Source organism: Molossus molossus, unplaced genomic scaffold (genome assembly GCF_014108415.1).
Source record: "Molossus molossus isolate mMolMol1 unplaced genomic scaffold, mMolMol1.p scaffold_m16_p_11, whole genome shotgun sequence".
Classification (NCBI taxonomy): Eukaryota; Metazoa; Chordata; class Mammalia; order Chiroptera; family Molossidae; genus Molossus; species Molossus molossus.
Genome location: NW_023425346.1, coordinates 63194178 through 63770893, shown reverse-complemented (window position 1 = coordinate 63770893; position 576716 = coordinate 63194178). Strand labels below are relative to the sequence as shown.

The window sequence follows — 576716 nt, the reverse complement described above, 5'->3', positions numbered from 1 at the left end:
AAAAGTGTTCTAAGGAAGCCCTTCCCCCGACAGTATTTGGGTCCTACCGTGGGCAGAGGAATGGGAACATTTCCTCTGACCCCAGGTTTACAAAAGGACACAGGAAAGGGGAGCAATGTTTCAACATTGTTTACATGGGGCAGAGTGTTTTGTTTTTTTAACTCTCTAAGAGAATTTCGTATCCATGCCTGGGATCTCTAAAGTTCAGAGAAGCCTGTTGGAAACTAGTTGCTGTCAAACCCGCTGTGGACGAGCAGCCCAGGCTGGCATTTCAATGGTTAAACAGTTTGCCTGTGAGAATATTATTAAGCCTTGCAGAGAGGCATTGAGACCTCATCATAAAGAAGCTAGTATATCTGAACACATCTATATCTATTCAGATATTGGGTCCCCCTATACACAGGGGACACAGCAACTGAGGCTCTGAGAGAAGCCTGCCCTGCCGACAAGGCAGGAGAAAGCGGCAAAGAATCATTATTTTTTTTTATTCTTTTATGTCAATTTTTATTTTTTATTATTTATAAATCTTAAATTTTTATTATTTTTATAATTTTCTTTTCATAAAGCCCTTCTCAGGTGGAGACCCAAGTACATTAGAGATATTATTTTATTCATGCTATAGTAACTATAGCTCAGATTTATTTATTTATTTTTTCTATTTATATGTGAGTATATTATCACACCATGAAAGAAAAAAAAACTTTTTTAGTTAAACTAAAAAGAGCCTGATCTTTAGGCCTCTGGGGCTCAATTATGTTCTTTCTTTAAATAATTTAAGCATGACTTTACAAAATATATTATAAGCCTCTTTAAAGTGAGGACTGTTTGCATAACCCACAGCATTAGTAGAGACCCCCGTATAAGAGGCATCTGTGCATCTGCTAAGTGAACAAATAATCACTCTTAGTAGTGTGTATGCTCTTGCATTTGGAGTGTGTTGTCCTCTTATCTATATTTCAGTGAGGAAACAGATTGTGTTAAGCCATCTGCACTGATTTGATTTCCTTTTATAAGAAGAGAACATAAATCTTTGAGGAATTCCAGGTCTTATTGGAATGACTCAAAACTAATTCCAGGTCAAGAAAAAGTTTCTTAAAATTCGAATCCTGGAAAGTTGTTAAACATATTTGACCAAAAGATTATATAGTATTATATATATAATTAAATAGTATTCAATTATTTATTTAAAGTGACAATGACAAATGTTAAACATAAATATAGGTCAGTGAAACTTCAGTTCTTATTATTTAAAAAAATGGCTCTTTAAGGAATCAAGTACTTGATTAACATAACATAAAACCATTTCAATAACATATATATAACTTTTGCTTTCCAGGCAAATATTGGGAAAAAAATGTTTTTCCCTTTTAACAGGCTGAAAAAGAACCAAATAAATTCTATATTAATTTATTTTATTTATAATTTTTTTCTAAGATTTTTTTTAACAAATCTTTTAACTTTTATAAACCTTTTTATCTAGTCAGAAATAACCAGTTTTAGAACAATTTTAAATATATATATATTTCTATATCTTATATTTTCCTTTATTAAAACTATATAATTTCTTTTTAACCTAATCTGAACTTTTAACTTTTAGACACGTTGAATATTTTTTTTTTTTGACAAGTATAAGTAATTAACATTCCTCTGATTAGCAAATATATTTATATTTTCAATAGACATTTTTTTAATCAATAGATCATTAACAGATCTAAATTTATCTTATAGCTTTTCTGTAATAAGAACCCAAAGTAGGCAAACTCAGTTTAATTGACATTTTTGTATACCTCAAGGGGGTCCTGAAGGATGGGATAGAATTTCCTCGGGGGCTGGGAGGAGTTAACTGTCCTTCAGGACAGGCAGAGGCATTGTTAACAAAACTTTTTTCCTTTCATTTGAACCTCCGGACACTGACATTTCTATTCCAAATATTAATGTATACCTTTGATCAGGGTGGGGAACCCCGTACATAACGGACCTCACAGCAAACAAAAGATTCAAGTCAAAAGACCCTTCGGATGGCTAATTAACTCGGAATGTTGGCCACTCCAACTCACAGAAGGTCCGGAGGACCCCAGGATCGGCTGGTGTTCTGTAGCCTTGGGATCTCCTGGAAAAGTCAGAAAAGTTAGCAAGAATGCATTCAAGGGGGTTACGGGGCATTGACGGTCCTTGTCTCATCCTGCCGAAAGCAAAACAGTTAGAGCAGCAGAGAACACGGAACACAAATAGACAGACAACCGCGGTCAAAACACAAAATACTAATTTCAGAACAGACGCACCCGAAAGTGCCAGATGCACCCGAAAGTGCCAGATGGAAACCCACCGGGTCTCCTGCACCCGAAAGTGCCAGATGGAAACCCACCGGGTCTCCTGCACCCGAAAGTGCCAGATGCACCCGAAAGTGCCAGATGGAAACCCACCGGGTCTCCTGCACCCGAAAGTGCCAGACGCACCCGAAAGTGCCAGATGGAAACCCACCGGGTCTCCTGCACCCGAAAGTGCCAGATGGAAACCCACCGGGTCTCCTGCACCCGAAAGTGCCAGATGGAAACCCATCGGGTCTCCTGCACCCGAAAGTGCCAGATGCACCCGAAAGTGCCAGATGGAAACCCACCGGGTCTCCTGCACCCGAAAGTGCCAGATGCACCCGAAAGTGCCAGATGGAAACCCACCGGGTCTCCTGCACCCGAAAGTGCCAGATGGAAACCCACTGGGTCTCCTGCACCCGAAAGTGCCAGATGCACCCGAAAGTGCCAGATGGAAACCCACCGGGTCTCCTGCACCCGAAAGTGCCAGATGGAAACCCACCGGGTCTCCTGCACCCGAAAGTGCCAGACGCACCCGAAAGTGCCAGATGGAAACCCACCGGGTCTCCTGCACCCGAAAGTGCCAGATGGAAACCCACCGGGTCTCCTGCACCCGAAAGTGCCAGATGGAAACCCATCGGGTCTCCTGCACCCGAAAGTGCCAGATGCACCCGAAAGTGCCAGATGGAAACCCACCGGGTCTCCTGCACCCGAAAGTGCCAGATGCACCCGAAAGTGCCAGATGGAAACCCACCGGGTCTCCTGCACCCGAAAGTGCCAGATGGAAACCCACCGGGTCTCCTGCACCCGAAAGTGCCAGATGCACCCGAAAGTGCCAGATGGAAACCCACCGGGTCTCCTGCACCCGAAAGTGCCAGATGCACCCGAAAGTGCCAGATGGAAACCCACCGGGTCTCCTGCACCCAAAAGTGCCAGATGGAAACCCACCGGGTCTCCTGCACCCGAAAGTGCCAGACGCACCCGAAAGTGCCAGATGGAAACCCACCGGGTCTCCTGCACCCGAAAGTGCCAGATGGAAACCCACCGGGTCTCCTGCACCCGAAAGTGCCAGATGCACCTGAAAGTGCCAGATGGAAACCCACCGGGTCTCCTGCACCTGAAAGTGCCAGACGCACCCGAAAGTGCCAGATTAAAACAGATTGGTACCAATTTCAGAACAGATGGAAACCCACCGGGTTTCCCAGGTCAGGAGTCGGCGTCCCGACCCTGAGGGGGAAGTGCGGTTCAGCGGCGTCCCGCCCGCAACAATCCCAGAACGCTCGGAGCTACCGAACAGAAAACAGATGGAAGGGGAAATCCCTTACCCAGATCCTCGAGGCTGAAGTCTTAGTCCGAATTAGCCGAATCGAAAGCCAGAACAAATGTAGGTGCGGAGGGCGAGGAGGCAGCCCTCCACGTAGTCTGAGGAGGTCGACCCCACAGAAAAGGGGGACCTCGCGGCTGATCTCACTGGGGCCTCCAAATGTTGTAACCCAGGAGATTGACCACACTCAGACTCCATTTTTCAGTTTTTGGGGATGTTTTATTACCTGCGCAGGGACTGCAGCCAACCTACACAGAGGAGAACTGCAGCCCCGAGCTCAGGGGGAGGGTTGCTTATATAGGGCAGGGGTCATTCAAGAGTTTAGCAGAGCAAGCAAGCTGCTTGTACAGAAGCGGAGGCAGTCAGCGATAAGCAGGAGGGAACGGAGGGGGGAGGGAGCTGGGGCGAAAGGGAACTGGGTGAACTGGGTCAGCATGTATCTGTCCTGCTATTCATTTCATTATCCAAGTTTTAAAAAGTAACAAATTCGAGACAGATATCAGCAGTCAGTCAGGTACAATACACACATGTTGAACAGTTACAGTTTTATGGGGTAAAGGGAGCTTCAGTTTCTCCCTATTAGTTTCTTTACAGAGCATGCAGGACACTCTGGCCTTGGGGCCGTTTCTGTCCTCCCTTTTCTTGAAGGATGTTGCTTTTCAAATTCCCAATGAAGATCAAACTCTAGTTAATTTTTATGGGGCTAAAGCCCTCTATAACATTCCCCATTGTTCATCTTGCTGTCTCTGAGGTTGTTAATTAGGACAGCTTAAAGACAAGTTAGATTCTAAGGACAGTGAGCTACAACACTAGGGATCATGTTCTAGTCACATTTGTACCCTTAATGGTACCTGTGACACTTTGAACTGTACATCCTCATCCATACATTTGAAATATCAACAAACTGTCTTACTTGTCAAGGTAATTTGCCTTCACTTAGAAAGTTTTACTTGACTTTGCTCCAAATTTCAGCCAAACAGAAATAAAACAAAAGAGAGAGAGAGAGAGAGAGAGACCCATATACTAAAATCAATTCCTTTTATTTTGACTTAAATACACTCATTCCAGAAATATTCTATTACTACTAGCAAGTCATTATTAACAAGACATTCAGGGAATATTCTTATAGGATAATTTAAAGCTTAAGGACTAATTTAAACCTTTTGGAACCAAATATTCTTGGAGTATTTTGATAATGAAATAATCTTGGAAAAGTTCAATTAAATGCTGTAATTATATATTTTGGACCCTCTACATTTAAAAACTTTAATAAGAAAAATTGAAATTATAGAAAAAGTAATTCAAACCACTTAGCCAGCCAAGTTTTCATACACACACAAAAAGAGTAATCTTTTTTATGTTAGCAGTTACTTTATGAGTGACAGAGATATTGAACACATTTCAATTATGTCATAAAATGTTTTCATAATACTTCCCAGGCAATCTTCCCTCCAGGGATGCCACCAGCTGAGAGATACAACACAGAGATGTAGGGTAGTGAAAAGAGTAGTGAGCCTGTCCGCACTGCAACACCAACCCTGTCATTAAGCAACTGGGAAAGTGGCCTCCAATTCTATCCGGCATGATTTTAGAATTGAATATTTAGTCTTTCCAAACAAATGACTATTAATTATAATCAGATTCTTTTTTATAAAGTGTGATTTACTTAGATCAAAATAGGCAAGACAATATAATGCTCTTAGTTACTTAGGTAACCCGAATTTATATCAGGAATAATTAACACTTTGACACACTCTAAATGTCTATGCATTAAAAATAAATCATATTAATTCTCAATCAATGAGGAACATAATTAAGCCTAATTTGATCAGTGAGAAGGGTGTATCATGATTTATTTTCTGTATTTTGAAGAAAATCTGAGACATGTTTAATCTATTTCTTTGAGGTCATTGTGACAATTAAATTGATTTTTTTCTAAAATGAACAAGGAAGTTAAATGCAGTAGCTTTTACCTATGACCAGTATTTTGATAAAAACATTGTTACTTCCCACTCAGATTATCTTATGATGGATCTGTCTTCTGGGTGTCATTTAACTTGCCATGTGTAAATTATCATATTTGAGATAATAATCCTGGAATTCCTTAAAGTTTTTTAAAGAGAAGTTACAAGTTTATTAAATAATCAATTATAGATATTAGTAAGAAGTGGACCAAACTGAAAGACCTAAATATAAAAGTGCTTTAGAATAATGTGCAAAGGTTCTTTTTTTTTTTCCTCATCCAAGGACACTTTTCCATTTTCTTTTTGTTCAGACAAAGTGTGTGTGTGTGTGGGGGGGGGGGAGAGAGAGAGAGAGAGAGAAACATCAATGTGAAAGGGACACATGGAGTGGCTGCCACCTGCACGACCAACGAGGGCTGGGGACAAACTGCAACCGAGGTACGTGTCCTTAGCGGAAACCAAACCCGGGTCTCTCTGGACCGCAGGCTGACACTCTAACCGCTGAGCCAAACCAGCCAAGACCAAAGGTTCTTTTATAAATTAATTTCTTAATAAACAATTATGGAATTTTGAGGTCTTTAGAATGTCTGTATAATACAATGAAAGACACAAGGAGTGAGTCACAGTTCTCTCATCACTAAAGTGAGGAGTGGTACTACTTGATGACTACCATATTTTGAGCTTCACCCTTTAAGCTCTTCAAAAATTAAAATGGAAAAATATAGAAAAAGGATAGTCCTCCTTTTTCTGTTTGTTGGGTAAGGTTGATAGCTATTATATGATTATTTTATACTTTAATCTAAAAAAGATATATTTTGCATGTTCTTAACTGAAACCATAAATTTCTCTGTCCATATAACATTTCACTCACATACTGATAGCAAGATGGCCTAGCTAACATTTCAGAGTGAAAATCAAATTCCATTGAAATTTTTTAGGTATTTATTTACCTTGTTACTTTTCCTAATGCTTTCATAAACACTAGCCAAAAGAAACTAAATGTATTTTAAATTAGTAGGAACAGACTTTATGCAGTCAGTGTTAGTCACAGTTTCTCACCTAGTATTTGATTTGCATGTAGGTTTACAGGGCCAGTTCTCGCAGCACAGTTTCTGTCACTGACCTTAGATATGTAGTGTGATTCGTGGGAATTACATCATCCATCTTCCACGTCAGTCTACTTCATTGTCATTCTTACTGTGACTTTTCTCATTTCAAGTCCAGTGCTTGAATGTGGCAGTTAAAAACACGTCTTGTTATCTTAAGTAGAAAGAAATTTACTAGAAAGTATGGAAAGTGAATAGGTCACACCATAAATGGGAAGCCCGAAGAAGTGGTTAGAAGAATGGGAAGAATCCCAGGGAATTGCCGTAAGATTATGGAGCAGGAAACTTGAAAACACTCACACTCACACAGCCAAGGTAGCCTGACCACTTGCCTCTATTACCACAGTCATGATCTGCGATACTCCCAACATTGGATGAACCAGCAGCAAGGAAGGTGAAACTGGCCTGTTCAGCTCTGTAATAGTGGGAAATGTGATCCCTGAGAGGAAGACAGGAAGGCACTAGGAAGAGAATTAAAAGTTGGATTTCCAGAAAACAAGTATACCAAGAACAAAATCCAGTATGCCTAGTTTCTATTCTCAGCTCTGGTATAAATTCTTTAACAATTTAAGTCAAACATTTAACCACCTTGAATTTTTAGAATAAAGGTGTTTATCATCATCTGAATGGCCTAGTTACATGTTTTTTGCTCAAGACAAATTACATAAGAAAGCACTTTATAATATACTTCTAGCAATATGTGAATTTAAGCAACATTATTTAATGATTTAAAACCACTTGCCAATAAAAAACATACATTAATATATACTTACAACTTATTGGATCCTTAAGAGCTGATTTTCTCTATATAAAACACTTATTACCTGAAAAAGAAAATTTGAGTAGAGCCCTGCTTCCTTAATTGATACTATCATGTGCTGTCTTGGTAACAGACAGTAGCACAGAGTAAATTGCCACAAAGTTAGTTACAGGACAGATAGATTTTGGTGAGTGAGAGAAAGCATTAGGCTATGCCCACAGAGATTATCCTATCTGTGGCTTCAGAGAAAAAGACTGAGAAAACAAAATGAGAATAGTCTTTATGTGAATAAAGGGCTAGTAAATTTTGTGATGTAGTTGCCCTTAAAATCAGGGCATCCACTTTCTCTAATCTGACAATTTTATTCCTACAATGTTATTTGTACTACTCTCTACCAAGAAATTTAATCAACTTTTTAAAGCTCAAAGTGGATTTCTGGAGATGATTTTAAGTCTATACTTTCTAGAGCATCTGGAATCTTATTGACCATTTTGGTTAATTGAAATAGTTTTCTCATGGCAATTCCGGTATCTTTTAGCACTTTAAAGATACCTCTAGGAATTTAGACAAGATCTGGGAACTCCCTTATGTATCTCTTCAGGTAGTAAGGTACTAGACAACAGGGCTTCTCTTTTTGCTAGTCCACATGTTTATAGTTCAAATCATCTGAAAGAATATAGAGAAAGAGGATTCTAGGCTTTATATGTGCCTCTTTGCTTTGAAGGTTTTATCCACGTTCTGGCATCTGAAGAAGCAATCCTTAAAAGGACTTAGTGGCTCCTTCTTAAGGAGTGTGATTATTATTTAGATGTAGCACCCTTTCATTATCTCGGGAATTAGGGACAGTCAAACCCACCCCCCAAATTGTTCAGAAACTACTTTTCCCCTAATTTGTTCCTGAATCACTTCTCATTAGTCAATGGAAGCACGTAAACTAATTAGTTTTCATGACAGTGACACGGTAAAGGGTCGCCACATTCATCATAAGTACATGGGGACACATACCAAGCTCAGTCCAAGTAAAAGAAACTTTGAAATTCACTCATCTAAGGAATTCCAGGGATTCACATTTAAGAAGGTCACTTTCTCTGAACTCATCCATTAACCCAATGATAAAGTTTCCAAATCAACTTTAAAGGTTTGTGAACAGGGTAAAATTTTAATTATCTAATTAAAAGGAAAGGAAACTAATTAAGAGATAGCAAAACCTAGCCATTATATTAATTTGGAAGAATTTTTAAATTTACATAAAATTATACTTAATAAGTATTGAACCTATATGCCTCTAAACCAAAACAATATCTGTGGGGTTTAAATGTAATTTATTATAAATCTTTATTACCCTTTTTAAATTTTATCTTATTATCTACCTTTTATTAAAGATTACCTTTTAAAACCATAATACAATATTTGTTACTTGCCAGCAAATACTTTTTATATTGTGACACTGTTTTAAGAGATAACGAGCATTGAAAGTATATATGGATAACATGTTCCATGGAAATGAATAGAATCAATTTAAATTTAACACATTCATGTTTGAAGACTATTTCTAAAGCTAAATGATATGACACTTCAAGTCACTAATTTTGTTCTAAAACAGATTTTTGTCTGAGACTGTCCATTTTTAAGAACCAACTTGGTATCTATTAGGGTCTTTTGAAATGTAATACTTAATTTTGAATTGGTCATTAAAGATTTCTGTTCTTTATGAATGACCTTAGAATACTACCTGAATACACAGGCAGACAATTGATATGAAGGAAAACTTATGATTCATACAAAAAAAATTTCAGATTAATCCTATTCAACATCGTTATGCTATATTGTTGATAATTTTATGTGGGGGGAAAAGGGGAAATCACTTTCAGTAAAATAGCATTAAACATGAATGCTTCTTAAATACCTTGAACTTAGATAATTGAGAGCAACTATAAAAACATTCCAAATGTTTTCAAAGTTTAGTTTTCAAGAAGCTGTGTCAAAGTTCAGGAAAGAGTACATAATTCAACCCAGTGATTACTGAATTCCTGAATCAAGAGACTGTAGGGTTCCATTAGTTCACTGGACTGGATTCCACAGGGTCCTATTATTTCTTCAACTACAACCCCCTACTTCCAAATTTGTATGTCTCCTCACACTAACAACATTACTGAGTATATTATAGCTTTAAAAATCTCGTATGACATCTTCAGTGAATCTAAGTAAGGGCTTATACCAAAATGCATTTCCAACTTGGAGGCAAATCTCCATTTCTAAAATGATTTATTTCCTCATAAAGGATAAGCTGAACTTCCATGTGGCATTTTAGTGAGATCTGTCAAAATACTCCTATACTGTAATGAAAAACTCACTCTTACATTTAGTTCATACTTTTATACTATTCCACAAATAATCAAATACAATTTTTTATTTTTTTAAATTAATTATTTTTGTTACAGATGTTTCTCCTTTTCAAATACAATTTAAAAAAAAAATTGTTGTTTCTCAGTCAATTTAAGATAGACCCAATCCATATTTCCACTGTAGAAATGTTTGAGTGGGGGATATAGAATACTATTGCTAAATAAATTTATCATGGCTAACAAAACATGAAATATATTTTACTTAATTAAAAACTGTGGCTCATAAATATTAGAATATTCAGAATTTTGGAGAGAAATGTATGTTATTTCCAGGATGGAATGACTATATTAATGTCAGATACAATAATTTTAAACATAGAGAGCATTACAAAACATAAAGAGGAGTATTTCATTATAAGAATAAAATTAATACCTAAAAGATATTTTTAAAAAATACATGTGTACCTAAAAATAGAGTTCAAAATACACACAGAAACAGCATTATTAAGGATATAAAGACAACTTTACCATCATAGTTGATTTTAGATAACCCTCTCAGCAATTGATAAGTCATTTACACCAAAAATGAATAAAAGAAGAGATAATATGAATAACGCCACTAATCACCTTAACTTTACAGATATTTATAGAGCACTAAGTGCAACAGCAGAAGAATTTTTATTCTTTCCCTATGAACATAGTATGTTCACCACTGTTGACACAAATTGGCCATAAAACAAGTTTAAAAAACTTCAGTTGACTGAAATCATACACAATACATTCTAAGACTACAATCAAATTAAAGTAGAAAAAAATAATAAATATTGGTTGAGTCCCCCACTATTTGCAAGTTAAACTACATTTCTAAACCAAATGTTAAAGAAATCTAAAGGAAAATTTAAAATATTTCTAACAGATGATAATGAAATACAATATAGCAAAATTGGTCAGATGCTGCTAAAGAAGTACTTACAGGGAAATGTAGAAAAGTACAAATGAAAAAATCTGAAAAATGCAAAGATATAAAATCAATGACTGCCAAAAGAAGCTGAAATAAGAAAGAAGGACAGAATAATGAAGATCAGATATCAGTGAAATATGCAACAGATAAAATATAGTAATGATAACAAAGCAAGTATTTGGTTCTTTGAAGCAATCAACAAAATTAATAAAACATCTATTAGATGTAAAGAAAGAAAATGAGAAAAACTCAAGACTATCAAAATAAGTGGAGAGATATACCTTGTTCATGTATTAAAAGAATAATTATTTTTAAAATGAAAATTTTCTGTAAATTGGTCTGTAGATTTACTATAATCCCAAAGTCCCGGTATACTCTTTTACTTTTTTTTTATCCTCACCCGAGGACATTTTTGCATTTATCTTCAGATAGAGCAGGAGGGAGAGAGAGAGAGAGGGAGACAGAAAGAGAAACATCAATGTGAGAGAGACACATCCAGTGGCTGCCACCCACACGACCCAACTGGGGCTGGGGACAAACCACAACTGAGGTATGTGCCCTTAGCAGGAGCCGAACCTGGGACTCTCCGGTCCACGGGCTGAAGCTCTAACCGCTGAGCAAAACCAGCCAGGGCCCCAGTATACTCTTTTTAAATAAAATTTTAGAGCTGATTCGAAAACTACATGTAAATATTAAAAAACCTAGGATATCTAAATCAACCTTAATAAGATAGAACAAAGTTAGGAGACTTAACACTACTTGACTCTGAGACAATATAAAACTACAGTAGTCTAAACAATGTTTGGATGATAAATTATTGTCTTAGGTAAAATACCAAGAAAAACTCAGCATCTTAGGAGCTAACTGGGAGATGTGTAGGGTTTCTGAAATAAATTAGGGGGAAGCCTTTTCTAAGGGTGTACTCGTTCCCTTCCTTTGTGTTTCTTCTGTCTCAAACATGCATGTGTCCAAACAGCTTCATGATCAAAATCACAAAAAGCTAGTCACACTGGAAGGGGAGGAGATCAAAAACCTCTCAAGAAAGTGACATGAGGAAGAGCAGTGAAGGTCTCTGGGTGAGACCCCAAGGAACAGAGGCGAGGTGTTCGGCAGAGGGAACAGCAGTGACAATGCTGCACACACTAGAAGGTGTGCCAGATGTCACGGGAGTGGGGTGTAAACTCACCATGGCAGCCCCATCTTTCTTCGTCTAGGAGAAACAGAAATTATTTTAACATCCTTCAATTGGAGTACAATTTCTTTTTAAGGAGGTATTTTGGTTATTGTATTATGAAAAAAAATCATTTGTCTGCACAATAATCATTTGCCGTCTACGCAAATAATTTTTTAACCACAAAATTTTAATCAAAGGCTCACTCCTGAGGTCGAATTGTACTACATAGAGTAGAACTATCCCTAAAGTGACATTTTAAAGAACATGTCATATAAATAATTACTGCATACAGATTAACCTAACCAACACTTACAAATAATATTTTTATGTATCCACCATATTTCTTTACCTAAGAAGATGTTATAACCATTTGGAGAAAATATAAATTATCTTTGAAAAATATATTTGAGTAAATCACCTCCATAACTATATTTTAATATATTACTATGAATCTGTGAGGCTACCAAGCATTCCATTTATTTATCATTATTTGAAATAAAAATGTTATATATTATGTAATTTATGTTATATATTATGTGTATTATATATTATATGTAATGCTAACATATTATAACAATATTATACATTACATATGCATTTTATAGCAGGTATAGTTCAAAAGTATCTTTGTTTTCAAAGTGACTAAAATATATTTTATAAATAATATTCTGACTATTACATGTGTCTTCCCTGAAGTATCTTCCATATATGTCAGCTAAGAGCTCACAGTCTGCAAAGTATATTCTTCTGCCTTGTTCCCCTATGAAGCTTAATTTTAGAAATTATTTTTGCCCTTTTTTCTTCAAACTTGCCCCTCATACATTTTAACTAACATTAACTTAATCAGAGCATTCTGTCAGAAATATGAGTATTAGTCATCCACCACTCAGATACATTAATATTCAGATCAAGAAATCGATTTGCAAAATGGTCAAAAAAATTATCAATGCATATTATGATTTGTGTTCATGATTCTGCTCTTCGATCAAGTTTATGGTATGACTTTTTTGTTTTCCATAAAATGTATGTTTGCATTCTTTTCGGAAAGTCAAATATATGTATACTGGACTGGAGATTTTGTTTGCATATGTGCATTTTTTCAGAGCAGTGTTCGCACTCATATCACTTTGAAGTGTTGTGCTTACATCATCTCATTTAGTTCTTACCACAATATTGATTAGCAATGTCTTCTCGATACTTGCAAGTAAGAAAACTGAGGTTTAGAAAGACTAAACAACTCCTCACCCCAAGTCACATATCAAGGGAATGGCAAAACTGGAATTTAAAGGAATACTTATTTTGTATCAGTATGTTCTTTGTAGCATTTTTTTTGGAGGCATAGGAGGGATGACTAAAAACAACTTAAATGACTGAAAGGGACTGGTTAAGTAAATTGCTATATGACATTAACAGAATGGACTATACAAATATTAAAGTGAAAGACTGACACACACAAAATGATAGGAAAATAATATGGTAAGTTGATAACATCGATTTTTTCTGGAAGAGTTTTGGGCCAACCAGGAAATGACAAGAAAAGAGGAATTTATATGTGCGCATATATGTGTATTTTTATACACATATTATTCTTAGAATATAGGTATATGTTTTATTTTATTATAATACAGATATTATTTTATAGTGCATTTTATTTTAATGTTTTAGTATAGAAAAGAGAAAACTACATATCCAAAATTTCTCTTTCCATTGAAACATGATGCATCTAAATGTCGTTCTTGCTCTTAGTGAGCTATAAACAGTTCATACAAGGAAAGATAAATGGTTCCGCTAATGTAGCCTGACAACTGGCTCTGAGTATGACAGCACTCAGGCTGGGCAGTGGACTTTCCTGACAACACATTAGCAAATGGAAATTGGTTCTTTTTGCAGTATGGGTGACTCATTTCTTCAACTTAGTCATAGTGTCAGTTGTGATTGAACTACCCTAAAAAAAAAGGAACATATGTTTTCTTCTCACTTGATGTTAGTGACTCCAAATAATTAAAAGTTGTGAAATTAAAAATTTATCATTATGATTTCTATGATGTTTTTGTCTATTTCTTGTTGGTTGATGTAGTTATGATAAATAGGCCCTTATTTCCAATGAGAGAGATTTGAACTGCACAGGCTGTTTGTCTCACTTTAGTCTCTACACAGAATTAAATTACTGAAAGCAGACGGCATTGCATCCTGTTTCCAGTTCCAAATAAATGCTTAATGTTGTGACATAGTAATTGTGTCAGCGATTCAACTTGCTTTGAAGTTACTCTGGTATTTGATTCAGGGAAGGTCAGTTCAGACACAGGCTGGAGGACTCTTGCTAGGCATAGAAGAGACAAACTAACTAAAATGATATCAGAAAAGGAATTTCAGTCTAATGTGAACAAAAAAATTAGCTCTTAGATAATTGCCTAGTATTGCTGGTGATTTTCAAAAATGGCCTTGTTCTAATTATCAAAAGGCAAAGGAACACATAGAGGTATAATTTAGATCTGGGGCATTCGTATTCAGAATAACATCTTACAAATTGCATTGTGCTAGTTGTGATCAGACCAGGAATCCAGCTTCCCACCAGCTTCCTAACCATGTTTATTCAGTTATAAGCCAACTCGCTTAAAGTTCTTAGGAAAAGAAGCAGGCACAGTGCCCCAGAAATGCTCTTTTCACTTACCTGCTGCCCTACCTGAGGAGACTCTGGATTCCATAGAATCATAAAAAGCCCTTTTCTCACTAAACCTTTGAGTGTAGGAGCTCTGAGAATATTTTCTTTTTCATTCCCCTATCCCGAGGTAAAGGTGTATATCACCCACTGCAACCGCTAGAGTGGAAACAGAAAATACAACACAGAAGAGACTTTTTACGTTTTATTATTATGTCTCTGACCACTTTAATAAGGAATCTCATTTCATTTTAAGAGTAACATGAACATTTTGTTTTTATAGTAATTGCTACAGGATGTGTTGTTTAACCAGATAGATGGTTCCTTGAACAATTCTGTCCAAGGTGAAATTTTACAGTCATTTTCTGTAGAAAAACAGTCTCTTTTCAATTTAATGTTAATTCCATTCATTTTAATGTTCGATCTAATTTAATTAAAGTGTCTTCTACAGCTCAGAGAAAGCGGACTGAGAGTGGGTGTGCAGGGGGGTATAGACGAGGAGACCTGGGGTCTGCTGCCTCGTTTCCTGGTTCTGTATCTTTGTTTCCTGGTTCAGGAGGAGAAAAGAGGGGCAAGGGAAAGTAGGTTTGCTTTCCATCATGGCCTGTGGCAGGTCACAGACCCTTTTTGGTTACCACTGCTGCTGTTCTAGCTTATTGTCTGTAGGCTCAGTGTAGGCAGACAGACGCTCACAGGAACAGGCAAAGTCAAAGAACTACTATCCTTGACTAGCCATTGTTAACTCTGTGATGCCCATTTACCTGGTGACTCCCGACTTTGAGCCCAAGACTTATTCCGTGGATATCTAGGCTTTGTCCCCAAAACTATGAAACCTCTGGCTATCCTATGTCCCTGAATATCACCTATTATCATAGATCCAAGATCTGGATACCATAAACACAGAAGAAGGACTAGAACATAATGAACAAAACCTATTGCTTAATTTTAATTTAACCTTCCTCTGAGAATCAGTTTAACTAATCAGTGACATATATTTATTCATTTACTCAAAACTTTAGCTGATTGTTTCTTTCTTTTGTCAGTTTCAGAAATATAATGATAATGCTTAAGGATGATTCTCTTATGTCTATTTTAAATAACACATATAACAAAAATTTCAGAATAATTTCATTTCTAGGCCAAAATTCCGCCATATAGCATGGATATGAATGCTGAGTATATAAAGTTTTATTATGAAAACTAATTGGTTTCAGTGTGTGAGTGTGAAAACTCAACCTTCATTTTTTCACAAGATTATTTATATCAGAAGTATCTTTCCCTCTGAATGAATACTATACAAAAACAATATTTTCTACATTAGGTGTCTGAGGCTAGCAGACAATAATTTGCCTACCAAGTGTTTTATGAATGTTCTTTAATAATCTGCCTATTGATTTCAAAGATATTGTTCTTAAATAAAGTTTACTTAATATTATCAATTGTAAATATACTGTCTATTCCCATTATTTGCAGATTCTGTATTTATGAATTTGCCATCTTGCTAAAATGTATTTATAATACCTAAATCAATAATTGCAGTGTTTTTCACAGTAATTCAGATACATGTAGGTGCAGAGAAGCTGCATGCTTCTTCACAGTTGAGGTCAAGCAATATATTAAAAAAGGCATCTTCAAGCAGAAACACACATAAAACAAGGTAACGAACTGACTGCTTGACAAAAAACATTGGGACCAGCAGCACACAGGAGCCTAATTCCGTTGCCCTAGGAACAATGGTTCGGTATTCACTAATTCCATGTTTGCAGCAACTTTGTAAAGTGTAACTACTGTAAATATAAAAATCAACTGTATAACTAAATGAACCAAATCCTGCTGATTAAAGGGTACACCTCTTAATATTGATATCATTAATGTCAATAAGGTATCTACAACTTGATTTTAATTCCTTCTGTGAAAGGGTTAAGGAATGCTCTGAGCATTGTGGAGAATTTTATTGGTATACACTAGTATGCTCTTTAGGAAATGCAAATCAGATCATGTTTTGTTTTATTTGAAGATGTGCCTTGAAAGATGAAGTGCAGATTCCTTGGCATGACATCAACAGCCCAGCCACAGCCCAGTCCCTTCCCAACGGCCAAGCACTTCTTTCGTCCATTCTCCCTTTTACAGCTTCCACATACGCTGACTTTCCTTTCTTTGAAGCTCACCAAGTAATGTCAGATTTCCCAGCCTCTGCACAAGTTGTCTCCACGGCCCATCAATGTCCTAAATGTTGCTAGTCTATCTGTTGAACTGCTAAATTTCATCAAAATTTCAACTCCATTGTTACTTCCTCTGGGACAACTTCCCAGACTTGCCAAAGCAGCAGTCATCACTTCCTCTCCTGTGTTCTCATAGCATTTTCTAGCTTCCTTTTTCATGCCTATCTTCCTCACTGCATTGGGAGCTGCTGCACTGTGGTGGAGTTCTGTGTTAGACATTTGTAACTCTACGTGATGCATTTAGAAGACAAGTGTGAAATCCAAACCTACTTTCAAATGTAATCTTCACAAAATAACTTCAGCAAAAATCTATGCATTTATATTAAGATTACAGAGCTTTAACATTCAACATAATGGAGTGAACTCTGGAGGGGACATCAGTCAGGTATTGGACACTCAGGATTTCCGAGAGCTCTATGGGGAATTTTTCTCCCATCATGGTCCCTGGAGCTTGACAAAAGGGGCACCACCACCATACAACTCCTACCATAGACATCAATTGGAAATTAAATTTAAAATTAATCTCATGAGACAAAGACATCAGGACAAAATCAAATAATTGCAGAAACAACAGTTTCAATGTTGAAGCAGCATCAGCAGGAGTGGTTGGGCAGCCTCTGTTGTGGCAGCAAGAGGATGGATGAAAGATGTTAGGCTTCCATGGTTAGGATAAGCCTATAGCATTTGATAGCATCTAAAAGGGGAACTAAGAAATTGGTACTTATAAAGTGATTACATTCATGAGGATTGTTTGATGGTAGAAACCTTTGCAAAATGTATAATCTTGGCTACTTATAGATAATTAAAGCTAAAATAAAAAGAAAGCTGAAAGAGATAATAGACATATGGTCCAATTCATTCTTGAAAAATATGAGAAACATGAATTCAAAGGAAGTAATACAATTTGCCAAAGGTCACAGGGCCACTGAAAAAGCTAGGCTAAAAGCCAGGTTTTTTAGTATAATTTGGTACATTTTATGATGCCATTATGCTTTTTTTAAGTAAATTTTTTATCCATTTTTGTTTTCAGTATGATTTGAGAGTTTCAGTTTTTTATTTCCCCACTTAAAAAGAATACATCCTTATTATGTGTCAACATTTCTAGAAAGTAGAGAAGTTTTAAGAGTTTCATAAATATCATTAAAGATAATCAAATTCTACTTTTAATACTTAAATAAGTACGAAATGTTAAGATAATATGCAGCTATCTTGAAATTATACCTGATTACTTAAAAAGTATATTGTTCTACATATTGCTTGCAAACATTAATATTCTATGGACTATTTTTTTCAAAGATGTCTTTTTTATTTACATTCAGTGTTTTTAAGAGACACATTTGATTAGTTTATAACAATGACATCAGATCAACTTTATAATAAACAGCTCTAAGTAAAAATTCATGATATTTATTTGGGACCAAAATTTTCATGCAAGTTATGAAAGTTCAAAATTCATGAGGCAATATAATTTACATATCTTATTTTTAAAATGCAGTCTGGATTTAGTGCCAACATTTTTCACATCCCTATCTATTATCTTATACTCGGGATGCATCAAACAGATTTTGACAGAATTTTTTTTTGCCAAAAACACTGTCACCAAGGGAAATTAAAATCCCCGACAGTGGAATCAGTACAAACCTCTCTGCCTTCCAGTACACACAGGTCCGATCCAGCAGCAGCTCAGCTCTAGCAGACAGACATTGCGTAGCTGACCAAACTGCCTTCTGGCAGAATATTTGTTTCTGGAATTTAAGTAGTTGGTTTCACTTTTTAAATTATTTCTTAGTTTGTTCTCACTTACCATAAAGTAAGTGTGAAAGTTTCAGTTATAACAAAATAGACCCCCCCCCAAAAAAATTTATTTTTTTAAATTGGTCTGTTTGACTAAAATCTAAAATCAAAGGACAGTTTGACTTCAGAGGAGATCATAAGAATGTGACTATGTAGTTCTTCAACCAAATTGCTTCTAAAAGTAATAGATACCTGTGTGTAGACCTCTGCTGAACGCAAAGAACTGCTTAGACCATTATTTCATAATCAGTTTCTATAGGAAATTTTAAATTTGACTAGGCAATTATGAAATTAGTAAATGTAAAATCAAATGTAATATTATTAAAATAGAAGTATTGAAAAGGGAAATAAGTAGAAATAAAAGATTTAAGATCATCAGAATTAAAGTATGTTCTTCCACAAAACCTACTCACGGAACTAGATAATTCATGATACTAGTATGTTTTACGTATGGTAGGACTGCTTCTGGAGTACCTGCCTCCGAAGACAAGGTTTTCCTCCGAGGTATAGGAGGGCCAAAGAAGTCTTCGACCAAACTTGAGTCAGTTATTGCCTAATTAGAGCCTTTCTCTTGGTCGGTACTTGGTCCTGTTTACTCATCCCCGCCCCGCCCCACCCATAATTGCAGATACTGAAGTGTTTCCCCTTTTTATGTAAGTTAAGATTCTTTCAACTGCAGAAATAGAAACTTCAAATCAACCAGATTAAATGTACCTAAACGTGAATCTAAAGTCTTATTAAACATACAATTATCCCACATTAAAATCTCACTCATTTAATTTGAAACTATTTAGGTTTGGCTCCGTGGTTAGAGTGTTGGCCCGCAGACCAGAGAGTCCCAGGGTTGGTTCCCGCTCAGGCACGTACCTGGGTTGCAGCAGTTACAGTTTGTCTCCGGCCTGTGTTGCGGTCATGTGAGTGGCAACCACTCCATGTGTCTCTTTCACGTTGATGTTTCTCTCTCTCTCTTCCTCCCTCTCTCCTTCCCACTTTATCTGAGCATGAGTGCAAAAATGTCCTCAGGTGAGGATTAAATAAATAAATAAATAAATAAATAAATAAATAAATAAATAAATAAAATTCAAATAATGCATGATAAGGACCCTATTCAAACTTGTCATAGTTTTAGAATATAATAAACTTCATAAGAAACTACTCAGTTCAATTATTCATTTTTTATTGTATTATACTCCTGGAGGATTATTAAAATGCCACTTTTAGCCTATAATAAATACATATAATAAAGAAAATGAAAGTACAAATAAGACGCAACATGGGGCAGAATGTTAGATATATAATTATGGTAAGAAAGGTAAAAAGATATAAGAACAAACAAGAGAAAAATGACCACCAAAAATAAAGGGTCTGATGAGAGTCATTTACACATCTTAGAAATTATTGTTAAAATCTTTAAGTTGATATTTTAATTTTTTCATTATCAGAATTAATTCATGCATATAATCACCAAATAGTACACCAGATCTTAGGTATAGAACAAGAAGATACCTCATTTCTCATTAATTCTATTCTCACTTTTTCTCATAACATTTGTTAATATTTTTATAGTTATATCTAAAATTCTAAGTAATATTTATATTATTTTACTTTGTTGATTTGTAAAGATATGACTTGTCTTTCTGTAAAGAAGTCTTAGCTTTCTTGCATTAGACTTCTCCTACCACCTACTCTCCACTATACAGAGATTTGTTATTTTATATTTGTATTTATTATTTTTAAAATTTTATATTCTCTTCTCAAACCTCTATTGTTCCCCTCATGTTCAAGTTCTCATATTGTAATATAAGGGTATTTACTTCTGCATTCTGTCTGATTGTATCTATACTTTAACAATAATTTATAAGTTAAAAACCAAAAATCATTAATATTTATTATATACTATTATACAACTATGGCTGAGTTTTACTCTAGGTTTACATTTTCTTCTTCTCTATGAGACTAATGTCACACATAACCTGATGTCACCTACACCTGAATATTTCTAACATTAAGGTTCAGTAATCTTTACTTTTTCACTCAGTCAGTTGCTTAAAATCATGCCACATCTCACTGTACTTCATATTTAAACTCTGACTTTCTAATAGTTTTCTTTGTTTCTCTTTACATTTCTGATTATTTTTTTTTCTTACATTATGCGGCCTTTTACAATGCCCCTTTGTTTTTAGCCATTTTTTCTACATTATCTATTTTATAGATGTTCTGCTTTTCCCCAGTTACCTGCTGATCTGATCTGACTGGTCACTCCCAAGGACTCAGACTAGTCTTCCCTTATCCTGCTCTCCTTAAGCAATTGTTTCTGGAGCTCGATAGCTTCTTTATTTAAGATAGTCATAGAAAGGGCATGTGGAAGATTTATTTGCTAAATCTCTTCATGACTGAATCATTTTTATGCTGCTTTCATACTTCACTGGCTTTGGTTGGGTAAAAATTCTAAGTTCTAGTTTGACTTTCCTCAGACATATGAATTGTCTTCTAACATCTAGTCTTAATGAGAAGATGCCTAAGAATATTTTAATTATTGTTATTTTAAAAATGTTTTATTTTCTCTTCTCTGGAAGTTGTTTTTTTTTAAGTAGGTTTTTATTGACTTTTTTTTTAGAGAGAGAGAAACAGAAACATCGATACGAGAGATGTTGATATAGGTAGTAAATAGCAGAGTAGAAACACTGCATAGTTCCATCATCATCAATAATATGATTGTTTTTTACTCTGATTCCATATTAGAAATCTACCTGAGAAATTTTGTAAGAGAAAAAAAATGAATAGATAGAAGATGGAAGGAGGAAGAGGCAGAAGGTAGGGAGGAAGGAAGGAAGGAAGGGAGAGAGGAAGATTCTGATTTAAGTAGTTGCCAAAAAAATTCTAGACATTGGTGTTAATTTGAGAGATATTTTTAGAACATTCTAATGGATAGCCAGTTCTGAGAACCACTGTCCTAAATCATCACTTCTCCAGCATAATGTGCACATGAATCCCAGAGGAAAGCTATTAAAATGCAGGTTCTGACTCAGTAGCTGATTTTGAAGCTATGCCTCCAACCAAAATTTATTGGGTCATAAGCAAAGTCACCTGCAAGGTACATTTTTGTATCAAGCTTCACTAAGACACCATACCTTAGAAAAGTCTTGTATTGCTAAGAAAAAGACTCAGAGTAAATAGTAGAAAGATTCTTATTCAATTACAGAGAAAGTAAGTAAATTTTAAAGTATCCCTAAAGTGATATTTCCAGTAGAGATCACTAGTCTAAAGTCTCTATGTTGAGGGGATACAGACAGAGAGGAAAAGATGTGTCAGGAAGAGCGATATTGAGAGAACACTGGAGAAAGTAATGTCATCAAACAGGAGGAAATTTGCAGTTCCAGGATAAGCAGGACACTGGAGAAAATTTCCCTTGATGTCCCCTGTTAATACTGTGACCTGAGAACAAAGTAATATTTATGTGAAATAAGAGAGTTTATAGAACTTTGAGCCTGAGGAAAAGGTAGAAGTTTAAGATAATTCCTAAGAGAATAGAAGTATAATTTGAATGAAGTCAACCATAAAGATTACCAGGTAGAGACATGGGCACAGCACTGGCTGAAGACCATGAATTTGTGGGGACACCACAGAATTTTAGTGCCCTCTTTAAACAGCACTTTGCAATACTAAAACTCATGGTTGGATTCATTTAAGGAAGAGGTTTTGTAGACAAAGTGGAGTAGGAGGAAATTAATGTCAGAAATAAACTTTAGGTAATAATAGTTGGTATCGCATATTAAGCAAATATTTAAATATTATTTCCAAAAATCCCTTTGGAAATGTTTAAAAAATTACTCATGACATTTGTTAAAGACATTAAGGCAGACTTCATTTAAGACAACCACTACAATGGGTTTTGTAGTAGAAGAGAGGGTTTGGGGTCAATTACAAATTCAAGGACAAGAGGAAATTTATAAGCAAGGAGCAGAGTAGAGGTTAGTGGATGAAAATCACTGAGGAAACATCTAGCTTAGGGAGTTTCATCAAGAGGAAACATCAAGGTTAACAGGATTCTTACTGAAGGCAGGACGGGGTGGTAAGCTATCAAGGGTGGGAAATAAACTGTCCCAGCAAGATTCTTTCTAAAACTGGGGTAAATGGGACAAGAACAGAACCCAAGATCAGGCATTAGTCAAAAAGAGGACTCAGATGAGCCTTACTCACATTTGGTTAAATAAGAGCGTCTGTGTCAAAAAGCAGAAGAAACAAGTCATAACAAAAACCCTTGTAGTTAATTGTGATGAAATGTATTAATAGTTATTAGAATCTCAGTAAACTTTTAAATACATTAATGGAATATAATTAGGGAAGCCTCATAAGATTAATAAAGTCTTAATAATTAAAATCTGACATAGTTCATCTTAAAATCCAAATACTTATTAAATTCTTTCTAGAAGGGAGGCAGGTAATTTTATTGTCAAGGATACAATGGGAAAGAGTTGGCAGGCTGCTTTAGAAACAGCGTTCACATGGCAATAACCTCATGATATAGCCCCAGAACTGATACATACATCTCTCTTTTTTTCAAAGAGGAAACAAAGTTAATTAGTATAAAATCACATAAATGTTGAAAAGTGGTAAAAAAAATTTTTGATGGGACTCAGTATCTTAAAATAATTTTGAAAAATGTTTCATTCTTGAATAAGACAAATAGCAATTAGTAAATAATAAATCAGAACCATCCTTAGTTTACAGCTGTTTCTATCTTGTAAAATATGAAAAGTAATAATAGATATGTTGAATGCAACCAAAATAGAAAAATTCTAAAATGTTACATAATGAGAACTTTGTTAAAATAATTAGAAGACTGTTTATTGTCTTAAAGGAGAAAATAAAATGATCTTGCTTCCTTTAATCACAGTTAAAGGTACATTTCTGAGAATGTGGCACAGATTTTAGATACTACTAAACAGGAAGCTAGTATGAAGTAGAAGTTGTCTGAAATTGAACCCTTAGGAGTACATAGATCATGCTAGACCTCTTTGTTGGATTAATTTCCAGTATCTTTCTACACCAACCTGTCTTAAACAATTATTGTTATCCATTCATTATCATAAATACTAAATACATTTCTTAAGAAGAAAGCCCATTTTGTGGAACTGAGGTAAACTTCAGAATAAATAGATAAAATTTAAAATGCAAGACATAAAGATTTCTCTAAATAATTTAAAATCTATAATTAAGGAGGGGAATCAATGGGGGAAAAAGACACATCTGTAATACTTTCAACAATAAATATATTGCCAATTTGCCTAAAAAAACAAACAAATAAAAATAAAATCTGTTAATTATTTGGAATGTTTATAGACTGGCATTGGAATAACTATTAAACTATTTAAATGATCACTAGTTAAATGGTCAAACAACCTGATAATGGTATTCCTAGAAAATTTAGTATATTACAATTACTGGAAAACACTTCAGTTATATGTAAAATAGAGCTAGTTTCTAATCTAAAATATACAAACAGGCTTTTCATTTTTAAGAAATTGCTATTCCATTTCCAAACTGTGAAAGTAACAAAGCTATTCAGGAATAAACCACATATTACAGGACTTCAGGGATCCTAAAATCTGACTCAATAAATGCAAGTGGAAAGCCTATACTTTCCTTAATTGTGATAATAAAATAACCCTATATTTTTTCAGAATTCCTCCTAGAAAGCAGTGCCAAAGGTCTAGGACCTTGAAGGACATGTGTGTTTTAGTCTGACCTGATGTATCTTAAAATAACTGCTGGGACTACTATGTGGAGAATAGCAAGAGAAGAAGGAAGCCAGGGAGACCAATCCTGAGTCTCCTGCAGCAATCCAAGCAAAGATAATGATGTCTTGGATCAGACTTGTAAAAATAACAGGGCTGAGAAGTAATTAGGATTCAGATATATATTAAAAAGCAATGGACAGATTTGCAGGTGAATTGCATGTGAAGAAGAGGGAGAGATGAGTCATATATGAGTAAATATTTTAATTCTTTGAGCTTTCTCTATAACAATTAAAAGGACAGAGTTATTTATTGAAATAGAGAAGTTTTCAAAATTGGGAACTTACAGGGAGAAAATCAGAGTTAGATTTATGCTAGGTTATGTGATTCTCTCAAAGTGCGAAGAAATAGCTAATATTATTTCTATTTTACAGATGTTGAACTGAGGCATAATATTTAGTGAAGGTTTACAACCACGAAATGGCACAATCCATGACACAAACTCAGACTGTGGCACATAATCTTAAACCCTGTCTAAATTGACTTCTCGCTGTATTAAATCATATTGCTGAAAAAGTTCAGTGTCAAATTGAGAGGCTCAAATGATATCAAAATATGGTTTTATTCTCTCCTTTTCTCAGCTAAGTTTTCTTTTCTAATGACTCTGTTTTCAGGTAAGTCTCCTTTCATGGAACCCGGATGGATACAGAAATCTAGGTTTACATTTAGTCTTCTGGGCAACCCAACCCTCTTGACTCTAAGTCTATCCTTGAGTAATGTGCTCAACCTATGGGCAAAGCAATGTGATGGTTTGATAGTCATCTATCCACCCCCATCAAAACACATCAGTTTAGCATGCCTACAGAGAGATTCTCTAAGAAAAATAGGATGCTGTTTTCAAAAGGTGGAATGATAGATGATAGGTAGGTAGGTAGGTAGATAGATAGATATACATAGATAGATGATAGATAGATAGATAGATAGATAGATAGATAGATAGATAGATAGATAGATGATAGATAGAGGCAAATAGAAACAATAGATATCCAATAAAGATAGTATGTAAAAATAAGTGCAGAGATATATCCATTATATATTGTCAAAATTTCTGTTTAATTCCTTTCAACCATTCTTTTTCTGTAATGATAATCATATTTCGAATATAAACTGTCAATAATTAATTGACTAACATTAACACTTGTATTAGTATAAAATATGACCATCATTAAAAGTTATGAAAAGCGCACACACACACACACACACACACACACACACACACACACACACAAACTGAAGTTTGTATCCCAGCAACTGATAGACAGTACAAATTCAAAGATATTTGTGTTACTAAATGGATAAATAAACACTGATCTTAATTGGAAGTGTTCTTTTTTTTTTCTTTAACATTTTAGGAAACTTGTGTTCACATTATTCTTCTCAAAGAATTCAAGGCTTTAAATATTTGAGGATTATATTGCACAATAACGTTAGTGAGGCATTCCATAAATTTAGGTAGAAAATGATGCAGACACACAGAACCCTAGTGTATTGAATATTACAATCATGGTATTCCATAAAAAGATAAGCCGTCAAATTTGTGAAGCATGGAAATTCAGGGTCTGTGCATTTTAGCTACTGAAAATTGCCATGGTTTTAATTTTTTACTGTTTTGGTTGAAAAGGTAACGTTTCATAATAATGTTCTCACACAAGGACACTTTCACCCGGTAATTGTTTTAGGATTATATAAGTATGGCCTAAGTCTTTAAGTCAAAGGCTTGCATGTACAACAGTTTTCTTTCTGCTTGAATGCTAAGGATAAAATAAAAGTGTTTTTAACCTCAACCTATGTATCTTTCTTTTGATGCCCATAAGCAAAATTTAGCAGTTGCTTCTAAAGGTTTTTGTTGGAGATGTATTAGACCACCTGTTCTATTTGTTTCCTTATATTTAGAGATAAGTATATCTTCAGAGGCAGCTACAATAGCTGTGATTTTGCTTGTTAGTATGGTAGTTGTACTATCAAGATTCCAAAGTCCTAGGGTATCATGATGTCTTCCAAGGCCAAATCCATTTAAACCAAGGTCAGTAGATTATTCTCTGAGAATAGGGAAAAAAAAAAAAAGTTTAGGATCTGATTATCCAGTTATGTTGAGCAATCAATCTTAGATATTGAAATTGATTTTACAATTAAAATAGAAAGCCTCAAACTGAGTAATGTAGGCACAAGTCAATTTAATAAATGTGGATAATCAAAATAAGGCAGAGCCTTATAAAAATCTCCCTATACTATTGTGAGGAGTCTGTAGCAAGCATAAAATTCATTTGTTAAACTCTATTTCTCTAAATCACATCTACACAATGCTACTGTCCACTTGACTACTGGTAAATTCAGTCAAATCAGATTTTATGGGGTCTCCTCTTAGGTTTTAGGTAATCCAGAAGACGTGGTCGTGGGTTAATATTGAGCACCAGTGATCAAAGCCCACATGACTTTCTGGAGCTGAGTGTTTTGTTGCTCCTATGCCACGCTTGAGCACACTGATGCTTTACTGAGCTCTCAATGCTTTTAATGGTCTGGCCTGCACACTCCCCTCTGTTGTTCACCCTCACCCCCATTTTCCTGCATCTGGTCAGAGGGTCTGTCATCTAAGACTTCATGGTGCAAGAACCTCTGCCACAGGTAGATGATTTCATCAATGCTCACCCCTCGCCCTCCACACTTCCTTCAAACCAACCAGTGGGAACAGTCTCTGTCTTTTCACAACCAGGATCTATTCTTTTCTGAAACAAAAGTCTGATGAAGTCTTCTTTTAAAAGTGGTACACAGTTTTATTCTTTTCAAAGTTCCTAAGTTAAAATGACTATCTTCTAAGGATAGAAAAGAATTTGCCACTTTTTTTCATTCCCTTTCAGCAAAGCAAATACAAAATAAACTGCCTTCTCCCTTGTAATTGTACTGACAATGCAGGGGGAAAGTACAAAATATTTTATAAAACCTCCTTCATTTAAAAATATTTCTCTTCTGCTAAGAGATATTTTGTATCCTAAATCCTCTTGAATGGGTTACTTGTGAGTAGAATTGGATGATAGCTTATATGCTCATCTAATCCATGGGTCACATAAATTCCCCTTTGTGCTGTGAAGTTTTAAACTGTGGAGCCATTAACATTAAGAAAGATAACTAGTTTTTATTAAGCTAAGAAACGGAGTTTGGGTCGTGCTGGTCTACTTTAATAGCCCAGGTGACCATGTGAGTGGGGTCTTCTAGATCTTTAGATTTCAGTATATTGATGAGCAAAATGCAAAGAATCTTACTAAACATGGGTCATCATATCATAGGAATCTTTCACACAACGAGAAAAATTATGCGTAATATAACTGTATATCTTTTAAAGTAATTTCTATCCAGGGGTTAGGACAGGTTTTAAAATAGTGTACTACTAGATAAGACTTCAATAAAAATTTTCTATAACTATGGACATTTAAAACTTTGTCTGAAAAATAAGCTGTCAACATGTTTTACTGCTATAAGTTTTACTCCTATAAGGAAGACTAAGTAGTAAAGCTCATCTCTCATTCATGGTCTTTTTTGGGAATAAGGACAAACAAGGAGATTTGGCAAATAACTTGTGACTATGAAACAGCAGAGGTCACAGTATTAATTGAGCTTAATTTTCAATGCATGGCCAATAGAAATAACATTAAACAGACTCAAATATCTATCAATGATAGAGCTCAATTTGGACAGTTTATTTAAAATAAATCTTCATGTTAGAAAAATGCATTTCAGAAACCATTCCGAAAGTCCACAGGTCTCAGTCTCCTTTGAAAGATTATTTTGTCATTAGACTCTCACATAGATGTAACAGTTTTTGAAGATCACATGTTTGGTTTATAATTGAAGTACCATCCCATATTTGTCTCCTGGACCAAAATTCTAGAACTAAAAACATCATTTCATACTCCACTATGTTTGTTTTGTTCACTTTTTTCTTACTCATTACCCCATTTAATGAAAAATGACACATTGCATCTCTATTCTCTTTATTTGCATGATAACCTTTACATAGAAATCTGCGAGAGCAGAGCAATAAATTCAGCTTCATTCTCATGACAGTAGACAGAGGAAACTGCTAAAGGCCACTTGTGCAAAATACTCACTATTCTTTTAGTCTCCCACACAGCAACCTGCAGGTTCTCTCAGGTGTCACTTAGATTTTAGTGCTCACTGTTTAAGGATGATAGTCGGAGCCTAACAATAAATCTTATCATGAAGTGAGAAGATGATGCACTCCAAAAATGCAACAGCTTTTGTGTCTTCGATTAAAATCCATTGCAAGGATTTTTAGCATACCTATATTTCTATGCATTCATTTCTTTTTCACACGAATAAGAATGTATTTTTAAGCAACAAGCAGAGTATGGGATGCTGCAGGTGAAATAACAGCAAGACACATGGCTCCTCAGTACAGGTGCCTTACAAGCAAACTGGGGAGACCAGATACTTATACAAATATCTAATTCAAGAATGTGTGTGTGTGTGTGTGTTACAAATATAGTCCGGTAGAAGCAAATGCTATAGGAGCAGTCTATTCTGCCTAGAGAGGTCAGAGAAAACATGTTAGAGGAAAAACATCTTAGCTAGGTTGAACTTTGATTCTGAGAAATTGGTGATCCAGAGTAAGGATAACGAATTGTTCAAATTTGCCCTGAGACTGAAGAATTTTTCAGGATACAGGACTTTCAGTGCTAAAACCAGGACAGACTTGAGCAAACTGGGGTGGTTGTTCACCCTAAATTCAATATAATTTTTTCCTACCTTTTATCTTCTCTCCAATAATAAACTCATTTATATGTTATGCATCTCCAATCTCAATCTATAATTTGTTTTATATATTAATCTAATGGCCCATTAAACGCAGAGTCAAAATCAATTGAAGGCTTTCCCCCTTTTGTGTAGTCTGGAAAGGCTTAATTTTCATTCTCTTCAGGGAGTGGGGGCGAGGAGATACACTCAATCTCACTAGTACACAAAGGAAACACACAAAAGTAATGTTGTTCAGAATAATAACAGTTATTGAGTTGTTATTGTCGGCCAGGAGCTATTCTAAGCATATTATGTGTACTTACGCATTTAGTATTTACAAAAACCATAGGAGATGGGGAGGTCTGGTGAAATGGGAATAATGAGGAAACTAAGGCATTAAAACATTAAGTAGCCCAAGTGCTGAAGCTGGAAGTAAAAACTAAAGCCCTGTGACTCCAGGCTCAGTCCTTGATCATCATGCTACTGGATTTCCATATTAAGAGCTAAAATTTTATATCCTGCCTTACTTGAAAGAAGATACAAGGTCAAAGTGGTTGTTTTTTTTTTCTTTTTAAAAGAATTGTATTATTTCTATTTTACTTTCTTTTCTTTTTCTTTTTTTTTTCCCGAAGCTGGAAAGAATTAAGGGCATTTAAGATTGTGAAGAGAGTAGAAGTCCAGAAAATGGAGAGGATGCTGATAAAAGTTATGAGGGAATCAGCAAGGGGGAATGCTGGCCTTAAAGATTCTTTTTTAGTGGGGACAGGGAGGTTAATACTGTTATTTACCAGGCTTTGTGGGATAAACAAATGGATGAAACACAGAATCCAGAGAATATATAAACAGGGTTCTCAATTTAAGTGAAATGCTATGACTTCTATCTATTTTCTTCAGAATTTTTTCTTTTATATTACTGAAGAAGAGAATGAAAAAGGATAGATACTGTATAAGGTTTTCTAGGATAAAGTTCTTTCAGTCAAACTCCTTGCTCTCTCTGGAACATTTTTTACTGTCTCCGCAATTTCAATTGACAATATCGTCAGTTCTCAATGAGACGCTTCCCTTCACGTGTAGGACAGTTTCTGTTTCACTTTCCACCTCTCTGGATTTACCTTCTCAATCTCCTTCCCAGATCTCTCCTCCTGATTTGTCAAATGTTAATAAGTTAACCTCTACAGCAGATTCTATTGCCATAGTTTTTACATAGAAAAATAATTGGCAATTTCCAAAATTACCATTTTTCTCCCTGGTAGTCTATAAACAATCTACTGTTAATTGATTCTGTGTCAATATGCACATGATAATTAAATATTTAAACATCTAAAATATCCTACCTTCTTAAATCTGTAGTTTCATTAACTTTTTTGTTTATGAAAAAATTAAAATGTCCTTATTCACATATGTAGTGGAAAACACAGCCCAGACGTTTTCCACTAGATTTAAAGTCAGAGCGTTACCCACTTGAAAATGAATTTGGATTGCTTATGCAGATCCTAGAAATGAGTTAATATTACACTACCTTAAGAAAAGAAAATGTGTTCCCAAGGAACGAATACTCTCGTGACTAGAGAAATACTCTGTAATGATTTGAAGAAACAGGGTCTACACTCAGGACAAGTTGCTGCAAATAATACGTATGGCTTTGGAGTTAAAAGCACAGACTTTGGGAAAGTTCCTTAACCTCTGTTGCTCATCTGAAACAGGAATAATAGTATAACTATTTCATAGCAAGGATTAAGATAATAAAGTATTAACGCTACTAGCATATAACAAGCACTCATTACTTCTGCCTGAGCAGTCAGCCAGCCAGCAATCCTCTATATATTTTTCTTTTTATAAATGAATAAAACAATAATTTCAGATGCCATTTGAACCTCCTAAAATGTAACATTTCTATACTCACATGTCTTTAATTATTGAGGTGAATAAAATATTGAACCTTATGTAATTTAATGTATATTGAAATATGATGATATAGATATTTAATCAAATAGCAGAAACTGCTCTACAGACACCCCTCTATCCTCCGTGGTAGTCGCTGTCAGTTGTTAGAACCTCTTCACTGGTCTGGTTGCCACCCATGCCAGAGTGTTTCTGTGTGACAGAAGCCGCTATTTGTTTACCAGTGTTTCTGTAGCACTACTTTCTTGGAAGATAATAATCACTTAAAGGCTACCTCTGGAGAGTGAATCCTGGTCTACAAGATTTTATTATACTATTAATTCTACTTTATTAGGTTGCCACATCTCGGATAAAATTGCTGAAACCACAGGAAGAAAATGTATATAAAAAACATTTTATTTTTAACAGTAGGATAACTAAGGGACACCATGTAGAAAAAATATTTATTTTCAAATGAGAAAGTAGCACATAGAGGTGTATCTTCATTTATCTTGTGTCTTGAAGTTTTTTCCTTAGAATGAAAAGCAGACAGATATAACCTAGTAAAAGTGTCTCAGTTCATTTTGCCGCACCCTTCACTTTTAAATTTATTTAAGATTTTGAAAAAATGATGCCTGGAAAATATGAAACGGCATTAACGTATAGTTATAAAACATATACATGAGCCACAGAAATAATAGCTCAAAGTAAATATGAGGACCTAAAACATTTTTTTAAAATTCTCACCCAAGAACATTTTTGCATTTATCTTCAGATAAAGCGGGAGGGAGAGAGGGGGGAAGAGAGAGAGAGAAACATCGATGTGAGAGAGACACATCGACAGGCTGCCACCCACACGACCCCAACTGGGGCTGGGGACAAACTGCAACTGAACTATGTGCACTTAGCGGGAACTGAACCCTGGACTCTCTGGTCCACGGACCAATGCTCTAACCATTGAGCCAATGCAGGACCTAAAACATTTAAAAATTTTGTATACTAAATAATGATGAAATGAAAGTGACATAACCACCCTGAAAAGTGGTTGCCTACTATATTTAAACCTATTAGCACTTCTGGAAGGCCAAACAGGCAGGGGAGTTAGGGACGGAGTTGTCTATTATACGGTGACCTACAATCTGATCACTGGTAGGCAAAGCTACAAGAAGACCTTAGAGAAAACTCTTAGGTCACATTTATTTTGAGACATCTCAACCATGACAACAGTCAGCTCTAAGAAGTAAATGCATGGAATAAAATTTTAAAACACACACACACACACACGCACCATGCTAGGGTGTTTTAGAAGTTAGAGAGTTGAGAAAATTTATTAAAATATATTCTATTTAACTATTTTCTTAATACACATTTTATATTTTTATATTAAGGGTTTTATATTTTGATCCGAAATAAATGCAATTCTCATTTTACTAGCTGAAGGCATCTGCAAAGAGCTGAATGCAGGTGTGAGAAAGATGCTGAATATAAAAATGGGTATAAAAGTAAAGTGGGATTAAACATCAATATTTGACTTTTTTTTTTGTCCCCTCACCCGAGGACATTTTTCCATTTTTATGTTCAGGTAGAGTGGGAAGGAGAGAGAGGAACAGAGATAGAGAGAGAAACATCGATGTGAAAGGAACACATCAAGTGGCTGCCACCCGCACAACCGACCAGGGCAGGGGACAAACTGCAACCGAGGTACATGCCCTTAGCGGAAACCAAACCCAGGTCTCTCAGGACCACAGGCCGACGCTCTAACCGCTGAACCAAACCGGCCAGGGCTTGACTTTTTTTTTTTTTTACCTCATATTTCCCCTGAACCTCTTTTTTTTTTTTAATCCTCACCCAAGGACATTTTTCTATTTATCTTCAGATAAGTGGAATGGAGGGAGAGAGAGAGAAATAGAGAGAGAAACATTGATGTGAGAGAGACACATGGATTGGTTGCCTCTCTCATGACACCGACTGGGGCCTGGGACTAACTGCAATCAAGGTACATGACCTTGATCGAACTCACAACTTTTTGGTCTATGGGCTGATGCTCTAACCACTGAGAAAAAGAAGCCAGGGCCTGACTCTCTTTTTTAAGGCATCACTGAAAAATACTAAGATAAAAATGATAGAAGTAGTGCTCATATAGTTAGGGGTTTGTCATTAATTACCATACCAAGGAAAATTTATGTTATTGATTAGTATAAAACATAGCACAAATATTTGGGTGGGGAATACTATCTACAGGTTTTTAAAAGAACTTCAATAATGTATAAGTATGATAAATCCTTTACTTACTTTTCCCAAATTGCCTTGTAAATCTTTTAAATATGTCATTATTTCATTGGTTTGGATCCCTACCAGAAATCTGATACCTGTTTCTCTGGATGATTCTCATTACCAAGATGCTCTTTGGAGTGTAATAAAGAATGGCTTTCTTTTATTGAAATATAACTGACATATAACATTATATTAGTTTCATGTGTACAGACTAATGATTCAATATTTTTATATATTCCAAAATGAGCACCACAATAAGTCTAGTTAACATTCATCATCATACATTGTTATGACTTTTTTTTCTTGTGATGAGAACTTTTAAGATCAACTCTCTTAGCAACTTTCAAATATACAATGCAGTATTCACTATCATCACCATGCTATAAATTACATCTCCGTGACATTTATTTTATAACTGGAAGTTTGTACCTTTATCAAAGAGATGCAATTGAAAGAAAAAGTGTCTCAGTGATCGTCCTCCAGTGCCACTTTTGGCTTCAAGTTGGTTGGGATGATTTAGGAGACCACTAAATAACCTTCAGTCTTAGACAGACATGGCAACTCTAACTTTACCTGCCATTCCAACCTCATTTTGACAGAGGTCCTTTTGGTTGGTTTTGCCATGGATACCTGCTTCCCCTTTCTAGTAACCTTGAAGCCCAAATCCTGATGGAATCAACCATTCTTACTAATTCCTCAATCGTGTATGCTAAGAATAACCAACCTGTGTGCTAGAATTGAGACATATGATCTGTGTGTTTGGCAGACTGGGGAATGGGAGGGGAGGCTCTGTATGACTTCGAGGGAGGTCACTGCTCATAATCACTGTTCTAACAAGCTAATTGAAAAGCCCATTATAAGTTAGCTGGCCTGGAGAATGTTATATAGAAGGTATATATAATTTGTTTACAGATACCAATATTTATATAAATACCCTATATTAGTCTCTCTTTTTCTAGAAATTGAGAAACTGATCTCTAGAAAAATATTTTTGTATTATTTTTTAAATTGCTATTCATTCCTATCAGTGTATGTTTGTATCGTGTGTGTGTGTGTGTGTGTGTGTGTGTGTGTGTGTGCAGAGTGAGGCAAAAGTGGAAAATGGAAAATAATACAATATTTAATAAATGATAATACAAGAATAAACTGTGTTTTACATACTCACAACTGTATATATACATATATATAAAATATCATATGAGAGGCCATACCACTTGGTGAAAATTCATGAAGATGTTTACTAGTCTTCTCTGAACCTCATAATTTCCACATTTACTTCCAACAAGTGAATTGATACCTTTTCTGAAATTTCCAGGACCAGCATATTAACTTCGCCTTGGCTAACTAAAAACTAACTTAACCCCCAGGAATACTCAAAGATAATAGTAAAATGATCCAGAATTAATTTACTTTATTCACTAGGAATATGCTAAGAAAAATTCAAATTCTGAATGAAGGTGAATAAGGAATGTAAGAATCATAGAAGCAGTGCCTGTCTCTAACACTTGATCTATAAGCAGCCTGTACAGTAAGCTCCTGACCATTCCCACCAGATCCCTCACTTCTTTCTCATTCCCAACAGATGATGAGCACATACACACACATGAGCACATGAGTACATATACAACATCTATGACCACTCTCCCTGCTCACATTCTCTGAGCCTCTGAGGAGGACATGGGTAAATGGAGGAATTTGTATCCTTAGCTTGTTGGAGAAATATCATACCTCTCACAGAAAGGATTTTGAAATAAGTGTATCCAGGCTGATCATTGAGAGATAAATTATAGATAAACACATGGCTAGATGTCCAAGATAGTACAATTTCAAGTATCAATACAAGTAAGAAAAAAGAATATCAACAATGGAGAGTTATCAAGGCTTTGCAAACTCCATCAAAATCAATTAAATATCCTGTTCTATGGCATGTTTATTCCTGTTATGAGAATATAGGTATTAGGATATTGAAACATAAAGCTATTATGGATTAATCATATACTTAATTATTCCAGTTCTCATTTCAGACTTACCAAACACTTGCTGGTAAATTAGGTAGCTTCCTTCGGTCAAGTGGGTTAGGACTTCATGAACAATTAGCCTGCTGACAGTCACATTTCTCATTTTAACTTAACACACTGGAATCCTGGTTTATAGTTCACTGTCGTATGATTGAATCTCCCTGAGTCATTTAATTTTAGTATATTGGCAAAATAGCATTTCTGGACCTGCTTAGTTGAGATTAGGGAAAGGATCAGATAAATATTTCCCTCTGCCTCCTGAAATCTGCACTTTTCTGATTCAATCCTCTGAACTTGCTGTCCACCTATCTTTAAAATTTCAAAAATGCCTACTTTGTTGGTGTGTAATGGGTATGAAATAGGATTGTATATAAACTAAGGCTGGGCCCATGCATGTAACTTCACTTCTCTTTCTAAACTTGACATCTCATTCAACAGCCACTTTAATAGTAGCTCTCTGGTGTTGTTACTGTCACAACTGGAAAAATTCAAAGCACTGAGCTAAAGCTATGTGGTATGCCAGTCTGTTGTAGATTCAATAGACTATGCTTCTGGATTGTAAAAGTAAAAGGCATATTTAATTCAGACATAGAAAGCTGTAAAAGAAAGAAAGAAAGAAAGAAAGAAAGAAAGAAAGAAAGAAAGAAAGAAAGAAAGAAAGAAAGAAAGAAGAAAGAAATTAAAACCTCTCATAAAAAGTAATACACTGGTAAATATTTAACAAATGACTCTTTGGGGAAAGAATATATGTGTTAATATGCTTATATTAAGTCTTAGTAAATTACAGTGATCTACAAATAAAATAACAAAATACACACTCGTTATTGTAATTCTTTCTAATCTATTAATTTTCAAAGAATACTTTCATGAATTTTTGCCAAGCAATTTTAACTGTAGAAAACCTGTGGTTATAATGCAACCGGAATTCAATAAATGAACTTACAACCTAATCATCTAGTCATTTTTGCAATAAATGTATTGTCATTAAATCTTGTGATCTTCTGTTAGACTATTTCTTACCTTATGCAATTTATATTCATTAAATCTTGTGATCTGCTGTTAGACTATTTCTTACCTTATACAATTTATATTCATTAAAATGAAACAACTTTCAGCTTCAGCACTAGACATAGCATACTTTAATTTGCACTATTTATATTTTCTCCATCACTTTCTTGGGCAAACAACAAAATACTGAATCGAGTAACAATTTGTGCATTAGCTGATTTCAAGCTACCTGAGTGGCATCATTGACCACAAAGTTAGAAAGAGATACACAGCAGCACACCAATTATTCAACAAATAAAGCAGACATAAATAATCTCAAGAGCATGGATAATAATAATTTGCTTTGAATGCACTTGGTTATTTCTGAAGTATGTCCTTAAGTAATTTTTCGGGAGGGTTATGTGTGTAGTATATTCTCTGAGTCTTAGCATGTTAAAACTTTCATTGTTTTGCCCTAATAAAAAAAAAATAATTCTAATAAGAATACAAATAAGATTCCTATAGGAATCTAAGTTCTAAATGCTGTTCACCCATAAATTTAAGATTATTGCACCATTGAGTTCTTACCACATCATTCCATTGTCCTTCTGTCACTGAGAAGTCCAATTTTAGGGATTCTTGCTTTTTAGTCAGGAGCTGCTTTTAATCATTCAAAAATTTAGGATTTAAAAAATCTTTTGATATATTAAAATTTATTCATATCAAGTGTAGTTAGTCTTTTATTTTTATCTGCATGTGTGTAAGTTCCCCTCCTTTCTTTTCTCTTGGCACTCAGGGTTATATTTTTAATTTTCAGAAAATTATCTTTAATTATGTTTCAAATTGTTTTCATTTCTTTACCCTCTCCTTCTGATATTCTTATTGAATAAATTTTAGAGCTACTGGATCTATCCTCTCAGATAAACTATTAGTCACACTTATCTTCTTTTTGTAATTTTGCTGTTTGAGGAATACCCTTCCTTCATTTTTACTTTAGGGGGTTTGGGGAGCATTCTATATAGTGATTAACAAGACAGGGATGACAGAGGGGTCCTAGTCTCTGATATTCTCAAAGACTGCAATTCTCATTATTACTTATATACCTAAATCTCTCAGTTCACTATGGGTTTGTTTTCATTGTAGCAATAGTGTTGTATCCAGGTACTCAGTTCATGTTCTTAGATTGCTCCTTTATTGCAACATTATTATTCCTAATATTGCACATAGCAGCCTATTGTTATTTCTCAGTGCAATATTTTTTCAATCCTGTATCTCTGAGAATATGCACTAAATAATGTTAAAGTAATATTTGAATAAAAACTTTATTTCTGAGTTAGTTATTTTCTTTCTTATTTTCATCATTCATATGTTTGTGTTTCCTTGATTTGGTAGTACTAAGCTGTCCATTCATATTTGTTTTTTTGTTTTTGTTTTTGTTTTTTTTTATCCTCACCCGAGGATATTTTTCCATTTTTTGTACAGATAGAGTGGGAGGGAGAGAGAGGAAGGGAGACAGAGAGAGAAACATCGATGTGAAGGGACACATCGAGTGGCTGCCACCCGCACGACCAACCAGGGCCGGGGACAAACTGCAACCGAAGTACGTGCCCTTAGCGGGAACCGAACCGGGTCTCTCCGGACGCAGACCGACGCTCTAACCGCTGAACCAAACTGGCCAGGGCTCCATTCATATTTGTGAATGATGGATCAGGTTGATTAACAGATGTATTGAATCGTCTGCAGTTGTGTATTTTTATTTACCCAATTGACTTTGCTCATACATGGCTCTGCTCTGCTGGCTCTGGGGATATGATGTGATAAGGCGTGCTCCTTGGTTAGCACACATTCCTTTAGATCACAAAGAAAGCAGAAAGTAAGCTACCAAAACTGTATAACTCTTTATTCTGAAAATGGAGTATTTTGTTTATTCGACTGCAGAATGAAACCAATGTTCTTTTTTCTTTTTTCTCTCATTGTTGTGGGTATTGGCCTTACTGAGATCTGCTAATCATGCTTATCCTTTTCATGTAGTAAAATTCTTCAGTCTTATGGTTATTAATTTCAGACATTTATTGTACTTCTTGATAGGTATTTCCCACCTCAATATTTCCTAGTGCTTACAGAGCTATAGTTTTAGATTTCTTCATATGCTCTATATGCATTATATTTTGGAGTAATAAAAATAGCAAAGCTATTATTATTTTTTCTCCAAGTGATTTTACAGTTGTTTTAACACCATAAATTAAATGTCATTTTTCTCACTTATTTGAGATGCCACTTTTATCCTATGCTAACTTCTCACATACTTGGATTTATTTTTATAATTTTTTTATACTTACTTATTTATCTTTACTGTATGTCATATATTTTAAGTTACCATAACTTTTAAATTATTTTAAAACTCTTCTTTAGCATTTTTCTAAATTATGTTTGGCATTCTCCCATATTTATGACTCTAAGCATAGAAGACTATCTGAAGATATACACCAAATTAATGGTTGATTAACTGAGGATCAATTTAAGCAAAAGAGTATTTTGGAAGGCATGAATGGAGTTCATTGGAACTTTCAATTACATTTTCATTGTTTTATATTCTTTGAAGTTTTAACACTGTGTGTCACTTGTATAAAGTTTAAAAGAAGACAAATAGAAAAAATAACAAAAAATGGTTAATAACTTTAATACAACAAACACTTTTAGAAAAATATGTGAATAAAGTAAAATGACAAACAGGTAATTTTAAAATAAAAAAAACACACAGACATGGACACTTATCAGATAAAAAATCAATTATAATATTAATAAATTAGAATAAATTAAATTTTTATATTTTAGAATTTTGCCAATTTTTTTTTTTTTTTTATCCTCGCCCAAGGACATTTTTCCATTTTTTGTATAGATAGAGTGGGAGGGAGAGAGAGGAAGAGAGAGAGAGGGAAACATCGATGTGAAAGGGACACATAGAGTGGCTGCCACCCGCACAACCAACCAAGGCCGGGGACAAACTGCAACCGAGGTACATGACCTTAGCGGGAACCGAACCCAGGTCTCTCTGGACCGCAGGCGGACGCTCTAACCGCTGAGCAAAACCGGCCAGGGCGAAATTTTTAACAGACAGTAGTAAAATACAAAATATTAAAGAAACTCAAACAAGGATATTCTTTGCAGCACTGTTTATAATAGATGACATTTAGAATTCTCTAGTATCAGTGAAAGATCATATGAATAAATTAAACTGTAGTCAAACAATGAATATTAAAATCTAGAAAAACTAAAATGTATATTAACATTTATTTATGAGGTTTAATTAATGAGGAAAACAAGTTACAGAACAACATCCAAGTTGAATGCTGTGTATATAAAAGTGTGTGTATGTATGTGAGTCCCTGACCATAAGTACACTTAAAAATATGTTTCAATGACTTTTGATAAGTCAAAGGAAAATTCTAAAAAATATTCCAGTAATGCACTGGAAGTCAGGGAAAAGAAAAAATAGCAATGCAAAACAGAGAAAACAAATACTAAATTAAATAAAGAAAATGATAGATTAAAGTTTCAACAAACTGATAATTTCATTAAATAAAAATGATATAACTATCCCAACTAAAAGACAATGATTGATAAAAGGGTTAAAAAAAACTTTACCCAATTGTATGATATCTATAGAAAATTAATTTTAAATATAAAAAGTTTGAAAATAAAAGTATAGAAGAAAAGAATATTATGTGAACACTAATAAAGAAAGCAGGAGTGAGTACATTAATATCAAAAAAGTAGATTTCAGAAAAAAGAAAGTTGTCATAGACAAAGAGATACCTGATATACTGATAAAAGGGTTATTTCACCGAGAAGACATAGCAATGTTATATATGAATTCAGTGAACATCAGAGGTACGAAATATGTGAAACAAAGCATAAAACTGAAAGCAGAAATAGACAAATCCACAATTATCTTTGGAAACTTCAACATGGTTCTCTCAATAATTGATAGAATAACTAGACAGAAAATCAACAAGGGTATAGAACTCAATAAATAAATAAATAAATAAATAAATAAAACCACCCATCAACCGATAGGATATAATCAACAAGTATAAAACCCACCTCCAACAACAACAGAAGACAAATATTTTTTTCCAGTGCCCATGAAACATATACCAAGATACACTGTATTTTGGACCACAAAGCAAACCTCAAAACACTTAAAGAATTGAAATCATGCAGAATATGTTCTTTGACCACAATGGAATTAAACTAAAAATCAATAACAGAAAAATCTCCAAAATACTTAAAAACTAAACAACATACTTCTAAACAACCTGTGAATCAAAGATGATGTCTAAAGGGAAATTAAAAATACCTTGAACTTAATGACATGAAAATTAAAATAAAACATATCTAGTTATGATGGGAAATAATTAAGCAAGGCTGAGAAGAAAATTTATAGCACTGAATGCATACATGAAAAAAGAACATATTTTTTCCCAGAAAATTGAAAAGATGGGAACCTTTGAAAGTTTATATTATAAAACATGTCAAGTATTACTCTGATACCAAAACTAGATAAAGAAAGTATCCCCAAAAGAGCAGGGTGTATGGACCAGTACCTATCATGACTATAGACATACAATTGCTTTAAAAACATACAATTCAGAAATATATACAGAGAATTATATACCATGACCAAGTAAGGTTTATTTCAGGAATAAAAGCAAGACTGGTTCAATATTCAAAATAAATAAATACCATCTACTATATTAGCAGGCTAAAGAAGGGAAAGTATGCAATTATGTCAATGGAGAAAGCATTTGAAAAAGTTCACACCCATTCATAAGAATAACTCTCTAGAGGGGCACTTCCTCAACTTGATAAAGATATCTACACAAAAAACAACTCATTATGGTTTATATCACACTTAATGATGAATAGATCAAAAGGAAAAAAGTTAAAACTGTCCCAATTTTCAGGTGGCATAATTTCTATCTAGAAAATACCAAGGATAGCTGCTAGAACCAATAAATAAGTTCAGTAATTTCACAATATGCAAGATAAATATACAAAAAAATCAAGTGATTTTCTACACACTTGTGATGAACATATGAACACCTAAATTAAAATTTCAAGAATATTTAAAATTGCTTCAAAATAAGGAAATACTTATGTGTAACTTAAATATATATATGACTCATATGCTAAAAACTAAAAAGTACTGTGAAGAAATCAAAGATTAAATAGAGAGATATAATGTATTTATGGATTGAAAGGCCCTACATAGTAAATAAATATATCAATTCTCTTCAAACTTATATGAAGTTTTAACACAGTTCCTATAAAAATTCTAGCAAGAATTTTTATGGCTACATAAGATTATTTTAAGTTTATGTGGAAAGTGAAAGGGAGTAGAATAGCTAAAGCAATTTTCAAAAAGAAGAATAAACTAGGAGGAATTAGACTATCCAATTTCAAGACTTATATAGCAACAGTAATTAAGACTGCAGTATCAGTAAAGGGATATAAATGAACACAGATCAATCAAACAGAATTAAAAAACCTCAAAATATACCCATACAGATTTTCACAGCTGTTTTTTACAAAGATTAAAAGAAATTCAATGGCGGAAAGATTTCCTTTTTAAATAATGATGCTGAAGTAACTGGATATTGCTAAGATAACAAATTAACCTCAAACTAAGACTCTTACCTTATACAAAAATTAACTCAAAATAGATCACATACTTATATGTAAAAATCTGCAAGATCTAGGATTATGCAAAGACTTCTTACACCAAAAGCACAATCAATAAGAGGAAAAATTGATAATTTGACTTCATTAAAATATGATATTTTTACTCTGTGAAAGACCCTCTTAAGAAGGCAAAAAAGACAAACTATAGACTGGGAGAAAATATTTGACTATTTGCAAACCATAAGTCTGACAAAGGGTTAGTTGCTAGAAAATATAAATAATATATAAAGAATTATAAAAATTCTATTTAAAAAAAACCCAAATCATTAGAAAATGAATAAAAGATGTAAAGGGATACTTTACAAAAGAGGATATACAGGTGGCAAATAAGCACCTGAATAGAAGTTCAACATTATTGGCCATTAGGGAAATGGAAATTCCAGCCACAATAAGATACCACTATACAATTATCAGAGTGGATAAAAAAAAAAAATTAGTGAGAACACCAAATTCTGGTGAAGATATGGAGAAAATGGTTCACATGTTTGTTGCTGATGGGAATGACAATCGGGGCAACCATTCCAGAAAATAGTTTGCAAGTTATTTTAAAAATAACAACAACTAAACACAAAACTAACATGCACCCCTGTGCATTTATCCCAGAGAAATGAAAATTTATGCACACAAAAACAATATATAGAGAGTCAGTATTCATAATAGTTAAAAAACTGCAAATCACAGAGATGTCTTTCAACAAACTGTGGTACATACACACCATGGAATACTACTCAACAACAACAAAAAAAGAAACAAACTATTGATACATGTAAAAAAAAAAAAAAGGCTGAATCTCCAGTAAAGTATAAGTGAAAAAAAAACAGTGAAACAAAACAAAAAACAATCCCCAAAGATTATATATTACATAATTGCATTTATATAACATTTAGGAAATAAGAAAAACATAAAATTGAAGAACAGCTTTACGGTTACAAGGTGTTAAGTAGGAAATGAGGAGAAAGAAAACTGTGGCTATAAAAAGGCAGCATGTGATGATGGAATTGTTCTATATCTTTATAGAATTAACGTCAATATCTATCTTGGTCATAATATAATATATCTTTGCAAGATGCTACTATGGGGGAAGCTAGGTAAAGGGCACAGGAATCTCTTCATAATATTTCTTAGAACTGTATATATATGTACAATTATCTTAAAATAAAAGTTTCATTTTAAAAAATAAGATAGCCACCTGAATATTATTTATAACTTCATGTCCATATTTGGAGAAAATGTTATTGTCTTATTAATTTCTGTATTGCTTTAATTTCTGTCTATGAATTAGCTTTAGGCTCAGTAATTTTTTTATAGAAGAAAGCAGGCAAAAATACAGTTGTTTAAAGATATATAAGATATAGTCAACAAAGATTTTTCTCCACAAGGCTAACATAAATTTTAAAAAAGATGATCATGTTTAAAATACATAAAAAAATAATTTCCCTTTAAAAAAGTAAACTTGGAAGATCTCTTCATTTCCTTTGTAAGTTAAACATTGAGACTTAATTTAGAAAAGAATTTAGGAGATCTAACAGGGAAAAGGATAGCTGATTATCACATGAATTTGGAAACTGAACAAGAGAAGTTAACATGGAAACGCTCTGTAGCTCTGTGGGAGTGATGGGAAAACTAACCCTCCTAGATGTACTTGAGAAGACCCATCTTAAAAGGAAAAATGAGCAGATACACAGACTGCATCACTGAGTAACAAACACTAATGTTAGAGAAGACAAATGAGGAATCCCAATGACATCCACATTATAGGTGTAAATAAACCCACGCGAATAGAGTTCACAATTTCAGTGTAAGACTCTGTGGAGATGAATCCCTGAGGAACAATGAAAAGAAGGTTTATAAGGTAATTATTCCATTTGAACATGTAACAGGTCAGAAATGTTTAGTTCCAAGTGATGAAAACCTGATTCAACAAAGTGAAAACTAAACATGGATGGATTGAAAGAATATAGCATACCTCTGAGAGTTAAATGAAAACCTGAGGAGGTCTTATAGACCGAAACCAAGGACTTGACCTTCCAAGACTCAGTCCACTTTGAATAAGCTTCCTGAGTTTTCTCACAGGGCAAGTGACTCAGTTCCTGGAAGTTCTTGGAAATAAACTTAGTATTGGAAGTCCAGGAGGGAAGAAAGAGTCTTCCTGTTAGTTCTACTTAGAAAAATCTCACATAAAGACTCTACTTGCCCAACTTGAATCATATAACTATTTCTATGCTAACATTTGGCCAACCTTCCTTCCTCCTTTCTTCTTGTTTTATTTTTTTCTACATGTTTTCCCCCACTTATCTCAATAGTATTTTTCTTCTATAAAAGACTGCTATTAAAAACTTAATTTAATTGACTCAAATATATTAGCTGAAGATTACAATAGCCTCCTTATACAGTAAATATAGTATAAACTATTCAAATATAGTATTTCAATATTGAAAACCAATAGCACAGACTAGATAACATATTGTCTTTAGTAATAAGTTATGAAAAATATTTAAACAACCACCAAACAAGGAAATTATTCTCTGAAACTCTTGATTAAATGATGGATATGTGTTTATTTTTCTTTTGGTATCACTAATCACTCATTACAAATATGAAAATATTTGTAATATTCATTGTACTTGAAAACAACATACTTATCAAATTCTTTCCACTATTCCCCTCCGTAATTAAAGACAAATAGATACAGTATAGATATTATTAATTGGACTGTGATTTAGTGCTAATTTATGTAGAGCCAATGGATATGCTAATTAGAAGGAAGCTAAAGGATCACATTGGAATTTTTATATCTTTAATACCACATATATACATAGATTTACCTCCTTACCATACAGTGCTTACATTATACTCCACAATGCCTTCCAAATTGTGGAATACAATTAGACACCAAACACAGAAAAGCAGTGTTATAACATTGGTCAGAGAAATGGAAACTGGGGCTGTCTTTCGGAAGCTCCTGAATTCATCACAAGTGTTTCATTTGGAAAACTTTTTCACTATAAAATATCATACACTGTTTCCTTTCTTTCCTAAGAATCACCATGTTATTTATTCATTGTATTTCTTTAAAGTGAAAAAAAATTAAGTTTGGTACACTTTTACTATTTTGTTATTTGCAAAAAATACTTTAAGAGGACACCTGTATATCCCTTGCTGTGGGTTAGTGTGATTTTTGTATTAGTATCTGGAAACCCATTTTCACACCATTTAAGAGGTGTTAAAAATAAATTTTCTACTCAGAAAAAATAGCCTCATGGTTAAATGAATTAAAGTATCCTCTGTACGTAGCAGGCACCACAAATAATCCATTAAGACTTTTGAACTTCATTTCCAGATATCTTATATTATCTAACATACAGCTGGTTTATTACATCATCCCAGGTTCTAAAAGACATGAAAATGTCAAGGTCTGTGTCAATGCCAATTCCATATAGATTCAGCAAAAGTTATTTAGTGCAGGCACATTCTAACTATGACCTAGCATTGTTCTTCATTACAGTCAATATGCTAACGTATTTTTCCAGTGTCTTCTGTTTAGAAAACTCAAAGACTATAGTTCAAAACATAAAAAAAAAAAAAAATTTCACAGATAGAAGTATTATTTAAAATGACAACAGAAGGGATAAATAAACAAAAACTTGTAGCAAAATAAAATACCTACTCAAATCTTTTCTTCATAATTATATGAGATTCATGCAAAGTAAAAAAAAAAAAATGAAAGTACAGGTATTATTTTTTTAAATGATTAATAGAGGGCATTGTCAGTATTTATGTTTAGAACAAAAAGACTATAATAAAATACTGAAAAGTAGGTAATGATAGGTTTTGGAAAGTCAACATCAATTCATCTAAGGAAAATATAACCAAATTTATAAACAGAAATATTCCTAGCATTCCAAATACCTGTGTCCTTTTACTATCTTCTAATAAAAAGCTGTGTTGCTTTAATGTACTTCCTAAATTTCCCTGACCTTCATATTGTGTCCTCTTAGTAACCAGGCCTATAAGATGATTAGATAAAGTAGTGATTATCACACTCATTTAAGTTTGTCACTGAAAATTTGAGCCTGGAACCCAGATCTTTTTATTATAAGCCTAATATGCCTTACAGCTAATCTGCTCTCAAAGTTTAGATGTAAATAGAACAGTGTAAGACAACCTCAGTGACATCTAAGAAGCTGAACTTTTCTCAGTCTGTATTATATATTCCTCACAAAATTTGTTTTATCCTATTCTTCTGAATTCAACTGTAAAAACAGTCTCATTTATGAATTTATTACTTGATAGTGAGTAATACATAAATTTGTAAAACGTAGGATATTTAAATGCTTTCGAATAGTTATTTCTTGGTTGATTTATTTTTCTTTATTTTTTTAGATATCAAGTACCATATTACATAAACTTTTAATCTCATTATATAGCCCCCCTTTTTTCCCCTTTATTGATTTTAGAGAGAGAAGAAGTGAGAGGGAGAGAGAGATAGAAACATCGATGAGAGAGAACATCGATTGGCCACCTCCTGCATGCCCCCCACTGGGGATCAGGCCCACAGCCTGGGCATGTGTCCTGACCAGGAACCGAACTGGCAACCTCTTGGTGCATGGGTCGAAGCTCAACCACTAAGCCACACCAGCTGGACACATAACCCCTTATTAAATCATACAGAATAAATGGTCACTTACCTTCAAAATATAGAGCACACCCAAATTTAGAGATGATATGAATTCATCAAATTTCAGAATTTCTTAAAATTTTATTTCATACTGAAGTGCTAAAACTCACCTAAGTCAATATCAATAGTGTTCTTTTTCCATACATTAGTGATTCTAAGATAGGACTTTCAGTTACATCACACATATCCACCCAGATATGTGCTCAAATAAGCGTAGTTCAAAAAGGTGTGAGGAGTCGCCTAAGACATAACTGGAGCAAAATTACAGTTATAAAGTAGCAACGAAAATAATTTTATGGTTGGGGGTCACCACAACATAAGGAACTGTATTAAAGGGTCGTGGCATTAGGAAGGTTGAGGACCACTGCTAAACAATGGTATTTTCTCAATTCCATAGAGTTTAATAGGCAATTGAAAATATTGTGTATCAATTCTTGCTTTGTTTATAAGAACGCTTACTTTAAAAAAACTGATTTACTAATTATCAGTTGAAGTTTTCTGTTTTTATATTTCCTCAAGATCCACTGTATTTAATGTATAAGAGGGAGAGAGTTAATAGAATTTATTGCTTACCTACTAAGTGCCCAACCACTTTATACATTTTCATCATTTTTATCACATTTAAACATTCTAGTGATACATCTCCTTACTCCTTGAGAGTGTTTCTGAACATATTATAGATCAATTTACCACAAAGAGTCAGGATTCCACAGGGAAACCATTTTACTTTGTAGGTAGCTTGGTAACATCACCATACTAAAACCCTTTGGCTGCCTCAAATCCTGCAAAAGTAAGCACAGAAAATGCAGATAACATTTCTACAAATGACTCAGTAAGAGAGAGATAAAGAGAGAAACCACTTTTTAGTATGTGAGTAATAAGAATTGATTTGGGGGGAGATACTCATTTTAATTGTTCTGCCATCTAACTCCCAATTTTAACAGGTGGAGAGGCTGGTGGGGCCACAGGAATGTTTGTGAAGTAACAGTCTCTGGTCCTAACTGCCCTGTGCCAGCTAGCAGTTTTCCTGGAATTGATTAGGGCTAATACCCAATGCTTTTATCTTACTAAGAAAATGTAATATTCTGTTCTTGACAAAAATTTTAAAACACATCGGTACTATCAGAAAAATTTCTCAAGTTACAAATATTGTGCCTAAAAAATGTTTTTAAATCTGAGAAAGAAATACTGTGGTAATTTTTATGCATTAAAAACAACAACAAATACCCTCAAATACCCTGAAAATCAAAATGATGTATCAAAATTCAACCCACACAAATGTCACAGTAAATGGACCCAAACAGCTCCAAAACAATATGAACAAATAAAGAATGTGCTAAGGAAGCAGAAAAGAATAATCAAGTGACCTAGGCTGGGTGCTGATGAATGTTTCACACGGGTACAGATGCTTTAGAGCATTTCCAGGATAAATAGAGAGGGTATTCCAGGCAATGGCAATAATTTGGGTGTTTGTAAAAATAACATCATGAAGAGGGAGCAGATATCATAAGAGAACTATTACAAAAACTTGTTTCAAAAATTGTTGAGATAATCCACTGAGTCTGACTTTCTCATCCTGTGATATCAAGGGCCATCTTCTTTATCATCAAGAGTAGGAATATGTAAGTGGGTTAACCAGGTTTATAAAAATAAGGATAAAAGAATGCGCTCTGCTTGAGCTGTCCTAAAATAAATTGACACCCCATTTTAAGGCTCCAAACAATGTTTTTCAGAAGACTGTGTATTCAGTTGACATAACCCTCCATATCCATCCACCATATCTAGCCAGGAATTCCCAGCACTAAATTGTTGCAAGTTTACTCTCAGGTTGTCCTCGACAAACAACTCCTCTTTCGAATGCCAAACACATTGACACACATGTACTCAAACACACAGAATGAGGAAAAAGAACCCCATATTTAAAACACTGCAGTCATTTTTTTTCCCCTTAATTAATTTATTTTTGTTACAGATGTTTCTCCTTTTTCCCCCACTGATTCCCCCTCCCCCTCCGCCCAGCTTTGTTGTCCCTGTCCATTGTTCATGCACATATGCATATAAGTTCTGTGGTTTATCTCTCCCCCCACCTCCACTTCTGGGGATACTCAGTTTGTACTCTAGTTCGTCTCTGGGACTACCCAGTTCCTCAAACTGTTATATTCATTATATTCCACAAATAAGTAAGATCATATGATACTGGTCTTTCTCTGCTTGACTTGTTTTCCTTAGGATGACACTTTCCAGGTCCCACCATGTCTTCTCAAAGGATAAGATATCTTTCTTTCTTACAGCTGCATAGTACTCCATTGTATATATGTACCACAGCTTTTTTATCCATTCATCTACTGATGGGCATTTGGGCTGTTTCCAGATCTTAGCTATTGTAAATAGTATTGCTACAAACATGGGGGTACATATTTTTTTCTGATTGGTGTTTCAGGCTTCATAGGGTATATTCCTAGAAGTGGGATCAGTGGGTCAAATGGAAGTTCAATTTTTAATTTTTTGAGGTAACACTATATTGTTTTCCATAGTGGCTGCACCAGCAGTGTACCAGAGTCCCCTTTTCTGCACACCCTCACCAACACATGTTGTTTCATGATTTGTTCATGGCGGCCATTCTGACAGATGTGAGGTGATACCTCATTGTTGTTTTAATTTGTATCTCTCTGGTGATTAGTGATATTGAGCATTTCTTCATATGTCTCTTGGCCATATGTATGTCCTGTTTGGAGAGGTGTCTATTTAGTTCCTGTGCCCATTTTTTAATTGGGTTCTTTGTCTTCCTTTTGTTGAGTTGTATGAGTACTCTATATATTTTGGAAATTAACCCCTTATCTGATATATCATTGGTAATTATGCTCTCCCATACAGTGGGTAGCCTTTCCATTTTGATGATTGTATCTTTTGCTGTGCAGAAACTTTTGAGTTTGATGTAGTCTCATGTGTTCATTTTCTCCTTTGTTTCTGTTGCCTTAGGTGATGTATCAGTGAAAATTCTGCTGCGTATGATGTCTAAATTTTGTTGCCTAAATTTTCTTCTAGGATTTTTGTGGATTCATGAGTCACATTTAAGTCTTGTATCCATTTTGAGTTTATTATTGTGTAAGGTATAAGTTGGTGGTCTAGTTTCATTTTGTTGCATGTAGCTGTCCAGTTTTCCCAACAACATTTCTTAAAGAGACTCTCTTTGCTCCACTGTATGCTTTTGCCACCTTTGTCAAATATTAATTGAGCATATTGCCTTGGGTACATTTCTGGGTTCTCTTTTCTGTTCCACTGGTCTATATGCCTGTTCTTGTGCCAGTACCAGGCTGTTTTGATTACAGTGGCTCTGTAGTATAACCTGAAATGTAGTAATGTGATCCATCCTACTGTGTTCTTCTTTTTCAAGATTGCTGTGGCCATTTGAGATCTTTTTTAGTTCCATATAAAATTTTGAAGTATTTGTTCTAGTTCTGTGAAATATGTCATTGGTATTTTGATGGGGATTGCATTGAATTTATAGATTGCTTTGGGCAGTATGGACATTTCAATAATGTTAATTCTTCCAATCTATGACAAGGTATGTGCTTCCACTCTTTTATATCTTCCTGTATTTCTTTTTTTCAATGACCTGTAGTTTTCTGCGAATAAGTCCTTTATTTCTTTGGTTAAGATTACTCCTAGGTATCTTAATTTTTTGTCACAATGATAAATGAGATTGTTTTCTTAGTTTCTCTTTCTGTGAGTTCATCATTGGTGTATAAGAATGCCATTGATTTCTTGACATTAACTTTGTATCCAGCTACTTTGCCAAATGCATTTATTATGTCTAGTAAATTATTGATGAAGTCTTTGGGGTTTTCTATGTATAGTATCCTGTCATCTGCGAATAATGACAGTTTCACTTCCTCCTTTCCAATTTAGATCCCTTTTATTTTTTCTTCCTGTCTGATTACTGTGGCTAAGACTTCCAGTACTATGTTAAATAAGAGTGGCGAAAGTGGGTATCCCTGTCTTGTTCCTGTTCTTAAGGGAAATGCTTTTAGTTTCTGTCCATTGAGTATGATGTTCTCTGTAGGTCTTTCATATATGGCCTTTATTATGCCTAGATATGATCCTTCTATTCCCACACTGCTGAGCGTTTTTATCAGAAATGGATGCTGGATTTTGTCGACGGCTTTTTCGGTATCTATTGATATGATCATGTGGTTTTTATTCTTCATTTTGTTTATGTGGTGATTCACATTTATTGATTTGTGAATATTGTACCAGCCTTGCATCCCTGGGATAAATTCCACTTGGTCATGGTGAATAATTTTTTTGATGTGTTGCTGGATCCAATTTGCTAGTATTTTGTTCAGGATTTTGGCATCTATGTTCATCAGGGATATTGGCCTGTAGTTTTCTTTCTTTGTAATATCTTTTCCTGGTTTTGGAATTAGAATTATACTGGCCTCATAAAATGAGTTTGGAAGTCTTCCTTCTTCTTAAATTTTTTGAAATAGTTTGAGGAGAATGGGTTAGTTCTTTTTTGAATGTTCGGTAAAACTCCCCCGTGAAGCCATCTGGGCCTGGGCTTTTGTTTGCTGGGAGAGTCTTGATTATGTCTTCAATTTCTTCTGTTGTTATTGATCTGTTCAAGTTTTCTATCTCTTCCCTGTCCAGTTTTGGAAGACTGTGTGTTTCTAGAAAGTTGTCTATTTCTCTCAGATTGTCGAATTTGTTGCCATATAATTGTTCATAGTAGTTGTTGATGATCTTTTGTATTTCTGTGGTGTCGATTTTTACTTCTCCTCTTTCATTTCTGATTTTCTGTATTTGGGTTCTCTCTCTTTGTTTCTTGGTCAGTCTACCTAATAGTCCATCAATCTTGTTTATCTTTTAGAAAAACCAGCTCTTGGTTTCATTGATCCTGTGAATTGTTTTTTTGGACTCTATGTTATTTATTTCTGCTCTGATCTTTACTAGTTCCTTCCTTCTACTTGCTCTAGGGTTTTCTTTTTGTTTGTTTTCTAGTTCTTTAAGTTGTGAAGTTAGGTAGTTTATTAGAGATTTTTCTTGAGGTAGGCCTGTAGTGCTATGAACTTCCCTCTCAGAATTGCTTTTGCTGCATCTCATAGATTTTGTGTTGTTGTGTGTTCATTTTCATTGGTTTCCAGGAAGTTTTTAATTTTTTCCTTGATTTCCTCGGAAACACATTCATTGTTCAATAACATGCTATTTAGCCTCCATGTGTTCAAATGTCTTTGCATGTTCTTGTTGCAATTGATTTCTAGTTTCATGCCATTGTGATCTGAGAAGATGCTTGATATGATTTCAATCTTCTTGAACTGGTAGAGATTTAGTTTGTGTCCTATCATGTGTTCTATCTTTGAGAATGTCCCATGTGCACTTGAGAAGAATGTGAATACTGTAGTTTTGGGGTATAATTCTCTGTAGATATCTATTAAATCCATTTGGTCTAGTGCTTCATTTAGAGTCTCTGTTTCCTTGCTAATTTTTTGTCTAGAGGATCTATCCAGTGATGTCAGCAGAGTGTTGAAGTCCCCTGCTATGATTGTATTGCTCTCGATTTCTCCTTTGAAGTTTTCCAGAAGATCTTTGATATATTTTGGTGCTCCTATATTGGGTGCATAAATGTTTATCAAGGTTATATCTTCCTGTTGGATAGATCCTTTCAATATTATGTAGTGGCCTTCTTAGTTTTTAGTTATGGTCTTCATTTTGAAATTTAATTTATCAGATATGAGTATTGCTACCCCAGATTTTTTCTTTTTTTTCCGTTTGCTTGGAAGATTTCTTTCCATCCCCTCACTTTCAACCTATGTGAGTCTTTTGTTGTGAGATGGGTCTCTTGTAAACAACATATAGATGAGTCATGCTTTCTCATCCAATCAGCTACTCTGTGTCTTTTTATAGGAGCATTCAATCCATTTTCATTTAAGGTGATTATTGATATGTACTTATTTATTGCCATTTTCGTTTGGTGTGATTTTATTTTTCTTTCTATTTCTTCTACTAGTTATAGCAGTCCTTTTAACATTCCTTGCAGTGCTGGTTTGGTGCTAATGTATTCCCTTAGCCTTTTTGTTTGTTTGTTTTGTTTTGTTGTCTGGGAAGCACTTTATTTGGACTTCCATTTTGAATGATAGCCTTGCTGGGTAGAGTAGTCTTGGATTCAGATTCTTGTTTTTCATGACCTTGATCACCTCATGCCATTCCTTTCTGGCGTATAGTGTTTCTGTTGAGTAGTCAGCTGAGAGCCTTATGGGGTTTCCTTTGTAGGTAACCTGTTGCTTATCTCTTGCTGCTTTTAGGATTCTCTCTTTGTCTTTAATTTTTGGCATTTTGATTACTATGTGTCTTGGTGTGGGCCTGTTTGGGTTCTCTTACTTGGGGCTCTCTGTGCTTCTTGAACTTGAATGCCTTCTTCCTTCACCAAATTTGTGAAGTTTTCTGTCACTATTTCTTCCAACATATTCTCTAACCCTTGCTCATTTTCTTCTTCTTTAGGAACTCCTATGATGTGAATGTTATTACGTTTCCAGTTGTTCCACAGTTCTCTTAAGCTGTCTTCCTGTTTTTTAATTGTTTTTTTCCTTTTGGTTTTCTGATTGGCTGATTTTTTCTACCTTATCTTCTAATTCACTGATCCGGTCCTCAGCTTCCTCTACTCTGCTCTTTAGACCTTCCAATGTGTTCTTTATTTCTGATATGTCATTCTTTATTTCTTGTTGGTGGTTTTTAATTTCCAACTGGTTGATTTTCAACATTTCTATGTTTTTACTGATGGTGCTCATGTCCTTACACATGCTGTTGAGCTTCCTCAAAATCATGGCTCTGAATTCTAGTTCTTTTAACTTGCTTAACTGCACCTCATTTATCTCATCTTCGGTAGAGGTCTCTTGTTCTTTCATTTGGCTTTTGTTTCTGTGTTTCACCATTTTGGCTATCATAGTGGGCTTTGGAGCCTGCCAAATTTTCACTGTGGGTGTTGGTGTTCTGCTGTTTGTGGCTCCCTCTCCTGGGTTTGGATGAGGCAGGAGGATCCACGTTAGACTCCACTGTCAAGTCTTACTTTCCTGGTTTGAGTTGCTAGCCCAGGGAATGGTTCAGTTATCCTCTAGCTTTTTGCCTGGAGGCTATTAGTAGAGGTCACCTGAAGAACCTTGGTTTCTGAGTTGCCTGAAAAACTCCCTCAGGTACTCAGTGTAAGTGGATTTCCCAAGGGTAGGGCAGCTGCTGGTTGTTAATGGGTTTCAATTAGCATTTTAATGGCCACCTGGTGGGGCTGAATCTCTGAGTGTGGGGCCACCACCTCTCCCCAGGGCCCTAGGAAGGAGTAAGATGACCACAGTCCTGCATGGCTGCAACTCAGCAAAAGCTCTGAGCACCCTCCAAATCCCGAGTGTCCCCACACAGTTCCAGTTCTGTCTGTCCTTCCTCTGCCAGAGTCCAAGGTGAGTGGCTGCTGCTATTTTAGCCTCTGTTCTGGCTCTGTGCTATGGATCCGCTTGGGAGTGTAACCTCGCTCCCAGCTAAGGCCGTCGCTCCCACCCAAGTCCACCACTGCTCCCGGCCGAGGCCACCGCTCCCAGCCGAGGCCATCGCCACTTCCAGCCGAGGCCGCCGCTCCCAGGCGAGGGCACAGCTCCCAGCCTAGTCCGCTGCTGACCGTGGGCTCCCGGCCCCCTCTCGCCTCTCTGCAAGCCTACCAGGATTGAGTCAGTGTCCCTGGTTATGTGGTCCTCCAAGCTTCTTTTCCGTTGCCTTTTCCTGACGGTTTGTCTTTATTTTCGTTGTAATTCCAGTTTGGTCCTGGGAGATGGCCTGTGTAATTCCATTCACTCTGCACCATTTTCCACCTCGAGAACACTGCAGTCTTTACTAATGTCATCAAATATAAGACGGTTTAGTGTGAAATTGTCCTTTTCCTTGGGACACCTAAATGGGGTTTTCATAGGTGAAGCACTCAAAAACATTCCAATTAAGAGTCCTTTTCTTCAGAGGTTAGACTATCAAACTAATGGATTTAGGCTGCTGCTTCTCATTTTATATGCCTAATCACCCAAGGTGTCAGGTATCATTAACACATTGAATAACCAGGTTTGCCTCTTAGTGTCTTTAGACTTTACCTAGAGAACACGAACTATATTATCCTTTCATGGGTGAAAATAAATTTGTAGTCAAATGTGTTGGAAATACTGGATTTCCAGTTAAGTAGGGGACCCAGTTAAATAGGTTCCCTTATCACAGAAATCTCAGAACCCTTACTGTGATAATATGCAATTATAAATTATGAGGGGATGCTGTATAATATAAAGTGTTTCTCCTTTTGGGAGAAGTATTTGAGTGGGCTACCTCTCCTTAAGAGCAGACACTGGGAATGATTTCACTGTGATGTTTTTGTTTGTTTTTTGGATAAGGCTGTACTCTATTACTTGCCTAATTACAAATCTGTGCTAAGTGGAAATGTATGGAGTAATGGCAACCTGGGTTTAAGCCACACAGAGAAAAGACTAGACATTTCCATTAATCCTCTGCCAATGTCCATTCCATTGCTTTTAACATGATAGTTTCCATTTCATACAATTTGCATAGTACTGCCCCCTTTTCCAGTTAGCACATCCATTGGCTGCACATGGATGAGCACCAAATCACAGTCTGGCTAATCATCTCCACAATGTATCCGCTTGTCTTCAGTTATGGATGGTAATAGTATATAAGACAGAAAATATAAGTTATTTTAAAGTACACTGAATAAAGGATACAACAAAATTCATTTTCTTACATTTTATAATAAATGGGCCACTCTTAGTAAATGATCTGTATCCTCACACTGTTAAAGTCACATTAGTTCAGCTGAATGAAAGTCCCTGGGGCAAAACAATAAAAGGCCACTTTCTCATTAAACTGCACAAAGTTGACCTTCAATAAAATACATCTGAAATTGATGCATTATTGCTGATAAAGGTAAAGACTAATGCTGAATTATCTTTTACTTAGGGTAGATATAAGCAAAATATTTTTTATTTATTAAAAATATTCAGTGTGATAGAATAACATGTTATATATAATTGCTGGGGAACTTTGAGAAAAAATTAGCAAATATTCACTTTGTGCTCTAAAAATTATAGTATTGATGGATGAAAATTGTATCTAACTGATAATTATTAAGAATTAAATAGTTATCATTCAAGTGCTTAGTCTATAAATCTGGACAACCTTATAACTGCAACATTGTATATACAAATGTATCTGTTTCCTTTTAAATACCTAATTTATAAGTTTTACTCTTGTCTAAAGTTTACTACTTTGTTAATCTACTACAAAAACGGTTTCATCTTGATCAATATTTATATCTCGCATCATTTTCTCACAGTTTGAGCAAAATAATTAATCTCCTTTCATTCTTTTCTGCAGTCTCCTTTTTGTACGAACTAATAAAAACAATCAATGACAGGATCATTAAAATTTTGTGAGTCACTGCAAGTAAAGATACTTTCCTAGAAATGCTTGGCAAACAGAGCTGAGAACATTAGGCTGGCTAATTGTATTCAAAGTGAAGTAGAGTGCTAAAAATTATTTGAATTGAGTGTCTACTTTCAGTAACTGTGGAGGCTTCTATTGCACCAACCCTCCCGTAGATAACAGCTATAAACTGTGGAAAAAATATTTACAAAACACTACTTGAAGGTACTGAAGAATGACCAAATCAGACAGAAATTGGAGTATGACTGACATTTGGACAAATGGAGCAGCATGGAATGAGATCCCCTTTTGTATAGCTCTTCATCTGAGGACAAGCTCCAGTTAGTGCCAAGTAGGATAGCTGAATCTCAGATAGAGAATCCACAGGGGTGCCTGCAGGAAAAGTACAGAGAAGAATGTTTTTAAGGTAACCACAGCAGTTGGGGAAAAGAAAGAAAGAATAAAGAAAAGGAGAAAAACAGAGGGGATAAGTCCCATGTTCTGGATATAAACTCTGCCCAAATCTCTGGCTGACATTCTAAACTATGCATGTGTGGGCCAGTCTGCAAGCAGCCCGGCCAAGCCAAAAGAGCTGAGCAGAGATTTTAGTGCTATCCATCAAAAGCAAGCAGGGTTAGAAACAGTTCAGCCAAGTTAACTGCCTGTTAAAAACAAAACAAAAATTTTTTTAAATTCATAATCTTCTGAGAAATATAATAGAGTCTATTGTTTCTGTGATATCCAATGTCCAACTGTTCAGGATATAGCTGAAAACTGAACATGCAAAGACACAGGAAAGTGTGGCCAATACTCAAGAGTAAAGGCAATAAAAAGATAGCAATAGCGATGATCCGATCAAAAGAACAAATAAGAAAACAAGAAGACAATTAAGAAACACAGGCCCTGGCCGGTTTGGCTCAGCGGTTAGAGCATCAGCCTGCGGTCCGGAGAGACCCGGGTTCGGTTCCCGCTAAGGGCACATACCTCGGTTGCAGTTTGTCCCCGGCCCTGGTTGGTCGTGTGGTGGCAGCCACTCGATGTGTCCCTTTCACATCGATGTTTCTCTCTCTCTGTCTCTTCCTCTCTCTCCCTCCCACTCTATCTGTACAAAAAGTGGGAAAATGTCCTCGGGTGAGGAAAAAAAAAAAAAAAAGAAACACAGGAATATGTGTAACAAAATCAAAGGATCTGTTCTACATGTAGTTGGAGTCTTAGACGAGAAAAGAAAGACTAAAACAGACAAAAATATTTGAAGAAATGATAGCCAAAATATCTTCAATTTTTTTTTTTACTACAAATGAAAGATTAGTAAACCCAGGAAAGATGCATCTGAGATGGTTTCTAATTCCACCTGTAAAAAGACTGGAAACTGCCACACTGTCCTAACAATAAGTAAAAGACTAAAACCCAACAACTCTTTCTAAATCCTTAAGAGAGGGTAGGCCACAGGGCAAACCACTGGCCCAAGATTAGAGCAAAAGACAGGAAAATACCAGCCATGGTTTACCGAAGTGGAGACTCCTGACCTGAAACCACCTGGAAGCAGTCGATGGTGGGAAACCCAAACTCTGCTGAACTGCTAGAGGCCCAGTGGGCAATGCTGGGAGTTAAGACCGCAAGGGAATTACCACAGGGAAGTCAACTAGGTTCCCACAGTAAATATCAGCGAATAATCCCCTTCTGCTTACACCTTGGGGAAGGAAAAGGAACCACTTTGCAATATATCAAGATGCTTTGTTGTCTTAACAGGACCTACCCTAAGGGGAAACTAGTTAACCAGAGTCTAACTTCCAGGTGTATTATCAGAGCCTAACTGACGCTGAAATAAGGAAATACCCAATTCCAGTCAACTTCAGCTTTCCAGGTGGGAAAAGGGAAATAACAAACTTCAGCCCACATGAACCATCATGTCCCACCTAAAGAGGAAGAAATAAACTGAAAAGCTCTTGAAAGTTGACTGTCTAGAGCCATAGACTCACTGAAAGTCAGAGATCTAAATCTTGGGACTATAGGATGTTCTCGCCCACCCCTCACACACACCTCACCACCACCTTGCTAAAGGCCCATTTAGAGCAGTTATTTTACCCAGTACATAATGTCCTGCTATCAGTAAAAAATTACAAGGCATACCAAAAGGCAAAACATAAAATTTGAAGAGATAGAGCAAACATTAGAACCAGACATGAGAGGATTTTTAGAATTCTCAGACTGGTCATTAAAACTACTCTGATGAAGTTGCTAAGGTCTGTAATGGATAAAGGAGACAGCATGAACAAACAGGTGGGCAATGTGAGCAGAGAGATGTAAATCCTAAAAAAGGACCAAAAAAGAAATGCTAGAGATACAAAACACTACAACAGAAATGGAAAATGCCTTGATGGATATCATAGTAGATTAGGCTTGGCTGAGGAAGGAATCTGTGAGCTGAGGATAAATAAATAGAATCCTCGAAAACCAAAAAGCAAATAGAACAAAGACTTGGGCTAGAGCATATCAGATGTTAATTGTTTTAAGTAGGATTGTTCAGGATATTTTTTCCAAGATCAACTTTTAAATTCTAATAAATCTTTTTAGTCTTACCTCTGACTCTATGAACATGATTTTGTTTTAAAAAAGATTTAAGAACAATCATTTTTGTTTCATTTATTTCCCTTATAAACAAAATAAGTACTAGGGAGGTGGGAGGGTAGGATGGGGAGGAGGAGGTCTGGGGTGGGGGAGGAGAAACATCTGTAACAAAAATAAATTAATAAAAAATTGAGAAAAAGAAATAAGTACATTAATAATAACTGTTCATCAAACATAGGAAGCAAAAAAAAAATCTTTTTAAAAGAAAAGTGAGCCCATAATTTTACTGCTTAGAGATCATCAATTGAAAGCATTGTATAAATTTTCAAACTTTTCACATTTACACTCATGTGGGTTAACTATAAAAGGTGTAATACACACACATTATACAAAGTGCTGAGAGGTCCCAGAAAACCTCAACATATTGTTTGTGGATTCCAAAGAAGTAACCCGGAGGACCAGCTGTGAAAGACATGGGTTTATTAGGATTTACGTTAGCACCGGCTGGGGCACACCAGAGAAATTTGCTGCTGCACCAGCTGCTGCCACCAGTGAAGCTGTCCACTAAGTCCCATCTGGCCTGCGGACAGGCCACACTGGGGGCAGCCAGTCAGTGCTACTGTTTTGCCACCAACCAGACTTTCCCAACACAAGGTTTCATAGAGTACAGAAAACAGAAAAACAGGGCATGCGGGGGAGGGGCATGTGCCCATGTGTAAGTTGTGTGAGTTCAAAACACTAGCTGTTTACAATCCAGGCTCATGTCTAGAAGCATTTCTCTTTGGCTTTAGACAGAGTTGCTGGTCCTGTTCTCAAGGTCTCACAGTCTGCGAACAGATGGCCTTCACCCTCTTCCCACAGGGTGAGTGGGGGAGTTGGAGTATGGGAAGGGGCCTGTGTTCCCATTTACCATACAACACATAATGAGAATATCAAAAGAAGAGAGAAAGAAACAGAACAGATTTTGAAACAATAACATAATTTCCCAAAGTTAATTTCACACACCAAACTACAAATGCAGGAAGCTCAGAGAACACCAAGCAGGAGCAATGCTAAAAAAAACTACACCCAAGCATATCATTTGCAAACTACAGAAAATCAAAAACAAACAAAACAAAACAAAAAACTGAAAGAAGCCAAAGGAAAAAGGTATCTCATTTATTGAGGAATAAAGAAATGAATTATATTTGCCTTCCTCTCAGAAGCCATGCAAACAAGAAGAGAGTAAAATGAAATATTTGGTATTGAAAAAAACAAAGTGACAACCTAGAATTTACTACCCTGAGCATTTATACTTCAAAAGTCGAAGAGGCCTTGGCTGGTTTGCTCAGTGGTTAGAGCACCGGCCTGTGGACCAATGAGTTTTGGGTTTGATTCCAGTCAAGGCATGTACCTCGGTTGCGGTTGACCCCTGCCCAGGTCCAGGTCGTGCGGGAGGCAACCAGTCAATGTGTCCCTCTCACGTCAATGTTTCCCTCTCTCTCTCTCCACCTCTCTCTCCCTCCCTCCCACTCTATCTGAGGATAAATGGAAAAATATCCTCAGGTGAAGATTAAAAAAAAAAAAAAGGTAGAGGAGAAATACTTTTTCAGACAAACAAAAAATGAGGGTATTTGTTACCAGTAGACCTGACTTGCAAGAAATATTAAAAGAAGTTCTACAGAGAAAATAAAAATAATATAAATCAGTAACTCTGATCTACATCAAGTAAGGAGAAACAATGAAGAAAGAATAAGTGAAAGTATAATAAACACTTTTATTGTTTTTATTCTTAAGTGACCTAATTGATAACATTTGTTCAAAATACTACTGACAATGTATTCAATTATTCCTGCTTATGTGTACATCTTATGTGTGCTTATATATGCTTGTATATGTAAATTTATGTATGTTTATATATAAGTGAAATAAATGACAGGAATAATACAAGGGACCCAAGGAAGGAATTAGGATTATTTCATCATTTCAGGGTACTCATGCTATCCATGAAGTAGTAAAGTGTTCTTTAAAAGTGAACTTGGATGAGTTGTGAATGTATATTGCAAACTCTAGGGAAACCACTAAAAAAAGTTTAAAAGATGTATAATCAATATGCTAAGAAAAGAGAGAAAATGGAATCATATAATGTTCAATTAAAACCATAAAAAGCAGGAAAAGAGTGGAAAACAAAAATAGGAACAAAGAATAAGGGCAAAAAATAGAAAACAATAATGAATGTGGTAGATATTAATCCAACTATAGCAATAACAACTTTGAATGTCAATGGTCTGAATGCACCAATTAAGAGATAGAGATTGTCAGAGTGGATCAAAAAATATAACTCAACTATATCTTGTCTATAAAAAACCACTTTAAATATAAAGACACAGATAGATTAAAAGTAAATGGATGGAGAAAAACATAGCATACTAGTATTAATCTAAAGAAAGCAGGAGTAGATATATTAATTTTAGACAGAAAAGACTTCAATGCAAGGAAAGTTGTGCTTCGACTTTTATTTAGGGAAGTAAGTATGACTCCTTAAATATTTTCTCCATGATCTATACTATCTAATACATGAGTAGTAGTACAAAAGACAGTGTCAGAGTGTACTGTAATATAAATGCCAGCATATTTCCACTTTCTTCTGAATAAGAGTCTTATACTTGTATTTCATACTTTTCATATTGAGTAGAATACTCCACATATCTCTCCTGTTTACCTCACTTATGTATCCCAACTTCTCAATGTAAGTGGAGCAAGAATCAGAAATGAAGATTAATTTCTGCTCTATTCCCTCACATTAGTATCGCATTCCCCACTCCAGTCTATGCAGTGAAATCAGATTCCACTACTATTCCCGACTTATTCCCAAACCCTACTCATGATCCTTTGGCCAGGACCAGAGACCCATCTTAACTTTCCCGTCAGCCTGCTTTTTCTAATGGTCATATCCAGCCAGTCTTAGTCAGTAGAAGTAAGAATTGGTGTCAGAAAATGTGAAAAGGAGCAATAACAATAGTTTTGGTCAAATGGTAAAATATTTGCTGCATTCTTAGAAGGTATTCTACTCTGCTGTCATTAACATTAGGTAGTAGGGTAATAAAAATTCACATAAAAAGATGATTTTAAAAAGTAAACTGAAGAATACAAGTTAAAAATATGTTTTCATTTTATAAAAAAAGTGCCACATGAGTGTAAATGTGAAAAGTTTGAAAATTTAACAATACATTCCATTGATGATATCTAAACAGTAGAATTATGGGTTCACTTTTCTTTTAAAAATATTATTTTTGTTTCTTTTTTTAATAAAAAGTTATTATTAATGTACTTATCTATTTTAAAAAGGAAATAAATGAGACAAAAATAATTGTTCTTAAATCTTTTTTTAAAACAAAATCATGTCCATAGAAACAGAGGTAAGGCTAAAGAGATTTATTACAATTTACAAATTATTCTTGGGAAAAGTATCCTGAAAAATCCTACTTGACACAATTAACATCTGATATTAAAGTAATTAAAAGTACTTTTCAATAATGAAGCTTAATTCATTTAGAAGCATGGATGATATATTATTTAATATATAATATATTTTATACTATATATTACATATATAATATATCATTTAACATATACTATATTACATACATAATTGCAGATGATATATAGTAAATATGTACTATAAATTATGTTCAATATTAGCCCTGGTCAGTTTGGCTCAGCAGTTAGAGGGTCGGCCTGCGGTCCAGAGAGATCCAGGTTCAGTTCCCCGCTAGGGGCACGTACCTCGGTTGCAGTTTGTCCCGGCCCTTGTTGGGTCGATGTGTCCCTTTCATGTCGATGTTTCTCTCTCTCTCTCTCTCTCTCTCTCTCTCTCTCTTCCTCTCTCTCCCTCCCACTCTATCTGAACAAAAAAAAGGAAAAATGTCCTCGGGTGAGGATAAAAAAAAACAAAAAACAATATTATTTACATATACTATATATCTACATATGTATGTGTGTGTGTATACCAAAAATTTCAACAAATGACATTTAAATTGCTAATAAAAATAATATTGCCAATCAGAAATTAAATTATTTTCTTATTTCTAATTTCAAACATTCCTGCCTGTTCTATGTAGAAGTAAGTAAATTTATTCTTGGTTCACTGACTTCTCTCAAAATGAAACAACTCCTATTGTTTCATGGCTCAGAGGAGCATGTAACATGCAAAATTCCACGTAATCAGCTAGTAAGTAGCATTTACTCTGAATTAGATCCTAGAGAATTCAGAGCAAGTAAGTTTTACTGTACTCAAATTGCCAGGATTGCTCTGGTTTTTATTTTGTTTTGTTTTTTTAATCCTCACCCGAGGACATTTTTCCATTTTTTGTTCAGGTAGAGCAGGGCGGGGGGGGGGGGGGGGGCGGGGGCGGAGAGAGACATCAACAGTGAAAGGAACACATCAAGTGATCGAGTGGCTGCCACCCACACAACCCAACCAGGGCCGGGGACAAACTGCAACCAAGGTACATGCCCTTAGCGGGAACCGAACCCAGGTCTCTCTGGACTGCAGGCCGACGCTCTGACCGCTGAGCCAAACTGGCCAGGACAGGATTGCTCTGTTTTAATCCAGCACATTAGGTGAATAGCAACACCTTCTCAAACAGAACTCTACTGACAGCAGTTCCCTGTTAGGTTTTACGTGGACGCATTGCCCACTCTCAGAAACAGCAGGAAATGGCCTCCCTAACAAGATTCCCACACTGCAGGCAGACTTGAGGGTTGCTCAGGAGACACAGGAACAAAGTGGAGACCTGCTGAGAACCCACAGGCACAGACCCAAGGCTTATGGAACTGTTTCTGGGGTTGGAGCCTATGGAGCTGTCTTGAGTACAAAGGCCTGTGGAATAAACCTAGCCAGTAGGCTGTGGGCCCAGAGGGCAGGGTTCTGAGTCACAGGGTATTATTGCCAAGCCTTGAAATCTAATAGAATTTGGCGGCTGGGTTTTGAACGTGCTTGGAACCAGTGATTCCTTTACTCCTCCCCTCCCTTTTAGAATAGGAATATTTATAACTATTGTCACATTCCTATCCTATCATTGTATCTTGGAAGAAGTAGATAAATTGTTTTCCAGTGTCACTGGTCCACCGATGGAAAGGAATTTTGCACCAGAATGAATTATACCCACTAACTCGCCCATACCTGATTTAAATAATTAAGATGATAACATTTGGGACTTTTATGCTGATGATATTTAGATAAGATTTGGACTTAAAGTTAATGTTGTAATAGGTTGAAACTTCGGGGAACATTGCGATGGGGCGAATGTATTTTGTGCATGGGGCAGATGTAAATTTGGAGAGGACTAGAGGGCAAACTGTGTTGGACTAAATGGTAGTAACAAATGATATGTGCGCATCTTTATCCCCAGAACCTTATTTGGAAAAAGGGTCTTTGCCGATTAAGTATTTTGAGATAAAAAGAGCACCTGGATTATTTGAGTAAGATTTACATCTAATGACAAGTGTCCATGCAGGTGAAGCACTGAGGGAGAAATAATGTGACCATAGAAACAGATTGTGGAGATGTGGACACAAGTCAAGGGGCACATTGAGCCACCATAAATTTAGAATAAATGTCTGTTGTTTTCAACCACCAAGTTTGTGGTGGTCAATTATAGCAGCCCTATGAAGCTAGTACAGTACTGTAGTCCTTGGCTAGGACCAAGGGGAGGGAAAACCCGCAGTGGAGTTTCTATCATGCTGAGTGGGCACAGGATTGGAGGCAGGGAACAGAGTATACTTGCTTCTGTAGCAAACACAAGTGCCACATGGTCTTATTGTTCTTACTGAGATTTTGCAAATTTTGTTTAATAAATATGTCTTTATTTGCTGTATGCCCTTAGGACAAGTTCCAGATACTTTAAATAGTTGGGGTTTTTTTTTGGCTTATTTATTTTTTCTCATATTTTTCACCATTTAAGGTCGTTTTGTTGAGAAGGTGGTCTGTGGATCTCCTCATGCTGCCATTGCAGAAGTGGATCTCCCCAAGCCTGGCGTTTATCCCTGCCCGACTTAGACCAAAACAGCATAGGCGATGAACTAGAGAAGTTCAGTGAAAATAATCATATACCTTGTCAGTATATGGTTGGTCTTAGTTACTCACATATTTTTGAAAAAACGAAATGCATGCCAGTCTGTTTGTTGAAAATACGTAGTTCTCTTTTACAAACTCATCTGGCGAGAACATAAAAACGCAATGTGCTTACAACGAAATAATCTCCAGCAGCCTTATCAAGTTTTTTTTTTTTTAAATTTCCAATGATGTATTCAAATAGTGTGATCTTGCTCTCACAATCTTTCAAGCAAAGGCCCTCATATTGAGTAGAGGCAAAACTGCTTTTTCCAAAAAATAATAATCTTAGCTCTGCCTTTTTATAGTCTTTCTAAGCATAGAATTTGAATACTATTCCATCAGGGCTAAAATATGTCAGGCTTTAAAATTTTTATAACTCAACCCAAAAGATAAAAATCTATGTTGTCGTCTGCTTGATTTTATCTAAATAATACACATATCTTTTTAGTCAACTGCCCAGAGTTCTTGCCTTTTAGGTACTCTTAGGAATTTTAATATTGTATTATCTTTTTCCAAGTTCTGCATAGAGCATTACAGAAATGATTAATGTTCCTGATAACTATGCTGAGAGATATGCCAACTATTCATTTATCTAGGTTCGCAAATCTTAGAACTCTGCTCTCAAATTAGTGCAGACTTTGGAAAGTCATAGACATAGAATAAATATCACTTACAAAAATGTTAGTAATTTTTTACATATTATTTCCATTTGTACTAATGTCAATGATAAGAAACAAACATCCAATGAATGTCTACATTTTTGGTAATATGTATTAAAAGAAATTATAACATGCTCTGCCTTTTTTTCATTGCTCTAACAACTTCATATTTATGTAATAGTAAAATCTTGTAGATTCCCAGAAACTAGGTGGTTCATGAGCCTTCTTAATCACATTTCTTAATATTTAATTATATCACAGGGCTGTTAAGATTTATTAATAGTTGAAAATCATTTTGAATTTGAAGAATGTCACAACACTCTGATCATTATTAATTTATATGGAGAAATGCAAGACACTGTGAAAGAAAACTGAACTCTTTCCAAGACCAGGTACATTTTTTAAATGTTAATATGTTTTATGTATATTACTTAAAAAAATTAAATTAGAAAATTTAACAGGTATTCATTTAATATAGGACTCAGTGTTCAAAGTTTGGGCATTCTCATGTTTTAGTGGATTACAAGAAAAAATAACTGTGTTGCCCTGACCAATTTGCTCAGTGGTTAGAGCGTCGGCCCGCAGACCAATGAGTTGTGGGTTTGATTCCGGCCACAGGCAGGTAACTCAGTTTCGGTTTGTCCCCGGCCCTGTTCGGGTAGTGCAGAAGCCAACCAGTTGATGTGTCTCTCTCACATCGATGTTTCTCTCTCTCTCTCTCTCCCCCCCTCCCTCTCACTCTAACTGATGATAAATAGAAAAATATCCTCCAGTGAGGATTAAACAGTAATAGTAATAATAATTGTATCTTCCAAGTCTCTACAACTGTGTTACATATTTATTGTGAAAGGTATGATGGGAGATGAAAATACTTTTTTATTAAATTATGTGGGTTTTTAGAAGAAGCATAAAACCTAAAGCATTCTAATTATAAATAATAATAGTAGTTCCAAGACCAATCTAGACTAGTTTGGGAGTTATGAATGTAAGACTTTTCAACTATCTTAGAAATAACTTTCTCATGCATTTTCTGAAGAACTTAGTCTCACAGAGAGTTTTCTTGAATTAATAATCTGTGAAAATGTATCTCTTATTTTTTTTGGTTTCTAACATTATTAAGATGAAAAACTCCTGAGAGGTAGAAAAGTTTAAACCTTCCATCACATTTGCATTATCCTATGAAATCTATCTGGTATACAAGGGCAATATGTGATGAATAGACAACTGGGCCATTTCTGCTTTTTAAGGATTGCCAATATGCTAAAGAACATAAAGACTCAGTTTTGTAAAATAAACAGTTCCTTGGAAGAAGTTATGAAAATAAATGTATTTATTCCAAAGATTTAGAACTCATTCATAAAAGTTTGATGTTGTTAAACTTTGCCTAAGCCTCTCCCCCCAACCCCCCCAAATAGTCATTGTCAAGAAATCCCTCTAGCCCTGGCTGGTTTTGCTCAGTGGTTAGAACGACAGCCCATGGACCGATGTGTTGCAGGTTTGATACCAGTCAAGGGCACATACCTGGGTTGCAGGTTCAGTCCCCAGCCCAGGCAGGGTGTGCAGGAGGCAACTAATCAATGTGTCTCTTTCACATTGATGTTTCTGTCTCTCTCTCTCTCTCTTTCACTCACTTAAAAAAAAAAAAAAAATCAATGGAAAAATCTCCTCGGGTGAGGATTTAAAAAAAAAAGAAATCTCTCTACACTTTTGTGTTTTGAAATCTTCCCAGCATTTTGTGTTCTAGGAAACAATGTGTCATAAAGAGCCACTCTTCCCCATAAGACTCACTGTCTACTCTTTTATTGACTGTCATGAAACTTGCAGCCACTTCCTGGAATATCTGAGACAAGACCCTCTGAATGTTATTCTTTGTCTCAAGAATGATTAGCTGAGATTAAAACTGTTTGTCCCAAAAAGAGCTAGATGCAGAGATCAACATTCCCCATTCAGCTAACCGAGACCTCGCCTCACTGTAAATCACAACTCTAAATCACCCATCTGTAGATGTTCTATCCTCCGGATAAAAGTCTAAGCCAAAATCACCCTACCACCGGAATACTTTTATCTTCAGATTTGGGATGCTCTCCCTTTGCAATGGACTGAATAAAATCTCTCCCTAATTGGTGCATTTTTTCTTTGACAACATAAAATGCAGTGTTATTATTCTTGTTTAGTAATATACTGTTTTGTATAGTAGATTATTCCTATGATGGTAAATTTTAATGTGTCAGCTTTGCTGACCAAATATTATTAAATATTATTTCTGGGTATGTTTGTGAAGGTGTTTTTGGATGAGATGGGCATTTGAATTGGTGGACTCATCAAAGTACATTCCCCTCCCCAGTGTGAGTTGTCAAGGTCCTGAGTTTTAAAACAAGAAGCAGAGGAAAGGCAGTATTTGTTACCCTTCTGCCTGTCCACTTTTGCTGGGGTATCAGTCTTTTCCTGACCTTGGACTGGGATTTACACCATCAGTTTTCCTGGTTCTTATGTCTTTGGACTCAGACTGGAATTATACCACCAGCTTCTTGAGTCCCCAGTTTACAGACAGCAGATTGTGGAACTTCTCAGCCTTTATAATCATCTATCTAACTCCATATATAAATATAAATTTATATGCTATTAATTTTGTTTCTCTGGAGGACTCTAAAACAATTCCAATGCAAGATTTAAATTTTCACAGAATTCTAACTGGTTGCACCATTCCTTATTAATGTATTTTAGTAAGACTGCAAGATAGAACCTATGTTGTATATGATGACATGCCACTTTGAAAGCAATAATAAAATCAACTCTACAACCAGTTTATATTTAATAAGCTATCCTTAGGCACTTAGAATAGGTCACCAGAGAATGAGATCATAAGTCAGGCAAATAAGAAAAAGATTTTCCTGCCATTTTAAGCCCATACTGTTAATAAATAAGAGACAACTTCTTCAAATTGAATTTGTAATTCTACAGTAATTATTCCAAGTATATTTTGGGTTAAACTAAGTCCATCACATCAAGAGTTGGGGAAAGACAAACATTTTCAGTCTCCCTCTTCTATATGCAGTGAAGTTATGGAAGATTCTGATACTGAAATCATGTATTTGATTTTTTTCCAAAGACAAAAACAAATAAATAAACAAAATGGGAGGGGTATTTAGGGTTACTGAAAAAACAAACAAACAAACAAACAAAAAAGTAAGTGCTGTGTTGTACCTAATACCAAAAAAAAAAAAAAAAAAAGACAAGCCTCAGTGTCATCAACCCCGACCAGAGATTAAAACTGCAACCTGGGTTTGTACCCTGATGGGGAATTGAACCCATGACCTTTCATTCATTTTTGAGAGGAAAACGTGCAAGAGGCAAAGGATATTTGGTGTAATGTGGACATAAAAAAGAGAGTCTATTGAAAATGAGAAATGTCAATTTATATAGTGATTTTTCCGTCATCTATTCATTATGATGAAAAGATCATCTTTGCATTGAACTGATGTTAATATTGCAGACTCTTCCACCTCGTCACTCTTTTTGAGTGGCCGAATGCTGGAGATTTTGTGACTAAGTATCTTTCAAATGTACCTTTTTCTCCATTTCCATTGTAACTCCCACAATCCAACCCGCCACTATTTCTCCAGTGAAACACCGCCGCAGCTCCACGGTGAACTCCTCAGGTCCACTCTTGCCCCCATTCAACCACGTCACTTTTTTCTTAATATGGCTAAAATAATTTTTTTATTTCGAATGTGATATTTTTTACACACTAAATGCCTAAATGTCCCATATTGTTTTTAGATTTTAAGTCTAACTTCATTAACATATTTTGCCTGATGTTAAAATTATTCCCACTACTCCCAAGTTCATTTCTAAATACTTTTTATCACTAAATACAACTTAGTCACTCTGTGCTTTTGTTTCCTTCGCTGTTCCACCTCAAGGTCTTTGCACATAGTTTTCCCTCTTCATACATTTTTTTTTTCTTTCCATTTCCTACCCCTACCCCACTCCCAGCCTGGCTTATTCTTATTTATCCTAAATCCTCACTTTTAATTTTCTTCTCCATAGAAGCTTTCCCTGACCATTCCTTATCTTGAAAATTAGGTTCAGTTAACACATAGCAATATTTACGTCCGTGGCACTCATCAAATTATAAATATATAACCATATTTGTCTTAAAGCATTATATTAAAGCAAACTTTCAGAAGACTTGTTTGTATACTTTTTTTTTTTTTTAATTCAACTGTTAAGAAGTGAAGACAAGACAACTTGATTTCAGGAAACTAAGATTAAGAACTTGCATTGAATTCATAGGATGTTATTAAAAGACAAACACTTCAAATAGAGATACTAAGACTGAAGAAATCGTCTGAATGACCAGTCAAAAAAGTGCTTTGCTCAGAACCGGGGAAATGTTCCCCATTATTAAGGGGATAGAAAGGGGTTATAGAATATCTAAAAGGACAAGCTAACCTTTGCAGAGCAAAATGAAATGGCTGTAAATATTGGCTGAGTGAGACACATTCTTTGGCAGCATGAGACAAGATCAGCATTTCAGAAAAAAAAAGGAGCAATTCAAAAAGGCAATAAATTGTAGAACAAAACCAGCAACCACAGTAAGAAAGATTTTAAAACCATTTCTGAAAGCCATTCTTGAACATTCCTGAGAGTTTTAGAAGGTTTGGAAATAGCTGTGTCATTACATTCTTTTTCTTTTCTTAAAAATTTAATTAGTTTTGTGTTGGAATTCTGTGAAATGTAATACTAACCAATAAAAAATGTTACTAAATAAAAGAATTACTCAGATAATTAAAAAAATGTTTGCTTCCAGTGCAGCATGTTTTATCAATGTGAAAATTGTATAGACCTTGGATAAAATATGAATTTTGTTGTAATACTGAATTAAGGAGAAGGAAGAAAAAGCGGGAGCTACCCTGAAATCTGAGCTTAAATTAATAAGCACAGGGCCCTGGCTGGGTGGTTCAGTTGGTTGGAGCATTGTCTCGTATGGCAGAGAGGTTTTGGGTTTGATCAGAGCACACAACTAAACTGGGGGTTTGATCTCAGGTGAGGCTTGTAGGGTAGATAGTCGATGGATGCTTCTCTCTCACATAGATGTTTCTCTCTCTCTTTCCCTTCCTCTGTTTATAAATATCAATGAAAACATAATCTCAGGTGAAGATTAAAACAATTAATGAACATAGGAAAGAAAAGGTAGGTTTTCCCTAGGGAACATTCCACTATGACTGCTTAAGGGAAGAGGGATGTGAAGCACAGTCTACTGTATTGAGCCAGGGAATCTGAAAAGGGGCATAAGATTGGTAACACTCCCTGGCTATAAATAAATAAATAAATAAGCAAATTTTCTGTGAATTAAAGCTTCTTCAATTAGGGCCCAGGTTTTACCCATGTAAAGCTCGACAAATAGGAACTTTTATCAAAAATAGTCAACTTTATAAGAAATTAATCTTTTTCCCTGGCTGGGTTTCCCAGTGGTTAGAGCATCGACCTGCGGTCGTGTGGATGACAACCACTCGATGTGTCTCTCTCAAACGTGTCTCTCTCATGTCGATGTTTCTCTTTCTTTTCCTCCCTCTCTCCCTCCTGCTCTAGCTGAAGATAAATGCAAAAATGTCCTTGAGTGAGGATAAAATATTAATCTTTTTTAAGAAGAGACAGCAAAAACAGGAAATATTGTCATTAATTTTATATGTGTAAAATAAAGAAATGAAAGGTACAATCATAAATAAATGAAATATTTAAAGAAATAAGAAATGCAATGATAAAAAATGAAAAGGAAAAAAGATTCTTCAAAATGACCAGATAAATTTGAAAGAGAACACATAGAACTTTCAGAAATAAAATAAATTTATATGTAATTATTGAAATAAAAATTGAAGGAAGACAAACTAATTAGAATTACCTAGGATATATATCTAAAACAGCAAACTAAAAGCTACACCTGAAACATTATTCAAGAGAAGCACAGCCAGGCAAAAATTCATAAAAATACAAAAAAGAGTTCCAAAGATAGGAAGGACAGAATGAGATTGTTCGAGATAATGCCTGCTTTAAGTCCCAGAGATAAAAACTAGAGCACAAAATACAAATTCAATCTTTGATAAATAATAGTTGAGAACTGTTCAAATGTGATAAAGGATATAAATCTATATATACAGAAGGCATGTGAACAAAACAGGATGGATAAAAGGAAATACATATATTCACATTGTTGTGAAAATTGTAGAACATAATATAAATGAGAAAATAGTGGGGAAAAAAAGGAAAAAGAAGTCTGATTACCTACAAAAAATGACATGCAGAATTCTCAATAGCAAAAATGAGAGTCAGGATAGAGTGATATCTTTGGAGTACTGAGAAGAAATAATTAACAACCTTAAATTGAATACCAAGCAAAATCTCTTTAAAAAAAAAACAGTGAAATAAATATTTTTCAAAAATACAAAAGTTAGAAGACTTTACTATCAACATATAAATATTAAATTTACTTCTAAAGAGTGTGCTTCAGAAAAATAGAAAAATGTCTTGGGATGAGAAATCTGTGATTGGCTGATAATTAGCTAAATAAACTATAGCAATCACTGTTGGGAATGATCAGGGAGACTTGGTCAGCAACACTTGGAACTTTAGAATGCATTGTCTTCTTCTTCCAGTTTGATGTAAGGTATTTGAACTCTACCTTTAAGACTAGGCTTAATATGGAATGAAGCATTACAGTAGTCCTGCTGAGGATGGTAGGAAAGGAGAAAGACTTTCGGAATTAGGGTTCCTCCCAATTCTTTAGTACTTCCAAGACAACTTATTGCAGTGAACAGAATTCTAATTTTTTGCTTGTTTTTTCTTTTTTATTTTTTTGGTTATGTGCCCTAGCGGGAACCGAACCTGGGACTCTCTGGTCCACGGGCCGATGCTCCAACCGCTGAGCCAAATTGGCCAAGGCTGCTTGGTTTTTTTTGTTTTTGTTATTGTTGTTGTCATTGTCTGTTTGATTGATTTTAACAAATTTGAGAGTTTCTTTAGAAAAAGGACATTAAACTCTTCACAAAATCCATCTGAGATCATTGAACTCAAGTATAATTAAACATTATTTGGGAAATTTCAGAAGTTGGGTTACCTCCACAACTAGTAGGTTGAAGAATATCAAAATGAAGGATTAATATACTATTGTTGCATAACATGTTAAAAATTTCTTCAGAATTTTTTTAATGTAGAATGCCACACTACAACATAAGCACAACATTGCACCAGAGACGTGCTTGTTGAACTCCAGTGGTGCCCAATGTTCTGCTGAAGGGGAGGAAAAGAATTATTTCTAGGAATATGACTTGTAAAATGAAGTAATTTTCTAAAGGTTGGTGATGAGACACACTGAGATTAATTTATATATATATATATATATACACACACACACACACACACACACACACACACACACACACACATAATTTTCCTCCTGATTAGATGCTTTTCCATAAGAATACTGAAAACATTTCTTTGTTACTTATTATCTTGCTCCTGAAACTATGTATAACTTGATTTGGTTAAATGTATAAAACATAAACAGTATTTTGAGTGTTCCTATTGGTTAAATTGGTTCACTGACTGTAAATTATTTTAGCTCTTTCCAAATAAAACCAAGAGATACTGATGCATGGTTTTCTATAAAAAGTAAAGAAAGTAAATGATGGTATGTAAATATTATAGACTCATAAACCCTATGAAAGTAAACATTTCATTTTCTCTAAAACAAAGCTGAAGCATCTGTGAAGAACGCGAGGTAAGGGAGAAAAAAAAAATCTCAAAATGATCTGCAAAGCAATCATTAAAGGGGTAAAAAGTTAAGGTTATTCAAGAAATCATTTTTATTGAAAAAATCAATTACACCAACAAGGTAGCTTATTTTAAAGTAGTTTGGATCTCTAAAATACAACTAAAGTCAAAGTATCTTACATGCAGTGTTCTAGGATATTTATTACTTGATAATGAACATGCACTTTAACTATGTGAATGTTTACAAAATATAAAGGTAAAGTAAAAGCATTAGGACTGTGGCAAAATATTTTTGAAGACCATGTTCATGACAAGAATGTATGATTTTACTTAACAAACATGTACTGATTGTGATATTTGAAGGGGTAGAAACAATGAACAGTGTCAAGTCCTGGACTTCAGCAGGAAAGAAAAGACATGTTGACAGTATTGCAAAATAATAATATGACAAGTGGTATAAAGGAGATACAATGAGTCTAGATGGGTGTGAGGGATGTTGTGTTAGGACAGGCCTTTGTCAAATAATTATTTTTTAAACATAAAATTGAATAATTGGTGATAGTTCATGATAAGAAACATGAACAAAGTCAAAGAGGAAGGAAATAACAAATATATGGAACCAGGAAAGCGTGTATTATTTTCTATGATCATGCATAGTCTACTTTGGTAGCAGTTCATATGATGAGAAGTTGTAAATAATTCATCTAGAAATGCAGGTTAGAAACAGATCATCCAATAAAAATGAGCAATAGAAATACAACACATAAGCGAATAAGGAAAAAATAATATATAATTTGAAGCTAGGTAGTAATAACTACTACGAGGAAAAGATAAAGCAGGGTCAGAAGATAAAAAGAGAAGAAGATGCTATTTTAGGTTGAACAAGGAGGATCAGCTCTCCAAAAAGAGACATTTGAGCAGAGATCCAAATGGAGTAAGGCAATGAGATATCCAGATATTGGCTTAAGAGATTTTCAGGCATAATGAAGAGTAAGCAGAGAGGCAGAAATAGATTTGGTGCCTTCAAAAAACAGCAAGACGTCCAACACGGAACAAAGGCCAAGGAATAGAACATGAATTCAGACAAATAGACAGAGACCAGGGCATTTGAGGTGAAGTGTGAAGAAAAACCAAGGTTTAGAGCAGAAGCATGACTTGATCTGATTGGCACATTAAAAGGATCTCTGATTAGTGAGCAATAATAGATCGTAGGGTGTTAGGGATCACCAAACTGGTAGCAGGAAGACCAACGAGAAGGTGCTGTGCTGGTCTGTGCAGAGATGGTGAGACTAATGAGAATGGTAAGAAGTGGTTTTTTCCCCAGCTATACTTTGAATGTGAAACCCACAAAACTTGTATATGTTATGGATGAGGAGAGAGATTATGCAAGGATTTTGACTTCAGCACCCAGGCAGATAACAGTGCTATTCACTGAAATAGGAGAACATTGTGGTAGGAGCGAGTTTGGTAACGGGTATGAGATTGGGGTGGGAGGGTAGGAGTTGGTGGGGGTAGGAATCAGTAATACAGTTTTGAATATGTTAGCTTTGAGATGTCTGCTACACATTCAATGGACAAGTTGATGGCTATCAGTTTGTAGATGTAATTAGAAGCCATGGAACAAAAAGTTTCATGAAGGACATGAAAGTAGAAGAAGAGAAAAAAGAATCTAAAGAATCTAAGTCTACGCCCTGGGGTATTCTGATATATAGACATAAAAAAGAGAATAAGGATACAGAAAATGAGATTGATAAGTAGTGACCAGTGAAGAGTTTTTTGGTATGAGACACAAAGGTAAAATAAAATAAATAAGCAAATCACAAAATGAGAAGGACTAGTTTTTATGAATATCACCAAATTTAAAAGATATTTTGTTGAAAGTAACTTCAATTTTTATCTTTGCTTACCTTCACAGACTGCAGTTTAATTGAAAAATTCTGATAGAGGCTGATGACATTCACAAAACTCAAATTAAAGAATGACCCAGGTAATTTTATAAAAGAAAAAATATATGAAAACATGTACTGCTGGGCCATATTACTGTTCTAATAGAAACAGATGGATAAATTAATAAGAGCAATCTTTTCTGTAAAAACACGTTTAAAATAAAATCAAATTTAAAAATCTTAGAGACTCCCATTTTATTTAACCAAACATTGCAAACATTCATCACTTTAATTGCATCCCTGGAAATGTGTTCAAAGTCCAGACTTAATCAGAGCAAGTAATACAACTCAAACAATTTTCTTAGGTGTTAACATACAGAGTTGAACCCATAATGGGGGGTGGGGGGAGAAAAGTAAAAAATATGTATTATGTCTTCCAAGTCACAGCTTAAGTATCTAAGAGAGTGAAAGTATATACCTAAAGGAAATTTTTGTTTCCCTTATTATAACGTGTTATATGGTTTGCATTCTAGTAAATTAAGAGCCTGTGCAGATATATTTCATAAAAAAATTCTCATGAAATTTAAAAATTACTGCCTGTACATTTAGGTATATTGTATTTTTAAAAGAATATTAACTTATTTTCATGCTCTCCATAAGTATTACTCCTGATAATATGAGGATTCAAGATGGATTTCAGATATCAGTATGGTCATATTACCTTAATTCCTGAGGCTGAAATTGTGCGGATGAAAATGTTTCAGCTTTCACTGATGCTTTAATTTTATAATTTATACTGAGTTGAGTCCCAACCCTTCCCCTGCCCATAAGCACAGAGAGCTCAGACCACACTGAGTGGTACCTATACTACGGACCTTCCTGTTTCAGTCCTGAACGATATAACAGGTGATTCTACAACTGATGGTGAGAATTTAAACAAAAGGATTCCAGGCCAAGGACCAAGTTTTTGGTAGGTGGTTGGATGGGTACAATTACATCTGGTTCAAAACACCTGGAGGGATCCTGGAGCTGGCGCCTTCACAGAGCAGCAGTGATTCGAGTTCACAGCCGCTGGAGACAAACTGCTTGGTTCAAACAGGCTGCACTGCTTTCAGGCTACGCGAGAAAGCCCTTCTGTGCTTTATTTTCTCCTCTGTAAAGATGCAGTGCCTGGATAACAGGGAACTTGTGATGACTGCCTGAGTTTCTGTAACACCGAGAAAGCATTGCTGGTAACGGCTCAACAAATGTTAATTATTTGAGAACAAAAATATGGTATTATTAAATAGGTTTACTAAAGAGTTAACTTTAGTACATGTGTAACACTTTTAATTTCTATAGAGCTGACTGTATCCTCACTTAAATTTCAATTCTTAATAGTTCAGAACTTGTTGTCCTCTGTCATCTCCTCTGTTGGTTCCATCCTTGTCTTCACATGATAATTATCTTTATTTCTGTCTATAACTATTTCCCAAAGGTGTGCTGGCAACATAGAGCACTCTGACATCCTCTGAATTTACTTGTTATGACTGAAAGATTTAAAATTTTCTACTTCAGTGTCCACAGATGATGAGTTCTGTTTCTAATAAGTTTTGTTTTGTTTTGCTGGTATTTATATGTAGCCATGTTTTGCCATCCAAGTGACTGAGAAACTTGCAGATTTAAGCAATAAACGATGACTTTTCTTTTCACATTTCACAGTAGTCCTTCCTTATCCACAGTATCCCTTTCCATGTTTTAGTTACCTGTGGTCAACCTCAGTCCAAAAATATGAGCCTGAAAATTCTAGAAATAAACAATTTTAAGTTTTAAATTGCACATCGTTCTGAATAGTGGGATGAAATCTTGCTACATCCTGTGACTTCCTACCCTGGCTGTGAATCACCTCTTTGTCTAGCGCATCAACATCATATATGTGCTCCTGCCTGTGTTAGCCTCTGAGTAGCCATTGTGGTTCAGGTCCACTGTTGCTGTATCACAGCGCTTGTGTTCAAGTCTCCCTTAGTTTACTTAATAATGCTCCAAAGTAGTGATGCTGGCATTTCAGAGATGACAAGGAGAGGCCATTCAAGTGCTTCTTTTAAGTGAAATGTCAGTGAAAAAATATCTCAAAGATATTTGGAGAGAGAGCCCACATTCACATAACTTTTATTATAGTACATTGCTATAATTATTCTATTATTAATTGTTGTTAATTTTGTACTGTGACTAATTTGTAACTTAAACTTTATCATAGGTGTGTGTACATAGGGGAAAGCATACTATATATATGTATAGGGTTCAGTATTATCTACAGTTTTAGGCATCCACTGCCTAAAACTGTAGGTGTCTTGGAACACATCCCCTGAAGATAAGGGGGCGAGGGCTACTGTATTTGGATATTAGAGCACAGTGTAAATTTGTACATTTCATTTCCCCCAGGGCAAGGCTTATGTATGCTCCCTTTTTTCTCCCTGCTGTTTGCATATGCTTCTTAGGGAACTTCCTGCCTTTTCAGGGTTTCCAAATGAATGAGGAAACCCTCTGTGATAGGCAGCCTTCAAGAGGACACTCCACTGATTTGCTGCCTCTTAATATTTATGGCCTTGTTTAATGCCCTCTTGTTGAATGGGAGCTAGATTTAGTGACTTACTTCTAACGAACAGACTATGTCAAAACTGATGGATGTTACTTTTGACTATGGCGTCTACCTTGAATGCCCTTTGTTTTACACACTCTTGCTTCTCCAGATCCCTCACTCTGGGCAAAACAATCTGTCATGTTGTGAACCAAGAGCCAGGAGGACCTGAAGCCTATTCATAACCATGTAAGTAAATTCAAAAAGGTGTATCTAACTGCAGTCCCAATCGACACCTTGACTATATTTTTAGGAGTATTTCTAACCCAATTAAAATAAAACCTACTGCACTCTATTAATTTAACTAGATAAAATGGGCTTTATTGTAAGTGTGAAAAATTAGAGAGTACAGGTTATATAAAGAAGTGGAAGCTCCTGTCTCCAGCCAGTTGACGATGTGTAGGTACAATGGCCAAGTGTTGTCACTGCTTCTGACTTTCTCTAAAGATGTCAGATTACTGTTGTTTAATTTTTCTGTGAAATGTTTAAATGTTGGCAACAATGAGATGTCTTAAAAGACCCTATAGTCTAAATGAAACACAACTGGAGACCATATGTCACCAGTTTTAAACCTCTAATCTAGATGAATGTCACTCTCTCGGTTTATTTAACCATTTTGCTCAATTTTATCCCAGTTTCGCTTTTCAGAAATGTTTTATTTTCAAGCAAGTTTAGGTGAGCATGGGAAGGGAAACTCATAATTGCTTAAGAGGACAACTACACTGAGATAAGCTTGGTAGTGGCATTGTTATTGGAGGATTGTACGGGTAAAATTTCTCTGTCGCGGGTGGGAGTGGAGTTCTTGGGATGCTGCTGGAATAAATATTTGGAGGCCCCCCAAGAGGATGACATGTGGCAAAGCATTTTATTTTTGTGAAGTTACATTCTTTAATTTTCAAAGTCTCATTTCCCTTAAGCCAGTCCTGGAAAAGGTACGGCTGGGGCTTTAGTAGTGTTAGAATCACAGCCAGTGTCCAGAGTTTCTGTTCTGTGGTGGAGCTGGGTCTGATGTAGCATCAGGCTAATTTTAGTCCATTAGTGCATTGTGTGGGTCCCACATGGCTGTAGGCCATGTGCGAAAATGCAGAGCATGGGAGCCCCCCAAGCCAGGAGGCAGGCACAAGCAGCAAGAGGACCAAGAGAGGGAGTTCCCTTTGTTCAGGTGCTTATTCATCTCAAATTTTGCACTCTTGCAGTGGCCATGCCTATTCTGGCAATTACTTGTTTCCAGGTGTGATTGATAGGCAAGCGCCTGCCCACATCACCCAGACCTTACCGGGCAGGTGTCTGTTGTCCAGTCCCTTCCCCCATTGATCTGTGGGGAACAGACCTAGAGTGTTAAACTGTAGTCTTCTGGCAAAGCTGTACAAATGGTATGCCTGTATTATCCCGCCCTCCCCCTGCTGCTTTCCTGTTATTAATTAATAACTGGGTTAATTACAATGGTATCAGCATTAGTATAAAGAAACCCCAAGGAGAAGGGAAACTCAAGGACAGAGTTGTATCATTTATTTATCTCTGCACCAGAAGATCCCCTGGGCTTTAATTTATGAAGAAAAGCTGGATGTTTCCACATGTGAGTGTTGAAATGTCATTTTTATAGAGCACATGTTGTCCCTGAGCTTTTAGCTTAAAAAAAAAATACTATCATTTTTTATACTTCATAGAAAATATACTGACCGACTGTCACCCTGATAATTAGTTAAGAGTTATGAACAGTATTATATTTATTTTGTCTTACATCCTTTAAGTAGTTTTTAATTCTTGAAATGCATGATTTTTCTGTTTTCTTTTGGCCTTCTCAGCTATTCTTTTCCACCCAAATCTAGTAATTTTCCACTTGGTCATTTTTTTCCCCCACTCAAAAATAATTTTACTTTCAAATAAGGAGGAAAAAAATCGTGAAATTGTTGCTATAATTCAAACTGCTGCTGACTCAGAAGAAAAGCCAATTTCAATACTAAAAATATTTTTTTCTGACCCATTACTTTCATGGATGATAATAGTAACAACATACAAGTTGTTTATAAAACAAAAAACCCATCACTGCACTCTTCCAAATTATCAATCATATGAAGAAACAATTTTTCTTTACCTTATTTTTTTTTAAAAAGGTGGAAACATGCCTATGAAAATAAACCTCTGCCAACATTTTCTAATTTGATAGTTAGAAAAGAGACTGAACATTATATTTATTATTTTTTGAACTTTGAATCTTTCAATAATGAATGTTCATCCATATATTAATATAGAGTTCAGTGACTCTGTTCCCTAGAACTAATATAAAGAAAAAAATTTATTTCTCATGCAAGCATATATAATTTTAAGAACCTGATATTTTTTCATCTTAGTTTATTCATGCCTTAGCAAAATAACTTCAAGACAAATATTTTATCACAGTACCTCCAATATTTTATCTCAGAATTGGTGTGACTCTCTAAGTTCTTCTTTTTATTTACTTACTATTTCAATAGTGTGGCTTATTTTATAATGCTTTCCTAGGGAATGTATATTTTCAGGTAAAAAAAAAATGGGTTTGGCAAAAAATAAAATAAAATAAAAGTCAATATAGTGACTGTTTATTGCAATAAAGCCAGCTGAAATAACGTTTCAATTTAGTCAGCATTTTAATACTTTTTATAGACATGAGTATGCAGAATACAATATCCACCCATGTTATATCAGCAAGTAACTAACTATATTGTAAGAGCATTATTAAATATTTTCTTAAGAGAAGCTACATTTGCATGAGGCCAAAATAACTGAGGTAAAAGGAAAATTTTGGTTGGCCACCTATATTTGGGCTGTTTATGCTAATTATGTACTAGTATCCCATTTTCCTCCAAAGGTTTCGGGTACTATGCAGGCATATCTTAGAGCATTGATGGCTCCTATTCAGTGATGGGACAACACTGATTAAACACAGTATTTCAGAAGTCTTGGTCATAAAGCAGAAATTAGTTGTAGTGGTTATTTGTGGGGTAAATTTTGTTTAGTATGTAAAAATAATTTTAGACTTAAAGAAAGTACTGAGTACAACAATTAAATATGAAAGGTGTGATGACAGAGGGTTAATTACTATTATTTAAATTGTGACTTTAATCAATTCCCATTACTGGAATAAGTAATCAGATATTGTAAAATAAAATCAAGTTAAAACTAAGTGCAAATGCACTGGAGCTTTGGGGATACAGTCTCAGATAGATCTCATTTAGTGTTTTCCACCTTCTAGGGGAATACGTTCTACTGATATTTCAGTGTTAAGAAGCTGAGTCCTAGGTAGACTAATAAGTTTATAATGCAAGATTCTTGGGTAGCTTTTCCACCCAGGCTATGCTTGCTTTACTATACCATCTGAGGAAGTAAACAACACAAAATTAAGTGGCAGAATCAGACAGAATATGATCGCATGCCAGACAAAAGTGCTAAATAGTATAGTGTAATGGTTAATTGTATATGTAAACTTGATATTGACCATTTAAAATGTACCATGAGCAGCCCTGGCCAGTTTGGCTCAGCAGTTAGAGCGTCGGCCTGCGGTCTGGAGAGACCCGGGTTCGGTTCCCGCTAAAGGCACGTACTTCGGTTGCAGTTTGTCCCCGGCCCTGGTTGGTCGTGCGGGTGGCAGCCACTCGATGTGTCCCTTCACGTCGATGTTTCTGTCTCTCTCTCCCTTCTTCTCTCTCCCTCCCACTCTATCTGTACAAAAAATGGAAAAATATCCTCGAGTGAGGATAAAAAATAAATAAATAAAAATAAAATGTACCATGAGCAGATTCTAAAATCTATCGCCATATGCCCTTTTATTATAACAATTTCATGCAAAATCATCTTTCAAGCTTTTATTTCAAACACCTAGGTCTTCTTTGGGGGCAAATCCAATGGGACTACTAACTTTAAATTATATTAAGAAATAAAGCAGGAAAAAATTATATCTACACTGGATTTAATGAGAAACCTTCCCTCTAAATCTAAAGTTAAAATAAATTTAAAACACTTTTTTGGAATTCCACACATTATATTATATGCTTATTTATGGGGGGGGGGGGAACATGCTTATCTATATTTGGTAAGGGTTAAACAATTTAATATATTCTCCTACTTTCATTTTGAAAAACAATATTTGTTATTCTTATGACAAACAATTAGACTACTTTGAGATTAGTTGCATTTTTCAGTCTTGATTTATTAAGACTGTCAATCGAATCTCTTGATCCAATCGAGTCTAATTCTGAATTTGTCTTATCCATATTATTTAGAACATCTAACCCAAAATATGTTGTTGTGCAATCATTAACATCAACTCATTTTGTGTTTATATCAGGGAAATCAGGAGAATGTTCATATGAGCTATAATATTAATGTGGATTTTAAAGTGAGGATAAACATTTAATAGTTATTTGTATGAGCCATATAATACTATATGGCATTTTGTAGATAACAATGAATAAATAATATAAATTTCACATAAAACTACCTTGTTACATAGAGCAACAAAAGCCTTTCTAGTGACAGCAAAGGCTTAAGAAAAATAAGTGGAGAGTGAGGAAGCATTTGTGTTTAGAATAAGAGAAACATTATATTGCACATTGTCATAGAAATGCTTTTGATTTAGTGAACATTATTTTAAAAGACTGTGTCAGATATTTTTCCAATAGGAATCAAAGCACATCAGGCAATTAAAATTATGAAAGTTACTTCCATTTCTGAAATAATGATATACCATCACAGACGAATTAAAAAACTTGAACTTTAGCATAAGAGATTAAACCATGACTATTTAGAGTATAAAATTCTGTACTGAGGTCAATTAATATATGAATGGGCATATAGTCATTTATTGAGCGCTAGTATATATAAAGTTTATCTACCTTAGTTTTGTTTACATTTAAAACATATAGTAGCAAGGCTGATCACTGCCTTTCCATAGACAGTTCAGATATGCTGGGTACTTGAGACAGGTATCCAAGATGATAAAGTATAGATCTATAGGCAGTAAGACAGATAAGTAAAAAGGGATGGGTGGATAGATGATAGATACATAGATAGATTAATAGAAGATAGATAGATGATAGATAGATAGATGATAGATAGATAGATAGATGATAGATAGATAGATAGATAGATAGATAGATAGATAGATAGATAGATGATAGATAGATAGAATGCATTTTACACACAGATGCATAAGATATAACAGCTCAGGGTCACAACTATTCAGATATATGCAAATGTGAAGCTCCCCTCATTCTGGTCAGCTCTAAACATTTATTTCTCCTTGGCAAAGAGTAAACTAAATTTAGTTCTACCAAGAAGATATAGCCCAGTGCAAAAATAGTTTAGTCAATTAAATACTTCAGACTCCAGATATTTTAAAGAAGATGAGAATTTCAGGGATGATTCAGTTTTGGTCTTCAGATATTACTTTCATGTTTCCATTCCTCAGTCTTCTTTCTGGTATTACATTTAATTTCACAGAATTCACTTGTGCCATTTTGGGAATGGTATTTAAAGGAAGGGGAATTAATTAACATGGGTCAAGACCTGTTTATGAAAATGAGTATTTTATGTCTAGCTCAGGGTGACCCTCTAACAGCTGAAAATGCTGCATGTTTGATTGGTGTTGTCACTGGCTACTCCAAGGTATTGCCTCTATTACAGTTTATTCAGTCAGGCTATGGAGTATCCATTGCACAATCTCAGATGTAAGTAACTGACATGGCAGGGGAAGGGCATCCCTTCGACTTTCTGAGCACACCATTTTAGTGGACCAGGTAGGTTCCCATCAAATAGAGCCCAGGCCCCAGCTAACTTCCAGAGTCTTCTCTAAATTTGCAGGAAACCTACCAACCCCTCCTGGGATGTGAATCTAAGGTCCACCACTTACCACTTGTCTAGCCATGAGCTGGTGATTTATCCTCTCTGCCTAGGTTCTGGCCCAAGGCATAATTTAGAGCTAAAGAATGTTTCACTGCTGTTTTCAGCTGTGTCCTTTCCCCAAGAATATTCTAGCACTTTTCTGCTAACCCTTAGCAGGGAGCATATCAGAAATGAGGTGTATTATGAGTGCTTTACATAGCCACTTTAAATATAAAACACATTAGCCCGGCTGGTGTGGCTCAGTGGATTAATCATCATCCCATGGACTGAGAGGTTCTGGTTCGATTCCTGGCTAGGGCATATGCCTGGATTGCAGGTTAAATCCCCTGTAGGGGCTGTGCAGGAGGCAGCCAGGATGTCTCTCTCTCTCACATCAATGTTTCCATCTCTCTCTCCCTTCCTCTCTCTCTAAAAAAAAAATCAATAAAAACACTTTAAAAAATGAAATACATTAGAAATAGTTTTGCAAAATCAGCTCAATCGCATTGGGATTGTATATCTGAGAAAGACTCAGTATGTGAAGTAGGTCTTGTTTGCACGAACAGAGTTCAGATACAGAGTGCAGGCGCTGAGCTGGACGCCTGGGACTGACTGCTGCTTACCACTGCTGTGTGTCCTTAGGCAGCGAAGTGAGCTTCCCACATCAGCTTCCCCATTGCTCGGTGCCTCCATCGGAAGATTGTTGTGATGATTTAAAAAGGTAAATGATGGCCTGGCTGGTGAGGCTCAGTGGACTGAGCATCATCATCGCATGGACTGAGAGGTCCCGGTTGGATTCCGGTCAGAGCACATGCCCGGGTTTTGGGTTCGACCTGATCAGTGTTGGTATCTCATCGATGTTTCTATCTCTCTGTCCCTCTCCCTTTCTCTCTCTCTAAAATGAAATTAAAAAAAAAAACATAGAAAGGTAATTTATGTTTAGAAGAATGCCTGACACATAGATAATATTAAATAAATAATAGCATTTTAAACATTTAAAAAATAAAGCCAGTTAAGTATCTTCACTAATTACACAGAGTATTCTAGCAATAATCAGATGGACAAATTAAAAACACAAATTATGAAAATTATGAAACTTGAAAGTGGGCAGTGGCATCTATATGACATTGAATTTTACACACACACACACACACACACACACACCCAAAGCTTCATTTGTTAAGCCTAAATACTCACTGTTTCCAGTTAAGTGTCCAAACGGACACTTAATATTGTAGGTTGAGGACACATTATGAGTTATGGAAAGCTAAACATAGTACCAATTATATTTTACTACATAATATCTAATAGTCATTATATATTACTAATATTACTAATCCAAAAAGGGCTAAATAGTATAGTGGGAACACTCTAAGTAGTTGTTCCTTAGATTATCTGTCCAATGTAACATGTGAAAACAAAGACCTAAATATTGAAGTTTGCCACCCCAAAACATGCCTCTTTGGGACACTGATTATTTTAAGCTGGTTATTTTTAAGACACAAAGACCCAGGAAAAAGCTTTGACCTTCCTCCTAACTACCTAACATATTTTAGATAGAGGACCTGCTCTAGGGAGGGAGGTATCATCATAGACAACTGTGGTTGAATATGAACTAGTGTGTGATAGACAAGGAGGAACTAGCAAGGCCAATGTGATCCAAGTCCTCTCTGTGTCCTGTTGTTACAGATGGCCCAGCAAACATTTGTTTATCAAGAGTTTGCTTTTCTATTTACATGTGAATTGCCTTCCTCCCCTTTAAAGTTTCAAACCAGTACCCCACCCCTTCCTCCTTATCTCAAGATGGCATATAAACCCCAAATGCCCAATTTGCCATTGGGGGCTCATGTTCTTATGGAATCCCCATGTACAATATACGATAACATTTGGTCATTTTCTCCTGTTAATCTGTCTCATGTCAATTTAATTATTTAACCAGCCAGGAGAACTAAGATGGAAGAGAGGGAAATTTTTCTCTCCTCCACAAAATACTGTACATTTGAACCTGAGAAAAAATTAAATTTATATATATAAGATAAAGGGTTTAGTTTTCAACTGAGCAGATTTGGTTTTGTAACAGTAGTGTATAAAAGGCCTTCACAAGACAAAACTGACCCAATTCAGGCTAATTCTCCTGTTATTATCCTGGAAGGTATAAATTGTGTAAAAATTTCTTACTAGTTTCCTGATGCTGAAAAACAAGAAAGAAATATCAGTGTATTTCTTTGGTGGGGAGGACATAAAAAGATTTGGAAATATAAAATTCCCAATTATCATTTCATATAATTAAAATTTTGATGGTAAATATAGCTTTTCACATTAAACATATATTTAATCAACCAATTAATAGTATATGTGTACTGAGTTGGTTAGATATTCTATCAACTCTGAAATTGTTGACATTCTGAAAATATTTCCTGAACAACTAGTTTACCTTTAAAAATGGAGATTTTAAAAAATAATAAAACCTTTCTTTTTATTATTAGTGATAGTGAGCAGAATATAAATGAACATTTAATTTGATCTGAAGAAAACTTCCTTTACTCTCCCTAAAGAATTATTTCAAGATATTTTTTCTTAATGGAACCTATATTATTTTCAATAAGTTTTACAATTTTAACACATTCTAAAGCAACATTTACCTTGTCATCCTGGCTAGCGGCACCTAACTCAGTTACAGGAATAAAGCCAGTAACCTAAACGAATGAAGAAGCCAGATATTTGAGGAAAAGAAGATAATTTCTCCCTTTGAGTGAAGCAGCAGCTTCTCAGCTCCAAGTAACTGCTGTGTAGGGCTGTTGGAAAGTAGAATGTAGATAAATCTTCACTTTCTCACAAGAAATGGAAACCCATAATCTCCCTGCCTTTTAATGTTGGCAACAATTCTAAGGAATTTTTAATTAAGAAACAGGACAAACAAAATATCCCTGCCTACCAAATTAAGCCAGCTGGCCACAGGTGGTGAGTCCACACCGACACGTCCTGTTTTCCTGCCTCTGCAGGCTTGCTCCGAACTCTCCCTCAGCTGAGAATGCACTTCGCACTCCCACTCACATGTGGACCTCCAAGCTAAATGTCTACCATTTGCATGAGCTTGTTCTTCTCTTTAGAGATGGAAATAATGCCTGCTTCCTCAGTATATGTCAAACAATTCCTCAGTATTTGTCTGCCTCTCATATCATATATCTTGAAACTAATAGTCATATCTGTATCTGATTCTAAAACTATAGAAGCACAAATGATGTTTTATGAGATTTGATATATATATTCACTTAATTCAATACCTTTTTTTTTCTTTATTGATTTTTAGACACAGAGGAAGGGAGAGGGAGAGAGAGACAGAAACATCGATGAGAGAGAACACTGATTGGCCTCCTCCTGCATGCCCCCCACTGGGGGATCTGGCCCACAACCTGGGCATGTGCCCTGACTGGGAATCAAACCGGTGGGTGGACACAACCACTGAGCCACACCCGCTGGGCAATTCAATACATTTTATATAACAGAGTTTAAATATGCAATGAATAAACAAATTCTAGCATTAGTCTCTGAATTGAACTGCAAAATATGAAAAATTTATATTTTAACTTTACCTGAATTCATGGGGATAGATGTTGAGGTAAAGGGAAGTATGTGAGCACACACAACAGATATTTAGACATAAACCATTTTAACAACCAACAGTAACAGTTCTAAAACTAATCTTTTAAATTAATATAATAAAAGATGTTTAATTCCCAGAAGTATCATAAAACAACATTTTTCCAAAATGCATATTGAAATAATAGAATTATCTTATATTATTTAATACAAATGATATACCTTCATCTCACTAGATGATTTGATTTAAATAGAACTCTAAAATGGCTCATTACCTTCCTGTGATTTCTATGATACTGACCTTCAGTTAGCAACTGACATTGATTCATTTCTTGATCTCTGAGTAATGAAAAAACCTTTATTTAATATATCCTTCCTCTACTTTTTTCCATAATTCTGTTTCAAACCTAACAGAAAGAACAAAGAAATCAGGATGCAAGTACAGGCACTAAATCTCCTAAAGAGGTGACATAGAGCATGATTTTCAAGAGTACTTTATAATTTCAAATTTATAAAATAAGACTAACAGCAACATAATACATTCAGTACTCTCTATGTTCATTTATGGAAGCAAATTTCTTCAAGAACTCATAGGCATTAAAACCTTGACAAACTCTAAATATTAGTTAAGCAAGGTCTTAAAAATAACCATTTTGGGCCCATGACAAAATATCTAATGTGTACAACATTTCTTTATTTTACATAGCTTTACCTCATTTATTGTGTAAATACACAAAGTATTTCTTGTGTATTATCTCATTTGATAAATACAACTCTGCTAAGGAGAAAGAGTAGATCCTGATGTCCATTTTAGAATGGAAAACCCAGAATTAGAAAAATTAGGTGGCTTGGTAAATTTTAACTGTTAACAAGCAATGGAGACAGTGCTAACCCCTGTCTCCTGGTAATATCTCTAAGGTTCTTTCCACTACACCCTTTAAGCTTGTCACAGAGTTAGAGTACCATCATGAAGCATATTAACATACTTTCATAACAAAGATGGGGGGTGGTTATCCAGTCTTTCTTTTTAAAATTTAGATTTAGTTTTGCTAAAATTATTAAGGAGGGATTAAAGTTTATTTCTGCATAATAGGACCTAGTTGGAGCTTTTGTTAATACTTTCTTGGCATTGATCTAAATCTTTGCCAACAGCTCCAGATTTTTATTTAACAAAAGTGTGCTTCTGAGAAACAATCTTTTTAGCTCCACCTTGAAAGCCCTACGTGGTGACTCTGGCTCCTTGACAAGGAGTTTTATAAAATAACACCATTGGTCATCTGAGAGCCTCCACATTCCACACTGCAGACCTCGGATCAGGTCATGTGTTCAAATGTCTTGGTTTGTGGGGTTTTATTTTATTATTTTATTTTAAATATGTTTTTATTAACTTCAGGGAGAGTGGACGGGAGAGGGTAGATAGAAACATCAGTCTACTGCCTCCTGCATGCCCCCTACTAGGGATCGAGCCTGCAACCCGGGCATGAGCCCTGACTAAGAATTAAACCGATGATCTCCTGGTGTTTGGGATGATGCTCAATCCACTAAGCCACACCAGCCAGATGGTTTATGGGATTTTAAATTTGCCATGTGGGTATTAACCGTCTAGAAAAGTCCCAGATAGTGATCATATAAGATAGTCCTTCCTCCCCTCACCAGAATCCTAGAATTAGAAAAGTGGAGATGGATATGGAACCAATGGCTATAAAGTGCTTATTATTTGAAAGGAATTGGGTATTTTTCTCTCTGAAGTGCATAATAGTCTGACCATCTTGGGGTAACATGGAACAGCAGCAGCAGAAGCAGAGTTTATAACTTTGCCCAGTTCTTCCCAGGACTTCCCAGAGTAACCCACTATTTTTAATTGAGGGCTTGGAATGGAGGGAGTTTGCAGCCAAAGTATATCTCAAGTCCAGGCTTAACTGACAAACACTCCTCAGCTGTAGATCAGAACCTTGAGTTCCAACGCCCTCCCCAGAGGATTGGTGCTGCAATGCATTTGCTATAGTGACAATTTGAAAGTAAATAGAAACCTTTAAGTTTATATTCTACCTATTTTCAAATTCAATATAATCATGCTTTGCTACAATTTACACCAAATAGATTTTTACCAAATTGTTTTAGGAATGTTCTTGCTGACTATAATTGTATGGCCGTGTTGTAATACTATTCAGCTACTTGGCTCTGAATTCTGGAATCACTGAACAGGAAAACAAATGATCTAACTGAGAGCAGAATTTACTCTATTTGGCTAGTGATCAGGGCCCTATATTTTCATGGCTGTTGGAATTCCCCTGTCAATATGTTTATCTGATAGCTGTGCTTTTAACATCTAGAAGGTATATGATTATGAATATGCCTTGCTTTAAAAGAACAGACTCTATTAAGATCACCATTAACATGACTGTCTACTTTTAAAATGATTGATGTTTAGTTGATGCTTCAGTGCTTTATCTCAGAACTTCTAAAAATGTAAAATGACTAGATCTTTAATACTAGATTAAGTCTCACAGTTCTTGCCATGTGGAATGATAATCAGAGTCAGTCAAAAAATGATCTGTGATTTTGTTAACTAAACTATATCCATGGAGCCAACTGCAACTGGCAAGTTAACAAGCAAAAGAAATTATTTTTTGACCAAGGTAAATTTTTGGTTTAAAAACATCAGATAAGAAATTCTGTTTGCTGCACTGTTTCCCTTGAATTTATAATTACTATTATTAACACAATTTTGAGAAAAAAGTCAGGAAATTTTTTTCTTCCTACATAATTTTACCCACACGTCTTTGATTATATGCTCTAAGATAATAACCATAGTTGCCAGTAGAGGCTTAGGGATTTTATAAACATCAATCAATGTCACAGCTAGAAGTAGATGAATCAAAGGATACAGAAATAAATCCTGAAGTTCCTTCCCTATGACACTCATCAGTTATTTCATTAAGAAACGTTTTAAATTAAAAGTAAAATGCACTGCATCTTTATCCGGGCCGGCGGGGTTACAGTAACTATCTGGGTAAGAGAAAATGAGGAGAGGAAGGGAAAAGATAGTATTTCTCCAATATCTCATTTGAAAAGAAGTTTAGTTATGACCCTAATTCTGCTTTTCACCTTCAGGCTGAACTAGCCAGTTCTTAAAGCTCTAGAAATTTTGGTGAACTGAGATGGACAACACAGAAAGAGTGAGGAGTCTTTGTGTCTGTAGCTTGGAAGCAGGTAGAACGATTTGCTCCATAATCTGCCAGTCTCGGGTCTCACCTTAATTTCACAACTTCTAACGCATGGGGTGAAGTGAAGGATAGGGGTTCTTTCTCTTGAAGGACTGTTTCATGCAGGAACAACAGAACATGGAAGAGCTCTCTGAAGAGGCGATCCAAAGAGGTGCCATGAGAACAACAGCGTTTCTAAGTTATTTGTCCCTCCTACTCGAAGTCCAAAACCCTACAGACACAGTTGAGTTGTGTCCTTGACTCACAACAGAAATGGGTAAGCTGAAGGACCCTAGAACTCTCTGTAACGGTCAAAGTGTGTTATTAAAATTTCCTACATCTAGAGCTGAGACCCTGAGCCCACTCAGCATGGATGTCTCTTCTTGAACATGCAAAAATACTAGTTTCTGGCAGTAAAACAGTACTTCCTGTGGAATCTCCAGATTACCTTAAATACCACCCCTCATCATCCTATATATCTTGGAATCTGTATAGCTCAGGGTTACTCCTACCAAAGGCCTCAAAAAAGAAAACTCATGAAGAGAACTGATAGGTTATCTCTATAATGCCATCTCTTAAAAAAAATGTATTTGTTTTAATGGTTAATTCAAAAAAACAAACCAGTGTCTTGCTGCACATCACTGTACACTTAGCTCACCTAAATCGCTGGGCTACAAACTCTTAGCTCAGTGTGAACTTTCATACTCATGTGAAATATTTTTAATATTATCTTTGCCTGAAACAGAAGTTGCCATGGAGACACCATCGTTTTTGTTTATCTGCAGGCAGTAGTTGAAATATGCAAAGTCCTCACATAAAACAACAAATTCTTTCATGCATCCTATCTCCCAACAAGGTAAAATTACATCACACAGATGGAGTCATCCAAAAGCAGTCATTTCAGAGTGAGATCTGGAGAATATACAGTGTATTTCTGCTACTTGGGCACTGATTCATCTCTTACTCTGGAGAAGTCAGCATCTTTTAGTAAATGAATTTAAGACCTCAAATTTACCTAAGATAATGTTGAATTGGGTACTTCCATATAACATAATTCATTCCCAAATGTATCCATATTTCCCTGTTTCATCCTACTTAAATCTCCATGAAATGAAATTTAAATATCAAGAAGAAGAAACAGTATTAAACTGGAGTAAGGTGATTTAAAAATAATTGTTAGAATTGTTTTGTGAATGATTGAAAATAAAATAAGTTCTGTCATCAAACAGATTTCAAAAGGAGTCTTTGGATTTAGTATCAAGAGCCAATATTCCATTTGGAAAGCCTCTAGCTCTCAATGAAAATTGCTGTATCGGTGATTAAATAAAGTATTTCATTCAAATTGGCAGTTCTTGGAAAATCTCTTTGAATGTTTTATAGTTCTGGGATTTCTATCATTTTATCTACTATAAAATGCAGTCTTAAGCTGAAAAACAAAACAACCACATCTTACCATTGTAATTTTTTAAAATCTTCCCCTGAAAGGCAAATTCAATCATCCTAAACTATTGATTGCAAAAGTTCTTAAGATATTCTAAAATATAGTCTAATTTATTTTCAAAAAAGTAAGTCCTTACCCCCCAGCTTATAAATACTTTTATATGTTGAATATCACCGTGATATTTACATTAAGCTTCTTTCTCAACAGATTAGAAGAATGAGTCATCAACTCAATGTATTTTATGAGAAGCAAGCAGAATTTAGACACAATTAGGCCACTACTATGTTTAACCTCCTTATCTTATCAAGAAAATGGATAATAATGGTATAAGCTTGCCTTAAATCTGTAAGTAGATTCAAACTATTTTAGCATGTATAGTCTTGATATAGATCTTATATTATTAATGAATCAATAAAACCTGTACCATAATATTACTCCAAGACTCAGAATGAGAGAAGTTTCTGGCAGGTAAAATTACCGCATTGTATTCCACAGTACGTGAATTATCCCCACCCTTGTTTTTATAATATGTGAATAATTTACCAAACTATTTTAGAGTAGTCCCTATATCAAATAGACAAAACAACTGTCCTCTTGTATGTTGGTAGTTTTTATTATAAAAAACCAAGACTCGGTATAAAAAAAAAAATTAAACTATTGGCTAATATTGCCCAGGAAAAAAAATAGTATCAATAAAATTAAAAATTAAATCATGATTTGACCAAATTTATCAAAGTCTAATTTAATACTAAGTTCCTCTTTGAACAGATTAACTAATTTTATCATTTTGGGATATTTTGCTGTAACTCACCCTAAAAGATCTACCGGGGTACACCCCTAACCAAAAAACAAAGTGGGGAGGGTGTCAGAGATTTTTGGATTTTAATCAAAAACAAAATGGTCAAACAGAATGGCATATCTTGAAGAGAAAAAGTATGACCAAGTCAGCTCCTCCATGTTCTATGTCGCAATACATTGCAAGTTGCACAAGAAACTTGATGGTGAAAATGCTCTTTGGAAAATAAAAACGCCCCTGCCTACAAGTTCTGCTGTGACTCAGTTCTCTTTGGAAATAAGATGAACCTTTACTACTTGATTCTAATTCTTTATCATTACTTTTACCAATTCTGAATTATCAAAATAACCTATTATTTTTGAGAAAATTTATTTTGCTTATTTTAAATAGTAATAACCCTTCAGTCCGTGTGGTATTGGACTATCACATTTTAAGTTTTACTTTATTTTATTTTTTATGTATTTATATAGGTATGCAAATATGTACATGTTTATTTATTGTGTCTAATGTTATTTACTGAAAGACTATAACCTTCCCAGCACTATGTCGTGGAGAGGAAAGGGCACACTTAAAAAGGCTTTCCCCAATCGACCCTGAGTTTCCATTCAATGGCACAGCTGGCTAGACACCTTCAGTGTCCCGAGAAGTTTCCAGCAGTCCTGTGTTCCCTGCACACAGGTATTTTTCCCTCAGTTCTGGGGCCGCTCCAGGTTTGGTCCCAGGAAACATCCAACAAACTTATAAGTTTGCCATCTTGTCAGCTCCTGTCATTTATATAATTTAGTATTGTGAGTCACTTTAAATCCACTGTAAAATTAATCAAGGTCAAATTGTACTTTCCTACAAATGACAAAAATCACATTTATTTTTTTTCAATCCCTTCATATGATACTACTTTTGGATCCCAGTGAAGAATGTCATCTCCATTCTCTTAGCATCTGTCAGTGCCTAATGGGGGCAATATCTCTGACTCTTCATCATATTAGTTTATTGTTTACAAACAAACAACAACTATATTCTCCTTTATAATATCTGTTTGTTTTGCTCAGAGTAAACTTCCTAGTTTAGCTTCAGGTCATCTCTAAGTTATAGAACCAGAGTAATAGAATTAAATTAGGGCCAAAATAAAATAGAGTCGTTTCCAGGCTAATATAAAAGGAGAGGAAAAAAGGACTTAGTACTTACAAATCACAGCAGTAATCAAAATTTATCTTATTCAGGTATTTCCCTAAATATGGTTACATAATGAAAATGTCTTAATTTTAGTAATATGAAATTTTTAAATTATTTGTATTGCATAATTAATATGATTCATTATTTTGGTTTAATTGTATTCTCAAAAGTTGTCTATTGGATTTATATTAATAAACAGCAGCTCTTCAGACTGTGTAATTCCTAATGAGCTCAGTTGTTAGGTGGAATAAATAGTTTCTCATTTGCTTATAGCTTATTGTAAAAGATCCACAAATTATTAATATATAACCTGAAAAAAAAACATGTGTCATATTGCTCTCCAACATCTCTTTTGAAATTAATTATAATTATAGTAACTATCTTAAATTCAATCTAAAATGATCTGTTATATTTGTTTTGAAATATGTGAAAATCTATTTCCAAGGACATTTGGAGTAATTTATTTCTAAGAAAAACACTAAAAAAGTTGAATCTTTTTATGCATTCTGTCTTACCAGCACATCTCAAAATTCTGTATTTTTGTTTCTTTTACCTACTATAGTCCTCCTGGTGGTAATTTATATACTCTATATATAGTGGAATTTTAATATTTAGTCAGTCATCTAAGCTAAGTAGCATACAAATCACAAAGAATACTGAGACAGTTGGGAAAGAGGAAACATTTGAACATATATTAAGTATTATGACAGTATTGATTGTATTATAAATCTCTATTATACAGGGTAAGGCCAAAGTAGGTTTGTTACTATGGAAAATCATAAAATAATTACTGAATAGTAAAATAAGAATAAACTCTGTGTTTAATGTACTCACAACTATAAACCTACTTTGGCCCCACCCTGTATTTAATATATTACATTGTTAGATTAACTTATTATAAAGAATTATAACATATTTCAAATGTGCAATATGATAGGAAGAATGATATAACAAATATCTATGTGGCCATTGGTCAGCTTTAACATAATTTAACATTTACATGTATCTACTTCATGTTTTGTTTTTTTAAACAAAGCATTACAGATAAAATTGCAGCTCTCTATACTTTGATTCTCTCCTTCTTTCCCAGAAGTAACCACTAACTTGAATTTCTGTTTCGTTATTGCCATTCATTATTTGATACTTTTAATATATTTATGGATTCTGAAACAACATATTGCATTTACTTGCATATTCTCAAACTTTTGTAAATGGCATTCAACTTTATGTATCTTCACTTAATTCTTTTGCCATATCAATATTATACATTTGAAATGTATCCACTTCAAAGTAATTCTAATAATTTCCAAATTAAAAAGTTAACTTTATGAGCAATCTCAAAAGTTTGTCTTCCCATTAGTGTGTGGAAGCATTTCTCTGGATGTATTCCTGGAAATAGAACTGCTTGGTAGAGTATAAGGTAACCTTTCCAGATTGGTGGTACCAATTTACTCTTCTATCAACACTGTATAAAAGTTTATGTTTCTTTCCATCTTTGCCAGCTGTTGTATTTTCAGACTGTATATTTCCTGCCAAAATGACAAGCATGAAGCAATAACTTGTTTTGATTAGTAGAGAAATGAGTCTCTTTTCATAGATTATCAGCTTCTTTATTTTCCTCCTGTGTGTATATTTTCTTTTCATATTCATAGTTTTCAATTAGGTTGTCAGGTTTTCTCTTCACATTTTAAATACTAAAAGCTAAAAACAAGAGTGCCCACTGATATCAGCTGAAGCCGCATAATAGAGTAATTTATAACATGACTTTTAAAGTCCTTCTGGTTGTCAATGAGAACTAATATTTATAAAGCCTGGAATATGATATACACCCAACAACACTGGCTGCTTCCTCTTCCTCCTCCTCTATCTTCCTCCTCCTCCCTCTCCTCTTTCTCCTTCTCTTCTTCTTCTTCATTGTTGTCATCTCATTCTTATTTTTATTATATCAAATTACCATATACAAGTGCATCTGTTTGAGACTCCATATTTAATCACCAATTTTCTTTTGGTTATTAGATAATTGGTATAATTTTCCATTTCTTTCATTTTAGATATTCTGTATGATTTTGTTTTACGTGTATACTTTGTAAGAAGCATGTTATAGGACTGTATTTACTTTTTACAGATCCACTTATCTCTAGCTTTATAGGTAAGTGAAATACAGTATACTCATGTGATTAATATATGTAGGCTAATTCTCAACTTATTTTATGATTTGTTTAATTATCATCCACTTCCTTTGACTTTTTTTTCTTTTGTACCTGCTGTTGAACTGATAGTAGTGTTCTATATGTTTCTTTTTTCCTGTGGTGTTTAAAAGTCCTTCTTTCTGTGGTTACTTTTAATTTTGACATACATTCTTAACTATAAATGGTTTTTCATCAAGGTCTAAAGTTAATCATTATTTTTATTATTCTCCTGAACACTACAAAGGGTTTAGAACACTTTAATTACTTATCAGGTAGCCCTTTGATCTTCATATTTTTGTATGTGGTTTTATTTATATTTTAATCAATATATAAAAATTTAATTCTATTTTTCAGTCAGAATAAATTATGTTTTGTTTTCTTTTTCACTCTCACTTTTTATTTCTTTTTGTATAATGAGAAGTTTCCTAATTGTCTCTAATTACCACTGGGGCCCTTTAGTTCACAACCAATTTAAATGCTTATGGTTTTTTCTCTATCTTTATTGTTGAAGGTGTTACAGATGTTCCCCCACCTTTTCCCCCATTGCCGCCCTCCTCCCTGCTCCCACCACCCGCTGCCTCACCACACTGTTATCTATGTCCATTGGTTATGCATATATGCATAAATTCTTGGGTTCTTGGCCCATGGTGATATTAAGGATATTGCAGATTTAGTCTTCAGGGTTGCACTTAACCCAGTTTATGGACTCAAGGCTGCATTCTCTTCTACTCCTCATTCCCACCCTTTCTCTCTAGCCGGAAGTGACTAGCATGTATTTGCAGCTTTATTTTACAAGTAAAATACCCCCTAGCCACCGCACACCTAAACTGTAAGCAGTGTGCCTGGCTCACATCACCACTAATTCTCATGTCTTCAAAATTGTCATACCCATTATCCCGAAGGGTCCAAACATGAATACTTTCTGGGACTTCCAGACCCAGACCCTTCAGCTCTGTGGCTTCAACCTCACTATCTCCTTTGCATTTCTGTTCTATTACTAGTTCACAGAGATACCTATCTTATTTTTGAGCCTAGTATGTCTTTTGGGTGTGTTTTTGTTTTACTTATCTATCTTTGCACTGGGATCTGCAACAGGGAATAAGTATCATATTAAGAACTCCCTGTGCCATCATTAGCATCAATCATGGATTGGTTCTTCTAAATCTTAATATGCTTAAAATTTAAATTCCATACTGAGAAAAATAACCATGGGTTATATTGATTTTACACAGACATTCAGCATAAAACAATGGGTTAAACAGGGTTGGTGATAAGGATGATCCCAAATAAATAACAATTATTAATAGTTAACTTTATGAATATTATCAAGGTTGTGTTGATTACTTTTTTGTGAGAGAGCAGGTGTTTTTATATTATCTGAAATATATTAATAAAATTGTATTATGGCTAAAAATATGTGTTTATATAAAGGCAAAAAATCCTCTTTTTTCGCTATAAAAATGTTTAATTACATAGTTTGAAAAATACAATACTTGGCTTGTATGTAGTTGCTTAACAATCATAGTGTGTTATAAAACATAGCAATGGTCAAGAAATTAAAAAGGAGAGAGTCTATGCTGTTCTATCTATTAAAATTATAATTGATACTTTGATCATATAATAACGTTTAATTTTAGATCAGTCCACATATTTATGTATATTTTGTCTTATTTCCAAAATCAGGCATAAATTTTTTTCTAAACTACTCCTATCATATGCTCACCAGTTTAAATATATTCAACTTCCATTAAAATATAGACTTACTTTTATCACTTTTTTTAAGCAACAAGTCTGTAACTTATTCATAATAGGCTGATTTTTATTGCTTTTTAATATTTTTATATAATTTCTATGCTAAAATTTTATTAACCAAGTTTATTATTTCTACTACTATATCAAACACTTGGCAGCAATTATCTTGATTAATTTAAATGTAGATGGGCTCTGCTCTGCTGCTGAATTCAGAAGTTATTAAAATAATACTTTTCATATGTTTCATCTTTTGTTCAGAACATTTTTACATACTTTACCTCGCTGATCTCAAAATAAAAAATATGACAAAGTTTAAGCACACTCTTCCCCAGCGTTCATAATTCAAGTACAGTGCCCTCAGATAATTATCTGTCTACCTATCCACAGCAACAATGGCAAATAACATTCAGAAGTTATAAAAATATTGAAACAGAAGACAAATTAAAATAGCTAATAAGGTGTGACTCCAAATTGCAATAAAGATCATGAATTATTTAATTGAAAAAATTATAAATCCTAGGAAATTAGAAACTTAATTGTGTTATTTGTGAAGAAAAAAATGTATTTATGTAATTCTTTGCTGAGATCATTAGCAATTAATTTTAGGTAAGAAAATAAATGATGAGTTTCTCAAATATTTTTAGATGAGAAGAAATTATATAAATAGAAACAGATAGAGACAGATAAATCACTTGAGTTACTTTAGCAACAGTAAGGACATTGGACAGAGTATATGTTACATATAAGATCATATACATACAGATCATGTATTACAGGCAATATTGGACTTGGAGTAAAGTAAAAATAGATATACTTTTAAAATCTAGGATGAATATATGTGTATATGAATATGTATATTCTTCATCATACCAAAAAAATATTTATCACATTCCATACATATTTTTTCAGAGCTGGTGGAACTTGAAGAAACAAAAAAAGGAAGGCCAAACCAAATGACTTCTCCCAAATTAGACAGTTATATGAGAATGGCAAGGAACAGGATAAATTTGAAAATTTGTCATATAATAAAAAGGATTTCAGTGTGTCTTTCATAATAGTGTAAATTAGTTCATACAGATTTATGTAATACAGATTTTTAAAATAATTAAGTTTCTATATATTTTGAGGCAACATAAAATAAGTTAAATGACTTAACACACGTGAATAATATCTAACCAAATTATTCAAGATTGACTATACTTTCACAGCTTCTTTTTCCTATTTCCATGTTTGTCTCTGAGTCTTTATTATATTGTGTTTTCATTATTATAAAAATTTAATTAAGATGTGTCAGGTAATAAGATATATTAATTACAGTATGCCTAAGGACATAATATTGAATACAGCCTCTGCTATTACTATCAAAATGAATATTAAAATAAACCTACTTCGGTAGGTAGATGGAGAAATTTTCTAATAGGCTTATCATAAAATGGCAGGTAATTATACTGTGGAGGATAGTTAAAAAACTATTGAAAACACTTTAAATATAAAGTTCTTCAAGACTGTTATAATTAGGATTATTGTCAAAAACTGTCAAAATGAATATTATTTCTTGACAAAATTAAATTTAGCAGTGAAAAAATAATTACTCTAACTACACGTTATTTATTTTCAACTAATCAACTTGCTTACCTGATAATAAATGCTCAGACCACATTCTCTCTAAGAAGCTGGGCAGAAATAGATTTAATGTCAGAGTCTGAATCAACAAAAACAACTGCAATGATTATTGTTATTTCACCATCATCATTGCAGTTGAAATTATTTGAGAAATTAAGCAACAAAATGACCAGACATTTAGAATATCAAAAAATTCTATGACTGAAAATGTCCCATTCACCTCAAGAGCTTTGTCAACATCCTATTCTGTCCATTAAATTGTAGGCATTAAAAAAAAAGATCATTAATCAAATTTGTATCGTGAATATGTATGTATAAATGACCAATGTATGGGCCAGGAAATTCTAAATCAATGTGTAGGTAAGATTTAGATGACAAATGTGGAGAAAGCCCTAAAACAGTATTGGAAATTTTAGACCTTTAAAAATTTAAAAGACAACCTTTAAAAAGATGCTCCCCCTAGCAGTTTGGCCAATGGAACACATCATGGTTCCCCTTAGAGACTCTGGCCTCAGCTATGTTTTTTCACTTCCAACCCTGAGCCTCCTCGGAGGCTCCTATGCGGTCCCTGCTGCTTCTGCGGCTGCTGCCACATGGTCCATGTTTCCAGAGTCACCTGCCAAAGCACTCCCAACTCTTCCAATGTCATTCATTCCCAGAATTGGGAGATGCGTTTTGACCTTAGCCAAAAAAAAAAGCTTGTCCCAAGGCACATCCTCATATTATGGTTTTAGTTCTTAAATATGTTTTTTAGAGGATATAAATAAAACATTAAGATTTAGTGATATTAGTACTCATAAAACAGAGCTATAGGTATCATGATTATCTTAAAGACATAGGTGGAAAACTTGCACAATCTATTAAATAAAGAATACCATAATGCCTTAGATTTCTGAAATTTTCTTCAAAATATGTCATTTAAATAATCATGATCCTGAAATTAAAACATTTTTGTTTCAATTCTTCTGAATAGCTGCATCTTGTGAAATCTATCTTCCATTCCTCTTACCACCTTTACCAGTTTCGGACAACCACTGTGTCCCTTTGTTCTCTACACCTAGGCGTACCGTCAATGAAATAAAAACGGCGGGCCATTAGCCAACCCCATAATTTTGCCTAGACTGCTCTTTTACTGAAATCCACCACCAGTGACACCTTGTTTTATTTAATTTTTTTTCACATTACTCATTTGAATATGGTTTGGTTTGGAAAACCTAGGCTAAACTAAATTATCCTCTACACTTTCATCATTACTCTCTAAATTACCTCCAAAATGTGTGCTTCTCCACTATTAACCAATTCCAAAAATTAGATTCTACACTTATTACTCAAAAAAATGACTATCACCTATATATCTCAGAGTAAGACTACCTTTAATCCATTTTTTTTAGTTAGCATGCTCAAAGAAATATACATGTACATAGATATATAGTGGTGAGTGCGTGTGTGTTGTGTGTGTGTGTGTGTGTGTTGGGGTCGGAGGTTATAGATAAGGATGCTTCCAGGTTAAGGCCATTACCACGATCGATCAAATAACCCAGCACTGTTGCATGAATGGATCATGGCCTGCAGTTGAAAGGTGATGTCTTAGTAGACTTTTGATGCTTAGTTCCCAAATTTGGGGATGTGCACTGGAAAAAGATTTGTCCTAGACTGTTAAAAGCTGTTAAAGTTCCAACATGAATGTTAGTTATATTTTTATTTACAGGAACAAGTAGTATGTAAGTCTACCAGAACTTCAGTTGTTTGTCAGGGATGTGAATGACTACTTTAAAGTAAGCAATATAGCCTTTGAATACCAGAAGAATGTTTCCTCCAGTTTTTAAGTCTATTTTCATTGAAAAAAAATCTATGAAACTCCGACTCTTTTAAGTTTAGACTTCATTGTTAACATTTTAACCCATAATATAGAATTTATTCAAATTTATAAGTTCATCAAGATATTTCTAGTGGATGTATGTGTCTAGTTTAAACATGTATTACAATTTTACCTCATCTTTTACCAAATGAATTTAAAGAAGTTAAATGGATATAGTGATATTCTAGAGATAGTATTTTATACATTTACATACAAATACAAGATATTTTTTCAATAACTAGGTGACTTCATACATAAGATTATCTTGTTGATCAGTAAGAAACCAATATAAAATAAGTCACTAAACTGTGATTCTGGATCTCTTTCGAGTCAGGGTCTCTTTGAGAATCTAATGAATACACACACACACACACACACACACACACACACACACACATATATAAAATAATTTAACTTAAATATATGAGGATTTAATTATCTCAATTTGAAAATGCACATACACTCCACTTCCATCTGATGTAAACATTCATTTTGCTGAAAAGCAAATACACGCTAAGTTCCTTTTTTGTAGCCCCAAAAAGTTCATACTTCAAAGGAAAAGCACAGTATAAATAACAAATGCAATTTAAGACTTCCTATACTTTTCCAGAAAATTGAACCAAGGTTTCTAATTAGTCCAATGTGTTTAAATGAAGTAAACCTGATCTAATTATGTGGTTTCTTTCCTTTTAAAGTGTGACTTGGTGCAAGATGTGACTCATTAAGAGTTGTGATATACCTGCCAATAAAATTTAGCAGATTGCACATTAGTACCAGGTAATGAAGTTAATATACAAAGCACATAAAATCACAAGTTCCATTTTAAGCTTCTAAGAAATCAGACACCAAAGGTAAGACAAATGTTTGAAGCTAAATGGTATTTTCAGTATATACACATACTATTTTTTAAAGGCAATATAAATTCCTTATAGCACCCAACACCATTAATTGGTAAAGTACAGAGGAAATTTGTCTCTTACCTTATAAAGGAAGGCATTCATACTGAAACAAGAATTACATTAATAGCATTGTCCAAAAACATAAAATCATGCTAAAACCCGAAATGAGCGTATCAGAATATACAAATGTTTATTTCTAGGCTACAACCTAAAATAAGTAGAAAGTTAATGTTCTGTATATATATCTGGGTTTTTTAACTATCAATATTTGAACATTCATAACAACAAAAGAAATTGAAGATGTAATCAAGACTCTCCCAGCAAACAAAAGCCCAGGCCCAGACAGCTTCACGGGGGAATTTTACCGAACATTCAAAGAAGAACTAGTACCCATTCTCCTCAAACTATTTTAAAAAATTCAAGAAGAAAGATGACTTCCAAACTCGTTTTATGAGACCAGCATAATTCTAATTCCAAAACCAGAAAAAGACACTTCAAAGAAAGAAAACTACAGGCCAATATCCCTGATGAACATAGATGCCAAAATCTTGAACAAAATACTAGCAAATCGAATCCAGCAATACACCAAAAAAAATTCTTCAGAAATCCTTGGTGCAGTGATGGCTATGGGCAGGACCGGAGGGAGGGTGAGTGTGAGAGAGTGAGCGAGTGTGTGAGAGAGTGTGAGTGGACATGAAGGTGGACGACCACACTCGTGCAGTGCAGAAACGTGAAGCAGAAGGTTCCTGTGCTGTGGACAGGAGCAGCCTGCTACCGCAGTAAGAGGCTCTTCAGGGTGCTTCTCCCTGCACGGCAGGGAGGTCCCACCATTTTGGAAGATCTCAGGTCTTCCATGGGAGGAGGCAGTGGGAGCGGCTAGGGCCCAGCAACCTGAGCCCACCAGCACACCTGGCACCATTGGGCCAGTGAACACTCTGTGTCAACACAGACCAGTGCACAGTAGTGGAGCTCCTAAGTGCCAATTGCTGAAGCCTTGGACAGCTGGGAACCCAGCTCCATCCCCCATAGTAGCAGCCCAATCAGAGTCCAGATATACCCCCAGCAACAGAGAGGCCTGTGCGACCCAGCTGCACACAAGATAAGCATAAAGGATGTGAAAACGGAGGCGAAGTGAATAGAAGCTACACAGATGATCTCCCAAGACCAAACAGGAATTACAACTAAAATAAAGACAAATCCTTGGGAAAAAAAAGCAACAGAAAAGCAGGACAGGACCACATAGCAGGGACACTTAGGATCTGCAGGGGCGCAAGAGGGTGGCAGGCTGGGAGCCCACTGACAGCAGCAGTCTTAGCTGTGAGCAGCACCGTTGGGGAATAAAGACCAAGCCCACTCCACAGCTCAAAGAGCTGGGACAGAGCGCTAAAATAGCCACAGCCACTCACGTGGGGGCTACAGCATAGGGAGGGCAACTGGGCTGAAACTCTGTGGGGACAACCGGGATTTGGAGGACACTCAGAGTTTTTGCTGAGTTGTGGCCACAAAGGACTGTGGCCAGTGTGCTCCTTCACAAAGCTGTGGGGATAACCAGCAGCCTGCCCCTCGGAGATTCAGCCTTTCCCAGGTGAGGCAAAAAAAGTGCAAACTGAGGTTCATTAACAACCAGCATCTATCCCACCCTCTGGAAATCCTCTTATGCAGAACACCAGGGCTACATTCCAAGGCACTGAGTAACTGAGACTACTAGCCACCAGGAAAAACCCTAGAGGATAACTGAACCTTTCCTGGGCTTGCAAATTTACCCAGGAAAGTAAGACTTGACAGTGGTGTTTAATGTGGACCCACCAAGGCCCATCCAAGCCCGGTAGAGGGAGCCACAAACAGCAGAACACCAACAACCACAGAGAAAATTTGGCAGACTCCAAAACCCACAGAGATAGCCAAAATGGTGAAACAAAGAAAAAAATCCCAAATGAAAGAACAAGAGAACTCTATCAAAGCTGAGGTAAATGAAATACAGTTAAGCAAATTATCAGAGGTAGAGTTCAGAGCTATGATTTTGAGGTAGCTCAACAGCATGAGTAAGGACATCAGCACCATGAGTAAAGGTATAAAAACATTGAAAATCAACCAAGTGTAAATGAAGAATGACATAGCACAAATAAAGAACACATTGGAAGGACTAACCAGAAGAGTAGATGAAGCTGAGGACCGGATCAGTGAATTAGAAGACAGGGTAAAAAAAAATCGACCAATCAGAAAACCAAAAATAATAATAATAATTAGAAAACAGAAAGATAGCTTAAGAGAACTGTGAGACAACTGGAAATATAATAACATTCACATCATAGGAGTCCCTGAAGAGGAAGAAAATGGGCAAGGATTAGAGAATATATTTGTAGAAATAGTGACAGAAAGCTTTCCTAACTTGGTGAAGGAAGAAGGCATTCAAATTCAAGTAGCACAGAAAAAATAAAAGGGATCCAAATTGGAAAGGAGGAAGTGAAACTGTCATTATTTGCAGATGACATGATATTATACATAGAAAACCCCAAATACTCCATCAAAAATTTACTAGACTTAATAAATGAATTTGGCAAAGTAGCAGGATACAAAATTAATGTCAAGAAATGGATGGCGTTCCTTATACACCAATGATGAACTCACAGAAAAAGAAACTAAGAAAACAATCCCATTTACCATTGTGGCAAAAAAAAATTAAGATACCTAGGAATAAACTTAACCAAAGAAATAAAGGACCTATTCACAGAAAACTATAGGTTATTGAAAAAATAAATAAAGGAAGATATAAAAAAGTGGAAGCACATACCTTGTTCATGGATTGGAAGAATTAACATCATTAAAATGTCCATACTACCCAAAGCAAACTATAGATTCAATGCAATCCCCTTCAAAATACCAATGACATACTTCACAGAACTAGAACAAATACTTCAAAAGTTCATATGAAACTAAAAAAGACCCTGAATAGCCACAGCAATCTTGAAAAAGAACAAAGCTGGAGAGATCACATTACCCGTTATACTACAAAGCCACAGTAATCAAAACAACCTTGTACTAGCAGAAGAACATGCACATAGATCAATGGAACAGAATATAGAACCCAGAAATGAACCCAAGACAATATGCTCAATTAATATTTGACAAAGGGGGAAAGAGCATACAGTGGAGTAAAGACAGCCTCTTTAATAAAAGGTGTTGGGAAAATTGGACAGCTACATGCAACAAAATGAAACTAGACCATCAACTTACACCATACACAAGAATAAACTCAAAATGGATAAAAGACTTAAATGTGACCCGTGAATCCATAAAAATCCTAGAAGAAAATGTAAGCAACAAAATTTCAGACATCATAAGCACGAGAATTTTCACTGATACATCACCTAAGGCAACAGAAACAAAGGGAAAAAATGAACACATGGGACTACATCAAACTCAAAAGCTTCTGCACAGCAAAAGAAACAACAACCCAAATGGAAAGGCAACCCACTCTATGGGACAGTATAATTGCCAATGATACATCAGATAAGGTGTTAATTTCCAATAAATATAGAGTGCTCATACAGATCAACAAAAGGAAGACAAAGCACCCAATTAAAAAATGGGCAGAGGAACTGAATAGACACCTCTCCAAACAGGACATACAAATGGCCAAGAGACATATGAAGAAATGCTCAACATCACGAATCATCAGAGAGATGCAAATTAAAACAACTATGAGGTATCAACTTACACCTGCCAGAATGGCCGCCATCAACAAATCATCAACCAACAAGTGTTGGTGAGGGTGTGGACAAAAGGGGACTCTAGTACACTACTGGTGGGAATGCAGACTGGTGCAACCACTATGGAAAACAATATGGTGTTACCTCAAAAAATTGAAAATTGAACTTCTATTTGACCCAGTGATGCCGCTTCTAGGAATATGCCCTAAGAAACCTGAAACACCCATCAGAAAGAATATATGTACCCCCATGTTCATAGCAGCACTATTTACAATAGCTAAGATCTGGAAACAGCCCAAGTATCCATCAGTAGATAAATGGATAAAAAAATAGTGGTGCATATACACAATGGGGTACTATGCAGCTGTAAGAAAGAAAGATGTCTTATCCTTTGAAACGACATTTCCAGGAGGAACCTGGAAAGTATTATCCTAAGCAAAACAAGCCAAACAGAGAAAGACAAGTATCATATGATCTCACTTATTTGTGGAATATAATGAACATAATAGTCTCAGAGATGTGGAAGTGGGGTACAGACTGACAATCCCCAGAAGAGAGGGTGGGGGAGATAAACCATAGAACTTATATGCATGTATTCATGAACAATGGACATAGACAACAAAGCTGGGGACAGGGCGGGGAGGGAGGGGGGTGATATCAGTGGGGGGGGAGGAGAAACATCTGTAACAAAAATAAATTAATTAATTAAAATAAAATAACATAAAATAAAATGTTTTAAAAAATGGCAAAAACAAAAGAAAAAAGTTCCTATTTAAGGAACTATCCATCTTGATAATCAATAGTGCAAGTTTGTTTGGAAATTAAATTCTCTGTGGTGACAAAGTCAAAAAAAAAAAAAATATTTGAACATTTTTCCAGTTTGGGAAGAATCCTTCATCACTTGAATGTTCATAGGAGGCAATGGTCTGAATTCTAAAACAAAGAGCCAAAAATCCAGATAGTGTCTCTCCTTACCCCCATGCAGTCGAAGTTAGGCTCAATTATACACATGTAACACATGCTCAGAACATTAGTGCTCATACTAGAAGTCTTAGTGGTGAGGTTGAAGATTGGCGCAGAGTTTAAAAATCATTTACAGAGGTCTGGCCGGTGTGGTTCAATAGTTGAGTATCGACCCATGCACCAAGAGGTTGCTATTTCGATTCCTGGTCAGGATACATGCCCAGGTTGTGGGCCAAATCCCCAGTGGGGGACATGCAGGAGGTGGCCAATTGATGTTCTCTCTCATCAGTGTTTCTCTCTCTGTCTCTCACTTCCTCTCTCTCTAAAATCAATAAAGGAAAAAAAATTAAGAAAAAAATTATTTACAGAGAAGTCGGGGAGAATTGAGTTGCTGGATCCCACTGTGGCCACACAAGTATCCTAACCTAACTTTGATAGGGTCATGAAAGTAGACATAACCTCTACTGTGTTGCCCTGTCTCTGTTGGTATCTGCCAATATCCTCAGACTGATTTTTGTGGTTGGTTCTGTGAGTTACTCCATATTCATTAAAAATTTTATTTTGGACTTAATGTATAAGTGTTTTCTGTTGCTTAAAACCAAATATTCTTATTAAAGCACATATATAGTTTGGGGAGAGTAAAACTGTATGGCCATCATATGAAAAATAATGATAAAATACACTATACAAAATAAAGTGTAACATATATCAAGAATAGAAGATATATATAAATACAGGGGGAAAGATGGGAGAAATAGCCTTATAAAACATCCTTGGACATCATAAACTAAGCAGATCATTAACTCTTTTATGATCGACCCAGAAAAATTTACTGAAATAAGTAAAATATTATTTGACAGTATTGAAGTAGAGAGAGAGAGAAAGACAGAGAAAGTCAGAGATTTTAGTAGTCACTAAAGGGAAATAATTCAGGCATGTGGCATTGCTTTTGGGGGTGGGGAGACTCAAAGGTAGAAATAAAGAAAAACTGACATTAGCCTTTCTGAGAATATGTTCAGATAATTTTTTGAATTTAAAAATATTAAACAATGAGCAAGGAATGCATATTACTTAGTAGGAGGTTTTGGATCTATAGAACAAGGACGTGGGATTTGATCAATAGTAGAGTGGGAACATAAAGATAAACTTCTGGGGACCAGGAGTGAGTGCACTGTGTTTGAAACAACCTGTAAGAGAACACCTTTGACAGTAGAAATGTGGACGCATTACCAGGACAGAGGCTCGGGTGGATGAGAATATCTTCTGAGTGACAGTTCCAGAAGTAGCTCTAGAAGAAATGACAGCTAGGACAATACTGCAGGTGACACAGGAAGGGTCCCTGGGGGAAGTACATGAAGAAGCAGCAGGATATTACAACCAAATGTATATGACAATCAAAAGAGAGATGCACTGAAATTCACTTCATGTCCTTACTTGTGCTGCCAGAAAAATGACACCTTTTATCCAGTTAGTTGGATGTTATACAAGTAAGGAAAAATACAAGGGAATCTATCTTCATCATCTGTAACTGAATTTGACAACAGATCATACAACCAAATTTGAAGTACAAACAGATGGTGTAGAAAACTGGACACAATCCCAGACAAGAAAAAGCTAAAGGAATTCATCACCACCAAACCAGCATAACAAGAAAATGTTAAAAGGAGTTCTTTAAGGAAAAAATATAAATAATAAAATGGCAATAACTACATACCTATCAATAATTTCTTTAAATGTAAATGAATTAAGTGTTCCAATCAAAGGATACAGGGTGTCTGAATGGTTAGGGAAACAAGACCCATATATATGTTATCTACAAGGGACTCACTTCAGATTGAAAGACACACAGGCTGAAATAAAGAGATGGAAAAAGGTATTTCATGGAAATGGAAATGAAAAAAATCCTGGGGTAGTAATTTTTTTATCAGACAAAATAGACTTTCAAACAAAGGCTATAACAAGAGTCAAAAAAGGACCCCGCAAATTTACTTCTTGGCATTTATCTGAAGAAACCCAAAACACTAATTGGAAGAAACATATACATCAATATATTCATTGCAGAGTTATTTGCAATAGCCAAGATACAGAAGCAACCCAAATGTCCATCAATAGGCAAGTGGAGGAAGAAGGTATGTTACATATATATAATGGAATATTACTCAACAATAAAAAATAAATAAATAGGTAAAATCTTGTCATTTGCGATGACATGGATGTACCTAGCAGGTATTATGCTAAGTGAAGTAATTCAGAGAGAGAAAAACAAATACCATATGATTTCACTTTATGTGGAATCTAAAAAACAAAATAAACGAACAAAGAAAACAGAAACAAACTCATCGATACAGAGAACAGTTTGATAGTTGCAAGATTGGGCGGGTAAGGTTGGGGAATGTGAAAAAGGGGAAGGGATTAAGATGTGTAAATTGCCAACTATAAAAAAAATCATGGGGATGTAAAGTACAGCATAAGGAATATAGTCAGCAATATTGTACTAATTGTTTATGGTGTCAGATGGATACTAGATTTATTGGGGTGATTACTTCATAAATTATATAACTGTCTAATCACTATATTGTACACCTGAAACTAATGTGATATTGTGTATCAACTATAACAGAAAAATAAAAATTTAAAAAGAAAAGCAAACAACACAAAACATGAGTGTGAGGTAGAGGGAGTAGTCAAGACATAACCATCCTCTGGCTGCCACATTTACTAAAAGCTGTTAGTTCAGTCTGAAAGCTGAAGAGAGCAATTACTTCCTTTCATTATCAGTCATACAACTCTGTCAACTCCCAATATTGTTTTAGGCATTAAACTTAATGTATAAAATCCCTGACAGAAGTTCAGTGTGTCTCTTGATATTTTGTACACAAAGGGTGTCTTAGATGATACACTCAGAAGTACCTACTGTTCTCAGCAGTCAAATGTTAACAAAGTTTTAACAAAACAAGGGAAGAATTTGATTCTGTGATACTAAGAAGCCCCCACTCTTAGCTAAAGCAGATAAACAGATAATAAGGTGAGGGCAGCTTCTTCAATATTTAAAATGTATCTCTAAGAGAAAATGTGCAGTTTTTATCTTCACGTTTTGTGTAATTGAATAGGAAAATCCACATCTGGGAGCGTATGGAAGAAAACACCTCGGAAAATGTCAGGGTAGTTTGAAAGGACCTAAAGGAGAGATTTTTATAATGACATGCTGGGGAAATTCTTTTTCAAAATATTGCAATACGCTGTGGCCTGAAGAATGATTAGGATATGGCCAAATAAACAGTGTCAAAAAAAACACATTTGAGTACAACAGAACTATATGTGTGAAAGCTTCAAAAAAATAACAATAACTGGAAGCCCACTGAAAATTTAGAGAGGGCCAGAGCATGCTGAGTCAGGAGGGAACGGTGGCTGGAGAGCAGTAGTTCAGGATAAGGTCTAACTCCTGGAGAGCCCATGTTGAGGGTTTGAATTACATGCTAACTACAGCAAGAAGTCATTGCGAGGTGCAAAGCAGAGGTTGTATGTAAACTATGGTAGAGGGGCATAAAGACAGAGGCAGGGAAACGAGACAACATGGCTGTAGTGCAAGAGGGAAAACAGCAGCGTGGATTGGGCAGCAGCGAAGTGAGAGAGTGGACGGATGACAGGAAAGTTCAGGAGAGGAACAAATAATGATGGATAACACCAAGATTTCTGGCCTGGGCAGCTAAATAAGGTAGAGGTGACAGTAGTAAATGGATATCAAAAATTTGGTATTGAATATGGAATATTTGAAATGTTTGTAGCCTCTATAAGTGATAATGCTATGGAACTGAAAATAAAGAAATGATCTGTACTAGAGAAATAATGCAGGGGGCATCATCCGAAAGGCTTTGGAAGCTCACTGGAAGGGAGAGGAGTGAGAATTACATACAATGATAAGGATGTCTAGGACGGAGCCCCAGCATCGTGGGAGAGAAACTAAGAAAGGTCAGACAGGTGGGAGGAAAACCCGGAGAATGTGCTATCAAACCACATTTCATAGACAAACAGAATGTTTCTAGAACAAAATTTTTGGCCACAAGGAAAAGCCAATAAATAATAAAATTTTGAACATGTTTCAGTAAACTGATATAAAAATATAAATATCAAAACCTCAAAAACACAATCCACAAAAGGAAAAACTCTTTAGGTTGGGCTTTCATTCAAATTAAAAACTTCTATTCTGTGAAACACTATTAAGAGAAGGGGAAAATCACAGATTGGAGGTAGATATTTGCAAAACACGTGCCCACATGTTAAGATGCAAAGGAACAGAAACACTCATTCATTGCTGGCGGGAATGCAAAAAAGCACAGCCACTTTCAAAAATAGTTCGGCAGTTTGTTATTAAGCTAGATATAGAATCTTACCATACTATTCAGCAATTGTGCTTCTAGGTTTTACCAAACTAATTTGAAAATTATGTCCACACAGGAATCTCCACATGAATGTTTATAGTAGCCGTATTCATAATTGCCCCAAACAAGAAACAGCCAAGATGTCCTTTAATAGCTGAGTGGATTAATACATTGTGGTACATCCACACAATGGAATGTTATTCAGTGATAAAAATAAATGAACTATTAAGTCACAGAAATATAATGAATCTTAAATGAATTATGCTAAGTTTAAAAAGCCAGCCTTGAATATATTGTTTTCAAAACAATATATAGTTTCCAAATTATTAGAAAATATTCCCATTTCACTACACAATCAATTCACTTTCTTTAATTACTTTCACAAAGTATTTTTTACCTGAAACCAAAGTAATATATTGCTTGCTTTTAAAAAATAATGCTACAGGTCTCACCTACATATACATTGTCTTAACAAATATATATGAATGATAGATTTTCTTGTTTAAAAAAACAAAAAACACCTTGAGCTTAAAAATGACCACAATAATAAAGAACAAAAGATGGGGTGAAAAAGAAAAAGCTTTTTGCTTTTGATTAAATATTGCTTCATGATTAAATATTGCTATGTGTTTTGGATATACATAATTAAAAATCAAATAAAATATAACCTTTGAAAATGAATACTTGGGTGTAGGTAAGAATGTCTGTCTAGTTGCTGATTGCATTGACCAGATTTTTTCTCTTGTTCATCTTGTGAAGTTCTTTACTGAAGGAAAATAACATGGTGATTAAGTGAAGCTTCTTGGTTTGTTAAGATAATGCAAATTAAAGCATTTGGAAAACTGTAAAGTGGTGTGTGAAAGGTACTGTTTAATTATATTTTCATCCCTCTGAGGTATGAGTTAGAGAGGGGGGAAAACACAGATTGTTAAAACTGCTAAGGATATTTTAAGTCAAGTTTCACAAGATCAGAATTGAAACAAAACTGATAAAAAAAGAATCTTGTAGCTTCCACTTGTAGACTTCTAGGGAGTCTCTCTCTTTCACAAACTGACCTAGAAAGACTCAACAGAGCCTTTGTAAATAACTTCTGCCTTAAACTTTTCATTCTACTACATGAATGCTGGAGCACCCACCTCTGTTTTTAAAACCTTTTTCTCCTTGTTGATAACGTATCATCAAATTAGATTAGATGGTCATGTCTTCCATTTCCCACTGTGGGTGCTTTCATGGAGGTTGTGATTGCAGAAAGTTTCACAGGCAAACACTGTTTGCCCAATAAAACATGTAGAGGCAGCTCCAATTTTCTTTAAAGACAGACATGAAAAACTGCATAAAATGCACAAGGAGGACAGAAATAGGGCTAAAGTGAAGTGACACTTAGCATTTAAGAATGTTTAGCCCTAGCTGGTTTGGCTCAGCAGTTAGAGTGTTGGCCTGTGGAGCAGAGAGTCACAGGTTCAGTTCCCACTAGGGGCATGTACCCCCCAAAAAAGAACATTTAAACTTTTTAAAAAAATAAATCTTATTGAAGACTTTTATTTTTAATTTTATTCTCCTTACTTCAACTCTTTAAAAGGAACAGTAATAACATTCACAGTAATAACAAAAATGATAGTAATACCTTACATTTATGTTATTTTAAACTCTGCTTAAAATCCTATGCTACTATCACAATACTGTTTAAAGTTCTTAACATGACTCATATTTGTTATTCTAGATCTGTTACTTTCTGGGACCTTGTTGTACTCTGTACTTGAGCCATTCCTAATCACAATCATTCTGGGAATACAGAAGGATGTCTTTAACCTTGGGTCTTTTTTGCATGATTTTTCTCTACCTACCTTTCTGTTGATTCTTTTTCATCCTTCAGATTTTGGCTTACAAAACTCAGTTTTTCTTGACCTTCAAATTTGGGTTAGATGACCTTCTTTTTTGCTGGATTTCAAAAAGCTTAGCACTTTAATTGTCAGGATATATCTGATATTGTGACACAGGTCTCATGCCTAACACACACATAGGAGGTAATCAGTAAATGCTTATGAATCAATAAATGGATGAAATAGGCATGGTATATTATTTTTTCAGAAGGATTAATCGACCTGTTCAGCCTTCATCATTCAATTACACAAGTGTTCTTGTGTATCTATTATGGGCAGGAATAGTGCTGAGCAGTAGCAATACATTTGTGAACGTAGTGTTTGCACCCTGAGGTTACCCTGGGGCTTCTAAACCTTGTCATTATGGATATTTTGAGCTGGAAGATCCTTTGTTGGTGAGGAAGGCTCTGTATTGTTTATTAAAAGATGTTTAACGGCATTCATGGTCTCTACCCACTAGATGTCAATAGCTCCTCAGTCATGACAACTAAGAATGTCTCCAGACTTTGCCGAATGTCCTCTAGGGGTCAAAATTATTCTTGGTTGGAACCATTGGGTTACACTGTATGGGGTGGCACAGGTGTCAAATTGGTATTTATGATAAAGTGTTATGATGGAAGATGTACAAGATAATAAATGTGTGGATAGCAAGGAGTACATGAACTAGCCTAGAAACTGAGGAGCAGAGCAGCTCTTCAAAGTGGTGGACAACAAATATAACTTGCCTCCTACCCAAGACAGCACCGGGGATGGTAGTGGAGGTGACGCGTACATAAGGCCAGGGTTCGAAAGCAGGGAAGCTGTTGCAGTAGACAGATGAGAACAAGTGCTGGTTCTCGATCAAGATTTAAAGGTGTGCTTCAGCCCGGCCGGTGTGCCTCAACAGACTGAGCATCATTCCACGGACCGAGAGGTGCCAGTTCGATTCTGGCCAGGGCACAAGTCCAAGTTTCAGGCTCAGTCCCCAGGAGGGGGCATGCCGTAGGCAGCGAATTGATGTTTCTCACATCGATGTTTCTATCTCTTTCTCCCTTCTTCTCTCTCTAAAAAAAAAAAATCAATAAAAACTTTTTAAAATAAATAAAAATAAAGGTGTGCTTGAATATAATTGAATAGGAATATCTAATGTTGATTAATGACAAAATAAGGAGGCAAGAGATAGTTCCAGTAATCCAGGGCAAGGTGGCTGAGGCTGGACAAAGCTAGTGACAGCAGGTCTGGATAAGGAAGGGTAAAATCAAGAATTGCAAACAATGGAACTCAGTCATCCATGAATTATTTTCTCATCTAAAAATTCTGTAGTTTGGCTTTGAAAAAATTAACGTGACTACAGAAAATAGAACAATTGGAAAAAAGAGGTGATAAAGCTACAGGAAAATTCAATTAAAATAAAGGATCTTTTTCCTGGACCAGTTATTCTCAAATCTGACTTTATTTTTGAAACCTGAGATTTTAAAAGATACTGATGCTCAAGGCCAAACCCAGAGAAGCTGACTTAGTGGCCAATAAGAGGTCCTCCATTAGTATGTTTTTAAACTTCCCCAGGGCTGAGAGCTACTGGTCTGTACTTAGCTGTGACTGTCTTCACCTAAAGACTGTTGACATTCAGGTTTGTGATAGGTATTCAGTTTGTTGGTGGGTATTCACAAATGGTGAGCACTGGTTCTATAACCTTTTCTCTTTTGGATTATGCACTAATTAATGATTTCTTTAAGCTTTCGTTTTCTTTAGAAAGTTAATATATCTTTGTACCTCATAATGAATTAATATATCAGACAGGCAATAACCCACTATCAAAGTGTTCCTTACTACTTGTGATAGTTTTCACAAATTTAGCCCTTATAAAGCATTTCAGAACAAGATGATCATTTTTCGTGTGGAACTGTGTTTTTTTCTTTTCTTTCAGAATACAAAGGAAGAGGAATATGATGAGAAAGAAGGAAAGAAAGCTATTCTTTCTTTTTTCACTTCATTAATAAATTTGTAATATTAAACAAAGACTTCTTTAAAGAAGGAAATTTTAATTATTATGTCATGATATATTCATGCCTGTCCTTGTCCTTCTGACCCTTCAAACAACACAACATATTTTCCTCACGAGTTAAAACTTTCAATGATGGTATCACATGACTGGAAAATAATATAAAAACAAGATCTGAACCAGGGCTCTGAAATTCATTATGAGAAATAGGCGAAAGGATTATACTCAGAAATGCGCTACATAGATGGCATTGTACTTAAATTAGAAATTCTCTCATGATGCTTGGAATGTACTTGCAATTATGCAAATTTACAAGGGCACATTATTCACATTTTTCTGGAATATTAAAAATTAGAATTCAGTTAGAATCCTGTAATGACAAGAATAATCTGCATTAACCACAACTTTCATTTGCCTTAATATGACTGGGTTTTTGAATCAATTCTTTTTATTTAATTAATGGAAAAACACATTTTCAAGGATAAATAAATGACAGTTTTATAAAAATGCAAATATAACCAAGCTGTTCCCCTTCTTTAAACCACTCTGATTTTGCTTTACTCTTGGTTTAAATCCCAGCAATCTTAAAGTAGCCTGTCAGACTTCCTGCCTCTCTTGTTCCATTCTGACTCTTTCCCTTTGTCTTCCAGACCTGAGCCAGGCTGTTCTTTCTCTTCCTCAGATGTCAGTGTCCCCTCCCCCCAGCCTCAGAACTTGAGCCTGCCAGCCAGTCCCCTGGATTACTTCACACCCTTAGTTAACTTATCCTAAATGCATCCCTTGTCTAGAGAAGAGTTCGCTGTCCTGACAGACTAGGTCAGGAACCCTACTGTCAATTGTCTGAGAACTTTCCCTCATGGTACGTGACAGTATGTGTGGTAGTTGCCCCCTCATCCAGATATTTGCTCTCTGTGGTTGCAATTGACCATGGTCAACTGCTGTCTAAAAATATTAAATGGAGAATTTCAGATGTAAACAATTCATAAGTTTTAAATTTCACACTGTTCTTAGTGAAGTGATGAGATCTCAAGCCATCCCCCTCCATCCTGCTGGGACATGAATCATCCCTTTGTCCAGTGTATCCATGCTGTATGTATACAAAACTCGCTTGTTAGCCACTCAGCAGCTATGTGATCAGAAGGTTAGTAGTGGCCTAACGCTATGTCACAATGCCTCCATGATTCACCTCACCTCATCTTATCACATAGGCATGAGTCACCTCATATCGCAAGATGAAGAAGGGTAAGTACAGTATAAGATATTCTGTGAGAGATCAAATTCACACTTTTATTACAGTATATTGTTAACTGTTCCATTTTGTGTTAGTTATTGTTGATCTCTTACTGTGCTTAATTTATAAACTCAACTTTCTCATAGGCACATATGTACAGGAAAAACAGTGTGTATAGGGTTTGGTACTATCCATGGTTTCAGGCATCCATTGGGGGGGTCTTGGAACATATTCCCTGTGGATACGAGGGCACTACTGTAATTGTATGTTTTGTGTCATGACTGTCCTGTGTCACTTAATGATGAGATAAGTTCTGAGAAATGCAGAGATGGATGATTTTGTTGTTGTGTGAGCATCATCCAATGCACTTACACAAACTTAAATGCTATGTAGCTGTGCCACACCTAGCTTATTGCTCCTAGGCTATAAAACTCCAGAGCATGTTCTTGTACTGAATACTGCAAGAAATTGTAACACCATAGTAAGTATTTTGGTAGCTAAACATAGAGAAGGTACAGTAAAAATATGGTAAACAGATAAAAAATAAGATACCTGTATGGGCACTTAGCATGAATGGAGCTGCAGGATCGGAAGTTGCTCTGAGTGAGTCAGTGAGTGGGGAGTGAATGTGAAAGTCCTGGGACTTTACTGTGCTCTACTGTAAGCCTTATAACAACTGTACACTTAGTCTAAGCTAAATTTATTGTTAAAATTTTTTCTTTCTTGCCTGGCCAGTTTGGCTCAGTGGTTGAGCATTGACCCATGCACCAAGAAGTCACCAGTTCGATTCCCAGTCAGGGCACGTGCCCAGGTTGTGTGCCCAATCCCCAGTGAGGGGCGTGCAGAAAGTGGCTAATTGTTGTTCTCTCTCATTGATGTTTCTATCTCTCCTTCTCCCTTCCTCTCTCTCTAAAATCAATAAAGAAAAATATGTAAAAACATTTTTTTCTTCAATCAAAAATTAGACTTAGTTAACTATAACTTTTTAGCTGTGTAAACTTTTAACTTGTTTTAACTTTCGACTCTTATAATAACAGTTAACTTTAAAACTAAATTGTACAGCTGTGAAAAATATTTTCTTCCTTTATATCCTAATTCTATAAGCTTTTTTCTATTTTAATTTTTTTATTTTAAAATTTTTTTGTTATAAACTAAGACACAAGCACACACAGTAGCCTAGGCCTATGTAGGGTCAGTGTGGTCAACATCACTCTCTCCCACCTCCACGTCTTGTCCCTCTGGAGGGTCTTCAGGGGCAATAGCATGTGTGGAGCTGTCATCTCCTATGATAACAATGCCTTCTTCTGGAGCACCTCCTGAAGGGCCTGCCTGAGGCTTTTCTTGAGGTGTTTTTTTGTTTGTTGTTTGTTTGTTTTTCCAGAAAATGCTAAGATGTTATGACAGCTTCAATATCATTAGGTGATAGGAATTTTTCAGCTCCACTGTAATGGGGCCACCATCTTTTATGTGGTCTGTCCTTAACCAAAACATCATTACATGGTACATTTGATTTGAGAGAGCATTCTGAAAGCAGGGTTCTAATGTGCTGATTATGTTTTCAATATTAGCCCAGGGCCTGGCACATGGCAAGCACAGAAATATTTACTGAGAGAACAGATGATTTGAGGGTTGAGTAGCATTAGAGCAGCTGAATGGGAAGTTTTATCCCAGAGGAGCCAAATTCAGAGCATCAAAAGCAACAATGATTAATTTTAGCATCTGTCATGGTTTGTTGTCAATCTGAGGTTTCTAGACATTCAGAAAGCCATGAAAAGTAGTGGGAACTCGCAGGTTTCATTGTTTCAACAGCCAAAAGAGAACTGTACTCCTGTCATAAAAAAGGCTACACAAAATGATTAAAATATTAAATCTTCTGGATTGTGACATATAACATTATATCAATACCCTAACTCATGTCTATCAAGGGCTCTTATTGACTCTTTTGTATGTATGATCAATACCAAATAGGTAAAGCATTATTTAAAGAACACAGTTTACAAAATAACATTTTTTATGACAAGATTCATTAAGGAGAAAAACAATAAAAATGGTCTCTGGGCAATAACATAGAGTGGTCAGGGCATCAGCTCTCAAATCTCAGCTCTACTACACCCAGCTATGTATATGTGGCCAAGTTTCTGAAATCAACTGAGTCTCACTCCTAACCTGTAAAACATGGTAATAATACTCACTTTACATATGTAAAATACCAACACAGTGCCAGAGAGAAGGCACTGTTAATAAAGAATGCCCATGTGGATAGCGATAGAATTAATAACAATACAGAACATGTGTAGCCAAGAATACCCTTCTACTAAGATGTCTTAAATGGGATCTGCAAACAGTATTTTTACATGTGCATGCGCATCTCTTTTCATGTTTAAACTAAGCAGATAGCAAATATACTTAAGTGAGGACATTTTGAATGACTAAATTTCATGTTTTCAATGAAAATTACATGAAACTGCCCGGCCGGTGTGGTTCAGTGCATTGAGCATCGTCCCATGGACTGAGAGGTCCCAGTTTGATTCCTGGTCAGGGCACATGCCTGGGTTGTGGGCTCGATACCCAGTAGGGGGCATGCAGGAAGCAGCCAATCCATCTATCTTTCTCACATTGATGTTTCCATATCTCCCTCCTTTCCTTTATCTCTAAAATATCAATAAAAACATATTTAATTTTTTTAAGAAAATTACATGAAACTATCAAAAATCCAATTTATAACATTTTTTAATTCAAGTTATTTTTATTGTATAAATTTCAGACCATAATTATGAAAATAGTTTGCTTATTTTACATTCATTTTTTATTGACTTATTTTAATTTGATAAGTTTATAACTGCCATTTGCCTACTTGTGGTCTGTACATGGCAAAAATTGTAATCACTGCTAAAACTTATAAAATATTTCTCAATTGATTTATATCTCATACTAAGACAATAATATTTCCAAGTGGGTAAACCTATAACATTTTATAAATTTCTGTTATATTTTGTAGATGAAAGAACTACAAAAATAAATCTTACTTTATTAAAAGAAAATTTAATTGAGCCATCATAACAGAAAGAAAATCTAGCATTCAGAGAAAGCAAAAAATGGTTTTAGTATTCAGAGAAAGCAAAAAATGATGCTCATATCACCTTAGCCAATGCACACAGATATTTCTTTATGATTTTGAAAGGAGGAATTTTCATATTTCACAAATCCATTAATATTTATTTTAACCTTATATTTAATTATAAACCATAATAAAGATTTGATTTTCAAGTTCTCAAATGTGATTCCAGACCCTCAGGATGCAGAAAAAGTCATTGAATAAAATAGAAATTATGTTTCTAATCTATACACCAGAATGGACTTTCAAATTTAGCTTCACAATGTCTAAAAATTCTCTGAAAACTCTATCCTAATTGTTGTGCATGTTTGCATTTTTATACAGAGGGTATCAGAGTTTAAAGGAATCTCTTTCTTTGGTCCAATGAAGTGAAGGCCATTTTATAAGAGACACTGTTTCAGCTGAGAAGACAAATTTTCTGCACTCATAAATCTCATATCCTAGAAAATACTGACAAAAATATCACTAAGTGACTGTATAGGTTGGGTTCATTTGTAATGAAAAAAAAAGCAACAGCATGTATTTTACATTCATTTATTCATTAAATATGTGTTGAGAATACAAGTGCCAGGTGCCTGTCTAGGTCCTACTGATATTTATTTATTTATTTATTTACTTATTCAATTTTTTGTTTTTGCTACCTGCCCCTAGTGGGAACCGAACCCAGGAATCTCTGGTCCACAGGCCGAGGCTCCAACCGCTGATACAAACCGGCCAGGGCCAAATACCTATTTAAAAAAATAAAACAGAATAAAAACTCTACTCTTATGGACCTACATTTTAGAAGAGGAGACAATAAATACAATTAATAAAAAAAAATATTACATATTAGAAAGTGATCAGTGCTAAAGAGACAAATAAAAGGAAATTAATCTACAAACTGTGATAATAGTGAAGGAGGCCACAACTTTGAACATAGTGGCTAGGGAAGCCTGGTGTACCAACAGGTTTGGGGAGTGTGTCATTCCAGGACCTCAGTTATTTTATTTTTTTTATTTTTTATTTTTTTTATTTTATGAATTTTTATTTATTTTTTTGTTACAGATATTTTACCTTTTTACCCCATTGGCACCCCCCACCCCACCCCCCCTCCACCCTGTCCCCGGCTTAGTTGTCCATGTCCATTGGTCATGCATACATGCATATAAGTTCTGTGGTTTATTTCTTCCCACCCCCCCACCCCCCATCCCCTCTTCTGAGGGATGTCAGTCTGTGCCCTACTTCCATGTGTCTGGGTCTACTGTATTCCTCAGACTGTTATGTTCATTATATTCCGTATATAAGTGAGATCATGTGGTATTTGTCTTTTTCTGCTTGGCTTCTTTCACTTAGGATAATACTTTCCAGGTCCCTCCAGGTCGTCTCAAAGGATAAGAGATCTTTCTTTCTTACCGCTGCATAGTACTCCATTGTGTACATGTACCACTGCTTTTTTATCCATTCGTCTACTGGTGGACACTTGGGCTGTTTCCAGATCTTAGCTATTGTAAATAGTGCTGCTATGAACATGGGGGTACATATATTCTTCCTGATTGGTGTTTCAGGCTTCTTAGGGTATATTCCCAGCAGTGGGATCACTGGGTCAAATAGAAGTTCAATTTTTAATTTTTTGAGGTAACACCATATTGTTTTCCATAGCGGCTGCACCAGTCTGCATCCCCACCAGCAGTGTACTAGAGTCCCCTTTTCTCCACACCCTCGCCAACACTTGTTGTTTGATGATTTGTTGATGGCGGCCATTCTGACAGGTGTGAGGTGATACCTCATTGTTGTTTTAATTTGCATCTCTCTGATGATTAGTGATGTTGAGCATTTCTTCATATGTCTCTTGGCCATTTGTATGTCCTGTTTGGAGAGGTGTCTATTCAGCTCCTCTGCCCATTTTTTAATTGGGTTCTTTGTCTTCCTTTTGTGGAGTTGTAGGAGCACTCTATATACATTGGAAATTAACCCCTTTTCTGATACATCATTGGCAATGATGTTCTCCCATACAGTGGGTTGCCTTTCCATTTTGATGATTGTTTCTTTTGCTGTGCAGAAGCTTATTAGTTTGATGTAGTCCCATGTGTTCATTTTCTCCTTTATTTCTGTTGCCTTAGGTGATGTAGCAGTGAAAATTCTGCTCCGTATGATGTCCGAAATTTTGTTGCCTACATTTTCTTCTAGAATTTTTATGGAGTCACGGGTCACATTTAAGTCTTTTATCCATTTTGAGTTTATTTTTGTGTATGGTGTAAGTTGATGGTCTAGTTTCATTTTTTTGCATGTAGCTGTCCAATTTTCCCAACACCATTTATTAAAGAGGCTGTCTTTACTCCACTGTATGCTCTTGCCACCTTTGTCAAATATTAATTGAGCGTATTGCCTTGGGTCCATTTCTGGGTTTTCAGTTCTGTTCCACTGGTCTATATGCCTGTTCTTGTGCCAGTACCAGGCTGTTTTGGTTACAGTCGCTTTGTAGTATAACCTGATATCTGGTATTGTGATCCCACCTACTTTGTTCTTCTTTTTCAAGATTGCTGTGGCTATTCGGGGTCTTTTTTGGTTCCATATGAACTTTTGAAGTATTTGTTCTAGTTCTATGAAATATGTCGTTGGTATTTTGATGGGGATTGCATTGAATCTATAGATTGCTTTGGGTAGTATGGACATTTTAATTATGTTAATTCTTCCAATCCATGAACAGGGTATGTGCTTCCACTTTTTTATATCTTCCTCTATTTCTTTTTTCAATGACCTGTAGTTTTCTGCAAATAGGGAGGACCTAAGTTTTTTTTGTTTTGTTTTGTTTTGTTTTTAATCCTCACCCGAGGACATTTTTCCATTTTTTGCACAGATAGAGTGGGAGGGAGAGAGAGGAAGAGAGAGAGAGAGGGAAACATCGATGTGAAAGGGACACTTCGAGTGGCTGCCACCCGCACGACCAACCAGGGCCGGGGACAAACTGCAACCGAGGCACATGCCCTTAACGGGAACCGAACCCGGGTCTCTCTGGACCCCAGGCAGATGCTCTAACCGCTGAACCAAACAGGCCAGGGCGGACCTCAGTTTTTGATGTATCAAATTGGAGTTTCTTATTAAACATCCAAGTGCAATTTATTGTCCAGTGACAGTTTTATATATGATTTTGGAGTTCAAGAGAGAGAACCTGAATAAAACTATAAATTTGGAGGTCATAGGAGTCATCAGCATACACAAAGTATTTAAAGCTATAGGTTTATAAATATTCATAAAGAAAGTGAATAAAAATTTAAAAAGATAAAATTTCTAAGAACTAAGCTATGGAGCAATTCCAAATTGAGAAGTCAGGGAAATAGGCGGTACCAACAAATTTGGCCAGTGAACTGGAGAAAAAAAAGAGGTGACTATTTAATCTTCAAAATTAATTGTAAAACTTTGTATTAACCCTCTTATATGCTGCTGAAAGTTTAAGTAATATGGGACTGGGAACTGACCACTAAATTTAACAGCATGGAGGTCATTGGCGGCCTTGACAAGGTCATGCTCAGAGTCTGGCAGGAGTGAAACTTGATGGACAGTTGTAGAAAATAATATAAGACCACAATGATTGATTTTCTTTTCAATTATTATATCTGTAACAAGAACAGAAATAGGGCAGGGCCTGGCAAGAGAAGCAGAGTCAAGAAATGGTGATTCTGTAGTCAGGAGAAATAACAGCAAACTTGTCTACTGGGGGAAATAATCCAGGAGATATGAATAACTGATAATACAGTTCATAAAATTACTCATATTTTAATGTTCTCACTCTGGCTTCTGAGTAGAGAATAGACTTTAAGGGGACAAGAGTATAAGAACTTGGACTAAGTAACTGGTGAGAAGTAATTAGATTCTGGATGGATTTTGAAGCCTAAGGGGCAAAATTTAATAAAACAATTCTCTTGAATTGGTGATTGATGATGAAATCTAATGAAAAAGTAGATGCAGTAGCTTTAATTAAAAGTGTGGAAGCTCAGCCATAAAAACAAACAAACAAAAAAAAAAAAACAAGAGAGAGACAAAAGGGAATGTATATACAAATAAAGCTAAGTGCATAGATGGGGTCCTGGGGCCTTATGAACATTCTTTTGCTTTGATTCTTCCAGTAATATATAAAAATTATTATAAACTAAAGATATGAGACATTTAGGAATGGATTGAGGAATGAGGAGAATGTGGACAGATTTTATGTTTTCCTTCAGTTATTTTCAGCTGCCTGGTTATGAGCACTGAGATGGGGTTTGCCAGAATGCAGTTTAGCCAGACAAGTACAATTGAGAGAGGGGCAATGAAATTGATGGTATCTGCAAGGACATGTTAGATTTCTACCGCTGCACTGACAAATTATCATAAACTTAGCAGCTCAAAACAACACAGATGTATTATCTTACGGTTCTGTTGTTCAGAAATCTGACTTGGCTCTACCTGAGCTAAAATCAAGGTGTCAGAAGGGCTCCATTTTTTTCTGGAGACTTTAGGGGACAATCCATTTTTTTTGGATTTTCCTATCTTCTAGAGGTGACCCACATTCCTTGGTTCAGGCTCCCCTTTTTCCATTTTCAAGATCAGCAATGGTTGTGAATATCTTCATGTCTGTCTTCCATAACCACACTTCTCTCTGATCAGAGCAGAACAATGTTCTCCATTTTTAAGGGCTCGTGTAATTATGTTTAATAACCTCTTCATTTCAATATCCTTAACTTAATCACCTCTGTAAAACTTTCTTTGCTACAGCTTTCTGTCAAGTCAGAGCAGAGTTCTGATTTTCGGTTTTTCCAGTATTTTTGTTGCCTTTATGAAATATATTTATGGAGGTCTTCACTCACTCTGCCATTCAAAAAATCCCACCCCTGCTGCTGTCTGAAGAATAGACTAAAAGAAGTCATTGATGGAGGAAGCCACCACTTAGGTCTCTATTGCAATGTCCTGATGAAAAATGGTGAATGCCTTGGGCTAGGTAGTTGCAGAGTTATAAAGGTGAAAATTAGAGGGACTTGAGATATATTTTTCCTTCTTATTGACTGACTCTATAAATCTTGTAATACTTACTTTCTCTCTCAATGAAGGATATTAGAGGAAGCCATAAAATTTTCATGCTTTTACTTAACCTATATCCCTAATTCATAGGATAATAAGGCCTAAGTCCTATAACTTTACAATGTTGTTGATCGTTATTTTTAACTCTTAGTTTGTAAGCAATAAAAACTTGCTTACATCAGCAGCACATCCTCATGTAAGTGTATCCAGATTTGTATTTGTATTCTCCTTAAACATAGGCTTTCAATTATTGTGTCACCCCCCCCCCCCAAACATTTGTTCTATCCACAGCTTTCTTTCCTCAGCTTACATGTACACACCTGTGGTCTTACGGATCCACTGAGATGACAGCTTAAACAAATAACCTCTTCTAATCCTTAAGGCTTTCTGGACAGGGAAGGCCCTGCTTCATGTAGTTGACTACATTTATTTTGTTTTTCATGCCCTCTAGAAATGAAACAAATAGGTTTTGACTCAGCTTAAGTCAAAGTATTAGTGCCTAAGACATTGGCAAAGATATATTTAAATACAGAGAGACCAACTAAAGAATTTTCTATTCTAGAAACAAGGTTTGATAAACACAAACATATTCTTTTCTCTTCTGTCCCTTCAGTTGTTATTCATAATGACACTAATAGAGAAGTAAACAGTACATTTTCTCTAAAGAATCCAATGCAACAGAAGATGATTTGATTTTGGGTGGTAGGCACACAATGCAATATACAAATCATGTATCATAGAAATCTGCACTTGAAATATATATAATCTCATTAACTAATGTCACCCTAATAAATTTAATAATAAAAAGAATCCAATGCCTATTTATGTATCATCTCTACAAGATAAATATCAAATGCTGTTGACCTCAATTAATCTTATATTGGCATTATCTAGAATGCAGAATTAATACTAGCAATATTATGTATTTCACAACCTTTCTCTTAATTAGAGATAAAGTAGACCAACAGAACTTTTAATAAAGTTGTACATTTTTTTTTATTTATAGAGAAGTCTATTCTAAGTCACACTAAGTCAATTCTATAAATGTTCGATGCAAATTACTGTAATTAATTCTAAGACATCTTTGAACAAAAGTTGTAAATACTTTTTCTTATATCTGACTTTATATTTATCTGTGATAATAATTGAATATTTTTTTTTTATCCTCACTCGAGGACATTTTTCCATTTTTGTTCAGATTGAGTGGGAGGGAGAGAGAGGAAGAGAGAGAGAGAGAAACATTAACGTAAAAGGGACACATCAAGTGGCTGCTTCCAGCACAACCCCAACCGGGGCTGGGGACAAACTGCAACCCAGGTGCGTGCCCTTAGCAGGAATCAAACCTGGGTCTCTCTGGACCATGGGCCAACACTCTAATTGCTGAGCCAAACCGACCAGAGCTTGGATATATTTTCATTATTTGACCTTACACCTGAACATTTTCTTCAGACAATAGAAGGAATTTCCAATGAATTATTTGTTGTGGTTCCATTTTTAAAGCAAATATCTATAAATTTAATACTACCAATATTTAGTAGTATATTCATTTCTTTTTATAATTTGGATAAAATATTTAGATTTATTTTTGAATTTGGTTTCAAGAGATAAAGATAATGCCCACAATTTAAGTTTCCAATAAATTCTTTATACTTACACAAGTGAGCTTTACAATGTCAAGAACTTACTAAATTTACTAAGACTTAGATTAGTATGTGGTTATTCTGCAATGATCACTGAATATGAAGCAGAAAGGTGAAAGCAAAGAGAATTATTGATATTGAAGGACTAAGTTTTTAACCAGGGATGTGGTAATAAAATTCGCTGCCCAAGAAACTATCCCAAAGACTCAAAATACCATCCAGAGAGAGAGGGAGAGAAACATCAATGTAAAAGAGACATATCAAGCGGTTGCTTCCTGCACAACCCCAACCAGGGCCGGGGACAAACTGCAACCGAGGTACGTGACCTTAGAGGGAACCATTTTCATTTTTATGCCTTCTTTATATCTATGTGTCTGATCTTTGTGTCTTCCTCATTACCTATGCCTTCAGTTAAGTTCAGAGTTCTCTAGTTGTTATTTCTCCAGAAAATCTACTGATGCTTCTACTTAAAACTTTATTATTTGCCTCACAGCATCATGATGTAGTTTGTAATATAATTTAGAATATATTTTTGCTACTGATCATTGCTACTGAAAGATAGATTAGAGACAATCTTCTATTTTGTAGGCAAAAATATTCAAACCTAGAGCTTTGTGGGGACTTGTTCAAGTTTAAACATTGTGTTGAGGCAGAAGGAAGAATTGACTTAATGTTCACATTAAAGTAATTTAATTTATTATATTTCATGTAGCTCAAATAACATTTATTCCGTCAGGCCTTTGTGGCTCAGTGGTTGAGCATTGACCCATGCACCAAGAAGTCGCCGGTTTGATTCCCAGTCAGGACACATGCCCAGGTTGCGGACCCAATCCTCAGTAGGGGCAGGGGCATGCAGGAGGCGGTCAATTGATGTTCTCGCTCATTGATGTTTCTATCTCTCTTTCTTTTTCACTTCCTCTGTCTCTAAAAATCAATAAAGGGGAAATTTTTTTTAAATAACACTTATTCCAATGTTTACTTTTAAAATAACACGTCAATTTATATCATGCCAAAGAATAGCAGGAAAACATAAAATATATACTCCAAACTGTTCAACTCCAATAGTTCAACTATGGAGATATGCATACCACATGCATAGACTAAATGTAAGTAAAATGAGAGCCGTGTCAGTATAACATATGTGACTGTCATAGGACCTGTGCAGAAAATGAGGCATTCCCAGAACCGTGACAAACTAAGAGGGGAAATCAAGAATGGTAGCTACCTAATGTAATGAGCCACTTGTGGACATGATCCTCCCTAGAAAGCAAAGAGAAAATAGATGCAGAAAAAGTTTTTCAACAGAGTGACAGTGGCAATCTTGGTTATAATCACTTTTTAGCCTCCTCATAAAAATAAATTATCCTGTAACTTGATAAATTCTAGAAATGGATAGAGTTCATCATGAACATAATCAGTGGTGCTGCAACCTGTCTGAAGAAAAATTATGTCAGTGTAAGAGGATATATCGAAATGTTAATATTTATTTTTTTCTGCTAAATTCTCTCAAAACTCATTTCATTTAACTTCCCTCTTTCCCATACAGACTTCTTTATTAATATACCTGTCACCTTCTTTGAGAGGGCAATCTCCTGGAGATAAGGAGCCAATATTAATTAGAAAAATAGTGTCAGAGATTAGAGAGTTTGTCAGATTGTAACTCATGTTCGTCAAAAGCACTAAGTCTGAAGATCATAATAATTCTGGAATGAATTTTCTGTTCTGTGGCGAATGCAATATATAAGATCACTTCATTGCCTAGATAAACATACATTATAAGCCACCTCTCTTTGCTCACTTTCCATAGTCACTGCACTTATTCACTTTATTGTCGGTTTCATATCTAAGATGCTCTATTATTGGGAGAACAGTGATTTCCAGGTGAGGGAACGTGTTACATTTAAAAATAAAAGTCCCCGTGGTGAATTAATAGGCACTCTCTGCCTTATAGATTTTGAGATTTTCTAGTTTAATAACTCCTTTCAGCCCTCTCCATACTCTAGACTTCAAAATCTAAAGGAGAGCCTACAAAATAAATATATTCCACTTGTGTATCCCCACAAGTGAAGTCCTGCCAAGGCAAAAAGCCAGCTTCCTTATGTCCTGTCAGCTTTTCATAAACGCTACCATAAAACTGATACTGATTTTTTTTTTTTTTCAAATCAGGAGGTCTTGAAATAAAGGTGGAATTTTAAAACATGAGAAACAGCCTAAATTTGAAAGCTGGCTCTATGTATTTATTTCTCTTAAATGCTCTCAAAACTCTTAAGCTCCCTCCTTTGGCTTCATTTTATTCATATACTTCATTAGAATACTTGCCCCTCTTTGAGACGGTAAGCTCCTGGGAAGGAAGAATTCAGTGTCAGTCTTGCTTGTAAAGCTCTAGAATTTGGCATAGTGCTTGCCATATAATAGCCACTAAATAAATATTTATTAATGAGAAAAAGAAATAAATTTAAGTTTCTGATGGAAAGGAATAATCCATTCTTTTCTATATAGCTCATATACTTACAGAATCTCTGAGTAATCAGTATTAATAACAACGAGCATGGACTGAATACCCATTTAGAAAATATAGTCTTATTTAAATAATAAACAAGCATTCTCTCTGTCTCTTTCTCTCTCTGAACTACAAATCTTCTATAAAAAGCACTGAAGCTTGAAATGGAATTCAAAGTAATTTGTAATACATTAAAGAAGTGGACAATTACACATCTATGAAAAACATATGCAGAAGATAAGGAAAGAGAAAAGTCCAGATCTATTTTGTGTTGGATTCTCCTCAAATTCTGCCACACAATATGAGAGTCATAATTAAATGTTTGCCTTATATTTTGATTAAAAAATCTTGACTTTTAGGGGTGTGAGATGGGTAGAGGGGGGCAAAGAGGAGAAGATGGGGGAGATCTGTAATCCTCTCAACAATAAAATAATTTTTTTAATATTGATTTTTAAACAGCTTACTTTATGATTCATCATTAGGCAATACTGACTGTTCTTTCTTCCATTACTCTTAGACATTTGATACTGTATGAGTCAATGTTGATCATTTATGGCAACATCTGTGTAACTGTGTAAGAGGAAAAAGTTATTGCTCAGCATGATAGTACTGCATTGTGGTACCATTAAAATTGCAGACAATTGAAAGAGAGCAGGTGTTTTCCCAGTAGATGTTTATGATAAGCAAAAGATCACTTCTCTCATATTTAAGCAGACCACTGCAATCATTAGCAAGATATTAGTTTGCAAAATTATAAGCTCCCATTTAATCAAAGTACATCCTTGACAGTGACTCTGTAATCACTTCTAAGGGGGCTTTGTTGAATGTCTGTGTGTTATTTGTGATTCTCATAGTCTTTATTGTCTAATCTCTGTAGAGCATCCCTTCAGTATTTCAATGGCACATGCTGTCTTGGGTTTTTTTTTAATTAAAGTTATCATCATCATCACGTTTTTGTGAGTGTCACACCTCCAGCCTCACTTTTAAAATTCTGGAGAAAGTAATTGCTGGGTTATTTTACTTTTACTACTTTTAGACAAAAATAGCTATTGACGTTATGAAAATATCAGTCTTCACAGCCACTTTGATATTCTTTTTTTAAGAATTTCAGCTCCAGATTTTAGAATCATTGATGTAAATTAAACACAAGCTACAATTATGATTCTCTGTACACCTAGTCCAGTGTCAACATTGTGAGCATTATATTTTTATCCTACTTTCCAAGTTATTTTTAATGTAACATGATGTTCCAGTGACTTCTATCAACAACAACAATAATAATAATAATAATAATAATAATAATGTTATATCTTCAAAACAGATGTTAAGATAGCTCATGTTTACATAACTACAACTGGTTTGACTCTTTAAGGCTGGTTCCATGTGGCTTCCATCTCCACAGTATCAGATGGTTGGTAGTTATTTTTCCTACTTGTTTGGCTCAGCTTAAAAATTCCACATCAAACCCTCAGCTGGAACAGCAGGTGGAAAAGTACAGTCTGGCATCTTTAGGTTTTGCCAACTCCAAATGCCAATGTGAACCCAAGGCCACAGTGCTCTGTTGAGAGACATGGTACCTCCCAAACCATAAATTCATGACACAACTTGAATGTAGTGAACTAATACAATGAGAAAGAAAAGGGTTGCTTTAATCCTGAGGCAAACTGTTTAAAATGTTTCTGGGATTCTGTTCAATTGAGTAAACCTTCACTACATTTTGTACAAAATAATACAGTAATTATCGGGAAGGGTGGCATGAGCCAGGAGCAAAACAAAGTAAAGCATGAATCCTGACTTCAAGGTGCCTACAGTACAGTGGTTTCTTGGATAGAGACAGCAATAAAATTATTTTATAATTTGTATAATTTTATGATTTGAGTGTTTGTTGTTGTTTGTGTACTAGAAAAAAAAAAACTATTTTTTCTTTACTTACACACAACACTTTTGATACTAGATAAGTGGTTTTTCACACATCAAGCAATTCTGCAACACTGGCTGGGTGCCCTGCAATTCAGCTCAGTTCTGATACTATCAATCTGGAGTTAACTTCAGATTCAAAGGTTAAGGGCTAAGTCCCTCAAGTCCCCTACCCTACCCCCACTTCAGATACCAATCACAAGTCCAGGTTGTCACCCATGCTTTTGACCAACTGGATATAAATTGTAGGTTCCCATGAACACCTCCTGAGAATAAGGGGTGGAGCTGAAACTCCCAAGCTTCTAAACATACCTTGGTCTTTTCGATCACCTAGGAAATTCAAAGGGATTTAGGAGCTCAGTGTCAGAAGCTTCTATTACTCGGTGAATTACAAAGATCTTAAAAGCTGTGTGTCAGAAACTGGGCCAGATATAGATATAGATAAATAGATATTAGATTAGACATAAATATATATTATATTACTTAACAGTTTGTTAAAAGCAGAATATGCTAAACTATGGTGGAGTTTGAGGAAAGCAGGTAGTGAGCATAACTGATGGATTTTCTAATAAAAAGCTCTATGAATGGGGTGGCACTTTAAACAATGGTGTAGTCAAGAGATAAAAATAAAGGTGATATAAAACAGAGTAAGGAGAGGTACAGAAGCAGTAAAAGAAGTAATGGAAGTATAGCAGCAGTCATAACACATAGCGCGTTAAGAAAACATCCAGGTGTCCAGATTGTAGCACAGCATCCGTGAAGAAGAAAAACAGGAGACGAATCTGGAGACTCAGGTGGAAGCCAGCTGACTGCACACCTTAAAATTCAGCCTGAAAAGTTGTAAGTGTAGGCACTGGGGAGTTTTTGGTAATTACTATTTATTCATTTTTAGCAGGCAGTGAAATTATTGGAGTTATGCTTATGAAAGAATAAACATATAGTCTTGTGTAGGGTGGAATGAATGAGAGTGGAAGAAAGACAGGAGGTCATTACCCTATCCTGCACAGAAACAAGCCCTGAATATCAAAATGATGATAGTAAAAACAGAAAGAAGAAAACAAATGTGAGTGAAATCACCTCCCTTCTTGAGATCTCAAAAGAAAATCTTTCCACATCTACATGTTAACTACTATCTTGTCACTTTTAACAATGAAAAGTATGTTGTTAACATTTTCGGCAGTAATTTATTTTACTGTATACTAACATCGTTTGTTGCAGTGCAAAATTATATTTTCTGTGAAGTCTATGTATGTGTAAAAATGCTATGAAGGTTGGAAAAGTATTAAAAAACTAAAGAGATATTTGGTGGTCAAACATCTTCTTATTCAGAGTTTTGCATTTGTCTTTTGAAGGTTTTTTAAGGATCAGCTGTGAGTCCCAAACCAGTAGCTGAAAGAATATAATTAAAATTAGAGCCTTTGTCTCTCAGAGCAGCACCATGGCGGGAGGCAGGAACAAGCACCTTATGGAAGGCGGCACAAAGGCTTCCTATCTCTCCCTCCCACTCTATCTGTACAAAAAATGGAAAAAACGTCCTCGGGTGAGGATAAAAAAAAAAAAAAAAAAAAAAAAAAAAAAAAAAAGAAAGTGGTTGGTCCATTTTCTAAAAAGGATCAGCATGATGTGAGAGCACCAGCTCTGTTCAATATAGGAAACATTGGAAAAACACTAGTGGTGAGAACTCAAGGAACCAAAATCACATCTGATGACCTGATGGTCTCAGGGATCTTGTTTCTTAAGTGAGCCCCACTGATTTGCAGAATGATGAAGTTGTATTTAGAAAATTCAAGCTAATTACTGAGAATGTTCAGGGCAAAAGCCCTAATTTCCACGGCCTGGATCTTACCAATGACAAAATGTGCTCCATGGTGAAAAGAATGGCAGGCCCTGATGGAAGCTCAGGTTGGGGTCAAGACCAATGGTTATTTGCATCAATAGGTCTGCAAAATCCAGAGCAAAATGATGGAAATCATGACCCGAGAGGTGCAGACAAATAACTTGAAAGAAGTGGTCAGTAAGTTGATTCCAGATGGCACTGGAAGAGACCTAGAAAAGGCTTGCCATCTATTTATCTGCTCCATTATGTCTTTGTTGGAAATGTCAAAATGCTGAAGAAGCCCAAGTTTCAACTGGGAAAACTCATGGAGCTTCATTGTGAAGGTGGCAGTTCTGGAGAAGCTACTGGGGAAGAGACAAGTGCTAAAGTTGAACAAGCTGATGGATATGAGCTCCCAGTCTAAGAAACTGTTTAAAATTCAGACATTTAATGGTGACAAATAAAAATCCTATTTGTGACTTTTTTATAAGTTAAAAGCCATATTCATGTGAGTAGACAACCAGTAAGAGGAAACTCAACACATAGTGGCAGACAGACCTAATTTAAATGATGGACTAGAGTGCTACAGTTAACTTGTTGGGAAATTGAGGCATAAAGATATAGACTAGCCATTTGAAAGTATAAAACTCAATTAGATAGAAAAGAGTGTCTTCATTTATTTGTTTATTCACTAGCTCATAACTTAACCATGGCCTGGACAATATATTTGACAGAGAAGTGACTTTAATGTATTTTTAATCAGAGCTATTAAATATTTAATATGAAAATAAATGATTTCTTAATATTAAATATTTGCAAAGTATAAGAAAACATACCAAGATTCAAAACAGTATTTCAAATAGTTATTTTTCTTAATATATCTGTTATCAATAAAATGTATGAACAATCATTTTTCTTAAAGTACCAAAAACTTGAATACTACGTAAATTTGTAATTATTTTAGTTACATATATGCTGCTATTTACATATTAATTGCACCTTTAGAATTATTTTACACTGGTCTCTTTATCAACATTAGAAAATATTTAATAATATATTGTTAAAATGTTAAAGCAGGATAAGATTTGTATAATATAATCTATTTCCTCTATATAGAAAGAAGAAGGTATGCATACATTATAAAATATGTTAAGATTATTTTTAGCATCTTAGTAGTTATTTCTGAATGAGGAGCTTAAGAATGATTTTTATTTATATGTTTTTCTAAATATAATTTTGCAATTTGAAAGAAAATATATATTTTAAGTTTGTTGATTGAAATTAAATAACCTATTTTAAAGGGAGTATTTGAAGATGTAAATTTTTTCAAATAAAAGAATGTAGACATTCCTTAAAACCAATTTAAATTATACTAAAGAATGACAAGAAACACACATAACATTCTAATTCGGGCTTTTTTCACAGGGGCAAAAAATGTATGTCACACAAATAGAAATATGAGTGAAATGAAAACATCAACATAATATATATGACTGTCATGAAACTCGTTGCTATCTAAGAGGAAAATGAGGCACTCTTAGAACTTTTATTTTTTTAATTTTTTTTAATTTTTATTGATTAATTTTTGTAACAAATGTTTCTCCTTTTTCACTCTTAGAACTTTAACAGAAGAAAGAATGAAACTAGTAGAATAACAATCAAATATAATAAACCACTTGTGGTGGTCCACTCTAATAAGCAGAAAGTAAATGGATGAATAAAACACTAGATTTGGCCAGATTTATAAGACTAGAGCAGACATGAAAACCAAACCATCTCCAGCCATAATCTAATCCTGAAGTTTACCACTGCCATCACAGAATTTGCCTTATACAAAATACTTTCCTAATATGAGCTTCTCTTAAAGGGACCATTAATTGAAAACAATAAAGGCAAAATATTACACCCATACTGAACCTCACCTTTCATTTCATTTTCATTTCAAAATACATTTCATTAACCATGTCTTTTAGCACTTTTTAAAACTTTTCCTTTTCAGATAATTGTAGATTTATATATAATTGTAAGAAATAATGCAAAGGATACCCTATATTCTTCACCAGTGTCCCGATTGTGAAGTCTTCACTAATTATAATACTATATCACAACCAGGAAATTAGCATTGATACAATCCATTTCCCTTACTCAGATTTTACCAGTCTTATATCATGTATGTGTATGTGTCTATTTAGTTCTGTCTAGTTTGCTACATGTGTAGGTTTGCGTGACCACCATGCAGTCAAGATACAGACCTGTTCTATCACAAAAATCGCTTTGACTGTGCTTTCACTGCCAAAGTCATCTCGTTCCTCCCTGATCCAGACCCCTGTCGCCCACTATTCTATTTACCACTTTTATAACTGACCTTTTAAGAACTCTGTATCAGTGGAATCATATATTATTTTACCTTTTTTCTCTCAGCATAATTTATTTAAGGTTGATCTAAAGTGTTACAGGGATCAATAGTTTTTGGGTTGTTTGTTTGGGCTGAGTAGCATTCAATAGTATCAGAGTGATTTCTCCCACTTCATTATCCTCTTCAAAACTGTTTTGTTCTATTCTAATTTGTTTGCCTTTCCACATAAAAAATTTTTAGAATTATTTTTTCTATGTCAAAAAAAACTTGCTAGAATTCTTATAAGAACTGCATTAAACTTACAGATCAATTTGGGGGGAAGTAACATCTTTGCTATGTTCAGTATCCCAAACCATGAATACAATATGTCTCTCCATTTATTTAGATCTTTTTAAAATTTCTTTTATCAGTGTTTTATCATTTTTAGCATAAGGCTACTGTACATATTTTACAATATTTATATCGAGTATTTAATTCTATTGGAATGATTATAAATGTTCCACATATGCACATTATTAGCATAGAGAAATGGGTCGATTTTTGTGTGTTGGTCATATATACTGCAACCTTGCCCAAGAAACTATCTTAGTTCTAGGATATTGTTTAGTGTTTGTTTGGTTTTGGTTTTTGTCAGTTTCTTGGTTTTATTGACACAGACAATTGTGTCATTTACAGATATGGTTAAATTTCTTCCTTTCCAATCTGTATGCCTATTCTTTTGTTTGATTTTATGACTTTTAAAGTGTGTTGTTATGGATAGATAATGAAGATACCAAAAGTTCTAATAATATATACCTGCGGAATTTAATTTTCTATCTTAAAAAATAAATAATGAATGAATAAAATGAATTATATAAAGAAAATATCTGTAAATTTTGTCTGAATGGTTTTATTTTATAATCACTTCAAGTCAGTTCCAAAAATAACATTAATAACTTGGGTGATACAGTTCATTTAGCAAGTTTTGCTCATCCGCATCAAGTATGTTATTAAAAAAAAACTTTTCTTCTCTCAGTAACAACTAATTATTTAGAAACAAATCAGAATAAACAAATTTATACCTAGTACTTGCATCTATTATAGCTTATATGTTTAATAAAAAGGTTTTTTATTTTAATCAAGTACAAATAAAAATTCTCATTATTACCACAAATTAATTATAATCAGGAAATTCAATCTGTTATTCAATTAAAGCGTTATGAATTTTGTTCTGTATATGTCTAAATGAGAGAAGTAAAGTAATATTATAAAGAGTTTCATTTGTCTTATAACATTACATTCAAAAACAAAACTCATACAACCTTAGCTTTGCCTTTATACTGGGAACTCTTGCTTTGCCAAATAATTGAAATTAGGACTTCATACAATGGATTAATAGGTCTAGGGCAGCATGTCCCAAAATGAGGTACATAAAATATTGGCCAAGAGAGAGATTCTAGGGCAAAGTTTTCATTTATTTATTTATTTTTAGCTTAGAATAAAATACATAATTTTTTTTTTTTAGATTCTTACTTACTATCTATGAAGTTATCTATGAAGTCCTGCAGTACTGAAACCTGCATACCTTTGTTTAATTCATTGTTTTTCTAATATATTAAACACTAATGTGGAATTACAAACATCAGATTTCTTTTTTTTTTTTTTTTTTGTGGTACATGCCCCTAGTAGGAAACGAACCTGGGACTCTCTGGCCCACAGGCCGACGCTCAACCGCTGAGCCTAACTGGGCAGGGCCAGACATCAGATTTCTTAGAATTCATGCTGCAAAATGCTAACATAGGCAATGCCGGCCTCACTCATTCAGTAAATGCTTAGATCTCAGGGGTTTGGCGTATATTACTGAAGTGTTTTGGGGATCCCTTCCTCCCCTCTCAGTCACTGTTTCTCTGGATATGCTGCCACCAACTTGTACCATATAATGGTGCCTCAGTCCTGACGGGATAACTAGTAAACTAATCTGAAAACCATTTTTGCTAGTGTACTGCTGAACAAATCTTACTGTGCAAATTCTTCATACATGAGAAAATGTATGAAGTACAAAATATTACTGACATTATTATGAGCCCAAAATACATTTACCTAATCTTAAAGTCAAGATACTTAAAGAAAACCATCTATGATTATTCTACTGCATTTCATATTTTATTTTCAGATCACATAAAATGCTCTTCCTGGTAGCCAAGGAAGTGTCTATGTTTGCATCTCAGAAAATATTGAGGCCTCTTAGGACATACAGACCTGGAACAGATCATATCAATAAATATTCAAGAGCAAGCCTGGAAAGATTTTGAAGAATACTGGTATTGAGACCAACTAACTAGAATGGGGATTGTGTAAGAATTTGCTCAGGGAGTTAAGAGTTGTAAAATAAAAGATGATTAAAGGTAAAAAAAACCTTTAGATAATTCTTCTATTCTGTCATTCCAAGAAATAGGTTGTGATTTCTGCCTAGTTATGGTGTATTCTAACAAATGAAATTGACTCTTAACTAAACCTGGTTCATAGCAAAATTATCTAGACATATAGCCTAGTATCCAGCTACGTCACTTATAACAAGATATTCAGATACTAGTGGATGCTCTGAAGCGCTTGGGATCTCCAAGTTGCAAGTGTATGAACAACGGATTTGGGCAGTTGAGTTTAGAGGCTAGAGAAGCTTTGGGTATAATTTCCTGACAAATATGGCATTTTTACCACCACATGCAATACCTCAAACATACTGCCTATAGTAGTTGGACTCTGCAGGGAACAACTTGTCAAGTTATTTCAGGTAATTCAAAAGTGGTTGTAAGAATAAATATTATGGTGCATACTTATTAGGTTGTTTTTTGGGCCCTCTTGTCTGAAAACTATCCACTTTTTTTTTTTTTTTAATCCTCACCAGAGGACACTTTTTCATTCTTTGTTCAGATAGAGCAGGAGGGAGAGAGAGAGAGAGAAACATCGATGTAAAAGGGACACATCAAGTGGCTGCCACCCGCAAGACCAACCAGGGCCGGGGACAAACTGCAACCGAGGTACATGCCCTTAGCGGGAACCGAACCCCGGTCTCTCTGGACCGCAGGCCGACACTCTAACTGCTGAGCCAAACCGGCCAGGGCAAAACTATCCACTTTTAACACTGAAGTTACTCTCACAGTCCTTCTTTTGTTATGTAACTGCGTCCGTAAGCATCATACATAGTAGGATATCTAATAAGAGCAAACTGGCAAACCTAGGCTAACCAAATGTTTTTTTTACCACAAATTAGTAATTTTAAACTAAGTGATATGGAGAATGAGTTTATGAGAGCTGAGTTACATTAATGGCAGCATGTAAAAAGAATTTTTATAAAATCTTACTTTTTCCAGTAAATAGTGGCCCAACTATTTATTGGATTAGAATTAATGGCAGGCCCAAGTATTTCATAATATATTCTTACAAAAGTTACTTGTAACCAAAAGAATCTTAACTTATACATATGAACATGCAAGTCCATAGAACAATAAACAATCAAAGCTGAACTGCATGTGATGAGAAAAGCCAGAAACCTGGATAAATCTGGGATCTATGGTAATGTTTACACTAAAATTTTCAGTCAATGACCATCATTGATGAGGCCCAGCTACACATAGTAGTCTTTCTTTGGGTCAGTCTAGAGCATTTCTCAATCTCTTCTGTTTTTCTCTGCCTAATAGCACATGCTAGAGACAAGAGTTAAACATGGCCTGAGGGACTCTAATTCAGCAACATTAATTTCCTCAGAAAGCGGATGATTCTAGTTTGAAAGGCTGAAGTTAATAGACAAATGGAGTGGAAAATGAGGAACATGGTCTAGGTCTGGCCAGTATTTCTTATGTAAAAATATTCAGTTTCAGAAAAAAGTATTTGATTGCTTTTCAGCTGCATTGTAAATCTTGTTAAGCTGTAGATATACGTATCAAAAGTATCTTAAACTTAGAATATGTCTTTTGTAATGCATGCAAATAGGTAAAACCTCTCAGCAGTCTTAAATTGTTGGATATTTGTTTTGTCTTGCTTAAAAAATATATATATTATAGAGAACTATTAAAGGGCTTCCATAGACAATGAAACAATAAACTATAACCCAAATATGAATTAAACTAAATGTGAATGATTTATACCAATCATTAAGCCTACCACTGCATAAAGCAGAACTCCTCATCTACAATACAGATCTTACAATGAATCTACCATTGACCAAAATATAAGATTACTCTTTTTAAATTGTCTTATAACACAAATGAGTAATTCAGATGTCAAACCATGTCATGCCCTTCCCTAAAGTCCTATTACACAAAAATATTAATAAACAGTGTGTAACTTATTGACAATTTGGGGAAATAGAATGTGTCAAAAGTCTACAGCAAGCACCTCAAAATCCTTTATAGAAATTTCTGTTCTCCAAATATTCTTTTGTATTCTTTTAAAGTCATGCTACCAAGGAGTTTAGTTGCTTTACCTTTACTCACACAGCATGTAGACTTGCTTTCTTCCAATCTCCTTCTGAATTTTTTGTGAGAGTTCTTGGAACTTCTCTCCCCTATATTACAATATGTCCACGAGCTCCTACCTAATACTTACGTGCCCCCATCCACCATGCAGCTCTGGACAGTCTCTCTAATTAAGAGCATCCACTCTTCTTAGAAAGCAAGAAAAAGTTATAAATACAATTTTTACTTGCTACACTAGAAAATGAATCTTTTATTTCTCTTTAACAATGTTTTCTTCCTCTAACTCCCTACCTTTTTTTAGTATATTTTGACCTTTTTTTTTTTTTTCTATTTTGTCTTTCTCTATGAACACAAGTTAGGGAGACATGTAGACTGAAAATAGTAATTAAACTATTGGTGATGTAGTAAAGAGATGAAAGGATACAAGCAAATATCAGTTAAATATAAACAGAAAATGCATTTATCCTTTTAGAGACTATATTTGGAAGTAGACTCAATGAAATCAGCAAATGTTTGTACTAGACCTATATTGTATATACAAGTAATGAGGTATTTAATGAATATACCTATAAAGGCAGAAGAAAGAAACAAAGGTTAATGATCATAGAAAATTATAAACCAGTTTCTGAGTCGTTAAGACTATTAGTCAAAAGGCTTACGTTTCTTTTGCTGGAATGAAAGCAAGCAGTGACAATTTGACAGCATCAGATGCTCAGGTAAATTTTGTATGGTTGATATTGTTATCAGTAGTTGTTAATAATTCCAAGTCAAAAGACAGGAGAAAAAATGAAATATTAGCTTAGAGGGTTGAAGACAACTAGAACTCAGGAATCAGTTTAGTTTATAGGCAAAAATAAAACTTTAAACTTTGAACACAATCAACTACATGAGAGTCCACTATCCACAATTGGGCATTGTGATTTCCATTGAAACAAAATTTTTTTCCTTAAAATTACCCTCATTTTTATCAAAGAGACTGCCTTAGGTCCAGTTTTAATTAACACAATGAGCATAGCAATTGATTACATAAACTTTTTAAAATCTGCTTTGCTGGAATTTCATTCATAAGGAATCTTCAGATTGAGCTTGAATTAGCACCTTGGGGCACAGAAGCAAAGCCACACAGTTGCCATCCAGCTTTGCCTGCAATACCTATAGGTTTGGGTGGATTCCTCGAGTTCTTGAGGTCCCCAAAATGTCTTGTGGTTCTTTCTTTTCCATCTCCCAGCAAAGTAACTTTCATTCCTTATTGGAAAGACCACCATGAACCATGTGAATAAGCAAGGTACCAGGCCATCTCCAAGGGGCTTTGATCAGCTTCAAAATCAATCTCAATTCCTTCAGTCCTTCTGGTGACAGCCAGAGTCCAGGTATGTCTCTCTTACTCAGATTCTTATTGGATTTATGCAAACATTGTCATGAAAATAATATTCACTCATTGAGAGTTGTCAAATTCTGGAGGGATTAGGTAAGGAGAAAAATATAAATGACTCAATATTGCTTTGGGGGATATAATTTACCATATTGTTTGGGGGTAAGGATAAGTGTCCTTATATCTGAAAAAAAAAAAGATTTTTTAAATTTAGTCAGCAATATATTGACTAAAATCATAATAATAATTATTCTCAGTTCATTTATTTCCACATAATCAATTTTTGTTTGTTCTGATTATTTGCCAATATTTCCATGAATTCAGTTAATCAAACACACTCACTTTTAAGAAATAAGCACAAGACAGTCATCAACTCCAAATCCATTTTACAGATTTTCTGCAATAAAAAGCCAAAGCAGGTGAACTTAATGCTGGTCTAGAAACTAGTGTTTTGTATTCATGTTATTTCAAAATATCTAAATATTTAATAATTTTATTAAATTTACCAATTTAGAAAGGAATCGTTGAAATAAGTTAAGTTGATCTCTCTGTATGGCTAGGGCTTTTCCCCTTTTGATATGAATCACCTTCCAGAAATTAGCATTTAAAAAATGTGGCCCAGACAAGAGTTTTTGGTGATGTACAGGTATTTGCATTTCAAAGGTCCTGGAACTGGTTTTATAAAGCCAATTATCTATAAGCCTTTTAAGATGAACAGGGATTGAGGCTAGGGAAGGTAAACATATTTGGTGGGCTTTGAATTTGTAAAATTTTCATTTGTAAAATAAGGACAGAGGTACTTAATATCTCAAATCTTGGCAAGGGACTGACAAATTTATCTATCCATTTTTGGAATGTTTCTTTACATTTGGGTATACTTTTCTAGTTTACAGCAGCACATAGCTTAGGGCCACCTCTGAGAGCAAAAAAAAAGGCTTAGATATGTGGAGCCTCTGTCCATTTTCTTTGGGAACAGCTAAACAGGTCCTAGCTCCAAAGTAATATTAAAATTAATGATGCCATTGACTGGCCAAACCTCTCCATTTCCCACTTTATAATGGGGCCAGGCCATGTTACAAAAGAGTATCAGTCTTTTTCTTGAAGAAGTCAGGGTCAAATGTCTCCCAGTTGGTGAGTCTCCCAAAAGGAGACTCTCAAAGCACTGTGGACTGGTTCCCCATCTATGGAGAGACAGGTATGTAGCAAGCAGAGAGTAATAGGCATCCCTGCAAGTCTCTCGGCTGTTTTGGATCATTCTGAGTAGGGAAGGTAGCCTGTTAAGCTGTCCCTCAGGCTCTCATAGAAGTTACTAATAAAGAAAAGATGGCAAACAAGTGCTGGTGAGGATGTGAAGGAAAGGGGACTCTAGTACTTTGCTGGTGGGAATGTAAACTGGTGCAGCCACTGTGGAAAACAATATGGTGTTTCCTCAAACAATTAAAAATGGAACTGCCATTTGACCCAGTGATCCCACTTCTAGAAATATATCCTAAGAAGCCTGAAACACCAAACAGAAAGAATATATGCACCCCTATGTTCATAGCAGCACTATTTACATTAGCTAAGATCTGGAAACAGCCCAAGTGCCCATCAGTAGATGAGTGGATAAAAGAAAGCTGTGGTACATTTACACAATGGAAACTAGGCAGCTGTGGGAAAAAAAGATCTCTTACCCTTTGAGATGACGTGAAGGGACCGAAAGCGAATTATGCTAAGTGAAATAAGCTAGTCGGAAAAACACAAGTATCAAATGATCTCACTTATTTGTGGAATATAATAAACAAAATAAGCTGATGAACAAAATTGATCCAGAGACATGGAAGTAGGGAACAGACTAACAAACCTCAAAGAAATATGCATCTATGATAACCAATGGACACAAACAACAATGCAGTGAAGAAGGTGGGGGCCGGGGGCAGGGAGAAAGGTAACAATGGGAGAAAAAAAGACAACTGTAATAAAATAATAAATTAATTTAAAAAAAAAAAAGAAAAGAAAAGATGGTTAGCAAATGCTTAATCTCAAGATTAATTTCTTCTCGGAAGTTTCCTTTAAAATCATTACTTTCCCTTTTGGTTTAGTATTTGGTTCATTTAGTTCCACATACATATTATCTTTCTGGAATAAGCATATGTGGGTGTCACTGAACTAGATGGGAATCTCAGTTTTCTATCCTGTTAGGCATTTCAACTAGCATCTTGATGATATGTCCAACTGAGGCAAATTAAGTAAATAATTGTGGGCAAAATGAGATCTGGTTGGATCAAGAGAAAATTCTCTAGTCAAGTGAAGGGGACAAGTCTTCAGGAAGCACTAGAACAAGGGTGCTACTCCTAAGCTGCTAGCTTGCTGAGCTTCCTGAATTCTAACACACTGTTAATGAACGCCTGTGCATTAATAGTTTTTTACCAGTAACAACACATCTTGTAGAAAACTCATTTTGCCAATGAAAATGTATTTTTACCATTCCTTAGTTTAATTAACAAATTCTCCAGTGAAGATTTAGATAACACCAATTGAAAGGTTTGCCTGGCTAAAACTTGAGCCTTTGATTAGAGTCTTTCAGATGCTAATTAACCACCCTTGAATTGTAAACAACTGATTTTGGTACTTAAAATTTAAACACTTAGGACCTAAAGTGTTGATTGAAGTTAATGGCAGCAAGGGAATGGAGACTATGTGGAACTTTTTACTTGTTATTACCACATAATTGACAGGTGGCTAGTGAAAGAGGGCCAAGGTTGCTAGATATACTAAGACCGAATAGGGCTTTAAGAAAAAGAATTGTGGAGTCCCCACACAACTTCAAATTACCTGTCAGATATTCTAGTAAGTGAATCTTTTATTTATATATCTTAGCTCAGATTTTGTCTCTGCTTTACATTAAAACGTAAAGTATTTCTGCAACCCTTTTAGTGAACACTTAACTTTCCAGTAATGCAAGTTACATGTGAGTCAGAGGGCAACACTTATTTTGTTCAAATCTTTATCAAGAATCACTTATAATTACAGAAAATAATGTCACTAGTGGCAACGTTACTTTTGATAGTTGAATCATCAATGTAATACATTCTATCAGTCTTCATTTGTGTTTGTTGCAATCACAGTAATATTAAACATTGGTGCAAACATCTGGCTATTATACTTTTACTGTAATTTGTACATAATCTCTTATAAAGTAAAAGGCTTTTAATTGTATTATAACTTTCCTTTTATTTCTCTTTTATGTTACAGCTCTGTTTCATTTGTTATGGTAATTTGCTTTTTAAAAAATTCTATGTATAAGTAGGTCATATTATTTCTGAGTTTCACCTCATATTAGTAAAGGGAGAGTTCAGAATATTAAGCCATTATGCTACACTGAACTATTTTAAGGTGAATTATAGATAATATAACAGCTTTTGAACAAAGCAACTGAATAGAGGTGTATACAGGGTGAGAATTCAACAGAAGAGAGCACAATTTAAAGTGGGCCTATTCACATTGTTGAGTGATGTTTTTGCATTAACACTCATTAGTCAATCCATAAGCATAGTTGTTCCTGAAGATTATGGAAGGAAACAAAGAGAAGAGAATCCCTTTTCCTATGTTCTTAAACCCATCTAACAAGATGAGAATGGATGTCTAATGAAATAGATGTGTGGGTAATTATAAAAAGAGAGCAATAAAGGTTTTATCATCTGTCGAAGCAAAAATAGACCAGACAAAGCTAAACAAATAAGGAAGGCTTTTTTCAGGGCTGTTGCAATAGTAGAGAGAGACCAAGATCTAGTATGAACTCAACTCCAGTGAAGCAAAGGGTAGGAGAGTGTTTGAAAGGCGGGCGGGGGGGGGGGGGGGGGGGCAGGAATCATTCTCAGGTATATTTGTTAGTTGACCTTACTCAAAGGAAAAGTAAACCTTCTCATATATTCCTGAGAATGGATGGCTTTATAATTTAGAGCAAGGCATCCACCTAAGTTAGGCCCCTACCTTTCCACAGAAGCTAGGAAATAGGGTTGCTATTTCCCTTGATGTTTGTGTTTCAAACGGGCAACCAGGTCCTAGAGACATTTATTTTTTGGTTGTAAAATTTCCAGAGGACAGAGGAAGAATTTACAATTATAGATTTTCTAAATAGAATGCTCTAAGAAAAGGAAGGCCAGAGCTTAGAGTCCAGAAGAAGCTTATCCAAAGTTTAGCCAAGCTAAGGGAAACACTGAGGCCAACTTGGTAACCTCCAAGTTAATCATCCTGAGAACCATAAGCTTATTCCAATGATACTGTAATTAGCCCCAAGAATATAGATTTCTTCTTTTGCATGGGGACACAACTATATTTTGAATTATTGAGTCAGGTTCTTGGTCTTATTCCTCTTCTTATTAAAATGTTGAGGATAAGACCAAGACCAATTCACACATAAGTTCTGTCAACTGTGAAGAAAATGATGTGACTGATAATAATGTACACATGGATGATGAGTTCAGAAATGTCTGTTAAAAATTTTTATTGCAATATATTTCTAACTTAATATACGGGGTGAACATCACATTTTAGTAATATGTAGGTATTGCCCCAAATGCTACAATTTTATTTTTTTACTGTTAACATACACAAAATAAATAATCATTTAAATGGCTGAGCAATAACATCCATTTTTCTTTATAAAATTCAGATTTGAGGCAGCGTGCACATTTTATATATTCCTTAAAGCTGACATTTATATTTATATTTATATCTTTGTATTTGAAATAAATTTTCATATATATGATGTTATATTGCTAGAACACTGAGGATTACTTCAGAAATATGCATTGCACTTTTACAAGAAAGTATTTACAAGAAAGTATTAAAAACTCTCATTATTAGTATTATCTCCATTTGAATATATGTGTTTATGAAAGGCTTGACATTGAGCAGAATGTTTTCTTATAAAACCATTAAACAGGGATTCATTTATTCCTAAGGATAGAAATAATTGTATCTGTGTAGACGTGGCTTTATAATAGATATATTATTTTTAAGTTTGCAGATAAGTTCTATTCAAGTTTTCCCTAGGTATTTCCCTAGACATCAATAAAAAGTATTTGAAAAGAATATTGTTATATTTTTTTCTTTCTCTCTATCTTTCTTATTATTTATGTGTATCATTTACTCTTCACATTTGTCCCTAACTAGTTAGTGTAAACACAGTTCTTATAATATGGCATTTGGGAGCCAGAGTATATTTTTGGAGTCAAGAGGCAAGCAAACAAACATAAAGTTCATTTTTCTTTGCAAATTCTTGTTGTTAATCCATAATTCTTATAGGTTGCAACCTACTTTTAAAAAGCCTAATATATGAACTTAAATATTATAAATCACATAAATGAGGTGATAATATTTATGTTATCAAAGAATTGCTAAGTCATGAAAAGCTAGATAACCTGGTGCATTTGCAAATGAAGTTGATAATTCTTTAAAATTCAATTTATTCAACTTATTTCTCAATTTCTCAGGAATGATAAAACAAAAATTGTTTAAAGAGAGGCAAATTGCCTCTGTTGCAAATGGATGTCAGAGTGGCTGTGCGGGAACAAAAGTGACCCCTCAACATTTCAGGGCAGCAGCCTACTGGCACGGCAAAGGCCAGGTTCAGAGGCACGTAGATGTGGATCTGAATTTTAGACATATCACTCCTAACACACGTGTTCTTATTTATTTCATATTGGAAACAAAGGATTCCTTGTTAGTCTCCTTCTTGTCTATATTCGCATATCTGAATGTGATCATTAAGTAGCTCTTCATCTTTCCCTTAACGATTTTTATATCAGGAATATGCATTGTTTAGCCCTCTTTATTCTTTTACAATCAGTTAATCATTTTTATCTCTTGATTCTTAAGTTCCTTGTGCTTTTCTTTAGCTTTGCAGTTCACACCAGAAAATAAGTATTGTGCATAAAACTTTTAAGTCAGAAATGCATCATCCTGTGGGTCACCTTTAAACATATGGTTTGGTAGCAACTACATGGTTCTGATGTCTCTCATGATCCAAATCTATTTTCTCCATAAAAATGTCCAAAGATTCACCCTGGTCAGTTTGGATCAGTGGTTAGAACATCAGCCCATGAACTAAGGGGTCACGGGTTCAATTCCCGGTCAAGGACATGTATCTGGTTTGTGGGTTCAGTTCCAGGCACCAGTCAGGGTTGTGCGGAAGGCAATCTGTGTCTTTCTAACACTGATGTTTCTCTCTCTCTCTCTCTCTCTCTCTCCCTCCCTTCCTCCCTCCCCCCTTTGCATTCTATCTAGAAATCAATGGGAAAATATCCTTGAGTGAGGACCAAAAAAAGTTAAAAGATTCTACCTGTAGGATAACAATTGGCTTTTTTCTTCCCTCTATTTTTCTATTTCCCAAATTTTCAACATGTAATCATATAGAGTTGGAGCTTCATTATGTTTAAATGGCACCAACTTAGAGGTAGTATTAGAATCATAATAACAATTTTTTTAATTTTCCTTTTCTTTGGTTCTTGTGTCTCTGTAAGAATTCAGCTCCCCTAAATCCTTCCCTGATAGTTTTCATTTTCGTTAGGACAAGGTCTCTTACTTGCTCACCAAATATTGATCTTGGTTATGCCCTGCTGTGTCTGTGATTTTTCACACTCCTACTCTATTTCTGTGTGGTGTGTTCTGCCAAAGTTATCAAAACTTGCTCCAAAGGCAGCTCCATGCAGCTTGAAGTCACCGCGACCCAATGCCTACTTCCTATCCTAAAGGCCAGCTCATCGGAGTGGACACCACCTGCACCTGCGGTGCTAACGTTGCTCTTCCATTTTAAAAGACACAAGTCGAGTTTTCAATGTCGTATGCAAAGTATAAATCAACTGCCACTCGAGCTTTGCTTTATCTTTCACTGTAGCTTTCTCCCCCTGGAATGTAGGCATAAGTTCATGGATGCAGGGCACAGAAAATATAGGGAGAGCAGACAGCTTCATCTCAAATCATTCTTCATTCTGATACTGATGCGGTACCTTTTAAAGAAGATCGTACTTTTTTACTCTTTTATTTTAGGCTGCTTCTCCCTTCCCCCTGCCCCAAGGGTTTGCTTGTTTGTTTGTGTCTGAGTCAACAGACAGCCAGGGAGGTTAATTTTCCCAATGCCACTTCCCTCAATACAGCCTCTTCCACGGTGGGTTAGATGAAGAGCCAGGTGCCAGTTCTACTCTGAGCTGCTTTGGTGTATGTATAGCCCCCTTCAGTAGAAGGACTTCAGAAGTTCCATGTAGTATAGTTGTTTATTGGTTGTCTAGTTTTGTTTTGTTTTCCTCCCAGGTAGACATAAAGCAGCTAGCAAGGGAAAAAAATAGTAGCAATTTCCTGATCACTGGGAGTTCTCAGTTTAATATTAGTTACCATCAAATCTGTCTCCTTCTGTTATAGGGCACTTGGTTAGAATCCTTCGAGCAAGAGGTCCCTTTGTCAGTCAGCTATTATTGCATTATAGACTAACCCGGACTCAGTGGTTTAAAACAACAATGGATTGTGATTTTTCAGAAGTCCATGGTTCAGAGTGGCTCTGCTCCACCTGTCTTTTATTCTCATCCTTCCTCCAGACAAATGTTAGCTGAGCAAATTCTTCTCATAAGGATGGCAGAGGCATAAGAGAGGACAGTCTACAGTGTGCAAACAAGCATACCGGGTGTCCCAAAGAATGTATACAGGTTGTCTGTAGACTCTATTACCTTTTGAAAATAAAATGTATTTTAATAAACACTGGCTTTATCGTTGCTAAAAGTGTGTGTACATTTTGGGGGGACACCCTATATTTCCAGTCTATGTAGTGTCACAAATGCTTTGTAAGCCCAACATCAAGAGGGCAGATACTCATTCCCTGGAAGTGAGGGAACGTGAATATTTCCCAATAATAAGCTCATCCCCCACATTGTACCACATCCTATATCCTGCCATCCCCACTCCCTGGCACTATTCTTTGAATTAGTGAGGCAAATACTGGGAATTTACTGCTTTGTCCGTGTCTTTTTGTGCAGAAGTTGCCCCTCCCCCGGAGGCAGTCCTTTTGAGTAGCGTCCTTTCAAAATGCTTCTCCTCTGCTACCTTCTAGCAGTGGTTTTCAACCTTCCTAATGTCGCGACCCTTAATACAGTTCCTCATGTTGTGGTGACCCCCAACCATAAAATTATTTTCGCTGCTACTTCCTAATTGTAATTTTGCTACTGTTATGTCTTAGGCGATCCCTGTGAAAAGGTCATTCCACCGCCAAAGGGGTTGAGAGCTGCTGGGTGCTCACCAGGCAGGTGTGGCTCAGAGGTTGAGCGTCGACCCATGTACCAAGAGGTTGCTGGTTCAATTCCCCGTCAGGGCACATGCTCGGATTGTGGGCTCGATCCCCAGTTGTGGGTATGCAGGAGGCAGCCAATAGATGTTCTCTCTCATCAATGTTTCTCTCTCTCTCTCCCTCTCCCTTCTTCTCTCTCTCAAATCAATAAAGAAAATATTTTTTTAAATAAATAAATAAAGGGTCCTTGGGACCCTTTATTAGCTCCTAGGAAGAGACAGCTTCTTTGAACCACCAAATCCTAATAAGAGTTGTAGTCACTTCCACATCCACCATCTCTTTACTCCACACTGAAAATCATTTCCCCCGAGTCTTTTGCCATTTTCCTCTCCAAGTAAGTTGTAGACATCATCTCTATGCCCTCCCCAAATTCCAGGGGTACACACATCAAGATTTTCCAACATGCAGGGGGGGGCAGAAGTAGGTTTACGGTTGTCAGTACATGAAACACAGACTTGATTCTTGAATTATTGTTTATTAATTATTGTATTATTTTCCATATGAACAACTGTAAACCAATTTTTCCTCATCCTGTATTCTCACCATCTTGGCAACAGGGATCCTTGAACTCTCTTATGTACCTCGATCACCAGTGTGGAAGAAAAGGACAAAACCTGAGCTACACGACTAATCCTAAAAGTTTAACCCCACTCCCTACCATCCAGAGATCACAAAGCAACAATGGACCACCTTCAGAGCTCTATTGACCTGTGTGCTGTATTTTAAGTCTCCAATTAAAAATACAGAACTGGAGCCCTAGCCAGTTTGGCTTAGCAGTTAGAGTGTCAGCCCATGGACCAAAGAGTCTCAGGTTCAATTCCAGTCAAGGGCATGTGCCTCGGTTGCGATCTGGTCCCTGGCCCTGATGGGGTCACGCGGGAAGCAGCCAATCGATGTGTCTCTCTCACATCAATGTTTCCTCTCTCTCTTAAAAAAAGAAAAAAATAATAATAATAAAGTGCAGAGCTGGAGATGAATAAATTAAAAGAGAAGGTCCGTGTGTTTACAATTTTGTTAGTATTTTCTTCCTCGATCTAGTATCCAATACTGTGGGCCTAGGGAGAAGCCTGCCTGCTATAACTTGGGAGTTCACAGCATGATTTAGGGTCGAAGCATATTTTTCCTATCCAGGTGGCATAATATATACATCTCTACTATTAGACATTATTTCTTTGAGTTAGCACCTCATCTGCAAGAAGTCTACCTTTAGGAGGTATACAGTTTGGATAGCCAACATTCAGTGACTAGTCCTTCATATGCTTGTTATTGCAGCACTGGGCAGCACTGAGGATTATGGCCAAAGGTGGAGGTAGGACAGTTCTGAAAAGAAGTTGAGGTCAGAAAAAGACCTTCTTTCATTTTGCCTAATGCTACTTTTAATTGACAGAATTGTTCACCATTTTTATTGTTGACATGTTAATGTATAGAGAGTCTTGAAATCAGACACTTTTGAACATCATTAACTTGCAAAACATGAGATGAGAATTCTTGTGCTTGACTCTCCACTAAGAACCTGTGATACCTGAGGCAAAACTTGAGTATCTTGGTGTTTCATTTATGCTTGTTTTACATGCATAGGGCAGTGTGAGGCTCAAATGATAAAGCATTTGTAAAAGGGCTTTAAAACTGTAAAGTATTACATGATGCATTGATGATATCACTGCAATCATATCTGTTCTATATATTTAACTGAAGTGCATGCTTCTCACTTCAAAGGTTAGGGAATTATAAGACCTTTGAAATGCAGTACTCTGAACTTATTACTTATAAAGTGCTAAGTGGATAATGTAATGGTAACTTCCATTATTTTTTACCTATTTTGAACATAAATCTCATAGCAGGGATCTTTTAGGACATGCTTTAGGTATTATGAGAATGAAATAATAATTTCCAAAGCACTCTGAGAATGTTGGGGAAAAAATAACTGAAATCTTTTTTTTATTGGTGATCTTTCTGATTAAAGATACCCAAACATTATATATACATACCTCCAAAGTATTATCACATATATTTTAATCAAGATATTTATAATTCATTATTTTCTGAGGGTAATCTCTAAAAAGATTACAATGCACCATGGCCGGTTTGGCTCAGTGGTTAGATCATCGGCCTGCGGTCCGGAGAGACCCAGGTTCAGTTCCCGCTGGGGGCATGTACCTCTGTTGCAGTTTATCCCCGGCCTTGGTTGGGTCGTGTGGGTGGCGGCCACTCGATGTGTCCCTTTCACCTCAATGTTTCTCTCTCTCTCTTCCTCCCACTCTATCTTAACAAAATATTGATAAGTGTCCTCAGGTGAGGATTAAAAAAAAAAAGATTATAATGCTGTTTGACATGAAGAGTACATTTCTTTTTACTTCCTTTACTATCAGCTCTGAAAATATCAACACAACATGAAATTGTTAGTCCCTATGTTTGTCTCAAATTATTCTGATTCAATTTTTATTCTGTTGTTGCAAGTATTACAGATGTTCCCTTTTTTTCCCCATTGACCCCTCCTCCCCGTTCCCACCCACTTCCTGCTTTCCCCAACCTAATGTCTTTGTCCACTAGTTCTGCATATATGGATATGTTTTTGGTTTATCTCTTCCCATTTCTCCCACCCCCAAACCCTCTGAGGTTTGTTAGGCTATTCCCTACTTCCATGGCTCCAGATCTATTTTGGTTGACAGCTTATTTTGTTCATGATGTTCCATAAATAAGTGAGATCACGTGGTACTTGTCTTTCTCTGACTGGCTTATTTTGCTCAGCATAATACTTTCCAGGTCCCTCCATGTCATCTCAAAGGGTAAGAGATTTTTCTTTCTTATAGCTGCGTAGTATTCCATTGTGTAAATGTACCACAACTTTTTTTATCCACTCATTTACTGATGGGCACTTGGGCTGTTTCCAGATCTTAGCTATTGTAAATAGTGCTGCTACAAACATAGAGTTGTATATATTCTTTCTGTTTGGTGTTTCAGGCTTCTTAGGATATATTCCTAGAAATAGAATCACTGGGTCAAATGGCAGTTCCATTTTTAATTTTTTGAAGAAACCAGCATCAAAATGAAAAGTGAACCCACTCTCTGGGAGAACATATTTGCCAGTGATAATTGGATAAGGAGTTCATATCCAAAATATATAGAGTACTCATATAACTCGACAAGAGGAAGACAAACAATTCAATTTAAAAATGGTCAGAGGACCTGAATAGACACTTCTCCAAACAGAACATACAAATGGCTAGGAGACATATGAAAAAAATGCTCAACATCTCTAATCATCAAACAGATGCCAATTAAAATGACCATCACCCCACATTTTCCAGAATGATGACCATCAACAAATCTTCAAACAAGTGCTGGTGAGGGTGTGGAGAAAAGGGGACTCTAGCACACTGCTGGTGGAAATGCAGACTGGTGCAGCCCCTATGGAAAACAATTTGGTGCTTTCTGATTCAATTGTTTAAAGAATGTAAATTAGTACATTTGTGGAAGACCTAAATATAGCGTATTTATAATTAGTTTTGGCATATATACATTATATAATAAATTTTATGGTGTATCATTTTAGAGTCCTGGGGCTGATTTAATAAAGTATCACATACTGAGGCTTAAGACAACAGAAATCTATTGTCTCACATTTCTGGAGACAAATTTTGAAATCAAGAGCAAGGCCATGCTCTCTGAAATCTGTAGGGAATCCTTCCCTGCCTCTTCCTAGCTTCTGGTGGTTTGCAGGCAATCACTGGTATCCCTTGGCTTGTGGATGCATCACTCCAATCCTCCACCTTCCCCCTCATGTTCTCTCTGTGTCTTCATGTCATCTTCTTTCTGTGCATGTCTGTCTGTGTCCAAATTTTCTTTTTTTTATAAGGACATCAGTCATATTGGACTGAGTCCCAGCCTAATTACCTCATTTGAACTTGATTATCTCTATAAAAACACTGAACTCATAGAAACAGAGTGTTTACCAGGGGCTGAGGAATGGAGAAAATGGACAATGCTGGTCAAAAGGTACAAACTTCTAGGTATAAGATGAATACATTCTGAGGATGTAGTGTATAGCATGATGATTATAGTTAACAATGCTACATTGTATACTTGAAAATTGCTATGAGAGTAGAGTTTTAATATTCTCATAACAACAACAATCAAATGCTAATTATGTGAGGGGAAGGATATGTTAGCTGACCTCATTGTGGTAAACATTTCACAATATATACGTATATTAAGTCATTACATTGTACACCATAAATTTACACAGTATTGCATGTCAATTATATCTCAAAGCTGGAAAAAAATCTATTTCCAAGTAACATTTATAACTATTGGGAGGTTAAAACTTCAACATATCTTTTTTGTTCAAAGCATAATATGTACATTAGTTTTATAGAAATTACATGTGACAAAATAATGGTAACAAAAGCGATGCATTTAAGTTTATGGATTTAGAATAAAAATTAAATGCTAATGAATATATTTATTAACCCATAATTTCTCATATGGAAATGTACTGTGCCATTCCAAAAGCTGGAACTTCTAAAGTAATTTTATTAGAATTGTATTATCTTATGTAATTAATTTGAAAGAATTGGTATCTTTATGATATTATATATCCCATCCATAAATATTGTATTGTGTTGCATAAATTCTGGTATTATTTCTAGATTAAAATTATCTTTAGCAATGGTCTTGATCATTTTTGTTTGATTAATTTCTAGAAAAATCTCTACTTCTACTGCTGTAATAATTAATAAATTTTATAAATTTATATGAAACTAATAACACATGCCTACAAATATCTCTTTCTCTTTCCCACCCTCTTCTCTCTCTCTCTCTTCACCCATGTTCACATACACACATATATCTACATATTTTGAAGACATCACAGAGAGTTTTCTGATGAGGTTGGCAATTGAAAAGAGGATACGCATTAAGGAACAAATAATAAAACAAGAAAACAAATTTGCATGGCCTTTGATGTTGGTTGGCTAGTGTGTGAAGGGTGTGATTACCTGAACCTTGTGCACTAAAGGACCAATAGTTCAAATTGGTAAGTCAGTTGTCTCTATTATTTTGAAAACTTTTAGATGCTAAGAAAATTTTTTGTATTTAATATGGTAACAAATACAGCAAAAGAATGTTTTCTCCAATTAGACACATAGAAATAGTCCTCTAAGATGATACCACCAATGAATAATAGCAGCCTTAAAACTGAAGAAAAAAAAAAAAGTTCTTTATTGATGGAGCAGGAGTAGAATAGACAAATATTTTTTTACTGTGGCTCTGCAATGCTCACTAGGGGGTTTCTTAGTTTAAACTCACATTCAGACCTGTATTGTCCCACTTAGAGCAGTCTAGCAGAGAGTTTGGTCAGGAACCATCCCTTCCAAAAGGCCCATCAGCCATTCCCTTTCCACTGGAGCTGTCTTCCCAGCATTCTCTGCAGCAGTCCATCCACAGGCTATTTTTTTTTTTTTTTGGTCCTCAGGGGATAGGGAAGTAATGTGACTTCACATGAGGTTGACATGGGAGTTGCTCTGGCTTAAAAGCCTCAGGAGTCAATACTTCTTGTAATATCCCCAATGACGTAGCTTACAGACTGTCCACTAGTGGTGTGCCTGGTTTCAGACATCATTGCAATTAAAACAACATCAAATGACATAATCTCTTAACATATTACCGAGGGAACAAAAATAAAGAATAAATTGTTTCACATAAAGAGGGAAAAAATATCTGATAACCCTTCAACAGACAGGACAAAATAAAAATTAAGCAGCAAACTTAATATTCACACTGAGCAGACCATTTCTAATTTCACCCTAACCAGTTTGGTTCAGTGGTTAGAGCATTGGCCCACAGACCAAAAGGTCTCAGCTTCAATTCCTGGTCAAAGGCACATACCTGGGTTTCAGGTTCGATCCCTGGCCCGGGTCTGGGTTGTGTGGGAAGCAATCAATTGATGTATCTCTCTCGAATCGATGTTTTTCTCTCTCTCTCCCTCCCTCCCTTCCACTCTATCAAAAAGCCAATGGAAAAATATCCTTGAGTGAGGATTAGCAACAACAACAAAAAACTTAATTTCCTCTGGTCTTCTTCTTGTCTCTTCCTCCTCCTCTTTCTTTTTCCTTACTGAGTCTGCACCTTTAATTCTCAGGCCATATTGACTCGATTCAGACCGGGATAGTCATGTGTGCTTTTCCCAGTTTGGCAGCAATCCCCTTAATGATAACTATGAGAATTGATACAATTAATTCTCACAACAGAAAGCAATCTAATGATTAACTGAAGACATAAGAGGAATCTCCCACTGCAATTTTGGTTGAGTAACTCTTTATTTTGTAAAAGAAATACCAAGCAGTTTAGCTCAGCGTTGCTTTGTTCTTCCTTAAATCTGAGCACTGTTCTTTCAATACTTTCACGTTCCCCTAAAGCCAGCTTTCTCCTCGATCTGCACTCCTGCCCGCCCATGCCTTCTCTCTGGGTGCCTTGGATCTGGCCCCCCGTCAGTTTCCCTCTCCCCTGCATTCTCTGCTTTTAATCAATCACCAGATTTCATAGCCCACATCCTCTTTATTTTTCATTCCTTCATTTCTCATTAGTAAAGACTAATGTATGTTTTTCTTCTTTTAGTTCCAAGAAGCTGTGGTATGTGAAAAAAATGCCTCTGGACAGTAGTAGGGGAATTTTAAAAGGAAAAGGGAGGAATCCCTTCAGTTTTATCCTGTGGGAAAACCAAACTGCTGAATGTTGGCTATTTTCAATGAGGTTCTGAAGCTTTAACAGTGTGTTTACTCTTCTAAGTGCCGCCTCTGTGCTACCCTTCACCCTCTGGGTCGGCAAAACATGCACTTCGGGATGCTTTGCCATCGAAATGGTGATTTACAGTAACTCATTGATATTCTATTTCCTGCCTTACATTGTGACTCCCTAAAATATTAGTGCAACTGAGGGATGTGACTCATCGGTCAAGACTCTGGCAACCAAACTCATGACCACAATGGTATCAGTAAAGCCTTAAGAATAATGAGGCTTTCATAGGTCAGGAAAGAAAATTAGCTAAGTTAGAGCAGTGTCTTCTATCTTATGAGTCATCTACATACTATAATATGAGAGCTTGGATTATTCAACGATGAATTACATATACATTTATAGTTGAGAATAAGAAAAATAAGAAAGGAAAACCTTTTGGAGCTTAACACTGAAAACCCAGCCCAAGCTGCACATTAACTCATGTGTGAAAAGAATTTTTAAACTTCTGAACTGTAGATTACAAAATATTTTAATAGGCTTATTCTCAAAAGAGAAGTAAAATAAGATGGCAGAAATCAAGTAACTATGAGTTTTTTATTAAAGGAATAAAGTTTTGCCCTAGAAATTATGTGCTCATGTCTTTATCTTTAGTGAGCTCTTTATATTATTTTACTTGATTATTTTTTTTGGAGTTAAGTTAGAACTTATTCATTTCAGTTACATTTTCTGTTAACATATTCAGTTGACATCCTTCAAAAACTATAGAAATACAGTTTAGTTTGTTTCAATGTTTTCCTAACTTGCCATCTCCATTTCTGTTATTTTCTTCAGAAATTGATCATTTTTCTTTTTTTTTTAATAAAAAAACCACTTTTATTTCAAGATTATTTCACTCCTAGTGCAATTTATTTCTTGTTCATAAAGTCTTCCACTATGTTTCCAAGTAAACATTAATTTTTTTCATAAACCCTGCAATGTGTTGCTTTGCTTTCTAAAATTCTACTAGAAATATTATAATGAAAATTAATCATCTCCATTTACAAAAACTAAAAAACTAAAAAAATTCTTAGTTAAGGGGTTTTACTGTTAAGAACTCAGAGCATGAGTCCTCCAGCACTGGATTAAAGAGTGGTATACAATAGAGTCATTGAATCAGCCCTGTGGACCTCAGAACACAGCTGGAAGACTAGCCTGAGTGAAGGCTTCTCTCTCAGAAACCAGAAAACAAATGACATTTATAAACAGTATGATGAATTTTATAACAGAGAAGTAATGCAAACACGAACCTGGTATTCTGCGCCCTCTGAAAATAATCAAGCTCTATTTGCAACGCCAAGCTGGGCTCACCTGCCATTCATCTTTGGATTGGAGTTTTAAAACCTAGCTATTACCTAGAAGACATTCCTTCATTTTGAAGGAAAAACAAAGGGGAAACCAAGAAGGTTCAATTTGTCAGCCCCAGGTTACCCGGCTAGTTGGAGGCAGAATGAAAGTAAGAAACCATATTTCTTGACTCCAAATCTAAGTCGTTTCTGCTCCGTCTTACTCTCTAAAAATCGGGACATTGGGTTAATATTTTTCTAGATGAAGTCTTGCCTTTACAAAGGACAAGTCCCTGGTCTGCTACTGCTATTTAATTTTGGATCCTCAGTAGGTTGACCAAGATATAATGACTGACCTTATATGGGCCATCGTTATCCTCCTTCCTCCCTTTTTGAACAGCCATATAGGTCATTACCCCAATTACATGTTCTGACTCTGTTTCTCTATAACTTCATTTTTTAAACCCTTTCCTCTACCCCTTCAGTACCTCTTTGCTGTCCTTTGAACACAACTGGCTGTTCACATCTCAGGGTTTTTGCACTTACCCTCCTCTAAGCTGGTAATATTATTCCTCCAGATACTTATACAGCTCATTCCCTACTACCTGAAAGTTTCTGCATAAATGTCACCTTATCAATGAGGACTCTTCACCATACTCTGTAAAGCAGACCCACCCCAACCCAAAGACTCCTATCTCTCTTCTGTGCTTTACTTTCCTCCAAAGCCCTTATCATTGTTGATACGCTAGGTTTTGCACGTTTTTTTTGTTAATTGCCTCATCCACTAGAAATATAACTTCCATGAGGGTAGATTTCTGCTCATTTTGTGCTCTGTTGCATGCTGATATAGTATTTTCTCACAAAACATTAGTTGAATGAATGAATGAATATTTAATGCTTCTCCCTTCACGTACCCCATTTTTCTAATTTCCTTCACCAGTCAACATATAACCCCACCATCTTTCCTGTAGAACTGTTAACCCTTACAACTGCAAAGAGACAGAGTAATTGAAAAGGAGATTAGCTAACTCATAAGGAGAAATTATATCAACAAAAATAAAACAAAGCAGTAAGTCTTTGTTGAGAATGTATGCATTGCAAGAAATGAAACATAAATGCCAAATGTGGTAATGAGTCTTCCTTATAACAAGTTAAATAAATATATATCTTAATAACTATTACACCATGCCTTGTATGTTTTAAATGTTGGTCTTTCTAGACTGATCGTGAGTTTCTGATGTCAGAGATGGTGCTACATCTTTTTTCCCCCTCAAGATAGTGACTTATACACAGGAAAAGCTAATAAATGTTTACTTGGTTGACTTGAATTAAATATTACTGTGAAAATAGGACAAGAAGAACTCCATGGAGTCTTGTGTTGCTGGAGTCCCGGTGCTTGGAACAATGTTTGCAGCTAGAAAGACTCCAATAAATTTGGAATGAATGAATGAAATATTTAATCATAGTAGGAAAAAGGCAAAAATTCTGAATACAAGACAAGTTCATAAAATGATTTATGCCAAAAAGTGAGGGAAACATTTTAAAATCCTAAAACAAAGAGACATAGAGGCTCATCAAGAGAGAGATGAAAAATATAGGCAACACTACCTCTTCCCTTAATTTTGGTATGGACTCATTGCATTTATAACAGTCAATGACTCATCATTAACATTCTTCCATTTGACAGTTATCTATTATATAACTCTGCTCAAAAGGCTTCACTCAGCCTGGCCGATGTGGCTCAGTGGTTGAACATCAACCCATGTACTAACAGGTCACCTGTTTGATTCCCAGTCAGGGCACATGTCCAGGTTGTAGGCCCAATCCCCAGTGGGGGCATGCAGGAGGTGGTCAATCGATGTTCTCTCTCATCAATGTTTCCATCTCTCTCTCCCTCTCCCTTTTTCTCTCTCTAAAATTCAATAAAGAAAAAAAAAATTTTTTTTAAAGGTTTCACTTGTCACTTGTGGAAAAAATATGTCATGAGCAAAAAACATACTCCAAACCTTATTTTAATGATTTAATTTCCCTAAACTCTACCTCTGAGACTTTACTTCAGTAATATTTCTAAGAGACTCAGCTTCCCTATCTGATTATTAATATTTCAGGCAACAATATTCATAATCTTGCTTCAAATAATATTCACCTAAAGGAAGATCTCCACATGTTTATTAAAACTAAACACTTTAGCCCTGGCCGGTTTGGCTCAGCGGTTAGAGTGTCGGCCTGCGGTCCCCAGAGACCCGGGTTCGGTTCCCGCTAAGGGCGCGTACTTCGGTTGCAGTTTGTCCCTGGCCCTGGTCGGTTGTGCGGGTGGCGGACACTCGATGTGTCCCTTCACATTGATGTTTCTCTCTCCCTCTCTCTGTTCCTCTCTCTCCTCCCACTCTACCTGAACAAAAAATGGAAAAATGTCCTCGGGTGAGGATAAAAAACAAACAAAAACAAAACAAAACAAAAAACTAAACACTTTATTTATTGACCATGTCATAATAATTAATATCAAATTTCCTATGAATGGAAATTTCAAGTCCCAAAGATCTGTTGTTTAGAAGCACAACAAATATTTATGGAGGGACTCTTGGAAATCCATCATTCTATTAGGTGATTTTTGACCACTGTAAAAGAACATAAGTGTGTATAGGCAGCCTGAAATAGCTACTTATCCTGAGAAGCCGAATCCCATAAACCCAGCCAAATTAACTCTACTCAAACTGATTTGATCAGAGAATCACCAGGTATCTGAGGCATTTGCTACTACTGGCAAAAATAGTATCCTAAACTGCTTTCGAGTTGACTCAAGGACAGCAGTAAGATACAAAGGAAAGTGTTGACAATGGGTGATTCTGGAACATTTCTTATTAACACTGTACAATAAGAAATCAATGGTAAACTCAAAATTATTTGTACACATACAATTTGGGTGTTATAGAATATTTTTAATTTTTATATATGTCATATATGTCAAAAGCAAATTACTATTATTTCCCTATAGAGAAAAACAGACAGAGCATAGTTAAAACAAAACTTCTGCACACAACACATTCACAGTTTTTAAAAGGAGGTTAATATGTTGGTGCACTTAAGTTATAAAACTATTAATCCTTGAGCTTTGAAAAATTGATATATATTTGATAGATTCACAGAGAAAGGAAAGATATTTAAGGCAACTAGAACACATAATTATAATTAAAAACTAATCAAATATAGTGAAACAGGAAACTTTCCAGAAATTCTTTTATCATGTAAATTGTTTTCTTTATATTACTTATCTCTTTTATTTAGAAAACAATACTGTAACAGATATGTCAAGTATTTAAATCCCCAAGTCTTGTGTCTATATCCAAAATCTTTAAATACATAATTCTTTTATGTATGTATGTATGTATTTATTTTTATTCTCACCCGAGGACATTTTTGCTTTTATTTTGAGATAGAGTGGGAGGGAGAGAGGGAGAAAGAGAGAGAGAGAGAGAGAGAAACATCAATGTGAGAGACACATCAAGTGGTTGCCACCCACACGACCCCAACTGGGGCCGGAGACAAACTGCAACAGAGGTACGTACCCTTAGCAGGAACCGTACCCGGGCCTCTCTGGTCCACGGGTTGACGCTCCAACCGCTGAGCCAAACCAGCCAGGGCTAAATACATAATTCTTATAAAATGTGCTTGTTTTGATTTTAATAGTCTATGGTCTTTCTTAATCAAGTTTATCATAAAATATATTGCTCTCAGTAACCGAATTTTAAAGCATAAGCCTTTTTTTTTTCCATTTATCACCTTTAGTTTCATGGATACTGTAAAAATAATAAAGCAACTTCTTGCCCTAGGCCATGTATTGGTGAAAACTTTGCTACATATGATGTCTGACATTTTGCTGCCTATGATTTCTTCTAGGCTTTTCATGGTTTCACAACTTACATTTAATCTTTTATCCATTTTGAGTTTATTCTTGTGTATGGTGTAAGTTGGTGGTCTAGTTTCATTTTTTTGCATGTACCTGTCCAATTTTCCCAACACCATTTATTGAAGAAACTGTCTTTACTCCACTGTATGCTCTTGCCTCCTTTGTCAAATATTAATTGAATGTAATGGCTTGGGTCAATTGTCAATTTCTCGGTTCTTTTTTCTGTTCCATTGATCTATATGCCTGTTCTTGTGCCAATACCAGGCTGTTTTGATTATAATGGCTTTGTAGTATAATTTGATAGCCAGTATTGTGATCCCTCCTACTTTGTTCTTCTTTCTCAAGATTGCTGCAGCCATTCGGAGTCTTTTTTGGTTCCCCTATGTTCATAGCCATGCTATTTACAATAGCTAAAATCTGGAAACAGCTTAAGTGTCCATCAGTAGATAAAAAGGCTGTTGTACATTTACACAATGGAATACTATGAAGCTGTAAAAAAAGAAGGATTTCTTACCCTTTGAGACAGCATGGAGGGACCTGGAGAGTATTATGCTAAGTGAAATAAGCCAGTCAGAGAAAGATATCTTCCTTATATGTGGAATCTAATGAACAAAATAAACGGAAAAACAAAATAGATCCAGAGACACAGAAGCAGGGAACAGACTGATGAACCTCAGAGAGATGGGGGGAGGTGGCAGGAAGAGATAAACCAAAGAACTTATATGCATACATACATAATCAATGGACACAGACAATAGTGTGGTGAAGGCAGGGTGGGTGGAAATTGGGAGAAGGGGGTAAAAAAGGGGACAGCTATAATAATTTCAACAATAAAGATTTTCTTTAATTAAAAAATAATTAAAAAAAAAAAAGTATTCAGAAGCCATCAGGGTAAAAGGTACCTCTGTAGCAGGTCAAATTGTAATTTCTCCAGCACCCCTTAAAAAAAAACAAGTTCTCTAAGCTTTTTTAAAACGTGCAACATTTTTATAGATGGAAGAATATTTTATAAACTCCTTTAGAAAAATGTGTTCCTTTCACATCGATGTTCCTCCCTCTCTCTCTGTTCCTCTCTCTCCCTCCCACTCTACCTGAACAAAAAATGGAATAATGTCCTCGGGTGAGGATAAAAAAAAAATAAAATTAAATAAATAAATAAATAAATAAATAAATAAATAAATAAATAAATAAGAAAAACATCTTCATATGCTAGGAGATTCACTCCACTGGACATATAGGTAAGATAACTAAGGGAGGAACATAAACTTTGTCTAAGAATTGATATTTATTTGAAAAGTTTATTTTACTTCCTTGGTTATACCACCTATTTCAAAAGAACATAGTCATTTCTTAAAAATAAGACTGTAGCCCTGGTTGGTTTGGCTCAGTGGTTGGAGCATTGGCCTGCGGACCAGAGAGTCCCGGGTTCGGTTCCCACTAAGGGCACATACAAAATAATAATAATAATAATAATAATAATAAGACTGTATGTTCCACAGAGAGAGAGGCAAAAGCCCCAAGTCCTCTGGAGTGGCTGATGCTTCTCCTTGAGAACCAAGAAATCCATTTTTCTGTACAACCAGATTATCATTTCCTTAGGAACATAACTATCCTGAGTTCACCTACCTATTGAAACTCTTGCTGTTTTTGCACTCAGAAAGCATTATTGAAACTGATTCAATTCCACTGCACAGCTGACAAAGAATTTCTTAGAATTTTCCATAACAATCTCTTCAGCAATTTCCCATTGAAAACCTGTTTGTTAGTCTCTTCATTCCCAAGACCCGGAAGAGCTCAGTTTACACTGAAAGGACAGTCACATAGTATTTCAAAGTCAGCCATTCTCTCCATGCTTTAATCCTCATTAGTGTCCTCACTGATCATCTTTCCTTCACCATATGTATTTGGGAGTCTCCTCCTCCTATTCTGCTTTCTGAAAACCACATGCCATGTTTAATAAGCTCTCCTCTGAAGTCAAACTTTTTACAAAATCCTTCCTGTCTTCATTCTTTGGTCTCAACTGAAATATAAATCTTCCCTTGGAATGGTCTTTACACTGAACCCCTTTGCAGGAGAAGGTACCCTAACGTTCCATATTCTATAAGCCATTTGACAATATGAATCACTGTTTCATTCCCCAGTGCTACCCTGAACCTACATCCTTATCAGGCTCCTAAGGTCATCGGAAACTTTTCACCTGAGACAACAAAACTTCTCTAAGCCCTAAATTCTAGCATTGTCCCAAATTGTGACTCTTTGAACACCTTAATTTTATTAAACTGGACTTCCGTTCCCTTAAACCTTTTACATATGCAGCCCTTACCTCTTTCTTGTTAGTGTCCAGAATTACTTGACTTCATTTTATCCTTTTACAACTTTCTGGTAGCATCCTTTCTATTCTCTGAACATGCCAAGCTTATTCTCACCACTGTGTTTTTGTACAGCTACCTTCTTTTTTTACAGCTGAAGATGACTTCAGCTGCTGATAGCAGGGGGGAAATGTGTCTTAAAGAATAGAACATATACTGGTTTACATAAATAACAATCAAAGGGAGGTAAAGCTATAAGACTGGTTGATCCAGAGCTTAATATTGTAATAAAGTTCATGATTATCTTTTCATCTTTTAGTTCAATCATCCATCATGTTGGCTTCATTCTAAATCTAGTTCTTATGTTCCAAGGACATCTGCCCATTGTAATTATAATGAAATGCTTTTTTCTTTGACATCTAGAATTGGATTGTTATCACTCTCTAAAAGAGCTATCAATTTCTCTTCCGGGAAACTCTCATAAGGCCCTCTTTTTATCTCATTCCACAGAAAAGGGTCATACACCCATTTTCTTTTTTCTTTTTATTTATTTATTTATTTTTTGCCTTGTAATTGTTTTTATTACTCAGAAAAGTTTCTTTTTAAAAATTTTTTAATTTAGCTCTGACTCTGCACTTGTGCCTTCAATACTTTCACAATAATTTTTTCTCCTCAATAAGGAAAGGGTATTTGATCCTATCACAGGCACATTTAGCAGACATGGATCCCGCACGCCCTGGTGATATGTTTTTTTTGTTTTAGACAAACTCATTTGAACTTTAGGTCTTTCAGCACAAACTCCACGAAGTTGGCCTTGGCACTCGCCACATGCAGATTTTGGTGCCTTTCCAACCTTCTTGGTATAAAGTTATAAACTACCAGTGGTTCAGGACAGCCTACTTTTGTTAGAGGCTGTACTGTAGGACAGCCTCCAACAGTATGTCAAATGCTGGACCACTCTGAATCCCTGAAGATACCGACCCTAGAAAAATTATATATCCATTATTAAGTCAATAACTGTGGCAAGGATAGTAGGAATACTTTGGTCAGCAGTAATCAAGACGCAACTCTGGAGCCAGGAATCTATCAATCCATCCAGCCATCCAGCCAGCCATCCTTCCATCTATCTGTGCTAAAGGAATGTTTTATGTTAGATTTTCATCCCATGGGAGTCAGGGATTGGGTTTAAAGAATCTATAGAAAGGAATAGTTCTCATGATTCTTAGAACAGTAATTTTAAAACTTCATTTTTGTTTGAGAAATATGTTCACCAAATGAATGGTGCACAGGGGCTAACTACTTGAAAGATATCAAAGTAGACCTCCTTTTCTTACAGGAAGTAGGGATTAGAAATGGTTTCTCATCCACCCAGGAAGTTTCTTAAGGTTAACATGAACATTCTCTGGAGAAACCCTGGTGCCTCATAGGGTACAGTTCAAAAATGACTGCCTTAGATTGTTTCTTGAGTGATAGTCAATTATCCCCAACAGCTTACTAAGAGCTAATGAATGATGTTGAGGTTGAGTTATGCTTTGTTAACTGATGGGGAAAAAAAAAAAAAAAAAAAAAAACTAACCTGGAGTTAATCTATCTTGAGAAATGGCTTGACTAGAGGAAATTCTTCCTTGGACCATATTTAGAACCACTGTTTAGGCCTCATTGGATCACTTTTAGGACCTTTTTAAAAAAAATAATTTTGAAATGTTTTATTGATGTTTTAGAGAGAGAGGAAACGAGAGAGGGAGAGAGAAACATCAATGTGAAAGAGATACATAGATTGGCTGCCTCCTGCATGCCCCCTGCTAGGGATTGAGCCTGCAACTTGGCCATGTGCCCTGACTGGAAATTGAACCAGGACCTCTCAGTCCATGCGAGGACACTCAATTCACTGAGCCACACCAGCCAGGCAGTATTTTTTTGTTTTTACATAACTAAATACATGACCATATTGATCCTGAAAAGACTCATTTACATTGTGAGCTATTTACATTATGAGCCCTTGACATTTTGATTCAAAGTTTAAAGACCAAACCTGTAGCCACCTATATTTCTCAGCCCCAAGCAATTCCACCATTCCCTTATTGTTGAGATATGGGGAAAGGAGATATCAAAATGTCACAGACTTTTAGTAATCAGTGCAGACTCCCTCTCTTCTTGCTTTTCTAGAAGAATAGTCAGAGATCAGTCTCATGGTGTATTTCATAAGTGTATTAAACTCAGATACTTGAATAGGTTTTTGAGAGATGGCTGGTCTTGATACTGCCTGTCAGTCTCTTATCAGAGACAGCCAATCTGATGTAAGAAAAAGTGAGCAGTAGAATTGTACAGCTGAAAACTCCTCGTTTCTACTTCTTAGACTTCAAAAGCTGTATAGGGCTTCGGTTTTGTTCAAATTGCCCTAGTGTTTATAGAAATAAAGCCAGAATTACATTCCAGGGGACCAAACCCTCAGTTTAGTTGTTGCTGTGCTTCTTCATTGGTTTGTTTATAATAAACAAAGTCAGAAAGAAGGCCAGTGAGGTACAGGGCACGTGTGCCACATTTCTCAACCTTTTGTTCATAGAAGGCATAATTAATCAGGCCTGGCCCCTCCTGGTACAACATATTTGGCATTCCTAATATAATATATTAAAAATAAATTTAAAAGTGAGATGATTTTGGAAAACATAGTATCTAAGAGAAATAAACAAGTAACTCTACAAATAGAATGAGGGGAGATGGGTTGCTATAAAAAATCAGAGCTCATAACTGAGAAGGCTGATATAAGCAAAGAGAATAAAAATATCAAAGTTCTCAAGAGTATTAGAATTTCACTTTTTAAAAAAAACTAAAGTTTAAATAGTAAATATATAAACTAAAATATTAAATGTAGAGGAAAATGGAAGAAACTGAAGAATGGATATTAAAAAAAAGTAGAATTTTCTTAAACAAGTTTTCAAATAAAGCGAAGTAAGAAAAGGAAACAGTAGAAAATAATAACTAATAAAATGAAAAAGTTTTAGGAATCAAACAATGTGTACAGAGTGAGGAGTAGGAGTACAGTTTAATTGCCAATGAATGATAACAATAAAAAATTTAAAAAACCTATATATGCATCATGAATTAAGTCTGACAATCACAAATGGCCCATAACTTACACAGTAACCTTGGCCTCTAGTCAGTTTTCTGTTGACACACTCTACAAATGTCAGTGCCTCTCCTGAGCCTGGTGGTTATGTACTTGATAATTCTAGGGAGCACTATTCTCAGGGTAACTCGGGTGAATGGCAATCACTGAAGATGAGTGGTAAACAGCCTGCTTGTCAGCACACAGCCACCCTGCCCTCCCTGTTCTCAGATCTCTCTTTTCTGCAGCATTCTGACTTCTCCTCAGTCACTCTTCACAGATGACTTTTCCTTTTACTGCGGATAAAAAACGGCAGTTGGAACTACATCAAAATTCTTCCTTCAAGTCCACAAATATTCCTGCATCTGTCTCCAGTCTTTTCTACTATCCTGCAGATGGAATTGCTGTCTTGTTTCTGGTCTAGAGATAATTGCTCCACCAGCAATTATGGCCTTTATCTCAATGTCTTTAAATTGTATGCATTTATGATATATCCTCTGAGCTGAATTCTATCAAAATGTTTCTACCTGAAAAGAGCCCTCCTTTAATTTCCCTTCTCCTTTCAGCTTCTTCCCTCTCTCTGCTTCCTCATGACAAATTTTCTCAAAGAAATTTTGCATTTCTCCCAATAAACACCCTTCAATCTGCTGTAGCTAGGGTTGTTAAGGAATGCCAAGTTACTAAACAGGGAACATAATTTCCTTGCCTAAGTCACATGAGTGTGACATGTCTAACTTCCAGTATTCTTATAGGCAAAAACGTGCCCTCCTCTTTTCGTTTTCTTTGGGCTGGAATGCGCTGAGGATGCACCGGCTAGAGCAGCCATCATGGGTCCAGAATGAAGTCATGTGCTGAGATAATAGTTACCTGACCAGCCCTTTTCCACCTTCCTCCTCACTATTGGAAAACACAGAAATGCATTTTTATTTTGTTTAATAGATTACATTATAGATTCTTTTCATTAGAACAACTTAAACGAAACCTTGACCAATATATTATATTGATGCTGAGGACTCCCAAATCTATTTCTCCTGGTCAAGCTCCAAATTCCTATATTCATTTACTTCATTGGCATGTTTCTTGCATATCACAAATTAGTAAGTCCAAAGCTTAGCTTTTGATCTTCATCTGCAAACTTGACTATTTTTGTTTTCATTCTCTGATATTCACACCATCATTCAGTCAATTTTGGTGTCATGTTGGACCCCTCCCAATTCCTCACTTTCTTGCCCTCATCTGCATCCAGTCCTTTCCTGTTGATTCTGCCTTATGAATGTATCAGTAAGCTATTTCTCCCTGTTCGCACTACCGCCAGCATAGTTCATTCTTTCTCCCAGACTCCTCCAATATTTTGAGCATGATCTACAAGAGGCTGTGTAATACAGTGTTTGGTGCTTCTCAGTCTTTTTTTTTTTTTTTTTATCCTCACCCGAGGATATTTTTCCATTTTTTGTACAGATAGAATGGGAGGGAGAGAAAGGAAGGGAGAGAGAGTGAGAAACATCGACGTGAAGGGACACATCGAGTGGCTGCCACCCGCACGACCAACCAGGGCCGGGGACAAACTGCAACCGAAGTACGTGCCCTTAGCGGGAACCGAACCCGGGTCTCTCCAGACCGCAGGCCGACGCTCTAACCGCTGAGCCAAACTGGCCAGGGCTGGTGCTTCTCAGTCTTTTAACAGGATGCTCTGCCATTGTTCTCACCATAATAGCTCTCCTGGACTTCTCTCGTTTACTCACATCTATTGGACAGTTAGTCCTCTCAAAGCCTTTGCACTTGCTTCTGCCCACAGAACTCTTCTCTTTGTCTTTGCCTGTGTTAGTGCTATTCTCTTTCATAACTTAGTGTTACTTCCAAGGGAGACAGTTCCTGAACTTCCAGGCTAGATTGGGTTACCAAGTTATACATTCCTGTGGCCAACAGACAACCTAGTTTTTTGTTTGTTTGTTTTTAGCCACATCAAACAGCACCTATTTATTAGTTCACAGTCTGTAAGTCAGATGTCCAAACATAGTGTGACTGGGTTCTCTGTTTAGGGTCTCACTAGGCTGAGATCAAGATATTGGTGTGGCTGTATTCTTTCTAGAGGCTCCATGGAAAAATCTGTTCCAAGCTCATTCTTGTTTCTGGCTGACTTCAACTCCTTGTGTTTGTAGGACCAAGGTCCCTGTCATCTGGGGGCCACCCTCAGCTCTGAGTCCTCCCACGTTCCTTGGGTCTTGGTTCCCTCCATCTTGAAAATCAGCAATGGCACGTTGAATCCTTCTCATGGTTTGAATTTCTCTAACTATTCTTTGATAATCTAGTTTTAAACAATATACTTATCATCATCAAATTCTTTTTTTACTTAAAGTAATCACATTCATTTTCATATCCAGAGTGGTAGAAATATGTCTGATCTGTTCTCCCTAAGCTAGCACTTGGGATCAAGCACAGTTTTTTGTACAAACTTAAATACTCAGTGAAAATGTTTGACTTCTTCTTTTGAAAATAATGAATAATAGATGACAGTTGAAAATTTTTAAATTTTAGGTCTTATTTCAAGTATGTTTAATTAGGGCTTACGAGACTTTGTTAAACTAATATTCTGAATTGTATTCACCTGCTAGCTTTTTTAGTAAACTGAGATGTCCTGGTTTATGCATTTGAGAATAGGATACAACAAATTATTTTTACCCTTCTACTAGTAAAAAGTTGATGAGAACTTGGTCAGCAAAAAGGCACCAAATGAGGAATAAATAAGAATAAAAAATACCAGAGAAGAAAGAATACAATGAAGAGAAATAGAAATAAGACTAGCATGTGCTCTTTCAGTGACCATCGATAGTTCTCTTGTAATCACTTAATTAGGCAAGGCAAGTAAGCACAGTATGATTTTCCCCCCATAGATATCTCCAGTTTAGCTTTTGAAAATAAAGCTAATATATGTTTTTTGTTGTTGTTGCTGATATTGTTGTTTATCTCATCTATTTTGAAAAACTGTATATCCAGTCTCAGTGTCAAACTTAGAAATATAAAATGACTATTACATGACTTTAATATTCAACATTTTTTACCCTATAATTTTTAGCATATTTGTATCAGCCTTACCATCTAATTGTTATAAAAGAAATCCCATATACACTTACTGAGCACCTGCTTTTCTTTAATTGCTTTGTACTGAATAGTTAAGACATATTATTTTTTATTTAAATCCTTACCCAAGGACATTTTTTATTCTATTGATCTTCAGATAGAGTGGGAGGGAGGAGGAGGGAGGGAGAAGAGAGAGAAACATCCATGTGAGAGGGACACCAACTAGTTGCCTCCCGCACCAGGGCCAGGATGAACCATACCAAGGTATGTGCCTTGACCGGAATCAAACCAGTGACTCTTTGGTCCTCAGGCTGAAGCTCTAACCACTGAGCAAAACTGGCCAGGGAAAAATATATTCTCAATTGAAAATAATTGTTTTTACCTTTTTGTACTAGGGAACCAGCCTGAATAATATATAGGAATTTTTTAAAGAGAAGTTTCACCACAGCCCCAAATAATTAAGTGTATATTGGTGTATTGGAATATACTTAACTTGTTTAACTCATTTAACTTAAACAAGTAACAATTTCAAAATGTATTAAAAATCCCATAAAGGTCTAAAATGGCCTGGGAAATTTTCCTTTTAAAAAATGAAAGATGACTCTGAAAGAAGAGCCAAGGTTATTTAAAGTATTCATCTTCCAAGAAGAGGGCCTTTGAGGATCCCATAACAAAAGCTATGGTTGCTCCATTTGATCAATATCTAAACACCATAGACAGTTTATTTTGTAATTTAAAAGAAAGCCCATTTCTTAAGGGACAGCAGCAAAGAACAACTAAATAGAACAAACCTATGACATCTCATCACTTTGGGATTCATATCCCTGATGAGGAGAGAATAGAAAAGAGGGCTTGTTGAGAAACTATGCACGTGCGCACACACACGAGCACATCAGTAAAAATGTAGGATTACCCACATTTATCTGACTGCTCTTATATAGCTTGAAAGTTGAAGTGTGGATAGTGCAAGAAATAATTCTAAAAATATTTAACTGTAATTGAGCTTAAGAATAAGTGCTCATTCTGATTCCCTAACTAATCCAAGTTTCATCATGAGAAGTATAGAGAAAAGGAAACAAAAAAATTCAGTTATTGGACTTTCGGAGCAATGTGTTCACTTCAACAATGTATTACCTCTATTTTAAACATAAATTTGAGTTTTTAAAATATTAAATGGTGTATTAGACAAATGCACAGAGAAGCAACACTTTCTAAAATGTCTATCAGGAGAAAAAAAAAAGCCATGCTTGAGTGTAAAAGTAACTACAGAAAAAAAAATAACTGAGTGAAAAGTGATCAAATTTGCAGTACTCTCCCCTGAGGTTGACTAAGGAACCTACCAGACCTTGAGAAGACAGTACCCGCTAGCCAATCCAACCCTACCAATTAAAAACACTTTCTTATATATAGCTAATGATCCAAGATAAAGTTAAATGTCAGGGGCAGCTTAAATCAACCAAATTCATTTTAGAAAATATCTTCATTTCACTTCCCATACATACATACATCTTCTTAACTGAGATGTCAACAAATATAAATTAACTTATATAAGCTTGGTTTTCTATAGCTTTCTCTTAGCACTCTGGATAGTGATGTTAAGAAAAAATTTCAGATTAATTAAACTCTTGTCGGAGCTCATTCAAAGGAAAATTAATTTACTCTAAGAAAGCTAAAAGAAAAATTTGTAGGCTTCATCTTTCTATCTATGAAATGAAAATGCTCATTACTGTTCTCTGTGATGTAAAGTTGCTGGTTGAGGAAGGCCCTTCACTCGTAAGAGAACACAGGCACAAATATTCAAAGAATTCATTACAGTTAATTTTTATTACCATAAGACTTTTAAACTCATTATGTTAGAGAGAGGTCATGGGGTGTGCAGCAGGGCATGACCCTTATAGGGCCACAACAATGCCTAAAGGAGGAGGAGGAGGTTCCCTGGAGAGACCATTGTGGAAAGGGGTTAGAACCAGCTGACCCCTGGCAAATGGACAGTAATCGCTGACCCTTGAAATATCTCTTTGGAATTCCTAGTATGTACAAATGTAATAATCAGGTATAAAGGCAAAATAAATTTTCTAGAAGAGGAAAATGAATGCTATCATACACAAATTATGGTGGGTTCTGAAACCTTTTTAAAAAACATTTCCTGAAAAAACTTGTCACGATTTCTCAAAATATTATTTTTCTTTATTCATATGCTTAGTAGAACTTGATATTTGGATGTGGACAGTAACTACCTTAATGCTAACTCTTATCTTGAATGGTCAAGTCTTCCAACTTAACCACATGAATGATGAAAAAATTGAAATTTTTTCCCCTTTTTTATAATAAAATCATGTTTCATGTAATGATTTAATCATTAACCTTTTTCAACAGACATGTGTCTTAATACATTCGTTGTTTAAAAAAAATCAAATTCATCTTGAAAAGAGAAATTTTTGCCACCACTAATGTTATCTAATAAAAATGGTTCTAGATTGCAAAGACAGGCCTAGATGTAGCAGCAGAAAAACAATCTTTGGGTTCACAGTTTTTGTTCAGCTACATTTGAAGACAATTTCCTATGCTGAAATGGTTGGGGTTGAAAGCACATGGATCTAGAAATTATGCTAAAAGGTATTCATAGGGAATGTACCATGAAGATAAAAATAAATAGAATAACCATTAATATTCCTGACTCCAAAACTAATTGATGCCATCTATCACATTGTAATAATGTTTACATCACTGAGGAGTTTTTCAAATAAGCCTTGGAATGAGAGGAGTCCTTCAGGAGAGAATTTTATTTTGGGCATTCTAGAGAAAGAAGAGACTTTCTTGTACCCTCAAGGTTCTTTTTTTTTTTTTTTTTTTTTAATCTTTATTGTTGAATGTATTACAGATGTTTCTCATTGTTCCCCCACTGACCCCTCCTCCCCACTCCCCCCCCCCCCCGCCTTTTCCCACACTATTGTCTGTGTCCATGGGCTATGCATATAAGTTCTTTGGTTTATTCCTTCCCACCCCCCAACCCCTTTCCCTTGGAAGTTTGTCAGTCTAGCAATGAATTTGTGCTTCTTAATCCCCTCACCTTTTTCACCCATTCCCCCAACCCCACTCCCATCTGGCAACCAACAAAATGTTCTCTGTATCTATGAGAATGTTTCTGCTCTGCCTGTTCATTTTGTTTGTAGATTCCATTGTCAATAGATATGTATTCACTGCCATTTTGTTTGTTCATATATTTATCTTTTTCTTCAAAAAGACCCTTCAGCATTTCATTTAATAATGGTTTGGTGGTGATGAACTCCTTTAACTTTTTCTTGTCTTGGAAACTCTTTATATGGCCATCGATTCTAAATGACAGCTTTGCAGGATAGAGTAATCTTGGTAGTAGGTTCTTGCTTTTCATCACTCTGAATATTTCTTGCCACTCCCTTCAGGCCTGCAAAGTTTCTTTTGAGAAATCAGCTGACGGCCTAATGGGTACTCCCTTGTAGGTAACTAGCTGCCTTTCTCTTGCCGCTTTTAATATTCTCTTTGTCTTGAACCTTTTGCATTTTGATGATGATGTATCTTGGTGTGGGCCTCTTGGGGTTCATCTTGTTTGGGACTCTCTGTGCTTCCTGGACTTGTATGTCTGTTTCGTTCACCAAGTTAGGGAAGTTTTCTGCCATTATTGTTTCAAACAGGTTTTCAATTTCTTGTTCTTGTTCTTGCTCTTCTCCTTCTGGCACCCCCAAGATGCGAATGTTGCCACGCTTGAAGTTGTCCCAGGGGCTCCTTACACTATCCTCATTTTTTGGGATTCTTTTAACTTTTTGCTGTTCTGATTGGGCGTTTTTTGCTTCTTTATATTCCAAATTGATGGTTTGCTTCTTGGATTTACATACTCTACTATTGAATCTGTGTAAATTATTCTTTATTTCAGTTAATGCCTCCTTCATTTCTGACTGTGCATCCATCATTTCTTACTGGTCCTTTTTTTATGCTCTTGAGGCCCTCACTAAGTTCACTGAGGTTCTCACTAAGTTCACTGAGCATCCTTATAAGCAGTATTTTGAACTCAGCATCTGTTAGGTTGCTTATCTCCATTTTGCTTAGTTCTTTTCTTGGGGTTTTGTTCTGTCCTTTCATTTGGGATCTCTTTCTTTGTCTCCTCATTTTGGCTGCCTCCCTGTGTTTGTTTCTGTGTATTACTTAATGAGAAGTATGGGGCTATCTGAAACCAGATGCTGCTTGTGTGAAAGAATTTAGGAAAATCTGAAGCAGGATTCAAGACAGGCCAATCCTATGGTTAAGCAACTGGCAACAGCTTGAGTGGGCCTGAAAGTTGGGTGGGGCGAGGCCTCAGGGAATTACCAGGGTGGGGCTACCAGTGTGAGCCAGGTTGCTGGAGTCCCAGTTATGGCAACCCCAGGGAAGGGCTCACCAAAGGAACAAAGGCCTCTGACAGCATGCCTGTCCCAGAGAAAGCCCCCTCTCCAGCTCTCACTTCAGTGCCAAACAGCTCAGTTCTTCCCTGTATGTCTCTGGTGATCCTCGAGCTTCCTCCCCTCCAAGTTTAGAGGGAGTGAGACCAAATAAGTTCGTGTGCGGGCCGTTTAAGGAGCTGCATGGGGCTCCAGCCACCTCAGCCTCCCAGGGCCTCAGTTCCCGATGGTTTTTCCAGCCAGAAGTTATGGGGGCTTCTCTTCCTGAGCAGGGCACCTGGTGTGGAACGGGGACCCCTCAGTCCTCAGGAAGGACCTTCCCAGCCAATTTATCCTCCTGATTTTTAATCCACCACACGTGGGTGTGGGACCAGCCCGTCTTCCTCCGCCCCTCCTACTAGTCTCCATGCGGCTGCTGCTTTAATTCCGTAGTTGTAGGACTTCCATTCAGCTTGATTTCAGGCGGTTTTGAATGATGGTTGTTCTGTAGTTTAGTTGTAACTTTGATGTGGTTGTGGGAGGACGCGATACCGCATTTACCTACCCGCCATCTTGACCGGAAGTCCCCCCTCAAGGTTCTTTTGGCTAGTCTAATAACTAAATAGACATGAGACAGATTAGCAGGAGAAAATCACCAAATTTAATTATATACATATGTGTGGGAACCCCACCCCCACACACACATTAGAGAACCAGGGACCCCACATACATGAGAGGTTTAAAGACAGAAAGGGAGGAACCGAAAAATGGCGGCGGAGTGAACGGAGCTACACAGACCGTCTCCCAGAACCAAACTGGAATTACAACTATAACGCAGACAAATTGACAGGAAAAACCAACAGAAAAGCAGCTTGGAGGACCATACAACGAGGGACACTGACTCCATCCCGGTAGGCTTGCGAAGGCGCGAGACGGGGGCTGGGATCCCACGGTCGGCAGCTCGGCAGCGGCCTTAGCTGGGAGCGGCGCCCTCGGGTTACACTCCCAGGCAGCTCCACAGCGCAGAGCCGGGACAGAGGCTGAAACAGCCACAGCCACTCACCTTGGGCTCCGGCAGAGGGAGGGCAGACTGGACTGGAGCTGTGTCAGGATGCTCGGGGTGTGGAGGGCGCTCAGAGCTGTGGCTGGGTGCAGCCACTCAGGACGGTGGCCACATTGCTCCTTCCCAGGGCTCTGAGAGAGGCAGCAGTCCCTCCCTCGGAGATCCAACCCCACCCTGTGGGCCATTGAAGTGCTAATTGAGGCTCACTAACAACCAGCATCTGCCCCACCCTCGTGAAAGCCCCTTGGCTGAGCACCAGAGGGAGTTTTTCAATCAACTGACAACCCAAAACGCATCAAGTAACCTAGACTGCTAGCCTCCAGGCAAAAAGCTAGAGGATAACAGTATCGTTCCTGGGCTGGCAACTTTAACCAGGAAAGGAAGACTTGACAGTGGTGTTCAACGTGGGTCCTCCCTCGCTCATCTAAACACAGGAGAGGGAGCCACAAACAGCAGAACACCAACACCCACAGGGAGAACTTGACAGGCTCCAAAGCCCACAGTGATAGCCAAAATGGTGAAACACAGAAACAGAAGCCAAATGAAAGAGCAAGACACCTCCACCGAAGATGAGATCAATGCGGAGCAATTAGGCATGTTAACAGAGCTAGAATTCAGAGCCATGATCTTGAGGAAGCTGAACAGCATGAGTAAGGACATAGAGACACTGAAAATAAGCCAATTGGAAATTAAAAACCAACAAGAAGAGATAAAAAATGACATATCAGAAATGAAAAACACATTGGAAGGTTTAAAAAGCAGAGTAGAGGAAGCTGAGGACTGGATCAGTGAATTAGAAGACAGGGTAGAAAAAATCAACCAATCAGAAAAACAAAAGGAAAAAAACTATTAAAAAACAGGAAGACAGCTTAAGAGAACTATGGGACAACTGGAAATGTAATAATATTCGCATCATAGGAGTCCCCGAAGAAGAAGAAAATGAGCAAGGGATAGAGAATATATTCAAAAAAATAGTGAGAGGAAACTTCCCTAATTTGGTGAAGGAAGAAGGCATTCAAGTTCAAGAAGCACAGAGAGTCCCAAGTAAGAAGAACCCAAACAGGCCCACACCAAGGCACATAGTAATTAAAATGCCAAAAATTAAAGACAAAGAGAGAATCCTAAAAGCAGCAAGAGATAAGCAACAGGTTACCTACAAAGGGAACCCTATAAGGCTCTCAGCTGACTTCTCACAAGAAACACTACAGGCCAGAAGAGAATGGCATGAAGTAATCAAAGTCATGAAAAACAAGAATCTGAATCCAAGACTACTCTACCCAGCAAGGCTATCATTCAAAATAGAAGATCAAATAAAGAGCTTCCCACACACAAAAAAGCTAAGGGAATACATTAGCACCAAACCAGCACTGCAAGAAATGTTAAAAGGACTTCTGTAATTAGCAGTAGAAATGGAAGAAAAATAGAACCACACTGAACAAAAATGGCAATAAATGAGTACATATCAATAATCACCTTAAACGTAAATGGATTGAATACTCCCATAAAAAGACACAGAGTAGCTGATTGGATAAGAAAGCATGACTCATCTATATGTTGTTTACAAGAGACCCACCTCTCAACAAAAGACTCACATAGGTTGAAAGTGAAGGGATGCAAAAAAATTTTCCAAGCAAATGGAAAGCAAAAAAAAGCTGGGGTAGCAATTCTCATATCTGATAAAATAGATTTCAAAATGAAGACCATAACCAGAGACAAAGACGGCCACTACATAATATTGAAAGGATCTATCCAACAGGAAGATATAACCTTGATAAACATATATGCACCCAATATAGGAGCACCAAAATATATTAAAAAATCTTCTGGAGGACTTCCAAGGAGAAATTGACAACAAGACAATCATAGCAGGGGACTTCAACACCCCATTGACAGCACTGGATAGATCCTCTAGGCAAAAAATTAGCAAGGAAACAGAGACTCTAAATGAAGCACTAGACCAAATGGATTTAATAGATATCTACAGAGAATTACACCCCAAAACTACAGAATACACATTCTTCTCAAGTGTACATGGGACATTCTCAAAGATAGACCACATGATAGGACACAAACTAAACCTCTACAAATTCAAGAAGATTGAAATCATATCAAGCATCTTCTCAGATCTCAATGGCATGAAACTAGAAATCAATTGCAACAAGAACATGCAAAGACATTTCAACACATGGAGGCTAAATAGCATGTTATTAAACAATGAATGGGTCACTGAGGAGATGAAGGAAGAAATTAAAAACTTCCTGGAAACAAATGAAAATGAACACACAACAACACAAAATCTATGGGATGCAGCGAAAGCAGTTCTGAGAGGGAAGTTCATAGCACTACAGGCCTACCTCAAAAAACAAGAAAAATTTCTAATTGACTGTCTAACCTCACAACTTAAAGAATTAGAAAGCAAACAAAAAGAAAACCCCAGAGCAAGTAGAAGGAAGGAAATAGTAAAGATCAGAGCAGAAATAAATGACATAGAGACCAAAAAAACAATTCAAAGGATCAATGAAACAAAGAGCTGGTTTTTCGAAAAGATAAACAAGATTGATGGATCCTTAGCTAGACTCACCAAGAAACAAAGAGAGAGAACCCAAATACACAAAATCAGAAATGAAAGAGGAGAAGTAACAACCAACACCACGGAAATACAAAAGATAGTTAACAACTACTACGAACAACTATATGGCAACAAATTTGACAATCTAAGCCAAATGGACAAATTTCTAGAAACACACAGTCTCCCAAAACTATTCCCGGAAGAGATAGAAAACTTGAACAGACCAATAACAACTAAGGAAATTGAAGAGGTAATCAAGACTCTCCCAGCAAACAAAAGCCCAGGCCCAGATGCTTCACGGGGGAGTTTTACCAAACATCCAAAAAAGAACTAACACCCATTCTCCTCAAACTATTTCAAAAAATTCAAGAAGAAGGAAGACTTCCAAACACGTTCTATGAGGCCAGCATAATTCTAATTCCAAAACCAGAAAAAGACACTACAAAGAAAGAAAACTACAGGCCAATATCCCTGATGAACATAGACGCCAAAATCCTGAACAAAATATTAGCAAATCGGATCCAGAAATACATCAAAAAAATTATTCACCATGACCAAGTGGGATTCATTCGAGATGCAAGGCTGGTACAATATTTGCAAATCAATAAACGTGATACACCACATAAACAAAATGAAGAATAAAAACCACATGATCATATCAATAGATGCTGAAAAAGCATTCGACAAAATCCAGCATCCATTTCTGATAAAAACGCTCAGCAATGTGGGAATAGAGGGATCATATCTGGACATAATAAAGGCCATATATGAAAGACCTACAGCCAACATCATACTCAATGGACAGAAACTAAAAACATTTCCATTAAGAACAGGAACAAGACAGGGATGTCCACTTTCGCCGCTCTTATTTAACATTGTACTGGAAGTCTTAGCCACAGCAATCAGACATGAAGAAAAAATAAAAGGGATCCAAATTGGAAAGGAGGAAGTGAAACTGTCATTATTTGCAGATGACATGATATTGTACATAGAAAACCCTAAAGACTCCATCAAAAATCTATTAGACTTAATAAATGAATTTGGCAAAGTAGCAGGATACAAAATTAACGTCAAGAAATCGACGGCATTCTTGTACATCAATGAACGCACGGAGAGAGAAACTGAAAAAACAATCCCATTTACCATCGCGCCAAAAAAATTACGATACCTAGGAATAAACTTAACCAAAGAAGTAAAGGACCTATTTGCAGAAAACTACAGGTCATTGAAAAAAGAAATAGAGCCCTGGCCGGTTTGGCTCAGCGGTTAGAGCGTCGGCCTGCGGTACAGAGAGACCCGGGTTCGGTTCCCGCTAAGGGCACGTACCTCGGTTGCAGTTTGTCCCCGGCCCTGGTTGGTCGTGCGGGTGGCAGCCATTCAATGTGTCCCTTCACATCGATGTTTCTCTCTCTCTCTCTTCCTCTCTCTCCCTCCCGCTCTGTCTGAACAAAAAATGGAAAAATGTCCTCGGGTGAGGATAAAAAAAAAAAAAAAAAAAAAAAAATGGCTCAGCGGAAAAAAGAAATAGAGGAAGATATAAAAAAGTGGAAGCACATACCCTGTTCATGGATCGGAAGAATTAACATAATAAAAATGTCCATACTACCCAAAGCAATCTATAGATTCAATGCAATCCCCATCAAAATACCAACGACATAGTTCATAGAACTAGAACAAATACTTCAAAAGTTCATATGGAACCAAAAAAGACCCCAAATAGCCACAGCAATCTTGAAAAAGAAGAACAAAGTAGGTGGGATCACAATACCAGATATCAGGTTATACTACAAAGCGACTGTAACCAAAACAGCCTGGTACTGGCACAAGAACAGACATATAGACCAGTGGAACAGAACTGAAAACCCAGAAATGGACCCAAGGCAATACGCTCAATTAATATTTGACAAAGGTGGCAAGAGCATACAGTGGAGTAAAGACAGCCTCTTTAATAAATGGTGTTGGGAAAATTGGACAGCTACATGCAAAAAAATGAAACTAGACCATCAACTTACACCATACACAAAAATAAACTCAAAATGGATAAAAGACTTAAATGTGACCCGTGAATCCATAAAAATTCTAGAAGAAAATGTAGGCAACAAAATTTCGGACATCATTCGGAGCAGAATTTTCACTGATACATCACCTAAGGCAACAGAAATAAAGGAGAAAATGAACACATGGGACTACATCAAACTAAAAAGCTTCTGCATGGCAAAAGAAACAATCATCAAAATGGAAAGGCAACCCACTGTATGGGAGAACATCATTGCCAATGATGTATCAGATAAGGGGTTAATTTCCAATATATATAGGGTGCTCATACAACTCCACAAAAGGAAGACAAAGAACCCAATTAAAAAATGGGCAGAGGAGCTGAATAGACACCTCTCCAAACAGGACATACAAATGGCCAAAAGACATATGAAGAAATGCTCAACATCACTAATCATCCGAGAGATGCAAATTAAAACAACAATGAGGTATCACCTCACACCTGTCAGAATGGCCGCCATCAACAAAACATCAAACAACAAGTGTTGGTGAGGGTGTGGAGAAAAGGGGACTCTAATACACTGCTGGTGGGAATGCAGACTGGTGCAGCCCCTATGGAAAACAATATGGTGCTACCTCAAAAAATTAAAAATTGAACTTCCATTTGACCCAGTGATCCCACTGCTGGGAATATACCCTAAGAAGCCTGAAACACCAATCAGGAAGAATATATGTACCCCCATGTTCATAGCAACACTATTTACAATAGCTAAGATCTGGAAACAGCCCAAGTGTCCACCAGTAGACGAATGGATAAAAAAGCTGTGGTACATATACACAATGGAGTACTATGCAGCGGTAAGAAAGAAAGATCTCTTATCCTTTGAGATGACATGGAGGGACCTGGAAAGTATTATCCTAAGTGAAAGAAGCCAAGCAGAAAAAGACAAATACCACATGATCTCACTTATATACGGAATATAATGAACATAACAGTCTGAGGAATACAGTAGACCCAGACACACGGAAGTAGGGCACAGACTGACATCCCTCAGAAGAGGGGATGGAAGGGATGGGGGGGGTGGGGGGTGGGAAGAGATAATCCACAGAACTTATATGCATGTATGCATGACCAATGGACATGGACAACTAAGCCGGGGATGGGGCGGAGGTGGGGTGGGGTGGGGGGTGCCAATGGGGTAAAAAGGTAAAATATCTGTAACAAAAAAATAAATAAAAATTCATAAAAAAAATAAAAATAAAAATAAATAAAATCAATAAGCATGTCCAGGAGAGGACTTAAAACAACACAAAATTAGTTTTTTTCTTTTATTAGACAGTTTATATATGCAATTTTACTATTCATTGTATACTTTCCACTTAGGGCATAAAAATAAAACTTCTTTCGTAAAAAAAAAATAAATAAATAAAGACAGAAAGGGAAAATAAAGTGTATATGACTTTCTGAGCTAAGGATCACGTTGGGGCTTTAGAGGGGAGGAAGGTCATTGTGGGATGATAAGAAGTAATTACAAGTTTGCCCTGCCCTACAGGAAGGTTTTAAAAAGTTATCTCATAATGTCAATTATGGGCAAGTCCCCTGAGTAGTTAAGGGGAAAAACAAGTCTCTCTTAAACCAAGAGGGTTGTAAACCAAAGTTAATTTTAGACTGTAATAAAAAGTAAAAAAGCATGTATTTGAGAAAAAAGGAGATGCAGCCCCAGAGACAGATTCAAGTGGCAACTTAAATTGTGTTCCCCTGAGACAAAGGGAAGCTGTCTTTTAAAGTGAAAGTTCCTTCTCAGGCACTCAATGAGGTTGGTTTTATATATATGAGGTGTCCAAATTGTACAGTTCTGACCGGACAGGGCAGACCTTAGACCATTGACAGAATAATCAAACCAGGGTTTCCCTGGTGTGGTGGACTCAGACGGCTGTCCACAAATGGGCAGAGTTTAGGAAGTTCAGTTGGAGGTTTTCACTGTAGGCAGAGTACCTGAGGAGCACTGTCAGCAAATGGCCACTAGACTCTTATTATTCATAAAATGTGGGACCCCAGGTAGAGGTCCACATCAAATGAATCTCTTCTTGGGGCCCACAGGATCTTGGTCCCTTTAGTTCAGAAAAATCCACATATTGCAGAGGCACACCTTGAGGTAACTGCTTTAAATTCCTCCAGTGTGCTCAGAGCCCTTTCATCTCCACTTGCTAAACTTTATATTTATTATGTCATTGTTAAAAATTAATTTGGCTACTTATCATTTCAGATTTTTTTTAACCTGCATTTGAAGCTTCTAATGTTGCATTTTTCAGTCAAATGGTTACTCATATCAACCTTGTTATTCTGAGTCTAAAATCTTTGTGTTCTATGTTTAATATATAAATGTGTGTGCATGTGTGTGACTAAAAGACAAAGTGATTCACATTTTATATGATAAATGTAACCTAAATAAAAAATATTTTAATGCATAAACTTTATCAGTATCCAAATGTTATTTATTTTTATTATGCCTTTCTGAATCTGTAGAACTTTTCTTAAAACTATTAAATTTTTATTTATAAACTTATCTTTGTTGTTGAATGTATTACATATGTCCGCCCTTTTTCTCCCATTGACTCCATCCTCCCCTCTCCTGCCCTCTCCACACTATTGTCGGTGTCCACTGGTTATGCATATATGCATAGAAGTTCTTTGGTTTATCTCTTCCTGCCCTCCCTTCTTTCTTTTCAGGTTCATCAGTCTAACAACAAATTTGTACTTTTTAATTCATTCACCTTTTTCACCCATCACCCCAGCCCCCTCCCATCTGGACACCAACAAAATGTTCTCTGTATCTAGGAGTCTGTTTCTGTTCTGCTTGCTCATTTTGTTTGTAGATTCAATTGCTGATAGGTATGTATTTATTACCATTTTATTGTTCCTATTTTTGTTCTTCTTCAATAAGACCCGTCAACATTTCATATAATATTGGTTTGGTGGTGATGAACTCCTTTAGCTTTTTCTTGTCTGGGAAACTCTTGATATGTCCATTGATTCTAAATGATAACTTTGCAGGATAGAGTAGTCTTGGTTGTAGGTCCTTGTATTTCATCACTTTGAATATCTCTTGCCACTCTTTCTGGACTGCAAATTTTCTTTTGAGAAATCAGCTGATAGTCTTATGGGAGCTCCCTTGCAGATAACTAACTGCTTTTCTCTTGCTGCTTTTAAGATTCTTTTTTTGTCTTTAATCTTTTGCATTTTGATGATGATGTGTCGTGAACACCTCTTTGTGTTAATCTTGTTTGGGACTCTGCGTGCTTCCTGTACTTGTCTGTTTCCTTCACTAAGTTAGGAAAGTTTTCTGTCTTTATTTTTCCAAATAGGTTTTCAATCTCTTGCTCTCTCTCTTCCCTTACTGGCACCCCCATAATGCAAATGTTGGTGTGCTTGAAGTTATCCCAGAGGCTCCTTACACTATCTTCATTTTTTTTTTGGATTCTTTGTTCTAACTGGGTGTTTTTTGCTTCCTTGTATTCCAAATTGATGGTTTGCTTCTTAGCTTCACCTACTCTACTATTTATTCCCTGTAAATTATTCTTTGTTTCAGTCAGTGCATCCTTCATTTCTGACTGGTTGTTTTTTATGCTCTTAAGGTTCTCACTAAGTTCCTGGACATTCTCACTAAGGTCCTTGAAATTCTCACTAAGTTCATTGGACATCCTTATAACCAGTGTTTTGAACTCTGAATCTGTTAGATTGCTTATCACCATTTTATTTAGTTCTTTTCCTGAAGTTTTGTTCTTTTATTTGGGACATGTTTCTTTGTCTTCTCATTTTGGCTTTCTCCCTGTGTTTATTTCTATGTATTAGGTAGAGTTGCTATGTCTCCTAGGCTTCATAGGATGGCCTATTTTAGTAGGTGTCCTGAAGGGTCCAGTGGCACAGCCTCCCTGGTCAAGTTGGGCACTTGAGGTACACCCCTCATGTGGACTGTCCACCTTTCTATTGTAATTGAGTCTTGACTGCTGTTGACATGTTGATTGGAGGGATTTTCTTGGGCTGATCAGCTGCAAGGACTGGCTGTACCACTGACTGACCTCTGACTCCATTGGAGAATCAGCGGTGTAGGAGCCCACCACACAGAGCAAGACTTACTTCATCAGGGCTGTGGTACCCACTGAGTCCACTCCTTGAGTGTGTCTTTTATGAAGGTAGTTTGGCGTGGTGCTTCAACGTGGTCTGAAGCTGTCCACTGAATATGCTGGCTCTAGGCAAGGTCAGCCACTGACTGTGTTCTACTTGGGACCACCAGGCATAAGCTACAAAGCAATCTACAGATGGCTGCTCCTTGTGCTGGTCTTGGAGGTGCCTAGGTAAAGCTAAGCTATAAACCAAGGCTGGCTGCTTCTAGAGGTATGGCGCTCACTGAGGCCAGGTGCTATTTGTTTGAGAGAATTTAGGAAAATCTGAAGCAGGATCCAAGACAGGCCAATCCTATGGTATAGCCACTGGAAACAGCTTGGGTGGGCCTGAAAGTTGGGTGAGGCAGGGCCACAGGGAATCACCAGGGTGGAGAAAACCTTGTAAGCCAGGTTGCTGGATTCCCAAATACTGCACACGTCTGACTGCCCCGTGAGGGAAGGGCTCATCAAGGAAACAAAGGCCTCCACCAGCATGTCTGTCAGGGGAAGGGGTGGGGGGGAGATGCCTCTCCAGCTCTTGCCCCAGTGCCAAACTACTCAGTTCTTCCTTGTACGTCTTTGGTGCTTTTCAAGCTACCTTCCCCATGCTGGAGCCTGGAGGGATTGGATCCAAGTAAGTCTGTCCACGGGCCCTTTAAGAGGAACTGACTGGGACTCCAGGAGCCTCAGCCTCCCTTAGCCTCTTTTCCCACTGGTTTTTAGAGCCAGAAGTTATGGGGACTTGTCTTGCTGATACTGGAACCCTGAGCTGGGGTGCCAGATGGGGGATGGGGACCCTCCCTCCTCAGAGAGGACCTTCACAGCCAAGGTGTCCCTCCTGATTTTTATCCACCACATGTGGGTGTGGGACCAGCTTGTCTGTGCCTCCACCCCTCCTACCAGTCTCGATGTGGCTTCTTCTTTACTTTTGTGGTTGTAGGACTTCCATTCAGCTCGATTTCAGGTGGTTCTGAATGATGGTTATGTTGTAGTTAAGTTGTAATTTTGATGTGGTTGTGGGAGGAGGCGAGTACCAAGTTTATCTGCGCTGCTATCTTGACGGGAAGTCTTAAGTACTTTTTCAAGAGAATGTTACTGTTCTTTGTTGCAGAAATAGCTCACCACTCCAAGTATGATTTTCCTGTGTTTCTGCTTATTTAGACTTGGGGCTTGGGTGGGGATACCTTGTATTGTGTAGAATTTTCTAAGATCAGAGGATAACATTTTGTATATAGTCCTGTTCAACTGAAATCAAGGGTTCTAAGGTGTGTCTAGACTTTGATGGTGATTATAATACAATTATTTATATGGTCAAATTCTAGTATCAGGGTTCATACATTTGAGTAATCTAATTTATTGGAGTTTCTTCATTCTGAATTAAATTAATGTCTAATTGGTGATACATAATTTTGATTTTTTTTTTCCCAGGATAAAAAAGCCCTCATATTTTCTGCCATTTCTCATGTGAAATGATTGCACCTTTTCTTATTCTGATAAATTCTCCAGACACATTCCAGTTAGGCCTCATTTAAGGGGTGGTACTCATAACTAAATTTAGCTTTCTAAGTAGAGTGGGATAATAGCACTCTTCATTTGGAAAAAGAAAACAATAACAAAAAATCTGAAATCATGTCCTTTTCATACATTAACAGGAATGGGTAGAAATTAGCATGTTTGAAGACAACTATCTCATCACTGCTTTCATGCAACTGTTCAGTAATGGCCAATTAATTTTAGTGGAGAAACATTTCTTACCCTTTTCTCCCTGATGGTGCTACTGCTGTAGCTCAGGCTTCCAATATCTTTCACCTGGGCTGTTGCAACAGCCACCTCAGAGATGTCTCTTCCCTCAGCCACACCCCTCCCCACTCAGCTTCCATCATCTGTATGCTGACAGAAAATCTTCCTAACACACAAATCTGATAGCCTCATGACTACCATGTATCAAACATTTGTCAAGTGCTTTATCTTTATTTCCCAAATTCCCCAAATCACCCTTCAAGGTAGCAATTGTTATCCTCTTCTGCAGCTGATAGTGCCACAGTTTGGAGAGGATGGCTAGATTTCCCAAGATTGCACACCCAGTATGTGCAGGAGCTGGATTTGAACACAGGCCAGCCAGCATCCAAATGCCATACTCATTACACTACCTCAGGATCTAAGTATCCCTAGGAGACTATCATTTTCCAGCCTTACAAGCTGCCTCTTGCTTCCTTGTACAGTGAAATTCAGAAATGTGTGGTTTCCTGGATTTTTTCTCACACACTTCCTTTTCTCATACACTTCCTTTCTCACAGACTATAGTACCTTTTTCTCATTCTTGCCTAAAGACAACGATGTTTGAAGACAATAATGTTAAAAATGGTATATTAGTTTCCTAAGGCTGCTGTAACAGAGTACCACAGTTGTGCCTTAAAACAACAGAATTTTATTCTCCCTCAGTGCTAGAGGCAAGGAGTTGAAAATCAAGGTGTCCACAGGACCATGCTCTGTCTGCCAGCTCCTGGTGGTTGCCAGCAATCCTTGGCATTCCTTCGCTTACAAATGTCTAAGTTTAATCTTCGCCTCTGTCATCACATGGCCATCTTCCTTCTGTATCTATATGTGTGTGTCTTTCTCTTCTCTTCTCATAAGGACAACAGTCGTGCTGGATCAAGGGCCCTTTTTACACTCACCTTAACTTGCATGCTAATTTCATCTGCAAAGACACTGTTTATACATAAGTTTACATTCACAGGTACCAGGACCTCACAACAAATGCTAACAGTAAATAATAAGAAAACAATAGCAAATGTTTCTTGTCATTTTGACTAACAAATCCACACTCAGCTGTTAAAATTCAGTTGAAGTATTATTTACCTTAGGCAACTTCCCTGATTCCTCCTCTTCACCTCACATTTTAAGCAGAGATAGATGGTCCCTCCTCTATGTAGCTCATAGTTCTTCTATCATAGTATTTAAACTTGTTATATTATCTATGTGCAGATGCCTTGCTCTCTAGACTGTGAAATCAGAGAATCTGTCTTATTCAGCTTTTTAACCTTAGTACTTCCCATTATGACTACCATGTAGCAGATATGCATTAAATAGTTGCTTAATTAAATTGATTATTGTATCTGCCACATTATCTCATTGAGAAATACCACATAACTAACAGGCTAGGATTTATTGAGTACTCAGAATGTGGACAGGAACTAAGTATCAAGAACTATGAGTGGTCTGAGATTTTCTTTCTACTTTCAAATACATAAGTTTAGAAGCTGGCAGAAAAGAATAGACTTTAGGGCTGTAGACAATGGACTTTATTGACGTATGGCACAACAAGCAACATGAGCTTCAAGTCTGCATCCATTCTCCTTTCTTCCTAGGATCCACAAGAGAGATATGTCTGTGGACTCACGGGGTTGCTGCCCACACAATGGGGTATTGTCACAGTTGAAGAACCTCAACTTTAAGAAACCCCAATTCTGGTCAGAAGAATGGTGGCATGAGAGGTTCTCCGGGTCTCTCCCCTTAAAGTTACAACAATTTGAACAGCTATAATTCAACAAAAGATTCCCTGCTCAACACATAAACACAGTTGGGAGATCCACACATTGAAACATCCGAAGGTGGGCTAGTGGGGGTGAGCTGGGGAGGAGTGAAGGGAAGAGAGTGGAGACAGGTGCCATGGCTGCAGCCCAGAGCTCACGGTGGGTCTCAGGACAGGGGAGGAATCAGGTTGCCACCTGCACTCCCTGAGCCCAAAGGAGCAAAGAGGCACATTGAGTGCTACTGCTGGAGTGGTCAGTATGCATGTGACTGAGATATGTTACTAGGGAAGAGACAGAGCACAGAGGTGCCACCCCGGTTGTCTGCCTCCTACCATTGCCAGGCAGAAAAACGAAGCCATAGAATGCAGCCACCTCTACTCACCCTCCAAGTGCTAGCAGAGGGCCCCAGAAGAAGCGAAGCAGTGAATGCCAGGCTAAAGAGCACATTATCTGCAACCCTGAGAACTGAAGAGACAGAAGCATTTTTTTCCCTGAGTGGCAGAGGCACTATGCAGCTAATCCCAAATACAGAGGTGAGGCAGCTGAGGTCTGGCTGTCGCCATTACTGGGAGAAGACAAAGGCACCAGTCAGCCCCTCCCAGCTCACCTTGCCCCCAACTATTGGGGCTACACTGTCAGCAGGGTCTGGTTGCATAGGACAGCACTGGGATTTTACAGACACTGAGCTTCATGGGGGTGGTGCCCTGAGACCCAAGCCATCTGGTCACAGAGGAGATGCCCACCTCCCCAGAGAATATAGGGCTGCCCCCAAGAGATCCCAGAAGCCAAAGCAGTGCAAAAGAAACTAAAAAACTTGTGTCTCAGCACCACCCACTGGAAAACAAAAGAAAAACTTCTTATCAACTTACTAGAGAAGTACCTCTCTTAAGAAGAAAACAATCTCATTTCCATGGATACTTAGATGAAGAAAGAATCCATCAAAAACCATTAATAACCAAGGTAACAAGGCAGCTCAGGAGGAAAATTTTTTAATCCCCAGAAAATAAACTTAAAGACATGGAAATGTGTAATTTAAATGACAGAGAATTCAAGATTGCAGTTCTAAAAAACTCAACAAGAAACAAGAAAACATAGACAAGCAGTTTAATGAATTCAGAAACAAATTAATGAAAAAAATGAGTACTTTACCACAGAGACTGAAACTTTAAAAAAGAAGCAAATACAAATTCTGGAAATGAAGAACTCAAAGAGATGAAGAATAAATTAGGGAGTTTAGGAAACAGAGATGACCAGATGGAGGAAATAACTAATGATATCGAAGATGAAAATCTAGAAATGACACACAGGGAAAAAGAGAGGGAAAATCCTATTAGATTATCATCAGATTTCTCAGCAGAAACCTATAAACTAGAAGAGCGTGGAGTCAAACACTTAAACTATTGAATGAGAGAAATTACCAGCCAAGAATAATATATCCAGCAAAGTTATCCTTTAGATATGAAGGAAAAACAAAGACTTTTTCAGACACACAGAAGCAGAGGAAATTTATCATCACAAGACTGCTATCATAAGAAATACGGAAGGGGGTTATTCTACCTGAAAAAAAAAACAAAAGGATATAAAACTATGAGTAAGAATACTAAGAGACAGAAACAGGATATATTGCAATCCTTTTCAGAACAGGGTATTACACACTTAACTATAACGTAAGGGTTAAAGGATATAAAAATATTTTTAAAAGAGAGAAGAGCCCTGGCTGGTGTTGCTCACTGGTTAGCATGTTGTCCCACACACCAAAAGATTGTGGGTTCGATTCCTGACTGGGGCACATGCGCAGGTTGTGGTTCGATCCCTGGACAGGGTGTGTGCATAAGGCAACCGATCAATATTTCTCTCTCACATTAATGTTTCTCTCTCTTCCTCTCCCTTCCTTTCTCTGGAATCCATGCAAAAATATCCTCAGGTGAGGATTAAAGAGAGAGAGAGAAGAAAATAGCTTCTGCAATTCAGAAATGAACTTACAGCATAAATAGGGATAATTGGTGACAACAAAAATATAAAAGGGGAGAGGGGTAAAGGTCTGACCTTGCACAGGAGAATGGAGAGAGGATGCATTCAGAAGAAAAGTTACTACTGTATATATAAAACTTTCTTTTGCATATATCTAATGGTAACCACACAGAAAAATCCAAAACAGACACACAACTTTAAAAAAGAGGAAAAAATTATAGACTACCACCAAAAAAACAGGCAAAAACACGTGGGAAAGAAACAATGGGGACACAAAGCAACCATAAAACAAAAAGTAAAATGGCTACAGAAAATCCTCATACATCAATAATCATCCTAAATGGAAATGGACTTAACTCACACACAAAAAAGGCATAGTGTAGCACATTGGATCAAAAAAAACAAAACCCAACTATATGCTGCCTTTAAGAGACACATTCAGCTGCAAGGACAAAAATAGACTCAAAGTGAAAGGGTGAAAAATGATTCTCCAAGTAAATGGCATCCAAAGAAAATTGAGTGTAGTCATACTTATATTTGAAAAAAATAGATTTCAAGATAAAAAAGGGTAACAAAATGTTCAATACATCAAGAATATATAATACTCAGTATATATGCACCTAATCAAGGAGCACCAAAATATATAAAGCAACTTTTAACAAAACTAAAAGGAGAAACTGACAAAAGCACAATATTAATAGGAGACTTAAATACCCCACTGACAGTTATAAATAGACCTTCCAAACAGAAAATCAATAAGTAAATAGCCATAAATGACACATTAGTTCAAATGGACATAACTGACATTTACAGAGCCTTTAATTCCACAACACTACATTATACATTCTTCTCCAGTGAATTTGGAACATGCTCAAGGATAGACCATAAACTGAGACACAAGACTAGCCTTAACAAATTTAAGAAGACTGAAATCATACCAAGCATATTATCTGACCACAACACTTTGAAACTGGAAATCAAAAGCTAAAAGAAAGTGGGGGAAAAAACCAAATATGTAAAGATTAAATAGAACTACTAAAAAACAATTTGGTCAAAGAAGAAATAAAAGGAGACATAAAACAACAACAACAACAACATAGAGACAAATGAGAATGACAATACAACATATCAAAACTTTTGGGATGCAGCAAAAGTGGTAATGAGAAGGAAGTTTATATTATTACAGGCCTTTCTCAAGAAACAAACAAACAAACACAAAAATCCCAACTAACAACCTAACATTATGTCTTAAAGAACTAGAAAAAGAAGAACATATGCAGTGCAAAGTTGCAGAAGAAAGAAAATAATAAAAATTAGAGCAGGGTTAAATGAAATAAGAAACAAAAAGACTATACAAATAATTAATTCAAAAAATAATTGATTTTTTAAAAAGTGATTAATAAAATCTACAAAATTCTGGCTAGATTCACTGAGAAAAAAACTCAAATAAACAAAATCAGAAATGAAAGAGAAGTTTCGATTGACACCACAAAAATTCAAAAAATTATACAAGACTTTGATGAAAGACTATATGCCACCAAAGTCAATAATCTATAAAAAATGCAAAAGTTCTTAGAAAATATAAATTTCCTAGACTGAATCATGAAGAACTAGAAAATCTAAATAGACTGATCAACCATGAAAAAATTGAAACAACCATCAAAAACCTCTCTAAAAGAAAACTCCAGAACCATTGCTTCACTAATGAATTCTACCAAACATTCAAAGAAGATTTCATACTTATCCTCCTTACACTCTTCCAAAATACTGAAGAAAGACAATACTTCCTAACACATTTTATGAGGCCTACATTACCCTGATACCAAAACCTGGGGATAATAACACACACAAAAAGAAAACGACAGACCAATATCTCTGATGAGTACAGATGCAAAATCTTAAACAAAATGCTAGCAAATCAAACACAATAATACATTAAGAAAATAATACATCTTGATCAAGCAGGGCTCATTTTAGAGGCACAGGATGATTCAACATATGCAATTCAATCAATGTAGTACACCAAATTAACAAAATAAAGGATAAAAATCATATAATCATATCAATAGATGCAGAAAAAGCTTTTGACAAGATACAACATCCATTTATAATTAAAATACTCAATAAAATGCATATTAAAAAAATACCTCAACATAATAAAGGTCATATATGACAAATCCTCAGCTAATATTATATTCAATGGTGAAAAATGAAAAAATTTTGCTCTAAAATCAGAAACACGATAAGGATGACCACTCTCACCACTCTTATTTGACATAGTCTAGAAAGCCTAGCCAGAGCAATCAGGCAAGAGAAAGAAATTAAAGGCATCCAAATTGGAAATGAAGAAGTAAAATTGTAACTTTCTCTAGATGACACGATTCTTTATATGGAAAATCCTAAAGACTTCACCAAAACTGTTAGAAACAATAAATAAATACAGTAAATTTGCAGGATACAAAAATCAATGTACAAAAATCCAAAAGTGCATTCCTTTATACTAACAATAAAATTTTAGGAAAAAAAATTCCTTTCGCAATTTAAACAAAAACATAGAATATCCAGGTACAAATTTAAAGGATGTGAAAGACCTATATACTGAAAATTATGAGACATTATTAAAAGAAATGAAAGAAGACACAAAGAAATGAAAAGATATTTTGTGTTTGTGGATTAGAAGAATCAATGTAGTTAAAATGGTCATATTAACAAAAGCAATATACAGATTTAACACAATCCCCAACATAATCCCAATGGAATTTTTTGAAGAAATAGAACAAAAATCATCAGGTTTGTATAAAACCACAAAAGATTCTGACTAGCTAAAGCAATCTGAGAAAAAAACAAAAAACAAAGCGAGAGGTATCATACACCCTGACTTCAAATGTATTACAAAGCCACAATAATCAAAACAGCATGGTATTGGCAGAAATACAGATACATAGACCAATGCAACAGAATTTGGAGCCCAGAAATAAACCCATATGTATATGAGCAAATAACATTTGATAAAAGATCCAAAAACATAAAATAGAACAAAAAGCCTCTTTGATTAATGGTGCTGGGAAAATTGGAAAGCCACATTCAAAAGAATAAAATTAGACTTCTATTTGTTCCCATACACAAAAATTAACTCAAAATTGATCAAAGACCTATATATAAGACCTGAAACAATAAATTACATAGAAGAAAACATAAGTACTAAACTTATGTATCTTGGTCTTAGAAAGGATTTTATGAATTTGACCTCAAAGGCAAGAAAAGCAAAAGCAAAAATAAATAAATGAGAGTATATCAAACTAAAAAGCTTCTGCACAACAAAAGAAACCATCAACAAAATAAAATGCAGCCAATCCAATGAGAGAAGATGTTTACAAATAGTAAGTTTAATAAGAGGTTAATATCCAAAATATATAAAGAACTCACACAACTCAACAGAAAAAAATCTAATTAAAAATGCACAGAGGACCTGAATAGACACTTCTCCCATGAAGACATACAAATGACCAACAGGTACATGAAAAGATGCTCAACTTCACTAATTATTAGGGAAATGGAAATAAAAACTGCAATGAGATATCACTGCACACATATAATGGCTATCATCAATAAGACAAGTAATAAGTGTTAGAGAGGTTATGGAAAAAAGGAGCTCTCATTCACTCCTTTTGGGAATGTAAACTGGCACAGCACCTATGGAAAACAGTGTGGAGGTTCCTCAAAAAATTAAGAATAGAGTTATCATGTGACCCAGCAACACCTTGTCTGGGTATTTACCTGAAAATTTTGAAAGCATTTATTTGCAAAGATATATGCACTCCTATGTTCATTGCAGTATTATTCACGATGGCCAAGACATGAAAACAGCAAGTGTTTTTTGATAGATAATTGGGTAAAGAAGTTCTAGAACAGATATACAGTGGAATACTAGTCAGCCATAATTAAAGAAGATATACTGCAATTTATGACAACATGAATGGATTTTGAGAATATCATGCTAAGCCAAACAAGTCAGACAGAATAAGTCAAGAACCATATGATTTGGCTCATATCTGAGAAATAAAACTGAAAGCAAAAAATCAACTAACAAGACAAACAAAATCTAAAGAGCACAGACAACAGTATAGTGGATACCAGAGGGAAACAGGGATGGGGGTATGTAGTGAAGGGGGATCAAATATACGGTGACAAAAAAAGATTTTACTTTAGTTGGTAAACACACAATGCAATATACAGATGATGTATTATAGCAATGTACACTTGAAACCTATATAATTTTATTAATCAATGTCACCTCAATAAATGTCATAGAAGAACTTAAAAAAAAAAAAGAAATCCTAATCTTTTAAAGATTATTGATAGCACTCGGCTGGTGTAGCTCAGTGGATGGAGCGTCATCCCATGGACTGAGAGGTCCCGGTTCGATTCCTAGTCAAGGCACATGCCTGGGTTGCAGGCTCGATCCCCAGTAGGGGCATGCAAGAGGCAGCCCATGGATGTTTCTCTCTCACATTGATGTTTCTATCTCTCCCTTCCTCTCTCTCTAAAAAAAATCAATAAAAATATATATATATTAAAAGTTTATTGCTAGCAAACCTATCGAAGCTTTGTCCTAGTGAGAGATATTATCTTAAAAAGATAACCCTGGCCTCTGCCCTGATGGAAGACATAATCTGTCTCTCAAGGCTGTTTTCTTTACAAACATTCTTGAAAAGACAAAACAAAAGTTAATATAAAACACACAGAAGGGTCATTAAGAGTTGTTTCCTGCCCTGGTCGGTTTGGCTCAGTGGTTAGAGCGTCGGCCTGCGATCCAGAGAGACCCGGGTTCGGTTCCCGCTAAGGGCATGTACCTCGGTTGCAGTTTGTACCTGGCCCTGGTTGGGTCGTGTGTGTGGCAGCCACTCCATGTGTCCCTTTCAGGTCAATGTTTCTCTCTCTCTCTCTCCCTCCCGCTCTGTCTGAACAAAAAATGAAAAAAATGTCCTTGGGTGTGGATAAAAAAAAAAAAGAGTTATCTCCCTACAATAAGTGTTGTATAAGCAAGAACTCATTTACCTTTTACTGCAACCTTATTTTATCCTCTTTATAAGGTAAACAAGCTAATGTAATTGCCATGTCATAAACAGGAAGGGCAGTGACACTCAGCAATTGGATGGGTTTCCTTTGCCTGCTGCTTGCTCTTAAGGTTTCAAAAAACCTCTGTATCTCACCATTTTCATTTAACAGATGTTTATTATGCAACTGGAACCACTTCATGTAATTTTATCCTCTTGAAAACAACTTTAACATATCATAGATATTATAGAAGTAAAAACTGTGCCTACCTCATTTAGATGGCACCTTGCTTTTAAGTGCTCAAAAAGTCATATATACTACTTTATAGATTGTAAGATGAGGCATAAATTGATTACTCATGAAAAGTTATAAAATTATAAATAGTATCGGGAGGAAAAGATATTACTAACTACCCTCAAGGTTCTTTCGGCTGGTCTAATAATCAAGTAGACATGTGACAGAGCAGTAAGAGAAAATAACCACATTTAATATGTACATATGTATGTTAACCTCACGTACATTAGAAAGTCGGGGACCCCATATGCAAGAGAGATTCAGAGATAGAAAGGAGGTGTTGAGATACATAAGACATTCTGAATTAAGGATGAAGTAATGAACCTTGGGGGCTTCAAAGGGTAGGAAGAGCAAATGTTTAGTAAATAAAAGTTTGCCCTGCCCTATAAAGAGGTCAAAAGAGGTCATCTCTGATAATCTTTTATGTGGGCAAGGACCCCAGTTCAAGTTCTTCTAGGTAGTTAAAGGAAGGGCAAAAGTTTCTCTTGAACTCATGGTTAATGTTGCCTTTAGCTCAAAACCATCCATATACCACTGAGACACATCTCAGGGTGGTTCCTCCTGAACCCCCACAGTAGCAAAGCTAAATTGGGAAACATGTCTGACTCCAGGATCAACTTCTCTGAACAGCACAATATAATGGTGTCACTCATTATACTTGCATATCCACCTTTAGGAAGTCTCACACCATCTCTCGCTTCAGTCTTCTGATCGTCCTCAGATTCGAGTTCTGATCGCTGTACATTCTTTACTCTTCACACTGCCCTGTGGATCCCAGCATAATGATCTTCTCCAGAAGTCATATTCTCAAACTCCACTGACCCTCTCATGTCCTTTTGGGCATGTTTTCAATTGCCAATTTGATCATTTCAAAATCTGCCCCCCCAACCCCCTTGTCTGGTTCTGATGTTACCTGCCCGGGACCAGGCCTAGAGCCGCTCTGCCTCCCGCCAGCAGGTAGTGTGTGGGTTCTTGACTTGGTGCAGGAAAGATTTCACAGCATGAATCCAGGTGATTTTGAGAGTATGTTTATTAAAACTGGGGACAGTGGGGAAAAAAAAAAAAGAAGAAGCAGAAGGAGAACGCCTAGGTGAGGCTGTTTGGGCTCTCTAGAAACACTGTATAATAAAGAAGTGAGCCAGGGCGGGGCAGCTGTTAGCTCACTGGGAAGTAAAAGCCACAGTGACAGAAGTGTGCTAAGGCCACTGCTAAGTGTCTCTGGTAAGGAAAGATAAAACCTTGTTTTTCATTAACTGGCTGTCAATTGCTCAAATTGTTTGGCTTTGTTTAATTATTTTGTCTCAGTTTCCCTGGTTTCTTACTATCCTGCCTCACTGATGCTTGCTCTCTCTTTAGGTAGTGTTATTTGCCTTCTGGTATGCCTTGTAATTTTTTTCTTGATAGCAGGACACGATGTACTAGGTTAACAGGCCTTTCGTAATGTGGTGAGGTGGGGAGGAGAAGCATTTACAGTGCTATGCTTAGGTCTTGGTCTTTAGGGAGCCTGTGCCCCCAGGCTGTGGACTTCAGGAGAGCCTCTCCGGTACCCACCTCATCTTCGCAGGCGGGACAGGATGGTAGATTGGCTGAAGGTGGGTGTTTCCCTCTCCTCCTGTCTCTTAGGCTCTGCTACCCCAGCAGGCTAGGCTCTCCTTAAATAGTCTCCCCTGAAGGCAGGCCTTGTCAAGAACAGAATGCTTCGGTTTATTTCTAAATGTACCCCCACATGTATCCCTGCAGTACCCAGAAGGGGTGTTTTATCTGATACCTCCTGTGGGAACCTGGCTGAGCTCCTGGTGGTAAACCTCTCAATATTGTAGGGGGATCCCAATGACTAGGTCTCTGGCTCTTTCATGAATATGGGTCCCTATCCATGCGTATGTATTAAATTTGATTATTTTCTTTTGCTAATCTGCCTTGTATATTTGATAGACTATTTTATAAATTATGCTAGAAAATTGGTAATACATATGGAACAAAATAATAATATAATCTAAATTATCTTTTTAAAACTTACTTAAATTTTAGGTTAATAAATAACAAAGAGCAGCTTGAGTAACTTCTAGAAATGATGGTAGTAGTTAAAATAAATGTATTAAACAAACATAAAATGTACACTCTTTGAGAAAAATGATAACTTTGACTACATTGAAATTTCAAACATTACTACTACTATAATAAATTGTGAACATTCTAGCTACTATTAATATTCAGAAATATTAAAGTTACCTGCATCAATACGATTTTTAAAAACCTATTTAATTAAAACAGAAACAATAACAATTAGAGCTAGGAATAGGCAAACAACCAAGGGAGAAACTCAGATAGTCAATAAACAGATGGAGATGTGTTTAATCTCTCTAGTAACAAGGGAAATTAGAAAAGAAAAAAAAAAAGACCATAATAAAATGCTATTCATTTCACATTCAGTATTGGGAAACTTTTTTTTTTAATTTTTATTGTTGAGAATATTACATATGTCTCCCCCTTCCCTCCCCCCCTTTATCCCTCTCCACCTGGCTCCCCCAGCCCCCCCATGGCAGGCCTTCACCACTCTACTGTCTGTGTATATATTCATATAAATTCTTTGGTTAATCTTCTCCTGCCTCCTCACCCCCACCCCAGTCTCCCTTTCCTCTGAGATCTGTCCGTCTGTTCCATGTTTCCATGCTTCTGCTTCTATTTTATTTATTAGACCCTTTTAAATGCCTGATATTGGAGAGGAAGTGAAGACAAAGGAATTGTCATCAATTTTGAGGAAAGTATGAAATTTGTAAAATTTCCTTTCGCAAACAATTTTGCAGTGTCTTGTAAAGTTTACAGTAGCTCACAAAATTAGAGCTGTACATGATCTAAGACTCAGCATTTTCATTCTTAGGGAGCTATCCTACAGAAACTTACACATTTACCTATAAGACACATATATAAGAATTATTTTTAAAAAATAACTTTATAGTAATGCTAGGAAATATTATGCAGCATATTATTCTACTAAATGTTTTATGTATTTAGCTCTTTTAGGTTTCAAAACAACTCTGAGGTAGATGATAATTGTATCCCCTTTTATAGATGATAAGCTTGAGACAGAACAAGTAAGGAATTGGCCATATTCACATAGCTGATAAGCAGTGGAAGAGAATTTTAAAAGAGGTAGTCTAGCCCCAGAGTCATACCAATTCTCCTGACCTATTTTCTATTTTTATATCTAAAGCCTAAACAGAAATATTTAGAAGCAACCTAAATGTTGATCAACAGGGAAGAAATAAGTATAGTCATACAATAGAAAACTTTGCAGTGGCTTCGTCTATCATCATGGGTGTAACTTAGATTATAACCCCAAACAAAAAGGAAGTTACAGATGAATATGTCAGTATGATATCACATATACTAGAAGCATGTTAAAGTGGTATGTCCAGGAAGAAAAAAACCACCTACCCTCAACCCTACCAGCTTATTCATGATTAATGATATTCATACATGGACTTGACCAGCTCTACCCACCCTGCATTATTCGTGGCCCTGATTTCTACTACAGCCATCATGGTAAATTTTATTAGGTAGCATCTAGTGTCCTTTGCCTTTAAAAGACCAGAGTAAGGGCTCACTTCAACCAATAGAGTGGTTATGATAAAACTCTAACGTGAAAGAAAATGATTTCTATATCCTTCATTCTGCAAGGCTCCTGAGATTTTATGCAAATTATTCCATATCCTTTCCAGCAGACTTTGAATTCTTCCTACCAAGAATATTAAAGGGACAGCTTTATAAGCAAACAATGATGATAAGCAACAGCAAAGTCTTCATCACCCTAAATTCATATCACTAAAATGAATCACTTAAACGATTCTAAACAAACATTATCTACTTTCAAATGACCCACTGTTTACCCCAAGACCAAGAAACTGTTGACAACTTTTAAATAGTGACATTGCTCAGATTATGACTAATGAGATTCCCACCAATATGTCTCATCCACATTTAAATGTTCCCTTTAAGGAAACCTGAGTGTGGATGATACTATTCTGTCTCTACCTGTCAAGTCATATGCAATTTAAAAGAGGTAATTTTTACTGAGGTATAAAAGGCATCTTAACAGGAATTTTAAACTTTAAGTGGAAAAAATTCTGCTTCCACAGTTCAATTTCAGGCATCAGTGAGCCTGAAAAAAAGTTACTCCCTTTTTCTTGAAGGCTTTGACTTTGCTTATGTCTAAATCTAAAGACATTCTTTCCTTAATGTCTTTCCTTTCACACAATTAATTCAAACTCCTATATTTTAACATATATCATTTCTACCTAAACAATATTTATTTTCAGATAGCAAATAGGTATCTAATATTTATCTGTTGTAATAATTTTTAAAAAATCTATTCATTTCTTTATATAGTACTGTTTAAAATGCAAAATAGTAATGGTTTAATATTCATTTACACAATTTTATAGTAAACTATTCTTTTCCTCCCTGTCTGTATTGAGATGGGTTGTCAAAATGCAAAATAATATTGTTACTATTATCATATTATCATGGAATATAACTTAACCTAACATTTTAGAAGCAGATTATCATTTCAGAAATGTATCCCTCTTAACTAATACAGGCTTACTTCATAAGTCTTTATCATTAAAACTACAGTAACTAATTTTATAAGAAGATGAAGTATACATATTTATTTTTAAGAAGGCAAAAGGGAGCCTCATTTTATTTTTTTAGGATGAATGTAAATGATGCATCCTATACCATTTAGTATCTTTCTAGAAATAATTCAAATTCCATTATGACTGTGACACACTTTATTTTACTGATGAAAGAAGACAGACTCCCTCCTTTCATTTCCTTTAGATCTTAAGAATCATGCCCAGAATGTTTTTTCCAGAAGTCAAACTTTATTATTCTCCAGACAACCTCCTTGAGAGCTTGAATAATTATGGTACAGGTTCTGCCACAATAGATGTATTATGCAGTTGATACCAAGATAGTTATTCACGTTAGAAGTGCTTGTACCTAAGAATCATATGGTTTTATTATAGGAACATTAGTATTCAGCAAGCTCTAATTATAACTGTGATTTAATCATGTTTATTGTTAATTCATCGATACAGTAAATAGTTGTGAAGCACTAACTGGAAGCTGAGGAAACAAGAGACTAATAAATTAAAGATGCTTAAAAAACTGATTTCTTGAAAGTTTTTACTGCAGACATCTCAGTTTTGTGAAGGAGCAAACATAGATAAACAGGTATAAAAGAGTAAAATATTAGGCATAATAGTGGATAAAATTGTGTTTGCCATAATGCTGCTATGGTAGAGTGTGTTATTGTCCTTTCCAGTTCAGAAAGGGAAATCATAACTTTCTTAACCAACTGATGTCATGTGTGACTTTACAACTTGACTGGCTAGTAAAGTATGAAGTTAAGTGATATATTAGGGGACAGAACATTTAAAAGCCAGTGTGTGGTTTATCATGTTCTCTTTCTGGCACTTTGACTATTAATGTTTCTAATAGAGGCAGCAATACCATTCTGGATCCTAAAGTAAAAACTACTTCAAGAAGAGTATTAACTGACCAAGAGTGAATATGTAATGTACTTTGTTAGTAAGCCACTGAGACTTGGGGGGTGCTTGTTACTGCAGCATAAGCTATCCTATCCAGACTCATATAGTCCCTTAGGGTTGTGCAGCATGTTTCAAGGAAATGCTCTAATAAGACCAGGTGAAGTAAGACTGAAAACTCCGAAATCATAGGTGAAACCGTAGATGGTTCCCAGTTTCACTAAGAGGACTACAGCACTCCACTTGAGATTCAAGGAATTCATTTGCTGTTAGGGAAGTGAACCAATACCATTGGAATTGGAAGTGGAAAGGAGGAAAAGGACATAAGAAAAAACAAGTAAAACCATAGAAGACAAAGCACTATCTAAGTGTGAGACATGTGTGAGCAGGTGCTGAACTATAAGAGTTTATTTCCCAGAAGTTATCAAAACTCAGGGCAAGAAATTTGAGTTTTACACACCTTGGAATTAGCATTGGTGCTAACATACAATTATGCCAGAGAGCACCAGGTTACTAACATATAGTTTCTGTAGGACATAAATATTTCTATCATAGAATGAGGCACAAAACTGATGTGGAAGACAGAAGAAAATATATATCAGAGAAAGATGAGACACCTTCAGTGTCCCATTATCCGACTTGCTCACATAATTATCACATCCCTGTCCATTGACTGATTCCTGTGATTTGTGTTGGCAAGCTGCCTCATTTGAGGTGTATGGATTGATTTATGTCCTTTTAGGGCTCGAGGAACTTTTTAAAAAATCAAATATATGACAATTTGAATAAAATTACTTTCGGGTGGGGCCTGGCCATATTTTTAGGCTCTTCAAATGACAGCAAACTGCAGACAGAACTTAGAGCCATTGCAATTAAAGGGGTAAAAAAAACTACTTACAGGAAATGCATATTTCAATGCAGTCCTTTAGAGACAGTAGCATAGATTTATTTATATTTACCATTTTAGTAATTCTAGTCATGGAAATTTTAGGATAAAAAATACATCAGTAATAATGACCAGTGGAGCTGCCTAGAAATAATATAAAACAGCAACTAGTCAAACACCACAGACATGTGTTCATTATACATACAGATGCATTGTGATATGTTCCTGGCACTGAGCTAGGCAGAGCTTCTGGTCCCTGTGGACCGTGGTAGAGCTCCTAGTCGTATAACACGGGAAAATATCTAAATTCACAGTGTGGAAGTAGACTTTTTCTTTTCCTAGAGAGCAAACTTGTCTAGAACCCAGAATCCTATTACTTATGCCAAATTACCATGCTTTTATATATATCATCACTTAGCATATAGATCTCAGAGAAACTCAATAATATATTTCTCCTATTTATGCTTTCTGGCAGTAAAATAATAATGTGAATAATTTGATGCTAGAATTTACTTGATTAAACTAAGAAAAATTGTGTCAAAATTTCCTCTTAATCTCTTATATTGTCTCTCAAGAACATTGTTTATCTGGTCCATGATATATTTCAAAGAGTTGACTTTAATCATATCTGGCACATTTCTAAATCCAGTCCAAGAAAATTCTAAATTATGTAAGAACAATCTTTGAGAACTTAATTACAAATAGCAAAATACTTTAATGTATATAACTTCTTTGATTATATTGCATTTAAATTCTACAGAAGGAAATTTTAAAGGAAAAAATAGTCTGTAGAAAAAGAGGAAGAGGAGCAAGAAATCCCAGATGAACAGTACTGCTGGATGTTTTTAGGTACAGACAATTTGATTGCTCAGAGGCATCACTGGTTTCAGATATTCTGAATGAGCTGGGTAGAGAAGGGAAAGGTCTTAGGGAATCAAGCAGGTGCTATTTCTCAGTTTGAAACCAGTAATTTGGAGTTTAAGCTTCAACTTTCCTTCTCCCACCCCCTATAAGGGTTGCTAATCAAGGATAATTAGCCAGATTATAGCTTCTTACTGGGGAGATAAATGAACAGAAGGAAGACACAGCTGCAATACTGGGTATTTCTAAGCTGCAATACTTCTAAACTTTGTGTACACAAATCCCCTGGGCATTGTGTCCAAATACAAATGCTAACTCAGCAAGTCTGGGGCTAGGCCTGGAATTCTGCATTTCTGACAAGTTTCCACCTGATACCTATGTAGTCAGTCCTTTGATCACACTTCTGTTTAGCAAGACCAGAGTTGATGTAGTTATAGTGCAATGATGTTCTATCTGTGAAGTACTTATTACCTTAGTAATTGACTATTCACTATACTTTTTCTTTTTTTTTTTTTTTTGTTCAGATAGATTGGGAGGGAGAGAGAGGAAGAGAGAGGGAGAGAGAAACATCGATGTGAAAGGGACACATCGAGTGGCTGCCACCCGCACGACCAACCAGGGCCGGGGACAAACTGCAACCGAGGTACATGCCCTTAGCGGGAACCGAACCCGGGTCTCTCTGGACCGCAGGCCAACGCTCTAACCACTGAGCCAAACTGGCCAGGGCCACTATACTTTTTCTTGCACTGGCAAAATAACTTCTTTATAGGTGATATACAATAAAAATAATACAAATCTCTCTCTTTATATTACTTAATCTATAATTAAATGGAGTGAAAGGTTAAAAAAATAAAATAGAGTGAGAAAAAGATATTTTCTCAAATAACCACTTGAGAAAAATTAAGCAAGCAGAAAGAAAGAAAATGAACATCCCTTTATTCAAAGGATAATTTTTTTTTCTTTTTTATTAGGTCACATAAAATTTTCATTTAAAATGTCTACAATAATTTATGTAATAATAAGTCAGTTTGGTTTTATCTAGCTAGATGGCTTGGAGTAATGTGACTGATTTTCATACATCCACCTGTAAAATAAATAAATTGAATGCAATTAGTTTCATAGCCTCAAAATTATGAAATTTTATAAGAATTTTATACCCTTATTTAGCATTAACATAAAACAAATATTGGTGAGGGGATCTAATAAAAGTTTAACCTCAAATCCTAAATAATCAAAAGCAAAGGGATATAGAAATCTGTTATCTTAATGAGAGACAGTAATAGGACAACAGGTTTGAACACCAGTTCTGGTATTTCCTGGCTGAAGGACTGTTTTTGTGTGTTTCTTTTTTCTCATTTAGTAAAAAGAGGGAAAAAGTAAGAATTTACCTTCTAAGGTTGTTTTCTAAGACTAGACATTTGGTATATGTATATTTAAAACCTTGTCTACAACTTAGCAAGCTATTTATTATATTAAATAAATCATCAAAACTTTATTTTTTAGCCTCAGTCAAGGAAATTTTTCCATTTTTTTGTTCAGACAGAGTGGGACGGAGAGAGAGAAAGAGAGAGAGAGACATTGATGAGAAAGGGACACATCAAGTGGCTGCCTCCTGCATGACCCAAACAGGGCCGGGGACAAATTGCAACTTAGGTACGTACCCTTAGTGGGATCCGAACCTGGTCTCTCTGGACTATGGGCCGATGCCCTAACTGTTAAGCCAAACCAGCCAGGGCTATATCATCAAAACTTTAAAAGCACCCCAGCTGGTGTGGCTCAGTGGTTGAACATCAACCCATGCACCAAGAGGCCGCCGGTTGGATTCCAGTCAGGGCACATGCCCAGGTTGTGGGCCCAATCCCCAGTAGAGGGCATGCAGGAGGCGGCCAATTGATGTTCTCTCTCATCTATGTTTCTGTCTCTCCCTCTCCCTTCCTCTCTCTCTCACATCAATAAAGAAAAAATATTTTTTTAAAAAGTAAATAAAATGTCAGAGGGGTCTGAACAAAAACACTAACAAAAATAAGCACAACAGTTTACAACTATAGTCATTAAAAAATATCCTGCAATGCCATCAACAAATCATCAAATAATAAGTGCTGGAGAGGGTGTGGAGAAAAGGGGACTCTAGTACACTGCTGGTGGGGATGCAGACTGGTGCAGCCACTATGGAAAACAATATGGTATTTCCTCAAAAAATTAAAAATTGATCTGCTATTTGACCCAGTTATCCCACTTCTAGAAATATATCCTAAGAAGCCTGAAATACCAATCTGAAAGAATATATGTACCTCCATATTCATAGCAGCACTATTTACAATTGATAAGATCTGCAATCAGCCCAAGTGTCCATCAGTAGATAGATGAGTGGATAAAAGAGCTGTGGTACATACACAATGGAGTACTATGCAGCTATAAGAAAGAAAGATCTCTTACCCTTTTCGATGACATGGAGAGACCTGGAGAGCATTATGCTAAGCAAAATAAGCCAATTAGAGATAGACAAATACCACATGATCTCACACATTTGCAGAATATAATGAACAAAATAAGCTGATTAACAAAATAGACCCAGAGACGTAGAGGAGTACGGTTCAGACTGACAGACCTCAGAAGAGGGGTGTGGGGGAGATGGGTGAGGTAAACCAAAGAACTTATATGCATATGCATAACCAATGGACATAGACAACAATGCTGGGGGGTGGGGTAGTGGGGGCAGGATGGGGAGGACAGTGTCTAGGGGGGGAAAGGAGAAAGATCTGTAACAAAAATAAATTAATAAAAAATTGAGGAGAAAAAAATCCTGCAAGTTTCATTGATTGTACATTTGACCTGAGACTGATAAAATAGTTTAAATTGTTGATGACCTTACAAAGCTGAAAGTGAGAAGCAACACAGTACAGAGGGGTTTTTATTTTTTTCTTTTTCTTTTAAATCTTTGACAGAAGCCTCAAAGTACATGCAAAAAAAACCCTGCACAATGAAATGCTATTTGTAAATTAAGCCCGACAATTATAAAGGGTAAACAAGAATTGTCAGGCTTCATATCACAGGTCAAAGTCTCCTAACAGGACAATGTTCTTAACAGAAGCAGGAATTTTGGACTATTTAGGGGGATATTTGAGGGCTTTTTTCTTGAATAACTTAGTACTATTGTTTGAAATTTACCTTTGAAATTAAGAGTATTCAATAAATACCACATATCGTAACCCCAATTTCTGCTTTTGGACGAAATAAAGTAACATGGACAAGATGTGCCCCTCGTGACTGAAAGGAGAATTTTAGAAGTCATACAAAGAGAATGAGTTTTTAAGACACTGGGGTGGAGGGTTTGATCCCCAATAGGGGGCATGCAGGAAGCAGCTGATCAGTGTTTCTCATCGATGTTTTTATGTCTCTCTCCCACTCTCTTCCTCTCTCTCTAAAAATCAATAAAAACATATTTTAAATATATATAGCATGAATATAATAAAATATTATAATATATTGAATTACTAATAATAAATTATACAAAAATGTAACTTATGGTGAAATAGTTCTTTTTTAGAAGAACTAAAGATGCGTTTTGTGTTTTTTCTTTAAATTAAGGACCATCTTTTCCCAAGTAATAACTATTACATTCTTTAGTTGGGAACTTTGCTGTACTTCCAGGCTGCTAGTGAGTTCTTTCATGAGAGAAATTGTACTGTTAATAATAAATTTTGCAGCACCGGGATTCTGTTCTACACCGATTCTAGTGACTATGGAAAGATAAAGATGGAGAGTGGCTCTTAAAGGGCATAGAACGCAGAATGTTTCCTCCAATAACTCTTCTGCACACAGATTTTTAAAGGGCACGATAATGAATGTTTCCCAGGTGAGCAGAAAGGACAGAAATTAAGAAGCTTAAAATATTATAGATGATAGGAAAGCCCCTGTCTTCCTCACCCCAATTGTGGGATTAATCTCCTTCAGTAGGACAGGATCTCAACAACTCACAGGAAAAACAATCATTCTTAGAACCATCTTGCCCAGGTTTCATATTTTCCAGACGGTTATTTTGCATTTAGAAGGGATGTTGGGTTGTGGAAAAATAAAAATAAACAAACAAACAACATGCGAGCTTGGAAGCTCGACAGACTTGGATTTGAACTAGGGTTTTCCACTCATTTGCTAAACCTTAGTTTTTTAATCTGTGTGCTGGATAAATTAATGCCAGTATTGTAGGATCATGGTGACAATTAGAGAAAATCTGTACAAAGTACAAAAGATCAGAGGCTTTAGGAAGATAGCAGCATGAAATTGTCTATGCTCCTGTACATTCATTTATTGATTCATTCATTTATTCATGTGGCCACTATTTATTTTAGCCTATAATATATCAGATGTCAGACACTCTCCAAGATGCATGAGTGGTATCGGAAAACGATAAATATTTCTAACTCTAAATTACAGCTTGGGAGGCTCACATTAAAATAAATATGCTAAATTAATATATTAGGTTCTTCATTAGAAGTTGGAAATTTAAAGGGGAGTGTATTTAGAGAACAGTTGAACATAGGATTCAAGTTAACACTGATATTCAGAGATAAAATTGTATCATGTTGTTTCCAGAGACCCAAGTCGGTGGAAGTTCTCCATCAATAGTGGGAGTGGGGTCCTTATACCATCTTGAGAAAATAAATTTTCTAAGACTCGCACAGGAGAACAAATAATTTTTATTTGTGCAGAATTATATCCCTCAATTTGTAAAGTCCCAGTTTCCTTAAGCCAGTCCTGGAAGACCTGCCTCTGGGGTCTCAGCAGAGCTGGAAGCAGGGCCAGTGTCCAGAGGTTTTGTTCCATGATGGAACTGAATCCAGCAGAGCATCAGGCTAGGTTCAGTCCATTAGTCCATTGTGTGGTTTCCAAATGACCATGAGCCCTATGGGCAAATGCAGGGGAATGTGTCCTTCATAACAGGAGTCCCAAGAGAGCAAGAGGGCCAAGAGACAGAATTCCCTTTGTTCAGAAGTTTTAATATCTCAGATTTTGCATGCTTGCAGTGGCTATGCCTGTTCTGGTCAATTACCTGTTTTCAGGTGTGATTGACAGATAAGCATCTTTCCATGTCACCCAGACCTTACTGGCCATGCATCTAAGCTGTCTTTGTCCAGTCCTTCCCTCCAATGATTTGTGGGTAATAGACCTGGAGAGTGTTAAAATGCAACTTCCTACAAAGCTGTATAAATGACATCTATATTATGTAGTCTACTTCTTGCTTCTTTCCTGTTAAAGAATAACCAGGTTATTATAATGGTATCAATATGACCCATAAGTTAGAGTGAGGCTATATGGGCCAGATAAAGTTCTGGTAGGACCAGCTACATAATCTATGAAGTCCAATACAAAATAAAAATGCAGGGTACCTATCCAAAAAAATTATTAAAAATGTAAAAGTGGCAACAGTGGAGCATTAAACCCAGCATGGAGTACTCAGCATGGGGCTCTTGTGCAGCTACAAAAGTTGTACACCCAAGAAGCTGGTTCTGGGCCCAGATCTGATTCATAGTAGGTTTATTTGGTACATAAACCCTCCCATTTTTCATTTCCTCATTCCCTAAAAATATAATCGAAATGAATATACTTGGTAGTTGGCATAACTCCCACATTGGGTCCTAGACATGTAGGGTTAACTCTGTGATATACTACACAGGTCCTCCTCAAGAATGACAATTATTTTTGCCAGGAGTGGTGCCAGAGGCCAGCTCTCAGCTATTAGTCCTCTTTAGGCATTGCCCTTGCTGGAGAAATTTGCCAAACACAACGTCATGCCTTTGCTTGGGAGCAGCTTCCATCTAATGCAAGAGAACAGAGGTCCAGCTCCCTCACTCCCACCCAGAATGGGCCATCCCAACTTCTGAACTCACAGTGGGGTTGCCTGAAGCAGAAGCCTTTGTTGGGACTATAACTGTAGGTCAAGTTTTGCCTCTGCCCAATGCTGCTTGCTTTCCCTCCCTTGAATAGGTGCTGATCCAAAGATCACTCCCTTGTAAAGGTCCTGCACACAAATCTCCATTCCAGTTCTGTTTCCTAGGAAGCCCAACCTGTGACAGTACTCTGGCAACTGTAGCTGAGATACAGTGAAAATACCAAAGACAACAACTCATGTGAGGGGCCCAGCAGTCTGTACAAACAAGAGCAGCAAAACATTTGATATCGTTCTTTATTGATATCTGAGAAAGAATCTTTGAGGAGGCACATATATAGAAAAGAATTTCCAGAAATAACACATTGCTTTGCACTGAAAAATCTCTGCAGATAAATAAGAGTATAGGCACTGTCAAAACCTCAAACAGAGGATCTAGTGGAAGAGACAGCTGAAAACACAACACAAAAGCACCAGCACATGGAAACTGTGGGTGGAGATAAGAGACTTAAAGGATAGACAGAGGTGGCTTATATAACATTTGAAGGATGTTACAGAAGAAGGAAAAAGAATACATGGAGAAGAGGCAATGATTAAACAAATAATTTTTAAAAATTTCTGCAAACTAAATAGACATTTAAGCTTGCTGGTTAAAATTTCTCATCAAAGTCCAAGAAGTGTTAATGACAAAAGATTTATGTAAAGGCATATTATGGTAACATTTTTTGAATTCCAAAAATTATGAGAAAATTTTACAGCCTTTTACCCAAAAACACAAGTCACTTACAAAGAAAAAATATCACTTATGTCCAACTTCCTAGCTGCTAGAAAGCTGTGGATTAATATTCAGACTACTGAAAAGAATGGATAATAACCTAAGAATTATTTGGTTGGACCAGATATCATTCTCCTAGCAGAGAGAAAGATATTGTGGATAGCCAAGGATTCAGGAAGTTTATCATCCTCATTCATCTTCTGAGATAATAGTTAAGAAAAAATATATAATTAAGGTACAGATTTCCCAGAGCTGCTAAAATTCAAGATAAGAAAATAAAGAGGAAGCAAAGATTAGTAATAATCCTGGAAAGAGAGAGAGTGATATTATTAGATAATAGATAGATACAGAGAGAGACAGATAGATAGATAGACAGATAGACTATCCAGGAATGTGGAATATAAGTATCTAATGAAAGAAATCTTAAAACAAAAGGCATATGCTCTAAGAGACATTATAAAATTTAGAAGAACTAAAATATTTAACTGCCTCAGTAAAATCTACGTGTAGAATTAGGAGCAGAGAAGGAAAAGGCAAAGTAATTCTGAATGTCCCCATAGAACATGTCCCAACAGAACAGGCTGATGTGGTAGAAGAGAAGGAAAGTCCAAAGCACCATATTATCCTAGTGAAGAGTATGGGGCAGGGCACAGGGGCACAAAAGAGATTATCACAGAATAAATAAGTTTGTATCTGTTTTATTTTTTAAACATATTATGTAGATATTATGAAAATCAGTTAAGGAATTTTAACAACTAAGAAAATAAAAATCCAAAATAAAGAGGCAGAGAAATAAATAAATAGTAAATGAAATTGCATTGAAATGATTGAAATTTTAAAAATCAAACAAACCAAAACTCTATACATGTGTATAAATGCACATGTGAGTGAGGAGAAAGATGTGGAAGGATATACATTAGGAAAACTAAGTGTCTCACTTAGAAACCAACCAAATTACTGGTGTAAATTTTAGCAGTAGGAGTAGTGGTTAAAATAAATGACAAGTGGAATGTTTTTAACAGAGAGAATCTTAATATATTAAATAAATAAGTAAATAAAATGCATAACACAACATGAAAGATATAATAATAAATAATACATATACAGGGATGGGTGAAGTAGGTTTATAGTTGTAATACAAATATATAATACAATAATTAATAAGTAATAATATAAGAATAAAATCTGTGTTTCTTGTATTCATAACTGTAAACCCACTTTTGCCCATCCCTGTATAGTATAACTTCATGATGTGTCAGCTTGGTTAGGCTATAGCTCACCATTATAATTTTTCCCCCAAAGAATGAAGTTAATTTATTACATATTTTAAAATTTTTATTGGATGCAATCCACCATTATTTAATCAAATTCTAATCTGGATGTTGCTGTGAAGAGATTTGACAGATGCAATTAAAGTCTCTATTCAGTTGGCTTTAGGTAAGGAAAATTATCCTAGGTGGGCCTGGTTTAATCAGTTGAAAGGCCTTAAAGGCAAAGCTGAAGCTTTTCATGGGGAGAGAAGAGATTCCCGTTTATAAACAAGAGCTTGGTTCCAGCTTGCTAATGACTTTTCTTCCTGAGGCCTGTCCTACACACTAAGGACTTGCTTCATCAGTCCCCACAATTGCATATGCAATTTCTTGTATAGTAAATCCAAATGTATTCTACTGATTCTGATTTTCTGGCTGAACCCTAATGGACATATATAGTATATAGATATAATGCAATTTAATATGTTACCTTTATTTAAACTTCACATATATGTATAGTCTAACACTTTCTAGAAGGGACCTATCATGATTTAGTAATGTGTTGCTCTAAATTGATAAACATTACCATTACATAAATATTTTTTTCCTTGTCAAACTGCAGAGAAAGGAATCTTAATTATTGAATTTTTTATTGTTTCCTCATTGTTAAAGTGAATATCTCAAAACTTTGAGCATAAATATACAATTCTATTTTTTTAGATTGATTTTTATATTTGAGTCCCTCAAAACCACAAAGATCATCAACATTCCTGTTTGTATTATCATCAATTCAGGTAAATAGGGTCTGTAAAAATAAATGGGTACAAACAACTGCAAGTCATTTTTTTCCCCTTCAACCACAAAACTTATCCCTCTCACTTAAATTAAATCTTCACCCTGAATTTCAATCTCATTGATAAAAAAAAAAAAGACAAAAATATTGAATGGAATGAAGAATAAAACAATGCACATACTCAACCCCCAACTATAAAAACCACAGAAAAGAAACACCTTTTAGACTTTCCATCCTAGAACCATGACCCAATTTGTCCCTAAGCTTGGGAGAAGGCCCTCACTCTGTTAAACACTGCTGTGACTTATTCCAAGCCTTCATTAGCCACACTTTGGCACTATGCCAAGGTTGAGCTGCTTTCCGCAGCCCCTGCTGAGATTCCTATAGCTGTTCAGAGTTTGAAAAATATGAATAGTCACTAGTGCTCAAACCAGTAGCTTCCAACAGCTCACGGTGAGAAGCTCTGCAGAATAGTTTGGTGGTCCCTGAGGTGTGGATGTGGTTTTACATGCCAGAGCAATGAAACACAGCATCACTGGCTGTAACATTTGAAGACCAATCTTTAACATTTGTTTCTATTTGGTTTATTATTTGAATATACTTGAACCACAAGTGATCAGAAGGGTATTTGAAGTAAAACAAACAAAAACACTTTTTAGTAAGAAACAATTTACCCTTAGAATCCATTTTAAGGTCCTTCTTTTTCAGAATTTCTTTTGTCATTTCTCTTTACCAATGTTCTCCACATAAAATAAGTGTCAGGAGACTTCTGGTCAAGATGGCGGCGTAGGTAAACACGGTATTGCCTTTTCCCACAACCACGTCAAAATTATAATGAAACTACAACACAACTATCACTTAGAACCACCTGAAATGGAGCTGAATGAAAGTCCTACAACTACGAAATTAAAGAAGCAGCCACACTGAGACTGGTAGGAGGGGCAGAGGCGCAGATGAGCTGCTCCCACACCCACATGTGGCAGATAAAAATCAGTAGGGAGACCTTAGCTGGGAAGGTCCTCTCTGAGGCGTGAGGGGTCCCCATCCCACACCAGATGCCCAGCTCATGGTTCCAGTGCCAGGAAGAGAAGTCCCCATAACTTCTGGCTGGAAAACCAGCGGGAACTGAGGCAGAGGGAGGCTGGAGCAGGTAGAGCCCCAGGCAGTTCCTCTTAAAGGGCCCACACACAGACTTACTCGGATTTGCTGCCTCTAAGCTCAAAGGGGAGGCAGCTCGAGGGGCGCCAGACACATACAAGGAAAAACTGAGCTGTTTGGCCTCAGGACGAGGGCTGGAGAAGTGGCTTTATCTTGGACAGATGTGCTGACAGAGGCTGATGTTGCTTTGGTGAGCCCTTTCCTGAAGTGGCAGACGACCGCCATATCTGGGACTCCAGCAACCTGGCTCACACTGTTTGCCCTGCCCTGGTGATTTGGAATATAAGGAAGCAAAAAATACCCAATCAGCAAATAGAAAAAAGAACTGAAAAAAGAAATAAGGATAGTGTAAGGGGCCTCTGGGACAACTTCAAGCATGCCAACATTTGTATCATAGGGGTGCCAGAAGGAGAAGAGAGAGAGCAAGAAATTGAAAACCTATTTGAAACAATAATGATAGAAAACTTCCCTAACCTGGTGAAGGAAACAGACATACAAGTCCAAGAAGCACAGAGAGTCCCAAATAAGATAAACACAGAGAACCACACCAAGACACATCATCATCAAAATGCCAAAGGTTAAATACAAAGAGACAATCATAAAAGCAGTAAGAGAAAAGCAGTTCATCACCTACAAAGGAGCTCCCATAAAACTTTCAGCTGATTTCTCAAAAGAAACTTTACAGGCCCGAAAGGAGTGACAAGAGATATTCAAGGGAATGAAAAATCATGACCTACAACCAAGACTATTCTACCCTGCAAAGCTATCATTTAGAATTGATGGACATATCAATAGTTTCCCAGACAAGAAAAAGCTAACCAGTACTATATGAAACATTTAAAGGTCTTCTTGAAGAAGAAGAACAACAACAAAAATATGAACAATAAAATGGCAATTAATGCACATCTACAAACAAAATGAGCAAGCAGAACAGAAACAGACTCACAGATACAGAGAACTTTTTGTTGTTTGCCAGATGGGTGGGGGCTGGGGGAATGGTGAAAAAGATGAAGGAATTAAGAAGTACAAATTGATTGTTAGACTGATGAACCTCAACGGGAAGGGGGGAGAGAGGGTGGGATGAGATAAACCAAATAATTTCTATGCATATATGCATAAACAATGGACATGGACAATAATGTGGGGAAGGCTGGAGGGGGGCGGGATTGGAGAGGAGGAGGTTAATGGGGAAAAAAGGGGGGACATCTGTAATACAGTCAACAATAAAGATGAGTTTAAAAAAATGAGTGTCAGTGTTTTTGCGATCATTAATCAACAAGTGAAAAAGAAAATTTGTAATACAGTAGTCCCTTGTTTATCATGGTTAATCCATTCCAGACTCTAGTTGATTGCACCTGGTGTTGAAGGATTCCTGGGGTGCTCGAATACATAGGCCTACAGTCCATACATACAGTAATTTTAATTTTAATTGTAATATAGGGGTGTATAATTGACCCAGACAACCGCTGTATCATTTTCACTGTCTCGATCAACTTTTTAATGAGTATATTTGAAAAAACAGCGAGAGTGAAGCCCTGAAAGTCAAAGCGCAAAGTGGTAAGAAACAACTGCATATGCAAATTACAGTATTTTTCCAAGATTTTTTAGTGTGCCATGTCTATGAATAAGAAGGTGTATGCATATTTACATGCAAAATCACTGATTTAGCTTATAAAAAAATGTTTTAGTAGTCTTACCTAATGTTTGAGTTTTTTCTCTCTTCCTAACTACAGATAAAACATGTAAGGGATTTTTTTTCCAATTCAAACTTTTTATCCAGTACCACAACACAGATCAGAGGAAAATATTTACAATATAATCAACTAATGGTTACAATCTAGAATATATATACTTCTATAAAACAATAAGAAAGGTAACAAATAATACTATATTATACAATAGCATACTATGCACAATTAAAATGAAAGAATGAACAAGTTCTAGACATATTAACATGGATAAATATATAAAAACTGTTGAGTAAAAAATGCAAGTTCTGAAGGTTAATGTACATTTGGTATAATTTATGTAAATTTAAAATCAGGAAAAACAATAGTATAAATGTATGGAGATAGAATATTGCCTCCAAAAAACAGGTACAGGGACTGGCTAGGGAAAATGGCGTGTAGTTGTCAAATCTATAACATTTTTCCTAATGACAATTCCGAAACACATGTGACAAAATAAGAACACCTTTAAAATCTGAAATCTAGGTACTTCTGATTAATTAAAATACTTAAACTATATCTAATAATTACATCATTTTTCTTTTAAACTTGGTGATCTTATGTTGCTTTGAGTTATTCTAAGCAGCAAGCAAGTTATTAGTAAAAAAAATGTGGTACGTGACACCCCTTTTTGTCTCTCAAACACTGGGTTTGTAATTTCATCTTCAATAAAAAGCATATCTAACCTTCAAAAAATTAGTTTTTAAGTTTTTTATGAGAATATATTTTTAAATGAAATCAGATGTCTGGTTTTGGCTTAAAATAGATAGATGATCAATATAAAGAATTAAATATGAACATTATTCTATTTAAAATCACAGTGCATGCTAATTGCTTATCTGCTCTCAGTTTCATTCTTTAACTTTTTTCCTTCTGTTCTATGTCAGAGAAAGCTGCATTTTCCCAAACTCTTTACCCACTGACTTTAGCCAATGGGATAGCACTTGAACTTGGATGTCCCAACCTCCAGAACCATGAGAAATAGATTCTGCTTTGTAAGCCACAATATTTTGTTACAGCAACTCAAACAGATAAATACATGACTCCACTAGTGAATTTCAGTATAAAGTATTTATATTTTATGAGGATTTAAAATTTAGCATAACCTTTCCTATTTAGATAGCTAGAAGTTTTCATTATGAAATTCTTCTTTAATGTAATATATTTCAGTAGTTGATCAAAAAGTTGTTTCAGTAAAAGTACAAAGTTAAATTCTTACATTTGTTGTTATAGGAGTTCCAGTTTACTCAAAAGGACCACAACCTTTTGATAACATGACCCACGAACAACAGCATTCTTGCTTCTCTGGTAGAATGACCCCTAGCCCATTCATTTAGTAGGTAACATAAGACCTTGAAGCCAGATACTCATGTCAATCTAAAGCTGCAAAAGTAAACTGAAGAAAATTACATATATTTATCAAAAAGATTGATTTTTATTTATTGTTTTTGTTTACTTGCTTTTGCGTTGTTGTTTTGTATAATGCAGCATGTTTTTTAGTAATGCTTCAAATCATACAAACCACACAATTGGATTTTAAACTAAGTCATACCCTTCAACTTTGAATATGGTCTACTTGATTATTTGTTTATGATACTGTTATTGTCCTTTTACCTACTGTATTCTCACTTTATTTTTGGTCCCCTTGTGTAAATTTCCAAAGAAAAATAGTATGATAGCTCAAAAGAGGTGCGATTTTTGATAAAGCGTGTTTTCTGTTTTAGTAAACTATTTCACTCTTGTGAAATAAATGACATTTTTCATGTGAGAATGCTTTAAAGTGCCCCTAAGTTTTCATATTTCATCCTATGCAATCTGACGAGGGAACCTCACAGCAATAAAAAAAGAAAAAAGCTCCTCAAGACATACCTATCTAGTTGAAACAATATTTTTAGAGGAGTTATGCCCAGTGCATTATTGTGTTCAGCTTACTTTTCTTCCTTTCTGATATTTTCATGCATTCAACATATATTTTACTTTCACTATATTAGGTGATAGTGACTACAAAAGTGAATCGGAATTATAACCCTCAAGATAAACACACACTCATGGAAATAACCAGATATTATGAAATAATTACAATTTAGTGTCATATACTCAGAGATGGTCTATGAAAGGCAAAGTATTATTACAGAAAGAAAGAATGAGATTTGCATTCAGGAGGTTGCGGGGGGGAGATATATATCATCATTGAAGCCTCCAAAGAAAACACAACCATGATCTTTGTGCTAGACCTCAACAAAAAATGTTACCAGAAAACATATAAATAGGTATATCTGTCTGGGCAGTGTGAGGGACTTTCAACTGCTGGATCAAAATGGAGGGAAGGATGATAAGACTGGAAAAGTTCAAGGAGGAGGTTCCTTGAACTCCTACAGCATCATTACTGACTTTTTGACTTAGGATTCTTTTGATCCAAGCAACAGAAACACTAAACACTTAAGCTTAATATAAAAAGGGAATTTTGTGTGTGTGTGTGTAACAGAAACATCCAGGGATAGCATTAGGGAAAAAAAAAAATCTGGATACTAGGTCCAGATAACATTTATTAAAGGTAGTGCTTAAAACTGTAAAGTTGCCTTTTGTAAGCAAGAAGAATTCAGAGAAAATGACGATGCTACTACCTCTGCAAGGAGCACAGCACTGCTGAAGAAACCAGGGGGACTTGAGAAGCCATGCTCACTGAACAGCCACTTCGCTGATTTCTTCCATATCCTTGTATAAAATCGAGTATCTAAAAGAGCTGTAGTATTCATTGAAGTGCTCATATTTACCATGTGTCAAAGCCAGTGCTCTATGGGGTTAATTTATTTCTCAAGAAAATTTGGGGTGTCATTACCAGAAAGAGAGCATGTTAGGCAGGCAAAAAACACAAGTCTACTCAGAGGCTAACTGCTTGATACGTGTTGGGGGTTATAAATGCCTTAGGAAAAGAAACATATGTAAAAATGTCTTAGCTTTGTATATCACTCAGAAGAAAGCTGGATTAAGATGCATAAAATTGGTAAGATTTTATTAAGACCAGCTAACTAGCTTCTCCCTGAATCCCCAAAATTGTCTAGATTACACATTTTATTACTACACTTAGAACCTATACATTTGCTAAAAAATTCTATGTTCAAAAGGCCTATTATCTTTACTAGGTTATAACCACTTAGAAGATAGGCTATGTTTTTTTTTTTTTTTTAAAGTTTATCTTTATTATTAAAAATATTACAGATGTCCATCCTTTTTTCCCCATAGACAATCTCCTCCCCTAGGCTATGATTTTATTCTTTCCTATCATAAACTCTACTACAAGTCACCGATTTATTCAGTCATTCGCTTATCAAATACATAGGGAATGCATAAGACAATGTGGTAACTGCTGGAGATACAAAGATGAACATGACATTGTCTCTTACCACAGATTCCAAATGAAGTGTTTTACACTATTTCTCACCACAAGTTTATCCTAAAGGAAGAGTCAGATTACAACAAATTACTATTCTGCAATCAAAGAAATTCTATTATTAGTGTATGAAAAAAAAATAGACCACAGAGAATGAAATAAATATTATTTTTTGGTAAGTAAGGAATTTTCAGCGCAGCCTCACAATTGAGATGGTTGCTTAGACTAAATCATATAATGTAAACTAGAGTTTAATTTAAGAGAGGAGAGAAAACAACTCACTTCGGTATGTCCACATGTGTTTTAGTGTAGGTCTGCTGCTGAAAATTTCTTTCCGGTTACCTAGAAAAAATGTATTTTTTATTAAATTTTAGAAGATTGTTTTTTACAGGTATAAAATTCTAGGTAGGGATTTATTCCCCCCAACACTGTTAAAATGGCATTTCATTGTATGCTGGTTTCCATACGTTTTGTTAACAATTTATCTTTAAGTCTTTCTGTTCCTCTCTTAAAGATAATATGCCTGTTTTTCCTCTAGAACTACTTTTAAGATTTGTCTTTGTATTTGGTTTACATCTGTGTTGATATCATTGTTTACATGTGCTTTCTTTGAATTTATCCTGAATGAGTTCAGCAAGCATCTCAAATCAGTTTTTTTTTAAGTATCAGCCATTATTGCTTCAAATATCGCATTTTTTCTTTTTTCCTAAAGTCACAGAGCTATTATGAAGTAGAGAGAGAATTTGATCACCACCAAAAAAAATGACTTTGTTACTATGTTTTTAACTTCTATGCTATAACATGTATTATAGCTAAAAACACAAAATGAGCTTTTCTATTTTCACCTTTGCCCAAAAGAATAAAATTTGCACCCTGGCTGGTTTGGCTCAGTGGTAGAGCATTGACCCGTGAACCAATGAGTCGTGGGTTCAATTCTGGCCAAGTGCACCTACCTCAGTTACAGTTCATCCCGACCCTGGTCAGGGTCTTACAAGAGGCAACTAGTTGATGTGTCCCTCTCACATCGATGTTTCTCTCTCTCCCTTTCTCTCCCTCCTACTCTGTCTGAGGATAAATAGAGAAATATCCTCAGGTGAGGATTAAAAATTAATACATAGTAATAATTTTTAAAAATATTTTTAAAAAGAATAACATTTGCAAGCATTTTTTCAAAGTATCATTGTCTATATATTAGTTATTTTAAAGTCTCCTCAAACAAAACATTTAAAAGAAACAATCTAATTTGCTGGCTTGCCATTTTATTATATTTAAAATAAATTTTTATTTCTGGAAACAAAAAATTTTAACTTACCGGAAAACATCAGCACATTGTGTGTGTGTGTGTGTGTGTGTGTGTGTGTTTAATTTCTCTATTGCTAGAGATTTCTTAGAACTGGAGTTTGTCCAATTCAAGCAGTATTTCCTGACTTTGATGTTAGCATCTTTTCATTTACGTATGGGAATTTTACATATTGTTTTAAAAGTTATTTTTATGTTATTTCTGAGACTTTTATTTTAAACAATGTCTATTTCCTTTTTAGAGCATTTTTAACAACATACCTCCTCATTGTTTGATTCAAAAGCTTATAATAGGTTCAGAGTTTCTATTATGTACTGTTAAGAAAATTACTTTAAAAGTATAACATGGGGAAAGACTTATATTTATACCACAACTTAGGAAACATCATAAAGTAATATTAATAAAGAACAATATTTATCCCAAGAAATATTGACCAAAGAAAATAAACAACTGTTGTTATAGTAGCACTTATTAATAAAAAATTATACTAATTGTCTCTATGTATTCTACACTAATATATCTTCAAAAAAATAAAATAATTTCCAAAATGTTTTCAAATTTCCTATAAGTAATAATACCATTGTTCTCAAGGGTGTTACACTGTTTATATATTTAACTGCATATTTCTTCATTTGGGATTAATTAATAACATGAAAATTGTCAAGTTTTTAAAAATTGTGTTAAATTGAAATAACAAGGAGATGTGCAGTAGGAGAATTGAAACGTGAGTTTCAATATTTTGAGAATTGCGTATATGAAAGATTATTTCCTCATCAAAAACAAAATTTTGACATTTATTTTTATTTGGAAAGGAATACATTATCTTATTTAATTATTATGATTATTTGAATTTCCACATGCAGTCTTAAATGTTGACGCTTACTTATCTATTTTATAAAATACACATAATTAGTGTATATACCAAGATACTCTGTATTTAAAATTTAGAGGACAACTAAAGTAGGGGAATCTTAGATAAATGAGTTATAAGAACAATTTGTATATCTTACTAGCTAAAATTATGCCTTAAATGGTGGTTTTCTAAAATTAATATATTAAATATGGATTATAAACATGTATAATTGAAACACATTGTCTATTTCAGTGGAGAGTGTAATGAATTAAATCTATATGATTCTTTATTTTGAAGACATTGAAGTGCATCATAACACTGAGATCTTGACTCCAAAGCATCCTATAATCTCTACAGTGACTCCATTAGGAGAAGGGCTTAACAAAGGCTGGAATTAGAGGAGTAAAATAGGCTATTTTGCTGGCCACTGTGGGTATAGTCAGAAATCCAAATGATTATATTGAAAAGATCACTGAAGAATTAACAAATACATAAATACTTTTACTTATTAATTTATTAATTCATGTACTGGAAATAAGTGAGAAACCAAATACAGTATGGGAAGTGTGGGCTGTAACCCAGAAAGGGGAATATGGGACCTGGATAGAGATCCCAATCACTATGATTTGGGTTTTATTACCAATAAGTGGGAAGAAGTATATTAGTTCACAGAAAGCTGGCAAAATAGAATCAAAATCTCTGTAAAAGAGACATTTAATTCCATTAAGTGAAAATGTAAAATAAAGAGAGAGGAAATTAAAAAAAAAAAACCAGCCCGGCCACTGTGGCTCAATGGTTGAGTGTCAACCCATGCCCCAGGAGGTCACCGGTTCAATTCCTGGTCAGGGCACATGCCCAGGTTGTGGGCCCAATCCCCATTGAGGGGCATGCAGGAGGCGGCCAATCAATGTTCTCTCTCATTGATGTTTCTATCTCTCTCCCGCTCCCTTCCTCTCTCTCTAAAATCAATAAAGAAAAAAAATATATACATATATGTTTAAACATAATGAGAAAACAAGAGCCATACACAGAAAAGCACAAATTTTGAAAGAAAAACAATAAAACTTCTGAAACTAAAAAATATAGATATTGCCATTTGAGACTAGTGTATTGGTAAACAGCAAACTTAGACACAGAGACAAGAAATAATAAGTTAATTAAAAGATAAAGGATATTGCCCTGGCCAGTTTGGCTCAGCGGTTGGATCATTGACTCAGCAGTTGGATCATCGGCCTGCTGACCAGAGAGTCCTGGGTTCGGTTCCCGCTAGGGGGATGTACCAAAAAAAGAAAAAAAAAAGATAAAGGATGTTGCATATATAAGAGACTGTTTAAATGGAGAAAATCTAATATTCTAGCTTAAAAAAAGACTTTCGAGAAAAATGATATAAAGGACAACATGATATAAATAAAACTTTTTCATGTAATCTAGACAAGATAAAATTTTTAAAAATTAGAATAAATAAAAGGAAAAGAAGAAATAAAGGAGGTATAGAAGGAGAAAGGGGAGGGGAATAAAGAAGGAGTAAAAGAACGACATAGAAGAGAGGAATAAAGATAAAAAGACACTGTAGATCTGTAGTGATTACAACAGTGTGATAGTGATGCATTAATGAGAAAACAGTATAGCAGAATAAAATACATGAAAATATTCAGAAATATGACACTATAGTGTATGAGTGATGTGGACTTACAAACCAATGAAGAGTTGGTTACTCTTCTCTTAATGGTGCTGGGACAATTAGCAATTTGCATGAGTAAAAATAAAATTAGATCCTCATCTCAGAGCATGCACAAAAATTCAGTTCAGTAGGTCAAAAAATAGAATTTTAGGGGATTTTAAACTAAGCATTTAGATATTTTAATTGATAAAATACATAGCATCAAAATATTTTACTTTATAAGTATCATTTCAATCTATTTTCACTGACTTTAATTTCTTTTCCACAGAAACATTTTTACATACATGCTTGCTTTTCTTTTGTTGTCTTATTGTGAGCTAGCCCTTTATCAAAAATATAAATCCTAAAATAGTTCAACTTTAAATTAACCATTAAATGACATTTCATCCATTGTTCAATATTTAAAATATCAACAAAGATATTATAAACCCGAATTATTTTAAATTACATAAAAAAAACTCTTTAAAACTGTTTTGCTTCTGAGAAATCTGGATATTGCAGAAGAGTATAATTTCCTAATGCTAGGTTTAAAAAAAATACTTTAATAAACTAACAAACAAAATAGAAACAGACTCATAGATAGAGAACAGACTGACAGCTGTCAGAGGGGAGGACAATTTAGGCTGAAAAAAAAAAGAAATCAAGCAATAAAAAACAAAAACCTTCCTAGAAACAGATAATAATATGGTAATTACCAGAGGGATGGTAGGGTGCTGAAGGTAGAAAAGGGTAAAGGGGGGATAAATGGTGATAGAAAGTCTTGACTTGGGGTGGTGAACACACAGTACAATATACAGATGATGTATTTTAGAATTGTATACCTGGAACCTATATAATTTTATTAACCAATGTCACCCCAATAAATTAAATAAAAATATATTAAAAATTAAAATATCAACTAAGGGTAGAATACATATGTTGATTGCACATGTCATAAAATTAATACACAGGTGAATCTATATGACAAAATCATTGAATGTGTTCTTTTCATCTTTGAAGAGAACTCGTTTTATCATTGCTAAAATGTCAATAAGCAAATTGTAATGGTTTAAACTTCTCAACACATCATCTCAATCTTTAAAAAAATTGTTTTTGAGAAACCTAAGAATATATTACAATTACTTCTATATGATCTTTAAGAAATATGCATAGCAAGATACTGAGTGGGCTTTTTCTGCTGTTCTATTGTACTGCAAGCTTAAATCTAGAGTTACAAAGAGCTAGGTACTGGTACTTTCCTAAGAGAAGCACCCACAACTAGTGTAGTCACCTCTAACTCTGAAGCAGAAGTTGAAGCCCCTTCTGCTAGTCCAGTCTCCTGGGGAGTACAGTGTCCATGGAGAAATTGTTCTTCATTCTACTGGAAGATGGGGCACTCTCTCCTATGAGTAGGACTTTCCCCCCAGGCATTGTTACTATTAACTCTGGTAAACTGGCAGCTACCCACAAATCCAGGCAGCTATACTTGCTTTTCCCAGAATCTCACAAATGAGGCCTTTGTTTGTATTGAGCAGGAATGTTGATAGATTATCACTCTTCTCTACTTGGTTTCCTACCACTAATTCTACCAGCCTTGCTTTTAATATGCAAAACCCAGCTTTAAAAACCTCACATGAACCTCAAGAAGCAAGAAAAATCTCTAATAGACTACCTAACCACACAACTTCAAGAACTAGAAAGGAAACAAAAAGAAAACCCTAAAGCAAGTAGCAGGAAGAAAATAGTAAAGATCAGAGAAGAAATAAATAACATGGAGACCAAAAAAAAAAAAAAAAACAATTCAAAGGATCAATGAAACAAAGAGTTGTTTTTTTGAAAAGATAAACAAGATTGATGAACCCTTAGCTAAACTCACCAAGAAACAAAGAGAACCCAAATACAGAAAATCAGAAATGAAAGTGGAGAAGTAACAACTGATACCACAGAAATACAGAAGATCGTTAACATCTACTATGAAATATTCTATGGCAACAAAGTCGACCATCTAAGCGAAATGGACAAATTTATAGAAACACATAGTCTCCCAAACCTGGACAGGGAAGAGATAGAAAACTTGAACAGACCAATAACAACAGATGAAATTGAAGATGTAATCAAGACTCTTCCAGCAAAAAAAAGCACAGGCCCGGATGGCTTCACAGGGGAGTTTAACCGAACATTCAAAAAAGAACTAACACCCATTCTCCTAAAACTGTTTCAAAAAACTCAAGAAGGAACACTTCCAAAGTCGTTTTATGAGGCCAGCATAATTCTAATTCCAAAACCAGAAAAAGACATTACAAAGAAAGAAAACTACAGGCCAATATCCCTGATGAACATAAACGCCAAAATCCTGAACAAAATACTAGCAAATTGGATCCAGCAACACATCACAAACATTATTCACCATGACCAAGTGGGATTCATTCCAGGGATGCAAGGCTGGTACAATATTCGCAAATCAATAAATGTGATACACCACATAAACAAAATGAAGAATAAAAATCACATGATCATATCAATAGATGCCAAAAAAGCCTTCGACAAAATCCAGCATCCATTTCAGATAAAAATGCTCAGCAGTGTGGGAATAGAGAGATCATATCTAAACATAATAAAGGCCATATATGAAAGACCTACAGCCAACATCATACTCAATGGGCAAAAACTAGAAGCATTTCCCTTAAGAACAGGAACAAGACAAGGATGCCCACTTTTGCCATTCTTATTTAACATAGTACTGGAAGTCTTAGCCACAGCAACCAGACAGGAAAAAAAAATAAAAGGGATCCAAATTGGAAAGGAGGAAGTGAAACTGTCATTATTCGCAGATGACATGATACTATACATAGAAAACCCCAAAGACTCCATCAAGAATTTACTAGACTTAATAAACAAATTTGACAAAGTAGCAGGATACAAAATTAACGTCAAGAAATCAATGGCATTCTTATACACCAATGATGAACTCATAGAAAGCGAAACTAAGAAAACAGTTTCATTTACCACTGTGGCAAAGAAATTAAGATACTTAGGAATAAACTTAACCAAAGAAATAAAGGACCTATTTACAGGTCACTGAAAAAATAAAGAAAGAAAGATATAAAAAAGTGGAAGCATATACCTTGTTCATGGATTGGGAGAATTAACATCATTAAAATGTCCATACTACCCAAAGCAATCTATAGATTCAATGCAATCCCCATCAAAATACCAATGACATACTTCACAGAACTAGAACAAATACTTAAAAAGTTCATATGGAACCAAAAAAGACCTTGAATAGCCACAGCAATCTTGAAAAAGAAGAACAAAATAGGATGGATCACATTACCAGATTTCAGGTTATACTACAAAGCCACTGTAATCAAAACAGCCTGGTACTGGCATAAGAACAGGCGTATAGACCAGTGGAACAGAACAGAGAACCCAGAAATAGACCCAAGGCAATATGCTCAATTAATATTTGACAAAGGTGGCAAGAGCATACAGTGGAATAAAGACAGCCTCTTTAATAAATGGTGTTGGGAAAATTGAACAGCTACATGCAAAAAAATGAAACTAGACCATCAACTTACACCCTACACAAGAATAAACTCAAAATGGATAAAAGACTTATATGTGACTCATGAATCCATAAAAATCCTAGAAGAAACTGTAGGCAACAAAATTTCAGACATCATACGCAGCAGAATTTTCACTGATACATCATCTAAAGCAACAGAAACACAGGATAAAATGAACACATGGGAATGCATCAAACTCAAAGCTTCTGAACAGCAAAAGATACAATCATGAAAATGGAAAGGCTACCCACTGTATGGGAGAGCATAATTGCCAATGATATATCACATAAGGGGTTAATTTCCAATGTATATAGAGTGCTCATACAACTCCACAAAAGGAAGACAAAGAACCCAATTCAAAAATGGGCAGAGGAACTAAATAGACACCTCTTCAAACAGGACATACAAATGGCTAAGAGACATATGAAGAAATGCTCAACATCACTAATCATCAGAGAGATGCAATTAAAACAACAATGAGGTATCACCTCACACCTGTCAGAATGGCCGCCATCAACAAATCATCAAACAACAAGTGTTGGAGAGGTTGTGGAGAAAAGGGGACTCTAGTACACTGCTGGTGGGAATGCAGACTGGTGCAGCCACTATGGAAAACAATGTGGCATTACCTCAAAATATTAAAAATTAAACTTTCATTTGACCCAGTGATCCCACTTCTAGGAATATATCCTAAGAAGCCTGAAACACCAATCAGAAAGAATATATGTACCCCCATGTTTGTAGCAGCACTATTTACAATAGCTAAGATCTGGAAACAGCCCAAATGTCCATCAGTAGACAAATGGATCAAAAAGCGGTGGTGCATATACATAATGGAGTACTATGCAGCTATAAGAAAGAAGGATCTCTTATGCTTTGAGACAACATGGAGGGACCTGGAAAGTGTCATCCTAAGCGAAACAAGCCAAACAGAGAAAGACAAGTATCATATGATATCACTTATTTGTGGAATATAATGAACATAACAGTCTGAGGAATGGGGTAGTCTCGGAGACGTGGAAGTGGGGTACAGAATGACTATCCCCAGAAGAGGGGGTGGGGAAGAGAGATAAACCACAGAACTTATATGCATGTATGTATGAACAGTGGACATGGACAACAAAGCTGGGGAGAGGTCGGGGAGGGAGGGGGATGAGGGAATCAGTGGGAGAAAAAAGAGAAACATCTGTAACAAAAATAAATAATTTAAATAAATAAATAAAAACCTCAAATGAAACTTTTTCTCTTCCAACAAAGCCTGTCATTTAGAATCAAAAACACTTTTGTTTTCAAGATGTTGTTTGCAGGATGAGTTTCTAAAAGCTTGATTAGGGTCTCAAAAGCCAGAATGTATGTGCATGTAGGTGCATACAGGCAGAGAACAGGGGTACAAGGATGTCTGTGAAATGACATCTTATTTAATACCACAAAATGCTTTCCTGGACTGGTACCATGGACAAAAAAGGGGCCAAATATTATACCTGACAAGCTCAGGAGAGGCCTGCAAGGCAGATTTACAAACTCAGAGACCTAAAGTAACCACATAGTATGGTCAGAAATGAAAATTTCCTAACATGATCCCAAAAGCGAATCATGGCCAGTGGTCACATTCTAGGCAGGTATGTTCTTTGACAAAGGTCAATCTTTACCTTAAGTGGGCCTGTCTGTTGTCTTTTTGCATCTATGATAACATATCTTTGGAATGTCAGAGTAATCTTTTTTTTATCAGATCCCTAAAGGCACAACCAGAACCCCTCATTGTTATCTTGTTGCCCAAATACCATCTCTATGTGCTGGAAATGTCAGTTGTTAACTGTGCTAGACCCACCAATGTAAAAGAAATATTTGCCTCTTCATTTTACTCTTTATCCAATCACAGAGATTTCCAAGCTTTACTTTCTCCACTCCCACCTCCATAGTCTACCACAAATGAATTTCATGTAGCCCTTTTGGATTGTAATGTATAAAATAACCTACAAAACTGCTGTTCTCCGGAGCATTTTCTCAATCCTTTGAGATTTTACTTCCTGGCAATTGTCCTCAGTATGATTCAAATCCATAAAAATTCTCTACAGGTTTGTATGTTTCTTACTTGGACAGTACAGTTGATTCACAGAGCTCCAGTGGAGCATAACCAAGATCCAAATCCAATTGTTCTGACGTCAATCCATGTTTTTTTCTCTTTCTGTTTCACTACATGACTTCTCTCACATATGACTTCAAATTATTTGTTTTAGACTTGTCAAGATCAATTATATACTAGTGAAGTTTATTACCCATGCTATGACTAGAACTATTACATCTGTTTAATACTTAAATGTTCTTGTCAAGAAAATAAAAGTAACAGTATCTATTAACAAAGACCAATATTAAAATTGAAAGCTGTAGACATAATCTACTCAGTACAATTGAAAAGTCTGAAGACTTTCAATAAACAAATAAGATACATAGATTAAAACTCCCTCTGCCTTTTATTAGTAGTGTGCTCCGGGAAAATTACCTCTTTTCTGTAAAAATACTTACTACAGATAATTAGTATTATAAAGAACTTTTGACCAGGACCTAGCTAATAAAAACTAATTTTTTAACTGATACAAAATAAAATATTCTGAAAAAGACACAACATTTGTAAAAATAAATTATATTAAGATGTTTACTCTTGTGTGTATTTTTATATTTTTATTTGAAATATTATAATAAATTATTTTTTCATATCAGTTGAAGTAATAAATTACAAGGCTTTGACTTACTGAAATGGTAATCTACTTCTATTTTAAACATATTTGAAGTGGATGATGAGAAAATATTGCTTCAATTATACGTGTGAAATTCAAGCATTGTACTAACTCTCTCTCTCTCTCTCTCACACACACACACACACACACACAGATTCTTACATGATATACTTCACTTGAAGAAGAAATTTAAATGTTAGTGTCATAAAAACACATTATGCTTTGCCTGAAGGCATATAAGTGGTTTCTGCTATTTGGGCATTATGTAAATGATTTTTCTAAATATCTCATGTGGATTTTCATGTTTATTTTAACATCAAGTTGGATTTCATGATGCCTAGTAGGCAACTACAGTTTTTAAGCTTATAAACTATATCCATTTTGTATTTTATTTTATTCTTGTATTATAGAAATTTGACATATACAAATATTTCAAGTATATCTATAATTTCTACATTTTTATATTTCCTTCTGTTTCCAATAACTGAAAAATTAATTAAAAGTGTTAAAAACATATTCAACATACTATATTCTACACTTCCCCAAATTTAATAAATCCCAAATCAGAAAGCTCATATTGATTAAAGTCCCTCTATCATTAAAGAGAGTTACATTAAAAAAATGTCCAATCTAACTAAAGATATCTCTTTCTTGCACCTTAAAATTAATTAAAATGTGTTGAATATCCATTGCAGGTGGGCAATGGGGAACACCAGCAGGAGATGGGAATGTGGAGAGACAGTGATGTCAGTACATTCATTTCTCCTGTTCTCTTCCTGTCTAGTCACCATTTAGCGATGTCCTTTTACTGAGGATCACAACTTCTATTAGGCATTCTTCTCCATATAGTTGTCCTTTCTACTAGGTCCTAGTAACTATTCCCTCTCCTTCTTCTTGCCCCATTAGGTCTAGGGTGGTAAAGCCTTCCCAAAACATTATCCTAAGAGAATAACTGTGTTTTAAATCTTTCCCACACTTTTTTTTAATCCTCACCTGAGGATATTTTTCTGTTTATCATCTGATAGAGTGGGAGGGGGAGAGAGAGAGAGAGAAACATCTATGTGAGAGAGACACGTCCACTGATTGCCTCCCACATGACCCTCCCAGGGCCGGGAGGAACCTCAACAGAGCTTCGTGTCCTTGGCTGGAATCAAAACTGCAACTCATTGGTCTGTAGGCCGACTCTTTAACCACTGAGCCTAACCTGCCAGGATGACTTCCCACACCTCTATAGTCTCTTTATTAAACTCTTCTCAAATTATCTAGTTTGAATAAGAGATCTGTTTCCTTCAAGACTCTAAGTAATACAGTTTCTAGAAGAATTTTCTACAGGTTAATATTTTTGGTACTTAGAACTTTCCATAGGTTAATATTTTGGGTACTAATAAAATCTTTATGTTCTACATGTAAATTCAAATGTCAACCCATTGCTAGCTTGTCACAGTAGAATGTAGTCTCAATTGTTATAAGTCCATGTTGTTCAGTAATAACTAAATTGTTCCTTTACTGTTTCCTCATGAAGTTCTTAATCTTATCTTTTTTGAAATTCCTTCAATTATTGGCTTTGTTGCCATTAAATAGTAACTTAATATAATTTAAAAGGTAGTAATCACTGCATAAATGTAACTTTAGGAATGCAGATTAAATAGGTCCCTAGAAATACCTATGTCACTTTAATTTCCTGCACATTTTCAAAGATTATGAAAATACACTGTAGGGTTGTGAAGGTAGCTAGACAAAAGCAATGACCGCAAGACTATATTTTCCATAGTCATATTATGTCATTGACTGTTCTCAGAAGTCAGGAGTATTTAAAATTCCAATAATGCAGTATTTAATATACAAAAAATTATGGGTCATAAACAGGGCCCAAAATTCATTGAGATAAATCAAGGCTGTAAGACCCCATGACTGGTACCTTCCCCCAGTGCAAAATAAAAATCACATCACTCTAAAGTTTGTCATTTCTATACCCTCTTGTATTTAGTTCTTGAATACCCAATAATATTAAGCTTGATGAGATGGGAATCCTAGTCCCTTCTTAATTGTTCCCCATACCTCCAATTTCACACAGCTTCAATATCTTCTCTAAATGGTCATCTGAGTGCATTTTCTAAAACAAAATTATTTTATTACAAGATGTTGAGTAGCTCCCGTTGCATAGATCTACACAATAAATTCAAGATTTTCACTGAGGCCCTGGCCAGTTTGGCTCAGCGGTTAGAGCGTCAGCCTGCGGTCCAGAGAGACCCCGGTTTGGTTCCCGCTAAGGGCACGTACCTCGGTTGCAGTTTGTCCCCAGCCCTGGTTGGGTCGTGCGGGTGGCAACCACTCGATGTGTCCCTTTCACATCGATAATTCTCTCTCTCTCTTTCTCTTCCTCTCTCTCCCTCCCACTCTGTCTGAACAAAAAAATGGAAAAATGTCCTCAGATGAGGATTTAAAAAAATAAAATAAAAAGATTCTCACTGAATGCTCACCAACATACTCAACTATTTGAAATTCCTTGTCGTTATCTTTCTATTTCAAGCTTCTCAACCTTTGATCATGCCATTCCCTCTGCCACAAATGCCTTTCTTCATCTTGCCTGCCTGATGCACACCCAATAATCTCAAAACTCAGCTTGTATTGTGACAATGTGCCTAGTTTCTATATTGTTAGTACATCCTGTCCCTAACACTAAAGAATATATCTCTCAGAAAAGACTGTGCTTAATTCATTGTCATTTCTCTTGCACCAGTGACCAGCTCAGTGACTAGCTCAGTGACTGGCCTTAGAGGTAATCAATACTGAATGCCACATGAATGATGATGAGACTCCTGGAGCAGGTCTGATCTCCATCATTGCTGCTCTCTAGCAGTGCACTTACTCCAGTTCTTTTATCAGACAATGTTTTAAGATTCAAACCAAACTCAGTCAAGTGATGACACTAGATGAGGTGAAAGAAACAGCCTTTTTTGTTTGTTTGTTTGTTTACAAAAGAATCCCAGTTAATAATTGTAAGAATTATGAGGAAAAGAGAAAAATCACTATTAGATCACTAGAGTAATAGTTGTTGCAGGCAAGATCCATCAATGCATAATAAAATTATTGGGAGAACTTAAAGAAAAAAAATAGCATATTTAAATAGTCCCAAATATTCCCCCAACTATTTATTAATTACAAAGAGGAAAAGAGTAACTTTACATTGGAGAAACCTTGCAGGCACCACCTTAACCAAGTTAACATCACCAGTGTGAACTCATGTCAATATCATACAACTCCAATATGATATAACAAGGATATTTTCCTCTGTGGCATCTTTCCCAGTAACTCATGACCCCAGGATAACTATGAAAAAACAGCAGACAAACTTTATGTTAGTGATATTCTACAAAGAACTCAGCCATAGCTCTTCAAAATAGTCAAGGTCATGAAACACAAGACCAAGGAACTGTCACAGGTTAGGAGAGACTAAAGAGATATAAATGCTATGTGGGATACAAAAGAGAACAGTACATTAGTTAAAAAACAAAACAAGACTGACAATATCTGAATAAGTGCTATAGATTAGTTAAAAGACGAAAAAAATATATAATTGAAAGTTGGTACCTTGTTCTGCGTACCAGTTTAAACTTCCAGTTATAAAATAAATAAGTACTGGGGATATAATGTACAGTACAATAATACTGGATTGTACATGTGAAAGCTGCTAAGAGAATAGTTTAAAAGTTCTTATCACAAGAAAAAACATTGTATCTATGTTGAAAATAATGCCAGAAATATCTTTATGTCTGCAAAGAAAAATTCATAATGGTAGCTTAAATTTTTTTTTTAGTTAAATCTATTGTTTTCCTTTTATTTTGGCCCACATTGATTTAGTTTCAGTAGAAACCCAATTAACATATCAAAAGTTCGAATGTTTTACCTGTTTACTTGTACAACTATCATTTATTTTATATTTACTTGCCAGACTATGGTAAATGTTGTACATTTACTAACTCTAGTAATATTTACAAATCTGTTTCAGAAATTCGGAAGCTGATATTAAAGACAAGGACATTACTTGTCCTAGATTCCAAAGAGGATAAGTGTCAGAGCAGAGATTTGAACCTATAATTTTTTTTTTTTTAATTTTCACCCAAGGACATTTTACCATTTTTTTGGTTCAGATTGAATGGGAGGGAGACAGAGGAAGAGGGAGAGAGAGAAACATCAATGTGAAAGGGACACATCAAGTGGTTGCCACCTGCAGGACCCAACCAGGGCTGGGGACAAACTGGAACAGAGGTACATGCCCATAGGGGGAATGGAACCGGGGTCTCTCGGGACCACAGGCTGACGCTCTAACCATTGAACAAAACCGGCCAGGGCCCTATAATTTTATGACTCCAAAATCCATGCTTTAAAACTCTGTGCTATGCTTCTTCCTTCAAAAAATTAACAGGCCAAAGCTCACATTTATGAGAAATATTTGAAACTTAATTCAGTAATTAAATTTAATCTGTGAGAGCTTTCTTGAAACTTTAAGAACTGTTTTATTTTAGTGAAATAAATCCATATAATCATTTACTTACACTTCATTAGTTTTCCCCCGAACTCATGACACAGCACAAAAAAATTTCAATAAAAACCATTTAATTTTGCTAATTAGGTACTTTAGTGTATCATAGTCTTCACTTGCACTGGTGTATAGATTTTCAAACAAAACATTGTATTTATAGATAGTGGTATTCATTAAAAACCATTAACAGTTCATTTTTATGGGGATAATGGGTGATCCTTACCTGTGTTGTCAGTATATGTGAAAGATTTGTGTAATTTTGAAATTGCTTCTGGAGGGTTTTATTTGTTTTTTGAAATTGACAGTGGGCTTACAGTCACACCCTTTGAAAACCAGCCAATTTCCATTGAACTGATAGCACTTCATTGGTGTGTATTCTCAGGTTGCCAGACTAGAGAGTGTTGACGCAAACCCAACATGACAAGTCTCTGTTCTAGAAATTCTTGCCACAGATTGCCTTTTGCTGTAACAAAAGAATGACTCAGTGAGAGACCGGTCTTTTGTTGTTAGATTGTGATAAGAGCCAGTGTCCCCTTTGCATTTTAAAGCATGAGGCCATTTACCAAATCACAGTATGTCAGGCCAAATCCTGTAGGTGCCTTGCTTTGCTCTGCTTTTCTGCCAGGCTCCATCACCAGGCCTGGGTAAATTCTGATATAGAATTTTAAAGGGAATTTAAGAAATTAACATTCTCGTGAAAAATCGCAAGTCATACTTTTGAAATAAAAAGTTTTCTGTTGCCAAAAATAATATTTTAGACAATCTTCAATATATTGTTTGTTTTCTACCTTATTGAGGAAAAACATGACATAGTTCTATTTACAATAAAATTTCTATTCATTCTATTTTTTGTATTTTAAGTATGTGAGTCTTCAGTGGGCAAAGTAGCCTCTGAACTCGGCAGTTTTTGTGTGCAAATAAAGCTGCTTTGAGCAAGTTTTCCAGGCCTGCAAATACTGGGGCAGGAGAGCACATCCCAGGAGACCACTCCAGGTCATTTGGCTAGGTCTCTCCGTAAAGTAGGTCCCAGGTTTCCTCTTTTGGTCATGACAGGCTTCCACAGAAGATACTCACTATCAACTAATGTGCACGTGAACTGAAACCAGAAGTAGAAACCTGGTCTAGATTAAGATCTCTGTTTTCCCTCTCTTCTTCTGTAAAGTAGGGTTGTTGCATTCCAAGTGTTATTTGTGTTCTGTAGTTCTGGTAGAATAATGGCCCTTTCACTCTTAGCAGTAAATAGGGAGCTGGACAGGTGGCAAAGCAGTGGGTTACAGGATAAAGATATAACATGAATGGGTGCAGAAGTCAAGTCTTTTCAAGTTGGAAATGCAAATTCTGATTTAGCATCAGAAAAAAAATTGAAAAATGAAGTGCTTCAAGTAAATTGATACATAGGTTTAACGCAATTCTAAAATAAAAGTTTTGGGATTAAAGGTAGGAAAGAGAAAGATGTGATAAGAAAATTGAACAGAATGATTCTAAACAGATAGTTCATTTGGGAAAATAAACTTGAAAGGATAGTGTAACACTTTTGAAAGGGAAATAAAAAGTGGGACTTGTCTGACAGATATCTTAAAACAATTATATGCTGAGGTAAGGAATAGTGTCTTATTGCAGGAATACACTGACATGTAAATGGGAAAGGGCTGCTGCTAGCCCTTTGTACAAATTAGAGCTCTCCTGACTCTCCCCCAAGGAAGGAAGCTCGGAGCAGGGGCTCCGAGCTGAGGATTCCTCTAAAGCTGGAAAAGATGCCCCTCTCTCCAGGCTCCTATCTCCATTGGCTCCGCTGGCAGAGGGGCTTGGCTGGGTCTCAGTCTGCACTGCACCTTGTTTGGGGAGCTTTATTTCATTGCACATACTGTTTGACACACCTAGAAGTGCCTTATGAACAGATGCCATTTTAAATCTAAGTTAATATATGAAAAGTATTACTTCAAAAATCACAAGGAAAAGAATGGATCATTCAGTAAATGATGTTGGGCGGCCAGATAATTAGCCTGAAAAAAAGATATGTATAAAAGGACAAAAGCTTTATTTTAGATTTCACAACAAACTTAATTGGAAAGAAAAAAAACAAAAGTAAAACTAAAAAATACAAGAAGAAAATATAGGTGTTGAGTTCAGGGGGAATGTTTTTATATAAGCATTGCAAAAAAACAAACAAAAAAACACACACAAAACAAACAAACAAAAAACCCCATGAAATAATGAAAGACTACATTTAAAGAAATTCTATACAGTCCCCCAAAAAAACTACCAAAATAATTTAATTATTTTAAATGAAGTTTAAAGAAATAAATGCCTTAAGGTTTTATTTCTTTTTTCTTTTTTTGCTAGCAATTAATACATTTGTTAAAGAACCCTCAAAGATCAATGAGGAAAAAAAATTATACAAATTTATAGATAAAAGAGAAAAAATGAACATAATATATAAGTAGTTCATAAAATAAAACATAAATGCTTACTAATGGTAAACACATGTTCAGCTTTATTGATAATGACAGTAATAGAACTAAATACAATAATTTAGCTAATTTTTTCAGATTATTTGAAAACTTACAAGTGTTTTGAGGAAAAAGTAATAACCATGATAGGTTTACATATTGCACTTACCTATATTAAAAATGCATATAAAATAAATATTTTGCAAGAAGGCATACAAAAACAACAAAAAAGTTACACATTACACACATTAGAATGAGTATTTCTGTTGGGTGAGTAATGGGAGGAAATGAGGATAAAAGTGATTCATTAACAAAATCCAGAGGGGCCTGTGGGAACTTGCAGGATGATAATGTGCCAAACATTGAGAACCATGCTTCCCACAGCCCCCATCTGCACCCGAGTTTTCTTATTGATTACATAGGTAAATACAATACAAGTGATGCATGTTGAAGAAATGGTATTATATACTGCTCATGGTGTATATGTTTGTATAAACATTCCAGAATTAGTTTGACAATATAAATTTCAGCTATTAAGTATAATGGAAGTAGAAGTCAGATAGTCACTGCAGGAGAAGGAAGTTCCAGTAATGGAAAGTGATATTGTACTGGAATTGGAGGTAAACGTATGAACTTGAGGCTTCAAGATGACAGATGACAGATGGATAAGTAGATAGATAGACAGAAATATGTTCATGTATTCTCTTGCTTTGGCTACTGAGAGGGTCTAAGTGAATCAAAAGCCTAATAACAATGACATTGCACTTGGAGCTCAGCTTCCAAATATCATCCTTCAGTAAACGGGACTGGCTTCTTTGGAGAACTGATTGATTCCAGGAATATTACAAGATGAGAGATGAATATCTTTTTGTGTCCAAAAGTGAGGAAGTGCTCCTGAATGATGGGAGTTGCAAAAGGACACAAATTAGCTTTAAGGGCTCCCTCTGTCCAAATCTGAGACAATTTGAGTGTCAAAATAAATCATGGTAATTAACAGATAAACAAAATAGCATTGGAATAAAATAGCAAACCGTGTGTCTATGCTAACATAAATAAATAAATGAGTAAGTTGAAAATTGGATAAAAAATGAAATATGTATATAGTTTCAAAATACCTCTCTAAGAAAATACCTACCAATTACAAAAAAAAAGAGATTAACATTACAGAGGAAAAACCTGACAGATACCATCATCTTAATCTAGTAAGGATCATCAGTAATAGATATTAAAACTGGGTGCAACTTGATAGAATTTTTATTTAAGATTATATTTTGTGTTTTACCAGCCAAAGAATCATTACTTGACTCTAATACAATAAATTAAAGAACATTTTGCAATATAACTAGAGAGCAATTCTCAAAAATATCAACATCATCAAAGTCAAAGATAACTACATGTAACATGTAATCTCAAACTGGATCCTGTTTCTATAAAGATCATACTAGGGATAATTAGATAAACTTGAATGATACCCGAGACGTAGACGGTAGAAATGTATTAATGTTAATTTCCTGATTTTTGATGGTTTACCTTCTTTATGGTGGGCTCTGTGTTTGTAAGAAGTATTCCACGAAAGTTGTTGGGGAAGATAGGGTACTATGTTGGTAAATTACACTCAAATGGTTCAGGGGGAAAAATTATTTGTACTTTTTGTGCAATTTCCCTATAACTCAAGATTTTTTTTCAAAATAATAATGAAAATAGTCTGCACTCTAAACTTGAGAATCTACTTCTAGGTATTTATTCTAAGGAAATAATAGGCAAGGGATTAGCATATATGTTTACAGATGGTGTACAAAAAATATGTGTACAGATGCCCATAGTTTCTAATAGAAATAAATAAATAAATAAATAAATAAATAAATAAATAATAAACCGATAGGGAAAAAGCCTATGAAGCCCATGAAATACCGGTATATAGTTATAAAGTAGTAAATATGTAAGGTATATTTCCATGTGAAAAAAGGGAAAGAAAAATGTAACTCTTTGTTGATACTGGGCGATGCCTTTTCTCTACTCCTGATTTCCATACTAAAATATCTTTTCTGGGTCTTTATTCATTTGCCTTGGAGAGGTGTTGTGACATTTGATAAGTACACTTAGAAATAAACCTCAGAAGAATTACTGGGCATGCAGGGTTCAGCTACATCCTTCACTCTCATCCTTCTCCCCATCTCCCTTCTTCTCCCCCTTTTCCTCCTCTTCCTCCTCCTCCTCCAAGAAATGGATCTCAAGAAACAGAATTTAACTCCCTTTCAAAGATACTGTCTCCTGAGTAGTGAGGCTACATGACTGAGGCTACTATTTTGGTTGTTCATTTTTAGATTTATCAATTCAAACCAGATCTCTGTCAATAATACAGGTAATATTTTAGCTTCTATTTTTAACCTTTGTTTTATTTCTCTATTTATTCCCAACCCAGGCATAAAAGAGGAATGTTATTTATTGGACTTCAGCAATACTTGGAGGATATAGAGCAAACGTTAGCAATGAGTGCACTTGGTGGTGGGAATAAAGCTTATTTTTTTTCTGTTTTCCCTCTTCATTTTTTTGCAATGAGTATGTTTCATGTTCTTAATCAGGAAGACCAAATAGAATGAGAAATAAAATGATGGAAGGTAGAAAGTACATGTAGCACTTACTAACTTTGGAACCCAGATCCCTTAGGAACCCAGTGGATCTTTGGTCATTGTTGCACATAGCAAAAATAAGTATGCCTCTTTTTAAATTTACACAACTGAGATTTTAAATTCACACCATTGACATTTTCAATTGCATCTTAGTTTTTTAACCCTTTAAAGAAATATCAAATAATTTAAATGATGGGTTTACTGTAATATCGAGTTAAACAACCAGCATGTTTGTATTTTTTTGTGTGTGTTTTTGTAAAAATCAGCAATACAGTTGTTTTTCTCAACATAAATAACAATAGTTGTCTGTTTTAGTCAAGGTTCTTTTTATTCAAGTAAGAGAAATTTCTAACTGGTTTGAGCCAGAAAATTAATTTTAAAAATACTGGATGGTGAATAAATGTTTTCAAATTTTGGGAATAGATACCACTGCTGAGTTCTATGATAACTCTGTTCTTAATTTTTTGAGAAACCTCCACACTGGCTGTGCCAGTTTACATTCCCACCAATAGTGAATGAGGGCTCTTTTTTCTCCACAACCTCTTTAACACTTGTTACTTGTCTAGTTGATGATAGCCATTCTAACAGGTGTGAAGTGGTATCTCGTAGTTTTGATTTGCATTTTCCTGATAATTAGTGATGTTGAGCATTTTTTCATATATTTGTTGGTCATTTGTATGTCATCTTGGGAGAAGTGTCTATTCAGGTCTTTTGCCCATTTTTTAATTGGACTGTTTTACTGTTGGAGAGTAGTATGAATTCTTTATAGATTTTGGATATTAACCTCTATTGAAGATATTTACAAATATATTCTTCTATTGCCTTTTATTTTGTAGGCAGTTTCTTTTGCTGTGCAGAAGCTTTTCAATTTGATATAATACTATTCATTTATTTTTGTCTTTACTTCCCTAGACTTTGAGGGTCAAATTTATAAAATCCTTTCTAAGACCAAGGTCCATAAGTTTAGTACCTCTGTTTTATTCTATGTAATTTATTGTTTTATTTTATTTTATTATTATTATTTTCTAATCCTCACCCAAGGACATTTTTGCATTTATCTTCAGATGAGCAGAAGGGAAAGAGGGGGGAAGAGAGAGAGAGAAACATCAATGTGAGAGAGACACATCGACTGGGGACAAACTACATCTGAGGTACATACCCTTAGTGGGAACCGAACCTAAGACTCTCTGGCCCACGAACCCATGCTCTAACTGCTGAGCCAAACTGGCCAAGGCCATAATTTATTGCTTTAGATCTTATAGTTAGGTCTTTGATCCATTTTGAGTTCATTTTTGTATATTGGGACAAACAGTAGTCTAGTTTCATTCTTTTACATGTGGATTTCCAATTTTCCAGGCACCATTTTTGAAGAGGCTTTCTTTTCTCCATTGCATGCTTTAGTGTCCTTTGACAGATGACTGGATAAAGAAGATGTGGTATATAGATACAATGGAATACTACTCAGCCAAAAGAAAAGATAAAACATTCCCATTTACGACAACATAGATGGACCTTGAGAATATCATGTTAAGCAAAATAAGTCAGACAGAGAAAGTTAAGAACCATATGATTCCACTCATATGTGGAATATAAAACTGAAACCAACAAATGAACAAACAAGTAAAACAAACAAAGAAAAACACATAGACACAGACAACTATATGGTGGTTACCAGATCATACCCAGGGAAAGGGAATAAAGGGATAGTAAAGGGTTAAAAGGGTCAAATATATAATACAGAAGGTGATTTGACTTTGGGTGTTGGACACACAATGCAATAGGAAGTTCACGTATCATAGAAATCTAACTTGATGCCCTGGCCGAATTGGCTCAGTGGTTAGAGCATCGGCCTGCGGTCCCGAGACACCCGGGTTCGGTTCACGCTAAGGGCATGTACCTTGGTTGCAGTTTGTCCCCGGTCCTGGTTGGGTTGTATGGGTGACAGGCACTCAATGTGTCCCTTTCGTGTCCATGTTTCTCTCTCTCTCTCTCTCTCTTCCTCCCACTCTATCTGAACAAAAAATGAAAAAATGTTCTCGGGTGAGGATAAAAATACACTTGAAACCTATATAATCTTACTAACCAATGTCACCTCAATAAATTTCATAAAAAGAAAGAATAAAAGGAAATAAGTCAACATGAAAGAATGTTGGAAGGCAGCTGAGCCTCTTTCAGAGCCCATATGCACCTATGATGAGTGTGAAGAATTTGGAGATAAGAATCTGAGCATTTGCTATGGGTAGAATAAGGCATATTTTAATGGCAGTACCCTGTCAGGGCCTCTGTAGCCCTTCTCCTTGGCATCTCCCTTCTTCAATTCCTGGGATTTGCTATAAATCTGTTTTTAAATCTTGCTCCCTTTGGTTTTAGTGTTTTTAAAAACTTGGTTCTGACATTCTTGAGATTTGTACACTTCTAAGCCATTTCATAAAGCAGTTTATATCAAAAGTCAGTTTATAAAAATTACAGAACAATAGCACGTTAGAGACATTGTAAGAAAATATAAAAATGAGTAATCTTTAGCACTGTATGCAATGATTGTAAAAAGATAGCTATGAGGATTTATGCATTCCCATTTATTCATCCACAATAGATTCATTTTATAGTTATAACTTTTTCTCTTTTTGGCAACTTCCAAGTCTCATGGAAAGGAAGAAAACAACTTAAAGAAAAGATTATAAAACACCTTCAAGAAATTATTTTACTGGCTAACTCAGGGGGAGACTGGAGCAGTAGAGAACCACTACTTAAAAGGAGGATACAGGGTCTTATCTTTGAGAATCTGGGAGTTGCATAAAAGCCCAAATGATTTTTAACATTGAGTAAGGGGAGAAAGGGTTTAGAAGAACTTCACTTTAAAGATATCAGAGGCAAATGAATAAGAAATAAGTACACTATAAGATTTTCCATTAATTCATACTCTCTGTAGGCTGATTTATTCTTGTGCTGTAAACTTGTTCAAGTTGGGGTGTAGTGTATTGAAGACTGATCTGGTGTTTCTCAAAGTAGGACCCACAGATTCTAGTGGTTCATTGATGTAGTCTTGGGTGTCTATGATTCTCTATCAGAATTTTTAATTGTATTTATTTATTTTATGGAGAAGGGTGGACTCTATCAGAATTTTTTAAATAATTTATTGTAAAATTCATATATTTATAATTATGTAACGTAATTATTTTTTATTCGTGAATATTGAACTACCATTTGATTTATTTTATAATCACACTGATACCAAGTGATCACCTAAGTAGTATCATTTACTTTTCAGTAGTCGTTCATAAATTAATAGTTTAAAGGTGTTAACCATAGAAGAGGTTCAGGCTCTGATAAAGAACAAAAGTCGTGCAGAATCAGATAGCAACCCCAAATGCCCTGGAAGGAACAAAAAAAAGACACGGTGCCACAAAAAAAGTAATTCTTTCATGCAAATGAAGGATTGCTGGCTAGGTTGACAGTGACTGGTTGGTTCTAATATGCAAAGGAGGGAGGAGAAAACTACAAGGAAAAGGGTAAAGTCCATATATGTCCATCCAGCCATTGTTGTTCCAAGGTATTTATGGCTAGGCCTTGAGCTGAATTTAACCACAGACTTAGCAACTTAATAGCAGCTCTGAGAACTGAAGCACAAGATGCGCACAGATCCCACCCCACTCTAATTTAAGTGACTGTCTTAGCAATACTAATGCCATTCCATTTTCTCCATTATCAAAGGTTATGGACAGAAAAAGCAATTAGCATTGTCCTCAGTTTAATGTTTTCAATGTAATGTGTAATTACTTTATTATGTGCTTAACTGTTGAGCTAAAGGGGAAAACATAGTTAAAACAGGACTCTACCCAAGTATAAAGAGGACTGATTTCTGGTCCTAGCTTTAGGACCTCCAAGCTATGAGACTCAGGAAAGTCAATTAAGATTCTTGGACTTCAGTTGCCTTGTATTTAACATAAGTTTGGCTAGAGGTAGGTAATCCCTAAACTTGGTTTTCATTTCAAAACTGTCATGCTGTATCTTTTGTTAATGGAAAAGGTATCAGGGAGAAGAAAATTGATTCAGTTGAGAAGATCTTGGGGGAAATTTCCAGTACCATCTTCTTCTAATTACAAAGATAGTGGGATGTAAGAACCAAATATTTATTGAGTACCTTTCTGTGCCTGACACTATTCCAGCTCCTGTAAATGTGACGGGTGACTCCGTGAATTACATTATATAATTCCTTTTGACAGTTGTAATTGCATTGAGTGTCCTAGGGCACAGAATGACTAAGGATGGAGTCTGCAAAGGAATGTGGCTTGCCTGATTCTAAATCCTAGATTCCACTGTAATACATTATATTTGCTAGCCTTGTAAAATGCTTCCCCCTCTTTATCCTTCTATTTTCACATTCAATTTAAAATTTAGTAAATTAAATTATGAGCAGTGTCCCCACCTATAAGTAAATAAAGTTCCTCTCATCCTCTAAGAGTGGGCTTATATGAGAATAATCCTCATTGCCCTTCCCACACAGAGGTTTACCAGGGTAAAACGGTTTGTTGCCCCTCCCCCCCAGCCCAATACAGAAGTCCACAATTCTGAGGTAAACATCTGAATGAAGCAAATAAGCATGATCTGGTGGTTGAGGCAGTTTTCTTTTTTCTTTTTTTTTTAAGACGTAACACAGTGCAGAGATTCAGGCTGAGTTGAAAGAAAGGAGAAAAAATAAAGGGAAAAAGCCTGTAGAGGTGCCCTGAGCGCAGCAGGAACTGTGTTAATGCTTTCTTCATAAAGGCTGAAAACAAGGCATGTTCTAATTGTATTCCAGTGCTACTTTTGCCACTTTTTCTTATTAAGCAGCAGAGGTGTTTTTAAATTGTGTTAGGAAACACATCCAGTACAGAAAGGCGAATAGTCCTGATCAAGGGTTCCAGGGAGGAGGTTCAAAAGGAAATTCGGCGGGGGACCAGGGGTGGGGGTGGGGGAATTGTGTTTCTGCTTGGAACCAGGCAAAAACAGGGTAAGGTAAGGCCTCGCCTTCTGCAGTCGGGCTTCTCTCACATTCCACTCTCCGCCCCATCGGTCGTGCGTGCAAACGCCGATAGCCTGGCGGGCCCATAGGAAATGACCATCAGAGATTGAAGAAAGTCAGCGCGCTTGAACACTGGCGTCCGGCGTGGAAGAGTCCTCGGAGACCGCCAGAAGTGAGCCAGCCGGAGTCTGGGAGAGTTCCCTTCTGGCCGAGAGGGGGAGCCCCGCGTTCCCAGCCGGGAGCGACCCCGAGTTCCGAGCCTCCAGCCCCAGCCGCCGCCAGCGCCAATTTTGGCTTCAGCCGATTAGAAAGAGGAGGGAGAGGGCAGAGAGCGTGGAGAGGGAGGGGACCGGAGCCGGAGGGTCCCGAATCGAGCCCTGCACTGACGTACAGAAACTTTCCTGGTCGGCCACGGAAACGTCGCCGCGGCGGTGCCGGAGCAGCGATCGCCGGGCTCCGGGGACGCCGCAGCTCTCCACGCCCCTGCCCCGAGCCTGACCCACTGCATCGGTCAGTAAGGTACGGAGAGCCCGCGATTCCTCTGTGGTCTTCGCGGGCTGCCAGCCCAGCCTGCGGCCAGGTAGCGTGCCATCTCTCCGAAACTGCCATCCCGAGAGGTGCGGGCGGTGGTCTGCGCCCGCCGCGGGTCCGAGAGGGAGGGCGCGGGGCTGCGCGCCGCCGGCGGGCAGGTTGCAAAAATTAGGACAGTGAAAGGCTGTGGGTGCCGTCCAGCAGGAAAGGAGGCTAAGACCTGTTGACGACTTCAATGGCAGTGTTTCTGGGAGGACGGCGGAGTCTCACGAGGTCGGGGACGCAGCCTCTCCCGACTCCTGGAGCCTCCTTCTAGCCCTTTGTGGTAACTTTGGCTGGGCTGGCCGGGCGGTGGGCAGGAGCTGGGGTGGGGCGGGGGGCGCCCGTGGATCAGTACCGCTGAGGGTGGTGGACCGGACAGGACAGAGCCATCGCTGGGTCACAGCGAAGCGACCCAGGAGCGAAACTTCTTCCATCGTAACCTCCCTTTTGTTGGCTCCGGAGAGTGGGCATGGGGGCGGGGAGGCGCGGAGCTCCGAGGCGCGGCGGAGGATTCTTTGAAGCCCAGGGCTGGGAGGGCCCTAACTCAGGGGCGGCGCCCACAGGGTACCCTTCGGCTGGGTGAGTCAAATAGCTCCTTCTGGCGGGCGCTTCACCAGAGGGGCGCACCGCGCGGCGGAGTGATGAGACCCTGGGATCTCGATCCCGCAGCCGGTCCTCCAAACGGATCCTCCTCCCCGGTCCTCCTCACCGCGGGCTGACTCACGACACGGATCAGAACCCTGCGCGATCGGTTCTTCCTCGTGGCTCCTGGGGCCGCCGCTCTGACTTCCCCGTGTGCGGGAGGGAACCCCGGGCAGGCTGGTTTTCTTGGAATGTGTTTACGATGTTGAATGGGACTTGGAACAGGAAGCTGGACGCTGCAGCTGTAACCAGCGTACCAGGGTAAAGAAGATGTAGCTGGTGTTAGGCTTGGCGAGACCACTTAGTACTTTGGACAAACCCCGATAAAGTGCAGGCTGGCGGTCAAGGTACCCCTTCCTAGGTCCTGGCAATTTTTCCCAACTGAGCTTGCCTTACTTTCGCTTGCAATCAGACTTGTACTTGCACTGTTTCAGTCTGCAAGCTTGACAAAGGGTAATGCAATCAATTAGGAAGGATTTAAGACATTATTTGGGCACCTTCTTTTTTAAAAACAAAAACGTTGCACCAACACTTGAGGATAAAAGTTTTTTGGAGAGTGTTCTAGTTATGACACCACTTGATAATTTCTAGGACTTTTGGAGGAACGCGGTGCTGAAGATTTTGTAACTGATACCAAATGGGTCATTAGGTACTAACCGGGTGGTAATGAGACAGTGAGTGTTGGAAAGTCAGAAACAGAGGAGTTGGAAAATTTTCAGATTAACAAATCTCCGGGTTTCTCTGCCAGTCTTTCCCTCCTTCCCTCACAAAAACAAGTAGCCTTGCTAGAAAACCCACCAATTGGGAGAGTGCTGTGCCGTCTCTGGCGACTACAAGCCTTGCTGGAAACAGCCCACAAGCTAAGGTACTGCCCCACTGCATAATTAAAAAGTCTCCTTGAGCTGTCCAGGAGTGTTTTCCAAGTTTTTACGACTGACAAGGAAAGAAGAGAGGAACCTGGCCTGCAGCCAAACTAGACTGAGCTCAGTAGCCAGGCATGAAAGAGACAGGGGAAGTTGCAGGGGATAATTGGAAAGGAGCTGCTGGTTGTACTTGGGTTTAAACAAGGGATTTCTTTTGCAATTAGAGATTTTCGGTGACTAAGATCAGCCTTCTTGGCAAAAAAAAAGTCAACCAAACGTAGAGTGCAGTCGGATATGACCCAGGAGAGTGAAAGAAGTGCTGTAGGAGTAAAGTATGATCATTCCTTATCAGTGTTGCAGTGGACTAGCTGAGGGCCTGATGCTGCTTGTGATGGTCACACTTTGCAGTTGCCTACATTTTGTTGCTGTTTGTCTCCTTAGCTTGGACTAGGCTTGCTGAAACTTCAGTCCCTTGACCTTGACCTTCTTTGTTTTCATAGCCAGTAAGAATTGAAGACTTGAGCTTTGAGCAGATGGTTTTCCACCTAAATTGAATAATTCAATTAGGTATTCTCAAATGGCACAGATTTGGGTCATGGAATTAAAGTGAAAAACGTGTCCAGAATGTCTTTCTTGTGTTTGTCAAAAGCGATCCTGATAAATATGTCTTGCTCTTTCACCTGAAGGAGTAGAATTTGCATGATTTTGGTATTTCACACAACATTTGCCCAGTACTAAAGGCCCTGCTGCTTTTGAGTTCCAGAGCAGCCAGAAACTCAGAGCCTTATCTGCAATTCAGATCCTTCTTTTATGTATTAAAATTGGTTGTATATATATATTTTCAGGGATATAGGTCTACTAGTGTGAGTTTGGGGGTTGAGTGGTTAAAAAACACTAATGTGGTTTGTATTGCCTCTGGACTGATAAATTTGTGATTGTGAATATCAGTCTGCTCTCTCAGACTGACTTTATGAATCACCCTTGGCAAAGTGTTTTCCCTGTCTATGATTTCAGTTTTTCCACTTGCAAAGTAAAGAAACTTTCCTTTACATAATTACAAGCTTAGTGTGAGCATTAAAGAGATGAAACTATATTAATAGGTTTTTAGACACATTGACCATAGGGTTTCTGACTTAGTTGATTCATTAGAGATTATAGTGATAAAATAGTAATATTTACATCTAAAATGCACATATAATGTGGGCATATCTGTATTTAATTTATAAAAAGTATTGCCTTTTTATTTTAATAATAGCAAAGCTTAAATAAACTAAAGTTTAATAATAAATTTTAATTTTTGAGACTATTGGGTGAGATTTTGTTATGGCTAAAGCTGAGTCATTCTCTCAAACAGAAAAAAAAAAACAATCAGCAAATTCATTTATTTTTATTTCGGTTTATATTTATACCCAGGACCGGTTGTTTTTTGAGTTCAGCTCAAGTTTGTCTTTTTTGAGATGTTACCAGATATATTTGCAGAATTTGGCTCCCTTCTTGGAAATAACACTTGGGGGACTAAAATACATTTATGATGTACAAACTTTCTTTTTCCAGTGGCCACAACGACTTCCTTAATAATTTAGAGGGTAGATATAGGAGCCATTTATTAATTAATTCAAACAATATTAGTTGTGTACTTTTTATGTCCCAGAAATCATCATCCTTGATCAAATCCCCACACTGTACTTCTGAGCACTGTGATCTTGTGCATGCTATCTTACTTCTTAAACATTTCAGCAACATATACTTTATTGTCTATATTGCTATCTATAATGTAAGATCTTGTTAATTGTTTATCCATGCGTGATAATTGTGAAACATTTCATTTTAGTTTGACATATCAGTAAACTACCTATATTTATAGCTCAATGTACTGTTCTATACTCATGGGTGTTTAATGTAACTCTTTCTCAGGTGTATAAGTTAATGAATTAGAGAAAAAACAAAGTAAGTGTAGTAGTCTCCCCTTATCCCTGGGGGATATATTCCAAAACACCCACTATATGACTGAAACTGTGGGTAGTACTGAACACTATATATACACTATTTTTCCTATACATACATAACTATGATAAAGTTGTTACATAAATTAGGCACAGTAAGAGATTAACAACTAATTATTATTAGTAACTAATAATAAAATAGAATAATTACAATATACTATAATAAAAGTTATGTGAATGTGGTCTCTCTCCTTTTCTCAAAATATGTGGACATTTCCATTTAATATCTTCTGACTGTAGTTGACCAGGGTAACTGAAACAGTGGAAAGTGAAACCGCAGCCCTGGCCAGTTTGGCTCAGTGGTTGGAGCGTTGGCCTGCGGTGCAGAGAGACCCGGGTTCGGTTCCCGCTAAGGGCATGTGCCTCAGTTGCAGTTTGTCCCCGGCCCTGGTTGGTCGTGAGGGTGGCAGCCACTCGATGTGTCCCTTCACATCGATGTTTCTCTCTCTCTCTCTCCCTCCCACTCTATCTGAACAACAACAACAACAACAACAAAAAATGGAAAAATGTCCTCGGGTGAGGATAAAAAAAAGAAAGAAAGTGAAACTGCAGATAAGGGGGAAGGAACCACTGTACAGGTAAATTGTTTAAAGAATAAAATATTTTGATAAAATGCTTTTATTTTGAGGCCTTTCTTTATCATTAATAGTGAATCTATAAAATATAGTAGGAGTATACAGGAAATAGTAGTTGAATTTATGGTGAAGTTAACAAAATTGACACTTTATTTGAATAATCAAAGAACAAGTGAATCTTCCAGGATGTATTAGGGTAATCTTAATTTAAGCTATCCAATTTTGTTTTTAATTTTAAATTTAAAAATGTAAAAATCTTAATCTCCATTGTTGAATATTAGATCATTGTTATTTAAATTTCACTTAGAATTTTTTGTGACTCATTGTGCAAAATTGCAATTTGTTTTCTAAAACTTCTAAAGAATAAAAAAGTTACTTTATCTGAATATAATAATAAATTCAAAAGTAGTTACAGGTGCCAACTGCATAGCTGCCATGAGCCCTTGTCCCTAAACATGTTAGAGACTGGTGGCTGTAATGGTGTTTGCCTTAATGCATTTAGAGATCAGGAAATTTAGACTTGTTCCTATGGGAGGTTAAATATGTTCAAATTGGAAGAGGAAAAAGGGTACAAATCTTGAACAGAGAAATCTCGTTTCTTCCAAACAGTGGAGATATGAAATTGAAATTAGACCTTTATTTTTATAAATAATGGCTAAAAGTCATTGTTCCAGAGTTAAGCTAGCAAACAGTGTTTATACTTTTTTTTTTAAGGCTCTGTTATTTGCTAGTTTTATGCTCAGAAAATGTTTTCAGCCATCCTAATGATGCTTACAATGCATGATTATTTTTCATGGAAGACAGTCTATTGACTCAAAAATTGTGCAGAAGAAAAAGTGCTAATTTTCTGTTTTCAGTGAAATAATATCGTTATGGTAAATTTGGAATTACTCTCATCTTTCAATATTGTGTACTTAAGGATGGTTTTGGAAAGGCTGCCCCAGTTTGCTCGCACAATATGAATACGTTAATTCATGTAATAATTGTAATTGCCACTGTATATTGTACTACATTGCAATGATTATGCATTTTAAAGGAGTTTTGAATAACATTGTTAGTTGTCTAAATAGTAGCTGCCTTTAATTCATGTTAGGTTTTAGCTATTTAAAAAAATTTTTTTTCTTTGTTGATTTTTAGAGAGGGAGGAAGGGAGAAAGAGAGAGAGAAATAGAAACATCAATGAGAGAGAACATTGATTGGCCGCCTCCTGCATGCCCCTACCCAGGGATCAGGCCCACAACCTGGGCATGTGCTCTGAACAGGAATTGAACCGGCGACCTCTTGGTGCATGGGTCGATGCTCAACCATTGAGCCACACCAGCTGAGCAGTTTTTAGCTATTAACATTATATAGCTATGACTACAAATTGTCTTCATCACATGCCTTCTGAAGGGGAAATTCGAATATAACTGAGAAACTTGCATGCCTTAGGTGATTCCCCTCCCCCATTTTCTCTCTTGTTCTCTCTCTTTTTTTTTTTTTTTTTTATCCTCACCCGAGGGCATTTTTCCATTTTTTGTTCAGATAGAGCGGGAGGGAGAGAGAGGAAGAGAGAGAGAGAGAAACATCGATGTGAAGGGACACATCGAGTGGCTGCCACCCACATGACCAGCCAGGGCCGGGGACAAACTGCAACCGAGGTACATGCCCTTAGTGGGAACCGAACCCGGTTCTCTCTGTACCGCAGGCCGACGCTCCAACCGCTGAGCCAAACCGGCCAGGGCTTGTTCTCTCTGTCTTTACATAAATATATATATATTCCTTTGATGTTTTTCTATTTGTGATAAGTGTCTTTTTCGTAGAGAAAAATAACTTCAATTAATAGATATTGCTAGAGATCCTTGGCATCCCCCCCCCCCCAAATTATAGAGGAGTTTTTAGGCTTTTATTTATACTTGTAAAGGTTGAGAAAAGTAGTGGGAAAGATCTGGTACCCACATTCTTTTTTTTTTTTATCCTCACCCCAGGACATTTTTTCATTTTTTGTTCAGATACAGTGGGAAGGAGAGAGAGGGAGGGAGGGAGGGAGGGGGAGAGAGAGAGAGAGAGAAACATCAAAGTAAAAGGGACACATCGAGTGGCTGCCACTCGCATGACCCAATCAGGGTCGGGGACAAACTTTAATCGATGTACGTGCCCTTAGCGGGAACTGAACCCGGGTCTCTCTGGACTTTAGGCCAATGCTCTAACCGCTGAGTCAAACCGGCCAGGGCTGTCACTCACATTCTTGGTTAGTGGCTGTGATGATGGCACCATCGTGGAGGTTTGGAGGAGGAACAAATGACTCTCGAGGTTCTTCTGGCTGGTCTGTTAATCAAATAGACATGAGACAGGTGGGCAAGAGAAAATAACCAAATTTCCTACATACATATGCATGGAAGGCCACATACACGAGAGTCAGAGAACCCAGAGGTTCAGAGATAGATAAGAAACATGAGTGTGTGAGACATTCTGAGCTAGGGATGAGGTCAAGTGCCTTTGGTGCTTCAAAGAATCACTGCAGGATGATAAGAAGAGCAGATGCTTTGTAAATAGATGTTTGTCCTGCCCTACAAATAGGTCAAAATAAGTTATCTTTGAGAATATCATCTCTTATAGGCAAGGCCCCTAATTCAGGCTCTTTCTGGTAGTTAGAGAGGGGCAGAAGTTTCTCTTGAGCCTGAAGCTGAAATTGCCCTTAGTTCAAAACTATCTGCATACCACACACAGAAGCACATCTTGAGGTGACTAGTTCTGGACCCCCATAGAGGCATTTTCTGCTTTTCTTAAGTAGAACACAGGCAAATGTAAATATTACTGGTAAGTTTATAAGGTACACTGAAGTAATAATTGTGTGGAAATGTAGTGTTTTCCTGGTATTGTATAGTTTTTTCTTACCAATTATCAGATGTTATTGCTTACCTGTTTTCTGAAACTCCAACCACAAGTCCTCCAAGAATTTCAGAGAACTTAAAACTTTGCCAGAGCTACCAACAAAGAGCAGATGAAAAAATGATTATAGTCATTTAAATGACTGAAACACAAGTAGTTGAGAGGTTTGGTAGAAGAAAATAGAGAGCATAAATAACCTATAAACTGAATCATTATGGATTTGGCTGTATTACATTTTCAGATAGTTATGTAATATTTTATCAAATGATAACTAAGCTCTCTCAGTTTGTATTTAAATGAGATGATACTGATTTTAGATAGCATTTTAGTTAAAAAGCAAATTGACCTATCTGTACTGTTGTGGCAAAACTCCAAGTTTGGGGTAATTAAGAGTTGATATAACGGAAAAAATGTGATTTTAGCCTATTGGTTTCTCTCATAGCTATTTACAACTGTCAAGGGAGTGCCTGCCATCTTTTAAAGTAAAAATTTAACAGCATGTGGGTTCATTTACCTAGATTTCCACTTGGGTGTTAAAACATAGGCTGGTAAGTACTGATAGGGGTTTTATTTAAGAAGACAAATACTTTGTAAAGTGTTTTTAAAGGTCAACATGTATGTTATTCTCTGTAATCAATTTCATTTTTGTCTGCCATTGAGGAACTGCATAGTAAATACAAAATGTTAACTGATGGTGGAAATTTCCTTCCTCCCTGAGGGTCTGTACTATTACTAAATCATAGAAATCTCCAACATAAATGCTGATCATTGCTGGTAGTACACATAAATATGGAGAAAGTTTGGCCTTTTGTGCAGGACAATTGTATAACTGGATTAATATCAGTTGAGTATGGTTAGTAAGAGGTTGCTGCTTATGGAGTGTAGTCTAGCAAAATACAGTTTGAGAGAATTGTTAAAGAGTCACATCTGAGTAATGAATTGTCTTTGAAATTCTCTAAATGTCATCTGAAATGGCAAAAACTCTATTGACATTTCTGAGTAGGTTTGTTTTGAAATTTTGTGAATTATTATTTCTGATTTAATGCATCCATTGTGAGTCTGGATGTATAGGAGAAAAGCCTTTACAACTATTAACAGCAGGCTAATAAGAATTATTGTATTGCCAATATTGTCTTTAATCCTTTTCAAAGGAAGAACACTACTAAATTTATAACATCTGAACTGGCATAGGCTTAATTACTTAAATTAAGTAGACTAGGAAACTTATGATTAATTTGGAAATATAAAATTTCCTATAGTGCAGATGAGGACTTAAAACATTGTGTGACTTGATAGAATAAATCTTTCTTTGGGAGTCCCTTATTCAGTATACCAATTTTCTTTTAAGTTGTCATAAAAATTGCAGTCCCTCCCCCCTCATTCTGGAAAATGTAACTATTTAAACTGTTAGTCAACAAATAAACTGTCAGTTACAAAAAATGTAACTATTTAAAGTGTCAGTCAACATATAAAGGATTCTTATATGATTCAGTTGAATTTAATTTATTGAACACCACTTGTTTTTGTTTTGTAGTTATGTCCCGTTTTCCTTTAAAATTTTATTTATCAGATTATTGTTCTACCCATCCATGTACTCATTGGTTGCTCCTTAAATGTGCCCTGACTGGAGATCGAACCCAAAACCTTGGCATATTAAGACGACACTCTAACCAATTGAGGTACCCGGTCAGGGCTAGTCATGTCCTTTATAGTAGTAACAGAGACCTATCTCAAATTAACTTAAATTGACTTAAGTAGACCTTGTTATTTCCATGTAATTCTGTGCTATAATGGAGAGGTTGCTGAGGGAGTAGGAGTGTTAGTATTCACTACCACTGCGAAGGCACGCAGTGTCCAGAAAGGAAGTGTGGAGTGATTGCTGGGCAAAGGATGAAGGTGAGTTAGGCGGGCAAAGGATGAAGGTGAGTTAGGCGGGCAATGAAGAAAGACAGCTAAGACGGAGCAAGTGGTAATGACAAGGTGGTAAGGAACCACCGAAATTGTTTAACACAGAAACTTGTGAATTTGGAACTATAAAGATATTTCTCCTTTCTGTCGTCTTGTTGATGCTCATAATTATTAGTAACTCATATAGAAGTTTAAGAACTTTAACTGTATTATCTTTAAAAACTGCTATCTTATTTTTATTTCTTTTTCTATTTCTCCAGATCTAATTAGTGTGTAATTGGAATCACAAGAAGTTGGAGTATGCTCTCTATTTCATAGTCTAGTGGGCCCTTGAACTTGGATATGAAACAATAACATCATTACTTTCATACACACCTAATTAAATTTAGTATACCTTTAATTTTGAACGTAGGAAAACATACACATACACACACAGTACTCTTAATAATACTTGTAACTTTTTATAAGTTACAGATATTTATTGTCATGTCTCATTGCTCTAGCTGTACATATTTTGAATATTTTTATGTTTATCACTAGCTTGAAAATATACTAATAAGTATACCTGCATCTAGATATTGTTTTTTAATATGTGGATATATCTATAGGTACGTAGCTATGTCTCAATTTGTTTTACATATATTTTAGTAACTGTCAGTGATTGGTTATTGGGGGGCATTTGTTTCTTGTTTCAGTTGTACTTAATTAATTATATTTGAGGACAAGACTGGGGGAGGTGGGGTAGGAAGAATTTCTTTATACTTAGGAAGGAGATATTGGATGAGAAGGCGTGTATTGACTCCTCATATTGGTCCTATTTGGACTAGATGCTTGAAATTGCTACAGGGGTTATCCTTTATTTTCAAGGAGATCTGTTGAGGGCAAAGCAAATGCATTCATGATGGCATAAAAAAAATGTAGAGAACCTGGATGCTTGATGGCATTTTTGTGTCCCAGAATCAACCTATCATATTGCTGAATTTACTGTTGTGTGAGATAATAAGTTGCTTTACTTTCCAAACCAACTTGAACTAGAATTTTCAGTGATTTGAGAAAGTATCTTAATTAGAACAGTTATTAAGTGGTGTCTGAATTTGAAATAAAAAATTTAGACAATAGTTTAGATTATTACAGAAAATTTATAGGCCCTGGCTGGGCAGCTCAGTTGGTTAGAATGTCGATGCAATATGGTAAGGTTTTGGGTTCGATTCCAGGTAAAGGCATTACAAGAATCAACCAGTGAGTGCATAAGTAAGTGGAACAACAAAATTGATGTTTCTCTCTCTCTCCCTCCCTCCCTCTGTCTCTAAAAATCAATAAATAAAAAATGAAAAAAAAAAGGAAAGAAAATGTATAGACTACTAGTGTTACCAGAAAAGGCACGGGGCCCAGAGCAGGTCTGCCTAGGGCTGGCTGGTAGTGTGTGGGTTCTTGACTTCCTGCAAGAAAGATTTTACAACATGAGTCTGGGTGATTTCGAGAGGACATTTATTAAAGATGGTTACCGTGAAACAGAGAAGGGCCTAGGATAGAAGAAGCAACAGGACAGAGACTGTGTCGGTCTGCTATAGCTCTCTTGAAAGTCAGAGAAAAGGGGGCCTTGGAAACAGTGGTGCATGGGGTTAGCCCTGGACAAGATGCCATTGCTCACTGCTTCCCTGGTTGCAAGTGTCTTGGCATCCCTTAGAGTTTAGAAGATGCAGGCCTGTGGGGGAATAAAAGGGGGAGAGGAAGTGAAGGGTGTGGGAGTACTCCTGGGAGAGAGAACACATGCTGGGTTCTTTTTTTTTTAGTGTTTTTAAAGGCTGGGAGTTTAGGAGTGGTTTTAGGGGAGATTTCAGTAGATTATCATCAGCTTTTTCAGGCGTGCCCTTTCAAGGTCATGGTCTCCATTGATGGGTCAGTGTTAAGGTAAAGGGGTCATTAGTCATTGCAGCTAGTCCTGATTTTGCTACTTTTCTGGTCCTGGAGCTCAAATACAACTGAGGCCTAGAGCTTATCTCTGTGAAGGTGACCTTCTATGTCTTCTGTAAATTGCTCTGCTAGTTTGTTCAGCTCTCTGTCTCAGTTACCCCATTCTACTTCCCAAGGAATTTTCCCAGCTTCTTACTATCCTACTTCTCGTGGGTTTTATATACTTTATTTGTGATTAGTGCTTTTACTCTATAAAAATATTTTATTATTCAAATAACCAAATTCTAGTTTTAAACATAGTAAATAGATTGATCATCTCAACTAAATTCATTCTGAGGTGAATAAATTCTATGTATATCTCAGACATTTTCTGGGATGACATGATTTCTATCCCGCCCTTTGTCTTCGAGACTCTGCATTTTGAAAAATTATTTTAGATAGATAAATAGATAAATAGCCAGGTAAGAAAACTCTGTCTTGCTTGGACATGAAGATTCCCAGTGTAAAATTATTTTTTTTCTTCACATTTTAGACTGTAAAAGGTATAATCTGAGAAATTGAATACATCAGGAAGCTAGACCAGAACTACTTTCTTATAATAAATTGTTGAAGCATTGTGATGTGACAGGTACTGGTGTTAAGAAAAAAAAAAATTTTGAACAAAATAAATCTCTATCTTAGCGGGGAAAAAAGAAATACATTATTCAGTAAAAATAAAATAATTCGAAAGGCAAATTGCTAATATAATCAATTACATCACTGTTTACTTGGTTCTGTGGTGTCTTTGGTCTATTGGAAACATTAAATATACATTAAGAAACATTAAAAGAATCTCAGTGCCTAGTCTGAGTAATTTAAAGCTTAGAGTCTGATAAAACTAACATCACTATTTAAATATAAAAGATAAAGCTGATAAGGGTACAAAGAAAACTGAAGTTAGGTCCATTCACACAGGTATAAAACTGCAGATATATAATAAACTTTTAAGTAAGAACTAGTTTTATAAAATTCTAATTCACTGCAACTATTTAGCAGTTTATTTTCTGCCAGGATTTCTTGAGTTTAATTTTTTTTTTGATGATTTAGCATTATGCATATTGGTTTTTGTAATATGCTGTATCTAAGTGTGGAGCTAGTTCTGAGCTTTTATCTTCTTGTTCTCAAAGTGATAGGAATTACCTGAAGCTGAAAATTGACAAAAGAAATATTTTAGAGTATGAATGCTATCTTTAGTGGGAATTGGTTAACCAGTGGTTTAAGCAGGAGCTGGAGACAAGCAAAACCAGGACTAATCTAACAGACTTAGTGACTAGCATTGTCATTGTGGGCAGGTTTGCTGGGAATGAGGGGGTGTGAGAAGCAGAAAGCTAAAGGTTGTGTAGGCAGTGCATATGAAGAAGAGCAGTTGGTGAAACTGGAGTTGGAATGTTAGAGATGTTTAAAGCCTGCGGGAAAGCAGAATGGTGACTGGGTCATTGGTCAAGAAAGAACAAGTCTATTGAATTAGATCTGGTATCAGTGTGGATGTTGCAAGCATGACAATTGGGTTGGACAGGGACATAGGCAGCTAATAACTTGAATACCAAAGGAAAGTAAAAGAGACCTTAGAAAAGTAGTTAATAATGGAGATATCCCAAGTAACAAGACCTACATTACTATGATTGAGTAATAGCATACAGTGATTGCAGAAAAATTCAGTAAACATACTTGAGCTGCTTCTTCTATGAGATCATGACCTTCATTCAAAGCTAGGCAAGAGACAGGGCAAGTACAAAGTGCTGCAATTCTCAGAGGATTATTGTTCTTTTAGAAGCTGTTGTTCAGGGGTTGTCCTGGGCATCTTTTTCCCCTTACAGAATAGGATTGCCCTCTGGTGACCTTTTCCTGATTTAAAAGGAAGCCACATTCTTCTGGGTATTTAAATGTGAAGAAATGCCTCTTGGTTTGGAAATGATTATAAAGGGACTCTGCTTATCTATTTGGGAAATTTTAATAGAAAATATAACTTAGCTAACAGCATATATAAAATGAGAAAGAGGATAAGTCTCCAGATAATACAAATTCCAACTTCTACGCGTGCTAAAATAATCAGATAAAGTGAAAATAGTCCTCACCTTAAACTGTTTCTTGCTGGTAGGATCTTCTTGGTACTCTTTTCTTAACCTGTTTGCTTATATATGTGAGCCCACACCAAAAATGATTTTGTGAACAAGAGAGAAATGTAACAGAATATGATGGGGTTTAGGGTTCACAACCTCAAAATGTGACACTTACTGAATATTTCAACCTGGAGGAATTTGGTAGGTGGCATGGGAAAGGACTGTCTAAGCTTTCCCTGGAGCATGTCACACAGTTCTCATGTGAGAGGTGCCCTCCCTGTCCCAGGAGGAAAGAGCAGCCTTATTTCTGAAGAAAAGGAATGTTATAAGACTGCATATGAGTTATTGAAGACTCACTGAGAAACAGATAGACCTGGCCCCTTGGCAAATGTTCCCATAATATGTAGTTTTGCTTCTGGCTCCATCATTTACTAGTTTAAAACTGGGTCTTGGGGAGATTACTTAGCATCTCTAGAACTTTTTCCTTGAATGAAAAATGAGGATAATGACGCATACCTCATATGCATCACTGGAAGTGTAAAAGCAAGAATCTTCATTAGAACTAGTAGATTTTCATGGCCCTTCCTCTTGTTTATTCTCCTTTGGCCCCAAGATGTTTAGAGTTCACTCTGTCTCTGTTGGGTTTACAGAGCAGGCAGCATGGCTTTCCTTGTTTTTATCAGATTACCTGGAGGCTTCTAAGAATCAGTAATAAAGTTCCTATTGTTAAATTGTTGTTTTTGAAATTGCTCCTTTCTACAGTTTGAATCCAGTGGCATTTTTCTTTTTCAATGCTGTATTTTTGGAGATATAACATCAGGAATGGTCTCTATGTTAGGAAGAAATTAAGGTATGTTATCTTCAGATCCAACCTAGTGTAAGAGAGAAGCTCTGACTATGGATCAGCCTGATTATTCAATAGTGATGTTCTGTTACTGTGATTTATTAGGGGAAGGGCTGAATAGCTATGGGTCATGTCTACTGTAGAAAAGTATCCTATAGTTTGTAGCTTGAGATACTGAAAAAGAGATTTTTATAGTCCAATCATTATAATAATTGAAATTTAAATGAGGTGATTATTCTCCTGGAATAACATTTGTAAAATAAGGGAAAGACAATCATTTTATGCTAAGTGGATTAAAGCTACTGGGATTCCTACATTTAATCATGCAGACCTTCATTCATCCAAAATATCTTTCAAACTCTATTCTTTTTTAAAATGTTTTTATTTATTTTTATTTTTCTAACTCATATTTATTGTTGAATGTATTACAGATGTTCCCCATTAAACCCCTCCTCCCAATTCAGCCCCCCTCCAGCCTTCCCCACTCTACTGTCAGTGTCCGTTTATGCATATATGCATAGAAGTTCTTTGGTTTATCTCATCCTGCCCTCCCTCCCCCCTTCCCTTTGAGATTTATCAGTCTAACAATCAATTTGTACTTCTTAATTTCTTCATCTTTTTCACCCGTATCCCCAGCCCCTACCCATCTGGCAAGTAACAAAAAGTTTTCTGTATCTATGAGTTTGTTTCTGTTCTGCTTGCTCATTTTGTTTGTAGATATGTATTAATTACCATTTTATTGTTCATATTTTTGTTTTTCTTCTTCAAGAAGACCCTTCAGCGTTTCATATACTACTGGTTTGGTGGTGATGAACTCCGTTAGCTTTTTCTTGTCTGGGAAACTCTTGATATGTCCATCAATTCTAAATGATAGCTTTGAAGGATAGACTAGTCTTAGTTGTAGGTCGTGACTTTTCATCACCTTGAATATCTCTTGCCTGCAAAGTTTCTTTTGAGAAATCAGCTGACAGTCTTATGGGAGCTCCTTTGTAGGTAACGAACTGCTTTTCTCTTGCTGCTTTTAAGATTCTCTATTTGTATTTAACCCTTGGCATTTTGGTGATGATGTGTCTTGGTGTGGTCCTCTTTGGGTTCATATTGTTTGGGACTCTCTGTGCTTCCTGGACTTCTATTACTGTTCCTTTCACTAGGTTAGGGAAGTTTTCTGTCACATTAGGTTTTCAATTTCTTGTTCCTGCTCTTCTCCTTCTGGCACTCCTATGATGCGAATGTTGGCATGCTTGAAGTTGTCCCAGAGGCTCCTTACACTATCCTCATATTTTTGGATTTTTTCCTTCTATTTGCTGTTCTGATTGGGTGTTTTTTGCTGCCTTGTATTCCAAATCGATGGTTTGCTTCTTGGCTTTACATACTCTACTACTGATTCCATGTAAATTATTCTTTATTTCCGTTAGTGCATCCTTCATTTCTGACCGGTCCCTTTTTATGTTGTTGATGTTCTCACTAAGTTTCTCGGAGGTCTCTTTAAGTTCCTTGAAGGTCTCACCAAGTTCCTTGAGCAACCTTATAACCTGTGTTTTGAACTCTGCATCTAATTGATTGCTTATCTCCATTTTGTTTAATTCTTTTCCTGGAGTTTTGTTCTTTTCTTTCATTTGGAACATGTTTTTTTGTCTCTTCATTTTGGCTGCTTTCCTGTGATTGTTTCTATGTATTAGGTAGAGTTCCTATGTCTCCTAGGCTTCATAGGGTGGCCTATTGTTGTAGGTGTCCTGTAGGATCCAGTGGCACAGTCTCCCTGATCACTCCAGCTGGTCCCTCGAGGTGCACCCCTAGTGTGGACTATACACTCTTCTGTTGTAATTGAGTCTTGAGTGCTGTTGGCACATCAATAGGAGGGATTTATTCAGGCTGATCAGCTGCAAAGACTGGCTGTGCCGACTGACCACTGGCCTCTGACTACCTTGGAAGATCAGCCATGTAGGGGCCCTCCCCACAGAGCAACATTTACTTCAGTAGGGCTCTGGTACCCACTGAGTCCACTCATTGAGTGTGTCACTTGTGGAAGTGGTCAAGGAGTGGTGTTCCGATGTGGGTGGAGCTGTTCATTGGTGTGCTGGCTCTGGGCAAGGTCAGCACTGCCTGTGTTCTTTCCTGGGCCACCAGGCTTAAGCTACAAAGTAATTTGACAATGGCTGCTCCTTATTCTGGGCTTGGAGGTGCCCAGGAAAAGCCAAGTTGTTAACCAAGACTAGCTACTTCTAGTGCGAGGCCTGGGGCCACTTACTGAGAGGTATGGGGATCGCCGAGACTAGATGCTGCTTGTTTGGGAGATTTTAGGAAACTCTGAAGCAGGACCCAAGACAGGCCAATCCTATGGTAAAGCCTTTGGAAACAGCTTGGGTGGGCCCGAAAGTTGGGTGTGGCAGGGCTTCCGGGAATCACCAGGGCAGGGCAGTGTGAGCCAGGTTGCTGGAGTCCCAGATATGGCAGCCATCTCCCTCCCTAAGGAAGGGCTCACCAATGGAACATCAGCCTCCGCCAGCACGTCTGTTAAAGAGAAAGCTGCTTCTCCAGCTCTCATCCCGAGGCCAAACAACTCAGTTTTTCTCTGTATATCTCTGGTGCCCCTCAAGCTGCCTCTCCTTCGAGCTTAGAGGGAGCAAGTCTGAGTAAGTCTGTGTGTGGGCCCTTTAAGAGGAACTGCCTGGGGCTCTAGCACCTGCAGCCTCCCTCTGCCTCAGTTCCCGCTGGTTTTCCAGCCAGAAGTTATGGAGACTTCTCTTCCTGGCACTGGAACCCTGAGCTGGGCACCTGGTGTGGGATGGGGACCCTTCACTCCTCAGGGAGGACCTTCCCAGCTGAGGTATCCTCCTGATTTTTATCTGCCACACGTGGGTGTGAGATCAGTCTGACTGGCCCCTTCTACCAGTCTCAATGTAGCTGCTTTTTGAATTTCATAGATGTAGGACTTCCATTTAGCTTGATTTCAGGCAGTTCCGAATGATGGTTCTGTTGTAGTTTAGTTGTAATTTTGATGTGGTTGGGATGAGGTGAGTACCGTGTTTACCTATGCTGCCATCTTGACTGGAAAGATTTATTTATTTTTTTAGAGAGAGAGGAAGGGAGAGGTAGAAACATTGATTGGCTAGTTCCTGCACGCCCCCTACTGAGCATTGACCCTGCAACTTGGCATGTGCACTGACTGGGAATCAAATCTCAGTCAATGGGACAACGCCCAATCCACTGAGCCATACGGATCAGGCTCAAACTCTATGTTTATGTTTTATTTACTGTACTGGATTCCACTGAAGCATCCTAATGTTGGAGAAGCATGGACTCACAAGCCCTGCTGTAAACAATTTCTTTGAAGTCCAAATTCATTTGAATCGGAGCTTCTACTACATAATTTTGCCTTAAAGTAAAATTAATTACAATGAGGCAGTATCAATCCTCCAGGATTATGGAGTATTCATCTTGCGACTTCATTTACTTCTTGTTGATGTTACATTTCCCTAAGTGTATATATACCTCTGTTAGAATACTATGGCTATGAGCTGTATTGAATCCTTCAGGTTTTCAAACAGATTAAGAGCAAGGGAAAAGGAGGGAAGGGACATGATAAGCTTTGCATTTATGAAACCCCATGGCTTTGGGCTTGATGGAATGAAGAGGTATGAGAATAATGGTATAGAACTATGTCAGGAAATGTTCAAATAGTCTAGATGAGAGGTGAGGAGGGCCTGAATATTGGAGATACAATAAGGTTGGAGAAGAATGAATTGGAGTGATTTTGAACTTATAGAATTGTTGGCTGATGGGATGTGAGCATTTCAGGAAGAGGCAATAAAGAAGATCATGTCAGACTTAGATTGATTGACTACACTGTAGTAATATTCCCGAAGATAGGGAAATATAGGACAAAGAGCATGATTGGAGGAAAAGACTAAGAATCTCACTTTGATTTTGAGTTTGAGGTGTTTTGGGATGATTATGGGGGAGATACTCCTGTAGTAAGTTGGATATGTCATTTGGAAATAGGGAGAAATCCTGGGATGGAGATACAGATTTAAAAGTTATCAGCATGATTGGTTGTTAGTGCCTTGAGGTCAGAACTTTGAGAGCATTGATAGTTCAGGGGAATCAGAAAAATGAAAAGCTGAGAATCCAAATATGAACCCGAACTTTCTATTCCAAAGGAAGATCTTACCCACCTACTGGGTAGATAAATAAAGATAAAAACTAGAAAGATTTTTACAGGGGACAGAAAAGAAAGGACTGAATTTTCAAATAATTTGAAAGAACTATTTTGTGTTGTGAAAGGTGAAGACCAAATTGCACCTTGGTATAAGGCAGGTATTTGTAGAAGTGGCCAGTTTAGCTGGCTAGGGTTTCCTGTTCATTTTGTTGTGGCTTTCTGTGTTCACATCACTCCACTCCAGAGACAAAATAACGATTCCACAGGTTTGGCAAAATGAACCTCAGTCCTTGGTCAAAAATGAGGTATTACAGGCCTGCCTAGATTATTATCCCTAACTCCCCAAACAATATTTCTGCAATTTGTCTCCACAAAGCCATTCTTAAAGATAAACAAAATTGTATTGTGTAGTGAGCGATCTGTTTCTGTTTTTGTCTTCAAGTTGAGCTTTGCTGATTCCCACACCATTTTGAATTTAACCAATCTTTGCAGTAGGGGTACCTAGAAGTAAATATGAGTGGATGCAACCAATTTTGAGTAAATGGACTTTCCTAGATTATTGAAAACTATTTACTATTAAATTATATTACTATTACTTGAAAAGCATTTTATTATTTTATGATAAACATTATAAACCTACATCTATATGTTGACTATATTCATATTATTCAGTATCTTTATTTTCTTAAGGCAAACTTGATTTTTATATAATAATTCATCTGTAAAAGTAAAGAATTCAGAGAAATAGAGCATTGAAATAGACTGCAAACCTTACTTTTATTTGGGTCTTTTTAGGCAGCTCCTTCAATATAATTAAAAAACAGAGTACCTACATTTATTATTCTCTTTATGTCATGAGTTTTTCTTTAAAAACCAGGACTTTAGAAGATATCTATGGTTTTTAATTTTTTTCTTTTAAAAAATTTCATAAAAAAAATAAACAAAACTGTATATTAAAGGATTTTTATAAATTAGCTTAGTGAGATACTATTCTTGGAGATAGTACTGGAACAGATTCTTTTAGCACTTTCTATAGACTGATTTTTAATACATTTTTAGTTGTGGACTCTTAAATTTTTATCTGATTCTTGAATAATTTGTCAAGTTATTTAGTCTCTATGAATGGAGGGAGTGTAGATGAGGATGAGAAATAATGTATTTTTTGTGCAACTTTCATGCCTGTATTCTTTGCTCACTGCAGTGGAAGTCCCACAAGAGCAAGGATTGCTGTGTATTTACTTACCCCTAGTGACCCCAAAACTATAAGAGATCTGAACCAGTAAGCACTCAAATATTTGATGAGTGAATGGAAAAATAAGGAATTCAAGATATCAAGAGAAAGTGTGTGTCGTCCAACACGCATATAGTAAAATAATGCCTAGGGAAGAGCTCTTAGAAAGATGCAAATGTTGGAGAATGAATGGGGGCAGGGACACACTGTACAACATTGACCCTTACCCTATTCATTACCTGAGGGCTAGTACTTGGAAAGTCAGTTTTTAGCTCGGAGACATTAGCAAAAACAGTCCAAACTCTACATCATGAACCACAGAGCTCCACATAATCTCTCCTTGGTCATCTCAGTACCTCATCACACTCCATATAAAGGAACAACAGGATTTCTCATGGCCTACTTTTTCTGTAATTATTTAGATATTTCATGTGATTATACCTACACGAGCAGTTCTTCTCAGATTGAATTGTAATATTCTGAGATTGAATGAAATAGAAATTGCATTTTTACAAAATACACTGGGAGTAAAATGTAGTTGACACTATCTAATCAACTGATATTTCAACTGGTGATTTGGGGAGCAAATTCTAAATATTTAGCATAATTTAATAGTAACTTGGTTTGCATGTTTGTTTGTTGGAATAATTGCATGGATTTATTTTCATATCTTTTACGTTATTTTAGTTGTTGTTGTTAATCCTCGCCCAAGGATATTTTTCCATTGAGTGGAAGGGAGGGAAGGGGAGAGAGAGAGAGAGAGAGAGAGAGAGAGAGAGAGAGAGAGAGAGAAACATCCATGTGAGAGAGACAGATCAACTAGAGAGAGAGAGAGAGAGAGAGAAACATCCATGTGAGAGAAACACATCAACTGGTTGCCTCTCGCACAGCCCCACCCAACCAGGGCCAGGTATCAGAGCTTGTGACTCAGGTACATGCCCCTGACACATATGAAAGCCAGACCCTATGGTCCACAGGCTGATGGCTCTAACTGCTGAGCCAAACCGGCTAGGGCTTTTTTACATTATTTCAAGTTTATTTCTCCAACTTGTCAAACTGTTTGTGTTGAAAAATGCCACTTACTATAATAAAGTATGAGAAATAAAAGTAAACATGTTCTGATTTATTAGTTGAAACCATTTAATGTATAACTCTACTTGAAAAGTTAAGGACACTGATTTTATTTATAATATATAATAATATACCTAATTATATGATTATATGACTCAGTATGTTTTTATAAAGGCATGTTTACAATAGGCTATTAAATATATTAGATTTGTTTTATATATATAGGTATATGTGTATATACCTATATATATAGCATAAAATATATTAGTGGAACAAGAAATGTTTTTTCTTAGAATGAAATTATAGTTTCATAAGAACATTGATTTTATAACCTCAGCCTCTTCATTGTTCATTTTTTGCACCTTGGCAAGATAATCTTTAACATTGGCCAGAATTTTACCTGGCTATTTATTTTAAATGACCCTAACTGATGAGTGAGAAGCTTTATGATACTTGCCTGATTTTAGTTGAATGAGAGAACTGATTTTCTTCTCATTCATTTTATTGTCCCATAAAGTAAGTTAATAAATGAGAGAGAAAAAACAATCATAAAATAACAAAGAGCAGCTATTCCTTCTCAGAATTAAATAAAGCAGACAGAGAAAATGTGAAGTATTTCTTTAACTGTTCATTGACTATTGCTATATATTGTTTTAATGAATCAGAGTAATCCTCGTAAAAGTTGTAAAACATTTATGGAATCCGTTTCAGAGGTGCTATAAATTTTTTTTATAACTATTAGGAGAACTTCTGAGTTTCTAAAAATGTCCCAAACAGTCTAATGCAGTGATTTTCAATATTTTTCTGTGGCACACATAAACTAATTACTAAATTCTGCAGTACACCAAAAAATATATTTTTTTCTGATCTGACAAAAAAATAGGTATAATCTATTTTTTTTTTAAATTTTTTTTTCTTTATTGATTTTAGAGAAAGAAGGGAGAGGGAGTGAGAGATAGAAACATCAATGAGAATTGGCCACCTCCTGCATGCCCTTCACTGGAGATTGGGCACACAACCTGGGCATGTGCCCTGACCGGGAATCGCACCAGCAATCTCTTGGTGCATGTGTCGGCATTCAACCACTGAGCCACACCGGCCGGGCAAAAAAATAGGTATAATTTTGATTTAGTCATACTGGACAGCTATTGTGTTGGCTATTGTCACTTTGAAATTTGATAATCTGACAAAATAGTCAGCTATTGCATGTTTTAAAAATTCTTGCTGCACACCTGTTGAAAATCGCTGGTCTAAAGGTATCAGCTGATTAGTTTTGAGACAGTTATCAAAGTATAAGTGTCATTAAAATTCCCAGTAGTAATAGTGGTGTGCTGATGGCATTCAATTGCTCTTTTCTTTCAATAAACTACATATATGAAAATTTTGCTCAGTACATCATTTAATTTATGAGTGATATTTGTTTTTTGTTTTTTTAAATGATAAACCTATAAAACAAACTCTGTGGGATTTCTTTAGCAAATTCCTCTTTGGGAGTATGATTAAAGCTGTTACTGCAACTTTTAAACAACTTGTATCTTATATAAAGCAAGATATTTGTGTTAAATGTGTACAGAGTATAGCAGAATTTTTGTATTTTGCTTTTGGGAAAACTTATTCTTTAAAAAAAATAAGTTAATTCACATGATTGAATCCTCATTATATAAGGTCCAAATAGTCCCAAGACCAAAGTGCAAAATATGAATGTTTACCCTCATGCCCCCTCACACCCAAACCCCTTCAGAGGTAAAACTTCTCATAGTTTAGTATGCATCATTCCAACATGAATTCTATCCATTTACAAACATACACACCTTGATGTTACAAAATATAAAATGAGATCATAATTTATATTCTTTTAACTTGGGTTGAAAGACATCAACATATTTTGAAATTCAGTAATTTGATTTGTGTAACCAAAGGTCACTATTCTTTGGACAATTTATCACTGCTGCCCATGTGTGTCTCTCTCAGTTATTCTAGCATTTTATTTATTTATTTTTTTGGCATAGCATTGCTGAGAAACAGGAAACGTCCTCCAGAGAGTAAAATAATTATGTAAAAGTCAGTTCATTTATCAACAAGCCAGAAATGTAGCATGAAAAAATAGCTACTCATTTTCATTTTTCTTCTATAAGAGTTTGTCAGGTTTTCCTGCATTCTTTTTGTATGTTTGTGATCACTGCTGGTTTGGCCCCATATTGTATTTCTCGTGTAAACATGTCTTAGAATACTTTAGATTTTTCTTTAATTTATTTTTATTTTTTTAATCTTGTCTTCCCTTTAGTTTGACCTTCTGTGATTTTCCTATCTTCTCCCGTTTCTGACCCTAACATTTTAGAGCATATTTGATGATGATGAATTTAGTATAGTATTTCTCAACCTTGGCAACACTGACATGTCAGGCCAGATAATTCTTAGTTGTTGGGTCGGGGAAGGGGCTGTTCTATATTTTGCAGCATCCCTGGCTTCTACCCACTAGATGCCAGACCATGACCCCAGTTGTTTAACTGAAAGTATATTCAGATGTTGCTAAATATCCTCTGGGGGACAACACCCCTGGTTGATGCAAATACCTCCTAGGAAGGCAAAACCATTCCCAGTTGATGCCAAATGTCCCTAGGGTGCAAAATCACCCCATTGAGAAGCATGGCTTTGCATTCTAAACTTGAGGTATTTCTCTGCCATATGTCCTGCAGGGATAGGTAGCTATCCCTGAATCAGTTCATAACATGTTTCAAAGTGTTATTAAAATTGTGATAAATAAAACATTGTTAAGCCTTCGCTCCATATATGCATAACTGACTTGAATTCAGTTAACAATAAATACATGTTTGCTGCATAGTTAGACAATAAAATAGGAAAATACAGGTGTGGTAAAAATAGGCTTACAGTTGTGAGTATGCAAAACAGAGTTTATTCTTGTACCATTATTTGTTAATTATTGTATTATTTTCCATAAAAACAACTGTAAACCTATTTTGGCCCCTCCTTGTATTTGCTGACCTTAGGTCCTCTGCAACTTGAAAGAAATACCCTCACTTATCTATATAAATATCAATAACCTGAAATCACACTTCCTCTTACATCTTGACAAAAGTTCACTCAACACTCTGTTAGAACTTTTTAAAAATATATGCATTGGGTACTGCAATGCAACATTTAAACATGTTCTTTGAGAAGGTCTTAAACAAACAAACAAACAAACGAAAAACAACCTTTCAGAATTGATGCTGCATCAAGTCTGAATATGTATGGCTTTTTCATACACAACCCCTCAACTTTTATCTTCAAATATGTGAATGTGAGTATATTCAGTTTAAATGGAAGTAACAAACTAAAATTTTAATTTCACTCAGTGAAAGTGTTTTAATAATAAAAATCCTACCCTATGAACTATCTAGGAAATGTTTTCAGACACATTTATCTTTGAAACTTAACATTTTGGCACTCTCCCCAAAAGGGCCAAAAGCAAACAAAAAATTGATCTCCATGATGAAATTTAGACTACTTCAAACAGTGCTTCCCTCATTTTTTAGATTTAATGTTCTTATTTGCACCCTTGCTATATTCTATATTCTATTTAATTTCCTGTTGATTTAAAAAAAAATTTGTTCTATAGGCTATTTTTAAAAAATTACTTATTTCAAGCATTTTCCAATATGTATTTAAATCAATTTCTTTACAGAAACAATACTCAACTTTTTTTGAAGTTAGAACTTGAGTGTGAAATTCAAGCATTGTATTAATTTTAATAAATCAACTTACTGTATTTTCTGATTCTGCTTTTCTGATTTCTGTTTTTAACCACCTAATTCAATAAAAAGATTTGAAAATGGCCAATCCAATAGAAAGATGAAGTGTTTTCTTTGTTTTCAAACTAATACAAAATGCATTTTACATATCAATATTGTATTTAACATTAATATTCATATTATATTAATATAATATGAATATTAATATATTACATTATATTAATATAATATTAATATCAATGTATTAACATTAATACTTCTGATTGAAGTAACAGACTTGATTTTACATAAACTTGAGATCAAGTAAGAATTATTAAAAAGTAGTATTTTAATAAAAAACATATGCCACTAGGTTTAGTGGATGTTAAAATCTTTGTGCACAGTGTCATGCTAAAACTATTGTTCATATTTAAGTTTTTATTATATCATTGCTAATACCTGAATAACACTAGTACAGCTTTTAATATATTTAAATACGTCTTTCTTAAAACATATTTAAAAGGGAAATATATGGTCTATATTATTTTCAAAGAACAGTAAAATAAATAATGAAATAAAAAGGGTTACAGAAAAAGTTACTCAGGAATCATCTGCCACATTTTGCGAAACACTGATTTGAAGGAAGTAATTTGTGCATTATAAAACTTACCCTTTGCCCTGGCTGGTTTGGCTCAGCCATTAGAGCGTTGGCTTGTGGACCAAAAATCCTGGGTTTGATTCTAGCCAAGGGCATGTACGTCGGTTGCAGTTTTCCCCGGCCCCGGTTGGGGTCGTGCAGGTGGTGACCAGTTGATGTGTCTCTCTCACATCGATGTTTCTCTCTCTCTCTCTCTCTCTCTCCCACACACACTCTGTCTGAAGATAAATGTAGAACTATCCTGGGGTGAGGATGAAAAAATAAACAAATAATTGCAGGGGCTTCAGGTTATAGAAATGGGAATTCTCTAGAACATAACCAAAAATTCTTCTACTTCATTATTTTGAAATTGTATACACAGTGATCTCCATAAAATACTGGCCATTATAGCATATAATTGAGTATAATACACTTATGTCTTAGAACTGCTTTTGGGGGGAGGAGAGAAGGGTGGCAGGGGCTATTAGCTGGGGTTGTAAAGGGAGTAGCAATATGGCCTCTTCACTTTGTTCTAGTCTCAAGGACATGAACTTCAGTAATACCTCAGAGTAATGGAGAGCGTTGAAACTGATCACAGATTGTTTAATTCTAGATTTCCACAGGACCAACATTAAAAACAGTTTATAACATGTGGCTGGGTATAATATTCATGGTGGTTTATTATACTCCAAATTTGTAGTTATTCTTTTACCAGGAATTCCTTTTGCAATTCTTAGTTTCTCACAACACTGAGATTCTTTCCTACCTTTGTTATTTCAGCTGTTTTGTGGAGGTTTATTTTGGAAATGTATATTAACTCAAGTTTCTTATGCCACCCTCATATAGCTCTTTGTAGTAAAGGTCACGTTTATTTAAAATGGAGACTTTATGACTGGGCGGTACACTAGAGGGGGACAATTTCCATTTCCACCACTTCTCTGACACTTATTTTGGCTTTCACTCCATGTGGCCTCATTGCTTGAAATTCTTAACTTCTCTCTCAGCCTTTGGTTTTTCTCATTCTAGCTCATTGCAGCTCTGATGTTGTTGCACTCTGGTCAAAAACCTTCCGAATCTCACTCTTTGCAAAGACCTCTTTATCTCTACTTCCTATTCCCACCATTTGCCTCTGTCCTCATCCGTTCCCATTACTCTTCTGCTCAACAGAAACTGGACAGTCATTGAATCCTTAGGAGATTTTACCTTTGCTTTTGTTGGAAAAGTTGGTGTTGGAAACCAATTTAAATGAAGGTGTCTGCTAATATTTGCACTCCTTTCAAGGTTCAGCTCACATTTTACCTCTTACCTTAGGCTTGTTGGGTTCTCTCGTACCCTCCACAAACAGGATGCACTGTCTCTCTTCTCCTTGAACTGCCATTGTATTTTTTTTTTTTTCCTTTATGGCTAGATGCAATCTCAGTATAGCAGAAAGGCATGGGTTTCAGAGGCAGGCATATCTGGTTTCTGATCTGTTCTCTGTGTAACTGCCCCGAGCAGGGACTGTGCTGTGGTGTATATTCTTTTACTTCCTAGGGTCTTCCTTGCGTGCACACAAAGTCCCAGTTGGCAACAAATACATGTTTGAAGGATGAATACCCACTTATTTATGAAGGACTGTTATTTTAATATTTATCCAAACAATAACCTAAAGAATCTCAATTTTTTTGCCACCCACAGGGAAATTATTTTCTTCTCCAATAAAGTGCACCGTTAAGGGGTTTGTGTATGGGAATTGAATGAAAATGCACCATTGAGGGGATAGCTGAAGATTGCTTGTGTGTGTGTGTGTGTGTGTGTGTGTGCTCGCGCCCAAGCTGGGGAAGGAGAATTTGTCTTTTACCGTCATTACTTCTTCTATTTTTTTTCAAGTCTGTATGTAGTCATTAAATGTACTCAGTGCCACTAGCCTTTGGAACTGACTGTGGTTACTTGTGGTTCCCAATGTCAATTTCTAATTTTTTTTTTAACTTTAAAAGAAACCTTTTTTTTCTTTATTGATTTTTTTTTTTTTTTAAGGAGAGAGGAAGGGAAAAGGAGAGAGAGATAGAAACATCGATGAAAGAGTACATCGACTGTCTGCCGCCTGCAGCCCCCCACTGGGGATTGGGACCACAACCTGGGCATGTGCCCTGACTGGGAATTGAACCCACGGTCTGTTGGTGCATGGGTTGATGCTCAACCACTGAGCCACGCTGGCCGAGCTCAGTTTCTAATTTTTAAGGGGGAAATTACTATGGACCAGGTATATTTGTTTTAAACTTACTTCAAAGGGCTAATGACAAAAATAGGGAAAGAGATTTAAATAAGACATCCTAATCTCTAAAGACGTCTGGACCCTTATGCTGCTCATGTATCACAGAGGTGTCTGTGATTACTCTGAGCACTTTTTAGTATTTACTCAGGACTAAATGAATAAATGACGGTCAGTGCTATTAATTAGATTTGTTGAACAGTCTCTGATGTCCTTGAATCATTTTTCAGGGAACATTCTGAAACTAAACCTGAAACAGTAATTGCTTACTGAACATATAAAAATGCCAGCAAACTTTTCTGTGCTCTTTCCTCAAAAAGAATAATATTCAAAAAAGTCTCCTTTTTAAAATATATATATATATTTTAATATTTTTTCTTTATTGATTTTGGAGAGAGAAGAAGGGAGAGGGAGAGAGAAATAGAAACATCGATGAGAGAGAACATTAGTTGGCCACCTCCTGCATGCCCTCAACTGGGGATTTGGCCTACAACCTGGGCGTGTGCCCTGACTGGGAATCGGACCCACGACCTGTTGGTGCATGGGTCGATGCTCAACCACTGAGCCAGATGGGCCGGGCCAAAAAAGCCTCCTTTTAAATGATACCTGAGAATTTTTCTCCCTCTTTAGATGTCTGTTTTAACCAGAACTTTTAAGACACTGAATATAACAACTTAGAAATCTTTAAGTTTTTACCTCAGTTTAACCAGTTCAAAAATTGATTTCCTTTAAGCATCATCTTCTTTCTAATCTATTGGAATCAATCACAAGTGTGTTCATGGTAAATGAAGCTATCACATACTGAAACTTTTATTAATATACATATATTCCAAAAATCAGTGCAGTGACATGTGTTTGTATATCCTTAAAGTAGGTCATACTGAATGGTGCTGATATTCTCTAATTTAGGAGAATCTGGGGCATTACAAATTTGCCAGAAATATGAGGCCATAGTTGTAGTTGGTGTACTCCTTAGAGAATGCGGTAAAATTCCTGATTATATTTCAGACTGGAAGCTTTGAATACAATTTAAATGTTAAAAGGAAAACCAAATATTTGAGTATGACTGTTGTTACTTCATACCTTGTTTAAACTCATGTTATGTCTGGTCAAATAGAATTATTTTAAGTTTGATTGTCTTAGTTGTTTCTGTCAGATTTATATTTATAACATAGGAGAATTATGTAAGAAGTATGTTTTCTGTTTTCAACTCGTTTTCATCAATGACTGTAACTTTTTAAAAATTGATTTTAGCAAGAGAGAGAGAAACATCGATTTGTTGGTCTACTTATTTATGCAATCATTGCTTGATTCTTGAATGTGCCCTGACCAGGGATTGAACCCACAAACTTGGTGTATTGGAATGATGCTCTAACCAGCTGAGCTACCTGGCTAGGCCTGACTGTAACTTTATAAATTAAAAAATTTTTTTTATCCTCATCCGAGGATATTTTTTCCATTTTTTGTAAAGATAGCATGGGAGGGAGAGAGAGGAAGAGAGAGAGAAACATCAATGTGAAAGGGACACATTGAGTGGCTGCCTCCCGCACGACCCAAACAGGACTGGGGACAAACTGCAACCGAGATATGTGCCCTTAGTGGGAACCAAACCCAGGTCTCTCTGGACCGCAGGCCAACGCTCTAACCATTGAGCCAAACCAGCCAGGGCAAATATTTTAAATGCTCCTGTAGATAACGATAGTATTATTAGTAATCTTCCTTGAATTTTAAGAGAAAGAAATAAATATCTTGAAATATTACTTTCATTTTATTTTATTATTTTTAAAAGTTTTTTGGTTAATCCAAAAGATAGAGTGCAAGGGGGGAGAGAGAGAGAGAGAGAGAGAGAGAGAGAGAGAGAAACATTGATGTGAGAGAGATACATGGATTGGTTGCCTCCCTCAGGACCCCGACCAGGACTGAGGATGAAACTGCAACCCCAGGTACATGCCCTTGACTGGCAATCGAACCCATGGCCCTTTGGTCCTTAGGCTGATGCTCTAACAGCAGAGCCAAACTGACCTGGGCTCACTTTTATTTTATTTTATTTTTAAGTATATTTTGCTAGCTTTCTGTTTATAACTATTTGGAAATAATTTTAAACCTACAATAAATTTGCAAGAATAGCTGAAGGGATACCCTTTACTTTCATTAACCTATTGATAATATCTCATTTATATTATCATTCGCTCTCTCAATGTGCATTTGTTTGTGTGTGTGTGTAACATGTTTATATATTATATATGTGTATATACATTTTCTTCTAAACCATTTGAAAGTTAGGGTTCTTTTGTTTATTTCTGTTTTGGAAATCTTTCTTATCTTCTTTGTTGTTGAATATCCATGTTCATGATTTAAGACATTTTAGTCTCATTTAGGTGATGATAATCAAAGCATTCCAGTAAATTTGCTTTTTCATTATTAGTAATTTTTATCCTAGCTTCAATTTTTTATATTCAATTTATAGGCCCACTATGAAAACGGGTAGACCACTGGAACCAGAATATGTTCTTTTTCCTGGTATTTTTGGGTGTTTTGGCTAACAGTCACTGGGCAGGTGATAAGGGAAAGGGTGGTGGTCCACAGAGGGAATGGCGTGGTGTGAACTCCTCATACAGGTGGCGTTGGCTGGGATAGAACCATGAGCTAACCTTGTCACTTAGCACATAGTCATTACTTTTGTGTTAAAGGCGAATTTTAGTCTGAAAATTATATGCTGAGTACAGATGTTTCTCATCTCTTATTCCTCATAGATTCTTGATTTCTGAGTTTTAGACTAGGGCTTTGTTGGGCCACTGACCTCATTATTATTCTTGTATGCATTGATCCAAATAACAGAATAATGTAATACTCATGCATGTTCTGTCTCCTTAAAATACAGCTCCAGAAGGACTGTGTTATTACTTTCTTTGCAGTTTCCTACTCTACAAAGTTGGCTTTTAATACATGCTGACTGATTGAAATGATGATATACCCCACACAGCTGTTCTGTTTTGTTTTTTTAGCTTATTCCATAAATCTGTGGAGTCAGCAAGGCAGTGTCCTTGGTCACCTGATGGGCTGCTTGAAGTTTTCTATATTTTATGTTATACACGTTGATTCCAGAGCTAAGATTTCAGTATATAAGCAATCTGTATAAACTTGAAGAGTTTAACAGTTTTTTAATAAAAGATATTTTATTAGTTTATACATCTGTTATTGAATGCTCATATTTTACCTGTGTTATCCTTAATTTTTTTACCAATGCCCTGGCCAGTTTGGCTCAGCGGTTAGAGCGTCGGCCTGCGGTACAGAGAGACCCGGGTTCGGTTCCCGCTAAGGGCACGTACTTCGGTTGCAGTTTGTCCCCGGCCCTGGTTGGGTCGTGTGGGTGGCAGCCACTCGATGTGTCCCTTCATGTCGATGTTTCTCTCTCTCTCTCCCTTCCTCTCTCTCCCTCCCACTCTATCTGTACAAAAAATGGAAAAATATCCTCGGGTGAGGATTAAAAAAAAAAAAAAAAATTTTTTTTACCAAAATCTTGCAAAGTGAAATTATCTTTGTTTTACAGATGAGGAAAATGAAACAGGATTAAAATAGTTTGTTTTTTTAGATAATAATACCTTCCTTATTGTGTCAATATGAGAATTAAGATGTGTTCCCAGTGACTGCAAAGAAGCCAGGTGTTAATGACCTCCTGGAATAAGTTTCCATCATTGACTTTAACTTCCAAGCATTCCTTGAATTATTAGGGCTGACACTATGTTTCATGCTGATGACACTATTCCTAGAAGCTGTGCTACTGATGGTGGCCGTTGTGTAGACTCAGCACAGGTCCTGGATGGGGCTGCTCACTCAGCAGAATTCTCCAGATAAGCAGGCTGCCTACACAAGGAATCAGTCTGCAGTGGAGAGATTAGTCTGTAAAATCAGAAAAAATAAATAAATAAAATAAACAAACAAATAAATAAATGATTCTTATTAAAATGCATTGAGGGCTCTAACTGAACTGTTCTCTGTGTGGCATTTTGTGTCAAATTTTTTAAAAAGCATATTGCCAGAGAGCTATTTCACTGTAGGGCCAGTTACCAAATAGCCTGGTGTCAGATTCCAGATATACCACAAGTTTACATTTTCCATTGAGACCATTTTTATCAGAGGGCGCTGTGTTGTACAAGTCCTCACATGAGGGCAAGATGCCTGGTGTGCAGAACATGTAATTGATGAATGCCTTAGGGAATAATGATAAGGACATGAGAGCCCTGTGCCAACAGAGGACTCTTTGTTTCGCAGACGTCTTCATCATTTTGGGCAGGGCTATTTGAATCCAGTAATGGAAGGACAGGGTTTTCTTTGCTTGTGCCTATACATTGGGAAATCATTTCTATGTGACCTGTGGGCACTATTTCTTTAGGAAAAAAGAGAAGTATGTTTGCATTTCTGATGTGCCTTATAGGTTTTCCTGGGACTTCTCAGATAACAAAACATTCAGTGATAGGACTGCACTGCAGAGTTGATTTACTGTGACGTTGGTGGACCTTAGCTTTCGGGGCTCCTTATTTTCCCAGGCTCTGACCAAGACCCTGGGCTTTATCCACATGATCATGTGTAAAATTTGAAATTAAGTTGTTTTATGCACTGGCCATACTGCTCTGCAGCGGTAGCACCTTCCCCATAGGACCTCAATGCAAGACTGAATAAGAAAAGTAGTTTCTTCCTCCTGATCCATGGCATATCAGTTATATAGAAATATCACTTTGGGAAACAGTCTTTAGGAAAGCCTCGATCAGCTCATACATTCTCAACCGATGACCCTCAACTTGCCCTTCTTGTTCTACTTAGTTTGATAAGCCTATAAATTCAGCATTGATAAGGCTATATATTTAGGGGCTCTCTCAATATACACAGATTCTGCGATAATGTGTGGACTTTGGTATTGAATAATGTTTAATTCAGAGAGATGCCAGAGCTTATTACAGTGGATAAAGTAAAAACTGTAGCCTGTGATGGTAAAAATACTGGCTCCAATACTACAGAATGAATAGAAAAATGGCTTTTTTTTTTTAATGCTATCTTCTGTTATTATTCATCACTTTTAAAAAAGAAGAATAAAAGAGACTTTCTTTTATTTTTTCTAGCATTCCAGAAATAACTACACTGTGCTATCCTATCAGAGAATCCAGTAGAAAATATCTTATTACTCTGTAGCCTCTTATATTACTTTTGTTACACAGCATGAAGACACAGAACTTTTTAAAAAATAACAATCAAATGTTGTTGCCTTCCTAATAACATATTTTAATAAACTCATTTTAAAACAAGCAAACAAAAAAAGATGTCACACATTATTAGGTGAGATTGAGTCTTTTGCACCGTTACTGCCCTTTGTAATATTTCCCCTAGCGCAAAGTATGTGAGCGTGGTCATGGCCTGATTTAAATCTGGCTAATGGGATGCTGAGTTGGGGGTATATTTATTTTGGGCTTAGTGGGATATATTAGTGTGAGCCATATGAAGTTGTAATTTTTGGAGGTCAAAAATGATTGAACATTGGCAATTTCACATGGCCATATGCGGTTCAAAGTTACGTCAGTGTATAATTAAGTTATTTCTTCTGTCTTGGTAAAGGAATGTCTCCGAGGAATCTTCTAACTGCTTACTGAGCCTGTGTACTCAGTGTGATAAGTAAAAGCACATGGCCAGAGGTCATTCTGTGATATTCTTGTGCCCTACAGCACCTGGCATGAAAACATGTGGGTAGAGAAGAAACAATAAAACTTTGACCCCGGTAGAGGAAATACTGAGTTATCTTTCTATTTTCCACAGAAAATACTATAAAATTTTTGAAATATGAAGAGGCAAGCAAAATGTATGGGCTAAAGCAAAACAAAATACCAAAAAGAGAAAAAAATATACAGAAACATCTCCAGTAATTATTTTAACACCTAGGCATTTTGTGATAACTGACAAAATTATTTGTGATATTTTGAAATTTATTTTCATAAACGGCTTCCTTGCCCATATTGTCTAAGTTTGGATCCACCCCTAATGGGAAGCATATGAAATGGAGTCGCAGCAGCAAACAGATTTTCTCCAGGAACCCACAGATCCCTTTCAGAGATTATTTTTATAACTTAAATTGGAGGTGAACCATAGTAACATGACTGATTTTCTTTCCTAGTAAAAAGGTGTGTAATAGATCAAAATGGATTGTAAAAGTGATACTAGAGGATATAAGGTTCTGTTTCTAGGGTTAGGATTAGAGTACATTTCACAAACCATAGCACCTCTGTGTCCCCTCTGTCTTCTCTCAACACTGTTTATCACCATCTCCCCTTTCAGAAAAACGAAGATAGGTAAAATTGGTGAATGAGATTCTTCTCTTAATGAAATCAAGAGTGGGTGTGAGAGACCTTTTCTGAAGATCTCTTATAATATTTTCCATTTTGTTTCTTCTAATGATATGTTATGCTACTCACTTTTTATTTTCCTTTTCTTCAAGGGTGGTTGAGAATCAACAAATATGTTACTTGTTAATAAATTATCCACTTACACTAATTCCTCAGTTTTCATGAGTAAAACAGATTTTAGCTCTTCTGCCCCATTGATTATTTTATTTTATTTTATTTTATTTTATTATTTTCCTCTAATTGCACCAACTTTGGGGAGTCTTGGAAACTCTAAGTAAAGAAGTAATGCTCTTTTTACTGCTGTAAATGTTAAGTCCCCAAATGTGAAAAATAAATGAGAAAACTAAGGAATCAGAGATTCTGCTAGTGTACGTTTTTCAAAGAGCTTTGCTTTAATGAACCCTTGCCAGGGGGTTAAAGTGTTTTATGAGGGACCTTGCTTGATTTATTCGTGGTGGATATGAGTATGTAGGACAGATATTTAAATATTTTATACTCCCTTCTCTTTGAAATATAACATGTATGCCTTTTTTTCCCATTGTTTCTTTTATCAGAAACATCCATGATATACATCAAACATCATGAATCAACTCTTCATAAATCACCCGCAAGGCATCGGAATGGGGAGACTCTTAATGTGATGCCCTCCTGTGGTCCTACCTTCTTTCTTTGAATTTTCCCTATCTTGGTGAATGTGATATCAACCTTAAGTTCTGTAAAGTGGGATGTGAGGCACGTTAGACCCCTCATGACTTCTACACCATATCAAGCTCATGCCAACCTTCTTAGTCCCTCCTGACTTCTTCTGACCTATAGTAAAAGGAGTCTTCTTAAGGAAGTATAGTTTATATAGCATGTTTAAAAGCCTTATTCAGTGGCAGTCACCATTGCATCATATTGATTCACTCCACAAGTATTGTGTGGGTGCTAGGGAGAAATGGGATGAAGTGGTGAGTTGGGAATCTTCAAATTGTCTCCTCCAGGACCCTTTCTACCCTTGTCCATCCTGCTTTCTGGCTTGGAAGGAAAATGAGTATAGACTATATGATAGGCCCCCTGGAAAGAGAACTCAGGGAGGGACAAGTGTGAGGTTAGGTTATTCTCTTAGCTCTTTTCTTACTGGTTATGCTCTTCTAGTCATTAGCTTTTTCTCTCAAGGCAGCCCTCTCTAATGGACTCTTCTAATTTCCAGTATTTTTCCACTTTTTTGTTCCTTCAGGGCTGGGGAGTGACAGTAACACTACTGTTATTACCCCTGAGATTCTGCATTATCCCATCTGATTTTCCTGCATCCTTCCCAGACCATATCTGAAGGCAACTATTTTTGAAGCCATTTGTTTATAAGATAGCACCTTTTTGGTTCTTTTATTTTTTTTAATCCTCACCTGAGGATATTTTTTCATTGATTTTCAGATGGAGTGGGAGAGAAGGAGGGAGGGAGGGAGAGAGAGAAACATTGATGTGAGAGAGGCACATTGACTGGTTGCCTCCCGCATGACCCCAACCAGGGCCAGGGTTTGAATTGAAAGCAAAGTACTTGTCCTTGACTGGAATCAAATCCAAGACTCTCTGGTCCGCAGGTTGATGCTCCAACCACTGAACCAAACCCACCAGGGCAAGTATAGCATCTTTATATGTATAAATTTCAAACACTTGGGCATTTGGTGATTTATCTCTAACTTTTTAGGATTTTGAATAAAAGGCAGTTTGCAATAGTATTATTCAAAGCACTAGATTAGTAGTGAGAAGTGTGGATTTCTAGGGTAATTATTTTGTCATCAACTAGCCATGTGAATTTACAACACTTAGTGCTCTGTAGGCTTACCTTCTCTAGACTTAACTTCTGTAGCTATTTGTTTGAAAAGGAAAAAGTTAAATTAGATTACTGGTTTCACCAGAGTTCTGCAGATGGCCCTCCAGACTGCTCACAATAGGCCAGGGGTCCCAGAGATGCCTGAGTCTGTCACTGTTTCAGCCAGAGCCTTTAGCTTTTGTTTGCTCTGTGCTAGTGTCTATCAAAGAAGACATTTTTGAGCCACAAGATCACCAGTTTAAAAACCTTAGAAAAACAGTTCATTGCTTATCTTTTCTAGAAAAAAATATTTTTAATTAAGTATGTGCAAAGTTGTTGTCAGCTTTGAGAGCGGCCTTACCTCTAAACCACTGCCTCCCCATGCACCACCCCAAACCCCATTCAGTTCCATAATTGTATTCCCAGGTAACTATTCTTTTTTCACTCTGAAGTATAATTTAGCCTTATCATTCTTTTATTATAGAGTCTTAGGACCTTACAGTTGAGACAGACCTTAGAAACAATCTCTTTCAACCTCTTTTCTGATACAGAATGACCACCACATGCTAAGACCGGTTATTCAAAGTCTATTTGCAGACTGCCAGGGACTCCTCTACTGGGACGGCGACGCATTCCGTGTTGTAACAGCTCTTACACTTCTTATGTGCAGCCCAAATAAATACCTGTAAACCTTCCCTTTCTGTCATTTTACCATAGTGATTTAAAAGCACTATCTGTGGTTAGTGGCTCTCAAAGTTGACTGTGCAGAGTTTAATGAATCACTTACAGGGTTAAGATGGATATTCCATGACTCTCTATCCAAAGGTTGTCTCTCTCAATAGGTCAGGAGATGGAATCCAGCAATCTGCATTTTTAATACACACTTCATGTGATTATAACTGTAGATAATTATTATAACTCAACACAGAATATTGTGAAATGGAAAAATCCAGTTATAAATTTAGATGATATGATTCCATTTTTGTGTATAATAGAATCTATGTATAAAAAAATCAGTTTAAGAGAACATCCCCACATGTTATTAATGGTTGATTATTTCTGCTTGTTGGGTTATGGACAACTTAGACTTTTACTTCTTTATATTCTAATATTTCCACAATAATTATTTATTCCTCTTATTTTTAAAATAGTAAATTTTAATGAGTAATTTATCACCCTCACTACTTGTCATAAAGGTGATTTTTATAGAAGATGAATACTTGCCTGGATGAAAGAGACCTCTCTAGTGTGACAACATTTTTATTGTTCCTGCGTCCTTTCAGCACGCATTAGAGTGAAGGTCCTTTGGTAGAAAATACTGACTCTTTCAGTCTCTAAAGGGAGGATGATGGTCAGCCTTCGTAGTCATCTCATTGTTTATTCCAAGGCCATTTCATCAGTCATCCATTTGTTCTTTCAACAAACATTTATGTTCGAAGGTCTGTGTCACTCGCGAAGGCTATGGAGAAACACTTATATATCAGATTCCTGCTATGTCAGAGGAAGCAAAGGTGGTGTAAAGAACAGAGTGGCTGTCTCTCCCTGGGAAGCTCTGAGGTGGTTTCTCTTAAGAGTTGTTCAAGGAAGTGTCTTAAAAAGTGAGGAGCAGTCTTATCTAAGCAGATGAGGTGGTAGAGGTGGAGATTTTTCCTTGAGAAGCATATGAAAGCTATAGAGGTGTGATTCAGTGTATTATAAATGGGTAACTGCAGGTAATTTGATATGGTGAGAGGGCTGGCTGCCCATGAGAGACTTGCAAGAGGTAATTTGGAATTGCAAGAGGTAAGCAGTAGTCCAGTCTTGGAGCATCTTATGTGCTGTATTATTTTGTACTTTTTGTATTTATTATTTAATTTTGTATTGAGTGTATTGGGGTGACATTGGTTAATGCAATGATCAGTTTTATATCATGGCAGCAGTGTGATGGGTAGATCGAGGGGTGGCTGGAGATGGATAGATGGAGGGGTGATACCATTTCAGAGACTACTCTGGTCCTGAGAAAGAGGCAAGAGTTGATAAGGATTGGAATTAACTGGAAATCCTGATTGGACTGGTGTGGGGATAACTAAGAGGGAGGAGTCTGGCATAACTCCTAGGTTTTTGTAAAAGGTTTCTGGGTGGATTGGATTCTAACATGATTTAGAATATTACTACTTTCCCAAGGTCTAGAATGAGCAAAAAGTAAATGACATACTTAGAAGAAAATAAAATATTTGAATTCACTATCTGGATATTGTTTTCCATGCGCCCATCTCTATATTTAATTTAAGCATTTCTAAATCTCAGAAGCTTGTTGTGGCCTAGAAAATACTTATTATATATTCATAATTTTTTTATTTATGCTATTTTCTCTGTTGTCTGTATGAATCCAGAGATAACTGTGAAAGACATCTTACCTTTTAGGAAACTTAGAAATTCACACCAGTGAGCCGGAGGGATGTCAGAGAGCAAGGAGAAGTTTCACGAAATGTTGGCTATTCAGTGATGGCTGATAATTTAGGATGAGGCTAGATTCCATGCATATTTACCACACAAGGGTAAGATATCCACATGACCTTTATGGTCCATTCTGCTTTTAAGACTTTATTTAGGTAAATTTACATAAAAGGTAAGACTCTAGGACTAAATGAGCTTAAATGATTTTTATGTTTTAGTGTAGCTACTAATGTAATGTATGTAGTCTGTTGATTTGAAAAAGTAATTTTCTTTTACCTACACTAAGACACAGACTGCTGACAGATGTCATATATCTTTAAAACAACTTTATTGTACATTTCAAAAAGTAACATATGCTTTTATTTTTAAATTAAGGTACAGTATGAAATGGAAGTAAATTTCAAAGCCTTCTTACATTTCTCTAGTAAACCTTGATGGCTATATTTTCATATTTATACATGTTTATATAAATGCCCACTCATTATTTCTGAAAGTATATTATTCAAAGGATATGAAATAAGATAATAGACATAAAAGCCATGAAAGATATAATATAATTTAAGTCTTCAGAGTCAATAATAGTCTGACTATTCAAGCAGGTGATGATATTTTGGGCAAAGATACTTATCTGTTACTACATAATTAGTGATTGATTTAGGTTAAGCCAGGATTAACTCTCTATGTAGCTGTTCTTTTCTAACTCAATGGGAATAGCAATTATGCATGGCATCTCTTTATCTGTAAACTCTATCTGTAAATTCTTTTCTAATCACCCCAAGAACCTACTAACCTTCCTTTAGTCAGATAAAAATGATTGAGGAACATAAAGAAAAGATAACTCTTTAACCTCCAGTGTCTGTTAAAAGAGTTACTTTTGGCCCTGGCCGGTTTGGCTCAGCGGTTAGAGCGTCGGCCTGCGGTCCTGAGAGACCCGGGTTCGGTTCCCGCTAAGGGCGCGTACCTCGGTTGCAGTTTGTCCCCGGCCCTGGTCGGTTGTGTGGGTGGCAGCCACTCGATGTGTTCCTTTCACATCGATGTTTCTCTCTCTCTCTGTTCCTCTCTCTCCCTCCCACTCTACCTGAACAAAAAAAAAAAAAAAGAGTTACTTTTGTGTGACAAGGGGCTGTATGTTAGAAGAAGATATGCAGTTTTACATCTACTAGTGTTTTCTTGCTTGAATTTTAATGATCATACCATCACTTTTCGATGTTGTTAGGAACTTTGCCCACAAGCCCAAGAACAGCAGTTTGAAACCAGATGATTCTCTGAGGTCTCTTCTTAAGACCAGCTGCAGTTTGGATGCGATCACTTATTGTTCTGGAATAAGCAGTTTAGACCCAACTAGCCACCCTGCTGACGGTCCCCATACAAAGCTGTTTCTGTCCTACACAGGCAGGGACTCCAGGCTCAGCTGCTGAGTCTGCTGAATTAATCAAAGCATACTTAGACCACATTCCCCAAAGACTAGTGATTTCTGCAGTGACTCCACCCTAACACTGAACTGCTGTCCTTTTCAGTGTTCCTCTGACAGCTGGGGATCTGAGAACAGTCTGACCCTGGGAAGGCAGCTTAGGAAGAATGTTCTCCAAGGTATATTGATGAGAAATGTAGATTTACATGTTTTGCTTGTCAGAACTTGTAATTAACATTTTCAAGTACCTAGAATTTCATAAGTACTGAATTTGGTGCTGACTTGCACTCTTTCACTTAGTCCCAATAACACCTTAATAGATACTTGTCATTATTTCTGTGTTACAGAGAAGGAAACTGAGAGCTGCTAGGGTGTGTGTTGCCGACAACGTAGGAGGACAAGTGGTTTTTATTCTGGCTGCACGTTGAAATCAGCTGAAAAGCTTTTTTGGAAAGACAGATTCCTGAGTTTATGGCAGATGAATTAGATTAGAATCTCGGGGTGGGCCCGGGCATTGGCATTTTAGAACAAACAAGCAAACAAAAAACCTTCCCAGGTGATTTCCAGTTGCAGCCAAGGTTGAGAACTTTGTCCTAATTTGTCCCTGGACCAGCCACATTTGCATGAGGTAGAAGCATGTTAGAAATCCAGACCATTGGGACTTACCTGGACATACTGTATCTGAATCTGAATTTTAAAAAGATCCCAAGGGAACTATTTGTACAGCTTTTGCAACTTTTCTGTAAATCTAAAGCTCTTCTAAAATTAAAAATGTTTATCAGGAAAAAAAAAAAAAAGATAATGTTTGGGATACAAAGATCAAAACCTTCTCTCCAGAAGCCTGGTCTTGCAAGAGAGAAACTTATTAAAAGGCAATTTGCTAAAAGCTATAATGGAAGCAATGTAGAAAGTGCTGTCGCTTTATGGGAGGAAATGAAAAATGCTGCTTGGAGAACCTTGTCAGAGGAAGGTGACTTGAAGGCATTCCAGGCACAGAGAAAGACAAAAAGGACAATTATGTAAGAAAAGTTGCTAATATAAAGGGAATTGAAAAAGAACATGAAACTGAGCCCTGATGAAAATATAATGTTTAATGCACATTTATATATTTTAAAAAATATGATAAATCCTAACCCAAATTGAGGATTAGTGCCATACAGGAGAGGTACTATGGTAATTAATGGAACAGTTTTCTCTGTCTGTCTCTCTCTCTCTCTCTCTTTTTTTTTGTTGAGAAAAGCAAAGTAATTAAAGGAAATTAATCATTTCTAACATTAGCACTCTCAAAGGAGGTTGCAGACAGGCCCTGTTTTGGAATTCTCTTTCTGGGGGCTATTATGACTCTACTCTCCCATGATGTTTCAGTTTCTTAAAGGTGCCATGCTTAATTTCTCCACCAGGCCTTTGCAGGTGCTCTTTCCTCTGCTGGGCAGGTCTGACCCCTTCTTCTACTTCTGGTTAACTCCTCCTCATTCTTCAGTTAGGATTCTTTTCAGAGTCGCTTCTTCGATAAAGCCCTTTCTAATTTAGGGTCTAGGTTGATACCGTTCCTCTGGGCTCCTACAGCATCCTGTGCATGTCCCCGTGTTGCTTTCGTTCTTTTTGTCTGTTTCTCCCATGAAAGAGTACCTTGAAGGCAGGGGTTATCTTTCAATGGCTTCTGTATCTCCACTACTTTGCAAAGTGTTTGACTCAATAAATGCTTTGAGATAAATGAAAGAAGTGAAAATAATCTATATTTGCTTAGTTTACAGCGCCAAATAATCTTTGGAGATGGCCATAAGAGATTGGAATACTGTTTGCATTAATAGCTAGGAAGAAATTTAGAGACTGCAACCTGAGCATAACACATGTCTGGCATACAGTGTGTTCCCAGTAGGTTTTAGTTGCATGAAAGAATGAGCGTTCTCATCTTATACACAAGGACTCTGATTTCGATTATGTCAAAGATGTGCCTCTCAGCATATTATTGAGAGACTATGAACTCAGACATGGATCATTACTCAGAAACTAACAATAATTTTTATAGCTGCCAGTTGTTAAGAACCTGTACATGTCAGGTGTTATAGAAATAACATAATAAACATATATGGTCACATTTAATTCTCTGAAGAAAGCATATGAGGCTAATATTAGATTTGGGGGCATGGCTTTGGACTCAGAAATGTATGATTATAGAGCTCAGTCTCTCTTCCTAAGCAGTGTTCTTTCTGCTCTTCCCTGTGGCCGCCTTTTCTTGAAGAAGCACCTGCAGCCCTGGCCGGTTTGGCTCAGAGGTTAGAGCATCGGCCTGCGGACCAGAGAGGCCCGGGTTCAGTTCCCACCAAGGGCATGTACCTCAGTTGCAGTTTGTCCCCAGCCCCAGTTGGGGCCCTGTGGGTGTCAACCACTCAATGTGCCTCTCTCACATCGACGTTTCTCTCTCTCTGCTTCTCCCTCTCTCCCTCCTGCTCTATCTGAAGATAAATGCAAAAATGTCCTCGAGTGAGGATAAAAAAAGAAGTACCTGCAGCTACCTGCCTGCACCTTTCTCTCCATGGAATTACCTGGTTAGGATTACATGGTTAGTTAGGCAGGAAGGACTTGGCCTTTGATCACTAATTTGCTGTGTGATCATACACAAATCACCAAACTTCTTTTTCTCAGTCTCTACCTTTATAACATAGATCTAGTAAATCGCATCAGGGGTTCATTGTTTATGCAGCAAATATATGAAAGGCTAATGTGTGCCAGGCACTGTTCTAGGTTCAGAAGGTACAGCAACAAAAAGAACAGACAAGATCCATAGTCCCATGGAGCTTACATTATGGTGATTGGGGCTGAAAATAAACAAGTAAAACAAAGAATACTGTTTGCATGAATAGCTAGGAAGAAATTTAGAGACTTCAGCCTGGATTAGTGATAGGTGCCATGAAGCAAACAGAGCAGGATGACAAGGAAGAATGTGGCCGGAGTAGGGTGAGGATATTCATGGCTGGGTGATCTGAGAAGTCATCCCTCAGGAAGTAACATTTTTTTAAAAATATTTTTTCTTTGTTAATTTTAGAGAGAGGAAAGGAGAGAGAGAGAGAGAGAGAGAGACATCGATGAGAGAGAACATCAATTGGCAGCCTCCTGCATGGCCCCACTGGGGATTTGGCCCACAACCTGGGCATGTGCCCTGACCAGGAATCAGACCTCTTGGTGCAGGGGTAGATGCTCAGCCACTGAGCTACACTGGCTGGGCAGGAAGTAACATTTAAGTTGAAACTTGAAAGCAGAGCAGGAGTCAGCCATGAATACATTTGGGAGGTAGAATTCTAGGCCACTAACGACCAGTGTGTCTGGCTGGAGGAGAGGGGCAGGAGGTGAGAGGGGCTGGCAGGTCCCGATCCTAGACTTAGAGTAAATGGTCGATTCTCCAAGGAAATCCATGATGAGGTTCTCACGTCTTTGACACCTTTGACATCTTTGATACTTTTCCCCCAACATGTTTGCCTCTTTTCATGTGTTTGGGAAAATTTTCTTTTTTTTTATGAGAAGTGTCTCAGAATGGAAGCCAGAAACTTACTTCTCAAGATTGTTTTGCATCAAGGACACATGCATAGGACCGCAGCTCTGTGTCAGTCAGATGCACACAGGTAAAACTTTAAACTGGAAATTAGTGACAAGAAACAGGTGGCATGGAATCTATTCTGGCAATGATGGTGGCGGACACATCCCATCTCTCGGAACAGCTATAGCAGAGTTTCTAATGTAGCATCTGGTCCCCAGACCCTGCTTAGCAGTGTTCAGTGAGAGTGCCTGGTGACAGTGGCAGGCCTGAGCTCACTGGACCATTTCTCTGCTGTCACTTCACACCGTTTCTGACGGCATAGTTGGTTCTCGGCCCTCGTGGCATTTCCACGAGTCTCTAATATTTGTCTATACATTTCTTTTTATTTAAATTAACTGGAGTGTATTTCTGTTTGCAATTAAGGGTCCTGTGTCAGTGCCCCAAACCTGAAAGTAAGGGTCAGGGAGATTTACTACCCGTGTCTGAGAAGCATTAGATTTATGAGAGTCATTCCAACTCCAAATTCTTGGGTTAATTACCGGCCAAAAGTGACCTGGAGAAGTCAACACTGCTTATTTCAAAACCCTATTGCCTATATTTTTATTTACAAAATTAGTATTGGTAAACGTGTTTCTGTCATAGCAGCCTACCTTATTCTCCGCACTCATGGGACAGCAGACTAATTATTCAATTATTTTCTCAGGAAACCTCCTATTGGCCTCCATTAACTTAAAGAGCAGGATCTATAGATGTACAAAGATGCTAAACTAGAACTCCCCACTAAACCTTAGATCTTTTCAGGCTCCCAAATGTATCATTAATAAAGGATTTCCTCCCTCACAAAGCCAGCATTGTCGGTAAAGCTAAACAAGTATTTAATTATCAACCACAATTCTAAACATACATGCATCTTTAGAGACATTTGGTGTCTGTTTAGTAGTCATTATTTCAATACAATATGCAAGCAGCCTTTTTCATCAGGTCTCCTGTGCTGCATCTGGGAAAGAGCATCTAAAATTTAAGTGGCTCTTCATAGCCACACAAAAGGAAGGTGCAGATATGTTTATAATGATCACCAACCCCATCTGTCCTCTACTGTGCCAGGCTGGTCTCAGAAGGGCTGTTAAAAATGTAGCTACTTCTCTAAAGTGGCTTTCCATTTCTGCCTCTCCAGCTATCCCTCCACTCTGTGTTGAAGTTCTGAATCTTTACTAACTCCTGGCAGTTTTACTTCTTCACATTTATTCTTATATTTACAGCTGAATTTGTTTTCTTTTCACTGACATATCAATTGGATACAATGCTCTTCATGATGACTACTAGCAAAGAAAATTCCTCTTCCAACATATATGTATATAGAAATGATGATGATGGAGTACTGGGAATATTTCACTTGTATACTTTTATTTTATTATTTTTTCTTCTTTTACTGATTTTAGAGAGAGGGGAAGTGAGAGGGAGAGAGAGATAGAAACATAAATGAGAGGGAACATTGATTGGCCGCCTCCTGCATGTTCCCCACTGGGGATCAGGCCGGCAACCTGGGCATGTGCCCTGACTGGGAATCAAACCGGTGACCTTTTGGTGCGTGGGTCATTTCCTAACCACTGAGCAACACCAGCTGGACTCACTTGTATACTTTAATGGAAATTGCTCATTGTTACAAATAGGAGGGAAGGGAGGTACCCATTTTTCTAAAGGCCTTATTGGCCATAATACATTTAAAAGCAGCTGACTGAATATCAATGTAAAAGGAGATTTTTGATTCAAAGTGTCTTTATGTGAGATGTAACCATTAGGTTTATGCATATTAGGCTGTGCTTTTGCTGGTGAATTTTCAGACTTCCTGTTCATTTCATGCTTTGTCAGGAAGCTTTTGGTGACTCATTTATGGTCCCTTGAGTGTTATTCCTTAGGGATCTTCTCTTTGTCTGGATGCATTTAGAGACAGAATGCTTTTGATGAAAATTCTCCTTCCGGAACATCTTTCTGGTTGTCCCCTGCCTTCTTAGTTTTAATACACGATGTACATTTTAAATTATGCCTTATAGCTGGAGATGTGCATTTGTTGTGTGATTAGGGAAATTTTGAGAAATTGAAAGTAAATTTTCTAAATAAATAGGTATATGATGTTTATATATATATATATATATTCTGTTCATATATGTTTGATTTTCTTTTTTTAATATAAAATTAGAAAGAAAACATTACATATTAGACTGATATAACCCTGTGACTTAGGCAATTTGCTAGGCTTCTCTGAGCTTCAGTCTCCTTATTTGTAAAAGGAACTCGTAAATAAAGGAGTAAATGTTACATTTATAAGATTAGGATTTTATTAGGAAATGAATGCTCTAGTGTTCCACTGCAGACTCCACTCTAAAATACTATTCACATGTTGAGTATTAATTATAAAAGGATTTTGCACAAGTGTCACTCATTACTGATTAACCTAAAAAGAACTGGACAGAGATTTGCATAATTATTTTCTGTATCAGGGTAACATAGGGTTGTGGAGGCTAAGAGGTGGCATGTGTTGCCTTTGAAGGTGGTCGCTTGGGAAATGGTGGAGTAAAATTAAGCATAACTTGGAGCAACAAACCTTCATTTTCTGTGTTAGTGAAGTAAATGGTGTTCTTAGTTAGCAATAAGTGATGACTATTTCCTAACTGGGGACATTTTTAATAATATCTTACTTAAGTTAATATTGGTTTTGTGGGTGAGGTTCTTTAAACTTAGAGAAACTGTCACTGGAGAAAAAAGACCAGGCTAGTTTCTCAGGGAGTTTAATGGGAATTTGTATGTGCTCAAAAGATAAATATAGAGAATTTATTGTAAATATTTAATTCCAATTAATAACAGATAACACTTATTCAAAGTTTACTATATGTCTGGAAATGTGCAAAATTTATAACAAATGATCACATTTCGGTTTCACAGCTACATAATGAGGGAGTGCTCTTACCTTTCATTCTATGGATGAGGTAGGTCCTTGTGGCTCAGGGAGCTTAAATACTTTGTCCAAGTTCATATAACTAAAAAAATGTTAGAACTGAGAATAGAAATTGCCAGTCTAGCTCTAAGACCTATGGTCTTCACTATACCACATTGGGTCTTTATAGCAATGATTTCAGTCCAGTCTTTTTTCTAAACATTTTTATTTTTCTACCTTTTTCTATAGGCTCCTTTGTTCAGCTCTCTGAGCAGATACACATGAGATTTTTATTAAAACGGTTCAGAAAGTCCATTTTGGAAATGGAAGGATATGCATGAAAATATATAAAGGCAAATAACTAATCACATATTGTGTTAGTTTCCTAGGACTGTCATAACAAATAACACAGACTTAGTGGCTTAAAACGACAAATTGGTTTTCTCACCGTTCTGGAAGTAGAAGTCCAGAACCAGTGTGTGGCAGGATTGATTCCTTTTGGAAGCTCTGAGGGAAAATTGGTTGATTCCCTTAGTTTGTGGTTGTTGCTGGCAATTTTTGGTGTTCCTTGGCTTGTAGCTGTTTAAATTTCAATCTCTACCTCTGTCTTCATGTGGCGTTCTCCGTGTCTCAAATCTTCCTCTTCTTTCTTTTATAAGGACACCAGTCATTGCTTATAGAGCCCACCCTAAATCCAGGATGATTTTATCTGAATATTTTAACTTAATTATATCTGTAAAGACCCTCTTCTCAAATAAGATCATATTCACAGGTACCAGAGATTAGGACGTAGACATATCTGTTTGACTCACTACTTATTTTGAACATTTATATTAAAGAAACAGGTGAAATAGTGTAAGTACAATACACATTTTAGTTTTATATCATCTCAGTTTATAGATTACTTAATTTTAAGTGTATTTAATATAAGAATGTTGTTTCATATACATGATATCATTGCCAGATATATCCCCCAAAGATTTTATACTTAAATTTTATTTTATTTTTTGCTGCTTCACTAGTAAAAATATATTATAATCTTATTATAATCTTTTAGCTATTCCCAGGATATGCTTTTACACCTCTTATATGCACATTTAATTCCTCATTATTCAATACTTTGGTTTTTGAAATTATTCTTAAGAGACTCTAAATGGTAAAAAGATATTACGCATTCTATTGATGTTCTTATGATTTTCATTACAAAACACTTACCATTATTACTGAAAAGGGGCTCTGGCCCTGAGCCATCTGCCCAGGGCCAGCCAGTGGTGTGTGGGTTCTTGACTTCGTGCAGGAAAAGTTTCACAGCACGAGTCCAGGTGAATTTCAGAGGACGTTTATTAAAGCTGGGGACAGTGAAATAAGAAAGGGCTGGGGAAATGAGCCTAGGCTGATCTGGCTCACTAAGAAGTCAGAGAAAGGGGGCCTTGGGGGCAGGATCAGGGGATTTGTCTGGGACAAACGTCTGCAGTCCATTGCTGCCCTGTCGCAAGCCTCGTGGGGTCCCTTAGAGTGTAGGAGATGCCTGCCCATGGGGGAGGAAGGTGGGGAGGCGCAGGTGTGCTTGGACTTTTGCTGTCTGTCTCCCTGAGTAGGGTGATTTAAGCTGTTTATCCTCTGGTTGGGGAAGAGAAGTACAAACCATTTACTCTTACGTGCCCCTAGTTTAGGGAAGATAGGATTTACTAGGTGGCTGCAAACTGTTGTTTAACTGTCTGTCTCAGTTCCCCTATCTGTTTGTCCTGGCTTACTGGCCTGTCTCACCGTCATGACATAGAATGTTAGCACTAGACTTAGTGAGGAGATAATGAGTTATCTTGGCAAAGAAGATGTAATAATAGTTGATGATTGGCCAAAATTGGGAGCACCTGAGAAAAAAAAAGCCAAAGAGGACATCTGGATTCCATTCTAGAATTTTACAAAGTCTGTAGAGTGGGCTAATAATAATAATTCTAAAAAATAAAATGAACAGAGAAATGACTATAGCATGTAGATTGCTAAGAGCCCTGGAGAGGGTGACTCATGAAGAAATGTGGACATCAAATTTTATACACACGTTCAGAGATAAGAAAGGAGGGAACCAAGGATGATAGGTGTTCTGTACATGTTTAAAGCAATCAATATGTGCTTTTGACACAAACTTAGAAATACTGTTGTTGCAGGAGAGATGCAGTTCTCCATAAGTAGCAAGAGTGGGCTCTGGCATTATCTTTAGAAAATGAATTTTCTAAAACTTGCACGGGAGAATGAGATGTGGTAACATACTTCATTTGTGTGGAGTTATATTCCTTGGGTTGCAAAGTCCCAGTTCCCTTATTCCAGTCCTGAAGAGGGGTAGCCGGGGGTTCAGCAGAGCTATAGGTAGTGTCAGAGCTTCCATTCCATGGTGGAGCTGGGTCTCATGTAGCATCAGGCAGCAGGCTAGATTCAGTCCATCAGTCCCTTGTGGAGAGTCCACATGGCTTTGGGCCACATGGACGAGTGCAGAGCGTGAGAGCCCAGCAAGCCAGGATTCAGACACCAGCAGGCAGAGAGAACTTTGTTCCGATTATGTACCTCAGATTTCTCTCCCTTGCAGTGGCCGCGCCTATTCTGGCCACTGACTTGTTCCCACATGTGATTGACAACTAAGCATCTTCCCACATCACCCACACCTTACTGGACATGCATCTAAACTGCCTTTGTCTGGTCCCTTCCCCCATCAATTAGTGGGGAACAGACCTGGAGTGTTCAACTGCTATATTCTGGCAAAGCTGTACAAATGGCATGCCCATTTTATCTAATCTCCCTTTTACTCCTTCCCAGTTAATAATAACTGTATCACTACATTTGTTTTTTTAAAAGTTTAGTGGCATACTATGGAGGAGTTGCTAATTGAGCAATAAAATATAGTACCATAGGGTTAGATGAGAAATCCTCCTAGCTGATGGTATTGGGAGTATTGATAAGGTAACAGAAAAAGATAGTTAAGGTAGCGTAGTTACATTTACTTAAACTGTTTTATTTTAACTTAAAACTTATACAAATATATTTACTTGTCAAACTTTTCATGTAAATTAAAGACTTTCCTTTGAGTATAAGTTTGCTTATTGGAGTTTTACAATGATTTTCTTTAGGAAAAAAATGATTAATGATTACTTCTTCAAATGGGAGGGAAAAGTGAGGGGTACCTATAAGTGACCTAAATGCAAACGCCTTCTAAATTGTAATGATTTTGCCAATCTTTTATAGCTGTGTTGCCCACATTACATGTGACAGTGGGAATGAATACCTGACTAAATTGTGGTTTAATTAGGAAGTAAGAATAAGGAATAGATGCTTGTTAGGCAGTCAACAGTGTTCATTACAATAAACAAGAAATAGATACAAAAAGCCTGGTGGGAACAGAATTGTTTAAGTATATGTGGGGCAAAGTCTGGTAGCTATGGGTGTTTGGTTAACTATCGTACCAGTAGGTACGGTTTGTATTTTAATGGAGTGTGTCAATAAATCTGGTGAGTGGTGAACTGGTTAAGTGGAACTCTGTTTTAAGAATCTCTGCTCTTTTAGTTGGGTTTTAAAAGTGCTACAAAAGGCTCACTGAAGATTCAAAGGGAAAGGATTTACAGAGAAAATTAGATTGGAGCCAACTTTGAAGGACAAGATAGTAAAAAGATGAATGATAAGACGAGTACCTGTTTGTCTTGTGGGGCTGAGAAATTATTCCAGGCATTTGTATCACAGGCTGAGAGATAAGGGGAGAGAAATTTCAATTGATTTCAATGCTCATGAGAGAGGTCATTTAGTTATATAGCTGTTCTTGGGTGGTTTTTTCCTGGGTGGCCATTCTCACCTCATTTGAGCATGGTGAGTCAGAGAAGAAATGTAGATGTGATATTCTTGGATGGTTTAAACCTGTACTTATCGCCCGGCTTGTGTGGCTCAGTGGTTGAGCATTAATCCATGCACCAAGAGGTCACCAGTTTGATTCCCAGTCAGGGCACATGCCCAAGTTGTGGGCCAAATCCCCAGTGAGGGGCATGCAGGAGGCGGCCAATTGATGTTCTCACTCATCAATGTTTCCATCTCTCTCTTCCTCTCCCTTCCTCTCTCTCTAAAAATAAATAATAAATAAAGCTGTACTTATTGTGTGATATCATTTATATATTTATGCACATAATTAGTTTATGACTAGGGTCTTTAAACAGATATGTCTTGCGAAATAAGGTTAAATTTTTATAAATATAACTGTATTATTGTAAAGACGATTAGGATCTTATTTTTGTGATTAATGTTATGCCCAAACTCTGAGCAATGCTTAGAAATATCTGCTTTCTTACAAACCTCGGGTTATATACTTCAGGTTTTGCCAAAAATACACATTTGGTTTACTAAGTATATTTTTGAAAAATTGTCATATTTATTATTTTCATGACCTGCTTGTAGTACTAGCTGTGAAGCAAATGTACCTCTTCTCCTCCATTCAGTTATGCAAGATGATTTTCCTAAATCATTAGCCTCACACCACTCTCATGAGCAATTTACGCTATCTGCCAGTTGCCCCTGCTGTCACAGCAGAACACTGTGCAGTGGTTTTCAAGATCCTTTTTACTTTACTGATTTTCTCAAATCCCTCCAAGAAATTGCACTACACTTCAGCTAACTTGATCCCACAGGAGACAGTGGCAGGGAGACACCTCAAGAGGTCGAGAAGCTGGGTAATGGTGAAGGTAAACAGAATTGCTGTGGCTTCAGCAGCACGTGGGAAATGAAGAAATAGAAATATCGGGTGTGGACCACTCTTTGCGGAAGGTTAGGTGCTAATGCAAAGGGATAAGGTGGAGATTTAATTAAAGAGATCGGAACACATGAATAACGAAGCCAGTCATGGGGGTTAGAAAATACAGAAAATTGATGCATCTTGGTCCTATTCTGTCTTCCAGAAACAGTGTTCCTCCTTATTATTTCAAACCTATGTTAATGGCAGTAACACCTAGTATTTGAATACTTTGAATGCGTCACTCTGTGTAGTTTATGAAGAGAACTACGAGGTCTTATTCTTACTCTTTGGAACTTACAATCTATTGCAAAGCCATAGCACATATGTGAATAGGGATCAGTCCTGCTTTGCGCATGTTCTTTAGCAGAGTTTTTATGTGAACTATTTTTTTTGAGAGTAATGATTTATCTATATATAAATTTATATTTTCCACCTTGGCACTGAAAACTGAAATAGCCCCTGTTTTATAGGCCTTAGTTCTCATAATGTTTTATCCAGGTTCTATTGTTTAAGATAATATGCCTTGATTCAAGGTAGAGTTAAATCCAAACAATGATCAGTTGTGTTATAATAGGATGGTTGGCTTGAGCCCAGAAAGAACTTTCAAAGGCAGTGCACAAATCTCCAGGTTAAAGGCACTTCCTGTGAGTCAGTTAATGCCTCTAAAGGCTTATCAAAGTAGTCATTTTGGAGTGTACACAAATAGAGTACACTGTGTACAAATTGAGTGCACTCAACTGTAGATAAATTTTTAATGAGGACAATTAACAAACAAGAACAGGTTTGTAGAACTTTGGGAAAAAATGGCATTCAAAATTCATAGTGAGTATTTGATAAATCACAGTACTAAAAATGTTTCACTTTTGTGGGATACATGTTCTTTATAGTTTATAAAGCACTTAATAGGCATCATTGCTCTCGATTCACAGCGTAGCTGGTCCACAGAGGAGGTTTTGTTATTGGGTTATCATGGATAAGGAAATTGAGACTCAGAAAAGTTAGTAATAATAGTTAATATGTTGAGGGTTTATTTAGTTTCTTTTTATCTTTACTACTATCTTGTGCTATTAGAGATTATTACTTGTATTCTGTGGTTGATAAAATTGAGAGGAGGTTTTATACATTATCCAAGTGTACAGGACTGGGAAATGACAGTCACAGCTGAAACCTAGGTGGACTGGCTCAGGACAGCCAAGGACAGTCTGAGCTTCTGTGTAATGCTCTCCTGCCTCTTAGTTAGACTCTTCACACATGGACTTTCTTTTTTCTTCTGTGGCTCTTGCAACCTCTAATTACTGTTAGAAACAGTGTATTGTATCTAAATACCCTAGAAAAGGTTAGTGGATTAACTGAGTATAGTCATGCTTTTCACCTATAATTTCAATGGTTAGTCAGTAACTGGTTCTTCTCACAGATTTGTTAGTTTGTTTAATCAGAGAATTAAAACAGTTGTTATCTCCTGAATTGAATTTTGGAAATTGTTATCCACTAGAGCCAATATATGTTTTTTCTTTGGAGATATTCTGTATATAATGTATATCAAAGGAAATAAATTACAATATAGAAGTGATTTATCAGTTTGAGAAACACAGGATGCACCTATATAGCAATTGACAAACTTGTTCTTCAGAATAGTTATTTTAACAAAACTGTTCATTAATATGAGAAATATCAATGCTTTGTAATTTTTCCTCTGATATCATTTTAAAATAAATCTAAGAAAGTGCTAAACACATTGTTGGACAGTCATATGCATTTAATTGTTAATGTATCATACTCACAGTGCTAAGAAGTGATCTTGTCAAAAGTAACTATTGGCTGGGGTATCAGCTCGTGTACAGCCTTTACCAAGTAATTCCCCCACTGAACAATGTAATCCACTCAGTGATTGCTGCATGTGCTATACGTCTTGCTTCATGATTTGAATGTAGTATGTTGCTGATTAACTCAGTGGTTAGTGTAGGTTAAATATCCAGTTATGTAAACATCAATTCTTGTCCCAAGAAGGTAGGTAAAAGGAAAAGAATTGTTTTTTTAGTCATATCTGAAATCAGCTAGTAGAACATCAAAATATTTAAAAGCGAAAGTAAGGAATTCTAATGTTTAAACACTTTTTATTTTGGAATAATTTGAGCATCAACAAAGTTGTAAAAATTGAGAGAAGTCCCATGTACCCATCACCCAACTTACCCAGCGGTAACATCTTACATGACTATCTTTTTTAAAATATGTTTTATTGATTTTTTTAGAGAAAGAGAAAGGGGGAGAGAGAGAAACATCAATGAGAGAGATACATCGATTGGCTGCCTCCTACATGCCCTTTACTGGGGACCAGGCCCACAACGTGGGCATGTGCCCTGACCGGGAATTGAACAGGCAACCTGTTGGTCCATGGGTCAGCGTTCAACCACTGAGCCATACTGGCCGGGCTTATATGACTATAGTACATTATCTTATATCAGTAAATAATCTAAAGCAACAGTTGCCTAAGTATGAAGAGATTTTGGTAATATTGAATATTAATACTTTTTTCTCAATAGTAGATAAAAATTACTTAAACTCTCTGATATACCCAAAGACAAGTATTAAAATCTATATTAAAAAGGAAACTTGTTGCCCTGGTCGGTTTGGCTCAGCGGTTAGAGCGTTGGCCTGCGGTCCAGAGAGACCCGTGTTCGGTGTCCGCTAAGGGCACATACCTCGGTTGCAGTTTGTCCCCGGCCCTGGTTGGTCGTGTGGGTGGCAGCTACTCGATGTGTCCCTTTCACGTCTCTGTTTCTCGCTCACTCTCTCTCTCTCTCCCTCCCACTCTATCTGAACAAAAAAAAAAAAAAAAAAGGAAAAATGTCCTTGGGTGAGAATTTAAAAAAATAAATAAATAAATAAAAAGAAAATAAAAAAAAAGAAAACCTGTTGACATTTTATTTCAAGAAAATTAATTAATGCAGAATGTATATAAAGTTTTGTTGTTTTTGAAATTTCCACATTCCAAAGATAACAAAGGTTCTATAAGTGCATCATTTTAATGTACCAAATCTGTTTATGCATTTGTCCACTGATGAGCATTGAAGTCATTTCTATTTTTTGTTTATTTTGAATAATGCTGTTGTGAACATTTGTATATACACTTTTGGGGGACATACATTCTCAATTCTCTTGGGTATATTCCTCAGAGTGGAATTACTGGGTTGTATGGTAGCTATATATTTAATATTTTGAGGACCTGCCAAACTGTTTCCCAAAGCAGCTGTGCCAGTTTATAATCCCATCAGTCATGTTGAGGGTTCCGGTTTCTCCTCCAGGTTGCCAATACTTCTTAATGTCTGTTTGGTTTATTTTAGTCATCCTAGAGGGTGTGTAGGGGTGTCACTTTGTGGCTTTGATTAGCATTTCTGTGATGGCAAATGATATTGAGCATCTTTTCAACTGTTTATTGGTCACCTGAACATCTTCTTTGGAGAACTATCTATTCAGATCCTTTGCTTAGTTTTTTATCCTCACCAGAGGACATTTTTGCATTTATCTTTAGATAGAGTGGGAGGGAGAGAGGGAGGAACAGAGAGAGAGAAACATTGATGTGAGATGGACACATCGAGTGGTTGCCACCCACATGACCCCAGCTGGGGCTGGGGACAAACTGCAACCGAGGCACATGCCCTTAGCGGGAACTGAACCCGGGACTCTCTGGTCCGTGGGCCGACGCTCTAACCGCTGAGCCAAACCGGCCAGGACATCCTTTGCTTAGTTTTTAATTGAGATTATTTTATTGTTGAATTGTTCTCTTATCAGATATAATATTTGTAAATATTCTCTGCCTCTGTGGGTTGTGAAGTAAAAAGGTTTTTAATTTTAATGAAAACCAATGTATATATTTCTCCTTTAATGCTTTTGCTTTTGGTGTCATATCTAAGAAACCATTGCCTGAGTGAGGGTCACACTCCTATGTTTCCTTCAAAGAGTTTCACAGTTTTAGTTGTTACTTAAATTCTATAATCCATTTTGAATGATATTTTGTATGTAGTATGATGCAGGGTTCCAATTTCATTCTTTTGCTTGTGGATGGTTAGTTGTTCCAGCACCATTTGTTAAAAAAAACTATTCTTTGCTCATTGCTTTGTCTTAGCATCCTTGCAGAAAGCCAGTTGACTATAAATGAAGGGTTTATTTCTGGATTCTCAATTCTACTCCATGGATCTATTTGCCTAGCCTTATGTCAGTACCACACTTTCTCTCTCTCTTTTTAAATGTTTTTATTGATTTTTTTTAGAGAGAGAGGAAGAAAGAGAGAGAGAGAAACATTGATGTGAGAGAGAAACATCAATTGGCTGCCCCCTGAACACTCCCTACTATTATGTGTTTTTTGTACTTCTGTATGAATTTTGCATAAGCCTGTCAATTTCTAGAAATAAAAGCAGCTAGGATTTTAATAGGGATTGCATTAAATCTGTAGATCAATTTGACTGCTATTGCCATTTTAGCTATATTAAGTCTTCTAATCCGTGGGCATGGGTTATCTTCCATTTGTCAGGTCTTCTTAATTTCTTTTAATAATTTTTTGTACTTTTCATTGTACACATTTTGGACTTCTTTTGTTATATTTATTCTATTTTATTCTTTTTGATGTTATTATAAATAAAATTGTTTCCACCCTAGCCGGTTTGGCTCAGTGATTAGAGTGTCGGCCTGTGGTCCTGAGAGACCGAGGTTCAGTTCCCACTAAGGGCATGTACCTTGCTTGCAGTTTGTCCCTGGCCCTAGTTGGGGTCGTGTGGGTGGCAACTGGTCGATGTGTTTCTCTCATGTCGATGTTTCTCTCTCTCTCGCTCTATCTGAAGATGAATGCAAAAATGTCCTTGGGTGAGGATAAAAATAAATAAAACATATTAAAAAATAAACAAACTCAATAAAATTGTTTCTTTAATTTTATTTTTATAGTGTTCATTGCATTTTAACAATTTTTTTAAAAATCACAATTCTATTTATTTAGGCTTTTTTTTTAGTCCATATTTTCAGCCCAACAATGAATGAACCTGGGAAGCAAAGTGTCCTCATTTTGTCAATATACTTAGTTGCCAGCAAATATTTATTTAATACAACATTATTTCCAGAAATATTCTGCATACACATTGTGGAAGTTAAAAACTGAACTCTGTTCATAGACTTAATTTCCTTAGAGAAGTCAGATTTTAAAATGTTTCAAATAACTCTAAGGAAAACATAGTACAGCCCCGCCAGTGTGGCTCAGTGGTTGAGCGTTGACCCATGCCCCAGGAGGTCGCCAGTTCGATTCCCGGTCTGGTTACATGCCCAGGTTATGGGCCAAATCCACAGTGGGCAGCATGCTGGAGATGGCCAGTCAGTGTTCTCTCTCATTGATGTTTCTCTCTCTCTCTTCCCCTTTCTCTCTCTCTAAAATCAATAAAGAAAAAAAAATTAAAAAAGAAAAAGAAAACGTAGTATAAACACACATTCAGTGGATATTAGGAACACTGAACTGTTACTGCACACTGAGGTAAATGACAGGACTATGGGAACGGCAGAACACAGCCTCATTCTTTTAAAGAATGAATGGTATTTGATAATGAAGTTTGAATAGGGGGAAGATAATTCTATGTCGAAATTGGCATGAGTAGGTCAGAATGCCAGAAAAATTTTTTGTAATGTCCTATTTAACTAAAAACAACAACAACCAAAAAACTAATAATGCAGAAGATGGAATATAGTTTGAGAAAGACTAAAAAAGGTCTAATAAGATATATTTTGTACTAGAGAGATATTAAATGAAAAGGGTAATTTTCATAAAAATAGAAAATAAGGTGATGAGCGGAGAACTTATGAGGAACGAAAAGTAAGACTTGATGAAAGAGTGGTTGTGGTTGAAGGAAGAGTGAAGAATGATGAAAATTACTGATATTGCCAGCTAAATGTATGAGAAGATGTCCTGTGAATATTGAAAGTCCCAAAGCCATGAATGACAGAGCTAGAATTTAAACCATGAACCTTCTGATCCTTGTGTTGTTTAGACCATCCTGCAGTTTAGAAGTAATTGTGGACAGCTGTGGGCTTTATTACATCCCCCAAATCTCTAATAGCATGTCATTTATTTAACATATTCTTAGAATGTTTTACGTTTTTATTGAAGTTCACCTTACAACAGGAGCTTGACCTTTTAACTGCACAATTTCTAGAGGCCATAGCCAAAGATGCTCACAATAAGTAGAAAAAAAGAAAAGATGAAACGTATATTAAAATTTTACATGAGCGTGTTCTCATTCATAATATATAACAGGTGTTTTTGTTAGCAGTGTGCCCGGTCACATGACCTGCACTCCCAAGAACAATCATACTGCAGGAATGAAGTGTAATTGATGTAGTCATATCATACTCTCCTCCGTCATTTAACGTGAGAATTCCTGTACACTACAGATTTATTTCTTCGTTTACTCAACAAACATTGACTTTATGTTCACCACATTCTAAGCTTTACAAGGAGAAATAAAAGCTTTGTGAAAAGAAGACAACTTGCTTCATCTACCAGCTAAATTTTTCTTAACTACTCCCACCCTTTGAGGTAGGGTAACATCATGTCCCTCCTGGCTGAGGATGATCAGAGTTTGTACCAGTTGTCCTGGTACCATATCTAGTTAGCTCTCTTTTCACTCTCAAAAGGGTTCCAATTTGGATGGTAAATTATGTAATACACATAATACATTTCAATTCGTGCTTCAGTAAAATTTCATTTTGAATGCACACCTTCATTCTTTAGCATCACTGTTGAGTGGCTGAAACAGGAAAATGTTGAATATATGAACGCCAAAATTCTACAGTAATTATAGATTGAACTTCCAAGAAGACAATTCAAAATGGAAGTGAAGAAGTTTAGTAATTCAAAAGACAGGACAACACTGATTGAGTGCTTATGATACATCATATATATTTACTTTAAATAAAATCTTTTCTTCCTCCTCCTTACAATTGATTGCTAAGGTTTGGGCAGAAACATGAGACAGGTTACTTTTGTGTGCAAAGACTTATGATAAGCTATTAACTTGGCAAAGTCCATGCTTTTCTAGGTTTTTGTTTGTTTGTTTGTTTACATGGATTGTTTTAAGACCTGGTAGGAATGAGAAAAACTACAATTTGTAATAATAGTAACTACTAAATTATAAATGAAGGCTAACATTTACCAAGCATTCATTCTATGCCAGGCATTGTTCTATGTGCTTTAATTGTATCGACTCATTTATTCACACAATGAGCCATGACAGTATTCTTTTAACCTTACAAATGAAGAAAACAAGACAAAGAGAGGTTAGTTAACCCGAAAGGCCACTCAATTGGCATTTAAACCAGACACTCTGGATCCATAGGCTGTAGTTTTAAACACTGCCCGATTCTGTCTTCACATGTGTTTTCAGGTGCCCATTTACACATAGTAATTATGATACTATCTTACATTTCTAAAGCACTTTATGTGTGGTTACAAAAGTCCATGTCTGCATATTCTTTTCCTCTCTCTCTTTCTCTCTCTTTCTCTCTCTCTGGCACCCACACACCTTGTGAAGGGCGCACCAGGATATTCCCATTTTACAGATGGGATATATTTACGTAAGTTGTCCAGAGTTGTCTAAGCAGTAGAACAGATGTTGGTTCCACCTTAGCTCTTTTGTCTATGAGCATCTCACTCAACAGTGCAGAGATCAGAAGTGTTCATGCTGAAATCATCACATTGAACCTGAGAAAGAATCCTTCTTGGCAACAGAAAATGGAAACCAACATGTTCATCAGCTTTTTACCTTTAGATATTTTCATGTTGCGGTGGCTCATTAAACTTTAATGCTGATAGAATGAACCCATCAAAAATAGGCTAATAGTGCCCTTTAATTTTCTATCTGTGAAGTGATGGTAATGATAGTACTTACTCATATGCTTGTTGTCAGAAGAAAAAAAACAAACAAAAAATGAATACATTTGTAAAGCATACAAAACAATCTCTGGGACTCTGTTGTTATCTCAATGTATTAATAAGGAGTAGGTTTTTAAAAATGTGGGCAGGTTGCATGAAATTATCCTCATTATGGGAAATAGCTCCCAAAGCACAGATGCCACTGATGTTTGGAAAACAACATAACATTTTGGTTCTAATTATGAAGAGATATTGTCAATGACCAACATCTATTGAAGAAATATAGTGAATACTATATAGTGAATACTTTGAAGAAATAGAAAATGTATTTTAGAAAGTTCATTTCCTTGAGGAGTTCATACTATTAAAACATTATTTTCATCAGGGACTGCAAGGGTTGGGTTGCTGGCAATGGGGAACTGATGTTTAATGGAGTATAAAGGTTCAGTTTTATAAAATGAGAGCAGTTCTGGAGATTGGTTGCACAACCTTGTGATTGTACTTAACACTACTGAACTGTGCACTAAAAAATGGTTAAGAAGGTAAATTTTATGTTATGCAATTAAAACCATAACAAAGAAAAATATGTTATTTTAGTTTTAAGTCTTACTCTGTTTTATTCAAGCATACATCTGTTGAAGTTAAAAAGGAAGCATAGGAAGAAACATCACGGGAATCAGAGAGTTCTCAAATAAAAAAACTATGTTTATGATAAAGGGGACTTGATAGACAACCCCTCCCACCACTTCCCATCTTAAAAGACAGAATAAAAAACTGACATAAAAACTTATGTAAAAGGCTGATGAACAAAAATAAAATAAGTACTTCATAAAAAAAATAAAAAAAGAGTACAAATAGAACATTTCAGTTTAAAATTTCTGTGATGAAAGGGCTCTTCCTCCCTGTAAAACTGAGAAACTGCCAAACATATTAAAAATGGATCTTATTTTTATGTTTTTATTTAAATGGATAAAAAAATAGTTTTCTTTTTTTTTTCTTCTTCCTTCCTTCCTCCTCCCTCTTTTCCTTCCCAAAATACCCAATCAAAATTGATTTTGCAAAAGATGTCTTATGCTTTGTTTTTTGATTGGTTCTTTCAAGATGATTAGCTAACCAATGAGATTTTTGTTGTCAGGAAAAGTAAGAACAACTCTTATGCTTCGGGCAATGTATTGGTAAAGCATTAATTCACACTGTAGCAGGGCAAGGTAAGCCAATGAGGATATTCCTTAAGGAATGTTTTGTTTGTGGCTCTTTTCCTTACTATGGTATTGTTATTACTGTACTTGATAGTCTATTTTCATATACTTATTTATGTTAAGTCAGAAACAAAGTAAAATATTTTTAAGGTCTTTTAAGCCATGTTGCTTGTGTGTGTGTGTGCGTGCATGTGCACACACATGCATACAGGTGCACATGTGCACAGTTATACATTTTTGATGCCAAAAAGAGTCAACTATTGGGCTTATATTTCACAGACTGTTCCATGAGAAATAGCCTGCAGCTTTGGGGACTGAAACTAAGACATGTTAGATACACTGGATGAAACAAGCACTTGGGAAGAAGTTCATCTGGATACACGTCAGTTTACTTAAGCTTTAACTCAAATTCACATCAGCCTGCATGTGCACTGAAGAAGCAACAAATGCTAAGCAGCAATTTTTAACATTTTGGGGTCATAGGTCCTTTGAGAATATGATCAAAATAGGTTTATACACATCTAATATTGCATACAATTTTAGGATATCTGGGGACTTCTTGGAACACATCTATATACTCTATAAACCAGTTGCACACCAAAAACTTCCCACACTAAGAGAGAATAGAAAATAAAATGAAGACCTTGTCAACGATTAAAATGAATAATTTTCTAGGTCAAGTAGCAGCAATACGGTGCTTTCAGTGATGAAATTTTTAAAAATTTGCCTTTAGAATACATTTAATACAGTGTGGTTTCATTGTATAGTTCTGTAATATTTTAAAAACTATTAAAATATTATTTTTAAAGTATATTTTTCTGTGTCCATTTGTGGAACCATATCATACTGATAATGAACCTATTTTTAAACATATGGATGTTAAAGTAATAATTTTAATTAAGTAATAATCTGATGTAGTTATGTAGGAATATTCAAAAACATGTAAAGAGCCACTTCAAAAAAGTTAAAATAACTTTTAAAGAAAAAGACATTGTTATAGAAAATTTTAAAATGTTTGCAAAAACAATTTAACCACAATCACAAAGCCTTCAGAAATTTGTTCCTTGTTGTAAATAAAATAGTTGCTAAACCTTTCTCTTAAATAGCAAGTGGAAATTTTCATTTTCTATTTTAAAAAAATGAACTACCGTAAAGTACTTTAATAAATATACATATCATTGATGAATTATAGTCTCTCTAGTTTTGTGTGTTTATACCGTTAACTTACATTCATAAATATAAATGTTTGTGTCACTGATACGTGTGATTTGAACAAAATTTCTCACTCTTATAACCATGCTTTAAGTCATGGGAAGTGTGCTTCTGAATATGGAGAAAGTCCTTTTTTATGTTATGGTAGAATAAACCTGAACACAATTATTTTTCCTAACAAATAAGCAATTTAAAGCTCTTTGCCTTTCTAAAATGTCACTGCATTGTGTAATATTGAGCAGATGACAGTTACAGATATCTTGACCATTAAATAGATATTAAGTGCTAAATATGATATGCAGCATTTGAAACATGTTGTGTTCTGCAAATATATTTGATAGGAAGTAAGTGTCTTCATTTATGACAGTCACTCATTCATTTATTCACTTATTATGGCCCATGCATTTTTCTCTCTAGTTATTTTCAAGAAACACTGATGTCTATGTCTGACCTCAAACTTCTGAAATGAGAAATACATAGCACCCTGGCATTCATACATTTTAAAACCTGTTAGGGTGTTACTAACATACAACTAGATTTGAAAACCATGTTTTCAGTAGTAAAGAAGAAAGAAAAGAGCTCTTTTCTGATTTTAGTGAAAGAAACAGACAATAAAATGAATAAAAATTTAAGCTATCGCCTGGCTGGCGTGGCTCAGTTGGTTGAGCATTGTCCCATGAACAAGAGGTTGCCAGTTCTATCCTAGTCTCAGGGCACATGCCTGGGTTTCAGGCTCTATCCTCAGTAGGGGCATGCAGGTGGCAACCAGTCGATGCTCATCGATGTTTCTATCTCTCCCTCTCCCTTCCTCTCTCTCTAAAAAATCAACTAATTTTTTTAAATTTTTATTTAAGCTACAGTAAATGCTATAAAGAAAAATAAAGCAGGGTAAGAGGAGAGAGCATAGCAAAAGGTGGAATTATATAGAACAGCAGTCAAGCTAGGACAACCTCTTGGATGTGGTAACATTTGAGAAGGTTGAATGATGGGTAGGTGCTTGAGCTTAGTGAAGGTGTAGGAAAAGGGTTCATTGTAAAGACCCTAAACAGGAATGACCCTGGCACGTTTGAGGCAAAGCAAGAAAACTTATGTGGGTAGAATGGAGAAGGAGGGGTAGAGGGTGAGTGGGGTGGAGGGAGAGAGAGAGGAGAAAGAGAACACAAGCATGCATATGAGACAGCTCAGGTAGAGCCTATATGTCTTTAAGTGTGAGCCGAAGTCATCAAATAATTTAATTTTATTTGCATTTTTGGAAGATCATTGTAACATCATTATCATTCAGAAAAAAATATGGAAGCTATCCTTGGACATTACACATTTCATGTTTGTTATGATTTGTCAGGTGTTTACACCTAAAGCAAATCTAGGTTTAGAAAGCAACCTGGTGCTCACCATGACTTTGATGTATGTGGTGATAATTACCCTGTACTAATGGGGAGGAGGCACATTTCTTTTAGGAAAATGTAGAGGTCATTTATGTTCAATACATTTTTTTCTTAATTTAAAGGAACTTTAAACAAAATCTGGTTTTTATCATGCTTGCCTGTCTTTCCAAATTTAATTTTATTTCCTCCTTAATGACAAAATGTTCTTTATAAATACTGATATATACTGTCAGCTAAATTTTAAAAAATAAAAATGATTTAATGGCTTCTTTATGAACCCGATTTCATATGCTCATAATTACTTTTGTGTCACCTCCTTCTGCATTTCAGCCAAGACTCAAGTTGTAACAATTGACTCATTATCTGGAGATAAAACTGTTAATCATGAAATTATGCCCATCTCACTTTTCTGAGAGCAGTATGAATAAAACTGATATATTCCACGAAAACGTGTTTTCTTGGTGAAATAAAATAAGGTATCATGTTATGATAAATTTTTGTAGCTTCAATATACATAATAATATATCCAAAACACGATACATACAGTGAAAATATAGTTTAAATTGATTTATTGAAATGTTTTCTAAGTGTATTTGACTTTGGAACCCTTCTGAGTATGTGTGTGGGCATGTGTGTGTGCACATGTGTGTATAATACACTTATATTTCACAGAGCGAGCCTTTCTCAGACTTTGTTTTCAGAAACATTCTTCTACATATCAAACTGGCTTTTATTTCTTCAGGTGGTATTATTGATGATGTCTCATTAATCTGTACATGTTTATAAACAAAACAAAACAGTGGAAGACATGATTCTTTTAGACACTGAACAGATTGACATTTATTTTCTTATTAGTGCCTGCAGGACTTACAAATAAACCTGTTACTAGTTTGTTACTTATTCTTCTAAAGTCTTAAATTTAAATTTATAGATAACTCCAGGCCTTTTCATTAAAAGAGTAACCACAGCCCTGCTAGCCATATGCCAAGGTAGTAAATGGCTGTGATTCTTTCACGAGCCTCTGAACATTAAGGAGTGCTGTTTCTTTTCTTTCTGTTTCTTCTCTATTATCTGGTTTAGAAGGCTGAGAGGTAATACTGACCAGGAGAGCAGAACATTCTTTGTTCCCTTCATTGTGCACAGTGGCTTTTTCCACTAAAGATATAACAATCAAAGCATCTAGAGAACTACCACCACTCACTTCCAACCAGTTAAAGGGAATAGAAAACAGAAAAGGAACAGATGCTCAGTAGGAAGTGGGTTCTGTTAGCCGATGGTCAGTGGTAGTTGGAGTCAATTCAACACCAGCAGGAATCCCCAATTTGGGGTTCAGCACGGAAGGAAACTATTCAGTGCAAACAGCTCGGTGACACAGCACAGCCATGGAATGGCATTACAGCTGTTATGAAGCAGCACAGCGTGGCTGTGAAGGGGCCCTGGGGTCAGGCTCCTCTTCACCTAGATACCTCTGCTCTAGTCTGGTCTGTTCCTCCTTCTCTGGTCCATTTTACTCTGCCCTGTGCTTGTCTGCTCTGCTCAGTGGTGTTTAGATCCAGCCAGGAACACAGCCTTCAGTCTTTGGTGGGATGACTAGGTGCATTCTCTGAGCCAGAGGGGAACTGACTTATATAGGCACATCCCTGCCCCTGGTCTCTTGTTGGTTTGTCCTTATGCAAATGAGGACTCGAAATCTTCACAGTTTGGTCCAAAAGGCACTGTTCTGACTGATGAGAATGGAGCCACTCTGATTGGAGCCACAGTGAAGATGCTGATGGGGATATAGTTGCACAGCTCTGATTGGACTGGGAAAGCCTCAGTCCTATTGGTTGAAACAGGATTCCAGGAACTCCTATATAAGGGCTGCCTCAGACGGCAGACACTCAGTGCGGGCGGGCAATTCAGTGCCAGCGCGCAGGCAGATCAGTGCAGGCCTCTCCCTGAAGTGTGGATTCTTTTTTTTTTTTTATCCTCACCCGAGGACATTTTTCCATTTTTCCATTTTTGTTCAGGAAGAGTGGGAGGGAGAGAGAGGAACAGAGAGAGAGAGAGAGAAACATCGATGTGAAAGGAACACATCGAGTAGCTGCCACCCGCACAACCGACCAGGGCCGGGGACAAACTGCAACCAAGGTACGCGCCCTTAGTGGGAACCGAACCCGGGTCTCTCAGGACCGCAGGCCGACGCTCTAACCGCTGAGCCAAACCGGCCAGGGCTGAAGTGTGGATTCTTGCGAGGCCTCTATTTAAAAATGACTGCTAGGCTCGCTCTGCTTTTAAATTTGAGCCCAGTTAGCCACCAGGAACCCTTCTCAATCAGTATCTTCTTTGTAAGGTTCCACACTTCTGTCTAATTAGAAAATAAAAAGCATAGATTGTAAAGACAGGTGGGCGATATAGCTGTCGAAGTGATTTGAAAGCCCTTCCTACTCTTAATTTCCCAGGAGCTATGGAAATATTACATTTTGGAAAACAATTTTCTTCCCTGTTCTCAATAACTTTATTAATGCTATTGCTTATTTTTTAAAAACATTATTTTTGTCAGCTGTATCTGCAAGAATTCAGAATTATAACACCTAATAACCTTTGGTACATTCAAAGTTTGAACAAGTATATCTCTGTGTGTGACATTTTTAGTCTGTAGAAGATACTCGGTGTACCTGTAGATTCATAGGTGCTTTCTAATAACTTTGTGCTCATTCAGGAAATCAAACCCAATGGATGGGAGCTGTCCAAACAATGCGTATACATCATGTAATGGTTGACTAAAGTTGGGTTTAGGGCATTTGAAGAGAGTGAATTATGGAGGAGTGTGAAATATATCCTGAAAATTCCAAGGAAGCACCATAGCATGACGGATGGCAGAACCAAGATTTGCATCTTTGAGCTATGGTTGCCAAAGAGTAGAGCAAGGACCGGGGGAAACAGTGCAGGTAAGGAGAGTCAGCCCAGTTTTCAAGGCGGAGGGTTATTAGTGTCTGGCAGTGGGAACAGAGAAGATAGAATACATTCTAGAGCCCTTTTGAAAATAAAATGGACACAATGTGGTGACAGGACATATATTGGAAGTGGAGCAAAGGGAAGAAATATGATGTAACTTGGAGAGTTGGCACTATTTTCCTAAGTGAGAAATTTGGAAGCAGGGTAGCTTTGGCAGTCATGAAGATAAGGGCTTATTGAGACATGTCTAATTTGTGACACCTTTGGGAGCTGACCGGAGGCAACAATCTCGCTACTTCACCTGCTTCTGTAATATTGAATTTTATAGATTGTGTTCCATTCAACATATCAAATCTAATACTGCGGTTTTTCAAAAGATATATTACAAATCTCCAGTTTACATTGGTGGGCTTAATGCATACTATGGCTACATTATCATCTGTCTTACTCAGAACTAGCTGACCGCTCTTTTTGTTGCTCAGGAGAATCATTTACTATAAATAAATAGTTCCTTGCTGCTTCCTATCCAATCATTCTGCTCACAGTGCTCAAGTAATAGGAAGCCCTTTAGGGAGTTCACAGTTCTGTTACATGGAGGGGGGTTGCCACTGAGACCACTTCCTGATCCCCAGGATTACCTGGGTTGCTTCCTTGTGCAGGGATGTCTGTGGAAAGAATTCTCAGTGGAAAGGGAAGAGTTTACATTCCAAGCACCATGTTCAGAGTACCCGATTCATGGCACCAGGCCCTCAGCAGTTGCATCCTTGTTCTAATGAAGCCTGGCTCATTTGAAATGTCTTATCTCCAAACAGTATACAAGTATAAAAAAGTATAAGAAAATAATGGTTTTACCATTATATGTAGTTAGATTTTAGTTTATATATACCAATAAATAGAACATAAATTCCTTGAGGGCAGATCATCTGCCTTGTTCACTATTGTCGGAACATATTCCTGTCACCCAATACTTAGTTGTTGATTGAATTCATTTAGTTACTGGAACAACGGTTCCAGTTTTACTCTTACTCTTAGTTAGCGTTTGTCTCTGTCTGTGTGAAGTGACCAGGATGGACAGAGGAGAGGGCAGGTGTTGGGGGAGTTGCCTCAGCTGTGGGGTAGACAGTTGACTTCCTGCGGATGGACAGATGCTTAGTGACCGAGGTTACCTTAGACTATGTCCGGGCACTTCTGAGGAAATAGAAGAGCGCCAGGAATCAGGAAGAAGCCACAGGGAGGTCCGGCCTGTGGGTATGGCACAGCCTTGGAGAATCAGATGCCATTAATATACACACCTGGGGCTGTCATGGGTGTTCTTTCTGAGATCTGTGTCAGCTCATGTCAGCAAGTGGGGTTTATCTGTCAAGTTTCAGTTCTGCAGGGAAAGTGTGACAAAAGTACAGTATTAACCTAGGAACTCAGAAGCAGGCACCGAGATAGTAACAGTTACGTACAGATGTCCATGGGAGGAATGTACACTTAGGGATCTGGGTGTTTCCGCCCTCTTACCAGAAGGGGATGAAGCTGCACCTCAGAGCCATCAGCTCCGGCCTTCAGCCAGTACGAAGAGTGACAGCATCCCCGAGTGAGAAATGGAGAAACCTAGGTGCTCTCTTCCCTAATGTGCTTTATCTCCAGAGTGATGGGAGGGGGCCCAAGGGGAAGCCTGGGATTAAGGATATGGTGATGCTCCGTGGTGCACTTGAAACTATTCATCCTCCTCCTCTTTCTCCCCCCATTGCACCCTTTTATTGCTCTCCTTTACATCCTATCCCTTCCCCTTCTCCCTTTCCACCTTCTCTTTCCCTTTTTCTCATTCTTCTTTCTTCCTCCCAGGTGCAGGGTATGATTTTGTAAGTCTGTACCTAATATTTTATAAAATAAGAAAATGAAATATAATATATAAGTAAGAATATCTAGGAAAAATGGTTGGGCTTTCTTGGTGTTGAGGATCCATAAAATTGGGAAAGAATATATATATTTTTTCTGCTATAATGATATAGTCTATGGATACATTTAATTTAGCTTTGAGTCAAAAGAGCACAACATGTTTTAAGCACCACAAAGAAAATACAGAAGCCAAAGATAAATTGTATTTGCTTTATTGTTCTTGGGAAGAAAGAAATCATAGCACATCTTTGTCTGTTTCTGCCTTTGAATTAGCTGTAGAACATATGTCTACAAATGAAGAGCATATTTTCATTTTTGGAGACTACAGTTTTTTCAGTGACTTGAGATGCATGGCAAAATCTTGTGTGGCCTCCCCCCCTCCCTTTTCATTGGATTAATATAATTCTTTGAGAGTATATGAATTTGTAGCGTAAAAATATTACTTTTACAATGTTGTATATGATGAAGTTTTTTTATTTGTGGTTTTAAGACTGATTGCTTAGGTGGACAGCAAGGACACCATATAGAAGAGGTGATGTTAGGTTCTTTTGATGCAAAGAAAAAGACACACTTAGTTATCTCAGTAAGAGCAAGTTTAGGCTGGAGACAGCAATCCTAAGCATGTGGCCAGTCTTTAAGGGAACTCGGGGAAAATGGACTGAGATGCAGAAATGGGCAGTAACCAGTACAGCTCTTCCGAGCCTCCTGGTGACAGAGTTGATTCTGTGCCACTGGAGCAACACACCTCCTTTGTGTCTTTGCTTTTCCTGCCGCTGTTAACATTCTCTCTACTCCATATACTGTTTCTTTAATTCTTTTGATAGTTTCTGATCACAGTAGTCATTATTCTTCGATTTCTGCTGTCTAGTCACATCTGTAAAGCATCTTTTCCCTATGTGTTTTGTTTTGTGCTCCAGTTACAAATAGTCTAATTCTCCTCCATGTCAGAATTCAGAATGTAGAGCATGGTCTTGGTCTGAGTAATCTACTGTCACTTTGTTGAGGTGGAGATTCTGCATGAGTTCCCCATTTAAGCCTCAGATGATCTAATCTAATGCTCATTCTAGTCTCCTCAGAGGGGAAGGGTATGCTGAAGGACCCCAGGTGAGTTATTTCTCCAGCCGGATGACGAGGGCAGGATGCTCGTAGATGGGATTTATAGGCATAGCAGGTGTTCGGGGAGCAAGAAAGGCAATTTGAGTGTTGTGAGAAGTCACTTCGGTGCAGGGAGTGCATTGTTTGTAGGGCCTGCGACACTTAGGCCAGTGACCAGCTTACCCTTGGCCTTCTACATATTGTTGCCTCCATGCAGCCATCAGTGAATGAGAAATAACTTACTTAGTGTTTGAGGCTTTCCTTGGATCTCTTTGTTTTTATCACTCCCCTCATTTAATTCACTAATTTTTCTTCCAATTTAATTTTTATTCACTCTTAGATGAGTTATTTCAACCTATAGGTGGAATTTAAAAATATATGAGCAACTTCTACAAGGAGTGAAACTTACTTGCCAATGGTGAGATCAGTAAATGTATAAGGCTCTTTCAGTTTTAAAAAGTGATAAATTGCATCTCAGAGTGTTGTCGCTCTCCTGAATAAATTACTTCTGTGCAAGTTTCCAGAGCAGGTGCTTGGAGACTGCACAGGTAGCATTGGCAAAAAGCAGAGGTGGAGTTTTTAAAGTATGAGATGGGGTTGTCTTTAAATGTATTGGCTTCAAATGTGCATGCCACTGCTATTTATCTAATTGTGTGTTAATGTTGTTGTTCGGGTTTTGTTTTTGTTTTTGTTTTTTGGCCAGGTGAAGCTTGATGGCCTGTTGCTAAGATTTTTCTCTCTTTTAGCACTCTGCCTTTCCTTCCCAAATATCTGCTGAGTATTTACTATGTACCAGGCACAAAGAAAGTGATGCAGTTTTATCTGATTCAGAACTTACAGGAAGCCTGTGATTGCTGTACTTATAACTCAGCTGGAAAGAAGTAAGTAGGTTGAATAGAATGTTTTCTTGATTAGGCGGCAGTTTTCATTGGTGTACAAGCATCCGATATCTTCTTCAGACTTCACACTGTGTCTGTTTCCTTCTGTTGTAGGTTGTCTTGGCAGGTATTAGTATAAAAAAGTAAACTTCATCATTATTTTATTTGACAATAAGCAATTCATAGCTTAGAATAGTTTTCTCATAAGATCATGCGTTAGCCACATGGCTGATGGTTTTTCTTTTCTAGTATTATCAGTAAACATTGTTCACTCCCCAAATATGTGAAATAAAATGCCAAATAGGACACAGGATTTTAGCATGCAGACTACAGTGTTATCCTTTAGTTGTAAAAAAGAAATAAAATGATTCAGAGTTTCTGAGTTGTGGTGTTGGCTCTGATGCTTCTAACTCATCTCTCAGTATTGACTTTCTTGTTGGGGAAAGAAGGAAAACACAGCCCTACATAAGGGACAGAATTGGTTTTTGAAAATAAAATTTCATTGTAACCATGCAAACATTTGCAAAGTAAAAGGAACCATTAGAGGCTGACCTAGTTTGAATAGATCACTATTTAGAAATTAAGAATTAAGGTAGATGCAAGTACTTAATAGGATGACATCTATTTTAGTGTTATAATAACGAGTTGAAATGTTTTACGTCTGACTCCTCTGCTTGATTAGCAACTCCATTGCTTCATCTGTATCCCCAGCGTTGAGCTGGCATTCAATAAAACCTTCATCGTGTGAATAAAACTGAGGAGGAGATGAGGAAAGAACATCCTCACAGTGTCACGGTCTGCTTATTATAAACTAGCAAACAAGCTTTCAGCCATATTTTGGAGAGAGGTAAATTCATCATCTAGTTAGATCTTGGTTCCCCTTCGCCTCAGTCTGTGAGAGTGGAAGGCTTTTGTTCTATTCATTTCACTTTTTTTCTTTGGCTGTAAATGGTTACAGCGAAATACAGAGAGGATGTGCTCTTGGTGATATCTTTATTAACTGTATGAAATGAAGTCTTTATTATCTGAAAGAATGTGCTGTACTGATCCATTGTTAAGTGTTTTCATGTAGATAGCAAAGAGACGAAGACGGCTTTGCCCAGTTTTATCTAGCCAGGAGTTCTCCTATAGCTAACATTAATAAGAATAATACATCCAGAGCATTATGAAGCCTGCTTTTTGATCTAGTCACAGCTTGGAAATTAGATACACTTAGGATTACATGACCTTCTATTTTCTGTGGCTCGGTGTTGCATTCTTGTGAAATGTCTGCATAAGTGTACATACACGCAAATGTGGGCTCTGACATCACTTGTTGGAAAAGGGAAATTTGGTTGTAAATTTTACCTTTTCAGCACAAGTCATAACTTTTCCCGGAATGCATCCTTTTTGGCTAGTAACATGATCTCATATTTGTACAGTACTTTACACTTTTGAATGTGCTTTTTGTACATAACTCTTTTGGAAACACCCCCAGGGGAAAGGAAGAATGACATTATCAGCATCATGTTGCAAGTGCTCTGTAGGTTACTTTGACCTAATTTACATATAAAATATTTAATTGTCAAATAAAATTAGGCTTGACCTAACTATGATGACATTTCCACTTTTTTTTTTATCCTAATAAATCTGTGGACAAAGGAAAGGCTTGTTATGCCTCTACTAAACCATATCATTGGGTTTTGGAAGCTCGGGAGAATATGCTCAAATGAGATGATTGCAGTCTTCCTTGCACACAGATAGGAAATTATCTTCATTTATAACAGAGTAACTGAAGAATAACTGAAAAAGAGATATCTGTGATGTTTGTCAAGATAGAAATAACTCCCTTCTGATGGGGAAAGTGTGTAACAGAGAAGGCTTAAGAGAAAGATGTGTATAGCTTGGATAAATATAATGCTTATAAATTATAAATTTTTGATATATTCATTTTATAACTTAGACTCTCTCCTATGGGGCTGGGGGAAGGAGGATGATTTAAATATATATTAATAATTCATAACCTCTTTCTTTAGTAATTATAGTTTATTGAATTCTGTTGGAGATGTGACTAAGGTCTAAAAGAGAGGGGGAAATGGAGAAGCACATTCCAGAAAAGGAGCAGGTCACTTTGGGGAACAATGCATAATTAGACAGCATATTATATTTGAATCTATTTAAGAAAAAAAAGGAAATGGTCATAGTTGTTTTTATAAGGGAACAGTGAAGAAAAACGAGCTATGGAAGCTAAACTTTTACGTCTTTATAGCTGATATTTGGGGAGAACTTTCTGATGCCTTATGATAGTTTGCACACTTAGAGTTCAAATGAAGTTGTGAAATTGTACATCAGGTATCTGATATATCCTTAAGTCTCTTAAAAAATTTATTTTATTTTTTTCAGTCCTAAGACACTGATAGTTCATCTTTTGATAGGGCCATTCATATGCCACATAGTAGATATTAAATGTTTATAAGGCAGAGGAAACTACAGAAGGTCCAGGTGCCAAAGTAAATAATTGCTCTAGAAACTTCTATAACCACTTAGTAAAGCATGAAATATTTACTTAGCTATTGTCTTTGTGAAAAGCTTGAAATAAAAAAGTACCTTAAGAGCAGACTCAGGGCGAAGTAATTCTATTCAGCTGCTGATCAGTGTTTTATTTGCTTTTATTAAAACATAACATTAACTAATCAAGAATGAAAAGATATTATTTATGTTGTGTAACTTTTTTTATCCTCACCTGAGGATATTTTTCCACTGAATTTTTTAGATAGAGTTGGGGGGAGGGAGGGAGGGAAACATCGATGTGTCTCACGTTCATTGGTTGCTTCCTGCACGATCCTGGTCAGGGCCAGGTTTCAAACCTGCAACCAAGGTATCTGCCCTTGACTGGGAATTGAACCCAAGACCCTTTGGTTGGCGGGCAGATGCTCTAACCACTGAGCAAAACCAGCCAGGGAATACCTTGTATAATGTTTAAATTAGTAAATGCTCCACATCACCTATCACTTGCCAAATTTATAAAACTGTTCATGTCTATTCTAACATTTATAGTTGCTTAAACCAATCACATGTATACTGTCTTCAATAGAAGTGATGTGATTAATATTAAGACTCCAACCTAAATCTGATAAAAGGCTATATTATATAATTTCTTAAGAAAACACAAACATTTTAAAGTACATAAATTCTGCCCTTCTAATACTGAAAAATCTACTGAAGGCTCATCTGGACTTCATGTCCTTTTCAACTTCTAACCACCATAAATATTGTCAAAACACCAACAGTAGCTGAATGAATAACAATTTTGTAGACAGTTTTTTTTTTAATATATCAATCATTTTGCCCTGTTATTATTTTGTACTGTTAGCTCAATTTAGGAAAAGTCACATAAAATTCAATAAGATGTGTATTTCAGGTTAGTATATAACAAATTTAGAGTGATTTTTTTGTGGTTGTACTTGACAGAAAACCAATTAAAACTCAGTTAAGCAAAACAAAATATATGTTGGTTATCGTAATTGAAAGTTGTAGAGTGACGCTTCAGGCATGGCCGAATTCAGAAACTCAGGTATCTATTTCTCGTAGCTGGATTCATTGGAAGCCAGGAAACCTGGGGACAAAGTAACCACCGGGCTTTCAGTCCTCCAGTTAGTCAACGCAGGTGGAAAGGGATTGCTCCTTTTTAATAGTTTTGGGGAAAGGTGCTGATTTGATTTTTGTTTTTTAACTTAGTGTACATTTCCATTTCTGAATGAATAATTATGACTAGGGTCACGGTGCTCTCGGTCAGTGTTGGAACTAGCACAAGAGTCACCTTCAGTCAAACTTAACTACCTGGAAGGAGGGAAGAAATATAGGTCTGCTAAGGGTGTTGTTATGAGATTTTTTTTGTTTTATTGGTGGTGAGCTGTTGTTGTTGACAGGAAAGCACAATGTACCTATATACTAAATTAATTAAATGGAGAATACAATGTATACCGTTATTTGAAAATATCATTAAGCAAAAGAAGAGCAGTTTAAAGCAGTATACTGATCTTTGGTAGTAGAGCAACATAAAGGACAATTGCAAAACCTTAATACCGAAAATGGCCTTGAAACTTAACCAATCATCATATAAATACTAGCAACTGCCTGGCCAGTGTGGCTCAGTGGTTGAGCGTCAACCCATACACCAAAAGGCCAATTCCCGGTCAGGGCACATGCCCAGGTTGTGGGCCCAATCCCCAGTGGAGGGCATGCAGGAGGTGGCCAATCGATGTTCTCTCTCATCAATGTTTCTATCTCTCTCTCTCTCTCTCTTCCTCTCTCTATAAAATCAATAAAGAAAAAAAAAATACTAGTAATGATAGCATCTCTAATACTATTAATTCATCTGTAAAATAATTATTTGCTTAACAATAGATATATTTATATACTTTTTGTGTTTAATTGTATTGATGAAGAAAGTATTCCAGTGTTTATTGAATAACGTTTGCATAATGTAAATTAATTATACAGTGTATGGCAAAAGTAGGTTCACAGTTGTTTGTATAGAAAATAATACAATAATACATAATAATACAAGAATAAACTCGGTGTTTTATGTACTCTCAACTGCAAACCTACTTTTGCCACACCTTGTATTTAATTATGATAATACTGAAATTAATTTGGAATTAAGATACAGATTAGTAAGATTTCTCTTCCCACCCCCTCCTTAACTGTGGAAAATTGGAACACTGAATTTGTCTTTACACATAATACTTACTTCTTGGATATTGACATGAATAAAATTAATTTCCATAGAACTGGAAAAATTAAACCAATGATTTTTTGTGTAATCCAAGTTAATGAATGTTTTACCGCCCAATTTTTCATCAAGTACAGTTTCTTGATTTCCTGAATTTGGATAGCCTCTATTATGTGCTTTTTTACAGAAGTGCTTAATAAAAACCTCTGTTGAACGGGGGCTCTGTTTCCACACAAACTGAAAATGAACTTTTAACTGTTAGTATACAGTCCTTCAAATGTTTAGAACTTTTAACTGTTAGTATACAGTCCTTCAAATGTTTAGAACTTTTAACTGTTAGTATACAGTCCTTCAAATGTTTAGAACTTTTGACTGTTAGTATACAGCCCTTCAAATGTTAAGCATGGCTTTTAGCATAGGCGTTTTATAAATATTTTATTTAATCACTTGAATATGTTTGAGTATATTAAAATACTACAGTAAAGAACAGTGACTCACAATTTTTGCCTTTTGAGATGAAGGAAGGAAGGAAGGAAAGAATAGTGGAGAGAAAAGCAGAAAGGAGAGAAAAAGGAAGGACAAAAGGAAGATACTTAAAATAAGGAGAATATTGGTACAAAATTCTGTTTCTAAAGAACTTGGTGCTGAAATCCTTATTTGCAGTGTTTTAGAAATAGTCCTCATGTGAGAAGATAAACTAAATAACTGTTTAATTAAAATTAAGACATTAGACAAATAAAACCATTAACTAAATAAAATTCTTTGACACCTTTGTCAATTACTTACCTGCCTTTGTGTCAATTCACAGTTAAGGTCTTAACATAAGAACTAGCAGCTTTCACATACTGTAGATAAAGTATATAACTGGCATTAAGGAAAACTAAAGTACAAACCAACCTTTCCTAATCTAATGAAAGAATTGAGCGAATGAATGAGTTAGCTAGAAGGGCAATGAAGGCAGAAGGAATAAAACGTTCAAAGGCCCTGAGACATAATGTTTGTATCAAAATCTCCAAAAACTCATTAAAATATCATAAAATAAAAAAGCACACCAAAGGGAAGGTAAAAACTATCAAATAAGTATTTAATAAATCAAACACATAAAAGTTGTACTTGACTTGCAGTTAAGGAAGTATACATTTAGGAAAAAGAGACACGTTTTTGTCAATCCAAAATATTGGAAAAAAAGATCATTGCTGGCAAGGGTGGTTAAAATTAGCATTATCATGTGCTATTGGTGGAAGTCTTTTAGGCATATCTTTCTAGAAAACAATTTGATGATATGTATGAAAATATTCAGCCCTGGTCAGTTTGGCTCAGCGGTTAGAGCGTCGGCCTGTTGTCCAGAGAGACCCGGGTTTGGTTCCCGCTAAGGAAATGTACCTCGGTTGCAGTTTGTCCCCGGCCCTGGTTGGGTTGTGCGGGTGGCAACCACTTGATGTGTCCCTTTCACGTCGATGTTTCTCTCTCTCTCTCTCCCTCCCTCTCTCCCTCCACATTCTATCTGAACAAAAAATGAAAAAATGTCCTCGGGTGAGGATTAAAAAAAAAATTCAAAAGGACAAGTAATTTTTGACCTAGTTATTTCAGTTCTAGGAAGCCATATTAAAGGAATAATGTAAAATGAGCGCAAATATTTATGTACAAAGATATGTATTGTAGTTTTATTTCTAATATGAAACTATAGAACCTCTAAACAATCCAATACAATCATTATTGTGAATTACTAAGTCCTGTTTTTATATACCAAGCAGTGTGATTACTACTCTGTATGAATTATCGCATTTATATCTTTCTAAATTCATATTATGTTAAATAATGTATTTATTAATTTCCTACCACTGTGTTTATTAATAAGCCAGATTTTCCTTGTGGGAACTAACCTTTCATCATGTGCAGTAGCCTTGTGATTTGGAGAACAGACCATATCTGAGTCTCCAAGTATTCACTCTCATTGGTCTAAGTCAATCAGTGGTTGTATACCCACAGTGATTGGTTAGGAATATGCATGTTACCTTTTTGGTCCAAAGAATCCTAGAACTTTTAGTTAGTAATTAAGGGAGAAATGCCTTTTCTCCTTTAGCTCTCTCTTTTGTTTTGCTCTGGCTCCCATGCTCTTTCTTCTTTTTTTCCTACCATTCCTCCAAATATTGCTGAGATTTTCATCTCTTTTTCTACTGAGATTCACTCTCTTTTTTGAATTCCCACTGCATTAAAATTTTTTTCTACCCTGGTATGAATTTCACTCGGCTACACATTTTGTATTAACTCAAGTACATTTTTAACCTGTGACCAGTTGTCACTACTTTGGATTCATCTCGATGCCTAGGCTGTGTTTTCCCTAAATGACAATATTTGAGTGGTCAGAATTTGTGACGAGTTCATGTTAAAAAAGACTTTACCTTAACCTGTTTGGGCTGAAAATATAATAAAGTTTCACAGAAGTGACTTGTGTTTTTTAGTGATTTCAGCAACAAGAGTGAATGACTTGATAATTGTTCTCCTACGTCTTCTAATTAGGAAAATTTCCTTCTGGTGACAGCTTCAATGCACTGCTAAGTGTTTTATGTCAAATGCAGAGGATAGAACTAGGTTGAATTTGTTGTTAAATTGGTTAATTTAATTTTGTATTAATTCTGAAACAGTTTGTCATGTCTCATCCTCTGTCACTTTTTCTTTACCACACTGAGAGCTAATGGTAGAGAGGTTGGAGTGAACATGGAACAGTAACAGGTGATGGATGTCTTGGTCCCCACTGGCATCTCTGAGGATAGGAAAGTCAGATCAGGGTGGTCTTGGTCTTGCTCTGTTCCTATATAAATTTCAAGCACCATTCCAGTTTTACATCTCTCAGATATGAATGCCCGAGTCTATTTTTATTTTGCATTACCATGTAACCAATATATACAAGTTGCTAAGAAGCAATTTTGTTTGTTTCAACCTCTCTTTTCTGGTCCCTTAAGAACCACATCTGCTGCATGATCTTCCTAAAAATACATATATATATATGTCTGTGTGTGTGTGTGCATTTATTTATTTTTGTTAATCTTCACAAAGGATATTTTTGTTAATCATCACAGAGGATATTTTTCCTACTGATTTTTAGAGAGAGTGGGAGGGAAGTAAGGAGGGGAAGAGAAAGAGAGAAACATTGTTGTAAGAGAGACACATCAGTTGGTTTCCTCCTCCATCTGGGGCTGGATTGAACCTCTACCCCATGTGCCCTTGACCAGGAATCAAACCCAAGACTGTAGGTGTGCAGGCCAGCATTCTAACCACTGAGCCACACTGACCAGGGCCTAAAATACATATCTTACTATGCAGCTTCCTCATTTTGTCATACTCTTATTACCTTTAGAATAAAATCTAAATTTCATAGCATGTTATTTGGAAACCTTCTTGATAAAGCCTTACTTGACCACTGAAATTTCTTATAAAAGTCTTTCATAAGCATCCTATTTACAAATCATATACACCGATCTACTTGCTTACTTGAAGTTGGCATGTTTTTTCTTATTCCTGTGCCTTTGCTTCTGATGTTCTCTCTGACAACTTTGGCCTTTCCCAGTCTTTTCATTGAACAACTTCTGCACTGCAGGTCCACATGTTCCACCTTCTCTGTGTTTCTTCCACACCTGACCTTGCCATTAACATAGTTCTTAACACATTGACAAACGCAAAGAAGGATAATACAATTGGGCACTCTGTAGGTGCTCAATGAACATTCCTTTAATGAACTGAATTAATGTTCCAGCTTTCCTTAGAGCATAGAGGGACAGTTATGGCGAAATGTATGCCAACACCTCAATGAAAATACTAGAATGCACAGGAAATGATTGCCCAAGGCACTATGGCAATCATCCCAAGTTATTATGTGTGTACCCTTTGCCTAGAGCAGTGGTTCTCAACCTGTGGGTCGCGACCCCTTTGGGGGTGGAACGACCCTTTCACAGGGGTTGCCTAAGACCATTGGAAAACACATATCCGATGGCGATTCATAAAAGTAGCAAAATTACAGTTATGAAGTAGCAACAAAAATAATTTTATGGTTGGGGGTCACCACAACATAAGGAACTGTATTAAAGGGTCGTGGCATTAGGAAGGTTGAGAACCACTGGCCTAGAGCATGAGGGTGAAAACATTTGAGACAATATCTTTAAGAAAAGCTGCTGAGGCATTTGGACTTTGACCAGAGGGTGATTTGGCCAGATTATTTGTTAGCCAAATCATGGTTGGCTACTTATGGATTGATTAGGATGTGAAGTTGGAGAAAATACACAATGGAGTTTTTTGTATTAAGTACAATTAAATTTATTCTGATTTAACTGCACGTGGATGCTAAGAGAAATAACAGGGATGAATAATGCCAACTTTCTGCTTTGAGCAGTTAGAACGAGGACTGTACTATTTCCTTAATTAAAATCACAGGACAAAGGAAAAAAACAACCAAAGAAGACAGTTATAGGTTAAGGGTAGGATTTTGTATATTTTGAATTTAAATGCCTGTAGCAGATAAGAAATGAATATTCAGGAAAACTTTTTTTTTTAACCGCATTTTGCAAATTAGATTGAAATATTGCTAAATTCTTGGAACTAGCTAAAATAAGAAAAATAAGTAAATAAGTGAAATGATTTTGAAAAGGTTTGAAGATCATGATAATGGTGGTCTGTTTTATTTGATGAAAAGATACCTTTTAGCTTGGCTTGTTTGTTTAGTTTGGTTTTATTGTGTATGGAATATTTAAAGATGTAAGTGTTGCATTAACAAATTGAAGCATTTAGTCATACTGCAGTGTTAATAATTTTTTTTAACTAATACTATTGGGAAAAATGAAAGGTTTGGTAAAGAAATGGTAGGCTTCATTTAACTTTATACACATCCTTAAATTCCATGAGACTGTATAATAAATGTTGGCAAAACGGTATAACATTGAGTGGATTATGCTTCTAAAATTCAAAGAATTATTTGAATTGCAAATCAAGATTTTATATTTTAAAATAAAAATATGTTCAAAAGAGCAAATCATAAACATATCTCATTTTTGTCAGACTATTTAAAATACTCTTTAAATGAAAAACTCTAATTCTATCAGATATGAAATAATAAGTTTACTTCAGAGTATATGCCATTTTCCTGCACAAAGAAAGGCAGAGGTAGGCACATGTTTTTTCTTGGTTTTTGATGTGGGTGTTTTTGTGCTATTCTTTATTCTGTCATGTTGCATTAAATATTCTCAGTTGAAAAATATTTCCCACAGTAAGACTGGATTTCAATCAATTTGAGATTGCTATAAAATCTGTGAGGATGTTAAGTTGAGTAGTTTAAGGAAAATATTTACTTTGCTATAATATTTTGGATTTTTATTAACAGTATAGTTAACAAAGTTTCTTATGTTACCTGGAGTGATTTCTTTCTTATTTCTTTTCTGAGACTAATAGTTGCACAAAATAAATAGGGACACTATTATTGTGCTGGAAAACAAAACAAAACAAAACAAAACAAAACAAAACAAAACTAACTTTGTCTTTTTTTTCTCTTCCTAAGACAAAAAACAAAAAGACCTAGTAAATCGCTCTGGAAATCATGACCTACTTGTAGTTACCTTTTAGCTGTGTCTTGTTTGAAATATCTTGTTCAGGATGAACAAATTTATTTCTAGAGATGGAAGAATGTGATAATTCAATTTTTACATTTTGAGGAAAGATAAAATGAATTATATTATTTATATATCCTACAATTCATTGACACCATATGATGTAATAAATAATGGTATTGCTAGGTAGATAAACATATATATTTAGATATATTATTATTATTTTTTAATCCTCAGCTGAAGATATTTTTCTATTGATTTTCTGATAGAGTGGGAGAGAGGGAGAGAGAGGGAGAGAGAGAGAAACAAATATCAATGTGAGAAGGTCGCATCGATCGGTTGCCTCCTGTATAACCCCAGCCAGGGCTGGGGATCGAACCACATCTATGGGTTTATTCTGTAGCGGTCTTGCTATTTGCCTTATCTAGCAATCTGTTACTTGACCTTTTCAAAAAACCTTTACCATTGTTTTCCTATTGTTAGGTGACTTCCTTGACCTTTCACAAGAAACACCTAGAATGTTAGAATATGTTAATTATAAGCTCTAAATTGAGATACACATAAATGTCATTATTGATTAATTCTACTAAGTCCAATTTTAATTTTATTTTTAGTTATATGGGATTGCATCTGATATACAGAGGAGAGAAAGTGATTTTGAAGAACTTGGATGGCAACTGCTTGAAACTATCCAAAGTGAAGTGTCTATATTCTTTCCACTAAGGTTGCATATCCAGGTAAGAATAAGTAATAGTTTGTTTATATACTTTAAACCATTTTGAAAAAAAAAATTTGAAACTACAAAATAGGTTTCTATTTTGTACTAAACATTTAAAAAGAAAATAGTAAAATACATAAAAGTCAAATAAAATTAAAATCTTGAATGAGCCTGTTTTCTAAAAATAACTTCTGTCCTTTTGTTCTCCATCATTTGATTTTTGTTTTGTTGGTTTTAGCCTTTACATAAAGTTGAGGTAATAATGCTTGTTTTATTACTTTTTGTAATAATCTATTTTGTCCTATTTGATAATATGAGTTAGTGTTTCATAGTTTCCATTGTAACTGTTAATATGAGCAGATTATTTAAAAATATTTTTAGCCCTGGCCAGCTTGGCTCAGCGGTTAGAGCGTCGGCCTGCGGTCCAGAGAGACCTGGGTTCGGTTCCCGCTAAGGGCATGTACCTGGATTGCAGTTTGTCCCGGCCCTGGTTGGGTTGTGCGGGTGGCAGCCACTCGATGTGTCCCCTTCACGTCAATGTTTCTCTCTCTCTCTCTCTTCCTCCGCTCTATCTGAACAAAAAGTGAAAAAATGTCCTCGGGTGAGGATAAAAATATTTTTATATGTGTTTGTTATGTAGATAATATGCTCATTGATAGATATAAACATCACCCATTTTGCATTACTAGAGATACTAAAGTTAGCATCACTGTTTCAGTGTTTATAATATTTTTAAAGCTTTTTATTCGTATTGCTGAAATTGCCTCTAGAAGGTGGTAATGAGTTACCATTTCATCAGCCATTTTTGAAAATGTTTGTTGACCCATTGACTTAATACTTTTTTTTCATTCAAAGAATTCTCCCAACAAAGTTTAGTTTGTGTGGAAGAAAAACATTCAAAATTTAGATTCTAAATGTAGATGGTAAGCAGGAGCATCCTCTACTCACATATATTCAGCCACTGTATCCCTGACAGGACCGAGCCTAGAAGGAAAGTGAATATTATATTTGAATAATCTTTCAAAGTATCTAAAATACATCATTTATAAATGATGGCAAGTATACATTTATTCAGCTAATATTTATTAAAAACTTCTTATTATAGTAAAACTAAGCACTTTGATTATTTGAATGAGGTGGTGGTGGGGTAGACATTAAGGGCAGGAAGGTACAGAAGCAGTTTCCTGCATCTTCTAATTTTCAATAAAATATGGCAACATATGACAACATATTTTAGTTCCTTAGGTACAGATAGAATGTACCAAGTGCCAAGAAAGAAGTAAAAGGAAAGGGCAGTTGCTGATGATAACACTTTCAGGATGGGAACTGATGGACACTTCACAAATAAGACACCAATTTAAGTTGTGCAGAAGAATAAGTACAAGGTCAAGAAAGTGTGACAAAAAGAAAAAGTTTTCGTTTTGGGACCGTAAATGAAGTTTAGATTCAAATGTGACTATAACGTAGTTTTAAGCTTTTAGGAATATTAAAAGATACATCCTCATGGACATTATAATATATTGGGCAGAAAGTGTGAATAAGATGATGCAGTCATTCAAGATAATAAAGATAATAAATAGATGACAAAATGCAATGCCATGTTAAGGAAGTAGCAGAAAGGAAGTAGAAGTATCATTTCTTCTGCTCCCTTCTGTTTTAATAGGTAAGACTAATAGTGCTCTTGTCTGAAGAGAGTCTCTAGGGAAATACCTCAGTGGAGAGCAAATTGAGATCCTATTCAGGGAATGTATCATGGTTTATCTGCATTTAAATACAAAAGAAAATAACCTTTAAGTCATTGCAGAAATTAAAGAAACCATTTTGCTTCCACTGACCTTAGGTCATACATTTAAAATTTACATTCAGTATATCTGTATAAGTAATGGATACTTCTGTTCCAATAATTAATGATATTCAAATTAATCTTTACCTGTATAATAATAATATTAATTTTATTTAATGAAGAGATTTAAAGAGGAAAATATTCTATATACTTATGCAATATGTAAGTATAATGAATAGTTTCTCTATAAATTGCTATTTGAATGAAATAGTGAAACCTGGCAAAGTAATGTTCATCAAATATGTTGGTTTCTATGTTGCAAAATGGTGAAACATGGGTCTTCTAGTATAAACGAATTATTTATGCTATGGAGGTTATCATTTACTATACCAAAGCCTTCACTTATGTAGAAATAACATCTAAAAAATGGTTTAATGTACTTTTATTTTATTTTTTATTTATTTATTTATTTTTTATTAATTAATTTTTGTTACAGATGTTTCTCCTTTTTCCCCCACTGATTCCCCCCTCCCCCTCCCTCCCTGCCCTGTCCCCAGTTTGTTGTCCATGTCCACTGTTCATGCATACATGCATATAAGTTCTGTGGTTTATCTCTCCCCCACCATTCCCTCTTCTGAGGATTGTCAGTCTGTACCCCACCTCCACGTCTCTGGGTTAATGTACTTTTAGAGCATGATTTACATTGAGAACATTTTGAAATAAAATATTTCTAATAAAAATATTTTTAAAAGGAAAATTGTTATACATAAAGACAGAAATGAATGAAAGAGAAGAAAAGGATTTGGATTAATATGTACAGTGTATAAGGGAATGGAATTGGCTATCTCAGAGAAGAAAATTGGCAAATCATGAATTTTAAATTATATAATTCATCAATATTTTAAATGACTTGTCTGATGATCTAAACTGAAAACTGATCATGTGATCATCAATGAACCAACACCTATTTATACAAGCAATCTGTATTATGTTTGCTTTCTTCATCAATAAAATTATTTGCTTAAATCTACCAGCATCTCCCCACAGAGAGAGGAAGGGGGGCGGGGAGAGACAGACAGACACACAGAAAGACACCTGGGTGCAAAGTAATAGCTTCAGCTTTGGATATTTTCAGTTTGGATTGCTGTGGTACTTCCAAATGAGTATGTTCAAGGGGATTTGTCTATATGGAACAGGAGATGTTGAGTAAGGAACTCTTAGTATATGAATGGTACCTGAAATTGTTGAGGAGATATTTGGGAAAAAAATTATATTATTACTGTATCCAACACAGGAATATTATGCAGAGTGAAATTACGGTATTTAGAAATATTCAATGGTATAGGAAATGGCCATTTAAAATGCAAAAAGAACACAACTGGGACACACAGCCGTACCTACGATAAGATCTTAATATCCTATACACTTGACTGACTACCTTCAGTGTTAAATACTGAAAGTAAATACACCTAAATGTTCGCAGTGATTATTTCTAGGTGATTTTAATTTTATTCTTCTTATTTTTAAAGGTCATTGGAACATGTTACTTTATAAAAAAAAAAATATCGACAGTACATTTTAGCACATAAAATATATTTGAACTAAGATTTTTCTAGCATAGTATTTAAAAAAAATATTGATTTTTAGAGAGAGAGGAAGGGAGAGGGAGAAAGAGAGAAACATTGAGGAGAGGGAATATCAATTGGCCACCTCCTGCAGGCCCCCCCTGGGGATTGGGCCCACAACCTGGACATGTGCTGTGACCGGGAGTCAAAGGAGTGACCTCTTGGTGCATAGATCAATCAATGCTCAACCATTGAGCCACACCAGCTGGGCTAGTGTAGTATTTTTTTAAATATGCAATCGATTTCAGGGATTGAGATTTTTAATTGGATATTTTTTGATTTAGGAGGAAAAAGAGTTGTAAATGAATAGAGTTATAACACCTGAACAAGGTATTTCATAAAATATCTTGAAGTATACATGGGGATATGGATTGTACATTCTTAGTATGGTTAATTAGGTATTTAATAAATCAGAGAAAAAAATTACTTTTGGACCTAAAGTGGAAAATAAATTAAGTTTACTAAATAAATTACAAAGCATTTTTTACTTGATTTTGAAAATTGCATCCAGTGTATGAGCAACTTAATAAATCACAGATTTGGATCCTTTTATGTAAGTTGTCATCATAATGCCATGTTGTCTTATGTAATGTGATTAGACATAACATTCCTATGCAGATTTTACTAATTCCTATAACTCTCCAGTGCTATTTAGATTTCTGGAATGCAAACTTAGAGCTTTAGTATTAAATCTACTTTACATATCCAAGGGTCATGCTGGGAAAACAGAACATATTTGCACGTTCTGTTTTTTTCTACCCAGTTTTAAACAACTATTTATTAATACATACTGGATGATATGATAGTGCATTTAAAACTTTTAAATTATTTTAAGCTATTTTTTTTTTTTTTTGGAGTCACTGAGAGATAACACAGGGTAATTAATGCCTCAAACTAACTTTCAAAGAAGGCTGAATGTGGCCAGTACTTGCAATGGGGAGAATCATTTGACACTTAGTGGGAGTCTGGTTTTTATTTTCCTTTAAATTTTGATAATTGCTTAAATAGAATTGTTTGTTTTGCTTCATCATTAAAATTATTTGCTACTCTTGACCTAGGAAGAAGTAGAACAATGTTGCTGTTAATGGATAGTTCAAAATTCAGATGACTTGTTAGTGACTGTCAAGGAAGCAGACCCTCTTTCTTTAAAAATAGTTTTGGGTACATTCAAGTAATGTATATACTGGACATAAATTTCTTGGTTAATTTTTGTGTGTGTGTGGTACGTGCCCCTCGCGGGAACTGAACCCAGGACTCTCTGGTCCTTAGGCCGATGCTCAACCGCTGACCCAAACTGGCCAGGGCCTTGGTTAATTATTTTATAAGAAAATATAGATAATAATTATAATAGAAAAGGAGCATAAGCTTACATTTTACTCATCTCAGTGGGGATTTTGACTTTTTTCCAGGCAAGTTTACATCCCTTATACCATTTAGTTAGACTATACCAAGAATATTTTAAATGACTTGCCCTATGCAAAATTTGACTTATTTAGTACTATAAACTTGGAGTTTTATTAGAAAATGCATCTGCTAGCAGTTTATGGGCCTTTTACAAAACCCTATTTTTGCACAGAGTTCTCTAAACTCCTGAGTGAGTATTAAAAATTTGTCACGTCGGGAGGCAACCAATCAGTATGTCTCTCTCACATGAATGTTTCTCTCCCTCCCTACCACTCTATTTAAGAAGCAATGGAAAAATATCCTCAGGTAAGGATTAATTTAAAAAAAAAAACACACACAAAAACAAAAATCTGCCAAGGAATCCTTAGCAGCATTACTAATATTAATAATAATGGGCAATGTACCACGTTGTATATTTTGTGTTAGGCACTGTTCTAAGCTGTCTATATACATGAACACATTTAATCCTCATGGGGACATTTTGAGGTAGTTTATAGATGAGACAGTTTAGGTACAAGGAGGTGAAGTAAATTTACCCAAGGTCAAATGGCAGAGATGGGATTAGAACCCAGGTAGAGTATTTTATCCACTACCCTCTACTGCAGTAATTTTCAACCTTTTGCACCTCATGGCACACATACACTAATTACTAAAATTCCACAACACACCAAAAAATATATCATATTTTTTGCCAATCTGAAAACAAAAATAGATATGATTCATTCACACCAGAGGGCTATTGCTGTGTTGGCTGCTGTCATTTTCTTACTAGGCAGTCTAAGGGAAAAGAGGTCAGTGCCCCTGACTAGTCAGGTATTGCATGTTTTAAAATTCTTGTGGTGCACCGATTGAAAATTGCTGCTCTACTGCATGAAGAAGACATACATTAACAGGAGAGACAGTATTTTAATCCGCAACTGAAACACCTAGGCAGTATTCCCAGGTCTCCTGAGACGGTCTGGCATTCAGCTCTGTGCTAGACACGTCACATATTTCATGTCCCACACTTTTGTACCTCCCTTCCTCCTCCTAGTCCTGTTGTTTCAGATCCCTTAATTCTCTTCTATCCGTTACTCGGTTTCATAGTTTTATGTGCATGTTTTCTAGCACGTATTATTATAGAGTCCAAGATAAACCTTTTATTTTGTTTAATTAGAAAGGATGAAAACAGAATTTCAAGAGAGTAAAACATTAGTTCTGTGTTCTATAACACTGATGCAAACAGCAATAGAAAATTTTTAGGATAATCAGATTATTAAAAGAGCTCTTGATATCCCTATTTATTTATTTATCCTCACCCGAGGACATTTTTCCATTTTTTGTTCAGACAGAGTGGGAGGGAGAGAGAGGAAGATAGAGAGAGAGAAACATCGATGTGAAAGGGACACATTGAGTGGTTGCCACCTGCACAACCCAGCCAGGGCCGGGGACAAACTGCAACCGAGGTACATGCCCTTAGTGGGAACCGAACCCGGGTCTCTCTGGACCGGAGGCTGACCCTCTAACAGCTGAGCCAAACTGGCCAGGGCTTGATATCCCTTTTTATAATTTAAGCTTATACTTGATATTAAGTTATATTTCAAAAAGGACATTATAGAGTCTCTATTCCTTATGATAGACCAAGCACACATAGTAATATCCTATTTATAAACCCAGATCTCTGGATAGAACACAATATATATATATATATATATATATATATATATATATATACACACACACACACACACACACACACACACACACACACACATATAATTTGATTCAGAATTATGCTGGAAAATAAGTCTGAGTATCCTCAGTAGACCAAAAAGGAGGAGAAATCCAGAAAGTGACCCAGTGTCAGATTTGAAAGCTACAACAGAAGATAAGTACAGGGGAGGCTCGTTAACCACAGGTGGTGACACCAAGAATGCCCTACACTTGCAAAAGCAGGTTCCAGGCTCCTGGAGAAGCAGTGAGTGGTGATATGGAACCGATTGATTAGTTGGAACACAGCAGAGGAATACTCAAGTATTTAAATCTGCAGAACCTCGTTTATCTTCTGCGTCAGGACAGTGAGGATGTGAGCTTGGATTAGACAAAAACGGGAAAGTTTCATTTCTTCTTCTTTTTTTTTTTAATCCTCACCCGAGGACATTTTTGCATTTATCTTCAGGTAGAGCAGGAGGGAGAAAGGGAGGAAGAGAGAGAGAAACATCGTGAAAGAGACATATCGAGTGGTTGCCACCCACACAACCCCAGCCGGGGCTGGGGACAAACTGCAACCAGGTACATGCCCTTAGCGGGAACCAAACCTGGGACTCTCTGGTCCGTGAGCCGATGCTCTAATCGGGGAGCCAATCCTACCAGGGCAAAACGGGGAAGTTTAAGATGAGTAGCAGTGAGGAGAATCAAGGAACTCAGCCACCAAAGTTGTTCTTTCTTCAGCGTGTCCTACCATCCCCTAGTCTCAGGGAAAGACATTACAACACTTAGATAACAAGAGTTACTACAGCAAGCACAGTGCAATTAATATACACAGCCAGAGGGATGTCAGGGATATTGCTTGAATAGGGGAACGGGTCAAGCAGAAATCAAGTGAGTTAGAAATTTGATGATATTTCTTTAACATTTCAAGGAAGCCAAAGCATAAATGAGAAATACTTTAACCTAAAATTCTACTGTTTATTTAAAATTTTAGAAATAGTGTTAAAAATCAGGAGTGAAGATAGAGGACAAAGGTCATTGTGTAGTTTCAAAATAAAAATTCCTTTTTGAGAATGCTAGCTTTTTGTCATTGTTTTGTCTTGTATAATTCTTTCCAAAAATTAGTATGATGTCCAATTTTTATGGCATATATTTCACCACGAATCATAGAAACTATTTAAATCTCAGATAGAGTGATAACAAGAGTTTCAGAACGTTATTTTTCTAATAAGTGTAGGTTAAGAGCAGAGAAAAAATTGCTTTTGCCTGTATTGAGTTTAAGCATATTATGTATTCTTACTTCTCAGGGACAGTATAAACAATGTTGAAGCAAATAAACTGGTTTAAAAAAAAAAAGGTATTTGGATGCAAAGAACTAAAAAGTACACCTTTTCATCTCTGCTCCAACCCTCATGTAGGAGATCAAGCGAATCCACTTTTAAACGTAGCAGATGGCGGTCTTCTTTGTCAGGCTTTTATGACTGTGTATTTATTCCAGAAACAGAGAGCTGTGTGAAGTCTATCTGTGTGGTAGGGAATAAAGAATATTTTTCTATTTCCTAAGCTTTGGAAGTTTTTAAATAGTAACAAAGTATTTTCATTGTTTTTATTCCAAGGTTACACTAGCTTTTTAATAGTGACGTGTTTCTTTCTTTTGCCAAGCCTAGGTATGATGTTATTTGGTTATTTAACCTATTATTCTCAAGGCTAACAGATTCTCAGCCATACTCTTTTATTTTTTAATGAGATTTATTCTCTCTTTTATTAAAAAAAATATATATATATATATTTATTGATTTTAGAGAGAGAGGAAGGGAGAGGGAGAGAGAGAAACATCGATGAGAGAGAACACCAATTGGCCACCTCCTGCATGCCACCCACTGGCAATCAGGCTCACAACCTGGGCATGTGTCCTGACCAGTAATCGAACCAGTGACCTCTTGGTGTATGGGTTGACACTCAACCACTGAGCCACACCAGCCAGACCCCAGTCATATTCTTAATATTTCGTTGCAAACAAACACATTCAGTTAATGTCGAAGAGGTCTTGGGCAACTGTTTCCTATTCTCCTCATAGTGACAAGTATAATGCTGAGGAAACGGGATCTTTCAGATTCCTTTGTTTTATCCAACTTGCAGAATTGTTAGTTCACCAATGTTTTCGGTAGTACACGATTAAGCCATTTCAATAACAAGTAGATACAATTTGTTATGATGCAGAAATAAGGAAAATAATATGTTTTATTTGACATATTTAAAACCCCTACTTATTTAGTGCTTGCTTTGTCTCATACTGGTGTAATTGGTTAAAAATGACTTACTATATGCCCTACCTGTGTGGCTCAGTGGTTGAGCTTGGATCCATGCACCAAGAGGTCGCCAGTTCTATTTCTGGTCAGGGCACATGCTCAGATTGTGGGCCCAAACCCCAGTGCGGGGCATGCAGGAGGCGGCCAATTGATGATCTCTCTCATCGATGTATCTATCTCTCCCTCTCCCTTTCTCTCTCTCTCTAAAAAAAATCAATAAAGAAAAAAAATAAATAAAATGTATATCTTTTTTAAAAATGACTTACTATAGAAAAAAAAAACACAGCAAAACTTATTCTTCTCAATGTGCAGGTGAGAAAACCGAGATTCAGAGAATGAAGTGACTTGGCCAAAGGCATTCAGCAAACACAACACTGAAGACACAGTTTAGCTCAGGCCTTTGACTGAAAATTGGTCATTTCCACCCCACAGTGTTCTTAATAAATGTTATTAATGATGCATATTGCTGATATTTTCAGAAATAATATGAGATGCATAAGAGTGCAGTCTGTAAGATCTGGCTTCTGTCTATACTTTGTCTTGATTCTTTCTCCCTGCCTCAAGCCCTCAAGGGTTAGACTGTAGATACTGGCATTTGAAGGCATTCCACCCCCAGGGCAGATGCCACAAGTTGCTGGAACTGGTGTTTTTTTGTGTGGACCTGTGCTGCCTAGTCCAGCTCTGAGATTGTATTTATTCATTCATTCACTCCTTTGTTCAGCAGATATTTACTAAACAGCCTTCATGTGCCTGGCAGTGTTCTAGGCACTGCAGATTCAGTATGAAACAAAATAGAGATAAAACTCCTGCCCTTCTGGGGCTTACTTTCTAGTATGAGAGCTTCATTTCAGCCACTTCCTCAAGTCCATGACCTAGACTTAATTTTTTTAAAATATATTTTTATGGTTTTTGTTTTTTTTTAGAGAGAGAGAAAGAGAGAGAGATAGAAACATCGATGTGAGAGAGAAACATCTATCGGCTGCCTCCTGTACCCTGGGGATCAAACCCACAACCTGGGCATGCCCTCTGACCGGGAATTGAACTGGGACCTCTCAGTCCATGGGATGACACTCATTCCACTGAGCCACACCGGTGGGCTAGAATTAATTTTTTTTTTTAAAGAATCTACCTTTTCAGGTTTTTTTTTGCATATTTAGAAAAATAAAAATAATGAAAAGTACAATGAAATCTTCAAATAACTGCAATTATTGCTCTGTAGATAAATCTGACCAACCTGTAGAAATAGTTGGCTCTCAGTGCCACTTCATAGCTCGAAATTTCATTCAAGCACAGAAGAATACATTCAGAACAAGAAAGCCCCTGCAGAGGTGTCCATGCACAATGTTCAGAAACACTGATTGTGTGAAAGTCAAATTTCACCTCTACCTGTAGCATTTAACTCTCAGTCCCTTCTCCGTTCTACCCACAGACAAGGGCAACCAGGCTGTTCCCTCTGTCTGGGTTCTGTCATTCCTCCCTTCAAATGCTTGATCATCTTCTGTATGCTTCAAAGTTTCACACGTGTCCATTCCTGCTCTTTGTGGGTTGGTCTCTTCATGTTGCCATAACACTTATGTTAAAGATACAGCTTGGGATCTCTCTGAGAGGTTATTCATACATCAGTGTCTTAATTATCATCTTCTGTATCCACAGCGGTTTTATTTTTATTTATTTTATTTTATTTTTTATTTTATTTTTGTTACAGATGTTTCTCCTTTTTTACCCCATTGACACCCTCCTCCCTATCCCCCCCCCCACTCTGTCCCTGGCTTTGTTGTCCATGTCCATTGGTTATGTGTACATGCATATAAGTTCTGTGGTTTATCTCTTCCCACCCCCACCCCTCCCACCCTTCTGAGGGTTATCAGTCTATATTCTACTTCCATGTTTCTGGGTCTACTCTATTCCTCAGACTGTTATGTTCATTATATTCCACAAATAAGTGAGATCATGTGGTATTTGTCTTTTTCTGCTTGGCTTGTCTCACTTAGGATAATACTTTCCAGGTCCCTCCATGTCATCTCAGAGGATAAGAGATCTTTCTTTCTTACAGCTGCACAAAGTGGTTTTATTGATTACATTTTTTGAACTGCTTCTGTTGTGTTCAAATGTTGGCTACACCAAAGATGGGGCTACTATACCTGTTTATAGTTACTGATGATGTTTTCAGCTAATTGGTCTGCAACTATGTAATAGAGTATTTTCTACAAATTTTCTATGCCAACTCACGTCAGGGGACTTCTGACATGAATTATAGAATTGCTGCTGAGTTTGAGACAGAACATCAATTTATGTGCAAGATGTTAATTTTCATGATTGAATGATTCTCTTTCAATACTCCAATAGAGTAGTAGGAAGCATTTTTCTCCTGAGCGGTTTTGTTTTTGTCTCAGAATAATATTTATTCTCCCTTCAACCACCTAACAGATAAAATCTATAGTCAAAAGCTGCCTGATGTTATGTATAGATATTTCATACTTACCAATTGTTATAACAACATTTTCATTCAGCCTTATAATTGCAAATTATGCCCATTTTCTTTCTGCTTTTAAGTGCTTCATAGAGTGCCTGGCCGGTGTGGCTCAGTGGTTGAGTGTTGACCCATGCACCAAGAGGTTTCTGGTTCAATTTCCCTTCAGGGCACATGCCCAGGTTGTGGGCCAGATCCCCAGGGGGGGGCATGGAAGAGGCAGCCAGTCGATGTTCTCTCTCATCGATGTATCTCTCTCTCCTTCTCCCTTCCTCTCTGTCTCAAATCAGTAAAGAAAAAAATATATTTTTAAAGCACCAAAAATAATAATAATAACATTAATAATAAGTGTTTCTTAGAGTTCACCTTAATTATCAGTTATCTTTCCTCTGCAGTGATTCCATATTGTTGGAACAGGATTTAATTGTCCAATTTTATAAGAAAATGATGGAGATTTGGCAAAACCCAATTAAATGTTACATCATTCCTTTTCATCTGTAATAAATATTTTATAACAATTCCTTGTTTTTACTGATGATTAACCCAATTCTTCATTTTAAATGCGAAAGCATTATGGCTTTCACCTTTCACTTGGGAATCTTTGGATAGATTTCCAATCATCTTTCAGTTTTTATGAGACATGAGCTTCTTATTCAGTAAGTTTGATTTAATAATTAATCTAAAACTGCATCAAGTCAGGTAAGGACATTTTTCTTTGACTGGAAGACCTGTATCTGTTTCCTAGAAATCTGTCCAGCCTTCCAGATCCACCTGGGCACCACACTGCTGCTAGAATCATAATTCTGTGATCACTTTGTCAGCTTCCTCAGCCCCTTACCTACAGAGACTAAATCTGGTCCATTAAACCCTTTTAAACATAATGCATTCACTTTTTTCTCATCCTCAGAGACAGCCTTTTGTTTCTTTACCATTGTATTTGCCTGAGCTACAATAACAGCTTTTTAATTCTTTTAGTATCTGCTTCAAAAATATATCTCTCTTAATATGCAAATTTACATGCAGATTTACTGTCTCCCAGCAGGAGAGTGTGGTATAGTTAAGGACATTTTGCATTTCATGTTTAGGAGAACTTGATATGTTTCTGTGTATATATTTTAAAGAAATTACATCTGCTTCCCACCCGCAAGACCTAACATTATCAACAGGTTTTTTTGTGGTTTTATCTCTTATTCAACTATGTCTGTTTTTTCTCCTTGCCCTTTTTCCCATTCTTCATCCTTTTTGCTCCATTTCAGTACTTTGGATGCCATGCTTTTACACCTTCAAATCTTTACACGCAGTGTTCTTTCTGCTTGGTAAACTTCACTTACATTTTTCAAGTTGTAGATTAAACATTACTTCCTCAGAAAAGCTCCCCTTCAATTTTATACTAGTTAAGGTTCTCTTATAACATGCCACCAGAGCACTCTGTATATCTGTTTGTTTTTCACTTCTCATTACGTCTGCAATTTTTTAAAATCTGCTGTCTGTTTTTTTTTTTGTTGTTATATGTAAGCGCCATCTGAACATAGGTTGATTCAGTCTTGTTCACTGATAATGTCAGCCACAATATAAATTCTCAGTAAATCTTGTTTAAATAAGAGACTGAATCATTTAAAGATACCTTCACTACTACTTTTAAAGATGGGTTGCTTCTATGTATCTTTTGGAATTTCAAATTCTTTGACATAGTCTCTAAATAAAAGAAATGTGTGATTTTAAAAAAGCTGTACCTTCACATTATGCACTAATTATGACTAAATGCTAAAATAACTACTTGGGGGAATACATGGTATTATACAAATGGGTTATTGTATTTGTTGAGAGATGTTCCAATTTCAATTTGCTTGTTAAATACTAAATTTATTTTAATGCATTAAAATAGAGTTAGTGTTGTTGTTTTTTTATCCTCACCCGAGGACATTTTTTTTTTTTTCTATTTTTTTTTCAGATAGAGTGTGGGAGGGAGAGAGAGAGAGAGAGAGAGACATCGACGTGAAAGGGACACATCGAGTGGCTGCCACCCGCACGACCAACCAGGGCCGGGGACAAACTGCAACCGAGGTACGTGCCCTTAGCAGGAACCGAACCCGGGTCTCTCAGGACCGCAGGCCGATGCTCTAACCGCTGAGCCAAACCGGCCAGGGCTAGAGTTAGTGTTTTTAAGGAATGTGTTTAAAATTGTTGATTGATTTTTATGTGCTTCTGGTTGATAACAAGTTTTTGTTATATATTTATAGTTTACTAAAATCTTTGTCTTTTTCTTTACAAAGAAGCTGCATACATATATTTTTTAATTGAAATATTGACTACAGCTGTAATACCATTAGACAGATAATTTTTTACTTACTAGCATGATTTTAGCCAGTAGGCACTTACTCTAAATCATAACACTTCAATAATCTTCACGGGAAAAAATAATTTGTGATTTTTTTTTAAGCACTTAATTTAGCAAGAACTAAGTGAAGGATTTGAAAGATAAGATGCTCGACCTCCCAGAGTGTTCAAAAGAATGCTGAAGCTGGAAAAGCTCAATACATCTGAGCTTGGCAATGCCTCTGAGAACTCAGCACTATTAATCATTAAGCAGAGTTTTATAATATGTCAGGGGCTTATAATTTTGTTCTAGTCTAAAATAATATTTGTGACAAGAAGATGATTTCAATTTTCAGTGCTATTGAACCTATGTACATTTTAAAGTCCCACACAATGACAGAAATAGTTCTGGTCTCTTCAAAAAACAAACTTTGTGTATTAGAGTAATTTGTAATTTTTCAAGTGGAGTTATTTGCATGACTTTTAAAATTATAAAACAGATAGTTGCCTGCAGGGGAGATAACCATGATCACTAAGGTGGTTTTCCCAGGGTGAGGCTTATCCATTGCACTACGGATTTGCTTACGACTGTGATTTCCCCAAATGAAGGAATTTTGACTGCATAAGGTGTGGTGTGGAAGACAGTATTCACACTGTCCCCTTTAAAAAAAAATAAAATTATAAAACAGGATTGTAATAGAGTAATTAGGTTGTGTCTGAGAGCCCCTTCTAACGCTTTGTAACAAATTATAATTTTTGATTTTATGGAATAATGTTATATCAGGAGTAACTATGTGATCATGTGGGGTAAGTGTTAAGAGGTTGGAATGCACTGTTTAAAGATGATTTTTTAGCATTATTTAAGAATTCTAAGCAAAGTTCACTTATTTCACAATCCCAGAATAAGTTTACAAATAACTAAAATTCCTTACTGTAGATTAACATGATCATGAGAATTTTTTCCATATAGTCCTTTGGAGCCTTTGATAAAATAAGGAGTAAATTGAAGGGAACTGTATTTCACAGATAAGAGGAAAGGGCACATTTTGGGGACTTATTTTTAAAGACTATAGCATGAAGCCTACTATGGTGTTTATATCTCAGGGCTAGCCAGGATGATCTCTGATAAAATCTATTTTATCTAAGTAATAAAGCAACTTTATCTCAGAAGACTGCATGGCTGTATATATCCGTCAGTGAAATGTAGCCCAGATACCGAAAAGTTTAATGATAATTCCTGGGAGTTAGCTTTTTGAAGAGTCCCATGATAATTTGGAGAATGTGACCTACTCTGCTCTCCTACCAAGTTTCAGAGAAAAGAGGTTTGGAGGAAATGTTAACATCTGTCCAAATCATTTGTCAATGTAGAATCAGAGAAAAAGGTGTTTGCAATTGGAGGAAAGAATAGAAGAATTGGAATATGCCCTTTGAAAGGAAGAAGCAGTTGAATCTAGGTGAGTTGAAGCTGCAGCTGATGCGTTTATTTTTTACATTGTCAGCCCATCCCTTCCATCACAGAACTTAACAAGATTGTTAAGAACTGAAGGACAGCCCTGAACGTTGTGGTTCAGCAGTTAGAGCATCAGCCCGTGCACCAAAGAGTCATGGGTTTGATTCCCGGTCAAGGGCACATACCTGGACTGCAGACTTGATCCCTGGCCCCAGTTGGGGTGCATGCAGAAGGCAACCAATCTATGTGTCTCGCATTGATGTTTCTCTCTCTCTCCCCCTCCCTTCTTCCTTTCCACTTTCTCTAAAAAGCCAACGGAAAAAATATCATCTGGTGAGGATTGACCCCCCCCACCCAAAAAAAGAACTGAAAGGACATACCAAGTGATTCCTGAAACTGAGTATTGGAGTAAGAATTAAAGGAAAATACTCATTATTTCAAAATTTCCTGAGGTAACGTGGAATGAGTCCAGCCACTCTCAATTAGAAGTGAATTCCGTGGTTTGCGGAGGGACAAAGCTAAGCCTAGATGCCTCGGCGCTGTGACGGGAACACTGCTCGTTTGCAGAGCCCTTTTCCTGGAATCTTTTGCCCGTTTAGTGACTAATTCATGGTTAATAATGCAAAAGGGAGGAAAAATATAATCACCTGGAATAAAAAGAGAAAAATACTTTTAACATTTTACTGAATGTATTTTTCCAGTATTCTTCACTTTTGTAAGTATTGTTTTTACTTTTTAAAATGAAATTCTTTGTACGCAGCTTCTCTCTGTTCCTCCTTGCCTGTCCTTTCCTCTTCCCCTTTTTCCTGTTCTTTCTTCTGTTTTTCCATTAAGTGGGGGTCATAGGTCCCTTTTGGGGTGAAGAATATGCTCTACATAAATGCAGTTAGATTACAGTGATCATTGTACAACTTGGCAATTATTCAAAAAACCATTGAATTGTATATTTTAAATGAGTGAATTCTAGGGTGCATAAGTTATGTAGCAAGTAAGGTGTTTTTAAAAGTGAAATGCTAACCGGAGGTTAACTGAGGCGACTAGAATAAGTACAAGGACACTAGTCTTATCTCAGATTGATTACAACAAACCACTGAGCAAGACACCCCGTTTCAGGCCTCGGTGGTGTGTCCTTTCAGTTCCTTACAGTCTTGCACTTTTTAGTCCTGTGATGAAAGAGAGGGACTGACACTCAGAAAATTGGCCTCAGTCTCAGCTTTAATTCACCTACATCAATGTGTGGGCGTTGTGCCCTACATCCTGGGAATGGGGACTGTCAGTAATAATTCAGAGACAGGGTTTGCCCTGTATGCAGACAAGCCACAGGATAGCAAGCACTTGAATATGTAGTATTCAATTGAAGGATGAATAAAAAGCACACAAAACATCTACTGCTGTTAAACAGATACAGTTGGGTAAATGTTTTTGAACATTTGTTTTTAAAGTCTAGTAAGTTTTATTCATTCTCAAGTAAATGGCAAATCACAATGGTAAAGACGGATTTTTTTTTTTTTAAGTGTTTTAATCTATGTATTTGAAAAGTTTTGGGTACCTAGAAAATATTCTCTGTCTACATCAGAAACATTTTCAAAACAGTTAAACTTCATTGCAAAATTGGGACAGTGAGAAGCCAGGCAATCAGAATACATACAGCATTTAAAAAATGCATAGTTCGCCCTAGCCAGTTTGACTCAGCAGTTAGTTAGAGTGTCGGCCCACTGACCAAAGAATCCCGGGTTTGATTCCAGTCAAGGGCACATACCTCGGTTGCTGTTTGTCCCTGGCCCTGGTCGGGTCATGTGGGAGGCAACCCAGTCGATGTCTCTCTCTCTCTCTCTCTCTCCACTCTATCTGAAGATAAATGAAAAAATATCCTTGGGTGAGGATTATAAAAAAAAAAAGCAAGGTTGTTTTGTTTTGTCAAGTAGTGTCTATTTGGTTGCTTTTGTTGCCTCATCTCAGGAAATTCCTTTCCCATTATCTCTTATGAAGTAACATGGCTACTATTTAATTGCCTTTGAATGTTTCTCAGGGAACACTGGGAGCTTTTGGTACATGGCTCATTGGATTGTAAAGAATTGTTTTGTTACACGTTTGCTCAAACTAGTGCTATTTGCTAGAATTACCCCAAAGTTTCTTTGTCACTTACTTCCTGTGTCAAAAGTTGACTGTACACTCTAGATTATTGGAATAGCTCAGGTGATCTTTGTTAGCAGAAAGGAAGACACATTTTAACAAGTTTCCCAATGGTAACTATATTATATTATTTATTCCAATCAGTTAAAAATAACAAGAACAAAAATTACATCACTATACAATGACTAGAGATTAAAAATTACTTTCACTTCATTTGAAAACCTTATTCTCTTGTAAAAGATGAGTTTATCCAGTTGTTATCCATGGGGTGTCCTGTGTCTCCACCTATTGCTGATGGAAGTGAGCTTCTTGTGATGTCATGAGAAAAGGAATTTCCTGAGATTCACACTGGAGCATGAGGTATTGTAGAAAGCTTTATTTCTGGGGAATCAAAGTCCTGAGTTTCCAAGGTCCCATCTTCCTTGGTCCCGCCAAGGAAAAGTCTGGCTGTCTTCAGCAGAGCGAGGATCAAAACCACTGCCCAAAGCTTCCATTCCATATTTGCACAGTCTAGTCCAGCATCTGGCTAGGTTAGCTTGCATTCCCAGCTGCAGTCCATTACTTGTGGGGTCCACATAGCTATGGGCCATGTGTCTTCTAGGGCCACGTGACTAGGGAGGGAACACAGACGAGTGTAAGGAGGCAGGAGCAAAGCCAAAGGAACAAGAGAACAAGAATTTCTTTGTCTGGGCAGTTGAACCTTCTAAGATTTCGTGCACTCGCGTGGCTCTACCCCTTCAGCCAGTTATCTGTTACCGGTTAGACTGACAGGTACCTTCCCTACCCCACCCATACTTCACTGTGCATGTGCCCATTTCCCTTTTGTGGACCCCTTGCCCCAGGGGTCTGTGGGAATGGATTGGTGGTTCTCTGGGGAGTACAAAGTTGCAGCTTCCTGGTGAAGCTGCCCAGATGACCATACTTATATATGGCCTCCCCTTTGTCTTCAGCCTATTATTAATATTAATAAGTAGCTAATTACAATGGACACAATCTTAATAATAGTTTGGTTTGATAAAAGTTTGACTTCATGAAAACAGTTGTTTAAAATGAGAATTTAAAGGGTCCTTATTGATTATCTAATCTCACTTCTTCATTGGCAAAGAGTAGGTTTGTTCTTTTAAGAAAGAGCTTATATTTTTTTTCATTTTTAGATTTTGAATTAAACAGTAATTTATTTAAATCAGCCATTCCCCTGTAAAGATTATGAAATTTTGAACATGCAAAGTCCAAACCAATGTAGTTTATATTTTAACTTGGAATATTTGTGCGTGTATGTGTGAGTGTGTGTATGTGTGTGTTTATGGAGAGATGTAGAAATTAATACAATGATAACTGTTAATTTGCCAAAATAGGTATTTTCTTTTTGTTGTTAATCCTCAGCCAAGGACATCTTCTATTGCTTTTTAGAGAGACTGGAAGGGAGGGAGGGCGCGCGAGAGAAAAACATTAATGTAAGAGAGCACATGAATTGGTTGCCTCCTGCATGACCCCAACTGGACCAGGGGTCGAACCTATGACCCATTGGTCCACAGGCTGATGCTCTAACCACTGAGCAAAACCAGCCAGGTGAAATTTATCTTTAAAAACTTTTTACTAAAATTTAAGATTAATAAGAGGAAGGGTCACCATTACTAGCACTTTGTTGGTGGCGTTTCCATCCATCCGTTCAGTCATTCATCAATATTTAATTGTTTTTTGAGTGCCCAATATATGTCAACTTCAGGTTTAAAATTATACATAAAGCACAGCTTTTGTAGTTGAGTATCTTTCAGTTTGGTAGAGTGAAAGCATGTACAAATAAATACTTTCAAATAGTGTGACAGAATATATAAAAATGCATGCGGGAGGGAGTAACCGTCTTTGTGGGAGTGGAGAAATGCATGCTTAATATGGGAAAACGCCTTAGAGGCAGGGGGGACAAGCAGTACCACAGAATGGACTCATGAAGGACTCAGAGCAGGAGAATGGAAAATCAGATCTTTATATTTAGAAATATAATTCTAGCCCTGGCTAGTTTGGCTCAGCGGTTGGAGCGTCTGCCTGCGGACCAGAGAGTCCCAGGTTCGGTTCCCTGGGGCACATACCAAAAAAAAAGAAATATAATTCTAGTTGCTTCTTCCTCCCTCCTGTATTTATTTATATATACAATACATTATTGGGGTGATATTGGATAATAAAATTATATGGGATTCAGTTATACATCATCTGTATATTGTATTGTGTGTTCACCACCACAAGTCAAGTCTCCTTCCATCACCATCCATCATCATTTATTCCCTCTTTACCCTCTTCTACCTCCCCCCACCCCCTTTTCCCTCTGGTAACCACCATACCGTTGTCTGTGTCCATGAGTTTGTATTTTTTTTTCCTTTGCTTAATTTCTTCACCTTTTTAACCCAGTACCCCCAAACCCCCTCTCCTCTAACAGCTGTCAGTCAGTCTGTTCTTTGTATGAGTCTGTTTCTATTTTGTTTGGTAGTTTATTTTGATCATTAGATCCCACGTATGAGTGAAATAAATGGTACTTGTCTTCCTCTGATTTACTTATTTCATTTAACACACAAACTACTCATGTTTTGCTGATTGTCCCAATATTATCCTTCATAAGTATAATATATAATTAAAGCTTGCATGTTACATTTAGTTGTCTCTTTAATTTCTGTTTGGAAAGTCACCAGTCTTGTTTTTTTTTTCATGATCTTGACTTTTTTTTAAAGAATACGGCCTTCTTCATAAATATCTTTCAATATGAGTTTGTCTGATGTTTAGTCATGATTAGATTCAAGTTATGCTTATTTTTTTGCCTTGAATACCATAGAAGTTAATGCATTGTTCGTTAACCACCATCTCTATCTAGTTCCAAAACACTTTCATCACTCTAAAGAAAACACCATAATACCCATTAAACAGTCAGTCCCCATTCCTGCCTCTCCTCAGCATCAGCTTGCTTTCTGTCTCTATGGATTTACTCATTCTAGATGAATAATGAAGTCATATAATATCTGGCCTTTTGTGTCCGATTTCTTGCACTTAGCATAATGTTTTCAAGGTTTCCATGTTGTATCACATATTGATACTTCATTACTTTTTTGAAAAATTTCCAAATGTTTTTTTTTTTAATATACAGATATCTGACCATATGTACTCCTTTTAATGGCTAAATAATATTCCTTTGTATGTATATAGCACATTTTTTTGAACTGTTCCTTTATTGAGGGACATTGGGTTGTTTCCAACTTTGTCTGTTGTAAAAAGTTGCTGCAATGTGCATTTGTGTACAAGTATACTACTGGTTTTTAATTCTTTAGGGCAATAGCTGGGTCATGGGTAAATATCTATGTTTAACTTTTGACAGTAGTTACACTTGTTTGACATTCTCTCCAGCAACATACAAGGGTTCCAACTTCTCTCTCACCAACACTTGTGATGATTATTTTGTAAAAATTATTGTTAATGTAGTAATTAATGTAGGGTATCATGGTATCTCACTGTAGTTTTGATTTGCATTTTCCTTATGATTAATGACATTAAGAATCTTTTCATGTGCTTATGGAGCATCGTATATATTTGGAGAAATGTGTTGAGTCCTTTGACCATTTTTATTTTTTATTTTTTTATTTTTTATTTTTATCCTCATCCGAGGACATTTTTCCATTTTTGTAACAGATAGAGTGGGAGGGAGAGAGAGGAAGAGAGAGAGAGGGAAACATCGATGTGAAAGGGACACATCGAGTGGCTGCCACCCGCACAACCAACCAGGGCCGGGGACAAACTGCAACCGAGGTACGTGCCCTTAGCGGGAACCGAACCCGGGTCTCTCAGGACCGCAGGCGGCCGCTCCAACCGCTGAGCCAAACCAGCCAGGGCTGACCATTTTTAAATTGGGTTGTTTATCTTTTTTTGCTGTTGATTTGTAGGTGTTCTTTAAATAAAGAATATATATTTAATATTCATCACTAGTCGTATGTCATTATTTCTCCAGTTAGTTTGGCTGCCTGAAGGTGATACTTTATGAAAAGGTGATGGAATATTTTTTTAGTCTTCATATGTAGACAATAGTTGGTCTGCACCTTAATGTAGAAGTTATCTGCATGGTATAAAATCATTACCTTTCTTGTGCTTACTTCAGTAGCACATATACTAAAATCATTAGCTTTCATTTTCTTTTCTTCACTTACCTTTGGCCATAAAACATTGCTGTCAAAATTTTGATTATATTCTATAAGTGCTTTGGAAGTTTTGCCTAGAGTCCCAAAGTGTTTGTACTTTTCCCCCTCACAATAAAAATTTTTTTTCTTTATTGATTTTATTTCTTTAATTTTTATTTTTTAAATTATTTTTATTAATTTGTTTTTGTTACAGATGTTTCTCCTTTTACCCCCATTAACACCCTCCTTCCCATCTCCCTTGACCCTTCCCCAGCTTTGTTATTTTTGTTCATTGGTTATGCATACATGCATATAAGTTCTGTGGTTTATCTCTTCCCCCCCAACACCCCCTTTTCTGGGGTTTGTCAGTCTGTACCCTACCTCTATGTCTCTGGGTCAATTTTGTTCATCAGTTTGCTTAGTTTATTATATTTCACTAATAAGTGAGATCATGTGATAATTGTCTTTCTCTGCTTGGCTTGTTTCGCTTAGCCTAATACTCTACAGGTCCCTCCATGTCATCTCAAATGATAAGAGATCTTTCTTTCTTACAGCTGCATAGTATTCCATTGTGTATATGTACCACAGCTTTTTTATCCACTCATCTATTGATTGACACTTGGGCTGTTTCTAGATCTCAGCTATTGTAAATAGTGCTGCTATGAACATGGGGGTACATATATTCTTTCTGATTGGTGTTTCAGGCTTCTTAGGGTGTATTCCTAGAAGTGGAATCACTGAGTCAAATGGCAATTCAAGTTTTAACTTTTTGAGGTAACATCATAGTGTTTTCCATAGTGGCTGCACCAGTCTGCATTCCCACCAGCAGTGTACTAGAGTCCTCTTTTCTCTACACCCTCGCCAACACTTGTCGTTTGATGATTTGTTAATGGAGGCCATTCAAACAGGTGTGAAGTGATACCTCATAGTTGTTTTAATTTGCATCTCTCCGATGATTAGTGATGTTGAGGTTTTTTTCATATGTCTCCTGGCCATTAGTATGTCCTGTTTGGAGAAGTGTCTATTTATGTCCTCTAGCCATTTTTTAATTGGGTTCTTTGTCTTCCTTTTGTTGAGTTGTATGAGTACTCTATATATTTTGGAAATTAATTAATCCCTTATCTGATGCATCATTGGCAATTATGCTCTCCCATACAGTGGGTTCCCTTTCCATTTTGATGATTGTTTCTTTTTCTGTGCAGAAGCTTTTTAGTTTGATGTAGTCCCATGTGTTCATTTTTTCCTTTGTTTCTCTTCCCTTAGGTGTGGTATCAGTGAAAATTCTGCTGCGTGTGATGTCTGAAATTTTGTTGCCTACATTTTCTTCTAGAATTTTTATGGATTCATGAGTTACATTTAAGTTTTTATCCATTTTGAGTTTATTCTTGTGTATGGTGTAAGTAGGTGGTCTAGCTTCATTTTTTTGGAAGTAGCTGTCCAATTTTCCCAACACCGTTTATTGAAGAGACTGTCTTGACTTCACTGTATGCTCTTGCCATATGGTCTTGGGTCAATTTCTAGGTTCTCTGTTCTGTTCCATTGATTTATCTGTCTGTTCTTGTGCCAGTACCAGGCTGTTTTTATTACAGTGGCTTTGTAGTATAACCTGATATCTGGTAATGTGATTCCTCCTACTTTGTTCTTTTTTTTTTCAAGATTGCTGTGGCTATTTGGGGTCTTTTTTGGTTTCATATAAAGTTTTGGAGGGTTTGTTCTAGTTCTGTGAAATATGTCATTGGTATTTTGAAGGGGATTGCATTAAATCTATAGATTGCTTTGGGTAATATTGACATTTTAATGATGTTAATTCTTCCAATCTATGAACAAGGTATGTGCTTCCACTTTTTTATATCTTCCTCTATTTCTTTTTCTATGACCTGTAGTTTTCTGTGAATAGGTCCTTTACTTCTTTGGTTAAGTTTATTCCTAGGTATCTTAATTCTTTGCTGCAATGATAAATGAGGTTGTTTTTTAGTTTCTCTTTCTGTGAGTTCATCATTGGTGTATAAGAATGCTGTTGATATCTTGACATTAATTTTGTATTCTGCTACTTTGCCAAATTCATTTAAGTCTAGTAGATTTTTGATGGAGTATTTGGGGTTTTCTATGTACAATATCATGTCATCTGCAAATAATGACAGTTTCACTTCCTCCTTTCCAATTTGGATCCCTTGTATTTTTTCTACCTGTCTGATTGCTGTGGCAGTATTATGTTGAATAAGAGTGGGGGAAGTGGGCAACCCTGTCTTGTTCCTATTCTTAAGGGAAATGCTTTTAGTTTTTGCCCATCGAGCATGATGTTGGCTGTAGGTTTTTTGTCTTGTTTTGTTTTGTGTTTTGGTACATTCCCCTAGCCGCTAGGGCCTAGCGGGAACTGAACTCGGGACTCTGTGGTCCACAGGCCAATGCTCCAACCACGGAGCCAAACTGGCCAGGGCATAGCTGTAGGTTTAAAAAAAATTTTTTTTCTTTATTGATTTTAGAGAGAGAGAGGAAGGAGAGGGAGAGAAAGATAGAAATATCAAAGATAGAGAACATCGATTGGCCATCTCCTTCATGCCCCTCACCGAGGACTGGGCCCACAACCTGGGCATGTGCCCTGACTGGGAATTGAACTGACAACCTCTTGGTGCATGGGTTGATGCTCAACCACTGAGCCACAGTTGTCGGGCTGTAGGTTTTATATATATATAATATATATATATTATATTATATTATATATATATAATATATAATATATATATATTATATTTTTATTATGTTGAGATACAATCCTTCTATTCCCACATTGCTGAGCATTTTTATCAGAAATGGATGCTGGATTTTGTTGAATGCTTTTTCAGCATCTATCGATATGATTATATGGATTTTATCTTTAATTTTATTTATGGTTATGTGGTGTATCACATTTATTGATTTGCGAATATTGTACCATCCTTGCATCCCTGGGATGAATCCCACTTGGTCATGATAAATAAGTTTTTTTGATGTATTGCTAGATCCGATTTGCTAATCTTTTCTTAAGGATTTTGGCATCTGTGTTTATCAAGAATATTCTCCTGTAGTTTTCTTTCTTTGTACTGTCTTTATCCGGTTTTGGAATTAGGATTATGCTTGCCTCATAAAATGAGTTCGGAAGTGTTTCGTCTTCTTGGATTTTTAGGAATAGTTTGAGGAGAATGGGAATTAGATCTTCTTTGAATGCTTGGTAAAACTCTCCCGTGAAACCATCTGGGCCTGGGCTTTTGTTTGTTGGGAGTTTCTTAATTACATCTTCAATTTCCTTTGTTGTTATTGGTCTGTTCAAGTTTTCTGTTTCTTCCTGGTTCAGTTTTGGGAGACTGTGTGTTTCTAGAAATTTGTCCATTTCTCTTGGATTGTTCAACTTGTTGGAGTATAATTGTTTATAGTATATTTTGATGATCCTTTGTATATTTGTGGTGTCAGTTGTTACTTCTCTTTCCTTTCTGATTCTGTTTATTTGGTTTCTCTCTTTTATGTTTCTTGGTGAGTCTGGCTAAAGGTTCATCAATTTTGTTTATCTTTTCAAAGAACCAGCTTTTTGTTTCATTGATCTTTTGAATTTTTTTGGTCTCTATGTTATTTATTTTGTTCTGAACTTTACTATTTTTTTCCTCCTACTAGTTCTGGGTTTTTCTTTTTGTTTACTTTCTAGTTCTTTAAGTTGTAGGGTTAGAACATAAATTAGAAATTTTTCTTATTTCTTGAGGTAGGTCTGTAGTGCTATGAACTTTCCTCTCAGGACTGCTTTTGCTGTGTTCCACAGATTTTGTATTGTTGTGTTTGCTTTCATTGGTTCCCAGAAAGTTTAATTTTTTTTCTTGATCTTGTTAGTAACCCATTCGTTGTTTAATAGCATGCTCTTTAGCCTCCAAGTGTTTTATGATCTGTGAAGATGCTTGATATAATTTCAACCTTCTTGAATTTGTAGAGACTTGCTTTGTGTCCTAACATGTGGTCTATCTTTGAGAATGTTTCATGTGCACTTGCGAAGAATCTATATTCTGCAACTTTGGGATGAAATATTCTGTAAATATCAATAAAGACCAACTGATCTAGTTTGTCTTGTAAGGACTCTATGTCTTTGTTAATTTTTCATCTATAAGATCTATCCAGTGGTATCAGTGGTGTGTTAAAGTCACCCACAATGATTATATTGCTATTGATCTCTCTCTTGTAGTCCTCCTGAAGTTTTTTAATATATTTTGGTGCTCCGGTATTTGGTGCGTATATGTTTACCAGGGTTATATTCTCTTGTTGGACTGATCCTTTTAATATTATGTAGTGACCTTCTCTGTCTCTTATTATGGCTCTCGTTTTGAAGTCTATCTTGTCAGATACGAGTATTGCTACACCAGCTTTTTTCTTTTCATTTCTATTTGCTTGGAAAATTTTTTTTCCATCTCTTCACTTTTATCCTGTGTGACTCTTTTGTTGTGAGGTGGGTCTCTTGTAGACAGCATATATATGAGTCATGTTTTCTTATTTAATCAGCTACCCTATGTCTTTTGATTGGAGCATTTAAGCCATTTAAGGTAATATAAGGTAACATTTAAGGTAATTATTGATAGATATTTATTAGTTGCCATTTTAATTTTATGCCTGTGTTTCTCTCTCTCTCTCTCTCTCTCTCTCTCTCTCTCTCTCTCTCTCTCTTCTTCTTCTTCTTCTTCTTCTTCTTCTTCTTCTTCTTCTTCAACAACAGTTCCTTCAGCATCTCTTGCAGTGTTGGTTTGGTGGTGGTAAATTCCTTTAGCTTTTTTTTTTTTTTTTATTCGTGAAGCTCTTTATTTCTCCTTCAATTTTGAATCATAGCCTTCCTGGATAGAGTAGTCTTGAATTCAGACCCTTTCCTTGCATTACTTTGTACACTTCATGCCACTCCCTTCTAGCCTGCAGTGTTTCTATTGAGAAATCAGCTGAGTCTAATGGGAGCTTCCTTGTAGGTAACTTTCTGTCTTTCTTTTGCTCCCTTTAAGATTCTTTCTTTGTCTTTAATGTTTGACATTTTTATTATGATGTGTCTAACTGTGGGTCTTCTGGGGTGTCTTGCTTGGGACTCTCTGTGTTTCCTGGACTTGTGTGACTTTTCCTTCACCAATTTAGGGAAGATTTCTGTCATTGTTTCTTCAAACAGGTTCTCTATTGCTTTCTCTGATTCTTCTCCTTCTGGTACCCCTATAATGTGAATGTTGTTATGTTTTCTGTTGTTTCACAGCTCTCCTAAACTCTCCTCCTGCTTTTTAAATTTTTTTTCCATTTTCTGCTCTATTTGGGTGTTTTTATCTACCTTGTCTTTTAAGTTGCTGATTCGGTCTTCAGCTTCTTCTAATCTACTGTTGAACTCTTCTCAGGTATTTTTTATAACAGCTATGTCATTTTTTATTTCCTCTTTATTTTTATGCATATCTTCTACCTCTTTATGCATAGCTTCTACCTCTTTTTTTTAAGCTGAAGTAATTCCCAGTGAGCTCTTCATAATTCTTATTAAGTTGCTTGTAATTCTCACCAAATTATTTGAGCACCCTTAAAAATATTGCTTTGAATTCTTTATCTGATAAGTTGCTGTCTTCCATTTCCTGTAGTTCCTTTTCCAGTGATTCCTTTTTTTCTTTCATTTGGGTGTTGTTTCTTTGTCTCCCCATTTTAGCCATCTGGTAGCTCTAGACCCAGTGAGGGATGTTTGGATGTGTAGGCAGCTCACTGTATATCAAATAAGGCTACTGTGCCTCCCAGACTGTTCTGTTAGCATGTAGCCCTTTGCCTGCTGTGGATCCTGGAGGACTGACTACTGGGGGCTGTCCTGGTAGGTTCTGCTGCTGGATCACATGCCCCCCCCCCCCGGAGCTGTGTTCCCAGCTGGTCCCTGGTGCCACCTGTAGCTGTATTGCTCAGGTGCTGCTGGAACCACACTCCCTGCTCACACCTTGGGCGGCTGGGTCACACAGGTCCCGGTTTCCCACCACTCTTGGGGGCAGCAGTGTTGCACAGGCCCCAATGGAGCCCCAGGTTCTGCTGCTGGTGACTGGGGAGTGCTGCTGCCCAATGGGGCTCAGCTCCTGCTCAGCCTTTGCTGTAGTTTTTGAGGATGGTTCTCTGCTGCTAATCTGTGCTTCTGTTGCCTGGGGATGGATGTCTGCTCCCCAGCCTCTGTTGCTGGGAGTATATCTCTACTCTGATTGGACTGCTACTGTGGGGAATGGTGCTGGGCTCCTCTCCCTTCCACTGCTTGGCTGTTCGCGGTTTCCACAATCAGCACCTTGACAACTCCACTACTGTGCACTGGTCTGTGTTGGCACAGGGTGTCAACTGGTCCGATGGTGCCAGGTGCACTGGTGGGCCCAGGTTGCTGGGCCCTAGCTGCTCCCACTGCCTCCTCCCAGGGAAGTCCCGGGGTCTTCCAAAATGGTGGGACCTCCCCGCAGGGCAGGGAGAAGCACCCTGAAGAGCCACTTACCGCAGTAGCCGGCTGCTCCCGTCCACAGCACAGGAACCTTCTGCTCCACGTCTCTGCACTGCTCAAGTTTTGTCATCCACCTTCGTGTCCACTCACTCTCTCACACACTAGTTCACTCTCTCATGCACTCACCCTCCCTCCGGTCCTGCCTGCTACCATCTCCTCTTTATTGATTTTAGAGAAGGAGGAAGGGAGAGGGAGATAGAAACATTGATGAGAGAGAACATCGATGGGCTGCCTCTTGCATGTCCCTCATTGGGGACCTTGCCCACAACCTGGGCATGTGCCCTGACCAGGAGTTGAACCAGCAACTTCTTGGTGCATGGGTTCAGGTTCAACCATTGAGCCACACTGGCTGGGCTATTTTTTCCTCATTTTAAAATTCTACTGGAATTTGATTAGAAAATGTATTCTTGTAGGTAATTCTGGCAACTTTGCCCAAGTATACAATGTACTATTCATTTGCACATATTTTAAATCTTTTTTTTTTTTTACTTAGTAAAATTTTTTGTTTTTAATTTTAGTATTAAATCTTTCTTATTGTTTTTGCTTTCTCCTTTAAGGGCTCTTAATATATATGTTGGTTTTTTTTTCTTGCTTTCTGTATTTGAGATTTCCTCTGAAATCCTTTGTATCTTTATTTCTTTTTTTAACTTAAAAATATTCCTCCTTTAATCTTTTAGCATTATCCATTATGTTTTTTTTCTGGTTTATTTTTCTTTTCTAAGATGATAAAATTTCATTTATTTTGAAATTTCCTGAGTTTTATCACATCATTTATGAGTTTTTCTAATTCTTACAGTTTTTTTCTTTTGGTATCATCTATTATTATAATTTTTTTTTTGATGCTCATTTTGAAAAATTAGAGTAGAATTTAATCTGATTGTTGGCATGATTTTTTGCATGCTTTCATTGCCTGTAAGGATATAATTTTCTCCTCATTTTCTTTCACTTTTTTTTTTTTTTGTAAACTCATCTTTATTGTGAATGTATTATAGCTGTCCCCTCTTTTTCTCCCCATTGACCACCTCCTTCCCAATCCCAGCCCCTTCCAGCCTTCCCCACACTATTGTCAGTGTCCACTGGTTATGCATATATGCATAGAAGTTCTTTGGTTTATCTCATTCTCCCCTTCCTTTTCAGGTTCATTAGTCTAACAACCAATTTGTGCTTCTTAATTCCTTCATCTTTTTCATCCATCCTCCCAGTCCCCACACATCTGGCAAGCAACAAAAAGTTCCCTGTATCTAGGAGTCTGTTTCTGTTCTACTTGCTCATTTTGTTTGTAGATTCAGTTGTTGATAGATATATATAAATTGCCATTTTATTTTTATTTTTTTATCCTCACCTGAGGATATTTTTGCATTTATCTTCAGACAGAGTGGAAGGGAGAGAGGGAGGAAGGGAGAGAGAACCATCGATGTAAGAGAGACACATCAACTGGTTGCCACCCACACGACCCCAACCAGGGCTGGGGACAAACTTAATTGCCATTTTATTGTTTATATTTTTGTTGTTCTTCTCCTTCAAGAAGACCCTTCAACATTTCATACAATATTGGTTTGGTGGTGATGAACTCCTTTAGCTTTTTCTTATCCGGGAAACTTGATATTTCCATTGATTCTAAATGATAGCTTTGCAGGATAGAGTAGTCTTGGTTGTAGGTTCTTGCTTTTCATCACCTTGAATATCTCTTGCCACTCCTTTCTGGCCCGCAACTTTTCTTTTGAAAAATCAGCTGACAGTCTTATGGGAGCTTCTTTGTAGGTAACAAACTGCTTTTCTCTTGCTGCTTTTAAGATTCTCTCTTTGTGTTTAACTTTGGCATTTTGATGCTGATGTGTCTTGGTGTGGACCTCTTTGGTTCATCTTGTTTGGGACTCTCTGTGCTTCTTGGACTTGTATGTCTGTTTCCTTCACTAAGTTAGGGAAGTTTTCTGTCATTATTGTTTCAAATAGGTTTTCAATTTCTTGTTCTCTCTCTTCTCCTTCTGGCATCTCTATGATGCCAATGTTGGCACGCTTGAATTTGTCCCAAAGGCTCCTTACACTATCCTCATTTTTTTGGATTCTTTTTTCTTTTTGCTGTTCTGATTGGGTGTTTTTTGCTTCCTTATATTCCAAATAGATGGTTTGCTTCTTGGCTTTACCTACTCTACTATTGATTCCTTATAAATTATTTTTTTATTTCAATTAGTGCATCCTTCATTTCTGACTTTTTTTTTCTAACATTGTTGATGTTCTCACTAAGTTCCTTGGAGGTCTCCTTAAGTTCCCTGAAGGTCTCACTAGGTTCCTTGAATGTCTCACCTAGTTCCTTGAGCAACCTTATAACCTGTGTTTTGAACTCTGCATCTGATTGATTGTTTATCTCCATTTTGTTTCATTCTTTTCCTGGAGTTTTGTTCTTCTTTCATTTGGGACATGTTTCTTTGTCTCCTCATTTTGGCTGCTTCCCTGTGACTGTTTCTATGTATTAAGTAGAGTTGCTATGTCTCCTAGGCTTCGTAGGATGGCCTTTTGTTGTAGGTGTCCTGTTGGATCCAGGGGCACAGTCTCCCTGATCACCCCAGCTGGTCCCTCAAGGTGCACCCCTAGTGTGGACTGTACACCCTTCTGTTGTAATTGAGTCTTGATTGCTGTTGGCATATCAATAGGAGGAATTTACTCAGGCTAATCAGCTGCAAGGACTGGCTGTGCCCACTGACCACTGGCCTCTGACTACCTTGGAGGATCAGCTGTGTAGGGACCAACCAGACAGAGCAAAATTTACTTCAGCAGGGTTCTGGTACATTGAGTACACTCATTTAGTGTTTCACTTGTGGAGGTGGTTGAGTGGTGGTACTTCGATGTGGTCTGAAGTTGTCCACTGGGTGTGCTGGCTCTGGGGCAAGGTTAGCCACTGCCTGTGTTCTATCTGGGGCCACCCAGCATAAGCTACAAAGGGATCTTCCAATGGCTGCTTCTTGTTCTGGGCTTGGAGGTGCCCAGGAAAAGCCAAGTTGTGATCCAAGTCTAGCTTCTTCTAGTGCCAGGCCTGGGGCCAGTTAACAGAGGTATGGGGCTCGCTGAGGCCAGATACTGCTTGTTTGAGAGATTTTAGGAAACTGAAGCAGGATCCAAGACAGGCCAATCCTATGGTAAAGCCTCTGGAAACAGCGTGTGTGGGCCTGAAAGTTGGGTGGGGTGGGGCCTCAGAGAATCACCAGGGCAGGGCAAACACTGTGAGCCAGGTTGCTGGAGTCCCAGATATGGTGGCCGTCTGCCACCCCAGGGAAGGGCTCACCAAAGGAATATCAGCCTCCGCCAGCCCGTCTGTCCAGGACAAAGCTGCCTCTCCAGTCCTCATTGGGAATCCAAACAGCTGAGTTCTTCCCGTATGTTTTTGAGGCCCCTCAAGCTGCCTCCCTTCTGAGCTTCAAGGGAACGAATCTGAGTAAGTCTGGTCTCAGTGAACCCCATTCCTCTTGTTAATTGACCCCAGGCTTGGCACAAGAAGCAGCTAACCTTGGATCACAACGTGGCTTTTCCGAGTATGTCCAAATGCTGGCCCTTTAAGAGGAACTGCCTGGGGCTCTCGCAGCAGCAGCCTCCCTCAGCCTCAGTTCCCACTGGTTTTTCCAGCCAGAAGTTATGGGGACTTTTCCTCCTGGCACTGGAACCCTGAGTTGGGTGCCTGGTGTGGGACAGGGACTCCTCCCTCCTCAGGGAGGACCTCCCCAGCCGAAGTGTCCCTTCTGATTTTTATCTGCCACACGTGGGTGAGGGACTAGCCCATCTGCGCCTCCGCCCCTCCTACCAGTCTCAATGTGGCTGCTTCTTTAATTTTGTAGTTGTAGGACTTTCATTCAGCTCAACTTCAGGTAGTTCTGAATGATGGTTGTGTTGTAGTTTAGTTTTAATTTTGATGTGGTTGTGGGAGGATGCAATACCACGTTTACCTATGCCGCCATCATGACCGGAAGTCTCTTTCACTTATTAAAACTTTACATGGGTTTCAACACATTTTTTTTTTTTCATGTTTAGTATTATATTAGGTTTGCTGAAATTTTGAGGGAAAAAACAAATAGTTGCTTGCAGTATCTTCTCTAGCTTCACAACTCAAAAATTCTCTGTTTCTAGTTTTCCTGAAGGGATAAAGGGATGGCTTCATATTTTCAGATTTATTCTGACCCTATCTTCTCCCCAGAGTTTTTCTGGGCTTTTTCTTTAGTCACCTTTATTCCAGTTTATCTCAGTTTGTTTCTGTTCCTAGAATTTATCTATGTGAAACCTTAATGTGTGAGCTTTTGGAAATCCATAGGGCCCAGATTGCTTCTACCCTTTTGGGCCTTAACACAGACCTTTTGCCCACTGCATTGAGTTGGGATGGAAAAGGGCCTCTTAATTTTTGTTGGTCTTACTGAGAACGTGTTGAGTATGTTAGTGTGTGAAATGGCTATTTGATTTCATTCATTCCTCCTTCACTGATGCTGATACCATGAGAGTCTCTGGCTGTCCCTAACTCTGGTTTACCCTAACTCTGGTTTGCATTATGGGGTTTTTGGAGATTGCTTGTGTATTAGTTTTCTGTGTCTTATAACAAATTCTGTGCTGCATAAAACATTTCACAGCTTAAAAGTACAGCCATTTATTACCTCATAGTTTTGGTGTGTCAGTGTCCCATAGACTTCCTTAGCTGGGTCCTCCGCTTAGGGTATCACAGGCTGAAATTAAGCTGTTGGCTGGACTCCATTCTCATCTGTAGGCTTTGCTAGGGAAGAATCTGCTTCCAAGATCCTTCAGGTTGTTGTCAGAATTCATTTCCTTGCAGCTGTACGATTCATGGCAAAGCCAGAGAAGGAGAGACAAAATTTATTCTTAGAGAATCTAATCTATGCAAAGGCTGGGCTCTTTTTGTAGGCCATTTACGCCATGGCTTTTTGGTTCTTCAAGGCCATAAGGAAAGAATCCCTCTTTTCAGAAAGGGCCCAGTTCCACTTTAAAGGGTTCTTACTTGATGAAGACAGGACCACTCAGGATAATTTTCTTTTTGAATAACTCAGAAACTAACTATTTGGGACCTTAATTGTATCTGCAAAATCCCTCCATATTTACTATGTTACTTAATGGTAATCCTGAGGATGAAATCCCACTGTAGTCACAGGTCCCGCCCACTCTCAGTGGGCGAGATTTAAAGGGTATGTACATTAGAGGGAAAGAATCCTGGGGACCATCTTAAAATTCTGCTCATCATGATTGTCACCTAATTTTACTGTGGATTATGTTTCTGGATTTTTCATTTTTCTATCCTGATTGTACTGTCTCTTTTTATGAAGGAAATCACAAACTAGACCACCATTGTCACTCTTTCCAAAAATTCTATAAATAAATTTTTTATATTAACAAAATTAATAAGAGATATTATAATAAGAAAACACACTGAAGCATCTTTCTATTCTATCCAAGTATAGGCCCTTAGTGCCTCATCATTTTATTTTGGGATTACTTTCTTCATTAGGTTAGATGTTCCTTCCAAATTCCCCCAGAGAAACATATCCATGCCTCTATCACAGCAATTAGTACATTTTATTGTCTGTTTTCTCTGACCAGTGACTTTTTTTTAGTATGTGAAAGTCATCAATTACTATATTTTTCTTATATGTATTCATATTTGTTAACTGATAGGACAGATATTATGAGGCAATGCCTCTGAATCCTTTTTTTAAAAAAAAATTTTTTTTTCTTTATTAATTTTTGGAGAGAGATGAAGGGAGAGGGAGAGAGAGATAGAAACATCAATGAGAGAGAACACAATTGTCCTCTTCCTGCATGCCCCCCACTGGGGATTGGGTCCACAACCTGGGCATGTGCCCTGACCAGGAATCGAACCGGTGACCTCTTGGTGCATGGGTCTACTTTCAACCAGAGAGCCACATCGGCTGGGCTGAATCTTTATAGAAATGATAGAATTTATGCTTTTCAGGTTACATTTTGTTCCACAGGAATGAAGAGCATTAAAAACTAAATTTACTGATTCCTTTTGAATATGTTCTTTAGGCCTCTTTAAAATTCAGGGCCCAATGATCTAATCGGCAGTTGCACATATCAAGTTGAAGTTAAAATTGATTATACACTGATATCATCAGTTTGTTCTATTTAGAGGTGAAATAGCATTTTTTTTTTCTACTTTGGACTCAATATTTGCTTGGCAATTAAAATGCTTGGAGTTATAAGTTGTATCAGCATAAAAGACTAAGAAATTTTTTAAAATTAACTCTTAAAAATACTATTTAGCTGTTCTGAGATCAAAGTTCAGCTACTAGTATGTTGTATCTTATCATCCAAAACTGGTATTAATTTCCCAGATGTACATGATACTGAGTCCAAAGATCACCTGTGAAACATGCATACTTTCTGGCTGTCAAGAAGTGATTTGTTGTGTTTTTTGCCCTCTTAACTGAAGGATTTAAAATTAAACATCAATTTACAATGGGTATTTTTTGATGATTTTCTTTAGCATTATTTTATAACCACTACAATTAATCTACCTTAAATAAAAATATTTTATTATTTCAAGAAAATAAGATTAGCCCTGGCCAGTTTGGCTTAGCAGTTAGAGCGTCGGCCTGCAGTCCAGAGAGACCCAGGTTCTGTTCCCGCTAAGGGCACGTACCTCGGTTGCAGTTTGTCCCCAGCCCTGGTTGGGTCGTACAGGTGGCAGCCACTCGATGTGTCCCTTTCACATCGATGTTTCTCTCTCTCTCTCTTCCTCTCTCTCCCTCCCACTCTATCTGAACAACAACAACAAAAAAAAAATAGGGAAAAAATGTCCTCGGATGAGGATAAAAAAAATAAATAAATAAGATTAATTAAAAGCAAAAGGATTACAAATTGATGCTGAAAGCTAAGATTTACATATTAACAATCAGGACTGTTAATTGTTGAATAAAAAATTAACAAAGTAGGAAATTAAAATCTCAACAATTAAAACATTGGCCAATATACAAGAATTTGGGGGTCCATCTATATATTAGATCTTCCTAACCCAACTATAGTTAAATTTGCCAGATAAGCCAATCAATCACGTAATCTTTAATATTGGCTTGAATATTGTTTAAACAATGATTGTACAGCATAGTACATGAACTATATTGTTACCCACCTTCTTCCTTTGTTCTACTTGGAACCAGCCTCAGGCATAAAGAAAAATAGGTACACAGGCTTTTGCTTTAAGATTATTCTTCTTATTTTTTTAAAAATATTTTTTATTGATTTTATTTTTTTATTTTTTGTTTTTTTGTTAATTAATTTATTTTTGTTGCAGATGTTTCTCCTTTTTCCCCCGACACCCTCCTCCCTATTCTGCCCCTACCCCCAAGCATTGTTGTCTATGTCCATTGGTTATGCATACATGCATATAAGTTCTTTGGTTTATCTCATCCTCCCTCCCACCCTCCTCCTCTGAAGTTTGTCAGTCTGAATGATACTTTTTTCTATGTCTCTCTGTTTATTTTGTTCATCAGCATTTTTTTTTTTTTTTTTTTTTTTATCCTCACCCGAGGACATTTTTCCATTTTTTGTTCAGGTAGAGTGGGAGGGAGAGAGAGGAACAGAGAGAGAGAGAGAAACATCGATGTGAAAGGAACACATCGAGTGGCTGCCACCCGCACAACCGACCAGGGCCGGGGACAAACTGCAACCAAGGTACGCGCCCTTAGCGGGAACCGAACCTGGGTCTCTCAGGACCGCAGGCCGACGCTCTAACCGCTGAGCCAAACCGGCCAGGGCCATCAGCATTTTTTGTTCATTATATTCCACAAATAAGTGAGATCATGTAGTATTTGTCTTTCTCTGATTAGCGTATTTCACTTAGCATAATACTCTCTAGGTCCCTTCATGTCATCTCAAAGGATAAGAAATCTTTCTTTCTTATAGCTGCATAGTATTCCATTGTGTATATGTACCACAGATTTTTTTCCCACTCATCTATTGATGGACATGTGGGCTGTTTCCAGATCTTAGCTATTGTAAATAGTGCTGCTATGAACATAGGGGTACATATATTCTTTCTGATTGGTGTTTCAGGCTTCTTAGAATATATTCCTAGAAGTGGAATCACTGGGTCAAATGGCAGTTCAATTTTTAATTTTTTGAGGAAACACCATAAAGTTTTCCATAGTGGCTGCACCAGTCTGCATCCCCACCAGCAGTGTACTAGAGTCCCCTTTTCTCCACACCCTCTCCAGCACTTGTTTGATGATTTGTTGATGGCGGCCATTCTGGCGGGTGTGAAGTGATACCTCATTGTTGTTTTAATTTACATCTGTCTGATGAAATCTTAACTTACTGCTTCAATCCACTCAGGCCTCTACTCAAAAGTCATGTTATATTCCCATCCAAACCCCCAATCCCATCATATCACTTTCTAAGCCTTTACTCTGCCTTATCTGCCTTGTTGTTTTTCTGTAGTAAATGTTTTATGGGTATATATTTGATTATTTTCTCCCTTTTCCTCTCCCAAGAATGTCATCTCCATGAGTGCTGGGTGTTTATCTTCTTCGGTTATATCTTCCCAGAACTCAGCACAATGCCTGGAAACAGAAAACGTGTTCAATAGATACATGTAAAGGGGAAGAAGGAGAAAGGAAGGAAAGGAGGAGGGAGGGAAAAAAGACAGAGAGAAGGGATGATTTCTTCTAGGCCTACTTTCAATGCCCTCTTAAAAGAAAAATAACAATTTTCTCCTACTCACAACACATCTGACAACTGATGTGTGAGTTTTTTCACACTAAACAATTCTCTGATTCTCTGTGGACATGAACTGGATGTCCTCTAGTTTACCTCGATTCTGACACTCTCTACACCGAGTTAGTGCAGACCTCATAGGTTAAGCGGTCAGTCATGGAAAAAAATATACAGAAAAAGTAGGACATGAAGTACTAGAGACAGGCTGTATCGAGCACTGTTTTATGAGTTACGTAATGCAGGAAAACCATAAACAAATGAGACTTGCCTCAAGTAGCAGCTGATAAGAAAGAAGTCACATACATCCTTATTCATTTATGCACATCATGTATTTTTTCCAAAACAGAATACAATCATAAATCTAAGATAATTCAAAAGTGAGCAAATAACACAAAGGGGATAGGCCTGTTAAGAAAATAAGTAAAACTGAGGTGAGCTGGTTTATGAAATGATAGCCTGATGATCTTAGCATACAGGGTGGGGCAAAAGTAGGTTTACAGTTGTGAGTCCATGAAACAGTTTATTTTTTATTTTTGGGGATTAACACCTTTATTACATGAGCTAAGACAGGAGGGAAGAGAACTTACTTGCCTTTCCGGGCCTTGATTTTCCTCAGCTAGAACTCCAGCTCCTTGCCCTCCTGCACATAGCCATCTGCTCGGCCACACTGGCCTGGTCTGGACGCGATGCATGCAAGAACTGCTCCTCGAGAAGACTGATGGTTCTTTTCCTCTCATTATATTTCTTCTGAATTTTCTTTGATCGTTTCTTATTTAAAATCTTTCTCCCCAGGAGTCAGCTTGGCCCTCTTCTTGCAGCCCAGGGGCAGACTCATACCACATAGTGAGACTCGTACCACTGTCCGTATGGTGTGCTGTCAACAAGCACGATGCAGTTTTTACTAGGGTTTTGGTGCGGACCAATTCATTGTTGGATGCATTGTAGACAACATCAGTAATCCTTGTTTTGCACGTACAGCACTCTGAGCCCCAGGAGAAGTTGCCCACGTCCCGCCTCAAGGTTCTGTACTCCTTGTTGCCTTCCTGCACGTGGACCGTGTGCATGCGGCGGGGTCCAATCTTAGTGCTGGCCGCAGGGCGTCCCAGCTCATATTTTTGCTTCTTGTGGTAGGGCTTCCTCTTGCCCCCAGTCTTAACGGTGCTTGTGCCAGTTGTCCCAAGAAATGCCCACGGCTTGGCGCCAGCTGGAAAGAGAAAACCAGAAACAGTTTATTTTTGCATTATCATTTAGGAATTATTGTTTACAACTGTAAACCTACTTTTGCCACACCTTGTATTGGCTAAAATTGGGCCACAATATGGGTTCTAAGATTTTTAAAAGCTGTAATAAGCCCATCTGGTGTGGATCAGTGGTTGAGCATCAGCCCATGCACCAAGACGTTGCCAGTGTGATTCTTGGTCAGGGCACATGCCCAGATTGTGAGCTCAATCCCCAGTAGGGAGCATGCAGCAGGTGGCCAATTGATGTTCTCTCTTACCGATGTTTCTATCTTTCTCCCTCTCCCTTCCTCTCTCTCTCTAAAATCAATAAAGGGGAAAAAAAAAAAAAGCTGCAATAAATAAAGAAACATAATTCACACTGTCCATTACAAAACAGCATATCTATTGTTGGGAAGCTATAGAGGTCATTTTGCACTGAGCTGCTGGCAGAGTAATGGCTGACGTTCCTTCCAAGTCTCATTCAGTTACCAAACTTAACTGTGGGAAAGTTCCATCCTGAAAGTAAGAGAAAAGCTAGGTTGTCTAAAGACATAAACTATCTGAAAAATTATTCATGTGCAGTACTTCAGTCCTTGGAGATAAATTGATGTATTGTGTGCAGAATCACATGCACAAGAATTTATTTTGATATTATAGTAGTTCAACTTTGTAATGACTCCTGTATTCAATCTACCATGTATGTTTTGTGTCATTGCTGCAAAATTTGATTGATGGTAGTGTTCTCTAGCCATTTAGTACTGTTTTTGCAAGAATTAGAAGATTTTCTAAACTTCGAGACCTAGTTGTTATCAACTTGAGAGCGGAACCTTAAATAATCATGTATTTTGTTATTCAGCACTTTACTATAAGGATTTTTTTTGGTAGGAAAACAAAGACGAGACTCCACTTAGATCATCTTTGGTAATTTTCATTTTATTTAATGGCAAGATGAATAATTCCTATTAATAAGTCCTCAGGTATATGTTGGGACCTGACTCTCTGCATGGTATTAGGAACTGTAGAAGGAGAGATGGGGAAAAGGGAGATGTAAGAAGTGGCCGCCACCCCATTGGGACAGGTGCAGTGCTGGGCTGCCACTTCATAAATCAAAGTGCTGTAACACCGACATGGCACTTTAATGTTTACAAAATACTTGCCCATATGTTTGATCCTCCCAGAATCCATATATTTAGAAGAAATCACAAGATTTTTCTTAAAATCCCCTAATACATATAATAAATGGTAGCTATGTATCAGATCCCTAACGGGCCCTTTTCCATGCTCTTTCATATCGTTCTAATTAAAAAGTTAGTGGTTATGATGACCTTTAGTTTGGGAAGCTGAGGCTGAGGGGGTTGACACTTTAGCCTAAAGTCTCTCTCCAGTTTGTAGGCAGGAATGAAATCAAGCATTGCCTCCTTCAGATCCAGTGAGTGCCCTGCCATGTGTCCAGTACTAGGAATCCCATCAGTGCTGCTCTTGCTCAGACCTGGGCCCCACTTCCTGGCATCTGGGAACCTCTGCTGTGGGTGTTTGTGTTCAGGCTCAATCATCCCCCCACAGTGAATCTTTTAGAAAAATATCTAAAAGGGAAAAACCTGAGAGGCTTTATTATCTTTTTTTTTTTTTTTAATCCTCACCCGAGTATATTTTTCCCCCATTTATCTTCAGATAGAGTGGGAGGAAGGGAAGGAGAGAGAGAAACATCGATACGAGAAAGACGAGAGACATTGATTGGTTGCCTCCCACACAACTCCTACCAGGGCCAGTACCGAACTGCAACTGGTATGTGCCCTTGACTGGAGTTGAACCCACAACTCTTTGATCTGAGAGCTGATGCTCTAACCACTGAGCAAAACTGGCCAGGGCAGAGGTTGTATTATCTTAATTAAAGTTAACCCAAATGATGGAGAACAGAGAGGCCTTGTACTGTCTGGTCCACCTTCAGCCCAGGCCTAGCACTGGCCACCACTGAGATTCCCCTTATTGTGGTTTGGTTAAATGAGCCACAAGAGCCCTTTCTTCTCTTGCTTAAGCTAGAATTGATTATACTTTATTTGGAAAGGAAAGAGCCCTGACTGTCAGTTTAAAATAATGCAACAGACCTGAAATGGCTTCTGTTTGCTGAACTAGCAAACATTTGAATTAGACTTCACAGAGATGGGTTGACAGTTTAAGATCACTGGTTTTTAAAAACATGAAAAATAGCCTTTTAAAAAACTAGGTGAAAAATGCCAAATATCAGCTCATAAATATGGCCTCTTTATTTTTAGAATGCCACTAAAATTATTCTTCGACTAATAATTACAGAGGTTACATTTTTTTGTGTGCAAAGTAAAAATAATGGACACATTTGGAATGAAAACAGTGGTTTGTGGCATTTTAAATTTATATGTGAACATTGAAATTAATTTTTTTCCCTTTGATGTTTTTAAATAAAATATAGAGACCTTGTACACCATTATAATTTTCTATTCATAAAGTAATGTGGCTTCTTTTCATTGTTATTTTGGTCTTTCCATATGATGTTTAGTCACATCTGGTAGATGGGATTAAGGCAATGAGTCCTTTGGTCATATATAAAGTTATTAACAGTAATTATTAGCCACATTCTGGGCATTTTATAAAATGGAGAGTGAAGGACTTAATAAAGTTGTGATGGTATATGACCAATTTGCTTTCCAAATAAAAAGATCTAGATGTTATATTTGTAAAAATAATACAAAAATACTTTCTAAGAAACTTCTGTTTTCAGAGAAAGTATGTAAAGTACCCAGAAATGTTTTTAATTTGATACCTAGGTCAGTTCTGAGATGCTTTGGGGAAAATAAGGTAGACAAGACAGTCTGGGGGCCTGAATCTCCCACTTATTACTTAACTGACTGTGGACAAGTTTCTTAACCTCTCTGGTTCCTTGTGTGTAAAACAGAGTAATAATGGTACCTACCTGATAGTGGTGAGATTATGAAAGATAATATTTATAAAGTTCATGGTACAGTACTTAGCTTATAGTAAGACCTAGTAGCTGTTAACTGTTGTTATGATACAATACAGCTGAATCAAAGTAACTTTTATGTGCTTTGCTATTAAATAATTGGATATAAAATCCATTATATTTTTGGACATTTTAAGTTTCATTTGAAAAAAGAAATTCTGTTTCTTTTTCCATATCACACTCTGAAAAGCTGCTTGTCTTTCAATTTGGTATCAGGGGAATAGTTATCAAGGAAACAAAATCTACAGATGGGTAAACAGTCCCAGGGCACCGAAAGTCTGGCTACCCTATAGAGAAAACAAAACAAAACAAAACAAAACACCCCGGAAAACAAAGAACGATCAACTTTCCATAGCTTAACTATTAAAACTATTCGTATTTTAATCTCAACTGGATTTGTATAATGGTCTTGGAGGGAAGCCACACCAGGGAAATGGGAATTAGCAAGGACCCAGAGAGATGTGTTGAAGAATTAGCTAAAGCAAGGGGCCCACCCTGTCCTGACTTACTTGCTGGCACGGTGGTTGGTCAGATGTCTTCAAGCGGGACATATGCTTCCAGGGCCTCACACGCCCCACCACCCCATGTTGCAGTTGGCATGATTTACATGTTTGTCTTACCTCCTGATTCTGGAAGGCCTCTGAATATTCAGCATCTTCTCTAAAGCCACATATATGGTAGACGCCGAATGGGAACTCCCTATGGCATGATAATCCACATTAAACAAGATGGCTACCATTTCACCGTAAGAAAAGCACAGTTTTTAAAGGTTGCAACTCTAGAATCTAAGGAGTAAAGCAAATATCAAGGTAATGTGGAGTATCTGTATATTAGGACAGTATTTTATCAGTTTATATTATTAGAAGTTTACATGACAGATCTGGATACTGTTTTTTGAAAGTCTCTTTTGTTAAAAAAATAATTTTATAAAAAAAACAACTTAAACTAAGTAATATATGAATTTTTAATTTGCATTGTAGCCGAGAATGAAATTCAAAATATATCTAATTCTAATACAGTTTGCTTTCTAATAATACTATTCTAATAATTCTAATTCTGTTTGCTTTCTCTCAAAAAGGAAAGTCTAGTTCTCCTTTGGCCTCTGTTACCTCTGGCCTAAACCTTGGCACACAGCCTTAGCCAGCCTTCCTGCCTTGTAAACTCTCATTGAAATTATCCTGGTCTCTGCTGCTAGAGTAACACATTTTCTTTGATTTATATCCAGTATCAATAACTGTCAAAGTACTTTTTCTACCCTAAATCTAATTTGAAAAGCTGGCTCCTCTATAAAGCCAGCCAAGCGTGTTCTGCCTCCGTTGAACTTCTGGCTCACTCCTGTCTCGAAGCACGTGGCAGGTGCCCATGAGCACACTGCATCATAGAGGCTGGTGTGCATGCCATTCCTTTTGGTTGTCCGCACATCAGCACTTAACTGAGCTCGTGTGCTGAAAGTGCCGAGCTCTGTGCTTGTTTGATCCTAAGCAGTCAGTAATTCTGCGGTTGAGCATTCCAGGTTGGCCAGTGTTCCCCACGTTGCCTGCTACGGGACAGACAGATTCTACAAAAACATTCTGTAAACTTTCTCCCTAAAACTGACATTATCTAGCAAAATATTTATTTTAAGAATCTTGTCTAATGAATAGCGAATTTTTAATTGTAGAATTATAAAAATAGAAAGGAATTCCAATTGATTGTCACCTGCTGTTATTTATTTATTTACTTATTTATTTATTTAATCCTCACCTGAGGATATTTTTCCGTTGATTTTTGGATAGAGTAGAATGGAAGGAGAGAGAGAGTGTGTGTGTGAGTGAAAGAGAGAGAGAGAGAGAGAGAGATCAATGTGAGAGAAATTCATCGACTGGGTGCCTCCTGCACCTCAGCCAGGGCTGGGGGTCGAACCTGCAACCCAGGTATATGCCCTTGACCAGGAATCGAACTTGGGCCGACACTCTAACCACTGAGCAAAACCAGCCAGGGCTCACCTGCCGTTTTTTAATGTTAATCTTTTCATTGTTTTGTCAAACTTGTAATAAAATACAACTTTCTAATGTCAAAGAGGGAAAGGTTTCCACTTCATGCAGGGACAGAATTTGGAATCTTTTAGTATTCTTAGTTACGGATCCCAGGCCCTATATTATTCCTTGGTTTGGTTGGTGCATAAGCCTTGAAGTTGATTCCACTTTGCCTTGTTTCGCTTTTAGGTTCCCTCCTCAAGCTGCTAACTTTGTTGTGCCATCTCTGCAGGTCTCTTAATAGTGAAAAATTAAAAACGCAAAACAACAACAATGATAAAAAAAATTGAATTGAAAAGTGTTTAAAAGACATTAAAAGCAGACTGGTTCAAAGCATATGTTTCTTTGTGAATAAGAGACATTAAATATGAGGAGAAGCTCATTTATGAGTCACAAAGGCAAGGGCTATGTTTATCCACTCTACTGAATATGTGATTACATACCAAATGCTGTAGTGATCGTTAACTGTAATAAAAATAAACATAATATTTGAAAAAGAGGTGATTAGCAATAAAAATATTACAAAGGCATGTTTTAGGCCTCTGCATTATTCTTTTAACTTCCTATCTTAGACTCTTCTCCAGGTCTATATGAGCACATATTAGTGCTCAGTACTGTTTTTTAATAGAAGTCTTTTATTTTTAGAAGATTTAAGTTGGTATTGTTTGTCATTACCAAGGATATTTTCATTTCATTCATGTTTTATTCTTCTATTTTTTTCAGTCTAAATTATTACTAATCCTAGAAGTTGAAACAGGTTTCTTAAACTTCTGATGACTTTTATAGGTGGATAGATAAAGGAAGTAAAACAAACTGAACACATCAGGTCATTTTATTTTTTATTTATTTACTTATTTACTTATTTATTTTTAATCCTCACCCGAGGACATTTTTCCATTTTTTTGTTCAGATAGAGTGGGGGGGGGGAGAGAGAGAAACATCGACGTGAAAGGGACACATCGAGTGGCTGCCACCTTCACAATCCAACCAGGGCCAGGGACAAACTGCAACCGAGGTACGCGCCCTTAGCGGGAACCAAACCCGGGTCTCTCTGGACCGCAGGCCAACGCTCCAACCACTGAGCCAGTCCGGCCAGGGCCACATCAGGTCATATTAAGATTTAACTTCAATCCAGCTGGTGTGGCTCGTGGTTGAGCATCAACCCATGCACCAAGAAGTCACCAGTTTGATTCCCAGTCAGGATACATGCCCAAGTTGTGGGCCCCATCCCCACTGTGGGGCATGCAGGAGGCAGCCAATCGATGTTCTCTCTCATTATTGTTTCTAGCTCTCTCTCCCTCTCACTTCCTCTCTCTCTAAAATGAATAAAGGAAAAAAAAATTTTTTTAAGATTTAATTTCAGCCTTTATTGCAAGGAATGGTTGTTTAAGATCTTTAAGCTTGTTGAAGATTACGGAATTACATGTAGTAAATCTGATATCCTTCAGCCCTTCTCCCACCCTTCCTTATTCATGAGTCCATCCAAAGAAGCTGAAATGTCTGATACTTTCCAAAGCTCTCTTTCAAAAGTAGTCTAGCTATGAGTCCCACCTCTCCTTGGGAACATCTAGAAAGTTCTGTGAGTTCTTTTTCTTTTTTTTTGCATTTATCTTCAGATAGAGTGGGAGGGAGAGGTGAAGGAAGAGAGAGAGATAAACATTGATGTAAGAGAGACACATTGACTGGCTGCCACCCACACAACCCCAACCAGGGCCGGGGATGAACTGCAACTGAGGTACGTGCCCCTAACGGGAACCGAACCCAGGACTCTGGTCCGTGGGCCAATGCTCTAACCGCTGAGCAAAACTGCCCAGGGCTGTGAGTTCTTTTTCTGTGATAAAATGAAACACTACTTTCTAGCTACATTTGTATGTGTTTAGGTAAATAAGGGCATCCATTTGGTGACCGAAGGATCAACCTAGAAACAAAAACCAACATGCTGAGGATGGGAGAGCGGAAGACAAGAAAGCACTGTGGTTGTTGATGACAGCTACGTGTTGTGTACCAACCTGGGCACTGTTTGCCTTCAGATCCTGTTATATGAAATGATAAGCCCTGATGATGCAAGCCACTTTTAGTCAGTCCGTTAACTTGCACCCCCAAAGCATCCTAAGTAAGATAGATGGAGACCACGTTTGGCTACTATTCGGAGACAGCAGCATGAAACTGTGCATGGGACACAGCACTTCTAACTTCCTAGATTCTGAATTCAGCCCTGCTAACTGGATTTTTGTGTTTGAATCCTGCTGTTCTGATGGTGTAGGTAACCTATCGGTCCTTCCCTGCCTCAAACGGCTGGTGTGATCTAAATCTCCTCACTCGCAGTGCTTGTTACACCCTCTAGGATCCTCTGATCCTACTGCATGGTGACTGGGCAGACTTTAAACCATTCAATTTCAATTTATATACAAAGAAAGTCTTATTTGAACTTGGATAAATGAAGTATGATTTCACTTAATGATGTATTGGTATTTTTTGTTACATGTTTAACAGATTTGGGAATAAGAGTTGCTATGGCATTTTCATTGTACCCAGTGGTATTTTAGAATGAACTTCCTTTTGAGTCTAACATAAGAGTTAAACTTTTATCATAGGAAGTTCAAACATATTCATTAGAGTTAAAATTAGTATATAGTAAAATTCTGATTCTTTCACTTGATTGACACATATATTTGGGGAAATTATGTTGCTACATTAATCTAGATATTGTCATATTTAACTGCTAGTGCTCTGAAAATATTATTTTGGAAAGAAAATGAGATGCTATATTTATTATTTTTTCTTTTCTCTTTTTAAACTTATCTTTACTTTTTAATGTATTATAGATATTCCCCCCATTTTCCCCTATTGACACCCTCCTCCCTGCTTCGGCACCCCTCCCGCCTTCTCCCTATTATTGATTGTGTCCATTGGTTATGTGTATATGCGTAGAAGTTCTTCGGTTTATCTCTTCCTGCCCTCCCCCCTCCTTCCCTTTGAGGTTCATCAGTCTAACAACCAATTTGTACTTTTTAATTCCTTCACCTTTTCCACCCATCCCCCAAGCCCCCACCCATCTGGCAACAAACAAAAAGTTTTCTGTATCTATGAGTCTGTTTCTGTTCTGCTTGCTCATTTTACTTGTAGATTCAATTGTTGATAGATATGTATTTATTGTCATTTTATTGTGCATAATTTTGTTCTTCTTCTCCTTCAAGAAGACCCTTCAACATTTCATATAATACTGGTTTGGTGGTGATGAACTCCTTTAGCTTTTTCTTGTCTGAGAAACTCTTGATATGTCCATCAATTCTAAATGACAGCTTTGCAGGATAAAGTAATCTTGGTTGTAGGTTCTTGCTTTTCATCACCTTGAATATTTCTTGCCAATCCTTTCTGGCCTGAAACTTTTCTTTTGAGAAATCAGCTGACAGTCTTATGGGAGCTTCCTTGTAGGCAATGAACTGCTTTTCTCTTGCTACTTTTAAGATTCTCTTTTTGTATTTAACCTTTGGCATTTTGATGATGATGTGTCTGGGTGTGGGCCTCTTTGTGTTCATCTTGTTTGGGACTCTGTGTGCTTCCTGGACTTGTATGTCTGTTTCTTTCACCAAGTTAGAGAAGTTTATCATCATTATTTTTTCAAATAGATTTTCAATCTCTTGCTCTCTCTCTCTTCTCCTTCTGGCACCCCCATGATGTGAATGTTGGTTCACTTGAATTTGTCCCAGAGGCTCCTTACACTATCCTCATTTTTTTTTTTTTTTCTTTTTGCTGTTCTGACTGGGTGTTTTTGCTTCCTTATATTCCAAATCAATGGTTTGCTTCTCTGCTTCACTCTACTGTTGATTCCCTGTAAATTATTCCTTATTTCAAGTAGTGCATCCATCACTTCTGACTGGTCCTTTTTTATGCTCTTGAGGTCCTCACTAAGTTCCTTGAAGTTCTCATGAAGTTCCTTGAAATTCTCACTGAGTTCATTGAGCATCCTTTGAACTGTTGTTTTGAACTCTGCATCTGTTAAGATTGCTTATCTCCATTTCATTTAATTCTTTTCCTGGAGTTTTGTTCTGTTCTTTCATTTGGCACATGATTCTTTGTCTTCTCATTTTGGCTGCCTCCCTGTGTTTGTTTCTATGTATTAGGTAGAGTTGCTATATCTCCTAGGCTTCCTAGGATGTCCTATTGTAGTAGGTGTCCTTCAGGGTCCAGTGGCACAGCCTCCCTGATCACCCTAGCTGGGCCCTTGAGGTGCACCCCTCGTGTGGACTGTCCACCCTTCTGATGTAATTGGGTCTTGACTGCTATTCACATGTCAATGGGAGTGATTTACTCAGGCTAATCAACTGCAAGGACTTGGCTGTGCCCACTATCCACAGACCTCTGACTACCTTGGATGATCAGCTGTGCAGGGGCCCACCACACAGAGCAAGATTTACTTCAACAAGGTCTGGTACCCACTGAATCCACTCTGAGTGTGTTGCTTATGGAGGTAGTTGGGTGCTGGTGCTTTAACATGGTCTAAAACTGTCCACCGAGTGTGTTGGCTCTGGGGCAAGGTCAGCCACTGCCTGTGTTATACTTGAGACCACCAGGCATAAGCTACAAAGTGATCTACAGATGGCTGCTTCTTGTGCTGGTCTTGGAGAAGCCCAGGCTCAGCTAAGATGTGAACCAAGGCTGGCTGCTACTACTGCCAGGCCTGGGGCCAGTTAGCTAGAGGTATGGAGTTCACTAAGGCCAGGTGCTGTTTGTTCAAGAGAATTTAGGAAATCTGAAGGAAGAGCCAAAACAGGCCAATCTTATGGTAAAGCCATTAGAAACAGCTTGGGTGGGCCTGAAAGTTGGGTGGGGCAGGGTCTCAGGGAATCACCAGGGTGGGGCAAACAGTGTGAGCCAAGTTGCTGGACAGCCAGATATGACACATGTCTGACTGCTGCCCTGTGGGGGAAGGGCTCACCAAAGGCCTCCACCAGCACATCTGTCTGGGAGAAAGTTGCTCCTCCAGCTCTTGCCCCAATTCCAAACAATTCGGTTATTCCTGGTGTGTCTCTGGTGCCTTTCAAGCTGTCAACCCTGAGCTGGAGCCTGGAGGGTATGTGTTTGAATAAGTCCATGTGTGGGCCCTTTAAGAGGAACTGCCTGGGGCTCCTGCAGCCACAACCTCCCTCAGCATCAATTCCCACTGGTGTTTACAGCCAGAAGTTACGGGGACTTCTTTTCCTAGCACTGGAACCCTGAGTTGGATGCCTGGTGTGGGATGGGGACCCCTTGCTCCTCAGGGAAGACCTTCACAGCTGAGGTGTCCCTCCTGTTTTTGTCTGCCACTCATGGATGTGGGACCAGTCCATCCAGGCCTTTGCCCCTCCCACCAGCCTCGATGGGCTTCTTCTTTAATTTTGTAGTTGTAGGACTTCCATTCAGCTGGATTTCAAGTGGTTCTGAATGATGGTTGTTCTGTAGTTTAGTTGTAATTTTGATGTGGTTGTGGGAGGAGGGGATACCGAGTTTACCTAGCACCATCTTGACCGGAAGTCCAAGATGCTATATTTAGAACATTAGTTCATCGTCAGACACACACTAGATGTTAAATATATGTTCCATCAGCTCTTCAGAGCTCCCCCAAAGTGAGAGTGAAGCAAAGAATTCTAGTTACTCTGTTAACTTTATCTTATTTATTCCATACCCATAGACTGTTACCCTCTATATGTGTCTTGCTCTCAAGATCAAAAGACGTCCTTTAGGGAAAAGAATTTAAATTCACTCCTTCTGGGGTAAAACATAACAAAGTATCATTGATGCTACTCTAGAAATATAGAGTTCATGCTGGGCAAAGCAAAAACAGACACCTAGGTTGAACACATCATTTGAAACATCAGAGGGTGTAGTCTATGCCAAGAAATAAGAAATAAAGTCAGAGAGATATAGTTTGGATCCTAAGATAGTTAAAAATCTGGGATAATTCATCTCTTACAGTGATAAAAGAAAAAATTATATGCATTTTAGAAGATCTTTGATAAAAAAATTTGGATAAAGGACAGCATGTGTGAAAGTAGCATTATTAATTACAATTACCTAGTCTTAAGAAATATTTATGTAACTCTTTAACCTACACTATTACAATCAATCAGGTCTCATATTCTTTTCTTCCTTTGCAGCTCCAAGTTTAGTTTTACTACTACCCAAAACACTGTTTCCCACATTACAAAAAAAAAAGAAAGAAAAGAAAAACTTGACTTAACAAATTTATATCTTCCTTTGGAAACACATCATGAGATGTGTTTGTATGACATTTATATATAGTGTAAAGGTCTCCTGAATTTGCTATTAGAAGACCTAGTGTTGGTATTTACGGTGTCTATTATTAACTGTCTGATCTTGGGAATATTTACTGATAACCTACATGGACCTCTTCATCCCCATCTACAAGTTACCTGCTTCAGAGAATAGCTATATTAAAGGAGAACATTTGTGAAAGCACCTAGATATACAGAGCCTGACACAAAATAGGTATACAGCTGATATTTGTTGAATCACACACATCATTCTTAAATTCATTGTTTGTCTCCTGTAACCTCATTTTCCCCAGGCTTGCAGAGAATCAGAATATTTACCTTGCAAAATTATGTTAGTCCTATAGTAACTCTACTATAATTTGTCTTGTCAGGTAGTAAACTATCCCCAGACATGGGAAATTTGTCTCACTATTTTTTTCTTTTCATCTATAACTTTTCTTTGTATTCCTTTCCTCCCCCAATTGAATATCTGTCTTTGATTTGCAGTTTTGGCCTGCCTTCCCAAGACATCTGTGTACTTTTCTCACTAAAGAAATTGTATAGACTGACTAATTGGATGGCAAATATACTTCTAGTAACAGTGTTATGAACTGAACATATAACACATTCAGAATACAGTTGGCATGAACATTGTGAGATATCATTGCTTCCTTGGGTTGCTGTGTACAGCATAAGGTAGGCAGCTCAACAATAAAGCTAGAAAATTAAAATGGATATTTCTGCTATACATTTTCCAAATGAGAATACATTTCTGCTAATGCGAAGGATTGCAAAGTAATTCCCATTGCTGCACTAGGCTATGGATTCTTGGAATGATGCCCGGAAATAATGCATAGGAAGGGTTGTTAGAGACTATGAACAAAATGAATTATTGCCACATTATTGGCAAATTCAGTGAAATATTTATTTTGCTTGAACTGAAAGGGTAGTAGGGGATAGCATTAGTTCAAATGGCCTCTATTGAGTCTTTTCATTTTTTTATTCATTGAAATATTTAGAAAGTTGTTCTCGTCGCTGATTCTTTCCTTTCCTTCTCCCTTTCTAATTGGATACATCTAGGTTTCAGCTAATTTGGTTTCTGTAAATCTAATCAGTGTTGCAATATTGCAATATGCATGCATACAGATTGATGATTACGCCAACTAATATTAATAATGTTCACGATGCAGCCCTGGCCGGTTTGGCTCAGCAGTTAGAGTGTAGGGACTGAAGGGCAGGTACCTGGGTTGCAGGTTTAATTCTTGGCCCCAGTGGGGGTTGTGTGGGAGGCAACCAATCGATGAGTCTCTCTCACAGAGATGTTTCTCTCTCTGTCTCTCCTTTCCACTCTATCTAGAAAGCAGTGGAGGAATATCCTCGGGTGAGGATTTAAAATAATAATAAAAATAAAAAAAAATAATAATATTCACAATACAAAGAAAATTCCCCAAATGTATATTACATTATGATCATCAACACAATTAAGAAATATATTTTAGTGAACTTGCAGTGCATTTCTGATATTATACCAAGTGGTTTAGGATTTACAGAATATGACAAAAATAATTCTGGTTTTAATAGAGAAAGTAGGGATTTTCAGATTCACATTTATTTATTCTCTACTGTTTTTATCTTAATATTTAAATATTTGCCCTGGCCGGTTTGGCTCAGCGGTTAGAGTGTCGGCCTGTGGTCCAGAGAGACCCGGGTTTGGTTCCCGCCAAGGGCACGTACCTCGGTTGCAGTTTGTCCCTGGTCCTGGTTGGGTCGTGCGGGTGGCAACCACTCGATGTGTCCCTTCACATCGATGTTTCTCTCTCTCCCTCCCACTCTCTCTGAACAAAATATGGGAAAATGTCTTCGGGTGAGGATAAAAAATATATATATATATATATTTAATGGTGCCCTGGCTGGTTTGGCTCAGTGGTTGGAGTGTCAGCCTGCGGACCAGAGAGTCTCAGGTTTGGTTCCCGCTAGGGGCACGTACCAAAAAAAAAAGAAAAAAAAAATTTAATGGGTTACTAGTTTGTGATGAATAATATTGAAGCATTAAACGTGTATAATACAGTTAAATTATACACACAGAGTTATAGTATATTTTTTAGTAAGTTTTAGTCACTATTTTGAATTAGAAGAGTAAGAGTGACCTGGAATATCTAGATGGAGAAAACTAGTTGGCTGCACAAATTTTGTAATGACTCCTTCAGTATCTATAAAGGAGTGTTTTTATAATCATTATACATGTACATGGTTATGTGATTATATATTGTCCTTCAAATGTTAAAACTGGTGCATCCTATAGACTAAAATGAATTACCATAATTTTCTTTAACTCTCTTAAAATCGGAGTGCTTTGCTTACAAAAGAAAGATATTGGGGCATGAGATTTCTTTTCTAAGCCAAAGCTGTTTTCTGGTTAGTGGATATATTTGGACTTACTGAACTTTCATAAGGAACTGCTCCATCATTGTCCAAAGGAGAGGACTCAGTACAAGCAAGGGTAGGGTTCCTCCAAGTTTCAGGAGCCTCAACTTGACTACTCAAAAAGGTTTCAGTTCATTATGAAGCACAATGTGTCTCACGGCTGGAAGTCATTAAGCTTCAGCATCACTTCCCCCTCTCAGTTCCTGACTTTTCCCAAGCAAGTAAGAGGTTTTACCTTTACCTTGTAGGAAGTTACTGTTACTAGATGACTGTATACACCCATTAAAACTGCAAATTTTAGTGGCTTGTTCAGAACAAAGCAGCATTGGTATCTAAATAGTTAACTTTGTATTTCTTAATTTGAAATTTTAAAGAGCTAGTTTTCTACTGCACTCTTCTAACAATTTATGATCTAAAAGACATGATATATTTCAGAGGAAAGACATGTCATTGTCTTACTGTACCTGGCCAGCGTTGGCAGGGAAGTGATAAAGACGGTCATAGCAGTTGAGTGACTTTTGTTGAACTGCAGAGTGAGCACATTTGTGCAACGTTAAAGAAATGAGTCGCTGCATATTGTCACATATGGTTTGCATTATGAGAACAGAATGTTAATAGAACAACAACAACAAAAATCTTGGGAAACACGAGAACACTCCAGATTTGTTTCTCTTTAGAAGAAAGTTTTGATTTCCCCTCCACCAAGACAAGACTTCTTGATAATAGTTCAGATATTGTATTTTTTTATCATTAAATAATGATTATCTGTGATTCTGTAAGATGAATTAAGTAGATAGTTTCCAGCACTTAAAATGTGTTTACACTTTGTTTAATATTCCCATAATTTTTTTTTTTTTTTTTTTTTTTTTTTTTTTGGTGGTATGTGCCCCTAGCAGCAACTGAACCCGGGACTCTGGTCCGCAGGCCGGCGCTCAACCACTGAGCCAAACTGGCCAGGGCATATTCCCATAATTTTAAAAAATGCACATTGTACTTTAGGTTCTTGTCATTATTATTCTCAATATTAACACCACAATTGATAACACAATGTTTGTAAAATGTTTTTGCTTTGCACATTGTAAAGGAGGTCCCTGGGAAATTTGCATCTTATCTCTCTTCTCAGTTTACTCCTCTCTGCGGTGTCTGCTAAGGTTGACTGGGAGAAAGAGTACATTTTAAATTTCATCTATGAGGCAATTTAATGCACTGAAGCACTAGGTCTCCATGCATGTAGAAATGTATGTCACAACACACAGAAATTAAAGTTTTCATCTAGAGCAAAGATAGATGGATCTCAATTTATGATAGTAAATATTATGTTTAAAATTCAATATTTCTCTACTGGATGAACTAAAATTTTAAAGTAGATATTTGTAGAATTAGGGTGAATGCGTTATCTTTATCACTGGATCATTAAAAGTATACACACTACAGTATTTAATGTTTTCTAGTACGCACACTTAGCTTTCTAAATAAAAGAAGGCTCGGGTCCAACCAGCATTGTTATCCCCAAACAGACTTGTTTCCTCTCTGTCTAGTTGTCACTAAATCTGAAGCTTCTGCTTCTCTGATTCCTCTTTCATGTGTTAAGAATAATTAAAGGAGAGCAAGCACCAGACCCAGCAGCAGAGAAATCACAGAATAAGGAGGCATTTCCCCCCAGGTCATGGCCTGAAAGTAGAATCAGCCTAGCAGGATGATGTGAAAATAAAAATAAGATGATTCGGGTTTTCTTGTTAGATATTAAAAATGCCAAAGATTATGAGGAGACCGTTTTTCCCCGACATATTCATAAACTTTTCCAATCCACGCTGCTTAAGAGGATTTCTCACTTTATTTTCTGCAGTTCTCCCAATCAAGATTTTACAGACTACTTGTATTTTCTATTTATTGTGAATGTAATAAATACACTGTTGAAATGTTTTCTTTTTAAAAAATATTTTTTCTTTATTGATTTTAGAGAGAATGGAAGGGAGAGGGAGAGAGAGATAGAAACATCAATGAGAGAGGACATCAACTGGCTGCCTCCTGCATGCCCCCAGCTAGGGATCAGACCCACAACCTGGGCACGTGTCCTGACCGGGAGTCGAACCGGCAACCTCTTGGTGTATGGGTCGACACTCAACCATTGAGCCACACTGGCCAGGCCTGTTTACATATTTTTCAAAACAACAAATGCAGGTCCCTTGCCCTGCCCCCCACTACTGCCACTGGACATGTGCCCTCCCTCCACTCCCCACGTGAGAATCACTAGTCCAGAGCAATCCACAGTTATTTTTTGTATTGTTTTTGTTTTTATAGGTAGAATGTTAATGTTTTGTTAATATAATGGCATGCCATATTTCAAAAGCAGTAAATAAATCTGTAAGAATATTAGAAATTAAGTGGTAACACAATGGAAATATCAAATGTACCTTTGTGGGAGATTGCCTGTGAAACTGAAGTTGAATGGCAATGTCTTTTCAAATATGTGCTGGCTTTTCTTTTCAAGATAAAATGCTCACTTCTGTCTTCATTTATACATCAGAACAAATATTTTCTTATGGGTCAAAATGAGACAATTTATAAAATATTGACAATTCTTTTCATTCTTTATGTGAGCACACATATACAAGACACTAATAACGGGAACAATTCAAGAATATCGATATATTTAGAAATGTAAATAGTTATAAATATTAAAAATTATTATTGCAGTATAAAATTATTTCACCCTAAAAGTTATTTTTCTAGTTTTTTTTTTCTACTTTTAGCCCTTCTGGGAAATATTTATAAGAATACTTTTGTATTATTAGATCTGTGCTTTCATAGGAATTAGTACCTGTTAACGGCGAATTGGCACCAGAGTATTATTGGTGATTGGACTTTGGTTCAGCAACCTTGGTGCTTGAGTTCTGACTAAGAAAGAATTCGGAGGCAAGACTCAATAACCAGCAAAAGATTTTTTAGAAAGTCACAGAGGTAGACAAGTTGAGCCAGCTGGGCTGTGTGCTCAGGAAATGAGGGAAAAGCAGGGCCCTTGGAACTTGGGAGAAAGAAAGGCAAAGGCAGTACACCTGGGGGAAGACCAGGAAAGGCACAGGTGTGCTTCAGGGAGAGAAAGAATATGCTGAATCCTTTGTCTTGAGAAGTTTTATCTGGAGGTCTCGGGAGTTTCTCAAAGGAATATTCATCAGCTTTCCAGGTATGTCCCCAGGTATGTCCCCTCAGAGTCATGGTCTCTACTGACTGGTAGGCACGAGGGCAGGGGGTCATTAGTCCTCACAGCTGGTTCTGATGCTGTGGTGTCACCCTGCCTGGCCTTGCTGCTTTTCCAGGCCTGGGGCTGAAACACAACTGAGGGCTATGATGTTATCTTTAGGGCTAATGCTTAAGGGAGGGGCTTGTATGGGAGTCCTGTGAGGCAGTTCTCCTCTATGAGGGTCTACCATATAACTAACAACATGCCAGGGGAGCAAAGTTCAGGGGAGGGTCCAAATTGCATGACCAATGATATGAATGTCAAGGGGTATAAACCACATGACCATTGATATGCTGGGGGAGGAAAGGTAGCCCTGGGGAGCAAGGTCTCACCCTACATTTTTCTACTGGTAGGCAGAAAACGGTGGGTGACCTTCCATATCTAGCCTGTTGCCCTTGCTCCACTCATGCCTGTCTGACTGCCGACTGCAGTACATACATGGGTTGGTAGCTATGAGTCAACACCCTATCTCTTAAGACTTTGAAAACAAAACCAGAGCTGAGCAAGATATAAGTATTCATTACAAATCCCAGAGTACTGGGAGCTTTGAGTCTTACTTTTTCCTTAGCAAAAGCTAAATAATAACAATTATTGATATATTCCAGGACACAGAACATGATTTGGATTGTTGTCTTTTTCTCTGAATAACTTCCTGAAAGGAAAATACCAGCCTTAATTGCAATTTTATAATATTCTCCTTTTGGTATTTAGTCCAAGGGAAAAAAGGAAATTACACCACTAGTGGCATGGAGGTGTTAAAATCTTTCACGGCCTAAAGTTTTCCTGAAAGAGAAGCTTTATTGAGCCAAATGCTGGGCAGAAAAGGACCAGGTCTTGGGTCGTGCAGTCTAAACCACCAGCACCCGGGTTAGATGGAGAAGGTGATACGTCCACTGACCTGGAGCTGATGGGCTCTTTTATATATTATGTTTTGGGAAAGAAAGATGTAAGTTGTTTTAAAAGAATTTATATTGGCTACAGATAAGGGAATAGGAAAAGGTGAAGTGGGGGCAATTCCAGGATAGATGCATTATTTCAACGGAAGAAATATTGACTACTTTTGATTGGTTGGCTGTGGCCACAGTCCTGAAAGTTTGTACTGAGCAAGATGAGGCGGGATCTGGTACTCCCTGTAGTTGACTCAAAGCTCCAGCACATGTTGTTAGTGAGCATTTATTGTTAGTTTGTTCACAGCTATGAACTGGTAAGGACTCTTCTCTCTTCCTCTCACTCTCTGGCTCACTGTCATTTAAATTAGGATGTCTCATAATTTTTTTTTTTTTTGGTCAGAGGCCAGAAATATGAAAAGAGGTAGGACAGGGTTTCAGGATTTCCAGTAGGAAAAGATCATCTAGATTAGAAATAGAGAGTTTGCTCCTTATAGGTGCATATGCCTGAGAGCCCTCGTCTTTCTCTCTCTCTGCTCTGTAGCTGCAGCTGCACTGGACCCCAGCTCCACAGCCCAGGCTGACTCACTCCTGGTAGATCAGGGTCAGACATGCCTCATTGAGGTTGGGCGACAGAATTTACTGGTGAAAAGGATGCGGAAGACCAAAACTTACATTCATATCACTAAAGTGTAAAGCTCATCAGTTGTTTTAGTTACTGATCCGCATTTGTGTTGAAATCCTCGTTAAGCATAATGATACTAAAATATATATTTTCCTTCTGCCTCTTACCTGTTAGAGGACCTTCAAGAAAGCCTTCTTAGGTGTTAGTGGATTGGTATGAAAAACATGATGTGTAAGAGTGTACATATGTGTTTATTTTCCCCTTCAACTGTTAAATTGTGAATAATAATTCACAATTTAGTAATTTAAAAATAATTCTAAAACAGTAAATTATAACTAAATATTCATGGTAATTACCGTAAAGGGATATGATAAGAGAAAACAATGGTTTGATGTAACTTATTTTTTTTGGTACGTGCCTCCAGCGGGAACTGAACCTGGGACTCTCTGGTCCACAGGCTGATGCTCCAACCGCTGAGACAAATTGGCCAGGGCAGTTTGATGTAACTTTCTAAGGCTGGACCAATTTCAAAGTAAACTCTTGTTTCAATATATGGAATATTATTTATCAAGACACTTTTGTCCTTTTTTTTTCTTTGTCTGTCTTGCCTGGAAAAATTCCTACTCCTGTTGATGACTATATAATGGTCTATACTTAAGTAGGTAAAGTGCCTGGTACATACACACAAATTCATATAACTGTGTTGATTAATGTCATTTTATGTTTAGATTGCAGTCCTCTTCAGGTCATTAAAATTGCCAGAAATTCAACCGTCTTGTTTCTTCAACTTGCTCTTCTCATTCAGATGACTATTTTCTGCCCTCTCCTCTCCTCTCCCTTCTCTTCACCTGCTCTCATCTTCTTGTCTCTAATCTTTACTTCCCTTCATTTTCCTTATTCGGAGCTAATGACCTACCTCTTACTTAACTGATAAAATACATGCAGTTAGAAGAGAAAGTCCCTATTTTCTCATCACTAAATCTATTGTACTGCCAATTTTTAGATGTTCCAATGACTCAGCCTTCCCTTTTGTTGTAAGGAGTGAGCTCCCTCCCCTTTTATCTAAGGAGAGTCACTTTGCTTGTGCAGTTGACCATATCTCTTTATGCCTGTTCAGGACTCTGTTCCTGCATTTAGTCTCTCTTTTCTGTATCATCAAATTTTTTCCTGTTAATTTCCCTTCTGCATAAAAACATGTGCAATAGCACCCAACAAAAAGTCTGTTCCTTGAGTTTATGTCCCCCTTCAGTCTTGCCTTATTTCTTGTTTCTACTTGTAGAAAAATTCCTCGAGTTTCTCTACATCCTGTCTCTTCATCTTTGCATACTAATCTTTCGTGAATCCTCACCAGTCAAGCTGTTCTAGCCCCTTCGCCATGAAAACTGCAGAGGAAATGTCACCGATAAGCTCTGTGTTTTGAAACTAATACCATTTCTCAGGCTTGCTTTTTGTAGATAAGTCAATATTATTTAATCTTCTCTTAATAAACATATTCTTTATCTTGATGCCAGAACTGCATACTTTATTGGTTTTCATTTGACTTCAGTGGCTGTTCCTTAACCATCTCCTAGTTTGATTTCTTATTCTAATTTGTAAAATTTGGCATGCCCTTGGGCTCAATTATCATTTTTCTACTTATACACACTTTCTAGCTGACCTCATCATCTATAAACTGCTTACTTCCCTATTCCTATTCTGCCGGTCCAGACTCCTCTATCCAAACATTAACTCAACATATCTTCTTTCATGTCTAATAAGTATCTCGGAACTAACATATCTAAAACAGAAGTCCTGAATTCCACCTTTCAAACTTTCCTTTTCTGGGGGCCCCTTCTCAATAAATGGCACTTTACATAGTTAAAAAAATAAAATAAAGTAATGGTTGTCCTTGAGTTCTCTTTCTCTTACTCTCAATATCCATCCATCAATTTGACTTGTCAGCTGTCCTTTTGATGTATAAATCAAATAATAATGCAGTGAAAAAAGTAACCAAAATTTCAAGAACTTTGTGGCAAAAGTTAAAAAAGATGTTGACAGCTCTAATGATATTTAAGAGATGCAGTGAGGATAATAATGATAATTCTCAGGAATTGGGAAGAACTGGGATTGAGCTAGAACAAAGCAAAAGTTTAGAGAGGGGAAGCTGTTCTGTTTATCTGAGATAAGTGAGAAGATGAAAAGAATAGGCAGAGAGATTAATTTGTATTTCAGTCTTAAAGTGGCAATCACAGTGCCCAATTGACTAATGGAGATAGAAATGAAGAATATTTAAGGGCTGAAATCAATCATCTCAATAAACTAGGAGGCAAGATTATCTCCTAGGATATGACTTAACAAGAGTAGAAAACATTTGAAACATCTGCTATGAGGTATCAAAAGACAAGGAATAAAAGAAACACTAAGCATCTGGGAGGGCCTAGTCTAGAAGCCTTTGTTGTTTGGAAAGTGTGATTTTCCTATCTTATTTTTTATCCTCACCTGAAGACATTTTTGCATTTACCTTCAGATAGAGCGGGAGGGAGAGAGGAAGGAAGAGAGAGAAACATCGATGTGAGAGAGTCACATCAAGTGGTTGCCACCCACATGACCCCAACCAGGGCCAGGAACAAATTGCAACCAAAGTATGTGCCCTTAGTGGGAACCGAACCCAGGCCTCTCTGGTTTGCAGACCGATGCTCTAGCTGAGCCAAACCAGGCAGGGCTGATTTTTCTATCTTACATAAGCTTCTTGTTTTTTCTCTACTCCAGGGCAGAGGCTCTGACATTACCCCACAAATGCACCTGGGTGACTAAAAAGAGAAGAATGTTAAGCCAGTGCCAGCCTTGTACCAAGAGTTATATGTTGATGGCAGGTGCAAAGTATTGAAGTAAACATTCTCCTTAGGGTTGTTCAAAGTTACTGTCTTTCCTCTATTGTATTCTTTTTATGCCATTCCATATTCCTTTCTCCACCTTTACCAGTCAGTTGTTTAATGTACACATTATTGATACCATTATAATTAGCTAGTTGTTAATAATAGAAAAGGAGCAAAGGGGAGGCCAGCTATTATAAGCATTTCATTTGGGCAGCTTCACTAGGAAGCTGCAACTTCACACTCTCTGAGGAACTCCAGGTTCATTCCCTGCAGAGCAGCGAGGGAAGGGACTAGACAAAGGGGAAGATGGACACATGCACTGTAAAGCCAAGGTGATGTAGGGAAGGTGCCTGTCAATCAAACCGGGAACAGAGATCATTGGCTAGAGGGGGTAGGGCCACTACAAACCACAAAAATTTGGGGAAACATAATCCCCTAAACAAAGGAGCTCTCTCTCTCTTTTGACTCTTTAGTTCCTTTTATTTTGATCCTGCTTTTTGCATTCACCTGTGTTCCCTCCATAGCCATGTGGCTCTGTGCACCCTACATGCAGCGGACCAATGGACTGAAATTGGGAACACAAACTCAGCTAGCTTAATGCTGGACTGGACACTGCTCCAACATGGAATGGAAACTCTGGGCAAAGGCTTTAATTCTAGCCCCACTGAAGGCACAGCTGGACTTCTTCCTTGGCGGGACAAAGGGAAATGGGACCTTGAAAACTCAGGGCTGTAATTCCTCAGAAAAAGAGCCTTCTATAATATCTCATCCTCTTGTGCAAGTCTCACAAAATTCCTTTTCTCAGGATGTCGTAAGAAACCCACATCTCCCAGCAACAGGTGGGGACGGGACGCACTCCCCACCAATAACATTTTTTGTTTGTATTTGTCCTTTTAATATTGGTATTGTTTTGTATATAAGCCTTGATTAATTTGTGGGTTATCGGGTTCACCTTATTTGTTATAGTCAGCATTGTGTCTTAAGTTCTATTCATGTTGTTATATTATCAACGTAAGAAATATTCAAACCTGTAGAGAATTTTTGTGAGTTTATTTGAGCTAAACTGTGACAATTGCTGGGAAGCAAAATCTCAACCGATTGAGAAAATGCTGCAGAGAATGGTAGTTTTGCATCTTATTTTATGCTTTACAATCAAAAGTGAAGAAGTAAGTGGGTTACATGAAACCCATTGGTGACAAATTAGGGAGGCGGAAGAAAGCAAAGGTGTGGAAGACCTCTGGGATTGGGTAAAAAGTAAAATGCTTCTTTTATATAGATGGGTACAGGATAATTAACAGTCAACAATTAACTCAATAATGGTAACAGTGAGAGGATTTGTGGTCTCTGCCCTGGTGCATTAGTTGTGCTCTGAGGGGTGGGAGTGGGGGCTGGGGGTAGGGGGTGGGGCGTGAAGGAAGTTACCCTGACACTCCAAAGGAAAGGTATGTTATGGTAGATGCAGAAAGACAATAGACAGGCTCATTTAAGGTGTGAGCTTGAAACCGGACACCAAATGGGTCAGGGCTGCCTGTCAGGACTTGAGTCAAGTAAGCAGGGACGAGGTTGAATCTGTATGAACTTTATTCCATATTGCGGGCAGTGTGGGAGAGCAGTGGGCAATCCCTGAAAAATCTGCTCTGTACTCTTATATTGGGTAGCTACATGGGGAAAGGTAGGCGAAAAGGACTAGCAATGGGTAAAAGAGATTACAATTACAGGCACGGGGAAGTAATTCTAGGCTGGGGAGTGTGGGCTGGGGGCTGGGAAGGGTTGTCTCCAGGGCACCATCTCCAGGACTCCAACGTTGTTAGTCTTTCCATGATGAAGGGGCAGTTCTATAAGAATGGACGGCATTCCTGAGGCAAACTCCCAGGGCACACAGCTCCCAACCAGGTCAGAATGGGCTTTCTTTAATCAGAATAAAGCCATCAAAATTAACAGAGCAAGGATGTCGAACTTTTCTTATAACTATGACTAGTACCCTACTATGATTAGTTCTTTATTATTCTATTCTCCCTGCCCCTTTCAAGATTACTTTTTTCAAGGAAGATTCTGGCCTAGGAAATGACTATCCACCGTCAACTGCTTTTAGTTAAAAAGTTTTAACTTCACACCATCCTTTGTGGTTATTTTAGATCTCTGAGTTTGTAAGGCCTCCATGCAGGCCTTCCCTGAGATTGTCAGGTTTAGTATTTGGCCCCTTTTTGTCCAAACTATGAATGTTTAATCATTATTTTAATTTATTGTTCTACATACTATCCTATGATATATATCTTCCACATTTAGCTTTTCTCTTCTACTGGTGGTAGAGTCAGACTGCCTCCAACTCCTTACCACCACACACAGTAATGAGCTTTCTCACATAAATCCTTGGTGGCTCTGTTACTGGTGAGACAAGGAGACCTCAGTTCTTATCTTCTTGAAGGAAAGATTTCAATCAAGAGACAAAAGTGTAGAAACGCAAGCAAGAATGTATTGACTGCAGCAAAAACACACTTAGGACAGTGAAACTGGAAAGGGCGTAGAAGCAGCAGCAGGAGAGGCTAGGCCGGGCTGCTTTGGCTCATTAGGAAGTCGGAGAAAAGGGAGCCTTGGAGACAGGTTCAGGGGGTTAGCCTGGGAGGCACTGCCACTGCCCATTGCTCCCCTGGTTGAAAGTCTCATGGGGGTCCCTTGGGATTTAGGAAATATGTCCTTGTGAGGGAAAGAGGAGAGAGTGAAGGGAATGGCATGAGTATGCTCCTTTTCAGGGATTTTAAAGGTTGAGCATTTAGGGGCAGTCTTAGGGGAGGACAATAGAATATTCATCAGCTTTATGCTGATGTACCAAAATGAGATTTATTCTCTTACTTTGTCCTTGAGTGTGGTTGGCAATGGCACTAATTGGATTTCTGTTATCTGTCTCCCCTAGTAGTGTAATTTAAGCTATTTACCCTCTGGTTGGGGAGGAGAAGTACAAACCATTTATCCTTAAGTGTCCTTGGTTTGGGGAAGATAGAATTTACTAGGTGGCTGAAAACTACTGTTTAACTCTCTTAGTTTTCTATAACAGATCTATAAGAATTCCTCTGGATGAATGGTCAGGAATGGAGTTTATGAGTTATAGGGTGTATGGACATTCAGTTTGTTTAAGCACAATGGTTTGTTTTTCAAATGAACAAGTTAAAATTAAAAGGATAAATTAAATGGAGAGTTTGTCCATTTAATCTTTGAACACAGTAATTTTTCTATAAATTATACCCATTTTGTAATTTTCAGTCCATTTATATTACTTTTTACAAGTTCAGCCATTATATTTTCTTATGAACATTTTCTGTTTTATGTATTTATTAATGACTTCTTATTCTTTCCTTATTTACAAATATGTTTCTCCTGTTGATGTAAGAAACACCCAAACCTATAAAGAATTTTATAAGAGTTTATTTGAGCCAAACTCATGACATATGCTGGGGGAGCGAGATCTCAGATGCTGCAGAGAGTAACAGTTTTGAAACTTAAAAAAAATATTTTTTTAAAATTTTATTTTTGTTACAGATGTTTCTCCCTTTTTATCCCATTGACACCCTCCTCCCCATCCCCCCCCCCGCCCCGTCCCCAGCCTTGTTTTCCATGTCCATTGGTTATGCATACATGCATATAAGTTCTGTGGTTTATCTCTTCTCTCCCCCTCACTCCCCCTTCTTCTGGGGATTGCCAGTCTGTACCCTACTTCCATGTTTCTGGGTCTACCCTATTCCTCAGACTGTTATGTGCATTATATTCCATAAATAAGTAAGATCATGTGGTATTTGCCTTTTTCTGCTTGGCTTGTTTCACTTAGGATAATACTTTCCAGGTCCCTCCATGTCGTCTCAAAGGATAAGAGATCTTTCTTACAGCTGCATAGTACTCCATTGTGTATATGTACCATGGCTTTTTTATGCATTTGTCTACTGATGGACACTTGGGCTGTTTCCAGATATTAGCTATTGTAAATAGTGCTGCTATGAACATGGGGGTACATATACTCTTTCTAATTGGTGTTTCAGGCTTTTTAGGGTATATTCCTAGAAGTGGGATCACTGGATCAAATGGAAGTTCCATTTTTAAATTTTTTGAGGTAACACCAGTCTGCATTCCCACCAGCAGTGTATTAGAGTCCCCTTTTTTCCACATCCTCGCCAACACTTCTTGTTTGATGATTTGTTGATGGCGCCCATTCTGACAGGTGTGAGGTGATACCTCATTGTTGTTTTAATTTGCATCTTTCTGATGATTAGTGATGTTGAGCATTTCTTCATATGTCTTTTGGCCATTTGTATGTCCTGTTTGGAGAGGTGTCTATTCAGCCCCTCTGCTCATTTTTTAATTGGGTTCTTTGTCTTCCTTTTGTTGAGTTGTATGAGTACTCTATATATTTTGGAAATTAACCCCTTATCTGATGTATGACTGGAAATGATGTTCTCCCATACAGTGGGTTGCTTTTCCACTTTGATGGTTGTTTCTTTTGATGTGCAGAAGCTTTTTAGTTTGATGTAGTCCCATGTGTTCATTTTTTTCTTTGTTTCTGTTGCCTTAGGTGATGTATCAGTGAAAATTCTGCTGCGTGTGATGTCTGAATATTTTTTGTCTACATTTTCCTCTAGAATTTTTATGGATTCATGGGTCACATTTAAGTTTTTTATCCTTTTTGAGTTTATTTTTGTGTATGGTGTAAGTTGATGGTCTAGTTTTATTTTTTTGCGTGTAACTGTCCAGTTTTCCCAACACCATTTATTAAAGAGGCTGTCTTTACTCCACTGTATGCTCTTGCCACCTTTGTCAAATATTAATTGAGCATATTGCCTTGGGTCCATTTCTGGGTTCTCAGTTCTGTTCCACTGGTCTATATGCCTGTTCTTGTGCCAGTACCAGGCTATTTTGATTACAGTGGCTTTGTAGTATAACCTGATATCTGGTATTGTGATCCCACCCTCTTTGTCCTTCTTTTTCAAAATTGCTGTTGCTATTTGGAGTTTGTTTTGGTTCCATATGAACTTTTAAAGTATTTGTTCTAGTTCTGTAAAATATGTCATTGGTATTTTGAAGGGGATTGCATTGTATCTATAGATTGCTTTGGGCAATATGGACATTTTAATGATGTTATTCTTCCAATCCATGAACAAGTATGTGCTTCTACTTTTTATATCTTCCTCTATTTCTTTTTTCAATGACCTGTAGTTTTCTGTGAAGAGGTCCTTTACTTGTTTGGTTAAGTTTATTCCTAGGTATCTTAATTTTTTTGCTGCAATGGTAAATGGGATTGTTTTTTCAGTTTCTCTTTCTGTGAGTTTATCATTGGTGTATAAGAATACCGTCGATTTCTTGACGTTAATTTTGTATCCTGCTACTTTGCCGAATTCATTTATTAAATCTAGTAGATATTTGATGGAGTCTATAGGGTTTTCTATGTATAATATCACGTCATGTGCAAATAATGACAGTTTCACTTCCTCCTTTCCAATTTGGATCCCTTTTATTTTTTCCTCATGTCTGATTGCTGTGGCTAAGACTTCCAGTACTATGTTAAATAAGAGTGGTGAAAGTGGGCATCCCTGTCTTGTTTCTGTTCTTAAAGGAAATGTTTTTAGTTTCTGCCCATTGAGCATGATGCTGGCTATAGGTCTTTCATATATGGCCTTTATTATGTCGAGATATGATCCCTCTATTCCCACATTGCTGAGTGTTTTTATCAGAAATGGATGCTATATTTTATGGAATGCTTTTTCAGCATCTATTGATATCACCATGTGATTTTTATTCTTCATTTTGTTTATGTGGTGTATCACATTTATTGATTTGCAAGTATTGTACCAGCCTTGCATCCCGGAGATGAATCCCACTTGGTCATGGTGAATAATTTTTTGATGTATTGCTCAATTCTATTTGCTAGTATTTTGTTCAGGATTTTGGTGTCTGTGTTCATCAGGGATATTGGCCTGTAGTTTTCTTTCTTTGTAGTGTCTTTTTCTGGTTTTGGAAGCTTCTTTATGACTTTGCAATTAATGAGGGAACTAAACTAGGAGGTGATTGGATTACAATATAGTTAACAAAATAACCTGCTTCTGTGAGGGTGGTTACAATTTATTTCAAAGGTACATTGACCTAGATTCACAGAAACAATAGACAGGGCTTACTTAAATCAAAAATAAATCTTTTAGCCCTGGCCAGTTTGGCTCAGCAGTTAGAGCATCAGCTTGCAATCCAGAGAGACTCAGGTTCAGTTTCCACTAAGGGCAGGTACCTCAGTTGCAGTTTGTCTCTGGCCCCAAGGGGCCATGTGGGTGTCAGCCAGTGGATGTGCCAGTGGATGTATCTCTCTCACGTTGATGTTTCTCTTTCTCTTCCTCCCTCCCTCTCACTCTATCTGAAGATGAATGCAAAAAGTGTCCTCGGGTGAGGATTAAAAAAAAAAGATAAACCTTTCATTAAAAGTTTTATGCCTGAACCTTGGCTGGTTTGGCTCAGCGGTTGGAGCATCGGCCTGCGGACCAGAGAGTCCTGGGTTTGGTTCCCATTAGGGGCACGAACCAAAAAAAAACTTTATGCCTGAGATGTGGCTACCCACTATGACCTACCATGATACGAATTTATGAACAGATCACCCTGTGAGGTGACTTTACATAGAATCTCTTTTTTCATCACATTTCTTTGTCCTTAGGTAGACACTATCTTCATTTCCTTCTATTCTTAGAATTTTGTTTCTATGAAAAGTTTACCCTAGATAAAGACTATTGCTTCATTCCTTATTGAAATAATTTTTGGCTTCATTTTTGGTGTTGAAACAATCACAGAGATTGCTTGATGTCAGTGGAATTTTTGTCTGAAAATATGCATGGCTTTTATCAAAATGTTCATTAATTTACATTGTTTCAATAGGTTTCTTTTATCATGGCTATTATTGGCTTGTATATAATGCTTTCTTTGATGAAAAAGTGAATTGTCTTTAGTTGTATAATTTATCATAATCCCAGACAATTACAATAAATAAGTACGTGTAGCAAGGTAAAATCACAGCTCCGTTAATTGGATTACTTAGCAGCTTTAGAGCATTCCTTACGATTTTATATTACACGTTTTCAACAAATCTTAACAGCTGAGATATGTGTTTGTGTCACCATAAAATGTGTATTACTTTAGAAAACTTAATTTGTCCACTCATTTTGTAATTCAACAGATATTTACCATAAATATCAACCAGATGCTAGGGATGTAAAGATAACAAAATTTGTAAAACACAGATTAAATTACTTTTCTAGGACATCCTTTTTGCAACTCATTTGATGGTGGAATGAAAGCATTCATTAATACAAGAGAATAAGCTCTATTTGAGTAGATATTGTGAATGGAAAATTTGCAAATTACTTACTTCAAGTAGGTTAGGGTTAGTTGTCAGAAATCTTTCTGAATCTGACCAAATGGTGTGTCACATAAAAAAACAAATCTGGATATAGTTAAGGAGAGACCTTTTGTGAAAAGTTTACTGCAATAAGGGGAGGAGGTTATTGCAGTAGAAAGAATGTGCCCACCATCTCAAAAGCTAGGGAGAATAGGGCTTTCTTTTTGTGAGGAGTAAATAAGGCTGGAAAGAATAGGGTGTGGGATGGTAGGATGATTGAGGGTGGTGTGGTTAGAGACTGAGAGCAAAAACCTTTCTGCCCTGAGGTCAGTCTATTCTTAGGCAAGGTCGTGAAGGAAGGGTGAGTCTTAAACTGAGGTTGGTCAAAGTTCATGGAGGAAGGAGAGAAGGACAGAAGTTTAGCTGAAGTTTGGTAAAGTAAAGGTAGCAGGTATTTTATCCCGATTACTCAGTGGCACAAGCAGTTCAGCTAATCATTTAGGAAACAAATAATGGAATTTGGAGAGTCTTTGTCTGCCTTGCCATGTGTAAACAAGGAGAGTGCCCTGAATCTTATCTAAGTCAAATGGGGAAGGGTGGTTCTTTTCAGTGAGCCATTTCCAGAACACAGAAGGGTGGGGGAATTTCCTTAACCTTTGTTATTTTCCAGGATCACAGGGCTAGTGTAAAGTTCAATATTGTCAGGATGGAGATGAAGATAAAGAGATTTCCCAGGAGAAATGTTTTGGCAGCTATATGTGAAGGACTGGTAGAAATCCACAGGAAGAAGGCCCCAGAATTAAAGAATACCATAGTCCCACTAAAGTTAAAAATAGCACATGCATGACTGTGGTGGCAGAAACAGAGCTTGTGTTAACTGTGGCTACGCAGTATTGTGTGTGGCAAGTGCAGTGGTGAGATCCAGCCCCGCCTCTAACGCAAGGAAAGCAAATATCCCAGGGTAAATATTGGGAAGCTCTGCTTTTAAAGATTAGATTTCCTGCCAGTCAGTTTTCTCCCAATGAAACCACTGACATTGTGAGATGCTCTGGATATCAAGGAAGTTTCTTCTGAGGGCTACTTTCAAAGCTGGTAAAAAGAATAATTCTGTCTCTCCCTTGATGAAAGAAAACTCTCTTAAAACAAAAGTTTATAAAATGATTAAAATGTTAAGTCTGTAGACATTTATAAATACTGATTGTTAGAATTAAACATAAGGATAAAAACTGGGCTTTCTATACAAAATAACAATCTAGACATCGAGTTGACATTAAAGCAAGAGATTAAAATAAAAAGAATCCTTTCAAAGTGGAATACCCAAATAAAAGCCAGAAAATTTGAAACTGAAATAAATTTTTATATTGCCGCTTCATCTGTTGAGATCAACTGAATCTTCAAATAATGTATATTTTATAAATTTTAGTCTTAAAATCCATGAAGTCTTGAGTCTTAGACTCTGACAGCTTTAATTGAGCTGTGAAACTATTTTATTCTAATCGTTCAAAGGAATTCAAATACTTTTCCAAAAATAATGTAACCTCAGTAATTGGAGTCACAAGTTACCCCTCTTAGGATATGAATATCAAAATGTTCAGTAAAATGACTAAATCAAAAGATCCAAAAAAGTGCAGTTTTTATGTGTACATTCAAAACAAAAAACAGAAATTATACTATTATGATTTTAAAAATGGAGAAAATATTAGTAGGACTTCTAACAAAGAATGTCAAAAATCTTACCAAACTAACCCTAGGTTACTTTTAGGTCTATATATAGGAAAGTTCTGTGTATTCTACTGTAACTAATATTTATTTAATATATAGTTTTATTTGTCTTTAGATTTTTTTCTCTTAGTATAATTTATTTACTGTGTGATTATATCATTTTCAAGAAAGGTAGTTGACCTCCCATTGAGGACACATAAAGAAGAAAACCTGGTGAAATAGTTCACTGATCATTGAATAAAGTTTTAATTAAAAAAAATCTTTGTATCTAACTGTTGGAAAAGATTGCTGGAAGCCTGCCAGACTTTAGTTCAAAATCTTATAGGCACTTATAGAAGTATATTGGGATACTACTCATCAAGTCCACTTGAAAGAGATTGCTCAGATTGAGAATTCAATACAACTCCTTCCCTGGAAGCTTTCGCTTTTTTGGTCTTGAGGACACAGAAAGGACCTGTGGATATCTTCATTCTGGAGGTGCTGAGTAGTGGCACTATCTCCAGGCTGATAAATGGGAGCAAGGAGTATCTCTGCAGTGCTCAATCTGCACAGAATATTGTGATATCCCAACATTGCCATAATTATTGCCCACATATGTACTATGCAATACTTATAGGGTTTACAGCTGTGGACATGACTTAAAAAGTTAATTATTTTTTATTGGGTGACAGTGGTTAACAAAATTATATAGGTTTTAGGTACACAATTCTATAACACGTCATTTGCACGTTGTATGGTGTATTCACCATCCCAAGTCAAGTCTCCATCCATCACCATTTACCCCCCTTTACCTCCTATTATCCCTCTTTCCTGGCAAACACCACACTGTTGTCTGTGTCCATGAATTTTTTTCTCCCTTTTTTTTTTCTTAGTCCCTCCATGCCCCTCAGCCCCCTCCCCCCAGCTGTCAGCCAGCTTTCTATCTATGAAGTCTGTCTCTGTTTTGCTTGTTAGTTCATTAGATTCCACATATGAGAGAAATATCCCTCCTCATTACAGCAGAAAGTGTTATTGTCAGAATAAAATGGTTCAGATTTTATAGCTTCCATTGTTAGAAAGGACAGGCTATCTGCGCCCATTTTTCTTTTTGATTCACCCTAGGCTTTATTTTGACTTCGCTCTTGGCATTGGAGGAAATTCAGACCCTTTCCATTTTGCTTCATAGACCTGGTATTTCTAGATCCTGTGTATTAAGGTTTTCTCACATACAAGCCATTCTGAAGAGCTGGCCACATTATCGACTGCTGAAAGTGCTTCCCATAGACCTGCCCTGACTCCCAGTCAAGGGTGTTGCACTGTGGGCCATCACTGGCTCCCTAAAGGCTGTTAGCAGGGTAGCTAGGTGCCTCGTGCCCCTAATCAATATACATACACGTGTTCTGTCTGTTCTTTTGGCTGCGATCTTTCCTGTTCTCACCCTTAACCTTTACCCACCTGGTGAATGACTGGTGTATTCACATCCACTCTGATGATTTCCCCTTGAACACAACAGTAATTCTGTGCTTCATCCACTCATTTTCAATGGTATCTACCTCTTTTATAGGGCTTGTCCCTATCCACAGAGTCCCACACCCATTCCCCTTACCTCTCAAAGACATGAGTTCTTTGAAATCAAGGACCGTGTCATACTTAGTTTAACTTCTTCACTCCTATAATGCCTCTCACAGTGTGATCTCAAAACGTATCTATAGAAAGATCAATATATATATTTTTGAGTGTTATGTATGAGATATAGGTCAATATTGTAGAGAAAAAAAAAGGAAAATAATAATTATTTATATCTCAAGTCAGGGAAATTTCAGAAAACACTAATGTTGCTACTTCTTAGCAAATTATAAATGTATATTTAGCACATATCATGTGGCTTCCCCTGCTGGTAATGTGAAATTTCTCAGTTTTTGTACTGGTTAGTTTTCTTGGCTACACTTAGATAGCATTTATCTATAAAAGCAAAGACCTTTGCAAATTACAGTTATAAAATATAATGAAGAAGACTATCATATAATGTCTTACATTTGGGAGATTTAAACAGAGAAATTTTACAACAGATTCTGACTAGATCAAGAAGAGTATAAAAAATGAGCCAAGTAGGATTTTGGAAGCTTTGTTAACCATTGTAAGCAATGAAGTTTCAATAGTTAGGCAGGACTTTAGAGTATTTAGCAACCTGGAGGAGTTAATGCAGAGTCTAAAATTGTCTGGCATTATCTCATAATTACCTTCCTGAATTACGTATTCAGAAAAGCACACAAAAGGTTGAGAGTTTAAAAATGCATTTTGTATGCATTTACAAAAGAAGCAACATTTCTTTTTTTTTTTAACTTCACCTAGTTTATCTTCTTAGAACTAAACCTAATGATTAGACTTCATTATTTTACCATTATCCTCATGTCTTGGTGAGGAGTAAGATTTTTAAGTGATTTATGGCTTATATAGAGTATATCAGTTTTCAGATTTAAAAAAAATTGTAACCTTGAAAGAATTCTGGGAAAATTTGATTTTTAAAGGCACTCATAAGATAAAAATGAAACACAGAACCAGCTGTTTTATAGGTTTGAATATTCATACCATATATAGTTTGTTTAGTCATAACAATATGATTTAACTTTAAAAATAAGAGCTTGGGCAGCAGGTTGCAAAGCAGGAAACTGCCATTCATTAAAAGTCACTCTGGAGTTCTGAAGTAGTCTATAAATATCAGTGGATTTCCTTTGGTAAACCAGTTTTCCAACCTGGATATGCTGGATTTATTTAAAGAAATGACTGTTGAGTCCAACTGTTCAAAAAATTAGGCCTACAAAAGGTTAAATTTATGGAGTAATTTATACCAATTGGCCTCACAGTGTTTTGACAATGTGGTTATGATTTTTAAATAAAATCTGGGATAAAAATAATTCATGTAATGACATCTACCTTTAATGTTTATAATATAGTTTACATTTTTACTTAGAAATTTAAATCTCCTTCCAATTGGCTTTAAACTTAGAGTGATAAGGTTTTAATAAATTATGAATTATAATTTTTATTGATTACATGTAAATATTCATTTATATTTTTTAACATAAATAGACTTACTAAATATCAAATGAATTTATAAGTTTTTCTAAATGATATTTATTATATGTTGTAAATATTTAATACAAGATCTTACCTGTGGATCCTTTAGAAAGATAAAAGCAAAAAATATGTATTGGTGTTTAATAAAGAAACTCAAAATGGGCCTTAAAAAAGTGATTCTTACTTTCCCCCAGGTATAATGAGATTATCTGTATTTTTCTTTTTTTAAATTTATTATTTTTAATCCTCACCCGAAGATATTTTTTCCATTTTTATTTTTTCAGACAGAGTAGGAGGGAGAGAGAGAGAGAGAAACATCGATGTGAGAGAGACACATTGATTGGTTCTCTCCCGCACACCGACCAGGACTGGGGACTGAACTGCAATATGCCCTTGACTGGCATAGAACCTGTGACTCTTTGGGCCAGTCAAACTGAGTCAAACTGGCCAGGGCTGTTTTTCTTTTCCTTTTAATTAAAATTTGGTTCTTTCCATACTTTAAAGATATTGCTTCTCTCTCTTCTAATTTGCAATGTTTCAGATGCGAAGTTGCTGCCATTCCAATTTTGTTCCTCTGTACATAATATCTTTTTTTTTTTCTCTCGCACTGCTTGTAATATTTTTTCTTTGTCCCTGGGTTTAAGCAATATGATTTTGATATGTTATGTGTGTAGTTTTCTTGTTTCTTGTATTGGGTTTGTTAAGCTTCTTGAATCCCTGAGTTTATGTTTTTGGAGAATTCTCAGCCTTTATTTCTTTTTTTTTTAATCCTTATCCGAGGACATTTTTTGCATTTATCTTCAGATAGAGTGGGAGGGACAGAGAGAGGAAGAGAGAGAGAGAGAGAAACATTGATGTGAGAGAGACACATTGACTGGTTGCCACCCACACGACCCCAACCAAGGCTGGGGCCAAACTGCAACCAAGGTATGTGTCCTTAGGGGGAACTGAACCTGGGCCTCTCTGGTCTGCAGGCTGATGCTCTAACTACTGAGCCAAACTGGCCAAGGCTCAGCCTTTATTTCTTCAAATATTTTTCTGCTCCTCTTCTCTCTCTCTTCTCCTTCAGGGACTATTTGACGACTTGAAGTTTTTCAACAATTTAGCCTTCCTTCCTTCCTTGTTACATTTTAGGTAGTTGCTATGTTTGTGTCTTCAATTTTATCACTGTTCTTTTGCAATGTCTTATCTACCATTAGCCCCATCTAGTGTATTTTTTATGTCACACATTGTATTTTGCACTTCTATAAGTTTGATTGGTTGTTTTTATATATCTTCTCTGTCTCTATTTAACAGCTTAATTTATGCCCCAGCTTCATGAGCATGTGGACTGTGTCTGAATGTCTTTGGCATTCACTACTATCACCTATGTCATTTTTCTGGATCAGTTTTGATTGATTTTTATCCCTGTTATAGGTTATATTTTGTTTGTTTCTTTGCATGCCAGATTTTTTTTAATTGGATGCCAGACATTGTAAATTTTATCATGTTGAGTATTGAATATTTTTATATTTCTTAAATATATTTGAACAAAGTTTTTGTATATCATAAAGTTACTTGGAAAGGTTTAATTGTGGGGGATCTTAATTTTAAGATTTGTTGAGTGGGGCCAAAGCATTATTTATTTTCGTCCCCCTCCCCGACCCCCCCACACACTTATAAGGTAAGCCAGTCATTAGTAAATCTAATTGATGTCCTGTAGATTATGAAATGTCCCTCCCTCTCTGCTGGCTCCTGTGTGAGCTATAGTCACCATTCTCTGTAAATGCTGTCGGTGGCTCTTTTCTCAGTTTTGGTCCACTTACTAGATTTTTTTCCTGCTTAAATTTGCAAATAAATATAATTAGTGACAGATGTATAATGGAAAAAAATCAAGAAATTGTAGGAACTTTGGAGAAATTTTATTTGAGATATTGTTCTTATCTGCTGTGCCATTGATATTATTGAATACTTATGTTTATTCTTACCCAGTGTCCTTTGGGAGATTTTAGAATATGGTTTCTAAATATTTAACATTTTTAGAAAGACTTTGTGATTAAAATGCATTTGCATAAAAGAGATTGTTTAACATTTCTTTATTTATTGCTTTAATATTTTGATATTTTTGTAGGGTATAAAGTGTGATTGAATTGAACACCTATTTGGCTGGCTTTCATCATGAACCGTGCTTTTAGCAGAAAGAAAGGTAAGTGTATCCATTTAATGGCCCTAGGGTCAATTCAATATTAATTACTATGAAAATCAAACAGAGATATTAAGCAATTAGTTTTTCCTGTTATCAAACCACATGGTTCAAGAATGAAGTTAGGATAAATTACATAAATTTGCAAACATTGCCAGTTAACCCTTTTCGATTATCACCCTAATGAAAGAGTGGAATGATTTAATATACTTAGTGCAGAATACATTCGTGATAATATGGTCTCTTACAATGTTATTTTGTGGTGTGAAATTGCAAAAAATAAAATGATCTGAAACTACTTCTAACTTCACCTTACGTAGCCAAATAACACTAAATTCTTTGGGTTTGCATAAAGTTACCTTGATTTAAATTCACTGTGGATGTGTATATGTGTGAGTATGCTTTACTATTTTTTTTTTTTTAATCCTTCCCTGAGGATATGTTTAGAGAGAAAGAGTGAGATTGAGAGAAAGAGAAACATCAATGTGAGGAAAAAACATTGATTGGTTGCCTCCTGTAAGTGACCTGACTGGGGATCGAACCCACAACCTTTTGGTATATGGGATGATGCTCCATCCAATTGAGCTACGTAGTCAGAGCTGCTTTACTTTTTATTGACTAATAAGTGAGCCACTCAGTTGGTTGAGCATAGACCCATGCACCGAGAGGTTGCTGATTCGATTCCCAGTCAGGGCACATGCCCACATTGTGGGCCCAATCCCCAATGGGAGGCAAGCAAGGGGCAGCCAATCGATGTTCTCTCTCATTGATGATTCTGTCTTTCTCCCTCTCTACTCCTCTCTCTCTCTAAACTCAATTAAAAATAATAATAAATGACTGAAGAATAAAGTCACCAGTGTCATTATCAAAGTTCTAGTTCATTTTCTAATATATGAATAATGAGCAATCCAGAACCCAGGAACAGATCATTCTGTTCTAGTCGATGCAGTCAGGAACAGTGTGTTTTCTCTTTAAAAGATTAATTGACACATGTGATGTGCCCCGTTGAGAAAGGCTGGGAACACTTTAGGACTTTCAACCATGCAGCAGGGAAGCATAGCCAAGAACCTTGGTATGATAATGGGAATTGTCTTTCAATGCTTGAAAGGCGATCATTTGGTCATGAGACTAAATTTAATAAAGGACAAATAGGTACAAATTATGTGGTCATTGATTTAATGTAGGAAAATTTTTTCGATAAAGCTGTGCAAATATATAATTTGATTACTCAAAGTACTGGCTTCTTTGTTACTGAAGCAAGAGGTGTTCATTTGGATGTGATGCAGGGGATTAATCCATTCTGGTGGGGTTTAGGTAATGTGAACTGTCAGATATTTTCAACCCTGGGAAGCTAGGAATTTATTATTTTACTTACTTTTTTCTGAATAAGGGGAAGGCAAAGTGACATTATGGTCTGTAGCTTGCTTCTGATTTAAAACATATACCAAAAGTAAAATATTTCTTTTTTTTTATTCCCTTTACTAGTAAAAAAAAATCTAGGAATAATCATATGAAGTATTTCTAATAGAGTAATAAAAAGCTTTACATCTCAACTCATTGCTTTAATCACACTATCTTATTTTTTTAAAACCATCCTGGACCATGTCTTTTTATTTACTTATAATTCCCTTTCCCATGGTTTTAAAGTTAAAACTCCACATTTCTAATCTACTCCTTATTTTAAAGGAATTTAGAGGGCTTTTTCATTGAGAAACTCCAACAGTTGGATGGCAATATGAGTAACAATTGTATATTTTGTCTTATTTGAAGACAGTGGAACTATAACCATGAGGAAATTAATGTAATTTAGAGAATCAAGAAGCTGAAATACTTATTTCCTACTTGTTTTCATTTTTTTAATTTCTTTTGATTTCTCTTATTTTTCAGGTCTAATGGTTAAATATACTTATTAGGAAATTATTGATCAATACTTTACTCTAATTCCAAGTTACAACTTGATGCTGGAAGTTCCACCTTAAGTTCACCAATCACTTCTGAATCTCTTATTTAGTGCGGTTGTTAAAGGAACAGATTTTAGAGCCTCTGCTCCCAGTTTCAGCCAGTACTACTATTTGAATTTACGTTGAGTTGGAAAACTTGAATTATATGAGATAATCCATGTATCCTAACAATTGGGAACTTAAGTATAGCCCTAGATGATGTATAATTTACTTCATCTTTTCAGTAGCTACCATCAGCATGTGTCTTGACGAGGAATCGAAACAGTGACCTCTTGGTTCATGGGTCGATGCTCAACCACTGAGCCACACTGGCTGGGCAATGTAATTTTTTTATAACTCCTTTCCCTACATTAGCTTTCTATCTGAATTTTTTTTTTCTTTGTTGATTTTAGAGGGAGAGGAAAGGAGAGGGAGAAAGAGATAGAAACATCAATGAAAGAGAACATCGATTGGCCGCCTCCTGCATGCCCCCAACTGGGGATCTGGCCCACAACCTGGACATGTGTCCTGACCAGGAATTGAACTGGTGAACTCTTGGTGCATGGGTCAACACTCAACCACTGAGCCACACTGGCTGGGCTCTATCTGAATTTTTAAAATACAAATTATATTTGTTGCATAAAAATGAACAATTTAGTAAAAAACGTAAACCTAGCATGTTAAAAAAATGTGATTAAATAATTTAGCTAATTACATTTTATTTTCCTTAATTTAGCAGTTAACATACTGATGAGTAGACATAATCATAGTACATAGCACTTAGAATTCAGTATTTAAATATTATTTCCCTTTTTATGATCCATTCATCCAACAACATTTAGTTTTAAATGTAATATGCTCAAAGTATTAAGCTCTGTGGTACAAGAATAATGAAGTTACTGCATTTTTTTTTTTTCTCACCCGAGAACATTTTTTTGTCTTTTGTTCAGATAGAGTGGGAGGGAGAGAGAGGAAGAGAGAGAGAGATAGAAACATCAACGTGAAAGGGACACATTGAGTAGTTGCCACCCACACGACCCAACCAGGGCCAGGGACAAACTACAACCAAGGTACGTGCCCTTAACGGGAACCGAACCCCCGGTCTCTCTGGACCGCAGCCCAAGGCTCTAACCACTGAGCAACCTGCCAGGGCACTGCTTCTTTCTTGATGAGTTCTTAATCTTAATGCATTTTGAATACATAAATTTATTGACCCAGAAGTGAGAGTGGTTGGATACTTGTTAAACATTTTGAATATTTAAATATTTTCATTTTGTGTGACTGTCCACTATTGAGTCAGTAACTATAGTTTAACTTCAGGGGACACATTCTAGAATGTCTATGCTCCCCTTTCTAAACCAGTTACATGCATCTAATTGCTTCTGAGGACACATACAGTGACCATGGACCATCATCTGTACTAGCTCCTCAAGGTCAACCTCATCTATATAAATTAATATAAAGAGTTTTATTCTGTCAGTTTTTTTCTTTTGCCAACGTGTAAATTAGGATGACAGTAAGGACTCATTTTTGGAAACTCTTCAGGTTTTATAAGTGTACTACCTATACTAGAGGTAAGTAATAAACAACCACTAAACTATCTGCACTTGACGTGTGGATATAAATTTTTTGTCATTCTAGCAACTGCAGCTTGTGCAGTAGTCATTTAATATTGCAATTATTTCAGTCTATCACAAGTAACAGCTGGATATACTTACCTTCTTTCTAGGCCCCTGAAATATGAGACTATAACAGAGGTAATATCATCAGTCTTTCAAATAATAGTAGCTTACTGGAGAAAGCAGTTATCTCTTGGCCTCAGGATTGGAGTGAACCATCATATTCAGACTGTAGTCAGACTTTACATCCTCCTGAGCAGTTTTGAATGTCTTACAAAAAGACACATGAGAAGAATTGAGTTAAGGGGTTAAAAAAAAAAATTGGATATCTTTTTAGGTTTCCTAAATGCGGTCTTTGGTGTTTTTATTATTTTGGTATTTTAATTGTTTTGGTGTATAGTATTGTGATTTCTTTCTTTTAATACACGAGGGAAAGACTATGTTCCAAAAATAAGTACAAATTATTCTTAAATTAATCATGTCCTATCCAGTAGCAATCATAAAAAGAAAACTATAATAAAGAAATTAGTTTCCAACCTTTATGTTAATGTCAGTATGTCAATATTGTTTTTTGAAGCTTAGAATGTATTGCTTCTCAAATTGCTTCACCCAAGTACAGTTTTTGTTTTTTTTTTAATGCTGGTTTTTTATTTATTTATTTATTTTATTTATTTATTTTATCCTCACCTGAGGACATTTTTCCATTTTTTATTCAGGTAGAGTGGGAGGGAGAGAGAGGAACAGAGAGAGAGAGAAACATCGACGTGAAAGGGACACATCGAGTGGCTGCCACCCGCACGGCCAACCAGGGCCGGGGACAAACTGCAACCGAGGTACATGCCCTTAGCGGGAACCGAACCCGGGTCTCTCTGGACCGCAGGCCGACGCTCCAACCGCTGAGCCAAACCAGCCAGGGCACAAGTACAGTTCTTATATATCCACTTCAGTAGTCAGGAAGAGCCCTGAAATGCACCAAAAGCATGGTATTTAATTGATCCCTTATGTTTTATCTTAAAAATTCTTGTGAATATTGCATTGTACTCCAGAAACATGTTTAATATAAGCATAGTGCATTATCTTTCAAATGGTATAAAATAATTGACATTCCAGAAATATATGCCATTTTTTCTGTCTTCACATTCCCCCAGTTTGAGAAGAACATGTTAATGCTGTCAGACTAGGTTCTGTTAACAATATTTTCAAAGGTTTTGAATTCAGTGTTGAAAATTTTTTGTTAGTATTTCAATATTTCCTTCTAGTGTGTACTTAGTTAATATCTGTTATGGTAAAATATGACTTTGATTTTATTCTGTTTATAATAGTGATTCTAAATTTTAAAATTTGGCCCTGGCCAGTTTGGCTCAGCGGTTAGAGCGTCGGCCTGCGGTCCAGAGAGACCCGGGTTCGGTTCCCGCTAAGGGCATGTACCTTGGTTGCAGTTTGTCCCCGACCCTGGTAGGTTGTATAGGTGGCAACCACTCGATGTGTCCCTTTCACGTCGATGTTTCTCTCTTTCTCTCTCTTCCTCTCTCCCTCCCACTCTATCTGAATAAAAAATGGAAAAAATGTCCTCAGGTGAGGATAAAAAATAAAAAAAAAAATTTAAAATTTGCATGAGGAATAAAATACAAAACTACATTAAAAGTGACATAACATATTTAAATATTGAGAAGTTTTAGTACAAAAAAAATGCAATAAAAAACACACACAAATTTGGTTTGACTAAACATTAATATTTTTTGCTTTTTTTTTAATGTATGTAGTCCACAAAATATTTGGGATGATATAAAGTTCAAAAATTGAATGAAAAGTATATTTTATATTTTCGTCAATAATATACAAGTTAGTTTAAATATCTTTTATCCTTTTAGTTACTTTTATTTCTAACATTCTTATACTCTAATCTAAGGGGCATTTCAAATTAAGATTATTTATATCAAAAACTGCTGATTAGCGCTGGCCAGTTTGGCTCAGCGTGTTAGAGCGTCGGCTGCGGTCCAGAGAGACCTGGGTTCGGTTTCCGCTAAGGGCACGTACCTCGGTTGCAGTTTGTCCCTGGCCCTGGTTGGGTTTGCAACTACTCAATGTGTCCCTTTCACGTCGATGTTTCTCTTTCTCTCTCTCTCCCTCCTACTCTATCTGAACAAAAAAATAGAAAAATGTCCTCGGGTGAGGATAAAAAAAAAAAAAAAACCTGCTGATTAGTAGATTCTCAGTGTTTCTCTAAGCTTAAATTTAAAAATTATCCTAATATATTGATTTCTAAATGAACTTAGTAGATTGATTTATTTCAGTTTTAGATAAATGCAATAATTAGTTTAATATTAAAATTTCCCTTTACTAAATAGTTAATTCTTTTCTAAAAGTAATGAGTAAAGAGAAAATTACTTTTTACTTATTTGAGAATTAAGAAAAATAACCTGTAATTTATGAGAGTAAAAAGAGAAAGTTATCATAAAATTAATCACATAATTGATATAATTATTCTTTTTTTTTTTTTTTTTTTGTTCAGATAGAGTGGAAGGGAAAGAGAGGAAGAGAGAGAGAAACATCTATGTGAAAGGGACACATTGAGTGGCTGCCACCCACACGACCCCAGGGCCGGGGACAAACTGCAACCAAGATACATGCCCTTAGCAGGAACCGAACCCGGGTCTGTCGGGATCGCAGGCGATGCTCTAACTGCTGAGCCAAACCGGCCAGGGCTGATATAATTATTCATAGTCCAACTGATGCTGTTATCTTACATATTCTTTAAAAACTCAGTAACACTTGTATTATTTAAAAACATTTAAAAAGAAAAGCAGGGACTTTTAGATCAAGAAATGAATTCTATAATCACTTTCCAGCTACCTTGTTCTTATATCAGACTAGTTTTTCTTTCTTAATTTAGCAAAAGAATCTCATAATTGGAAATGCTCTCATCAGAGTCCCTACAAATGCTAATGCATGCATATGATACCCTCAGAACCTGTAATGTAAGTTAACAGTATGTATTCTTCATTGCAGACAAAACATGGATGCATACGCCAGAAGCTTTATCAAAACATTACATTCCCTATAATGCAAAGGTAAAATAGTTCATATTATATTATTGGATTTTATTTATTATATATTCATAATATTATTACTAATTTGTGGTTGATCTTAGAAACTTGGTTAATGCATTGGCATTTTGTGATAGATGATACCTGAAAATGATTTGCATAAATAAAATCATTTTGTAGTATATAGTGTGGGAAGTTATTTTTTCCTCCAAATAAGTGATACTAAAAAAAAAAAAGTATCCTTATAATTTCTATTTAAGTCATGCATGTGTTGTCTTTAAATAATTTTGGTTATTGTTAAAATTATTTTCAGTATCATGTCCTGTTGGAAATAAAATAACCAACAAAGTAGTGTCCTCTAAAAACATTTTAATGTTGCACAGGCAAATATAAAACCTAACCTGGATATAAGAGAAATGAACCGCAATTTTAATGAATGTAATTATTATCCACCCCAAAAGAAACAAACAAAACTTTAACTTTTAAGTAAACAAACAAAAAAAAAGGTGCATTTTCTTCTTTGGTGAAACTTTTGTTCAATTGCTGCATTTTAATAAATAGAAATAATCTATACTCAATGTCTTGAAAGATTCGATTCATTATTGTTGGAAAACTGGAGTAATGAATGCAATAAACAGAATGGTCTCTAAAGAAAGATGTTATTTGGGGGTTAGTGAGCACCAAGTCTGAAATAGACTTCTGAGAAATCTGAGTTTAAATTTGGAAGAGACAGAGTGAATGAAAGAATTGGGTTTGAGAATACGTGAGTGGATTAGACATAAGTAACTGACCCCTGGAGACAGGGTGGGGACAAGAGAAAATGATACAATTATTTTTATAAGAGAATTTAAGAGTTTGTGGGTTAGTAAACTATATCCTGGGATATAATGAGATTAAGATGAGCAATTATTTCAGGAAAAAGTTTTTAAAAATTTATTGAACAGAAAGTCGATGATGTTTAATAAGGAACCTCTAGAGTGCTTGTCTGAGTCTGAATCAGCAGGAAGAAGCATTTAAAAGGCCATCTAGAAGTTCTCCCAGAGCTGTTATTCAACAGTGAATTTGTAGAGTGAAGCAACTATGCGTTTTTGCTGACTTTGCAGAAAAATACTTCAAAATACTTTCTCTGTAAAACTGATATACTTGAAATCACTACAATGCTTATGAATTTCTCTGTAAAGTTAACATGAGAATTTGATTGCTGTGTTTAGCATGAAAACTTTAGATAACTAAATGAGAAAATATGAGTTTGTAGTATCCATATCTTCCACAGATAGTCATTATTAGCTACTGAGAAACTGTATGAAAACTATATAGAAAAAATAATCTAGAAAACCGCTATCATTTTAAAGTGCATGCTCTGTTATTTTATAATGCAGTATTATTGACTGTTGTAGAATTCTATTCTTCAAGTGAAACTACCACAGATGATATATTTTTATGTATGATTGAAATGTCTTTTTTTTAAAAAATGGTTTATATAGGAAAAGATTCTAATTAGAACTACCTTGAACTCTAACTCTGTGGGTTAATGTGACAATAGAGATCTGCTTGTCCACATGAAGAAGTTGCTTTTGCTTATTCATAGGTGCATAACAACTGTAAGGCATCCCACACGAAGTAGAGGGCACAGAAACATCTTTTCAGACTGGGGTCAGTAAAATATGGAGGAGCAAGTTGGCTTTGTCCATTCTAATATGGCCTCCTGAGTGATAACGTATGGCATGTGTACCAAGTAGTGTTAAAACTATTTGAAGAACATTTTCCTCCCCTGAATTTCCTCCTTTGTGGCACTTTTAAAATGGACTCTTTAGTAGTTATTTTTTTAAATGTTCTGTGTATCTTATTAGAACACATGCCACTTGAAAACTAAATGCATGTCCACGAGAAGTACCTTAGCACAGCAGAAAAAAAAACCCCACAGACTATAGACATAAAGGTGTTAGATAAGTATGAGAAGAATATCTGGAATAAAATAGTAACTCAATAAATGTTAGAAATTATTAATTTATCTTTTATTTTTCTCAGAACTTTCCAAAGTGCCTGTCTCATAGTAGGTGTTCAATATATATGTATTTAATGAATTAATGCATAATAATCTTTCAAAGGTAATTAACAAAATAGTTACATTTTATTTATCCGTAATATATTCCAGGCACTATGCTGATGTGTTTTTACATGATCTTATTTAATATCTGCCACGACTCAGTATGGAGATTATTAATCTTTGTGTAGCAAGAAACTTTACATTTTATATAAGAGAAAACTAAGGCTGAAAGATTAAGTAGTTTGCCCACTGTCTAAGAGCTGGTAATACAGACCCAGAGTTAAAAATCGAAGTCTATCTGAGTTTAAAGCTTTGGCTTCTCTTTATGTGTGCAATACCACTTGATTATTCACTCATTCATTAAATGTTATATATAAGGTGCTATTGCTGAAACTTTATGACTGTTGGTAACACTGCAGAGCTGTATGACACATGGCTTCTGTTCTCATGGATCTTATTGTTGTGGAATAATATCATAACAGACATAACAACATTTCATTCAGTGTTTCTTTATGATATTGCTGAAATGTTGTAGGAACATAACTCTTTATATTAATTAGCCTATGGTAAAATTGGTTCTGTTATACATCATTTTGCTTAAAGTTGCAAAACCTAGCAATAAGTGAGGACTTCATATATTAATGGCCGAAGTGTATGGTCATAAGTTTATATAGGGTAGTAGATAAACATGTAGTGGAAAGTAGAGATGTGCTAAATATTGTTTATTATACTTAACTAAGACTGTAGTATTTTTCATTCCCTTCAATTTATTTTTTTATATTTCATTTAATGTTTTTAAATTTCTTATCTTTAAATTTAATTTTATTGTTGAGAGTATTACAGATGTCCCCCATTTTTTCCTCCAACTTTTTTTTTCCTGAAATTTTTGATGAAACTACTGAACTCCCTTCTCTATAAAGACAAAATACTGAAAAACTTTTTTTTCAATGAGTTTATTCTATTGGTGTGAGATAGTCATTTTCTAGATAGAGAATTGTGACATATGCTTCATATAAAGCATTTATTAAATGTTTTATTCTAAAATGTATAATTGTGCTCAAAAAACTGATGTATTTATTTTTTATGAAATATCTAGCTTCGTTAAAATATATGAGAGTGCAATTTTAGATGATTACATCACTTTGCACCTGCAGCAGTAAAGAGAGTCAGCATTTCTTGATTATCTGTTTACTGTGTTCTAAGTTCTAAAAGTGAGTGAATCCAAAATAAATAAGAACATGGATCTTGACCTTAAAAACTTATGACTTCCCCGGTTGCAGTTTGTCCCCAGCCCTGGTTGGGTCATGTGGGTGGCAACTACTCGATGTGTCCCTTTCACATCGATGTTTCTCTTTCTCTCCCCCTCCCACTCTATCTGAACAAAATATCAAAAAGTGTCCTCGGGTGAGGATAAAAAATGAAACAAAACAAAACAAAAAACTTATGACTTCCCTGGGGAAAGAGAACAGACACATGAAACAAATAAAGAATTCTAGGGTTAAAAAATTTATTGTTATTATATTTATTATAGAAATAATGTATCTTTCTAAACTATAGTTGTACTACTAGTTATTATTATATCTTGAGACTAATTTAGCCTTTGCACTATTATCTGAAAAACAGAGAGCCAAGTTCATAGAATACGTGTCAGGTATTGTATCTTTTTTGTTTGCATCAGAAACAGTGAGATCAGCCAAGGTACCTTCTGTGACCAACCTGAGAGTTTCAGTGGGGAAGGAATGGCCTTTCCTTCAAGCATAGCAGAGGACTCCATACTGCCAACCTTATAGGTTTATAGACAAGAAAGGCTTTGAGTGTTAAAGAAAAATATCCTTGTAAGCATACTTTCCTACTACCTTGAGTTTTCAACACCTGCATTATTGAGCAAGATGTTAATGTGCACAGCATCTTGGTCTGAAAGTCAAATACAGAAATCTAAGAAAATGCAAACTTTTTACAACTGTTAGGAAGTTTTACAAGTAAGAAGTTGATGAAGAGAGTTACATTATATGGCTGAATGGGTCCTGGTAAAGAAAAGTTTTATTATAACTAAATCATTTTACTAATGCTTCTCAAATTATTTTTGGTGAATATATGATAAATTACCCTTCAGTGAAATGTTAATTATTGGTTTATGAATTAATAGAAGAAAAATTGGATTGTAGAAATAAAGATATCTACAACCATGTCAAAAAAGGAAGTCAGCAAAATAATAATAATAATAATAACATTCATATTAAACCCCGTGGAATCATTAAAAGTTGGGCAAAAGATACATCTCTGTGGTCAATGAGATGAGATGCCTACTAAAACATCCGAAATGGTTTAGAATTCCAAATACATACGATTCTTTAAAGCAGCTTTGTGATAGCAGCAGACATAAGCATTCGCCAGTTCTGCTGGTTGTAGATGCCAGGGGAAATGTAAAAAACATGAGGAGCTCAACTGCATTTCATATAATTCATTTCAGTTTTTTAAAATGATATTTTAGTTAATCTGAATGCAAAGGAACCACTTTAAAAAATTTATTTTATATACAGCCTTTAAAATTTTTTTCTTAGATTTTAGAGCTGATCTTTAATAATGCTAATATTCACAACTTATATCCATTCCAAATTTTTTTAAATTAAAGAATGAGCATATACATTGAGCCTTAACTGTCATTCCCTCCAATTAAAAATGATATATGCTACCCGGCTGGTGTGGTTGAGTGTCGACCCATGCACAAAAAGATCACCGGTTTGATTCCTGGTCAGGGCACATGCCCAGGTTGTGGGCCCGATCCCCAGTGGGGTCATGCAGGAGGTAGCCAGTCGATGTTCTCTCTCATCGATGTTTCTATCTATCTCTCCCTCTCCCTCTAAAAATCAATAAAGAAAACAATTTTAAAAAATGATATATGCTATTATATAGATTGACAATAATTATGCATTTATAACCATTAAGAACTGTCCCCTTGGAGAATTCCGGTCAAGATGGCGGGTAGGTAAACGCGGTATCGCGTCCTCCCACAACCACATCAAAGTTACAACTAAACTACAGAACAACCATCACTCACAACTGCCTGAAATCAAGCTGAATGGAAGTCGTACAACTACGGAAATAAAGAAGCAGCCACATCCAGACTGGTAGGAGGGGCGGAGGCACTGTGGGCTGGTCCCACACCCACGTGTGGCGGATAAAAATCAGGAGGACACCTCGGCTGGGAAGGTCCTCCCTGAGGACTGAGGGGTCCCCGTACCACACCAGACGCCCTGCTCAGGGTTCCAGTGCCAGGAGAGAAGTCCCCATAACTTCTGGCTGGAAACACCAGCGGATCTGAGGCTCAGGGAAGCTGAGGTGGCTGGAGCCCCAGGCAGCTCCCTAAAGGGCCCGCGCACGGACTTATCGGACTCACTCCCTCTAAGCTTGGAGGGGAGGCAGCTCGAGGGGCACAGAGACATACAGGGAAGAACTGAGCTGTTTGGCACTGGAGCGAGGGCTGGAGAGGGGGCTTTCTAGGGGACAAACGTGCAGTCAGAGGCCTTTGTTCCTTTGATGAGCCCTTCCCTGGGGCAGCAGACAGAAGCCATATCTGGGACTCCAGCAACCTGGCTCACACTGGTATTCCCACCCTGGTGACTCCCTGAGGCCCTGCCCCACCCAACTTTCAGGCCCACCCAAGCTGTTGCCACTTGCTTAACCATAGGATTGGCCTGTCTTGGATCCTGCTTCAGGTTTTCCTAAATTCTTTCAAACAAGCAGCATCTGGTCTCAGCTAGCCCCATACCTCTCGTTAAGTAATACACTGAAACAAACACAGAGAGGCAGCCAAAATGAGGAGACAAAGAAACAGGTCCCAAATGAAAGAACAGAACAAAACCCCAGGAAAAGAACTAAGCGAAATGGAGATAAGCAACCTAACAGATGAGGAGTTCGAAATACTGCTTATAAGGATTCTCAATGAACTTAGTGAGGGCCTCAAGAGCATAAAAAAGGACCAATCAGAAATGATGGATGCACAGTCAGAAATGAAGGAGGCATTAACTGAAATAAAGAATAATTTACACAGATTCAAGAGTAGAGTGCGTAAATCCAAGAAGCAAACCATTGATTTGGAATATAAGGAAGCAAAAAACACCCAATCAGAACAGCAGAAAGAAAAAAGAATCCAAAAAAATGAGGATAGTGTAAAGAGCCTCTGGGACAACTTCAAGCGTGCCAACATTCGCATCTTGGGGGTGCCAGAAGGAGAAGAGAGAGAACAAGAAATTGAAAACCTGTTTGAAACAATAATGGCAGAAAACTTTCCTAACTTGGTGAAGGAAACAGACATACAAGTCCAGGAAGCACAGAGAGTCCCAAACAAGATGAACCCCAAGAGGCCCACACCAAGACACATCATCATCAAAATGCAAAAGGTTCAAGACAAAGAGAGAATCTTAAAAGCAGCAAGAGAAAAGCAGTTAGTTACCTACAAGGGAGTTCCCATAAGGCTGTCAGCTGAAGAAACTTTGCAGGCCAGAAGGGAGTGGCAAGAAATATTCAGAGTGATAAAAAGCAAGAACCTACAACCAAGATTACTGTATCCTGCAAAGCTGTCATTTAGAATCAATGGCCATATAAAGAGTTTCCCAGACAAGAAAAAGTTAAAAGAGTTTATCACCACCAAACTGTTATATGAAATGATGAAGGGTCTTTTTGAAGAAAAAGATAAAATATATGAACAAACAAAATGGCAATGAATACATATCTATTGACAATGGAATCTATAAACAAAATGAACAGGCAGAACAGAAACATTCTCAGATACAGAGAACATTTTGTTGGTTGCCAGATGGGAGGGGTTTGGGGGAATGGGTGAAAAAGGTGAAGGGATTAAGAAGTACAAATTCATTGCTAGACTGACAAACCTCAAAGGGAAAGGGGTTGGGGAGGTGGGAAGAAATAAACCAAAGAACTTAAATGCATAACCAATGGACACAGACAATAGTGTGGGAAAAGGCGGGAGGGGGGTGAGAGTGGGGAGGAGGGGGTCAATGGGGGAAAAAATGAGGAACATCTGTAATACATTCAACAATAAAGATTAAAAAAAAACCCAAAACTGTCCATTTATGTGCCAAAGCAACACTGAACTCATATTTAAAAGAAAGTTAAAGCCATAAAATGTTTTTTTTTTTCTTGGAACTATATGCATTTTCATGATAAACAATGTGAAAACAAATAAGAACAGAGTAGTAACTGGAAGTTTGTGGAATTGTGACTTTGTAGTTGGATTGTGCTTTTAAAATATAAGACTAAATGGAAAAAGAGAAGTGACAGTAAACACATGACATTACCTAACTTCTCAATTTTTGAGACTAACTTATAAAACCAGTTAATATCTCAAAAATATATGCCTATTTTAAAGAGGTTGCTTAGTTGTGTTTTTGCCCCTAAGTTTTCCCAGGTAACTTAAGTAGTTATTAAACATAATTTTGGGCCCAACAAACATGGCTCATTGGTTGAGCATTGACCCATACACCAAGAGGTTGATGGTTCAGTTCCAGGTCAGGGCACATGCCCATGTCGTGGGCCTGATCCCGTGTGGGACATGCAGGAGGCGGCCAATCAATGTCTTCTCTCATCGATGTTTCTATCTCTCTCTCACTCACCCTTCCTCTCTCTCTAAAATCAATAAAGAAAAAAAACAAAACATAATCTTGGAGGTCATCATCATTGTAAACTATTGCTCTACACATAAGAATGTTCTAAAATCATGTAAGTAAATTTAAGGCCGAGAGAGGTTAAGTGATTTGGTCACGCTTACACAGAAAAATAGCCAAATTTACATGAATCTAACAGAAGACAAAAGGAAATCAAAGTGAGTCAAAGGAGTTACCACATCTCACATATGTGTGTTTGCCAAAAGGGATATTAGTTCCTAAAAGATTGCTCTAGGGTTAAAGGAAGATGATTATGCAAATCATTAAATGTTTGGCATCTTTATGTTTTTCCTTAGCAGTATTTTTTTTTTTTTTTGACAGTGTGTATATATAAATGATGAGATGACTAGCCTGCTTACATTTCCTCCCTCTAGCATGCTCCAATCCCCAGTTTTTGTTGTTTATTTCAGTTTTACCTGCCAGGATTTGCAACGTGTACATTTTGTTCTGAAGCTGTAATAGTTTAATCTTAAAGACATATCTAAATAGATTCAGATTACCATCACTCCATTTACCATTTCCTCCTATTCTTGAGATCTTAATTTGATTTTGGTTTTCCTCTTTAAGAAATTTTTTTTTTAAAGGCTCAATAACTTTGATATCTTGTGGGGTATTTCACCTTTGAGAATGTCTGCCTGTCGTCTTAGACCTGTCTGTCCTTCAGCCCTAGTCCTGCTTGCAGTCTTCCCTCATTCTCCTGTTGAGAAAACCTCTGAACCCACCCCAGTTTCTTTTCTACAAGGTGTCTTACTTTTTCTTAATGAATGCCCAAGACTTAATTCTTTATTATTAACTTGTAATAACATAGCTTATGGGCCTAATGAGTCTCAGCAAACATCTCTAATGCCTTGAAACTAGGAAATGAAGTCCTTAGCTCTATTGTGAAGGCTCCCCCGAGGAGAAGTGAGTAGGAAATGAGGTCTTTGTTCTTCCTATATAACAATAAGCTCCCTATTCAAAGAAATATATTCGTGATTAAGGACTATTATGCTATCAGTACAACAGAGCCAATAATTTTGGATCTGGGAAGGCTGTGTACTATCATTAAAAGGGCAAGGGCTTCGGAGTCTCAGTAGAGAGTTGAAAGCAGACTAAGCCTGGTATTTAATTCCCTTTTCTCATCCGTAAAATGTAAACACTACCTTGTTTTACTGCTTTTATGACAATTAAACAAGATAACATCTGTAGGGTGTCTGGCACGTGGTTGAGGCTCACTGAATGTTAGTTTTCCTTTTTTCTTTTTTCAGATATACCTAGACTTAACAAAGATTTGATACAACGTTACTATGGAAAAAAAAACCTTCATAGTTTCAAACAACCAAGGTACAGATTGGAGTTTTTAGAATACAGCACACTCATTAGGAGATTAGTTCCCAATTCTTTGCATATTTGAATAACATGACTATTCCAAGACTCAGTGTTATGAAATAGAAGCAAGTTGAATAGACTTGCAGAGCCTCCCTCCTTCCCTGCCCTGTCTCGTAGGCTGATTTTATCTGTGATGGAATTAAGCCCAAATGGTGAATGGTGATAGGCAAGACAACAATGGTTAAGTACTTCCTATGAGATTTAGATCAGAGAAGCATAAATCATCCCTCCCCAGTCTCTGCAAGTTCAGATAAGAAATGGTTCCCTGGGTATCAAGCAAGCAATGAAGGGGCTTGATCTGTAGTTGATCCCCAGTTATAATCCTTAATAATTAGAGCTAGATCTCTAGCTTCCTAAAGTTTTGCACTTATATCTGAGGATTGGCACATCACTTACTTGGTTACATTTGTGTTTTTATTTCTCATTAGAATGGTATTGCTCCAGGCTTGTTTACATGTGCTGAGATGAAGGAATAAAAACAAAGCAAGTCTTACAAATAGAGAAGCTATTTGCATTTGCATATATTCTGACTGAATAATATGGTACAGGACCTACTGGGACAAAATGAACGGGGTTGCATATGCTCAAGCATTGCCAGCAGAATATGCAAGTATATTTAATTGTTTTAAGGTATGTAGAAAGAGTGAGGAAACAACAGCTACTTTTTTTAAAATGATGATTTTATATGTTTGTGTATGAGTATGGCAATAGTAGTTTAAAGTAGTAACTCAGGTGTTCTAATCAATGAATTGTCCTTTGTGGAAAAGTAAAGACAGAAAGAATGTAGAGCCAAGATGTGAAACAGAGCACAGGCTATGAGCAGTTTATCAGTGATACTTCTACAACTTTAGCATGGACTTTTATGATGAATGAATGACTGAGTATTGCTTTTTTATCATTTATTTATAAATTTCATAAGGAATGTCCTTCATGTTTTCCAGTGTAGTAAAAATTGTAATGAATGCAAACATATGACATTATAGTAAATGATCCAAATAACAGCATTTATTGACTGAGTGCTGTGGCTCTTTGAATGGCCACCAATATAAAATAGAAATCTTTGTAGTAAGAAAAAAAATGGTTAATGATTTATTACAGATTTAAATTATCTTGTTGTCAATTTCACTGTGAATCATTTCATAGTCTGATGTGTATACTTATATTTATAGTGAGTTTGATTTTCAGTCATAAAATTACAACCTTTTAACTTTGTTTCAAGAGGCAGGGTATAATTCCAGAGTAGCTGACCAACAACTGTTTACTTTACAGTTGTTATGGCCTGGTTCAGTCTACTTCTTCTTCTTCTTTTCTTTATTAATTTTTTTAGAGAGAGAGGAAGGGAGAGGGAGAGAGAGAGATAGAAACATTGATGAGAGAGAACATCAATTGGTTGCTTTCTGCATGCCTCGCACTGGGGGTTTGGTCTACAACCTGGGCTTTTGCCATGACCAGGAATCGAACTGGCGACCTCTTGGTGTATGGGTCAATGCTCAACCAGGAGCCACATCAGCTGGGCTAGCCTACTTTTTTTTATTATCTTCACCTGAGGACATTTTTCCATTTTCTGTTCAGACAGAGTGGGAGGGAGACAGAGGAAGAGAGAGAGAGAGAGAGAGAGAGAGAGAAACATCAAGGTGAAGGGTACACATCAAGTGGCTGCCACCCACACGACCCAACCAGGGCTGGGGACAAACTGAAACACGTGCCCTCAGCGGGACCCAAACCTGGGTCTTTCTGGACCGCAGGCCGATGCTCTAACTGCTGAGCCAAACTGGCCAAGGCCAGCCTACTTCTTTTTAGCATGTACTAGATGCCAGACTCCAGGTATAAAACATGCCTACCCCACAGTCTCATCATGAAAGAGACCACCTCTAAGGATTACACAAGCTTAAATGACTAGAAGGACACACATGTGTGTCCTTAACTCCTGTAAAGCTTTAATAAAGACAGTGAAATTGTTACAGCAAGAGAAAGAATGTGTACAAAAGCACCAGGAGCCCAAGAAGCTTTCAGGCACAGCTCTCCAGGGTCCTTGGTTAGTCACACAGGACTCATCTCCAGATTATGAAACACCATCATATGTGTTTCAGAAGACCTCGTTCTTATCTTGGCCAAGGATCAGTCTGAGACTTCTGCACATCTGAGAGCTATGTGGATAGCTGGCTCCCCATCTTATGCATGATGGTACCTTGAGTTATACTGGGGAGCACCCATGCAAAGGGTGAAGTAGCATTCTCTAATGGAATGATCTTAATGACTGAGGTGAGATGGTCATTTTAGTCAGGGAGCAGGATGCACAATGTCAGAGAGACACCCCAGAACACCGCACATTTTAGAAAGTGTAAGGGTTCGATATGGCTGGAGTGTAGAGGGTTTATATAGGTAAAGTAGATACAGAATTATGAAGATAATCCTTCAGTTCCATTCCTCAATGACAGGAGTGTAGTGATCGACTTGAACCTGAGATAGGGGATAATGAGGTCAGAGATACCTGTTACTGAACAGAAAGAGTCGGTCCAGCTGGCGCTAGCAGAGCCAAACACAGAACACCAAGAATTGCAGTGGAGAATGATGGGCCATTTTATTATGAATGGTGCCACCCCGGAGAACAGGAAGCTAATGCTCAAAAGCCGGCACCTCCACAGTTTACAGACAAGGGGTTTTAGAGCAAAATTACGAATCATTATCGGTATGGGGTTTGGGGTCCTGGGTCTTGCTGCTTGGTCGGATGAGGTAAGGTCAGTGAATCTTAATTTCAGGTTGTGAGGTCAGCTTAACAGTGCATGTTCCTGGGTTATCTTGATGTCAGGGCTGGAAGCTGTACATCTTGTGACTCTTACCCATGGTGTGCTATTACTATTTGTGCTGTCTTAGTTACCCCCCCCCCCACACACACACACACAGTCTAACAGGCCCTAAGCTAAGCAATACAAGCCTTTTCTTTTTTTAAAAAAGGTATTTTCTGAGACGGTCTTAACATTGAACTTGGTGTCCTCTGGAACATCTATGTTGGAGATACCAAGAAGTGATTCAAAGCCCAGAATCTAGAGCGTAGTATTTTGTGACCACTCAGTGCATACTAAACAACTAAAAGACTTATGCTGTCATCTTGCATTTTTGGAGCTCTAATAATTTTTCAAAAACCTATTATAAATAGGAAAACAAACAAAAAATGTTTTAAAATCTGTCTCCTACTGTGAAGTTTAGAACAAACTACCGTTTTCAAGTTTCAACACCATCGTAGGAAAGACTGTTTTCCCAGTTCGCAAAGGCGCTTGCAGAGGAGCAGGTGAAAGCTGGCTTCCTGTGAAGAAGGCATTTGCCTGAGGGTCTCAGCACGTCTCCTTTCCCATGGCAGTCCAATCAGATTCCCTGCTTTCTGCTCCATAGTCTTTTATCCGGAGATTTCAGTCGACTCCTGAAATAGCAATTAATTGAAGTTATCTTCGTGTGTGTGTACACGTATACATAATGCACACATGGGATATACACACATAATGCACATATATATACAAACTCTGAATTTACATCTTACAGATCAAAGGACAAAAGATAGCAACTTTTAAATCTAGCTATCTCTATGTTGGCATAACATCTTTCAAATAAACAATTTCTTTAAATCTGAAAAAAAACACAAAGCTCAATTTTTTTTTCCCCTGAGTGATGAGCCAGTCAGTTCCTTTCAAGTACTAAGTAGTAAGAATCATCAATATTATATTGTATATGTACCTCATCCTGCCCCATGAAAAAAATGTCTAAAAAGTAATCACAAACATCAAAAAGCCATTTCCTGTGAACTACAAAATTGCAAATGTCATTTAGAGTAGTGGCCTCTATACCTTTGCAAACTGCCATGTCCCTGGCCTTACATTTGTTTATGCTTTCGCATTCCAGTGAGGTGGTGAGAACTAATATTATTATATTTTACAAATAGGAATACTACCTCAGCGTGCTTAAATTACTTGTCAAGGCCATGTAAAAAGTGAAACCTGGTCTTCCGTGCAGATAATGTTCTTCTAGGTTCTGACTTGTTTGAAATGTAATGTGTGTTTTTTTCTCTATAAGCTGCCTTCTCTTGTTTCAGAGATGCAAGAGTAGAGGTATATATTTTCTAACTGCTATTATGTATTTATAAACAAATAAAGACTATTTAAAAAGTATCATTATGCAGCCTTTTTGAATTCTGTGTTAAAGCAACCTTTTGCATTGAAGTATATAAAGAAGAGAAAGTTGCTTTTGAGAGTGGTGGGCTCTTATTCCATGGGAATGCTGCTGCTACCCTTTGCCCTCTTCTTTTTGTAAGAAACCTGTACACTCCCTTTCTGCCCATCCTAATCTAAACAGACATTCCAGAAAGCAGGGCATGCGTATCCTTCACAGATGAAGAGGTACCATAATGCTTAGTGACACAAAGAATCGTTATCACAGAATATGTAGAATTAATCTTATTTTGAATTATTTAAAATAGGTGAACATTTCTTAAACTGGTAATGATGGTTAAAAATGAAAATTTCCTGTCCACTTATCTGATTTAGTAAGTCTTGAGTGAGCCTATGTCTGTACTTAAGAATCTGGGGAAAATACGGGTATTCTCTTTGGTTTGGAGGATACAAGTAGTAAAACAAATCAATCACACAGATAAAGTCGATTTTAATCAATAAAAATCGTCTACCTTGCCCCCTACGTATCTTTTTAGGAAGCTAATAATAAGCAGCAAAATCGAGTGCCTCTAGTTTCAATTCTCTCTGCTCTTGCACACCAGCTGTGGCAGTGTTAATAAGCATCAAAATCATCCAAAGGTGAGGATTTAGGAGAATAAAAAGAAAATTGCAGGATCTGAATAATTCATTGCAGTGGTGATACTTGGATAAATAAATCTTGTGAGCACAAAAGTCTTATAATAAAATGGACTGTGCTGAAATAACAAACAACTTTCCAATGCAATGGAAATACTTTTAAGCTGTTCTTAGATATGTTTGCATAGTTGTAGACATAGCACCATCAAGATTTTCTGAATGTTCTCCTCTGATTAGCAAGACTTGATGGAGTCCAATTTATATAGTCATTTGTTTTAGTAATCCTCTGCCTCTCTGCCTTCCTTCATTTTCTCTTCCACACTCCCTCAGTAGTGACCCTTATCTTTCCCAATTTTTCTTTTCCTGAATTCACATCTTTGAACCTGCTACTTTTTTTTTTTTTAATTTAAATATTTTTTCTTTATCCATTTTAGAGACAGAGGAAGGGAGAGGGAGAGAGAGCTAGAAACATTGGTAAGAGAGAACATCAACTGGCTGCCTCCTGCATGCCCCCCACTGGGGATTGGGCCCACAATCTGGGCGTGTGCCCTGACTGGGAATTGAACTGGCGACCTCTTGGTACATGGGTCGATGCTCAATCACTGAGCCACACCTACCGGGCAGAACCTGCTGCTTTCAATCAATGGGGTAAGCGTTAGCGACTGGTCATTGGTATGTGCTAACTGCTCAGCTCATGCGTCAGTAGTAATAACAACACTACCAGCCTTTTCATCTGCTTAGGACTTGTCAGGCACATATTCTGTCTTCATCCTCATGTCAATCCTCTGCAGTAGGTAATGTAGTTATAACAACTCTATTTACTTATCCACTTTGGTTACACTTATGGCCTCTATTTTACAAATAAAGAAATTGAGATTTCGGAAAATGAAATACCTTGCTCCACACGACACAGTTAATAACTAGCAGAGTCCAGACACCATTATTTCTGAGCATGAGCTGCTGATCACTATAACATGCCACCAGGTATTCAAATGCTAAGCCCTTGTCTTTATATATAAGGGTGATCTTATGTCTCGCTTGATAAGCTTCTGCTCTTCTGATGAGTAGTTTGTGGCAACTTATTCCTGAGAATTTGCCTTCTGCCAGAACATAGCTGCCTGTAGGCCATCTCCTCTTCCCCGGGCTGCCCTTCCCAACCTTGAGCGCTCGTCCTGTCCCTTCCTCTTGTGCCCTGGGTTTTCCACAGCCACGTTCCTATTTTCTATCCCTCTACTTAGGGACTTCATTTTGTTCGGAAAGTACACTTTTTACTCACTTGCCTCAACTTCATAGGCAGGGTAACTTACACTTTATAGAATTCTAATACTTAAGAAGCCTTGGCAGAGCAAGAAGCAGTTGTGGGGAGGCTTTCGGTAGAGGGTGCTAGTAGGGTGCAGTGGGTGGTTATACACTGGGCCAGTCCCAGTGAGAAGAGGGAGACAGAGCAGAGAGAGCTGCCTCTGAGGGCCGTGCTAGGAGGTGCTCCAGTCGGCTTTTAATTTGTCATGATTATACCGCGGCAGGCAATGCAGTTCTTAACGGAGGATTATCTGTACATTTTAGAACACTTATTTTCTAATTTGTCAGAATGCATTTTTGAACCGAGACTCAGTTTTAATCAAGATATGATTGCATGTTTGTTATTAGTGCTATAGAATATGCTAGAGTAAATTATTCATTATGTCTGTAAGGTAATGTCTGTAATTTTAATTTATGTACAAATGGAGATACATTATTTTTCCTAAGGTACAAATTGTCTGCCTTCAATAAAAAAATTAATGAAATACTTCCTGATATTTCCATTGCCCTTAAATGAGGAATTCTATTTTAAAACAGTGTCTACAGTGTGCAGTACATAGTAGAAGGCTAATATATATTGGAAATCATCCCTTTCTCTATGCTTTGCAGCCATCTGCAAGAATTTCATTTAACCTCTGAGTATTTCAAAACACCAGCAGAGCATAACTTATTAAAGGAGCTTTGAAATCTTGCTCTGATGGCCTCTTCTTGGAATGTCTCCTTTTCTTGTAAACAGAACTAGATGTGAACACAGCTGCCATGGACTTTGCTTAGGATGTCACCCAATGAATCCTTTCTACAAATGACTGATAGCACAGTTACCCAGCTAATAATGCCTTATGAATCCCTAAATTAGTAATGCTATTATCATGTTTATTTTGCTGATACTGTGGAATGTAAAGTTTTAGTAATACATATACATTTAAGTTAATTCTCAGAAATCTATAGCCACATGTATCCTAACTCTCTGGATTTAATTTTATGGTAACATACACATAACAAAATAATGCCTTGGCATGGCTTTTAAAAGTGTTTATCATAATTTGCCCAACACATTTTCCCCTCTAATAATCACCACTTTGATTTAGTACCATAGAATATCTCAAAATAATGCTAACAATGACACGTAGGAGAGCAAAGCAGCAGAAATAATTCAGCTGTCACTCCCTGTACTGTGGCAGGGAATAGCCTGGCTTCGAACATCCAGTGTTGACAATGTGGAGATAATGGAGAGCTCCAGAAGGAACTTATTGTCTGAAAAATAAAATTGACAAGATGTCATGATTCATATATTTTCAATTTGGAAAACTTGACTCTAGAAACTCACTGGAGCTCTTAGAAGCTGGACAGACCTACCAGAGGTGGGAACTATACTAAGGAGAATCATCTTTAAAGCAGATTTGAGTTGCTTATATGTTATATATACCCGACAATGCCTCGAAGTGCATTTCACACCCAACAGTTATTTCCTGGTTGAGTAAATTAAATGTTGACATAACTATTATAAAGAAAGTTATTTAGACAGGCAACTGTGTAGCACAGAATGTGAAGATAAAACATTAGTAAATGTTTTATCTCATTTTGATTGAAAGTGATAGATATTTATCCAAAGTTCTTAAAAATAGCAGAGATGATGGGTTGAAATAAAGTTAGTAATAACTGTGAAGCTGTTTTTCATATTCATAGTTATTGTAAAAGAAAACAAATATCTAGCGGGCTATTTCAGATTTAATGACCTATCAAACACTTCAGCCAATGTTGCATATTGAAGTCCCATCATATATATGAAACACTTTCATTTTACCTTGTCAACAGTGAATTTTATAGATAACTGATTATATTTTTGATGCTGCTGCTGAAGAACTTGAAGCTTTGTTTATGATCTACCTCTATTTTATGACTTTTAAAAATATGTTTTTATTGATTTTTTAGAGAGAGAGAAAGGGAGAGAGAGAGAGAGAAACATCGATGTGAGAGAGAAACATCTATCGGCTGCCTCCTGCACACCCCCTACTGGGGATCAAGCCTGGAACCTGAGTATGTGCCCTGACTGGGAATTGAACAGGAATCTCTCAGTTTATGGGACAATGCTCAACCACTGAGCCCCAGCGGCCGGGCATATATTATGACTCTTTATAGCCACTTTAAATACATTTTGGGACATGGTGGAATAATTTTAAGTCAGTCAAATAAAAATAAAAAAATAGGGGGTTATTTTGAAGAAGGAACTATGCCTGAGTCCCTGGGAACTCAAGACCACTCATCAGCAAATTCCCCTTTGTCCTCCACCAATCCCGTGAACCTTGCTTCTTCTTGCTCCAGAAAAAACCCAGCCCTCTTCTGAGGACACTAAGTTTCCTGATGTCTTTCCCAACTTTGAACATTTTCCACAAGGGGTGGATATTTTCTTCACATTACTCTTCCCAGGACGTCTGTCCTGGCAGGTGGCACCGTCCTTTCTCTGGAAAATCCCCTAGCTTTGAGTTTCATGTTATCAAACTGCGTCCCTCTTCCTCTCCTAATCGAGGTCAGTTACAATCCCCACATCACTCCTTCATTCCTGCAATATTTTAGCTCCTGCTGTATTGTCATTCTCCCCCAAATAATTGTGTACTAGGGAGACACTATAATACACAATGGCCATTATAGGAGCAAATGCTCTTGTGAGGTAGTGATGCCTTTGTCAATAAATATTCTTAAGCAAGTGGACAGATCATGCTAAATCTTTGGATATGGCCTATAATTGATTCATCCACTGAGAGCTGATGTGCTTCTAGGATACCAGTGGTCAGTGTACAAGTCTGTTCATACAGAATATCATAACCAATAAGTTAAATACTTTGGCCCAAATCAATACATTTATCTATTCATATATTGAATTTGGGACATATTAATTAGGATCATTGATAGCTTTTATATGATATTTTCTGAGTGCTGTGCCTTGACCTTCATAAACTGGATCATTGAACAGAGCAAGTTTCCGACTTTGACCAATTTATAGTCACCGAATCAGTGTGCTTACTGATTACCTCAGACTAACTTCTTTTGTACCACATGGTTGACCAACTTCGTGACTCCATTAATGACATAGTACACTTATACCACTAAATTTTAAAGCAGATAGAATTACTTACTTTATTTACTTTAGAGAAGTTTCTCGAAATAGATTATTTGCAATATACATACACCTAATAAAGTTTTAATGCAATGTTTTCTACAAATTTTATTCTCTAACATTTGACAAATAGAACCCAGTTTATTTACTACTTTCCTTCTGTCTTTTTTAAAACTGCAGTATCATGGATATATTTGATAATACATGTATGCATTTCATAGTCCCTTTTTATTTCATATTATCATTTATTAAATTCCTGGAGTTATAATGGGATATTAAAATAATTGGGGTAGCCCTGGCTGGTTTGGCTCAGCGCTTGGAGCATCAGCCTGCGGACCAGAGAGTCCCTGGTTCGGTTCCCGCTAGGGGCATGTACCAATAAATAAATAAATAAATAAATAAATAAATACATAAATAATCGAAGTAATTAGCATGCAAAATATCCCTTTTCACATGTATTTATATAATTTCAAAGTTGTAGATAAAAGCCAGAAACTAATTGAATATAGTTATTTTCTATACTATACCTGGATCATGTAGTATGGAACAATTTAATTTTAAGGAGACTTTTGGCTTTTATTATAAAATAGTTTTAGCTTTCTTATTGATTAAGTGAGATAAATCTGTTTAATACCAAGCACTGCCCTAAACTGTATTATCTTATGATCTTAAGCAAGCCTCTCAAAGACTATATATAAAAATATCACTACCATTTTTTACAAAGAGTAATAGATTTGGCATATAAATTAGATTGACCAAAACAACTTAATAACAGCAGAGCCAATATTTAAAAATTAAACTCCATGAGTTTATAGATTTTCCTTAAGCACTATATCACTATGCAGGATAGGTTTGACCTCATCATTCGGTAAACAGCTAATCTTTGATGACAAGAATTGACAAAAATAAAGCCGTTTGCCTTCAGAGTTTACATGAGAATTTGTATTTTACAAATTGTGCATATGCTAATTTGGTGAATTGGCTATCCTGATACTGCACTGAGAATTCAATCCATGTGGAGAAGAAGCAACCACAGTCTGAACTTCTTTTATCTCCCGGGAAGTGTTTTTGCAGCAGGAAGCCAACCGTACTTTCTGTGTAGAGGCTAACAGGTCTGTTGAGAGATGAAGAGAAAGTTACTTGCCCTTCTGGTGACATTTCCCCAACCATCCGCCCACTTTGCATTCCTTCCTGCAGGCTGCTGGCAGGATTTCCACAGGCATCGCTTGACAGATGGGGTTCTAGTGACTGAGGCCCCTCCAGCTCCAAAAAGATGTCAGCGTGGACTTTAAAAAAAGGCCCTTCCCCAAGCTGTTTTCTGTATGAAATGCTGTCTGACCTTCAGTAAAGAATTAATCATGTAAAAATGGCAATAACTCTGAGTCTCTGGTACAATTTCATTATGGAGTATATTGGGGCTTTATAGAGTGAGGCTGCCTGGGTTTGTACAGATGTTTCAACTTGGATATTTAGTAACAATATACATTTTTGGAGCAAAGAAAGAATGCCATTTGTTTCCTAATTCTTGAATATAGCAGTATCCATAATTTCTTTGGACATGCTGTAGTTTTGAAATTTACACTAGATCAACCCTGAAATGAGAGACAGATAAGTCTCACGATTCTAAAGCTATCTTTGTCCTTGCCTACACTTCACTTATTTGTGCATTTTAATGGCATTTAGCACTTTTATTTTTATTTAAATTTTTTTTTTCTTTATTGATTTTTAGAGAGAGAGGAAGGGAGAGGAATAGAGATATAAAAACATCAATGAAAGAGAACATCGATTGGCTGCTTCCTGCATGCCCCCCACAGGGGATAGGACCCACAACCTGGGCATGTGCCCTGACCAGGAATTGAACTGGCGACGTCTTGATGCTCTGAGCCACACCAGCCGGGCACATTTATTACTTTTAAATGAAAATAAATTAATTTCCAGATTGAGTCAGCGAATGTATTTTCTATTAAGCCTGATAGGCAAGGAATTGAAATGGCATGCCACAAAATGGTTAAATTAAAAATAGGTTAAGCTCGGCTGGTGTGGCTCAGTGGTTGAGTGTCATCCCATGCACTAAGAGGTCCCAGGTTTGATTCCCAGTCAAGGCACCTGTCCAGGTTATGAGCCTGATCCCCAGTGAGGGGCGTGCAGGAGGCAGCCAGTAGATAGTCTCTCTCATTGATGTTTCTATCTCTCTCTCCCTCTCCTTTCCCCTCTCTTTAAAAATCAATAAAGAAATTAAAAAAAAACAAAACATTTAGAAAAAAATAGGTTAAAAAATAAGTAGCTTACTTTAAATTATAGTCATCTTTATAATGATGTGTATATAGTGTAAAAGTTTCTTTCAAATATCAGTTCTGCAGTGTGAAAATAACAAGTTTAAATATTTGATATATTAATTAAATATATTATGGGAAATAAAAACGTATGTAGTTCTTTTTCAGAAAGCCAATATACTGCAGTATTATCTTGTATGTGTAAAGGGAAGTTTTTATAGATTTTGGAATTGTCATCACTAATCAGGTTATTAAATTTTTAGACATAGTCCAATAAAAACATAAAGGTCTATGTTAATACCAGGATTAAAACTTTCAAAGGGCAGCTGAAAAATACTCTCAAAAGCTGCCCAGGAATATGAAAAGGTTTATTTTTCTAAGGCCAAGAAAAATCAATTAAAATCAGCTGATACTAGGCTTCAAACAAACCAATTAAGCATTACAGTGAAGACAAAGCAGTCTTAATTAGTGATAATTGTCTTCAAGTTTTGAAAAACGCATATAGTTGTCTTTAAAAAGACATGGAATTAAAAAAATAAACTAAATTATTAAAATAAGATTAGAAGTATATATAAGATTGGCCTAATTGTAACAAGAGCATGAAGAAGAGTTGTAATTACTGGATGCAGAATAATTGCTCACTTTGACAAACAGAATTTTACTATTAATTAATGAGATAAAACAGCTTATGTGCTCACATCAGCATCTGATTGCCAGGCAAACTCCTCACTGTAGATGACTTGACTGATTAAATACAAACACAGCCCTGATGGGTTTGGCTCGGTGATTAGAGTGTAGGCCCAGACCAAAGAGTCCTTGGTTTGATTCTTGCCAAGGGCATGTACCTTGGTTGCGGTTCGTCCTCGGCCCTGGTTGGGGTTGTGCAGGAGGCAACCAATCGGTGTGTCTCTCTCACATCGATGTTTCTCTCTTTTTCTCTTCCTCCCTTCCTCCTGCTGTATCTGAAGATAAATGGAAAAATATCCTCGAGTAAGGATTGAAAAACAAAACAAAACAACACAAACACAAAGATTTACCCCTTCCCTACTCCACTGTAGGAAATTGCCAGGATCCTGCCAATGCTGGATGGTTGATTCTTCTATATTTCCCCATCTGTTACTTAATTAGCCATAATCACCAGCTTCCCAGCAAATTATTTAAGCCCTATTAATAAATTATGTTGAACTATAAAATAAGAAAACCACAACAAAAACAAACCCTGAGCCGTACTGAAAACAATCAGTCACAGCCCTGTTTTTCTGGCATGACATTAGGATCTAGAACCAAGTAACCAACACCTATGCATCATTTAGGAACATTGTTTAAATGAAAGCAAATAGCTATTGACTGCCTACTATGTGTCAGTCACTTTACCCATGCAACTTTTGCTCACAAGCCACTTATAGGTATAGGGATATTTATCTACATTTTACAAAAGAAGAAGCTGCTGCTCAGAGATAAGAATCGTAGACCTATCAAATGGCAGAGCTAGATTTCAAGTCCTGTGTCCATGTGACTCTAAAGCCCTTTGGCATGGTTCCATAAAGCCACTTACACAGAGATTTTTAATTTTTCTCTTCATCACCATATCCAAGTACCTGGAACAGTGCCTGGCACATAGCAGGTCTCCAGTAAACACCTGTTAAATAAAAGAAAGCCTGCTCTGGTGCAGAGCCTGCTCTCTCTCCCTAGGACTTGTGGCGGCACCTGATGGCAATGAGTGAACAGTGTGTAGTTAGCCATTGAGCTTGTCTCGGCCTGTTCCAGATCTTGGGTTTTTGTTTTCTTTGCCTTTCCTTGTCTGTGTTTGAATCTATAAGTCTAGGAACTGAAACCCAGTCTTCTTTGCACCGTCATAGCCCACCAGGGGAAGTTCTGCTTGCAGCAATGCTTCACAGAATTAGAGGCCATATTAATCATTGAAGAAATAAATATGTTTGCATTTCAGGAGGATCATTAGCCCACACGGGTTTTTGTTTTTGTTTTTGTTTTTATTCAGAAGAGCTATGCCCAACCTGAAAAACAGATTTCCCTTCCTTTTTAAAGAAACGAGGACAGCAATTTGATTAGTAAAGCCTCTTAATGTGATCACTCACACTGATAGTCAACTGTGAAGAAGTTCTGTTCACAGCTTGGGATGAGGTCTTCTCCAAAATTGCTGATGATATCAAACAAACATTGATCACTGATAGCCAGAAAACTTAACTGTGGTAATTATTGTTCATTTGGAACCTTTCTGGTTGCAGTCTATTTAGATTGTACACAAATAAGGTGGCTCTAGGTGGAGTGGAATGAAAGAACCTGTGAGAAAAAAAATTGGCACGCTCCCTGGTCATTGAAGATAAGGGGTAGCCTACAGCACCATTTGTAGGTCAGAGATTTGGGTCTGTTTTGTTTACTGCTGTATCCCTGGTGTCTAGAGTTGTACCTGACACATAGATGATGCACAATAAATACTTCTGAAATAAATCACGATTCAGAAATAAAAATGATGATGATGCATAATAAATATTTTTGAAATGCATTATGATATAGAAATAATGATAGTGATGGTGGTGGTAGTAGTGGTAATAATAATAATACAGTATCTCAGAGGAGAAGTACTGGAAATGCTATTGTCTGATAGGAGGGATGTTTTAAAGAATGTTTTCTCCATTGAGGAGAAAAAAAGAGATAGGGAGAAATAAGAGGTTTCTTGATATACTATGGACTTTTCCAGATAAAAATATTCATTTGTACAGAAGTCAGGAACATAAGCAGATTTGGGGCAATTATATTGTTGAATTTTAAACTTGAAGTAGAACAATAATAGTATTGTATTGCCAAAAGCTTAAATAAGTTCCATGAAAATTAAGAATAAGATATGGATACTTATTATCACCATTTTCATCATTGTTTTATAACAAATGGAGTGATCAAGAGAAATGAAATAATTGGTAACAGTATTGCAGAAGAAAAGAAAATGTACTTCATTGTATTGATCATTATATTTCAACAGACTCAAAGTAAATAAATACATAAATCTAGAATTAATAAGAGAATATGGTAATAAGAGGATATGACTGAGCATAGGGCAAATATTTTCTGTAGAGCAATATCTTGTTATAAATAAAATACAAATACCATATTCACCCAAAACTGTAAAGCAAGTAGGAATCTATTTAACAGGAAAAATACTTGGCCTTTCTGACAAAATAGTATAAATATTTATTGATGATACATTCACAAATAGGCATATCATGTATAGATATTCTAAAAATCTCACTTGTTTCAAGTTTTATTTGATTACATTGCAATGAGAATTACAACAGAATTAAATTACAATGAGAATTAAGAATACATTTTTGGCCCTGGCCAGTTTGGCTCAGCGGTTAGAGCGTCAGCCTGCGGTCCCGAGAGACCCGGGTTCGGTTCCCGCTAAGGGCACGTACCTCGGTTGCAGTTTGTCCCCGGCCCTGGTTGGTCGTGCGGGTGGCAACCACTCGATGTGTCCCTTCACGTCGATGTTTCTCTCTCTCTCTCTCTCCCTTCCTCTCTCTCCCTCCCACTCTATCTGTACAAAAAATGGAAAAATATCCTCGGGTGAGGATAAAAAAAAAAAAATACATTTTTGAAAATAGCTAATAAATTATTGAGAGAAAAGTACACTTACATATGTGTTGGTAAGGATTCTAGCTGTCTCAGAAGCTAATATTCAAATACTAGTGGCTTAAATCAGGTTTTTTTCTTGCTTACTTCACAGTCTGTTGTGGGTGGTTTAGCTCATTTTATTTGTTTGTTGTGACTATTTTATTAATTTATCTTAATGTCTAAGCATGAATTCAGTGAATATTCACTTTGTGCCAGTCACTGGTTGAATTTCCTCATTTAATTCTCACAAAAACATTATGAGCTTATCCCCATTTTATGAATGAGGAAACTGAGGCTCTGAGTAAATGATTGGCATTTGGAAAGTCAAGTGACCTAACTGTAAAGCCAACCAAATATTTTTGGCTTCCTTAGATTTGAAGCGTATCTCACAATAAAGAGACCATCTAAATCTTAGTTGGCCAAATGAATGTGGCATAAATGAGTAATATATTTCCAGTATCCTGTAGTATCTTTTATTCTATTTCTGTTTTATTTAAGGTAGCCAAAGTACACAGTATATGTCTGAAAATTAGGAGAGCTGGAATCTCAGCCCTACCTCTGCTACTAACAAGCTTTCGTGACCTTGATAAGTCACTTCACCTTCCTGGTCCTCAGTTTCACATCTATAAAATAATGGGGTTTTAATGAGGATATCTCCACAGTCCACAGACATGTGGTTCTCTAAGGAGAAAATAGATTGAGAAGCCTGTCTGGCTCCAAAGCCCATGTTTGGTTTTCTGTATAATAGTGTTTATTTATTATATTAACATTTCTATGTATAGAAATACAAGTGGCTGCCCTGTCCCTCATTCCACCTGTCTCACTCCTGAGATGCGAAAGAAGTTTGACTGTTTGAGGGACCTCTGGGACAAGACAAAAACTCACTGCTTCTTACTGTGACCCTGTGACTCAAAGCTCTGTTTGAGGGACCCTGGCTTGCACAGTGGGCAGTGAACACAGTTTTTTGTTTATAGCAAGTAACTTTGTTTCGGCTTAAACTTTAAAGTCTTATTTTAAAATCAAGAGACTATTAAAATAATACACTCCATATTCATGTAAAATAAGAAAAGATACAATTTAATACAAAGTTACTATAATAAAATGAGAAATCAAAATATCAAATCAAATATAAAATGTAGACTTCTTAATAGTGAGCCCAATATTTTTTTATTCTGTCAAAATTTCCTGGATCACCTTTAAAGGATAACCTTTAGAGTATCTAGTTTCAGATTTAAAGTATAGCTTTTCTTTGTGGTAGATCTATTTTAATTTTTTTTCCAGGATTATGGTTTTGGCAATTAAGTAATAGGTTTAATCTGATTCTGACCATTCGGTAGATATCGACTACTACGATGTGCTTCTTAAAATTGGTTTTTCCTGTATTGCTTGGCATTGGCATTGTGGCATTACAAGTCAGCCAAATAAAGATGATAAAATTAAATTGGCTTACTCTTATATGACTTATCTACTGGTGGTGCATTGGAGAAGCTAGGAGGTTTCAATACTTTTTTTTTTTTATATATATATATATGCAGTCAAGTTAATGCCAAGAGAATTAGCCACATCCTATTTAAGACTCTGCAACCATGTTTACAAAGATAGAGACAGATCTGATTATTTTTTCTATGGTTAGAATCCCCATTGGTCATTGTGCTACCAATAGTTACGATGCTAGATAAAGCTTTTATGTTGTAAAAAGTAGAAATTATTTTTCTTTAATATTTTAAAATAATTATGTAGAGAACATTTTATCTACATAAAATTGGCATATTTTGAATTAGATATAAATAAAACATGTACTCCATTAATTTCTGTTATAAATTATCTTCTTCATATTCTAAATAGTGTCAAATTTCATAGCAGTTAGGCTTAGTAACTCTTTAATTATTTTAATGGTTATTAATCAGGAATTAAAAAAAATAACATCCTACATTATTCATAGAGTGATTAAACAAACAAATCAGATATTATAAATAGGTCCATATGATGTCCAACACTGCTCTCTACTGGCAAAGAAGCAAGTCATAAAACAAACTAGCCTTAGCAGGGGGGGAGGCGATTTCAAATAATATTTGAAATGAAGGTGGAACCCTCAAACTTTAACTCATGTTTTCGAAAAATGATTATTGTATGGCATTATGAAAGAAATAGAATAAATGAATATAGATATCACCTGAGTTTCATTTTTAAAAGTATATATCATTTTAATTAATTGAAAAATTGTTATAGAAATTTTGGAAAATATTAAGCCAAATATGAATTATCTTAATAGTATTTTAAATTAAGAAGTCTATAAATATTTTGTATATAATAGTGAATTTGATGACATTTTTATGTATTTTATTTTAATAGACTGCAGAGTCTAAAATACTTGGTATGAGTACATCTGCTATGTATTCAAATGCATTGAGCACAGGGATGCATAGGTTGGAATATTTATATGAATATGTAATTAGCTTTTTATGGTATCAGAATTTTTTTTTGTATTTGTCAAAGTCTATATAGAAGTGTAGAAGATTTTTTTTTTTAATACTCACCCGAGGATATTTTTACATTTATCTTCAGAAAGAGTGGGAGGGAGAGAGAGAGAGAGAGAGAGATAAGAAAGACACATTGACTGGTTGGCACCTGTATGACGCCAGCTGGGGCCGGGGACAAATCACAACCGAGGTACATGCCCTTGACTGGAATCAAACCCACAACTCATTGGTCTGTGGGCCGACGCTCTAACCACAGAGCCAAACTGACCGGGCAGAGGTATAGAAGATTTTTAAGACATTTTATTATTTGTTAAATCTGTTTAAAATATATGCCATGTTGTATTTTTCAATATATAGATGAAGAATACACAAAACATTTTTAGATTGCTATCTTTTTACTTTTCACAGTCTAATATATTCTAACTGCCCATTTTGTACTTTATATCTTCTTATCTTTCCAAACTGCCTAGGAGTCATATTCAATGTTTTTTGTTTGTTTGTTTGTTTTGTGTGTGTTTTTGTTTTTGTTGTTGTTGTTATTTAATCCTCAGCCGTAGATATTTTTCTTTGATTTTTAGATAGAATGGAAGGGAGGGAAGGAGAGGGGGAGAGAGGAAGAGAGAGAGACAGAGAGAGAGAGAGAAACATCAATGTGAGAGAGACACATCGATTGATTGCCTCCCACACGACCCGGACTGGGGCCAGGGATCAAACATGCAACTGAGGTATATGTCCTTGACCCAGAATCAAATCTGTGACCCTTCTTTCTGTGGGCTGCCGTGCTAACCACTGAGCAAACTGTCCAAGGCTATATTCAGTGTTTTAATCTCAACACTTTTTAATAATTAAGCTAGCAGTAAAAATTAGATATATATAATTTAAAATATATAATTTAATTACACACACACAATAATGCCTAGTTGACCAACCATATATAGTAGTTTAAGAAGTTTTTTGTTGTTTTAATAAGTTTGTTCAATACTGTCTCACAAATTACTTTTATAAATTACATTATAAAGATAGAAAACAACAGTTTCAATAATAGTTATCTCTTGGTTATGAAATAATAATTGATGCTTATTTCCATTAATACATTTTTCTGTAGTCTTTTAATTTCCTATAGTGAACATTTATTACTATTAAAATACAAGAGTTTATTCATAAGCAAATAAAAAATTTTGTGTCAGGGTTTCAGAGTACAAGCCTACAATCGTGACTTGTACTTATATATAGAGTCTAAAGCCTGATCTTTCAAAAGAAAAATGTGTTGAAATGAATGTTGTTCACTTGGGGCTATAATTGATAAAATTTTGAAAACTTAAAGTAATAAAAAAATGGCACCAATTATTATCACCTGCTACAGACAACAACTTTTTCATTTGCTCTTTACCACACTGAAAAATAACACTGAATCAACATATATAAATCAAAAACAATCTGCTGCATTATACTCTCTTCTCATTGTTGTTATTTCTTTCTGCCACATGGAGGAGCTAAGACATAAAGTTGCTAAAACATAAAGGCAATTACTTTTACTCACTTTAAAATGTTAACCATACCAATGTTCCATTTTCTCAGAGGTATAAAAAATAAAATATTTCTGTATTTTTTGCTTAAGTAAAGACCTACCAGAAAAGACATTTTTTGAGATTGACTTTTCATTCAGCATAATTCCCTTGAGATTCATCTAAGTTGTATGAGAATTCATTGATTTTTATTGCTGAGTAATATTTCATAGTATAGATATACCAGTGTTTGTTTACTCACTCACTGAAGGATGTCTGGGTTGTTTTCAATGTTTGGCTATTAAAAAAATAGATCTACTATGAACATTGGTGGGCAAATATTTGCGTGAGTATAAGTTTTTATTTATGTGGGAATAAATACCCAGAAAAAATGCAGTTGCCATCTTATAAATCCATGTTTATTTTTATTTTTATTATTTTAAAATCCTCACCCAAGGATATTTTTCCATATATCTTCAGATAGAGTGGGAGGGAGAGAGAAAGAGAGAAACATCGACGTGAGAGAGACACATCAATTGGTTGCTTCCTGCACGACCCCAAGCAGGGCTGGGGACTGAACCGCAACTGAGGTACATGCCCTTGACCAGAAATGAACCCAAGACTCTTTGGTCCATGGGCTGATGCTCTAACCGCTGAGCCAAACCGGCCAGGACCTAAGGCCATGTTTAGTTTTAAAAGAGACCACATTTTCTTCCAGAGTGTCTGTAGCATTTTACATTCCCAACAACAGCAGCATCTATAATTTTACTTGCTAATAGGACAACCCCAGTTAGTATTAATGATGTAAAATTTCTGACTCTTCTTGCCAATTCCCTGAACACTTACCTGATTCCTGTTTGCAGCATCATTTCCTTGCATCTCCCTCTGAAACCTGGCAGCTGCCTGAGGACCCATGATCTCGCCCTCTTCTCGATCTCTCAGGCCTTCCACGGAGACTCAGGGACAGGGTCTCCACAATCCACACCTTCTACCCAGAACTCAGCTTCCCCAAGCTTCACTTTGTATACCCAGTGATTGACACTACTTATCTAGCTGGCGCATCAGAGGCTTTTACCCTCGACATGTTTGAGTACGTGTTTCATTTTTTCCTTCCATTCAGGTCTCTATTCAAGTGTCACCTTTTTAGACAGGACTTTCCAGATCACTTGATCTTAGATATTACTCACACTCTGCCCACTCTGTCTGTATTACTTGTGTTATTTTTACTTGTGTCATCTAAAATATATTACAAATCTGTCTGTGAAACAGACATAATAAAACAGAAATATTGATACACATTCTCTCTCTCTCTCTCTCTCTCTCTCTCTCTCTCTCTCTCTCTCTCTTTAAGATGTAAACTCCATGTGGACAGGGACATTTTTCCCTGCTGTATATCCAGCATTTAGTAAATGCTTGACTCATAGTAAATACTTAAAAAAATGTTCTTAAAGGAATAAATGAATATGTGCAACATTACCTTATCATTTGGGGGCTTAATTTAATTTTTATTTTATCAAAGTGATCCATGTTTGTTTTAGACAGCCAGCTATTCACCCAAGGCTTATCATGAACAAAGCATGATGTTCCCCAGCTTATCTCTCACGTCTCACTCACTGAAGCCACGGTTTTGAAGTCCTCTGTGTTCCTTTCTTACTTTCTTCTGTTTCCCGATAACCTGCTGCACTGCTATGTCTTGATTTGTCATACTTGTCGTGGTTATCAACACCATCCTGTCCCTCTCGTGTCTGGGGTCCCATTTTCCTTCTGTTTTATTTTGCTTCTTTCTTTTCTTACTGAGAACGGAGTCATGGGAGATAAACTTTTTGGTCCTTTCCATATCTCAGAATGTATTTTTCTGTCCTCATAACATGGAAACTGGGCTATAAATCATCCTTTTTCCTTAGAATTTGAAGTTATTTTTCCTCTAGTATTACTGATTTGAACTTTGATGTTGTTCATATTCCTGGTCCTTTGCAGGGTTTTGTGTGTGTGTGTGTTTCTCTCCAGGCTTTTATGATCTTTTCTTTATCTCTAGTGTGTTGATGATGAGCCTAATGTACTATATTTTTGTAGGTGGGTTTTCATTCATTACACTGGTGTAATCTTGATTTCTTTAGTTTGAACATTCATACCTGTGTTTCTGGAGAAGTTTTTCCTGTTGTCTGTTTCTAGAACTCCTTCCCTGGTCAGATGTTGAATCCCCTAGGACAGTGGCTTTCACACTTGCACGTGCATCAGAATCACCTGGTGGAGATTGAAGATAGATTGCTGGGCCCACACCCAGAGTTCCTGATTCAGTAGACTTTGTATTTATAACAACTTCTCACATACTGCTGATGCTACTGTTCCAGGGGCAGAAGTTTGAAAAAACACTGTGTCAGACCAATTCTCTAGTAGTTCTGCTTTTCTTATTTTTTAAAAATATCCGGCTTTTGCGCTTTCTATTCCCTTGGCCTGGCCGCCCTTCCCCCAGATATCTAGATGGATCACTGCCTTTCATGTTGATTTACATATCGCCTTATTGGTGAGATCTCTTCCGACCATCCTATTGCAAATGGCACAACACACAGACCCATTCACATATTTTGTGCATACTCCGCCCCTTCATCCCTGCTGTCTCTCTAGAGCACTTCTTAAATACTGTATCATTTACTTATAGTCTATTGTTTTGGTTTTGTTTTTTTTTACTTTTTTTTTCAATTTTTGTTCATTTATTTTTGTTACATATAGTATATTGTTTATGTTTGCCTTCTTCCATTAGGGTGTAAGGTCAAGAAGGACAGGGAATTTACTTTGTTTTGTGATTTGCTGTATCCTCAACTTTTAAAATAGTACTTGATAAATGGTAAGCACCCAATAAGTATGTCTTGATGAATTTCCTCAATTCTATCTCCTGATATTCTTTTTTACTTTTTTAAATTGCCTGTATCATGTTTTTAATTTCTGTGAGCTCTTTTGTTCTCTGAGTGTTGCTTTATATAGTATCCTGTTTTAATTATGAATGCAACTTATTTATATGGACTTTAGATTTCTAGCCATTTTTTTTTTTTGTCCCTGCTTTCTGATTCTTGTGTGTGTGTGTGTGTGTCTTGGCTTATGGTTCTTGGCTTATGGTTCAGGCGGGTGGCTTTTCTCGAATATAGGTGCCTACGAGGTGTGTTTTGCCCTTTAAGACACAAAGCTGGCAGTCGTGTACATGGTCAGGGCTCGCTGGCTGGGGCTGGCTCTGGGCCTATCGCTTTCCCAGGGAAGCCCACCGTCAACACAGGTTGTTCTTCCACCTCCACCTTGGGCTACTTTGTCTGGAGAAGAAAGAACCCTATCTGGAGCCTGTAAGACTAGCAGCCAGTCTCCTGGGAGCCAGACTGGGAAAGCGTCTAGTGGACTTTCCCTTTTACATGTCAGCTGGGCTTAGTTTCTTTGTTTCGGTGAGGCGCCTCTCCTCTGCTCTCAGCCAGGCCCAGCATTTTGCAATCCAGAGCGCCCGGGCCTTGTTTCTCCAGCTAGCTAACTCCGTTGGGATGGGGTGGATTTATCCCTTGGCCATCACATGATTCTGTTCCGTATTGTCTCTCACCCCTCCAGGCACCAGGCAGAGTGGAAAAAGATGAAAACCAAAGTCCTACCTCTTATCCATACACAAGCCTGTTGATAGCACTGTGACAGAGTATTTGTTATTTGTGGGTTTGTGTCCTAGATTCTATGTTTCTGAATGTAAGCATTTAAGCATTTAACAGTATTTAATGTTACTTTCTCCCAGAATTAGACCCCGAGGCAAAGATTGGGGTGAGAGGGTGCGCTCCCGGGAACCACCATTCAGGGCATGGGAAAGCAGGACAGACCACGGGAAGAAATTAAGAAAGAATCAGTGTGAGGTGGAGCCACAGGCTCACCGGATGCCTCGGGAAGCTCCGCATTACATCTTATTTATTACATCTTATTTATTACATCTTATTTACCCAGCTCCCAGCACAGGCACTGGGCCTCTGTACTTCCATCCCTGGCTAAGGAATGCGGTGAGCAAAAGCTTCCTGGTATTTCCAGCTCTCAGTACTGGCAGTGACCTCATTGCTCAAGGGATTCCTGAAGGTCTAGAGTGTGAGCTATCACCAGCAAAGCACAGGGAGGATGGGTCCCAGCCTGACAAAGTGGATCCAAATTGCTGAGCAAGCGCCAGGAGTGTGTACTAAATATTAGATAAAGGAATGGCAATCCCTCCTAGTTATAAAACTCTTTACAGTTAACAGGGGGTGGTTCTTCTATCATCTCGTATTGTAATTGATCTTCAGAAAACGTTTCTAAGGAGAGAGGAGCATATTATCTTTCTTATTTTTCAAGAGCCAGATAAGGCAGATTAAGTGAATTTCCTAACATTTTCAGATTCTAAGCCTAGAGTTTATGCCAGTGTGTTGTGTCATATTTAAGAGTTTTATAAATATTTTATATCAATACATGGAGTGCATATAGATAGGGATGATTTAATCTAGTATTATTATGACTTTTTTATTTAAAAACACAGAAAATATTATAAGGAATAATCTGCTTTTCACTTTTAAAATTATTTCCATTTGGGTCATCTAACATTACATAGAAAAATTGAGTTAAGTAGTAAGCTCCATATTAGATGACTCTATGGTTTAATTCCCACCATCATTCAAGGCTTCTCCTTGTGTTTCATCGCTCAGATGTTTTAATTAAAGCCAGTGTGAAAGAGATGTATTAAAAGGTTCCTGGAGCACCGCAAGAGGTTGATTCATTTAGAATGTACTCAGAGTTCTTTCATCATTTTCCCATATGGGCCTATTTACATATAATACTTATGACTCATGACATTTCTGCCGAAGTATGACTGTTCTTTCTGTAAATATTTCCAGTTAACTCTTACAGTCTATTATTGAAACATCAGACACTTCCTTCTTGTAGATGAAGAATCACTTACCAGTCAAGAACCTACTCTTTCCTCCCTGTTCCATTAGCACTAGCCCACCTACCCATGGAGAATCTATCAGTGATAAATTCAAAGAGGTTGAGAACGGGAGTTTACCCCATGGATTTACTCAGAACTAAATAGTCCCTATTGTGTTAACTTTTTTCCTGTCACTTGAACCCATCCTTTATGGATGATCTAAAGCAGTACTTTTCCAACCTGCTGGCACATTAATACCATCTGGGGAAGTTTAAAATACACAGATGCCCTGGCTCTTCCCCAGACCAATTAAATTAGACTGCTAGGCACAGGTCTACGTTGAAAGTTCCCATGTGGTTCTATCATATAGCAGTTAAGGTTGAGTACACTGACCTGAAACAGAAGAAATGTGACAGGTATGTTAGTGTAGGGAATAGATTTGGCTGTCTCCCACATCTTAGTAGCTGGTTTTCCATTCCTTTTAAGCTGAGGATTTCTCTACTAATTTTGGTCTTTTGGCAGCACTTGAGGTCACAGTCGGTTGGGCAAACTAAGTGCCTGATGGTATTACATGTAGGCCCTAGTAGCAATTGTTTGGTAAAGTTTGAGCTTATTAGGAAAAGGAACAGTTGTACCTTATAGAATTTTAGAAGCAAAACTTTTTCTTTTTGCCTTACTACTAAGTTCCTGTATTTTCAGCTCATCTTTTGTATCTGCCTTCTATTATCTTTCTGACCCATTAGTATTTTCTAATTCTGTTCCTTAGACTTTTGTACAAAGGAACAACCTTGATGCTTTTATAACTTATAACTCCCTAGCCTTACTCTTAAAGCTGCTGATTTATTTGCCCAAGAAATCTGCATTATTATATTTTAACCCATTCCCTGGGTAATTCTCATGCAGGTGATACAGAGAGCCCATTTTGAAAACAGTCTAATTTCTTCAGTTGTTATTGTTATAATTTATTTCAAGAATGATGGAAGGAATAAATTTAAAAGGATACAATAAATTATTATTTTGTTCCCTTCTATTCAGTGAGTTAATGCATAAGTAACTTGTACTTGATCATTTGATGTAAAGTGTTCACACACACTTATTGATATAAGAAGTGATGAATTCATGACTCACTTTGGTAGTATAATTGGTAGTATGTAACAAAAAAGTATTTGGGAAATTATGTACACTTAATGAATTTAATGATTATTTGCTATTTATATAGAAATATTTTGTAGAATAAAATACCCATATTAAAAATTCTAATTGGTCTTAAACATTTTATGATATTGGACTTTTGTATAGGAGGTATTATGTCTTTCCAAGATAAAAGATTTTATTGCAATGTATTAAGTATTATGAAACTCTTTTATGGATAGATCAAGTTTTAACTAAAATTTTTCAGGAATATTTGAAAATATAGTAAAATTGTAGATCATATATATTTTATTTTTTAATGTAGTTTGGTTTATAGCTTTGGTGGATGGTATATATCAGGTGTTTTAGAAGTTTGTATTTTGAAAGTAGATGTTTTATTATTGAATAATAAGACTTTTATGTGATTAAATAATATATTGACAATTTAATATAATTTACTGTAATATAAATTAATAACTTTTGTGTTTAATTAGGATTTGGGTTTGCATTAATATTGCATCATTCTATTAGGCCATGTTATATTTCAAAATGATTTGGTGATATATGATGTAGTGAAGATTGTGTCTCACAAATGACCATTTTCAGTTTCTTGGCAGCACAGAAGTGGAGCAGCCCAAAGGAACAGAAGTTGTCAGAGATGCTGTAAGAAAACTAAAGGTAGGGAAAGCCCTCCACATAAATGTCTAGTGGATTGATCCTGTTGTAAGTCCTCAGTAGATTGATGGAAATTCAAAGCACAAATAACTTTTTGGTAGCTATGGCTTCAACCTCTTAAAAATTGACTATTGAAGAAATATCACCAGAGCAAAGAAAAATATTTAATAATTTATGTACACACAGTTCATTACTTTTTTTCAATATGGCACACTTTATATTTTTCTAAGTATAATTTCTCAAAAAATGTAATGGCAATATTTCATAAGTTTTGACATTCAGTTGCTTGCCTTTACATTTCTTGGACAAGGTATACTTGGGCCATAACTCAAAAACTACTAACGGTGTAACAACTATCTGTGATAGTTAGAATATCATATCCACCAGTTGAAAGTGTGAAGTAAGGTGAAGGCGTTAAGAAGTACATTTGGGCCCTGGCCAGTTTGGCTCAGCGGTTAGAGCGTCCGACTGCGGTCCGGAGAGACCCGGGTTCGGTTCCCGCTAAGGGCACGTACTTCGGTTGCAGTTTGTCCCCGGCCCTGGTTGGTCGTGCGGGTGGCAGCCACTTGATGTGTCCCTTCACGTCGATGTTTCCCTCTCTCTCCCTTCCTCTCTCTCCCTCCCACTCTGTACAAAAAATGGAAAAATATCCTTGGGTGAGGATAAAAAAAACAAAAAAAAAAGAAGTACATTTGGTAGTTACGGAATAGTCACAGGGAGGTTAATTACAGCATTGGTAATATAGTCAATAATATCATAATAACTATGTATGAGGCCAAGTGGTAACTTGACATACAGGGGGAAACACTCTCTACTTACATGATTGTCTAAGCACTAGGCTTTACACCTGAAACCAATACAGAATAATACTGAACATAAACTACAATTGAAAAATTTGAAAGAACAGTAAATGAAAGAATGTTCTGGTACATAATAACTTCTCAATAAATTCTATTAAAAAAATGAGAAAAAAATTTTTTTAAAGAAAGTAAGTGTGAAGTTAGAGTTGGTTTCAAAGCAGAATTTTGCAGTGACACTATATGTTAAAAAAAAAAGATCTCTTAATCCAAGATGATCTGGCCATGTCCATGAGCAGACATGGGGAACTGATGAAACTAAGAGAAAAAAAGACATTTAATTAACAAGTTCACATACTCATAATTAGCAAGTTTCCTGAGAAAATCTCATGTAAAATGTCACACACCTAGTATGTGTTTTCTAATTTTATCCCATCCTAAAAGACAATGTTTTCACTAAGACTTTAAGATTTTAGAAACTCTTTCAACAGAATTCTTATCTTTTTTATTGAGATATAACTAACATATAACATTACATTAGTTTTAGGTACCTAATATAATAATTAATTTGTATATATTGTGAAATGATCACTATCATAAATCTAATTAACATCCATCACTACAAAATTGGATTTTTTTTGTTGTGATAAAAACTTTTAAGTTCTACTCTCTTAGCAACTTTCAAATATACACTACACTATTAACTGTACTCACTATGTTATATGACACATCCCAGGACTTATTTATTTTATACCTGGAAGTTTGTACCTTTACCCATTTTGTTCATATCTCATCCCCTGCCTTTGTCAGCCACCAATCTGTTGCCTGTATCTATAAGTTAATTTTTCTATTTTTTCGAGTCTGCATATGAGACCATATGATATTCATGTTTTTCTGTCTGACTTATTTCACTTAGCACAATGCCCTCAAGGTCTATCCATATCTCAAATGGCAAGATTTTCTTCCTTTTTTTTTTTTTTAATATGTTTTTCTATTGATTTTTGAGGAGAGGGAGGGGGAGAAACATTGATTGGCCTCCTCCTCCTGCATGTCCCCCACTGGGAGTTGAGCCCAAAACCTGGGCATGTGCCCTGACTGGGAGTCAAACTGGCGACTTCTTGGTGCATGGGACAACACTCAACCACTGAGCCACATCAGCTGGGCGATTTCCTTTTTTTTTTTTTTTTTAATAGCTGAATAATTTATATATATATATATATATATCATATCTTCCTTATCCATTTATTCATCAATGGACACTTAGTTGCTTCCATCAGAATTCTCATCTTCATCTTATTAAGAAAATCTAACATACCACTACAACAACAGGTCCTCGAATAAAGTTTCATTCAGTGTTGTTTTGTTATAATGTTGATGAGATACCAAAAGAACTTAACTATTGTTTCTATCATTCAGCCTACGGTAACATTGGTTTCATTATAAATCATTTCATTGAAGAACCTATTGATGGCATTAAGTAAGGACTTACTTCATTTGTATAGTTAATTGTTATTCTCTTAAAAAAAGTTTTTTTTTCTTAGTTGACTTTTTTAGAGAGAGGAAGGACTAGGGAGAGAGAGGTAGAAACATCGATGAGAGAGAACATCGATTGGCCACCTCTTGCATACCCCCTCCCCCTCACAGGGGATCTGTCCCACAACCTAGGCATGTGCCCTGACAGGGAATTGAACTGGTGACCTCTTGGTGCATGGGTCGACGTTCAACCACTGAGCCACATCGACTGGACAATTGTTATTCTCTATAGCTGCTCTTGCAATTTTTTTTTTTTTTTTTTCTGAGAAATAGCTCTTCTCTAATTTTATTTAGTTTAGGAAAGTTAGGCTTCAGATCATACCAGGCAAAGTCATGGGTCGTAAAAAGTAATAGCCTGTTTTGAAAATATTACATCAGGCAGATTTTGTGCATTTAAATTGAGGAAAAATTAAAGTGGAATGGCTTGTACTCTAGGTGAAAAATAAAAATGGATAATATTTTTATTTATTCATTTTATGTGCAGATAGTTTATCTAATGTTTCAAATAAATATACTATAAGGTCCCAAGATGATATCATTCCCATTCGGGAAAAAAGTTGGCCAACCATTTCTCTCCACTACTCATTAGGTAATGATTCAGACTCGCCATTCTTTGGCCAATACTTTTAAGCACTAATGGGCATTTTAAAAAGTCTCACAGTTTATGGACAGCATTTAGAATAAGATTCCATTTTAATGTTCAGAATGTTTCACTTCCTGGGCATGAGTCCAACTTCATTACAATCACAATGTTTTATAAAAAGAATAATGGTATTTACACTTAATGTTTTTTTTATCTAGGAGGTTCTTTATTCAGGCAATCTAAATCCCAAACCAAAGGATTCAATTACATAATGGCTAGATAAAATGTAAAGAGATATTTGAAATGAAATGCTTTAGAAACAAAGTTAGGCCCTGGCCAGTTTGGCTCAGCGGTTAGAGCGTCGGCCTGCGGTCCGGAGAGACCCGGGTTCGGTTCCCGCTAAGGGCACGTACTTCGGTTGCAGTTAGTCCCCAGCCCTGGTTGGTTGTGCGGGTGGCAGCCACTCGATGTGTCCCTTCATGTCGATGTTTCTCTCTCTCTCCCTTCCTCTCTCTCCTCCCACTCTATCTGTACAAAAAATGGAAAAATATCCTCGGGTGAGGATAAAAAAAAAAAAAGAAACAAAGTTAGTTTTTTATATGCAGTATGGGCAAAGGTGGGCAAAGGTGGGTTTACAGTTATTATTATGGAAAATATTAGAATAATTAATAAATAATAATACAAGAAAAAACTGTGTTTTGTATACTCACTACTGTAAGCCTACTTTTGCTTCATGCTGTATTTTTGTGGAATTTTGTATACAGTTCCCATGGAGTTTTATGTTTGGAAATGTACTCTAAGAAAGGAATGTGATTTACAGTAAGATTAAAATTTCATGGTATGGTTTAAAAATGCATAGCCGGTTGATAGTAGCTTTGACTTTCAAGTAACTTCCAGAACAAACATGTATGTAATAAGTAATCTTTCCTTGGCTGACTGTAAAAATTTTGTAGATCAGAAAAGTTTATCTGACAGTAATGATTAAGGAACTCATAAAACAAAGTTCTTTTATGTATTTTTAGTTTACTTTTTGTGTTTGTCAGAGGCTACAACTCAAAGTATATAGGAATATTTACATTTTCAAAGAAGAATTTAGAACCTGGCTCTTCTTTAATTCTGTTGTCATGTAGAAATGACCAGAAGATGGTGCTATGGCTCTACTTAAAAATGAAGAAATTTGCTCATTAACTCTGCTCTGTGTACACATCTTTCATTTAAATCTCCTATTTTTTTTTCTTAAACATATGTATTCTCACTATCTTTTTATCCACTATAGTGTAGTATTTTATTTTATTTGCTAGATAAGGTAACATTTTATTTATATTTACTAAAGTTTTCAAAAGTTTGCATGAGTATAATTGGCTTCTGATGTAATTCATAATTTAGGATTAATACAATATGATGGAAAAAAAGATTTTCAGTAAGTAGTTTTTAATGCTACTAATTTTGATTATGCCTGATAACTTTTTAAGAAAGATTTTTAAGAACTGATTCATTTCATTACATGCCATTTTTCTGTTATTTTTTGGAGGATATATAGTTTATAAATTGTTCTTAAATGTGATAATTTTTATAATTGTTAAAGTTTTTACTTTAAGAATATGTGTTTGTCAAAACATATTTTATATTTCTTGATTATGTTATAGCCTGATATTTAAAAAATACCAAAATGTAATAATTATAAAAAACCCTTTCAACTTCTATTTAATATCAGTGTTATTGTAATTAATAACATTTATAATAATATTTATTTATTTTTATTAATACAACTAGTATCAATCTTAGAGGACTCCATATATATCATAAGCAAGGAATGTGGTCTCCTGGGAATAACCCCGAGGTTCTGTTAAATCTAGATCCAGCAGTTTCTTCATTCGACTTTACTCTCTGTGTGTAAGATGACACTGTTTTGTTTCTGTTTTTGTTGTTATGATCACAGTAAGTCTAGTTAACATCCATGTTCATACAGTTATAAAATTTTTTTCTTGTGATGACGACTTTTAAGATCTACCCTTAGCAACTGTCCAATATGCAATACTATATTGTTAATACAGTCATCATGCTGTACGTTACATCTTCATGACATGACACTCTGCTGTTGTCCTCATAACCAGTTATTTAATTAATCAAATGGTTAGAGCTTAACTTAATTGCAAACATACATACATAGCTGATTTCCCTGTTGGATTATTAAGATAGTTTAAAATAAATTAACAACTATAAGAATCACAGAGAGGAATAGTAGCTCAGAATATTTGGCCCAGAGTAATAAATTGATTAATTTTCTTGCCTAATAATATGTATTTCATTAGTAATGAAGTTAGTTTTTGTTTATTTAAAGTCCTGTGAGAAACAAATAGAAATTGCACGATGATGATATTGAAAACTTTTGTTTCTTTAGCTGTTCTACTTACCAATGACATATATTTAACCAAGTACTTTATGTATTTCAAGTAATACTTCATATTTTTCCATCATTTTATGGTGACAAAGGCTTGTTTTTGTTCATTTGTCTTATCCCGATATCCTACAGGGTGCTTGGGCTTCACCCACTTTGAATAATTTTTATTGGATTGTTAGATGCAAGTTTTAATGGTAGATCACTGTTAAATGGCCAAGAAATGAATCCACTGAAGCTAAAATGGAAAGAAATTTGCAAAAAGGCTCTTCCAGCATTAACATTCAGGTAGTAAACAGGGAGAGAAAAGGCTGTAATAGAAGAGTGATGAGCATGTCTTCCACATGTATGTTCCAACGTATGTTTTGGAACACAGTTAAGAGGTTTGTAAGTAGGAAAAAAGACTTAAGTTAGACACAGCATGCAAACTACAGAATACAGTAAATTCTTAAATTTCAGAAAAAATGTGTTGAATGACAATATTATACTCTGATTTAAAATATAGACTGAGCAGTTATAACCTTGGGCATAAGTGTCTTGCAACATTTGTGCAACAAGCAAGGCCCATAACCTGTATAAACCTTGATATGAAAATAGAATGAGGAGTTTATTTTTTTAAATGCAGAAAATCTATTGTGCAAAAGAAAAGATTTATTGGTGGTGGGGAGCTGGAGAATGGGTTCTAAACCTGATTGCTACAGATCCATTTTAGGACCAAAGGATTGGATTGGATTGGATTGGATGACCAGTGAATCTTCTAACACAATTACTTATTTTGTTATGAGGCCGAGGAAAAGCCTGAGATCAGATGTTTTATGTTTATTTTTCTTTCTCATTCTTGTTTCCCCACCTCTTTCGTCCCTCTTTGTTTTTTCTACCTCCTGCCCCTACTTCCTTTCTTCAAGTCTTTATCTTTTCTTTCGTTTTATTTCCTGGCAGAAAACAAACTATCTCAACAGATAAGTTTAATGCTGGTGGTTGTTTTGTGGCAGACTTGTTGGAAACTACAAGAGGTCATAGGAATGGTTGTGTCCAGCTGTGGAAAGGCCTCAGGAGGCTCTGCTCTTAATCTGTTTCTGGAAAGGAGCAGCCCCTAGAATTTTGCAGCCCAGGAGAGAGTGACTTGTTCAGTGCATTCACGTGGCTGGATTTATTTTGCAAGCCTGCATATGTGAGCATCTCCAAGTTGTTTTAATTATGCCAATGCAGGAAGGAGATTACAAAGAGAAAAGAAACAAAACTAATCCTTTCTTTGGGTGAGAGCTGGGATAATTTTTAACGATTTTCACTAAAGCAGAACAAATTTCTTCAAGACAAAAAAAAAAATTCTCTGGCATTAATTAGTCAAATTAATGTGCAGAATGTAAGAATGCCTGTTACAGAAAAGAAAAAAGAAAACTGCCTGCATTCATAGAACAGGACAGACTGCAAGCTAAAAATGTATGCCACCCAAAGTGAAATGAAATAAATGGTACTCCCACCCCCCATTTCAAGGCAGACACTTCAAGGTATTTGTAGATGCATTAATTACATTATTCTCCATGGCAATGCGAGACCATGAAAAGAGAAAATGGCCCTGGACCACTCGCTGCTCCAGGACTGAGCTGTAACACATGTTTTCACATCTGTCCCAAATTAGAGACAAATGCACAGTGCAAATAAATATGACACACAAAAGAGAACTGAAATCCTACCCTGCCTTATCTGTAATCTTTTTGAGTCAAGTTAGGATGATCCATATTCTGAAAAGATGTCATATAAAGAAATACCATTTTGAAGCCCTAAAAGAGGGGTAAGAAATTGGATTCTTTTTGATATTTTTTTTCTTCTTGTTTTTATTTCTTAAAAAAAAAAAAAAAGTGGGGAGGGAGTAGCCTTGCTGGACAAATCAGGACACTTAATAAATTTTGAATTTTAGTTAAACCGTGAATAATTTTTCAGTATAAGTATGTCCCAAATATTGCACGGGGCATACTTATACAAAATAGCATATATATGTTAAATGTGTGTATATGTATAGAGAGTGTTTATGTGTATTCTAAAATAAAATTGTTTTAAAAATTATTATTGTTTAGTATTCAGATCTAACCGGGCTCCTGTCTTTTTTTTTCTGGCACTAAATCTGACAGTGTTAGCAGAGAGGCAGAAATGTATATACTAAGTACACAACTATTTTAATTTGTTTTTATTTTCTAACAAAATCTACAAGCATTTACATGCTTACTAGTTCAGTATGAAGATACAATAAATACGACTGTGAAAGCATTTTAAAAGTTTATGTTTTCAAGAATCTCACTATATTTATCATTCTAGACCTAGTCTATTTGTCTAGTTCTGAGTACTGTATTTTACTTGGGATAATTACTTCAATTCTTAGCTTAACGTTGAATATAGTAATGCTCCATTTTACTCACTGATTTGATGGGGTACGACGGTAAACCAGAAGAGGTGCCTAGAAATGGCCAAGATGGCATATCCAGCCCTGGTGGATGCAAGGTCTCTAACGGAATTAAAAACAAAATTCCATGGGGAAAAATGATCTCTGCTTAGCTTCCCACAAAGACTTTTTGTTTTCTCAATTGGTATGAATATAAGTTTTAAAATATCATGAAAGAAGTAGATTACAAATGTTTTTTAAAAGCTACTGGAAATCAATCTGATTTTAACGACAATAATGTTAGATACTATGATCTCTAAATATTTTGAGGTTAAATGGGGTTTATAAAGTACATCATAATGGGCAATAATTTAAAGAAAGTTCAACACAAGACAAACTCTTTATGTATACATATTTTTGTGTGCATTCTTTATAGAAACAATTATAGTTTTGTGAATACTTTTTCATTTGTAGTTTGCAAGACATATCAAGAAATCTGAAGGCCAGAAAATTCCTAAAGTTGAGTTGCAAATATCAATTTATGGAGTAAAAATTCTAGAACCCAAAACAAAGGTAAGGCTTATTTTTGAATGTCAGAAGCACTACTCTTTCATTGTAATTATATTCCTATTTTAATATATACGTAAAATTTGTTACCAATTGGAACTGTAAATAGTTCTCAGTTAATGACCATTTAAAACTGTATAGGATTTTTATGGGGACAAAAAAACTTTGGGGATTGCTTTCTGAGTGGTCTGTTCTTCAGCCTGTATTTGAGATGTAATCATTTATATTAAATGCATTTAACAGTATTTAGGACTTTTTCTTCATGTGCTGTGAAAGAGATGCATAAAGTGTGGGTCACCGAGTAGGAAAAACAAGTTGTGTGTTGTTTCTTAAAATGTCCTGGACTGACTTATTGCCCATAGAGATAATCAGTATGTATTGTTTTACAAGGGCTGCCATAATAAAATACCACAGACCTGATGTCTCAAACTACAGACATTTATTTTCTCGCTGTTCTGGAGGCTGAAGTTGGTTTCTTCTGAGGCATGTCTCCTTGGCTGGCAGACGGCTGCCCTCTTCACATGGTCACCTGTGCACACACATGCATGGTGTCTCTTCATGTATCCAATTTTCCTTGCTTATGAGAACACCAGTCAGATTGGAAGGAACCACCCTAATGACCTCCTTTTATTTTATTCACCTCTTTCCAGTTTTATCTCCAAAGACAGTCCCATGCTGAGGTATGAGAGGGCTTAAGGTTTTAACAGGAACTTTGGGGGAACACAATTCATCCCATAACAGAATAAACTTAAGGTTCTTGTATTTACGAGCCTTTTCATTTTTGGTTAAGTTTCACATGTTTTTTCATTAAATTTATTGGGATGACATTCCTTAATGATATTATATAGGTTTCAAGTGTATATTCCTATGACACATGATCTGTATATTGCATCGTATGCCCACCACCCAAAGTCAGATCATCTTCCATCACCATATATTTGGCCCCTTTACCCTTTACCACTCCCAACCTTTTCCCTCTGATAACCACCGCACTGTTGTCTGTGTCTGTGAGTTTCAGTTTTATATCCCACACATGAGTGAAACCTGTTCTGGCTTTACATTCATTAATATGTGCTTGTTATGGACTGAACTGTTTCCACCCCAAATTCCTATGTGGAAGTCCTGGCTCCACAGTGTGAGTGTCTTTGGAGATAGGGCCCTAAGGTAGTTAAGGTTAAATGGGGTCTTAATGGGGCCTTATCCAATTTGACTGCTGTTCTTGTAAGAAGAGGAAGAGGAGGGATATGTGAGCACAGTCAAAGGTCCAGGTGCAAACACAGCAAGAAGGTGGTCATCATAAGTCACGCTGAGAGGTTTCAGCAGAAATCAAACCTGCTGATATCTTATTATTGGATTTCCAACCTCCAGAACGATGAGAAAATTATTTTCTGTTATTTAGGCCACCAAGTCAGTGGTATTTTGTTATGGCAGCACTAGCAAATTAATATAGCACTTTATTCACAATGCTTCAGAATTATTGTTTAGTAATTTTCATAAGACCATGAGCATCACTTTGGAAAAATTGATCAACGTTCAACTCCGATTCTTACAAATGCATATTGCCAGAGCTTTCCTCTAACACTATAGCTTGCTTACTGAAAAATTAATTCCATTAGAAAGGCCAAGGAAACCCTGACCTGTAAGCAGATTATGAAAACATTTGTCACAGGTCTGCACCTTTTCACTAGTTCAGTCTTTGCCATTGGTGCCTTCATCTGTGTGCATACCACACCCCTGACAATGTCTTGCTATTCAAAGTGAGGTCTGTGGACCAGCATCATCTGGGAGCTTGTTATAAATATAGAATGTCAGCCCCCTTTCCAGACCTGCTGAATCGGAATCTGCAGTTTAAGGAGAAGCACAGGGACTGCTGTGCACATTGAAGTCAGAGGCGCTCTGGTCTAGTGCACAGTCTGCTGACTGTGTGCAGTGGCCCGCATTTCTCATTTATAGTCCATGGAATGCTTGCATTAAAAATACCCGAGCCATTGGCAAAAATAAGTCCTAAGGCCCTATCTTAGCCCGCAGAATCAGAATCTCCTTGGAAATTTTGCTTTAAAAAAATATGTTTGAGGATAACTGGACTATGGCATAGATGCACCCACAATTACTGTTCAATTCTAAATGAAAGAACAATGGCATTCTTTCAGAGGTTCAAACCATGAGTTTAAGACCTCCCACAACTGTCCTGTGTAATTTCCTCCTATTATCTACACTCAGTATGAAATAACAGAGGGTTGGAGACTTGACTTTGGTTATGGCTGTTCCCAGATAGATATTGCTAAGGTGGCTGAAAGCCAGCAAAGGAGTGGTGAAAGGACAGAGGAAGGTCTGTCCAAGCACACAACGGAATACACACACACACACACACACACACACACACACAGTGTGCTAGGACACAGGGCAGTTAAAAATGAGGCATTATATATTGAGCAGGTGGTTGGCTGAGATGTATTCATTAGGCACATTGTAGTTACAACAGGTTGAGGAAGCAATAAGTTAAAAAGTGACAATGCAATGAAAAGTGTAGCCACCATAAGTATAGTCTTATATGCAATTAAAAAGAAAAATAATCCTAGTCATACATTTCCTTTTTTAAATTAAAAGGATATTTAGTGGCAAATGTCCAGCCAGAACAGGTCAATTGTAGGCCATGTTAAAAAGTTTTTTCTAATCCATACAGATTCTATAACTGTTTTGGAGTGTATTTCTATATGATTAATTATTAATTCAACTTCTTACGTGAATGTTTCGTACTTGTCAGAGCACACCCTGAAATATATAGGGCTCGTAATGCACTATACGTGTCATTCACATGTGTTTGTTCTTTTTTTTTTTTTTTAATCCTCACCCGAGGACATTTTTCCATTTTTTGTTCAGGTAGAGTGGGGGGGGGGGAGAGGAACAGAGAGAGAGAGAGAAACATCGACGTGAAGGGACACATCGAGTGGCTGCCACCCACACAACCGACCAGGGCCGGGGACAAACTGCAACTGAGGTACGCGCCCTTAGCGGGAACCAAACCCGGGTCTCTCAGGACCGCAGGCTGACGCTCTAACTGCTGAGCCAAACCGGCCAGGGCAATAATGGCATATTTTTACAAGAGCTCAAACAATAGACTTAAAGATACTACGAGATCATTAACACTAATATCGTATGTGTATGTGCATTTATTTCTCTTATAATCATTTAATTTATTTGTAATTTACTCTTAAATATGATCTAGTAACATGCACATAATGCAAAGAGTAATGGTGAGAAGAGACAGAGATGGATCATGTAAATGCAAATGTAACACAATGTTACCGGCTGGTGATTCCAGAGTCCCCCAGAATAAGTCTCCCAATACCGAGTTTCCACTGACAACCTGTCATCCATATCGTTCTGTTCCCTAAACTCCCACTGTCAAATCCCCATGCCTTCCTGAACCTAAACCCATTTACAAAACATCAATGAGGTGGGAGTCAACCCAATGCAATTAGCCAATTGACTTTTGATCATCATATTTTGCTTTACCCACATCAATAACACCAATGCTTTTCTTCCCTGTCACAAAGTCTCAGCCCTATACTTAATAGCTCATTTTCAAGAAGCCCAATTGAGCCCTGGCTGGTTTGGCTCAGTGCTAGAGCATCGGCCTGCGGCCCTGAGAGACCTGGGTGTTCGGTTCCCGCTAAGGGCACGTACCTCGGTTGCAGTTTGTCCCCGGCCCTGGTTGGGTCGTGCGGGTGGCAAGTACTTGATGTGTCCCTTTCACGTCCATGTTTCTCTCTCTCTCTCTCTCCCTCCCTCCCTCCCATTCTATCTGAAGGAAATATCAAAAAATGTCCTCAGGTGAGGATAAAAAAAGAGAAGCCCAATTGAATTTCCCCCAAAAGTAAGTTTTCCAAGTTTTTCACAGGAAAGAAGCAACTCTATTCCTACCAAACTTGTAGAGCGATCTGGAGTTTTAAAATCTGAAATGTCTTTATAAATTCAATTATATTACATATGAATAAAGAGCAACTGACTCTTTGCCCATATATTACATATGAACATAGAGAAGCTGATTATTTTCCAATATATAGATTATACCACTTTTTGAATACATTAACAAAAAAAAAAAGTAGGTAATTTAAAAAGGGAATTTTCCAGCTCTGCTGAGCAGCAATGCTCCAAGGAGACGCCTGAGAATACCAACTCCAGGCCTTTCAGACTCAGAATCCACAGCACAAGACAGCATCTGTATTATAAAACAAACAAAAACCTCCTCGGGTGACTTTGATATAGCCTGTTCATAGATATGTATTTAGGACCCACCGAGGAGACATGAGTGAACCAGAAAATATCTGTCATTCATTTTATTTCATATAGAAGTTGTAATATTTGGCAGGGGGCGGGGGGCAATTAAGTATGGTGCTCGTAAAATAAATTTTTTATAATAAAATATGTATGAGGTGGGATTTAAAAATTCATTATTGGTTTAACATGGACTTGATAAGAATTGGACTATTTTGCTATCCCATTTGGATGGTTGAAAACAGAAGTGAACAGCAATCTCATTCGGCTCCAATATCTTTTTGTGTCGTTTTTCCTTTCTGATTTTCTCACTTGTCCTGCGCAAAGGAGAATTATGGCATATAGGGAAACAGGTGTGATAGGTGAATGGAGGCTTTACTTATTTTTTGTTCCAATTCCAATAAAATGTCATCCACGTTCAAGGATAATTGTGTTCTCACTCTGCTTCATTGTGTTCCCAAGTCTTCTTATCCTGTCTCACCAAACACTAATACTGCATTTAAAATTCATAAAGATCTATCACAACAACAACAACAATCTCACACAAATAATAAACTTACAGTTTTTCAGCTTTCTAGTCTTTTTTTGTAGGAAGATACCTCTGGTATCTAAACAAAATGCAGATGATTCCCAACTTTAGTAACAAAGGACTTTCTGTGATCAGACTGGTTGGTGAGTGAGTGAGGAACTGCATAGATTTCAACATCAGTTATGTGAATGGTGCATTTTTCTTATTACTTATATATTTTTTCCACAAATGGAAAAAATTATTTTCTCTATATTGTACAGCAAAGATATTTTCTCTTAATGTATCATTAACATGATTATACAACTCATAAACTGGTATAGACCTTCTATCATTATTTCACAGCTATAGTGCAACTGAAAGCTGTTGTTTGATTGACATTAATGTGTTAACATTAAAACAAAAAAAAGTCAATTAGAAGAGTCATTGATAGAGAAAGTATAGGAGAAGGAAAGTCTCAAACAGATGTGGTCATTGCCCATCTCAGCACTGCCCACAAGAAAGGGAAGATGCCCCCATCAAAAGCTTTAGTGAGTGATTTCTTCTGTTTGGCATTGTTCCTCTCTGCTGTTGACATGGATAGATCAAGCTATCTAGTAATGACAGAAAACATTACAATCACAATATACCTCCTCATTTTAATTTTTATGTTTGCCAAGCAACCCTTTGATGACTTACAGTTTGGTTTGTATGCAGGGAAAGAATGCACTGCCATATACAAATTCTCTTAACATTTATTTGTGTATCTCATTTACATCCTCGTTTCAGTCTGATCAATGGTAATGTAAACAAAGTGATCTCAGCGGGCTCAGAAAGCCCGCGAACCTCTGATCCTCTTGTATTTTGCTTGTGTTTTTCTAAGTTCCATTGAAATGACTATCTTAGTTTAATTCTGAGTCAGGAGGTCCATCTCCATTACATATTTGTTTAAATTTTGGGTGTATGTAATTATAAAACCAAAGTTTGACAGATGATTGTTTCACTTTTAAAGTCGTAAGTTGCATGTTATTAACACAAGCTGGTATTTCAGAAAATGGAATAAAATCTCTTCAACTGTTTATTTCTACGTGTTCACAGGAAGTCCAACACAATTGCCAGCTTCATAGAATATCATTTTGTGCAGATGATAAAACTGACAAGAGGATATTCACTTTCATATGCAAAGATTCTGAGTCAAATAAACATTTGTGCTATGTATTTGACAGCGAAAAGTGTGTAAGTATGCCAGATGTTTTAGGGTGGTTTGTTCTGTTTTACAATCCAAGATTGTCTTGTTTCCGGCATTAGTAAAGTATTTGGAAATGAATAAGGTCTGAAAATACTTAAATACACTAATAGATCCATCCTGTCATGAGAGTATGCTTCAGGATTTCATTCTTAACTAAATTCTCATGTCAGGAGCATAAGCTTGCATGCAAATTTCTTTTCTTAGAACACAATGCCTGCTTATGTTATGCATTTATTTATCTTAAAATCATATAATTTATTTGTAATTTTCATCTCCAGTATGATTTAGTAATATGCACATAATGCAAAGAGTAATGGTCGACAGAGTATGTTGTTGTTTTTTTTTCTGAAATGCAATGGATCTGAAAATAAATATTTTAAACCCCAGGAATTAAAGTCTCTATGGCTTCTTTAAAAATATCAAATACTTTGAAAATATGATTCTTAATTTTCATTATTCAGAAAACTTAATATAATGAAAGGCAATAGAATCATACGCGCACATATGTGTGCTGGCGTGTGTGCATGTGTTAGCTGGTGATGTAATGTAAAGTTATTAGCACATAAGAACAATCAGGGAATTCTGAAGTTCTGAAACAGTTCTTTATTGTGGAATCTCTGTGTCTTGTTATAAGCATTAGCTAATGCTAAGCACAACCTAGTCTGAGATCCTGTTATAAAACATAAAATGTGAATTCTAAGCACACATTGCAGCCATTGGTGGCTTTAATGACGGAAGAACATCTAACCTCAACAACATTTTTGGCTTAGACAGGAAAAGAACTTAACTTATTTATTTGCTCATTTTTCATGCTGTCAAATGTCAGAGGACTAATATTATTATCACTGTTATGCAATTTATTTCTCTGTTTTCAGCATGTAAGCTTCTTGAAAACAAATACCTTTTTATTTGTCCATAGAACTTCTATAACAGGTGGACAATAAATGCTCAATGAATTTTTCCTTAAAAAGTTTAGGTGGAAAAAAAATGTTTTAAGTAGAGCAAGTTATCATCTGTACCTTTTAATTATAGAGCTCTAAAAAGGTAAACTAGTGTGCTAACCTAATTGGCATCAAAATACCTTTTGACAATTTGATTAACATTACAGAACATCTCATCAGAAAAATATGCTTACCCATGTAAGAAATACCGAATGAACGATAAGGAATTTTATATGAAATTCAAGTTGTTTTCAAAATTTATTCTATTGAATGAATGCATTATATTTAGTGTTCCAAGTGCTTCTTAACCATAATTGTTTGCAGATGTCTTTCTCCAAGTGGTTGAGAAGATTAAAGTAGATGTCTTTTATGCGTAAGATGTATAACTTTTTACCACTTACACAAAGCAGTAAACTTAGTTGTCTTTCTTGCCTTACACAAATAAATAAACTTCCTTGGGGTCTTTTGAAATATTCATAATCAGAAATCATTATGAATATTAGCCTTCTTACAGTTTTATGTCAAGTGTTTTTCTTTATTTGATCCCCATCCAAATTGGTTACATGATTATATAAAACACAAGCTTGCCAGAATCCTTGTTTCAAACATGTAGACTCTCTTGCTACCTGATCATAATTGTTTGTAATTGATTTCCATAATTTCAATTCCTTGATGCATTATTATCTTTGAATATAGCATATTAGCTTTCTATGTTCTTGAAGGTTGAAAATAATCTCTTGAAACCTACAGTCATGGCTCACAACCATCAGTGTAAATAATATTTATAAGGAGGACCTTTTATTTTTATTTTTTATCCTCACCTGAGGACATTTTTGCACTTATCTTCAGATAGAGTAGGAGGGAGACAGGGAGGAAGAGAGAGAAAGAAAAGTCAATGTGAGGGCCTCAAGACCATAAAAAAGGAGCAGTCAGAAATGAAGGAGGCACTAATGGAAATAAAGAATAATTTATACAGATTCAATAGTAGAATAGGTAAAGCCAAGAAGCAAACCATCAATTTGGAATATAAGGAAGCAAAAAACACCCAATTAGAACAGCAAAAAGAAAAAAAGAATCCAAAAAAAAGAGGGTAGTGTAAGGAGCCTCTGGGACAACTTCAGGCATGCCAACATTCTCATCTTGGGGATGCCAGGAGAAGAGAGAGAACAAGAAATCAAAAACCTATTTGAAACAATAATGGCAGGAAACTTCCCTAACTTGGCAAAGGAAACAGACATACAAGTCCAGGAAGCACAGAGAGTCCCAAACAAGATGAACCCCAAGAGGCCCAATCATCATCAAAATGCAAAAGGTTCAAGACAGAGAATCTTAAAAGCAGCAAGAGAAAAGCAGTTAGTTACCTACAAGGGAGTTCCCATCAGACTGTCAGCTGATTTCTCAAAAGAAACTTTGCAGGCCAGAAGGGAGTGGCAAGAAATATTCAGAGTGATGAAAAGCAAGAACCTACAACCAAGATTACTCTATCCTGCAAAGCTGTCATTTAGAATCAGTGGCCATATAAAGAGTTTCCCAGACAAGAAAAAGTTAAAGGAGTTTGTCACCACCAAACCGTTATATGAAATGTTAAAGGGTGTTTTTGAAGAAAAAGATAAAATATATGAACAAACAAAATGGCAATGAATACATATCTATCGGCAATGGAATCTATGAACAAAATAAACAGGCAGAACAGAAACATTCTTATAGATACAGAGAATATTTTGTTGGTTGCCAGATGGGAGGGGGGTTGAGGGAATGGGTGAGAAAGGTGAAGGGATTAAGAAGAAGAAATTGGTTGCTAGATTGACAAACCTCAAAGAGAAGGGGGTTGGGGGGTGGGAAAAAATAAACCAAAGAACTTATATGCATAACCAATGGACACAGACAACAGTGTGGGGAAAAGGCAGGAGGGGGACGGGAGTGTGGAAGAGGGGGTCAATGGGGGAAAAATGAGGAACATCTGTAATACATTCAACAATAAAGATAAAATTTCAAAAAATCAATAAAAATAAGTATTCTTTCTAAAAAAAAAGAAAGAGAAAAAAAAAAGAATTGAAACAACAAAGAAATCAATCAAAAACTCAGAACTCAGTAATAGAAAAATAACAGAAAAGTCCTAAAAAACTTGGAAATGAAATAGCACTCTTGTGTACATTCCATATGTCAAAGAGGAATTTGCAAAGAAAACATTTTGAGATGCAGTAAACTACTTACAAATTAAATAGAACATAACATTTTTTGTGATACAGATAAAGCAGTACTGAGAAATGTATAACAACTAAGTTAATATATTCAAAAAAAGGAAAGTCTCAAATCAGTAATCTAAGCTCTTACCTCAAGTACCTAGAAACCAAAATATCAAAATAAACTCAAAATAAGCAGAAGAAATGAAGTAAAAGACATAAAAGAAGAAAATAATTGAAAACAAAAGCAATAGAGAAAAATCAATGAAACAAAGACCTTGGAAAGATCATAAAAATAACAACAATTTAGTAAAATTGGCGAAGAAAAAAGGCACAAATTACCAATGTCAGGAAGGAAATAGGAGATTTCACTGCAGACATTCCAGATAGCAAAAGAATGACAAGATGCTATAAAACACTGTACACATAAATCTGACATGATAGATGAATTGAATCAACTTTTTAAGAACTACAAGCTACATTAAATTACCAAATATATAATTTCAATAGCCCTGTAACTATAAAGGAAATTGAATTTCTAACTTAATACTTATTAAAAGAGAAATTTCCAGGCCTAGATGGTTTCACTGGAGGAATCTATAAAATACTTAAAGAAGAATAACATTTTACACAACCTACTTCAAAAAAATGTCAATTCATTTTATGAAACTAGTATTTTGCTAATAGGAAAACAATACATAGTGCAAAAAGAAAAAATAGAAAACTACAGACTAAACTATATTTCTTAGGATTATATATTTAATGATTCCTAACAAATGATTAACAAATATAATTTAGCAAAATTTAAAAAAAATTATACATCAAGACCAACTGGAGTTTCTCCTAGGACTCAAACCTTGTTCAACATCCAAATATCCAGCGATATAGTCAACTGTATATCTTGACTATATTAATATCAATAGTAATTGGTTGTGATTTGTGCTAACTCTTGTTTGTAATATGTTACCATTGGTGGAAAGTACAAAAAGGGTGTAAGTCTGTTTTATTTCTTACAACTCTATATAAATCTAAAATACCTCAAAATAAAAACATTACTCACAAAAACCTGGGAAATAAATGATGGCCACTTTGGACCAACCCTTTTATCATATTTTAAGTAAATCCAGGTCAGAGAGATTTAGTGTCTTTCCCAGAGTCACAAAGCTAGGAAGTGACAGAATCAGAACCCCAGTCCAATACCACAGATGCCCATTTATACATTCTTCCTATCATGTTACATTACTTGCATGGCTGTGACCTCTCCATAGTCCCCCTGCTCTTAGTGGGACGTTTATGCTGTTTATTCATTGTATTTCATATAGTTTGTACTTCAGTGAATTTCTAAGAGCTGCTTGAAATTCGGATGAAGCCCTATCCTAGTATGCTACAAAACTGGAACTTACTTTATTAGCATCATATTGTTGTATTATTAAAGATTTAATGTTTATACAACTTCTATAGTCATTTCACTACATTTAAAAAATAAAATTAGACTATGGATATACAGGGTGGGGCAAAAAAAGTATATTTACAGTTGTGAGTATGTGAAACATTTTATTCGTGTATTATTATTATTATTTTTCTTTTTAATCCTCACCTGAGGATATTTTTTTCTATTTCTCCTCAGATATAGTGGGAAGGAGAGGGAGGGGGGAAGGAGAGGAAGGGAGGGAGGGAGGGGAGGAGAGAGAGAGAGAGAGAGAGAGAGAGAGAGAGAGAGAGAGAGAGAGAGAGAAACATCGACATAAGACACATCCACTGGCTGCTGGCTGCTTCCTGCAAAACCCCTACCAGGGCCGGGACGAACTGCAATCGAGGTACATGCCCTTGACTGACATTCAACTCACAACTCTGGTCCATGGGCCGACACTTTAACCCCTGAGCCAAACCGGCCAGGGCATATTTATTAATTATTGTATTACTTTCCATATGAACAACTATAAACCTACTTGCCCCACCCTGTATATTATGATGTGATTGATTTGGTTTCTTTAATATAAAGGCAAATATAGTCATTGTCAACTGTTTAGCCATCCTTTTGAAAGTCTTTATTTTTCACAATTTTATTTCCAAGTATAAATACAGATACTTTAGTCACTGGATATTGAACTTGATGATATTTAAATATTAACCCAATAAGCAGATGAAACCTTCACTCCATCCACGTGTTTTTTAAATTATGTGATATGTAATGTAAAATTAAGCAAAGTTTAAAACGTCTCTCTTAACTAATTGCAGAGAAGGGTTCACGTGTCAGAAGAATCATACATTATTATTACTAGAAGGAATCAGTCATTATATTTAGTTTTTGTACCAGGTCTGATTAATTGTAAGCTATTATACATTCTTGTTATATTTCAGGTTTGCCTTGTAATCATTTTTTTGAAATAAAATTTTTTTTAATTTAAAAATATTCTTGCTCTTTATATAATATTACATGATGGGGCATTAAATGAATCCTCTTAGCTTAGTCATCCATAAAACTAAGGTAATATAAAAAGGGGAATTCAAGTTAAAGAGACATTTCTTTATACTACTTTTTCATGAGATAAATTCATATATGAATTAAATAGATACTTGAGGTGGGAGCTTAGATTACTGATTTGAGACTTACTTTTTTCTAATGTATTAACTCAGTTATACATTTCACTCTCAGTACTCTTTTGTCTGTATCACAATTTTATATAATTTAGATATAATTTCATATATAATTTTGGCATATATTTTGCATTTTTTAGTTAACTGAGTTAAATGCTATAGTATTTTTTATGGCTAAAAGACTTTCTTAGACAAATATGAACTGAAATGACAGTCTAAATTAATAATCTAAGCTTTATAAATAAAGCATATATCCAATTTAGATTGCTTGTAGTGTAATAGAAAGTTTTAAGATTTATAGTAGATTAGTGGAAACAGCGCTTTCAAGATTTAACATTACTTACAGTTTTTATCTGGAGGTTATCTGGAGATCTTAGAATTGAATATGATGCATTTGTGATGCATTGAATTAATGCTTTTACCAAACTTCATGTTAATAAAGTAAATAGATCTTTAATGTTTACATTGTGCAAGACACTTGATCTCAGTTGAGATATCAATGGAGAAGGAATGAGGGGATGGACTTAGGATATTTGTGGCAGTTTCTAGTTGATAGACCAGTGATTGTAAATCGTTTACCCGTCCATATTCAGATGACAGATATATTTTGTTCAATCAGCACTGTGTTGAACAAAAAAACTGTTTACTATCACTTAACACTGGGAGCTTTCATGTAAAGATTCAGATTTCTGACCTCCTCTTGCATATTTACAGTCTGATAGGTCTGAGTTACAGTTGCTCATTTTCACAAGCCAGCAGTTTCCTGGAACTGAGGACCGTCTGCTCCATGGAGAGAGGGCGTACCTCAGATTTCCCACGGCACCACCGACAGCCCCGGGTGAAGTTACCCGCCAGGTCCAACAGACCCTCCTCACTAGGAAGAGGAAATAAGTAGCAAAGCAATGAAAGAAACAGCAGTTGGCACTATGCTTTCATTCAATGGGCACCAGATATTTGAGGATGAGAGGAAAGCAAACCAGGGGAAAAAACAGTGAAACAGAGAAGAGCACAAGATAGGACTCTCACTTCCCATTTCAACAGCTATTCATTAAATCGCCAAAACACTTTTTTTTTTTTTTTTTTTTTACATTATGCATGGGTAGGCATTGAATTATGATATTAGCAGAGAGGAGTCGCTCATTTACCACACCTGTATCCCCAGCTATTGCCCTTCTGAAGTACCTCACATGAATGCTTTTCTTGTTTCAAAGAACAGTCTGACACGTTATTATTAAAATGCACATCTTCTGTTTTATTTTTACAAAGGCTGAAGAGATCACTTTAACGATCGGCCAAGCATTTAACCTGGCATACAGGAAATTTCTAGAATCTGGAGGAAAAGACGTTGAGACAAGAAAACAGATCGCAGGGTTACAGAAAAGAGTGAGTAAACTCAGTGTGTTGTTTCACATTTATGTGATGTAAGTACAGGGAAACTTGCATATCATCAAACAGATTTAGAAACCCTGCCATTCACTTTCCCCCACACTGATGGGAACTGCTTTCACTGTGTTCCTATAATTTTTCATTCCTGATCCCCTGCACAGTTTTTAACCATTTTATATTGAATTCCCACAAGAACTTAGTGTTCTCATGTGACTTTGCTTCACTTCCTGATGCTTCTCATGGGGATCAGAGCAGCAGAAGCAGCAGATGCTGGGTAAGTGGTTTCCCATGCAGATCAGATTCCTTTGTAATTAAATTACACCCTTTCTCCATTCTCTTCAAAATCATCATGAGCAAGTTTCACTGTCCTGCGGTCGTCCTCCACGATTATGGGTACAGATTGCACAGTGAAACAAGAAAACACAGAGATGAGGTATTAGGAACATGAATTTTGCACACATGTAAAAACATTTTAAATTTAATGTTTGTCCAGTGACCTAGCATTCTGTATTTCCCAAGCTTTATCAGATAATACATTCAGATTTTAAGTAGTATGCAATCCCATTCATTAATGCAGTTATTATAATAGCTGATAGCTGATATTTTCCAAGAAAACATTTCTGAAGGTTTTTCAATAATTATTTGCTTTTTAGATTCAAGACTTAGAAACAGAAAATACGGAACTTAAAAACAAAGTACAAGATTTGGAAAACCAGTTAAGAATAACCCAGGTATCAACATCTCCAGTAAGTATATAGAATATGTGCATGTTTTCCTTGGAAACAAGATTTCGTGGTGATGAACATGCCTGGATCATCAGCTCTGTGATATTTCTACTAGTACTCAGTGATTTAAAACCACACATGGATAGAGCTGAAAGGTGTTGAACACGGTTAATTAAAATTACCTAGGCAGCTCAGATCAGAGTTGTTTTTCCAGGTTGCTCTTTTCACTTGTTTATTTTTCCTAGAATAATTCAGCCCTCAATTTGTTTTTGTTTTTTCTTTGTGGCATAGTCGTCTTTTTATTCCTATTGATTACTATGTTCTGCGGTTAGACTTAATGACCGAAGCCAATCTACCCTTGGAGTACTGAACTTCATTCTAGAAACTAGACTGTTAGCAAGACCAAATATACTTTCTTATATTACATAGCAAGAGTTCCCCAGGGGAGTGACACAATTATATTTCAGACACTAAAGTGAACGGTAGTCTCAGCAGACAACACTCAAAGTCTGTAGTTAAATTATTTACTTTTGGTTTCTCATAAATTTTAAATTCTTTCCTCAGAACCATGTATGCTACCATTATTTTGTGATTTTGGCTAAGGGACATTTTTGGAGGAAGATGGAATATAAAACAATATGTTTTTCTACGCAAAGTATATTTAGGATATTTTTTTCTTTTGAAGCATTTGTACTAATGACATTCTGCACTGAAGTATATATTTTATTTTGTGTTTTAAAAATATATAATATATAATATATGGCACATACTATGAATTGAAACACAAGGCATTTGCAAACTTTTGAAAAGAATTTTTGTTGCAAATTTTTATTTGCAAGTTCATTTTGCTTCAGTCACTAAGCTAACTCAATGAACACTTTGTAGCATATATGCATATATTTTGCCATCTAGTACTAGTATATCTCACCAGTTCATCATCATGAAGAATGCTTTTATGAGAAGTTATATTTAAGGTATCAAATTTGGTGTGCCCTGGAAGTAGGTAAAAAAAATTTTCCCCTCAATACTCACACTTTCCCTTCTTCCACACACAGCAGTTGGTGTTTCCATTGCTTGGCATATACTTTGTGACTGTGGGGCTAATATGGCCGAGGTGAGAGAGGATAGGAGTGTGGTAGCTATGTTCCCATGAACCTTTGTTACGCACAGTGAGGTGCTGGAGCATCCTCTTCAGGTTCTGGCTTATTATAATATTCCTTAATATTTTTTTCTCTTCACTGATATTACTATTTGCTTCTCATCAAGGGTATGATTTTTTCGCCTCCCCATTTTACTAATTTATTTTGGTATTAAATTTAGTGGGGTGACACTGGTTTCAGGTGCATGATTCTACAACAGATCAACTGTACGCTGTGTTGTGTGTTCACCACCCCAAGTCAAGTCTCCGTCCATCACCGTTTATCCCCCTATACCCTCTTCCACCTTCCCCTACTCCTCCTTCCTCCTGGCAATCACCACCCTGTTGTCCATGTCCATGAATTTTTTCTTTTGGCTCAATCCCTTCACCCCCTGCCACCCATTCCCACCCACTACAGCTGTCAATCTGCTCTCTATCAATGAGCCTGTCTCTATTTTGCCTGTTAGTTTATTTTGTTCACTAGATTCCACATAGGAGTGAAATCATATGGTACTTGTCTTTCTCTGACTGGTATTTCACTTGGCATAATGCTCTCCAGGTCCATCCATTCTGTTGCAAAGGGTAAGATTTCCTTCTTTTTTACAGCCAAGTAGTATTCCATTGTGTAAATGTACCGTAGCTTTTTTATCCACTCATCTACTGATGGACACTGGGCTCCTTCCAAATCTTAGCTATTGTAAATAATGCTGCAATGAATATAGGGGTGCATATATTCTTTCGAATTAGTCTTTCAGGTTCTTTGGATACATTCACAGAAGTGGAATCACTGGGTCACAAGGCAGTTCCCTTTTGAATTTTTTTTGCCTCCCCCATTTTAAAGAAATAGAGAGCATCAGCTCAAACTCCTTCAACTTTTGGTCCCCAAATAAATACTTTTTTGGGTCTTGTTGAAAGTCATATTATAAATCATCCTGTGAAACAAATTAGTTGTCTAAAGATACATGAAAGGGAAGTTACTTTTTCAACTAGTCTAAATGAGGTTCTTTAAAAGCATATGAAAACTAGCTTTAGTCCAGTTTTTGTGTTTACAAAGAAGTAAAATAAGACCCATCACCATTTGATGCAAATGCAAAGCTTTTTGTTGTGCATCCTCTGTCCCTAGGAGGAGAACTAAGGGTATCATGTTCAGGGCCAGGCGGACTGGGAGGAGCAGAGGAGTTTGGGGCATGTGGATAAAAAAACCCACTTCCCTCTTTTATTTCCTGAAAGCAGACACTGCCCTGGACAAGAGCGAGGGCAACTGAAAAGAAGGTGGGTCAGGTGTGGGGTTTTCTCGTGGCTACTAAGTCAGCTTCATAAATGGCAAGGGGCAAGAGGGATGAAGAAATGACACATACGTTTCTGTGACCCTCTGGCTGAGATGGCCGGGGGCATGAATGTTAGTATGTAAATGAACACAGACTGTCTGCGAGGATACTAATTTATTCAGCACTTTTCATTGGTAGAGTCAACAACACAATTATTCATATAGCCAGTTATTAAAAACGGATTAACTCTCCTGAAGTTGTTTAATAATTTTTATAGGCACTGTGTTCATCTTAGTACTGAATGTATCTCAACAGAATGCTTCAAAGACTATAACTAAAAGATTAAATTAAAAAAGAAATCATTTTCTCTAAATCACTCTTTTGCACTTAAAACACATGTAGAAAATATATTGCATCATTGATCATTATGCAGATTATACAAATTATAATTACATTCTTTAATCACAATAATATCTTTCTCTGTATTTTTCTTTATTTTAACTTCTAAGAAGCTACTTGTCTCATTTCTCAGGCTCCTAAAGTCCTATTACATAATTTTTGAAGTTGCTGATAAAATGGACAATGTACATCTTCTTTAAGATAGAACTAGAAGTATTTAATTCTTATAAGAAAATGAAGTCAACATTTAAAAATTCCTAAAAGATATATAATTAGCTCAAATATTTTTGAAAATATTATAGGTATTTGTTAACATGTTTTAAAAAGTTTTTTTGAAGAGAATGTCACCAAATACTTTTGCCTTTCGTTTTCAGTTTTAGTTATGTAGCTGTGAAATAAATTACTATAACACTAAGTGCATCTGTATTTACTTCACAAGTCTTAAAATGAAATCCCAATTTTATGATATTAAAAATAAACTAAAATACCTAAAATTATTTAATAAGCATGCTATGTTGACATGCTTGTAAATAATCCACTCTTCTGAAGGTTTGTTAATAATTCAAGCTATTGACATTTAATTTCAAAAACAATGAATATTATAAATAATTAAAATACAAGTTTAATTATAGGTACCCCATTGTTAAATAGTTTGCAGTGGGTATGCAATGAAGGAGGTTTCTGTTCAGTTAGACGTTTTACATCTGTTCTCAGGACGTTAGAGCATTAGTTTTACAGGACACACTACCGGGCCACCAAGCACCTCCGAGTGCCAGCCGGTCCAGCAAAGTTAATGCGCAGTAAATTTCATTGGCGTATAACTCTGCAAGTGAGACTCTCTATATTGTTTGATTGTTTGCTTGTTTCTTTTGCTCTCAGAGGACTGAAGGATAGAATACTTCAAAATTACTAATGTTCTCAGCAGTTTGTTTAATAGAAGAAGCTTTGAGGAGAATTATGAATCCTATCATGCATATTGAAATTACACTCTCGATGTGTTAGGTATACACAGTTAATTTGGTGTCAGATTCTCCCTGAGCTGTCAGTGTGTTATGAGGAGAGGAACCCTTGAGACAGATGACCAGCCCTCAATCCAATGGGAGTCAAATTTTCCTAAGTCACACAGAGGTAGCTCTTTTGCCATATTATACACTCTAATTTAGAAGTGATTCTCTATAAATAATTTAACATTATAATTTGGTTAATAAAAATAAATATATAAAAAAAAAATTTCTGAACTATCAGGATTTTCTAGTCACACACAATTATTTTACATAAAACAATGGCTAGTCAAAATAAAATATCTATCGATAATGTTAGCTTTAAAGTAGTCTTTTTGGGAAGAGGGAAAGAAGAGAACAAATTAGGAATGGAATTTTAGGTGGTTTGGGGCATTGAAAGTAATGTAGAAAATGAAAATAATGTAAATTACTGGTATGGATGTTGTTCTTATAGTGCGTGATGAAGTATCAGATACAGTCAGTTATGGGAAACATCAGAAAAATAAGAAATATTTTTGGTAAAATTTTATTAGATGACTAAAAATCACAAGCCCTCTTTCCTAGCAAGAGGTCCAACATTTAGGTTGAATTTCTGTAACACAGAACAATGGTTCAAAAGAATCAGATCTTCTAGTACAAAATTTTGGCCTTACTTAAAAGTGTTGATTCTTTCATTCTATATTAAATCATAGCTTAAAAGGGGGAGGCCCTGTCAGTAGAATGTTCCGAGTAGAAATCCTTTGCATTTTAAGGAGTCACTGTGTCTATGGAAACACAGGTGCATTTCTGTCCTCTCCTCCGAGACACGCTCAGGAAAGGTTGCTAGTGTCAGCCATTTATGTGTAATCTACATCTGTGAATTGGTCAAGCAGATTTGGTTTGAAGATGCAAACTAAGTAATTTTAGGTTTAAACTTTTAATGAAAATCTTCAAGAATTCTATGTTTTATTTATTTTTTTTATTCTTACCCGAGGACATTTTTCCATTTTTTGTTCAGGTAGAGTGGGATGGGGAGAGAGAGAGAGAGAGAGAAACATCAACGTGAAAGGGACACATCGAGTGGCTGCCACCCGCACGACCAACCAGGGCTGGGGACAAACTGCAACCAAGGTACATGCCCTTGGCGGGAACCGAACCCGGGTCTCTCTAGACTGCAGGCTGATGCTCTAACCGCTGAGCCAAACCAGCCAGGGCTCTTCAAGAATTCTAAAAAGTCATTTCAAGGTTTGATTGTGTAAATTTAATTTAGTATTGATTATTTCTAGTTCCACTAAGTCATTACTGGTATTTTAAAATAGTATCTTATGCGCCCTGGCTGGGTGGCTCAGCTGGTTGAAGCATTGTCCCATGTACCAAAAGGTTTCAAGTTCGATTTCCAGTCAGGGCAATACCTACGTTGCAGGTTTGATCCCCGGGGTCAGGGTGTGGATGGGAGGCAACACATCAATGTTTCTCTCTCACACTGATGTTTCCCTTTCTTTCTCTCTCCCTTCCTTTTTTTCTAAAATCAATAAAAATATATCCTCGGATGAGGATCAAAACAATTAAAAATGTATCTTATGTATTACACTGCTTATCACTGATATTTTTTTGTCGCATTTACCAGTTATATACATTTGATACAGTTCTGATCTATTATGGCAGCTTGTAAACTATTTATGGAATATCAAGTATAGCCACATGATGTTCTAGGCCCTTGGGTTTTAGCAGTATATGAATTTCAGCTATTAAACTTACACACCATGGGGAAAGAGAGATGGCTAATAAACACAAAAGTACATGAATAAATAAATTTCAAAACTCAGGTCTGATATATGCAATAAATAAAATAAAACGGAGCAGAACTGAAGAGAATGAGTGGGAGCTTTTTAAAGAGATAGTTATCAGGGAAGACCTTTCTAAGCAGATGGCATTTCACTTGAGACCTGAATGACAAGAAGTCACTGCAAAGGGCTCAAAACAGTAACAAGACCTTGTGCCTGAAGGAAGAGGCAAAAACTTGGAAATGACATTGAAGACAGAGTCCAGGTCTAGATTTTACAGGATCCTGTGGGCCATGGTAAAGGTTTTGCTGTTGTTGTTGTTGAATTGCAGTGAGTGAGAAATCACACAAAGTTCTAAACAGGATTAGGGGATCATCTGGCTGCTGCATGCACCACGTGCTATAAGGAGGCCGAAGTGAGGTCCTCAAAACTGGTTAGGACACTGCTGCAGCAGAGTAGGACCGGGAGGAGGGTAAATTAGTCTAGAATTCTGTCTGTTGAGATGATGAACATAGCATGATTCTTGATACGTTCTGGAAGTAGAGTTTGCAGGATATACTAACGGTTGGCTGGTTTTATCCTGAGCATCTGGGTAGTGGTGCCATTTTCTGAAATGGGGGAGGTGAATGATAAATAATCAATATATCACTTTTGCGCATGTTAATTCTGCCTACTGTACAGAGATGTTTAAGAGATGTGGAATATACAAATCTGGAGTTCAAGAAGATCTGAGCTTATGGTATGGTACTTGAGTGAAAAACGTTTGCTCTTTTTCTATCATCATGCAAACTATTGTTTATTGCTTTAGTTAATACACCCAGTATAAATTTGCTCCAGGTGAGTTTATGGAATAGTTTAGTTCTAGCTGAAAAACAAATAAATAAAATAAGATACTTTTTTTTGCTCAGTATTAAAATTAAAAGACATTTCTTTCTACAAAAAATGTATACCTTTAATATATATATATATATATCTCAAACCCCTTTTCACTTAAAACCAATTCCTTCACAGCATGACAAAGACCACGTCTATTTTTCATTTTCTCATGTATAAATTGACATGCTTTTTTTTTTTGCTTACATGTGTCCTGAGTATTGCTCCAGGGGTTCAATCATGGGTTCTTTTTCTGCCAAATGAAATAGCTTTGATAGTACCCATGTTCCATACCTCTGTATCACATTGAAATTGTGGAAATCTTTCCATTGGTTTTAGAAATTGGGTCCTTATTTCTACAGTCATTTAGATACACTGAGAAATTTCCGTTACTTGACTGTGCTATTTGCTTTTTGCTGTGTTCTAGTGGTTTGGCAATAGATTAGAGGTTGGGTTTTCCACCATTTGGTACTAATTATCTAGGAACAATCTGATTTCCATTTATTACATTCACATGGCAGTGTTGCCTGTATTTATATCAGAAAAAGGGTTTATTCTGCCCTCCTGGCCTCGTGAACGCCTCCAGAGGGTTGTTTCATTATAAGATGTGGGCATAGCAAGTTAAATCAAATTGTTCCTCTGATTCTTGTGTTTGGGTGCTTACATTTTACATTTCTGGCTATAGAAGCTTTTAACCAAATCAAACTGTTGCCAAGAAGTTAAATGGACAAAATTATAGTCCTAAGATATATTGGACTTTCTGTTGCTTAGTAATATAAATGTCTTCCTTTCAATTAAACCAAGTGTTACTGGATAAAATTCTGCCTTTACATAATCAACCGTGTGACCACTGATTAGACTTGATAGGACAATTATAACCTAAAATGTGTATTCATTGTGGGTAAACAGACCTGCATATTTATATTCCTCTATTGTTTTCTCAACGACTCTGGAAGTCAAGATGGGCAAGAGCAGATTGTGAAAACTCTCAGTTACACAACAAGCCAAATGTGAATCTTTAAACAAAGGCATACATTTTAAACATGAACATTGATTTGAGAACGTTTGATGCCCACAAAAAGCAATTACCAGTCCCCAGTTTCACGTTACTTGCACAGAAGATGATTCTAGAGAAGTAAACCCTGTCTAATAGGAAGAAAAATACATTCCAGTTCTGACCATGAGTACCTGACTAAGTCACTGAACCTCTCTCTGCTTCAGTTTTTCTCTTTGAGATATGTAGACGATTGTATCCATTCTACCTGCAAAATTCTTGTAAGAGGATATAATAGAGCTTATAATTAAGAAACCATTATAAACAAACTAGATAAAAAAATCTGATAAAAACATGTCCATGGTGTTATAAGTTCTAAATTCTAGAAGTTGTTACTTTTAAAACTTATGTGAAAAGTGATGTTGAAAATGTTTCATAACAGTGGACTTTTTAAACATATGAATCAGCATGGCAATACAGAATGTCTTGCTAGAATCTTTTCACATTACCGTTACATTCCCATCATTAGTGTTATTTATTATCTACCAGTTTTTTAACTAGAAAGTTTTAATTTAGACCTCTATATCAAAAATATAAATAATTTACTTTTAAAATGTACATTTTAAAAAGGGGGCCCTGGCCGGTTTGGCTCAGCGGTTAGAGCGTCGGCCTGCGGTCCGGAGAGACCTGGGTTCGGTTCCCGCTAAGGGCACGTGCCTCGGTTGCAGTTTGTCCCCGGCCCTGGTTGGTCGTGCGGGTGGCAGCCACTCGATGTGTCCCTTCACGTCGATGTTTCTCTCTCTCTCTCCCTTCCTCTCTCTCCCTCCCACTCTGTCTGTACAAAAAAAAAATGGGGGGATATCCTCGGGTGAGGATAAAAAAAATAAATAAATAAAATAAATAAATAAAAATAAAAAGGGGGCTTGAAGGTTATTATTGCCAAAATAACAGCATAACATAAAATTTGGGTATCATTCTAATATTTCTATAGATATTACCACAGAAATGTTTAATCTTTAATTCAGTATTTTTATTTAAATGTATACAACATTTACTGATAGGATTCAAGCCGTAAAGCATTTTTTTTTTTCCTCACCCGAGGACATTTTTCCATTTTTTGTGCAGACAGAGTGGGAGGGAGAGAGAGGAAGAGCGAGAGAGGGAAACATCAATGTGAAAGGAACACATCGAGTGGCTGCCACCCGCACGACCAACCAGGGCCGGGGACAAACTGCAACCGAGGTACACGCCCTTAGCGGGAACCGAACCCGGTCTCTCCGGACCGCAGGCCGACGCTCTAACCGCTGAGCCAAACCGGCCAGGGCCCTTAAAGCGTTTTATTTAGGCAAAGCTCAAAGTTGAAGTAGTCACCGCTGCCTAACTGTACCACTACCTCCTGAAAGAAAGAGCTACAGAACTAACTACAGGGACAGTGAATCTCAAATATGGGCACTCGTTAGCGATATCTTCATAACAAACTTCTGCATAATTAACAGTAATGTTTGAGCGCAGAGTTCCTCATTCTCAAATGTATAATAATTCAGATCCTGTGATTCTTCCGGAATACCGAAGCACTTGGGATGTGAGCGTCAGGGATTAAACAGTGGTGCCATGAACTTTTGTGGAAAGTCCAGAATTTTTGGTTTCTAGCCATCTGACAAAATACTGACAGAAAGCTCAAAATAAAAATGTCAAACTGTTTCATCTAAACTATCTAATTTCTTCAAAAAATGTATTATCCTCAACCAATTAAAATGGCAGTTTAAAAAATGCCTAATTCCTGAACCCTGAAATTTAGAGGCACCACTCAAAATATTTATCTAGTGCCAAAAATGCATTGTGTGCCATTTAGGAGTCATATTGACATGTTCTTATTCTAATTTAATAGGCCTAATAGTTTGCTACAGAATAAAAAACTACTGAAATATACCCACATATGTAAATATGCTTGGGTTAGATTTCATTCTTTTTATTAATTCATTTATTTTTGTTACAGATGTTTCTCCTTTTTAACCCCAGACACCCTCCTCCCTTTCCCAACTCGACACCCCCCCCCCCACCACCCTTCCTCGAAAGACATTGTTGTCTATGTGGATTGGTTACGAATACATGCATATAAATGCTTTGGTGTATCTCATCTCTCCCCCACCCTGCCCCTCTCCTCTGAAGTTTGACAGTCTGAACCATACTCCTTTCTCTGTCTCTGGGTCTATTTTGTTCATCAGCTTTTTCTGTTCATTATATTCCATGAATAGTGAGATCATGTGATATTTGTCTTTCTCTGATTGGCTTATTTCACTTAACATAATAAGGAATCAGATGTAACATCTAATTCCTTGACTTGAATCATTTCCAAGTTAGGAATCACAAACTCAAACAACAGTGCTATGCTGTGACATAAATGTGTGAAATGGTCATGTGTTAGTAGTGTTTAATTGGAGAACATCTGCTCCACTGAAAAGACACAGCAGATACTCAATACAAGTCAATTACTTCCTGTTCAAGTTTGTGGACCCACTTTGTAGATTTTCTAACTTCACAACAAAAGCTCTGAATTTTAATGTGCAGTCTCCTAATATTTACCTGAAAACAACTGAGCTAATATTTAAAAAAGACCTGTGTGACCCAAATAAAAAATGTCTGTTGACCAAATCTAGAATACTGAATACCCAAATGAAATCTGTGATGGTTAGATAATGTAAGAGTTTTAAAATTTGGATACCAAAAACAATTGATAGATATCCCTGCTTTACCATTTTGAAAATAAAAGTACCTATTAATTGGGGTATTTAAATACTTGGTTATTTTCATATTATATACATTCTTCATTTGTATAGGTATATCTTCTCAGAGGAAATAGACAAATAACATTAGTGTCCTAATAAAATACTAGAGAACTTTTAAGTTCGGTTATTTTGGTCTTTAGTTTGTTTTGAGGTACCTGGCATTTTAGCTTACATAAGCCATAAAATAGTATAAAGTACTCTCATTTATGATATAAAAGTCATACCATAGACAACATCCACTTAATATCTTATTATGTTTTACTAAATACAAACATCCTTATCAATTTACAATTTAAGTTAGAAAATTGCTCTAGTATAAATTAGACAATAAATATTCATTAGCAGCTTATTATATATCTAGTACTCTATTGTGTTATATAGACTATTTTAGAAAAATAGTCTCATAAGGAGTTTATAGTTGTCACCTATAATTCAGTAAAAGGTGGATACCAATCAAAATTATATAGAAACTATGTAGACCATAAAATAGACTTAAGGTTATGTATAGATACATGCAAACATGTACACGTATCTGTAGAGTAACAGATAGATCATTATGGAGATCAATAGGGAAAGCAATGAGTATTTCATTGCTTATGCATATTAATGGAGTGATAGATTATATAATTTAGACCATCAGAGATATTGCTTCCCCACTGAACCCTTCCCTCAACTTAAATCTCTCACTTTACACTGCCTTTTTAAAAAAATGTATCTGTTGTTGATAGTATTACAGATGTCTCCCCTTTTTTCACTTCTTACCTCATCCACCCACTCCCACACCACCCCAGGCTTTCACCACACTATTGTCTGTGTCCCTGGGGAATACATATTGCATATAAATTATTTGGTTTATCTCTTTCTGCCCCTCCTCCTCGCCCCTGAGATTTGTCAGTCTGTTCTGTGCTTCCACATCTCTGGATCTATTTTGTTCCTCAGTTTATTTTGTTTGTTAGATTCCACATATAAGTGAGATCATGTGATATTTTGTCTTTGCCTGGTGTATTTTGCTTAGCATAATAATCTCCAGTTTCCTCCATGCTGTCTCAAAGGGTAAGAGTTCCTACTTTTTTACAGCTACATAGTATTCTATTCTGAAAACGTACCACAGCTTTTTTATCCACTCATCTACTGATGGACACTTGGGCTATTTCCAGGTCTTAGCTATTGTAAATAGCGCTGCTATGAACATAGGGGTGCATATATTCTTTCTGATTGATGTTTCATGATTCTTAGAATATATTATAAGAAGTGGGATCACTGGATCAAACAGCAGTTCCATTTTAAATTTTTTCCACAATGGCGGCACCAGTCCGCATTCCCACTACCAGTATACTAGGGTTCCTTTTTCTCCACATCCTTGCCAGCTCTTGCTGTTTGTTGATTTGCTAATGGTTGCCATTCTGGCAGGTGTGAGGTCAGACCTCATTGTATTAATTTGCATCACTCTGATGATTAGTGACTTTGAGCATTTTTTCCAATTTATTTACAAAGTGGTTCCCTAGGTTACATGGTGTTTTAGGTAATTAAGTCCTTGAAATCACATCTCTGCTCACCATACAACCAAGCCCAGCATATTTCCTGTATCTTGTTGTTTTCAGCAGAGATACATCATAACAAATACATTCACACTTGGGCATATCACCCATTGTCACTCCCAGGGTGGCTTTCCAACCCATATTCATTCATACCCTATCTATTCACACAGTATACTATACATTCAGTCCCTTTTATCATGCATACCTTATCTATTCACATGCATACTTTGACCCTTGGCTGGCTAGGCCAAGAGAATGCATACCTAAAGGTTACATTTTGTTCACCAAACCCCCAACCCTACAAAACCCACAGCAAGAATCTTTTGTTCAGGGCTCCCTCAGGGAGAGACAATGCCCTTTTTCTGCACTGATACTTCTGACCTTTGTGTAGTGCCATTCCTTAGGGAAAAATGGGATATTGATGGAGCTCGCACCTTCTTTCTGGCCTCCTGCTTATGCTATTGCTATAAGTGAATTAAAAAAATCTTAATAATTTTTCTCATTTTGACTTGTTTAAATTGACCACTCTGACATCTGGCAGCTCATTTCTCTCCAGCTCAGCTCTTGACAGTAGCTTTTCAATATGCTGTAATGGAAATAGCTTCTAAAAATCATCCAAAGACTGATGTTCAGACCCAATACAATGTTCTGCTTGCATATTGTCTTATTATTTATTATCTTTCTGATTCATTCAAGATGCTTATAAACTCCCTCTGCCCATCCCTGAAAAGTCTTACCATTTTGAACTCACTACCTAGAAAGGCCATGATGATTGGAGTCCGTTGTTTTGAAGTTTGGCTCTGCTTTTTATCTCATATTGAAATAAGTCATAAAGAATCTATGGGCCCTACTTCCCTCATCTTTATTATAATAGGGTATAACATTACTAATGTTAATACTTCAAAAGAATGTTTTGAGGGTTAAATATAACATGATTGTTGTAACCCTTTTTGGAAATTCTACAAAGTCACAACTTTTTACTAGATTTTTATTTCTACTTCAATGACTGTTTTTTTTCTTATTGCTTTCTTTCCTCTTTACATTTCATTACACTAGAAGCTCTCTCCAAAATAAATCTTTAGGCTTTCCTCAGTTTCCTCTCCAGTTCTAATGAATGCAGTATTTTATTTGAATATTTTAAAATGATGTATTTCAGTAAAAATGGTCAAAGTGGACAATCTAGATTTAAGGACCATTGCAATGGGGAAATTGACTCTACTAAACTCTACTAAAGCTATTTGTTTTAATATTACTAAAGTTTTTTTTAAATTTACTTATCCTTTTCATAAAATATCATTTTACAAACAAAATTTTATATATACTTTTTTCTTTTTTCTCCATGTCTTTTTTCCTCTCCTTAGTGTTTTTCTCTGTCCTTTCTTTACAGCTGCCGCACAAAATGTCTGATTATGAGCAACATGGCTTTCAGAGATGCTCATCCTCTTTCTGGCGTACTAGTGATGACTCATCTCCCTGTCTAAATATTTCTTCCATTACTGTCACTCCTGTTAACTCGACTGATTCCAGACTATCACTGGGAATAATACCACCACCTTCTTCTAAATGTGGCCTTCCCAAGCCAGTCAGTGAGAGCAGCATCCCAAGACCTCATGTAACTTTCTAAACAGAAAATTCTTTTTATTATCCCACCTATTTTCTTTAATTCTGCCAAAATGTGCTATTTATAGAGTAGTGAAAAAACAGGTATGTCTTGAAAAATGTGACGTGACCTGAGGCCCTGTATGCCATTTTTGCTTCCTTTGGTTACCTGATATCAGAAAGTTCCACGTGGAGAGTGTTGGTGGTGTGCTAACCCACAGGAAGGTAAAGTAGAACAGTACTTCAAAGGGTCCTTAGATACGGCAGTTGGGAAATGAGGTCATTGGTGATATTGGTAAAAGTAGCTTCAGGCGAGTTCAGTGCGTAGACAGCAAAGTCTAGATTGATATGAGTTGAGGACTGAATGAAGTAAAAGTTAAGGCAGGAAATGTAGTCCCTTTTTCAAGGAGCTTAGCCTTGAAGGGAAGAGAGAGGTGAGAGGTTAGAAGAATAAAGAGTGAAGACATTTTTTTTTTTAAACTACAGTTGAGATTTGAGTATCTTTATGTTCTGAGAAGGATGAGAGGGGTGGAAGCCAGGAGAGACAGAGGGATGGATGAGTAGGAGAACGATACTCCTGGCTGGGAAGAAAGTGCTGAGGGATAACGTTGCCTGGAAGTCTTTGGATAGTATTTATGTTAAAGTGAGCAGGTTGTTTTAAGAAGAGGAAGATGACAACAGTTTTCCTGCAAGAAAACATGTACTAACAGTCATGTTAGTGGCAAATCTGTCCTTCTTTACACATAAGTAGCCTAATTATTTTTCATTGTTTTCATCTTTAAATAACAAAAACAAATGTATTCTGAGAACTGTAATCTTAATATGAACTACTCAAAGCAATCTCTGTTCATGTTCTTATAGGTAAAGCAAATTTTTCTCACTATCCTTCTTCAGTATGGGAATTCATTTCTATTTTATTTTTTTATGGATTGTGTGTGTGTGTGTGTGTGTGTGTGTGGTCCCCTGAATGACAAAGTGATGATTATTTTATTCTTACATTATGTCCCACCCAGACAACAATGATTTTGGTGGTATATTTAGTGATTATTAATTTATTTCACAAGGTAGGTATTTATTATAGAAAAGTTGATGAAATCTTATTCAGAATAAAAGGCACTGCAATGAATTTAATAGTTGGTTGACACTGTAGTTAAAAATACAAATTAAACATACCCTTTAAAATTTTTTAAACTTGTTATCAGTTGCATTTGTATAGTTATATTTAAGAAGGTACATCACTTATGTTCAGTTGTTTTTGTTTAAAACTTACAATATTATGCAAAACATATTACTGAAATCATGTTTTATATAGTTTCTAACATCTTAGAATCTCTGATAGAAATGGCAGTTATTTCCAGATATGTAAATAATGCAATACATTTTTTATATCTATCTAGCATAGTATTCTCACTATGTTTGACATCATCTTTCAGAACATTTTTGCAGAAATTTTCTATTGCTTTTTACCAGTGAGCATTTAGCATACATATTCGAACCATATAACATTTCCAATATTTAACTATTTTTGATTCAACTGAATGTGTTGCTTATATATGTTTTATCTGTATTTGAAATATTCAGCATTACAGTGTGTCTACATGAAGTACTGCCCTAACTTCTGTTATTGTCATTTCAGGCAGGCAGTGTGTCACCTAAGTCACCCTCCACTGACATCTTTGATATGATTCCATTTTCTCCAACATCACACCAGTCTTCAGTACCTACTCCCAATGGCACACAGCCACCTCCAGTTCCTAGTAGATCTACTGAAATTAGTAAGCTTTCTAAACAATCAGCGTTCCTTACTGCATTTGTGTACATTGTAAATGGCTGATTGATATCTCGTGTGAAATTTTATATCTTAACAAGTTCACTAAACTCATTAATTACCAAAATATTATGTTTACATAGATGTACCACATTCAGTTAACCATATTTTACTTTATAATTAAGAATATTCTACTAAAGACATTATTACTTGCATTTAAAATTATTTTATGAAAATATTTTGGTATAGGGTTATTTGAATGATAATACAAAGCACTTAATTATATTTTATTGTGTTTGGGGTTATATATTTAATGTTTTAATTTAATTATTAAAAACAACTCTGATGGTAATTATTTTAATGATTTTTGACATGTTTAATGGTGCTCAGTTTAAATTTTGGGTTATCATGTGGTGTGTATGGCAGATCTTAGTTGAAGAAATATATAAATCTATGGATTCCATTTTTTATTTATTAATCTTATATAAACATTCTTTTATTGATATTTAAAATGTTAGAAATTTACTGTTCTTCTGATTTACCTTCTGTGTATCTAGAAGGAACATAAAAGTCTCTTTTTAATGAATTTAGAAAGTATCTAACACATGCTCATTGTCAATGTCATGAGTGTATTTTGATCTGTGCCCTGTCACAGAAACTGAAAGAATAGTTCCCAGTGGTCATGTCAGTCATCATGTCCAAAGATAAACTGAGAAAAAGATAATTTTACATAATATGCTTTATTGCATCCTTTATTGGTTCACATTGAGACGTTTTCTATATAACTGAATTTATAGCTTAAGGCTTTAAAGCATGTCAGGGCCTATAGTTGATTTGTTTTCCCTTGTGAAATTTAAAGTATAATGCACATGTTAGGCATTCATTAAATTTTACAAGCTAATTTGTAAATACAAAGTAATAACATTAGGAACTTTAAAATCAGTTTATGGGAATACTCACTACTTTGCATAAATCGTATCCCCCTGAATATATTTTGTGCCAATGCAAAATAAATCTATAATTCACACATCAAGTGTTTTTAGAAAATGTTGCTAATATCCTGATATTGTAATGGGGTATTTTTGTCTTTGTAAGTGTCCCACATCTCTACTTTACTGTTGTTTTTACTTCCTTGGACTTCATCATTAATTTATTCATTCAGTTGTTTAATTCAATGGGCATTTGTTTAGCATAGACACTAAACTTGGGTTGCATGCTGGAATTTGAAATATAAATTAGCGACATATCCACAATGGAGAATTTTAATCCAAGTCAAAATATAAACTGAGAACAGTAAATATATTTTACGATATTTAGAAGAAATAATCTATCAGGATGATGATTGAGAGTTCAAAATCATATATGTTTCAGGATTTTAGACCGAATGTTGTTAATGGGGGAAAGCTAGAGGTAGAGAAGGCATAAATAGTGAGTTCTGTTTTAGATGTCAATGAGTTTGAAATGGTCCAGTGGTTTTATGGAATTTATTAATGAAAAATTAAAGTTAACACCTTGCTGCATTTTAAATATCTACCTATCCTGAGTGTCAGAGTTTAAGAAATATAGCAATATGTCAATAGATAGGAAAACTACATAGATAGATAAATGATTGATAGATAGATGATAGATAGATAGATAGATAGATAGATAGATAGATAGATAGATAGATAGATATGGAGTCCTGGTTACCTTTGTACTATCCATACTAACAATTTAAGGACAAGTTGTTCAACTCAATTTTAATTGTGTAATTGTCTAAAACTCTAATCCAATGGGGTTTTAATAATAGGACTTTGCTTTAAATGAAATCTTAAATGTATTCATTCATTTATTTTTCATTATCTACTAAAGCAGAAACCTATAAGATGTATCCTGAATTTCTCTCCTTACTACGTGAGAACCCTACCAATTCTTCAGAACATATTTTTGATCTTTGAATATGTATCAGACTTTAATTAATTTGTTTAATACTGTGTTCCCTGATTGACTATAAATTTCATGAGGGAAAGGACTTGGTCTTTTTTTCATGACTTTACTCCTAGCAAAAGTTACCTAGCAAAATTCATGGCACATAATATGTGTTCAATAAATATTTAGTGGATAAAGGAAAGAATTACTGAGTGAAACATTACCTATTAGTTTTTATTATTTTACTCTTGCATTAGACTTAAATAATTTTAATGTTATTAATTACATAGCAGACCATTTTTTTTCACTAGACATTGACTTATGTGATATTTTGTTATGAATTTTAGTTTTATTTGAGCTGATCAAATTATGCCATAAAGCTCTGTAATGTTTAGTAACTTACATGATATTTATATATTAATATGTAAAGTAGTAGTTTCTTAAGTTGTGGGGGAGTAATGAACCCTTGAGAATATGATAAAAGTTATGAAAACTCTTTACAGAAAAAACAGAACATGCCCACTTATACAAAACTTCATAATGCATTTCAGAATGTCAAAGATCCCTTGAAGCCCATCTGAAGTTTGGTAATTTTGAATCCTCACTTTAGAAAATCTATGTAATGAAAATATCTGTTCCTCTGATAAGCTTTTCTTTCTCTTTATTATTTCCTTTTTTTTTTTTTTTTTGTCATTTTACCAACATCTACTATGTATAAAAGTATTGTTCACTGTGCTTGTAGAATAGTGGTAACCAGGATACTCCTCTAAAAAAGTTCCTCTGTTCTCTAAATTCCTGATTATTGCTTGAGAAACATCAGACTGAGGAAATACATTGTAAAAACAATAATAATACCCAAAAGTTATATGTAAGGTGGCAACACATTCCATTTGTTTAGGACAGTCCTGGCTTATTCCTTTGGTTCTGGTATAACTATTGGTAATACTCCTTTCACTCGTAAAAGTATATTTGGATGATAAATTATATGTTCCTCTTATTCACATATTACTTACCAGAACCAGAAACTTCTAAGCATTTTACATTTATTAAGTTATTAAATATATGAATCTGACCCCCCAAAAGTTATAGCTGGAGAAGCAAGAATAATGGGAGTGAATGAGTGATACAAAGGATATGGTGGAACTCAAGCAGCACAAATATTATTTCTTACATAACATTGAAGTTAGAGAATATAGTTATAGTTACCTGGAAAATGAAAGTCTTATTACATTATAAATTCCCATGCCTATATATTTTAAATTCTTTTTTAGTCAATTAGGGTTTTATTTGAACTGATTCAGAGGAAAGACATTTCTTAACCGTTTAAAATTTTTTTTCGATTGTATAATAGCCTTATTGGTCACAGCCATTGATTTCAACTTGGATTCTTCTTTCGTGATAAAAAAATGTATAATTTAAAATATATCTACAAAGAGCTTTTTTGATACTGGGATGAGAGGCATTTTAAAACAACCTCATTGTGGTTTCTAGGAATATGACATAATTTTAAACTACATGAGATGATATTCCTTAATTTTTTTCTGAGATTCATATGTAAACTATGAGTAAAACTACCTACTAATCTAGTCAGTCCTACATATTGCTTCACCATTGTGTTGCAGTGATCAGTAAATGGAATAGGGAAGTCTCAGTGAGTAGTGCATTCATTTTAGTACATTTAAATTGCTTTAGTAAAATGTAGGTATTGGATTATACTGTTTATCAAATATTTGGTAATTTTGATATTAAAAAGCCTTAAAGACACACTATAAAACGTATCTTTGCGTCCTTGTTGGTATTTAACTAGTCTGAGCCCAGGAAAGCCCAGCATAAAGTGTAAGTGTGGATAGTGACTCATTTGGTTATGTAAGCAATTCTTTATATAATTCTGCCTTGGAAATCTAAAACACCCTAACTCACTTCTTGCTTTTCATACACTAAATTATTTTTTTCTGTTTAGAGCGAGACCTGTTTGGAGCAGAGCCTTTTGACCCATTTAATTGTGGAGCAGGGGATTTCCCTCCAGATATTCAATCAAAATTAGATGAAATGCAGGTGACTATTTAACAGATTCACCCATTAGTGTTTTTTTCTTTTTAATGTGTGATTCTAGATACCAAAGCTACCATTTTCTTGAATTATTATTACTATAAAAACTTACTTAAAATAATTAATTAAAAATAATAATATACATTTGGTCCTAAAAATATTTCTACAGATGCTAAGGATAAGGTTTGGTTTGGTTTTATTCTTAATGGTGCAATTTACAAGGCAATAAGATGGTTCATGTTTTTATATAAAATTACATGGATTCTAATGGTTCATTATTTTGAAATCCAAGAATTAAAAGGTCATTACACTAGATTTATAAGATTCTATCTCAGTCTTAACAATTATGAATTTCAAAATTGTGAATGGGTAGATGAAGGAAAATCTTTGTAAGACTAAAATTAGTCTCTCTTAAAAGAAGCATTGTAGCTGTAGTTCATAACTTTGGAGCTCTTATTTAAAAATCAGACACCCAGTGACAAGTGTTTTAGGAATGTAGTTTAGCTGGCTTTTCATTATTTCTCTCCTTTTTATTTTCAATTCTGAATTGTTATAGAAGTTTGAAGATACTGGTTTTAAGAGCTCTATAGAATGGGCCATGATTAATAAATGTTCTCATATATACTAAAGTCTTCTCTTTATATTTTCACTTTACATTTTGGTGAAGTTATTATATATTAGTTTTTAGCAAAGACATATCCTTGAAGCTTTGATACAAATACTAATTCAAAATCATAAATTAAATAAAAGCAAAATTACAACACCTAATAAAAATTAAGAACTTTAATATAATAGGATGAATGATGATATTTGGCTGAAACTAAAATCACCAATATCAAACTTCTGTTGATTTTAGCATGTATTCTGTTTGATGGCAATTTCCCCATCTCTTTGCTATATTTCAAATACTCTGAAATTTTCACTCAAATAATACTTGATAATTTATCAGGAATGCTTTATTTCTTTCATATGAAATAGTTGCTATGCTTTTGTAAGGACAAATACAAATATGGGCACTGATGTGGTAGTATTTGTTCTCAAGTGTTATACAAACCATAAAGAATATTTTCTATTAATTTCTTTTTTCGATTTTCACAAAATTGAAAAGTTTTCTATATATTTTTGAAGACAAGCCTACAACTTTAGAAGTTTTATAGAAACTCACTTTAAGAAACACTGTATTAGAATGATTTCATGATGTGTTAGTCAAATAATGTTAAGCTGTGGTATTTTTGCTTTTATTTTCATTTTTGCCATTTCTAATATTTTCTCAATGTCTCTTTTATTCTTTTCTGCTTTCATGGTGGGTAGCGCCAGAGATGGTTGGTATATTATTTTCATAATAATTTTAACAGCTTACAACTTTTTAAAGCTAAAACCGTAATATTTGCATGCTTTATTTAATAAATACTCAAACAGCAGTTTCATATGGATGTGTCTGATTTTTAGCTATGCTTAAAGAGATTGTATAACCCATATTTTAAAGTACTTTTTCCATCGATTTTATCACCATTGCATTGTCCATCTCATTCTTGTTTGTTCCTTTGAGTCCAGAATTTATTGCAAGGTCATTGCAACTAAAGTAAAGTAACATTTTCACCTAAAGTCTATGATGACTTTTATTATTCATCTTGTTAGCCTAATTAACCTAATGCACACATTTAGCTACTATTTTTATCTTTGTATATAACATAAAAAATATATACAGTGGAATGGGTTGTATAAACCATTATATTCAGTTAATAAGCCAACTGAAGTATTTGGTTTTCCTTTTTTATGTACAGAGGAAATCACTAATACATCTCATACTTGTACTTAAATCAGAAATGTTAAGCCATATTTCACTATAAATTATTGAAAATTAGATATTTATTTTAAATCAATAACTAAGTTTTTGCATTTAATATAATCTAAACTTCTGGGTACATGTCATCGAAAGGCAAATCAATATGATAGTATTGATAGCCCAGAAGTAAGTACACTCTGTAAGTTATAATAACTTTATACATTAAAAAAGAAGCATGACATGTCAGTGAACGGTGAAAGATTTATGCATTAAGTGATGTGAAGTCAACTAGTTAATAATTTTGGAGCATCAGTGTATAGCAGAAATAGCCAATATTCAAATAAATTTTGTAAGCATTAGACAGATTGAAATGTTTAAAATATAAGTAAATATTTAGTAGAGTTTTTACTTGGAGATAAATTTTTAGAAGGGTCTATAGAAGAATTCTATAGTTTTTAAAATTTTCTCTTTAAAAATACAACTATATCACATATACATAATTAAAGTAAGTGGACAAATATTAAGAAACTAAACAATCAACAGATGAATTTAAAAATAAAGCACAGTAATTTACAAAATACAAACCCCAAGTGTCTGGTAAACACGTAGAGATGTTCAGTCTAATCTGAGAAAACATATAAATTAAGTAAAGAACTATAAATGCAATCTAGCAAATTATAAATATTTTTTTCTTACTGATAATCAGTGATTTTGCAAATGTGATGAAGCAAAAGCACTTTACATCATTGCAGGACCAGGGTCGGTCCATAGTGTTCCTCTGGAGGCTAATTTGTTAATTACTTATATTTGTATTTTTTATAAAATTAATACAATCTATTCTGATGAAAAATAATTATAAATATGAAAAATAATTCAGTATACAGTATTGGTAATTATAAAATATGAGAAACAATGAAATCATATTAAAAATAATAGAATGTTATATAGTCATTAAATTAGTTTAATGGGGACTCAAAATAACAATAGAAAGTTTGTTCTGCTATGATTAAAATATACAGAATACTTTCAACAATAAAGATAACTTAAAAATATATAGAAAATTCTGTATAATATATTTAATATAATAAATAGAAAGTTATATGTAATATAAACCTGACTTTATATTATTATCAAAATTGTTTTTAAAATCTATAGGTAGAAAGAAAGACTCAAATGACCTACCTCAGCATGTTCACAATTTTTGTATATGAGTGGTTTTTTTCTTCCTTGATACATTTTCCTCTCTATTTCAAAAGAAAAAAGAAAGGAAAAGAAAATTTATCTGGGCAAGTATTTCATACAGAAAACATATTAATAATATATTAATAATAAAATAATTGTATATGATGTTAGTGTATGATAATTTTCACCACCACGTAAATTAAATAAAGCTTCATTTTGATTCAGAAGTTAAAAATTCTAGAGGATGTGCAAATCCTAGACAAATTCAGAGTCTGTTAAATTATGATTTACAAAATGAGACCTAGAAGGGAAGGTGAGAAAATGTGTGGGAAATTTTATGGTAGGAGAAAAATATCCAAGGAGCCATGTCTGTTAATCCGGATGATTAATCTAGGGGGACGTCTAATGGATCCTTATAAAATATCACCATCTTTCAAGTGATAAACTTTTTTATTATTATTATTGAAGTAATGATTGAGTTTTATTTTACTTTGATTGCTATTCATCCTTTCAAATACTGATAACACAATGATAAATAGTATTTTCAGGGTCATTGAAGTGATACTGGTTTAATTTCAGAGTGAACTGGCAAAATTTAAAAAACACTGTATGGTATCAAACCTTTTCAAATGCAATGTATATTCTAGCTGTCTGTCTGTCTATGTACCTACCTACCTACCTATCATCTGCTCACTGTCCATCTGGTTATCTATCTATCTACTATGTGACATAGTACATATATCTTCAGATATCCAAATACAATATCTTTAAAAACAGGTTATTTACAGTATGTTCAGCTTGAAGTATTGATTTTTCTAAATATTTGGCAGCATAAATATGCTAAAATATTCATGTGGTAAGGAAAAACTTTGAAAAAAATAATGGTAAGTACTCCGACTTTTGCTCAACTAAATATAATTTGTATTCCAAGTACTGGGAAGAAATTTTGAAAAACCTGTATAGTGAAGGCATTTCTCTGTAGCATCTGCTGTAGACAAAATGAAGAGCATTATCTGAACATTATAGAGAATAAGGTGTGGCTTGCAGTTTTATAACAACCTTCTTCCTCTTCATGATAATGTTTATATTGGCTTTATAATAACATACATACATTCAGGTACCTGTTCTAAATGAAAGTAATTTTAGGAAATGCAAAGAGATACACAGTTGGTTAACACAAGTAGATACAGTCTAATTAAACAAAACACAAAGCAGAACCGGGGACAAAAAGCCTTATTTTTGAGAGACAGGTCTTTCCCTCAGGAATAGACTGCTGTCTACATTTTATTTGTCAAAAATGTGTCACATGGCTATCTCAAACTACAAATGATCTCACTGAACAGAAGTTCAGTTTTGTTAGTAAAAAAGTTAGGAATATATATATATTTATACACACACACACACACATATACACACATATACATATACACACATATACATATATGTATATATACAAATATATATTATATATAATTATATATATTTGTGTGTGTGTATATGTGTGTGTGTGTGTATATATATATCAGTGATTTTCAACTGGTGTGCCACAAGAATTTTTAAAATATGCAATATATGACTATTTATTTAATTGTCAAATAAAAAATGACAACAGCCAGCACAACAATAGCTGTCCAGTGTGAATGCCCTGTCGTGAAACAAATATATAGGTCACGTAATAGAGTTTCACCTTATTGGTCATGTCACATAATAAAGTTGCATCTGATTGGTTAATTCTTAGTACCAGAAACCCTTATACACAAGTATAGGCACCTGATTTTTTAAGAAGGTCACTTTGGAGCAAAGTGTAGGTAATTACTATTATTATTTTCTTCTAAAGCTATCAAAGTTATGCCATTTTTTTCAGATCTGCAAAAAAATATACTTTTTGTCGTTCCACAGAATTTTAGTAATTAGTTTATGTGTGCCATGAGATAAAAAAGGTTGAAAATCACTGATATATATGAAAAGAGTGAAAACGCTGCCACACTGCTTCTACAAGACATGGCCTCCAGGCTCATTGATCAGTGCGAGTCTGTGCTGGTCATCTCTTCCTTGTTGCCAGTGTGCACAGATACACAGACAACTGCGGGGATGGAGATTCAATTATCAATCTTCTGCAAAAAAGACGAGATATTGGAGTAGAGGAAGAAATTGGGGGGGGGGGGGGCACTATCTTTAACAACATCTAAGGAATAAAACAAAACAAAAACAACCTTTCATGGCAATCGTGCACTTGCTCTCAATAAATCAAAGTCAATTTAATTTCCAGAAATTTCCAAAAACATCTAAAACATGCTGGGTGGAGTGGGATTCACAGTGACGACTTGAAAGTGCAAGCAGCCCCAGACCTAGTAAAGGAAGCTTTCTCTGCGGCAAGGTGGTGTGCAGTTCTGTGCTCCATGTAGGACATGGCATTGCGTTTCCTAAACATATTTTATCAGCTCCGAACAGTGGCAGCCAGGAAGAAAAGGTGAAACTAGCAGGTTATCTTGAACCATTCATCAATCTGAAGTTTAACTATCTTACTTATATTTAAATATTACTTATATTGAAATAAATATTGATCTTTAAAGCCAATGGAGAGGGATTTAAGAATGACAAAGACTTTATTGAAAAAGAAACGTTTAAATCTTAAAACTGCTTAATTCCATATATTTCTGTTTTATTCTGTCTCTCACGCATGCTAACCTGACATATTTAAAACTTTTAAAATACTTATGGCTGTGAAGATCTGCCTGGGGTATACACCTGTATAAAAATCTGACAAGCCAGCATTTGACATTTAATTATTTCTTAGTTGATCAAAGCCTGAAGATTTCAACTTCTGATCATAGTCTCTAGTTTACTGATTATTTTTTATTTATTTTTTTTTTTACCATGGGCATTTCCTATTTTAATGATTTTACTCTGTTTTACAGGAGGGGTTCAAAATGGGACTAACTCTTGAAGGCACAGTATTTTGTCTCGACCCATTAGACAGCAGGTGCTGATGTCAAGTAAAGAGTTCCTGATTCGTGTTAAGTTTATTTTATCATATATATATCATTCATTACTACTTTATGACAGGTCTTATCTGTGTGCCAATATATTTTTTAATATCCTCACTTTATGAAAATTATTTCAGCAAAATTTCTCATACATTCACTGTTGATCTGTAACATTTTATTTTAAAAGTAAAGCATTCTTTTATGTTCATTTCTGTTTCTGTTGTAGAAGAACTTATAGTCAAAAGACAAATTATCCAAATATCAATCTTGTGTTTGAGTTCTAAATAGTTAGCATCTTGAAATTTGTGTTCATGCTCCAGGCTGCTAGTTTATTATTGATTTTCCAAAAGCCATACCTTAATGATACCTTTTAAAGTACTAAAGAGATATACCAATGCCAAACTCAATACTATATTCAAAGTAATAAACATGTTACCATTCATTAGACAGATATTATTTTATGTATGAAATGTTGTTTCATATCATTGAGAAAATGTAAACTTTGAATATAATGCTACCAGGTCATTTTTAGTAGGTGAAATAGCAAATATATAAATTCCTATAATAATTAAACCAAATGTATTTAGAGTATTAGTAAATGCAAGGTAATAATGTTAGTCATTATCATCAGTTACACTCTAAATAGTTTATTTATTTCATACATAAATATTGTGGAACAAATTAAAATTTGCTATTTACAAACATTTAAAATTTAATTTCTAATGAGATAAGTTACATTACTAAACATATAAACATCATTTGATCTTGTTTCCTGAAAAAACATTTGGAATGTATGTTGTCTATAGTTGTAGTGTCTGTTATTCATATTTACTTTACCAAATGTATTTTCGGTCTCAAAATAATGTGATGCCCCATTAGTTTTGATACTGTAAAATCTATGGCAACTATTCTTCATGAATCATCAATATTATTTAGCAAATTTAATTTTAGTTGTTGAAATTAGAATCTCCTTATTTTCCTACAAAATCAAGTTGCTGCTCAAGTTTAGTCTTTAACATGAATAATAATTTTTACTCAGTACAAAGTTTATGGTCAAAACTTGTAATTTGGTTCATCACAATTTAAGAAAAATAAATGAATGAGGTTAGAATTGGGGGTAGATCTCAAAAACAAAGTTCTGTTTTTTCTTCTACTCTTGGAAATTTTCTTCAAGCACTAAAGGTACATTTTCACTAGGAAAAGAAATCAAATAGCTTATGCAATATTACATTTGTATGTATCTCCATAATGTTCTGTGATACATAAAAGCCTTCTTGATTGTTTTCTGGTATCTGTTAAGTTGTACCTTAATTAGAAAGTAGTATATGTTTCATAAAGAAAATTCTTTATAATTTTGTTTGTCATATAGTATTTTGGAATTTGTATAATGAGGACGTTTAGAAGCCATATCAGTGGCTTTTTTTAACAGATAGAATTTGTATTTTTATTGTACTTTAAAAAGCTTTATGTAATAGGTATATATTTAGTGGCCATTTATTATCAATGGTAACAAAATAGAATACTTAAGATGGTATTTGCACATTTAAGATACATTACTTTACCAATTTTTAATGGTAATCAGGTAACAGTTCTGCTATTGGCATGATTAAACAGTTCGTATTGGTCATTAATTATGAAAATTTGTTTCACCAGTGCATTTTTATGAAGATCCAGTTGAAAATTGTATTTCTATGTAAACTCAATGATATGTTTGATTTTGCTGAGAATAAATGATTTTCATTAAATTAAACTGTATAATTTGTTTATTAAATAATCTCTAATTAAGACACATTCTGCAGCTAATTACATGCCAGATTTTTCTGGTCCTAGATTGGAGACGAAAGAAATAAAGAGAGAGAAAAATAAAAACAAAATGAAACAAAGAAAGAGCTTTAACTTCATTTCTTATAACCCACACACATTTTTAGCATTATGAGCAAATATCATTCAGTTGTAAAAACAATGGACTTGATCCTGCTGGTGAGAGAGGTCATAGTTTGGTTCTTTTACCAGAAGCATCTGGTGCAATAAAACTGTATTATGAAAATATATCTTTTCTTCAAAATTGAGTCTTTTTATCCTAGTAATAATACAAAGTGTGTCTTGGCTGATAGTCTTAAAAGGTTGACTTGATAATAGGATTGGAATTGTGGCTAATGGAATATCATGAAGAAATTGGAACCTATTCAAAACACAATGTAAAGTATTTTAAAGACACAGCACTCACATGCACTACCTCTGCACATCAATGAATAATTCATCAACCCATTGAATAAAATTTACTTATTACTCACTCTGTGTGAATAACATGTGTCATGTGGGTAAGAAAACATCTAGTAAGTTTGCTAATGGGCATTGTTAAATTGAAGATGGCAGGATTCCTAGCTTCAGTTAGTTTATTGTCAGAGAGGAAAATTAAAGCAAATATATGAATTAATAAATGAAAACCAATATGTATTAAAGTACTCTGTGGATCAAAAACTTCCCTGAGAATATTTATATTTAACTATTAATTTGGGTACTTAGCACTGGCCAGTATCCATAATGTTAGTCATCCAGTGTGACGCTTATCAAGATAGGCCAATGACAATACTTTTCTTTATCTCTTCTTGTTTCTTTTATTTTTCATTTAATTTTTTTCAAAAAGTTTTAGTCATACTATGAATTCCTTTTCAGATAGAATTTCCGATAGACTTTATGTTGTTGCATGTCTAAGTACTTTTTTTACTCTTTTAGATGTTACTTAACATAACCATGAAAAAACAGGCTGTTAATATTTTTCTGTTCCAGTGTTTCCATACATACTTCCAAATTCAATATTTATTCATGATTTTGAGTTTCAGCCTCTGTTAAATTACTTGAAGAATCTTGGACTCAATTCTGACAACTAAATCTCAGACTCCACCTAAAGTATACCCTTTGTAAGTCGTTGAGATGGGCACGGGTAATACAGGTGGGGCAAAAGGAGGTTTACAACCGGGAGTCTGCAATACAGAGTCTATTCTTGTATTATTATTTGTTAATGATTGTATTATTTCCCTTTACAATTGTAAGTCCACAAAACACAGAGTTTATTCTTGTGTTATTATTTAATGACTGTATCATTTTCCATGCAAACAACTGTAAACCTATTTTTGCCCCTCCTGTACTGTCCTCAGGCCCCTGTGTCCCATGCCGAAAGGGCCTGACAGGTGTCCTCTCCTGTGTCGATAACTTCAGCCACATTTCTCAATACCCATCTTACAAATTTTACACAAACCTTAATTCTTTCTTTCTTTCTTTCTTTCTTTCTTTCTTTCTTTCTTTCTTTCTTTCTTTTTTTTTTTTTGATATTTTGTTCAGATAGAGTGGGAGAGAGAGAGAAACATCAATGTGAAAGGGACACATTGAGTGGTTGCCACCTTCATGACCCAACCAGGGCCGGGGACAAACTGCAACCGAGGTACGTGCCCTTAGCGGGTACCAAACCCGGGTCTTTCTGGACCACAGGCTGACGCTCTAACCTCTGAGCCAAACCGGCCAGGGCCAAACCTTAATTCTTAAACACTTGTCCCATGTCCTGATATTATGTTGCTAAGGTCCAAATGTAACCCACTTCTAGAAATCCCTCCCTTAAAATATTTCTTGATTTCATCTAAAGTGAGATGGCTTTACTCTAGTGAGGAGACCTCCTCCTAAAATGATTTATGATTTTCCATTTTTTCACTTTCAAGTAAATTTTTATGAAATATGGATGTTACTTAAATAGCAAAAGGCATTACCACTCTCTGAATTCATTTCTTTTTATTCTAGTTCATGAATTCTAAAGCACACCATTTCAAGATCATAGTTAAATAACATACAAAAGATAGTATACTTAAAAAGAGGTTGGGTTAAAGGCTCATTTCAAACTTTTCTGACATTACATAATAGATTGAAATAGCTGAATTTCTTATTTCAGTATTACTAACATTGGGCTTTGTGTCACTTACCACCCTAACTTACAACTGAAAATTTGCAGAAACTTACCTTATTTACCTTAGCCAAGTTTTAGGTATTCATTCAGATGCACACTCAAAATTAATTGGGCCAAGCTTTTCCATCCAGTCTGCAAGCAATTCTATCTACGGGCACTTTGGGACATGCATTAAGGCTTTTCAATGGTGTTGCTCTCATTAAAGGGAAGCCGACTGGAAGCAGTAGTTATCTCATACTATCAACTTATTAATGTGTTTTGCAAAACTCCATAAAATATTGTCTTGTAAACATCTTTTCAAACTATTTTAATATCTTTTTTAAAACCTTTCTATTTATTATCCAAAAATCTCGAGGGGAGCATTATCTTGACATTTTTGTATACTCTCTGGTGCCAAGCACAACACTTGATCCATAAGCACTCAGTGAAAGGTTGAACGATTCCCTAGCATGCTTCTTGCTAATGATGTGAACTGAAACTTCTTATGCTCTCCATGAAAGAAAAGAACAACATGCTTCCAGTAAATGTTGGAAGATGACAGCTTTTTACTCTCTGACCAAATCTTTACCATTATTTTAACTTTTATCGCAGCAATAATTTGCTAAATAAAGACCTTAACATACCGTAAGACATCTATCTATCAGCCACCATAGAATCATAGACTAAGGAAATCCGTCTCAACTGCAGGAAGAAAAACAAAAGATTATTGAACTTTAAGGAGGCTGTGAAGATTCAACGATGAATGTTGGGTAGTTAAGGGACATTTCCTGTGCTCAAAGGAGTGAAGAACTCTACATGTTCAGCATGTACACTAAGGGATGGTTGCTAAAGACTTAAATTGTATCTTTCCTTGAATCTCATATTATAGTTACACGGTTCGCATTGGTTTTAAATACTTTTAAGTTTCTTTATTTGTCCTTAACTTTTTATTGTCCTCTTACTTCAAATGACATTTTACAAGAACATGTTGGGGCCCTTCCCAGTTGACTACTTCCTCCCCTCTGTCTGGCCAGGCTGCTAGGTTCTAGTCTGTTCCAAAGGTCACTTGTTCCAGTTGAAATAGCTGTCTGGATGGCCTGGAAGTAATCCAGATGCTGGTCTTTCCTGCAAAGAAAGCAAAGAAAGATGTTTGTGTCTTGGCTACATTTTGAAAGAAAAAAAAAAAAAAAGAACTTTATGGCTAAGTCGAGTAATACTTGAAAAAAATTAATGTAATTTGAAAGCAATTTAAAATTATTATTTTTTAGTGCTTTGTGTCATTTTGTTTTTTAAAAATACTTTTTAACATTAGTTGTTTACAAAATCACTAAATAATTGGTTTAAATAGCTAAGAATATATAAGAAGTATATGCAGAATGATTTTGACAGTTGGTATATATTCATTTCACACACACACACACACACACACACACACACACACACACACACACACCATGTAGTTATTTATTTTATTTTTACTACCTGCTTTAATTGAAAAGAAAACGTATACTGGACAGTACAGAGAATAAGAGGAGAGAGGTAGTGAAGGGATAATCATAAGTATTCAGAGATATCAACTATCCCACACTTGGCAAACTGTGCACAGATATTTGACCTGTTCATTTTTCGGACAATTTGGACCATTTGCAGACTAAGAATAATAAGTATGATGCAATTATGTAAAAAGCTGTTTTGAAGATGATTGCTTTTTAAATTTCCCCTTGTTCTTTGGTACTGCCGACAACTTTCATCTTTTCTACATGAAAGGAATCATATAGGAAAATACCTGAAGATAAGCTGGCCACTTGTTTCATGACTTCCTGCCATCAATGGGAATTAGAAAAGCAAATCTTACTTTCTTAAGTCACTTAGGTTTGAAAATTTCTAAACCATACCTTAATTGAATTTTTAAGTAATTTTTTAAAAGATTACTTATATAAATTACATTTGCTTTAGAACATCTGAGTTTGGTCTAAAGGGAACCACTGAACTAAGATTTAAAACTTCATACTTTGATGTTACACTTAGGGTTACAGCTCTAGTCTGATCTTCGACTTCGGGAATGTCATGTAATAGGGTTCATGAAGTTCATGAACATTAGCTATTCTTGGCATAAAAGAGAAGAAAGTCCTCCAAATAAACCAAAGATTTTAAAAATTGTCATAGAAACCGCATATTTCATCTTTTATTTACATATTAGTTATAAATAAATATTGAATCATTGGCTTCTAGGTAAATAGTGCATCTAGCTGGCACTAGTCCTATAAAAGACGACAGTAGACATCACTAAACTGTCCCGGACTTTGTGTCTGTTTATTATCTCAAAACCTTCATAATGAAGTTGAACGCAAAGCAAAAGCATGAATCTAAGATTCTTTCCTTTCTTGACCTTTCCTACTCCCAGGGACACTTGGAAAGGCAGACCTCAGAGCATATTTGCACTGGAGACACGGGGCCTATTCTCTTCAGAAGCATTAATGACTTGCCACATTTTCAGTATAATTTCAAGATAAGTGATGCGTGCCTCAGGAATTTTAGAGGCTCCCCTCTTTCCAAGTAAACATCAAACCTCGAAAATGCCAGCAAATAAATGTTGAAATGTATAAGATGATACTATATTGAAATATCAAAACACAAAGATTCCTAAATATGTTTACATGTAGAGAAATGTTTAGATTCACAGAGAACTTGTTACACTTTTGGATTCTAATGTAATCTTCTTGTACGCGCTTAGGTTTTATAATGAAGCTTCCTATGTGAGAATGTGAATATTAGACTCCTTTCTTGACGTGTATTCAGATAAAACTTGTATTTGACATATGTTGCATTATTCTCCTTGGTGTAGATTTCTCTGTGATTTTTTTCTTATCACTGTATCTATAAAGAAAAGGAATTGCAGCCCTAGCCCATGTAACTTAGTTGGTTGGGTGTCATATTGTGCACCGAAGGTCGCTGGTTCAATTCCTGGTCAGGGCACGTGCCTGGGTTGCCGGCTCCATCCCCAGTAGGGGGAGGCAGGAGGCAGCCTTTCAGTGTTCTGATCTTACATTAATGTTTTTCCCATTCCCTTTCGTTCTCTTTCTAAAAATCATTTAAAAAGATGAAGAAAATGTAAAGAACATGAAAATTCCCAGCATCCCTCTTAAATCTTCCAGTCAACAATTACATTTTTCGTTGCTTTGTATTCCCTCCTTAAGCCTTAATCATAGAGCTGAAACCAGAGAAAACAGCTGTCTCTGAAAACCACAAGGGGCTCCGGTATTTGTTTCTGCTATGCAAAATGATCAAATCTCTACAAACCTTTAGAAGAAAGTTTACAAAACAAACAAATGAACAAACAAACAAACAAAAACCTAAACCTCCTTCTTAGCAAACAGTTTAATTTTTCTTTTTTAAAAAAAGAAGCAATCAGAGTGTCTATTTAATCAAATGAAATTAGTTAGAAAGCTGATAGACAGAAAATAAAGTCAATGAGACCATGGAAAGCACATGAGTCATATGACCTAGTTGAGTTTATTTAGAACACACATACACACACTTAGAAAAATTTGGGATTCCATCAAAACCAGATTGTTTTCCGTACTGCTCCCCAACTAAAAATTAGAACGTCAAGGGAAAATTGGACAAAAATGTTTCAAAAAGCAATGCATGAAAATTGTCAAACAAGGAACAAAACAAAATAAATGGAAAAGTAAAAGGAAGACCATGTTTTAATACCACTTATCTTTTCCTTAAACAACTATTAGGAAAATTGTACAGCAAGTTCATTTTTAGGATGTAAAATGAAACAATGTTACTAGGATTTAAAGAACACAACTATTTTGGAATGTGCTTGCTCTCGAAAAAGGCCAAGTGAGACTAAAATAAATGCATTAATTGATAATTGTTCTTCATGAGAATGAACAATTTCAAGCAGAGAGAAACTTCAGCTCTGTTTCTAAAGGTCAGCTGTGATGGTATTTAAGAGGAAAATTGAAGTCACATTTTTAATACTTAAGACAGATGCTTTATGTTAAAAGGCTTCTCTGATGAGGTCCTTTGTGCTGACTAGAGTCTGTTCTCCTGGGTGGGTATAGACTGGAAGAAAACACAAATTATTGTTCTTCACTGACCCTTTTCTGTGCCTTAACTGCACATATTCTTGAAGGAACAAATGAAATTTCTGCACCCCAGCTGCATCTGCAATCTGATTATGCTCCCATTCCAGCAAGAGAAGTCTTTATTATTATGTTTAAATCTATGTACAGAACTGAAGTTCTTAGAAATGTGATTTTGAATTTAGTCTAAGCCAATTATTAAAGTAGCTTGAGGTATTCAGTGAAAAATTTGGAAACATTTCAGTGATATGTTTCTTTTTCTTTTATTTTGTAAAGGCTAAAACATCAAAAGAAAATGATATAAATAATGAATATATATTGGCAAGAATAATGTATATTTATGACTGCCAAAATCTCAAAATTACTGATACAGATTGTGGTATGTCTGTGTGGCCAGAAATATTGTGAGATGAGCAATCTTTCCATCCAGTGCTCATCATACAATATTTTTTTGGTATATGCGAACCCACGTACATCAGTGGGAACTTGCTTGTGTGGAAATACTGCAGTCAAACCACTAATCATGGCAGCCAGATTTCCCAGAATAAAGCAGTTACTCTGGAAATTATGCCAACTACTTGGGTTAAAAATATGGTTTAAGAAATTGCAAATCAGCACAATATGGAAAGGTTATTAACTACAGAAATATGGTTCTAAAGTACAGTAGACACTATTGAATGGCAATTTCATAATGATTTGGGTTTTTTTAGACATAGGTCTCAAACAAAAGACAGTTGCAAAAATCATCAATTATATATTTAGTCAAGCTAGGGTTTATATATAAATATCTTTATTCTGCCTAAATGAGTTTTAAGCACAAAATATGGAAGTCTTTGTATAGAATATAGTTCACCATATGGAAACCTTATTTTCTCATTTTAAAGTACATTATTTATTCAGATGTTTTCATAAGTTATTCTTGACTTTGTTATTTTACACTTTATAGTGGTTGTAAATTAATATGAATTAGAGCCAAGGCAATTATTAATATAAAAATATTTTTTTTCATTTATTTATAGCAATATTCCAGACAGATTCAGGATGAGAGGCAGACACGTCAACTAAGTTTAAGCTTTTGTAAGAGCTTCAAATTTAAAAAACCAACAAGTATCACATGATTGTATTTGTATGTGGACTCTAATGAACAAAATAAACTGGCAAACAAAAAATCCAGAGACATGGAAACAGGGAGCAGACTGATGAATCTCAGAGAGAAGAGGGGAGGGGGGACAAGAAGAGATAAACCACAGAACTTCTATGCATATATGCATAACCAGTGGACACAGACAATAGTGTGGGGCAGGCAGGGGGTGGGAGGGAGCAGACAGGAGGAGGTCAATGGGGGAAAAAAAGGGGACATTTTTAATACTTCCAACAATAAAGATACATTTAAAAAAATAAACAAAATACAATGACTATATAGTTATAAAACATGTTTGTATTTGTGTCAAGGTTTTATAAAAACAAATTCACAAAATGAGTTTCTATTTTTTAATTATTATGTACATTTCTTAAGCTACATAATGTCAATCTGTTCTACACAATATTTTCCCAAATTAGTTTACTCATATAAATGAGGCTCTTTTTAAAAAATCTTTATTGTTGAATGTATTATAGATGTTCCTCATTTTTTTTTTTTTTTCCTCCACTGACACCCTCCTCCCCACTCCCACACCCCTCCTGCCTTTTCCCACACTGTTGTCTGTGTCCATTGGTTATGCATATAAGTTCTTCGGTTTATTTCTTCCCATCCCCCAACCCCCTTCTCTTTGAGGTTTGTCAGTATAGCAACCAATTTGTTCTTCTTAATCCCTTCACCTTTTTCACCCATTCCCCCAACCCCCCTCCCATCTGGCAACCAACAAAATGTTCTCTGTATCTATGAGAATGTTTCTGTTCTGCCTGTTCATTTTGTTTGTAGATTCAATTGTCAACAGATAAGTATTCATGGCCATTTTGTTTGTTCATATATTTTATCTTTTTCAAAAAGACCCTTTAACATTTCATATAATAATGGTTTGGTGGTGACGAACTCCTTTAACTTTTCTTGTCTGGGAAACTCTTTATATGGCCATCAATTCTAAATGACAGCTTTGCAGGATAGAGTAATCTTGGTTGTAGGTTCTTGTTACTCATCATTCTGAATATTTCTTGGCACTCCCTTCTAGCCTGCAATGTTTCTTTTGAGAAATCAGCTGACAGTCTGATGGGAACTCCCTTGTAGGTTACTAACTGCTTTTCTCTTGCTGCTTTTAAGACTCTCTCTTTGTCTTGAACCTTTTGCATTTTGATGATGATGCGTCTTGGTGTGGGCCTCTTGGGGTTCATCTTGTTTGGGACTCTCTGTGCTTCCTGGACCTGTATGTCTGTTTCTTTCACCGAGTTAGGGAAGTTTTCTGCCATTATTGTTTCAAAAAGATTTTCAATTTCTTGTTCTCTATCTTCTCCTTCTGGCACCCCCAAGATGGCAATGTTGGCATGCTTGAAGTTGTCCCAGAGGCTGCTTACACTATCCTAATTTTTTTGGATTCTTTTATCTTTTTGCTGTTCTGACTGGGTATTTTTTGCTTCCTTAGATTCCAAATCGATGGTTTGTTTCTTGGCCTTACTTACTCTATTATTGAATCTGTGTAAATTATTCTTTATTTCAGTTAGTACCTCCTTCATTTCTGACTGTGCATCCTTCATTTCTGACTGGTCCTTTTTTATGCTCTTGAGGCCCTCACTCAGTTCATTGAGCATCCTTATAAGCAGTATTTTGAACTCAGCATCTGTTAGGTTGCTTATCTCCATTTCGCTTAGTTCTTTTATTGGGTTTTGTTCTGTTCTTTCATTTGGGACCTGTTTCTTTGTCTTCTCATTTTGGCTGCCTCTCTGTGTTTGTTTCTGTGTATTACTTAATGAGAGGTATGGGGCTATCTGAGACCAGATGTTGCTTGTTTGAAAGAATTTAGGAAAACCTGAAGCAGGATCCAAGACAGGCCAATCCTATGGTTAAGCAACAGGCAACAGCTTGGGTGGGCCTGAAAGTTGGGTGGGGCAGGGCCTCAGGGAGTCACCAGGGTGGGAATACCAGTGTGAGCCAGGTTGCTGGAGTCCCAGATATGGCGGGTGTCTGCTACCCCAGGGAAGGGCTCACCAAAGGAACAAAGGCTTCTGACAGCACGTTTGTCCAGGAGAAAGCCCCCTCTCCAGCCCTCGCTCCAATGCTAAACAGCTCAGTTCTTCCCTGGATGTGTCTGGCGTCCCTTGAGCTACCTCCCCTCTGAGCTTAGAGAGAGCAAGTTCCATAAGTCTGTGCGAGGGCCCTTTAAGAGGAGCTGCCTGGGGCTCCAGCTGCGTCAGCTTACCTGAGCCTCAGTTCCCGCTGGTTTTTCCAGCCAGAAGTTATGGGGACTTCTCTTCCTGGCACTGGAACTTTCCCAGCAAAGGTGTCTTCCTGATTTTTATCTGCCACACGTGGGTGTGGGACCAGCCCATCCACCTCTGCCCCTCCTACCAGTCTCGAGGCAGTTGCTTCTTTAATTCCGTAGTTGTAGGACTTCCATTCAGCTCCATTTCAGGCAGTTTCGAACAATTATTCTGTAGTTTAGTTGTAACTTTGATGTGGTTGTGGGAGGATGCGATACGGCTTTTACCTACGCCGCCATCTTGACTGGAAGTCCAATGAGCTTCTTTTTTGATCCCTTAATAATTTAGCTCTATACATGGTACTATTGACAAAAACTTTATCTACTATATTTTATTGAGTTAATTCTCTAGAACAGAAATCATCTGAGTCTTGTGATTATTTACTATCAACTGTTCAAAGTTTTTACTGTGTACATGAAATGGTGTGGATAAGTTGACAGAAACTTCTGATTCCTATTTTATAACCCTTTATTCCTATATGAAAGTGCAACAAGTAATGAGTGGGTTTTCATATGGTTATGCTAAAATCCACATGTTGTATTTATTCTTCTATCAAGATAAACAGTTTAAATATCAAGGTGTGATATATTTTGAATTGTGTTGTGTTACTTTATTTATTTTTTCTTTTTTTCATATTGACAACATATTAAAGCATATTCTTCTAATTGCTAACTTCAACTCTTGATATAGCTTATTTTTATAGTTGAAATTACATTCAAGCATAGAGATAACTTATTAATGATGTATTGAGTTTCCCAAATAACTAATCTTAAAGTATCCTGGAGTGGACACTGAAGCAACTTATTTGAATTAATGATTCTCAGAAAAAAAAAAAAAAGCATAAAATGTTAGGGTTTTGGCTATTCTGGATGATAACTGCTTCTTCCTAACTAGAACTTCTATTAAATAAAATGTTTGGTTAAAATTAAAAATGCTGATAACCAATTGTAGGCAAGATTGTAGCACAACCAAAACTTTCATTCATTGCTGGTGAGGATGCAAAATGGTTCAGTGACTTTGAGAGACAATTTGACAGCCTCCTACAAAAGTAAATATAGTCTTACCATTCAATTCAGCAATCACTTCCTAGGTATTTATCCAACTGACTTAAAAATTTATGTCTACACAAACATACATGTCAATGGTTATAGCAACTTCCTTCATAATTGCAAAAAATTAGAAGCAACCAAGATGTCTTTCAATAGGTAAATGTACAAACTGTGGTACATTTGTGCAGTGTACATTCATATATTATTAGAGGGGAAAAAGAAATAAACTGTCAACCCATGAAAAGACATGAATGAATCTTAAATGCATATCTGTAGCTGAAACAAACCATTCTAAAAAGGTTATATTCTGTATGATTTTATTTTATTTTATTTTTTTAATCTTCAGATAAAGTGGGAGGGAGAGAGGGAGAAAGAGAAACATCTATGTGAGAGAGACATATCAACTGGCTACCACCCACATGACCCCAACCGGGGCCAGGGACAAACTGCAACCGAGGTATGTGCCCATAGCGGGAATTGAACCTGGGACTCTGGTCCGCGGGCCGACGCTCTAACCGCTGAGCCAAACCAGCCAGGGCATGTATGATTTTAATATGTCATTATGGAAAAGGTAAAACTTTTTACTACAGGAAAAATATCAGTCTTTGCTACGGGTTTGGGGATTTAATAGAGTAAGCACAGAACATTTTTTAAGGCAATGAAATTTTTGTGTGAAATATAAAAATATAAGAGTGGATAAATTACACTGTACAGCGCAAGAGTGAACCTTAATGTATGCAAATAAAAAAATAGATTGGGTATTTGGAGATCCCAGGATGAAATGCAGAATGTAACAAAGCAATCTAACAGTATTACAAATGTGTGAAACAAGTTCACCGAAAGGGGTGGGAGTAAATGTGCTGACCGAAGTAACTTTGGGAATGAGTGGGGTCTGTAGGACTAAAGGCAAAAGGAACTATACATAAGCAGTAAACTCTAGTTGTTCAAGTTGTTTCACATGGAGGTACAGATTAATAATTCTGCTACCACTATGTGTGTATTGGGTTTGAACAATTAGGTAAATTATGGTCAGTGGTGTAACCAGGTGTCTCACTGTTGGAGTGAAAGATTAGAAATAAGCAAGGGAAGAAGGCTAGTCTATGTGGAAGTGGATTAAATTTGGAGACATCAGTAAAAATCCATTTTTACCTTAATATAGGTACAAGTAGTTACATATAGGAACATTTACAGATATGCGTGTATACAACAGTTAGTATAAGAATTGTTCCCTGTCTGTCAGCTGAGAGAATCTAAGAGCAATGATACCCTAGTAATAATGTTGCCCAGATCCTGGTTTCTGGGACCATTCTTCAATTAAAGGAACCCCTTGAAAAATTGGCTGATTCTAGAATTTGGGAAGGAAATATACAATATGAGCTTCAAGCATCTTGTAGTGTCTGAAAGTAAAAGATTGGCTTATAAAAATAAAAAGAAATGAAAGGAAAGGAAAAAGAAACCTCAATAATGGGCCACAAGAGTCAACTGACAGAGCTTCCAGTGGCCAGAGGTGGGAAGATTTGAGCAACAAATTAAGTAGAGTTGTATTATGATCCAAAAGTTTAAAATAAATACCCTGAGTCCATACTGAGATCCATAAGTGATTGAATACATGAGCAAATTACAGAAGAAAAGATAAATATTTTATATGGAAAAATTCCAAATGACTGCGTAGAGACTTTTCCTTCAAGAGGGCAATGTATAACTCCCCACTCCTTAAGTGTGGGCCACATATAGAGAAGTAGAGTCCAATATGAAAAGATAGAGAAGCGTATCAAATTAGGAAAATGATTAACTCTATTTACAGTGGAAAAGCTTGATAGTCATTACCTCTGACAGGCAATCAAGGTTCACATCAAAAGTGATCAATCATGTTGATAGTATGTACCCTTGAAATGATTCGATGAAAATGACACTTTACCTCTGAAGACTTCCTCCGGTAAAACCACAACCCCATCTAATCATGAAAGAAAAAATGCGTTAGACAGATCCAAGGAGCTGACCATTACTACTCTAAACTACCTAGATTTTCAAAACCAAGAGCAGCATGGGAAACTGTCACAGCCAAGAGGAACCTAAGGGGATTTGACTCCTCAATGTGCTGTGGCACCCGGGATGGGATCCTGAAATAGAAAAAGGATATTGGGTACAACCTAAAGAAATCCAAAAATATATGCACTTTAGTTAGTGATGCATCAGTACTAGTTCATTACATTATATAAAACATGTTAATAATGGGGGTATGGGTGTGGGACACATGGGAACTCTGTACTATCTTTGTGATTTTTCTATAAATCCAAAAGTGTTTCAAATTAAAATTTTATTTCAAAAATATTAAGAAATCCCTGGGATATATAGTAACCTATTTGTTTGCTGACTAAAGTTATTTTTTATTAATTACACTCAAAATATTTAAAAAGGAAAATATAGATATAAGAATAAGAAATTAACTGTAGAGTGCCAGTTTTTCTCTAGACTGACATGCTAAAAGAAAGGCCTGTGAAGTCTAAACAAATAAAGAGAGGTGTGCACCTGATACATGAAAGTGGTGATAATCAAACCAGAATCAAATGGGTATTATTTTACAGGCATGCAATAGAATTACTAGATTATTTTTAAATTGTAGAGATGTTACAAAATGACATTTTCCCATGTAACTTCAAAGATTCTACTTACTTCATGTCAAGAGTAATTGTCTTTCAACAGTAAATAAAGACACTTTAAGAGATGAAAAAATAGTATGATACTTAATATACTTAAAGTCATGCAGAAGGACAGACATATACATTGTTGTATGGCCACAGATTAAAAAATGTAAAAATTTAAACAAATGAATGTAATCTCATTCATTTGCAGCAGACACCACATAAATACTTTGAGTAGAGCAAATTTTTGGTGGAAATTTGGAAATGTAAACATAACACATATTTGCTTTCAAAATGATTTTAATCAAGTTGGAGACATCAGATGTTTGTACTTGAATAACTCAAGAGGATTTAACATATCTGTCATGGAAAAGCCTGTTGATAAAGTCAAAGTGACTTTCTGTTTGTTGACTCTACTGAGTAAATCAATCCAGGCCAGTATATAATGTGTCAGCAGTATATCAGTGAAACAACACAGTTTATTTCTCACCCACGCTACATGTCCATTACAAAATGCTGCTGTTCTACTCCAGGCTAAAGAAACTGTCTCTGCTTGGGGTGGAAAACACACAATACGATATACAGATGACGTATTGTAGAATGGTATACCTGAAACCTATATAATTTTATTAACCAATGTCACTCCAGTAAATTCAGTGAAAAAAGAAACTGGCTGTAACTGGGGCATAACAGATTTTGTGGTAAGGAGAGAAGAGGCACGGCAAGTCATTTGTGACTCTGAGTGCTTCTGTGTGGCAGTGGAACACATTGCTTCTGCTCAGAAGCGAACGCACATTATTACATTGGTCAAAGCAAGTCATGTGCCTACCCCTCAGCTCATTAGGAAAGACATATAGAATGAGAACCACAAGGCAGGAAACAAAAAATTTCAAGCATTAAAATAATCTGTAATACTTATTAAATGCCTCCAATACTAAATAACTTTGTGACCTTAGAAAAACACACATTCTTTAAGCTTCAGTCTCCTTGCCTATAAAATATGAACAGTATTTAGTCATGGAGTTAAGAATAAAATGAAAATAAATATGTAAAGCATTTAAAATACAGGAACTTAATAAATGATAGCCATTATGAATTTTAAATGAATATAGAACAATAAGATTCTTATGGTTTGAATAAGTCTTAAGCAATAATAATAAAGCATAAGGAAATTAATATAAAAAAGCTTAACCTTCTATTCCTTAAACTGTTTTATATATAAGTACATTACTTAAGAAACATTGTTTTAAAATACTTTTTCAGAATAATTTCATTTTGTCTGCCCCATAAAATATTCTGCTACTTTAAGTTGCCTATTTGCTCCATATGATACCTTTAATGAAAGTAGGATTCAATCTTTCCAGGACTGGATGTCCAAAACGAAATCAATCATAAGACCTACATAATTGAAAACAGGAATGTTGGTCTACTGAAAGACTCCCCCCTGCAATAGTGGCCATTGGCATGGCTTTTGAAATGGGTTTGTGTCTGCCAGAAACCTCTGTGCTGAGCACGGCTGCAGAAGCAATAGTGCCGCAAACTATAATCTAGGCGGCCTTACTGGTAAGCCAGAAAACGATGTGCTTCTCCTATGGTTTGAAATTTATCCCAAGGAAGAATTCAAACCCAAACCAAAATTGGCGAAAATTCTTAGAAAATATGAGTATTTGGGCAACTCAGATATGCTGAACTGTAAATGGCCGCTGACGCAGTATCTGTCCAATTTTGCCTCCTTGAACATGATAGGACATGGACTAGAAAGTAAATACATATGTTACTTAAATGTATGGTCCCGACTCTTCTTGAAAAATTGAATATTTCATGACTCTAAACTCTTCTCATACTCCATTTTTTACAAGCACATTTTTTTTTCTCTTTCACAGACAAGTTTCCTTTCACATTTCTTTTTTTTTTTTTTAATATTTGTTCTTTAGTGATTTTAGAGAGAGAGGAAGGGAGAGGGAGAGAGAGAGAGAAACATTGATGAAATAGAATATCAATCAGCCGCCTCCTGCATGCCCCCCCACTGGGGATTGGACCCATAAACTGGGCATGTGCCCTGACCAGGAATTGAACCAGTGATCTATTGTTACATGAGTCGATGCTCAACTAGTGAGCCACACTGGTCCGGCTCCTTCCACATTCTTATAGTTTTATTCACTTCTCTTTGGATATTGTTAAATCCTTACATTTAATGTTATGTGATATGTTTGTCCTTTTCACCTAGTTATTAAGTGTTTACTAACAGCAACTTTATATAAAGTATACTTTTTTTATCACTTTTAGTATCTGGCACAGTGATAACTAGAATCTATTAATAAGCATGTGCTTTGTGTATAAACTCTCTCGTATACCTACCGGCCATTTTTCTTGATTTTATTGCTATCATATCTACAAATTATATTTTTTCTCAAAAGAAATTATGGTCTGAAGTCTAGCTTAGAGAAAGAACTGATGAATTTTAATTGAGGAAACAAAAGCATTTTCAAGTACTTTAAAAGCAGTTGATGTGGGACCTTGCTAATAAAGGCACAGTTTAAATTTGTACTTGCCCTACATAATTCTCTAAAAATGTGTTAGAGGTATTCCCCGGGCTGAAACCACTGAGCTGCTTTCATTGCATGAAGTCAGAATAGAGCACATGTACTTTTAGCAAAAATGTGGGAGGTTGGGTAAAGGAGGAAACTTGAGAATTATTATTAGGATAAATTACCCAGAGTGGAAGCCCTGGAGTAAACAATTCCAAACTGGGCTTCAGATCAGAGAAATAAAAGAAGATGAATACAAGACAGGCTGCTGAATTGGGGCAGTTTGAGCCATAACTGAATAGGGATCTCATGAGCATTCACAAGCAGGAGAAAAGAGAAACAGTGCAGCAGCTTTTTACATGTGGATGAACCTAATGGAAAAGACCTCACTTCTCCAGAGTCCCGGGAAGAAAGCATGGCACAGGGCGCAGACGGCAATTCCAAGAATCAACACCTAGGGGACGACCTACACTTTGCAAAGTGGGGCACTGGGAGGTGAGAGTCAGATTGACAATAGGGAAGTGCTGCTTAATGTTATATATATATATATATATATATATGTTAAAGTAATTGAGATATAATAATGTCAGTTATTATAGTTCCCTAGGAGAGGCTCTGAGATGAGTAGCACACAGACAGACAGTTCACTGGAGGTTGCTCGTATACAGGAGGGACAGAAGGTGGATTGGGCAGAGGGAGAATTGAACTGTAATGCAACAGTGGCTTCAGCCATCCAACCGGGAACTCTGGGGATGGAGCAACCCTCCAGAGATACCCTGAATTGAGGAAAGGGGCTTATCCTCTGTACCCTCTCATGAGTTAGTATTACATACAGTTTGCTTTAGGGAGTGGCAGTTATTTTGGATGAGACATCTCCCTTTGACTGAAAGTAACTACTGGAGAGGAATTCAACTATGAGCTATTAGAAGGCAACAGTTCAGGCAACTGGGAACATGAGTGCCTTGGGAACATCCTAATGGAGGGATGTGGGTATCTAATAGGTTTATCCTACTTGGAAATAGTTCCTCTATGATTTAGGTTGGTCTTTGTTTCATTTGGAAATATACAGGAAAAAGATTAGTGGGAAATAGAGTTCCCATCACTGCAGCTGGTATTTAAGAAGCAAAAGATACCATTATCATCTACTACCACCCATTCTAAATTTCCATCATAGCTGGCACCCCTGTCCATGTAAGTGCTTACTCTTAGTGGGGAGAGTAAGACACATTGTTGAGGAGAGTGAGCCTCTGAGTACTGTGCTTTTTTTTTATAGTTTATGGCTTCTACATTTATTTATCATCAAAATTAAGCAAGGGAATTATCAAGCAGTGACCTAATAGATCACATAACCCCTCTGTGTAACAGCTGCCCAGCCCAATGAGCAGGGTCAATTATTTCTGCCAGGGTAGTGGCTCCTTTTCTTCCCTAAAGACCTCTTACACAAGTAGCAGGAAGTAATTGGTGAGATGGATAGCATCAAGCTTAATGGGACTCTTGCTGTTTTCCTGGTGGAAGCACTTCTTCACCAAGAACCAAAACTTCTGAAGTCACCGAGCCAAGAAATGTAGGACCTAGAAGCATACATTTCTCATGTGGGTCATTGGAAAGATTGTAAGCAGGATCATACTTATTCATCCTTGGTTATGAGTATCATATATTCTATCTATCAGTGAATCTATCAATCAGTGGATGACTGAAAGTATATATTGCATCTTGGAGGATGACTCTCCATGCCCACAGTGAATTATCTTCAAATTGGATGCTATCTGGTGGGTGTTAATATGCAATACAAAAATCTTCACATTTCATGTTTAAACACATAGTGCCATTCACATGCCATAAACCCATACACCCTTGTTTTTGATTTTCCAATCTGTCTACAGGTCTCTGACTAATGAACCAATTTATTCTCCACTGCCTGTGAGTCTGTATACATTATTACCAGAGGTCATTTTCCTTTGTAAAGTGGATGACTAAGTGCATCATTTTGAGAATTTCCATTTTGAGAATTTCCCATCATGACATTCTTGCACCATTCCCCAGGTCAAAATTTATTGCAGACGTAGTTAATCTGTTCTGGCATAGCAGCTCCACTTGAGACTGTTTGTTTAAATTTGTTGGAAGGCAGAGTCATCTACAAGTATCTACCTGGTAAGGGTCATATGGTTGAAGTAAATGGGGATTTGATGGCTCTATCAATCCTTTATCCTTTGCTTTAAGAATGAAACTAATTATTGACATTTCATCCCTCTATTCTCCTGGAACTTGATATTTATAACTTTTGATTTATTTTCTTCTCTAGAGAGAAAGGGAGTACAGTTTCAGTAGATGCCATTTTATTTACTACACTGAAATATCTCTGACCCTACAGACCAAGGAATAAATTTGGGAGTTCTGCCTAATAATAAACACATTAAGTCAAATGGTAAATTTATGTAATAGAGAAATAACCAAGAATCCAATTCACTCAATGCAAGTTGAACTTTGGCCAGGAATTCATTTATTACCAGGTTCTAAACATTCATTTTAACAGGATCTATAATGATGTCTTATATTTAAGCTGTCCTCAAAATACTGGTTATTTTCTTTCTTCAGTGTATAATTACTCGAGTAAAGTGGCCATGGATCATTTTGTGGAAAGTCTACAAGCATCATTACCATATATATTTTTGTGTGGTGTTGCAGGGTCCTTATTCTTGAGGATTTGTCCTCTCCTTCAGTGACCATTTTGACTCTGAAAACTTGCTCAATTATAATACTAAACAGAGGATCATTGGATTTTATTGGGACAACTGGCCTCAGTCTCTTGATTATCCATCCTGGATTTACTTTATTATATAATGTGAGCGACATTATATCTATAGATAAAGGTTCAGTAATACTCTTGTTGACTGACCATACACTATGTATCTATAGGTTGAATAATATTCTTTTTTTAACTCATCTTTACTGTTGAATGTATTACAGATGTCCCCCCATTTTTTTCCAAATTGACCCCCTTTTCCCCAATCCCACTCCTCTCCTGCCTTCCCCATACTATTGTCAGTGTCCATTGGTTATGCACATATGCATAGAAGTTCTTGGGTTTATCTCATCCCACCCTCCCTTCCCCCTTTCCCTTTGAGGTTCATCAGTCTAACAACCAATTTGTACTTCTTAATTTCTTCATCTTTTCCACCTATCCCCCAAGCCTCCACCCATCTGACAAGCAAGAAAAAGTTCTCTGTATCTATGAATCTTTCTGTTCTGCCTGCTCATTTTGTTTGTAGATTCAATTGTTGATATATATGTACTAATTGCCATTTTATTGTTCATATTTTTGTTCTCCTTCAAGAAGATCCTTCAACATCTCATATAAAACTACTTTGGTGGTGACAAACTCCTTTAGCTTTTTCTTGTCTGGGAAACTTTTGATATATCCATCAATTTTAATGACAGCTTTGCAGGATAGAATAATGTTGATTGTAGGTCATCGTTTTTCATCACCTTGAATATCTCTTGCCACTCCTTTCTGGCCTGCAAACTTTCTTATGAGAAATCAGCTGACAGTCTTATCAGAGCTCCTTTGTAGGTAACAGACTGCTTTTCTCTTGCTGCTTTTAAGATTCTCTCTTTGTCGTGAACATTTGGCATTTTGATGATGATGTGTCTTGAAGTGGACCTCTTTGTGTTCATCTTGTTTGGGACTCTCTGTGCTTCCTGGACTTGTGTGTCTGTTTCCTTCACTAAGTTAGGGAAGTTTTACTTCATTATTGTTTCAAATAGGTTTTCTATGTCTCGCTCTCTCTTCCCCTTCTGGCACCCCTAAGATGCAAATGTTGGCATGCTTGAAGTTGTTCTAGAGGCTCCTTACACTATCCTTATTTAAGAAAAACATTTTTTTTTTCTTTTTGCTGTTCTGACTGGGTAATTTTTGCTCCCTTATATTCCAAATTGATGGTTTGCTTCTTGGCTTTACATACTCTACTATTAATCCCCTGTAAATTATTCTTTATTTCAGTTAGTGCATCCTTCATTTCTGACTGGTGCTTTTTTATGTTGTCGATGTTCTCACTAAGTTCCTTGAATGTCTCACCAAGTTGCTTGAGCAACCTTATAACCAGTGTTTTGAACTCTGCATCTGATTGATTGATATCTCCATTTTGTTTAATTCTTTTCCTGGAGTTTTGTTCTTTTCTTTCATTTGGGACATGTTTCTTTGTCTCCTCATTTTGGATGCCTCCCTGTGATTGTTTCTATGTATTAAGTAGAGTTGCTATGTCTCCTAGGCTTCGTAGGGTGGCTTATTGTTGTAGGTGTCCTATAAGATCCAGTGGAACAGCCTCCCTGATCACCCCAGCTGGGCCCTCAAGGTACACTCCTAGTCTAGGCTGTACACCCCTCTGTTGTAATTGAGTCTTGATTGCTGCTGGCATGTCAATGGGAGGGATTTACTCAGGCTGATCAGCTACAAGGACTGGCTATGCCTACTGACCACTGGCCTCTGACTACCTTGGAGGATCAGCTGTGTAGGGGCTCACCAACAGAGCAAGACTTACTTCATCAGGGTTCTAATACCCACTGATTCTGCTCATTGAGTGTGTCATTTGTGGAAATGGTTGGGTGGTCATGTTTCAATGTGATCTAAAGCTGTCCACTGGGTGTGCTGGCTCTGGGGCAAGGTCAGCCACTGTCTGTGTTCTATCTGGGGCTACCCAGCATAAGCTACAAAGTGATATGCCGATGGGTGCTTCTTGTGGTTGGCTTGTAGGTGCCCAGGAAAAGCCAAGTTGTGAACTAAGGCTGGTTGCTTCTGGGGCCACTTATTGAGAGGTGTGGGGCTCACTGAGACCAGATGCTGAATCTAGGAAACTCTGAAGCAGGATCCAAGGCAGGCCAATCTTATGGTAAAGCCTTTGGAAATAGCTTGAGTGGGCCTAAAAGTTGGATGGGGCAGGACTTCAGGGAGTGACCAGGGCAGGGCAAACAGTGTGAGCAAGGTTGCTGGAGTCCCAGATATGGTGGCCGTCTGCCACCCCAGGGAAGGGCTCACCAAAGGAATATCAGCCTCCTCTAGCATGTCTGTCCAGGAGAAAGCCGCCTCTATAGCCCTTGTCCTGAGGCCAAACAGCTCAATTCTTTCCTGTATGTCTCTGGCACCCCTCAAGCTGCCTCCCCTCTGAGCTTAGAGGGAGCAAGTCCAAGTAAATCTGTGCGCGGGTCCTTTAAGAGGAACTGCCTGGGGCCCCAGCAGCTGCAGCCTCCCTCTGCCTCAGTTCCCGCTGGTTTTTCCAGCCAGAGGATATAGGGACTTCTCCTTCTGGCACTGGAACCCTGAGCAGGGTGCCTGGTGTGGGACAGGGACCCTAACTCCTCAGGGAGGACCTTCCTAGCTGAGGTGTCCTTCCCGATTTTTATCTGCCACATGTGGGCGTGGGACAAGCCTTTCTGTGCCTCTGCCCCTCCTACTGGTCTCAATGTGGCTTCTTCTCTAATTTCATAGTTGTAGGACTTCCATTCAGCTCAATTTCAGGCAGTTCTGAATGATGGTTGTGTTGTAGTTTAGTTGTAATATTGATATGGTTGTGGGAGGAGACGATATCACATTTACCTACCAAATAATATTCTTGTTGATTGAACTTTTATGTTTCCCATAAAGATGCCATATTCTTTTGACCATTTACATAGCTTCTTACAAGCCAGGCACTTCTACTAGTCAGACCAACTTTGTTGCTTATGATGGTAATTGCAATACTTTTCTTCTGATGTAAATGCCTCCACTGGACCTCTATTTGGTGCCCTTCCATCCCCATTGCTATCTGTAAGCCTAGTTGTGTATCAACACACATACCATTATTATCTACATCATAAGAGTTCAGACATCACCAGGCTTGCTGGTGATCCTCTCATAAGCATATTCCCTGTCACTTTGGTAAACAGGGTGCAGTCTGGGTGATTTAGAGGAAACTACCTGGAGGATTTTATAGTTTTATGTAGACTATAAATATTTCTCTGAGATTTTTTTTTTACCTTATTTCACTATTTTTCATAGAAGTTCTATTACTTCCATTTCAAAAACAATCTCATCAATATGTTCGAACTATCTTTCAGATACAGACTGTAAAATCCTGAATCACAGGAGACAGCTTCCATATCAATAAATTATCCATTATTCAAATTTATCCTTTTTTTCATCCTAAAGTATTTTTCTAGTTTCTCAGATGTAAAGTTTCTAGAGCATCTTAGGAGTATAACTCTTTTACTCCCTTAGCAGGTGCAGAACTTTCTTTGCCTAGTCATAGCGTGACTTTAGTTATTGGTCTAGTGGTCCAGGAGATAGATGGGTGTGGATTCCAAGAAGGAATACATATCATCTTGCCAATTTCAGATCCCTACTGCCTCTAAAACTAAATGAAGAGTGTGAATTTTTAACAAGGAAGATTTGGCCCCTTCTGTAGGTTTAGAGGGTTCAAGGTAAATTGAGTATTCAAGTTTGTGAACACATTTATCCATTTGTCCCATTCCATGTCTCAAATTTTTCTTTTCTTTTCAATGACAGCCCTGACCTTGTCTGATGAACTTCCCAAGTTGAGAATCTAATCTTTCCTGAATTCAGCCTCCCCTTTACAGCCTGAACCTTATTCTCAGTTTTTTCTCTCTCCAGATGAAGGAGATAAGAGTTTCTTTATATTGTGGCAAGGTACTCTGGCTTAGCCAACTATTGTTTCCTTTTTTTTTTTTTTCCTAATCTATCCACGTACCCAAGCAAACAATTATTCAATTCCATACTCCTTATATTTTCTACATTCTCCAGACTCTTAAATACATACATTATTGCCTCCATGGTATCCTGTTCCATCCCATGACTTGTGTTGATTGTACTGCTGCTGCATTTCAGGCTATCTCGGTAATCTACCATAAGCAGTGACTGGTCCTGCATGTCAGTCTTCCAGAAGTTATCTTGCTCCAAAGTATCATTTTAGAGTTTGCCTTCTAGGACTACACTCTGTACTGACTGTCATAGGTCAGTTTCCTGAGGAAAAATGGTTCGCATTAGAAATGTGCAGTAACAACACCCATAAGGGAATGAGGGAAGTAGGATTAGGCAGAGGGAGAAATTATAGTGCAACATAGCTGTAAAGAAAACCTCTGATGATCCATGGGGAACTCTGCAGCTAGAATGTCTTTCCAGAAATGTTCTGAGTTAGAAAGAATTTGTATTTCCTATTTAGATTTGTCTTTAGAAGTATCCTTCCCTGAGAATGGTGTGTAATCTGGGGTGAGGTCACCTGCTTTGGCAAAGGATGATTCTCAGGGAGGGACTCGGCTGTGACCCATCAGGGGGCAACATTGTTAGCATTCAGGAAGATAAATGCCCTAAGCCCTAAGAGGCAGAGGCATACTATCCAGCATCAATGTCAATGTAATAAGTCTCTATTAAAGAAATAAACTTTCAATAATATATAATTATAATATAATGTTTCCCGTGTCCAGTCATGGGAGGCAGATTTCTAAGATGGCTCCTGAGATTCCCATCCTCTGGCGTACATGACTGCATAATCACCTTCTCAATGTGAGCAGGACCAGTGAATGTAATGGAATATTATTCCCATGATATTGTTACTAATCAATTGACTTTTAGATAATCAAAAGGAAGAAATTTCCTTGGGTGCATATTTGGGTGAGTCCAATAAAAAAAAGTGAAGCATCAGAAATGTTCTCCTGATGACCATTAAGAAGCAGCAAACTCATATGTTGTCAGAGGGTCTGGGAATAGCAGGCCCCTAGCTGCTGAGAGAGAATCCCTACTGACAGTAAGAAGAAAATGGGAATATCAATCATACAACCATATAATAAATTTTGGCGAAAACTTGAATGAGCTTGAAGGAGGTCTGGATCTCAGATAAAATGGCAGTTCCAGTTCCAGCTAACAGATTGATTTCAATCTTGTAGGACCCTGAGCAGAGAATCCCCTAAACTATGCCTGGACATCTGACCTACAGAATCCAAGAGATAATAAATGACTGTTGTTTTGTGGTACTTTGTTATACAGCAGTTAATCACTAATGACCAGTGTTTAAGATACTCTACAACTCAACCTTGATTTATTTATCCAGTGGTATTTCTCAAGATAAGCCAAATGAAAACATTGGTGCAGTCTTTTCAAGCTTCTTTCATTTCACCTCCAAATGCATGATTCTCATTCCTGCATCTGTATGTGTTCCCAGGATGTGTTCTCTCTTTGTGGAATTATCTCTTCACTTTCTCCACTTATCTAAATCTTACACATTCTTCAAGACACAATATCTATATAGTCTATACAACATTTAATCTGTATTTTCTCTTATCTTTTAAAGTACATGCAGTGTCTAATTCATTATATGGAAAACTATTCATATATCCAAGTAAATGGCCTTCCCAGCCTATTTCAAAATGTGAGAAAAATTTGGAGAGAGGAGTATTCTGTTACTTCCTTTCCCCGACTTCCCTGTTGATCCCAGTTCAACTTTGCTGCCTTAAAAATAAAGTGACTACTTAAATGTAGTATCGAGTTTGAAAGAAGAGTTGGCTTTAGGGTGCAAGGGGTCTTTATAGATTATTTATTCTGAATACCCCATTTGACACACAATGAGGGTGAAGTGCAAAGGATTTAGAGGTTCAACGTCTTCAAATTGAATTAGAATAGAGAACGAATATCTCCTGTTTCCCATTTAGTAATTTTATGGTCTGAAAAAACTAGAAACTGAAAAGAGAGAAAAGTAGATCTGTGTTTGTCTAAATCTTAAATAATTATTAATTCAATCTATTGTGCGTGAAAGTTGTCAAGGTAACAACATCCAAAACTGTAGAGAATTTTTATAAAAATATATTTGAACCAAACAGAGGCTACACCTGAAAGCAAAATCTCAACAGACTGAGATAATTGCTTCAGAAAATAACAGTTTGCTGTTTCTTTGTATGCATTTGAGATCATGGAGGAAGTGTAAGAAAGATTACAGGAAGGCGGGAGGAAGCAGCCAAGAGACTGGATTGCAGGGTAGTTAAGATTATGTGCTGTCTTGAAGGGTCTGGAAGAATGGTCAGGTATTAGAAGGAGAGATGTGAAAGGGAACATTTCAAAGGTGTTTTAATCTAGATGCATGGGAACAATGGACAGGGCTTGCTTAAGGCAATGATTTTAGTAAAGAAGTTGTATGCCTGGGGTATGACTACCCACCATGACCTGCCCAGTTAGAATTTATGATCAGATCATCCTGTGAGGTTACTTTTTCACAGAACCCTTTTCTTGTCTACAATGTATAACATTATATTATAATAGGATATCATTGATAGGATACAGCCATGAGCAGCCTGCTCTTAGTCTCTAAATTCTGACTTTGAACCCTATCTCTGGATGGATGAGTTGTATGACAGGGAATTTGCTTAAACTCTCTGTACCTCAGTTTTATAGGTAATATAGTAAAAATATCACCTAGGGTATTAGCCATGATATAAATTGGTTCAATTACCTCTCATCATTTTTCTCTTTATTTTTATTACCTTAAAAAAGAAGTATTGTTGCACTAAAAATTGATCTGAATATATGTTTGAAGTATTGTGCCATATTGTTAGGTTAGGCAGAGTTAAGTTGTCAGGTGAAGTAAATAATAAAATGAGAAGTCACACATTCATGGAATGGGAACAAATTCGAGTAACTGGTAAACCTGCTAGAGAGTGACTGCTAATTATGCCCACAGTTTAATTTTCATTCAGATTATTTTAGCAGGTGCTTCCCAATCAGCCTATAGTGCTTCAGAATTACTTCTAGATTTTACCTTTTCAAGCCAACTTCCAACCTCTGAGGCTTTCTTTCTTTCTTTTTTTGTCAAATTACATTTGAATTTCAGATGAACATAACTTAAAGGTCCTTGACTGTAAACCCACTGATCCCTGATGTGCTACCATTTACAACTCATTGCTTTCTGTAGAATTCACTTTTAAAATGTAAAATAATTCAGTTATAAAAATAAAAATGCAATTCTCAACACTTAATTGTAGTGATTTTGTCTGATCACTACAATGATCTGATCACTATAGTGAAAGAAACAATATTAAATGAGGTAGAAGGGGGAAAATGTTAGGGAAAAAGAAATGACATAAAGAATAAAGAGGGGTTGTTGATCACTGATTTGTAGGCTGTGTCCAATAACTACAGAGGAACAGAGACTCTTGGTGAAATTTAAATATTTCCAACTTTGGAAATTACTGAAGCACTCTACAATTCAAAGATGTTCTGGGTAGTTCTAGGTAGGCTAATAGAGCAGGCAATAAGGAACCCCAGATCAGCCATATTTTCCTGGTGAGAGCATGTAAGTAACTACTTTACAAATTTTCCTCATTTGTTCCCTAAGTCTGGAGAAAGGAGACAGGCTTCTGTCTCAACTTCAATGTTAGTTTGATGTGTCACTTTGGAAAAGTTTTCTTATGTCTTTCTTTTCCTTAAAAAAAAAGGATAGTAGATTCTGTTTATTTAGCTGAGAAGGTGATGATGAATAATAAGTGGAATAATGAATGTTAAAGCACTAAAAAGTTTACGATTTAAATGAAATGTTTCATTAATAAATATGAACCTAATCTAATGAAACTGCTTAGAGAAAAATGAAAATCTGTATGAAATATCTATCTATCTATCTATCTATCTATCTATCTATCTATCTATCATCTATCTACCTATCTATTGTAGGTATATATCTATATGTAGTATATATATATGTATATATATTGTTATGTGCCCCTAGCGGGAACCAAACCCGGGACTCTCTGGTCCACAGGCCGACACTCCAACCACTGAGCCAAACCGGCCAGGGCTGTATAAAAACTTTTTTTAATGTACAAAATAATATAACTGTCATTCATTGGAATCACAAGAGGGATGCTTTTACCTTTTTGGTTGGGAGAGAGAAAATGTGTTTATTACCACAGTCTTTCAGGTTTTGTACAGTTATCGGAAGAATTAAAGAGTACATTGCTTTCCTTCTAGCAGACTTCACACATTTAATCACTACCAATACATGCTCTCATATCAAAAGAGAGTTGAGAAAGAAAGAGAAAATAAAAATCAATTCTAAATAACTCATTGTATATAATATATTCAACTGCTGGTTTTTTTTATTCTGTTAGATCTCTCTCTGATCTTGTGGATCACAATTTGATGATCCTTTTTTTTTTTTTACAAGAGGAAATAGTTTTGTAGCAGAAGAATTTATTTTTTCTCCTCCTTTTCTTGTGTGACCTGAACACAGACCGAACCTGTTCCTGAAATTGTATTGTTTCCAGTTTGGTTTATTCCCTGATGTGACATGATATCATGTTTCTGTTGTTTCTGGATAAACTCAAGCACCAGGGCAACCTCAGCATGTCTATGGCTTTGATCTAAGCCTTTGTGTATGGCTCATAAGCCTCAGACAGGGCTGTAGTAAAATAGCTGCAAGCTGTCTATTTCTTAGTAAACTGGTAAGTTTTATTGAAGTGAATCTGGTGATTTTTATGCCTGGATCTGTCTGTGCTTTGCCAGATTTCTGACATGAAAGGGATATAGTCTGCTTGTCATATAAATAAAAAAGCTTTTAATTAAGAAATAGATTTTCCCTTTGCAACTTCTAATTGAACATTTTCTTTCCTGGAAGTAACCTTGTGGACCTCTAGTTCTTATAATTTTTGTTTGTTTCTGATTATATCTCAACATTACTGACACTTGTTTAAACAGTTTAATAGCCTGAAGTTTTTCAGATGGATTGTGCAGTAGTTTATTTATTTTTCATGCCATTAAGTATTCTTTTATTTACTCTTTGTTTATTTATTTTTATTATTGAATATATTGGGGTGACATTGATTAATAAAATTATGTAAGTTTCAGGGTATAATTCTGATTTTAAAATATGATTGATTAAAAATATCAAATGCCATTTTTATATTACCCTTATCTGATATTAAAATTAAATAGGTTGAGCCTAATTCCAAAAAGCAGATTAATTAAAAATGTGTGGTGGACATTCAATTTTCTGAGACTAACCTTTGGAGGCAGAGACAATGTAAGGGGTTGCTCAGTTCCACTTCCTTTCAGCCCCTACTCAGTCAGTCCTTACTGACCTTTTGAAGATCAGCTCAGGTCCTGAGAGACGTGATAAATCTAACCTGTCTGCTTGTCCAGGAAGTCTTCTCTACCTGTGTGCTGCCTCCTTACCACCACACCAGTTGCTCTACAACTCTGGTAGCACTAGATAACTAGTTCCAATGAATCGTTTGTATAAAAATATGTTTATTCTTTTTTTCTTGTTTTCATCCAGACTAATATACACACAAACACTATTTTTAGTATTTGGGACAGACCCTACAGTTTACTCTGAATTTCAGTTATGAATATATGGATATGTAAAAGGAGTATTATTAACCAGTATGTGTAATAGTCCTTGAGTTTTCCATACAAGCAAAAATTGATAAAAATTTCTAAATTATTAAAATATTAGGAAGTAGCCCTGGCCAGTTTTGCTCAGTGGTTAGAGTGTCAACCTGAGGACTGAAGGGTCTCAGGTTCAATTCCTGTCAAGAGCATGTATCTGGGTTGGAGGTTTGATTCCTGACCCAGGTCAGCATCGTGAGGAAGGCAACTGATTGATGTGTCTCTCTCACACTGATGTTTTTCTCTCTCTCTCCTCCCTCCCTTCCACTCTATCTAGAAATCAATAGAAAAATATCCTCTATTAAGGAAAAAGAGGATTAACCAAAAAACAAACAAACAAACAAACAATTTAACCTTCAAAGTCTTTAAGTGACAGCCCTATAACTTGAATTTCTGTGCCTTTATATTTCATTATTTGAATTTTCCTATCTAGAAAGAAAATAGTAAAAACCTTTCTTCAATTAACAGAGCTCCTACTATGCAGGTACAAGAAAAAAAAAGGCAATTAAACCTTATCTTCTTTTATAAAATGGCTACCAATTTTATGAAGTAAAGTAGAAAATAATTGGACTATCCATGTAAAAAATGTAGCTACTTAGCATTAATTTTGTAATTTTATAAATTTTCTCTCTTATTATTAAAAGTTTACTCTCTCTCAAATAAAATTATGTTAGGATGGATTTTGAAAGGTCATCAGGTCAAACCAAAAAGCTTATATGCATGTATTTATAACCAATGGACACAAACAACAACTCTGGGGGGTGGGAAGGGGATGGGGAGGAGGTGTCTAGGGTGGGAAAAGGAGAAACATCTGTAACAAAAATAAATTAATAAAAATTGAAAAAAAAAAAGAAAGGTTATCAGGTCAGGAATGTATTTAATCTCCAGGGGTTTCTTTTCTTCAGAAAAATTAGAAATACTGTCTTAAACATATGTAAATTATCCTGGATAGCCCCAATTTAAATAATACAGGTCATGTACCTTAATTTATTTTTTTAATTATTATACTTTTTTCTAAAACTCTTCCTGTGGGCTTTGTGATGTTTGAAATCAAATAAGAAGTCTCTCAGATTTTGGTCTTTTCACTTTTATATAGGAGTTCTACTTCTATATAGGAGTTCTAAATGTTTCTTTGGGGCTGAATTTGAATCTTTCTCTATGTCTGAAATCTTTACTCTCCTCTTTTCTCAGAATTTATCCCCATGCTCAAAACTTTCAGTACCCCTGCCCCGATCTCTAACACTCAATGCCTTCACGCCAGCCTTCTCTTCCTGCATTCCTGTGCACAAGAAGGCTGGATCTTTCGAAAAATGAACTAGATTATTCCTAAAGTTTCATTTTTGAGGCAACTCTGAAAAAAATTTTGTAGAAGATACTTGAGCATCCTTTGGGATCTATGTGTTCAGGACCAACATCTTCTGGTGTTATTAACAGATTAAGGAGCTAAAGTTCATGGAGAGTGAAAGACACATCTCTAAATTGTGTGCCTGTGGTGGAGATGTCACAGATGATCGCTAGCGAGCCGGCTTTCTGCTTGTCTAGTTCAATCCTTCAAACTTAACCCTCAGTACACTATCATACTAGTTACAGTCTTGATGCACATGAGTGTTGAATGTGTGGGATTATCTACACTGAAGAAAGTTCTGTGGCGCAGACAAGAGTTATTTTTGCTGGGACATTGGTAAGGAGTTAGAAATTCATTACTGAGGGTGAGATGGTCAATGTTAGTAACCCTCAGATACACGACTGTGTGTTTTTGGTGGAATGAAGGCTGGAGAGTCAGTGAAAGTAAACTCAAGCTCAAGTATGACCAAGCATTACAACCATGTCCCGCGAAAGGATTATTGTACTCATTCCCACATTTCACATTTCTTTCTTGGCTGCACTTTCTATACTGTTTTCGGTATTGGCCTGGGTGGAGTACCCAGGCTTCACTGTCTTTTCCAGGTCCCTGCTGATAAAGCTTTCTTTGTCTTCTTTACCTCTTTAATGCTCCTCATTCCCCCACACTCCCTCGTCAAATAAGAATACATATATAGCCCTGGCCAGTTTGGCTCAGCGGTTAGAGCGTCGGCCTGCGGTCCGGAGAGACCCGGGTTCGGTTCCCGCTAAGGGCACGTACTTCGGTTGCAGTTTGTCCCCGGCCCTGGTTGGTCGTGTGGGTGGCAGCCACTCGATGTGTCCCTTCACATCGATGTTTCTCTCTCTCTCTCTCCCTCCCACTCTATCTGTACAAAAAATGGAAAAATATCCTCTGGTGAGGATAAAAATATATATATATATATATATATATATATATATATATATAATTTGTCATATTCTTTTATAGTAGAACTTAAAGTTCCAATAACAGAGACTCAGAGTCACTTGCAAAACCACTGTCCAAGTCCCAGAGGACAGAGAGAAGCTTAATCATACTAACTCCTCAGTTGATGTAATCTAATCATAGTCCAAATTGTGATTTTATATATACATATATACACACACACACACACACACACACACACATACATACATATACAGATATATGTATGTGCTATATGTATATATAGTAAATGCCTATGTTCTAAATTTGCGATAGGTAATAGTTAATGTTTGCCTCAATAAGCTATGTAATCTGTGTTGCCTCTTAAGGACCAGAGCAGAAAAGAAATGGGGAGGGGGTGCGGTGAGGCCGTTTACTTCAGGGACATTCCTTTTTAGATCCTTAAAGTCCCAGTGCTAAGGAACCCGAAAATGTTTCTGATAGGGGAAATCCCCAGGCTCAAGCCTGCTGTTGCAGAATCAGCCAGAAGCCTGGGGAAATGTGAGAAGACAGAATGAAGACAGCAGAGACTTGCAACGTTTCCTTTGTGGTTGGCATCACAAAATAGCAGAAACAGGAGACATAGCACAGAACCCATGGTAAAGACACCAGAAAGCCTCAGATTTGGGCGTTACCCCACCCCTTGACTCAGGGAAATTCCAGACTTAAACATCTCTTAACCCCCCAGGTTCCATAGTGTGATCCTTGTAACTGGATCCAAGGAACTGGCAGTGGTTCCCCTTCTGTTTACAAATTGGTTATTCCATCCCTGGCCTCAGGGAGGTGAACAGTTTGCAAGAGAAAACACTGTGAGTGGTTCAAAATGTTGCTGGCCAACATTTCAAATCCAGATTTTGGTGCCCTCAGCCAAGAGCAGAGCAATGGGAGGGAGAACCTCCAAAGTGGTCCAGTCTGAGGAACCCAAGGGAACCGAGAACACATTCTCTGGAGCAGCAGCTGGCACAGAATTGAGACGGGACTCCTGGAACTTGGGGGCTTTCAATAAGGCCCTTTTTACCTCTCTCTGCAGTTTCTGACATGTGGGCATAAGAAAGCAGGGTGTGGATGGGAAATGTTAGAATGCAAGATGTTCTTTTTCTTTTCTTTTCTTTTCTTTTCTTTTCTTTTCTTTTCTTTTCTTTTCTTCTTTCTTTCTTTCTTTCTTTCTTTCTTTCTTTCTTTCTTTCTTTCTTTCTTTCTTTCTTTCTTTATGTTTTAGATACTTTGCTTGAGAACTCTGCATTGTGAAAGCCAAGCCAGGCCAGAGAACTAGAGACTAAACTCTGCTGTTTCTTTGCTCATTGTGTCTCCAGAGGTGCAGCCCTCTTGAAACCTGGCATGGGTTCCAGCCTGTAAGGCTCAGAGGGGTTGGCTACAAATGAAAAGGGGTGCAGAGCATGTAAGGAAAGCTCAGTTGATGGATACTCCTGTCACAATCCTCTGTGTAACTCCTGGTCCAGAAGACCCTGCAGGAAGGGCAGGGATCCGAGGGGACTGGGTGCTGCAGGGAACCAAATGCATCCTTATTCTTACTGACTTTCTGTGGTTCTAGGGCTGGCAGTCAAAGTCCCGGAGGTGTGTGTGGAAAGGGAGCCAGTTTCCTAAAGCTCTGTGTGTCCTGCATCTGTCTCAATTAAAGAACGGAAAGGAAAGAAATATGAAGGGAAAGGAAAGAACAATGAAAGAAAGGAAAAGAAGAAAAGAAAAATAAAAACATTTTGACATAAAGGCTGTGAAAACTTTTTTTCCATTTCCACAGGAGGCAGGGTGACGAAGGTGAAAGTCAGTATTCATTCCATTCCTGAATCTTAGAACATCTTTATAATTCTGTTGAGGGCAAGCACCAGACCTTAAAAGTCTCATACTTTAGCAGGCTAGGGTTGACAGAAAGGCAGCCAATTCTGATAGTTTTACAGATGGCTCTGGGCTGTTCCTACTCCAAATTCCCCAGGCACTGTTCTAGACCTGGAGAGCCAGCGGCCAGCTGGGCAGGGGACCGTGGGAAGAGAAGGGAGGCTTAAGCTCTAGGCTTCCAGTTCTGTAGGAGCCCTTCAGGAGAGACTAGGGTGAGGTCCTCAAAAGAGTGTATAATACTGTGTTTCATGAAAATTATAATGTTTCAGTATATATGCCATATATATATATATCCTTATATATATATATATGTAAATTTCAATCTATGCACTATGGCAAGTACTTAAACAGGAATATATAATTCAGGATTGGAGAGTTAGCATTTTAAAAACCTTAATTATGAATCCATACACCTGCAGGAGTTAACAGAGAAGAGTTTTAAATAATTCTATTTTAACCTGCTTTTGAGAATTGATTATTTTTTTTCATAAAGAACGGTAGAAAGCCTTTCTAGATGGACTGGAAAGAACAGACAGGCAGCTCAGTCTCTATAGGAACAGGAAAGGGGAATTTGGTGGGATAGTGTCGTAGGATGAAAATTCCAGTTGGCTTTATGCAAAGCCACGTACAGATGATTCAACTCTGACTCTGATTAGATTAATAGAATCCTGCCCTGAAATAATTTTGACTGTGCTTCAAAGGAACTTTCATGCAGGGCACTGCCTAAATGCCTAAACCTCAAAACTCACTGAGCTTATCGAACGATTCTATGACTGTTTTGTGTCTGCTTGCAAATAAATATTTGTATGGCAGAATTGAGTCATTGTATTTTATCATTTGTTATTTACAAGGCCCAGGACATAGGTACAAATGGAGACCGACATACCACAAGTATAGTATTTAAAGTTATAAATCAAGTTGACAAACTCTTAAGTAAATTATGTTCTATCCTTCTACCTTGAAAACATTGAACCACTATTGATTGATATTAAGAAGAATAACTTAATAAAGTAACTCAGTTGCCTCTTGTTTAGGTCTATTGTTTGAATCCACAATACTTGACCTAATTTAGATAGCTGAGAATTTGTATAGATATTTTAGTACTAACCACCATTTCTTACTGACGGCTTTCAGTAGACAGGTATAATGCACTTCTAAAAAATGAGATAATGTGAAGAGATTGGGGAAGATGGAGGCGGGTAGGACCTGAGGGAGGGTGAATGTGTGAGAGAGTGAGCGAGTATGTGAGAGAGTTTGAGTGGACATGAAGGTGGACAACCAAATCCGAGCAGTGCAGAGACGCAGAGCAGAAGGTTCCTGTGCTGTGGAGGGGAGGAGCCGGCTACCTCTGTAAGGGGCCTGTCAGGGCACTTCTTCCTGCCCCACAGGGAGGTTCCACCATTTTGGAAGATCCCAGGTCTCCCCTGGGAGGAGGTAGTGGGAGCAGCTAGGGCCCAGCAACCTGAGCCCACCGGCACACCTGGCACCATCAGACCAGTGGACACTCTATGTCAACACAGATCGATGCAAAGTAGTAGAGCTTCCAAGGTGCTGGTCCCGGAAACAGCAGACAGCCCAGAGCCAAGCACCATCCCCCATAGTAGCAGCCCTATCAGAGTCCAGATATACCCCCAGCAACAGAATCTGGGGAGCAGACATCCATCCCCAGGCAACAGAAGCACAGACCAGCAGCTGAGACCCATCCCCAAAAACTACAGCAAAAGCTGAGCAGGAGTTGAGCCCCATGGGGCAGCAGCACTCCCCAGGCACCAGCGGTGGAACCTGGGGCTCCATAGAGGCCTGTGCAGTTCAGCAGCCCACAAAACCAGTGGGAAGCCTGAGCCTGAGAGGGACTGTTGCTATCCAGCTGCCGCCCATGGGAACTGCAGGGTGCGGGGGCACTAGAGAGGCCTGTGCAACCCAGCAGGGACTGAGTGACCTAGATACCCACAGGATCTGCAAAGTGCTGAAACACAATAGAGGCCTGTGCAACCCAGCAGTCCATAACAAAGGCATAGAGCCGGGTCCCCAAAAAGACTGTGCCATCCAGTTACCTGCAGGACTTGCAGGGTGCTGGGGCACCAAAAAGACCTGTATGACCCAGCTGCGCACAAGATAGGCATAGAGGAAGTGAAAATGGAGTTGGAGTAAATGGAAGCTACTCAAAGGATCTCCCAGGACCGAACAGGAATTACAACTAAAATAAAGACAAATCCTTGGAAAAAAGAAACAGAAAATCAGCAGGACAAGACCATATAACAGGGACACTGGTAGGATCTGTGAAGGCACGAAAGGGTGGCGGGCTAGAAGCCCAGGGACAGCAGCAGTATTAGCTGTGAGCAGTGGCCTTGGGGAATAAGGACCAAGCCTGCTCCACAACACAGAGAGCAGGGACAGTGAACTAAAATAGCCACAGCCACTCACCTGGGGGCTACGGCAGAGGGAGGGCAGACTGGGCTGGAACTCTGTGGGGACACCTGGGATTTGGAGGGCACTCAGAGTTTTTGCTGAGTTGCACCACACAATACTGTGGCCAGTGTGCTCCTTCCCAGAGCTGTGGGGAAAAGCAGCAGCCCCCTGCCCACTCAGAGATTCAGCCTTTCCCAGGTGAGGCAAAGAAATGCAAATGTATGCACATTAATAACCAGCATCTATCCCATCCTCTGGAAATCCTCTTATGCAGAAACCAGGGTTACATTCCAAGGCACTGAGTAACTAAGACAACTAGCCTCCAGGAAAAAGCTAGAAGATAACTGAACCTTTCCTGGGCATGCAAATCTACCCAGGAAAGTAAGATTTGACAGTGGTGTTTAACGTGGGTCCACCCAGGCTCATCTAAACCCAGTAGAGGGAACCACAAACACCAGAACACCAACACTCACAGGGAAAATTTGGCAGGCTCCAAAACCCACTGAGATAGCCAAAATGGTGAAACAAAGAAACAAATCCCAAATGAAAGAACAAGAGAACTCTATCGAAGATGAGATCAATGAAATGCAGCTAAGCAAATTATCAGAGGTAGAGTTCAGAGCCATGATCTTGAGGAAGCTCAACAGCATGAGTAAAGACATCAGCACCATGAGTAAAGATTTAGAAACATTGCAAACCAACCAAGTGGAAATAAAGAATGACATAGCAGAAATTAAGAACACATTGGGAGGACTAACCAGCAGGGTAGAGAAAGCTGAGGACTGGATCAGTGAATTAGAAGACAGGGTAGAAAAAATCAACCAATCAGAAAACCAAAAGGAAAAAACAATTAAAAAACAGAAAGACAGCTTAAGAGAACTGTGGGAAAACTGGAAACAAAATAACATTTGCATCATAGGAATCCCCAAAGAGGAAGAAATTGGGCAAGTATTAGAGCATATAAATGAAGAAATAGTGACAGAAAACTTTCCTAACTTGGTGAAGAAAGAAGGCATTCAAGTTCAAGAAGCACAGAGAGCACCAAGTAAGAAGAACCCAAACAGGCCCACACCAAACACACAGTAATTAAAATGCCAAAAATTAAAGACAAAGAGAGAAACCTAAAGGCAGCAAGATAAAGCAACAGGTTACCTACAAAAGAACCACCATAAGGCTATCAGCTGACTTATCAACAGAAACACTGCAGACCAGAAGGGAGTGGAATGAAGTAATCAAGGTCACAAAAAACAACGATCTGAATCCAAGACCACTATATTCAGCAAGGATATCATTCAAACTAGAAGGTCAAGTAAGGATCTTCCCAGACAAAAAAAGGCTAAGAGAATATATTAACACCAAACCAGCACTGCAAGATATGCTAAAAGGACTGCTGTAATTAGTAGAAGAAATAGGAAGAAAAACAGAACCACACTAAACAAAAATGGCAATAAATAAGTATATGTCAATAATCACCTTAAATGTGAATGATTTCAATGCTGCGATAAAAAGATACAGAGTAGCTGACTGAATAAGAAAGCATGACTCACATATATGTTGTTTACAAGAAACCCACCTCACAACAAAAGACTCACATGGTTGAAAGTGAAGAGATAGAAAAAAATCTCTCGAGTAAACAGAGCGAAAAAACAAACAAACAAACAAACAAAAACCTGAGGTAGTAATACTCATATCTGATAGAGTAGATTTCAAAATGAAGGCTGTAACTAGAGACAAAGAAGGCCACTACATAATATTGAAAGGATCTATCCAACAGGAAGATATAACCTTGTTAAACATATATACACCCAATATAGGAGCAGCAACATATATTAAAAATCTTCTGGAGCACTTCAAAGGAGAAATCAACAGCAATACAATCATAGCAGGGGACTTCAACACCCCGCTGACATCACTGGATAGATCTTCTAGACAAACTCCTAACAAGGAAAGACAGACTCTAAATGAAGCACTAGATCAAATGGATTTAATAGATATCTACAGAGAATTATACCCCAAAACTGCACATTCTTCTCAAGTGCACAAGGGACATTCTCAAAGATAGATTACATGTTAGGACACAAACTAACTCTCTACAAGTTCAAGAAGATTGAAATCATATCAAGCATCTTCTCAGATCACAATGGCATGAAACTAGAACTCAATTGCAACAACAACATGTAAAGACATTTGAAAATATAAAGGATAAATAGCATGTTATTGAACAATGAATGGGTTACCATGGAAATCAAGGAAGAAATTAAAAACTTCCTGGAAACCAATGAAAATGAACACATAATAACACAAAATCTATCGAATGCAGCAAAAGCAGTTCTGAGAGTGACTTTCATAGCACTACAGGCCTACTTCAAGAAGCAAAACAGAAAAACAAAAAACAAAAAACATTTCTAATAAACTGTCTAACCTCACAACTTAAAGAACTAGAAAGCAAACAAGTAGAAGGAAGGAAATAGTAAAGATCAGAACAGATATAAAAGACATGGAGACCAAAAAAAAAAAAAAAAAACAATTCAAAAAATCAATAAAACAAAGAGCTGGTTGTTTAAAAAGATAGACAAGATTGATGGATCCCTAGCTAGACTCACCAAGAAACAAAGAGAACCCAAATACACAAAATCAGAAATGAAAGAGGAGAAATAATGACTGACACCACAGAAATACAAACAATTGTTAACAAATATTGTGAACAATTCTACAGCAACAAATTAGACAATCTAAACAAAATGGACAAATTTCTAGAAACACATAGTCTCCCAAAACTGAACAGACAAATAACAACAGAAGAGATTGAAGATGTAATCAAGACTCTCCCAGAAAACAAAAGCCCAGGCAGGGATGGCTTCATGGGGGAATTTTACCAAACATTCAAAGAAGAACTAATACCCATTCTCCTCAAATGATTTCAAAAAATTCAAGAAGAAGGAAGACTTCCAAATTCGTTTTATGAGGCCAGCATAATTTCAAAAGCAGAAAAACACACTACAAAGAAAGAAAACTACAGACCAATATCCCTGATGAGCATAGATGCCAAAATCCTGAACAAAATACTAGCAAATCAAATCTAACAATACATCAAGAAAATTATTCACCATGACCAAATGAGATTCATCCCAGGGATGCAAGGCTGGTATAATATTCGCAAATCAATAAATGTGATACACTACATAAACAAAATGAAAGATAAAAGTCCTATGATCATATCAATAGACACTGAAAAAGCATTCCACCAAATCCAGCACCCATTTCTGATAAAGACTCTCAGCAGTGTGGGAATAGAGGGATCATATCTAAACATAATAAAGACCATATATGAAAGAGGTACAGCCAACATCATACTCAATGGGCAGAAACTAGAAACATTTCCCTTAAGAACAGGAACAAGACAAGGATGCCCACTTTCGCCACTTTTATTTAACATAGTACTGGAAGTCTTAGCCACAGCCATCAGACAAGAAGAAAAAATAAAAGGGATCCAAATAGGAAAGGAGGAAGTGAAATTGTCATTATTCACAGATGACAGGATACTATACATAGAAAAACCCAAGGACTCCATCAAAAATTTACTAGTCTTAATAAATGAATTTGGCAAAGTAGCAGGGTACAAAATTAATGTCAAGGAATTGATGGCATTCTTATACACCAATGATGAACCCACAGAAAGAGAAACTAAAAAAAAAAAAAATCCCATTTACCATCACAGCAAAAAAATTAAGACACCTAGGAATAAACTTAACCAAAGAAATAAAGGACCCATTTGCAGAAAACTAAAGGTCATTAAAAAAAAAAAATAAGTAAAGGGAGATATAAAAAAGTGGAAGCACGTACCTTGTTCAGGGATTGGAAGAATTACATCATTAAAATGTCCATACTACCCAAAGCAATCTATAGATTCAATGCAATACCCTTCAAAATACCAACGAGTTACTTCACAGAACTAGAACAAATACTTCAAAAGTTTATATGGAACCAAAGAGACCTCGAATGGCCACAGCAATCTTGAAAAAGAAGAACAAAGTAGGAGGGATCACATTACCAGATTTCAGGTTATTACTACAAAGCCACTGTAATCAAATCAGCATGGTACTGGCACAAGAACAGGCATACACCCAGTGGAACAGAACAGAGAACACAGAAATGGACCCAAGGCAATATGCTCAATTAATATTTGACAAAGGTGGCAAGAGCATAGAGTGGAGTAAAGACAGCCTCTGTAATAAATGATGTTGGGAAAATTGGACAGCTGCATGCAGAAAAATTAAAGTAGACCATCAACTTACAGCTTACACAAGAATAAACTCAAAATGGTTAAAAGATTTAAATGTGACTCATGAATCCAAGGAAATCCTAGAAGAAAATGTAGGCAACAAAATTTCAGACATCATATGCAGCAGAATTTTCACTGATACATCACCTTAGGCAACAGAAACAAAGGAGAAAATGAGCACATGGGACTACATCAAACTCACAAAGCTGCTGCACAGCAAAAGAAACAATCATCAAAATGGAAAGGCAACCCACTGTATGTAAGAGCATAATTGCCAATGATATATCAGATAAGAAGTTAATTTCCAATATATATAGAGTGCTCATACAACTCAACTAAAGGAAGACAAAGAACCCAATTAAAAAATGGGCAGAGGAGCTGAATAGACACCTCTCCAAACAGGACATACAAATGGCTAAGAAACATATGAAGAAATGCTCAACATCACTAATTATCAGAGAGATACCAATTAAAACAACAATGAGGTATCACCTCACACCTGTCAGAATGGTCGCCATCAACACATCATCAAACAACAAGTGTTGAAGAGGGTGTGGAGAAAAGGGGACTCTAGTACACTGCTGGTGGGAATGCAGACTAGTGCAGCCACTACAGAAAACAATATGGTGTTACCTCAAAATATTAAAAATTGAACTGCCATTTGAGCCAGTGATTCCAATTCTAGGAATACACCCTAAGAAGCCTGATACACCAATCAGAAAGAATATATGTACCCCCATGTTTGTAGCAGCACTATTTACAATAGCTAAGATCTGCAAACAGCCCAAATGTCCATCAGTAGATGAATGGATAAAAAATCAGTGGTACTTATACACAATGGTGTACTATGCAGCTGTAAGAGAGAAAGACCTCTTATCCTTTGAGACGACATGGAGGAACTTGGAAAGTATTATCCTAAGCGAAATAAGCCAAACAGAGAAAGACAAGTATCATATGATCTCACTTATTTCTGGAATATAATGAGCATATCAGTCTGAGGAATGCAGTTGTCCCAGAGATGTGGAAGTTGGGTACAGACTGACAATCCCCAGAAGAGGGGGTGGTGGGGGAGAGATAAAACCACAGAACTTATATGCATGTATGCATGAAAAATGGACATGGACAACAGAGCTGGGAACAGGGGGAGAGGAACAGGGAGGAGGGAATTAAGGTGGGAAAAGGGAGAAATATCTTTAAGAAAAATACATAAATTAATTTAAAAAAATAAAATAAAGCACCAAAAAATAACAATAATAAATAAATAAAATAAAAAAATAATAATAAATGAGATAATGTGATACCTATTATTTTGGAGGATTATTTTCATTGAAATTCAATGTATTTAGATAGTATGTTTAGGGAATAAATAAGCAATGTAAGTATAAATAATAGTATATTTTTTAATGTTTAATGACCAGTAATTAAATGTACATTTGTATCATATGTATATATCAAAAAAGGTTTTTTTTTACCTTAAATTGAAGTTTCCAGGCATTTAAAACTAATTTTTTGCATTGGTGTGACCTGTTCATTTCACAATTGTTTAAATCGTCTACTTTTGTTTTTGATTTTACTAAAAGGATGCTTGGGATGCTTTGAAATTGACCCCAAAATTCTCTCTACTGTTATTGAAGAACAAAGATTCCGTTTTGAATCAAGCCTCTTGCTTTATCATTATCATCTCTGAAATGTAATGTCAGTCTCTTTCTTCCAGGAGAACCATGCAAGCAGCAAAGGCTAAAGAGAATAGGATGATATGTTCTATGTTTCATGAGTTGAGTCTTCCTTCCTTCACTCTTCTTTACAGTGTTCTTATTTATTTTGCACCTAATTATGTGTGGAACATTGTGTTGAATGTTTGGAGGGATAAAAAAATTTAATAAGATACAACTCTTTCCCTCAAACTTTTATATTTATTAAAGTATATTATGGCTATATCTAACATATCAGGTTTACATGGACAAGTAAAGCTCTCTTTGTATCCATTTGTAAATATTCTTGGAAAGTACACATTTTGGAATTCAATATAGCTGAACAAAAATAAGGTACTTTTTATGACAAAACATTTAAATTAATCACAACTTTTTAAAAATAAAATTTTACTTTTTGGATTTTCTCAACTTTGTCTAAAAATTATGTAGATAAAACCTTATAATCATCCTAGGGAATTGAAAGTATTAATTTCTTTTTTAAAATCAAAATATTCTAAACAGTTTCATAAGTAAATTAAGCCCAATTTTTATTTTTTTTATCCTCACCTGAGGACATTTTGTTTTTGTTTTTTGTTCAGATAGAGTGGGAGAGAGAGAGAGAGAGAAAGAGAGAGAGGGAGAGAGAGAGAAACATCGACGTGAAAGGGCCACATCGAGTGGTTGCCACCAGCGACCCAACCAGGGCCGGGGACAAACTGCAACTGAGGTACATGCCTTTAGTGGGAACCAAACCCAGGTCTCTCTGGACCACAGGCCGACGCTCTAACCGCTGAACCAAACCGGCCAGGGCAAGCCCAATTTTTAAAAGTTCATTTTGTCTAATAGAATTTAACTCTATTTTGTCTTTTCTTATTGCTTTAAAAAAAACTTTTTTTTTCTTTATTGATTTTAGAGAGAGAGAAAAAGAGAGGGACAGAGAGATAGACACCTCCATGAGGGAGAACATCAATTGACCACCTCCTGCATGGGATCCCACAACCTGGGCACGTGCCCTAACTGGGAATCAAACTGGCGACCTCTTTGTGTATGGTTGATGCTCACTACTGAGCCACACTGGATGGGCTCTATGCTTTTAAGCATGATTTGAAATCTTTATCCAGCTGCTCATAAAAATTTTCTTTCTTTCTTTTTTATTTTTTTTTAACAGACAATTCACTTTATTTTTCTTGTGTAAGATCATGTGGTTGCCACAGATGGAACCTGGGTCCTCTGCACAGAATCTCTGATGTGGGCCTTTACAAGATGGTCAGTGAATTCCTGATAGGGAGACTTGGTAGACACAGACTCTCTCTAGAGATTGGGGATGAGATAGCTGTAGGTCTTAGAGATTACATCAAACAGGCCTTGGCGAAGTTGCCCAGGGTTGCAGTGCAGCCCCTGGCCAATGTGTAGCAATGGTCGACACCAGCCATTATCAGCAGCTTCTTGGGCACAGGGACTGAGACAATGCCAGTGACCCTGGGGGCTGGGCGAGGCCATCAGCACAGAGACACAGCAGCTGGTCACCTTGCAAGGGATGGTGTGGGGCTTGCCGATCTTATTCCACACAGGGACATCCGAGCGCTTGACCAGCATCATGGCCCCATGGATAGCAGTGGCTACTTCTTTTGAGCACTTAACACCCAGACCAACATGTTCATTGTTGTCCCCAGTGGCCACGAATGCCTTGAACTGGACTCTCTGGCCAGCATGGCCTGCTTTTGCAAGCCATAATCTTCAAAACCTGGTCCTTGGATGACCCCAGGAAAAAATCAATGACCTCAGATTGCTTGATGGGCTGGAGGAAGAGATAGATTTCCTCCAGGGACTTGATCTTCATGTTCTTGACCAGATGGCCCAGCTAGGTGACAGGAATCCACTCCTTGTCTTTTTCCTTGCCTCTGACAGCTCCGCAGCTTGGGCCTGACCCTTTCACGGTGATGACCTCAGCTCCTGCCCCCTCAAGGTGCTGCCAAATCCTCCATGGCTGGGGACCTCGGGGCCCTCCCATGGCACCAGCATCATCAACAACTTAGCGTTTCCTCAAAAAGAAGTGCAAAAGTCTGCATTTGAGTTAATGTTCTCACAAATCTTTATCTCATTTAACTGTTACCTTTCTTCAAATCAATTTATAAATGGGGTTGACTTTTCAAATTCAGCGTATCCCCTTTGTTACTGGCAAAATGAGGAGACCTTGGTACTTGTCTTCTTGAAGAAAAGATTTCAATCATGAGACAAAGTGTGGAAAAGCAAGCAAGAATTTACTGACCACAGTAAAAATATACTTGGACAGTGAAACAAGGAAGAGCATAGAAGAAGCTGCAGGAGAGCCTAGGCCGGGCTGCTTTGGCTCACTGGAAAGTCAGCGGAAAGGGGGCCTTGGAGACTGGATCAGGGGGTTAGCCTGGGAAGCGCTGCTGCTGCCCATTGCTCCCCTGGTTGCAAGTCTCATGGAGTCCCTTGGAGTTTAGGGAATATATGCCTATGGGGGGAACAGAGGGGTCAGGGAATGGCAAGGGTGTGTTTCCTGGAGAGAGAGTGCCCATGGACCTTTGTTTTCAGGGGTTTGAAAGTGGGGCATTTAGGAGTGGTCTTAGGGCAAGATCAATAGAATATTCATCAGCTTTATGCTGATGTACCAAAATGAGATTTATTGTCTTACTTTGTCTGTCCTTGGCAAAAAGCACTAATTGGATTCGTGTTATATGTCTCCCTGAGTAGCGTGATTTAAGCTATTTACCCTCTGATTGGAGAGCAGAAGTGCAACCCATTTACTCTTCAGTGCCCTTGGTTAGGAAGGATAGGATTGACCAGGTGGCTGCAAACGCTGTTTAACTACCCGTCTTACTTTCCCTAGTCTGCTTGTCTTGGAGTTTTTCTAGCTTCTTACTATCTTATAATACTTTGAGCGGCTAGTATCTTCAATAATGTGCTGTAGATATATAGATTTCTAGCCAAAACAGAATAAAGCTAGAATAATTACTTGCTTTCTAAAGCAATCTTTTGAAGGAATGTACATACAAGATAGTTTGTAAGAGGATACAGTAGGTCCTCACTTAAAGCCCTGAATAGGTTCTTGGAAACTGCTTTAAGCAAAACAACTATAATGAAAACAATTTTACCATAGTCTAATTGAAATAAAAGTAATTTCCTACAGCATATTCTGGTCACAAAAAAATATTTAGCAAACTTCAAATAAAGGCCCAAAACACATTTAATATTAAACATTGCAATAAATGCAAACTATAAATACATTTAATAAAGATTAATAAAACAAGCAAGATAATTATTTTTTAGCCTGCTTATTTCAGTTCAGATTGGCCAGAGCCTGTCCTGGCAGCTCAGGGTGCAGGACTGGAACCCACCCTGGACGGTATACCCTCCCATCTCAGGCACTCACACCTACACTAACGCAGTCTGGGGCAGTTTCGACATACCAGTTCATCTCCTGTTCACATCTTTGGGATGTTGGAGGAAACCAGAGTTCCAGAAGAAAACCCACACAGACATGAGGAAAATATGCAAACTCCACAAGACTGTGGTCACAGTCAAGTATTGACTTTTTTCTCGTCAACATTATAATCAAACACTGCTGAATAAAAAAACGTTATTTAAAGAACTGCTGGACACATAAATCAGAAGAATTGTTGAATCTACAATTGATTTTAGCCAAAGCACTTTTGATTTTATAAAACAAATAATTAAAGAAAATTAGGTTAAGTAGTGTGACACGATTACTAATGGTCATTTTCATACCTTTACAAAAACTAATTTCTCATACCTCATATAAAAACAAACTCCTTCCTTCTTTTGTTCCTCCCTCTCTCTCCCTTTTTTCTTCTTTTCTTCTTTCTTCCCTTCTTCCCTTTCTTGCTCCAATCCTTTACCTCTCCTTTCTTTACTCCATTCTTGTTTCTTCTTTGTCTTATTGTTTATTTTTCCTTTACTCCTTTAACTTTCCTGATTACCTCCAAACTACTTGGAGATGCTTATAAGATTAACCATAATGTAAACTCAGAGTATAGATGGACCTAGAAGGTATTATGTTAAGTGAAATAAGCCAGTCAGAGAAAGACATATACCATATGATTTCACTTATATGTAGAATCTAAAGAACAAAATAAATAAACAACAGAAATTGAAACAGACTTATAGACACAGAGAACATATTGATGGTTGCTGGAGGGGAAGGTGGTTGGGGGCCTGGGTGAAAAAGGTGAAGGGTTAAGGAGTACAAATTGGTAGTTACGAAATAGTCACTGGGTTGTCAAGCATAGTATAGGGAATATAGTTTATAATAAATTGTAAAAACTATGTATGGTGCCAGATGGGTACTGGGAATATTAGGGGGAACACTTTGTAAAGTGTATGATTGTCTAACCACTACACCGTAGACCTGAAACTGATACAAAATAATATTGAATGTAAACTATAATTGAAAACTAAAATTAAAAAAGTATTAGGGATACCAAAAATAGAAGTTAAATGTAATAATAAGATTAAATTATAACCGTCACCTCTAAAATTTGAAACCTATGATAACATTAAAAAATATCTGTAAAGATTCTGGGTAACTATGAGAAGAAAAACTATATAAAGTATATAGTTTTTATTATCTAAAAAATTAAAAGATATCTTAGTGCATGCAAAGACTTTTCCCCTGAAATTAAATTTAGCAGAATATTTTTGCTTTGGTTTTGGTTTGAGAAATGTTACACAATGAAGTAGACTCTACTTCTTTAAAATTTTTCCTGATGAAGCTATTCTCTAGCATTCATTCCAATATTTATCACTAACATATCTAGGATTACTCCTGGATGATGTATTTATTTATCCTCGACTGTGTGGAATGCACTGTACTGAGAATACAGTCAAATTGACTGCAACTGCCTTGGCATTAACTTTATAATTCCCAGTATCAATAAACTTTTCCAGTTATTTTTAATGCACAGTGGTTTATTGAAAATGACTTTCCGGGTTCTTTATTGTTAGGGTCTTACCACCGTCTTACTACTCCAAGGGTGGTCTGAGAACCAGTAGTAAACATTTTTAAGCTTGATAAAAATGTATAGTTTCAGGCCCTGCTTCATTATCTACATTTTAACAAGATCCCCAGGTGATTCATATGTACATTAATGTTTTTGTACATTCATAGGTGCTCATAATTGGGGGTAGATTCATTTGTTGCCAGGCTGGTATTAGGAGACTTCCATTAGGTAAGGCTATTGGTAGAGCAGAAACAAGCATTATTTTATGTAAGCCTGTATTGAGGCATAAAAAATAATTTTCAAGTAAAAGCATCACATGCAACTTTGTAGTACAGAAGTTATTTGGGGAGATAATAGACAATTTGGAATTATATTTATTGTCATAGTTATACAAATCTAACCACCATTTTTCTGCATTTAGAATAAAATTAGAACTTTCAAGGATATTATATACCCATAAGCAGACTACATTCTTTAAAATACTTTTGGATGGAGCTATATACTCTAGGCTAAGGGAATGTTTTATCACTAACATTAGTACTACCATTTATCACTGGCTTATATTTTAGGATCTTTTCTGAATTATTCATTCTTTTGGCCTCTACCATATGGAAATAATTTGCAGTTTGACTTTCTCTGGCCATGTGACAAGCAAATTTAGGTCAGCATTCTATTCATCATTGGCTTTCTGGAAGATACATAAAAGGAATAAGTTGATGCATCAGTAAAATCTGGGTTTATAGGTCATAATATATCTTAAAGGAAAATAATTACTCAAAATTTAGCAAAATTATTTAGAAAATAGAATTTAAAAATAAATATGTTAGAATAGGTTCAAATCAGTGAAAAAAATCACAGTATTGTCAACGTGTTTGTGGGGCTATTTCAATCAACTACAGCAAACAGGCATTGTAAAAATAAGTATAGACTTGACCTTATAGAAGATAATTATATAACCCAAATAATTCAGTGTTAACATAGGCATTAAAAACATGTATATAACTGATGAGACATAAACATTTTGAATAATAATTGAATACATCTCGGTATTATTTTCTCATTTGTTTATTAAAAAATTAATTTCCTTAAGCGATATTTTTCCCCATCAGGTGACCTAGCAGGCATATCACCTTCTTAGGCAATGTTACTAACAATGACAGCTTGTGCTCTCAAGTGGTGAAAAATGAATGAAATAACCACATTAGCATGAACGCTCAATTGAGTAAGTGAATATTGCTCAATAAAAAATACAATTTTTACCATGGGTATAGTGTGTTTGAACAAAATAAGGGCAAACGGACTTTCTGAACTTTTCTGAACTATGAATTGATCCATGAAAGATGTAACAGTTTAAGTGTTATCAAAAAAAGAATATTTGATAATATAAAGATGTCATAAAAGAGTATTAAGTAAACTTATTGACAGAGTGGCAATAGCAAATATTTGATTATTATGAATTAGTTAAGGTAAATTGTGAAAATTTGATAACTATTTCAAGTAATTTTTTATATTGCTCTAACTACAAAATTAAGTTTAATTATTTTATTTATTTACTTATTTTGGCTTAAGACAACACAAGTATATTTCTTTTTTTTAATTTAATTTATCTTTGTTGTTGAAAATATTACATGTCATTTCCCTCCACTGACATGGTAAATGGTCAGGTCTAAGACCTCTCAGGTCACCTTCTAATTATATATCATGACCCATCAGTCATGGTCACTGACCAAGTTAATCTTATTTAAACTTAGGTTCACTCTATTTTGGTTTTCCAATCTTTGCCCTGGGACATTCAATGAGTCCCACTTTCTATACATTTAAAGTCACATTCTTCCCTCTGACATTCATAGCCTCTACATGCTGACAATAAATATCTGCTCAACAGTTTCATCTTCTGTTACAGTGGAACACAGACCCCCTCTCTGAGACATCCTTGGGCTTCTTGTATGTTTCCAACCACACATCAGGCTTTCCTGCTTTTAATGACTCTACTGCCTGTGTTTGAAACACTTCACCATCTTTGTCTAATAGTGTATTCATTGCAGGGTGCATCCCAGATGACAGTGATCTCTCTTGAGTAGACATAAAGTGAGATTTGCACCCAAAATTGTATTTTATATCTGTTGTCATGTGATTAATAAGTACTTAACAAGATCCTTTACATTTAAAAAAAATATTTTATTAGATGGTCATGTATTTCATCACCCCAGTGATTTCACCTACTTCAGTAGGAAGAGATTTTTCTTTGGCATCAAGTCTTACCCATCACAGGAACTTAAATGTTTAACATTGAGTGAAGGAGAGGAGAACAGAGCAGAAGGAACAGTATAGGAGGGTTCTAATATGAAGACGAATCTAGGTGAAGAAAGACCATGATCTGAAATAACTGTGGTATAGCAGAGAAGAAAACACAAGTAAGTAAGGAAATAAAAAAGTAGTGTATGCAAAACATGTTTATTACAAATATGAAAGTGTGTGTAGATTAAAATTATTGCTTATATTGTTATTTAATGATAACATTCTTTCTTGTTCATGTGATGCAGTTATAAATGACAAATTGAAAAATGCTATCTTTTAAAAATATTTGGAAAACAGATTTTGTAGTCAGACTGCCAGAATCGGAATTGTTTTTTTCTAATTAGCTCTATCATCTTGACCAGTATCTTAACCTGTTAGTGCATCAGTTTCTGCATTGTGAAGTGGAGATGATAAATCGACACCTACCTCATAGGATTATTATGAGATTTTAACATTAATATTTGTAACACATTTAGTACAGTGCTTGAAAGTTGGTAAGCCACATATAAATAATTGTAAATAAAACTATTATATTTGAATGAAGAACAGATTTGAATGAGAAAGGTACTAAAATGGTTCTATTCATTTTCGTTAATCTGATTGACAATAAAATATTGTATCATCCATCTTATTGTCATAGAAAAAGGTTCATTAGTATGAAGCAGTTGTATATTATATTGTAGCTTAATTTAAGTTGGTCATAAAGTTTATGAGTTAAAAGGGCAAGAGAAAAATTTGTGATTGTTACTAATAGATTGAACAATAGTTTTTAAATGATAAAACACCTTTTAAAACTGCCATTATTCTTAAATTGGAGTATCTTTTGTATGTACTTATTTCTACATTATATTAAAATAGTTTGAAGGATATCAATCAAACATGGAGTGTATATTTCATCTGCTTCAACATAAAATATAGGCTCTGTGTACCTCCATTTTGTACACTTAATGCAGATTTTAAAAAATCATTATAAAGTTTTTTATGTGTTTAATTTAGAGATTGGGAACACACATCTAAGTGTTACGTACTTTTTAAAGTAATTGAAAACATATATGTTTTAATCCTGACCCAAGGATATTTTTCTCTTTATCTTCAGATAAAGTGGGAAGGAAAGAGAGAGGGAGAGAAAAGGAGAGAGAGAGAGAAACATCGATGTGAGAGAGACACATCAACTGGTTGCCTCCCACACAACCCGACGAGGGATGGGGACGAAACACAACCAAGGTACATGCCCTTGACCAAAATCAAACTCGAGACTCATTGGTCTGTGGGCCGACACTCTACCACTGAGCCAAACTGGCCAGGGCTGAAAATATTTTTTAAAATGTTTTTCTATAGATACACGTGCAAAATTATGACAGAAAGAAATGCCATATCAACAAGAACTGAAAAACAATGAGACTTTTAAAAGAATCAAATTGCAGATATTAAAAATAGCATAAGGGTCAACCAAAAGGAATTTCAAAGCTATGAAGTAAAAAAGGGTCTGCATCTATCTTGTAGGTGCATTTATCTTACAGGTTCAAACTCAGTTCTCTACCTCCAAGTTGAATGATGCCGGTTGAACGATGTCTCAGTTGTCTCACCACAAAGCAGACCCATCACATAGATTTTTTTTGTGTGTGTGTGTGTGTGTGTTTGTGTGTGTGTGTGTGTGTGTGTATTAAAGAAATTAATATAGGTAGAACTTCTCTCTCTCTTCCTCCTCCCCTCCCTCCCCTCTGAAAGACTTTTCACAGAATATTATTTAAAAATAATTTTAAAAAAATTTTATGTGTGTGTTTTAAATTTAATTTTTTCCAGCTTTGCTATGTGGGTGATCCCACGCCTGGGCATTTTTAAGTGTAATATAGTTTGTGAATCTCTTAAGACCTCCTTAGGAGGGAAAGCTATCATATTAAGTACAACACAGTCCTCAATTTCTGGTTTCCTTGTGGTATTAATATCATATTTTTGGCTCTTTCCCAAATATAATATGCTGTCCTATATTTTTCATATAGAGCCCAAAGAAAATGAAAGAGAGCCCTTTGTTTTCTCTTGAAATGACGAAAGAAGCCTCCTCTGATCACTAAAATCCTGGAACTGTGTGAGGGGTGTTTACTAAGTTCCCTGTGTGGCCCTATAACAACCCACATCCAAAATTCAAATTAATGTGTTGAGATTCAAGAGGTTTGCAGTTCAGATCCTCCTCCTGAGGATAATACTAAGCTGTAGGCGAACAGGCAAATGCTACAAATATTTCTGTGGTGTGAGGTTCATCTTCCAATCCTTTGAGACACAAGCATCTCATCTGGCATATTTTTTCCTTTGTTGGCATTCACAGGGAATCTTATTTATTCCCTGGTTAGATACTTAGTCTGTATCTCCTGCCATGGCATCTCCTAATTCAGGCCAGCAAAACCTCACTTTTTAAGGAAATCTCCACTTCTTTCTGCAAAAGAAGGGTAGAGCAGGGGAACTAGTAAATGTTCTTTTGTTACTGTGAGGAGAGGGTACTAGTCTTGTCCTCTTATACCTGGAAATAGTATATTGTCATTTCTCCCTTAGAAGAGTCATGCAGCATTGTTGCAGGAGATTATTGGATGAGACTTGACATCTTCTTAAACTCTACCTGAAAAGCACCTGCACAGGTATCTTTCATCTTGGATCTCTAAACTTAGAGGGGATTCTCTCAGTTACCATGGAATCAGCCTACAGCAGGGCAATAACATACCAGGAAACTTCTGTTTGTATCAAACTTTTATTTTCCTCTCCAACATACTGTTTTCTTCAACATTTCCTATCTTTCTCTTCAATTTAGAGGCTATTATTCTTCCCAAAACTGTAGATTATTTAACTATTGCCAATACAATGCATGCAACAATCCACCTCCAACTCAGTGACCTAAACAGTATGCTTACATGACTCTGAGTTGGTGGGGCTTTAACTCATCAAGGCTGGGTTGACTCCAGTTGTCCATTGGATCTAAGTCTGCTCCACTTTTGACAATGGCTACCCAAGGCATATTCTCATAGTGAAAATGAAGAGGTATAAGAAAAAAAATCTGGTAAGGGTATCATTAAAATCTGCTTAGAAAAAAACATAATTCTTAGACAAGATGGCAGATGCATACATAAAAATCTTGAAATGGTATTGATTTTATCAATCTTTAAATGATAACAATTGCATAAATACTTCAGTCAAAGCCAACTCATCATAATACCAGCATATTGGATGAGTTACTTCCTCAAATCAAAATAAAAAACAAACGTCTGATAAATCTAGTGATGTTAGCATCATGGTTGAATAAAATATTCTCATTCATGTCCTGTACACCATGAACACAAAAGTTTGGTATGGTTTCATGAACAATAGTGCTTTGGTGGGAGCAGTGGGATCCAGCAACATACACCAAGTGGCCTGAGAGGAGTCTCATCTACCTTTATATGGGATAGTAAGCATACAGACTTTGGTCCTGACTATAGAACCTGCAGTGGCCCATTAACTGGCTCCAGGCCCAGTGGGTCATGATCCAGGAGCCCTTGGAAAACATCGTCTTACACAGTCACCCAGGGATGAAAGATTCTTTGTGTAAGTCCAAGTTTCTAGTGGAGAAGTTCCAGCACTTTGGTTGGAACCAAAAAAATATAAGTTTAGACACCATGGAGAGGGTAAGGAAAACAATTTTACTTTTACCTGCATCACCCTTCTCCAAGGAGGCATGACTTAGGGTCAAGAGAGATAGTCCTTAGCCAGTGATTTCTCCTTTAGAGGCAAGGGAGAGGGTAAAAATGAGCATCAGGCTTCCCCAGCTGTGCAGATGTTATTAAAAAGGCTCATTTCTCTCTCATCTCATCCAGAATATTAAACCATGAACCAAATGACGGAAGGTAGGAAGAGGAAGACAGAATTCTTGGAGGGCATAAAAGGGATATGAATCCTCCTAACTGCATCGTGGACTACATCAAGAAGCCTACCCTCAAGTCACTGGGGATGCCTCGCCCATGGATTCCCACAGGCACCCCTGGCACTAGGCATGCTTCACCCACACACCCCTTTGCAGCCAGCTCCCAGGATGCACTCCCAATGGTGATGATGAGAGCAAGCATTGGCAGACAGCAAGTAACCACGTGCAGAAAGCCTTCCAGAATCTGTGGACCAGAAAGAGACCACAAGCTTGAGCTTTAGCACCCTGGACCAGATGGTTTTTCTGGTGAATTCTACCAAACATGCAGGGGTGGGGAACCTTTTTTCTGCCAAGGGCTATTTGGATATTTATAACATCATTCACGGGCCATACAAAACCATCAGCTTAAAAATTAGCCTGCTATATTTGGTCAGGCTAATTTGGTGAGGCATGTAATGTTAACTGGTGTTGATTTCACTGGTCTTATACGGCCCATGGGCCAGACGTTCCCCAACCCTGCAAACAAATTAATAACTTCTCAAACTCTTCAAAATATTACACAAAGAGGAGACACTCCCAAACTCATTTTACAAGTTCAGCATTGCCCTGATACTAAAGTTAGTTAAGAATACAAAAGAAAAAAAAATGCAGGCCATAATCATAGATGTAAAAAATGTCAACAAAATATTAGCAATGGAATTTGACAGCATGTTATAAGGTTCATTCACCATGATCAAGGGGGATTTATTCAGTTATGCAAGGATGGTTCAACATATGCAAATTAATAAATGTGACATATCACATTAGTAGAATGAAAGATAAGAATCATATGGTCATCTCAATAGATGTAGAAAAAAGCATTTGATGTAGTGTAATATCCTTTCATGATAAAAACTCTCAACAAATTTGGTAAAGAAGGAGCAAATTTCAACATAATAAAGGCTATATATAACAAGCCCAAAGCTCACAGCATACCCAATGGTAAAATGCTGAGAACCTTCCCTTTAAGATTAAGAAAGATGAGGGTCCCCACTCTCATCACTTCTATTTAGAATAGTACTAGAAATCCAAGCCAGAACATTTAGGCAAGAAAAAGAAATAAAAATAACCCAAATTGGAATGGAAGAGTAAAATAGTCTTAGTTTACAGATGATGTGATCTTACTTATGCAAAATCTTAGAGATTCTACTAAAATACTGCTCAACAAATTTAATAAAGTTGCAGAACACAAAAAACAACATGCAGAAATTAGTTGTGTTTCTACACACAGTAACAGCAAAACATCTGAGAAAGATATTAATCAGTCCCATTTGTACTAGCATCAAAAACAATTAAATATTTAGGAATAAATTTAACCAAGGAGATGAAAGATATATATGCTGAAAACTGTAAGAATTTGATGAAAGAAATTAAATATGACACAGATAAATGGAAAGATATTTTGTGTTATTGGAGCAGAAGAATTTATATTGTTAAAATCCATACCTTCCAACACAATGCATTGGCAGTCCTTATCAAAATTTCAATGGGATTTTTCACAGAAATAGAAGAAAATTATAAAATGTGTATGAAACCACAAGACTTCAAATAGCTAAAGCAATTTTGACAAATAAAAGCACTTTGTAAAGTATGTGATTTTCTAACCACTATGTTGCACACCTGAAATTAATACCAAATAATACTAAATGTAAACTGTAATTGAAAAATGTTTTTAATTTAAAAAGAAAACAACAAAACTAGAAACATCATGCTTCCTGATTTCAAACTATATTTCAAAGCTATAGCAATCAAAAACAGTATGGTATTGGTATAAAAACACACATAGATCAATAAAACAGAATAGAGAACCCATGCATATATTAATGTAAAATAAAGGAACCAAGAATATACACTGGGGAAAGGACAATCTCTTCAATAAATGATGTTGGAAAAACTGGACACCACATGCATAATAATAAAATTGAACCACTGTCTTAAATCATACCCCCAAATTAACAAAATGGATTAAAGACTTCAATGTAAGACCTGAAGCCATAGAACTCCTCGGAAAAAACCTACGCAGTAAGTTTCATGGCATCGGTCTTGGTGATGATTTTTTTTTTGGAATTGACACAAAGCAAAGGCAAGAAAAGCACAAATAAACAAGTGGGACTACATCAAATTTAAAAGCTTCTGCATAGCAAAAGAAATAAAGGTAATAAAAGGTAACCTACAGCACAGGAAATATAGTCAATAATGTAATAACTACGTATGATGCCAGGTGGGTACTGAAAATATTGTAGGAAACACTTTGTAAAAGTATATGATTGCCTAACCACTAATCTATACACCTGAAGCTAATATAAAATAATATTAAATTTCAACTGTAATTGATAAATAAAATTTAAAGTTCTTTAAAAAGAAGGTAACCTATGGAATGGGAGAAAATATTTGCAAATCATTTATGTGATAAAGGGCACACATCAAACTATATAAATTCAATACAATTTGTAAATTCAATAGCAAAAAATATCCTCTTAAAAAATGGGCAGAGGAACTGAATAGACATTTTCAGAAAGACATACAAATGGCAAACAGGTACATGAAAATGTGCTCATCATTAATCATCAGAGAAATGCAATTCAAAATGACAATGAAATATTACCTCATACATATTACAATGATTATCACCAAAAAAGCAAGCGATAAGGTTGTGGAGAAAAGGGAACCTTTACACATAGTTAGTGAGAATGTAAATTGGAAAACAGTATGGAAGTTCCTCAAAAAATTAAAAATAGAAGTACAATATGATACAGCAATCCGAATTCTGGTTATATATTCTAAAGAAATGAATCCAAATCTGGAAGAGATATTTGCATTCTCATGTTTATTGCACCCACAATAGATAGTAGAGTTAGTTTTTAATCTGACTTATGGAACTCTTAACGATTTGGACATGTTATAAAAGACATTATGGATGCCACGCTACATTTCCATGTCAGAAGAATAGTACCATAAGAAGAAAAATATAGTGTTTATTAAAATGTTTTTGGATATTATCAGCACAGAAGTTATATATAATGGAATCTTTAAAAACTTTTATTTGTTATTTGGTGTGAATGGAAAGTAAATTAACTTAACTTAGGTTTACCAAGGGTTTGTTTATCAAACTTGGACAGTAATCTATGTCAAAATATAAATAGTTTCTTTGTCATTAAGATATTACTGTCTTCCATTCTTATGACTTGCTAAATTTTTTTAAATATTTCTAGAGTAATTTAACATTCCCCAAATAAGATTAATTTTGTTTTAACAAATATGATATATTTTAACCACATTTACTTTATTCTAAAGAGATTCTCTTCTAAAAATATGGATCAGCTCCTAAAATTTGAATATTTAAAGAATTAGTTTTATTATGTGTACGTACTTTGAAGATCACAGGAGTCTGTGAAAGAACAACTGTTGACTTTGTTTTATTAAGAAAAAAATGTCCAGAATAATTCAATTTTGCTTTATGATTAAAGGATAAGGAGATAGCAGTCACTCTACCCAAATAATTTAGTTTTTCTGTGCTTTATTCATTCAGGAGTCCTTGTTCCAAAATTGTTTACAGATTTTTGTTTATTATATCACAGACTACATAAAATACAGAACATTAGAATGTTTCCATTTGTAAAGAACAGAAACGGGCTTTGTTTAGTCAGCTATTGTGAGTTAACACTAAGGATAGAGGCAGGAACAAAGGAGTGCAGGAAACAATTGAACAGTTACTAATATTGATACATTCTTAAAAGACTAACCAAGAAAAAAGAGAGAAAACACAAATTATCTAATAAGAAATAAAATTGAGAATATTATTACTGACCCTGCAGACATTGAAAAGGATATAATAGCACAAATAACTCTATGTATGTAAATTTGACAATTTAGATGAAAAATACCAAAATTTTCAAAGATACTAACAAATATATAATCTGAACAGTTATATATATAAAAAGTTGAATTCCTACATAAAATATCTTCCCCACCCCCCAAAAAGAAAGAAAGGAAACTTAGGTCCAGATAGTTTCATGGGCCACTTGTAACAAAAATTTAAGAGAAATAATACCAGTTCTACACAGTCTCTTAAAAAAAAAATAGAATAAGAAGAAATCCTCTGCAAATTATTTAGGGAACCAGCAATACCTTGAAACCAAAGTGAGACAAAGACAGAAGAGAAAACCATAGACAAATGCTTCTTAAGAAAAAAAAAAACAACAACATTTAAGACTAACATACTGTAATCTAAATATTTATATTATCTAAATTTCAATGTATTTATAAACATGTTTGTTTAAACAAAGCACAGCAATTAATAATCTAAAATAAGAAAGCATAATGGTCGTTTAGAAGTTGCTTTTTTTATTTTGCTTATTTTGGCACAGGACACTGGAATTTTCCACTCACAGAAGAAGAACCAATTAAAGTTGGACACATTATTTTAATATATTAGTGTTTTTTTTTCTTTATTGATTTCAGAGAGAGAGGAAGTGAGAAGGAGAGAGAGATAGAAACATCAAAGAGAGAGAACATCTATTGGTCGCCTTCTGCATGCCCCCAACTGGGGATCAGGCCCACAACCTGGGCATGTGCCCTGACCAGGAAATGAACCCATGACCTCTTGGTGCATGGGTTGATGCTCAACCACTGAGCTACACCTGCCAGGCAATATATTAATTTTAACATTGTGATCTAAAATGTTAATTCCTGTATTCTAAAGATTTAAAAGTTTTAATCCTTGAATGGAGTGCAAAGTGTGAGGATATGATTCAGAAGCTGAGATTATGTTCTTAGCTAAGGGATGATGAAAGTGATATTAGGATAGAAGGGACTAAGAAATGTTGGCATCCCAGGTGTTTCTGTTTCACTAAATTGTCCACTGATCAAATTGTCCCATAAGATTCACCCAGGGATTATGAAGTAAATTATTTTTATGAGTTAGTAGATCCTTGACTTATTGAATCTGTCAAATTTCTTAATATATTATTTTTTCATTCTGTATCCCATCTCACCACATCCCCTAGGTCCAAATACCAATGTATTGTGAAATACTAGAATTGAACTTTTTTTTAAATGCAGAAAATGATAGTATGCCACGCATAAACTCTAAAAATCCAGAGCTATATATATGATTACAATCTATTAGATATATGCATGTTGAAGATAGCGTAAGGACTGCTCTTTGAAGAATTCAAACACGCATATTTCACATAGCGAAACTGTTTACATTTCAGAATCCCTGAACTCCTTTCCCTAAAACCCCTTGCTCAGTGTTGCAAGTGTTTTAATATTTTCCAGAAAAGGAACTTTTATTTAAAGTTGACATAGACTTTTCCCCTCTTGTTTCTAAACCAAATTCTGGGTCTATTGCCATAACTCACACATTGGGTGACAGCCAATCTTATTTTACTAAGATACTGAAGACTTTTGATATATAAATAAAATTTGCTGTAGAATTCTCAGAAACAATAATTAGAAGTTAAATTCTCTCATTATGAATATTTTGGTGGAAATTGTCCATAGTCAGTTTCCATGCATACTGAAAACGTTTCATGGTCTCTACTGGTAGAGATAGAGTTTAATGATGATGAATAATAAATAAAGTCAGCCTCTTGATCTTCCTTCTGGACAAAGGCCATTGTTATCTTTTGAGAAAATTAAGGCATGATTAAAAATTTAACTTTGAAAATAAAATGTTTTTGCAAGAAATTCCTAATTGATTTTCCTACAATTATCTACAAATTTTATTGCATAAAGTGGGAAAATAGATTCTGAGGACAATGAACATACTGTACATTAACATTCATCAACATCTTTCCTAGTTCCCTAAATATTGTGGATAATTACTACCTAGTAATATTAGTTTACCCTTATCTTTGTCATTGTTAGTTTATATTTATTTAATAATTCATTTCCTATCATTAATTTTAAAACTTCACAAGGAAGCAGATACAGTCATGCTTTGAGGTTTTTAGTGAAAAATGTTATAAAATTCAGTAAACAAATTTATATATTCTTAAGTAAATAGCAAGCCATGTGGTCAGTGGCTATCAACATGTATTTTTAAAATTTTGGTGTAATACACATAACACAAAATTTACTGCTTTAACCATTTTATAATGTACAACTAAATGACATTGAGCATATTTAGAAAGTTATGCAACCATTATATTTTGTTTAAAAATTTTTTCTTCATTCCAGCCACTCACCCTGGGCTCCAACAGCAGGATGAGAGTTCAGAGTGTACTAGGGTCACACAGGGAGAAACTGGGTTGTATAGCTTCAGGGAGAGGGTTATAGAGACAACTGCCAATGTCCCTGTGCCTAATTTCTCTCTCATGTTGACTCTCTGTAGCCTTACCCCACCAAGCTCTCATCTTGAGAAGGAATCAGCTAGCTGCAGCCACCCTGGGTCCATGAAGAAAAAATTTTTCAACAAAATATAATGGTGAGATTTAAAAGTTACCTCACTTGCTCTTTCATATATCAGAGAGAAATACTGACACAGGAACATTGATTTATATAATTGAATTTTGAACATTGTTAAGTAAATTTATGCTTCAAATTCAAGTCCTTTCTCCATTGAACTAGTGAAATTATAGAATGGGTACACTTCCCTTGATTTAACTATATAGCTTAAAATTCACACTGTAATACTAGTAGGTTCCAATGTTCTTATTTTGAAAGAGCTATATAGAGGCCCTTAGAGATTCTGTATGTCTTCACTGTCAGTATTTTTCCTGTCTGTGGAATCTCTTCGGTAAACAGAGTCCATAGAATGAGCAGCTGCATTGATGGTTTTAACAGTTTTAGAGAGAAGATATCTTATATAAGGCAAGGTCAAGTTTTGCTCTGCCTGATAAATGTGAATAATACATCAAATAACCCAGGATATGCTTTTTATTTGACAACACATCTGGAGTCCATAAAGATAATTTTGCATTTATACTTTGCTTGGGAAAAAGATACCGTTAAAAAAAAAATGCTCTGAGGAATTCAAGATGACAGTAAAGTAGATAAAAGTTGCACTCACCTCCTCCTAGAACCAAACTGGAATTACAACTAAATTATAGAAAAATTGACCTGAATAACCAACTGAAGACTAGGTGAATAGAAGTCAAGTATAACAGAAGAAGCCACATTGAGACCAGTAGGAAGGGCAGAGATGTGCAAAGGGCTGGCCCTACACCCACATGCAACAGTTGAGACACTGAAGGGATATCTCAGCTGCAAAGATCCCCCTGTGGAGTGAGGGGTCTCAGCACCAAGCTGGTCTCACCAGCCCAGAGCACCAGTGCTGGGAAGAGGAGCTCACATAACTCCTGACTATTAATATCAATGGTGATTTCATCTGCCAAGGTAAGTAGGAGACTATTAGAAACCCAGGCATACTGTTAAAGGTCCAGCCACTCACCTTGGGGTCCAACAGCAGGATGAGAGTTCTGAGCGTACTAGGATCATACAGGGAGAAACTGGGTTATATAGCTTCAGAGAGAGGGTTATAGGGACAACGGCCAATGTCTCTGTGCCGAATTTCTCTCTCATGTTGACTCTCTGTGGCCTTACCCCACCAAACTCTCATCTTGTGAAGGAATTAGCTAGCTGTAGCCACCCTGGGTCTATGGTTCAGTCTTTCTTGGAAGGCTTCTGAGGAGGTCCTGGAAGATTTGGGGTGTCAGAGACTCACAGGGAGAGACTGAGTTGCGTGGCTCTAGGGTAAGAGCCATTTATCACCCCATGGCATGACCAGTACCATTGTTCCCATGCAGAGCCCTCTCTCCACACAACCAAATTTAATCTGTTTTACCTTAAAGAACTCTACTGGCCTCACCCTGATAACTCCCTGAGATCCCATCATACCACAAATGTCCCTAGGCCCCAGGTGGTGGCATCTGATCTACAGTCAGCCAGCCTGAGAGTCAACCTCACTCATGGACAGGGCCAATAGCAATGAAGACTCAACTACAATAGGAGGGATCAAATAACCCTCACAGAAAACATTCCTGGAGCACCTGGCTCAGATGATCAGGGAGATTGCTCTACTGAGTCTCAAAGAAAATCTGCTACATAAGGCCATCACACCAAGACTGGGAGATACAGCAGATCTGCCTAATACACAAATACAAAGCAGTCGCTAAAATGGGGAGACAAAGAAACATCCCCCAAATGAAAGAACAGAAGAACTCTCCAAAAAAAGACCTAATTAAATGGAGACAAGCAATCTACTAGATACAGAGTTCAAAACAATAGTTAGAAAGATGCTCAAGGTATTTAGGGAAGAATGGATGTACTACGTAAGAACTTAAACAAGAGATAGTAAGCATAAAAAAGGGCACACAACCCATACAAAAGAACCAGTCAGAAATGATGAATGTAATACCTGAAATGAAGAATTTATTAGAAGGAATCAGCAGCAGTTAAATCAAGCAGATAATTGAACTGGTGATTTGGAAGAAGGTAACAGAAAATAATCAATCAGAGTATCAAAAATAAAAATTAAAAAATGAAGATAGTTTAAGGGACCTCTGGGATAATATCAAGCATAAAAACATCTGCAATATAGGGTAACAGAAGGAGAAGAAAGAAAGCAAGGGATCAAAAACCTATTTGAAGAAATAATGACTGAAAACTTCTCTAACCTCGTGAAGAAACACACACACACATGCACATACACATACACCCCTCCAGGAAACACAGAGTCCCAAACAAGATGCACCCAAAGAGACCCACTCCAAAACACATAATTAAAATGTGAAAGGTTAAAAGCAAAGAGAGAAAGAGAAAGATAGTTAATTACCTACAAGGGAGCTCCAATAGACTATCAGCTGATTTCTTAACAGAAATATTATAGACCATTGGCACAAAATTTTTTAAGTGATGAAAAATAAGGCCCTATTACCAAGACTACTCTACGCAGCAAGACTATCATTTAAAATTGAAGAAGAAATAAAAAGCTTCTCAGACAAGAAAAAGCTAAAGAGGTTCATGACCACCGAATCAGTATTACAAAATAAACAAACAAAAAATTACAGGGACTTGTTTAAGAAGAAGAAAGAAAAAAAGACAAACATAAGTATATATAATAAAATGGCAATAAGTATGTACCTCTCAATAATCACTTTAAATGTAAAGGGCTTAAATGCTTCAATCAAAGATGTAGGGTAGCTGAGTGGATAAGAAAACAAGACCCATATATATGATTTCTACAAGAGACCCACTTCAGATCTAAAGATGCTCACTGACTGAAAGTAAAGAATGAGAAAATATATTTCATGCAAACTGAAGCAAATAAAGCTGGGGTAGCAATACGTATATCAGACAAAATATACTTTAAAACAAAGTCTATAATAAGAGACAAAGAAGACCATTACATAATGGTAAAGGGATTAATCCAATAAGAGAATATTACTTTATAAACATTTAGGCACTCAATATAGGAGCACCTAAATATATAAAGCAAATATTGATAAACATAAAAGGAGAGATTAACAGTATTATAGTCATACTAGGGGACTTGAACACCCCAATAACATCAATGGTTAGATCTTCCAGACAAAAAATATTAATAAGGAAACAGCAACTTTAAATTACACTCTATGCCTGATGAATTTAATTAATATCTTCAGAGCATTATATCCCAAAGCATCAGAATCTATGTTCTTTTCAAGTATACACAAAACATTTCCCAGAATAGGCCACAAAACAAGTGTCAATAAATTTAAAAAGATTGGAATCATATCAAGCTTCTTCTTCAATCACAATGGTATAAAACTAGAAATCAATTATACATATTTAAAAAAATGAAGAAACACAACATGGAGTATAAATAACATGTTAACTAATAGTGAATGAGTTAATAATATGATCAAGAAAAAAAATCAAAAGTTTTCTTTTAACAAATGAAAATGAAAAGACAATAATTCAATATCTATGGGACACAGTGATAACAGTCCTAAAAGGGGAATTTATAGCAATATAACCCTACTTCAAGAAATAAGATTATTCACCATGACCAAGTGGGATTTATCCCAGGGATGCAAGGCTCGTACAATATTCTCAAATCAATAAATGTGATACACCACATAAACAAAATGAAGAATAAAAACCACATTATCATATCAATAGATGCTGAAAAAGCATTCGACAAAATCCAGTATCCATTTCTGATAAAAACTCTCAGCAATGTGGGAATAGAGAGATCATATCTCGACATACTAAAGGCCATGTATGAAAGACCTACAGCCAACATCATACTCAATAAGCAGAAACTAGAAACATTTCCATTAAGAACAGGAACAAGACAGGGATGTCCACTTTCACCACTATTATTTAACATAGTACTGGAAGTCTTAGCCACAGCAATCAGACAGGAAGAAAAAATAAAAGGGATCCAAATTAGAAAGGAAGAAGAGAAATTGTCATTATTCGCAGATGATATGATATTATACATAGAATACCCCAAAGACTCCATCAAAAATCTACTAGACTTAATAAATGCATTTGGCAAAGTAGCGGGATACAAAATCAACGTCAAGAAATCGACGGCATTTGTATACACCAATGATGAACTCACAGAAAGAGAAACTGAAAAAACAATCTCATTTATCATCGCGGCAAAAAAATTAAGATACCTAGGAATAAACTTAACCAAAGAAGTAAAGGATATATTTGCAGAAAACTACAGGACATTGACAAAAGAAATAGAGGAAGATATAAAAAAGTGGAAGCACATACCCTGTTCATGGATTGGAAGAATTAACATCATTAAAATGTCCATACTACCCAAAGCAATCTATAAATTCAATGCAATTCCCATCAAAATACCAACGACATATTTCACAGAACTAGAACAAATACTTCAAAAGTTCATATGAAACCAAAAAATGTCCCCGAATAGCCACAGCAATTTTGAAAAAGAAGGACAAAGTAGGTGGAATCCCAAACCAGATATCAGGTTATACTACAAAGTGACTGTAATCAAAACAGCCTGGTACTGGCACAAGAACAGGCATATAGACCAGTGGAACAGAACTGAGAATCCAGAAATAGACCCAAGGCAATATGCTCAATTAATATTTGACAAAGGTGGCAAGAGCATACAGTGGAGTAAAGACAGCCTCTTTAATAAATGGTGTTGGGAAAATTGGACAGCTACATGCAAAAAAAAAAAAAAAAAAATGAAACTAGACTACCAATGTACACCATACACAAAAATAAAATCAAAATGGATAAAAGACTTAAATGTGATGTGAATCTATAAAAATTCAAGAAGAAAATGTAGGCATCAAAATTTCGGACATCATACGCAGCAGAATTTTCACTGATACATTACCCAAGGCAACAGAAACAAAGGAAAAAATGAACACATGGGACTACATCAAACTAAAAAGCTTCTGCACAGCAAAAGAAACAGTCATCAAAATGGAAAGGCAACCCACTGTATGGGAGAGCATCATTGCCAATGATACATCATATAAGGGGTAAATTTACAAAATATATAGACTACTCACACAACTCAACAAAACAAAGACAAAGAACCCAATTAAAAAATGGGCAGAGGAGCTGAATAGACACCTCTTCAAACAGGACATACAAATGGCCAAAAAACATATGAAGAAATGCTCAACATCACTAATCATCAGAAAGATGCAAATTAAAACAACAATGAGGTATCACCTCAAACCTGTCAGAATGGCCGCCATCGACAAATCATCAAACAACAAGTGTTGGCGAGGGTGTGGAGAAAAGGGGACTCCAGTACACTGCTGGTGGGAATGCAGACTGGTGCAGTCACTATGGAAAACAATATGGTGTTACTTCAAAAATTAAAAATTGAACTTTCATTTGACCCAGTGATCCCAGTTCTAGGAATATAACCTAAGAAGCCGGAAACACCAATCAGAAAGAATATATGTACCCCCATGTTCATAGCAGCACTATTTACAATAGCTAAGATGTGGATACAGTCCAAGTGTCCATCAGTAGACGAATGGATAAAAAGCAGTGGTACATATACACAATGGAGTACTATGCAGCGGTAAGAAAGAAAGATCTCTTATCCTTTGAGACGACATGGAGGGACCTGGAAAGTATTATCCTAAGTGAAATAAGCCAAGCAGAAAAAGACAAATACCACATGATCTCACTTATATATGGAATATAATGAACATAACAGTCTGAGGAATACGGTAGACCCAGAAACATGGAAGTAGGGTACATACTGACATCCCTCAGAAGAGGGGATGAGAGGGTGGGAAGAGATAAACCACAGAACTTATATGCATGTATCCATAACCAATGGACATGGACAACAAAGTCGGGGATGGGGCGGGGGGGATGGGGAAGGGGGTGCCAATGGGGTAAAAAAGGAGAAACATCTGTAAATAAATAAATAAATAAATAAATAAATAAATAAATAAAATTAAAAATTAAAAAAAAGAAACAAGAAAAATCTCAATCTGACCTCACTTCTAAAAGAACTAGGAAAAAAAAACAAAACAAGAAATAAAGTCCAAAGTGAATAAAAGAAAAGAAATAATAAAGATCAGAGAAGAAAAAAATGAAATAAAGTACCAAAAAAAATCAGTGAAACCAAGAGCTCGTTCTTTGAAAAGATAAATAAGCCTGATAAACTTTTAACCAGAGTCATCAAGAAAAAGACAGAAAGGAGCCAAGTAAATAAAATCAGAAATGAAAGAGAAGTAATAATTGATCTGGACAAAATGGATGCATTTCTACAAACATACAATCTTTCAAAACTGAATTAAGAAGAAATATAAAATTTGAACAGATCAATTACAACTAAGAAAATTAAAACAGACCTTGGCCAGTTTGGCTCAGCTGTTAGAGCATCCACCCTTGGACTAATAAGTTGCAGGTTCGATTCTGGTCAAAGGCATGTACCTTCGTCGCAGTTTGACCCAGCCCTGGTTGGGGTCATGCAGGAGGCAACCAGTCAATGTGTCTCTTTCAAATCGATGTTTCTCTCTCTCTCCCACCCTCCCCCTCTATCTCATGATAAATGTAAAAATATCCTCAAGTTACAAAAAAAAAAAAAAAAGAGAGAAAGAAAGAAAGAAAGAAAGAAAGAAAGAAAGAAAGAAAGAAAGAAAGAACATTAAAACAGTAGTGAAAATAACTCCCAACAAACAAAAGTCCTGGATCAAATGGTTCTACAGGTGAAATTTACTAAACATTCAAAAAACTAATGCCTATCTTTCTCACACTATTCCAATAATATGAAGAAGAGAGAAAACTCCCAAGCTTGTTTTAGGAGGGCAGCATTATCCTAATTCCAAAAACCAGAGAAAGACACTACAATAAAAGAAAATTATAAGGCAATATTCCTGATAAACATAGATGCAAAAATCTTCAATTAAATATTAACAAACCAAATTCATTAAATGAATCATACACCATGACAATGGGATTTATTTCTGGGATGCAAGGTTGGTACAATATCTGAAAATCAATTAATATGATATACCACATAATCGAAATGAAACATAAAATCATATGTTCATGTCAATAGATGCAGAAAAAGCATTTGACAAGATCCAGTACCCACTTATGATAAAAACTTTAAGCAATGTGAAAATAGAGGGAATATATCTCAACATAATAAGGCTATATATGACAAACCCACATTAACATCATACCCAATGGGAAAAATCTAAAAACGTTTCCCTTAAGATCAGGAACAAGACAAGAGTGTACACTTTTATTTCTCTTATTCAACATAGTATTAGAAGTCCTAGCCACAGAAATTAGAGAAGAAGAAAAAATTAAAAACATCTAAATTGCAAAGAAGTAAAACTGTCATTATTTGCAGATGACATAATAACGTATATAGAGAACTCAAAAATTCCACACACAGAAAGAACTACTAGAACTGATAAATCCAGCAAAATAGCAGAATACAAATAAATATTCAGAAATTGGTTGCATTTTTATACACCATTAATTATCACAAAAGAAAACTAAGAAAACAATTCCACTTTCACAATTGCATCAACCCCCCACCCCCAAAACCTAGGAACAAATTTAATCAAGGAGGTAAATAACCTATACTCAGAAAATTATAAGACACTGAAAAAAGAAATTGAAGAAGACACATATAAATGTAAGCATACACTGTGCTCATGAATAGGAAGAATTGACATCATTTAAATTAATATTACCAAAGTAATCTATAGATTCAAAACTATTCCTATCAAAGCACTAATGGCATTTTTCACAGAACCAGAACAAATAATCCAAAAATTTATATGGAACCACAAAAGACCCTAAGATCTACAGCAATCTTAAGAAAGAACAACAAAGTTGGAGCATCAGGCTACCTGATATAGAATACTACAAGACTATAGTAATCAAAACAGCATGGTGCTAACATAAAAATTTACACAGATCAGTGGAACAGAATAGAGAGCCCAGAAATTAACCCATGCCTTTATGGTCAATTAATCTATGACACAGGATGTAAGAACATACAATGGAGTAAAAACAGTCTATTCAATAAATAGTGTTGGAAAAATTCAACAGATCCATGCAAAAAATGAAATGAGACCACTATCTTATACCATACATAAGTATAAATTCAAAATGGATTAAATACTTAAAATGTAAACTAAAGACTATATAACTCTTAGAAGAAAAATAGGCAGTAAAATCTCAGACATTTCTCATAGCAACATTTTGTTTCTAATATATTTCTTCGGGTAAGGGAAACTAAAGAAAAATAAACAAATAGAACTACATCAAACTAAAAGTTTTTGCACAGCAAAGGAAATCAACAAAATGAAAAGACTACCTACTGAAGGGAGAAGATATTGGCCAATGATACATTTGATAAGAGGTTAATATCCAAATTTATAAAGAACTCATACAACTCATCACCCAAACCCAAAAAATCCAATGAAAAAATGGGCAGAAATCATATATCCGATAAGAGGTTAATTTCAAAATATATAGAGTACTCATACAACTCAACAAAAGGAAAACCCAATTTAAAAAATGAGCAGAAGACCTAAGGAGACACCTCTCTAAACAGGACATACAAATGAACAAGAGACAAAAATGCTCAACATCTCTAATCATCAGAGAGATGCAAATTGAAACAACAATGAGGTATCACCTCAGACCAGCCAGAATGGCTGCCATCAAAAAATTATCAAAGAACAAGTGCTGGAGAGGGTGTGGAGAAAAGAGGACTCTAGTACACTGCTGGTGGGAATGCAAACTGGTGCAGCCACTATGGAAAACACTATGGTGTTACCTCAAAAATTAAAAATTGAATTGCCATTTGACACAGTGATCCCACTTCTAAGAATATACCCTAAGAAGCCTGAAACACCAATCATAAAGAATATATGTACCCCGATGTTCATAGCAGCACTATATACAATAGCTAAGATCTGGAAACAGCCCAAGTGTCCATCAATAGATGAGTGGATAAAAAAGCAGTGGTACATCTACACAGTGGAATACTATGCAGCTATAAGAAAGATCTCTTATCCTTTGAGATGACATGGAGGGACCTGGAGAGTATTATGCTGAATGAAATAAGCCAGTCAGAGAAAGACAAATACCACATGATTTCACTTATTTGTGGAATATAATGAACAAAATAAACTGACGAACAAAATAGATCCAGAGACATGGAAGTAGGGAACAGACTGACAAGCCTCAGAGGGAAGGAGTGTGGGGAGGAGGGAAGAGATAACCCAAATAACTGATACGTGTATATGCATAACTAACCAAAGGACACAGACAATAGTGTGGTGAAGGCAGGGGGTGGGCAGGAGTGGGGAGGAGGGAGTCAATGGGGAAAAAAAGGGGGTATTTGTAATACTTTCAACAATAAAGATAAAAATTTTTAAAAGATACAACTTGGTTGTTACAACATAGTTACCATTATGTAAAGTACAGCATAGGGAATATAGTCAATAATATTGCAATAACTACGTATGGTGCCAGGTTGGTACTGAAAATATTGAGGACAATGCTTGGTGAAATACATGATTATTCAACCACTATGCTCTACATCTGAAACTAATGCAAAATAATATTAAATGTAAACTGTAACAGAAAAATAAAATTTAAATAAAAATAAATAATAGAGTCCTAGATAGTGCTCTGAAACCCAGTTCTTCAACATGAAATTGTTATAAACACATTTCTTTCTGAAGGTGTTTTTTCCCCATTTCTGCATGTGGAATTATAGAAAAATTTGTTTAAATAAATTTTGACCTACCTTTGATTTTTATTACTGAATACTTTTTAAAAAAATTGATTTTAGAGAGAGAGGAAGAAAGAGGGAGAGATAGAAACATTGATGAAAGAGAACATCGATTGGCTGCCTCTTGCATGCCCCCCACTGGGGATGGGGTCCACAACCTGGGCATGTGCCCTGACCAGGAATCGAATTGGTGACCTCTTGGTGCATGGATCCATGCTCAACCACTGAGCCATACCAGCTGGGCTATTACTGAATACTTTGAAAAGAACATAAAAATGAACACAAAGGTTAGTAATGGATTCCACACAAAAAAATAAGCAATTTAGAGTAAATAGAAAATAATAAATGAGACTTTACAAAATTGAAAATACAAAAATATGTCCTTAAAAATAATAATACATAGATACAAATATTGATTGTTTATTATATAACAGAAATTCAAATATATTTTAAATATATAATATATTTATATATTTTGATACTTGTTGAATTTTGCTTTATGAAAAAATATTGCTGAGAAATTATATGCCCTTTATTCATTTATTGACTCATAAATGATTTAGTGAATACTCTTTCTTGGTGTCTATTTCATGTAACAGTATTTGCATAAAGTCAGTTTCAAAATAAAAGATAGCATAACATCGGAACCTTTTGGAACACAAGGACCTTAAGCAAGACATGCTAAAGACTTCACAATATATAAGATAAAAAAAATCAACAAATTGCATTGCTGTTTTGCTATTACCGTTCAGTGGCTTACAGGGTGAAGGAGTCTGAAAAACTCTCTCATTGTGTACGTGCATATGTTTACTCTGATGTCACCCCTTCCTTTGAACTTGTCATTTTATGCCTATAAAATGTACGGTGGTCATTTTATCTTTGGTATCTTCCAAAGCACACAGAGTTTGAACATTATTATTACTTTTATGATTTCAGTATTTAATTAGGTGTCAACTTGAGATGTGTGCCTGTCTAGAGCAGAGTAACTGAGTGCAGCTGCCTCGTGGGGAGTTATGACATGTTCTTGTTGTTAGGAGCCAAGGGGAGAGGCTGTGAAGTAACTGGGTGGCTGCAGGGGAAAACAAGAACAACAGCATTTCTTCTGAAGACGGGAGAGAAACGTCCAAATTCTTGGTCTGTTTTCGCTCTTCTCTGAGCCAATGTGCCACATTCACAGAGTTACATCCCCACTTCACAGAGGTTACGTAAGAAAGAAAAATAATGATAAAAGATATTTAGCCCCTTTAGAAGTGGAATGACTCTCCATATTTTTCCATAGTGTTTATACAAATTGGTAAAACTGGAACACTTGTTTTGAAGAACAACACAAACTGTAAAGAATCAAAATATTCCTTAATTGTCACTTGTCATTGTCACTTGTCATTTCTGGAACCGAGTCTGTCGTTGTGTTTCTAGTGTCATTTGAGATAAGTAACCAAAATACACTTCTTTCTGTTCATAAATACTCTTCATCATTTCTAAACATCTTGGATCCTGGAAATCTTTCAAAAATGTATTGTTTATTATATAACAGAAATTCAAATATATTTTAAATATATATTTATATTGTTTCTTGTTTTAAAAAAACAGCAAATATAGAAGATAATACGTTTTCTAAATTGTAATTTTAACCATATTTAGCAAGACAGTGATAATAATTCAAGCTATAATTGGTTGAGGACTACTTTATGCAGGGGTTCTGCTAAGCACTTTACAAGGATTATGTCTTTTAAATCTTAGAATATGTCTAAGGGAAGAAGAGATCTGACAATGGTTGTGTTGTCAAGAGGGGGAACCTGGATGTAGACCTAGGTGGACTTGGGTGTGCCCAAGCTCAGCCTGCCTTGTTGACCACCAAACAAGGTCTTTTGTTTGTTTTCTGTTTTTTTTTTTTTTTTTCCTGGTGTAATTTTTCTTTCTCTTTCCCCAGCAATCACTCTCTGTCTCTCATAGCTACTATGTCTGTCTCTGTCATTTCTATATTCTTCCTGTCTTTTTGCCGTTTCTAACTAGAAGACAAGCAAGTATCCTAAAGCATTATTATGGACCTCATTTTGCACCTGAAACTTGTTAACAATCTTTAGACTGTTAGTCTTTGTGACAACTTTGTCTGTCATTAGATATATATATTTTTTTCATAATATTTGTTTCAGAACAGTGTTTAGAAGCCTAAAGCTGAATGAGTTGAATATTATATCAAATATATTTATTCATTTCTTTTATTAAGTTGTATAATACAGTAATTTTATGAGGATTTTTTTTTTCTTCGAGAAATTGGAATTCAACAATGCATAGCACTTTCATTATGTATTTCCTATTTCTATTACAATCTTGCTGTGAAAGATACATCTCTGCCCTTATGGAGCTTACAATGTGTTGAGAAGAAAGACAATAATGATTTTGTACTTAATTACAAGCCAGAGACTCTCATATCTCAGCAATTGGTGCCAAGTTTATTTCGTAAATGAACAGAGGACACATTTCTTTCTGCCAATTGCATTATTTAAATAATATATTTTTAATTTCCTTTCCTCCCATTTTCTCTTTTTTCTTGCCTTTCTACTTGCCTGCCTTTCTTCATTCATCTCTTTTTTTAATCAATGAAACATTAAAATATACTTTTTTGACAATATATTCAAGAAGTTGCATAACCCATCTTCATTGTCATCATAGTAACAAATATGAGGTGTCCACCATTATTGTTGGTAGTCTTACCAATTAGAAGACCAAGACTGATAAATGTTAATAACTAATAAATGTTAATAACAAATTGCATTTCTAAATATTTACCATAGTTTATTGACTCTAAGACTGCATTTGTAGTGCTATAGAACATCATTTTATGTATCAATCAGAAAGAAAAAAGCTATCCAGTAACTATTGACCCACCATGGATTATAAAGCACCATGGATTTTAACTGTAGAAATATTAAAATGTGAACAAAGGTATATTAGGATTTATAAAAAATGCATGATATGCATAAAAAAAGAGGACAACATTATGCATAATCAACTCTTTATTGGGGAAGTGGTGAGGGTGAAGGCTGATGGGAGCAGACTTAGCTCGAATGACTAAGAAAGTGTTTTCATAAAATAAGTTTTTAACTCGAATTTGTTTAAATAGAATAGTAAACAAAGAAACAAAAAACCCTATCACATATTGCCAATTGTGAGATAATTTATTTTATATATAAGTAGTAAAACATACATTTCTAATAAATTACACATCGCCAAGGTGTTGAGTTCTGTTTTAGTGAGCAGTTAGTGTTCTGGATGATTCCCTTGATTTGTGCAAGCTTGGTTTTAGGCTTCGTGGAGCTGGTCTCTGCCAGGTGTGCCTTTACCTGTCCTGTCAGACAAGGCACTTACTTCTAGAGCATGGTTCTGGGAGTAAGGATGTGGCCTTTTTTGCCTCAGTTGAACCCCTGGAGCGGACCTTTTATATTCACACAGCTGTGTTATTGTTTATAAGTCAATGCATTTTTAAATAAGTTTAATTAACCCAACTACAAACAGTTGTGAGATGCAAAATATTGAAGCTAAGACTCAAAATGGAAACTATTACAGCATAGAGAGCAGAACTAAATTTCAAAGGACTGGAGGTCAGCCAAGGCTTTTCTTGAAAATGCTCAAGTCCCATATACCTACAGCTGCCACTTGCAACAGACTCACAGGGGAAAGAAATAGGCTCCGTGAAGACCACATGCAGAGACAAGTTGGGGGGGGGGTACAAAAGCAAATTGAAGTGGAGTGGGTCACATCATTATTCTTCATTTTGGAAGTAACCGTAAAAGGGGAGCCCAGTTTTCTATTTCCTTTAAAAATCTAAAATGTCATAAACACTTTATAATAACCTATTTGGAACCACATTAAGTAAGTTTTTTGAAGTTTATATGATTGTTGATTTTTGTCACTACAGAAGGTTAATCTTTGACTGTAAGTCTGGACCACTGAACAACCTGTTATTTGAACATAACAAACAAACCTTTAAGGGAAGGTGACATGATTCTCTTGATTCCTGGTGCATCTCAGAACTCAAGTATGGTCCCTACACATAGTAGGCACTCACAAAATATCGTTGTTGGTATTTATTCTGTCTTATATAAGTTTTGTCATTATTTAAGAAACATAAATTTCCTATTAAATGCAATGATAATTAGTACACCATCTAACTATTAATCAGTTTCTGCTGTGTAGCAAACTATCCCAAAACATAGTGGCTTAAAACAACATTTATTTAGCTCACAATTCTATAAATCACCAATTTTAATAGGGCTGGCCAGTTGCACTGACCTGGGCCATGTCCAGCTTATTTTGGGTAAGATTTCTCATATGTCTAAAGTGAGTTGCCAGGTCACCTATGAGAAGGCTGATAAAAAAACAGTTAAGTACTACAAAATATGGCTGGGGAGGGCAATAATTCCTTGTTATTTCTTTCTACCAACCCAAATATATTTCTGAAGATTACAAATTTACTCAATACTTTTTATTGTTTCACCAACCCTACCTTCTAGTATCAGGTTGACTGACTTTCAGATCTTCAACCCTTTTGGAGACTTGTGATGGTGCCTAGAGATATTTAAGATGCATCATCATCTAATTCAGAAAGTGACATTTACCATCAACAGGCTAATTCTGGCCTACCACCTGCGTTTCTACATAATGTTTCATAGGAAGACAGAAACATTTGTTTACACGTCTTTTTCTACAGCTTTCATGCTACAGTGGCAGAGTCGGGTGGTAGTGATAGAGAACTTAAATATTCACAAAACCTAAATATTTACTATCAGGCCCCTATTCTATTTTATTTCTTTTAAAAAATTTTTTTTTATTAATTTATTTTTGTTATAGATGTTTCTCCTATTTTTCCCCATTGACACCCTCCTCCCCATCCCCCCACCCCGACCTGGCTTTGTTGTCCATGTCCATTGGTTATGCGTACATGCATATAAGTTCTGTGGTTTATCTCTTCCCTCCCCGACCATCCCCTCTTCTGAGGGTTGTCAGTCTGTACCTTACTTCCACATCTCTGGGTCTACTCTATTCTTCAGACTGTTATCTTCATTATATTCCACAAATAAGTGAGATCATCTGATATTTGTCTTTCTCTGCTTGGCTTATTTCACTTAGGATAATACTTTCCAGGTCTCTCCATGTCGTCTCAAAGGATAAGAGATCTTTCTTTCTTACAGCTGCATAGTACTCCATTGTGCATATGCACCACCGCTTTTTGATCCATTTGTCTACTGATGGACATTTGGGCTGTTTCCAGATCTTAGCTATTGTATATAGTGCTGCTACAAACATGGGGGTACATATATTCCTTCTGATGGTGTTTCAGGCTTCTTAGGGTCTATTCTTAGAAGTGAGATCACTGGATCAAATGGCAATTCAATTTTTAATTTTTAAGGTAACACCATATTGTTTTCCATAGTGGCTGCACCACTCTGCATTCCCACCAGCAGTATACTGGAGTCCCCTTTTCTCCACACCCTCGCCAACACTTCTTTGATGATTTGTTGATGGCGGCCATTCTGACAGATGTGAAGTGATACGTCATTGTTGTTTTAATTTGCATCTCTCTGATGATTAGGGATGTTGAGCATTTCTTCATATGTCTCTTGGCCATTTGTATGTCCTGTTGGGAGAGGTGTCTCTTTAGGTCTTCTGCCCATTTTTTAATTGGGTTCTTTGTCTTCCTTTTGTTGAGTTATATGAGCACTATATATATTTTGAAAATTAACCTCTTATCTGATGTATCATTGACAATGATGCTCTCTCATACAGTGGGTTGCCTTTCCATTTTGATGGTTGTTTCTTTTGCTATGCAGAAGCTTTTTAGTTTGATGTAGTTCCATGTGTTCATTTTCTCCTTTGTTTCTATTGCCTTTGGTGATGTATCAGTAAAAATTCTGCTGCGTGTGATGTCTGAAATTTTGTTGCCTACATTTTCTTCTAGAATTTTTATGGATTCACTAGTCATATTTTAGTCTTTTATCCATTTTGAGTTTATTTTTGTGTATGGTGTAAGTTTATGGTCTAGTTTCATTTTTTTAATTTTTTTTGGTATGTAGCTGTCCAATTTTCCCAACACTATTTATTAAAGAAGCTGACTTTACTCCACTGTATGCTCTTGCCACCTTTGTCAAATATTAATTGAACATAATGTCTTGGGTCCATTTCTGGGTTCTCTGTTCTGTTCCACTGGTTTATATGCCCATTCTTGCACCAGAACCAGGCTGTTTTGATTACAGTCGATTTGTAGTATAACCTGATATCTGGTATTGGGATCCCACCTACTTTGTACTTCTTTTTCAAGATTTCTGTGGCCATTCCGGGTCTTTTTTGGTTCCATATGAACTTTTGAAGTATTTATTCTAGTTCTGTGAAGTATGTCTTTGGTATTTTGCTGGGGATTGCATTGAATCTATTGACTGCTTTGGGTAATATGGACATTTTAATGATGTTAATTCTTCCAATCCATGAACAAGTTATGTGCTTCCACTTTATTATATCTTTCTCTATTTCTTTTTTCAATCACATGTAGTTTTTTGCAAATAGGTCCCGTATTTCTTTGGTTAAGTTTATTCCTAGATATCTTTTTTTTTTTTTTTGCCATGATGGTAAATGGGATATTTTTTTAGTTTCTCTTAAGTGACTTCGTTATTGGTGTATAAGAATGCTGTCGATTTCTTGACATTAATTTTGTATCCTGCTACTTTGCCAAATTAATTTATTAAGTCTAGTAGATTTTTGATGAGTCTTTAGGGTTTTCTATGTATAATATCATGTCATGTGCAAATAATGACAATTTCACTTCCTCCTTTCCAATTTGGATCCCTTTTATTTTTTCTTCCTGTCTGATTGCTGTGGCTAAGACTTCCAGTACTATGTTAAATAAGAGTGGCAAAAGTGGGCATCCTTGTCTTGTTCCTGTCCTTAAGGGAAATGATTTTAGTTTCTGCCCATTGAGTATGATGTTGGCTGTAGGTCTTTCATACACAGCCTTTAGTATGTCAAGATATGATCCCTCTATTCCCACATTGCTGAGAGTTTTTATCAGAAATGGATGCTAGATTTTGTCGAATGCTTTTTCAGCATCTATTGATATGATAATGTGGTTTTTATTCTTCATTTTGTTTATGTGGTGTATCACATTTATTGATTTGTGAATATTGTACGAGCCTTGCATCCCTGGGATAAATCCCACTTGGTCATGGTGAATAATTTTTTTTGATGTAGTGCTGGATCCAATTTGCTAATATTTTGTGCAGGATTTTGGTGTTTATGTTCATCAGGGATACTGGCCTGTAGTTTTCTTTTTTTGTAGTGTGTTTTTCTGGTTTTGGAATGAGAATTATGCTGGCCTCATAAAACGATTTTGGAAGTCTTCTTTCTTCTTGAATTTTTGGAAATAGTTTGAGGAGAATGGGTGTTGGTTCTTATTTGAATGTTCGGTAAAACTCCCCCATGAAGCATCTGGGCCTGGGCTTTTGTTTGCAGGGAGAGTCTTGATTACCTCTTCAATTTCCTTAGTTGTTATTGGTCTGTTCAAGTTTTCTATGTCTTCCTGGTTCAGTTATGGGAGACGATGCGTTTCTAGAAATTAGTCCATTTTGCTTAGATTTTCAAATTTGTAGCCACATAATTGTTCATAGTAGTTGCTAACAATCCTTCGTATTTCTAAGTTGTCAGTTGTTACTTCTCCTCTTTCATTTCTGATTTTGTATATTTGGGTTCTCTCTTTGTTCCTTGGTGAGTCTAGCTAAGGGTCCTTCAATCTTGTTTATCTATTCAAAAAACCAGCTCTTTGTTTCATTGATCTTTTGAATTGTTTTTTGGTCTCTATGTCATTTATTTCTGCTCTGATCTTTACTATTTCCTTCCTTCTACTTATTCTGGGGTTTTCTTTTTGTTTGCTTTCCAGTTCTTTAAGTTGTGAGGTTAGATAGTCTATTAGAAATTTTTCTTGTTTCTTGAGGTAGGCCTGTAGTGCTATGAACTTCCCTCTCTGAACTGCTTTTGCTGCATCCCATAGATTTTGTGTTGTTGTGTGTTCATTTTCATTGGTTTCCAGGAAGCTTTTAATATCATCCTTGATCTTCTTAGTAACCCATTTATTGTTTAATAAATTGCTATTTAGCCTCCATGTGTTCCAATGTCTTTGCATGTTCTTCTTGCTATTGATTTCTAGTTTCATGCCATTGTGATCTGAGAAGATGCTTAATATGATTTCAATCTTCTTGAACTTGTAGAGACTTAGTTTGTGCCCTAACATATAGTCTATCTTTGAGAATGTCCCATGTGCACTTGAGAAGGATGTGAATTCTGTAGTTTTGGGGTGTAATTCTCTGTAGATATCTATTAAATCCATTTGATCTAGTGCTTCATTCAGAGTCTCTGTTTCCTTGCTAATTTTTTGTCTACAGGATCTATCCAGTGATGTCAGCAGTGTGTTGAAGTCCCCTGCTATGATTGTATTGCTGTTGATTTCTTCTTTGAAGTCCTCCAGAAGATTTTTAATATATGTTGGTGCTCCTGTATTGGGTGCATATATGTTTACCAAGGTTATATCTTCCTGTTGGAAAGATCCTTTCAATATCATGTAGTGGCCTTCTTTGTCTGTAGTTATGGCCTTCATTTTGAAATCTATTTTATCAGATATGAGTATTGCTACCCCAGTTTTTTGTTTTTCTTTCTGTTTGTTTGAAAGATTTTTTTTCATCCCTTCACTTTCAACCTATGTGAGACTTTTGTTGTGAAGTGGGTCTCTTGCCAACAACAATATATGAGTCATGATTTCTTATCCAATCAGCTACTCTGTGTCTTTCTATTGGAACATTCAATTCATTTACGTTTAAGGTGACTATTGATATGTACTTATTTATTGCCATTTTTGTTAATTGTGGTTCTATTTTTCTTCCTATTTCTTCTACTAATTACAGCAATCCTTTTAACATTTCTTGCAGTTCTGGTTTAGTGCTAATATATTCTCTTAGCCTTTTTTTGTCTGGGAAGTTCTTTATTTGGCCTTCTATTTTGAATGATAGCCTTGCTGGATAGTATAGTCTTGGATTTAGATCCTTGTTTTCCATGACTTTGATTACTTTGTGCTATTCCCTTTTGGCCTGTAGTGTTTCTGTTGAAAAGCCAGCTGAGAGCCTTATGGGGTTTCCTTTGTAGGTAACCTATTGCTTATCTCTTGCTGCCCTTAGGATTCTTTCTTTGTCTTTAATATTTGGCATTTTAATTACTATGTGTATTGGTGTGGGCCTGTTTGGGCCTTCTTACTTGGGGCTCTCTGTGCTTCTTGAACTTAAATGCCTTCTTTCTTCACCAAATTAGGGAAGTTTTTTGTCACTATTTCTTCAAATATATTCTCTAACTCTTGCGCGTTTTCTTCTTCTTCAGGGACTCCTATGATGCAAATTTTATTATGTTTCCAGTTGTCCCACAATTCTCTTAAACTGTCTTCCTGTTTTTTAATTGTTTTTTCCTTTTGGTTTTCTGATTGGTTGATTTTTTCTACCCTGTCTTCTAATTCATTGATTTGGTCCTCAGCTTCCTCTACCTGTTTAGACCTTCCAATGTTTTCTTTATTTATGATATGTCATTCTTCGTGTCTTCTTGGTGGTTTTTCATTTTCAATTGGTTGATTTTCAACATGTCTATGTCTTTACTCATTTTGTTGATGTCCTTACTCATGCTGTTGAGCTTCCTCAAGATCCTGGCTCTGAATTCTAGCTCTGTTAACTTGCTTAACTGCACCTCATTTATCTCATCTTCCGTAGAGGTCTCTTGTTTTTTCATTTGACATTTGTTTCTTTGCTTCACCATTTTGGCTATCTCAGTGGGCTTTTGAGCCTGCCAAATTTTCCCTGTGTGTTGCTGTTCTGCTGTTTGTGGCTGCCTCTCCTGGGTTTGGATGAATGTGGGAGTACCCACGTTAAACACCACTGTCAAGTCTTACTTCCTTGGGCAGAGTTGCAAGCCCGGGAATGGTTCAATTATTCTCTAGCTTTTGCCTGGAGGCTATCAGTAGTGGTTACTTGAAGAGCCTTGGGTTCTCAGTTGAATGAAAAACTCCCTCAGGTGTTCAGCATAAGGGGATTTCCCAAGGGTGGGGCAGATCCTGGTTGTTAACGAGTCTCAATTTGCATTTCAATGGTCCACTGGGTGGGGTTGAATTTTGATGGAGGCGCCACCTCCTCTCCCCAGAGCCCTGGGAAGGAGTAAGATGGACACTGTCCTGCGTGGCCACAACTCAGCAAAAGCTCTGAACATCATCCAAATCCTGAGTGTCCCCACACTGTTCAGTCCAGTCGCCCTCTCTCTACCAGAGCCCAAGGTGAGTGGCTGTGACTATTTTAGCACTCTGTCCTGGCTCTGCACTGTAGGAGCTACTTGGGAGTGTAATCCTGAGGGCGCTGCTCACAGCTAAGACCACTGCTATTTGTGGACACCCAGCACCCCTCTTGTGCCTCCACAACCCTACCAGGATCAAGTCAGTGTCCCTGGTTATATAGTCCTCGCAAGCTGCTTTTCTGTTGCTTTTTCCCAAAGATTTATTTTTATTTTAGTTGTAATTCCAGTTTGGTCCTAGGAGATGGTCTGTGTAGCTTCCATTCACTCCGCCGCCATTTTGGAATCTTCTCTATGTGTCTCTTTCACATCAATGTTTCTCTCTCTTTCTTCCCCTGTCTCTACCTCTTGCTCTGTCTGTTTTCACAAGAAGTTTGTGACCTCGTAGCCATCTGCAGAAAAATCCTGAGTGAGTGCCCCTCCCCACGAGGCTGGATATCACTGTTTGCTGCCCTGCATTTTGCTCCTGGAGCTCTTTTCTACTCCCTGGTTTGCAGGGCACCTGGTGCTTCTTCTTTCTTGAATAATGATGAATACTGGCATATATTTTCAGGGCTTTTTATAGTTTATTATTGTAAATATTATTAAAAATAATTGATAATAATTATAGAGTAACTTCTTTGTTCTGGGTGCTATTTTAAGTTTACTTATTTCAATGAATTTAATCTTTATAAAACCTTCTAGTGTGCAGTTATTATCATCGCATTAAAAATGAATAAAGAGAGGCACAGAAATGTTAAACTTTTCAGTCACTGAATTTAAAATGTATTTAAACTTAAGTTTCATGGCCTAGAAAGCATAATTTGTCTTCCATACTATTATTCCTATTTCATGTAATGCCAATCTTTCTAAATAGTCTTAGCTATACTAACTTTCTTTGAATTTCTAAAATATGCTGCATTTTTAACTTCTTTATGGTTATGTACAATATTACTCTTTTTTGAATACTCTTTATACTGTTATATCTGACTTATTTATATCGCAGCTCAAATGACAGTTTGTAATCTTCCCTAACAATTCATCTAAAAAAAAATTTCACCTATCTTGTTATTCATGCACCAAACATCTTATTACTTTTCATCACAGCACTAATCAGAACTTGCAATTTTACAATTTATTTGTTTGTATACCTGCTTATGATCTGTATTTCTCAATGAAACCTCATAAGGTCAAAAATCATGGCTACTTTATTAACCATTTCTAACAAAGGACCTGGCACATAGTAAGTGTTTGATAAATGTTCACTGAATAACTAAATAATGGAAAAATAAGTTGCAAGATGAGATTTCTTTTTTTTTTTTTAAGATTAACTCATTTATTTATTTTTTTTTCTTTATTGATTTTTAGAGAGAGAGGAAGGGAGAGGGAGAGAGAGAGAGAGAAACATCAATGAGAGAGAACATTGATTGGCTACCTCCTGCATACCCCCCACTGGGGATTTGGCGTACATCTTGGGCATGTGTCCTGACCTGGAATGGAACTGGTAACCTCTTGGTGCATGGGTCAATACTCAACCATTGAGCCACACTAGCTGGGCACAAGATGGAATTTCAAAAATTATTGTTTGTATATCAGTAAAATTATAGAATTTTTAAATTATGTTTAGACATTTCACATTCACCAAGAGGTACTTTTAAGTATGTGTGTGTATGCATGTGTGAAATATAATATACACAACATATTTAATGTATATGATGTATAATATATGTAACACATTTATGTAATGCTTATGTATATATAGCATTTCATTACTACTTAAACATTTCTCCTTTCTTAGCATGAAATTACCTCCATCCATCTAAATTTATCTTTTAGCTCTTTTACTATTGTAATGGTTAAATCAGTTATTTTCAGATTTCAAATCTAACCACTATAGAAAAATTTCTAAAATCTCTGGTAATTTAAAAAACTAGAATGTTTTAATAGTTTCTTTTGCATTAAATCAAGTCCAAAATCTCTAGCATGTCATTTTAATTGATCCTCATTTCAGCTTTCATCAGACTCCAAATACTTCATGTACCTGGTTTTTAACCACATTATATTCAAAATACTTTTCAGCATGATTTCTATAATTTAATATAATTTTATTATATGTTATATTTAGTGCATATTTAATATTAATGCAGTTAACATATCTTGTCACAACTTTCTACTATAAACAACTCTACCCATATGTATAATATTGGGAATTATTTGTTAATTAATGGCATTTGCTATCAAACCTATGCTAGGAAGTCATTTCTATGTATAATTAGTTAAGAAAAGATGCATTTTACTTAATTTAGCAATGAAATTTTAAAATATATACATTATGCATCTTAATACATAATAGACTTGGCAGATAGTCTTAACTTAGCTCTGTGTGTTTTCATTTCTAAGATCAGTTTAAAAATAAATTAAAACCATGGGTAGAAGTGTTTTGAAAAAGAAAAAAAAATGACTGTGGAGCATTTCAAGCATTCCATTTGTTTAGTGTCTAAGTGCTAGCAATGCCTTTTTGGGATAAGTGGGTGATAATCTTGGAGGAGTTTCAACAGGTACCACACCATTCATTCACATTTTTTTTTTTTCATGTCGTAAATCTAAGGGGTCAACTGGATTACTTGTGACTATTTTTAAACCTGCACATTTTTGGCTAAATCTTGAAAGTGTGAATTAAACTCTCAAATTAAAAAAAAAAAAACTTTCTGATATAAAATCTCAATCACAATGTAGATAAAATAGATGCAAATGTTTTGGCATTAAAGATATGTGAGAATCCTTAGGCATACATCTGTCATTAGGGAGTCTCTCACGGGACTTGTCCTGTTTTAGGCTTTTCTCTGCCTGCAATATACATGAGAAATTTTGAAATTGGATCTTCAACACTTTTCCATCCTAGAGGAAAGTGCTTTAATATTCCAGAATATGTATTGAACACCTTGAAAAAAGAAATTAATCAGTCATTATTTTATTTCCACATAGCTGACTACTAAATTGTATAGACAGTAATATCCAGATGACTACTTGCGTTTTGTACTAATCATCATACATGACCACCTGTATGTTGAGTATGATCTCAGAATTTTAAAAATAAGTATATGATAAAAAGGAGATATTTGAGTTTAAGGTTTTCATCTGAGTTGCTATGAATGCATCTAAACTCGCTATTTGACCTACTCTCTGGTAAGAAAAAATTTTATTTTAGCTTCAAAAGAAGCAGAAGAACATTAACTTCAAGACTTCTTTAACTGTGAAGAATATAAGTATTTGGTAGGGAAGGGTTTCCAATGACACATAGTGAATTCAATTGGTGCAATAATAAATTATATTGGTATGAAAAGTTTTAACAAATGTTGAATAAATAAATAAACAGGTTGATGAACATATATAATAAAGACTAATACAATGATAAATGTTGGGAATAAAAAAAAAACTGCAGTTGAAAATTGGACACAATCATAATTTTAGACCAGCTACTAAAATAAGAAGTTTATAGCTATTTCACAGTAATATAATAAATTAAAATTTAACTTTAAGGTTTAAAAAATGCTTTTTGATAGTTTAATTATGGGATTCAGCTCATTTTAGGGCGAATTGCTCAATATCTTCCTGATATTTGGGGCTTTGAAATTTCTAATAAGTCACTTTCTGACAAATATGCTTGTGCACTATCATCTAATCCCAAGAAATCAGGTTATTATTATCTCCTGACAATTAATACTTTGTTTATGTCTTTCTAGACCCATCTGCTTACTCAGTTTGAAAATAGAGATCATATATGACATTTTAAAGCTTTAACTATCATTCAATGTGCCTCTGAGATTGTCGCATATTGAGACCAAGAAAACAGACAATAGTATATGGCCATTTTGGTTCTGCAGTGTCCCACAGCATGAAAGCTAAGGAAGGTGGCATCCAGATAAATTGGAATGCTTTCTATAATTTATTGTAACTTTTGATTATGAAGATCTAAACATCACAACTGATCATATTTATGTTGTCGGGAAGAGAGGTTCTTAGAATAAATATTGTGCCATTCAGTGCCTATATAATTTACATAGATTTTGGTGAGGCAGTACCTTGATTACACAGAACATCACCTTAAAGTACTTTGTAATGATGAAAATAGTTTTCTTCTCATGGTAGAAACCACAGCAAAATCAAATACTGTTATAAAGAAAACCTCTGCAGGTTGCAAACATTAATAAGAAATATGACATATAATTTAGGGGATAGAATCAAATAAAATATTAATGCAATATCATGAATGAAGTAATTTCAATAAAATGAATTTGCCAAATTCACTTAGCTATTTTAGATATGTTCTAAAGGAAGTCTCACAGAAAAGATAAAAATAATCTCTTAGAAACTTATTCAAAGTAATATGTGAACTGATGCAACTGAGCTCCTAAAAATTTAATTGAAGGAAGACTGCAAAGCACTGTTCTGTTATCAGTTGTTTACAATATTAAATATATAAATTTTTAAATACCTATCTTTAACTTTATTTTATGAGTACCAATTAAGCATGATGAATTTAATAACAATGATTTTATAAATAAAATAATGTAGCAATCAGCCCTGGCCGGTTTGGCTCAGCGGTTAGAGCGTCGGCCTGCGGTCCGGAGAGACCCGGGTTCGGTTCCCGCTAAAGGCACGTACTTCGGTTGCAGTTTGTCCCCGGCCCTGGTTAGTCGTGCGCGTGGCAGCCACTCGATGTGTCCCTTCACGTCGATGTTTCTGTCTCTCTCTCCCTTCCTCTCTCTCCCTCCCACTCTATCTGAACAAAAAATGTAAAAATATCCTCGGGTGAGGATAAAAAAAATAATAATAATGTAGCAATCAATATTCCATGTTTGTAATGCTCTGGAAAGCATAGAAAGGATAAGAACTTCTTAGAAAAACAATAGCATTTATTCAAATATATTATTAGCATCACACTAATAGTGAAGTCTTGGATATCGTTGTCAAGGTTTTTTCACTTAAAAATACTAGAAAAAGGAGAAACAAAGCTAATTTCGACTGCGAATTTCATCATCAGCCCATCTATAATCTCAGGCTTAGAAAGAAAAATTATATAGTGGTCACTTCAGTGTTCCAGATAGCATATGAATAAACTACTACAAGTACTTAAAATTCTGCAATTGAATTTAATTATGAACAGAAAAAGAAAAAAATTTGATGTTCTTTTCTAAATCTAGTTTGAGTCTTGGTAACATGTTACAATGTATTTGTAGCAATAACTTATGTCATGCATTTTCATATACTTTTGTGGTCCTTATGGTATATTTAACTTTGCCATTATCACCAAAATTAAACTTTACTAAAAACTATGTAAATTCTAAAATATTATACAAAGAATTGTCAAATCTAGTGACCATAGCTATAATAAATCGAAGCAGGTAAGTCCTAAAACAATCCTAAAGAACTGTGTTTTCATTAAAACAAAATGTTTGACTACTCTATAAAATATATTTTATTCTAGTGATTCTAAGATTCTAAGTATTATAGTTAAGCATTCCAAATGTCTATTGTTTTTATATTTTATTTTGTGTCATCTTTCCAGATATACCTTGGGACTATTATTATGACAAAATAAGTAGTATGCTTCCTTAAGTGACCTTGCTAAAGTTATACCATTTTAAAAACTTCTTCATTATGTCATTTCATATCATGTATTATAATTTATTTAACAATTCCATCCTAATTTATTTTTATCATATTTTTCTTTTACAAATATTAGTGCCTTTAATTTTCATATAATATATTTATGTTCACAAGCATTCCTCTAGGATACATACTTAGAAATAAAAAGTCAAAAAGTTCATACAATTTAAAATGATAAAAATTGCCAAAATATTCTTTTATTTATTTTAAAACATTTTTCTTCATTGAATTTTAGAGAAAGAGAAAGGGAAAGGGAGAGAGAAATAGAAACACCATTGATTGGCCATCTCCTGCACGCCCCCCACTGGGGATCAGGCCCACAACCTGGGCATCTGTCCTGAATGGGAATTGAACCAGTGACTTCTTGGTGCATGGGTCGATGCTCAACCACTGAGCCACACTGGCCAGGCATCAAAATATTCTTTTAAAAGATCACACACACATGCACAGAAGATGGCACAATTTTTTACTCCTCTCAAAATTATATTTCTTTCCCTACCGTATAAGAATACCAGGCATTATAAAGTAATTCTATGTGAAATCATTGTATTTATCTTGTTATTAAATACTTGCATTGAGCACCTTTTTATACGTTTATTGACAAGTGATTCATTTTTTAATTGCTTTTTTTTTTTTTTAGCTCATTTTTCTGTTTAATTATCTTCTTGTTTTTGTTTTCTGGTACCAACTTGTAGGAGCAAATTATGTAAGAAATGAATAATAATTCTTTGTCTTTTTTGCATGGTGAAAATATTTCTGTCAACCTGCCTTACATTTTTAAACTTAGTTTATGAAGTTTGTTACCCAGAAGAAATATATATGCATTCAAGGCTGCTAATTATTTATTTTATGGCTTCTACTTAGAAAGAGCATATATATATATATATATATATATATATATATATATATGAATTGTGTGTATACATATACATATATGTTATATTTTATTGAAATTTTAGAACTTAAACCTTTAATTATTTAATATTTCAACCAATATTCCAACAATATTATTATTTAATATTCCAAAAATATTCTAAGATTTTTGACTTTCTATCTCTCTTAAATTTTTCTTGCTTTCCAGCCAATTCACTTGAGTTCATCTATGTCTTATAGAAACTTGTTAAACGTGGCCAATAGCAGGCAACCAACACCCGGTTTCTCTAGGGGCTAAGGCACAAGCTCAGTCATCCATTATCTGCTTTCAGCTGGTGACAAGTTTAGGAATGTTTTATTCTGCACACTATCACTGTCCTTCTAATCTCAAGTAACAGTTTTCTCACTGTCCTCTAGCTGCTCACGAGGCCAGTGACACATATTTGAAATTTTTTGCTCTAATAACACCCAATTTGTGTATGAATCAGAAAACACTAAGTTATGCCAGCAGCAATTAAACTCTACCAAATCCCTCACAACACAGTGGTATAAAAATGTTTATTATCTCACACACCATATGTGTGTGATGTGTCCTGAAAAGGAATCGAACTGGTGACCTCTTGGTGCACGGGTCAATGCGCAACAACTGAACCACACCAGCCGGGTCAATTATATTTCATTTTTGATCAATTTCTTTCTCTTACTTGATCTGGTCTTAAACATTTGGTCATTCATTGATATTTATTAGAAAGATTAAATTGACAGTATAGATACATGCCATAGATTTTCTTTGCAGTCTGTCTATAAATCAGACCTCTCTCCTGAAACGTGTGCAGATGTGTAGGGCATGTTGTTGGGCAAGATTCATTTTAAGTGGAAGAAGAAGCATCCAGGCTACTACTCTTTTTTTTTTTCTTCAATTTTTATTAATTTATTTTTGTTACAGATGTTTGTCCTTTTCCCCTCCTACACCCGTTCCTCCCCATTCTGCCTCCCCCACCCCCCTAGCATTGTTGTCTATGTCCATTGGTTATGCATACATGCATATAAGTTCTTTGGTTCATCTCATCCACCCCATCCCAACCTCCCTACTCTGAGGTTTGTCAGTCTGAACCATACTCCTTTCTATGTCTCTCAGTCTATTTTGTTCATCAGCCCACCTTGTTCATTATATTCCACAAATAAGTGAGATCATATGGTATTTCTCTTTCTCTGATTGGCTTATTTCACTTGGCATAATACTCTAGAGGTCCCTCTATATTGTCTCAAAGGATAAGAGATCTTTCTTTCTTATAGCTGTATAGTATTTCATTGTATATATGTACCACAGCTTCTTTATCCACTCATCTACTGATGGACACTTGGACTGTTTCCAGATCTTGGCTATTGTAAATAGTGTTGCTATAAACATAGGGGTAAATATATTCTTTCTGATTAATGTTTCAGGTTTCTTAGGGTATATTCCTAGAAATGAAATCAATGGGTCAAATGGCAATTCAATTTTTAACTTTTTGAGGAAACACCATAGTGTTTTCAATAGTGGCTGCACCAGTCTGCATTCTCACCAGCAGTGTACTAGAGTCCCCATTTCTCCACATCTTGATGTGGAGATGATTGTTGTTTGATGATTTGTTGATGGCAGCCATTCTGGCTGGTGTGACATAATGTCTCATCATTATTTTAATTTGCATCTCTCTGATGATTAGAGATGTTGAGCATTTCTTCATATGTCTCTTAGCCATTTGTATGTCCTATTTGGAAAGGTGTCTATTCAGCTCCTCTGCCCATTTTTTAATTGGGTTTTTTGTCTTCCTTTTGTTGAGTTGTATGAGCAATTTATATATTTTGGGAATTAACCCCATATCTGATGTATCATTGGCAATGATGCTCTCCCATACAGTAGGTTGCCTTTCCATTTTGATGGTTATTTCTTTTGCTGTGCAGAAAATTTGAGTTTGATGTAGTCCCATGTGTTCATTTTCTCCTTTTTTTCTGTTGCCTTGGGTGATGTAGCAGTGAAAATTCGATTGCATATGATGTCTGAAATTCTGTTGCCTATAGTTTCGTAATTGATGGAGATTGAATTGAATCTATAGATTGCTTTGGGTAGTATGGAAATTTTAATGATGTTAGTTCTTCCAATCCATGAACAAGGTATGTGCTTCCACTTTTTTATATCTTCCTCTATTTTTTTTTTTTTTTTTTCAATGAACTGTAGTTTCTGCAAATAGGTCCCTTATTTCTTTGGTTAAGTTTATTCCAAGGTATCTTAATTTTTTTTTGCCACAATGGTAAATGAGATTGTTTTCTTAGTTTCTCTTTCTGTGACTTCATCATTGGTGTATAAGAATGCCAATGATTTCTTGATGTTAATTTTGTATCCTGCTACTTTGCCAAATTCATTTATTAAGTCTAGTAAATTTTTGATGGAGTCCCTGGGGTATTCTATGTATAATATCATGTCATCTGCGAATAATGACAGTTTCTCTTCCACCTTTCCAATTTGGATCCCTTTTATTTTTTCTTCCTGTCTGATTGCTGTGGCTAAGACTTTCAGTACTATGTTAAATAAGAGTGGTGAAAGTGGGCATCCTTGTCTTGTTCCTGTTCTTAAGGGAAATTTTTTTTTTTTTCCACATCTTTATTGTTGGATGTAAAATGTGTTACAGATGTTCCACATTTTTCCCCCATTGACCCCCTCCTCCCCACTCCCGCCCCCCTCCCACCTTTTCCCAAACTATTGTCCGTGTCCATTGGTTATGCATATAAGTTCTTTGGTTTATTTCTTCCCACCCCCCCAACCCCTTTCCCTTGAGGTTTGTCAGTCTAGCAATGAATTTGTGCTTCTTAATCCCTTCACCTTTTTCATCCATTCCCCCAACCCCTTTCCCAACTGGCAACCAACAAAATGTTCTCTGTATCTATGAGAATGTTCCTGTTCTTCCTGTTCATTTTGTTTGTAGATTCCATTGTTGATAGATATGTATTCATTGCCATTTTGTTTGTTCATACATTTTATCTTTTTCTTTAAAAAGACCCTTCATCATTTCATATAATAACGATTTGGTAGTGATGAACTCCTTTAACTTTTTCTTGTCTGGGAAAGTTTTTATATGGCCATCGATTCTAAATGACAGCTTTGCAGGATAGAGTAATTTTGGTTGTAGGTTCTTGCTTTTCATCACTCTGAATATTTCTTGCCACTCCCTTCTGGCCTGCAAAGTTTCTTTTGAGAAATCAGCTGACAGCCTAATGGGAACTCCCTTGTAGGTAACTAGCTGCCTTTCTCTTGCTGCTCTTAGGATTCTCTCTTTGTCTTGAACCTTTTGCATTTTGATGATGATGTGTCTTGGTGTGGGCCTCTTGGGGTTCATCTTGTTTGGGACTCTCTGTGCTTCCTGGACTTGGATGTCTGTTTCCTTCACCAAGTTAGGAAAGTTTTCTGCCATTATTGTTTCAAACAGGTTTTCGATTTCTTGTTCTCTCTCTTCTCCTTCTGGCACCCCCAAGATGCGAATGTTGGCACGCTTGAAGTTGTCCCAGAGGCTCCTTACACTATCCTCATTTTTTTGGATTCTTTTTTCTTTTTGCTGTTCTGGTTGGGTGTTTTTTGTTTCCTTATATTCCAAATCGATGGTTTGCTCCTTGGATTTACGTACTCTATTATTGAAGCTATGTAAATTATTCTTTATTTCAGTTAAAGCCTTCTTCGTTTCTAACTGTGCAGCGATCATTTCTGACTGGTACTGTTTTATGCTCTTGAGGCCCTCACTGAGTTCATTGAGCATCCTTATAAGCAGTATTTTGAACTCAGCATCTGTTAGGTTGCTTATCTCCATTTCGCTTAGTTCTTTTCTTGGGGTTTTGTTCTGTTCTTTCATTTGGGACCTGTTTCTTTGTATCCTCATTTTGGCTGCCTCCCTGTGTTTGTTTCTGTGTATTACTTAATGAGAGGTATGGGGCTCACTGAGACCCGATGCTGCTCGTTTGAAAGAATTTAGGAAAAACCTGAAGCAGGATCCAAGACAGGCCAATCCTATGGTTAAGCAAGTAGCAACAGCTTGGGTGGGCTTGAAAGTTGTGTGGGGCGGGGCCTCAGGGAGTCAGCAGGGCAGGGCTACCAGTGTGAGCCAGGTTGCTGGAGTCCCAGATATGGCGACTGTCTGCCGCCCCAGGGAAGGGCTCACCAAAGGAACAAAGGCCTCTTACAGCACCTTGTCCCCCGAGAAAGCCCCCTCTCCAGCCCTCGCTCCAGTGCCAAACAGCTCAGTTCTTCCCTGTATTTCTCTGGTGCCCCTCGAGCTGCCTCCCCTCTGAGCTTAGAGGGAGAGAGTCCGACCAGTCCGTGCGCAGGCCCTTTAGGGAGCTGCCTGTGGCTCCAGCCAGGTCAGCTTCCCTGAGCCTCAGTTTCTGCTGGTTTTTCCAGCCAGAAATTATGGGGACTTCTCTTCCTGGCACTGGAAACCTGAGCGGGGCACCTGGTGTGGGATGGGGACCCCTCAGTCCTCAGGAAGGACCTTCCCAGCCGCGGGAGCCTCCTGATTTTTATCCGCCACACTTGGGTGTGGGACCAGCCCGTCGCGCAGCTGCGCCACTGCCGCCACCCCTCGCGCCGCCGCCCCTCCTACCAGTCTGGATGTAGCTGCTTTTTTTTTTTAAATTCCGTAGTTGTAGGACTTCCATTCAGCTTGATTTCAGGCGGTTTTGGATGATGGTTGTTTTGTAGTTTTGTTGTAACTTGGATGTGGTTGTGGGAGAACACGATACTGCGTTTCCCTACGCCGCCATCTTGACCGGAAGTCCAAGGGAAATGTTTTTAGTTTTTGCCCATTGAGTATGATGTTGGCTGAACCTCTTTCATATATGGCCTTTGTTATATTTAGATATGATCCCTCTATTTCCAGATTGCTGAGAGTTTGTATCTGAAATGGGTGCTGGATTTTGTCGAATGCTTTTTCAGCATCTATTGATATGATCATGTGGTTTTTATCTTTCATTTTGTTTATGTGGTGTATCACATTTATTGATTTGTGAATATTGTACCAGCCCTGCATTCCTGGGATGAATCTCACTTGGTCATGGTGAATCATTTTTGAATGTATTGCTAAATCTTATTTGCTAGTATTGTGTTCAGGATTTTGGCATCTATGTTCATCAGGGATATTGGCCTGTAGTTTTCTTTCTTTGTAGTGTCTTTTCCTGGTTTTGGAATTAGAATTATGCTGGCCTCATTAAAAGAGTTTGAAAGTCTTTCTTCTTCTTGAATTTTTTGAAATAGTTTGAGGAGAATGGGTGTTATTTCTTCTTTGAATGTTCGGTAAAACTCCCTTGTGAAACCATCTGGGCTTGGGCTTTTGTTTGCTGAGAGAGTGTTGATTACCCTTTCAATTTCCTAGTTTTATTGGTCTGTTCAAATTTTCTATCTCTTCCTAGTCCAGTTTTGGGAGACTATGTGTTTCTAGAAAGTTGTCCATTTCACTTAGATTGTTGTATTTGTTGGCACATAATTGTTCATAGTATTTATTTACAATCCTTTGTATTTCTGTGGGGTCAGTTGTTACTTCCCTTTCATTTCTGATTTTGTGTATTTGGGTTCTCTCCCTTTCTTTTTTGGTGAGTCTAGTTAAGGGTCCATCAATCTTGTTTATCTTTTCAAAGAACCAGCTCTTTGTTTCATTGATCCTTTGAATTGTTTTCTTGGTCTCCATGTAATTTATTTCCACTCTGATCTTTACTATTTCCTTCCTTCTACTTGCTCTGGGGTTTTCTTTTTGTTTGCCTTCTAGTTCTTTAAGTTATGAGGTTAGATAGTCTATTAGAAATTTTTCTTGCTTCTTGAGGTAGGCCTGTAGTGCTATGAACTTCACTCTCAGAACTGTTTTTGCTGCATCCCATAGATTTTGTGTTGTTGTGTGTTCATTTTTATTGGTTTTCAGAAAGTTTTTAATATCATCCTTGATCTTCTTGGTAACCCATTCATTGTTTAATAAATTGCTATTTAGTCTTCATAAATTGCTATTTAGCCTTCATGTGTTCAAATGTCTTTGCATGTTCTTGTTGCAATTGATTTCTAATTTCATGCCATTGTGATCTGAGATGTTTGATGTGATTTCAGTCTTCTTGTACTTGCAGAGTCTTAGTGTGTGCCCTAACATGTGGTCTATCTTTGAGAATGTCCCCTGTGCACATGAGAAAAATGTAAATTCTGT

The 576716-nt window shown here is 36.2% G+C and overlaps 1 protein-coding gene, 1 non-coding gene and 3 pseudogenes across 6 annotated transcripts; 3 read left to right on the top strand and 2 right to left on the bottom strand.

Annotated features, from left to right (window-relative positions):
• The first annotated feature begins 241497 nt into the window (after positions 1-241497).
• On the top strand, positions 241498-484962 carry GULP1 (GULP PTB domain containing engulfment adaptor 1). Of its 5 annotated transcripts, XM_036254945.1 has the most exons (14): positions 241498-241895; positions 321427-321549; positions 394828-394902; positions 401468-401529; positions 436346-436417; positions 444577-444675; positions 450551-450688; positions 457690-457806; positions 458463-458555; positions 471682-471906; positions 473530-473668; positions 477530-477624; positions 478930-478940; positions 483505-484223. In XM_036254945.1, exons 3-14 carry the CDS (start codon positions 394875-394877, stop codon positions 483524-483526), a joined length of 1101 nt encoding a protein of 366 aa, XP_036110838.1. In that variant the 5' UTR covers positions 241498-241895; positions 321427-321549; positions 394828-394874; the 3' UTR covers positions 483527-484223. The 5 variants fall into 5 exon arrangements, with proteins under 5 accessions (XP_036110838.1, XP_036110840.1, XP_036110835.1 ...); XM_036254947.1 differs by lacking the exon at positions 471682-471906; XM_036254942.1 differs by lacking the exon at positions 478930-478940.
• LOC118625777 lies at positions 273455-273768 on the top strand (annotated as a pseudogene).
• LOC118625948 lies at positions 335627-335789 on the top strand. The gene has a single exon (XR_004958794.1). It is a non-coding gene; the product is annotated as a U1 spliceosomal RNA (small nuclear RNA).
• LOC118625020 lies at positions 358649-363019 on the bottom strand (annotated as a pseudogene).
• Positions 484963-527390: 42428 nt separating the features above from the next.
• On the bottom strand, positions 527391-528204 carry LOC118625019 (annotated as a pseudogene).
• Between the last annotated feature and the right edge of the window lie 48512 nt (positions 528205-576716).

What these genes read in the sequence shown, in the direction of transcription:
- GULP1 (XM_036254942.1), top strand. Translation starts at nt 394,875, where the DNA reads ATGAACCGTGCTTTTAGCAGAAAGAAAG. An exon ending in ACATTCCCTATAATGCAAAG is followed by an intron (nt 401,530 to 436,345) that starts GTAAAATAGTTC and finishes GACCATTTTCAG; the next exon opens with TTTCTTGGCAGCACAGAAGT. An exon ending in ATGCTGTAAGAAAACTAAAG is followed by an intron (nt 436,418 to 444,576) that starts GTAGGGAAAGCC and finishes TTTCATTTGTAG; the next exon opens with TTTGCAAGACATATCAAGAA.